This window comes from Scyliorhinus torazame, chromosome 25 (assembly GCF_047496885.1).
Source record: "Scyliorhinus torazame isolate Kashiwa2021f chromosome 25, sScyTor2.1, whole genome shotgun sequence".
In the NCBI taxonomy this organism is placed as follows: Eukaryota; Metazoa; Chordata; class Chondrichthyes; order Carcharhiniformes; family Scyliorhinidae; genus Scyliorhinus; species Scyliorhinus torazame.
This window is the reverse complement of record NC_092731.1, coordinates 11,918,563-12,373,562: the sequence shown is the minus strand read 5'-3', so window position 1 is coordinate 12,373,562 and position 455,000 is coordinate 11,918,563. Positions and strand designations below refer to the sequence as shown.

The following is a 455,000-nucleotide window of genomic DNA, read 5'->3' as shown; positions in this document are numbered from 1 at the left end:
CTGGTTCAGAGCTGGTGAGGGCGGAGTAGACATCCGGCGGGAGGGCTTGACGCCGTTGGTCTTGCCCCTCTTGACGTCCTCCCGCCCTCTCCTGAGGCATCGTCCTCTGGCAAGATGCATGCCTCCGGCCTCCCGCCCCGGTCCGCCCACCATTCGCCGCCAGATGCGGGTCTAAGACAGCGCGTGCTCATGGCAACGCGGGACTGGAAGGGCGGATTGTTGCTCCGAGGGAATTGGGCGATCCTGTTGCCCCCTCGCCACCCTCTCCTGTTTCTACCTCCGAGGTACTGACTCCGAGGTACTGAGGTTGGCTGGGTGTGGGAAGCTATCGTGTGAGATGGTTCATTCGGCAGAGAGAATAGGAAATGTTTTTCCCTAAAGTCACGGTATGCGCAGCTCACCAAAGTGTTAATTAAACAGTGAATAAAATTTACTGTGGTGGTGACATCAGCCTCAGAACGTTCCTGTCACCTCCATGTGCTAGGAACAGGAAATGTGTTTGGCACATCACTGGGTGAGGGCACCATATTGCAGATTATTTGGTGTTTACAGCATAAAAACAGACGGTAGACACGGCTCCTACTGTGCGTCGGTGGGGGAGGGAGTGAATGTCGAAGGTGGTGGATCGAGTGCCAATCAAGCGGGGCTGCTTTGTCCTGGATGGTGTCTGGATGTTGCCATTGAGGCACTCAGCAGTGGCAATGTCTTTGAATGCCATGGGGAGTTGGTTAGAATCTCTCAGAGTCGTAGAGTTCACCAGCACAGAAAGAGACCCTTCGGCGTCGGGTCCATGCCATCCATCAAGCACCCGTCCATTCTAATCCCATTTTGTCTTATTGGAGACGTGATGCACGACGAGGTTGTAACATAACTGAAGGCTTTAATAGACTAGATCGGTTCCCCAGCAACTTCGGTACAGAATGAGGGCTGCTGGGGCGACACCTGTTCTTATACCCCGCCTGTCAGGGCGGAGCTACAGACCAAACAGCCAATGGTAAACTCCTAGGTTTACCCAATGGTCCACAGCCTCTCGGGTACTGCAATACCTGATAATACCACAAGATGGTCATTGCCTTGGCATGAATATGTAGATTTGTGGGCTGAAAGTGGGGTACTTCGAGGAGTTGCAGGAGTGTGTCTGTGTAAATGAAAACTCTTTGGTGGGTAAAGACAAGATTCCAGTACTCTATCCTTCACCACTTAGATATCCTAATGTTCACATGGTAATAATGATAATCTTTATTGTCACAAGTAGGCTTACATTAACCCTGCAATGAAGTTACAGTGAAAATCCCCTCGTCGCCACATTCCGGCGCCTGTTCGGGTACTCTGAGGGAGAATTCAGAATGTCCAATTCGCCCGCCTTTCGGGACTTGTGGGAGGAAACCCACGCAGACACGGGGAGAACGTGCAGACTCCGCACAGACAGTGACCCAAACCGGGAATCGAACCGGGGACCTTGGCGCTGTGAAGCAACAGTGCTAACCACTGTGTCACCTTGCCTCCTACAGGCACGGCACAGGCTGGTTTCTTAAATCTCTGTTGAACGCAATCAGGTTTAAGTTATGATTGGCTCTCTCTCATGACCCTGAAGGAGATTCTTCCCCAAGAGATATCTTTGCGAAGAAAGTGATGCAAACATGATGCCAAATTCAGTGTGGTACGATAGGGGCGAGGGGTACAGGGCGACCTGGAGAACTGGCATCTGGTATTGGTGGTCCTTGTTGGAGGAGTTACTCCTCCTGCTGTGCTACGGTTCGAATGCCTCCCAAATTCATTTTCACTTTTAATCTGATCTTTGCCCGGCGAGTGAGGGATGTGATTCATTACGTTTCAGTGTCAGCAATAAACTCAGCGAGGAAATGTATCAAAACCTCCAGAAATGAGCAGATTCACTGAGCCACAATAATTGAAACCACTGCTTTCGGAACAGCTGCTGACACGAGATTGGAAAATGATCACAAGTCACAATCCTCGCGTTGCACAAAAAAACCCTCTTCCCTCCCCCTTTCCTTGCCCGACTCCCAGGATTTTCCAGTGGAATCTCGACACTGTCCCAAGAACAGAGATTATGGGGGCGATTCTCTAATATGGAGCCCAAGTGTTCACGCCGCCGTGACGTCCGTCGCGTTTCACGATGGCGCGAACCGGGCCCGGGTACGATAGCCTCCTTTCGCGGCGCCGAATGGGCGCTGCACCACCCCCTACATGCGCAGTTGGGCCGTGCCAACCCGCGCGTGGGCACTTGGGTCACGCCAACCTGCGTATGTGCGGAGGACTTCTTACGCGCGCCGGCCCCGACTCAACATGGCGTCGGTGTTCAGCGGCCGGCCACGCATGAAGTAGGCCCGGGGGGGGGGGGGGGAGCCGGCCCGCCGATCGGTGGGCCCCGATCACGGTCCAGACCCCATCGGAGGCCCCCCCCCGGGGAAGGAGCGCCCCCCCCCCCCTCTCCCCACAGGTCGCCCCCGACTGTCCGCGCAGAGTTCCCGGTGGCAGCGACCATCGGCGCCGGCGGGACTCTGTCGTATCCGCGCGGCCGCTCGGCCCCGCCGATTCCAGCGGCCCGACGCCGTGCCAAACGCGCCGGCGCAAATGGCGCTGATTCTCCGCACCTCGGAGAATCTCGCGCCGGCCCGGCGCGGGGCTCGGAGAATCGCCCCCTAAACCTTTGCTGGTATATTTTGGTTGGGACGATGTAGAGAGGATGTTGCCTAGTGGGAGAGGCACAGACTGGGGACCCTCGATGTAAGGTAGTCACTGACCAATCGAATGGAGAAAAATGTCCTCTCGTCAAATCTTGCAGTGCAGAAGGAGGGCCATTCAGCCCATCGAGTCTCCACCCACCCCCTGAAAGAGCACCCTACCTAGCCCCACTCCCCCCGCCCTTTCTCTGTAACCCCACCTAAACTTTGGACACTAACCCGCACATCCCTGGACACGAAGGGCAATTGACCACGGCCAATCCACCGAACCTGGGAGGAAATGAATCACGGAATGGTCCCTGCGCAGAGGAGGCCATTCAGCCCATTGTGTTTATGCCGACCCTCTGGAGGGGCAACTTGCCCGGATTCGCTGCCCCACCTCTTTCCCTGTAGCCCTGCAAATATTTCCCCCTTGAAGAACTGAGTCAATTCCCTTTTTGAAAAGCACAACGGGATTTTCCTCCACCGAATTCGGGCAGCGACTTTCCGATCCTCACCACTCGATGCGAGTAAACGTTGATTCTTTTCCCAGTCGCCTTAAATCAATGTCCCCTGGTTCTTAATCCTTGTGTCAATGGGGAGTTGCTTCTCCCGATCCTCTCTGTCCCGACTCTTCCTGATTTAAAAAATATATATTTTTATTGAAGCATTTATATATTCAAGGGCAATTAGGGATGGGCAATAAATAGGGGCTGGTTTAGCACAGGGCTAAAGAGCTGGCTTTGAACAAAGAACAAAGAAGTGTACAGCACAGGAACAGGCCCTTCGGCCCTCCAAGCCCGTGCCGACCATGCTGCCCGACTAAACTACAATCTTCTACACTTCCTGGGTCCGTATCCCTCTATTCCCATCCTATTCATGTATTTGTCAAGATGCCCCTTAAATGTCACTATCGTCCCTGCTTCCACCACCTCCTCCGGCGGCGAGTTCCAGGCACCCACTACCCTCTGCATAAAAAACTTGCCTCGTACATCTACTCTAAACCTTGCCCCTCTCACCTTAAACCTATGCCCCCTAGTAATTGACCCCTCTACCCTGGGGAAAAGCCTCTGACTATCCACTCTGTCTATGCCCCTCATAATTTTGTAGACCTCTATCAGGTCTCCCCTCAACCTCCTTCGTTCCAGTGAGAACAAACCTAGTTTATTCAACCGCTCCTCATAGCTAATGCCCTCCATACCAGGCAACATTCTGGTAAATCTCTTCTGCACCCTCTCGAAAGCCTCCACATCCTTCTGGTAGCGTGGCGACTAGAATTGAACACTATACTCCAAGTGTGGCCTAACTAAGGTTCTATACAGCTGCAACATGACTTGCCAATTCTTATACTCAATGCCCCGGCCAATGAAGGCAAGCATGCCGTATGCCTTCTTGACTACCTTCTCCACCTGTGTTGCCCCTTTCAATGACCTGTGGACCTGTACTCCTAGATCTCTTTGACTTTCAATACTCTTGAGGGTTCTACCATTCACTGTATATTCCCTACCTGCATTAGACCTTCCAAAATGCATTACCTCACATTTGTCCGGATTAAACTCCATCTGCCATCTCTCCGCCCAAGTCTCCAAACAATCTAAATCCTGCTGTATCCTCTGACAGTCCTCATCGCTATCCGCAATTCCACCAACCTTTGTGTCGTCTGCAAACTTACTAATCAGACCAGTTACATTTTCCTCCAAATCATTTATATATACTACAAAGAGCAAAGGTCCCAGCACTGATCCCTGTGGAACACCACTGGTCACAGCCCTCCAATTAGAAAAGCATCCTTCCATTGCTACTCTCTGCCTTCTATGACCTAGCCAGTTCTGTATCCACCTTGCCAGCTCACCCCTGATCCCGTGTGACTTCACCTTTTGTACTAGTCTACCATGAGGGACCTTGTCAAAGGCCTTACTGAAGTCCATATAGACAACATCCACTGCCCTACCTGCATCAATCATCTTAGTGACCTCCTCGAAAAACTCTATCAAGTTAGTGAGACACGACTTCCCCTTCACAAAACCGTGCTGCCTCTCACTAATACGTCCATTTGCTTCCAAATGGGAGTAGATCCTGTCTCGAAGAATTCTCTCCAGTAATTTCCCTACCACTGAAGTAAGGCTCACCGGCCTGTAGTTCCCGGGATTATCCTTGCTACCCTTCTTAAACGGAGGAACAACATTGGCTATTCTCCAGTCCAGTTGAAAGCAGACCAAGGCAGGCCAGCAGCACGGTTCAATTCCCGTAACAGCCTCCCCGAACAGGCGACGGAATGTGGCGACTAGGGGCCTTTCACAGTAACTTCATTTGAAGCCTACTTGTGACAAGCGATTTTCATTTCATTTTCGTTTCATTTCAATAGTGCCCCCCTCCCAGCGACCGCCACGCCCTATGAATGCATTTTACACAAAAGTCCATTGACCACTCTATCCCCAGCTTGCCCCTAATTCTAGCCAGATAACTGAAGTCCCACACCTCGGGAACCGTCCTCGTGAACCCTTTTCTGCACCCTCTCTCTTATGAGCCCGTAACCTGACGTGATACTGCAGGAGGCCGAGGCAGTATTGTGTAAAGTTTCACCAGAACGCCCCTGTTGTTAACGAAGATCAGCCGGGGAAATAGCTACTGCCTGCGGAAGATCGAGTGAACCATTTCCAGGCGATTAATCTGGTCAGCAAGGGCTACCCGGGAGACACGAGCCAGTGTATTGTATATTCAGTCAGTTAGGTGTGACAATAGGCCCTGTGTTCTGTCACAGGTAGCCACACCCACAGCTGCCCGTCAGCCACCACATGGCACATTGAGGACCCAGATTTGTCACTGCAACAACTTGCATTTATATAGCAGCCATAATGCTGTAAAATGTCCCACTGCTATTGACGGAAAAATCAAATCAGATGAGCAGACATTAGGTTAAGTGACCCAAAAAAGCTTGGTCATGTGGTAGGTTTTTAGGACCACCTTTAAGACAGAGAGAGAGAAAGGTAGAGAGGTCTAGGGAGAGAATTCCGGAGCTTGGGGCCCCAAGCACGGCCGCCAATTTAAATCTGGGATGTGCAAGAGGCCAGGAGGGTCTCCAAGGGTTCACGACGCTGATGCCGGGTAGGGAGGGATTTTCTTATGAGGAGAGGTTGAGTAGGTTGGGCCTGTGCTCATTGGAGTTTAGACGGATGAGAGACGATCTTATTGAGACGTATCAGATTCTCGGAATGGTGGCACAGTGGTTAAGGCCGAGCGATGCAGATTTTTCATCAGAGGAAATCGAGGGTTATGGGGATAAGACGGGAAAATGTAGTTGAGGATTATCACATCACATCAGTCACGATCTCATTGAATATTGCGGCAGACTCGATGGGCCGAATGGCCAACTTCTGCTGCTACGTCTTACGGCCGTTGGGCTGGAGGAGGCCATCAGGAGGGAGCGAGGCCATGGCGGAACCTGAAAACAGGGACGAGAATGTTAAAAATTTGAGAGGAACATTGCTAATTCTTCCTGAGGAAACCCTCAGGTGTCCCCCGGGACTGTTTGTGAGCAGTGCCATGGGGGAAATGAGCCGGGTGAATAATAGTCTGGACAATTCTGTGCCGTCTCCCTTCCCCTTTAAGGATTTCTTTTGAAGGAATGTGATTTAAAACATACGTTTATTGCACCGAGAGGCTGCAACATGTTGAAGTACTTAAAGGGGTTATTCATTTATGATCATATAATTCATGGGGACTGATCAAGCGTCTGGTGGCTGAGTGGAATAGGAATCCCTGGAATAAAATGATTCCTGGCTTTCTCTCCCGGTTTTCTGGAGTTAATTATGTGAGATTAAATCTTTAAAAAAAGAATAATTATTAGAAAAAGCCCAGTGAGGGACCAGCAGTGAGCAACGGCGAAGGATGTGCTCCTGTACAATCAGATCAGATCAGGCAAACATTTGAACAGATTGTTGTTGGTTTCGATCTCACAGCAAGGCCCCCCCAGCTAGGTGGATACCATCCCGGGAACCTCCGCCTAAACTCCTTGGCAAGAGTGTGACAAGAGCGGATTCATGTTACAGGATCGTAGAACGAAACGGCACCCAAGGAGGCCATTCAGCCCATTGTGCTCTGTGCTGGCCCATTGAGAGAGCCAGGTTCAATCCCGGCTCCGGGTCACTGTCCGTGCGGAGTTTGCACGTTCTCCCCGTGTCTGCGTGGGTTTCGCCCCCACAACCCAAAGATGTGCAGGGTGGGTTGATTGGCCACGCTAAATTGCCCCTTAATTGGGAAAGAAATGAATTGGGTACTCTAAATCTAAAAAAATATATTTGCTCCTGTGACGTGGGTGAGACTGAAACAAGCACATTTACCGTTTTGTCTTTTATTAAAAATTCATTTACGGGATGTGGGGGTCGCTGGTTAGGCCCATCAACGTTGCCCATCCCTAATTGCCCTTGAGAAGGTGGAGGGTGAGCCGCCTTCTTGAACCGCTGCAGTCCCTGTGGTGTAGGTACACCCATTGTGCTGTTAGTGCGGGAGTTCCAGGATGTTGCCCCAGCGACAGTGAAGGAAAGGCCGATATATTCCCAAGTCAGGGTGGTGAGCGGCTAGGGAAACTCCAGGTGGTGGGGTTTCCACATTACTGTAAGAGTGGAGCCTTTTTAACATTGTCCGCTTTGGCTCAATGGTAGCTCTCTCCCCTCTGAATCGCAAGGTTCTGGGTTCAATTCCCACTCCAGGGTTTGAGCACAGAGATTCTGACTCTGCAATGCTGTGCCGAGGGAGTGCTGCACTGTCGGAGGTGTCGTCTTTCGGGTGACATGTTAAATCGAGGCCCCTGCTACCAGCTTGGATGGGTGTTCAAGATCTCATGGTCACTATTTCTCAGAGCAGTAGGGGGAGGGAGGGAGTTCTCCCCGGTGGCCTGTTCAATATTTACCCCTCTGTCGGGGCAGCACAGTGGCGCAGTGGTTAGCACTGCTGCCTCACGGCGCCGAGGTCCCAGGTTCGATCCCGGCTCTGGGTCACAGTCCGTGTGGAGTTTGCACATTCTCCCCTTGTCTGCGTGGGTCTCGCCCCCACAACCCAAAGATGTGCAGGGTAGGTGGATTGGCCCCTTAATTGGAAAAATAAATTGGGTACTCTAAATTTGTTTAAAAACAATATTTACCCCTCTGTCAACATCAGAAAAAAACAGATTATTTCATCATTGCTGTTTGCGGGATCTTGCTGTGTGCAAACTGGAAGGCACGCTTCCTACATTCCAACAGTCACTACACTCCAAAAATACTTCATTGGCTGTAAAATGCTTTGCGACATCAGGCGGTTGTGAAAGGTGCTATATAAATGCAAGTCTTTCTGATGATCAGGTTAGAGTTTTAAATTGTCTCTCTTTCCCATACCCCCCTCAGACTCAGCACGCTTTACCGAGTTTAATTCCTGTTTTGGGGCGAGTTTTGAATCTATGAATTCAGAGTCTCCAGTTCCAAAACTATCACCGTGCGGGATTGCAGCATTTGTTGCTTCTCCCTAATTGCCCTTGAAGTGAGTGTCTCGCTCGACCATTTCAGAGGGAATTTTAAGAGTCAGCCACGTTACTGTGGGTCTGGAGTCACATGTAGGCCAGACCGGGTAAGGACGGCAGATTTCCTGCCCGGTTAACATGAGTGAGGTTTTACGGACAATCGATGAGCGTTGTCACGGTCGCCGTTACTGAGACCAGCTTTCAGTTCCTGATTTTATTCATCGAATTTAAATTCCACCAGCTGCCAGGGTGGGACTTGAACCCGTGTCCCCCAGAATATTAGTCTGGCCTTCTGGATTACAAGTCCAGTGACTTTGCCACTACCCCACTAACTTTCACCCGCCCACCAGTCATCTAAAGCAAATATATTCTAAACAGCGGCAATTAAACTAACATTAACTCAAACACTGAACCAATCTTTGCTTTTCAATTGTAGTAAATTATTCAAATACAGATTTTACTTGAATAATTTTTTTTTCAGTTCAGAAGCCTGAAAGATAGGCCCCAAACCTCGGTTCATAGAATCACAGGCAGGCTACCGCACAGACGGAGGCCATTCAGCCCGCCAAATTCATGCTGGCTCTCTGCAAGGGCATCTCAGCCAGTCCCGCTCTCCTCTCCCTGTAACCCGGCAATTCCTACCTGCTCAGGTACTCATCCAATACCCTACCTAAAGCCTCGATTGAAGCTGCCTCCACCACACTCTTGGGGGCCCCACATTGCAGATCGTAACCACTCGCTGCGGGGAATCGGGTCTTCCCTCATATCGCCTTTCGTTCTTGAAATGAAATGAAAATCGCTTATTGTCACAAGTAGGCTTCAAATGAAGTTACTGTGAAAAGCCCCTAGTCGCCACATTCCGGTGCCTGTTCGGGGATGCCGGTACGGGAATTGAACCCGTGCTGCTGGCCTGCCTTGGTCTGCTTTACAAGCCAGCTATTTAGCCCTGTGCTAAACCATCCCCTATTTATTGCCCATCCCTAATTGCCCTTGAATATATAAATGCGTTAATAAAAAAATATATTTTTTAAATCAGGAAGAGTCGGGACAGAGAGGATCGGGAGAAGCAACTCCCCATTGACACAGGGATTAAGAACCAGGAGAAGTTGATTTAAGGCGACTGGGAAAAGAATCAACGTTTACGCGCAGCGAGTGGTGAGGATCGGAAATTCGCTGCCCGAATTCGGTGGAGGAAAATCCCGTTGTGCTTTTCAAAAAGGGAATTGACTCAGTTCTTCAAGGGGGAAATATTTGCAGTGCTCCAGGGAAAGAGGTGGGGCAGCGAATCTGGGCAAGTTGCCCCTCCAGAGGGTCGGCATAAACACAATGGGCTGAATGGCCTCCTCTGCGCAGGGACCATTCCGTGAGTCTATCTTTTTAAAAATAAATTTAGAGTACCCAATTCATTTTTTCCAATTAAGGGGCAATTTAGAATTCATTCATAGAATTTACAGTGCAGAAGGAGGCCATTCGGCCCATCGAGTCTGCGTCGGCTCTTGGAAAGGTCAACACCTCCACCCTATCCCCATAACCCAGTAACCCCACCCAACACTAAGGTCAATTTTGGACACTAAGGGCAATTTATCACAGCCAATCCACCTAACCTGCACATCTTTGGACTGTGGGAGGAAACCGGAGCACCCGGAAGAAACCCACGCACACACGGGGAGGATGTGCAGACTCCGCACAGACAGTCACCCAAGCCGGGAATCGAACCCGGGACCCTGGAGCTGTGAAGCAATTGTGCTATCCACAATGCTACCATGCTGCCCAAATTTAGCTCGGCCAATCCACCTAGCCTGCACATCTTTGGCCAATCACCTTAAATCTGTGCCTCGGAACCCTCTTACCAATGGGATCCTCACTGTGGTGGTGAACTGGGCCATTCCAAGATGGAGTGGCTGCGAGCTTTATCTCCGTATTGCCCCGGGGGTGGGGGGGGCAATTAGCCCTGGATAATGAGCCAAAGATCAGGCCTGCCCCCAGATCATTGTCCAGCGTGTGTGTGTGTGTGTGTGTGTGTGTGTGTGTTTGCGTGCGCGCGCACTCAGGAGTGGCTGAGGATAGGGTCGGCCCGTGATGCTGCTGCAGGCGAATAGCTCACTGTTTAGACCACACTCACAGTCAGAATTGGGCTGAGGTACCTGGGTGCTGAAGGAGCCCAGGTCACCCCGTAACCCAGCAACGGAAGGGGAGAGGATAGTGTGTGTGTGTGTGTGGGGGGGGGGGGGGGGGGGGAAACGGGGGCCAATGGAGGTGAGGGAGCGTGTGCCATGGTGCCAGGCGATGTGACATCATTGCTGTCGGCGGTGAAGAGCGGATTTTATTTTTAAAACCTGAATTCATTCCAGTTGAGCGTGTCGAGCAGCAGTTAATCCTCAGCCGTGAATCTGGCTGAAATTACAATACAGTTTCCCTTTGATTTTCTGAAAGATTTATTCTTCTGGGGCACCGAGAGGTTGAAATCGAGGAACTGGGCAGGGCTGGGGGGAGCCCAGATTGAAACATTCAGCGTAACTGCACCCAGCTGCCCGCGAGGTGGATTCTTTTATTCAAACTGATGTGGAATAACCTTTCTCAGAAATTCATTGAGCTTCACCCAAATACCAGTTCCCCTGAGGACCAACAATCTCCTGCCCTACACCAGGCAAGGCGTGGTCGGTGAGCGCTGGGCCGACATTCGCCTGGGGAAGGCATCATCCCCCGGGTCGATCCCATCCTCGACGGCCGGTCCCCCTGAGGCCCGTTGAGGCATCTCCTCTCCTTGCACTCTGACTGAGAGCAGTGATCGAACCTCGGGGTTTAGGGGGATCAGAGCTGGAATCAGAGCTGTGCACGGCTCGGGGCTGGGAGCTCCTCTCCCCATCCAGGCCCGGGGGTCACCCACCCCCTTCTCAAGGGGCAATTAGGGATGGCAACAAATGTTGGCCTAACCACATCCCGTGAATTAACAAATAACAACATTCCCTCCCGAAACCTCACCGCCTCCCTCTCTCCCTCGTCCTTTAAGGCACCCCTTGAAACCAACCTTTGGAGCAAGAATTTGCGCACCTGAGCTCGTATCTCCTTATGCAGTTCAGTGACAAATTGTTTTTGATAGTTACAGGGTGTAGTGTTAATGAGGTCAGTCCGTAAGAGGCTCGTTTAGGAGTCTGGTGACAGTGGGGAAGAAGCTGTTTTTGAGTCTGTTCGTGCGTGTTCTCAGACTTCTGTATCTCCTGCCCGATGGAAGAAGTTGGAAGAGTGAGTAAGCCGGGTGGGAGGGGTCTTTGATGATGCTGCCCGCTTTCCCCAGGCAGCGGGAGGTGTGGATGGAGTCAATGGATGGGAGGCAGGTTTGTGCGATGGACTGGGCGGTGTTCATGACTCTCTGAAGTTTCTTGCGGTCCTGGGCCGAGCAGTTGCCATACCAGGCTGTGATGCAGCCCGATAAGATGCTTTCTATGGTGCATCTGTAAAAGTTGGTAAGGGTTAATGTGGACATGCCGAATTTCCTTAGTTTCCTGAGGAAGTATAGGCGCTGTTGTGCTTTCTTGGTGGTAGCGTCGACGTGGGTGGACCAGGACAGATTTGGGGAATTTGAAACTGCTAACCATCTCCACCTCGGCCCCGTTGATGCTGACAGGGGTGTGTACAGTACTTTGCTCTCTGAAGTCAATCTTTAGTTTTGCTGGCATTGAGGGAGAGATTGTTGTCATTGCACCACTCCACTAGGTTACGTAGGGGGCTATGCAGATGTAAGTTGTTGTTGTACAGTTGCATCCCAGTTGTCATACCCCGTTACGCAGCGGGTGCGAAGACCACCGCAATGGGGATTGCTGTTGGGAGCTGCCGACAGGTGATGCTGGACAGCACAAGACAAGATCAATCTGTTGGGTACAAAATGCTCACCAACCCAACTCCCCCCCCCCCCCCCCCCCCCCCCAAGTGTCCTATCCCAATCTATCCCTCTTCCTACACCTGAATTAAGGTCACCTGGTCATTTATCTGCTTGCTTGTTTTTGGGGGGGGGATCTTGCTGTGCACAAATCCGCTGCCGTGTTTCCTACACTACAACAGTGACTACACTTCGAAGAGTACTTCACTGGCTGTGAAGGGGCTTTGGGGGGGGGTGACCCTGGAAGGTGCTATAAAAGTGCAGAGGTTTCCTCATTGGGTGGGGCAGACCAGAGGGTCCCGGGCGGGCGGTGGGGGTGGGGGGGGGGCCTGTGCTACTTTCGCTGATGTCGGTGGGGAAACAGTTCCGGGAGTGAGTGGGGATATCAGCCAGCGTTCCTCGCCCTGGTCACGATGGCGGGCGTGTGGGACATTAGGGTCAGGACAAGTAGAGAGCCATCCGCAGGTGAGCCAAGGCTCCGTGGGCAAAGCTGGCATCACGGCAGGCTCCAGCGCCATCAGGCCCAAGCTAGCTGAATGAGGGGTGAAGTCAACGAGCTTCCTCAGACAAAGGGGGTGTCGAAATCAGGAACTCCGCCCCCCCCCCCCCCACAAAAAAAACATTGAGGTTAAGATATTGCTTAGGGATGAAAGGGATACGGAGCCAAGGCGGGAAGTAGGAGTTAAGATGCAGACCAGCCATTGAATGGTGGGACGGCAGGAATGGGCCTCCTCCTGTTCCTATCGGCGCAATGATCCCTATTTTCAGGGATTTTCGCTTGTTTGACAGGCATAATGTGCCCCCCCCCACCCCCCACCCCCACGTTGAGCCCCGCTTAGAAAATCTGCCCCCTGACCTTGGTTTAGAGGGAAGGCGGGGGGCTGGAGACAGACACTGAGTAAAACAGAGGCTCTGTCTTATCCAGAGTGTTTGACTGGATCTGATTGTCTCTCTCCCGCAGGCCACCCGTCGTGTCTGCAGTTTACAGTGAATATGACAGCTGCTGTGAGGACCTATCGCTGGCAATGCATTGAGTGCAAATCCTGCAGCCTCTGTGGTACCTCAGAGAACGATGTAAGTTACCATGGCAACGCGATGAGTGGAGGAGATGCCAAACTCATTGAGTTGGGTTGGGTTGGGGCGGGGGGGGGGGGGGGGGGGGGGGGGGGGGGGGTTGGGGGGGGGAGGGAAATACCAACCTCGTGCGTTGGTGTGGGTGGGTAGTGGCTTTGGGATGGGATATTCCAATTCTTCACCGGGGGGGGGGGTGCAGACTGTACCCCATTGGACAGGGAAGCAACGAGGCGAATGTACATCTGGCAGGACAAGCTGATATGGTCATTTGTCGTTAGAGCACAGAAGGCCATTCAGCCGTAGAAATCACCGATTCGGCCTCAGCGAGAGGGTTCTATCCAACCCTGGGCCTCGCACTTTAGGGAGGATGTCAGGCCTCGGAGAGGGATTTACTGGAATGGGACCAGAGATGGGAGGCTTCAGTTCCTGTGGAGAGACTGGGATCGTTCCCCTTAAGAGCAGGGAAAGCGAAGGGAAGATTTAATGGAGGTGTTGAAATCTACAAAGGGTTTGAATAGAGCAAATAAGGAGAGACTTTCTCAGGCGAAGGGGCCGGTGACCAGACTGGAGATACTCGGCAATAGAAGCACCGAGCAGTTGAGGGGGAACGCAGCGAGTTGTTGGGACCTGCAAGGCAGATTCAATCAGAACTTTCAAGGGCAGCACAGCGACACAGTGGTTAGCACTGCTGCCTCATGGCACCGAGGACCCAGGTTCGATCCTGGCCCCGGGTCACTGTCCGGGTGGAGTTTATACATTCTCCCCGTGCCTGCGTAGGTCTCTCGCCCCCACAACCCAAAACGATGTGCAGATTAGGTGGATTGGCCACGTTAAATTGGCCCTTAATTGGGGGAAAAAAATGAATTGGGTACTCTAAATTAAAAAAAAGAGCTTTCAAAAAAGGAATTGGATAAACACTTGAGGGGAAAAGATTGAAGGCCGATGGGGGAAAGAAGAGAGGGCGTGGAAGAAAGACTTGCATTTATATAGCACCTTTCCCAACTTCGAGACATGCCACAGTGCCAACTTTTTGAAGTGTGTTCCCCCATGGTAATTTCAGCAACTCAACAGCCAATTAGCGTACAGCAAGCTCCCATGAACAGCAACAAAACAAATGATTGGCTAATCTGTTTTAGGTGTGGGTTGAAGGATATTTGTTGGCGAGGACTCTTCCTGCTGTACATCGGATAGTGACCAAGGGATCTTCTACATCCATCCCAGAGGATAGACTGGGCTTGACATCATCGGGAAGAGGGTTTATGGTTTTAACGTGTGGTTGTTTCATTCATTGAGTGCAGAAGCAGTTCCAGGCAAAGTTTAAAACGATCTTTATTAGCGTCACAAGTAGGCTTACATTAACACTGCAATGAAGTTACTGTTAAAATCCCCTAGTCGCCACACTCCGGCGCCTGTTCGGGTACACTGAGGGAGAATTCAGAATGTCCAATTCACCTAACAAGCACGTCTTTCGGGACTTGTGGGAGGAAACCGGGGCGTCCGGAGGAAACTCACGCAGACACGGGGAGAACGTGCAGACTCCGCACAGACAGTGACCCGAGCCGGGAATCGAACCCGGGTCCCTGGCGCTGTGAAGCAGCAGCGCTAACCACTGTGCTACAGTGCCACCCTACAACAAGTGCTGCCTGTTGTCAGCTGAGGGTGGGGGGGATACGCAATGAAATATGAAAATTGGATTCCGTTCCTTCCTGAATTTCGTGGCAATTAAAACAGTTTGTTTTCCGTCCCTCATTGAAGTTTCATTGGTTCGTTAGCTGAAGGACAGAATCAATGCAGCCGGCATCAGGGGTGGGGTTACACCATCCAGAATAGTTAGCAGGAAGATTTATTATTCCAGATTTGGGCACTTTTCCAACAACAACTTGCATTGATAGAGCACCTTTGATATAGCTTTTCATTGCCAGGTGCTTCATGTGAGCTAATATCAGATAATGTTTGACATTGAGACAGAGACAAAGGTATTGGAAGTGTCTATAAGGTTGAGAGGGAAGTGGAGAGTTTTAGGGAGGGAATTCCAGAGCTTGGGAGCAGCAGGCAGCTAAGCACGGCTGCCAATGATGAAACAATTAAAATCAGGGATAGAACAAAGAACAATACCGCACAGGAACAGGCCCTTCGGCCCTCCAAGCCTGTACTGGTCATGATACCAACCTTTGCCAAAACCCTCAGCACTTGTGCCGTTTCCCCTCTGTACCCGTCCTATCCATGTATTTCTCAAGATGCCTTTTGAACGTCGTTAATGTATCTGCTTCCACAACCTCCCCTGGCAACGCGTTCCAGGCACTCACCACCCTCTGCGTAAAAAACCTGCCTCGTACATCTCCTCTAAACTTTGCCCCACGGACCTTAAACCTATGCCCCCTGGTGACTGACCCCTCCACCCTGGGAAAGAGTGCCTGCCCATCCACTCTATCCATGCCCCTCATAATCTTGTAGACCTCTATCAGGTCACCCCTCAACCTCCGTCTTTCCAATGAAAACAGTCCAAGTCTATTCAACCTCTCCGCATAGCTAACAGCCTCCAGACCCGGCAACATCCTGGTCAACCTCCTCTGCACCCTCTCCAAAGCCTCCGCATCCTTCTGGTACTGTGGCGACCAGAATTGTGCGCAACATTCCAAGTGAGGCCTGACCCAGGTTCTAGACAACTGCAGCACGACTTGCCGGTTTTTATACTCAATGCCCCGTCCAATGAAGGCGAGCATTCCGTCTGCTTTCTTGACTGTCTTGTCCACTTGTGTTGCCACGTTCAAAGATCTGTGGACCTGTAGGCCCAGATCTCTCTGATGTGCAAGTAGGGTTGCCAATTGTGATTCAATATCTACCTGGAGATTCCATCCCCACGTTCCAGCCACTATTCGGCCAACACGTCCACCCTCGCCACGTCCGGCCTCCCTCCACCTTTCGGAAAACTCATTACCCAAGTGGATGACACTGGACAGTTAGCCCCCATTTTCAATATTTTTAGAGCTGGAACACAACCTTGCTTTTATGGTCCCGATGATTTTCCTCCAGGAGTGTGATCTTTAATTCCTGGAGATCCCAGGCCAATCCTGGAGGAGTTGGCAAAGCTTGTGCGCGAGATGCCAGCACCTGAGGACCTCGGCTCTTAAGGACAAGTTGCATAGTTTAAATTTGTATTTCCCTCGAGTATAAAGATTAAGGTGAGAAAATTGAGGTGCTCAGAACGATGAAAGGAGTTGATAGAAATAAACTATATCCTGGCCGGAGATTTGTCAGTGTCACTGGGGAGGGTTTAAACTAGTGTGGCAGGGGGGTGGGAACCAGAGCAATAGGTCAGCAGGTGAAGTAACTGAGGGGGAACTTGAGAATAGGGCCAGTCAGACTGAGAGGAAGAGCAGACAGGGAGATGTTGCTGAACACAGCGGGACTGGTGGTCTGAAATGTATTTGTTTCAATGCGAGAAGTATAACAGGTAAGGCAGATGAACGTAGAGCTTGGGTTAGTACCTAGAACTATGATGTTGTTGTCATTACAGAGACTTGGTTGGGGAAGGGACAGGATTGGCAGCTACATGTTCCAGGATTTTGATGCTTCAGGCGGGATAGAGGGGGATGTAAAAGGGGTGGCGGAGCTGAGCTACTGATTAAGGAGAATATCACAGCTGTACTGCGGGTGGACGCCTCGGAGGGCTCATACAGCGAGGCAATATGGGTAGAGATCAGGAATAGGATGGGAGCAGTCACAATGTTGGGGGTTTACTACAGACCTCCTAACAGCCAGCGGGAGATAGAGGAGCGGATAGGTAGACAGATTTTGGAAAGATGTAAAAGCAACAGGGTTGTTATGGTGGGTGATTTTTCCTCTGTTGACTGGGACTCACTTAGTGCTAGGGGCGTGGATGGGGCAGAGTTTGTAAGGAGCATCCAGGAGGACTTCTTGAAACAATATGTAAATAGTCCAACTAGGGAAGGGACCGTACTGGACTTGGTATTGGGGAATGAGTCCGGCCAGGTGGTAGAAATTTCAGTAGGGGAGCATTTCGGGAACAGTGACCACAATTCAGAACGTTTTAAGGTACTTATGGATAAGGATAAGAGTAGTCCTTGGGTAGGGCAGCACGGTGGCGCAGTGGTTAACGCTGCTGCCTCACGGTGCCGAGGACCCGGGTTTGATCCCGGCCCCGGGTCACTGTCCGTGTGGAGTTTGCACATTCCCCCCGTGTCTGCATGGGTCTCACCCCCCCAACCCAAAAACATGTGCAGGGTAGGCGGATTGGCTACGCTAAATTGCCCCTTAACTGGAAAAAAACGAATTGGGGACACTAAATTAATTTTTTTTAAAAGAGTAGTCCTCGGATGAGGGTGCTAAATTGGGGGAGGCTAGTTACAACAATATTCGACAGGAACTGAAGAATTTAAATTGGGGTGGCTGTTTGAGGGTAAATCAACATCTGACTGTGGGAGTATTTCAAACATTAGTTGATGAGAATTCAGGATCGGCATGTCCCTGTGAGGACGAAGATAAGTATGTCAAGTTTTGGGAACCTTGGAGAAGGAGGAATATTGTGAGCCAGTCAAAAACAAAAAGGAGGGCAGCACGGTGGCACAGTGGTTAGCACTGCTGCTTCACGGTGCTGAGGACCAGGGTTCGAATCCCGGCTCTGGGTCACTGTCCATGTGGAGTTTGCACATTCTCCCCGTGTCTGCGTGGGTTTCGCCCCCACAACCCAAAGATGTGCAGGGTAGGTGGATTGGCCACGCTAAATTGCCCCTTAATTGGAAAAACATGAATTGGGTACTCTAAATTTAAAAAAAAAGAAAAAGGAAGCATTCGTAAGGGCTAGAAAGAAAGTAGGAAGGAACTTAAGCAAGATGTCAGGAGGACTATAAAAGGTCATGAAAAGTCCTTGGCAAACAGGATTAAGGAGAATCTCAAAGGCTTTTTATACGTCTATAAAGAGCAAGAGGGGAGGGGAGCCAGGGAACGGATTGGCCCACTCAAGGATAGAGGAGGGAATCTATGTGTGGAGCCAGAGGAATTGGGTGAGGTATTAAATGAGTAGTTTGCGGCAGTATTAACCAAAGAAAAGGGTGTGGAGATAGTCTGGGTCATGTCGATATCAAAAAGGAGAAGGTGTTGGGCGTCTTAAAAAGCATTAAGGTGGATAAGTCCCCAGGGCCTAATGGGATCTGCCCCAGAATACTGAGGGAGGCAAGGGAGGACGTTGCTGGGGATTTGACAGAAATTTTTGTATCCTCATTGCTGCAGGTGAGGTCCCAGAGGACTGGAGAATAGCCAATGTTGTTCCTTTGTTTAAGAAGGGTATCAGGGAAAATCCAGGAAATTATAGGCTGGTGAGCCTTACGTCAGTGGTGGGGAAATTATTGGAGGTGATTCTTAGGGACAGGATTTACTCACATTTGGGCAGCACGGTAGCACAGTGGTTAGCACTGTGGCTTCACAGCTCCAGGGTCCCAGGTTCTATTCCCTCCTGGGTGACAGTCCGTGCGGAGTCTGCACGTTCTCCCCGTGTCAGCGTGGGTTTCCTCCGGGTGCTCCGGTTTCCTTCCACAGTCCAAAGATGTGCGGGTTAGGTGGATTGGCCATGATAAATTGCCCTTGGTGACCAAAAAGGTTAGGAGGGGTTATTGGGTTACGGGGATAGGGTGGGAGTGAGGGCTTAAGTGGGTCGGTGCAGACTCGATGGGCCGAATGGCCTCCTTCTGCACTGTATGTTCTATGTTCTATTTGAAAACAAATGGACTTATTAGTGACGGGCAGCATGGTTTTGTGAGGGGGAGGTCGTGTCTCACTAACTTGATCGGGTTTTTTGTGGAAGTGACGAAGATGATTGATGCAGGTAGGGCAGTGGATGTTGTCTACATGGACGGCAGTAGAGCCTTTGACAAGGTCCCTCATGGCAGACTGGTGCAAAAGTTGAAGTCACACGGGATCAGAGGTGAGGTGGCAAGATGGATACAGAACTGATACCCTGATACCCTTCTAGGTCATAGAAGGCAGAGGGTAGCGGTGGAAGGTGCTTTTCTGATTGGAGGGCTGTGACTAGTGGTGTTCCGCAGGGATCAGTGCTGGGACCGTTGCTGTTTGTAGATTATTTAAATGATTTGGAGGAAAATCTAGCTGGTCTGATTAGTAAGTTTGCGGACAACAGAGAGATTGGTGGAGTTGCAGATAGTGAAGAGGATTGTCAGAGGATACAGCGGGATTTAGATCGTTTGGAGACTTGGGCGGAGAAATGGCAGCTGGAGTTTAATCCGGCCAAATGTGAGGCAATACATTTTGGAAGGTCTAATACAGGTGGGAATTATACAGTAAATGGTAGAACCCTAAAGAGTATTGACAGTCAGAGAGATCTAGGTGTACAGGTCCACAGGTCACTGAAAGTGGCAACGCAGGTGGAGAAGGTAGTCAAGAAGGCATACGGCATGCTTGCCTTCATTGGCCGGGGCATTGAGTATAAAAACTGGCAAGCCATGTTGCAGGTGTACAGGATCTTAGTTAGGCCGCACTTGGAATATTGTGCACAATTCTGGTTGCCACATTACCAGAAGGATGTGGATGATTTGGAGAGGATGCAGAGGAGGTTTACCAGGATGTTGCCTGGACTGGGAGGTATTAGTTCCGAAGAGAGGTTGGATAAACTCAGTTTGTTCTCACTGGAACGACGGAGGTTGAGGGGCGACCTGATAGAAGTTTACAAAATGATGAGTGCATGGATAGAGTGGATAGTCAGAAGTTTTTAATCAGGGTGGAAAAGTCAATTACTAGGGGGCATAGAATTCATAGAATTTACAGTGCAGAAGGAGGCCATTCGGCCCATCAAGTCTGCACCGGCTCTTGGAAAGAGCACCCTACCCAAGGTCCACACCTCCACCCTATCCCCATAACCCAGTAACGCCACCCAACACTAAGGGCAATTTTGGACACTTAAGGGCAATTTGGCATGGCCAATCCACCTAACCTGCACATCTTTGGACTGTGGGAGGAAACCGGAGCACCCGGAGGAAACCCACGCAGACACGGGGAGGATGTGCAGACTCCGCACAGACCGTGACCTAAGCCGCAATCGAACCTGGGACCCTGGAGCTGTGAAGCAATTGTGCTATCCACAATGCTACCATGCTGCCTTTTAAGGTGTGAGGGGGAACGTTTAGAGGAGATGTGTGAGGGAAGTTTTTACACAGAGGGTGGTGGGTGCCTGAAACTCATAGAATTTACAGTGCAGAAGGAGGCCATTTGGCCCATCGAGTCTGCACCGGCTCTTGGAAAGAGCACCCTACCCAAAGTCCACACCTCCACCCTATCCCCATAACCCAGTATCCGCACCCAACACTAAGGGCAATTTTGAACACTATGGGCAATTTAGCATGGCCAATCCACCTAACCCGCACATCTTTGGACTGTGGGAGGAAACCGGAGCACCCGGAGGAAACCCACGCACACACGGGGAGGATGTGCAGACTCCGCACAGACAGTGACCCAAGCCGGAATCGAACCTGGGACCCTGGAGCTGTGAAGCATTTGTGCTATCCACAATGCTACCGTGCTGTCCCTCGCTGCAGGAAGAGGCGTTGGAAGCAGATACGATAGCGGGGTTTAAGGGGCATCTTGACAAATATATGAACAGGATGGGAATAGAGGGACCCCGGAAGTACAGAAGGTTTTCGTTTAGACAGGCATCATGATTGGTGCAGGCTTGGAGGGCCGAAGGACCTGTTCCTGCGCTGTGCTGTTCTTTGACCCCAGGTGGGTTGGGGGTGGGGGGGGCAAGAACCTAAATGTTAGAGCCAGGTCGCTCAGCGGTGACCTTCAGAAGCATTTCTTCACACAGTGGGAAAGTGGAAATATGCTGCCTGGTTTTGCAGGATAGGTCTTATGAGGAAACGTTGAGGGAGCTAGGGCTTTTCTCTTTGGAGCGGAGGAGGATGAGAGGCGACTTAATAGAGGTTTATAAGATGATGAGGGGGTAGGTAGAGGGGACGTTCAGAGACTATTTCCTCGGGTGGATGTCGCTGTTACAAGGGGCCATAACTATAAGATTCAGGGTGGGAGATATAGGAGGGATGTCCGAGGTAGGTTCTTTACTCAGAGAGTGGTTAGGGTGTGGAATGGACTGCCTGCTGTGATCGTGGAGTCGGACACTTCAGGAACTTTCAAGTGGTTATTGGATAGGCACATGGAGCACACCAGAATGACAGGGAGTGGGATAGCTCGATCTTGGTTTCGGACAATACTCGGCACAACATCGAGGGCCGAAGGGCCTGTTCTGTGCTGTACGGTTCTGTGTTCTATGTTCTAAAATGGGCTGATGTTCAATTGAAAATTTCAGAACTAAAATTGCTAGATTTTTGTTGGGTCCAGTTTATGGAAATCAGACAGACGAATGGAGTTAAGATATAGTTGTGTTGTGATGTGATTGAATGATGGAACAGGTTTGAGGGGTTGAATGGCCTTCTCCTGCTCCTGTGTTCCTTTGAGATTAAAGGGAGGTTTGATGAGCAATTGGGGGTTCAGAAGGTTCACAGATTCTCCAATTTGTTTTCTTTGAGAAGCACAAAGGAAGGATTGCGTCAATCATTGAACTTAAAGCACAATGGGAGTAAATTATAAACTAACAGTCACCTGGTAATACGGAACTTGAATATTTCTGAAAAGATGTTGCCAAATCTTTTCATTTTCCACCCATCAGGACAAACACAAGGCCAAATTTCAAACAATCAAATCAATTTATACTTGGGGAGTCAACAATCCTGAGTGCGCTAAGAGGTACACTAATGACTAATTTAAGATCTTCATTCATACCTCTTCATTCCCCTGAGGAAAGAGCAGCGCTCCGAAAGCTAGTGACATCGAAACAAACCTGTTGGACTTTAACCTGGTGTTGTAAGACTTTGTACTGTAATTTAAGATCAACAGTACAACTCGTAAATTGGCTCATTTACATTTGCTCAAAGCGATATACGTTGATACACAGGAACCTCTGCAAACAAAAGGAATATGACCAAGCCTTGTGCCTTTTTTGAATTACCCGGGAGCCTATGTTTCCCTCTTGCTTTCTCCATGGCAACTCCTGAGCCAATCAGATTCGACTTGCCAACTAATCAGCTCCCTTTCCCCCCTGGAGCATAGATTGTCGCGATTGTTTGAAATTTGGTATTCTTGTGTGAGTCCTGACGGGTGCAAGACGGGAAACTTCAGCGACACATCTGTCTATCCAGCAATAAGTGCTAATGTCTCACTGGGACATGATGCAAAGTTTGATTATCCCCTCATTTTCAACAGGATCAATTACTGTTCTGTGATGATTGTGATCGAGGATATCACATGTACTGTCTGAACCCGCCGATGTCTGAACCTCCTGAAGGTAAGGACCATTTTCTGCCATGTCTGAGTCGCCTCCAAGTTAGAAACCTCTTCTGCCACAGGAATTTATTCTGTTACAATCCAGTCCAAATTGATGCATGGAACATCTCCTTCCCTTGGTCACAGCAGACTCCCAAACACTGGAATACGGAGGTGCACGGCCTGATGGGGCGTGTTATAAATTTTTAGACGTTACAGGTGTCAAGAAGTACCAATTATCACTCAAATCCCTGGGACTTTTCTTTGAGAGTATATTGGATACAAGAGTGCATCCACCCAGATGGAGCCTTGATAAAGGGGTTGGTATCGTTTGATCATTACCAGCACGGCAATGCCAGACCTGAGGTATGCTAATTTGTTACTGGCATCTACCCATGGTTAGAGGATTATGAAAAAAATAATCTATAGGGTTCAAAGATTGGCCACACTAAATTGCCCCTTAGGGTCCAAAGATGTGCAGGTCAGGTAGATTGGCCACGCTGAATTGCCCCTTAGGTTCCAAAGATGTGCAGGTTAGGTGGAGTTCCGGGCATTGGGCGGGAGAGTGGGCCCAGATCGGGAGCTCTTTCGGAGGGTTGGTGCAGCCTTGATGGGCCGAATGGCCTCCTTCTGCACTGTAAGGATTCTATAATTCTTTCATGCACCCGCTTCCTGCAAAATCTTGCTTCCCTTGTGGCATTTGCATGCCCACTTTTCCCAATCTAAGTTCCTGCCCCCCCATTGATTATGGAAATTTCTTATGTCAACACGTCACACTGTAATGTCACCTTCCTGCCAGCGGGGGGGGGGGGGGGGGGGGCGCTGAAACGGCTGAGATGTCCAGCTCCCAGCCCTGTCAGTCTGCACGGTCAATTATGGAGAGTGACTGAATTTTGCTTGTCTTTTGTAAAAAATATTGTTTGATCAGGAAGGCCTGATGGATGTTGTCCCTTGTTTTCCCGCTCACAGGCAGTTGGAGCTGTCATTTGTGCTTACAACAGTTGAAAGAAAAAGCCTCCGCCTACATAACCTTGACCTAAAAGCTGAGATTGTTGTTGGCGAGTCAGTGCCAATGGCCGTGAAGGTCCCAAGCCCTCTCCACTCGTCCAGCTCCGAAAGGTGACCATGTTTGTGGAACAAGGCACTCAAATGTTGTAAGATTGCGACCGTTGATTTGCAGAGGTCAGAACGCTGCTATTTGGGGCAATTTCTATCCTTGTACTGTGATTGTAAGCAGGAACCGAAGTGTTTTACACATGACATTTTAAACGAGGGTTTTTTTATTTTACTTTGTGAAGCAAATGTCTTTCTTCACCACCGAATAGTGTTTAGAGTCAAAGCAAAGGTTCAAAGAGGTGGAACGCAAATCGAGCAACGACCATTCCCAGCCACTGAGGGAATCATTTCGCCGCATATGGTTTGGTTTTAGCCTCATATTGGGTACAAACTGTCCACGCACAGACCCCAGCTACACTTCAGGCATGTCTGGTGAACAGACGTTGGTAGCAACGCTCTCCTGGTCACAGACCTGCCCCTTCAACCGAACTAGCTATTGGCGTGGGCCAACATCCTTCAGATTGAGAGCCAATTAAAGAGGTAACTACGCCTCGAAACCTTCGACTAAAAAGGAGCTCACTCTTGTAAAAAAAACAAACGATGCATGTTGTGATATATATTGTATCCTCTCCCGTCCGCCTCTTCCCCTTCTTGAATGCCAAGGCAAGAGAGGAAATTAAACTCACTACAATTGAATTCAGGACCCTCTGTAAATGTGACTGGGGGAATGCCAGCTGAACGCTCGACCTGATTTCCGTGGTTCCCTTCAATAGCTACCTGTCATCAGACGCAGCTAAGACCAGCACGTCTCTCGGCAAGAGCCTCGGCAAATTCTCCCTCCTCAAAAAAAAAAAACCCTCAGCCTTCTCCGGCTGAGGAAACGAGAACTGAGGCGTGGCGGGCGTTGGCGAGTCTGAACTCCAAAACCTTGCTCTTGCAACAGACCGAAGAGGAATCAAGATCTTCGGCCGCCGTCGGATGTCCTAAGAGAACACTACGATATGCTTTGGGACTATTTTCATAAGCGGATGTGTACATATGTGAATGGGACCAGAATAGGGCTTACCCACCTCATTGGCTAACACTGGTGATTGGCAATCATTCCTGTAGATTCCAAATGGCTAACCACCTGACCGGTAGCTTTCTTAACTTGGCCCAGTCTCAATTCCGAACACCCCTCGCCCAAAGTAGCTTAGCATCTGGGGCACACTCGCGTGCAGCTTCTAGAACCTTCCACCACTTGGGTGGCCCTCAGGGAGGTGCAGCCAGCAACTTGTGTGAGGGTGATCGCCACTGGGACAGACCTGGGGCATCCACCTAATAGCAGCACGCGACAACCCTTCCCGAACTTGCACTCTGGGTGGGGTGGTTGAGGAGAGGCAGATACAGTTTAGTGCAGTCAAAACTGGTCCTGTTGTCGACTGTCCCATAACTCCAGTCTCTACTCAAACGGATCACCAGTTCTCAAAACAGCGCAAAAGTTACTCTGCCATTTCTTTTTAAACTGCGACGTCTGCTTCCAAGAATAAAGCAGCGAAGTTTACTGCGGAGACAAGTATAAATGGAAAGGGAGATTTCCCAGGATGTTTCAGCAAAAGCAGCAGGCCATTCAGCCCATCTATGCTGTGCTCCTGTTCCACCTCATGAGATTGCCTGTCCTAACCCCACTCTCCTGCGCCCCACACCCTTTATTATTGCAAGCAACTCTCGAATTCCCAGGGCGGCACGGTGGCGCAGTGCTTAGCACTGCTGCCTCACGGCGCCGAGGTCCCGGGTTCGATCCCGGCCCTGGGTCACTGTCCGTGTGGAGTTTGCACATTCTCCCCGTGTCTGCATGGGCTTCGCCCCCACAACCCAAAGATGTGCAGGGTAGGTGGATTGGCCGCGCTAAATTGCCCCTTAATTGGAAAAAATGACTTGGGCACTTTAAATTTATTTTTAAAAGCTCTCTCATTTCCTTTTCAAAGAGTTTGTGCCCTCTGCTTCAACTATGATCTAGGACAGAGAATTATATTTTTTACTTTTGATATTTTTAAATTTAAATTTAGAGTATCCAATTCTTTTTTTTTCCAATTAAGGGGCAATTTAACGTGGCCAATCCACCTACCCTGCACATCTTTGGGTTGTGGGGGCGAAACCCACGCAAACACGGGGAGAATGTGCAAACTCCACACGGACACTGACCCGGGGCCGGGATCGAACCCGGGTCCGGGCAGCAGCGCTACCAACTGCGCCACCGTGCTGCCCAAAAAGGGGGAGAGAGATCTCCAGAGGGAATTCTGGAGGGAATAGGCCGCAGGCACCATTGCAGACACGGCCGCCAATGGTGGAAGGAAGGAAATCGGGGGAGGGGCTGGAATTGGCAGTGGGCAGAGATCTCAGAGGGTTGGGTAAGGGGGCGGAGTGAAGGAGATCACAGGGAGAGGGAGGGGCTTGAGGTCATGGCGGGATTTGAAATCAAGGACGAGAATTTTCGAATCGAGGCGCTGCTTAACGGGGAAATGTAGGTGAGCGAGCACGTTGGATCATGCTGTACGTTGGGAATCAGGGCAGCCATTTTAGATCAGCTCAGGTGTAGAGCGGGGGATGGGGGACGACAACAATGAACATTCGAACAATCCAGTCTGCAGGTACCTAAAGCAAGATTGAGAGATTCAGCTGCAGGTGGAACTGAGAAAGCGGCAGAGGAACCCCAGAAGTCCAAGTGAAGAGCATTGTGTTCGAAGCTCCTTCCACTACCTCTCCTTTTTTGCTCTCCCACAAAATGATCCCCGCTTCATTTGAATGCTCTCTCGTGTTACGTTGCTGTACATCGGTTTACAAATTGCACATTGAGCACTTGCGGCTCAAGGTGCTGAGAGATGAAGTTGCTTTGAACCACGTGTTACTGCAACTGAAATTGGATTGGGGCGTACTTGATTACTTTGCCAGTGTTATCTCCACTGTGTTGTGTGTGACATCGCCTGCAATGTGTAACTGCTTTGTGTTTAAAACTGACTTGCTGCTGTTAATTTGCCGGTATCTCTTTCGGGAAGGGCAGAATGAATTGTATACATATTTTATTTTAAACATTCAGATAAATCGCAACATATCCTTTTAAGGAGTGAGTCGGGGAGATGGCCCCTTATGTCTGCGTTAGCTCTCTGGAATCGGCAGCTCTTGGCCAGTTTGCTACTGAGTTTCCATCCATCACCTCAACGGTGACAATGGAGCCAAATTAATTCGCCCCCGTGAAGTTGAATCTGAACTAGTCTGGTTCCATCAGTCACCTTTCTAAGACAAGTGGCTCTTGACATTGTTTCTCCAGCCTGGTCTTCATCTATCTCTTGTTCCTCAGAGCTCCTTCTCTGTCATCGGGATTCAGATGTATTACCCCAACTGTTCCCATCCTTCAAACATTGCCCCTACGCAACTCACTCGCCCTCCCTCAGAACATCTGCACCAGCCTTCGATTCTTGTCTCAACCACCTTTGGAAGCAGAGTCCCCCTGTTAATCATATTGCTGTTCCCCTACCCAAGTCCCCATTTCATCACCAGGGTTGAGTGTTCTGCATCTTGCCTTGAGTTGACCCATGAAGAGTCCCGACTCTTGGGGCCATGCCCAGATGTTGAACTCACTCAGGCACCTGAAGGAGCGACTGGCCATTCCTGTGAACCACAAGTGCATTTGGTTTTCATTCTCTGATGTCTTCTCGATGAGTTCTTTTTTCTCCACACCTCCACCCTATCCCCGTACCCCAGTAACCCCGCCTAACCTTTAGGACACTAGGGCAATTTAACATGGCCAATCCACCTAACCTGCACATCTTTGGACTGTGGGAGGAAACCGGAGCAACCGGAGGAAACCCACCTCTTAATGAGTTGAGGTGAGGTTGGAAGTCCGAGATTTGTGAGGTACAATAACCAATTTGGGGGCTTCACACACGCAGGCTCCAATGCTTATTTTAAGTCTGCACGTTCTCCCCGTGTCTGCGTGGGTTTCCTCCGGGTGCTCCGGTTTCCTCCCACAGTCCAAAGATGTGCAGGTCAGGCGGGTTGGACGTGATAAATTGCCCCTTAGTGTCTAAAAAGTTAAGAGTCCGGGGCGGGGGAGTGGACCGAGGTTGGGGTGCTCCTTCGGAGAGTCAGTAGTGGGCTGAATGGCCTCCTTCTGCACTGTTGGGATTCTATGATTAGCAGAACAGTGACCTGATCTTAGTGCCCAGGAGGACATAGCCATGTTTTTTTGACCTAATGAATAGGGTCCATTCTAGAGTCAGTCTGGGTCCTTTGGGTCCACGATGTTAGGTGGGTTGGCCATGATAAATTGCCCTTAGTGACCAAAATTGCCCTTAGTGTTGGGTGGGGTTACTGGGTTATGGGGATAGGGTGGAGGTGTTGACCTTGGGTAGGGTGCTCTTTCCAAGAGCCGGTGCAGACTCGATGGGCCGAATGGCCTCCTTCTGCACTGTAAATTCTATGCCCCCTAGTAATGATTTGTTGCAGTCAACAGAAGTCTCGATTTCAGGGGGTGCAAAGGGCTGAGATCTCACAATCCCACGATTGAGAAACAATCACAAAGAGAACAAGGTCACAATGGTGCAATTCAGGGAGACTAACATAAGTGAAGTAACGTTGGCCAATTCCAGCCCACCTCGGAGCGGGGGCAGAAAACACCCCCCAAAATATTAAGGGTGAGGGAGCTTGAAAGGACGTCTGAAGTTCTTAGAACAGAAGCAATTATATATTCAGCCAGGTACACTTAGAATGAGATAGGGATCCGTTGGAAATCCCTGTAGCTCACTCAACCTTCATGTTTCTCGCCATGTCCCAAGCCTTTTCAATGGACAGTTAATCGTTTCTGAAGCACAATTACCATCTCTCAGTCAGTGAGGGGGGGGGGGGGAATCAATGAGTGCACAGCAAGATCCCACCAACAGTGACAGACTCGGGCGACCAGTTTTCTTTTTCTTCGCCTGCTCAAGTTGGTTGAGGAGGGGTCTTCGTCCAGGCCGCACCCAAAGCACACCCCCCCCCCACCCCGGTTCCTCTCTGATCGACGCCGTGGAATCTCTCAGATGCCACGGCGCACAGCCGATTGAGCTGCTGTGCGAAAACCATTTGATAGGGAGCGGAGAAGTAAAAGCAGAAAGTTCTGGAACAACTCTGGTGGAGGGAGAGGCAGAGTTGACGGTTCGAGTCCCGGCACGGCCCTTTTACAGAACCCGTACATTTCCTTCGCCAGACCCAGACCCGGGACACGAAACGTGAACCCCGCGCTCCACACACGCGCCCACGCACACGTGGCCAGACCTGCCGAGTTTACCCAGAGCCTTCGGCTGGTGTTTCGGATGTCCGGCATTCCCAACATTTTGTTTTTATTGGAGAGAATGGAATGAGGTTGGCCGGGCTGAGAGTTCAAAGAGCCACGGGGAGAGATATGGACAATTTAACAGCAATTTTGAAAACGTTTTGAATAAAAAAGAGACAAGTAAATAATTGCTGTAAAAATGTTAATGTTGCGAAAACCAACACGAAAGAGAAAATGTAAATTTTTCAGACTTGAAATTATTCCTTTATTTTATTTGTTTTTTGTTTGATGTGTTCAGATGCCTGAATCTGCAATCTGTTAGTGGCATCTTGCCAGAGGGCAGCCTGCCACCAATTTAAGGGTGAGGCAGGTTTCAGGGTTGGCAAGGCCTGCTCTCTGGGGGCAGACAATGAGATGGTTGGGGTGAGGACGAGTAACCCACCTCCTCTGGGATGAATGACCTTGAGCGTTTGGTGGAATTTCAGGCATTTGTTACGTCCTTGGGAATTGACGTCAGTAGAAATGCCGGTCATTTAGTTCCGTGCCCTCGTGCCACCCCCCCCCTCCCCCCGTTGCCTAATCCTCTGAACTCATTGAGTTTTGCCAGGGGGAGGGGGGGGGGGGGGTTACAGGAGAGGCCAACCCTCTCTGCAAGGCCAATCGAAGGCCTTCCCAGAGGGCCTTTGGGTGGCAGGTTAGGGGCAAAATCTGGAAGCTCGCCATCCAGCTGGCGAAGGAGCGATAGTGGCCAAGTGAAGTGGCATCCAATCATCCAGCCTCATTTTACCAGAAGCGTTCTTGATTCAATAACGTTCGTCAAATATAAAGCACAAAGCTGGAAAGAATATTTTCCCCCGTGTTTTCACTCACCCGCCGCTTTTTGTCGGACGTTATCCAGATTTAATAATAGTCCTTTTAAAAAAAATGTAGAGTACCTAAATTCATTTTTTCCAATTAAGGGGCAATTTAGCGTGGCCAATCCACCTACCCGGCACATCTTTGGGTTGTGGGGGCGAAACCCACGCAGACACGGGGAGAATGTGCAAACTCCACATGGACAGTGACCCAGAGCCGGGATCGAACCCGGGACCTCGGCACCGTGAGGCAGCAGTGCTAACCACTGTGCCACCGTGCTGCCCGGATAATAGTCCTTGAAGCCACGGGAGACCCAATGACGTAGCTCTCAGGCACATTCTACTCTACAAAGGCCTGAGCTGACCGGCGGTTAACATGCAGATAAAGTGAACCAAGATTCAACGTGGCGTTAACTCCACGCCCTGATTGTTAAAACGCCAGAGATTGACGGGATGATAGAGTATAGAGGGAAGCCCTTCGACCCATCCTGCCTCATTCTAGCAGAAGGGGGGGGGAGGAGGGTGGATGCTGGGACCCCAGTTGGAGAGTCTAGAACACGGGGACCCGGTCAGGGTAAGGGGTGGACTCAGCTGAGAAGACACCTTTTTCACTGAGAGGGGTTTGGTAAACACTACTCCAGAGGGCAATGGAAGTTTCGTTCCTGAGTATATTCAAGGCTGAGATTGAAAGACTTTTGGAGTTGAAGAGAATCAAGGGAAAGTGGGAGAAAAACAAGATGCCATTCTAACCGCTGTAGCTTCAAGTGATATTAGCCGGAGAATGACTGTACTGGTTTACTTGTCTTTGATAATGTTATTGTTGTATCTGTGTTGCGTAGCTGATGTGTCTGTTAACTTCGGTGTGCCAGGCAAGTTAAAGAATAATAATAAAAAAGAAATGTGGATTTGGTCGTCAGTGTGGAACCTGTACCCCACAGGACACCCTGGGTCTTGGACCTGTGAGTTCTTATTTTAGTGAGAGCGAGAAAAGCCAGCCTTTCCCCACGGCTCCCCGTCAGCATTTCAGGACAGCGGCAGCTAGTGAAGCAGCTTATTGAACTTGTTGTGTAAGAAACGCACCAACCAATTTGCGCACAGCAACATCCCTCAACCAGCTCCCCACAAACCGATTCTCTCGCCAACAGCAGGTTTGCCGTGCTGCTGCGTGTTGCACTCTCATCCTTGCAAGAAATGCAGCTGCCAATTTGCGCACAGCCTAATCCCACAAACGTTAATCGCGACGAGGGACTTGATGGTCGCTTTTTGTGACATTGAGGGATAAATATTGCCCCCCCACCCCCCAACCCCGAACTCTTCTTCAAAGTAGTGGCTGTGGGGAACTTTTACGTCGCGCTTGAGAGGTCAGGTGGGGCCATGCTCAATAAAACAGCACCTCTAACAGTGCAACACCTCCAACAATGCAGCACACACACCCCCCCCCCCCCTCAGCACCTCCAACAGCACGGCACTCCACCCCCCCTCAGCACCTCCGACAGTGCGGCACTCCCCTTGGGGCTGGGAGCGTCAGCCTGGATATGCTGCTGAAGGTTCTGGGTGAGGTTACCGCACTGAGATGTGGCTCTGGCGTGGCCAATCCACCTACCCTGCACATCTTTGGGTTGTGGGGGCGAAACCCACGCAGCCACGGGGGAGAATGTGCAAACTCCACACCGACAGTGACCCAGAGCAGGGATCAAACCTGGGACCTCGGCGCCGTGAGGCAGCAGGGCTAACCACTGCGCCACCGTGCTGCCCCTCAAGGTTAACCTCTATCACCTGGGAGGATGGTGAGGATGGAACGATTGGCCAGAGGACAACCAATCACACAGCGTGAGGGGGTGGGGGCCTCAGGCAGGTGTCCGGCCTTTTATGTGCATTTGCAGATGTCAGTTCTGGCAGCTTCAGGCCAGTGCAGTGAACGTCCAGTTATTGGTCTTTCAGGTGGGTTTCTGCTCGGTAATAAGCGTACTGTTTCTCCCGGTCCTCCTGGAGGCTGGGTAGAGACACCTGAGACACAGCCAGACCTACACATAGAGCCACCCAGACCACCCACTGCTTTATTAGTTATAAAATAGTAAAGCTTCAAATGGTATAAATGTGAATCTTCCCTCCCTCAGTCTGCTCACTCATTCTCCCAGGAAGATAGGAAGAGAATAGGAACAGGAGGAGGCCATTCAGCCCATCGAGCCTGCTCCACCATTCAATACGCTCACTGCCGATCAGACATTTCAATGCCTTTTACGCCCACTATTCCCACAACCTTTTACGTTATTGTTAATCAGAAATCTATCAATCTCTGCTTTAAACACACTCCGGGACGGAGCTTCCACAGCCTCTGGGATAGAGAATTCCAAAGGTTCTGAATAACAAAATTTCTCCTCCTCTCGGTCCGAAGTGACTCCCCCTCTTAGTTTGAAATTATGTTCGCTAGTTTTAGACTCTCCGACCAAGGGAAACATCTCACCCACATCGACCCTGTCTATTCCTTTTTAGTCCTTTGGATATTTCAGTGAGGTCACCTCCCACTCTTCGAAACCGATACAGGCCCCGCTTCCCCAATCTCTCTCCGTAAGGCAGTCCCACCATCCCCGGAACGAGCCTGGGGAGCCTTCGCCGCACTCCCCCTACGGCAATAATATTCTTTCTGAGGTAGGGGGACCAAAACGGACCACACGTTGCTCCAGGCGTGGTCTGACTAAGCTGTGCAGGCCCCTTCACTCCCTTGCTCTCCTCAGACACAGACTATAAATACAGGTCACAGAGATAAAATCGAATTCACTCTGATTGTTTCTTTAACCGGTCGATGAGTGTTGCTTCCTGTTCCCTATTAAGCTGATTTTTTAATAGCAAACAAGGTGATAAGTCTGAGAGTCTGACACCTGATCATTCTGTTGGCAGGAATATGTGTTTTAAATTAACTTGTTCACACACCCTGGGAGTCGCTGGCTAGACCAGCATTTATTGCCCAGCCCTAATTGCCCCCTTGAGAAGGTGGTGGGTGAGCCGCCTTCTTGAACCCGCTACAGTCGGTGAGGTGTAGGCACACCCACCGTGCTGTTAGGGAGGGAGTTCCAGGATGTTGCCCCAGCGACAGTGAAGGTGCGGCCGATATATTCCCAAGTCGGGGTGGTGGGTGACCTGGAGGGGAACCTCCAGGCGGTGGGGTTCCCAGGTATCTGCTGCCCCTTGTCCCCCTAGATGGTAGAGGTCGTGGGTTTGGAAGGTGCTGTGGAAGGAATAACTAAGGATTCCCTTCGCATCTACGTCAGCCCCATCTGGTCTTAGCCCTTTGAAAGTAGAGTAACCCCCCCCCCCCCCCTATTTTATCTCAAAGCGTAGCAGCGGATTGACATTGGGGTACAGCTCCCTGGAGCATTACCCTGTGACGGGTACGAAGGTCGGGTCAAATCTGGGACAGGTTTTTCATAGGCCAGGATGACCAAAGAGGACACCAGGGACCAATCCTCATTGCTGGTCGTGATCAGCTGACTCAGCATTGAATGGTGATGTTAAAAAAAAAAATCATTCACACGATTTGACGTCAGGAGCAAGGCTGACATTTATCGCCCTTCAAGAGATAGTGCTGAGCGGCTGGCGCAGTGGGAAGCTCTCTTATTTCTGAGTCAGAAGGTCGGCGGTTCAATTCTTGGAGGCTGAGCACAAGGTCTAGCCGGACGCTCCAGTACAGGCAGTGCTGAGGGAGTGCTGCACTGCCGAAGGTGCTGGATTTCAGAGGAAAGGTAAAATTGAGACGACCGTCCATCCTCGATGGATGGATACGACCCCATGGCGACAGATTTGACAAAGAGTTCTCCCCGCCGTCCCAGCCAATTGTTATTGCTTAACCGACATCAGTAAAAGCAGATCGCCTGGCCGTTACCCACCCTGTTATGTGTGGGATCTTGCTGTGCACAAAATGGCGTCTGCGTTTCCTACTTTACCACAGTGCGACAAATTAATCCAAAGTGCCATGCAGGGAGAACGTGCAGGCTCCGCGCAGACGGTCACCCGAGGTGGGAATCGAACCCGGGGGCTGTGAAGCAGCAGTGCTAACCCCTGTGCCGCCGCGTCGTCCTGGGTCACTTTGCAAAGCTGGGTTAAAGAGCGCACGTGTTCGTCAGATAGTCTCCCGGCTGCGAAAGGTGCGAATAAGCATGAAGTGAGAGTGTTGAGGCAGCGCAGCCCCCCCGCCAAATCACTCTACTCCCCGCTGGGCAGGCGTGGCAGGTCGGAGGAAGCGAATGCATTGCAGACATCAAAAGGGCAAGTGTTGAATGTGGAGCTTGCCCCGTGAGGAGAGGTTGAGTAGACGGGACCTCTTGTCCCTGGGGTTTTGGAGAATGAGACGCGGCCTCACTGAAACGTAATATTCTGAAGGGGCTCGACGGGATAGACACGGAGGGGCTCGGAACCTAGGTCACGGGGTCACGGCCTCAGAATTAGGGGTCGGCCGTTTAGAGCTGAGATGAGGAGGGATTTCTTCCCTCAGAGGATTGTGAATCTCGACCCCAGAGGGTTCAGCCATTGAGGACACGCAAGATTCATCGACCGTCGGGCACCAAAGGGTAGGGGGGGGGAGTGGGCGGGAAAGTGGCGATGAGCTGGAAGATCAGCCTTGATTGCGTTGAACGGCGGGAGCAGGTTCGAGGGGCCGAATGGCATCCTCTTGCTCTGCCGTGGGGCGGCGCAGTGGTTATCACTGCTGCCTCGCAGCTCCAGGGCCCCGTGTTCGTCTCCCGGCTTGGGTCACTGTCTGTGTGGAGTCTGCACGTTCTCCCCGTGTCTGCATGGGTTTCCTCCGGGTGCTCCGGTTTCCTCCCACAGCCCAAAGATATATAGGTTAGGCGGATTGGCCGTGATAAATTGCCCCTTTAGTGTCCAAAAGGTTAGGTGGGGTTACGGGGATAGGGTGGGGAGTGGGCCTGGGTAGTGTGTTCTTTATGAGGGTCGGTACAGACGCGATGGCCCGAATGGCCTCCTTCTGCATTGTGGGGATTCTATGATTTACTTTCTATTTAATATAAGTCTGTGTGCAACCCCAGGCTTACCAACCCTTTCTGGACCCTCCCCTCTGCCGTTTCTGAAGGAGTCCCCATGGGGTTAGGTTACAAACCACTTTCGATCTCTTCAATTCTGCAAACACTAAACCGGGCCTGTCCTTGTCCTTGTCCTTGAACGTTGCCAAAACAAAACTCGTAACAACCCAAATCTGGTCAGCTAACTGTTCCACCTCCCACGTACACTGAAGGAGTGAGACTCCGGAATATGTGGAGCGTTTCCCATACTTTGGCAGCTACCTCTCTCAAATGGCCTTCGTCAGTGAGGAGATCCAACATCGGGTCAGGCTCAGGCAGATCAGACTTTTACAAGTTACAGCAGCGGGCTGATCGGCAACAGACACCTTCGCAAATCAGGAATGTTCCTGGTGTACGGAGCAGATGTTGTCACCACATTCCTGCACTGCAGTCAGACCTGGACAGTGGGTCAGAGCGGGAAGAGCGGGAGAGGAATTCCACCAGGAATGTCTCCGGTGCATCATCCGGAGTCAACGGGGGGAGGGTTGAACGAACGTTAGTGTCATTCTTGAATTCAGATCCACAAGCATCAGGCAAAACCCCTGAATAATCAACTTTGATTGACTGGACGCTGCCTGGATCATGGGAAAGCATCACCCTCTCCAGGTCCCGTATTCACAATCCCCCCCCCCACGAAACCCCCCATGCGCCCAAAGATCTGCAGGTCGGGGATCGGCCTGTCCAGTCACACGACAACCTGTGCAGAAACCCGTGACCCTGAGTAGACGTCATCCGCGAATTGAGACAGAGATGATGACACTCGCTAGGGTATAGGACAACCCCCCCCCCCCCCCCCCCCCCCGCCCCCAGTCTTGACCAACTCCACAGGAGTCCCTCCCTCAAAGCTTGCAGTCGAATGTCAGCAGGTTACCGGGAGCTGTAGCACAGTGGTTAGCACAGTTGCTTCACAGCTCCAGGGTCCCAGGTTCGATTCCCCGCTGGGTCACTGTCTGTGCGGAGTCTGCACGTTCTCCCCGTGTCTGCGTGGGTTTCCTCCGGGTGCTCCGGATTCCTCCCACAGTCCAAAGCTGTGCAGGTTAGGTGGATTGGCCAAGATAAATTGCCCCTTAGTGTCCAAAAAGGTTAGGAGGGGTTACTGGGATAGGGTGGAGGGGTGGGTTTGGGTTGGGTGCTCTTTCCAAGGGCCGGTGCGGACTCGATGGGCCGAATGGCCTCCTTCTGCACTGTAAATTCTATGATTCTTTGATTCTATGAAGGGCGACGTTCTTTGACAAGCTCAAAGTCAGAGAAGGCAGGACTGTTAACTGCTCTGAATCGAGACAGCCTCAGGGATACCCATCCTGTTTTAGTGACGAGGGAAACTGCGTGGCTCTTCCAGTGGTGACCGCGGGATCTTCCACATCCACCTGGGGCCTTTGGATTGACATCTCGACCTCTGCACTCCCTCAGTCCTGCCCTGGCAGTGAGCCCTGGAGAGGGACTGACCCCCCCCCCCCCCCCCCCACACCCCTTCTGCCTCAGAGGTGGGCGAGGTACCATCGCTGGCCGTCTCTTCACCGCCTGGGCCTCCGGTTCCCAACGGATCGGTCTGGAATCTCCAGGAATCCGGGAAACGCTGAAGATCAAGAAACATCAGGACATTAAAAACAAAATGATCATTTTCATTTTCTTTACCAGATAGAAAATATATTGACAATGGCCGGAGAAAGGCTGTCCGTTTGAGCATCATCCCATTGGGTAATGGGTTTTCCGATTCACAGAGGAAGGCCGGACGTCACAAGGACGGACGTGTTGGCCGAATAATGGCTGGAGTGTGGGGGACAAGTCATGTGATGCAACCTCCAGGAATATATTTAATCACCATTGGTAACCCTAGTTGACCTCTTGGCTCTTGAATCCACTCCATTTCTCTACCACTCCCTCCTCCTGGTCCTACCTCCACATGTCGCCCTGTGTCTCGGGACTGTGAAGGACCTTTGGCCGTTTGACGGATCCAACGGCGCTACATAAATGCAACTCAGATTTGAACCAAGTTGACACTGAGCGCTGTTGTTGTAGAAACCGGTGTGTTCCCCTTTGGTGAACAGGAGTGTGAAAAGAATGTTTGATTAAAAAATAACAGGGCAGGCAGAACGCTGGAGACCCTGAGGGTGTAGAGCACCGGGAAACTGAGTGAGGTGTTGGAGTGACCAGTACGTGCTCCAGACTGGACTAGACCACGGGGGGGGGGGGGGGTCACGCCCGTATGCATTTCCGCGTCACAACTTGGGGCGGCACGGCGGCGCAGTGGTTAGCACTGCTGCCTCACGATGCCGAGGACCCGGGTTCGACCTCGGCCCTGGGTCACCGCCCGTGTGGAGTTTGCATGTTCCCCCCGTGCCGGCGTGGGTTTCGCCCCCCCCCCCCCCCACAACCCAAAGATGTGCAGGGTAGGGGGATTGGCCGCGCTAAATCGCCCCTTAATCGGAAAAATGAAGAATTGAGCACTCCAAAGTTTAAAAAAAATCTGCGTCAAAGCCAAAGGGTTAAAAACAGGAAAGGTGTGGTCACACCGATTGCATTCCTGATAACTTGCAAATGTAGCTGAGGGAGGGACTGAATGAGTTCTTGTGTTTTTAATTTGCAGGGGTACAAAAATACTGTTTGTATATCTAATATAGAGAGAGAGAGAAAACTGCGAGGACATCTCAGCCCCACTCGCTCAAACCATCCAGACAAACACCTTTCGGTGAAATTGAACCCACACAGTAGCAACGAAAATCGAGAAGAAAAATCTGATGGAAGCAGAGAAATAAATGATAACGGTTTTTCTCGCAGTAAATTCAGCTCACAGTGGGAAAGGGTTGTCATGGGAACCGCTTGCGATCTCATAGTTGAAGCATGAATGATTGATGTGCGCTGACAGTATTACAGAACTCAATATGGAAATAGGGAGAGACAGCGAGCATCGCAATCTAATTAGACAGGATCACACTGCACAGGGTAGAAAAGATGAGCTTTTCCATTTTGATGTTTGTATCGCCCAGGCTGGGTGGAAATGAGTGTTCACTGGGAGTGTCGAGTCAATATTCCAACTCTTTAAATGCCTCGGTTGCACGCTTACCCCATTTCTCAGGGGGAAAAAATCCGTCCTCTGCTATTATCCGAGCGCCTTGCAAGATCACTTAACACTGAGGAAACGGACGGCGAAAGATTTGCATTCCTCTAGCGCCTTTTCGTGGGACGCCCCGAAGCGCCTCGCGCGGGCAGTGACGCACTTTTCCCAAGTTGTGAAGTCGGAAACGCGGCGGCCAATCTGTGCACAGGAAGATCCCATAAACAGCCACGAGAAGATTAAACGTTTTTATTGATGTCGCCCGGGGGGGGGGGGGGGGGGGGGGGGGGGATAAATACTGGCCAGAATGCCAGGGAGAACTCCACCGCTCTCTTCTTTCCATTCACGGAGCGTCACTGACAAGGCCAGGATTTGCCGGGCGTGGTCATTGCCTCGCACTTGTGTGGCGCGAATGTCACTTGCCAGCCCGAGCCTGGATATTGCCCAGGTCTCGCTGCTTCTGCACACGGACTGCTTCAGTCTCGAGGAGTCGCTGCCAGTGGTGCTGGGCATCGTGCAAATATCCCCACTTCTGACCTTATGTTGGAAGGGAGATCATTGATGAAGCAGCTGAAGATGGTCGGGGCCGAGGACACGACCCTGAGGAACTCCTGCAGTGATGTCCTGGAGCTGAGATGATTGACCTCCAACCACCACAACCATCTTCCTTTGTGCCGGGTACGACTCCAACCAGCGGAGAGTTTTCCCCCTTGATTCCCATTGGCTTCACTTTAGCTCGGGCTCCTTGATGCCACACTCGGTCAAATGCTGCCTTGACGTCGAGGGCATTCACTATCACCTCATCTCTTCTTTAAATTGGTGCTACAAGATCTTTGCATCCACCCAAGCAGGCTTCGCTTTAAGATGTCATCTGAAAGGCCACATTTAGTTACAATTCAGCAGTAGTCTGTGCTCAAGTTGCTAGGACAGGATGTGAACCCACAACCTACTGACCTACAGAATAGATAGATTTCATCGAAGTTACAGTGCAGAAGGAGGCCCTTGGAAAGAGCACCCTACCTAAGCCCACACCTTTCCACCCTATCCCCAGTAACCCCACCCAACATTTTTGGATACTAAGGGCCAATCCCCCTAACCGGCACATCTTTGGACTGTGGAAGGAAACCGGAGCGCCCGGAGGAAACCCACGCAGACACGGGGAGAACATGCAGACTCCGCACCGACAGTGACCCAAGCCAGGAATCGAACCTGGGACCCTGGAGCTGTGAAGCAATTGTGCTATCCACCGTGACTTGTTGGGGGTGGGGGGACAGTACAACTCACTGAGGCACGGTTGACAAACTCTGTGTACGAGGGCACAGACTCATTCTGAAAAATACTTTGAAAAAGTCATTAAATGCTTACCGCAGGGGAAGGAACGAGATCAGAGCAGGTGGATGACAGGGAGGAAAATGCTGGCACTATCCCAACAGGGTGAAACTTTCTGACGTGTTTGGGATATTCCTCTCTGAGAGGCAGCACCTTTAGGCGAGGGCAAGGTGGGAGAGATTAAGGACAGAAAAACAAAATCCCCGTTTTGAACATTTAATTTTTGTTGATCTTTGTTTAAGTGAATTTGAAGAGGGGAGCTGGGTCATACAGCTGCCTGCAACTCTCTTTGAAAGGATCGGATGACAATTCAGGCCAGATGTTGAGGTTTGGTTCTGTCACATATAATGCTGCAACATTTTTATCCTTGCCTGGGATGTGGGTGTAGCTGGCTAGACCATATTTATTGCCCATCCCTAATTGCCCGTCGAAAAGGTGGTGGGTGAGCCGCCTTCTTGAACCGCTGCAGTCCCTGTGGTGTAGGTACACCCACTGTGCTGTTAGGGAGGGAGTTTCTGGATTTTGCCCCAGCGACAGTGAAGGAACGGCCGATATATTTCCAAGTCAGGGTGGTGAGTGACTTGGAGGGGTCCCTCCAGGCGGTGGGGTTCCCAGGTATCTGCTGCCCCTTGTCCTTCTAGATGGTAGCGGTCGTGGGTTTGGAAGGTGCAGTCTGAGGAACCTTGGTGAGTTACTGCAGATCATCTTATAGATGCCACTGTGTGTTGGTGGCAGAGGGAGTGAATGGACAGGGAGCGATCAAGCGGGGCTGCTTTGTCCTGGATGGTGTCGAGATTCTCGAGTGTTGTTGGAGCTGCGCTCATCCAGGCAAGTGGGGAGTATTCCCTCACACTCCTGACTTGGATTACCAGACAGGGAGGCCTCCCTGAGAGTTCCCACTTCAATAAAACGTGATTACTGGAGCAAGGGGAGTAACTCTGCAGCCTCCGAGAACCCTCCTCCATTCCTCTGCGCTCCTCCAATCCTGGCTTGTAGAGTATCCCCGATTTAAACTGCTCCATGATTGATTCCCTCCCTAAATCTCTCTGTGTTTAAGCTCTACCCCTGACTAAGACTAATCACTCCAATATCTCCTCGTGGGTCTTGCTGTCTAAACTTGCTTTAAAACACTCCTCTGAGGGGATCTCTTGGGTTGTTTTATGATACTGAAAAGATAGTGTAACTATGGAAAGTTTTAGTTGTGGATCTCAGTCAGCAATCTTACAATGAATCAGACGCTGGGCATTAACCGTCTCTGCACAGACGATTGCCATTTTAACCCGATAAGACCCTAGAGAGGGTAACGCGACTAATGAAGCTTCAAACTAGAGGGATGGTTTCATCCCGGCCGACCATTATAAACACCTCAACTAGACCCCTCCATCCCTCAATATTCTGTCTTTAAAAAGAAAAATCCCAATCAAGGAGCAATTTAGCGGCCAATGCTGCACAACATTTTGGGGGTGAGACCCACGCAGACCCGGGGAGAATGTGCAACCTCCACACGGACAGTGACCCGGGGCCGGGATCGAACCCGGGTCTCCGGCGCCGTGAGGCAGCAGTGCTAAGCCGCCGTGCTGCTCTTCATCGTCTGTCCTTAGGGGTACACAGGGCTGGTCAATGCCAAATCGTTCTCGGAATTTAACCCTTTAGGCACAGCAATCATGATCCCGCCACCGCGGAATGATCTGTCCTCCCTCGAGGTCTCGTTCCCAGCGCTGGCTGCAGTCTTCCCGATGGGCTACGAGCAGAATTTTACGCAACGGAATGAGGTAAATGAGGAGGGGGGGGGGGAAGACAGCATCGACGGCAGTGCAGCACCCCAGTGCTGACTGTCGCCTAGATTCTTGTACTCAAGTCTCCAGAGTAGGACTTGAACCCACAGCCTTTTCACCCAGAGGTGAGATTGCTCCGAGCTATTCTGCGAGAGACGCTCTCTAGTCAGGAAAGCACTCACAAGATCCTTTCCAAATAAGTTCAGCAATAAGTTCAGCACCCCCAAGAAAAACCCGGAAGCAATCCCGATGTCCCACAGTCCGTACAGTGTCTCCGATATCGAGTAACTGAGCCACACAGATCAGTAAGAGTTCAGGATGGTTCCTGATCTCTGGCTAAATTTACTCCCGTTCTTTCCTCCCTGAAGAAAAATGTGTAAACTATGAGCAGATTTCTGGACAAACAGAGAGAGACGTGTCTCCTTTTGGTAGCAGCAGTGGCAGTCTTGTGGTGTAGGGGCTGGCATCAATGCCTGTGCACCAGGAGCTCTGGGTTTGAGTCCTATTCCAGCAATGGCCAAGGAAGGTGTGTTCATAATGTGACGTCTGGAAGATTTTAGGAATATTGCATTCTAAGCACAGGTCCCTTATCCAAAATTCCAAAAACGGAAAAATTCCGAAACCCATAATTTTTTACCGAGTGTTGGCGTGACGTTACAAGTGGGCTACCCGACAAGGCCCCCGGGCGATGCGCAGTTCCCAACATTCCGCACATGCGACGCTCTGCACATGCGCAGTTCCCGACCTTCCGCACATGCGCAGTTCCCGACATTCCGCACATGCACAGTTCCCAACTCGGCCCTAAGCATTTCGGATAAGGGATTTTCAACCTGTGTTGGGGAATTTAAGTGTTAAAAGCCTGGGGTTGGAGTGTGTTTGACTGCAGTGGTCATGTTTTTTGGGAAGAATTCTGTTTCGCAGGCCCTGGGTGCTTTGAGCAGTCAGAAGGTGAAGTTGACAAAGGAATGGGCAGCACGGTAGCACAGTGGGTAGCACAGTTGCTTCACAGCGCCAGGGTCCCAGGTTCGATTCCCGGCTTGGGTCACTGTCTGTGCGGAGTCTGCACGTTCTCCCCGTGTGTGCGTGGGTTTCCTCCGGGTGCTCCGGTTTCCTCCCACAGTCCAAAGATGTGCGGGTTAGGTGGATCGGCCATGATAAATTGCCCTAAGTGTCCAAAAAGGTTTAGGTGGGGTTGCTTGGTTACGGGGATAGGATGGAGGTGTAGACTTAAGTAGGGTGCTCTTTCCAAGGTCCGGTGCAGACTCGATGGGCCAAATGGCCTCCTTCTGCACTGTAAATTCTATGATTTTATGAATGTGTTTTTCAATCTGGGCTAATGGACTGTGGTTTGACTGGGGAAGTTCCTGGGGAGTTAATGTGCTTTGCAACCTGCAGAGAGAATTTGTTTTTCAGCTTGGGGGAGATTGAGTCATTGCTGGATTGAGTCAAGGAATGAAGAGAGACATTTTAAAAAGTGTTAGAGAGGCAGTTTTTTGGGGAGAAAACTTTGGAGGGAGAGTTGAATTCTGATCTGTCTGACGCTGATCCCACAATTCTCCCACAGTAAGATAGATTGAGGTCTGTATGTTTCTTTTCTTGTTGTTTAATGGGAAATTGAGTAGTAGTGGTTAAGGTGTAAATTGTAAGCTGTTCTTTTTGGGTGTGAAGTTAAAAAGTTTGATATTGTATCTATAATAAAGTTTTGTTTTAAAAATACCAAAGGCCTATTTCTTCATGCAATCACTCCTGGAGTGAATCATTCTTTCCGCTAGTTTCCCAAACTAACATATTGGGGTTTTGGTCCAGTATCCGAGCCTCTGTTGGGGTCGGGCCTGGGATCGTACTCATAACCTGACTGAACAAATTGATCATCAACCTGCAAAATCCTTCCGATATGCCTGTGGCCAGTGGTAAGAGTGTGAGCGACTCCTGGTGTAGCACTCTGGCCGAGGAGCGGGGCACCTCAATAACCCCTGGTTACAGGCTGGCGAGGCATGCCCAGGAAAAACGTGGCATGGAAAACAGACGTCAAACATCTGCTTCCATCTTCCTCGTCCGTCTCCCGGAGTGGGGAGAGAATAAGGAAAAAAACGCGGGGCTAATTATTCCAACGCTGAGGAATTCAGGAGCAACATCTGAGTGTGGGGAGAATGTGGAAGGATAGAAAACAGGAGCAGGAGGCCATTCGGCCCATCGAGCCTGCTAGGCCAATCAATCATGGTCGATCCTCTATCTCAAAGCCAAGCTCCCAACGCTCCCCCCATGCCCTTTGACACCTTCAGTCTAGAAATCTAGTTTCTTCCTAAATATATTCAGTGACTTGGCTTTTCGTGGTGCAGAATTCCACAGGTTCACCAGCCTCTGAGTGAACAAGTTTCCCCTCATTTCAGTCCTAAATGCCCCCCCACCTCCCCGCCATAGCAAGAGACCGTGACCCCTTGTTCTAGCCGCCTCCCAGTCATCATCCCAATGGAGGGACAGGCTGGCATAGGGGGCAGATTTAGCTGCACCCGCCCTCCCCTCCCCAGACGGCACGCACTCCGGGTGCAGGTTCAAACAATTTTCCTGTGAGTCTAAAACGTAACCTGCAGCTTTGAGTTGATCATTTTGATTAATGCTCCGCCGCACGGTAAGTGTTGGTGTGTCGGCAACACAGACACCTCATCCTCACAGTCGATACAGAACAGCGACACCACACACAGCTCGCATCTTAAAAGGAAGGTAGGTGACTTCCGGGTGCGGCGATGACCAGCTGAGTCGCACGTTTCGGCAGCTCCCGGTGTAACGGACTTTTGGGCTCTTAATAAGAGCCCCAACGGCAATTTTAACGGCTAAAAGTACCGTGCGGTGAACCAGAAGGGAATCCCCCCTGGATACGGATGGAAAAAGGAGAGGAAGGTGGCCGGATTGCGGTGGATCCTTTAGAGCAGCGGCAAGGAAGGCAAGCAAAAACCAAGATGGCGTCGGAAGGTGGTAGTTTAATATGGGGCCCTGAACAACACGAGTTTTTGAAACGCTGCGTGGAAGAACTCAAAAAGGAAATGAAGAAGGAGCTGTTGGCCCCGATATTACAGGCGATCGAAGGGCTAAAGGAGGAGCAAAAGACCCAGGAGCGGGAGCTTCGGGTCGTGAAGGCAAAGGCTGCCGAGAATGAGGACGACATACAGGGCCTGGTGGTGAAGACGGAGATGCACAAAGCACACCATAAACGATGTGTGGAAAGGCTGGAGGTGCTGGAGAATAATGCGAGGAGGAACAACCTAAGGATTCTTGGCCTTCCTGAAGGTGCGGAGGGAGCGGACGTCGGGGCATATGTGAGCACGATGCTGCACTCGTTAATGGGAGCGGAGGCCCCGGCGGGTCCGCTGGAGGTGGAGGGAGCTTATCGAGTGATGGCGCGAGGACCGAGAGCAGGAGGAATTCCCAGAGCCATAGTGGTGAGATTCCTCCGTTTAAGGACAGAGAGATGGTCCTTAGATGGGCAAAGAAAACTCGGAGCAGTAGGTGGGAGAACGCGGTGATCCGCGTATATCAAGACTGGAGTGCGGAGGTGGCGAGAAGGAGGGCGAGCTTTAATCGGGCCAAGGCGGTGCTTCACAAAAAGAAGATAAAATTCAGAATGCCGCAACCGGCAAGACTGTGGGTCACATATCAAGGGAGGCACCACTACTTTGAGACGGCGGATGAGGCGTGGACTTTTATCGTGGAAGAAAAATTGGAATGAGCGGGTTATTAAAAAAAGAACGTTTGAAACAAAGTGGTGGGGCGAGTATGGGGGGCGAAGAAGGGGGGAAAGAGGAGTTTTATGTTATTAATCCTGCGATGTGGTAACTTTTCTCTCTTCCACAGGAGGTGGTGGGGGAGGAAAGGAGGTGGAGGAGATGGGGCGTTGGCCATTGGGGGCGGGGCCAAGGGGGAAGCGCGGGCTCGGTTCCCGCGCTATGAAAATCATGGCGGGAATAGGGAAGCAGGAAGGAGGGGGCATCGCACAGTGCGAGCCGAGGTCACGGGGGGAAGCCGAGGTCGGCCAGAGTTTGCTGACTTCTGGGAGCAACATGGGGGGTGTAACTACGCTAGTGGGGGATCTAGCGGGGGGGGTGGGAGGGGGGAAATTATTGGGCTGCTGCTGCTGGGGAGAGGGGGGAGCTGGTATGGGGTGGGATGGGCGGGGGGGCACCGCCTGGGGGGGACACAGCTGCGTGGGAACCGGGTGAGGAGCTGGAAAAAGGGGATGGCTAATCGACAAGTGGGGGGGGGTAAAAAGCCCCCCAACCCGGCTGATCACGTGGAACGTGAGAGGGCTGAACGGGCCGATAAAGAGGGCACGGGTACTCGCACACCTTAAGAAACTTAAGGCAGACGTGGTTATGTTACAGGAAACGCACTTGAAACTGATAGACCAGGTGAGACTACGCAAAGGTTGGGTGGGGCAGGTGTTCCATTCGGGGCTAGATGCGAAAAACAGGGGGGTGGCTATATTAGTGGGGAAGCGGGTAATGTTTGAGGCAAAGACTATAGTGGCGGATAGCGGGGGCAGATACGTGATGGTGAGTGGCAAACTACAGGGGGAGACGGTGGTTTTGGTAAACGTATATGCCCCGAACTGGGATGATGCCAATTTTATGAGGCGTATGCTAGGACGCATCCCGGACCTAGAGGTGGGAAAGTTGGTAATGGGGGGAGATTTCAATATGGTGTTGGAACCAGGGCTGGACAGGTCGAGGTCCAGGACTGGAAGGAGGCCGGCAGCAGCCAAGGTGCTTAAAGACTTTATGGAGCAGATGGGAGGAGTAGACCCATGGAGATTTAGCAGACCTAGGAGTAAGGAGTTTTCGTTTTTCTCCTATGTCCACAAAGTCTATTCGCGAATAGACTTTTTTGTTTTGGGAAGGGCGTTGATCCCGAAGGTGAGGGGAACGGAGTATACGGCTATAGCCATTTCGGATCACGCTCCACACTGGGTGGACTTAGAGATAGGGGAGGAAACAGAAGGGCGCCCACCCCGGAGAATGGACATGGGACTAATGGCAGATGAGGGGGTGTGTCTAAGGGTGAGGGGGTGCATTGAAAAGTACTTGGAACTCAATGACAATGGGGAGGTCCAGGTGGGAGTGGTCTGGGAGGCGCTGAAGGCAGTGGTTAGAGGGGAGCTGATATCAATAAGGGCACATAAAGGAAAGCAGGAGAGTAGGGAACGGGAGCGGTTGCTGCAAGAACTTCTGAGGGTGGACAGGCAATATGCGGAGGCACCGGAGGAGGGACTGTACAGGGAAAGGCAAAGGCTACACGTAGAATTTGACTTGCTGACAACGGGTACTGCAGAGGCACAGTGGAGGAAGGCACAGGGTGTACAGTACGAATATGGGGAGAAGGCGAGCAGGTTGCTGGCCCACCAATTGAGGAAAAGGGGAGCAGCGAGGGAAATAGGGGGAGTGAGGGATGAGGAAGGAGAGATGGAGCGGGGAGCGGAGAAAGTGAATGGAGTGTTCAAGGCATTTTATAAAAAATTATACGAAGCTCAACCCCCGGATGGGAGGGAGAGAATGATGGGCTTTCTGGACCGGCCGGAATTTCCCAAGGTGGAGGAGCAGGAAAGGGTGGGACTGGGAGCACAGATTGAAATAGAGGAAGTAGTGAAAGGAATTAGGAGCATGCAGGCGGGGAAGGCTCCGGGACCGGATGGATTCCCAGTTGAATTTTACAGGAAATATGTGGACTTGCTCGCCCCGCTACTGATGAGGACCTTTAATGAGGCAAAGGAAAGGGGACAGCTGCCCCCGACTATGTCTGAGGCAACGATATCGCTTCTCCTAAAGAAGGAAAAGGACCCGCTGCAATGCGGGTCCTATAGACCTATTTCCCTCCTAAATGTAGACGCTAAGATTCTGGCCAAGGTAATGGCAATGAGGATAGAGGATTGTGTCCCGAGGGTGGTCCATGAGGACCAAACTGGGTTTGTGAAGGGGAGACAGCTGAACACGAATATACGGAGGTTGTTAGGGGTAATGATGATGCCCCACCAGAGGGGGAAGCGGAGATAGTGGTGGCGATGGATGCCGAGAAAGCATTTGATAGAGTGGAGTGGGATTATTTGTGGGAGGTGCTGAGGAGATTTGGTTTTGGAGATGAGTATGTTGGATGGGTGCAGCTGTTGTATAGGGCCCCAGTGGCGAGTGTGGTCACGAATGGACGGGGATCTGCATACTTTCGGCTCCATAGAGGGACAAGGCAGGGATGCCCTCTGTCCCCATTACTGTTTGCACTGGCGATTGAGCCCCTGGCAATAGCATTGAGGGGTTCCAAGAAGTGGAGGGGAGTACTTAGAGGAGGAGAAGAACACCGGGTATCTCTGTATGCGGATGATTTGTTGTTATATGTAGCGGACCCGGCGGAGGGGATGCCAGAGATAATGCGGACACTTCGGGAGTTTGGAGAATTCTCAGGATATAAACTGAACATGGGGAAAAGTGAGTTGTTTGTGGTGCATCCAGGGGAGCAGAGCAGAGAAATAGAGGACTTTCCGCTGAGGAAGGTAACAACCGACTTTCGTTACTTGGGGATCCAGATAGCCAAGAATTGGGGTACATTGCATAGGTTAAATTTAACGCGATTGGTGGAACAAATGGAGGAGGACTTCAAGAGATGGGACATGGTATCCCTGTCACTGGCAGGGAGGGTGCAGGCAGTTAAAATGGTAGTCCTCCCGAGATTCCTCTTTGTGTTTCAGTGCCTCCCGGTGGTGATCACGAAGGCTTTTTTCAAAAGGATCGAAAAGAGTATCATGAGTTTTGTGTGGGCCGGGAAGACCCCGAGAGTGAGGAAGGGATTCTTACAGCGTAGTAGGGATAGGGGGGGGCTGGCACTACCGAGCCTAAGTGAGTACTACTGGGCCGCCAATATCTCAATGGTGAGTAAGTGGATGGGGGAAGAGGAGGGAGCGGCGTGGACGAGATTGGAGAGGGCGTCCTGCAGGGGGACTAGCCTACAAGCTATGGTGACGGCCCCATTGCCGTTCTCACCGAAGAAATACACCACAAGCCCGGTGGTGGTGGCGACTTTGAAAATTTGGGGACAGTGTAGACGGCATAGGGGAAAGACGGGAGCCTTGGTGGGGTCCCCGATAAGAAACAACCATAGGTTTTCCCCGGGCAGAATGGATGGGGGATTTGGAATATGGCAAAGAGCAGGAGTAACGCAACTGAAAGATCTGTTTGTGGATGGGAAGTTCGCGAGTCTGGGAGCGCTGACCGAGAAATATGGGTTGCCCCAAGGGAATGCATTCAGGTATATGCAACTGAGGGCTTTTGCGAGGCAACAGGTGAAGGAATTCCCGCAGCTCCCGATGCATGAGGTGCAGGACAGAGTGATCTCAAAGACATGGGTGGGGGACGGTAAGGTGTCAGATATATATAGGGAAATGAGGGACGAGGGGGAGATTATGGTAGATGAGCTGAGAGGGAAATGGGAAGAAGAGCTGGGGGAGGAGATTGAGGGGGGGCTGTGGGCAGATGCCCTGAGTAGGGTAAACTCATCGTCCTCGTGTGCCAGGCTAAGCCTGATTCAATTTAAGGTGTTACACAGGGCGCATATGACTGGAGCATGGCTCAGTAAATTTTTTGGGGTAGAGGATAGGTGTGCGAGATGCTCGCGAAGCCCAGCGAATCACACCCACATGTTTTGGTCATGTCCGGCACTACAGGGGTTCTGGGTGGGGGTGACAAAGGTGCTTTCGACAGTAGTGGGGGTCCAGGTCGAACCAAGCTGGGGGTTGGCTATATTTGGGGTTGCACAAGAGCCGGGAGTGCAGGAGGCGAGAGAGGCCGATGTTTTGGCCTTTGCGTCCCTAGTAGCCCGGCGCAGGATACTGTTGATGTGGAAGGAAGCCAAGCCCCCGGGGGTGGAGACCTGGATAAATGACATGGCAGGGTTTATAAAGCTGGAACGGATTAAGGTAGTCCTAAGGGGATTGGCTCAAGGGTTCACCAGGCGGTGGCAACCGTTCGTCGAATACCTCACAGAAAGATAGAGGGAATGGAAAAGAAGAAGGCAGCAGCAGCAGCCCGGGGGGGGGGGGCGGGGGGGGGGGGGGGGGGAACCAGAAGGAGTCTCAGGGTTATTAATATATATGTATAATATGTATAGGTCGTTGCTATAAATAATTGTATATTGGACTGTTAAACCATATTTTTGGAGAGTGTTTATCTGAGACAAGGCAGTTGCCATTTAGTTTTAGTTTTAGTTTTTGTTATATATTATTTATTCTTTGTTTATAAAACAGGTCATTGTTATTTATACTGTTATATTGTTGTGTAAAGGATACACAATGTACTGTGATGGTTGACCAAAAATTTTCAATAAAATATTCTTAAAAAAAAAGGAAGGTAGGTGCCTGACACTGGATTCACTCCCGATTCTCCAGATGTGTCACAATGGGGTTGGAATGTCGGTGGATATATTACACATCGGCCAACAGAGGTCGAAATTCTGTCGATGCGCCAGGGCTCAAATAGGAGCAAATGAGGCCATTCAGCCCCTCGAGCTTGTTCCTCCATTGACCTCATTCACAGCTGGTCCTTTCCACAACCACATTTTTCCTGCACCCCCCTCATATCCCCCGATAATGATCTTTGACATATTTCAATATCCCTTCTCTGTTCTGAACATACTCAATGATTGACACCCCAATGGCCCTTGGGTGTCGGGAATTCCAAGGGTTTCCCACCTTCCCGGTGAAGAAATTCCTCCTCATCTTGGTCCCAAATGTCCCACCTCCTTATTCTGAGATTGTGAATCCGGTATCCCCACCAGCAGCATCCCCACCAGTACTGTACCCAGTGTTATACAGTGACAGACCCGTCCCCACCAGTGCTGTACCCCAGTGTTATACAGTGACAGACCCGTCCCCACCAGTGCTGTACCCCAGTGTTATACAGTGACAGACCCGTCCCCACCAGTACTGTAACCCAGTGTTATACAGCGACAGACCCGTCCCCACCAGTACTGTACCCCAGTGTTATACAATGACAGACCCGTCCCCACCAGTACTGTACCCCAGTGTTATACAGTGACAGGCCCGTCCCCACCAGTACTGTACCCCAGTGTTATACAGAGACAGACCCGTCCCCACCAGTACTGTACCTCAGTGTTATACAGTGACAGACCCATCCCCACCAGTACTGTACCCCAGTGTTATACAGTGACAGACCCGTCCCCACCAGTACTGTACCCCAGTGTTATACAGTGACAGACCAATCCTCACCAGTACTGTACCCCAGTGTTACACAGTGACAGACCCGTCCCCACCAGTACTGTACCCCAGTGTTATACAGTGACAGACCCGTCCCCACCAGTACTGTACCCCAGTGTTATACAGTGACAGACCCGTCCCCACCAGTGCTGTACCCCAGTGTTATACAGTGACAGACCCGTCCCCACCAGTACTGTACCCCAGTGTTATACAGTGACAGACCCGTCCGCACCAGTACTGTACCCCAGTGTTATTCAGTGACAGACCTGCCCCACCAGTACTGTACCCCAGTGTTATACAGCGACAGACCCGTCCCCACCAGTACTGTACCCCAGTGTTATACAGTGACAGACCGTCCCCACCAGTACTGTACCCCAGTGTTATACAGTGACAGACCCGTCCGCACCAGTACTGTACCCCAGTGTTATTCAGTGACAGACCTGCCCCACCAGTACTGTACCCCAGTGTTATACAGTGACAGACCCGTCCCCACCAGTACTGTACCCCAGTGTTATACAGCGACAGACCCGTCCCCACCAGTACTGTACCCCAGTGTTATACAGCGACAGACCCGTCCCCACCAGTACTGTACCCCAGTGTTATACAGTGACAGACCCGTCCCCACCAGTACTGTACCCCAGTGTTATTCAGTGACAGACCTGCCCCACCAGTACTGTACCCCAGTGTTATTCAGTGACAGACCCGTCCCCACCAGTACTGTACCCCAGTGTTATACAGTGACAGACCCGTCCCCACCAGTACTGTACCCCAGTGTTATACAGTGACAGACCCGTCCCCACCAGTACTGTACCCCAGTGTTACACAGTGACAGACCCGTCCCCACCAGTACTGTACCCCAGTGTTACACAGTGACAGACCCGTCCCCACCAGTACTGTACCCCAGTGTTATTCAGTGACAGACCCGTCCCCACCAGTACTGTACCCCAGTGTTATTCAGTGACAGACCCGTCCCCACCAGTACTGTCCCCCAGTGTTATACAGTGACAGACCCGTCCCCACCAGTACTGTACCCCAGTGTTATACAGTGACAGACCCGTCTCCACCAGTACTGTACCCCAGTGTTATACAGTGACAGACCCATCCCCACCAGTACTGTACCCCAGTGTTATACAGTGACAGACCCATCCCCACCAGTACTGTACCCCAGTGTTATACAGTGACAGACCCATCCCCACCAGTACTGTACCCCAGTGTTATACAGTGACAGACCCGTCTCCACCAGTACTGTACCCCAGTGTTATACAGTGACAGACCCGTCCCCACCAGTACTGTACCCCAGTGTTATACAGTGACAGACCTGTCTCCAACAGGTAAATGGTTAAGGATTGTGAGCAGTAGGAGGGCCGGGTGGTTAGGGTGGTTGGGGTGGGGCCGATGGAGGTGGGGGTATAATCTAGGAATATGGGCCTCTGTCAGCCTCCTCCCCTATTTCCAAGTTTATTAAATCTGGATTTCATCAGCCTTTCCCTGAAATCCGAGATTTCACTGCTCCCTTGTGTATCATCCATCACTGAGCGACCATCTCCCTCTCCCTCGCTCTCTCTCTCTTTCTCTCTTTCCCTCTCTCGCTCTCGGCCGAATCTCGAAGAGAATTTATGAAGCTTATCGAAGGAAAGGCAGAGTCTGAAAAATTCAACCTCTTCGTTTTTTGTGTAGCTTTCTCGTTAGTGGGTTTGGTGAGGGGCAGGGAGGGAGAGAGAGGGGGGGGGGGGGGTGGAACCCATTCTCAGTGGGGAAATCGAAGGTGCGGTGAATAATCTTTGTCAGGTTGGAGTTAACTGATATTTAGATGAAACGTTTGTTCAAATAACAACACGTCCTGATTCTCGAGTTACAATATCGGTCCAGTAACCTGTTCCCAGTGACAGGACCCTGGATTGGAATTGCCACTGCACTCACATGTCAAGATGTGAGGGTGCAGAGGGCAAGGTATTGGCAGATACTGCCCACCTTCTGGCGCATCGTCAAAGAGGACCCGGGGAGGGCGATGGGGGCGCGACAGAGAGCACAGGGGAGGGGGGAGAAGGAGGGGAGGGAGCAAGGAGGGGGGAAAACCGGGAGAAGGGAAGGCGACAGGAAGAGAAGGGGAGAGTGGGGAGAGGGCAGAGAGGATGGGAGTGGAGGAGAGGGGGCAAGGAGGGGAAGAGAAGGGGGAGCTGGGAAGGTGAGGGTATTGGAAGGGAGGAGTGAAGGGGGGGGGGGGAGGGGGCAAGGAAGGGAAGAGTTGGCGGGGAAGGGGAGGGAATAACGTTCTCCATTTCCAACAATTTCTGCCCTTGCTTCCAGATAGTTTGAGGCCTCTGCAGGATGGCTCCAGATGTTTATATTCCATCATCTCTTCTCAGGACGGGACAAGAATTAAACCAGAAAGCTGCGTAGCTTTTAAAAATATATATTCCATTGTGGGGGGGGGGGGGGGTCTGGAAATGGGCTGACGAGGCTGAGGAAGCGAATGCAATGGACACGAGCAACTCAGGAGGCTGATTCTGGGATGTTCCTATCTGCTGCCAGTGGGAATAAAGTGACTGGAATGGTTATTCCTCAGGAGTGGAACCCGGCACAATCTCCGGCTCTTCAATGTGACCCCGTCACTGCCGGGCTGAACCTCAGTTTAAACGCAGGGAGGAGACCCGCTCGATGTGCCTGTGGCTGGGCAGCCGGGGGGGTCCCGGGGCGACGCCAGCTTCCAGATGTGGTCAGCTCTGTGCCGGGTTCAACTCGCCGCCCAGTGCGGGAAGCGGGTCTCCTTGGCAACAGGGGCTGGTGGGCAGTCAATGTGAATTCACGTCGCCAACCCCTTTGCCTCTGGGTCAGAGGATCACAGATTTCAATCCTATTCCAAAAAGCAACGCTCTTCATCCAGGGAGTAGCGGTCAGTGTAGTACTGAGGGAGTAGCGGTCAGTGTAGCACTGAGGGAGTAGCGGTCAGTGTAGTACTGAGGGAGTAGCGGTCAGTGTAGTACTGAGGGAGTAGCGGTCAGTGTAGTACAGAGGGAGTAGCGGTCAGTGTAGTACTGAGGGAGTAGCGGTCAGTGTAGTACAGAGGGAGTAACGGTCAGTGTAGTACAGAGGGAGTAGCGGTCAGTGTAGTACTGAGGGAGTAGCGGTCAGTGTAGTACTGAGGGAGTAGCGGTCAGTGTATTCCTGAGGGAGTAGTGGTCAGTGTAGTACTGAGGGAGTAGCGGTCAGTGTAGTACTGCGGGAGTAGCGGTCAGTGTAGTACTGAGGGAGTAGCGGTCAGTGTAGTACTGAGGGAGTAGCGGTCAGTGTAGTACTGAGGGAGTAGCGGTCAGTGTAGTACTGAGGGAGTAGCGGTCAGTGTAGTACTGAGGGAGTAGCGGTCAGTGTAGTACTGAGGGAGTAGCGGTCAGTGTAGTACAGAGGGAGTAGCGGTCAGTGTAGTACTGAGGGAGTAGCGGTCAGTGTAGTACAGAGGGAGTAGCGGTCAGTGTAGTACTGAGGGAGTAGCGGTCAGTGTAGTACTGAGGGAGTAGCGGTCAGTGTATTCCTGAGGGAGTAGTGGTCAGTGTAGTACTGAGGGAGTAGCGGTCAGTGTAGTACTGCGGGAGTAGCGGTCAGTGTAGTACTGAGGGAGTAGCGGTCAGTGTAGTACTGAGGGAGTAGCGGTCAGTGCAGTACTGAGGGAGTAGCGGTCAGTGTAGTACTGAGGGAGTAGCGGTCAGTGTAGTACTGAGGGAGTAGCGGTCAGTGTAGTACTGAGGGAGTAGCGGTCAGTGCAGTACTGAGGGAGTAGCGGTCAGTGTAGTACTGAGGGAGTAGCGGTCAGTGTAGTACTGAGGGAGTAGCGGTCAGTGTAGTACTGAGGGAGTAGCGGTCAGGGTAGTACTGAGGGAGTAGCGGTCAGTGCAGTACTGAGGGAGTAGCGGTCAGTGTAGTACTGAGGGAGTAGCGGTCAGTGCAGTACTGAGGGAGTAGCGGTCAGTGTAGTACTGAGGGAGTAGCGGTCAGTGTAGTACTGAGGGAGTAGCGGTCAGTGTAGTACTGAGGGAGTAGCGGTCAGTGTAGTACTGAGGGAGTAGCGGTCAGTGCAGTACTGAGGGAGTAGCGGTCAGTGTAGCACTGAGGGAGTAGCGGTCAGTGTATTACTGAGGGAGTAGCGGTCAGTGTAGCACTGAGGGAGTAGCGGTCAGTGTAGCACTGAGGGAGTAGGGGTGAGTGTAGTACTGAGGGAGTAGCGGTCAGTGTAGTACTGAGGGAGTAGCGGTCAGTGTAGTACTGAGGGAGTAGCGGTCAGTGTAGTACTGAGGGAGTAGCGGTCAGTGTAGTACTGAGGGAGTAGCGGTCAGTGTAGCACTGAGGGAGTAGCGGTCAGTGTATTACTGAGGGAGTAGCAGTCAGTGTATTACTGAGGGAGTAGCGGTCAGTGTATTACTGAGGGAGTAGCGGTCAGTGTAGTACTGAAGGAGTAGCGGTCAGTGTATTACTGAGGGAGTAGCAGTCAGTGTAGTACTGAGGGAATAGCGGTCCGTGTATTACTGAGGGAGTAGCGGTCAGTGTAGCACTGAGGGAGTAGCGGTCAGAGTATTACTGAGGGAGTAGCGGTCAGTGTAGTACTGTGGGAGTAGTGGTCAGTGTAGTACTGTGGGAGTAGTGCTCAGTGTAGTACTGAGGGAGTAGCGGTCAGTATAGTACTGAGGGAGTAGCGGTCAGTGTATTACTGAGGGAGTAGCAGTCAGTGTAGTACTGAGGGAATAGCGGTCCGTGTATTACTGAGGGAGTAGCGGTCAGTGTAGCACTGAGGGAGTAGCGGTCAGAGTATTACTGAGGGAGTAGCGGTCAGTGTAGTACTGTGGGAGTAGTGGTCAGTGTAGTACTGAGGGAGTAGCGGTCAGTGTAGTACTGTGGGAGTAGTGGTCAGTGTAGTACTGTGGGAGTAGTGTTCAGTGTAGTACTGAGGGAGTAGCGGTCAGTGTAGTACAGAGGGAGTAGCGGTCAGTGTAGCACTGAGGGTGTAGTGTTCAGTGTAGTACTGAGGGAGTAGCGGTCAGTGTAGTACAGAGGGAGTAGCGGTCAGTGTATTACTGAGGGAGTAGTGTTCAGTGTAGTACAGAGGGAGTAGCGGTCAGTGTAGTACTGAGGGATTAGCTGTCAGTGTAGTACAGATGGGAGTAGCGGTCAGTGTAGCACTGAGGGAGTAGTGTTCAGTGTAGTACTGAGGGAGTAGCGGTCAGTGTAGTACAGAGGGAGTAGCGGTCAGTGTATTACTGAGGGAGTAGTGTTCAGTGTAGTACAGAGGGAGTAGCGGTCAGTGTAGTACTGAGGGATTAGTGGTCAGTGTAGTACTGAGGGAGTAGTGGTCAGTGTAGTACAGAGGGAGTAGTGGTCAGTGTAGTACTGAGGGAGTAGCGGTCAGTGTAGTACTGAGGGAGTAGCGGTCAGTGCAGTGCTGAGGGAGTAGTGGTCAGTGTAGCACTGAGAGAGTAGTGGTCAGTGTAGTACAGAGGTCAGTGTAGCACTGAGAGAGTAGCGGTCTGTGTAGTACTGAGGGAGTAGTGGTCAGTGTAGTACTGAGGGAGTAGCGGTCAGTGTAGTACAGAGGGAGTAGCGGTCAGTGTAGTACAGAGGGAGAAGCGGTCAGTGTAGTACTGAGGGTGTAGTGGTCAGTGTAGTACAGAGGGAGTAGCGGTCAGTGTAGTACTGAGGGAGTAGCGGTCAGTGTAGTACTGAGGGTGTAGTGGTCAGTGTAGCACTGAGGGAGTAGCGGTCAGTGTAGTACAGACGGAGTAGCGGTCAGTGTAGTACTGAGGGAGCAGCGGTCAGTGTAGCACTGAGGGAGTAGCGGTCAGTGTAGCACTGAGGGAGTAGCGGTCAGTGTAGTACTGAGGGTGTAGCGGTCAGTGTAGAACTGAGGGTGTAGTGGTCAGTGTAGTACTGAGGGAGTAGTGGTCAGTGTAGTACTGAGGGTGTAGTGGTCAGTGTAGTACTGAGGGTGCAGCGGTCAGTGTAGCACTGAGGGAGTAGCGGTCAGTGTAGTACTGAGGGAGTAGCGGTCAGTGTAGTACAGAGGGAGTAGCGGTCAGTGTAGTACAGAGGGAGAAGCGGTCAGTGTAGTACTGAGGGTGTAGTGGTCAGTGTAGTACAGAGGGAGTATCGGTCAGTGTAGTACAGAGGGAGTAGCGGTCAGTGTAGTAATGTGGGAGTAGCGGTCAGTGTAGTACTGAGGGAGTAGCGGTCAGTGTTGTACTGAGGGTGTAGTGGTCAGTGTAGCACTGAGGGAGTAGCGGTCAGTGTAGTACAGAGGGAGTAGCGGTCAGTGTAGTACAGAGGGAGTAGCGGTCAGTGTAGTACTGAGGGAGTAGCGGTCAGTGTAGTACTAGGGAGTAGCGGTCAGTGTAGCACTGAGGGAGTAGCGGTCAGTGTAGTACTGAGGGTGTAGCGGTCAGTGTAGTACTGAGGGTGTAGTGGTCAGTGTAGTACTGAGGGAGTAGCGGTCAGTGTAGTACTGAGGGAGTAGTGGTCAGTGTAGTACTGAGCGTGTAGCGGTCAGTGTAGTACTGAGGGAGTAGCGGTCAGTGTAGTACTGAGGGAGTAGCGGTCAGTGTAGTACTGAGGGAGTAGCAGTCAGTGTAGCACTGAGGGAGTAGCGGTCAGTGTAGTACTGAGGGAGTAGCGGTCAGTGTAGTGCTGAGGGTGTAGCGGTCAGTGTAGTGCTGAGGGTGTAGCGGTCAGTGTAGAACTGAGGGAGTAGCGGTCAGTGTAGCACTGGGGGAGTAGCGGTCAGTGTAGTACTGAGGGTGTAGTGGTCAGTGTAGTACTGAGGGAGTAGCGGTCAGTGTAGCACTGAGGGAGTAGCGGTCAGTGTAGCACTGGGGGAAGAGCGGTCAGTGTAGTACTGAGGGTGTAGTGGTCAGTGTAGAACTGAGGGAGTAGCGGTCAGTGTAGCACTGGGGGAAGAGCGGTCAGTGTAGTACTGAGGGTGTAGTGGTCAGTGTAGTACTGAGGGAGTAGCGGTCAGTGTAGTACTGAGGGAGTAGCGGTCAGTGTAGCACTGAGGGAGTTGCGGTCAGTGTAGTACTGAGGGAGTAGCGGTCAGTGTAGCACTGAGGGAGTAGTGGTCAGTGTAGCACTGAGGGAGTAGCGGTCAGTGTAGTACTGAGGGAGTAGCGGTCAGTGTAGCACTGAGGGAGTAGCGGTCAGTGTAGTACTGAGGGTGTAGCGGTCAGTGTAGTACTGAGGGTGTAGTGGTCAGTATAGTACTGAGGGAGTAGCGGTCAGTGTAGTACTGAGGGAGTAGCGGTCAGTGTAGTACTGAGGGAGTAGCGGTCAGTGTAGTACAGAGGGAATAGCGGTCAGTGTAGTACTGAGGGTGTAGCGGTCAGTGTAGAACTGAGGGAGTAGCGGTCAGTGTAACACTGGGGGAAGAGCGGTCAGTGTAGTACTGAGGGTGTAGTGGTCAGTGTAGTACTGAGGGAGTAGCGGTCAGTGTAGTACTGAGGGTGTAGCGGTCAGTGTAGAACTGAGGGAGTAGCGGTCAGTGTAACACTGGGGGAAGAGCGGTCAGTGTAGTACTGAGGGTGTAGCGGTCAGTGTAGTACTGAGGGAGTAGCGGTCAGTGTGGTACAGATGGAGTAGCGGTCAGTGTAGTACTGAGGGAGTAGTGGTCAGTGTAGCACTGAGGGAGTAGCGGTCAGTGTAGTACTGAGGGAGTAGCGGTCAGTGTAGTACTGAGGGAGTAGCAGTCAGTGTAGTACTGAGGGAGTAGCGGTCAGTGTAGTACTGAGGGAGTAGCAGTCAGTGTAGTACAGAGGGAGTAGCGGTCAGTGTAGTACTGAGGGAGTAGCGGTCAGTGTAGTACTGAGGGAGTAGCAGTCAGTGTAGTACAGAGGGAGTAGCGGTCAGTATAGTACTGAGGGTGTAGCGGTCAGTGTAGTACTGAGGGAGTAGCGGTCAGTGCAGTACTGAGGGAGTAGCGGTCAGTGTAGTACTGAGGGAGTAGCGGTCAGTGCAGTACTGAGGGAGTAGCGGTCAGTGTAGTACTGAGGGAGTAGCGGTCAGTGCAGTACTGAGGGAGTAGCGGTCAGTGTAGTACTGAGGGAGTAGCGGTCAGTGTAGTACTGAGGGAGTAGCGGTCAGTGTAGTACTGAGGGAGTAGCGGTCAGTGTAGTATTGAGGGAGTAGCGGTCAGTGCAGTACTGAGGGAGTAGCGGTCAGTGTAGCACTGAGGGAGTAGCGGTCAGTGTATTACTGAGGGAGTAGCGGTCAGTGTAGCACTGAGGGAGTAGCGGTCAGTGTAGCACTGAGGGAGTAGCGGTGAGTGTAGTACTGAGGGAGTAGCGGTCAGTGTAGTACTGAGGGAGTAGCGGTCAGTGTAGTACTGAGGGAGAAGCGGTCAGTGTAGTACTGAGGGAGTAGCGGTCAGTGTAGTACTGAGGGAGTAGCGGTCAATGTAGCACTGAGGGAGTAGCGGTCAGTGTATTACTGAGGGAGTAGCAGTCAGTGTATTACTGAGGGAGTAGCGGTCAGTGTATTACTGAGGGAGTAGCGGTCAGTGTAGTACTGAAGGAGTAGCGGTCAGTGTATTACTGAGGGAGTAGCAGTCAGTGTAGTACTGAGGGAGTAGCGGTCAGAGTATTACTGAGGGAGTAGCGGTCAGTGTAGTACTGTGGGAGTAGTGGTCAGTGTAGTACTGTGGGAGTAGTGCTCAGTGTAGTACTGAGGGAGTAGCGGTCAGTATAGTACTGAGGGAGTAGTGGTCAGTGTAGTACTAAGGGAGTAGCGGTCAGTATAGTACTGAGGGAGTAGCGGTCAGTGTAGTACTGTGGGAGTAGTGGTCAGTGTAGTACTGTGGGAGTAGTGTTCAGTGTAGTACTGAGGGAGTAGCGGTCAGTGTAGTACAGAGGGAGTAGCGGTCAGTGTAGCACTGAGGGTGTAGTGTTCAGTGTAGTACTGAGGGAGTAGCGGTCAGTGTAGTACAGAGGGAGTAGCGGTCAGTGTATTACTGAGGGAGTAGTGTTCAGTGTAGTACAGAGGGAGTAGCGGTCAGTGTAGTACTGAGGGATTAGCTGTCAGTGTAGTACAGATGGGAGTAGCGGTCAGTGTAGCACTGAGGGAGTAGTGTTCAGTGTAGTACTGAGGGAGTAGCGGTCAGTGTAGTACAGAGGGAGTAGCGGTCAGTGTATTACTGAGGGAGTAGTGTTCAGTGTAGTACAGAGGGAGTAGCGGTCAGTGTAGTACTGAGGGATTAGTGGTCAGTGTAGTACTGAGGGAGTAGTGGTCAGTGTAGTACAGAGGGAGTAGTGGTCAGTGTAGTACTGAGGGAGTAGCGGTCAGTGTAGTACTGAGGGAGTAGCGGTCAGTGCAGTGCTGAGGGAGTAGTGGTCAGTGTAGCACTGAGAGAGTAGTGGTCAGTGTAGTACAGAGGGAGTAGTGGTCAGTGTAGCACTGAGAGAGTAGCGGTCTGTGTAGTACTGAGGGAGTAGTGGTCAGTGTAGTACTGAGGGAGTAGCGGTCAGTGTAGTACAGAGGGAGTAGCGGTCAGTGTAGTAAAGAGGGAGAAGCGGTCAGTGTAGTACTGAGGGTGTAGTGGTCAGTGTAGTACAGAGGGAGTAGCGGTCAGTGTAGTACTGAGGGAGTAGCGGTCAGTGTAGTACTGAGGGTGTAGTGGTCAGTGTAGCACTGAGGGAGTAGCGGTCAGTGTAGTACAGACGGAGTAGCGGTCAGTGTAGTACTGAGGGAGCAGCGGTCAGTGTAGCACTGAGGGAGTAGCGGTCAGTGTAGCACTGAGGGAGTAGCGGTCAGTGTAGTACTGAGGGTGTAGCAGTCAGTGTAGTACTGAGGGTGTAGTGGTCAGTGTAGTACTGAGGGAGTAGTGGTCAGTGTAGTACTGAGGGTGTAGTGGTCAGTGTAGTACTGAGGGTGCAGCGGTCAGTGTAGCACTGAGGGAGTAGCGGTCAGTGTAATACTGAGGGAGTAGCGGTCAGTGTAGTACAGAGGGAGTAGCGGTCAGTGTAGTACAGAGGGAGAAGCGGTCAGTGTAGTACTGAGGGTGTAGTGGTCAGTGTAGTACAGAGGGAGTAGCGGTCAGTGTAGTACAGAGGGAGTAGCGGTCAGTGTAGTAATGTGGGAGTAGCGGTCAGTGTAGTACTGAGGGAGTAGCGGTCAGTGTAGTACTGAGGGTGTAGTGGTCAGTGTAGCACTGAGGGAGTAGCGGTCAGTGTAGTACAGAGGGAGTAGCGGTCAGTGTAGTACAGAGGGAGTAGCGGTCAGTGTAGTACTGAGGGAGTAGCGGTCAGTGTAGCACTGAGGGTGTAGTGTTCAGTGTAGTACTGAGGGAGTAGCGGTCAGTGTAGTACAGAGGGAGTAGCGGTCAGTGTATTACTGAGGGAGTAGTGTTCAGTGTAGTACAGAGGGAGTAGCGGTCAGTGTAGTACTGAGGGATTAGCTGTCAGTGTAGTACAGATGGGAGTAGCGGTCAGTGTAGCACTGAGGGAGTAGTGTTCAGTGTAGTACTGAGGGAGTAGCGGTCAGTGTAGTACAGAGGGAGTAGCGGTCAGTGTATTACTGAGGGAGTAGTGTTCAGTGTAGTACAGAGGGAGTAGCGGTCAGTGTAGTACTGAGGGATTAGTGGTCAGTGTAGTACTGAGGGAGTAGTGGTCAGTGTAGTACAGAGGGAGTAGTGGTCAGTGTAGTACTGAGGGAGTAGCGGTCAGTGTAGTACTGAGGGAGTAGCGGTCAGTGCAGTGCTGAGGGAGTAGTGGTCAGTGTAGCACTGAGAGAGTAGTGGTCAGTGTAGTACAGAGGTCAGTGTAGCACTGAGAGAGTAGCGGTCTGTGTAGTACTGAGGGAGTAGTGGTCAGTGTAGTACTGAGGGAGTAGCGGTCAGTGTAGTACAGAGGGAGTAGCGGTCAGTGTAGTACAGAGGGAGAAGCGGTCAGTGTAGTACTGAGGGTGTAGTGGTCAGTGTAGTACAGAGGGAGTAGCGGTCAGTGTAGTACTGAGGGAGTAGCGGTCAGTGTAGTACTGAGGGTGTAGTGGTCAGTGTAGCACTGAGGGAGTAGCGGTCAGTGTAGTACAGACGGAGTAGCGGTCAGTGTAGTACTGAGGGAGCAGCGGTCAGTGTAGCACTGAGGGAGTAGCGGTCAGTGTAGCACTGAGGGAGTAGCGGTCAGTGTAGTACTGAGGGTGTAGCGGTCAGTGTAGAACTGAGGGTGTAGTGGTCAGTGTAGTACTGAGGGAGTAGTGGTCAGTGTAGTACTGAGGGTGTAGTGGTCAGTGTAGTACTGAGGGTGCAGCGGTCAGTGTAGCACTGAGGGAGTAGCGGTCAGTGTAGTACTGAGGGAGTAGCGGTCAGTGTAGTACAGAGGGAGTAGCGGTCAGTGTAGTACAGAGGGAGAAGCGGTCAGTGTAGTACTGAGGGTGTAGTGGTCAGTGTAGTACAGAGGGAGTATCGGTCAGTGTAGTACAGAGGGAGTAGCGGTCAGTGTAGTAATGTGGGAGTAGCGGTCAGTGTAGTACTGAGGGAGTAGCGGTCAGTGTTGTACTGAGGGTGTAGTGGTCAGTGTAGCACTGAGGGAGTAGCGGTCAGTGTAGTACAGAGGGAGTAGCGGTCAGTGTAGTACAGAGGGAGTAGCGGTCAGTGTAGTACTGAGGGAGTAGCGGTCAGTGTAGTACTAGGGAGTAGCGGTCAGTGTAGCACTGAGGGAGTAGCGGTCAGTGTAGTACTGAGGGTGTAGCGGTCAGTGTAGTACTGAGGGTGTAGTGGTCAGTGTAGTACTGAGGGAGTAGCGGTCAGTGTAGTACTGAGGGAGTAGTGGTCAGTGTAGTACTGAGCGTGTAGCGGTCAGTGTAGTACTGAGGGAGTAGCGGTCAGTGTAGTACTGAGGGAGTAGCGGTCAGTGTAGTACTGAGGGAGTAGCAGTCAGTGTAGCACTGAGGGAGTAGCGGTCAGTGTAGTACTGAGGGAGTAGCGGTCAGTGTAGTGCTGAGGGTGTAGCGGTCAGTGTAGTGCTGAGGGTGTAGCGGTCAGTGTAGAACTGAGGGAGTAGCGGTCAGTGTAGCACTGGGGGAGTAGCGGTCAGTGTAGTACTGAGGGTGTAGTGGTCAGTGTAGTACTGAGGGAGTAGCGGTCAGTGTAGCACTGAGGGAGTAGCGGTCAGTGTAGCACTGGGGGAAGAGCGGTCAGTGTAGTACTGAGGGTGTAGTGGTCAGTGTAGAACTGAGGGAGTAGCGGTCAGTGTAGCACTGGGGGAAGAGCGGTCAGTGTAGTACTGAGGGTGTAGTGGTCAGTGTAGTACTGAGGGAGTAGCGGTCAGTGTAGTACTGAGGGAGTAGCGGTCAGTGTAGCACTGAGGGAGTTGCGGTCAGTGTAGTACTGAGGGAGTAGCGGTCAGTGTAGCACTGAGGGAGTAGTGGTCAGTGTAGCACTGAGGGAGTAGCGGTCAGTGTAGTACTGAGGGAGTAGCGGTCAGTGTAGCACTGAGGGAGTAGCGGTCAGTGTAGTACTGAGGGTGTAGCGGTCAGTGTAGTACTGAGGGTGTAGTGGTCAGTATAGTACTGAGGGAGTAGCGGTCAGTGTAGTACTGAGGGAGTAGCGGTCAGTGTAGTACTGAGGGAGTAGCGGTCAGTGTAGTACAGAGGGAATAGCGGTCAGTGTAGTACTGAGGGTGTAGCGGTCAGTGTAGAACTGAGGGAGTAGCGGTCAGTGTAACACTGGGGGAAGAGCGGTCAGTGTAGTACTGAGGGTGTAGTGGTCAGTGTAGTACTGAGGGAGTAGCGGTCAGTGTAGTACTGAGGGTGTAGCGGTCAGTGTAGAACTGAGGGAGTAGCGGTCAGTGTAACACTGGGGGAAGAGCGGTCAGTGTAGTACTGAGGGTGTAGCGGTCAGTGTAGTACTGAGGGAGTAGCGGTCAGTGTGGTACAGATGGAGTAGCGGTCAGTGTAGTACTGAGGGAGTAGTGGTCAGTGTAGCACTGAGGGAGTAGCGGTCAGTGTAGTACTGAGGGAGTAGCGGTCAGTGTAGTACTGAGGGAGTAGCAGTCAGTGTAGTACTGAGGGAGTAGCGGTCAGTGTAGTACTGAGGGAGTAGCAGTCAGTGTAGTACAGAGGGAGTAGCGGTCAGTGTAGTACTGAGGGAGTAGCGGTCAGTGTAGTACTGAGGGAGTAGCAGTCAGTGTAGTACAGAGGGAGTAGCGGTCAGTATAGTACTGAGGGTGTAGCGGTCAGTGTAGTACTGAGGGAGTAGCGGTCAGTGCAGTACTGAGGGAGTAGCGGTCAGTGTAGTACTGAGGGAGTAGCGGTCAGTGCAGTACTGAGGGAGTAGCGGTCAGTGTAGTACTGAGGGAGTAGCGGTCAGTGCAGTACTGAGGGAGTAGCGGTCAGTGTAGTACTGAGGGAGTAGCGGTCAGTGTAGTACTGAGGGAGTAGCGGTCAGTGTAGTACTGAGGGAGTAGCGGTCAGTGTAGTATTGAGGGAGTAGCGGTCAGTGCAGTACTGAGGGAGTAGCGGTCAGTGTAGCACTGAGGGAGTAGCGGTCAGTGTATTACTGAGGGAGTAGCGGTCAGTGTAGCACTGAGGGAGTAGCGGTCAGTGTAGCACTGAGGGAGTAGCGGTGAGTGTAGTACTGAGGGAGTAGCGGTCAGTGTAGTACTGAGGGAGTAGCGGTCAGTGTAGTACTGAGGGAGAAGCGGTCAGTGTAGTACTGAGGGAGTAGCGGTCAGTGTAGTACTGAGGGAGTAGCGGTCAATGTAGCACTGAGGGAGTAGCGGTCAGTGTATTACTGAGGGAGTAGCAGTCAGTGTATTACTGAGGGAGTAGCGGTCAGTGTATTACTGAGGGAGTAGCGGTCAGTGTAGTACTGAAGGAGTAGCGGTCAGTGTATTACTGAGGGAGTAGCAGTCAGTGTAGTACTGAGGGAGTAGCGGTCAGAGTATTACTGAGGGAGTAGCGGTCAGTGTAGTACTGTGGGAGTAGTGGTCAGTGTAGTACTGTGGGAGTAGTGCTCAGTGTAGTACTGAGGGAGTAGCGGTCAGTATAGTACTGAGGGAGTAGTGGTCAGTGTAGTACTAAGGGAGTAGCGGTCAGTATAGTACTGAGGGAGTAGCGGTCAGTGTAGTACTGTGGGAGTAGTGGTCAGTGTAGTACTGTGGGAGTAGTGTTCAGTGTAGTACTGAGGGAGTAGCGGTCAGTGTAGTACAGAGGGAGTAGCGGTCAGTGTAGCACTGAGGGTGTAGTGTTCAGTGTAGTACTGAGGGAGTAGCGGTCAGTGTAGTACAGAGGGAGTAGCGGTCAGTGTATTACTGAGGGAGTAGTGTTCAGTGTAGTACAGAGGGAGTAGCGGTCAGTGTAGTACTGAGGGATTAGCTGTCAGTGTAGTACAGATGGGAGTAGCGGTCAGTGTAGCACTGAGGGAGTAGTGTTCAGTGTAGTACTGAGGGAGTAGCGGTCAGTGTAGTACAGAGGGAGTAGCGGTCAGTGTATTACTGAGGGAGTAGTGTTCAGTGTAGTACAGAGGGAGTAGCGGTCAGTGTAGTACTGAGGGATTAGTGGTCAGTGTAGTACTGAGGGAGTAGTGGTCAGTGTAGTACAGAGGGAGTAGTGGTCAGTGTAGTACTGAGGGAGTAGCGGTCAGTGTAGTACTGAGGGAGTAGCGGTCAGTGCAGTGCTGAGGGAGTAGTGGTCAGTGTAGCACTGAGAGAGTAGTGGTCAGTGTAGTACAGAGGGAGTAGTGGTCAGTGTAGCACTGAGAGAGTAGCGGTCTGTGTAGTACTGAGGGAGTAGTGGTCAGTGTAGTACTGAGGGAGTAGCGGTCAGTGTAGTACAGAGGGAGTAGCGGTCAGTGTAGTAAAGAGGGAGAAGCGGTCAGTGTAGTACTGAGGGTGTAGTGGTCAGTGTAGTACAGAGGGAGTAGCGGTCAGTGTAGTACTGAGGGAGTAGCGGTCAGTGTAGTACTGAGGGTGTAGTGGTCAGTGTAGCACTGAGGGAGTAGCGGTCAGTGTAGTACAGACGGAGTAGCGGTCAGTGTAGTACTGAGGGAGCAGCGGTCAGTGTAGCACTGAGGGAGTAGCGGTCAGTGTAGCACTGAGGGAGTAGCGGTCAGTGTAGTACTGAGGGTGTAGCAGTCAGTGTAGTACTGAGGGTGTAGTGGTCAGTGTAGTACTGAGGGAGTAGTGGTCAGTGTAGTACTGAGGGTGTAGTGGTCAGTGTAGTACTGAGGGTGCAGCGGTCAGTGTAGCACTGAGGGAGTAGCGGTCAGTGTAATACTGAGGGAGTAGCGGTCAGTGTAGTACAGAGGGAGTAGCGGTCAGTGTAGTACAGAGGGAGAAGCGGTCAGTGTAGTACTGAGGGTGTAGTGGTCAGTGTAGTACAGAGGGAGTAGCGGTCAGTGTAGTACAGAGGGAGTAGCGGTCAGTGTAGTAATGTGGGAGTAGCGGTCAGTGTAGTACTGAGGGAGTAGCGGTCAGTGTAGTACTGAGGGTGTAGTGGTCAGTGTAGCACTGAGGGAGTAGCGGTCAGTGTAGTACAGAGGGAGTAGCGGTCAGTGTAGTACAGAGGGAGTAGCGGTCAGTGTAGTACTGAGGGAGTAGCGGTCAGTGTAGTACTAGGGAGTAGCGGTCAGTGTAGCACTGAGGGAGTAGCGGTCAGTGTAGTACTGAGGGTGTAGCGGTCAGTGTAGTACTGAGGGTGTAGTGGTCAGTGTAGTACTGAGGGAGTAGCGGTCAGTGTAGTACTGAGGGAGTAGTGGTCAGTGTAGTACTGAGGGTGTAGCGGTCAGTGTAGTACTGAGGGTGTAGTGGTCAGTGTAGTACTGAGGGAGTAGCGGTCAGTGTAGTACTGAGGGAGTAGCGGTCAGTGTAGTACTGAGGGAGTAGCAGTCAGTGTAGCACTGAGGGAGTAGCGGTCAGTGTAGTACTGAGGGAGTAGCGGTCAGTGTAGTGCTGAGGGTGCAGCGGTCAGTGTAGTACTGAGGGTGTAGCGGTCAGTGTAGAACTGAGGGAGTAGCGGTCAGTGTAGCACTGGGGGAGTAGCGGTCAGTGTAGTACTGAGGGTGTAGTGGTCAGTGTAGTACTGAGGGAGTAGCGGTCAGTGTAGCACTGAGGGAGTAGCGGTCAGTGTAGCACTGGGGGAAGAGCGGTCAGTGTAGTACTGAGGGTGTAGTGGTCAGTGTAGAACTGAGGGAGTAGCGGTCAGTGTAGCACTGGGGGAAGAGCGGTCAGTGTAGTACTGAGGGTGTAGTGGTCAGTGTAGTACTGAGGGAGTAGCGGTCAGTGTAGTACTGAGGGAGTAGCGGTCAGTGTAGCACTGAGGGAGTTGCGGTCAGTGTAGTACTGAGGGTGCAGCGGTCAGTGTAGTACTGAGGGTGTAGCGGTCAGTGTAGAACTGAGGGAGTAGTGGTCAGTGTAGTACTGAGGGAGTAGCGGTCAGTGTAGCACTGAGGGAGTAGCGGTCAGTGTAGCACTGGGGGAAGAGCGGTCAGTGTAGTACTGAGGGTGTAGTGGTCAGTGTAGAACTGAGGGAGTAGCGGTCAGTGTAGCACTGGGGGAAGAGCGGTCAGTGTAGTACTGAGGGTGTAGTGGTCAGTGTAGTACTGAGGGAGTAGCGGTCAGTGTAGTACTGAGGGAGTAGCGGTCAGTGTAGCACTGAGGGAGTTGCGGTCAGTGTAGTACTGAGGGAGTAGCGGTCAGTGTAGCACTGAGGGAGTAGCGGTCAGTGTAGTACTGAGGGTGTAGTGGTCAGTGTAGTACTGAGGGAGTAGCGGTCAGTGTAGTACTGAGGGAGTAGCGGTCAGTGTAGCACTGAGGGAGTAGCGGTCAGTGTAGCACTGAGGGTGTAGCGGTCAGTGTAGCACTGAGGGAGTAGCGGTCAGTGTAGTACTGAGGGTGTAGTGGTCAGTGTAGTACTGAGGGAGTAGCGGTCAGTGTAGTACTGAGGGAGTAGCGGTCAGTGTAGCACTGAGGGAGTAGCGGTCAGTGTAGTACTGAGGGTGTAGCGGTCAGTGTAGTACTGAGGGTGTAGTGGTCAGTGTAGTACTGAGGGAGTAGCGGTCAGTGTAGTACTGAGGGAGTAGCGGTCAGTGTAGTACTGAGGGAGTAGCGGTCAGTGTAGTACAGAGGGAATAGCGGTCAGTGTAGTACTGAGGGTGTAGCGGTCAGTGTAGAACTGAGGGAGTAGCGGTCAGTGTAGTACTGAGGGTGTAGTGGTCAGTGTAGTACTGAGGGAGTAGCGGTCAGTGTAGTACTGAGGGTGTAGCGGTCAGTGTAGAACTGAGGGAGTAGCGGTCAGTGTAACACTGGGGGAAGAGCGGTCAGTGTAGTACTGAGGGTGTAGCGGTCAGTGTAGTACTGAGGGTGTAGTGGTCAGTGTAGTACTGAGGGAGTAGCGGTCAGTGTGGTACAGATGGAGTAGCGGTCAGTGTAGTACTGAGGGAGTAGTGGTCAGTGTAGCACTGAGGGAGTAGTGGTCAGTGTAGCACTGAGGGAGTAGTGGTCAGTGTAGTACTGAGAGAGTAGTGGTCAGTGTAGTACTGAGGGAGCAGCGGTCAGTGTAGTACTGAGGGAGTAGTGGTCAGTGTAGGACTGAGGGAGTAGTGGTCAGTGTAGTACTGAGGGAGTAGTGGTCAGTGTAGTACTGAGGGAGTAGTGGTCAGTGTAGCACTGAGGGAGTAGTGGTCAGTGTAGTACTGAGAGAGTAGTGGTCAGTGTAGTACTGAGGGAGCAGCGGTCAGTGTAGTACTGAGGGAGTAGTGGTCAGTGTAGGACTGAGGGAGTAGTGGTCAGTGTAGTACTGAGGGAGTAGTGGTCAGTGTAGCACTGAGGGAGTAGCCGTCAGTGTAGTACTGAGGGAGTAACGGTCAGTGTAGTACAGAGGGTGTAGTGGTCAGTGTAGTACTGAGGGAGTAGCAGTCAATGTAGCACTGAGGGCGTAGCGGTCAGTGTTGTACTGAGGGAGTAGCGGTCAGTGTAGCACTGAGGGAGTAGCTGTCAGTGTAGTACTGAGGGAGTAGCGGTCAGTGTAGTACAGAGGGAGTAGTGGTCAGTGTAGTACTGAGGGAGTAGCAGTCAGTGTAGCACTGAGGGAGTAGTGGTCAGTGTAGTACTGAGGGAGTAGTGGTCAGTGTAGCTCTGAGGGAGTAGCAGTCAGTGTAGTACAGAGTGAGTCGCGGTCAGTGAAGTACTGAGGGAATAGCGGTCAGTGTAGGACTGAGGGAGTAGCGGTCAGTGTAGTACTGTGGGTGTAGCGGTCAGTGTAGTACTGAGGGTGTAGTGGTCAGTGTAGTACTGAGGGAGTAGCGGTCAGTGTAGTACTGAGGGAGTAGTGGTCAGTGTAGTACTGAGGGTGTAGCGGTCAGTGTAGTACTGAGGGTGTAGTGGTCAGTGTAGTACTGAGGGAGTAGCGGTCAGTGTAGTACTGAGGGAGTAGCGGTCAGTGTAGTACTGAGGGAGTAGCAGTCAGTGTAGCACTGAGGGAGTAGCGGTCAGTGTAGTACTGAGGGAGTAGCGGTCAGTGTAGTGCTGAGGGTGCAGCGGTCAGTGTAGTACTGAGGGTGTAGCGGTCAGTGTAGAACTGAGGGAGTAGCGGTCAGTGTAGCACTGGGGGAGTAGCGGTCAGTGTAGTACTGAGGGTGTAGTGGTCAGTGTAGTACTGAGGGAGTAGCGGTCAGTGTAGCACTGAGGGAGTAGCGGTCAGTGTAGCACTGGGGGAAGAGCGGTCAGTGTAGTACTGAGGGTGTTGTGGTCAGTGTAGAACTGAGGGAGTAGCGGTCAGTGTAGCACTGGGGGAAGAGCGGTCAGTGTAGTACTGAGGGTGTAGTGGTCAGTGTAGTACTGAGGGAGTAGCGGTCAGTGTAGTACTGAGGGAGTAGCGGTCAGTGTAGCACTGAGGGAGTTGCGGTCAGTGTAGTACTGAGGGTGCAGCGGTCAGTGTAGTACTGAGGGTGTAGCGGTCAGTGTAGAACTGAGGGAGTAGCGGTCAGTGTAGCACTGGGGGAGTAGCGGTCAGTGTAGTACTGAGGGTGTAGTGGTCAGTGTAGTACTGAGGGAGTAGCGGTCAGTGTAGCACTGAGGGAGTAGCGGTCAGTGTAGCACTGGGGGAAGAGCGGTCAGTGTAGTACTGAGGGTGTAGTGGTCAGTGTAGAACTGAGGGAGTAGCGGTCAGTGTAGCACTGGGGGAAGAGCGGTCAGTGTAGTACTGAGGGTGTAGTGGTCAGTGTAGTACTGAGGGAGTAGCGGTCAGTGTAGTACTGAGGGAGTAGCGGTCAGTGTAGCACTGAGGGAGTTGCGGTCAGTGTAGTACTGAGGGAGTAGCGGTCAGTGTAGCACTGAGGGAGTAGCGGTCAGTGTAGTACTGAGGGTGTAGTGGTCAGTGTAGTACTGAGGGAGTAGCGGTCAGTGTAGTACTGAGGGAGTAGCGGTCAGTGTAGCACTGAGGGAGTAGCGGTCAGTGTAGCACTGAGGGTGTAGCGGTCAGTGTAGCACTGAGGGAGTAGCGGTCAGTGTAGTACTGAGGGTGTAGTGGTCAGTGTAGTACTGAGGGAGTAGCGGTCAGTGTAGTACTGAGGGAGTAGCGGTCAGTGTAGTACTGAGGGAGTAGCGGTCAGTGTAGCACTGAGGGAGTAGCGGTCAGTGTAGTACTGAGGGTGTAGCGGTCAGTGTAGTACTGAGGGTGTAGTGGTCAGTGTAGTACTGAGGGAGTAGCGGTCAGTGTAGTACTGAGGGAGTAGCGGTCAGTGTAGTACTGAGGGAGTAGCGGTCAGTGTAGTACAGAGGGAATAGCGGTCAGTGTAGTACTGAGGGTGTAGCGGTCAGTGTAGAACTGAGGGAGTAGCGGTCAGTGTAGTACTGAGGGTGTAGTGGTCAGTGTAGTACTGAGGGAGTAGCGGTCAGTGTAGTACTGAGGGTGTAGCGGTCAGTGTAGAACTGAGGGAGTAGCGGTCAGTGTAACACTGGGGGAAGAGCGGTCAGTGTAGTACTGAGGGTGTAGCGGTCAGTGTAGTACTGAGGGTGTAGTGGTCAGTGTAGTACTGAGGGAGTAGCGGTCAGTGTGGTACAGATGGAGTCGCGGTCAGTGTAGTACTGAGGGAGTAGTGGTCAGTGTAGCACTGAGGGAGTAGTGGTCAGTGTAGCACTGAGGGAGTAGTGGTCAGTGTAGTACTGAGAGAGTAGTGGTCAGTGTAGTACTGAGGGAGCAGCGGTCAGTGTAGTACTGAGGGAGTAGTGGTCAGTGTAGGACTGAGGGAGTAGTGGTCAGTGTAGTACTGAGGGAGTAGTGGTCAGTGTAGTACTGAGGGAGTAGTGGTCAGTGTAGCACTGAGGGAGTAGTGGTCAGTGTAGTACTGAGAGAGTAGTGGTCAGTGTAGTACTGAGGGAGCAGCGGTCAGTGTAGTACTGAGGGAGTAGTGGTCAGTGTAGGACTGAGGGAGTAGTGGTCAGTGTAGTACTGAGGGAGTAGTGGTCAGTGTAGCACTGAGGGAGTAGCCGTCAGTGTAGTACTGAGGGAGTAACGGTCAGTGTAGTACAGAGGGTGTAGTGGTCAGTGTAGTACTGAGGGAGTAGCAGTCAATGTAGCACTGAGGGCGTAGCGGTCAGTGTTGTACTGAGGGAGTAGCGGTCAGTGTAGCACTGAGGGAGTAGCTGTCAGTGTAGTACTGAGGGAGTAGCGGTCAGTGTAGTACAGAGGGAGTAGTGGTCAGTGTAGTACTGAGGGAGTAGCAGTCAGTGTAGCACTGAGGGAGTAGTGGTCAGTGTAGTACTGAGGGAGTAGTGGTCAGTGTAGCTCTGAGGGAGTAGCAGTCAGTGTAGTACAGAGTGAGTCGCGGTCAGTGAAGTACTGAGGGAATAGCGGTCAGTGTAGGACTGAGGGAGTAGCCGTCAGTGTAGCACTGAGGGAGTAGTGGTCAGTGTAGGACTGAGGGAGTAGCGGTCAGTGTAGTACTGAGGGAGTAGCGGTCAGTGTAGCACTGAGGGAGGAGCAGTCAGTGTAATACTGAGGGAGTAGTGGTCAGTGTAGTACTGAGGGAGTAGTGGTCAGTGTAGTACTGAGGGAGTAGCGGTCAGTGTAGGACTGAGGGAATAGCGGTCAGTGTAGTACTGAGGGAGGAGCAGTCAGTGTAATACTGAGGGAGTAGTGGTCAGTGTAGTACTGAGGGAGTAGCGGTCAGTGTAGTACTGAGGGAGTAGCGGTCAGTGTAGTACTGAGGGAGTAGTGGTCAGTGTAGTACTGAGGGAGTAGCGGTCAGTGTAGTACTGGGGGAGTAGCGGTCAGTGTAGTACTGAGGGAGTAGCGGTCAGTGTAGTACTGAGGGAGTAGCGGTCAGTGTAGTACTGTGGGAGTAGCGGTCAGTGTAGTACTGAGGGAGTAGCGGTCAGTGTAGTACAGAGGGAGTAGTGGTCAGTGTAGTACTGAGGGAGTAGCGGTCAGTGTAGAACTGAGGGAGTAGCGGTCAGTGTACTACTGAGGGAGTAGCGGTCAGTGAAGTACAGAGGGAGTAGCCGTCAGTGTAGTACTGAAGGAGTAGCGGTCAGTGTAGTACTGAGGGAGCAGCGGTCAGTATAGCACTGAGGGAGTAGCGGTCAGTGCAGTGCTCAGGGAGTAGCGGTCCGTGTAGTACAGAGTGACTAGCGGTCAGTGTAGTACTGAGGGAGTAGTGGTCAGTGTAGTACAGAGGGAGTAGCAGTCAGTGTAGTACTGAGGGAGTAGTGGTCAGTGTCGTACTGAAGGAGTAGCGGTCAGTGTAGTACTGAGGGAGTAGTGGTCAGTGTAGTACTGAGGGAGTAGCAGTCAGTGTAGTACTGAGGGAGTAGAGGTCAGTGTAGTACTGAGGGAGTAGCGGTCAGTGAACTACTGAGGGAGTAGCGGTCAGTGTACTACAGAAGGAGTAGTGGTCAGTGTAGTACTGAGGGAGTAGCGGTCAGTGTAGTACTGAGGGAGCAGCCGTCAGTGTAGTACTGAGGGAGTAGCGGTCAGAGTAGCACTGAGGGAGTAGCGGTCAGTGTAGTACTAGTGGGAGAAGCGGTCAGTGTAGTACTGAGGGAATAGCGGTCAGTGTAGCACTGAGGGAGTAGCGGTCAGTGTAGTACTGAGGGAGCAGCGGTCAGTGTAGCACTGACGGAGTAGTGGTCAGTGCAGTGCTGAGGGAGTAGCGGTCAGTGTAGTACAGAGTGAGTAGCGGTCAGTGTAGTACTGAGGGAGTAGTGGTCAGTGTAGTAACGAGGGAGTAGCGGTCAGTGTATCACTGAGAGTGTAGCGGTCAGTGTAGTACTGAGGGAGTAGCGGTCAGTGTAGTACTGAGGGAGTAGCGGTCAGTGTAGTACTGAGGGAGTAGAGGTAAGTGTAGTACTGAGGGAGTAGCGGGCAGTGTACTACTGAGGGAGTAGCGGTCAGCATAGTACAGAGGGAGTATCGGTCAGTGTATCACTGAGGGAATAGCGGTCAGTGTAGTACTGAGGGAGTAGCGGTCAGTGTAGCACTGATGGAGTAGTGGTCAGTGTAGTACTGAGGGAGTAGCGGTCAGTGTAGCACTGGGGGAAGAGCGGTCAGTGTAGTACTGAGGGTGTAGTGGTCAGTGTAGAACTGAGGGAGTAGCGGTCAGTGTAGCACTGGGGGAAGAGCGGTCAGTGTAGTACTGAGGGTGTAGTGGTCAGTGTAGTACTGAGGGAGTAGCGGTCAGTGTAGTACTGAGGGAGTAGCGGTCAGTGTAGCACTGAGGGAGTTGCGGTCAGTGTAGTACTGAGGGAGTAGCGGTCAGTGTAGCACTGAGGGAGTAGCGGTCAGTGTAGTACTGAGGGTGTAGTGGTCAGTGTAGTACTGAGGGAGTAGCGGTCAGTGTAGTACTGAGGGAGTAGCGGTCAGTGTAGCACTGAGGGAGTAGCGGTCAGTGTAGCACTGAGGGTGTAGCGGTCAGTGTAGCACTGAGGGAGTAGCGGTCAGTGTAGTACTGAGGGTGTAGTGGTCAGTGTAGTACTGAGGGAGTAGCGGTCAGTGTAGTACTGAGGGAGTAGCGGTCAGTGTAGCACTGAGGGAGTAGCGGTCAGTGTAGTACTGAGGGTGTAGCGGTCAGTGTAGTACTGAGGGTGTAGTGGTCAGTGTAGTACTGAGGGAGTAGCGGTCAGTGTAGTACTGAGGGAGTAGCGGTCAGTGTAGTACTGAGGGAGTAGCGGTCAGTGTAGTACAGAGGGAATAGCGGTCAGTGTAGTACTGAGGGTGTAGCGGTCAGTGTAGAACTGAGGGAGTAGCGGTCAGTGTAGTACTGAGGGTGTAGTGGTCAGTGTAGTACTGAGGGAGTAGCGGTCAGTGTAGTACTGAGGGTGTAGCGGTCAGTGTAGAACTGAGGGAGTAGCGGTCAGTGTAACACTGGGGGAAGAGCGGTCAGTGTAGTACTGAGGGTGTAGCGGTCAGTGTAGTACTGAGGGTGTAGTGGTCAGTGTAGTACTGAGGGAGTAGCGGTCAGTGTGGTACAGATGGAGTAGCGGTCAGTGTAGTACTGAGGGAGTAGTGGTCAGTGTAGCACTGAGGGAGTAGTGGTCAGTGTAGCACTGAGGGAGTAGTGGTCAGTGTAGTACTGAGAGAGTAGTGGTCAGTGTAGTACTGAGGGAGCAGCGGTCAGTGTAGTACTGAGGGAGTAGTGGTCAGTGTAGGACTGAGGGAGTAGTGGTCAGTGTAGTACTGAGGGAGTAGTGGTCAGTGTAGTACTGAGGGAGTAGTGGTCAGTGTAGCACTGAGGGAGTAGTGGTCAGTGTAGTACTGAGAGAGTAGTGGTCAGTGTAGTACTGAGGGAGCAGCGGTCAGTGTAGTACTGAGGGAGTAGTGGTCAGTGTAGGACTGAGGGAGTAGTGGTCAGTGTAGTACTGAGGGAGTAGTGGTCAGTGTAGCACTGAGGGAGTAGCCGTCAGTGTAGTACTGAGGGAGTAACGGTCAGTGTAGTACAGAGGGTGTAGTGGTCAGTGTAGTACTGAGGGAGTAGCAGTCAATGTAGCACTGAGGGCGTAGCGGTCAGTGTTGTACTGAGGGAGTAGCGGTCAGTGTAGCACTGAGGGAGTAGCTGTCAGTGTAGTACTGAGGGAGTAGCGGTCAGTGTAGTACAGAGGGAGTAGTGGTCAGTGTAGTACTGAGGGAGTAGCAGTCAGTGTAGCACTGAGGGAGTAGTGGTCAGTGTAGTACTGAGGGAGTAGTGGTCAGTGTAGCTCTGAGGGAGTAGCAGTCAGTGTAGTACAGAGTGAGTCGCGGTCAGTGAAGTACTGAGGGAATAGCGGTCAGTGTAGGACTGAGGGAGTAGCCGTCAGTGTAGCACTGAGGGAGTAGTGGTCAGTGTAGGACTGAGGGAGTAGCGGTCAGTGTAGTACTGAGGGAGTAGCGGTCAGTGTAGCACTGAGGGAGGAGCAGTCAGTGTAATACTGAGGGAGTAGTGGTCAGTGTAGTACTGAGGGAGTAGTGGTCAGTGTAGTACTGAGGGAGTAGCGGTCAGTGTAGGACTGAGGGAATAGCGGTCAGTGTAGTACTGAGGGAGGAGCAGTCAGTGTAATACTGAGGGAGTAGTGGTCAGTGTAGTACTGAGGGAGTAGCGGTCAGTGTAGTACTGAGGGAGTAGCGGTCAGTGTAGTACTGAGGGAGTAGTGGTCAGTGTAGTACTGAGGGAGTAGCGGTCAGTGTAGTACTGGGGGAGTAGCGGTCAGTGTAGTACTGAGGGAGTAGCGGTCAGTGTAGTACTGAGGGAGTAGCGGTCAGTGTAGTACTGTGGGAGTAGCGGTCAGTGTAGTACTGAGGGAGTAGCGGTCAGTGTAGTACAGAGGGAGTAGTGGTCAGTGTAGTACTGAGGGAGTAGCGGTCAGTGTAGAACTGAGGGAGTAGCGGTCAGTGTACTACTGAGGGAGTAGCGGTCAGTGAAGTACAGAGGGAGTAGCCGTCAGTGTAGTACTGAAGGAGTAGCGGTCAGTGTAGTACTGAGGGAGCAGCGGTCAGTATAGCACTGAGGGAGTAGCGGTCAGTGCAGTGCTCAGGGAGTAGCGGTCCGTGTAGTACAGAGTGACTAGCGGTCAGTGTAGTACTGAGGGAGTAGTGGTCAGTGTAGTACAGAGGGAGTAGCAGTCAGTGTAGTACTGAGGGAGTAGTGGTCAGTGTCGTACTGAAGGAGTAGCGGTCAGTGTAGTACTGAGGGAGTAGTGGTCAGTGTAGTACTGAGGGAGTAGCAGTCAGTGTAGTACTGAGGGAGTAGAGGTCAGTGTAGTACTGAGGGAGTAGCGGTCAGTGAACTACTGAGGGAGTAGCGGTCAGTGTACTACAGAAGGAGTAGTGGTCAGTGTAGTACTGAGGGAGTAGCGGTCAGTGTAGTACTGAGGGAGCAGCCGTCAGTGTAGTACTGAGGGAGTAGCGGTCAGAGTAGCACTGAGGGAGTAGCGGTCAGTGTAGTACTAGTGGGAGAAGCGGTCAGTGTAGTACTGAGGGAATAGCGGTCAGTGTAGCACTGAGGGAGTAGCGGTCAGTGTAGTACTGAGGGAGCAGCGGTCAGTGTAGCACTGACGGAGTAGTGGTCAGTGCAGTGCTGAGGGAGTAGCGGTCAGTGTAGTACAGAGTGAGTAGCGGTCAGTGTAGTACTGAGGGAGTAGTGGTCAGTGTAGTAACGAGGGAGTAGCGGTCAGTGTATCACTGAGAGTGTAGCGGTCAGTGTAGTACTGAGGGAGTAGCGGTCAGTGTAGTACTGAGGGAGTAGCGGTCAGTGTAGTACTGAGGGAGTAGAGGTAAGTGTAGTACTGAGGGAGTAGCGGGCAGTGTACTACTGAGGGAGTAGCGGTCAGCATAGTACAGAGGGAGTATCGGTCAGTGTATCACTGAGGGAATAGCGGTCAGTGTAGTACTGAGGGAGTAGCGGTCAGTGTAGCACTGATGGAGTAGTGGTCAGTGTAGTACTGAGGGAGTAGCGGTCAGTGTAGTACTGAGGGAGTAGTGGTCAGTGTAGTACAGAGGGAGTAGCGGTCAGTGTAGCACTGAGGGAGTAGCGGTCAGTGTAATACAGAGTGAGAAGCGGTCAGTGTAGTACTGAGGGAGCAGTGGTCAGTGTAGTACTGAGGGAGTAGCGGTCAGTGTAGTACAGAGGAAGTAGCGGTCAGTGTAGTACTGAGGGAGTAGCGATCAATGTAGTACAGAGGGAGTAGCGGTCAGTGTAGTACTGAGGGAGTAGCGGTCAGTGTAGTACTGAGGGAGCAGCGGTGAGTGTAGTACAGAGTGAGTAGCGGTCAGTGTAGTTCTGAGGAAGTAGTGGTCAGTGTAGTACTGAGGGAGTAGCGGGCAGTGTACTACTGAGGGAGTAGCGGTCAGCGTAGTACAGAGGGAGTATCGGTCAGTGTATCACTGAGGGAATAGCGGTCAGTGTAGTACTGAGGGAGTAGCGGTCAGTGTAGTACTGAGGGAGTAGTGGTCAGTGTAGTACAGAGGGAGTAGCGGTCAGTGTAGCACTGAGGGAGTAGCGGTCAGTGTAATACAGAGTGAGAAGCGGTCAGTGTAGTACTGAGGGAGTAGCGGTCAGTGTAGTACAGAGGAAGTAGCGGTGTGTGTAGTACTGAGGGAGTAGCGATCAATGTAGTACAGAGGGAGTAGCGGTCAGTGTAGTAGTGAGGGAGTAGCGGTCAGTGTAGTACTGAGGGAGCAGCGGTGAGTGTAGTACAGAGTGAGTAGCGGTCAGTGTAGTTCTGAGGAAGTAGTGGTCAGTGTAGTACTGAGGGAGCAGCGGTCAGTGTAGTACAGAGAGAGTAGCGGTCAGTGTAGTACTGAGGGAGTAGCGGTCAGTGTAGTACTGAGGGAGTAGCGGTCGGTGTAGTAGCGAGGGAGCAGCGGTCAGTGTAGTACACAGGGAGTAGCGGTCAGTGTAGGACTGAGGGAATAGTGGTCAGTGTAGTACTGAGGGAGCAGCGGTCAGTGCAGTACAGAGTGAGTAGCGGTTAGTGTAGTACTGAGGGAGTAGCGGTCAGTGTAGTACAGAGGGAGTAGCGGTCAGTGTAGTACTGAGGGAGTAGCGGTCAGTGTAGTAGCGAGGGAGCAGCAGTCAGTGTAGTACAGAGGGAGTAGCGGTCAGTGTAGTACTGAGGGAGTAGCGGTCAGTGTAGTACTGAGGGATTAGTGGTCAGTGTAGTACTGAGCGAGTCACGGTCAGTGTACTGAGGGAGTAGTCGTCAGTGTAGGACTGAGGGAGTAGCGGTCAGTGTAGTACTGAGGGAGTAGCGGTCAATGTACAGAGGGAGTAGCGGTCAGTGTAGTACGGAGGGAGTAGCGGTCAGTGTAGCACTGAGGGAGTAGCGGTCAGTCGAGTACAAAGAACAGAGAACAAAGAAATGTACAGCACAGGAACAGGCCCTTCGGCCCTCCAAGCCCGTGCCGACCATACTGCCCGACTAAACTACAATCTTCTACACTTCCTGGGTCCGTATCCTTCTATTCCCATCCTATTCATATATTTGTCAAGATGCCCCTTAAATGTCCCTATCGTCCCTGCTTCCACTACCTCCTCCGGTAGTGAGTTCCAGGCACCCACTACCCTCTGCGTAAAAAACTTGCCTCGTACATCTACTCTAAACCTTGCCCCTCTCACCTTAAACCTATGCCCCCTAGTAATTGACCCCTCTACCCTGGGGAAAAGCCTCTGACTATCCACTCTGTCTATGCCCCTCATAATTTTGTATACCTCTATCAGGTCGCCCCTCAACCTCCTTCGTTCCAGTGAGAACAAACCGAGTTTATTCAATCGCTCCTCATAGCTTATGCCCTCCATACCAGGCAACATTCTGGTAAATCTCTTCTGCACCCTCTCTAAAGCCTCCACATCCTTCTGGTAGTGTGGCGACCAGAATTGAACACTATACTCCAAGTGTGGCCTAACGAAGGTTCTATACAGCTGCAACATGACATGCCAATTCTTATACTCAATGCCCCGGCCAATGAAGGCAAGCATGCCGTATGCCTTCTTGACTACCTTCTCCACCTGTGTTGCCCCTTTCAATGACCTGTGGACCTGTACTCCTAGATCTCTTTGACTTTCAATACTCTTGAGGGTTCTACCATTCACTGTATATTCCCTACCTGCATTAGCCCTTCCAAAATGCATTACCTCACATTTGTCCGGATTAAACTCCATCTGCCATCTCTCCGCCCAAGTCTCCAGACAATCTAAATCCTGCTGTATCCTCAGACAGTCCTCATCGCTATCCGCAATTCCACCAACCTTTGTGTCGTCTGCAAACTTACTATTCAGACCAGTTACATTTTCCTCCAAATCATTTATATATACTACAAAGAGCAAAGGTCCCAGCACTGATCCCTGTGGAACACCACTGGTCACAGCCCTCCAATTAGAAAAGCATCCCTCCATTGCTACCCTCTGCCTTCTATGGCCTAGCCAGTTCTGTATCCACCTTGCCAGTTCACCCCTGATCCCGTGTGACTTCACCTTTTGTACTAGTCTACCATGAGGGACCTTGTCAAAGGCTTTACTGAAGTCCATATAGACAACATCTACTGCCCTACCTGCATCAATCATCTTAGTGACATCCTCGAAAAACTCTATCAAGTTAGTGAGACACGACCTCCCCTTCACAAAACCCTGCTGCCTCTCGCTAATACACTACGTACTGAGTACTGAGGGAGTAGCAGTCAGTCTAGTACTGAGGGAGTTGCGGTCAGTGTAGTACTGAGGTAGTAGTGTTCAGTGTAGTACAGAGGGAGTAGCGGTCAGTGTAGTACTGATGGAGTAGCGGCCAGTGTAGTACTGAGGGAGTAGCGGTCAGTCTAGTACAGAGGGAGTAGCCGTCAGTGTAGCACTGGGGGAGTAGCGGTCAGTGTAGTACTGAGGGAGTAGCGGTCATTGTAGTACAGAGGGCGGCGCGGTCAGTCTAGTACTGAGGGAGAAGCGGTCAGTGTAGTACTGAGGGAGTAGCGGTCAGTGTAGTACAGAGGGAGTCGCGGTCAGTGTAGTACTGAGGGAGTAGCGGTCATTGTAGTACAGAGGGAGTAGCGGTCAGTGTAGTACAGAGGGAGTAGCAGTCAGTGTAGTACAGAGGGAGTAGCGGTCAGTGTAGTACAGAGGGAGTAGCGGTCAGTGTAGTACTGAGGGAGTCACGGTCAGTGTAGTACAGAGGGAGTAGCGGTCAGTGTAGTACTGAGGGAGTCACGGTCAGTGTAGTACTGAGGGAGTAGCGGTCAGTGTAGTACAGAGGGCGTAGCGGGCAGTCTAGTACTGAGGGAGTAGCAGTCAGTGTTGTACAGAGGCAGTAGCCGTCAGTGTAGCGCTGAGGGAGTAGCGGTCAGTGTAGTACAGACGGAGTAACGGTCAGTGTTGTACAGAGGGAGTAGCGGTCAGTGTAGTACTGAGGGTGTAGCGGTCAGTGTAGTACAGAGGGAGTAGCGGTCAGTGTAGTACTGAGGGAGTAGCAGTCAGTGTATTACTGAGGGAGTAGCGGTCAGTGTAGTACAGAGGGAGTAGCGGTCAGTGTAGTACAGAGGGAGTAGCGGTCAGTGTAGTACTGAGGGAGTAGCGGTCTGTGTAGTACAGAGGGAGTAGCGGTCAGTGTAGTACTGAGGGAGTAGCGGTCAGTGTAGTACTGAGGGAGTAGCGGTCAGTGTAGAACTGAGGGAGTAGCGGTCAGTGTAGTACTGAGGGAGTAGCGGTCAGTGTAGTACAGAGGGAGCAGCGGTCAGTGTAGTACTGAGGGAGTAGCGGTCTGTGTAGTACAGAGGGAGTAGCGGTCAGTGTAGTACTGGGGGAGTAGCGGTCAGTGTAGTACTGAGGGAGTAGCGGTCAGTGTAGTACTGAGGGAGTAGCGGTCAGTGTAGCACTGAGGGAGAAGTGGTCAGTGTAGTACTGAGGGAGTAGCGGTCAGTGTAGTACTGAGGGAGTAGTGGTCAGTGTACTATTGAGGGAGTAGCGGTCAGTGAAGTACAGAGGGAGTAGTGGTCAGTGTAGTACTGAAGGAGTAGCGGTCAGTGTAGTACTGAGGGAGCAGCGGTCAGTGTAGCACTGAGGGAGTAGCGGTCAGTGCAGTGCTCAGGGAGTAGCGGTCCATGTAGTACAGAGTGAGTAGCGGTCAGTGTAGTACTGAGGGAGTAGTGGTCAGTGTAGTACAGAGGGAGAAGCAGTCAGTGTAGTACTGAGGGAGTAGTGGTCAGTGTCGTACTGAAGGAGTAGCGGTCAGTGTAGTACTGAGGGAGTAGTGGTCAGTGTAGTACTGAGGGAGTAGCAGTCAGTGTAGTACTGAGGGAGTAGAGGTCAGTGTAGTACTGAGGGAGTAGCGGTCAGTGTACTACTGAGGGAGTAGCGGTCAGTGTACTACAGAGGGAGTAGCGGTCAGTGTAGTACTGAGGGAGTAGCGGTCAGTGTAGTACAGAGGGAGTAGCGGTCAGTGTAGTACTGAGGGAGTAGCGGTCTGTGTAGTACAGAGGGAGTAGCGGTCAGTGTAGTACTGAGGGAGTAGCGGTCAGTGTAGTACTGAGGGAGTAGCGGTCAGTGTAGAACTGAGGGAGTAGCGGTCAGTGTAGTACTGAGGGAGTAGCGGTCAGTGTAGTACAGAGGGAGCAGCGGTCAGTGTAGTACTGAGGGAGTAGTGGTCAGTGTAGTACTGGGGGAGTAGCGGTCAGTGTAGTACTGAGGGAGTAGCGGTCAGTGTAGCACTGAGGGAGTAGCGGTCAGTGTAGTACTGAGGGAGTAGCGGTCAGTGTAGTACTGAGGGAGTAGCGGTCAGTGTAGTACTGGGGGAGTAGCGGTCAGTGTAGTACTGAGGGAGTAGCGGTCAGTGTAGTACTGAGGGAGTAGCGGTCAGTGTAGCACTGAGGGAGAAGTGGTCAGTGTAGTACTGAGGGAGTAGCGGTCAGTGTAGTACTGAGGGAGTAGTGGTCAGTGTACTACTGAGGGAGTAGCGGTCAGTGAAGTACAGAGGGAGTAGTGGTCAGTGTAGTACTGAAGGAGTAGCGGTCAGTGTAGTACTGAGGGAGCAGCGGTCAGTGTAGCACTGAGGGAGTAGCGGTCAGTGCAGTGCTCAGGGAGTAGCGGTCCGTGTAGTACAGAGTGAGTAGCGGTCAGTGTAGTACTGAGGGAGTAGTGGTCAGTGTAGTACAGAAGGAGAAGCAGTCAGTGTAGTACTGAGGGAGTAGTGGTCAGTGTCGTACTGAAGGAGTAGCGGTCAGTGTAGTACTGAGGGAGTAGTGGTCAGTGTAGTACTGAGGGAGTAGCAGTCAGTGTAGTACTGAGGGAGTAGAGGTCAGTGTAGTACTGTGGGAGTAGCGGTCAGTGTACTACTGAGGGAGTAGCGGTCAGTGTACTACAGAGGGAGTAGCGGTCAGTGTAGTACTGAGGGAGTAGCGGTCAGTGTAGTACAGAGGGAGCAGCGGTCAGTGTAGCACTGAGGGAGTAGCGGTCAGTGTAGTACTGAGGGAGTAGCGGTCAGCGTAGCACTGAGGGAGTAACGGTCAGTGTAGTACTGTGGGAGAAGCGGTCAGTGTAGTACTGAGGGAGTAGCGGTCAGTGTAGCACTGAGGGAGTAGCGGTCAGTGTAGTACTGAGGTAGCAGCGGTCAGTGTAGCACTGACGGAGTAGTGGTCAGTGCAGTGCTGAGGGAGTAGCGGTCAGTGTAGTACAGAGTGAGTAGCGGTCAGTGTAATACTGAGGGAGTAGTGGTCAGTGTAGTAACGAGGGAGTAGCGGTCAGTGTAGTACAGAGGGCGTAGCGGGCAGTCTAGTACTGAGGGAGTAGCAGTCAGTGTTGTACAGAGGCAGTAGCCGTCAGTGTAGCGCTGAGGGAGTAGCGGTCAGTGTAGTACAGAGGGAGTAACGGTCAGTGTTGAACAGAGGGAGTAGCGGTCAGTGTAGTACTGAGGGTGTAGCGGTCAGTGTAGTACAGAGGGAGTAGCGGTCAGTGTAGTACTGAGGGAGTAGCAGTCAGTGTATTACTGAGGGAGTAGCGGTCAGTGTAGTACAGAGGGAGTAGCGGTCAGTGTAGTACAGAGGGAGTAGCGGTCAGTGTAGTACAGAGGGAGTAGCGGTCAGTGTAGTACTGAGGGAGTAGCGGTCTGTGTAGTACAGAGGGAGTAGCGGTCAGTGTAGTACTGAGGGAGTAGCGGTCAGTGTAGTACTGAGGGAGTAGCGGTCAGTGTAGAACTGAGGGAGTAGCGGTCAGTGTAGTACTGAGGGAGTAGCGGTCAGTGTAGTACAGAGGGAGCAGCGGTCAGTGTAGTACTGAGGGTGTAGCGGTCTGTGTAGTACAGAGGGAGTAGCGGTCAGTGTAGTACTGGGGGAGTAGCGGTCAGTGTAGTACTGAGGGAGTAGCGGTCAGTGTAGTACTGAGGGAGTAGCGGTCAGTGTAGCACTGAGGGAGAAGTGGTCAGTGTAGTACTGAGGGAGTAGCGGTCAGTGTAGTACTGAGGGAGTAGTGGTCAGTGTACTATTGAGGGAGTAGCGGTCAGTGAAGTACAGAGGGAGTAGTGGTCAGTGTAGTACTGAAGGAGTAGCGGTCAGTGTAGTACTGAGGGAGCAGCGGTCAGTGTAGCACTGAGGGAGTAGCGGTCAGTGCAGTGCTCAGGGAGTAGCGGTCCATGTAGTACAGAGTGAGTAGCGGTCAGTGTAGTACTGAGGGAGTAGTGGTCAGTGTAGTACAGAGGGAGAAGCAGTCAGTGTAGTACTGAGGGAGTAGTGGTCAGTGTCGTACTGAAGGAGTAGCGGTCAGTGTAGTACTGAGGGAGTAGTGGTCAGTGTAGTACTGAGGGAGTAGCAGTCAGTGTAGTACTGAGGGAGTAGAGGTCAGTGTAGTACTGAGGGAGTAGCGGTCAGTGTACTACTGAGGGAGTAGCGGTCAGTGTACTACAGAGGGAGTAGCGGTCAGTGTAGTACTGAGGGAGTAGCGGTCAGTGTAGTACAGAGGGAGTAGCGGTCAGTGTAGTACTGAGGGAGTAGCGGTCTGTGTAGTACAGAGGGAGTAGCGGTCAGTGTAGTACTGAGGGAGTAGCGGTCAGTGTAGTACTGAGGGAGTAGCGGTCAGTGTAGAACTGAGGGAGTAGCGGTCAGTGTAGTACTGAGGGAGTAGCGGTCAGTGTAGTACAGAGGGAGCAGCGGTCAGTGTAGTACTGAGGGGGTAGTGGTCAGTGTAGTACTGGGGGAGTAGCGGTCAGTGTAGTACTGAGGGAGTAGCGGTCAGTGTAGCACTGAGGGAGTAGCGGTCAGTGTAGTACTGAGGGAGTAGCGGTCAGTGTAGTACTGAGGGAGTAGCGGTCAGTGTAGTACTGGGGGAGTAGCGGTCAGTGTAGTACTGAGGGAGTAGCGGTCAGTGTAGTACTGAGGGAGTAGCGGTCAGTGTAGCACTGAGGGAGAAGTGGTCAGTGTAGTACTGAGGGAGTAGCGGTCAGTGTAGTACTGAGGGAGTAGTGGTCAGTGTACTACTGAGGGAGCAGCGGTCAGTGTAGCACTGAGGGAGTAGCGGTCAGTGCAGTGCTCAGGGAGTAGCGGTCCGTGTAGTACAGAGTGAGTAGCGGTCAGTGTAGTACTGAGGGAGTAGTGGTCAGTGTAGTACAGAGGGAGAAGCAGTCAGTGTAGTACTGAGGGAGTAGTGGTCAGTGTCGTACTGAAGGAGTAGCGGTCAGTGTAGTACTGAGGGAGTAGTGGTCAGTGTAGTACTGAGGGAGTAGCAGTCAGTGTAGTACTGAGGGAGTAGAGGTCAGTGTAGTACTGTGGGAGTAGCGGTCAGTGTACTACTGAGGGAGTAGCGGTCAGTGTACTACAGAGGGAGTAGCGGTCAGTGTAGTACTGAGGGAGTAGCGGTCAGTGTAGTACAGAGGGAGCAGCGGTCAGTGTAGCACTGAGGGAGTAGCGGTCAGTGTAGTACTGAGGGAGTAGCGGTCAGCGTAGCACTGAGGGAGTAACGGTCAGTGTAGTACTGTGGGAGAAGCGGTCAGTGTAGTACTGAGGGAGTAGCGGTCAGTGTAGCACTGAGGGAGTAGCGGTCAGTGTAGTACTGAGGGAGCAGCGGTCAGTGTAGCACTGACGGAGTAGTGGTCAGTGCAGTGCTGAGGGAGTAGCGGTCAGTGTAGTACAGAGTGAGTAGCGGTCAGTGTAATACTGAGGGAGTAGTGGTCAGTGTAGTAACGAGGGAGTAGCGGTCAGTGTAGTACAGAGGGCGTAGCGGGCAGTCTAGTACTGAGGGAGTAGCAGTCAGTGTTGTACAGAGGCAGTAGCCGTCAGTGTAGCGCTGAGGGAGTAGCGGTCAGTGTAGTACAGAGGGAGTAACGGTCAGTGTTGTACAGAGGGAGTAGCGGTCAGTGTAGTACTGAGGGTGTAGCGGTCAGTGTAGTACAGAGGGAGTAGCGGTCAGTGTAGTACTGAGGGAGTAGCAGTCAGTGTATTACTGAGGGAGTAGCGGTCAGTGTAGTACAGAGGGAGTAGCGGTCAGTGTAGTACAGAGGGAGTAGCGGTCAGTGTAGTACAGAGGGAGTAGCGGTCAGTGTAGTACTGAGGGAGTAGCGGTCTGTGTAGTACAGAGGGAGTAGCGGTCAGTGTAGTACTGAGGTAGTAGCGGTCAGTGTAGTACTGAGGGAGTAGCGGTCAGTGTAGAACTGAGGGAGTAGCGGTCAGTGTAGTACTGAGGGAGTAGCGGTCAGTGTAGTACAGAGGGAGCAGCGGTCAGTGTAGTACTGAGGGAGTAGCGGTCTGTGTAGTACAGAGGGAGTAGCGGTCAGTGTAGTACTGGGGGAGTAGCGGTCAGTGTAGTACTGAGGGAGTAGCGGTCAGTGTAGTACTGAGGGAGTAGCGGTCAGTGTAGCACTGAGGGAGAAGTGGTCAGTGTAGTACTGAGGGAGTAGCGGTCAGTGTAGTACTGAGGGAGTAGTGGTCAGTGTACTATTGAGGGAGCAGCGGTCAGTGAAGTACAGAGGGAGTAGTGGTCAGTGTAGTACTGAAGGAGTAGCGGTCAGTGTAGTACTGAGGGAGCAGCGGTCAGTGTAGCACTGAGGGAGTAGCGGTCAGTGCAGTGCTCAGGGAGTAGCGGTCCATGTAGTACAGAGTGAGTAGCGGTCAGTGTAGTACTGAGGGAGTAGTGGTCAGTGTAGTACAGAGGGAGAAGCAGTCAGTGTAGTACTGAGGGAGTAGTGGTCAGTGTCGTACTGAAGGAGTAGCGGTCAGTGTAGTACTGAGGGAGTAGTGGTCAGTGTAGTACTGAGGGAGTAGCAGTCAGTGTAGTACTGAGGGAGTAGAGGTCAGTGTAGTACTGAGGGAGTAGCGGTCAGTGTACTACTGAGGGAGTAGCGGTCAGTGTACTACAGAGGGAGTAGCGGTCAGTGTAGTACTGAGGGAGTAGCGGTCAGTGTAGTACAGAGGGAGTAGCGGTCAGTGTAGTACTGAGGGAGTAGCGGTCTGTGTAGTACAGACGGAGTAGCGGTCAGTGTAGTACTGAGGGAGTAGCGGTCAGTGTAGTACTGAGGGAGTAGCGGTCAGTGTAGAACTGAGGGAGTAGCGGTCAGTGTAGTACTGAGGGAGTAGCGGTCAGTGTAGTACAGAGGGAGCAGCGGTCAGTGTAGTACTGAGGGAGTAGTGGTCAGTGTAGTACTGGGGGAGTAGCGGTCAGTGTAGTACTGAGGGAGTAGCGGTCAGTGTAGCACTGAGGGAGTAGCGGTCAGTGTAGTACTGAGGGAGTAGCGGTCAGTGTAGTACTGAGGGAGTAGCGGTCAGTGTAGTACTGGGGGAGTAGCGGTCAGTGTAGTACTGAGGGAGTAGCGGTCAGTGTAGTACTGAGGGAGTAGCGGTCAGTGTAGCACTGAGGGAGAAGTGGTCAGTGTAGTACTGAGGGAGTAGCGGTCAGTGTAGTACTGAGGGAGTAGTGGTCAGTGTACTACTGAGGGAGTAGCGGTCAGTGAAGTACAGAGGGAGTAGTGGTCAGTGTAGTACTGAAGGAGTAGCGGTCAGTGTAGTACTGAGGGAGCAGCGGTCAGTGTAGCACTGAGGGAGTAGCGGTCAGTGCAGTGCTCAGGGAGTAGCGGTCCGTGCAGTACAGAGTGAGTAGCGGTCAGTGTAGTACTGAGGGAGTAGTGGTCAGTGTAGTACAGAGGGAGAAGCAGTCAGTGTAGTACTGAGGGAGTAGTGGTCAGTGTCGTACTGAAGGAGTAGCGGTCAGTGTAGTACTGAGGGAGTAGTGGTCAGTGTAGTACTGAGGGAGTAGCAGTCAGTGTAGTACTGAGGGAGTAGAGTCAGTGTAGTACTGTGGGAGTAGCGGTCAGTGTACTACTGAGGGAGTAGCGGTCAGTGTACTACAGAGGGAGTAGCGGTCAGTGTAGTACTGAGGGAGTAGCGGTCAGTGTAGTACTGAGGGAGCAGCGGTCAGTGTAGCACTGAGGGAGTAGCGGTCAGTGTAGTACTGAGGGAGTAGCGGTCAGCGTAGCACTGAGGGAGTAACGGTCAGTGTAGTACTGTGGGAGAAGCGGTCAGTGTAGTACTGAGGGAGTAGCGGTCAGTGTAGCACTGAGGGAGTAGCGGTCAGTGTAGTACTGAGGGAGCAGCGGTCAGTGTAGCACTGACGGAGTAGTGGTCAGTGCAGTGCTGAGGGAGTAGCGGTCAGTGTAGTACAGAGTGAGTAGCGGTCAGTGTAATACTGAGGGAGTAGTGGTCAGTGTAGTAACGAGGGAGTAGCGGTCAGTGTATCACTGAGAGAGTAGCGGTCAGTGTAGTACTGAGGGAGTAGCGGTCAGTGTAGTACTGAGGGAGTAGCGGTCAGTGTAGTACTGAGGGAGTAGAGGTAAGTGTAGTACTGAGGGAGTAGCGGGCAGTGTACTACTGAGGGAGTAGCGGTCAGCGTAGTACAGAGGGAGTAGCGGTCAATGTATCACTGAGGGAATAGCGGTCAGTGTAGTACTGAGGGAGTAGCGGTCAGTGTAGCACTGATGGAGTAGTGGTCAGTGTAGTACTGAGGGAGTAGCGGTCAGTGTAGTACTGAGGGAGTAGTGGTCAGTGTCGTACTGAAGGAGTAGCGGTCAGTGTAGTACTGAGGGAGTAGTGGTCAGTGTAGTACTGAGGGAGTAGCAGTCAGTGTAGTACTGAGGGAGTAGAGGTCAGTGTAGTACTGAGGGAGTAGCGGTCAGTGTACTACTGAGGGAGTAGCGGTCAGTGTACTACAGAGGGAGTAGCGGTCAGTGTAGTACTGAGGGAGTAGCGGTCAGTGTAGTACTGAGGGAGCAGCGGTCAGTGTAGCACTGAGGGAGTAGCGGTCAGTGTAGCACTGAGGGAGTAGCGGTCAGTGTAGTACTGAGGGAGCAGCGGTCAGTGTAGCACTGACGGAGTAGTGGTCAGTGCAGTGCTGAGGGAGTAGCGGTCAGTGTAGTACAGAGTGAGTAGCGGTCAGTGTAATACAGAGTGAGAAGCGGTCAGTGTAGTACTGAGGGAGCAGCGGTCAGTGTAGCACTGACGGAGTAGTGGTCAGTGCAGTGCTGAGGGAGTAGCGGTCAGTGTAGTACAGAGTGAGTAGCGGTCAGTGTAATACTGAGGGAGTAGTGGTCAGTGTAGTAACGAGGGAGTAGCGGTCAGTGTAGTACAGAGGGCGTAGCGGGCAGTCTAGTACTGAGGGAGTAGCAGTCAGTGTTGTACAGAGGCAGTAGCCGTCAGTGTAGCGCTGAGGGAGTAGCGGTCAGTGTAGTACAGAGGGAGTAACGGTCAGTGTTGTACAGAGGGAGTAGCGGTCAGTGTAGTACTGAGGGTGTAGCGGTCAGTGTAGTACAGAGGGAGTAGCGGTCAGTGTAGTACTGAGGGAGTAGCAGTCAGTGTATTACTGAGGGAGTAGCGGTCAGTGTAGTACAGAGGGAGTAGCGGTCAGTGTAGTACAGAGGGAGTAGCGGTCAGTGTAGTACAGAGGGAGTAGCGGTCAGTGTAGTACTGAGGGAGTAGCGGTCTGTGTAGTACAGAGGGAGTAGCGGTCAGTGTAGTACTGAGGGAGTAGCGGTCAGTGTAGTACTGAGGGAGTAGCGGTCAGTGTAGAACTGAGGGAGTAGCGGTCAGTGTAGTACTGAGGGAGTAGCGGTCAGTGTAGTACAGAGGGAGCAGCGGTCAGTGTAGTACTGAGGGAGTAGCGGTCTGTGTAGTACAGAGGGAGTAGCGGTCAGTGTAGTACTGGGGGAGTAGCGGTCAGTGTAGTACTGAGGGAGTAGCGGTCAGTGTAGTACTGAGGGAGTAGCGGTCAGTGTAGCACTGAGGGAGAAGTGGTCAGTGTAGTACTGAGGGAGTAGCGGTCAGTGTAGTACTGAGGGAGTAGTGGTCAGTGTACTATTGAGGGAGTAGCGGTCAGTGAAGTACAGAGGGAGTAGTGGTCAGTGTAGTAGTGAAGGAGTAGCGGTCAGTGTAGTACTGAGGGAGCAGCGGTCAGTGTAGCACTGAGGGAGTAGCGGTCAGTGCAGTGCTCAGGGAGTAGCGGTCCATGTAGTACAGAGTGAGTAGCGGTCAGTGTAGTACTGAGGGAGTAGTGGTCAGTGTAGTACAGAGGGAGAAGCAGTCAGTGTAGTACTGAGGGAGTAGTGGTCAGTGTCGTACTGAAGGAGTAGCGGTCAGTGTAGTACTGAGGGAGTAGTGGTCAGTGTAGTACTGAGGGAGTAGCAGTCAGTGTAGTACTGAGGGAGTAGAGGTCAGTGTAGTACTGAGGGAGTAGCGGTCAGTGTACTACTGAGGGAGTAGCGGTCAGTGTACTACAGAGGGAGTAGCGGTCAGTGTAGTACTGAGGGAGTAGCGGTCAGTGTAGTACAGAGGGAGTAGCGGTCAGTGTAGTACTGAGGGAGTAGCGGTCTGTGTAGTACAGAGGGAGTAGCGGTCAGTGTAGTACTGAGGGAGTAGCGGTCAGTGTAGTACTGAGGGAGTAGCGGTCAGTGTAGAACTGAGGGAGTAGCGGTCAGTGTAGTACTGAGGGAGTAGCGGTCAGTGTAGTACAGAGGGAGCAGCGGTCAGTGTAGTACTAAGGGAGTAGTGGTCAGTGTAGTACTGGGGGAGTAGCGGTCAGTGTAGTACTGAGGGAGTAGCGGTCAGTGTAGCACTGAGGGAGTAGCGGTCAGTGTAGTACTGAGGGAGTAGCGGTCAGTGTAGTACTGAGGGAGTAGCGGTCAGTGTAGTACTGGGGGAGTAGCGGTCAGTGTAGTACTGAGGGAGTAGCGGTCAGTGTAGTACTGAGGGAGTAGCGGTCAGTGTAGCACTGAGGGAGAAGTGGTCAGTGTAGTACTGAGGGAGTAGCGGTCAGTGTAGTACTGAGGGAGTAGTGGTCAGTGTACTACTGAGGGAGCAGCGGTCAGTGTAGCACTGAGGGAGTAGCGGTCAGTGCAGTGCTCAGGGAGTAGCGGTCCGTGTAGTACAGAGTGAGTAGCGGTCAGTGTAGTACTGAGGGAGTAGTGGTCAGTGTAGTACAGAGGGAGAAGCAGTCAGTGTAGTACTGAGGGAGTAGTGGTCAGTGTCGTACTGAAGGAGTAGCGGTCAGTGTAGTACTGAGGGAGTAGTGGTCAGTGTAGTACTGAGGGAGTAGCAGTCAGTGTAGTACTGAGGGAGTAGAGGTCAGTGTAGTACTGTGGGAGTAGCGGTCAGTGTACTACTGAGGGAGTAGCGGTCAGTGTACTACAGAGGGAGTAGCGGTCAGTGTAGTACTGAGGGAGTAGCGGTCAGTGTAGTACAGAGGGAGCAGCGGTCAGTGTAGCACTGAGGGAGTAGCGGTCAGTGTAGTACTGAGGGAGTAGCGGTCAGCGTAGCACTGAGGGAGTAACGGTCAGTGTAGTACTGTGGGAGAAGCGGTCAGTGTAGTACTGAGGGAGTAGCGGTCAGTGTAGCACTGAGGGAGTAGCGGTCAGTGTAGTACTGAGGGAGCAGCGGTCAGTGTAGCACTGACGGAGTAGTGGTCAGTGCAGTGCTGAGGGAGTAGCGGTCAGTGTAGTACAGAGTGAGTAGCGGTCAGTGTAATACTGAGGGAGTAGTGGTCAGTGTAGTAACGAGGGAGTAGCGGTCAGTGTAGTACAGAGGGCGTAGCGGGCAGTCTAGTACTGAGGGAGTAGCAGTCAGTGTTGTACAGAGGCAGTAGCCGTCAGTGTAGCGCTGAGGGAGTAGCGGTCAGTGTAGTACAGAGGGAGTAACGGTCAGTGTTGTACAGAGGGAGTAGCGGTCAGTGTAGTACTGAGGGAGTAGCGGTCAGTGTAGCACTGAGGGAGTAGCGGTCAGTGTAGTACTGAGGGAGCAGCGGTCAGTGTAGCACTGACGGAGTAGTGGTCAGTGCAGTGCTGAGGGAGTAGCGGTCAGTGTAGTACTGAGGGAGTAGCGGTCAGTGTAGCACTGAGGGAGTAGCGGTCAGTGTAGTACTGAGGGAGCAGCGGTCAGTGTAGCACTGACGGAGTAGTGGTCAGTGCAGTGCTGAGGGAGTAGCGGTCAGTGTAGTACAGAGTGAGTAGCGGTCAGTGTAATACTGAGGGAGTAGTGGTCAGTGTAGTAACGAGGGAGTAGCGGTCAGTGTATCACTGAGAGAGTAGCGGTCAGTGTAGTACTGAGGGAGTAGCGGTCAGTGTAGTACTGAGGGAGTAGCGGTCAGTGTAGTACTGAGGGAGTAGAGGTAAGTGTAGTACTGAGGGAGTAGCGGGCAGTGTACTACTGAGGGAGTAGCGGTCAGCGTAGTACAGAGGGAGTAGCGGTCAATGTATCACTGAGGGAATAGCGGTCAGTGTAGTACTGAGGGAGTAGCGGTCAGTGTAGCACTGATGGAGTAGTGGTCAGTGTAGTACTGAGGGAGTAGCGGTCAGTGTAGTACTGAGGGAGTAGTGGTCAGTGTCGTACTGAAGGAGTAGCGGTCAGTGTAGTACTGAGGGAGTAGTGGTCAGTGTAGTACTGAGGGAGTAGCAGTCAGTGTAGTACTGAGGGAGTAGAGGTCAGTGTAGTACTGAGGGAGTAGCGGTCAGTGTACTACTGAGGGAGTAGCGGTCAGTGTACTACAGAGGGAGTAGCGGTCAGTGTAGTACTGAGGGAGTAGCGGTTAGTGTAGTACTGAGGGAGCAGCGGTCAGTGTAGCACTGAGGGAGTAGCGGTCAGTGTAGCACTGAGGGAGTAGCGGTCAGTGTAGTACTGAGGGAGCAGCGGTCAGTGTAGCACTGACGGAGTAGTGGTCAGTGCAGTGCTGAGGGAGTAGCGGTCAGTGTAGTACAGAGTGAGTAGCGGTCAGTGTAATACAGAGTGAGAAGCGGTCAGTGTAGTACTGAGGGAGTAGCGGTCAGTGTACTACAACTACAGAGGGAGTAGCGGTAAGTGTAGTACTGAGGGAGTAGCGGTCAGTGTAGTACTGTGGGAGAAGCGGTCAGTGTAGTACTGAGGGAGTAGCGGTCAGTGTAGCACTGAGGGAGTAGCGGTCAGTGTAGTACTGAGGGAGCAGCGGCCAGCGTAGCACTGACGGAGTAGTGGTCAGTGCAGTGCTGAGGGAGTAGCGGTCAGTGTAGTACAGAGGGAGCAGCGGTCAGTGTAGCACTGAGGGAGTAGCGGTCAGTGTAGTACTGAGGGAGTAGCGGTCAGCGTAGCACTGAGGGAGTAGCGGTCAGTGTAGTACTGTGGGAGAAGCGGTCAGTGTAGTACTGAGGGAGTAGCGGTCAGTGTAGCACTGAGGGAGTAGCGGTCAGTGTAGTACTGAGGGAGCAGCGGTCAGTGTAGCACTGACGGAGTAGTGGTCAGTGCAGTGCTGAGGGAGTAGCGGTCAGTGTAGTACAGAGTGAGTAGCGGTCAGTGTAATACTGAGGGAGTAGTGGTCAGTGTAGTAACGAGGGAGTAGCGGTCAGTGTATCACTGAGAGAGTAGCGGTCAGTGTAGTACTGAGGGAGTAGCGGTCAGTGTAGTACTGAGGGAGTAGCGGTCAGTGTAGTACTGAGGGAGTAGAGGTAAGTGTAGTACTGAGGGAGTAGCGGGCAGTGTACTACTGAGGGAGTAGCGGTCAGCGTAGTACAGAGGGAGTAGCGGTCAATGTATCACTGAGGGAATAGCGGTCAGTGTAGTACTGAGGGAGTAGCGGTCAGTGTAGCACTGATGGAGTAGTGGTCAGTGTAGTACTGAGGGAGTAGCGGTCAGTGTAGTACTGAGGGAGTAGTGGTCAGTGTCGTACTGAAGGAGTAGCGGTCAGTGTAGTACTGAGGGAGTAGTGGTCAGTGTAGTACTGAGGGAGTAGCAGTCAGTGTAGTACTGAGGGAGTAGAGGTCAGTGTAGTACTGAGGGAGTAGCGGTCAGTGTACTACTGAGGGAGTAGCGGTCAGTGTACTACAGAGGGAGTAGCGGTCAGTGTAGTACTGAGGGAGTAGCGGTCAGTGTAGTACTGAGGGAGCAGCGGTCAGTGTAGCACTGAGGGAGTAGCGGTCAGTGTAGCACTGAGGGAGTAGCGGTCAGTGTAGTACTGAGGGAGCAGCGGTCAGTGTAGCACTGACGGAGTAGTGGTCAGTGCAGTGCTGAGGGAGTAGCGGTCAGTGTAGTACAGAGTGAGTAGCGGTCAGTGTAATACAGAGTGAGAAGCGGTCAGTGTAGTACTGAGGGAGTAGCGGTCAGTGTACTACAGAGGGAGTAGCGGTAAGTGTAGTACTGAGGGAGTAGCGGTCAGTGTAGTACTGTGGGAGAAGCGGTCAGTGTAGTACTGAGGGAGTAGCGGTCAGTGTAGCACTGAGGGAGTAGCGGTCAGTGTAGTACTGAGGGAGCAGCGGTCAGCGTAGCACTGACGGAGTAGTGGTCAGTGCAGTGCTGAGGGAGTAGCGGTCAGTGTAGTACAGAGTGAGTAGCGGTCAGTGTAGTACTGAGGGAGTAGTGGTCAGCGTAGTAACGAGGGAGTAGCGGTCAGTGTATCACTGAGAGAGTAGCGCTCAGTGTAGTACTGAGGGAGCAGCGGTCAGTGTAGCACTGAGGGAGTAGCGGTCAGTGTAGCACTGAGGGAGTAGCGGTCAGTGTAGTACTGAGGGAGCAGCGGTCAGTGTAGCCCTGACGGAGTAGTGGTCAGTGCAGTGCTGAGGGAGTAGCGGTCAGTGTAGTACAGAGGGAGTAGCGGTCAGTGTAGTACTGAGGGAGTAGCGGTCAGTGTAGTACTGAGGGAGCAGCGGTCAGTGTAGCACTGAGGGAGTAGCGGTCAGTGTAGTACTGAGGGAGTAGCGGTCAGCGAAGCACTGAGGGAGTAGCGGTCACTGTAGTACTGTGGGAGAAGCGGTCAGTGTAGTACTGAGGGAGTAGCGGTCAGTGTAGCACTGAGGGAGTAGCGGTCAGTGTAGTACTGAGGGAGCAGCGGTCAGTGTAGCACTGACGGAGTAGTGGTCATTGTGTGCAGAGGGAGTAGCGGTCAGTGTAGTACAGAGTGAGTAGCGGTCAGTGTAATACTGAGGGAGTAGTGGTCAGTGTAGTAACGAGGGGGTAGCGGTCAGTGTATCACTGAGAGAGTAGCGGTCAGGGTAGTACTGAGGGAGTAGCGGTCAGTGTAGTACTGAGGGAGTAGCGGTCAGTGTAGTACTGAGGGAGTAGAGGTAAGTGTAGTACTGAGGGAGTAGCGGGCAGTGTAGTACTGAGGGAGTAGCGGTCAGTGTAGTACAGAGGGAGTAGCGGTCAGTGTAGTTCTGAGGAAGTAGTGGTCAGTGTAGTACTGAGGGATCAGCGGTCAGTGTAGTACAGAGAGAGTAGCGGTCAGTGTAGTACTGAGGGAGTAGCGGTCAGTGTAGTACTGAGGGAGTAGCGGTCGGTGTAGTAGCGAGGGAGCACCGGTCAGTGTAGTACACAGGGAGTAGCGGTCAGTGTAGGACTGAGGGAATAGTGGTCAGTGTAGTACTGAGGGAGCAGCGGTCAGTGCAGTACAGAGTGAGTAGCGGTTAGTGTAGTACTGAGGGAGTAGCGGTCAGTGTAGTACAGAGGGAGTAGCGGTCAGTGTAGTACTGAGGGAGTAGCGGTCAGTGTAGTAGCGAGGGAGCAGCAGTCAGTGTAGTACAGAGGGAGTAGCGGTCAGTGTAGTACTGAGGGAGTAGCGGTCAGTGTAGTACTGAGGGATTAGTGGTCAGTGTAGTACTGAGCGAGTCACGGTCAGTGTACAGAGGGAGTAGTGGTCAGTGTAGGACTGAGGGAATAGCGGTCAGTGTAGTACTGAGGGAGTAGCGGTCTGTGTAGTACAGAGGGAGTAGCGGTCAGTGTAGTACTGAGGGAGTAGCGGTCAGTGTAGTACTGAGGGAGTAGCGGTCAGTGTAGAACTGAGGGAGTAGCGGTCAGTGTAGTACTGAGGGAGTAGCGGTCAGTGTAGTACAGAGGGAGCAGCGGTCAGTGTAGTACTGAGGGAGTAGTGGTCAGTGTAGTACTGGGGGAGTAGCGGTCAGTGTAGTACTGAGGGAGTAGCGGTCAGTGTAGCACTGAGGGAGTAGCGGTCAGTGTAGTACTGAGGGAGTAGCGGTCAGTGTACTACTGAGGGAGTAGCGGTCATTGTAGTACAGAGGGCATAGCGGTCAGTCTAGTACTGAGGGAGAAGCGGTCAGTGTAGTACTGAGGGAGTAGCGGTCAGTGTAGTACAGAGGGAGTCGCGGTCAATGTAGTACTGAGGGAGTAGCAGTCTGTGTAGTACAGAGGGAGTAGCGGTCAGTGTAGTACTGAGGGAGTAGCGGTCAGTGTAGTACTGAGGGAGTAGCGGTCAGTGTACTACTGAGGGAGTAGCGGTCAGTGTACTACAGAGGGAGTAGCGGTCAGTGTAGTACTGAGGGAGTAGCGGTCAGTGTAGTACAGAGGGAGTAGCGGTCAATGTAGTACTGAGGGAGTAGCAGTCTGTGTAGTACAGAGGGAGTAGCGGTCAGTGTAGTACTGAGGGAGTAGCGGTCAGTGTAGTACTGAGGGAGTAGCGGTCAGTGTAGAACTGAGGGAGTAGCGGTCAGTGTAGTACTGAGGGAGTAGCGGTCAGTGTAGTACAGAGGGAGTAGCGGTCAGTGTAGTACAGAGGGCGTAGCGGTCAGTCTAGTACTGAGGGAGTAGTGGTCAGTGTCGTACTGAAGGAGTAGCGGTCAGTGTAGTACTGAGGGAGTAGTGGTCAGTGTAGTACTGAGGGAGTAGCTGTCAGTGTAGTACTGAGGGAGTAGAGGTCAGTGTAGTACTGAGGGAGTAGCGGTCAGTGTACTACTGAGGGAGTAGCGGTCAGTGTACTACAGAGGGAGTAGCGGTCAGTGTAGTACTGAGGGAGTAGCGGTCAGTGTAGTACAGAGGGAGTAGCGGTCAATGTAGTACTGAGGGAGTAGCAGTCTGTGTAGTACAGAGGGAGTAGCGGTCAGTGTAGTACTGAGGGAGTAGCGGTCAGTGTAGTACTGAGGGAGTAGCGGTCAGTGTAGAACTGAGGGAGTAGCGGTCAGTGTAGTACTGAGGGAGTAGCGGTCAGTGTAGTACAGAGGGAGTAGCGGTCAGTGTAGTACAGAGGGCGTAGCGGTCAGTCTAGTACTGAGGGAGTAGCAGTCAGTGTTGTACAGAGGCAGTAGCCGTCAGTGTAGCGCTGAGGGAGTAGCGGTCAGTGTAGTACAGAGGGAGTAACGGTCAGTGTTGTACAGAGGGAGTAGCGGTCAGTGTAGTACTGAGGGTGTAGCGGTCAGTGTAGTACAGAGGGAGTAGCGGTCAGTGTAGTACTGAGGGAGTAGCAGTCAGTGTATTACTGAGGGAGTAGCGGTCAGTGTAGTACAGAGGGAGTAGCGGTCAGTGTAGTACAGAGGGAGTAGCGGTCAGTGTAGTACTGAGGGAGTAGCGGTCTGTGTAGTACAGAGGGAGTAGCGGTCAGTGTAGTACTGAGGGAGTAGCGGTCAGTGTAGTACTGAGGGAGTAGCGGTCAGTGTAGAACTGAGGGAGTAGCGGTCAGTGTAGTACTGAGGGAGTAGCGGTCAGTGTAGTACAGAGGGAGCAGCGGTCAGTGTAGTACTGAGGGAGTAGTGGTCAGTGTAGTACTGGGGGAGTAGCGGTGAGTGTAGTCCTGAGGGAGTAGCGGTCAGTGTAGCACTGAGGGAGTAGCGGTCAGTGTAGTACTGAGGGAGTAGCGGTCAGTGTAGTACTGAGGGAGTAGCGGTCAGTGTAGTACTGGGGGAGTAGCGGTCAGTGTAGTACTGAGGGAGTAGAGGTCAGTGTAGTACTGAGGGAGTAGCGGTCAGTGTAGCACTGAGGGAGAAGTGGTCAGTGTAGTACTGAGGGAGTAGCGGTCAGTGTAATACTGAGGGAGTAGTGGTCAGTTTACTACTGAGGGAGTAGTGGTCAGTGAAGTACAGAGGGAGTAGTGGTCAGTGTAGTACTGAAGGAGTAGCGGTCAGTGTAGTACTGAGGGAGCAGCGGTCAGTGTAGCACTGAGGGAGTAGCGGTCAGTGCAGTGCTCAGGGAGTAGCGGTCCGTGTAGTACAGAGTGAGTAGCGGTCAGTGTAGTACTGAGGGAGTAGTGGTCAGTGTAGTACAGAGGGAGAAGCAGTCAGTGTAGTACTGAGGGAGTAGTGGTCAGTGTCGTACTGAAGGAGTAGCGGTCAGTGTAGTACTGAGGGAGTAGTGGTCAGTGTAGTACTGAGGGAGTAGCTGTCAGTGTAGTACTGAGGGAGTAGAGGTCAGTGTAGTACTGAGGGAGTAGCGGTCAGTGTACTACTGAGGGAGTAGCGGTCAGTGTACTACAGAGGGAGTAGCGGTCAGTGTAGTACTGAGGGAGTAGCGGTCAGTGTAGTACAGAGGGAGTAGCGGTCAATGTAGTACTGAGGGAGTAGCAGTCTGTGTAGTACGGAGGGAGTAGCGGTCAGTGTAGTACTGAGGGAGTAGCGGTCAGTGTAGTACTGAGGGAGTAGCGGTCAGTGTAGAACTGAGGGAGTAGCGGTCAGTGTAGTACTGAGGGAGTAGCGGTCAGTGTAGTACAGAGGGAGCAGCGGTCAGTGTAGTACTGAGGGAGTAGTGGTCAGTGTAGTACTGGGGGAGTAGCGGTCAGTGTAGTACTGAGGGAGTAGCGGTCAGTGTAGCACTGAGGGAGTAGCGGTCAGTGTAGTACTGAGGGAGTAGCGGTCAGTGTAGTACTGAGGGAGTAGCGGTCAGTGTAGTACTGGGGGAGTAGCGGTCAGTGTAGTACTGAGGGAGTAGCGGTCAGTGTAGTACTGAGGGAGTAGCGGTCAGTGTAGCACTGAGGGAGAAGTGGTCAGTGTAGTACTGAGGGAGTAGCGGTCAGTGTAGTACTGAGGGAGTAGTGGTCAGTGTACTACTGAGGGAGTAGCGGTCAGTGAAGTACAGAGGGAGTAGTGGTCAGTGTAGTACTGAAGGAGTAGCGGTCAGTGTAGTACTGAGGGAGCAGCGGTCAGTGTAGCACTGAGGGAGTAGCGGTCAGTGCAGTGCTCAGGGAGTAGCGGTCCGTGTAGTACAGAGTGAGTAGCGGTCAGTGTAGTACTGAGGGAGTAGTGGTCAGTGTAGTACAGAGGGAGAAGCAGTCAGTGTAGTACTGAGGGAGTAGTGGTCAGTGTCGTACTGAAGGAGTAGCGGTCAGTGTAGTACTGAGGGAGTAGTGGTCAGTGTAGTACTGAGGGAGTAGCAGTCAGTGTAGTACTGAGGGAGTAGAGGTCAGTGTAGTACTGAGGGAGTAGCGGTCAGTGTACTACTGAGGGAGTAGCGGTCAGTGTACTACAGAGGGAGTAGCGGTCAGTGTAGTACTGAGGGAGTAGCGGTCAGTGTAGTACTGAGGGAGCAGCGGTCAGTGTAGCACTGAGGGAGTAGCGGTCAGTGTAGTACTGAGGGAGTAGCGGTCAGCGTAGCACTGAGGGAGTAGCGGTCAGTGTAGTACTGTGGGAGAAGCGGTCAGTGTAGTACTGAGGGAGTAGCGGTCAGTGTAGCACTGAGGGAGTAGCGGTCAGTGTAGTACTGAGGGAGCAGCGGTCAGTGTAGCACTGACAGAGTAGTGGTCAGTGCAGTGCTGAGGGAGTAGCGGTCAGTGTAGTACAGAGTGAGTAGCGGTCAGTGTAATACTGAGGGAGTAGTGGTCAGTGTAGTAACGAGGGAGTAGCGGTCAGTGTATCACTGAGAGAGTAGCGGTCAGTGTAGTACTGAGGGAGTAGCGGTCAGTGTAGTACTGAGGGAGTAGCGGTCAGTGTAGTACTGAGGGAGTAGAGGTAAGTGTAGTACTGAGGGAGTAGCGGGCAGTGTACTACTGAGGGAGTAGCGGTCAGCGTAGTACAGAGGTAGTAGCGGTCAATGTATCACTGAGGGAATAGCGGTCAGTGTAGTACTGAGGGAGTAGCGGTCAGTGTAGCACTGATGGAGTAGTGGTCAGTGTAGTACTGAGGGAGTAGCGGTCAGTGTAGTACTGAGGGAGTAGTGGTCAGTGTCGTACTGAAGGAGTAGCGGTCAGTGTAGTACTGAGGGAGTAGTGGTCAGTGTAGTACTGAGGGAGTAGCAGTCAGTGTAGTACTGAGGGAGTAGAGGTCAGTGTAGTACTGAGGGTGTAGCGGTCAGTGTACTACTGAGGGAGTAGCGGTCAGTGTAGTACTGAGGGAGTAGCGGTCAGTGTAGCACTGAGGGAGTAGCGGTCAGTGTAGTACTGAGGGAGCAGCGGTCAGTGTAGCACTGACGGAGTAGTGGTCAGTGCAGTGCTGAGGGAGTAGCGGTCACTGAAGTACAGAGTGAGTAGCGGTCAGTGTAATACAGAGTGAGAAGCGGTCAGTGTAGTACTGAGGGAGTAGCGGTCAGTGTACTACAGAGGGAGTAGCGGTCAGTGTAGTACTGAGGGAGTAGCGGTCAGTGTAGTACTGTGGGAGAAGCGGTCAGTGTAGTACTGAGGGAGTAGCGGTCAGTGTAGCACTGAGGGAGTAGCGGTCAGTGTAGTACTGAGGGAGCAGCGGTCAGTGTAGCACTGACGGAGTAGTGGTCAGTGCAGTGCTGAGGGAGTAGCGGTCAGTGTAGTACAGAGTGAGTAGCGGTCAGTGTAGTACTGAGGGAGTAGTGGTCAGCGTAGTAACGAGGGAGTAGCGGTCAGTGTATCACTGAGAGAGTAGCGCTCAGTGTAGTACTGAGGGAGTAGCGGTCAGTGTAGTACTGAGGGAGTAGCGGTCAGTGTAGTACTGAGGGAGTAGAGGTAAGTGTAGTACTGAGGGAGTAGCGGGCAGTGTACTACTGAGGGAGTAGCGGTCAGCGTAGTACAGAGGGAGTAGCGGTCAATGTATCACTGAGGGAATAGCGGTCAGTGTAGTACTGAGGGAGTAGCGGTCAGTGTAGCACTGATGGAGTAGTGGTCAGTGTAGTACTGAGGGAGTAGCGGTCAGTGTAGTACTGAGGGAGTAGTGGTCAGTGTAGTACAGAGGGAGTAGCGGTCAGTGTAGCACTGAGGGAGTAGCGGTCAGAGTAATACAGAGTGAGAAGCGGTCAGTGTAGTACTGAGGGAGCAGTGGTCAGTGTAGTACTGAGGGAGTAGCGGTCAGTGTAGTACAGAGGAAGTAGCGGTCAGTGTAGTACTGAGGGAGTAGCGATCAATGTAGTACAGAGGGAGTAGCGGTCAGTGTAGTACTGAGGGAGTAGCGGTCAGTGTAGTACAGAGGGAGTAGCGGTCAATGTAGTACTGAGGGAGTAGCAGTCTGTGTAGTACAGAGGGAGTAGCGGTCAGTGTAGTACTGAGGGAGTAGCGGTCAGTGTAGTACTGAGGGAGTAGCGGTCAGTGTAGAACTGAGGGAGTAGCGGTCAGTGTAGTACTGAGGGAGTAGCGGTCAGTGTAGTACAGAGGGAGTAGCGGTCAGTGTAGTACAGAGGGCGTAGCGGTCAGTCTAGTACTGAGGGAGTAGCAGTCAGTGTTGTACAGAGGCAGTAGCCGTCAGTGTAGCGCTGAGGGAGTAGCGGTCAGTGTAGTACAGAGGGAGTAACGGTCAGTGTTGTACAGAGGGAGTAGCGGTCAGTGTAGTACTGAGGGTGTAGCGGTCAGTGTAGTACAGAGGGAGTAGCGGTCAGTGTAGTACTGAGGGAGTAGCAGTCAGTGTATTACTGAGGGAGTAGCGGTCAGTGTAGTACAGAGGGAGTAGCGGTCAGTGTAGTACAGAGGGAGTAGCGGTCAGTGTAGTACTGAGGGAGTAGCGGTCTGTGTAGTACAGAGGGAGTAGCGGTCAGTGTAGTACTGAGGGAGTAGCGGTCAGTGTAGTACAGAGGGAGTAGCGATCAGTGTAGTCCCGAGGGAGTAGTGGTCAGTGTAGTACTGAGCAAGTAGCGGTCAGTGTCGTACAGAGGGAGTAGCAGTCAGTGTAGTACTGAGGGAGTAGCGGTCAGTGTAGTACTGAGGGAGTAGTGGTCAGTGCAGTACTGAGGGAGTAGTAGTCAGTGTAGTACAGAGGGAGTAGCGGTCAGTGTCGTACCGAGGGAATAGTGGTCAGTGTAGTACTGAGGGAGTAGCGGTCAGTGTAGTACAGAGGGAGTAGTGGTCAGTGTAGTACTGAGAGTGCAGCGGTCAGTGTAGTACTGAGGGAGTAGCAATCAGTGTAGTACAGAGGGAGTAGTGGTCAGTGTAGTACAGAGTGAGTAGCGGTCAGTGTAGTACAGAGGGAGTAGCGGTCAGTGTAGTACTGAGGGAGTAGTGGTCAGTGTAGTACTGAGGGTGCAGCGGTCAGTGTAGTACTGAGGGAGTAGCGGTCAGTGTAGTATAGAGGGAGTAGTAGTCAGTGTAGTACTGAGCAAGTAGCGGTCAGTGTAGTACTGAGGGTGCAGCGGTCAGTGTAGTACTGAGGGAGTAGCGATCAGTGTAGTACAGAGGGAGTAGCGGTCAGTGTAGTACAGAGGGAGTAGCGGTCAGTGTCGTACCGAGGGAGTAGTGGTCAGTGTAGTACTGAGGGAGTAGCGATCTGTGTCGTACAGAGGGAGTAGCGGTCAGTGTAGTACTGAGGGAGTAGTGGTCAGTGTAGTACTGAGGGAGTAGCGGTCAGTGTAGTCCCGAGGGAGTAGTGGTCAGTGTAGTACTGAGCAAGTAGCGGTCAGTGTCGTACAGAGGGAGTAGCAGTCAGTGTAGTACTGAGGGAGTAGCGGTCAGTGTAGTACTGAGGGAGTAGTGGTCAGTGCAGTACTGAGGGAGTAGTAGTCAGTGTAGTACAGAGGGAGTAGCGGTCAGTGTCGTACCGAGGGAATAGTGGTCAGTGTAGTACTGAGGGAGTAGCGGTCAGTGTAGTACAGAGGGAGTAGTGGTCAGTGTAGTACTGAGAGTGCAGCGGTCAGTGTAGTACTGAGGGAGTAGCAATCAGTGTAGTACAGAGGGAGTAGTGGTCAGTGTAGTACAGAGTGAGTAGCGGTCAGTGTAGTACAGAGGGAGTAGCGGTCAGTGTAGTACTGAGGGAGTAGTGGTCAGTGTAGTACTGAGGGTGCAGCGGTCAGTGTAGTACTGAGGGAGTAGCGGTCAGTGTAGTATAGAGGGAGTAGTAGTCAGTGTAGTACTGAGCAAGTAGCGGTCAGTGTAGTACTGAGGGTGCAGCGGTCAGTGTAGTACTGAGGGAGTAGCGATCAGTGTAGTACAGAGGGAGTAGCGGTCAGTGTAGTACAGAGGGAGTAGCGGTCAGTGTCGTACCGAGGGAGTAGTGGTCAGTGTAGTACTGAGGGAGTAGCGATCTGTGTCGTACAGAGGGAGTAGCGGTCAGTGTAGTACTGAGGGAGTAGTGGTCAGTGTAGTACTGAGGGAGTAGCGGTCAGTGTAGCACTGAGGGAGTAGCGGTCAGTGTAGCACTGAGGGAGTAGCGGTCAGTATCGCACTGAGGGAGTAGCGGTCAGTGTAGTACAGATGGAGTAGCGGTCAGTGTAGCACTGAGGGAGTAGCGGTCAGTATCGTACTGAGGGAGTAGCGGTCAGTGTAGTACAGAGTGAGTAGCGGTCAGTGTAGTACAGAGGGAGTAGCGATCAGTGTAGTCCCGAGGGAGTAGTGGTCAGTGTAGTACTGAGCAAGTAGCGGTCAGTGTCGTATAGAGGGAGTAGCGGTCAGTGTAGTACTGAGGGAGTAGCGGTCAGTGTAGTACTGAGGGAGTAGTGGTCAGTGCAGTACTGAGGGAGTAGTAGTCAGTGTAGTACAGAGGGAGTAGCGGTCAGTGTCCTACCGAGGGAATAGCGGTCAGTGTAGTACTGAGGGAGTAGCGGTCAGTGTAGTACTGAGGGAGCAGCGGTCAGTGTAGTACTGAGGGAGTTGTGGCCTTTTAGGTGTGATGTTAAACTCAGTCTGTCTTTGTCCGCTCCAAATCCCGTGGTCACTCTGCTGAAGTAGCTCTTGCGGGCCTGTCCTGACAGCGCGTGGCTCGTGCTGCCGACTCTCCAGGATTGGCCTGGAGTCGCTGTGTGCAACATGTCCCAGGGGAAGATGGGATAATGTTGGGACCACAGGGAGGCTGAGCGGGAATTTTTACAAAACACATCGTCGGAATATTCCAGCCAGCGAAGCAGCGATTGGACAGCGCGACGTCGTTACTGGCAACAGGGGGGGCAGCAAATCACTTTTATTTCTCCCTCGCTCTTTCTCTTCGTTCCCCAACGGGAAGCAGCTGAATTATTGTCACAGACGCCATCTTGAATGAGTGACTGGGAGGAGATGGCACAGTGGTTAGCACTGCTGCCTACGCCACCAGAGTCCCAGGTTCGATTCCCGGCTTGGGTCACTGTCTGTGCGGAGTCTGCACGTTCCCCCTGTGTCTGCGTGGGTTTCCTCTCACAGTACAAAGATTTATTTTGTTCAATAAATTTAGAGTACCCAATTCATTTTTTCCAATTATGGGGCAATTTAGCGTGGCCAATCCACCTACCCTGCACATCTTTGGGTTGTGGGGACGAAACCCACGCAGACACGAGGAGAATGTGCAAACTCCACACGGACAGTCACCCAGAGCCGGGATCGAACCTGGGACCTCGGCGCCGTGAGGCAGCAGTGCTAACCCACTGCGCCACCGTGCTGCCCTCACAGTCCGGCTTCCTCCCACAGTCCAAAGATGTGCAAGTTAGGCGGTTGGCCGTGTTAAATTGCCCTTAGTGTCCAGAGATGTGCAGGTTAGGTGGGGTTAAGAGGTTTTGGGGGAGTGAACCTAGATATGGTGCTCGATCAGAGGATCGGTGCAGACTCGATGGGCCGAATGGCCTCCTTCTGCACCGTAGGGATGCTATGATTCTGTTACATTTATACGTTCTCACTCTGCCCATGCGCAGATCGCAGGCGCATCGCAGGTCACTGCCCCTGTCGTTAGTTGCAGCTCACTCGCTGGCCTTGGAGTCAGGGGTTGTGGGTGCAAGTCCCACTTTAGAGACATGAGGCCAAATTCTAGGCTGACACTCCCAGTACCGCACTGTCAGGGAGTGCTGCCTTCCAGAGGAGTCATTCGCCCGAGGCCCCATCTCCTCTCTCAGGTGGATGCAGAACCCGTCCCACAGCCACTGTTTCTGAGATGTTCTCTGCGGAAACCTGGCCAATACCCATTCCTCAATCAACATCGCTCAAGGCGAACAGGTTATTTGCTCGTTGCTTCTTTAGGGGGGGGGGGGGGTCTGCGGGGAGCAAAGTGGCCGCGTTTTGCGTTTCCGGCACTGCAACATTTTAAAAGTACTTCAATAAAAATAAAATACTGCAGATGTTGGAAACAGTAAGAGAAAATGCTGGATAAACTCAACAGGTGCGGCCACATCTGTGGAGAGAGGAACAAAGTTAACGTTTCTGCAGAAGGATCATTTAGATCCGAAACGTTAATTCTGTCTCCCTCAGGCAGCAGGGCGGCGCAGTGGTTAGCCCTGCTGCCTCACGGTGCCGAGGTCCCGGGTTCGATCCCGGCTCTGGGTCACTGTCCGTGTGGAGTTTGCACGTTCTCCCCGTGTTTGCGTGGGTTTCGTCCCCACAACCCAAAGATGTGCAGGGTAGGTGGATTGGCCACGCTAAATTGTCCCTTAATTGGAAAAAATGAATTGGGTACTCTAAATTTAAAAAAAACATTCTGTCTCCCTCTACAGATGTTGGCAGACCTGCTGGGTTTATCTCACTCAAACCGCTGTGGTCCCTGGGGCGTAGGTACACCCACAGTGCTGTTAGGGAGGGAGTTCCAGGATTTTGACCCGGCGACAGTGAAGGAACGGCCGATATATTTCCAAGTCAGGATAGTGAGTGACTTGGAGGGGGACCTCCAGGTGCTGGGGTTCCCATGTGTCAGCTGCCCCTTGTCCTTCTAGATCTCTCCCCAACATCTAATGAGAGCACAGAGGAAATAATTAATGGCAGGGTAAATTCAACGGATAGGCTTGAATCGGAAACAGCTTTTTCTTGCTCGTTTCCAGCCTTTACATTTAGCTTGGGGTGCCACCTCCTGTTTAAAGGGGGAATTGCAACTGATTGTTACATGTCGGCTTGGAAGGACCACAGTATAAGAAGTCTTGCAACACCAAGTCCAACAGGTTTGTTTTGAATCACTAGCTTTCGGAGCGCTGCTCCTGCCTCAGGTGAGGGACCATATCCTTTCACTGTGTACCAAGAATATTAGTATACGTGTATAAACAAGTCGTTTCTGCTTTGTTATTTTATGTTGATTTTTTAAAAAAGATCCACTATTTTAAGTAGTCGCTACTGGGAACGATATTCCTGAAACGGTATATATTTATAAAAATAATCTTTGTTGTCACAAGTAGGCTTAGATTAACACTGCAATGAAGTTACTGTGAAAAGCCCCAAGTCGCCACATTCCACACTTGCATTCTCCACAGGTTATTTTTCGACATGCCATTTCTGTTCTGAAATATAGAAGCAGAAGGAGGAGGCAATTCGGCCCCTCGAACCTGCTACACCATTCATTATGATCATGGCTAATCATCCAATTCAATAGCCTGATCCCGCCTTCCCGGTCCACCCTCCCCTACCCATATCCTTTGATTCACTTAGCTCCAGCTCGGTGTCACAGGGGTTAGCACCGTTGCCTCACAGCTCCAGGGTCTCAGGTTCGATTCCCGGCTTGGGTCACTGTCTGTGCGGAGTCTGCACATTCCCCCCGTGTCTGCGTGGGTTTCCTCCGGGTGCTCCGGTTTCCCCCCACAAGTCCAAAGATGTGCGGGTTAGGTGGGTTGGCCGTGGTAAATTGTCCCTTGGGTGTCCAGGGATGTGCAGGTTAGGTGGGGTTAGGAAGGGGGTCCTAGGCAAGGAACTCTTTCAGAGGGCCGGTGCAGACTGGATGGGCTGAATGGCCTCCTTCTGCACTGTTGTGATTCTGCGCTTCTATGGCCCCAAGGCTGGCACATCACGCTGCCCTCTGGTATGTTCCGAAAGTGGCCATTCTGCATTTGAACACTTGGAAAGTGTCAGGAGGCTATTCGATAGTAGGGGCAGCGCACAGTTGATTCTGAGGATGTCTAAAAGGACAGATACAAAGCCCACCCAATTTGGATACTATCATCAGGGTGGTCATGTGAAACATTTTAAACTTTTTATAAATGAATTTAAAACACCTAATTCTTTTTGTTTTCCAATCAAGCGGTAATTTAGCACGGCCGATCCACCCACCCTGCACATCTTTGGGTTGTGGGGGTGAGACCCACGCAGACACGGGGAGAATGTGCAAACTCCACAAGGACAGTGACCCAGGGCCGGGATCGAACTTGGGTCCTCGACACCATGAGGCAGCAGTGCTAACCACTGCGCCGCCGTGCTGCCCATCAAATGAAATGTTAATAAAGTTCCTGACTAATCATAGCGATTAATGCGACAAAAATTTAAAATCTATTTATTCCTTCGTTAATGTTGCAATGTGCGGAGTGGGCTGGGAAAGCCCTCACTCCAACTCATTGCTTGCTCCAAAAACCAATTCAAATTGAAGCTAATTCATGGTCTCCACAAGAGAGACATACAAGATCCAAGCTGACAAGAAACAGCATCGCACCTCACCTTGGGCCTGATCAGACGCTCGATCTTAGCCATTAACGCTACAAGAAATGACGGCATGGTAGCACAGTGGTTAGCACTGCTGCTTCACAGCGCCAGGGAACCGGATTAGATTCCTGGCTTGGGTCACTGTCTGTGCGGAGTCTGCACGTTCTCCCCTTGTCTGCGTGGGTTTCCTCCGGGCGCGCCAGTTTCCTCCCACAGGTCCCGAAAGACTTGCTGTTAGGTGAATTGGACATTCTGAATTCTCCCTCTTTGTACCCGAACAGGCGCCGGAATGTGGCGACTAGGGGATTTTCACAGTAACGTCATTGCAGTATTAATGTAAGCCTACTTGTGACACTAAATGAAATGAAATGAAATTAAAATTACTTATTGTCACGAGTAACCTTCAATGAAGTTACTGTGAAAAGCCCCTAGTCGCTACATTCCGGCGCCTGTTCGGGGAGGCTGGTACGGGAATTGAACCGTGCTGTTGGTCTGCTTTCAAAGCCAGCGATTTAGCCCTGTGTGCTAAACCAGCCACTAATAAAGATTATTAAAAATTAGTCCACAAGAGACAAAGTACCCTCAGCTTTGGAGAATCTTGGGAAGCTGTTCCTCCGAAGCCCCACTCCACTCCCTCATGTCTCAAGTGACTCAGATATTGGATTGCGAAATACTATTCTCTACCAGTAGGTCCAGCAAACTTACTTTTGTCATGTGCAACATCTGCAAACATCAGGACAATATCTAACCCTCAACCAACATCAGGTGAAATGGATTACACGGCCAACAGCAGATTATTGTTTTGAGATCTTGTTGTGCAACAATTGTCATGTTTCTACATTTACACTTTAGTAGGGCTGTAAAAATATTTTATTTTCCCATTTAGCTCCCAAACTGGAGTTGGAAAGGGACGAGTGAGAGAAAGTTTTACAGCCCCAAGTATCCAGTTAGTGTTTTGTTATGCTCTTGTCGAAGCAGAAGCTGCTTCCTTGATGTGCGCTCTGACAAAGGAAGGTTCAGACTTGGAGATAGCTTTAACACGTATATCACTGTTAACAATTCTACTTGGATTCAACGTTACTGTGAATCCTGCAATAGCTACTCAGACTGATGAACCAGTCGGCTACAATCCACGTGGTGGGTGTGATGTTCAATCAACCCTGTGTCTGTACTCACTGAGATTCTCCACTGGAAAGAGACCGAGCATGTGTGCTGTGTCCTTTTATATGGGTTGGTGTAATGGCCTTTTGTGGTAGTGTCACCTCTGTGTGTATCGTGACTGCCCATTAGTTGCGTCCTATCTTACTGACCTATTGGTTGACTGTCTGTGTCATGTCTCTGGTGCTCCCTCTAGTGTCTAGCTAGGTGTAGTGTATGTACATTAACCCTTTGTGTACTTAGTGATATATATCACCAGTTACTTAGCAGGACATTGGGAATCGATGGTACCAGACCATGATTGCAGTCAAATATATTTCACACTGTACATCTATTTATTGGGTCCCATTATCTTATTCCTGGGACACAGGAGCACAAATTGTCCGTCACATTCATTGCAGTTGTATCCAGCTTCTCCTGGTGTTAACCAAATTTACTTCAGCTGGTAGCCCTGTATCACTAATAATGTTAGAAACTTTAGCAAACGAGGATATTCAGCCATCGTACCCCCTTGCTAGCTCTTCAACCGATCTCATCTTCTCTGGTGACATTTTCATGCCCCCCCCCCCCATCCCACAAGATTGATTTGCAGCTGTATGTTGACACCAGGCGACAACATCCCCGACGTCTGCACATGGAACGTGACTGAAAACAGATTTTGTGGGTAGCACGCTGGAGAAACTGTACCCCTGCTCGTCTTGGAATGATTCTGCGGGATCGCTTGGCGGGCAAGTGAAGGGACTGATGGGAGTTTCAGTATAACCTCATCTGAAAGATATCACCCTGCGATTATGCAGCACTCCCTCAGTACTGCACTGAAATGTCAGTCGCGATTGCGTTTATTAATTTAATTTTTCCAATTGAGGGACAATTTAGCGTGGCCAATCCACCTACCCTGCACATCTTTTTGGGTTACGCAGACAAGGGGAGAATGTGTAAACTCCACACGGACAGTGACCCGTGGCCGGGATCGAACCTGGGACCTCGGCGCAGTGCTAACCACTGCGCCACCCTCCGATTATATTTCATAGATCATAGAATGTACAGTGCAGGAGGAGGGCATTCGGCCCATCGAGCCTGCACCGGCCCTTACAAAGAGCACCCTACTGAAGCCCACATATCTACCTTCTCCCCATAACCCACTTAACATTTTTTGGACACGAAGGGCAATTTAACATGGCCAATCCACCTAACCCACACATCTTTGGACTGTGGGAGGAAACCAGCGGAAACCCACACAGACAAGGGGAGAACATGCAAACTCCGCAGCCAGTGACGCAGCCGGGAATTGAACCTAGGTCCTGGAGCGGTAAAGCAATTGTGCTAACCACTGTGCTACCGTGCTGCCCTATCCATCCTGGCTCTGGATCACTGACCCTGTGACTCAAAAGGACAAGTGCGCAAAGGTGACATTTAAAACGAGTCATGAATTTAAAGCAATTGAGGATGGAGTACAGGTTCTCTCTATTTCCTGGTTAAGTGATGAGATTCAGGCAGGTCTAAAACTGCCCTTGAGCATCAATTAAAAGATCCAATTACTACCAAAGTGCTGAAACGGTGGCCATGCCTTTGTGCAAAGCAACACGCGAGTGGTCGGAGGCAGATTCACCACCAGTTCTGTGGGCAGCAATTATTTCCCATGTTCCACACCATCCAACTGGGGTCCCCTAACTCACATTTAGCACGACCCCAAAGAGATGCATCAACCCAGTCTACAAACCAGCTCTCCAGATGGTTCGCCTTTCATCTCATCAACGCGGCAATCCACGACACGGTTAATAAGAAAAGCGAACAGGGCAATAAACTCACAGATCCAAATGCTCACATGCAAATTGAAGTCAGGCTTCGCCCACTGCACAATTATTTAAGATTAATGATATCGGAATCATAAAAGCACCATTTAGCCCATCACGCTGGTCAGTTCGAGCCCCATTGTCCAATTAACTTTTGAAAGATCCCACTGGGTGTGTTCAGGATATTTTGCTGTGTTAAATACTTTCTCCGCATCTTTCCTCTGGCACCTTCACCAATTTGTTTCCTCTGGTTAACAGTCTCCCTCTCTACTTTATCAAAAACTCTATATATAAATGTTGAATATTGCTTTTAAATCCCCCTTAAACCCCTCTGCTCCAAGGAGAACAACCCCACTTCTCTAATTGATCTTCATCCATTCTGAAGGGGAAGGTACATACTGTCGAACTGGCTTCCCTTCAATTCTTTGAACAAACTGGTCATTACTCAGGCGAACACGGGCTACTGTGGCCCGGTCTCTCCCCCACACACACACGCACTGACTTCTCAACATGAAGCAACAAACAGTGGTCGTGTGTGGGAAACCGAGTGCACTTTCTTGTGCGGCACAGTAGTTAGCACTGCTGCCCCACAGCACCAGGGATCCGGGTTCGATTCCACCCTCGGGTAACTGTCTGTGTGGAGTTTGCACTTCCTTCCCTGTGTCTACGTGGGTTTCCTCCAGGTTCCACAGTCCAAAGATGTGCAGGTTCGGTGGATTGGCAGGGATCAGTTGCCCCTTAGTGTCCAAAAAGGTTAGGTGGGGTTACGGAGATAGGGTGGGGGGAGTGGGCCTGGCACTTGCGGACGGTCGGTGCAGTCTCGACGGGCCAAACGGTCTCCTTCTGCACCCTGGGATTCTATGATTCGCTCCGACTACAGCAGCAGGTCCACCGTCCCGACTGGGATCAGCCAAGCTGGGAAACAAGACCAGATCCTTCCCGTTTGATGTGCAGTTGCTGACGGCAACAAGTGGCTCAGATACTTTGGGTCCGCCCAAAGAACAACCGTTTCACAAATGAGCCACTCGCTTGAAGAGTTTAAGAAAGATTTTATTTGCTTTTCCACAGACATGCCAAATGAATGGTGAAAAGACAAAAAAAAAGAGGATTGAATGGAAAAGCTGGATCAAAAATAATCACAAATTAAATACAAATCTCATTTGAAAGCTTGATGCCTTTATAAAATATGAAAAGCAGGATAAATTACACTACTCAAAACAAAGAGAACACACATCCCCAAATCAATAAAATCACAAAAAACCTACAGACAAATGTACATTGGAAAATCTTCACCACACAAAAACAATAAAATTTAAGACTTTTTCACTCTTTATACACAAATATTACAGAGAATGATAAAATTCCAAGTAAACTTTTCTTCCTTTAAGACAATGATGGTTGCAGCTGCAATGCTTTGAACGGTTCCCCCTCGCTCAGCTTCAGATGTGTGTCATTTATATAAATGTCTTATAAAAAGTTCTCTTTTGTAATCCAGTTTGTACAAGAAATCGCAAACGCACATGCGGTCAGCGTGCAGAGGCAGAGGATTGCATTACTGCCGAGGAACAGTCACAAGGCAGGAAAATCGGTTTCTTTTGGTTTGCAATTTAAAACGAGGTTAACACGCGTGTCGCAGCTTAAGCACACAATACACGTTTTCTCCTCTCCTTTCCCGGGCACACGTCCATTCTAACGTCCAATGCAGCAAAGGTCACACAAATGTCGTAAATCATTCAAGGTTCTGTTTGCGTGTGCTAAGAAGTTACCCTTTCTCTATTCTCCTCTCCCTCTTTCCTCAATCACTCACTACTTTGCCCACCATACAAGCTCGTTCGAGCTTGTAATTAAATCCAGGGTGCCAACAGCTCGAGACCCATTGTTCGGCTGGCTTGAGTCATCCATTTGGTCAAGGCCCTTTAATCTTCCCGCCAGTCTCCATTGCTGAGCAGGAGGTACCTCTACGCTCGGCACTTTTCAAATGAGGAAATGTCCTTTATTCAAAATAGCTGTGACACGACACTGCGAATGTTAGTGCAGAGATGCTTCACGCATTCAAACTTTCTTCACTGGAAGCATTAACTTGTTTAATTCTGTTAACTCGTTGTAATATGCAGCAAAACAATTTCAGTTGAATGCACGTCTCGCACACATCATTTCCAAAGCTGCTGGGTTGAGACAGTATTTGGATTGTATGTAGAAACGTATCAGGCAACAGAGCCTGAAATAATAATTTAAAAAACCAGAACGCTTTGATAGAACTGCTTCAGCGTTGACCGGCCAGCAAGATTTCAGCGATTAATCGAGGGGCTGGCAAGCACCGTTGCCGAAAACCCCACGGTGACTGACTGCCGTCACTGGCCAGTGACCAGGTACCAAGTCTGGTTCTGCACTGGCTGTGGTGGGTGCACACACCCTCAGATACCAGCTCCCCCTGGGACCCTGCGCCTTTGTACCAATCCACAGCCAGATCCTCAGACACGACACCGGAGAACGGGGAACCCAGAAGGCAGGTTAAACCTCGTTTTGTGACTGTTCCCCTTTCAAAATGATTTGAACAAACTCCCAAAATTGCAGTTCGACCAAATCCAGGCGACTATCAATTTGGCAGCATCTAGGTTAACATTCAGTCAGTGGCTCTCTGATTAAATTAATCATTCCAGATGATTTCCCTACAATTGCGTTACGGTGTATAATCCGTAGAAAGGTAGGATCACAAAAATTCCAGAATATTCCGTACTCACTGAATCGCCTCGGCAATTCCAATTTTCATTAAGATTTTGAATTTAAAAAAAACCTAAAGCAATTTATACAAATATAATGTATACAAAGAGCATTTACATAGATTAAACTTCCTGAGCCATCACAAATGGAATTTTTCTAGAAAATAATTTAGTCTGTGTGAGAAAGTGCTTTAAAAACTTCCTATATTAATGTTAGACCCGGGAGACTGCTCTTTCAAATATCGTCTGCAATATTACTTATTTTTAAAAAATATTGGAAACAAAACCTTTTGATTAAATTTTCAAATAAAACAGCTTACTGAAATCTATCAACTGTATTGCGGTTCCTAAAAGGACAGAGAAACACGATTCCCCGTCACAACCAATCCCCTGTACTGGGCGTCTGACCAATCCCCTGTACTGGGCGTCTGACCAATCCCCTGTACTGGGCGTCTGACCAATCCCCTGTACTGGGCGTCTGACCAATCCCCTGTACTGGGTTTAATAGCTCAGTCCTCATCCATGCTGCAGAATCTTTCACCCTCTCCTTCCCTCAAAAGCTCCCAATCGAGGCCTTGCTTACTATTTTCCACGTGCAGGTCTAGATGCGGAGCTGTTCAGCTACAGAAAGCATCACTCTTGGTCCCCCACAGCGGAAGGGAAGAAAGTGGTGATGGGCTGGGGTGGGATTGGTGGGCGGTCATTGGTCAGTGACGAGGAACGGGATCCGGTTTCAATCCCAATCCGTTCAAGGATTCAAGGGGGCACGAAGCATCTCGCTCGTCTGCTCCCCGTGCTCTCTCTCGCTCTCCCCCCACAGGCCGAAGATTAAACTTGGAGCCAATATTCACACGGGATGGCCAGTGCCTTAACTCTCAGCATAATTTAAAAGTTACAAATCCACTTTGTTCCTTTTAAAAACCACAAAAGACTAAAAAGGAGCCAAACGGTCCTGTGGACCAAGCTGGGCACAAGAGGAAATGGAGAATAGCCTGGGTTACACGGCTGTCTGACCCCACTGGAGGGAACAGTTTATCTCGTGACTATCATTTTGGTTTGTGACACTTTATAGAAAGTGTTAAAAAAATAAAAACAATTAAACAGGATGGCCAGGATTTACTGAGCAATAATTTCTGCCAAAGTTTCTGTTTTTAAATAATCAAATTGCTGCTTTCTGTGAACGCACACCACCCTGACCAGCTTTAGGAAATTCTCCAAGTTCTGGAAGAAGACAAATGATCAAAGGTTTCTCGTTGGATAACAGTGATTGGCTTCTGCCAGTTAGCAAGGGTAAGGCGAGAGAGAGAGAGAGAGAAAGAGAGCGTAAGAGAGAGAGAGAAAGAGAGCGTAAGAGAGAGAGAAAGAGAGCGTAAGAGAGAGAGAGAGTGAGAGAGAGAGAGCGTGAGAGAGAGAGTGCAAAAGAGGGAAAAAAGAGAAAGAGAGGGTAAGAGAGAAAGACTGTAAGAGAGATAGTGAGAGAGAGAAAGAGCGTGAGAGAAAGAGTGTAAGAGAGAAAAAGAGAAAGAGACAGAAAGAGAGAGAGAGAGGAGAGAAAGAGAGAGAGAGGAGAGAAAGAGAGAGAGAGAGAGAGAGAGAGAGAAAGAGAGAGAGAAAGAAAGAGAAAGAGAGAGAGAGAGAGAGAGAGAGAGAGAGAGAAAGAAGGAGTTAAGGCTGTGGATTTAATCATCAGATGTGAAGCGGCTATTGGCGGCATTCAGAAAACATTTGTACCGGACCGGTTCCGTCCTAGCACAGTGAACGGACGTACAGTACCCATCCTGGCAGGGCCGGGCAGGCTGAGAGTGGCCACGTGAAAACGAACACCCCCCCCCCCCCCCCCCCCTACGTCGAAAGCCACCGCCGTCAATAAAACAGCGACGATTACTCTGCAAGTTGTGGAATTTCTCAGGTTGGGCTGTCACTGCGTTACAGTTACTCCAAAGGTATGGTGTCAAAAACAGAATGTGTTCGAGGTGCCTCGCGGGTGGGCAGGCCGGTGTCACTTCTTCTCCACAGTGCTGGAAAATATTTCTGCAAATTTCCTCAGCTGCACGGTGGCGCACAGGGACTCCTCCTGGAGGCGTTGGTTATTCACCCGCAGATTGGCCACCTCTGCCTGCAGGACGATTTTGTCCTCTTTCTCCTGGAGAGACAGAGAGAGGGGGTGAGAGAGTGAATTTCCTCAGTTAGCATTATACAACATGGAAGGTGCGAGATTTCCTAGCTTAGAGTTAACTCAAGAGCTACATTCCCAACCAACACGTCACGTGAAGGCCCTGCTCAGGAATACAGTACAAAGGTGGACTGTCGCCATCGCTTGCAGCTCCTGGTGCGAAGAGTGAAGGGGCCAGGCAGTATGGATCATACTCCATGCAATACCGACATTATCATCAGAGGTGCTGTCGTTCAAGGCAGTGTTAAACCAAGGCTGCAAAGAGAAGGAGAGAGGGAGGCAGAGAGAGAGAGAAAAGAGAGAGAGAGAAATGAAAATGAAATGAAAATCGCTTATTGTCACAAGTAGGCTTCAATGAATTTACTGTGAAAAGCCCCTAGTCGCCACATTCCGGCGCCTGTTCGGGGAGGCTGGTACGGGAATTGAACCGTGCTGCTGGCCTGCCTTGGTCTGCTTTCAAAGCCAGCGATTTAGCCCAGTGTGCTAAACCAGCCCCAGCTGAAAGAGAGAGAGAGAGAAGAGGAGAGAGAGAGGAGAGAGAGGAGAGAGGGAAGTAAGAGAGAGAAGAGGAGAGAGAGCAGAAAGAGAGAAGAGGAGAGAGAGCAGAAAGAGAGAAGAGGAGAGAGGAGAAAGAGAGAAGAGAGAGAGGAGAGAGAAGAGAGAAGAAAGGAGAGAGAGAGAGAAGAGAGAAAAGAGAGAGAGGAGAGAGAGGAAAGAGAGAGAGAGAGAGAGAGAGGAGAAAGAGAAGAGAGAGAGGAGAGAGAAGAGAGAAGAAAGGAGAGAGAGAAAGGAGAGAGAGAGAGAAGAGAGGAGAGAGAGGAGAGAGGAGAGAGAGGAGAGAGAGAGGAAAGAGAGAGAGAGAGGAAAGAGAGAGAGAGAGAGGAGAAAGAGAGAGAGAAGTAAGAGAGAGGAGGAGAGAGAGCAGAAAGAGAGAAGAGGAGAGAGGAGAAAGAGAGAAGAGAGAAGAGAGAAGAGAGAGAGAGAGAAGAGAGAAAAGAGAGAGAAAAGAGAGAGGAGAGAGAGAGAGAGAGGAAAGAGAGAGAGAGAGAGAGAGAGGAGAGAGAGAGGAGAGAGAAGAGAGAAGAAAGGAGAGAGAAAAAGGAGAGAGAGAGAAGTGAGGAGAGAGGAGAGAGAGAGAGAGAGAGAGGAGAGAGAGAGAGAGGAAAGAGAGAGAGAGAGAGAGAGGAAAGAGAGAGAGAGAGAGAGAGAGGAAAGAGAGAGAAAGGAGAGAAGAGGAGAGAAAAGAGAAGAGAGAGAAAAAAAAGAGGCGAGAGATAAGAGAGAAGACAAAGAGGAAGAGAGAGAGAGAGAGAGAGAGCGCGGAGTGTCTCGTCCTTTGGAGGTTTGGGTGAAGGCACATTTCTCCATTTCTGGTATTGATATAACCACCCAGTGCTGTCACAATGATTAAGCTTTCACTTTTCAAAGCGACTTCTTTGCCAAAATAAAAATCAGCTGGCAGAAAGTGGCATCACATCCGGAGTGTCTACAAGCAGAGAATACTGGGATGAGCGTGTCTTGTACAGTGATTTACGGAGCTCCACCAGACTCATTTAGATGGTGCAAGCGTGGCAGAAACTATAAAATAGCTCAGGAGGACCGGCCTTTGTCGTCTACACAAACACCCGGTGTTTGGGGAGATACTTCATCAGCAAATCCTGATAATTACAAGGTCATTAACTCAAAAAAACAAAAACTCATTAAAAAAAAGTATTTAGTTAGCGGAAAACCTGTGTAGACGGGGAAAGGAGGTCAGGAAGGGTGACCAAAGGTCTTAATCAAAGGAGCTGGGATTTTAAAAGGGGAACAGTAAGGGGAGATAAATGGGGCAGGAATTGGAGGGAGCGTTAGACCCAATGGTGCCGGTAGAAGCCTGGAATCGAATCTACAGTAAATCACAAGCTTTGGAAGGAGGAGGTGTGAGGTACAGAAATGTTCTTGATTGAAAGAGAGCAAACAGCAAATGGAGGTACAAGATTCTATCCAGCAGACATGAGGAGTTTGGATGTCAAATGGTTAACATGATGGGATATTAATCCACTGCGCTGTGGATGCTTGCGGCCAGCTCCCATCCATACGCACTATCGCTGGAATGAGAAGTGCTAGCGTTTAAATTCTATTCCCAAGCTTCCTACGCTTCCAAGATTGCAACACGGACTGTTGATTGTTTTCTTTGGGTCTTCTGAATATCAAGAGAATACTTCAGGATAAGCTCTTGCAGATGACTGGCGATTAGACAAAAAAAAACATTCCCAAGTCCCACAAGAAGATGCATCGGAAACACTCCTCGTTTTCTGATCTTACTCCAGTTTTACAGCTGCCCCGACTCATTAGTGACTCAGTTTCCAAAAAACGATTCCAAACTCCCCCATTCTGCATCGTTGTGCCGTTACGGAGCTGCGCAATTCCCCAGCCGTGTCCTCCAAATACCTTTCTGTGGCCATGCATCCGAGAGTCAGAACAATTGAAGCTGATAGCACGGAACGTGGCCATTCAGCCCATCGTGGTATCCCTAAGCAAATCAGTCAGAGGTTTTCCGAATTGCCAGCGATGGGGGCAGAAGCAGATTTAGTGACGGGTGACAATAAAAGGCCTGGGATTTATCATCAACATTTTCAGTGTTGATATAACAAATGCTGCTTTATTGCGGTTTTCGCTGGCAGCCGGGGTCACGTTCATTCTCAAGGGTTGCATTTGGGAGACACTGCCCTCAAGACTGCGATAGTCTGCCCCAACTGCTCCGAGACAAGACTGTCCGTACTCCAACAGCTCTCTGCCCAGAGAGCTTTCCCCTAATCTCGGTGACAATTTTAAATGCGTAACCCCATAACCAGAAGAAACAAGACTCCTTTTTCAACCCAAACCCTGCACCATTACTAAATATTGCTTATTGCTGAAAAAAAGAGACATGCTGCCAAAGCTTCTCGCCTTGGATTCAGCAGGAAAAAATTTACAAATTTCGAATGTTTGCAACAATTTATATTACAGGCGAAAAGGGAGCGGATTGGTTGGCAGGTCAATTCTGATTGGCTGAAGCATTGCCATGGGGACAGTAACGGGGAACTATAGGCTCCCCAAACTCCCAGATAATTAAAAAAAAAAGGTGCAAGGCTTTAACAAGTTCCTTTTGTTTGCAGAGAATGGGTCTCTGTGTATGTATGCATGTCATTTCTAGTAGGGGTAAATCATAGAATCATAGAGTTTCAGTGCAGAAGGAGGCCATTCGGCCCATTGAGTCTGCACCGGCTCTTGGAAAGAGCACCCTACCCAAGCCCACACCTCCACTCTATCCCCATAACCCAGTTACCTCACCCAACACTAAGGGCAATTTATCGTGGCCAATCCACCTAACCTGCACATCTTTGGACTGTGGGAGGAAACCGGAGCACCCGAAGGAAACCCACGCACACACGGGGAGAACGTGCAGACTCCGCACAACCAGTGACCCAAGCCAGGAATCGAACCTGGACCCTGGAGCTGTGAAGCAATTGTGCGAACCACTGTGCTACCCTTATGAGCTGTACTGATCTTAAATTGGTTGTTGGTGTAGCTATTAGTGCACTCAGGGTTGTTCAGTAAGTGCTGCCCAAACACAGAAGCACATCTAACAGTAGATGCTTTGATTTGGGTTTCGAAAGCGCGGTCTGGACTCTGCCCATTATGGACAACCGAAGAAACATGCTGTTTGATTTGATCAGCCAATCCCTGGGGTCTATGGCCTATGTACCTAGCATCACAATGGCATGGAAATAGGGTTAGTTTCTAAATCTCTCCTTACAATTAGTCACCCCCAGTAGGAGCACGGTCACTGAGGGCAGTATTTCTGTCATCCAAACTACAAAAGAATAAAATCCAGCCTCAATCTCAAACGGCACTGAAATGGCAGCAATCCAGTGTTCCTTCAGAAAGAAATTCTCTCATCTTTACCCTGGCCAGTCAAGGCATCTGCCCCACACTATTGTGATTCTTAACCACCCTCTGGAGGTGGCCTATCCACTCACTCAACTGTACTGCCAGCATCTGAAGAGAAACTTGAGATGGGAAATGCTGCCCTTGACAGTGCACACGCCGAGGCTGGATTAAAAACGTTGTGGGCACATTCCTCACCTTCAGCAGATCGTCCTGAAGTTGCTTCAGTTGGATTTCGAGCTGGTAAACCTTTCCTGTTAACGCCAATGCTGGCTCGTCACTGGAACACAAGAGGCATTCGTTAAATTTGGAACAACGCGCCCGCTGCAGTAGAGTGGGTGCCTCTCGTGCCCTTTGTACCAGGTGCTTGTTCAGCCTCCCACTCCAAACCCTTCAGCAGAAGCCAGGTGGACCCTCCAGTACGGAAGGAGCGCTTCACCACCAGAGGGGACACCTTTAGGATGAGATGTTAAACCGAGGCCCTGTCGGACCTCTTGGGGGATTGTAAAATATCCCAATATCGCAAAGAGGAGCGGGGGAGCTGGCCCTGATGTCCTGGACAATATTCATCCCTCAATCATGACAACAAACCCCCAGTTGTTCTGATCTGATTGCTATTGGTGAGAGAGTCCGGTATTCAAACGGGCTGCTGTATTTTAGTGACAGTCAAAGCGAACACTTCCTACTCCCAGATGGCACTTATAAAATAATGACTGAGTAAATGGAAATGTTCTTTACAAAACAGAAGGTCCCAATAGTTTACAAAATGCTTCCCAAGGCTCTGTTTGCAGGCGGTAATGCCCAGGTCAACCAGGATTCCCACTCCTGATGGGGAGAAGGTTTGGCCACAAGACAGAGTTGGGTCTGGATCGGGTTCAGCTTCGACAGCAACCATGCAGTCGAAGAGCCAGCTGACGCTTCATATAAAAGGAAACATACCTGGTCTGGTTCCCAATGCCGCAGAGAAACTTGAACCCCCACCCCCCCCCCCCCATCCCATTATTTTTTTCGGGATCTTTGAGGTTACATAGCTGCAGGGAGGAGGGCAAAATCATAGAATTTACAGTGCAGAAGGAGGCCATTCGGCCCATTGAGTCACCGGCCCTTGGAAAGAGCACCCGACTTAAACCCATCCCTCCACCCTATCCCCATAACCACCTTTTGGACACCCAAGGGCCAATTTATCACGGCCAATCCACCTAACCTGCACGTCTTTGGACTGTGGGAGGAAACCGGAGCACCCGGAGGAAACCCACGCAGACACGGGGGGAGAACGTGCAGACTCCACACAGTCAGCCGAGGCTGGAATTGAACCCGGCTCCCTGGCGCTGTGAGGCAGCAGTGCTACCCACTGTGCCACCGACGGAGGAACCACCTAGTGCTCCAGCCACCATTCTCTGTGGGGCAGGCATGGATGGCCCAGCCGGCGCTGACCTGCCCCTCAATCCTGTATTTCTGTGTAACTCGCGTTCTGGGTGTGTGTGTGTGTTAAATACAGAATTCCAACTCCAAGCACTGCCACATGAATCCCAGCGACTGCCTGCCAAGGTTCCTCGCTAGAACCTAACAACTCTCTCTACTCGACATACAAGTCAATAATTCAACCCTTAAACAACACAATCCTGTGCTGGAGTTTGAACGGAACATGCCGATAGCAATGTTGACTCATCTGGGTTTGATCGCCATTGCATTCATTAATCCTTTTAATTCAAACCAAACATTTTACAGCCAAGCAGAACCTTTATAATTAAAATTAGAAAGATAAATCCGTCGCCGACAGCAAAGCCAAGGCCGATCAGAAAGGAAATTCAGCCACTACCTGAGATTTCGACCGGCTGAAATGAGACTGGGAAACGAGTTAAAAGCAATGATTTTGTTCTGAATCTACAAACTGGCTGGTTTAGCACAGTGGGTTAAACAGCTGGCTTGTAATGCAGAACAAGGCCAGCAGCACGGGCTCAATTCCTGTACTGGCCTCCCCGAACAGGTGCCGGAATGTGGCGACTAGGGGCTTTTCACAGTAACTTCATTGAAGCCTATTTGTGACAATAAGCGATTGTTATTACATTATTATTAAGCTCTGCATCTGCAAATTACACCAACTCTAAAATCACCTTTTCTAAATTACTTATTGTAATTTCACCGCCAATTCTTCAGCAATTCAATTTTGACCATGCAGGACGTGTCAATGAGCGTGCATGGGGGGATCAAAGCCCAAAGTGTTACTGTTCCTCAGACATTCGCAAATCTTCCAGTAACAGATGGTCACAGGCTCCACTCTCTTTCTATTTCAAAGTTTCAATTTTATCTCCGCCCTGCCACCATTTACTGTGAAGAGATTGTACAGCAATTGTTTGTATACTTGAATAGTGATTTTAACATAACAAAATGTCCCATGGTGCTGTGGTAGCTCTGTTGCTTCACAGCGCCAGGGTCCCAGGTTCGATTCCCCGCTGGGTCACTGTCTGTGCGGAGTCTGCACGTTCTCCCAGTGTCTGCGTGGGTTTCCTCCGGGTGCTCCGGTTTCCTCCCACAAGTCCCGAAAGATGTGCTTGTTGGGTGGATTGAACATTCTGAATTCTCCCTCTGTGTACCCGAACAGGCGCCGGAATGTGGCGACCAGGGGATTTTCACAGTAACTTCATTGCAGTGTTAATGTAAACCTACTTGTGACAATAATAAAGATAACAATACACTATTAAAAAAATTCCAATTAAGGGGCAATTTAGCATGGCCAATCCTCCTACCCTGCACATATTTGGGTTGTGATGGCGAAACCCACGCAGACAGTGGGAGAATGTGCAAACTCCACACGGACAGTGACCCGGTCAGGATCGGCCCCGGGTCCTTGGCACCGTGAGGCAGCAGTGCTAACCACTGTATCACCCCGCATCAGGCACATTTAACAAGAGCTAGGATGAGTCGAGTGTTTGAGGGGGGGGGTAGAAGATAGGTGTCAACGGTGTGGGAGGGGCCCAGACAATCATGTATACATGTTTTGGACAAGTCCTAAGCTAGCAAACATTTGGGGTTCCTTCTTCAGCACCATGTCGGAGACCTTACAAAGGGAATTGAAGCCTGGTCCCCTAGGGGACGGCACGGTAGCACAGTGGTTAGCACAGTTACTTTGCAGCGCCAGGGCCCCAGATTCGATTCCCGGCTCGGGTCACTGTCTGTGCGGAGTCTGCACGTTCTCCCCGTGTCTGCGTGGGTTTCCTCCGGTTTCCTCCCACAAGTCCCGAAAGACGTGCTTGTTAGGCGAATTGGACATTCTGAATTCTCCCTAGGTGTACCCGAACAGGCGCCAGAGTGTGGCGACTAGGGGCTTTTCACAGTAACTTCATTGCAGTGTTGGTGTAAGCCTACTTGTGACACTAATAAAGATTATTATTAGAGGCCATTTTCAAGGTGTCGGAACCTGCAGACGTGTCGAGAGGCAGATGTCTTAGCCTTTGTCTCGCTATTTGCTCGCAGGCGGGTTCTGTTGGGAGTGGGGGCGAGTGCCTAGGCCTGGCTGAGGATCTCATAGCGTTTTTGTACTTTGAGGAAATTAAATGCACAGTGAGAGTGCCGTTTAGGAGGTTTTAACCATTTTTTCCCTGTATTGATATATTCAAAAAATGTGCAATAAAAAAATATTTTTAAAAATTGTAGGTCTGGTTAGAAATTGATGTCAAGAACCTCAAACTATGGTCGGAATCAGAGCAGATATGAGTGCATGAAGGAAAGGGGGATTATTAATAAGCAGGAGAAATAAGACTGCCCCTGTCACACCTTGGTATAAACAGAACTTGATGTGGTGCACGATAAATAAAAATGTCAGCGGCTTTAAGCAAACACAAGAATAAAAAGCAGTTACCTTAAAATGTGTTGTGTTCGGGGTGATGACTGTCGCTCCAGGGTTTGGGTATGTACAGGGTTATACGCTGGTCCAACCTCTGACCCAACAGAGGTGTCGTTCAGTGAGAAAAGGGAAACAGCTCTCTGGACTAATTAAAAAAAGAAAGAGGAACAGAATTATCATTGGCAATTACTTTGGGGGGGGGGGGGGGGGGGGGGGGGGCGTAGCGCCCAGCTCTTCGCCAGAAACCAGTGGTTGAAACGGAATCGTGAGCACATAATCTCGGTCGACACTCTGGGTGCAGCGGTGGAGTTAGTGCGCTGTCAGACAGCGGTGGGGTTAGTGCGCTGTCTGTCTGCCACTCTCTGCCCCAAGTATTTAGTGACAAGCTCTGCGTGGCCCGCAAAATACAAACTGGAATCCGCTAGGAAACATCTGGCCACTGATTATAGGCTTTCACTGAGGCGCGGACTGCGCACATTTATGAGAAACAGCTGCTCCACAATGTGGCGACAATTTAAGAACACCCCACCACTCCCCCCAACGGGAACAATCAAGTGAAGAGTAAGAATCATCCTTGATCAAGATTATGCTAAGATGGGGGAGGGGTGAGAAAAATCAATAACAAAACGTTATATGAAGTCAACACACAGTAACAAACATCTTAGCACAAAAAGTGAATTTTATTTCCCTTTATCTAGTGAAATAAATTGAAATCATTCCCCCTCCAGACAGAAAGGTAATCAGCAGCACATTGCATTGGTTTATTTAAATTTAACCCTACTAAATCTTTGATAGGCTAAAACCATATTTACATTTTTTTTTCAAGTAACCAATTTTTTTTCTCCCAATTAAGGGGCAATTTACCATGGCCAATCCACCTAACCCGCACATTTAGCACAGGGCTAAATCGCTGGCTTTGAAAGCAGACCAAGGCAGGCCAGCAGCACGGGTTCAATTCCCATACCCAGCCTCCCCGAACAGGCGCCGGAATGTGGCGACTAGGGGCTTTTCACAGTAACTGCATTTGAAGCCTACTTGTGACAATAAGCGATTTTCATTTCATTTCTCATCGGTGGGTGGGAGGAAAGCGGAGGAAACCCACCCAGACACGGGGAGAACGTGCAGACTCCGCACAGTCGCCCGAGGCTGGAATAGAACCCGGGACCCTGTCGCGTTGGGGCAGCAGTGCTAACCATTGTGCCGCCTCACATCTTCGGGTTGTGGGGTGAGACCCACGCAGACCCCGGGGGGGGGGGGGGGAAATGTGCAAACTGCACACGGACAGTGACCCGGGACCGGGATCGAACTCAGGTCCTCAGTGCCGTGAGGCAGCAGTGCTAACCACTGCGCCACCATAAAACCATATTCTTGTCGGTTAGATTGTATATTCCTCTGTGTGTCTTCCAGCATTTATAAAAGACCCTATTACTCTGGCAGTGAAAGTCGATGGCAACCCGTATGGGATATTATTTGGTACAAATACATTTAGAAGTACAGAAAAGAGGCTATTTGGCCCATTGAATCTGGGCCAGCTCTTTTGAAAAGCAATCCAGTTAGCCCCGTTCCGCCACCCTTTGCCCGAATCCCTCAAACTTTATCTTACGATTAATAGACCTCAACCGTTTGAAAGTTAGGACCAAACCGACTTCTTCCACCAGCCAATCAGGCAGCAGATTCCAAATTCGAACAAATTGTTCCAGAAAAATGTTTTACTTTGTGGCATCTGTGGGTTTTTTTTTTTGGTTGCCAATCACCTGAATTCAGTGTCCCTTCAACCACTGGAAACAGGAATCTGGCACAGAAACAGCCCAACCAGTCCACACTGGCACTGCTCCCGAGCCTCCCCCCATCTAAATCCACCATTATTAACCCTCCATTACCTTCTCCCCCATAAGCTTGTCGAGCTTCCCTCTCGATGCTTCAATGGCCATGAGCTGGACAGCATGGTTTGTGTGCTGTGTGTTATGTAATACCATTTGCGTCAACCACTCCCTGTGGTGGTGACTTTCCACATTCTCCCCATTCTTTTGGATAACCTAATTTCTTGGAAATTCCTCACTGGGTGTCTTGGTGACCAGCCTACATCGGGTGGCCTGTAGTTCCGCTCTTCCCCACAAGAGGGGATGTTATTTCTGTAAAAGCTCCCCTCAATGACTCTATCGAAACCCTTCTTGGTTTTTAACTCTGCTAATCAAAGCTTCGGTTTGCCTGCGCTCAGAAGGGAGCGTCCCCAGACTCTCTGACCACATAAACAGCAATCCCTCTTCGATGCAACCATTCTAGTTAAAAGTTGGAACTGGCAAATTGAAACATCGATTTGAAATAGGAGCCTTCATTAGTCAAAAGTGAAAGGATTTGAAATGAAAATGAAATGAAATGAAAATCGCTGATTGTCACAAGTAGGCTTCAAATGAAGCTACTGTGAAAAGCCCCTAGTCGCCACATTCCGGCACCTGTTCGGGGAGGCTGGTACGGGAATCGAACCGTGCTGCTGGCCTGCCTTGGCAAATTGCCGACTGTATAAAATTACGCTTTCATTTAAAGTGACGTCAGGAGGAAGTTAAATAACGTATGGGAGGTGACCACAGCCATGGAAGTAATGGATACGCCTGTCACTTCCAGAATTGTGCATTCAACATCAGCCCAATTCTCAAAGATTTTAACGGTCACCTGATCTTAAAGCGGTCTCCCTCAAATACTAGGGGAGGGGCAATGCGGAACATGAAAGCTTCACTTTGTGAAGTGCTGTGTTCAGGCAGTTTTGAGCTGGCAAAGTCAGCTGCTTAATCAGTCTACCAACCTCAAGCTCCTTTGCGCTCTGAATTGGGCATCGAGTTACTCCTGGAGATAATGTTTGCTGTTATTGTTCGCCCAAAGCGCCGCTGAAAATCTATCCTCCAGCTGAACTGACAATCAGTCTGTGGGCAAACAATGCCGAGACCCACCTCAGCGCCATCCCGACCGCGGGTTACCACTGGTAACCTGCTGGCGGCATACATCTCGATTTCGTTTCACACAGCCTCAAGTCCCGGGAGGTTCAGCTGAGAGGAGTTACTGTGATGCCGCTGTAGGGTTGTATTGTATCAGGGATTCTTGGGCTAGTTTCAGGTGACACTCTCCCAGAGGTTTCAGGTTAGCCCTCAGCACACAACAGAAATATTGTTCTCGGCTCCTCTTCACACAGACACAGGTTCGCAAGGTACGTGCCCGCCTCAAAGCCTGTGGCCCCCCTCCCCTCCCGGCGTGCCGGTTTAACACATTAATAACAAGAGGCTACAGAGAAAGATTTCAGCACCTCAGGCCCGAATGTGGATTCCACTGGATTTCTAAGCAGCAGGAAGCATCAAGGACGGTGGAAGTTTTTCCACAGGAGCTGCTGACAATGAGTGAATGGTAATGCACATCAAGAGGACAGGTGGCGCCAAAACCATTTAGGTTTTTCCAGCTGAAGCGAGCGTGGATTCATGTGTTTAAATCCAATGTGAACATATCTCGGTCAGGTCGGCTTGCTGGTGATTGGGAACAGGGATACGTTAGGAGGCTAGGTTTGGTAACACGATGAGCAGGACCGGGACTGGTTCAACTCATCTCATATAATCCCACAAACCAATCACTCCCAACAGCTTGGGCTGGATTTGTAACCGGCTTCGAGAGATGAAAGGAGTCTAATCCTTAATTTTATGTAATGAGTGGTTCGGATTTGGAATGTGCTGACGGATAGGGAGTCCAACCTCAGAGTAAAGGGGGTCTCCCATTGAAGACAGAGATGGGGAGGAATCTCTTCTCTTAGAAGGTGTATGGCCGACACGGTAGCACAGTGGGTTAGCACTGTTGCTTCACAGCACCAGGATCCCAGGTTCGATTCCCGGCTTGGGTCTCTGTCTGAGCGGAGTCTGCACTTTCTCCGTGTCTGCGTGGGTTTCCTACGGGCGCTCCGGTTTCCTCTCAGATGTCCCGAAAGACGCGCTTGTTCGGTGAATTGGACATTCTGAATTCTCCCTCAGTGTACCCGAACAGGCGCCGGAGTGTGGCGACTAGGGACTGTTCACAGTAACTTCATTGCAGTGTTAATGTATGCCTGCTTGTGACACTAATAAAAAGTATTATTATTAGTGAATTTGTGGACTTCTTTTACCGCAGAGAGCTGTAGAGGCTGGGCCGTTAAGTATGTTCAAGGCTGAGAGAGACAGATTTTTAAATCAGTGAGGGAATCGAAGGTTATGGGGATAAGGCAGGAAAGTGGAGGTGAGGATTATCACATCAGATCAGTCACGGTCTCACGGAATGGCAGAGCAGACTCCTGCTCCTACACCTTACCATCTCACCTTTAAAAATTGGATAACGACTTGGAGGAAAATTGGAGGGATAGGCGGAAGAATGGTGGAGTGCGACAGATTGGATTGTTCTTCAAAAGAGCTAACAGACTGTGTGCTGAATGGTCTCCTGCACTGTGCTATTCTATGACAATGAACTTTTTTCCAATGTAATAGGTGATTTATTGCACAATTAATTAGTCCCCTACATACCACAATATAGAACGTGGCATCTAAAACAGAAAAGAATCATAGAATCGTAGAGTTTACAGTGCAGGAGGCCATTCAGCCCATCGAGTCTGCATCGGCTCTTGGAAAGAGCACCCTAACCAAGCCGACACCCCCACCCCATCACCCAGCAACCCCACCCAGCACTAAGGGCAATTTTGGACACTAAGGGCAATTTATCATGGCCAATCCACCTACCCTGCACATCTTTGGACTGTGGGAGGAAACCAGAGCACCCGGAGGAAACCCACGCAGACACGGGGAGAAAGTGCAGACTCCGCACAGACAGTGACCCAAGCCGGAATTGAACTTGGGACCCTGGAGCTGTGAAGCAATTGTGCTAACCACTGTGCTACCGTGCTGCTGCTGGAAAAAAGGCTGGAAAAAACCTCGAGCAGGTCTGGCAGGTCATGCTGCATGACCTCTTCCTGCATTCTCTGTTTCGTTTTCACATTTCCAGCATCCGCAGTATTCTTTATTTTGCTTTAATTTTAGCGTACACCAGAGCAGTTCAGCCAGCGAGCCCAGAACCACACCAAGGGCGGCATGGTAGCACAGTGGTTAGCATTGCTGCTTCACAGCGCCAGGGTCCCAGGTTCGACTCCCCGCTGGGTCACTGACTGTGCGGAGTCTGCACGTTCTCCCCCGTGTCTGCGTGGGTTTCCTCCGGGTGCTCCGGTTTCCTCCCACAAGTCCTGAAAGACGCGCTGTTAGGTGAATTGGACATTCTGAATTCTCCCTCTGTGTACCCGAACAGGTGCCGGAATGTGGCGACTAGGGGCTTATCACAGCAACTTCATTGCAGTGTCAATGTAAGCCTACTTGTGACAATAAAGATTACGGTCACAAAATTACTAGCTTGGCTTTAAAAATATAGTGATATAAATTGGGATTTTACTGTTCGGTACGTAAGGGGAAGTATAAAAAAAAAATGAATTAATAGTACCCAATTCATATTTTCCAATTAAGGGGCAATTTAGCGTGGCCTATCCACCTACCCTGCACATCTTTGGGTTGTGGGGGCGAAACCCACGCAGACACGGGGAGAATGTACAAACTCCACATGGACCGTGACCCGGGGCCGGGAACGAACCGTGGCGCCGTGAGGAAGCATTGCTAAGCCACTGCGCCACCGTGCTGCCCTACGTAAGGGGAAGTTAATCGTGGATGTCCTCCAGCAGCAGAGACTCGCTTTAGAGAAGTTATAGTCAGAGGAAAGCGGTAATTGTAGTTTAATTCCGTGACATTTATCAAAGCACTGCTCCACAGAACAGAATCCTCTCTATAGGACTTCCAATGCTCAGCTCAATAGACAGCTAGATTGGAATTAAATTCAAACGTCGTGAAGAAATCCAGAACATTGAGGATGCTGGAAATGGCAGACAGCCATTTCGAATTTCTGATGTGAAACTTTAAAAATGACGATTTTGAAGTTTAAAGATTGAATCGTACCTTCATAGGCTTTGGCCACACTGACCAGGCTGGACCACTCCAGCTCGGACTCTGGGTCCGGCAGAGGCATCAGAACCGGATCGTTACGACGCACAGGAATTCGGTCACGGACGTCAGTCAAGGACAATTCTGAGGCAGACATGTTGGCTGAGCAACAGAGACACAAAACAGGATTAAATGCCACAGTTTGTGGAGCCCCCAACCAGGCTGTGAAACACAAATTTACACCATTAGAAGTTTGTTTTTTTCCATGCAAAGAAAAAGGGGTTGCTTTTCAGCAACAGTTTTTGCAACATTTCTTCTCAGACATGGCAAAATGCAGTAAAAAGGGGAAGAAAATGATTGAAAACATGGGTTGAGATCACACTTCGTCATACGATAAGGAAGGATCAAAAAAAAAAAGTACAGCCGGGAAGATACAGAGCACAAGGATTACATGGTCTCGTCAATCTAGTTCATTCTTGCGCTCTCCTCCATTCTCGAAACAGCCAACCCCGTGTGAACCTGAGGCAGTGAGGAACCACTAATGCTATTCATTTGAGGGGCGAAATGCAGCCATACATTTCAGATGACAAACTGCGACCCTGATTCCATTAACTGTCTAATGCCGAACGATAACACTAAAGGGAGAGCACAGGCCACTAACAGGCGAAGGCAACAATCCGAGTTGTTTAACACGGAAAGAATGTCTCGGAGAAAAAGGAGAGAACAAGTTGCTATCTGCTCACCATTATTTTATACACACGCAGAAGGGTAGAAGTTTTAAAATTCACAACTAGAAAGGCCAGGGAATAGATGAGCAAGCCTGGACGGCACGGCGGCACAGTGGTTAGCACTGTTGTTTCACAGCGCCAGGGTCTTGGGTTCGATTCCCGGCTTGGGGCACTATCTGTGCGGAGTCTGTACGTTCTCCCAGTGTCTGCGTGGGTTTCCTCCGGGTGCTCCGGTTTCTTCCCACAAGTCCCGAAAGACGTGCTTGTTAGGTGAATTGGACATTCTGAATTCTCCCTCAGTGTACCCGAACAGGTGCCGGAATGTGGCGACTAGGGGCTTTTCACAGTAACTTCATTGCAGTGTTAATGTAAGCCCACTTGTGACACTAATAAAAGATTATATTTTAGATTATTCAGCCTATTTTATGCCCTTACATTTCTTTTCAAGGTTTATTGCTCTTGGAGGCTGGGTTATTCTGCGGGAGGGCAGCGTCTGTGAAGGGTATGCGCTGGTGAAGATCACATCGTTTGGCAGGGCCTGGTCGAGAGCCGCGATCTGAGAATTGGAGAAACTGGTTTCCCTCCGTCCACTGCAGATACTTTCATCAGACAGAGTCCTCTGCAGCGTCTTCCGAGAAGAATGCTGGAGAGAAACACAGATTTTTTAATTAAAAAGTGAGACAGAGGCGATGATTTCGCAAAGGCTGTAATGCCGGTGCTTGGTGCGATGCACGGTATTCCGCAAAGTCATGGAGAACGATTCCGGAATACCGACTCCAGGACTGCTTCCAACACGGCAGCGTAACCAGGATATTTGCCCTTAGCTTTAGGATTCTGCACATGTTCTCTGGGGTCTTCGGGATCACTCAGGAGACTTTTATCGTACAGGCCCACCCCAGTCGCGCACACTTTTCCCATCAAGTCACAATCTAGGGCTGTACCCCCTGGACGTTGGACGGTTAAGAGGTGATTTGACTGAAGTTTACAAGAGATTAAAGGTAGAGAGAGAAACTATTTCCGCTCGCTGCTGATCTGAGGACTAAGCTACAGGTTAAGAGCCAGAACTTCCACGAGTGAAGTTAGGAAAACCAAAACCCTCGCCCCGCAAAAGGAGCGGGAGAAGTTTGGAATTCTCTTCCGCAAACTGTTGATACTAGATCAACGGTTAGTTTTAAAATCGGAGATCGGTAGATCTTTGTTAACCAAAAGGTATTAAGGGACACGGGACAAAGGCCGGATTATGCGGAGTTAGGTTGCAGACCAGTCATCATTCTCACAATGACAGCCCGAGGAGGTGTTCCTAACTGTTCAAATGCTGTCAACCTCGTCACGGGTGCGGCCTGCGATGACAGGTGCCTCTGGACTTGCCTTTATATGTTGCAATCAAATCCAGTGCAAGCTCGGATGGAAGCTGGAACATGAACCTACATCCCATCACAACAGTGAGCGGGCCAGCCCGGTAAATTCCAAGCTTGCCTCGCCGGCAACAGGAAAACGCCAATTTCAGCATTCGCCCAAGGACCCCGACTTGCTCTGGGTAGAACTCACAAGCATTTCTCGATCGTGTTCCGGCAGGGGGCTGTCCAGCAAAATGAGCTTCTTCAAGTCTTCCTCCAGGGTGGATTTGTGGGATCGGCGGGGTGATCGAAGGTCCCGGAGAGATGCTCGCAATCTGGGCTGCCCAAACACATTTGTAGAGGCAACGCTGGGAGTTCTGGAAGAGAAAACAGAACGCAGATTGTAAAGGAACGATGGATGATATCCTTGGGATTGGGATATCACATCTGCCCTTGGATTACATAGACGTCACCGTCTTTCATCACTCACGAATACTGTGTCAAAAATACAGGGAGGTGTAAACTATGCACTTTTCTTTCCTCTCCCTTTAAGAGGCAAAGTTTTCCAAATTGGGATTCTTGGGCGACTGCAAGGTCACGGGACTGTCCGTATGGAGTAATTTTGTTGTTTACCTTTGGGTAACTCGCGTTGTCTTTTGGAATCTGGCTCCCCAGGACTATGCCAATATTTCCTGAGGGAGAGGAAAGGGTTTGACCGCCTTCATTGTCCTTCCGCAGATCATAAACTCATGTCGCACCATAGGACAAACAAAAGCAAAAACGCGAAAATATGGAAGCATGGAATCGGGGTGGGGGGGGTCATTCAGCTGTCAAACCCGCTTACGCCACAACCTGTCCTATCACAGACTCAACATCCTCTAACCTGCAAAATTTCTACTTAGTCCACAAATGGTGGGTGAGTGAAGAATATCTATTCAGCGTTACATTTGTTTTTCAATCCCAGGTTATAAGACTGTAAAACACAGGAGCAGAATTAGGCCACTCGGCCCATCGAGTCTGCTCCGCCATTCAATCATGGCTGATATTTTCTCATCCCCATTCTCCTGCCTTCTCCCCATAACCCCCGATCCCCTTATTAATCAAGAACCTATCTATCTCTGTCTTAAAGACACTCAGTGATTTGGCCTCCACAGCCTTCTGCGGCAAAGAGTTCCACAGATTCCCCACCCTCTGGCTGAAGAAATTCCTCCTCATCTCTGTTTTAAAGGATCGTCACTTTAGTCTGAGATTGTGTCCTCTGGTTGTAGTTTTTCCGACAAGTGCAAACATCCTCTCCACGTCCACTCTATCCAGGCCTCGCAGTATCCTGTAAGTTTCAATAAGAACCCCCTTCATCCTTCTAAACTCCCAACGAGTACAGACCCAGAGTCCTCAACCTTTCCTCATACGACAAGCTCTTCATTCCAGGGATCATTCTTTTTTTTTAAAATATGTTTTATTGAATTTTTTTTCCCAAACAACAATTTTCCCCCTCTTACAAAGCAAACGCAACAATAATACAGAAATTTTTAACAATACACAAGTAACAAAACCTCTTTATCTTTGACCTAAACTAAACTAACCCCCCCCCCCCCCCCCCCCCCCCGGGTTGCTGCTGCTGGTCATCTGTCTTCCCTCTAACATTCCCCTAGGTAGTCGAGAAATGGCTGCCACCGCCTGGTGAACCCTCGAGCCGATCCTCTCAGGGCAAACTTTATCTGCTTCAGTTTAATGAACCCCGCCATATCATTTACCCAGGCCTCCAGTCCGGGGGGGTTCACCTCCTTCCACATGAGTAGGATCCTGCGCCGGGCTACTAGGGACGCAAAGGCCACAACGTCGGCCTCTTTCGCCTCCTGCACTCCCGGCTCTTCCGCAACTCCAAATAGAGCTAACCCCCAGCCCTAAAACTTTCCTTTTGACGATACTTTAAAAAAAAAAAAAATGGCTTTCCAATCTCACAGGATCCATTATGTTCCATAATCATTTGTGTCCGTATTTATTCTCCAAACCTTCAATCCCATTCCTAGCCAGCCAGTCAAGTACATCCAGGCGAAGGATATAACTGCGCTCTGCTGTGCTTTGTTGATCTTGGAAGAGGTGCTCTTGAATAGCATTTTGATAGGTTAAACTCCTCCCACTCCACCATCGAGTGAAATCAGGTTAACTCTGCCTCAGGGGCAGTGGCAGCATTCTCAAAGGTTCCAATCCCACTCAAGAGACTAGAGCACATAGAGCTCTCTTGCAAAAGACCCTATACACCGTATTGAAGGAAGACGCAAGGGGTTCTCCCTGGTGCCAAGACCAACATGCTAAGACGGTACAGCAGATATTTACCACTCAACCACCAACCAATGTTTTTCCAATTAAGGGGCAATTTAGCGTGGCCAATCCACCCACCCTGCACATTAGATGCACCATAGAAAGCATCCTATCAGGCTGCATCACAGCCTGGTACGGCAACTGCTCGGCCCAGGATCCGCAAGAAACTTCAGAGAGTCGTGAACACAGCCCAGTCCATCACACGAACCTGCCTCCCATCCATTGACTCCATCTACACCTCCCGCTGCCTGGGGAAAGCGGGCAGTATAATCAAAGACCCCTCCCACCCGGCTTACTCACTCTTCCAACTTCTTCCATCGGGCAGGAGATACAGAAGTCTGAGAACACGCACGAACAGACACAAAAACAGCTTCTTCCCCACTGTTGCCAGACTCCGAAATGACCCTCTTATGGACTGATTTCATTAACACTACACCCTGTATGCTTCATCCGATGCCAGTGCTTATGTAGTTACATTGTATATGTTGTGTTGCCCTATTATGTATTTTCTTTTATTCCCTTTTCTTCTCATGTACTTAATGATCTGTTGAGCTGCTCACAGAAAAATACTTTTCACTGTACCTCGGTACACGTGGCAATAAACAATCCAATCATTTTTGGTTGTGGGGGTGAAACCCACGCAGACACGGGGAGAATGAGCAAACTCCACCCAGACAGTGACCGGGGGCTGGGATCGAACCAGAGTCCTAGGCGCCGTGAGGCAGCAGTGCTAGCCATTGCGCCGACGTGCCACCCCTGCACTTCAAAATATAAAGCACAAAAAGAAACTTGGAATCTTTTAAGAGCCAAACAATATTTGTAACTTTTTCCTGTACATGAACTACATATTGTGTTTAACTATTCAAATCAATGGCTACATGGGCGATCATTGTGCAGTCTGGTTCACAAGCAAGTCACAGATCTCAAGTTGGAGGTCTTTGCTGCTCTTGGCCACAGTGTCAGTAAAGTTGCTGCAAAGTGCCACAGAGGAAGGGAAGGGAATACCGGCTCGTGTTCCCACATTCCAGTTCACTATTCCACAATTTGTGCTGGAAATGGGAGGGGATACTTGGAAAGCACAGGAACAAGCTTGGCCATGAAAACACACAGCCCCTCTCTCTCTGGCACCTCCAAATGGCTCAAATACAACCAGATCACTTGTCCCAAATTCAAAACAGGTGAACGCCTTTGGGACATTTTACTACGTTAAGAGATGTTGACAGAAACCCAAGGTGCTGTTGCGAGGCGGCAAAGGAAGGCACAGAGTCAACACAGAGGGCACAAGTTCCTTCAGGACAGAAGCAATTGATGGGAAATTAAAAACACAAGAACGTGCGCTGCGTGAAGCTTTTCATTTGGGAAGTGAGAAAACAGTTTGATCATTCTAAAACCTCTGGTGCACGTTTGAAGGGATAAAGGTTTGGCCTCGCCGGTACTCCAGTGTGACAATCAAGGCTTTGAACGAGAACTGTTGGCAATTCTCCCCACCGCCCCTCTCCAGGCAAAAATACTTTAAAACTCCTCAGATCTCAAGCGCCAGCACAGATTGGTTTTGATTTCTCCTGCTAACCCATTCTAGTCTGGCAAGGGAAACCACGAGCAGATTCGGAATGTGAACGCTGTCAGGTTTCTGCCCCCAACGTGGCACATGTTGCTGATTAGACTCTGCTCCCGTCAAAAGAACAATGGGCAGCAGATGCCACGGACTGTGCCCATCCAGCGAGATGCCTTCATTAGCCCTTCACCGCTGGGGTGCGGCAATCAGCAGAATCTTTCCCTGATGTTGCGCTTAAAATATAATTGGTAACATTTTCACTTTATGAGCCTCGTGACTCTTTGAAAAAGGTCATGAAGAATCATTTTCTTTATGCTAACCTTCTCAAAATGTTCATCGTTACTGGGTTAGTTTTAAAAAGAGGAAGATTGAAGCCACTACTTTAGCAGCCATCTCAAACTCTTATGCCTTTGTCATCCCTCCCGAACCTGCACATATTATTCAATAACAATATATTGTTCCCCAATACACAATACTTTTCATTTGGCTGTATTAAATTTCACTTGGCATCTAAATCCTTCTAGAAAATATTATCTACATATGTAAGTAGCGAAGAAATTGTTTCTGCATTCCGATCATTTATATAGATCAGGAAGAATTGAAAACTGCAGTAAAAATCCATTATTGCACTTGGAATTTGCTCGTGTTTTTACATGAGTAGATTACAGTACACATTACATTTAGCCAGAGTGTTGGTGGATGGTAATTACAGTTTCCATTTCTTGCCTCTCACAGGGCCCCCGCCTAACCAAGGTTCTCATTTTGATGACACACCAGTGGGTCCTTCACTAGTTTACGTCTGCATTCACTCTGAAAACATTCATCTAATGACTACTCAATTTCACCCTGCCCCAAGTTCCAGACTGCACCAACGCGAATGAGCGGAGCACAAACCAAGGCCAGAAACCCCAACCCCTCCCTCCGACCTCTAAATTCGCCGGCTGCATTATCGTAATCAGCCATTAATCTGCCCACTGCATTGGAACCACTGGAATTTCAGATTCCGATAGGGCGACACACAGGCAGACACACCTGACGACAGTTTGGGGAAGGTGGTGGGTGGGACGGTGGTAAGAGAGGACGCAAGAGAGCAAAGTAGATAGGAGCGGCTCAAGAGACCTTGTATGTGTTCGAGTACGGCTGTTTGGTGAAGATGTGACGGGGCTTGCTTATGATGCTTTAACGATTACCCAGCAACAATTATTATTGGTGCTTCCAGGTGAACAGGCAATGCGATCGGGGGGGTGAACACCTATGGAACCATTTCCAATCTTTATTAATTACTGCCTTCACAAGGAGAGAAAATGAAAGGGACAGAGTAGGAGTGGGAACATTTCCCCCATTTCATTTTTTTCCCTAACATTTGCACCACTCAAAAGTCGAATGTTCCAGCCAAGCAATCACGCCTCAGTTCCTGCTCTGGGGAAAACCGCTCGGAGGTACAGAGCTGTGGTAAGAGTGAGTCACTCGTCAATCCCTGCGGGGAGTATTCCAACATTCAGCCAGTCCTTCCCCTAATGTTGCTTCTTCAATGGAGAAATCATAGCTACAACCCAATGGCTTCCCACTCGAGGCCACAGCACCTGAACAGCACCAACACCCTGTGCCACCTGCCCTGTATTGAACAACACATCCTTTCAGAATTCATGGCGAAACCCACACACCAAAAAAACAGAATCACTGGCTGCTTTGCTCAGCGAAAGGCAGTAAAAGGCTAGATTCTCACTATCGAGCTGGGTAGCCTGAACAAAGAACAATACAGCACAGCTCTTCGGCCCTCCAAGCCTGCGCCCATCACGTGTCCTATCGAGGCCAACCGCCTGTATCCTTCTATACCCAGTCTGTTCATGTGCCTATCCAGTTAAGTCTTAAAGGTCGCTTAAGTGTCTGCCTCAACTACCTCACTTGGCAGTGCATTCCAGGCCACCATCACCCTCTGTGTAAAAAAAACCCTCCCCTGCACATCTCCACTGAACCTTTCCCCCCCCTCACCTTGAACTTGTGCCCCCTTGTAATTGTCATTTCCGCCCTGGGAAAAAGTATCCAACTGTTCACCCTATCTATACCCCTAATAATTTTATAAACTTCTATACGGTCGCCCCTCAGCCCCCGCCTCTCTCGGGAGAACAATCCCAGTTTATTCAATCTCTCCTCATAGCTCATACCCTCCAAGGCAACATCCTGGTAAACCTTTTCTGCACTCTCTCCAAAGCCTCCACATCCTTCTGGTAGTGCGGTGACCAGAATTGGACACAGTATTCGAAATGTGGCCTAACCAACGTTCTATATAACTAACATAATTTTCAAGCTTTTATACTCGATACCCAGTCTTATGAGGGCAAGCATGCCATACGCTTTCTTTACCACCATTTCCACCTGTGCTGCCACTTTTAAGGATCTGTGGACCTGCACACCCAGATCTCTGTGTCTCTTTGCTCCTGATGGTTCTGCAATTCATTTTACAGCTCCCACCTGAATTGGATCTACCAAACTATCACCTCGCATTTGTCCAGGTTAAATTCCATCTGCTATTTCTCTGCCCAATTTTTCAGCCCATCTATATCCTGTTGTATTCTCTGACAATCTTCATCACTATCCGCAACTCCTGCAATCTTAGTATCATCCGCAAACTTGCTAATCAGACCCGCTACGTTTTCTTCCAAATCATTTATATATATATTACAAAGAGCGGAGGTCCCAGTACTGATCCCTGCGGAACACCACTAGTTACAGACCTCCATTCGGAAAACACCCTTCCACTGCCACCCTCTGTCTTCTATGGCCAAGCCAGTTCTCGATCCATCCAGCTAGTTCACCCTTGACCCCTAATCTTTTACGCCAGCCTGCCATGCGGGACCTTATCAAATGCATTACTAAAGTCCATGTAGACAACATCCACAGCCCTTCCCTGGTCAATCATTTTTGTCACCTCCTTAAAAAATTCAATTAAATTAGTGAGACATGACCTCCCTCGTACAAAACCGTGCTGCCTGTCGCTAATAAGACCATTCACTTCCAAATGTGCATAGATCCTATCTCGGAGAACCTTTTCCAACAATTTCGCTATCACTGACATCAAGCTCACTGGCCTATAATTACCCGGATTATCCTTGCAACCCTTCTTAAGTAACGGTACAACTTTGGCTATCCTCCAATCCTCTGGAATCTTACCTGTGGCCAACGAGGACACAAAGATTTCTGTTAGAGGCCCAGGGATTTCATCTCGTCTCCCTCAGTAATCTGGGATCGATGCCACCTGGCCCTGGAGATTTGTCTACCTTAATGCTTTTTAACACACCTAACACTTCCTCCCTCGTAATAATGATCTATTTTAAAGTATTTACACATCCCTCCAAGACAGCACCAATCAACGTGTCCCTCTCCTTTGTGAATACCGATGCAAAATACTCATTAAGGACCTCATCTACTTCCTCAGGTTCTACACAATTTCCCTCCTTTGTCCTGGAGTGGACCGACTCTTTCTCTAGCTACCTTCTTGTTCCTAATGCCTTGGGATTCTCCTTAAGCCTGTCTGCCAAGAACATTTTGTGACCCCTTTTTGACCTCCTGTCTCCCTGCTTGAACTCTTTCCTACTTTCCTTGTATTCCTCAAGTGCTTCATCTGATTTTAGTTGCCTGTACCTCACGTATGCATCTTTTTTCTTTTTGACAAGATTCTCAATTTCCCTGATCATCCATAGCCTTGATGGTTCCCGAATCCTGCCTTTCCTGTCCTTCCTTTTTACCGGCACTTGCTTCTCCTGCACTCCCATCAACTGCTCCTTAAAAGACTCCCACATGAGAAATGTGGATTTACCCTCAACCAGCCCCTCCCAAAAAGCCTCCAAACCCTGCCTAATCTGGTTGTAGTTAGCCTTCCCCCAATTTAGCACCTTAACCCTCAGACAACACTCGTCCTTTTCCATGAGTATCCGAAAGCTTATGGAATTGTGGTCACTGCTCGCCACATGTTCCCCCACTGTAACATTGATGATCTGGCCGGGCTCGTTCCCTAGTACCAGGTCCAATATAGCCCCCTCTCTAATCAGAGTATCCACATATTGTTCCAAAATATTTTCTTGGACACGCTTAACAAATTTGTCACCATCCAGACCCCTAGCCCTAAGCGATTTCCAGTCAATATGAGGAAAATTAAAGTCTCCCACTACAACAACCTATTATTTCTACATCTAGCCAGAATTGCCTACATATCTGTTCTTCAACTTCCCGTGGGCTGTTGGGAGGCCTGTAGTACACCCCCATCATAGTGACTGCCCCTTCATATTTCTGAGCTCCACCCACAGTGCCTCGTTACTTGATTCTTCCATGGTGTCCTCCCTCTGTACAGCTGTAATATGTTCTCTAACCAGTATTGCAACTCTTTTACCTTCCTCCCTAAAACACCTATATCCTGGAATATTTAGCTGCCAGTCCTGTCCCTTATTTAACCAAGTCTCCATTACAGCAACCACATACAAGTTCCCCGCTTGAATCAAGGCTATGAATGAGTTCTGAAATTTCTTGACTTGGCCGACCCACCTCAGTTTAAAGGGTCCCGTTAGTCCCAATTTTTGTTCCAGGGGTTGGGGTAAAGTTGGATCCGCCAACCCCTGAAGAGGATCCTGGGCAGTCACGAGGTGGGCAAGGGCCAAAGCGGCTGATTACAAGGCTCGCCTCCTTTCTGGAATTTCTTCCCAGTTGTTTTAGAAGCTGCTCGGCCCTCTAGCCAATCAGCAATCTCATAATCACCTGCATTCCTCCCTATGTCACTTCCACTGCTAGTCACACAATATACAACGTAAGCAGGCTTCAGGAACCATGGAGATGAAAAAAAAAAAAAAAACAACTTTGAACAACAGCACAGCTCTCACTCCGACATACTTGATTGTGAAAATAACTCCCATTCACAGCTTTTAAATTTCCTCTCAAGTCTTCAATCTCTTATTAAAAATAAACTATTCAGACTCCAAATAATCCTTTAATAGCCTCCTTAAATGGTTGACTATGAATTCAAACCCTGCTGCAATGATTGTAACTTTTGAAACCCAGCCAAGCATTCATAATAACATAGCAACCACCATTGGGAAATGTCAAAGGACTCTTGAAATTGCGTGAACAGATGGTAATGATGTTTTCAAACCCACACCAGATAGCCTGTCAATCAGGCAGCTTAAGCTCTCCCTCCCCTAAGTTTAAAGAGCGGGCCGGGGCGGGGGGGGGGGGGGGAAGAGAATTTTAAAAAACTTCAGATCGTAACACTTAAAACAGGCTTTATCTTCCCATTGAGAGTGTTTTATGTAGATCTACTCCATCAGTGTTTGACTTGCACACTTTTGTTAAGGCCCTTGAAACAGCCAAAATAGGGTCTGTTTGAGCTTTGCACCAAATTCAAATAACCCTGCTGAGTTTGGATTTGCTGCTCGTGAGGGTCACACCCCTCCACTTCCCCCACCAGTAAAACTGGGATCTATCAGAAATGGGGGTGGGACTTCTGCATCAGGTCCCGCCCACCATTTTGAAAGATGCGTGGTGTCAATTCAGCCCCAAGTCTCTAGCTTTGGTATCACCCCAGTGGACTGGAGACCTATACTTCTGCAGCTGCACATTGGGAAATTTAGGTGGCAGCAGTTATTTGCTGCAAAATCAATAGTACTGTTTTCCATACTTTGCAGTGATGATCCGATAAGGACATTTCAGGCAATTTAATCCCTTGCTTTATCTAGGACTAATAAATTCTTATATGTCGGACAAGTCCTTTAGGGGTCAACTGGTTTAATTTATTTAAAATCAAACCAATAATTTATTGGCAAAGTGGTCCTATTTTATGACCCAAAGCCTGAACATTAATTCAGTAGCCAATTAGGAAATACTGGAGTCAGTGCTGATTGGTGCCTGCATATGTATATGCAGAGTTTCTATGATCCCGACTATTTCAACATTAAGTTTCAAACAGAAGCAATTTGGTTATTAATAAAACAGTGAGGTATTTGGAGTGTGCTTTCAGTTTCCAGGTTAGGTACAGAGATTGAAGTGATTGGAGCTTATTAAGTTAGCAAGGAAACACGGCTTGGTTGCAAGCTGCTCGGTTAATATTCAGCAATTTCCTATATGCGGTCGCCATCTGGACATTGGCTCTTGAAGCAGAATCAAGGCTATTGAGCCACATACTAAATATCTAGTGCACGTTAGAAATGTCTAAATATGTGCGTCCAGGGTTCCAGCTTTCTGTCCAGGAAGCTTGTGCTCACCACATGGGTCAAATGATCGATGCCAAGCTTACGAGATCAAAAAAATCACATTCTGCAACCAACATATTGGTTCGATTCCCGCACCGGCTGAGGTTATTCTTGGGAGGCCTCGCCTTCTCAAACCTGCCCCTCAGGTTAAGTCATCACCAATCAGCTCTCTCTCTCTCTCACACAAAAGGGAGAGCAGCCTATGGTCCTCTGGAACTGTGGCAAAAGTTACATATTACCAATATGCATCCATCAATGAACATCATTAAAACCATTAATTTCCCAATTATCTCGCAGCTGTTTTTTGAGCTTGCTGTGTTTCCCACCTTACGACAGTTTTGAAAATTGTGTCGTCCCAAGGCCAGCATTTATTACCCCGTCCCAATTTCCCGGAGTGGCTTGCTGGACCATTTCGGAGGGTGGTTTATTGCCGGATTACTAGACCAGTGACATTCCCACTATCCCACCATCTCCCCCTGAAGAAGTTAAAGTTCAGAAGCATTAATTAATTGTAAAGCGCTTTTGACATTCCACAGTCACAAAATGCAAGTCTTGCTTCCTTTTGACTTGACCATCTAGTCTCGTATTCGAGATTCCTTTATCAAAGCTGAACATCGATCTTTTGGTTTTCCCCACACCTGGGTCACCCCTACCCCATCGCCTCCCCAGCCCATTTCTTTGGGCAGGAATGGAAGGAAGGGAGCCAAGAAATTAGAATTACCGACTCCAATTTGCAGTGAAGAAATTGAATCGACACCAAGCTGATTTACTTACTCGCAAGCTAATAATTTAGCCACAAGTTCCCTCACTGACATTGCTGCTCATCGTAAGTTGCCCATGGCAGTTACCAAATTAGTCAGAATGAAAACTGACAAAAAGGTAGCTCTTTCCCCATCCTGCATTGGGAGGGGCGCAGACTGAAATTGGGCGACCGTTACAAAATTCTCTCCTACATAAATATCAGAGCTAGCTCCTATCGTATGTTAAGTGGGCTTGCTTAATGGGCTGAATGACCGTATTCCATGTTTCCATACACAGGCTGCAAAGTCCCTCTCCTCAGAGGCACTGGAGCGGCGGGGACAGAAGAACAATAAAACGATTTGTAATTAGGGTACAATGGCTTGGGTTTCCAAGGTCTGAAAATTAAAACCATATGGGCAAATGCATTAAATTATACAACCCATGTGACCAGAATGCAGCTGTAAAACCCTCCCCTCTGCCCCCCCCAAAAAACCCTCACAAAAATTAGGGAGAGTGAAGAGGGGCAGAGGCGGTGCTGATGGAACCATGGGCGCGACTCTCCGAGCCCCGCGCCGGCGTGTGATTCTCCGAGGTGTGGAGAATCGGTGCCATTTGCGCCGGCGGGTTTGCAGCGGCGCGAGCCGCTGGAATCGGCGAGGCGGCCGATTCTCTGGCCCGAGGCAGAGTCCCGCTACCGCCGTTCACCCCTCGTCGCTGCCGGCGGGAACTCTGCACGGAGGGTCGGGGGCGGCCTGTGGGGCAGGGAAAAGTGCTCCTGCACCAGGGAGGGGTGGGGCCTCCGATGGGGCCTGGCACGTGATCGGGGCCCACCGATCGGCGGGCCGGCCTCTCCACCCCCCCCCCCCCCCCCCGGGCCTACTTTGTTGCGCAGTCGGCCCCCGAACCCCCACGCCATGTTGCGTAGGGGCCGGCGCGCTGAAGAAGTCCCCCGTGCATGCGTGGGTTGGCGCCGTGCTGGCCCCCTGTGCGGTCACGGCACCCGTTTCGCGCCGTCGTGAAACGCAACAGCATTCACGACGGCGCGAACACTTAGTCTCCATTTTGGAGAATCGCCCCCCATAGGTTCCTGCGCATAGAAAATCCTCTTAACTACCCAAAGAATACAAAGGAAAGAAGGAAGCACCTTTTAAAATTTTAAATTCAAGAATGTAGAGGACAGACCAGGGCCCTAACTGAATAGATTTGAATAATTTTAATCCAGTAACGTTGGTTAAGGATGCCAACGCTGAATTGAAAGAGGAAGGGAAGTCAGAGGGAGGCAAGAAATTCCCAGGCTGTGGGTTTCAGGGAAGGAATGAATAAAGCAGGAGGCTGCAGTGATTCTGCTTTTCAACGTTAGTGAAGTGGAAAAATGTGCAAGATGGCGGTCAGAAGGAGGAAGACATTTGGAGAAGGCAGTCACAAAACAAATAGTAAAGTTGAGAGAGGTTTGATTGTTAGAGGGGGTTTGCCTATCAAATCACCTCGCACCTTCTTAACAGTACAGGGTGCGCCTATACCACATGGCCTGGTTCAAGGTGACAGCCCACCGCCACCTACGAGGGCAATTTGGAATGGGTCATAAATGGCCAACGATGTTCATATCCTGTGAAATTAAAACAAAGCCTTGTCTAGGAGTTAAAGAGGAGCAAGAGCAGCTTTCCTGCCGATCCAAGACTTGGGTGGAACATTGGCATTATAGAAACTCAAAACTATGGCGAGATCCAAACAGAACCAAGATTCCCTTTTTAAAAATTAATTTACAGGATGCAAACATCACTGACTAGGCCCTTACTGCCCATCCCGGGTTGCCCTCGAAGTGGTGGTGGTGAGCTGCCTTCCTGAACCGCTGCAGTCCCAGAGGGACCCAGAACTGTTAGGGAGGGAGTTCCATGATCCAGTGACAGCGAAGGAATGGCGATATCGTTTCAAGTCAGGATCATGAATGACTTGGAGAAGGGGGGGGGGGATTGGGGACCTCTAGGCGGTGGTGTTCCCAGCTCCCTTGTCCTTCCCGGTGGTAGCAGTCGTAGGTTTGCAAGGTGCTACTTAAGAAACCTAGGGGAGTTCTTTAGCAATGGGAGGAGATGGGAGTAGTTGGGAGGAGATGGCAGTAGTTGGGAGGTTAGAAATAAAAAGCGACTTTCGGAGCTGGCAGAGAGCAGGAATTAGACGGATGGGAGATCTATTCATAGACGGGAGTTTTCCCAGTCTGAAGGCGCTGGAGGACAAGCTCAAGTTGCCGCCGGGAAGTGGTTTCAGATATCTGCAAGTGCGGGACTTTGAGGAAACAGGTGTTGGCTTTCCCGCTGTTGCCGCCACAGGGGATACAGGACAGAGTAGTGTCCTGTACCTGGGTAGGGGAGGGGAAAGTGTCGGATATCTATCAGGAGTTGTTGGAGGCGGAGGAGACCCCGGTGGAGGAACTGAAGGGCAAGTGGGAGGAGGAGCTAGGTGGGGAGTTAGAGGCGGGTCTGTGGGCGGACACCCTAAGCAGGGTTAATTCCTCCTCCACATGTGCCAGGCTCAGTCTAATACAGTTTAAGGTGATACACTGGGCACACATGACGGCGGCGAGGATGAGCAAGATTTTCGGGGTAGAAGATAGATGTGTGAGGTGCGGGAAGCCCAGCAAACCATGTTCAGATCTTTTGGGCATGCGTGAAGCTTGGAGGATTCTGGCAGGGGTTTGCCAAGGCAATGTCCAAGGTGCTAGGTACGCGGGTGGTGCCGAGTCCAGAGGTGGCGATCTTTGGAGTGTCGGAAGACCCGGGAGTTCAGGGAGTGAAAGAGGCCGATGTCCTGGCCTTTGCCTCCCTGGTAGCCCGGAGACGGATCCTGTTAATGTGGAGGGACTCGAAGCCCCCGAGTGTGGAGACTTGGGTCAGTGACATGGCTGGGTTTCTCAAGCTGGAGAATTTGCCTTGAGGAGGTCAATGTTAGGGTTCTCTCGGAGGTGGCAGCCTTTGGTCGACTTTCTCGGGGAAAATTAAAATGTCGGCAGAGGCAGCATTCTGAAGTGGGGGGGGGGTGCGGGTAGGTGTAATATGGTTAAGGGATGTACAGAAGGGGTTGGGTAGGAAATGTCTAGCCTACCATGTTGATGTTTATGTTATTATTATTTTGTTTGTCATGGTTATAAAAATTTTGCAAACACTTCAATAAAAATATTTTTTTTTAAAAGAAATAAAAAGAGACGCCAAAAAATGTCAATTAATGAAATTTGACAGATGTAAAACTAAGACTGGACCCCACTGTTGTTTTAGGTTGAACTTTCAAGAGAGCAGTACCAAGGGTAACTGTGTGGAGAATCTCTGGCACCAGTTTCAATTTGCCTTGTTAACTGGTGTGATGGCTCAGTGTGATTAACACAGAGCGAAAAAAAGAGAGAAAAATGTGAACTCCTTATCTTTAGGCAGGTCAAAATTTTGATTTTCCACCATTAGGAATAGGACTAATAAGGTTTCTTGAAATTAAAAATTGCACTTGGAACTCTACTTATGGGCAGCACGGTGGCGCAGTGGTTAGCCCTGCTGTCTCACGGCACCGAGGTCCCAGGTTCGATCCCGGCTCTGGGTCACTGTCCGTGTGGAGTTTGCACATTCTCCCCGTGTTTGCGTGGGTTTCGCCCCCACAACCCAAAGATGTGCAGGTTAGGTGGGTTGGCCACGCTAAATTGCCCCTTAATTGGAAAAAATGAATTGAGTACTCTTTAAAAAAAAAAATAACTGTACTTATAAAAATTATATTTTCAAGAACTGAAGCTTAAGAGGCGAAGTGAAGCTCTTGCAATCCAGCTTTGATGTTTGTTCCCCAGTCTGCTCGAGAACACATCAGCCTTTCGGAGAGATTAGGGTGGTTGTCCACATCAGGTCCTGAAACATCTGCTTTCCACTTTTTGGGGGGGGCGGGGGGGGGGGGAAGGAGACCAAACAAACAAAACCAAAAAAGGTCACTAATAAATCCAGAAAATAATTTGGGATAACCGTTTTGCTCAGAGTGGCGAGAATGTGGAACGTGCCACCGTAGTGAGTGGCTGAAGGGAACAGTATTGAAGAGAGGAAGATTGAGAAATATCAGGGGGAAGGGAAGGATAAGAATGATATGCTGGCAGGTTGCGATGTGGGAAGAGGCTCGTGTGGAGCATAAACAACAGCACTTGGGGCGAATGGTCTGTGTCGGCGCTGTGCAAAAATCGGCGACATATGAAATACAGAATCAAAGAAGCCCTGGGCTGTACTCATTTTCAAAAGGTCGAGCTCTAATCTGCTCAGGAGAAGATTCCTACGTTTTTGTTTCTGCGAATCCAGATGCTCGGCTCGGGGTATTGGTTGTTTTTTTCCACCCAGTTGGGCACATATTCTTCACATTCTGATAGGAGTAGAAAGATTTGGGGGCAGAGGCCGAGAGCTGAATGTATGATGTTGGTGGCTTAGATACGTCCGAAGGTGGGGTCTTGTACATGTGAGGGGCCTGTCCCGCTCTGCAATTTAGAAGGCTGGAAAAACAAAATTTAAAGAAATAAATAAATGAAAACGAGCAAACAATTAAAAAAATAAAATAAATAATAATCACAATTTCCATACATCTCGTCTTCTGTCCAGGTTTCAGCTTATTGAAGGAATGCTTATGGAATTCTTCACATAGACATAGCCTGGTGGCCAATTGCCATCGTGCCTTTTCCCAACATCGGGGTTGAGACTGATTAACGTTATTTAGTGTGCAGCCCATTTTGGTTGTTGGGTTTGCTCAGTTTCTAGCCATAGTCAGAAAGTTGCACATTCAAACCACGCTCCCAAGGGGACCTCAGAAACGAGTCTCATTTTTTCTTTCTTACTTTGTTCTCAAGGGGGATGTGGGCATCCATGGATGAGCCAGGATTTGTTACACATCTTGAATGGCCCCTGAACTGTGGGGCCTGTTAGGCCATTGCAGCGGAGGGTGGGGTCTGGATTGAGCAGGCCAGATGGGTTTTTGCAAACACTGACGATGGTTTCACGGTCAGCATTACCGGGACTAGCTTCACATTCCAGATTTATTCACCAAATTTAAATTCAGCCAGCTGCCGTGGTGAGAATTGAACCCGCGACCCCCAGAGCATTGGCCTGGGTCTATGGATTCCTTGTCCAGTGACCATTACCACAATGTTACCATCTCCCCAACTGGCTTCTGTACTACGCGGGAGAGTTGCATTGTCACGAGTGCCGTTGAGGTGAGCTGCTGAACTAAGAACATTTCCTATCTGTTCCGATGGATGTTAAAAATTCCAAAACACTCTTCAAATTACGGCCTAGTCAACCATCACGAACAAGACACCATGCTTTCAGCTCATAGCATGTCCTCTACGACAATGCACTTCAAATAATTCACTGCACCCAAAGCATTTTGGTGATCCTAAAAGAGTACGAGTTTAGGTCGCGTTTTAAAATTGCTTTCCTTCATCAATGAAAATGCATCACATTCTGGCAAAAGTGACATTATGTTCAAAACGTACGATGCAAGAATGGAATTAGAACACTCTGATACATCACAAATACATGTACATGATGGACTGACTGCCTTGGACAGGGATCGAGGCACCAAATAGAGCGAGGGCCATTTGAGAAGATAAAAGGGACAACTCCTCCATCAACTTGGATTGGATTCAAGTCTGGGTAAGGCTGCCCAGCACATGGGAGCTTTAGTGCAAACACACCATCAAGATTCATAACTGCAGCAAGTGGCAAAAAAAAATCTTTGGAACTGAGTTTTGAGAGCTTCTCGCAACTTTCCATCTGGGCAACATGGTTTAGTTTGGTCATCGCTCACCGTTTTGAGCAGAACTGCTATTAGTTAAGTTTAACCCAAAGGTAAACCGGTTCTTTACCACCTACCTTCAAAGGGGGCTAGGTTTGCACTCCACTTTTAACGGGTGTACAACGTCACTTGTTGTAGAATCCTATTAATGGGGAGTTTTCGCATTGAGCTGCCAAAGCATTGGAGCCAAAAGATGACTGACATTATCAGCAGACAAAAGCTCAACAGGTTTGCAGAACCTTCCTTTGTCTGTTATTGTGTCAAGTATTAACCGGTTTATTTTAAGTGGGTTAATGCCTTGAAAATAGTAGACAAAGAATCATCACGGAAACACATCAACCATTTGACCACAGCGACGAGTAATTCCAAAGCTTACAATGGTTACAAGTTGAGGAACTAATGGGACAAGCATGCCCCCCGACGGCACAACCTCCCACGCGAGGGGCTCATATTTGCTTTTAAGCTTTAGCGAAAGGCTATATTGACAAGTTTGCAGAGTGTACAATCCTGGACAAAATAACGGTATTTGTCATTCTCTCTTCTTACATTACCTCATTAAACTGAGTGGGTTGAAATGAGGAGCTCATGAACGCGCAGTGGTGGTAGATCTGGATTTTGCACAAATGCAGAGCCAAGATTGTTAAGATACTTACTTACCAGCTGTATAAAGTTTGTGATTAGAAGCACCAGAGGGCTGTAACAACCAACAATGGGAAAGTGTGATCTACACTGAGATTATACGGAGAATCTGCATGGGCATTGGTCACTGCAGAGTAAGCCCAGGACATCACATTTGCTAAATAGTGGAGCCCCAGTAATTCTAAATGTTGACTCAATTACTTACTGAGCGGTGATTTTGGAATCACACAGAAAATATATAAATTAAACTAACAGTGGGTGTGTGTGTGAGGCATCTAGCTGTGGGTATAATACTGATGGCAACAGAGGGAATCTTTTCACTTGGAGATGATTTAATAGCGTTTCACAAGAAATGTATTGGTTCAATATTGAAGCGCATTAAGTTACGCATGTTGCTCTCGGCTAACAACACCGGTCTTTGTTCAAAGTCTCATGTCTGCTATTTATCAGGAAATTCACCCATTAACCCCACTGGCTAATGCAAATCAGTCATATTTGTCGGGATTCACTCTAATAAATTGTGTTGCTGGCTGCCTTGAGGATAGGCAACGATGACAGCCAAGCCACATTTCACAGCGAGGATGTCTCTCAAACGCACCAGTCAGCCTCTGGGATTGGGCCATCTGCCATTTCATAAGTTGTAGAATAAAGAACTTACAAAAGCTCATTTCCTCCCTATGTGAACAAAGCTGGTTCTCTTCACCCAGGATGGGCAACGGGCTATTTTAGTGGAGTTTTAACAGGTCACTTTCCCCACATTAAAAAGATCAAAACGCTACTTTAAACAAAAAAACTGATCAGAGTGGGATGGAAGCGGAGAGGAGAAACAAAAGGAGGGAAACAAAAGAAATTGCATTTCTATAGCACTTTTGACACCTCAGGACACCACCCCCCCCCCCCCAAGGTGCTTCACAGCCTCAAGTATATTTAAGCAGTCGCTTATTGCAGTGGGGGAAACACTGCAGTCAATTTGACCGCAGCAAGCCCACACCAACAGCAGCCCTCATTATGGTCAGATAATCTGCTCTTAGTGATATTGGTTTATGGATTAAATGTTAGCTAGCACACATCAGGGAGACCCCCCCCCCCCCGCCGCTCATCTCTGAAAAGATGCGGAGAGATCTTATGTCCCGTCCAGCTGAGTGTGTGGGGACAGGGCCTCGGTATAAAGTTTCTTCCGATAAAAGGCGGCAGTCCCACGGTACTGGAGTGTCACTTGAAACTACAACCTCATGGCTGAAGTGAGAATTCCGCCCACCGGGGTGCAAGTCACACACAAAGTGATTCCATTAAAAGCACTGCCACCACCTGACTATCACGGTGGACAACACAGAATCCCCAAAGTCTTGTTTCCGGTTTCCTCCCACAGGTCCCGAAAGACGTGCTTGTTGGGTGAATTGGACATTCTGAATTCTCCCTCTGTGTACCCAAACAGGCGCCGGAATGTGGCGACGAGGGGCTTTTCACAGTAACTTCATTGCAGTGTAAATGTAAGCCTACTTGTGACACTAATAAAGATTATTATTATTGTTGGGCCACTGAACAATTCCACGATCATTGGGTAAACAATAACATTTATCTCGTGATGAATGACACACAGACACAAAGTCGCCAGAGGCAATGCAATGGACAGCAACAAAACCAATTTGGGCAGCACGGTAGCACACGTGGCTAGCACTGTGGCTTCACAGCGCCAGGGTCCCAGGTTCGATTCCCGGCTTGGGTCACTGTCTGTGCGGAGTCTGCACGTCCTCCCTGTGTGTGCGTGGGTTTCCTCCGGGTGCTCCGGTTTCCTCCCACAGTCCAAAGACGTGCAGGTTAGGTGGGTCGGCCATGATAGATTGCCCTTAGTGACCAAAAAAGGTTAGGAGGGGTTATTGGGTTACGGGGATAGGGTGGAAGTGAGGGCTTAAATGGGTTGGTGCTGACTCGATGGGCCGAATGGCCTTCTGCACTGTATGTTCTATGTTATGTTCAATTGCTAGGGCAGGATTTTTCCAAGTCGGTGGGGTATCCTGCACCCCCCCCCCAACAAAAGAAGCTGGCAAGGGGCAAATCCCTGTCGTTATCGGTAATCCTGCAGTTCCTCAAAGCTCCAGGTGAAGCGTTAATTGTCGGAATTTGGGTCCTCCACCCCTTCCCCAGGAGAACGCTCCCACCTCCAGAGAGCTGCCAGCCAATCAGATTGCTGCTGGAAAGGCCGGGGAACGGAGTGGGGGCTGCACGTTAGCTACGACGTCCGGGTGATGAAGAAATGGAACAAGTTGCCAAAAGACAGCCGTGGGCGGCAATGGGAAAAGCGCAAATTGGAATAAAATCAACTGGGCTGGAGGGGCCTTCATCAGAATTCAAAGAGTGAAGCCCCACTTGCAACAGGAGCGAACAAAGCCACACCGACCCACTTCCAGGTCCTCACACATCCAGCTCTAACTCTTTGAACAACCGTTGTAGTTCCTGAAATATGGGGAGGAAAAGGAACTGGGGCTAAAGTTGAAAGGTTTGATGGAGGGTTTCATTCTCCCTGTACCATTAAAGTGAACTTCACAGCAGAGGAACATTCCCAAACGATTGATGCGGTGCTTGGATGGAATGCCTTTGCTGTTCGAATTGGCCACACTTCTAAAGGTTTCTCACAACAGCCTTTTCGGTGCTCAGATTGATATCAAATAGAATTAGTTACCATGCCTCTGGTGAAATATCAAAATAGTGCCGTTCCCGAGCAGATGAAGGTGCGTGCTCATATATCCAGGGGTTGCTGGGAGCTACAAAATGTGGCTTTTGATGTGAATTTACCAGGTTTTAAAGATTAACTACACCCTCCTCTTTTCTTTAAGTTTTACTTCAAACAAGGGTGGCATGTGGCGCAGTGGTTAGCACTGGGACATCAACACGGAGGACCCAGGTGTGGTGATATACATCACTAAGTCCACAAAGGGTTAATGTACATACACTACACCTAGCTAGGCACTAGAGGGAGCACCAGAGACATGACACAGACAGTCAACCAATAGGTCAGTAAGATAGGACACGACCAATGGGCAGTCACAATACACACAGGTGACACTACCACAGGAGGGCATTACACCAACCCATATAAAAGGACACATCACACATGCTCAGTCTCTTTCCAGTGGAGAGTCTCAGTGAGTACAGACACAGGGTTGATTGAACATCACACCCACCACGTGGATTGTAGCAGACTGGTTCGTCAGTCTGAGTAGCTATAGCAGGATTAACGGTAGTCGAATCCAAGTAGGAGAATTGTTAATAGTTTAATAAATGTGTTAAAGCTATCTCCAAGTCTGAACCTTCCTTTGTCAGAGCGCACATCAAGGAAGCAGCTTATGCTAAGTCAAGAGCATAACAAAACACCAAGTTCGAATCCCGGCCCCGGGTCACTGTGTGTGGAGTTTGCACATTCTCCCCGTGTCTGTGTGGGTTTTGCCCCCACAACCCAAAGATGTGCAGGGTAGGCGGATTGGCCGCGCTAAATTGACCCTTAATTGGAAAAAAAAAAAATTGGGTCCTCTAATTTTAAGAAAAAATAAAGTTTTACATCAAACTGATTTTGTTTTTTTTAAAAAAGCTCCAAACACTTGATTTAGGTTTTCAATCAAATCTTTCATGTCTCCTACACAATTCTCAGAGTGAACACAACATTCCCTTTGAGGTTTCGAATGTTGTCTATAAAGGGAAAAAAGTCACTGCCCCGGGACTCAATAGTCGAGTCCACGCAGGTGGTTATTAAGTCACCATTAAAGGCAGGGCATTGCACATCTTACAACTGAAGAATGGATGTGTGGGTGACAGAGGCAGAAAATGTCGCTCAGACTTCTGGAGGTTTTAACATCAATTGTCGAGTCGCGTGACTATCGCCCACCCAGAATCTCCAGTGAAGATAGTTCAGGCAACCTTCCTTTTGTTTTGAAAGTGGAGGCTTTTGGAACTCAAAGCTGCTGTCAAAAGCACTAAAAATGCTGAAGTGTGAGAAAACAAGGGAGGTATTTTCCAATAGATCTTTTGTGACATGGTTCATGCGATGATGTGTAAATATAGCTCAAATGCACTCTCCATTTGTACAACACCCAAGAGAAACAGCTTGCCTGTTTATCGTGCCTTTGACGTGGAAATTATCCCCCCGGAGCATCACCAGAACAGGATGGATGCAGAAGATGACCAAAAGCATGGCTGAAAAGGCTGTTTTTTAAAATTCCAATTAAGGGGCAATTTAGCGAGGCCAATCCACCTGCCCTGCACATCTTTGGGTTGTGTGGGGGGGGGGGGGGGGGGGGGGGGGGGGGGGGGGGGCGAGGCCCACGCAGACACGGGGAGAACGTGCAAACTCCACACGAACAATGACCCGGGGCCGGGATGCACCCAGGTCCTCAGCACAGTGACGGAACAGTGCTAACCACTGCGCCGTGCTGCCTGAATAGATTGAAGAGTGGGGGAGAGAAATGTCAGTGTCGAGGGGACAGGACCAATCAACGCAGTTGATGGTTAGACAAAGGATAAAAGGGCAATGTACAGGCGATCAGAGCTGCAGGGTTAAACCCCCATTTACACAAATATGGGGCAACGTTCGGGGCTGGGAGAAAAAACATTTCAAAATAAAGGTCTCACATCAATAGTTCATAATGTTAAAACCCGGATCTTAAATATCTAAACAATGGGGCTCCTCGCTAACTCCCTCATTTCAGGCTTCGTAAACAACCTGAAAACATTCAAAGTACTTCATCGCTGGAACAGTCCAAGCAGGAATCCTTCAATAACTGCGCCCAGTGTAGTCAATTAGGGTCCGGCAATTTGGGGTTTTAAGGTCATAGAGACTGCTGAAATTCAGCGACTGGCAAAGTGACATGGCCCTTCTTCTTAGGCTGTCCCTCAGGATCCAGGAAGACTGGTTTCTAACTTCAGCCACCTCAGAGCCCGTGTCTGATCTGCAGACTCTGCCACATGCGGGGCAGACGGTGCTCAAGGCTCGGGTAGATCAGACGTCGGGAGGTTTGTACCCTCTCCCCGACTTTGCCTCCGCATGTTCCCGATGATGCAGTCGCCCGATGTCTTCCCAAATGAACCTTTCACTTTGATCGGTCATGAGCCAGTGTCTCGCAGGAGTCGGCAGGGATGTTTGACCTCTTTTAGGAATGCTTCGAGGGCATCCCCCGAAAGGTGTTTGCATCATTCTTCTGCCATGACCAAGTTTCAAGTAGAGCCTTTGTTTCGTGAGTCGGTGTCACTCATCAGAACGGGGCAGCACGGTAGCACAGTGGTTAGCACAGTTGCTTCACAGCTCCGGGGTCCCAGGTTCGATTCCCGGCTTGGGCCACTGTCTGCGCGGAGTCTGCACGTTCGCCCCGTGTCTGCGTGGGTTTCCTCCCACAGTCCAAAGATGTGCAGGTTAGGTGGATTGGCCATGCTAAATTGCCCTTAGTGTCCAAAAAGGTTGGGTGGGGATACTGGGCTACGGAGATAGGATGCTTTTTCCAAGGGCCTGTACAGAAACGATGGGCCGAATGGCCTCCTTCTGCAATGTAAATTCTATGATTCTGGGAATGGTTTGGAGTGATTAGCATCTCAATACTGGACATGTTGACTTGAGAGAGGACCGCAGTTTCTCGGTACTGGATTTGGAATAACACTGTGCAGGAGTGCTTTGACACGTTGTGCAGTCTAATTATTTTGTACCCACATTTCCAAGCATAGTTTGTACAGTTTGTACACGTCTGCTCTTCCAAGGTTACAGTCAAATTAACTCACTGCAGTTGCATTTCTCAGTCCCCATGCATGCTCGTTAATATACTAAAGATTAACATTCAACGAACCGTCCAACTTTCCTACAGAATAGGATTTAAACAAACCAGGAACTACATGTGCTATACGACACCATGAGGAGGAAGGGAATGGCTTGACCAATATTTATCTTTTTTTTTTATACCCAATTATTTTTTTTCCAATTAAGGGGCAATTTAGTGTGGTAAATCCACATACATGGCACATCTTTTGGGTTGTGGGGGCGAAACCCACGCAAACACGGGGAGAATGTGCAAACTCCACACGGACAGTGACCCAGAGCTGGGATCGAACCTGGGACCTCGGCACCGTGAGGCAGCAGTGCTAACCACTGTGCCGCCGTGCTGCCCTCAATATTTATCTTTTAACCAACATCACCAAAATAGATTATTTGACCATTACCTCACTGCTGTTTATAAAATGATAAAGAACTCAAGGAATAAAATCATGCCATGGTTCGAAGCATAGATGTGTATATATTTTATATATAAAAAAGACTATATATCTTTGGTCCAGACTAATAGTTTGTGGTCACAAAGGACAAGGGAAATGCTGCTAACATTCCTTTTGTGAGGTCACAGTTGGCACAAAACTGGTCAAAAAGTAGGATAAAGTTTAGTTACATCTGAAGCAATGGACATTATAAACAGACTGTAGCTGCGGTTAAAAAAGTTTAATTATTAACTGAAATTACCCCAAACTCTTGATTAAGTTGCTGTGATACTCCAGAGCTTTCTCCACAGAACATGCACTGGGCGATGGATCTCTTTGCAATTAAAGAACTTACTTTCTCCCGCATCACAAGGTATTAAACACTCCTGCCAACACCTGCAAACTTTTAAGGACACGCAGCCATCTGACCGCCTGGTTGCCAAAAGACAAACGTGTTCAAGGAAAACATGTTGCAGGTCACAGGGCTTACCAGAGTGCGCAGTTACCTCTGCAGTGTAGCATCACTGCGTCTTCAAATAAAACAGCACAAAACTTTGAACAACTGCAAATTTAGAGTTTACAGGGCTGTAATCCTGTCTTTGCACTCAGCTGACTTTCAAAAAAATTTAGTGTACCCAAAAAGTTTTTTCCAATTAAGGGGCAATTTAGCGTGGCCAATCCACCGACCCTGCACATCTTTGGGTTGTGGGGGTGAGACCCACGCAGACACGGGGAGGATGTGCAAACTCCACACGGACAGTGAACCGGGGCCGGGATCGAACCCGGGTCCTCAGTGCTGTAGGCAGCAGTGCTAACCACTGTGCCACCCACAGCGGGCATGCTTGTGGATTCGAAATAGCACAAATTAGGATTGAACAGAGTCCATGCGCATGCCTTCCACAGGCCACAAGACATAGGAGCAGAATTAGGCAACTCTCCCATCGAGTCTGCTCCGCCATTCAATCATGGCTGATATTTTTCTCATCCCCATTCTCCTGTCTTTGCCCCATAAACCCGGATCCCCTTATTAATCAAGAACCTATCTATCTCTGTCTTAAAGACACTCAGTGATTTGGCCTCCACAGCCTTCTGCGGCAAAAAGTCCCACAGATTCACCACCACGAACACCCGAGATCTCCTACCCAGGAGTCAAACATCTGTTTAAAAAATTCCTCAAGCAACATCACGCAGCACAGAGTGCAAAGAGGCTATTTGGCTGAGGAAAGCATCACAACCAAGCTTGATCTTGCCTCTGCTTGAGGACAAGACGGGTGATGACAAAGCAATCGGAATTAGGTTGCAGCACATTCTTCCCGTGGGTTTAGTCCCCACAACCCAAAAAGATGTGCAGGGCAGGTGGATTGGCCAGGCTAAATTGCCCCTTAATTGGGAAAAAAAATAATTGGGTACTCAAAATTTAATAAACGCAATACAGACTGAGAACTGATCCTTGACACCTCAGCTGAGTCTCCAGGCAAGTGCTTTCACTTACTTCCCAGCGCTTTGCACCTTTATTTCTTGGAGTGACTGGGTTAGATGGAAGACTCCGTTTACCTGGGATGTACGTTCTCATTGCTGAAGCTGACGTTGGTGCTGTTAGAAGACCCACAGATTTTCATTCTGTAGCCTTTGCTTTGACCATTGGTGCCAAGCGTTGGTGATGAGTCTCTCCTCCTCTCCAGGCAAGGGGGCGTGCGGTCCAACACCCGGCTGTTGTAGTCCTGCAGTCCACAGTAGGTGGCCGAGGTCTGCATTAGTTTCGGGGCTTTCTCTCGGCGAGGCGCCGGTCTCGCACATTTAGCTGCTGCGGCGCCCACAGCAAATGGACTCGAGGCATGGAGGGTGGTGTCAATGCCGCTGTCACTGGAAGCTCCTTTCACCGAGGCCTCGAGGTCAACCTCCATGTGCTCCATGTTGTCAAACCATCTTTCATCACTGTGGCTGCTGGAGGCATTGCTGGACAGAGTGTTGCTGCTCGACTGGCTCGAGTAATGGGCATCACCCTGTTAGCAAACAGACACAAAATTAGAATCACAACTGCCGACTGTGCAGTGCCCTCCGAGAAGGCTCAACGCAGTCAGCCCAGCTATTTCAGCTTCTGGATACGGGGCAGATCTGCCAGAAGCCAGCTGTAGTCCCCCACACATTAAACTGAATCGAGTTGCCGAGTTTGGAAGTAGAATATCACCGTTGACTGCAGGAGCCCACAAGAACTCCCACAACATTCCTCTCAAATCCTTCACCTGCAGTTCTGGGAAAAGTATGGAAGTGCAAAATCTAAAATTAGGCCAGAGATTTATGCTCCGTCTGATTGCAGTTTCTGCTTCACTTGAATGTACTGCACAGTGTGGAACAAAGTCGATAGGCCAAGAGGGTACTGGGGTGGAATTGATAGGATCTCAGCTCAACCTGTAATGAAAGGTTATTACAGTCAACACCTATATCTAGGACTATTACAGGATTTCAAATGCTGACTGCTGCTGATCATTGACAAAAGCAATGCTTTTGCCCTCCACATTCTACACTTGCCAGGGATAGAGAGCTGATCTTGAACAGCAAGGCCCTAGAGAATCAATGCTTTTTCAGGAGAAAAGCAGGGGTGAATAAAACAAAATAAAAAAGATAGATGTGCAGCTCTGAAGCTCATCGGGCCTTCCACAACACCAGGATGTCCCAGAGAGTTGCACAACCAATTAAGTCTCTTGAAGCGTAGTCGCTGTGGTTATTTATGAACTGTAGCTGCTAATTTCTACACAGGATAATGGCCTGATAATATCTTCTTGTGATGTCACTTAAGGGCTCATTTTCGGTCAGGATATCATGGATAACGGGCAGCACGATAGAATTGTGGATAGCACAATTGCTTCACAGCTCCAGGGTCCTAGGTTCGATTCCTGGCTTGGCTCACTGACTGTGCGGAGTCTGCCGTTCTCCCAGTGTGCGCAGTCCAAAGATGTGCGGGTTAGGTGGATTGCCCATGATAAATTGCCCTTAGTGTCCAAAATTGCCCTTCGTATTGGGTGGGGTTACTAGGTTATGGGGATAGGGTGGAGGTGTTGACCTTGGGTAGGGTGCTCTTTCCAAGAGCCGGTGCAGACTGGATGGGCCGAATGGCCTCCGTCTGCACTGTAAATTCTATGATAATCTATGATAACTCACCACCTCTGGTTTAGGGGCTGGCTTAGCACAGTGGGCTGGCTTGTAATGCAGAACAAGGCCAGCAGCGCGGGTTCAACTCCCGTACCAGCCTCCCCGAACAGGCGCCGGAGTGTGGTGACTAGGGGCTTTTCAAGTAACTTCATTGAAGCCAACTTGTGACAATAAATGATTATTATTATTATTACCTCTTCGCCAAAATATTGACTGTGGGATATTTTAAGCGGGCAGGCAGGAAACTGATTTAACATCTCGTCTGAAATACGGCACCTCCAACAACGGCCATCTTGTAATGCACCCCCAGAACTGCAGAGTGCCAGTCCAGATCTTGTGCCCGAGCCTCTGGAGTGGGACCTGAACCCACGACCTTCTGACTGAGGTGACAGTGCTACCAGTTGAGTCACCTTGATCTTGTGGAATAGCCATCGCCTCTGTTACTTGGATCACCAAAGAGAGCTTGTTATCTCTGAATTCAACTGACAACTGACAGGTATTGCAGAACATGCCTGATAGGGAGCAGTTTAACAGGATACAAGCAGTTATAAGACAGAAATAGAGAGGCTTACTTTGGAATGCCTGTTGGGGGAATCCTTGCCTGCTGGCTCTTGTCGAGGGAGACGCTTATTGATGCTGTTTCCAGAGACGGAATAAACTTTGGTCCCAGTTGGTACATGCCACAAAAGCTCTGAAAATGAAGCAACAATTTAAAAAAACTTATAGTATCACTTTTCAAAAGAGACTGATCATTGCCAGAAGGTTGCAATAGCTACTCTAGCTCTTCCAAACTGAAGATGAGTCAGCTGCACAAAGTGGTTTAGGACAGGACACAGAAGTGGTGAATGTATTAAACCCCCTGTGGGTTGTTGACAGCCTCACACACAGGCGACAGAGAAAAATGACGCACAGGGACAGAGAGAGACCGACAACACACACACACACACAAAAGGGGAATGGGGGGCACAAAGTGTGAGGGAAAGAGAGAGAGAGAGAGAGAGAGAGAGAAAAAAGAGAGTGAGTGAAAAAGGAGAGCGAGAGGGAGCGAAAGAGCGAGAGGGAGCGAAGAAAAGGGAGGGAGGGAAAAAGAGAGGCGCAGAGAGAGAGGGGCACAGAGAGAGAGAGAGAGAGAGAGAGAGAGAGAGAGAGAGAGAGAGAGAGAAAGGGAGAGAGAGAGAGAGAGAGAGAGAGAGAGAGCGAGAGAGAGCGAGAGAGAGCGAGAGAGAGAGGGGCAGAGACTCCTCTCTAATCCTTGGAGTACTATGTGCTTTCTACCTCAGGCTGTACTGTGCCTCTCTCACTGTGCCTTGGTGAATTAAGCTGGGCTGTGCCCACTCTGTGCCTTGGCGAATTAAGCTGGGCTGTGCCCGCTCTCTGTGCCTTGGTGAATTAAGCTGGGCTGTGCCCGCTCTCTCTGTGCCTTGGCGAATTAGTGCTGTTAAGGGATGGAAGAGGGGTTTCAATCGGAAGCAATAAAATCCCAGCTGGAATATAGTAACCAACAAGTAGGATCATGACTGGCAATTAAGGGGTTAAGACGATTGCTCAATACGACTACTGCAGCTGGAGTGCTCGGAGAACATTTCACCAGCGTTCCCAGACACAACACATGGGCCACACACAGTTCCAGAAAGATTAATTCACAAAAAATCTGAATCCCTGTGGGTTTTTTCTAAAAAGGGGGCAACCCATCTTTACACACAAACGGATAAGATCCAATTCACCCGCAGCCAATAACATGAGTCACAAGTGGTCTTGGGCAAGCTCTAATATTCAGCAACAATTTCCAGTATAAACACAGCTGCCTTGGTCAGATGATATTGTTGAATTAAACCTGGCGAAGAGCTGGAATCCTAAACAAAACAAATCCTTCCTCACATCTAACTAGTTTACAATGCTTGCTTCATGTAAAAAAAAGAGAGAGGCAGGGTGTGGAGGTAGAAATTAAACGATTAAAACGCTGTGTGCCAATTCAAAAACGCGGAATGAAAAGATTGCTGCAGAATGTGATCTTCACAGCAAGTCTGTTGACAGACTGGGCTAGCTGATCGCGTTACTGCATTTCAAAATGGCACCTAAGTTGCCATTCAGCCCACCCCACCAACATCCCCCGCAACCTGACAATCCTTTGAAAGATTGCAACTCATTGGGGGTAGCACGGTGGTTAGCACTGCTGCCTCACAGCGCCAGGGACCCGGATTCAATTCCGGCTTGGGTCACTGTCTGTGCGGAGTCTGCACGTTCTCCCCGTGTCTGCGTGGGTTTCCTCCGGGTGCTCCGGTTTCCTCCCACAGTCCAAAGATGTGCAGGTTGGGTGGATCGACCGTGCTAAATTGCCCCTTAGTGTCCAAAACGTTAGGTGGGGTTACGGGAGATAGGGTGGAGGCGTGGGCTTAAGCAAGTTGCTCTTTCCAAGGGCCGGTGCAGACCTGATAGGCCAAATGGCCTCCTTCTGCACTGTAAATTCTATGAAAGCCAATGCTGTAAATTCGATGGAAGACCATGCCAATTTAAAAAACCTGAACTTTGATTTTCGAACGAGGAACTGATTGATCTATATTCAATAGTGTTCACTTGAGGTAAAAGAGTTGAAAATGTCTCATGATAACAATTGCTAATCTGTCAGAGTGTTGGCACAAATTTCTCCTGGCACGTGAAGGAGTGCAGAGGGCTGCTAGTACCCATGGACTGTACCCTCCATGAGTCAGCACCATTCAGGGAGGAGGGAGGGGAGAGAGAAAATTAAAGAAATAAACACCCAGCCAAACACCAGAGACAGACGGCGGACGAGGCAGAGTCGAAGGTCTGCAGCAGCGGCTAGCATTCATTACCATTCTTATTTCGTTCTATTGTACTGTCCTGGCTGTTTAACCCTCCTGATGAAGAATCGCCACTTGACAACATATCATCTCTGTTGTGATGCTCATACTGGGCAAGTGGGCGTTGGCCTCCTCCTCCATACCTGTTAGCGAAATAAGCACAGAACACGCTCCAGTTCATGGGGGTCAAAGCACAATTATAAGTTCGGCAAAATTCAATGCTCCATGTTTTATTTTGGAACACAAAACTGGCAATTCAAAACAGATGACTGCTTTTGAGGCAATAATTTGAAATAGGTCACGTCACCTAAACCCTTGATTTAGCACAGTAAGAAGTCTTACAACACCAGGTTAAAGTCCAACAAGTTTGTTTCGAATCTCTAGCTTTCGGAGCACTGCTCCTTCCTCAGGTGAATGACGAGCTCAGGCCTATGAAGCTTGTCCTTGCTGCCTTCACCCACTTCTTATTCTGGGAGATGTTGGGCTTTCTCAGTCTGGTTGTCTGCCATCTCGCACCCTCAATCCAGGGAAGAGCACAAAGTATTGATGAAGGATCTCACTCACAACATCATCTCGTCTTGTGTATTGTGTCAAATGCAGATGATGTGTATTTTCAGCTTATAAAAAAAAAAAATTCCAACCTTCATAGCTCTGCTTTATAATCTCAAGATCCAAATAGGTAGAAGGTAACCACATAATTCTATGTAAAGGCAAAAGAGCTGCTGGAAATCTGAAATAGAAGAATTATGGGGGGCACGGTTGCACAGTGGTTAGCACTGTTGCTTCACAGCTCCAGGGCCCCAGGTTCGATTCCCGGCTTGGGTCACTGTCTGTGCGGAGTCTGCACGTTCTCCCCGTGTCTGCATGGGTTTCCTCCGGGTGCTCCGGTTTCCTCCCACAAGTCCCGAAAGACGCGCTGTTAGGTGAATTGGACATTCTGAATTCTCCCTCTGTGTACCCGAACAGGCGCCGGAGTGTGGCGACTAGGGGCTTTTCACAGTAACTTCATTGCAGTGTTAATGTGTGCCTGCTTGTGACACTAATGGATTATTATTATGTCGGAAATACTCGGGCAGCCAGACAGCATCTGCAGAGTGAAACAGGGTTTCAGGCCAGTCTGCTGGGAGGCTAATGATCTGAAAAATTCACTTTGTTTCCAACATTTTGTGTTTCCTTTCTAATAATATGCCTTGTTTACAGCCATGACAACATTTGCTTATGCCACATACACGGATTGGAATTTACGTTGTCAAGTTATACGAGACAAACAGGAAGGATTCTGTTCTTCCGGCAGTGCTTTTAATGTCTTCCACCACCGTGTGTGATAACAAAGTTCATGGACCTTTATTGTAGCACAAGGAACACATGAAAGAACGTAATGCATGGCGACATGAGGCACCTCATTCGTTACACAAATTACTTAACACTAAAACTAACTTGCCTTTCAGGAGTTTGTTCCAAAAACACAGGTGGAAGGCCCTTCTAGATGGCCCTCTTATGGACTGAACTGATCTCTCGACACATCTTCTCAACTGTTGTCGCTCTATTTCATATGCTTCACCCGGTGTCTAAGTCTTTACATTGTGTATTCATCGCGTGTCCTATGTTTTTCGTGTATGGAGCGATCTGTCTGGACTGTACACAGAATAATACTTTTCACTGTACCTCGGTACGCCTGACAATAAATCCAAATCCAAGGGCTGTGCATCATCATTTAATCATAGAATTTACAGAGCAGAAGGAGGCCATTCAGCCCATCAAGTCTTCACCGACTCTTGGAAAGAGCACCCTACTTAAGCCCACGCCTCCACCCCATCCCTATAACCCAGTAACCCCATCTAACCTTTTTGGACACTAAGGGACAATTTATCACGGCCAATCCACCTAACCTGCACATCTTTGGACTGTGGGAGGAAACCGGAGGAAACCCACGCAGACACGGAGAGAACATGCAGACTCCACACAAATAGTGGCCAAAGTTGGGAATCGAACCTGGGACCAGGGGACCCTGAAGCTGTGAAGCAATTGTGTTAACCACTGAGCTCCCGTGCTGCCCATACAAGACTAGGTCACCTTCGGGGTTAGGGGGGAGGCTGCATCAACATATTCCAGTTCAGTTAGTGGTAGTTAGGGGCAGGAAAAATCTCAGATCTCAATAAAAGATATCCTCCCAGGGGGCGGCACGTGGCACAGTGGTTAGCACTGCTGGCTACGGCGCGAAGGACCCAGGTTTGATCCCGGCTTTGGGTCACTGTCCGTGTGGAGTTCGCACATTTTCCCAGTGTCTGTGTGGATTTCGCCCCCACAACCCAAAGATGTGCAGGCTAGGTGGATTGGCTATGCTAAATTGCCCCTTAATTGGAAAAAAAAAATAATTGGGTCCTCTAAATTTATGGAAAAAAAAGGTATCCTCCTAGCCTTTGTGGAAGGACAGAACTTTTGCTGCTGATCTAGTGTGGCTTCTCGAGCAGGATCAAAGCAGTCCCACCATGCTCACCCTGGTCAGGTTATGCAAACAACACACAAGATGCAAAGAGACCAAACTCATACCAGTAGGAACAAGGGCAGCTTCAACATGCACTGAACTAGTATGGATCGATGCCTAACAGCGTGCAGGACATATTCTGGGGGAATGGATCCTGAAGATCAGTTTGAAATTCCCAAAGTATAATAATGCATTCATCACATGTTGCCTTTCATCTGCACAGCAGTGCTCCACCATTAGGCCAACTGATGATTGATTAGTGTCTCCATAGACGAAGGGGATAGGGGACGTCAGACAGCCGCTCCACACTGTCAGAATCCAAAGTACCTTTTGAAAAGACAAAGCAACAACTAGTCGCTGCAGGGTTAAAGCCAGTCGTTTGATGCTTAAAACCACATCAGTAAGGACAGAGCCAAAGTGGTTCAAGGTGATCAGGAAAGGAGAATTTCAAACCATAGGATGTCCAAAGTGCCTAGACACGCAGCTCATTAACGATCATTACAATGTTGTACTATCCTGCATCCAAACCTGGGGCCAATAAATACATAGGCAGATCCAAGTCTATAAAAGGGTCACACCGTGTCCCAAACCTCGTGTGCAAGCAGGTATGCCGCTCATACCAACTTTGTAAAGAATAACCTTGCTACGCAAAATTCACACTACACACATCGACAGCTTTTCACGCTCCTGTGGGATAATTGTAAGCATTTCAAAGACATAAGAGCAAAAGGAATGGGACTGATTGGATTGCCCCACAGAGAACCGACACGGACTTAATAATAATCTTTATTGTCACAAGTAGGCTTATATTAACACTGCAATGAAGTTACTGTGAAAAGTCCCGAGTCGCCACATTCCGGCGCCTGTTCGGGTACACAGAGGGAGAATTCAGAATGCCCAATTCACCGAACAGCACGTCTTTTGGGACTTGTGGGAGGAAACCGGAGCACCCGGAGGAAACCCACGCAGACACGGGGAGAATGTGCAGACTCCGCACAGACAGCGACCCTAGCTGGGAATCGAATCTGGGACCCTGGCGCTGTGAAGCAACAATGCTAACCACTGTGCTACCGTGCTGCCACTTGATGTACTCAATGGCCTCTTTCTGTGCCATAATGACTCTAGGAAGGAGTTGATTAATAATGGAACTTCCCCTAAGGCTCCCCTGTAGGTGTGAACATTCACCTTCACACTCCAGACAGGTCCGGCTGGTAGAAATTCCCTGAAATTGTTTGTTGCAATCTGCGCACGCCCACAAACGTATTTTAGATTCCAGTTCAGATGCCTAATTGGCACACATTATTTGTACTGCTACGTAGTTGGATAAACAGAAACAAACCTGAATCAGTCACGCAATACAGGTCAGAAATTCTTTTGCCTTTTGAAAAACCAGTTTGGAGTTTGAAGAGCTGTAATTTATAATGGGCGGCTGTCAGCTTACAAATGCTGAGCAGCGACCAAGACTTGATTGATGAACAACACTCAGTTAACCCTGCTAAAGCAAAGCAACTGGTAGAACGTTTCCACAGCACTTCCACGAATTCGCAATATAATGAAACGAATGATTCAATGTTGACATTACATCTCACCGGCATTCAAAGACAAAGTTCGTATGTTACACAATTCCAGGCGTGAGGGCAGGTCTGTGCACATCTGACAAAAGGGGCGAGTTACTATTGAAATGCAGGCAGAGTCCGAACCGGGAGACGTTGGACATTCTAGCATCTTAAATGTCCAACAAAGTTTTGTTGACATAGTTAACACATTACAGGGGTTTCCAATGTCACTGCCAGGCAGAGCTCAGCCTCTGGAGTCAGAAGGTTGTGCGCGGGCTCATGTTCCACTGACTTGAGCATACAAATCTAGTCTGACACGGACGGTGTGCCGCACTGTTAGAGATGCCGTACTTTGGATGAGACCCAGACCCTGTCGATAGTTTCGGGTGGATGAAACCTCGGGTGGATGCAACAAAATCCCCAATACTGTTCAAGAGTGTGGGAGTTCTCCCCATTGTTTTGGTCAATATTTAGAAGACCATAAGACATCGGAGCGGAAGTAAGGCCATTCGGCCCATCGAGTCCACTCCACCATTCAATCATGGCTGATTTCAACTCCATTTACCCGCTCTCTCTCCATAGCCCTGAATTCCTCGAGAAATCAAGAATTTATCAACTTCTGTCTTAAAGACACTCAACGTCCCGGCCTCCACCGCCCTCTGTGGCAATGAATTCCACAGACCCACCACTCTCTGGCTGAAGAAATTTCTCATCTCTGTTCTAAAGTGACTCCCTTTTATTCTAAGGCTGTGCCCCCGGGTCCTGGTCTCCCCTGCTAATGGAAACAACTTCCCTACGTCCACCCTATCTAAGCCGTTCATTATCTTGTAAGTTTCTATTAGATCTCCCCTCAACCTCCGAAACTCCAATGAATATAATCCCAGGATCCTCAGACGTTCATCGTATGTTAGGCCTACCATTCCTGGGATCATCCGTGTGAATCCCCGCTGGACCCACTCCAGTGCCAGTATGTCCTTCCTGAGGTGCGGGGCCCAAAATTGCTCACAGATTTCTAAATGGGGCCTAACTAGTGCTTTATAAAGCTTCAGAAGTACATCCCTGCTTTTAAATTCCAAGCCTCTCGAGATAAATGACAACATTGCATTTGCTTTCTTAATTACGGACTCAACCTGCAAGTTTACCTTTAGAGAATCCTGGACTAGGACTCCCAAGTCCCTTTGCACTTCAGCATTATGAATTTTGTCACTGTTTAGAAAATAGTCCATGCCTCTATTCTTTTTCCCCAAAGTGCAAGACTTCGTACTTGCCCACGTTGAATTTCATCAGCCATTTCTTGGACCACTCTCCTAAACTGTCTAAATCTTTCTGCAGCCTCCCCACCTCCTCAATACTATGTGCCCCTCCACCTATCTTTGTATCATCGGCAAACTTAGCCAGAAGGCCCCCAGTCCCGTCATCTAGATCGTTAATATATAAAGAGAACAGCTGTGGCCCCAACACTGAACCCTGCGGGACACCACTCGTCACCGGTTGCCATTCCGAAAAAGAACCTTTTATCCCAACTCTCTGCCTTCTGCCTGACAGCCAGTCGTCAATCCATGTTAGTACCTTGCCTCGAATACCATGGGCCCTTATTTTACTCAGCAGTCTCCCGTGAGGCACCTTATCAAAGGCCTTTTGGAAGTCAAGATAGATAACATCCATTGGCTCTCCTTGGTCTAGCCTATTTGTTATCTCTTCAAAGAACTCTAACAGGTTTGTCAGGCACGACCTCCCCTTACTAAATCCATGCTGTCTTGTCCTAATCCGACCCTGCACTTCCAAGAATTTAGAAATCGCATCCTTAACAATGGATTCTAGAATCTTGCCAACAACCGAGGTTAGGCTAATTGGCCTATAATTTCCCATCTTTTACCTTGTTCCCTTCTTGAACAGGGGGGTTACAACAACGATTTTCCAATCCTCTGGGACTTTCCCTGACTCCAGTGACTTTTGAAAGATCATAACTAACGCCTCCGCTATTTCTTCAGCTATCTCCTTTAGAACTCTAGGATGTAGCCCATTTGGGCCCGGAGATTTATCAATTTTTAGACCTCTTAGTTTCTCTCGCACTTTCTCCTTTGTGATGGCTACCATATTCAACTCTGCCCCCTGACTCTCTGGAATTGTTGGGATATTACTCATGTCTTCTACTGTGAAGACTGACACAAAGTACTTATTTAGTTCCTCAGCTATTTCCTTGTCTCCCATCACTAGATTACCAGCGTCATTTTGGAGCGGCCCAATGTCTACTTTTGCCTCCCATTTGTTTTTAATGTATTTAAAGAAACTTTTACTATCATTCCTAATGTTACTGGCTAGCCTACCTTCATATTTGATCCTCTCTTTCCTTATTTCTCTCTTTGTTATCCTCTTTGTTTGTTTTTGTAGCCTTCCCAATCTTCTGACTTCCCACTACTCTTTACCACATTATAGGCTTTCTCTTTTGCTTTGATACATTCCCCGACTTCCTTGGTCAGCCATGGCTGCCTAATCCCCCCTCTGATAACCTTTCTTTTCTTTGGGATGAACCTCTGCACTGTATCCTCAGTTACTCCCAGAAACTCCTGCCATTGCTGTTCTACTGTCATTCCCACTCGGCTCTGCTCCCAGTCGATTTTCGTCAGTTCCTCCCTCATGCCCCTGTAGTTACCTTTATTTAACTGTAACACCTTTACATCTGATTCTACTTTCTTTCTTTCAAATTGCAGACTGAATTCTACCATATTATGATCACTGCCTTCTAAGTGTTCCCTTACTTTAAGATCTTTTATCAAGTCTGGCTCATTACATAACACTAAGTCCAGAATGGCCTGTTCCCTCGTGGGCTCCATCACAAGCTGTTCCAAAAAGCCCTCCTGTAAACATTCAATGAATTCCCTTTCCTTGGGTCCACTGGCAACATTATTTACCCAGTCCACCTGCATATTGAAGTCCCCCATGATCACTGTGACCTTGCCTTTCTGACATGCCCTTTCTATTTCGTGGTGCATTTTGTGCCCCTGGTCCTGACCACTGTTAGGAGGCCTGGACATAACTCCCATTATGGTTTTTTTGCCTTTGTGGTTCCTCAACTCTACCCACACAGACTCCACATCATCTGACCCTATGTCATTTAGTGCTATTGATTTAATTTCATTCCTAATTAACAAGGCAACCCCGCCCCCTCTGCACACCTCCCTGTCTTTTCGATAGGTTGTGAATCCCTGGATGTTTAAATGCCAGTCCTGAACCATCTCTTAATATCACAATAAACCCCCAGATAATCTGGTCATTATCTCATTACTGTCAGTGGGATCTTACTGCACACATCCCCTGTCGGATATCAGTGACTGGACTTCAAATGTATTTCATTGGCTGTAAAACACCGAATTGTGATTGCCTAAGACAGTGTGGAAATATGTGTCGTCTTCTGTAACAGGAGCTGACAAATGATGGAATCTTACTGGGGTTTTTCAATAGGGGGCTAAGATGGGGAACTCTCCAGGGAACTTTGAGCTTGTGCCCTGTTACACAGTACCGGTGTAGAAGTAGTAATAATAATAATAATAAGAAGAAGAACAACAATTTATTGTCACAAGTAGGCTTCAATGAAGTTACTGTGAAAAGCCCCTAGTCGCCACATTCCGGCGCCTGTTCGGGGAGGCCGGTACGGGAATTGAAGCCGTGCTGCTGGCCTTGTTCTATATTACAAGCCAGCTGTTTAGCCCACTGTGCTAAACTAGCCAGATTTTCTTTTTAAATATGGGCTTTTCCATTTCCAAAATCAGAACCGGCGGTAACACCAAAGATACCGTAAATGAAAATGAAAATCGCTTATTGTCACAAATAGGCTTCAAATGAAGTTACTGTGCCCCTCGTCGCCACATTCCGGCGCCTGTTCGGGGAGGCTGTTACGGGAATTGAACCGTGCTGCTGGCCTGCCTTGGTCTGCTTTCAAAGCCAGCGATTTAGCCCTGTGCTAAACAGCCCCTAATCTGATGCTGTGTGGTACCAACGGATAAAGACACCCTTCCCCAGTATAGCCTTTTACTTAACGGAAAACATAAACACATCTTAAAACTAAAAGAATGGTATTGCAAACGTCTCGGTTACTTGATGAGAAAGAGAAACATTTTAAACAATACAATTGAGGTAATGTTATTTGTGTAGAAATCCTACATGTACAGGCGTATCCTCTAGAGGACTGTCTCATTGTAAATAGTCGAAACTCTTGTATCCAGCTCCAGCGATCTGAAGTTTCATTAGAACAATGGCGCACAGTTTCTTCAATCCCTGCTCGTTTCTTCCTGCATGCGAATCCTTACAGTGCAGGAGACCGCCATTCGGCCCATCGAGTCTGCACCGACCCTGGCTCTATCCCTGTAACCCGGTGCATCGATTGCACATCTTTGGGAAACCGGAGCACCCGGAGGAAACCCACGCAGCCACAGGGAGAACGGGTAATCTCCACAGAGTCACCCAGAGCCAAAACTGAACCCGGGTCCCTGGTGCTGTGAGACAGCAGTGCTAGCCACTGTGCCGCCCATTTAATGTTAGAGTCAAAATTGTACTGGCTATTTTAATTTCTATGCACACATCTAGGCACAAGTGCTCAAACTTAAAAGGTCAATGCCATTTGCAGGAATGTGCGACTTGGGAGCTTTGCTTGGTTTATGACGATGGGAACAGTATGGCAGGAAAACCATGAACCAAGCTTCAAGTTACAGTAGCACATCCCCTGTACACATTAAACTCAGTGGCTGACCACTATGCCTGTCAACAGCTTTAAAACCGGTTCAGCAGACAAATGCATGCACACAGCCAATTTAAGTTGGTGTGGACGATACAAATTCCGACCAGCAGTTAGAAATCTGTTAACGTACTTTGAGACACGGACAGCTTGCGGTTACCACCTCACAAGTTTGGATATAATTTCAGCTGCACTATCATATACCCGGTTTAGAGTACATTAGGTGAAAGGGAGATTGCCTGGCACTGCACCAAATGTTACCCTAGCAGCCATGGACTTCACACACTGAACTCCACTTCTGTAATGATTCAAAGTCTGCCAAATTCGAACAATGTCACATCCCCTGGAGCATAATACAGCCTACAAATTCTAATTTCTTTTGTTGAATTTCAACAGTGGTTTCTATTATTTTTTTGGAAAGAGGGAAATTTAACTATTTACACCCACGGTATCAGCATTTGGACATTCTCACGGATGTTCATCAGATAGATTGACCAGATTCCTGCGTTTGCCTTCAGGTTATGAACTGGAGGCGCCTATCAATCGACGTCTATTATTCATTCGCTGTTGCCTGATGGGATGTCCGTTTCCATGGCTGAGGTGTGGACAGGATCAAACATCATCATAATTCTCCGCTCTAGTCTCGCCACAGATGGAGGAAGCAATTAACTGCTGCTGTGTTGTTACTCATTCTGTTCATGATGTTACGATCCCAGGTGGTGTTATAATGGAACGGGAAGGTCCCAGAGTGGCTCGAGGACCGGAACTTTCACTTTTCTTGATTAATAAGGGGATCAGGGGTTATGGGGAGAAGGCAGGAGAACGGGGATGAAAAAAATATCAGCCATGATTGAACAGCGGAGTAGACTCGATGGGCCGAGTGGCCTAATTCTGCTTCTATGTCTTGTGGTCTTCAAAAATAAAACAAGGGCGGCACAGTGGTTAGCACTACCGCCTCACGGCCCAGGTTCAATCCCGGCTCTGGGTCACTGACTGTGTGGAGTTTGCACATTCTCCCCGTGTCTGCGTGGGTTTCGCCCCCACAACCCAAAGATGTGCAGGCTAGGTGGATTGGCCATGCTAAATTGCCCCTCAATTGGAAAAAATGAATTGGGTAATCTAAATTAAAAAAAATAAAATAAAAAATAAAACACACTTAGAGAGTCACAGGACCGCTAATTAGCTTTAACAAGAAAAAACACATTAAACATGAAAAAATTATAATACACTATTCCTTTCCTCCCCACTTAGTTTAACAATTACAGATTTTAAGATTAACAGATTATAAAGTACATCTCAAGCTACAATGGTTCTATTCACACAAAATGTCCCTTTTCAGCAGACAGGATTGCGGTAAAACATGCTCCTCTCTGAACCCAAGAGAATATCTGTGGATTTCTCCTCAACATTCCCCCCAGATGATTCTTATACTGTGTGCCCCCCCACCTCGTCACACTGAATTCCGGCTTCCACAGGAGGGATTTCAAATTTCGCTTTCAAACGTCACACTTTCAAATCTTCTTTTAAATGATTATTTTTCTTTGCTGCTTCCAATTTTACACCTCTCCCTTCAGCTTTCCTTTGCCTTAAAGATTCTCTCACAAACTCCGAGGTCCAGCCACCGATTTCCGCAATTAATTTGAACAATGTTTCCCAAACTGTAGTAATTTCTCACAGCACAACAGCAGATCCAATGCCTTTACTGAATAGTAATCTGTCATGGTTCCCAGTTTCCTTTGTTCCCTGAGCTCCAGACTTCTTGGAAAAATCTCTTCATTTCTCTACTTTCCTCAACTAGCTGGCCGTCAGGTTTCCAGCATCTGTTTTCTTAACCATTACTCCATGGTATGGTTTTTCTTCTAGCAAGGCTGAGACGTTCCTTCTTTAGCCTTCAAAAATCAACTGCTTTAGTAGAGCTGGAAGAGCTGGCTTCTCTCTCACGACCCATCTCCAACTGCAATCAAATTAGCTGAACTAAAACTTAAAAATTTCTCTATCATACAAGGCCCCAGTTGCTAAGTAATCACGCTGTAGCCCTCTCCAAGTACAAGGGAAATAGCTGAATTTGAAACCCACTCCTACACATGTAGAAACACTTTGTCCAGCAGGAATCTAACTATAGGTATTACCCCTTCCAGGCACAGAAGTAACAAATTAAAGCACTCAAAACTATATATTATTTCTAATGTTTAAAATTACATGTACCACTTGGATGGTACGGTGGCATAGTAGATAGCACTGCTGCCTCACAGGGCCAGGGACCCGGGTTCAAATCTGACCTTGCGTGACTGTCTGTGTGGAGTCTGCACCTTGTCCCCGTGTCTGCGCGGGTTTCCTCCGGGTGCTCCAGGTTCCCTCCCACAGTCCAATGATGTGCAGGTTAGGTGGATTGGCCATGATAAATTGCCACCAGATGTCCCAACGGTTAGGTGGGGTTTATGGGGATGTGGTAGGCGGGTGGGCCTAGGTAGGGTGCTGACTCGATGGGCCGAATGGCCTCCTTCTGCACTGCTGGGGTATCCATCTGTGCCAAATACAAATTCCCCAAAACTACCTTTATTTACCTACCAATGGGAGCTCAACTCTGTACGGAATTTACAATGCAGTGTATTATTTTCCACAAATAAATTAAACCTTAAACTTTGCAGATTTCAGCTTTTTCTCTTCCCCCCCCCCCACCCCCCACCCAGCCTGTCCAGAGGTGGAAATACACAGCCGGTCAGTGAAGCCATCATTAACTTGCTGCGTTTTCCAACTTTTTCCATGACACATGACAAACAGCAAGGACAATATATAAATATGCAGCTTCTGTCCACCCAGACTCTTTTGATTGGTTAGTTAAGGGGCCAGGCCAGTGTTTATTGCCCTTCCCTAATTGCCCTTCAACGGAGTGGCATGCCAGGTAACTTCAGAGGGCATTGAAGAGTTGTCCACATTGCTGTGGGTCTTCCTTAAAGGACATGTAGGGAAGTTGTTTCCATTAGCAGGGGAGACTAGGACCCGGGGGCACAGCCTTAGAATAAAAGGGAGTCACTTTAGAACAGAGATGAGGAGAAATTTCTTCAGCCAGAGAGTGGTGGGTCTGTGGAATTCATTGCCACAGAGGGCGGTGGAGGCCGGGACGTTGAGTGTCTTTAAGACAGAAGTTGATAAATTCTTGATTTCCCGAGGAATTAAGGGCTATGGAGAGAGAGCGGGTAAATGGAGTTGAAATCAGCCATGATTGAATGGTGGAGTGGACTCGATGGGCCGAATGGCCTTACTTCCGCTCCTATGTCTTATGGACATTGTAAACCAGATGGTTTTTTTTAAAAACCGACAATCAACAATATTTTTGTGTTTACCATTATATTTTTATTGAATTCAAATTGCACCAGTTGCTGTGCTGGGTCTCCGGAGCATTGCTCTGGGTCTTGGCATTAGTAGTTCAGTGACGTTAACACTGCGCCACTGTCTCCACAGCAGTGCGAGGGACACTCACTACCCCAAAATAAAAGTTTTAAAATATCAGAATTAACCATCGTTCTGCACCTGTGGAACGACAATTTTGCAAGAAACCTTGTCAAATATAAAGTACTCTGTGACGACGAGAGGGACAGCATTGGATGGTGTGGGGGGGGGGGGGGGGGGGGATTAATAGCATGGGGAGAACAGGCGGTGAAATGCATTGGAGGACTGGAGTATGGGGAGGGAAATGCAAAGAGTTTAGAATGAAATGAAATGAAATGAAAATCGCTTATTGTCACAAGTAGGCTTCAATGAAGTTACTGTGAAAAGCCCCTAGTCGCCACATTCCGGCGCCTGTTCGGGGAGGCTGGTGCGGGAATTGAACCGTGCTGTTGGCCTGCCTTGGTCGTCTTTAAAAGCCAGCAATTTAGCCCAGTGCTAAACCAGCCCCAGAAGAGTGAGAGACGACTTGATCGAAACCTTTAAGATCCTGAGGGGGCATTGAGAGGCTGGATGCGGAGAGGTTCGCTCTTGTCGGAGAGTCTAGAGTGAAAGGGTCACTGTTTAAAATTAAAGGGGCTGCCCATTTTAGATGGAGATAAGGACTTTTTCTCTCAGACGGTCGCTGGAACTCAGAGGGAAGTCTCTGGAACCCTCTTCCTCAAAAGGCAGGGGAGTGGGCCTAGGTCGGGTGCTGACTCGATGGGCTGAATGGCCTCCTTCTGCACTGTTGTGATTCTGTTGGGTGGAAGCAGAGTCTTTGAATATTTTTAAGTCTCAGCTGGGTAGATTCTTGATTAATAAATGGGGGGCCCGTGATTGAGCATGGCCTCCCCATTCTCTTGATGATACTGCTGGGGTATGAGGGTATCCAGAGGGAGGGCCTAGGCTCCCACATCACCAGAGGCTCTCTGATCATTTAAAGGACACGGTGAGCAGTCAGCAGTGAGAGCAGCCAGGAGCCTGTAAGTAGCACCAGAGGGGTGCGGTTCGATCCCTCGCTACAGCAAAGGGGGTCTGAGCGATGCCATTGTGGTCCCGAGGGGGGACACCCCGAGCACACGATTTGGCACCTAGTCTTTCCCCGCTACTCCCCCGGCCCAAAAGGCCACTCCCCAGCAAACCCGACAATTTGAGTTTTTTTTTTTTTTAAATCCTCTTGCTTCCCCTCCACAGCCATGACGCCCAGTCCCCACATGCAAATATTTGTAAATTCCCGCCCGCGACTTCCGCCTACAAGGGGTAGAGCAAATGGCCACGCGACTCATGGAAATTTGAATCCATGCAAATGTCGGTTTTGCATGGGCCTGTCGGTGCAGGGTGCAAACTAGCTGAAGCAACCAGCGGGGGACTATGGCGCCGGGCACATTTTCACTTGCATTCTATTCAGTGTTGCTTCACAGCACCAGGGTCCCAGGTTCGATTCCCGGCTTGGGTCACTGTCTGTGCGGAGTCTGCACGTTCTCCCCGTGTCTGCGTGGGTTTCCTCCGGGTTCTCCTGTTTCCTCCCACAAGACCCGAAAGACTTGCTGTTGGGTCATTTGGACATTCTGAATTCCCCCTCAGTGTACCCGAACAGGCACCGGAATATGGCGACTAGGGGCTTTTCACAGTAACTTCCTTGCAGTGTTAATGTAAGCCTGCTTGCGAGTATAAAGATTATAATTCTTGTTGCCGTTGACGGGAAGTCGAGATTTCAGCCCTATATTTTTGCCATCTACACTCTGTACTGAAGCTTTGCTCTGGTATGAATTATACGTGATTATGGAAGAAAAATTGTAAACGTTGGAATTGGAAATAAAAATCAAAGACATTCTGCCACAGGCAGCAAAGTTAGGTGCGAATTCCCATGTAGATCTTTCACCAGACTTTACAAAGGCTCTACACCTCTACACATCAATACTGGCAGACCCGCCAGTCAAATGCCTTCTGCTGTTATTACAAAATAAATCAAGATAGAGGGCAAGGTTGGAAATGAAAAATGACAACGTACCAAATGATATTGATATGATCTGCAATAACTTGATCTAAAATCTTTTATATACACAAGCGGGTGTGGATTTATGGCATCGACAGAATGATGAAAACTTTTCATTAACTGCCTCGCTCCTGTCATATACCAGGTCCCGATATTCCTATTTTCAAATGAAGTGACAAATGACAATAGAAGAGAGGGGAAGCAGAGCTTAGCGTGATTAGAAAGGGCATTTTACAGTTTCATTGGTGCGCAGTCCTGCGAGTCTGGACTGTACAATGCATCCATGAATCAGTTTAAAATAGAGATTCTCAATTTTCTCCTAAATCTGCACGGTGGAAAGTTGGGACATTTTAAAATCAGAAAATGCTGGAAATTCACAGCACCTGCGAGACAAAACAAAAAAGGGTCCACCTCTCATCTTGGCGAGTTCTGCCCTTGAAATGCGAACCGGTCTTTTCCCTTCAGTGGCTCATCGAGAGGGCGCGCATATCCAGCAGCCTCTGATCGTGCTGACGTGGACAAAAGCACCCCTGCTGTTTGCATGTTGCATGGTTACTTTAGGTAAAAGTAAATTACGTACAAATGTCACGACATAATCAGCAGCAGATTCCGACACTGACCACACTCTTTCTCCCACCCACCCCCAAAATCCGAGTCCATCAAAAAGGCGGCTCACCACCAACTTCAAGAGCATTTAGTAACGGGCAACAAATGCTGGGCCATACCTGCAACGGCAACGTGCCATGAACACATTTTTTTTGTAAAAAGCAACCATCCTTTGCAAGGCTGGACAAGCAAAAGGAATAGCGGTAAAATAATAATAGACTGAATATCCAGGGTACATATAACCAGAATGAAATTTTGGGCTTGGGATATTGAATTATTGAACTTTTGTCATGTGAGAGTACCCTTTAAGAAATGGGTGTTTAAGAAATGTACCTTTGAGAAATGGAGCCGCTCATGTTACTGGAGTGATGTCAGAGTGTGGGTGGAGCAGAGCTCCACTTCTGCTTTTTAGTTTCAGTTTGAGAGGAGCTTGGGTGTGTCTGGGTTTTTCAGGGAGCTGCACCTGGAGTCTGCCATCCAAAGACTATCTTAATCATTTGGTGAATTCAGAAGAATTATAAATGATTTCAGTATTGAATGTAAACCCTAATGTGCTCCTGTTTAGAGGTTTGTTAAGTTTTTGGATGTTAAAAGAACAGCTTACAGATTACTTAGTGTTGTATTCTTTGGGGGATGTATTGGAATTACTGGTTGCTAAGATATTCACTGTTTGTTTTAAAAAAGGTTAACTTGAGTTCATAGAATAAACATTGTTTTGTTTTAAAAACCACTGGTCCATTTTCTGCTGTCCCACACCTGTAGAGTGGGCCGTGTGCTCCCCATACCACAATCTATTAAAGGTTGTGGGTCAGGTGAACTCCATGATACACTTTGGGATTCGCTAAACCCTGGCCCATAACACTTTACAGCATGGGAGGCCACCTATGTTTGTGCCAACTGAGAAAGAGCTAGCCATCAGAATCCCACTTCCCAGCTCTTGGTCCATAGATTACAGTGCTTCAAATACGTAATCCATATTTAAATTATAAGGGTTTGCGTCGCTCATCATTTCAAGTAGCAGGTGCAGAACCCCACCACCCAGAGTGAAAACACTTCTCCTCAACTCCCCTCTAACCCTTCTACCAATTACTTTAAATCTTTGCCCTCCCCAGATTATGGACCTCTCTGCGAAAGAAACAGGTCCTTCCTATCCACCCAAGGCTCCTCAGTTTTATACATCTCAATAAGATCTCCCCTCAGCTGCCTCTCCTCCAGAGGGAACAATCCCGAGTCCAGGCACTACTTCCGCATGGGTAAAATTCTCCATTCCTCTTCAGCCTTCTGGGGTGACCAGGATTGAACGCAGTACTCTAGCTTTGGCCTAATTAGTGTTTTATACATTACTCGCATAACCTCCCTGCTCTTATACTCTGCCTTGGCTAATAAAACTATTAATTAAATATAAACCACCACCATGCAAGCCAGGGTGCAGGCTTGTACAACATTTTTATTTCTGAAGGAAAATATTAGAAACCAGGATCGTGCACAGGATGAGTATTATAGGAGATGGACACCACCTGTGGTCTCCATTCCAATGTCTCCTGTATCACAGTACGAGATAGAATAAAAGTGAGCTGCATCACTCCTACCGGTCATTAATAGCCTTTTGCCGACTGGACAGAATGCCTCCTGATGCTGGCGAAGAGAAGCTTCCGGAAGGGTTACGAAATGGTGGAACTCTTTCAACCACAGCACTCGATGTTGTATTGTACAAGGTCTCTGGGTAACTAACCGGTCTGGAAGAGAAATGGAATATTTGACAAACTCCAATTTGACCAAGACCGACTTTAAAAAAAAAAGAAGTATTTTATTACAAACGTTTATCAAAACAGGTTACAGAGCTCATAGATACACCACCCCGCCCCGGCGACGAACAGCTCCCCGAACACTGTCACAAACATCCCCCACCTTTTCTCAAAACCCTCTGCTGAGCCCCTTAGCTCATACTTTATCCTTTCCACCTGCAAGAAGTCGTGCAGGTCACCCAACCATGCCGCTACCCCCGGTGGCGATGCCGACCGCCACTCCAGTAAAATTCGCCACCGTGCAATCAGAGAGGTGAAGGCCACGACATCGGCCTTCCTCCTCTCCATGAGCTCCGGCTTCTCTGACACCCCAAATATCGCCACCAAAGGATCCGGGTCCACCTCCTCCTCCACTATCCTGGCTCAGACCGCAAACACTCCCGCCCAGAATCTTCCCAATTTTTCACAACCCCAAAACATGTGCGCGTGATTCGCTGGCCCCTGCCCACACCTCTCACACTCATCTGCTCCCCCTTGGAAGAACCCACTAATTCTCGCCCGAGTCATGTGTACCCTGTGCACCACCTTCAACTGTATCAGGCTCATCCTTGCTCACAAGCAAGTTTACCCTACGCAATGCATCACTCCATAAGGTGCTGCATACTTAATGACAACATATTCACATCCCTATGATAGAATTTATACCTCCCACGTGGCAATACTGATGAACACGTTGTATTGGGAGTCCATAATGTTTCACCAACTGCAACTTAGACAACTACAGCAAGATATAAACAACAGCAGTGTTGAATGGTGGATCGTCAATAGCATCAGAGCAGGAAATGTATTGGAGCACCATCCAAACTGTGACCTATCACTATACAAGATCTTTGTTCCCCCAATAAGAACGACCATGCATTTACATAGCGGGCATTTTATAACCTCAGGATACGCTGAAGCAATCAATGAAAGGTATATTTTTGGTGTGTTGTCATTATCGTAATGTGGGGAATGTGGCAGCTAGTTGGTGCACAGCAAGATTCCACACATTGCAATATGCGAGTGCCCACAGCGCCGTTTTCTTTTGGGAGTTAACCTTGGGAGACACATTGGCAATGACAGCTGGAGAGTACGTCCTCTGCCTTCCTTCAAATAGGCATCTTCTACGCCCATTCAAGGGGGCAGTTGGAGCTGTGTGCAAAATACCCCTGTGATGAACGGTTACTGCCTTATCATCATGTAAGGTGATGTCCCCTTTAAGACCGGGCTTGGAACCCTGGGGACTCCGCCTCTGGCTCCGCCAATCTGGGAGCCATACATAAAGGCCTGCCTCATGGTCTGTATAGCAGTCAGCTCTCGTCCATAGCTGTAGTATAGTTATTAGTCTAATAAAGCCTTCTTTACAGTTTAATCTCGAAGCATCATTATTGTGGGTACCTCAATTTATTAGACTAAAATAGATTCAGGATGGACGCAGGTCTAAAACCAGAGAAGCTCAATCTGGAAGCACGAACGCCGGAGGCAAAGGACATTTTTAAATACTGGCTGCGGTGCTTCGAGGCCTACCTGGACTCCGCAGAGATTCCCATCCTAGGGCCACGCAAGCTGCGTCTACTCCACGCCCGGGTGAGTCACAGAATCTCCGCCACGCTCGAAATGGCGACGACTTATGAGGAAGCGATTGAGTTGCTCCGCAAGCGGTTTGTCACACCCGTCAATGAGGTGCACGCCCGGCATCTGCTCTCTACCTGCCGGCAGCGCTCGGGGGGAAAAAAAAAAAAAAAAAAAAAAAAAAAAAAAAAAAAAAAAAAAAAAAAAAAAAAAATCGCTCGACGTGTTTGTTGAGAAACTCACCGCGCTTGCCAGGGACTGTGACCATCAGGATGTGACAGGGGAAGTCCATATGAACCTGCACATCAGGGATGTTTTCGTGTCCGGAATCCGCTCGACCTACATCCGGCAGCGGCTGCTCGAAAACGGGGCAAAAAACCTCCAGGAGACGCTAACGCTCGCCTCCTCGCTGGAGGTGGCCCGACATAACTTGGGTACGTACCCCGCGGACTCTGCCAGCCCCCCCCGGACTTCCTCAGACTCACCCGTATTACAGGCCTGCGCCACGCGGCGACCCACTCACCATGGGGGCACACCTTGCTACTTCGGCGGGCAGGGCCAGCACCCACGCCCACGCTGCCCAGCCCGCTCCGCGATCTGCAGCGATTGCGGGAACGGCACTTTGCGAGGGTCTGCCTGGCCAGACCCAGGGGCCAGAAAAACAAAGAACAGCCGGCCCGAAAATCAGGCTCTCAGGCCCGCAGGCCTCGCAATGCTGCTGCGCACCGACCCGACACGCCCTCTTCTGACGCGTCATCAGCCTCGTGCGAATCATGGGAGCGGCCATCTGGTCGGCGGCCATCTTCTCGACCCGACACGTGCGACCGACGGCAGCGGCCATTTTACGAGTCCGACTCGGCTGACGACTCCGACTACCCGCGACTGGGTGCGATCACCCTCGATCAAACTCGGCCAAAACACCTGCAGAACTCCATGATGCAGATCCAGGTCAACGGACACGACACTGCATGCCTCTTCGACTCCAGGAGCACGGAGAGCTTTATCCACCCTGAAACGGTAAGGCGCTGCTCCCTACGCACCCATCCCGCATCCCAAACCATAGCCCTCGCATCTGGGTCCCACTCGGTACAAATCACGGGGTACTGTATTGCGGATCTCTCGATCCAGAGTGCCAAATACACCCGTTTCAAATTTTATATCCTCCCTCACCTCTGTGCCCCCCTGCTGCTCGGACTGCAGCCACCGAACCCTGACACTGAAATTCGGCGGACCCTTGCCCCCCCTCACGGTGTGCTGCCTTGCGACACTGAAAGTCGCACCCCCCTCGCTATTCGCTAACCTCACTCCCGACTGTAACCCCGTTGCCACCACGAGCCGGCGCTACAGTGCCCAAGATATGGCTTTTATCAAGTCAGAGGTCTAGCGTTTACTGGGAGAGGGGGTCATCGAGGCTAGCAACAGCCCTTGGAGAGCGCAAGTGGTGGTAGTCCGGTCCGGGGAGAAGAAACGGATGGTCGTGGATTATAGCCAGACCATAAACCGATTCACGCAGCTTGATGCGTACCCCCTTCCTCGCATCGCGGAAATGGTAAATCGGATCGCCCAATACCGAGTCTTTTCCACGGTCGACCTCAAATCTGCCTACCACCAGCTCCCCATCCGACCAAAAGACCGCCCTATACTGCCTTTGAAGCAGCCGGCCGGCTCTTCCACTTCCTCAGGGTCCCCTTTGGTGTCACAAATGGGGTCTCCGTCTTTCAAAGGGCGATGGATCAAATGGTGGACCAGTACGGTTTGCGGGCTACATACCCGTACTTGGACAATGTCACCATCTGCGGCCATGATCAGCAGGACCATGAAGCTAACCTCAAAAAGTTCCTCCAGACCGCCCGAGCCCTTAACCTGACCTATAACGAGGGCAAATGCGTTTTCCACACCACCCGGCTGGCCATCCTCGGCTATGTCGTGGAAGACGGGGTCCTAGGTCCCGACCCCGACCGCATGCGCCCCCTTAAGGAACTCCCTCTCCCCCGCAGCCTCAAGGCCCTCAAACGGTGCTTGGGGCTTTTCTCCTATTACGCCCAGTGGGTCCCCAAGTATGCGGACAAAGCCCGCCCACTCCTAAAGACAACCACTTTTCCCCTCTCGGCTGAGGCTCAATTGGCCTTCAACCGCATCAAGGCCGGCATCATCAAGGCCGCCATGCACGCGGTGGACGAAACCATCCCTTTCCAGGTAGAGAGCGATGCATCAGACATCGCCCTGGCTGCTACCCTCAATCAGGCAGGCAGACCAGTAGCATTCTTCTCCCGAACCCTCACCGCCTCCGAGGTTCGACACTCTGCAGTCGAAAAGGAGGCACAAGCCATTGTGGAGGCTGTGCGGTGCTGGAGACACTACCTCGCCGGTAGGAGGTTTACCCTCGTCACCGACCAACGGTCGGTCGCCTATATGTTTGATTTCACGCAACGGGGCAAAATAAAAAACGATAAAATTTTGAGGTGGAGGATCGAACTCTCCACCTACTCGTACGATATCAAGTATCGTCCAGGGGAGCTCAACGAGCCCCCAGATGCCCTGTCACGCGGCACATGCGCCAACACGCAGGAGGACCGCCTGCAAGCCATCCACAATGACCTCTGCCACCCGGGGGTTACCCGGCTCGTCCATTTCATCAAGTCCCGCAACCTACCTTACTCAACCAAGGAGGTCAAGGCCATGGTCAGGGCCTGCCAGTTCTGTGCGGAGTGCAAACCGCACTTCTATCGGCCAGACAAGGTTTGGCTCGTGAAGGCCTCGGGCCCCTTTGAGCGACTGAGCGTGGACTTCAAGGGGCCCCTCCCGTCCACCAACCGTTATGCCTATTTCCTCACCGTGATCGATGAGTTCTCCCGTTTCCCATTCGCCATTCCCTGCACCGACATGACCTCAGCCACGGTGATTAAGGCACTGCACAGCATCTTCACCCTGTTCGGTTTCCCTGCTTATATCCACAGCGACCGGGGTACATCGTTGATGAGCGATGAACTGCGTCAGTATCTGCTCAGCAAAGGCATCGCCTCGGGCAGAACGACCAGTTATAACCCACGGGGAAACGGGCAGGTGGAGAGGGAGAACGCGACCGTGTGGAAGGCTGTCCTTCTGGCCCTGCGGTCGAGAAATCTCCCAACCACCCGCTGGTAGGAGGTCCTACCTGATGCCCTACACTCCATTAGGTCATTCCTCTGCACGGCCACGAATGAGACCCCTCACGACCGATTGTTTCTCTTCCCCAGGAAGTCTACCTCCAGGGTCTCGCTTCCACCTTGGCTGATGGCTCCGGGACCTGTTCTTCACCGGAGGCACGCGAGGAGCCATAAAACGGACCCCCTAGTTGAAAAGGTCTGACTGCTCCACGCCAACCCCAGTTACGCCTACGTGGAGTACTCCGACGGCAGGCAAGATACGGTTTCCCTCCGGGATCTGGCGCCCGCTGGATCCTCCACCACAGACGCCCCTTCCCGCGCCGCTCCCCTGCAGGACCCGTCGCCCCCTACAACACACCCCCTTCCGGCCCTACCACCCGTTGGTGAGCTCCTACCGTGTGCCCCCCCTTGCGCCCCCCTTTACACACCCCGCCGGCGCCGGCTCCGCTACCCCCGGCCCTGCCTAGTTCCTCTGCCCCGACCCGGACCGAAGCTCCGACCGCTGTGCTCCTGGATGTGCCCTCAACCGGGACGTCCGTGCCCGCCGCACCACCGCCCGAATTGAGGAGGTTGAGGAGGACGATCCGGCCACCGAGCCGGATGGACCTATGATGGCACTTCACCCCCGCCGGACTCCTTTTTAAACAGGGGGTGAATGTGATGAACGGTTACTGCCTTATCATCATGTAAGGTGATGTCCCCTTTAAGACCGGGCTTGGAACCCTGGGGACTCCGCCTCTGGCTCCGCCCATCTGGGAGCCATACATAAAGGCCTGCCTCATGGTCTGTATAGCAGTCAGCTCTCATCCATAGCTGTAGCATAGTTATGAGTCTAATAAAGCCTTCTTTACAGTTTAAGCTCTAAGCATCATTATTGAGGGTACCTCAACCCCTATGGCAGTGCAGCATTGCTTCAGTCCTGCACTGTGTGTCTGCCTAGATAATATGTGCCTGAGTCACAAAACGTTGGTTTACAGGTGCAGCAGGTGATTAAGGCGGTGAATGAAGTTCTGTCCTTCATTGCTAGAGGGATGGAGTTTAAGACTAGGGAGGTTATGCTGCAATTGTATAAGGTGTTAATGAGGCCACACCTGGAGTATTGTGTTCAGTTTTGGTCTCCTTATCTGAGAAAGGATGTACTGGCACTGGAGGATGTGCAGAGGAGATTCACTAGGTTAATCCCAGAGTTGAGGGGGTGTGGGTTACGAGGAGAGGTTAAGTAGACTGGGACTGTACTTGTTCGAATTTAGAAGGATGAGGGGGGGGGGGGAGAAAGATCTTCTAGAAACATATAAAATTATGAAGGGAATAGATAGGATAGATGCGGGGAGGTGGTTTCCACTGGTGGGTGAAAGCAGAACTAGGGGGTATAGCCTCAAAATAAGGGGAAATAGATTTAGGACTGAGTTTAGGAGGAACTTCTTCTCCCAAAGGGTTGTGATACTATGGAATTCCTTGCCCAGAGAAGCAGTTGAGGCTCCTTCATTAAATGCTTTCAAGATAAAGATAGATAGTTCTTTGGAGAATAAAGGAATAAAGGGTTATGGTGTTCGAGCAGAAAAGTGGAGCTGAGTCCACAAAGGATCAGCCACGATCTCATTGAATGGCGGAGCAGGCTCGAAGGGCCAGATGGCCTACTCCTGCTCCTAGTTCTTATGCTCTTATCGACTGAAGTCTCTGCAGCAGGTGACAGTGCTGGCCACCGAGCCATGGCTCACACCTGGAGCATTAAGTATGTGCAACAGGGCCGTCCATCCCTCCAGTCTGTGTCAATAACTCGATTATTGTGTGGGTCTTTGCTCCAAGTCCGACATTGCACCTTTGTGCCAAGGTAATTTTATCCATGCAAACACAGAGCAGGTCACCTTCCCAACCACTCTGACAGGGAACACAACGTCCAGTTTTGCAGCTTTTAAGGAATCAATCGAAGGCTGATGCCAGAAACTGAACTGCCATAGCTGGACGATAATTCCGACCCAAATATGTTTTGAAATGAACTGTACAAGGAAACATCGTTCACAACTAAAATCAAGAGAGTTCTCCGGAGGCTCTGATTCAAACCAAGCACAAAAAGAAAATAATTCCTTAGCAAATTTACAAGTTTGACACCCTATTAAACAACTAGGATCTCAATGTGCCAGCTTGCTCGACATGTTTGTGAAAACTTTAGTGGCTGGCCCTGCTCCCATCTCAGGATGGGATGCTCGTCAACGGGTCTTTGTAGGCTTGCTTGCTTTCCTTGTGATTTAGGAAGAGTATATTGTTAAAAGGTTCAAGGATATGGCTCAGTTGTAGTACTCTCACCTCTGTGTCACAAGGTTGTGGGTTCGAATCCCACTCCAGAGCTTAAACAAAACAAATTTAGACCAACACTCCGGGGCAGTTCTGCAGGTGCTCTGCACCGTCAGAGATGCCGACATTTGGAGGACATGTTAAACTGAGCCCCAGCCTGTCCTGTGGTTAGGCGGCATGGTGGCGATTGGTTAGCACTGTTGCTTCAGTGCCAGGGTCCTGGGTTCGATTCCCTGCTGGGTCACTGTCTGTGCGGAGTCTGCACGTTCTCCCCGTGTCTGCGTGGGTTTCCTCCGGGTGCTCCCGTTTCCTCCCACAGTCCCGAAAGACGTGCTTGTTAGGTGAATTGGACATTCTGAATTCTCCCTCTGTGTACCCGAACAGGCGCCGGAGTGTGGCGACTGGGGGCTTTTCACAGTAACTTCATTGCAGTGTTAATGTAAGCCTACTTGTGACAATAATAAAGATTATTACTATTAAAGATCCTCAGACACTATTTTGAAGAACAGCAGAGGAACCCTGGGCAATATGTATCCCTCAATTATCACATAAATAAACTATCTGCAGTTGTGCGAACTTGCCCTGCACAAACTGGCTTCTGCATTTCCCGCATTACAACAATTGCTGCACCAAATTTTTAGTTGGCTGCAAAGTGCTTCGGGATATACGGAGCTTGTGGAAGGACTATAGAAACGTCAGTCTTTCTTAATCTTGGGCAGCACGGTGGCGTAGTGGTTAGCACTGCTGTCTCACGGCAGTGAGGACCCGGGTTCGATCCCGGCCCCAGGTCACTGTCCGTGTGGAGTTTGCACATTCTCCCCGTGTCTGCGTGGGTCTCACACCCACAACCCAAAGATGTGCAGGGTAGGTGAATTGGCCACACTAAAGTGCCCCTTAATTGGGGGGGGGGGAAAAAGAGTATTTTTCAATCTTAAGAAACTCCCAGCGCTGTGGGTCTGGAGTCACATGTAGGCCAGACCAGATAATAGTACAGATACTATTCATCTTCCCGTCACAGCCTCCCCGAACGGGCGCCGGAATGTGGCGACTAGGGGCTTTTCACAGTAACTTCATTTGAAGCCTACTTGTGACAATAAGCGATTTTCATTCATTTCATAAGGACAGCAGATTTCCTTCCCTAAAAGGACATGAGTGAACCAGATGGGTTTTTACGATAATCAGCAATGGCTTCATGGTCATCATTAGACTTTTAATTCCAGATTTTTTTTGTTGAATTCAATCTGCAGTGCCGGGATTTGAACCTGGGACCCCAGGTCTCTGGTTAACTAGTCCAGTGTCAATACCACTTACGCCACCGCCTCCCTCCATCTTTCACCTCCGGGGCGTGATTTAATATGCAGTCCAGTACGAGGTGCTCCTGGGACGAGAGCGCAAAACTGCACCAATTAACACACCAGCTGACAATGTTGCTCACTGGGCAGGAGATGTGAAATATTGCCACTAGTGTGAGGTTGCACTGAATGCTGTAGGAGTAGGGTAAAGGCAGCTTTCCTCTGCACCGAGCTGCTCTATATTTAACTCTCATCTCGATGCTGGAAACGGGAATCATTCCATTCCCGGGCACCAGCACCTTGATGAGCAATGGCAGGAGAATTACGCTGGAGGGGTCGAGTCAAAGTCAGAAGAATCGGAACAAACAACGAATTGGCAGCGAATACAAAAAACACCTAATTTCATGTTGAGAACAGGGTTGTGCTGCCTTACTATCCTTCCTAATTCATTCAATAGGCTGAGGTTTGGCAGGCGTCTCAGGGCTAGAGAATCTGTAGCCGATAAACATTTTATATTGGTACAGTAGTACATAGTATTCATATCACATGAACAGGCCATTTGGCACAAGTGGTCTAGATCACTGTTTTTGCTCTGCACAAGTTTCTTTTCACCCTACTTGATCCTTAATGTCTCTGTACTATTCATCTTAAACCATTCAATATGGCAACACGTTCGCCATTCTAACCACCCGCTAAGTGAAGGCGTTTCTCCTCAATTCCCTGTTGGGTTTTTTTGTGCTGTTGTTATATTTATCGTCTTTGAGTGGTGGACTCTCCCACAAGGGGAAACATTTTCTCCACGTCTATCTTATCAAACCCCCTTCACCATGTTAATAATTTCCTCAGCCGTCTCTTTTCCACAGAACGTTGGATGAAAGAACTTGCCGTTTGCTGTTCTTGGCTTGTGAATCACTGTACACAACTGGGACTCCCTGTTGTTTGGAGGTCTGGTTCCAGTTTGACCCTGGATTGTGTACGGACCCTGCCCATCGCTGCGACTGGGAGGCACTGTGCATTGTGGGACTGCTCCACTGCAGAGTGTTGGTTCTGTACGGTGGCCTCAATCCGCGCGGCGTACAGTCACCCTCAGCTTTCGTATCCATGGTGTGCATTTCGTACAATTCAGAGCAACCCCTGGAGCAAACAGAGGCAACGTATTTGTGTCAGCATTAGGCAATGATTTCAGGAATTGTTCAACTGGCATTTTATAACGGCAAGTATCAGGTTAGGAGCAAATCTCAGGATTGTTGCTGCTTATAATACTGTAGCGACGTAGCTTCCCAGCAGCTCACAGAGGAAAGAACATTTTGCATCACTAGCTCTATTGAACAGCATGTTCCTCAGATGATTCTGGGACACTCTAGTGCACGAGCAATTCGATAACCTATATTCCAGTTCAATGTTTGTGGCTTTACCATTCACATGACAGTCTTGCCATGATGTCTTTGCTTGGCTTCAGAGAAGACACTTTTTGTTGCTAACACCTTTCTGCGTGGTCACAGGTTAAACCCCCCAGTCCATGCTGTACTCAGCTGAGGCTGGAAGGGTGTTACAACTGGGTCGCAGCAGCCCTAGTTTAGGGTACCACCACCACCAGCCAGGACTGCAACTCTCTGCTGCTGTTCAATGAGTCCGGTGTGCACGTGTGGATGGCCTGCGTTTAGCTGCATATCCTTTGCAGTTACGCAGTCTATCCACCCACACTTGCATCTGAAGAAAAGCTGCCGCGAGCCTCTGACACCCAAGGAATTGTACAGGTAGGGAATATACAATGAATGGTAGAACCCTCAAGAGTATTGAAAGTCAGAGAGATCTAGGTGAACAGGTCCACAGGTCATTGAAAGGGGCAACACAGGTGGAGAAGGTAGTCAAGAAGGCATACGGCATGCTTGCCTTCATTGGCCGGGGCATTGAGTATAAGAATTGGCAAGTCATGTTGCAGCTGTATAGAACCTTAGTTAGGCCACACTTGGAGTATCGTGTTCAATTCTGGTCGCCACACTGCCAGAAGGATGTGGAGGCTTTAGAGAGGGTGCAGAAGAGATTTACCAGGACGTTGCTTGGTATGGAGGGCATTAGATATGAGGAGCGGTTGAATAAACTCGGTTTGTTCTCACTGGAACGACGGAGGTTGAGGGGTGACCTGATAGAGGTCTACAAAGTTATGAGGGGCATAGACAGAGTGGATAGTCAGAGGCTTTTCCCCAGGGTAGAGGGGTCAATTATTGCGGGGCATAGGTTTAAGGTGCGAGGGGCAAGGTTTAGAGGAGATGTACAAGGCATGTTTTTTTTTCCCCCCCACAGAGGGTAGTGGGTACCTGGAACTCGCTGCCGGAGGAGGTGGTGGAAGCAGGGACGACAGTCACGTTTAAGGGGCATCTTGACAAATACATGAATAGGATGGGAATAGAGGAATACCGGAAGTGTAGAAGATTTTAGTTTAGACGGGCAGCATGGTCGGCGGGCTGAAGGGCCTGTTCCTGTGCTGTACTTTTCTTTGTTCTTTGTGTACCACAATGGAACGTGGGACCTAGGGGCAGGAGTAGGCCATTCGGCCCTTCAAGCCTGCTCCACCATTCAATAAGGTCATGTCTGATTTGGTTGTCTCAGCTCCACATCCTGTCCACCCCAGTAAGCCTTAGTCAAAAAAATCTGTCTTACTCAGCCAGATACATGCATGGACCCAGCCTCCTCTACCTTCTGGGAAAGAAAATTCCACACAAAAAGGGGAGACCGCTTATTCTTATCTATGTCCCAAGAGTTCTAGATTCCCCCCTCCCCCACAAAAGGAAACATGTTCTGGGCATCCACCCGATCCAGCCTCTTCAAGATATGTTTCAATAAGATCACTCCTCATTCTTCTCAACGCCTAACCTGTTCAACCTCTCTCCATAAGGTAGCCTTTCATCACAGGAGGCCAAAGCTGTACATAGTATTCCAGCTGCAGTCTCACCGGGGCCCTGACCAGCTGCAGTCTCACCGGGGCCCTGTCCAGCTGCAGTCTCACCGGGGCCCTGACCAGCTGCAGTCTCACCGGGGCCCTGTCCAGCTGCAGTAAAACGTCCCTACATTTATATTCCATTCCTCTTGCAAAACATACCAACATTCCATTTACCCTCTTACGCTCGTTGTACCTGCAAACTAACTTCCCGGATCTCTCGTACTATCGAGTTCCACAATCTGCGCCATTTAAAAAGTACACTTCTTAGCTACTCCTCTCGCCAAAACGAACATGTTCACATTTACTCGTTATACTTCATCTGCCAAACGTTGCTCAGTCACAACCTATCTACATCCTCTTGACAACTTACTTTCTTACCTATTTTTTGTGCCATTGGCAAATTTAGCTACCACCCAAGTCAATGATATAGACGGCAGATAGTCGTGGACACACCACTGATCGCTGTAGCAGCACAATGGTTACAGCTGGCCAATTCAAAAAAGACCTACTCATCCCTACTCAGCTTCCTGTTAGCCAACCAATCCGGTATTCATTCTAACGTGTTACCCCCTACATCACTTACTGTTACCAAGAATAGCAACCCTCAATATGGTTGGTAGCTTATCAAATGCTTTTTGTTAATCCAGTACACCACATTTACCTGTCCTCCTTTTCCATCTGGAATGTTACTTCATTAAAACCTCTAATAGATTAGTTAAACACTATTTCCCTTTCATAGAGCCATGTTGGCTCTGCTTGGCCACATTGTGATTTTCTAAGTATCCTGCTATAACCTTCTTAATGAGTCAGGAGTGTGAGGGACTACTCTCCACTTGCCTGGGTGGGCGCAGCTCCAACAACACTCAAGAAGCTCAACACCATCCAGGACAAAGCAGCCCCGCTTGATTGCTCCCCTTCCACAATCATTCAAACCCTCCATAATCGATGAACAGTGGCAGCCGTGTGTACCATCTATAAGATGCACTGCAGTAACTCACCAAGGTTCCTTAGACGGCACGTTCCAAACCCACGACCACTACCATCTAGGAGGACAAGAGCAGCAGATACCTGGGAACCCCACCGCCTGGAGGTTCCCCTCCGAGTCACTCACCACCCCGACTTGGAAATATATCGGCCGTCCCTTCACGGTCGCTGGGGCAACATCCTGGAACTCCCTCCCTAACAGCACGGTGGTGTACCTACACCTCAAGGACCACAGCGGTTCAAGAAGGCAGCTCACCATCACCTTCTGATGGGCAAATAGGGATGGGCAATAAATGCTGGCGTGACTAAAGTTAAAAAAAAAATCTGTCATGATCTCATTGAATGGCGGAGCAGACTCGATGGGCCGAATGGCCTATTTCTGATGTCTTATGGTCTTAAAATACCCGCTCAATGCCATTTCTTTGTTACCCACCATCAATCCCCCAAACTCCGTCTAGAGGACCAATACTAGCTTTCGTTAGGTTTCTCCTGGCAAAAAGCACAAATGCCAAGTCAAACCACACTGTTCTGTTAACTCACCAAGCAGCAAAATCACAGGTGCTGCTGCACGGTCACCCTGCTGCTTTACAGTGGGTTGTAAACCGAAGTTGTCCAGCATTCAGCGGGAATGAAAGCCAAGTCTGGGGGGGCAGCAACATTTCTGCCAAAACCTGGTCAGAATCCAAATCAAACGGCTTTGTGAAAACGACCAACGCCAAATTAGTGGCGGAGGACTGACCGCGTGATAGCTTGCAGCTCGCTCCACTTCACAGGCAGCTCGCAAGAAAGCCATTTCTAAAGCTTGGTGAGAAGCCAATTAAATAAACTTTGGATCCGACAGAGAGGACAGTTCAGCCATGCTGAAGGGAGACACAGACCATTCCAAGCATGGGTCATATTTAAGAAAGGAAATACTTCATCCAAACAGAGTTAGTCGCTTATAACATTTATTTTAGAGAATGCCAAAATTTGCCTTCAAGCATGATTGGGCAGTTTACCAACAAACATTCTCTTTTCCCTACAGGCAACATCTTGGCTGGAGCATCATAGACAATTCCAGACACCACACTTCAGGGAGGATGTAAAGTCCTTATGAAGAGTACAGAACCAGGGATGGAGGGCTTCAGCCATAAGGAGGGGTTGGAACTGCTCCCGAAATAGCTTCCTTCTCTGCTCGGTGATTCTATATGAATCTTGTCTGGAATGGTACACTTGGGCGGCACGGTAGCACAGTGGTTAACACTGTTGTTTCACAGCACCAGGGACCTGGGTTCGATTCCCGGCTTGGGTCACTGTCTGTGAGGAGTACATAGAACACAGTGCAGAAGGAGGCCATTCGGCCCATCGAGTCTGCACCGACCCACTTAAGCCCTCACTTCCCCCCTATCCCCGTAACCCAATAACCCCTCCCAACCTTTTTAATCACTGAGGGCAATTTATCATGACCAATCCACCCAACCTGCACGTCTTTGGACTGTGGGAGGAAACCGGAGCACCCGGAGGAAACCCACGCAGACACAGGGAGAACGTGGAGCAGCACAGTAGCACAAGGGGGTAGCACTGTGGCTTCACAGCACCAGGGTCCCAGGTTCGATTCCCCACTGGGTCACTGTCTCCGCACGGTCTCCGAATTCTCCCTCAGTGCACCCGAACAGGCACCTGGAGTATGACGACATGGGGATTTTCACAGTAACTTCATTGCACTGTTAATGTAAGCCTACTTGTGACACTAATAAAGATTATTATTGATCATTACTTTTCACAAGAACAGTCAGAAAACTAAACTAATAAATGGAAAGGGAGTGGAGTTGGTAGAGACGGCCTACAAAACCGAAGCTTGCTGTTCAGGACTGTACTCATGCAAGGTAAATAGCACAGATGCATTTAAAGGGGAAGTTAGATAAACCAAAAGAAAGGAGAAAGAAGTGGAAGGATAAGTCAATAGAGTTAGAAATGGTAAAGCTGTCAGAAGCACAAATACCTTTTGGTCCCAACACATTCCAGATTAGGATGCCAAAAACGGGTTTGCACCCTGTTCAAAACAGAATATTGGAAAAGCAGCTGACTGCACTGAAGATGTCCACCTAAATGTTAGTTAACCTTAACGGATGGAGGATTGAAGTTCACTCAGCCTCCAGAACGTGTAAACTAAAGAAAATAAACTGGCATTTAACTTAGCATTGTTTATGACCTGGGGAAATCCCAAAGCATTTTACAGTCAATAAAGTAGACTTTCCTTTTTAAAGGGTAGTTACTGTTGTAATGTAATCTAGGAATACTACACTGCCATGTGATGATAACCTATGATGATGATAATCTTTATTGTCACAAGTAGGCTTACATTAACACTGCAATGAAGTTACTGTGAAAATCCCCTCGTCGCCACACTCGGGCTGGTTCACGATGCAGAGCCAGGTCAACAGTGTGGGTTCAATTCCTGTACAGGCGGAGGTTAATTTTATAATAATCTTTATTGTCACAAGTGGGCTTACATTAACACTGCAGTGAAGTCACTGTGAAAATCCCCTCGTCGCCACACTCCGGCGCCTGTTCGGGTACACAGAGGGAGAATTCAGAATGCCCAATTCACCCAACAAGCACGTCTTTCGGGACTTGTGGGAGGAAACCGGAGAACCCGGAGGAAACCCACGCAGACACAGGGAGAACGTGCAGACTCCGCACAGACAGTGACCCAAGCCGGGAATCAAACCTGGGGCAACAGTGCTAACCACTGTGCTACCGTGCCGCCTATGATTTTAGTATAGAGACTGTAAACCGATTAATAATGGAACTAGGAGGTCATTTTGCCCTCAAGGTTGTCTCCACCACTCAACGAGATCATTCCTCATCAGTGACCCAATTCCATATATCCATCATCACAATAGTGCTGCTGAAAGCTCACTGACCCGAAACATTAACTGTTCCCTCTCCAAACAGGTTGCGAACTTCCATAATTCAGTTTTATTTCAGATTTCCAGTATCTGCAATATTTTGTCCTCATAAAGCAAGTCGTGAAAGGTTGCTGTCAAGTTGGGATTGTGTGTTTTCTTTTTCTCCCCCCCCCGTCCATCTCGTTTCCCCGCCCCAAAGATTTGCAGACAGGAGTGGACAGTTACCCGGTTGTGGGCCAGCCTAAGGTTTGGGTCGTTTCCAGTTACAGGTTTTGTTACTCATCTCTGGAGTTGGTGACAAGAAAAGGTTTTGTTTTGTGATTTAACAAAAACTAAATTTAGAGTACCCAATTAATTTCTCCCAATTAAGGGGCAATTTAGCGTGGCCAATCCACCTACCCTGCACAGCTTTGGGTTGTGGGGGCGAAACCCAGGCAGACACGGGGAGAATGTGCAAACTCCACACAGACAGTGACCCGGGGCCAGGATTGAACCCGGGTCCTCAGCGCCGTGAGGCAGCAGTGCGAACCACTGCGCCGCCGTGCCGCCCAGTGTGATCTATTTTTAAACTGACTGGAGATGGGAATCATTTAGCAGCACTCCCAGGCTAGGTACACCATAACTACGGAGAATAAATCCATCTCTACCTTGTCCTAGTCATTTGCCCCAACATCAAACCTGAGCATTTTGACTGCACATTTTCCAGATTTTCCCCGAGTTTTCCTGTACCTGAAGAGCAATACACCAAATTCTGGACGCAGCCTAATGGGAATTAGATGGGAGACACCCGCGACATATTGCACATTGACATTTTAAAGAAGACACGCGCACATCGCCACATTCTTCCTCCTGGAGTACATCCAGTAAAGTTTCACACTGGGCCGCATTAACAGCAACAAATCCCAATGGTTAAAAACAGCACAATGATTCACTGCATGAGGCACACAGCTAACAGAATACATCCATATCTGTAGGTTTATACAAGGCGTTGCCAAAGCTTCAGCGAAACTGCACAACCTTCCACAATACTCCTCAGCTTTATAGATTACCTGGAACTCCCTGTAACAAGCTGCTTAAGAGTCTCGAGGCCTTTCAGTAGCGAAGAGAGGGAAGGTTATGGAATGACAGCACATTCTCAGCCCAGAGGAGTTTCATTTTGTAAAATGTTAACTTTGGTTTCTCAGCCTTGACTCTCCCTCATACACAAGTTTAAAACTTTTCTCAAGTGTTTAAAAACATACACCGCCCCAACATGTTTTTGTAGTCATTCTGAAACCACAAAGCAGGCGTGGTCAGGGTGAGATGTACAAAACTCGACATTAAAGCTGGATCATCTCATCAGTTTTGTTATAATGACTTACCCAACTTGGAGGCTAACCAAGAAAATGGCTGAAATATTCTTCTCAAGAAGCGAAACATGATTTTGTAGGAAGTTTATATTTGTGCTCCACCAGTAGGCTTAACCAGCAAGGAGCTGAGCCTTGTAGAAAGGAAGAGTTTGTAAGATGGAGTAAGAATTTGTCAGCGGATGGAGCATTAAACTTCACTCAGCCCCCAGCGGATCAACATCGGTTGGAAGTGGGTGGGCTTGAACTGACAATGGTTCCACCGCCAATTTACCCAAGAGGTTTTCCTTCTTTCCATCTTAAGAAACCCCCCCACCCATTCCCCCACCTCCTCAAAGGTTTACAGACATTTTGGAAAGTTACACTGCTGCAGGCCAGACCAGGGTTTATTTCCATTCCCATTATAGGTTTTGGCATTCGTCTGGTTTAGCTCAGTGGGCTGGACAGCTGGTTTGTGATGCAAAACGAGGCCAGCAGCGCGGGTTCAATTCCCGTACCGGCCGAGAATTCTGAATTCTCCCTCTGTGTACCCGAACAGGCGCCGGAATGTGGCGACTAGAAGCTTTTCACAGTAACTTTATTGTAGTGTTAATGAAAGCCTACTTGTGACAATAAAGGTTAGTTATTTGGAGCCAGTAACAAGAAGTGGTTTCACTGGAGGGGAGCATTTAGGTGCTGGGGATTGGAATAATTTTCCAACACTCCCAGGCTATGTACACATTAACTGAGGAGAATAAATCTCTCTAATCTGTCCCAGTAATTTTCCCCAGCAACACCCGAAGCATGGTAGCACAGTGGTTAGCACTGTTGCTTCTTAGCGCCAAGGTCCCAGCTTCGATTCCTGGCTTGGGTCACTGTGCGGAGTCTGCACATTCTCCCCGTGTCTGTGTGGGTTTCCTCCGGATGCTCCGGTTTCCTCCTACAAGTCCTGAAACACGTGCTTGTTAGGTGAATTGGACATTCTGAATTCTCCTTGTGTACCCGAACAGGCGCCCGTATACCCCAACAGGTGGCGACTAGGGGCTTTTCACAGCAACTTCATTGCAGTGTGAATGTAAGCCTCTTTGCAAGACTAATAAAGATTATTGCTCCAACTGTAACATTTTCCATTCTTTCCCTTGTATACGAGTTCAATACACACTCCAGGATTGGAGTATAAAGGCGGACTCTCCAAAGCGGAAATGGGGGAGCGCTGCACTGTCAGGAGTCCCATCTTTTGGATGAGGCATCACAGGGACACCTGGCCTGCCCTCTCAGGTGGATGGAGAAGATACAATGGCACTACCTTGAAGAAAGTCGGGAGAGATTTCCCTGGTTACCTGGGGCCAGTATTTATCCATTAACCAACATCACAAACAGATGGTCTCTGACCATTGGAACACTTATTTGCAGGGAGCTTGCGGTGTGCAATTGGGCTGCTGCAATTGCTACATTACAACAGAGATATAATTCCAAAGTACTCCTTTGGCTCATCCTGAGCTTGTGAAAGATGCAAATGCAAATCTTTTTCTTTTATCATGGTCAGATTTTTTGCTGATACTCATTAGAATGGCGACTGGACTGAAATGCAAGAGGGCGCCTTTGGCACAGTATTCCAGCAAGGCACTTAAGCACCTTCAGGAGGGCAAGGGGTGAAATAGCTGTGGCATCAAGCACCCACTTCTCCTAAAAGTGTCCTCCTAGACCAAGTCTATCCAAAGTCAAACATTACAAAGATAACAGTGGGAAATTGTAACCCAACCGGTCTATCCAGAATCCATGTGGTGGGTGTTGCCCAGGTTACACACAACTCAATTTTACTCTCTATTGAAGTCAGGACATAAAACCGGCTTTTTGGCTGACCCTGGCCAATTCACTAAGATTTCTATCTCCAATATAATAGTACTCTTTTTAGAATAATCTTTATTAGTGTCACAAGTAGGTTTACATTAACACTGCAATGAAGTTACTGTGAAAAGCCCCTAGTGGCCACATTCTGGCGCCTGTTCGGGTACACGGAGGGAGAATTCAGAATGTCTGATTGACCTAACAGCCCGTCTTTCGGGACTTGTGGGGGGGAAACCGGAGCCCCCGGAGGAAACCCACGCAGACATGGGGAGAATGTCTGTGCGGAGTCTGCGTGGTGACCCAAGCCGGGAATCGAACCTGGGTGCCTGCCGCTGTGAAGCAACAGTGCTAACCACTGTGCTACCGTGCTGCCACCTGTCACCCTGTGTAATGGTATTCTCCCTCGGATATATCCCTGGTGTAAGAGCAGATTCCCTCTTTGCCATATCATGTAACTGACCTGGTGGTGTGCAAGCAGTACAGAAACAAACAATTGCTTCTGTCAAATTAACATTTTCAGTCATCAGATTGGTTTTAAAATGTCCTAAACCGGTGTGGGCATGTAGCAGCTACCGCCTCCACCCCCCCCCCCCCCACCCACCCCCCAACCAGGATGAAAGAAACATTGATGGTTGATGAAACGGTGGACTTTGCCTTCCAGACACCCACTGTCAGCGTGGGTCCAATCCAGACTACTTCTCGATTTCGTCCCGACAATGTGTCTGACCCCAAGCTCAGAAGAACGTCTACTATTGCACCAGACTAGCATCCTGCCACCCCCTTCAGCTATACTGTGGCCTGATTATGACTACGTGAAATGCAACTGCGTGTTGTGGCTTCATGTCTGCTTTGAAGTTGCTCCAACTTGAATGGAGGCTTTTAATACTGGAGAATGAATTTCATTCATACCCAGAGCTACAATGAAAAGGACAGGACACCAAAAGAAATTGGCTCTTGTTGGAGTGACGCACTTTGGGTGCAATGGCTTATTTCAATGCCAGACGTTATTCAATCAGTTCAATCATGTACCTTTTTAAAAACAAAATGCAAGTCACATGAAAGACGAGTTGGTTAATGTGCAACAACTTCCGGACAAATACGCTTTGAAGAACGTAGTGAACAGACTGCCGGATTTCATCGCGCAATTATCATGTGTACACTATGTCACAAAGCCATTTTAACTACAAATAAATTATATGTAGTTAACAACTAATGTAACTGGCCTAGGAATTCAGGGTACGGATGGTAGTCTGCTCATGAATTTTCATTGTTTTTTTGAGAAAACTGCATGACTAGGCCAGTAAATTGAATTAGGCAACTTTAAAATGATCAGGTTACACTTAACTCCTACTCTTGATGTGTATTAGTGAAGAGAAGGGCATTGCAAGTGAAACAAAACTATATTTTACTGTTTCCAATTGTGTTTGCAATGTTAGGGCGACATAACTGGGTCTCACTCCCACAACCCAAAGGTGTGCAGGGTAGGTGGATTGGCCACGCTAAAGGGCCCCTTAATTGGAATAAAAATAATTGGGTACTTTGAAATTTGAAAAGAGAGAAGTATTTTCAATGTCCGAAACAGAATTCCACACATTTGGCAAAGCAAAGTGATGCAGCAGGTAGGCAAGTGATCATCAAATTGCCACCTATCAGTAATGTAGTGCATCATGAAAGACGAGCTAGTCACAATCCAGGCTAAATAGAACAGCAAAAGTAAGCTGTGCACCTGCCAAAAATGGCTGCATAGAAACTCTGTACGTCTTCCCTTTAATTTACTATACCTGTGGCCTCTGTTCTTTCTTTGTTGTTTTGACTGGTTCATTTTTACTCATTTAGCACAAATTATTCCCCGAGAGACGTCTGTGTTTTAATAGTGGAAAGTAAGGTTGCCAAATATCGCCACTGCCTCCAAGAGTTCCTCCAAGACAGGCAAGCCGGATTGCGAGTGTCATGATTGAGCCCCTCTATTGGATTCGGTGTGGTCTGTTGCAGATCAATATTTTTTCAATCGTGTTTCAATGGGATTTTGAAACCTATATTTACTTACAGCAGGGAGATCGCTAACCAGGGGGCAAAGATTGAACGTAATTGGAAGGAGTAAAGGAAGTGGACAATGAATTCATTTATCCAGAAAATGGTGGTGTGGGGGGACGTGGCGGTGGGACGGTCATCAGGAACTCAAGAGGCAGAAATCCTCTTTGTATTTAAAAAAAAAAAAACTCGGATATGCACCTGCAGGCTAGTTCTCCATCCAACAGCCAGTCAGACCACCTCCATCTGTGATCCGAGCCATGAAGGCTTGATCCAGCTAACATTAGAGCCAGGGCAGATTTCAGATATCCTCCTGTAAAGATCGCGGTTTCAAGCCTTCGCTCAACCAGGAAGAGGCGTTTTCCTAGACTTAACCACCTAGGCGGTCTTGCTGGATTTGGCCTATAGAGTTACTGAAATGGGCCTGTTCCGAGATTTGGGTTTCGGTTTGGGCTGAGGTTTATGGCATGGATCCAATTGATGTATGCGTCCCCCATGGCCAGTGTGCGAATGAGTGAGACGAGCTCAGGTTATTTTAGGTTGTATAAAAGGGGGACACAGGGGGACAGGGCAGGGGTGCCGATGGCCCTCCGGGCCTTGGCTCAGTGGCAGGGGATTGAGGGGGCGCAGGGAGCGATGGCTCCTTTGCCACTGGCTCCGAGATTCCGGCGGTGGAGTCGACTGATCTGGAATCAATTGAGGAGGCACTTTGAATTTGGGTGGGGTGGCACCGGTGGTCATGGCTCGGCTGGGGGATCTAAAATTGGATGTTGCTTGGGAAAAGGGGGGGGGGGGGGGGGCTCCGTTAGTTCAGGGAGTGGGAGTATATTTTGGGAACAAGAGGTAATTTCAGTGTATATACTGCATATTTGTTTTTTGTGGTGTGTTTTTGTCTTTTTTTTTTAAAAAACAATTTTTTATTTTTATTTTTTAAACAGAGTACCCGATTCATTTTTTTCCCCAATTAAGGGACAATTTAGAGTGGCCAATCCACCTACCCTGCACATTTTTTGGGTTGTGGACGTAGACACGGCGGCACTGCTGTCTCTCAGCACCATGGGCACAGGTTCAATTCTGGCCTTGGGTGTCTGTCTGTGCGGAGTTTGCACGTTCTCCCAGTGTCTGTGTGGGTTTCCTCCGGGCGCTCCGGTTTCCTCCCACGGTCCAAAGATGTGCAGGTTAGGTGGATTGGCCATGCAAAATTGTCCGTAGTGTCCAACAGGTTAAGCGGGGTTACGGGTTACAGGGATAGGGTGTGGGGGGGGGGGGGGGGGGGTCATTGGTGGGCTGTTCGTTCGGAGGGTCTGTGTAGGCTTGATGGGCTGAATGGCCTCCTGTAGGGATTCTATTCTGTGATTTTATGAATGTAGAAACTCCACATGGACAGTGACATAGTGCCAGGATCGAATCAAGGTCCTCGGCACTGAGGCAGCCGTGCTAACCACTGTGCCCACCGTGCCACCCCTTTCTTTGACTGCGACTGGATCCTCACTGGATTGTATATTGTTCCTCATGATATTCCAGAGAAATAGGAGAAGACCAGACGGGATTTGTTAAGGGCAGGCAACTCAAGGCCAATGTTCGAAGGCTTCTAAATGTTATGATGCTCTCAGAAGGAGCGGAGGCGGTGGTAGCGATGGACGCGGAGAAGGCTTTTGATCGGGTGGAGTGTAATTACCTGTGGGAGGCGCTGGGAAGGTTTGGGTTTGGTGAGGGCTTTACTGACTGGGTGCGGTTGCTCTATCAGGCACCAGTAGCGAGTGTGTACACGAACGGGCTGAGGTCGGGGTATTTTGAACTACACCGAGAGACGAGGCAAGGGGGCCCCCCTCTCCCCGTTATTGTTTGCTCTGGCCATATAGCCATTGGCCATGGCGTTAAGAGCCTCTAGGAACTGGAAAGGGCTGGTTCGGCCGCGGGGTGGAGCACTGGGTCTCGCTCTACGCAGATGACCTGCTCTTGTACATTTCGGACCCGTTGGAGGGGATGGGGGAAGTAATGCGAATCTTGGGTGAATTTGGCAATTTAATTGACCATGGGGAAAAGTGAGATGTTTGCGATCCAGGCAAGAGGACAGGAGAAGAGACTGGGAGAGCTGCCGCTTAGAATGGTAGGGAAGAGCTTTCGATACCTGGGATTCCAGGTGGCCCGGAAATGGGAGGCACTGCACAAGTTAAACCTATCCTGGTTGGTAGATCAAATGGAAGGGGACTTTAAGAGATGGGACATGCTCCCGTTATCACTGGCGGGGAGGGTACAGACCGTGAAAATGACGGTCCTCCCCAGATTTCTGTTCGTCTTTCAGTGCCTCCCCATCTTCACCCCCAAGGCCTTTTTCAAGCGGGTAAATAAGATTATTTCAGGCTGTGTGTGGGCGGGTAAAACCCCACGAGTGAAGAAAGTGTTGCTCGAGCGCAGTTGGGGGGAGGGTGGGTTGGCGCTGCCGAACTTCTGCAATTACTACTGGGCGGCTAATATAGCCATGATCAGGAAGTGGGTAGTGGGGAGGGATCGACATGGGAGCGGATGGAGGCGGCGTCATGTAAAGACACCAGTCTGGGAGCATTGGTAACGGCACCTCTGCCGTTCTCGCCGGCCCGATACTCCACAAGTCCGGTGGTAGTGGCGGCTCTGAGGATCTGGGGGCAGTGGAGGCGATATAAGAGAGTGGAGGGAGCATTGATTTGCACCCCGATTTATAACAACCACAGGTTTGTACCGGGTAGGCTAGATGGCGGATTCCACTGCTGCCGCCACGGGGGATACAGGACAGAGTAGTTTCCAGTACCCGAGTGGGAGAGGGGAAGGTATCGGATATTTACCAGGAGCTTTCGGAGGCAGAGGAAGCTCCGGTGGAGGAGCTTAAGGGCAAGTGGGAGGACGAGCTAGGAGGTGAGATAGAAGCGGGTCTATGGGCGGATGCCCTAAGCAAGGTTAATACCTCCTCATCGTGCGCCAGGCTTAGCCTGATACAATTTATGGTAGTCCACCGGACACACATGACAGCGGCTGGGATGGGCAGGATTTTCGGGGTTGAGGATAGGTGTGTGAGGTGCACGGGAAGCCCAGCAAATCATGTCCACATGTTTTGGGCATGCCCGAAGCTTAGAGGGTTTTGGCAGAGTTTTGCAAAGGCAAAGTCCACGGTGCTAAAAACACGGCTGGGGCCGAGTCTGGAGGTAGTGATCTTTGGAGGGTCGGAAGATCGGAGTGTTCAGGGGGCGACGTCCTGGCCTTTGCCTCCCTGGTAGCCCGGAGACGGATCTTATTAATTTGGAGGGACTCGAAGCCCCCGAGTGTAAAGACCTGGGTTAGTGACATGGCTGGGTTTCTCAAGTCTCGAGAAAATAAAGTTTACCTTAAGAGGGTCAATGTTAGGGTTCACCCGGAGGTATCAGCTGTTCGTCGACTTTCTCGGGGAAAATGAAAACTGTCAGCAGAAGCAGTATCCGGGGGGGAGATGTTTATTTTACCATGTTGTCATTGTTTTTGTTACTGTTATAAGAATTTTCAAATACCTTAATAACATCTTAGTAAAAAAAAACATGATATTCCAGAGAAATGTACATCACTAAGAACCAGTGTTTCAATACATCCTTTGGGGGTTGGAAACACTCGTAGGTAAAAATCAGTGAATGAGACGATTTTAGGTTGTATTGGCCAACGAGGCAGGGGTGTCCGTTGATGTTCAACAGTCCCAGGTGATAGGCTGCTTTCCCCTTTTGGAGGGGTGGGGTGGAGTGGTGAAGAGGAAGAGCTGATTGGTGGGGATTTAACCGGAGGAACACCACACCTCAGGCAAGGGCGGCACGGTAGCACAGTGGTCATGACGCACTGTTGCTTCACAGCGCCAGGGTCCCGGGTTCGATTCCCGGCTTGGGTCCCTGTCTGTGCGGAGTCTGCACCTTCTCCCCGTGTCTGCGTGGGTTTCCTCCGGGCGCTCCAGTTTCCTCCCACAAGTCCCGAAAGACGTGCTGTTAGGTGGATTGGACATTCTGAATTCTCCCTCTGTGTACCCGAACAGGCGCCGGAATGTGGCGACTAGGGGCTTTTCACAGTAACTTTATTGCAGTGTTAATGTAAGCCTACTTGTGACAATAAAGATTATAAAATTAACCTCAGCCTGTACAGGAATTGAACCCACAATGTTGACCTGGCTCTGCATCACGAACCAGCTGCCTAAACCGACCCCTGGTTATTAGTATAGACATGCATCAAATGATCTCTTTGTATGATGTAAATTTCTAATGACTGTGCAAGAGCACAAATCACTCTCGCTTTGAAAAGCAACCTAAACATACAAGTTAGGGCTCAAACCGAAATGTGAATCACTGTGATGTAGGTACCCCCTGAAGCTCCTTCCCCAATTCAACATTTTACCTGCATTCAAAGGACACTTTCGCTGATCAAAAGGCTGATTGCAGTCTTTCAGCAGGAGTTCGACTTAGATTCTGAAGTGGTGACAATCAAACAGCAAGCTGTGCTATTTCCACATTTGGGTTTCATTATCCGTCCACCCCCATGTCTCAGGCAAGACAAAACTAGCCTGGCTTCGGAGCAGAGTAACAGCTTGAAAAAAGTGTGTTAAAAAAACAGCAAAACTCGTCAGAATGCAAGGGGGAAAACAAACACCATCACCCACCATTCATTGGCCCCACCTGGATACAGGGTCAGTTAAGTTGCTAACACTCAACACCGAGCTTTTTGGCAAACTAAGAGGATATCAGCTGGGCAACATCTTCAATTAAATAGCAAAATAGAAACTTCCCTACACAGTTACATATCCCAGACAGTTAAAAGGTCCATGGCAGTTAATGAGACAAATGACTGACAAAAAGGAGTGTGTCATAATGGGCGGGATTCTCGGTCCCCTCAGCCGGCCAATGGGGTCTCCCATTGTGGGCAGCCCCACGCCGCCGGGGAATCCCCGGGCGTGGGTGCGCTGCCGGCAAAACGGAGAATCTCGCCAGCGGAGAACCCAGCTCAGTCTCTCAACCCTGCTCCACCGTTCAATATCATGGCTAATCTTCTACCTGAATGCCACTTCCTGCACCATCCCCATAGATCCCCCATTTCCATAGAGTCCACAAATCTGTCATCTCAGTCTTGAATATACTCAATGACCGAGCATCCAGCCCTCTGAAGGTAGAGAAATTCAGAGATGGACAACTCTCCAAGTGAAGACATTTCTTCAGTCCTAAATGGCCGATCCCTTATCCGGAGATCTTGAAGCCTTTGTTCTAGATTCCCCAGCCTGGGGCACCAACTTCTCGGCGACTGCTATATCATGCCTCCTCCAGATTTCATACATTTTAATGAGATCACCTCTCAACTTCTAAGTTCCAGTGTTAGAACCATTTTACTTAACTCGCCCTTGTAAAGAACAGTACAGCACAGGAACAGGCCCTTCGGCCCTCCAAGCCAGGACCGGTCATGATATTACCCTTGGCCAAAACCCTCAGCACTTGTGTAGGGGCCCCTCATCCTTCAAATCATTCTAGTTACATAAACATGAAAATCAAAAAGGTGTCTGAACATACCAAAAGCTCAGGTCAAGGAGAATGGTGACAATTTAATTTAGAAAAAAATTTTAAGTTCCCAATTCATTTTTTTTCCAATTAAGGGGCAATTTAGCGTGGCCAATCCACCTAGCCTGCACATCTTTGGGTTGTGGGGGTGAGACCCCCACGCAGACACGGGGAGAATGTGCAAACTCCACACGGCCAGTGACCCGGGGCCGGGATCGAACCCGGGCCCTTGGCGCCGTGAGGCAGCAGTGCTAACCACTGCGCCACCATGCCACCCAGAAAGGTGACAATTCCATAACCAACGGTGGGGTTTGTCATAAAGGGGAATGCGATCGTTGCTGCTTTATTTCAATAGCTAGGAGTGACAACCAGCAGTCAATTTGACTTCAGGCAGATTTGCCGAGGGCATCTCACAAGGAAGGAGGCGCTTTAAAACAAACTCTTAAAAGAATCCCCATTTTAAATTCATTCCGTCTTCCCAAGTGATTTTTGAGTGATTCAAGCACAAGAACAGAATGCTCCCTAACCATAGGACCCTCCTGGTTGAGATTATTTGGTACTCTATAGGAACACACTTCACTGGGAAAGTTGCAGCAATAAACCTCAAGGTCTAAATCCATAGAGTTTAGATCCAATGATAGTACAAGCTTTTACAGTTATCTTAAAACTGTGTTTGAAATTTTTTATCATAGAATTTACAGTGCAGAAGGAGGCCATTCGGCCCATCAAGTCTGCACCGGAAAGAGCACCCTACCCAAGGTCAACTCCTCCACCCTATCCCCATAACCCAGTAACCCCACCCAACACTAAGGGCAATTTTGGACACTAAGGGCAATTTAGCAAGGCCAATCCACCTAACCTGCACATCTTTGGACTGTGGGAGGAAACCGAAGCACCCGGAGGAAACCCACGCACACACGGGGAGGATGTGCAGACTCCGCACAGACAGTGACAAAGAAGCAATTGTGCTACCCACAATGCTACCGTGCTGCCCCTATACCTCAGGATTATCCTGTTAAGTCATTAAAACATTTGCACGCTGCTCCCTTGTGCATATCCTACTTAACTTTGCTTCTTTAAAAAATATAATTACCTACACTCGAATTAACCATATCTATGGGGCAGCGCAGTGGCTCAGTGGTTAGCACTGCTGCCTCACGGCACCGAGGACCCGGGTTCGGTCCCAGCCCCGGGATACTGTCTGTGTGGAGTTTGCACATTCTCCCCGTGTCTGCGTGGGTCTCACCCCCACAACCCAAAGATGTGCCGAGTAGGTGGATTGGCCACGCTAAATTGCCCCTTAATTGGAAAAAATGAATGAGTACACTAAAAATTTAATTAAAAAAATTAACTATATCTATTTTGTAATCTGTGATCCAATTATCTATGCCAATTTTACCCATTTTCTTCACGCACCACCATTTGAGACACTCATTTCACTTACTTGATTCGTTTCTGAAATCAGATGGAGAGGGGCTCGGAGCACATCGATCAAATGGGATGGGACCAAACAACAGAATTTGAAGGGCGGGCCAAGTCTTGAAAAACCGCCACACCCCACCGCGTAGACTAGGAGGGAGACTTAAGGAGAGGCAGGATTGAGTCAAATCAGCCTGTGGTTCATTTGAGTGAGACTGATGGTATGTGCAATGCCTGATCCTAGGAATTGGTGTTATTGTTTCCTTGCCGTTAAGTCTTCTTTTGGAAGCTTTGGCTGTGCACCAGCTGTGCAGGTTCGTACAAGGCCAAGCGCGTAATCTTGTGCGAAAATCTGAAGGGCGAGCTCGGGTTATTTGTACAATCGTATTCAATCCTCGACATTAAATCTTTGCAGGTTCAGAAGTTAAGTGCTGTCCGCCCTGTGACAGGATAGAAAATGCCTCTTATTTCCGTGAAGGCCGAAATAATTAGATCCTTCCTGTTCTGACTGTCCTGCACTGTGGTCAAGTTTAAAGCAGGGTCATGATGATTGGTGATGACACTCTCTTAAGTGTCCAAGAATTCACAGGAAAGTCATCAGACCCATGATGCAGCTGTGACTCAAGTTCTTCCAAGAAATAAAAGCATATATTTATTTTAAATGAAAGCCATGTGGGTTAAGGAGATGCAGGATTGAGTCAGTCAACTGAGGAGTCAGCACACTTACAGGATTATCATTGCAGCCCGAGTCACAATGTATGGTCACATGCTACCCACAAACAGAAGAGTAAGGCAGGTATGTGGAGGTCAGGGACACACGAGCCCAGAGGAAACAGAGCAACATCTAAAACAAGTACCCTTGGCCAAGTATCAGAGCGGAGGAAAACAAAAAGAGGACGAGAACGAGAGAAAAGGAGCAGTGGAAACGGAGAGAAACAGCTGTGAAAAAAGTAAAAGTCTGCATCAGGCCAAAGGCAGGAATGATAGCAAGTGGCTCGATAGAAATCCTAGCTGTTATTGTTGTAAGCAGGCAGTACAGAAGTATAGGTTTGCCAGCACTAAGTAGTACAGATGAGAAAGCGGCACAATTACTTCTGTTGTAGGCAAAATCTTGGAAAGGTTTTTAAGAGATAGGATGTATAATCATCTGGAAAGGAATAATTTGATTAGAGATAGTCAACACGGTTTTGTGAAGGGTAGGTCGTGCCTCACAAACCTTATTGAGTTCTTTGAGAAGGTGACCAAACAGGTGGATGAGGGTAAAGCAGTTGATGTGGTGTATATGGATTTCAGTAAAGCGTTTGGTAAGGTTCCCCACGGTAGGCTACTGCAGAAAATACGGAGGCATGGGATTCAGGGTGATTTAGCAGTTTGGATCAGAAATTGGCTAGCTGGAAGAAGACAAAGGGTGGTGGTTGATGGGAAATGTTCAGACTGGAGCCCAGTTACTAGTGGTGTACCACAAGGATCTGTTTTGGGGCCACTGCTGTTTGTCATTTTTATAAATGACCTGGAGGAGGGCGCAGAAGGATGGGTGAGTAAATTTGCAGATGATACTAAAGTCGGTGGAGTTGTGGACAGTGCGGAAGGATGTTACAAGTTACAGAGGGACATAGATAAGCTGCAGCGCTGGGATGAGAGGTGGAAAATGGAGTTTAATGCAGAAAAGTGTGAGGTGATTCATTTTGGAAGGAATAACAGGAAGACAGAGTACTGGGCTAATGGTAAGATTCTTGGCAGTGTGGATGAGCAGAGAGATCTCGGTGTCCATGTACATCGATCCCTGAAAGTTGCCACCCAGGTTCAGAGGGTTGTTAAGAAGGCGTACGGTGTGTTAGCTTTTATTGGTAGAGGGATTGAGTTTCGGAGCCATGAGGTCATGTTGCAGCTGTACAAAACTCTGGTGCGGTCGCATTTGGAGTATTGCGTGCAATTCTGGTCGCGGCATTATAGGAAGGTTGTGGAAGCATTGGAAAGGGTGCAGAGGAGATTTACCAGAATGTTGCCTGGTATGGAGGGAAGATCTTATGAGGAAAGGCTGAGGGACTTGAGGCTGTTTTCGTTAGAGAGAAGAAGGTTAAGAGGTGACTTAATTGAGGCATACAAGATGATCAGAGGATTGCATAGAGTGGACAGTGAGAGCCTTTTTCCTTGGATGGTGATGTCCAGCACGAGGGGACATAGCTTTAAATTGAGGAGAGATAGATATCGAACAGATGTCAGAGGTAGGTTCTTTACTCGGAGAGTAGTAAGGGAGTGGAATGCCCTGCCTGCAACAGTAGTGGACTCGCCAACACTAAGGGCATTCAAATGGTCATTGGATAGACATATGGACGATAAGGGAATAGTGTAGATGGGCTTTAGAGTGGTTTCACAGGTAGGCGCAACATCGAGGGCCGAAGGGCCTGTACTGCGCTGCAATGTTCTCTCGGAGGCTACAGCATCTTTAGATGAGGTGTGGTGGGGTGTTTTTGAGGAAGTGTGTGAAAACAAACTAACCAGTGTTCCTACCCCAGCAGTGCTAAATACTTTTTGGAAAAAGCTATTTTCTTTCTCTAAATTGATAAAAATTCAATTTGAGAATAGTTTGAGCTTTTTCTCTTTACTGCGATTGAAAGATTCCACACTGCATCTCGGTTTACATTGAAATTAAAGTCTTGTCTATCCTTCCCCTTTGGAGCAACTTAAAACAAAGCACAGTGAAAGCACAACGGTGCGATCTTCAGCTGTAAGCCAGAGTCTATACATGTTCCACTTGAATAGACCCGATCACCACTGCCAATTTGGCCTGTGGAAGTTTCACAACTGACCCCACGGTCATGCTTTCAAGTGAGCTGGGCAGCAAGGTGGCGCAAGTGGTTAGCACTGCTGCCTCACGGCACCGAGGTCCCAGGTTCGATCTGTGTGGAGTTTGCACATTCTCCCCATGTCTGCGTGGGTTTCGCCCCCACAATCCAAAAGATGTGCAGGGCAGGTGGATTGGCCACGCTAAATTGCCCCTTAATTGGAAAAAATGAATTGGATACTCTAAATTTTTTATTTGTAAAAAAATGTTTTCAAGTGAGCTTCTGGAATCCAACTCAAAACAAGGCATCAGTGAGGTTAGAAGCTATCCGTCCACTGGCAATGCACACCGCAGCTAGATTACTGCCGTCACCGATTCAGGATTCCGAAGGAATTCTCAGAATCCAACAAGCAGAGCAGGCAGCCAAGGTGGAGGCAAAGACCGCTCTTTAGAAAATTAATACTCGTGCTAACTCAAGACCTTCGAAAAATAAAAACTAAATTTTGCACCATCTGTTAAAAAGATACGCATTTTTGTGTAGTAACCATTTTCCAGAGTTTGCATTAAATTACAGCAAAATGCGCAAGAGTTTCCTATTTAATGCTTCTATTACAAGTGCTTGGCATTGACTAAAACACATCTCAGCAGGGAGTAAACTTACAGTTGGATCGTAAACTGAGAGTTGGAACAGGAGGGGGAATGGGCTGAATAGCCTTTTCCCCCCCAACAAGACTTCTCGAGTTTCTGGCGAACTTTGTTTCATAATAGACCTTCACACAAAACCAAACAAATTGATTGCCAAATAGATTTGTGACAACAATTTGTTACAGTAAGGTTTAATCATTGATGCAAAAACAGTTGGTGGTTGTTGGAGGTCAGTCATCTTGGTCCTGGGAAATCGCTACAGGAGTTCCTCAGGGTAGTGTTCTAGGCCCAACCATCTTTAGCTGCTTCATCAATGACCTTCCTTCCAACAAAGTCAGATGTGGGGATGTTTGCTGGTGATTGCACTATGTTCAGCATCATTTGCGACTCCTCAAGATACTAAAGCAGTCCACGTGTAAATACAGCAAGACCTGGACAATATCCACGCTTGGGCTGATAAGTGGCAAGTTACATTTGAGCCACACAAGTGCCAGGCAATGACCATCTCCATGAGGAGAAAATTAAACCATCGCCCCATGACATTCAATGGTACTATGGCCACTGAATTCCTCACTATCAACATGGCACGAGTCAGGAGTGTGATGGAATCCCCTCCACTTGCCTGGATGAGTGCAGCACAACAACACTCAAGAAGCTCAACACCATCCAGGACAAAGCGCCCTGCTTGATTGGCACTCCTGCCACAAACATTCACTTCCCCCACCACAAATGGGCAGCATGCAATGTACATCTACAAGATGCACTGCAGGAACTCACCAAGGCTTGTTACGCAGCACCTTCTAAACCCACTACCATCTAGAAAGACAAGGGTAGCAGATATCTAGGAACACCGCCACCTGGACATTCCCTTCCGAGTCACTCACCATCCTGACTTGGAAATATATCGCCGTTCCTTCACTGTTGCTGGGTCAAAATACCTGGAACACTCTCCTGAACAGCACTGTGGGTGTAGCTACACCACAGGGACTGGGCAACCAATGCTGGCCGGGCCAGCAATGGCCACATCCCATAAAAATTAATTTTAAAAGTCTGGTTCCCAAACTTTCTACAAGTTTTCATAATGACAGCGGTTAGGGTTCGCTTATACCTAATAATTCACATTTGTAAGTCAAACTTAGGAAGTATTTATTCTGGGCTCTTATTTTTCTCTATATATTTCACCCAAATTTAAATTTCTCCCCACTTCCTCTCCAGAAGGTGTTGCCTTGCACCAGGCACATTCTGCTATTCTGAGTGACCATCATTCACACGTGAGCAACGATTAATGACCATCAAAGATACAGTAATGAAAACCAATTAGGGGAAAGTTATTTAAGAATTATGGCAGGGCCAAATTAATATCCATAACTTAAGCAAAAATATCTGGGTTAATTACAGCTTAGTTTAACAGCCAAGATTATTAATAGCCCATGGCAATATCTATGACAAGCAAATCAGTTTACTGCATTCACAAAACATTACTCCAAAGCATTGGCATTGTGTCCAATCTCAAGTTTTGCACAAGATTTTATTGAGAACAGTAGTTCTGATAATATGGAGCTAATTCACGGAACGCATCGGAATAAATGCCAGTTTTTATGCTGAATAAACATGGCTAGGACACGGTTTGAATACGCTTCGTCAGCAACTAACCCTGGGTTTTCAGATACTATAATATTGAAAGTGATGATACCTGCGGGGTTCCCCATCTTCGTGAGGTGGGATAATGACCACCTTCACAGTCACGGATGTCCTCAGGAGATCAATCATCTGGTCATGGGTCAGAGTTACTATAGCCACCTTGCAAATTTCCACCAATCTGCTTCCCTGTCTCAGTCCAGCTTGCCAAGCGAATCCATATTCTTCCACCTCCGCCACCGTGCCATCATATTTGACGTGGAACCCAAGTTGCCCGAGTCCGTTCCTCCGCAGAGTCATGTCAACAGTTTCACATCCTTCCGTCACAATCTGGGGATCAAAGGCGAATAAATAAGAACCCCAAATAAAACTAAGCACACATGGCTCAATAATCTTCCACCTATGTCAAACTAACAAAAGGCTGCTATGGGGAAAAAGTGTGAAAAGAAACCACAGAGGCATCCAATGTCAAGGGCACTTAAAAAAGATGCAATGGACCAGGTCTACCTTCAATTATATGCACAGTACGAAGTCTTACAACACCAGGTTAAAGTCCAACAGGTTTGTTTCAATGTCCATCGGTGACATCGAAACAAACCTGTTGGACTTTAACCTGGTGTTATAAGACTTGCTGAGCTCATTTGATCATTGAAGTTAGCATTGCTCATGGCAGCACGGTGGCGCAGTGGGTTAGCACTGCTGCCTCACGGCGCCGAGGCCCCAGGTTCGATCCCGGCCCCGGGTCACTGTCCGTGTGGAGTTTGCACATTCTCCCCGGGTCTGCGTGGGTTTCGTCCCCACAACCCAAAGATGTGCAGGGTAGGTGGATTGAACACGCTAAATTGCCCCTTAATTGGAACCAATGAATTGGGTACTCTAAATTTATTTTTAAAAAAGGTATGAGCAATAAACGTTGGTCACAGCCCGCAATGCCCACATCCCATGAATGAATATTAAAACAAACTGGACAAACTGTTGCCAGTCAGCATTGTTGGACACTAATTGAGATCAATGGATTTAAGGATTCAGAAAATGCTTTTATAGAAATATTCTGATTATGCCAACTTTTAAAAAAATTTAGTGTACCCAGTTAATTTATTTCCAATTGAGGGGCAATTTTGTGTGGCCAATCCAGCTACCCTGCACATCTTTGGGTTGTGGGGGCGAATCCACGCAAACACGGGGAGAATGTGCAAATTCCACACGGACAATGACCCAGAGCCGGGATCGAATCCAGGACCTCAGCGCCGTGAGGCAGCAGTGCTAACTCACTGGCCCACGATGCTGCCATGAGCAAGGCTAACTTCAATGATCAAATGAGCTCAGCAGTACCAGGGGTTTCTGCAACACTGCACCAAATGTGGTTGTGAGATGGTGATGGTCATTTGTGCAGCATCTCCTTCTAAATCTTCAAAAAGGATTCTTCTAAAAATAGCCAGGGTAACTTTAAATTAATTTAGTGTACCCAATTCATTTTTGCCAATTAAGGGGCATTTTAGCATGGCCAATCCACCTACCCTGCACATCTCTTTGGGGTGTGGGGGGGTGAGACCCACGCAAACACGGGGAGAATGTGCAAACCCCACACGGACAGTGAGTGACCCAGAGCTGGGATCGGACCTGGGACCTCGGCGCCGTGAGGTCGCAGTGCTAACCCACTGCGCCACAGGGTAACTTTCATGACTTATGCATAACACAAATCATTGAAGTTCAAAGGAAGTCTTCTGCTCAAAATACTTTTGTAGGAAAACCCCCCCACAGATATGTATTGTATTCAGCCTGAAGTATTCGCTCTGCAAGGTCGGAAACTCATGGCCATTGAGGACTCTGCTGAAGTGGTGATTTGCCATTTAAATTAAGCTTGTGGTAAGACACAAGAGATGGACCAGGTTTATCTTCAAGCACTGTTTAAGGAGAATGTAATAGCTGAGTCTAGACCAGTGAAGCTCCAAGTTTGATCCCAGATCGAAGCTGCTGGCCAAACTCCGATGAGGCCTGACACATTTATAATAATAATAATCTTTATTGTCACAAGTAAGCTTACATTAACACTGCAATGAAGTCACTGTGAAAAGCCCCTAGTCGCCACATTCCGGCACCTGTTCGGGTACACGGAGGGAGAATTCAGAATGTCCAATTCACCTAACAGCACGTCTTTCAGGACTTGAGGGGGGGAACCGGAGCACCCGGAGGAAACCCACGCAGACACGGGGAGGACGTGCAGACTCCGCACAGACAGCGACCCAAGCCGGGAATCGAACCCGGTACCTGGCTTTGTGAAGCCACAGTGCTAATCTCAGTGCCGCCGTGCCGCCCATGACACCGAGGTGAGCTTTTGTAACATCTTGGCTTCCACTTTGCTTTGCCTCAGCTGCTTACCTCTAGACTGGACTATTCCAGAATCTGGCTGGATGGCCTCCCATATCCTCCAAGCTTCAACTGATCCAAACCTCTGCTGGCCATGGAGCAAGTTGCACCAAGTCCCGTTCATCCATCACCCGTGTTCACTGACCCACTTGGGCTCCCAATTAAGCTACACTTGGATTTTTAAATTCTCATCATTGCTTCCCTCCTCATTCCCGTCTTTGCAATTGTCCAGCCCCACAGCCCTCCACCTTATCTACATTCCTCACTTTGGGCTCTTGAGCATTCCCAATTTTAATCCCTCACCATTGGCGGCAATGCCTTCAGTTGCCTGGGCCCACGCTCTGGAATTTCTTCCCTAAACCTCTCTGCCTCTTTACACCTCCTGAAAACGGATCTCTTGGGTCATGAAGCTTTTGGTCATCCACCCAGACATCTCGTTACATGGTTTAGTGTCAGATTTTAGGGGCAGCCCGGTAGCACAAGTGGATAGCACTGTGGCTTCACAGCACCAGGGTCCCAGGTTCGATTCCCCGCTGGGCCACTGTCTGTGCGGAGTCTGCACGTTCTACCCGTGTCTGCGTGGGTTTCCTCCGGGGGCTCCGGTTTCCTCCCACAGTCCAAAGATGTGCAAATTAGGTGGATTGGTCATGATAAATTGTCCTTAGTGACCAAAAAGATTAGGAGGGGTCATTGGGTTACGGGGATAGGGTGGAAGTGAGGGCTTAAGTGGGTCGGTGCCGACTCAATGGGCCGAATGGCCTCCTTCTGCACTGTATGGTCTATAAACTTTCTATTGTTTTCTAACGTTCCTGTGAAGCACCTTGGGACGTTTTATCATATTAAAAGGCGCGATATAAATACAAGTTGCCGCTGTTTTACTTACCTTCAACCTTTGAACAATTTCCTTAATGTCATCCACATTCTCCTCTAACATTCTTATAAATATGTAGTCCCCTCTCCCATGGAAAATTTTGATTGTGGACGAATCAGGAGTCCAGCCTATTACATCCCCACTGAAGCAGTTGAACACCACCTCCTTGGTGCCTTGCTCAATAACAACAACAAACTCATTGGAGATGCCGAGAATGCCCTCCACCTCGACTCCCTGGCTGTAATCCTGCGCGTAAACCCGCCACGTGACGGCTCCGGCGCTGCTCAGCTCGGCCCCCGCCCGGGGCTTGGTTTTCTCTTTCTTTTTGGCGGTCAGTAATATGAGGTTAAACTTTCCCGTCGATTCCACGGGGGTGCTGGTGACGCTATTTTCCGCCAGGTCCTTCAAGTATTCCTGCCGCGTCCTAGTGGCCATGGCGTGAAACTTTTCCGACTTGTGCGCTGCGTTCTCGCCGTTGATGACCTTGGCCAGCAGAAAGTCTCGGAAAACGTCAGACTTGCTGAAAGTGAAGCCGTCTGGTATGGGCGGCCCGAAGAGTGGGACGTCCTTCGACCTGGTCACTGCCACACTGTTGGAATAAAGCAAACCAAATTTTAGAACAATAAATATTGCTCCTTTATTTTAATTCCTCCACAGAGGCCGACTCCTGGGTGGGGCATGGTTCCCTCGTCCTCTAATCCCTCACTCGAATGTCCTTTCTATCCACATCTCATGCACGAGTCTAGGCTTTCAATGCTATCAGGGCCTTCTGACTATTGTGGGGGGGGGTCACCATCATTTTTGAACCTCATTCGGCCCAGTCTTGCCTGCTGCCTACAGCCCCTACATTTACAAGCAATGGAGCAATGAGATACCGAACAGCTGTTACCACGCCCCAGCGTGAACAGGCCCCAAGACCAATTTTGTTTTTTAATTTTAGGAGAAAATTTAGCGTGGCCAATCCACTTAACCTGCACATCTTTGGGTTGTGGGGGCGAGACCCACGCAAACACGGGGAGAATGTGCAAACTCCACACGGGCAGTGGCCCAGGGCCGGGATTCGAACCTGGGCCCTCAGCGCCATAGGCAGCAGTGTTAACCACTGCACCACCATGCTCCTCCCCGAGACCTATTTTAACACCCGAACCTTGGCTTCAGCTGATGTCAGCGGAGACAGCGCAGAATAAGAAAGGGAGCTGCTTTTCTGTATTTTCAACAAAAAAAAAAGTTATTCCTTTCTTAAAAGTTACAAAGCCAATGTAGTGGACATGGCACATCCTCAATCCAGCTCCTTGTTTGCTCAAAATACAAATTCATGGCCCCACTAGAGAGACATACAAGGTCGAAGCTGACAAGCCCCACCTGATCCTGGGCTGGACCTTAGCCAAAATGTGGAGATGCCGGCGTTGGACTGGGGTGAGCACAGTAAGAAGTCTTACAACACCCGAGGAAGGAGCAGTGCTCCGAAAGCTAGTGTTTGAAACAAACCTGTTGGACTTTAACCTGGTTTGTAACACTTTTTACTGTCCTTAGCCAAAAGGCAGAGAAGTGATTTTTTTTTGCATATCGGAATCATTTTCTTGCATTACAACAATGGTCAGATGCTGCAAAAGTACTTCACTGGCTGAAAACACGTCACTTGCCGAGATTGCAAAATGTACTGTATAAATTCCTGTCTGTCTTTTTTCTTTAAGCTCGGAGCCACACTTCAAGAAAGTTGCAAGGGCCTTAGAAAGGGTCCAGAGGATGTCATTAGGGATGAAGGGCTTCAGCTAGAAGCAGAGTTGGTAAAGTTAGGACTGCTCTGCCTGTAACGGAGGTGACTTAATACAGGTGACTTAGAAGGTGACTTAATACAGGTTCTGAAGCTGATGAAAGTAGTGAAAAGGAATTCCCTCTGGCAATGCGCACACACAGTCTCCCAGTTAGATTGTCTTTCAGTCTAGGCATCCCGTTACTCCCAGTCTGTAGGATCTCGAGACTTCTATGCAGACTCAGAACCAGCAGGTGGAAACATTTGACGGGCCAGAGCGCAACACACAACCTCTCCTCTCAGTGTCCGAACACCCCACCTGGCAGGACTCAATCACCGTCTGTTGCCTGGTAGAATACAGTCCTTGGCCAATCCTTTGGCCACCAACCAGCCAATCAAATAGAATCCCTCCAATCTCTGGGGCGCCATAAAGTACGAATTCTTCTGCTCGAAATCTAAATCTTCATTGCAGCGTACTATTTTGCAATTGAGTTCCCCACTTCCCCTGCTCGACTTAAAGGTATACGGTCCATGAAAGATCTAGATCCATGGCTCAAAGATGAGAACGACAAAATAAATATGAAATAAGGGAATCAACAGTGTGAAAGTGGGTGCTGTATTTCCTACACGTTTGGCTCCATCAGAGGTTGCGAAAGGCACCAAGCAAAGGCAAGTCTTTCTTTCCACCTTGTATCAGCACTCACCTGTAACACACATTTTCGGTGCATGGATTGTGGACTCGGACAATAACAAACACATGCTGGAAATGAGAGCGTACACTCTTTGGTGTGAACGGCAGGGTCCCAGGTTCCTGAAAAATGATGGTGACGATGTCGTTGCCAATGTGCCGTTTCCTGAGGAGCTGTGAACACACAAACACACGTATATATCAACATACCAAAGCCCTGGTTACACACTGCTCATTTAGTACAGATTTTCTGCACAACTCATCATTTGAACCCAGTGCCAGGATCGAACCAGCAAAATCAGAATGGGTACGGCACCACGGTTTATAAAGTCTCAAGTATTTACAGCTTAGCTCAATCCAGTTTAGAAAAGCGCACAAACGCTTGTCATGTTGTAGCCACTTAATGAATCTCAATTCTTCTACGGTAATAGAAATATTTCCTCACCAATTTTCACCCCTCCTGCCTGGAAGGCATTGAGTCATTTTGTTGTCACCCATCACACCTTATTCAAGTGATCATTTTTCATTTGAGCATCTTGACTAGCCACCCGACTGTGCAGCAAAGCCCGGCATCATCCTCAGCCAATCACAGGCCTAGCCCAATACTTCGCCTCCATCCAGGAGCAGATGTCAACTATTCTCAATTGACGCCCTGGCTTTGACTACCTAAATGAGCCAAGGCCTTCCTGATCTTTGAACTCGCTCACTAAACTCAGCAATCAGGGAAGCATCTATTCGATCGTGATGCATGCACTGCAGGGTACATATAGCAATACACAGGGCCCTGTTCTTTTCAGACGAAAAGAGCAAATACATATATTGCACCTCTTTTAGTTTGTGGTGATATGGCCCCTTTGATGGACATCCTTTGCAGGCCACCTGGCTGTAGGAGCCGTTGAAACGCCAGCATGGAACCCAGGGCTGGAGGGTGGCAGCTGGAGCTGGGGCGTTGTGCAGAGTAGACGTATATAGTTGTGCTGTTAAAACCCTTAGTGCACATCGTCACTCTTTTTTCCTAGGGTCCCTTTCCCCCTTGCCCGGCCCTAGGAAAGCCCAGAGATCCCCTTTTAGCACACACACCCCGCATATCCACCTACACCCCAAAGAGCCCTCATTTTGAGTGAAAGTCCCATCACTTCCCTTGTCCAAATATATACAACATTGGCTCCTTTAGCCCCTACACCCACACGCAGTGAAAGAAAAAAGAAGAAAATACAGTCAGGAGGTTACATCGGCACATGGCCATTCCCCAATTTGTCAGTTCTGCCACAGTCCTTCTGCCTTTGCAAACTCCTCCGCTGCTTCCGCCGTTCCAAAATAAAAGTTCCTGAGCTTATAAGTCACCCTCAGCTTCGCTGGATATACAATGCCGCACCGCACCTTGCTAATGTACAGTGCCCTCTTCACCCGGTTGAAGGCAGCCCGCCTCCTTGCCAGCTCCACCGTAAAGTCCTGGTATACACGTATGCCAGCTCCAGCCCACTGCACCACCCGCTTCTGCTTGGCCCAGCTCAGGACCTTCTCCTTCACCCTGTACCTGCGGAAGCAGAGTCAATACCCTTGGCGGCTCACTCGCCTTTGGTACAGGCCTCCACGACCGACGAGCCCGATCCAGTTCATATTGGGAGGGATCCTCCCCCTCCCCCAATAGTTTTGCCAGCATCGTGGCAAAATACTCAGCCTCGGTCCTTCAACTCCTTCAGGCAGCCCCACAATCCTCAAATTCTGTCGCCTGGATCTGTTTTCCAGGTCTTCCATTTTTCCTCGCAGATCCTTGTTAATGTCCATCACCTTCCGCATCTCCTTCCCCATCAGGGAAGTTGATCACCGTGCTGCAATAACGTCTCCACCACTTCCTTCAGCGCCTCCCCTTGCTCTCGCACCTCCGCCACTGCGCTCGCCACCGCCGTCATCACCGGGGAAATCGCCTCCTCCACCAGCGCACTCAAAACCTCCCTCATCTCCTTCCTCATTGTCTCCATGTATTTTGTAAACTGCCTTTCGAATTCCGCAGCCATCACCGTAGTTATTTCTTCAGCCGTAAGCAATGCGGCCTCCCCTGGTGCTCCAGCCTCCATTTTCTTCACTGGCCCCGCGGTGACCTTTCCACTCCCCGACGGACTTTCAGCTGCTTTTTTCACGGCCGTTTTTTTGCTGGTCTTCGACATTCCCCTCCTCTGTGCTGTCTACCGACTTTTACTGCCTTCGCTGGCCCTAGGACCGGGCGTTAACCCCCGACAATGCCGTTCCCGAACGGGAGCCCTCCAACGCACGGCTGCCTCCCGCCCGCCGTCACCGGAAGTCCGCACATAGTCACTCTTGATCAATTCATTACTTGCCACATAAAGTCACCTCGGGTTATTACACAGCTAAGCAAAACGTTTCAGCTCAACAAAATAAGTGATAGCCATTCACTGGCTCATTCCTCAGAGCAATGCCGTGATCAGTCAGGGTCAAGTTGCTGGTTTGAACTTCGAACAGTGCTAGCAGTTAACTGTCAGTCACCATCAACTGGTGCATTCTCCGTGGCAACACCTCGATCAAGAGCCCACTTGCCAACCAATCAGTATTCTCTTCTCTTACAGTATGTGTTAATTTACCTTACAAAGTATACTTGCAATAGTCCTGATGAGTGCAAAATGAAAAGCTTCAACAAAGAATTTTTTTTTCCAGCAAAGCGCTGAATTTTGAAAGATTTTAGGTATCACTTCGCAGCAGCCAAATCAATCAGTGCCCACACTCTCTGGCCCACACTCTCTGGTACAAACTATCACCTCCTGACTATCTTGAATCTAAAGCCAGCATTGGTATTATGGTTGGTTGGAAGCCAGGTAGCTTCTTTGTTTCAGATCATGAGCCAGATCTTTATTTTTGTGCGCTCATTAGAAAAAAAACTGAAATTGCAGCAGAATCGATCATCACAGTGCGCTGGTACTGAAGTAGTAGAACCACAATGAATTTTGCAGAGTTAAACAAGACCTCGATTAATTCAGATCACAAATTGAACAAAGCAGAGAATGGCGCCCAAAAATAATGTAACGGTTAAGTTTTAACCACAGCCATATAATCTCACTGTACTTCATAATAATAATAATCTTTATTGTCACAACATCGCAACGAAGTTACTGTGAAAAGCCCCTCATCACCACATTCCAGCGCTTGTTCGGTTACACGGAGGGAGAATTCAGAATGTCCAATTCACCCAACAAGCACGTCTTTCGGGACTTGTGGGAGGAAACCGGAGCAAACGCGCGCAGACACGGGGAGAACGTGCAGTCTCCGCACAGACAGTGACCCAAGCCGGGAATCGAACCTGGGACCCTGGCGCTGTGAAGCAACAGTGCTAACCGTGCCGCCTTTTTAGTGCACATAGCGGTGAGAGAGGAGAGGTGGAGGGATTTGGAATACTCTTCTTTGGTAACGATATCAGGCAGTTTTAAATCTGAGAAAGGTACATTTAAAAATGGGAGATGTGGGGCATTGTACCCATTTATCCCAGCATTAATCAGCACCTTCTAGAGGTGAAGGAAGCAAATTAGAGATAGAGGAAGAAAAGTTAACAAATTAACCCCAATATATTCCAAACTTAAGAATCCTTAACCGAATAGAGACAGGAGAACTATCATTCCAGTTGTCTGGTCACATTCAAATCGGATGAAAAGGCAACATTTGAACACATTTTCACCCAATGAGTTACCAGAAAGACGAGTATTTAATACACTGCCGCGGTCAGCTAATGGTATAGTTTAGAAATCCCTGCGGACATTACTCACCTGCTGCCTGTTATTGGGGGTGTATGGAAGCATGGTAGACACGTGAAACATGATCTCATAGTCCTGGTAAGTGGTGTACAAAGAGTGCGTACCAGTCGAGTCAGCTGTGATTGGAAAATGTTGCAACGTCACATCTCACATGCGGTCAGCAGCAAACGACTACATCGCCAGAACTAAAAGCAAGCAACTATGGAAATATATACACCTCTTTTCGGATGGAACCTTTCATCAGAACTCTGGCAGATGAGAGTTCCTTTATACCAAGCCCCATCAGTTCCTGCAATTGGGGGTCGGTTTAGCTCACTTGGCTGGACGGCTGGTTCGTGGTGCAGAGCACAGCCAGCAGAGTGGGTTCAATCTCCGTACCGGCCGAGGTTATTCATGAAGGCCCAGTCTTAATTCACCACCAGTCAGCTCTCTCCCCCTCAAAAGGGGAAAGCAGCCTATGGTCATCTGGGAGCCTGGAAACTTTATCGTACCTGTTCCTGCAATGTTTTTTCCTCGTTTGGTCAAGATAATATTTTCTCCCTTTCCCAGGAAACACCTATTCACACCATAATAAAACCCATTAAATTATATACGTCAAGAACAATCACACGAGTCTTATCCTCCACTTCCTTCACAGTTGTGTTCAGTATTATAAAAGATTAATTCCAATTCTGCCCAAGGGTTTATAGTCCTCAATCGCTTGGTATTCTTTAGGTTTATTTCAGTTTCTATCGTTTGCAATACTTTTTTCTTTCTACAAGGTTCTGAACAAACACTGATCGAGTGTTTGTACCAATGAAAAGCAAAGTGCTTACTTTTTGTGTCCAGTTGAGCTGCATATTTTGTAAAGCCCTTAAGAAGCACCTTTTCCCCGAGCTGCTCCAGGAACTCCTCAAACGCTGGGCCTGCTTCTTCATTGTTGTACATCTCTTCCTCAGTGCCCTGGCCAGCCGTACAGTACAGGATACCAACTTTATGTTTCTTGCTGAGCTGCAAAGACACCAAAGCACTGCAATCAGCATAGGGCGAAATACAACTTCAGATTTGTAATGACAGGGGCAGCACGGCGGCACAGTGGTTAGCACTGCTGCCTCACGGCCCTGAGGACCCGGGTCACTGCCCGTGTGGAGTTTGCACATTCTCCGTGTCTACGTGGGTCTCACTCCCGCAATCCAGGTTAGGTGGGTTAGCCATGCTAAATTGCCCCTTAATTGGGGAAAAAAGTAATTGGGTACTCTAAATTTATTTTTAAAAATACAATGCTGTTTGTGTATCCCCCCCCCCCCCCCCCGCCCCCCTCCAATCCCATAAAAGATCCTTTGCTCTACACAATCGCCACATACCATATTTAATTGAGGGCATGAGTGTGCAACGTATTTCCAGGCTTGACCATAGGCCTGCAGCAGGTAGGAATTTCTCCCCTTGGAAAGATGCTGCGAGTATAAGGAGCCGGGCAGAAGAGGCACAAGCTGACCACAGAGGAAAATGGTGACATCACGTCCGCCACTGTGGCAATCAGTGCCTAGGCATCAGGCGCCAACGCCAAAAACAACCCATCAGCAAAAAGTGCACATCGGAAACTATCCATCGACAAAGGATTTAATATGCTTCATGTCCATTATCTTGTGCAAGGGAAGGATGCTGCCAAGCTGAACAGAAATTAAACTGGCATCCCAATGCTGTGCCACTCTATCCTGCTGTTCTGATAACAGAAGTCAGGAAGTTCCTGACAAACCATTCACTTACAGCGCGTGGACGAGACATTAGCTTGATTTCAAACTTAGCAATTTGCTTTGTAGACGCAATGAACTCCTTGATAAGTTGCACATTGCCTGATGGATGTTTTGGTGACTGGCTACAAAGTACCGGTTGGAGACGTCCATTCTGTAGAATGACAGGACGACAATGGTACAAGTTCCTGTGATCTACACAAAGATATCAATGCCTCAAAAGATTTCAACTCACCCCTTGTTCATCCAGTTTTAGCAGCTGTTCCGTCACTTTAACAGTGCTGAACGCCAGCCGCAGGCACTGTATGTTCAGTTCTGGTATTACGGATTCCAGGACCTCTTTCAGCAGGAGCCCTCGCACTGTGCCGTGTTTCGATGTTGATGGAACCGCATCCTCCAGGATTGCTCCTCTCAGTGTAATGAGCTGCAAGATGCAATTTTCACATTTTCATTTGTTTCAGCCAAGGTCAATCACTTATGAGGAGGTGTGACTGAGTGCCTCTAACTATTGAACCTAAACTCTCCTGTACAGGCCAACAGCTACTTGTTTAAATAGTGATTTTAACAGAGCAACATCCAAATGCGCATTTGCAATATGTTTACAGCAATCTTCCTAGAACAAGACATTAATGCATGTTGAGGACACTTTACTGATGGGACACATTTCAAAATATCACTTCTGCACCACTCTTGAATCTACCCACTCTCTATAGCTCCAACAAGTCAAAGATCAGCATGGTCCAGGACAATGTAGGGTGGCACGGTAGCACAATGGATGGCACTGTTGCTTCACAGTGCCAGGGACCCGGGTTCGATTCCCGGCTTGGGTCACTGCCCGTGTGGATTTTGCACATTCTCCCCGTGTCTGCGTGGGTTTCGCCCCCACAATCCAAAGATGTGCCGAGTAGGTGGCTTGGCCAAGTTAAATTGCCCCTTAATTGGAAAAAAGAATTGGGTACTCTAAATTTATTTTGAAAAAGGAGTTAATGAAATACTGCATTTCTTCACCATCACAACTCACCTGGCAAAACAAAATCCTCGGTCTTCGAACCTGCAATCTTGAGGTCTGTGACTTAGCAGATATTTGGGAATGACTTTATCCATTTCACCATTGAAAGAATCTCAAGTTAAGTTCTAATTTAAATGGGGCAGCACGGTGACGCAGTGGTTAGCACTGCTGCCTACGGCGTAGAGGACCCGGGTTCAAATCTCGGCCTTGGGTCACTGTCCGTGTGGAGTTTGCACATTCTCCTAGTGTCTGCGTGGGTTTCACCCCATAGATGTGCAATTTAGGTGGATTGGCCAGGCTAAATTGCCCCTTAATTGGAAAAAAAATTAATTGGGTACCCTAAATTTTAAAAAGGAAAAAAAAATTCTAACTTAAAGAATTGAACACATTTAAAAAAAAAAAAGAAACATTAAATTGCGATTATAAAAAATGCTCAACTGTGAAGAAATCAGCAGTAATATCGGCCAACTTGGGTCATGCTGTGTAATTAGACACCAGTTCCCACCTCACTGGTCCTGAAGATTATTCGGTAGGCATACTGAGGTCCGTGTTCTTTGCTCTCCTCCAGTTTCTCCCTCTTGATGCTCACTGCCACTGGGCCCAGCTTTTCATCTACTCCAAAATAGTTCCAGTGCTCTACGGGTAAAGAATAAAATAAAACATAAGAAATAAAATTAAAAGTTTCAGAGCTGTGAGCTATATGACTGGGTACGGCCACTTTAAGATTGACCCTTTGGACAAGGTGAATTGACAGAAAGATCTTCAATTTAATAAGACAGGGGGGGGGGGGGGGGGTTGGTTGCTGAGCCAGCCAGAGGGAGGGGTCAGGAGTGTCAGAAAAGTGGAAATAAAAGACACATGGATCGGCAATGGTAACCCTGGGGTTTATAAATATGTAGATGACGGAAAGATGGAAGGAGTAGAACGAGTCTTCGATGCTGCTTCTATTTAAGCTTCGACTCAGCTTGAAATAGCTGTAAAATATGACCAAACTGATTCTGTTGGCCAGGCCTCAATTAGCAGCGAGGTGATTCAAATACTAGATGGATTTAAAATTGTAACATTGGATGGATTATCTGCAGTTGAGAAGGCACCAGGACTGGATGAAATGCACCCAAGGATATGGAGGGGAGTGAGTGGACATTGCACAGGCTCTGGCCATCATTTTTCAGTCTTCCTTAGACTCCCAGAAGTGTGGGGAATTGCAAGTGTTATACTCTTGTTCGGAAAAGAGTGTAAAGATAAGCCCAGCAACAAACGACAAGTCAGTTTAACTTCGGTGGTGGGGAAACGTCTAGAACATTCATACAGGACAAAATTAACAGCCCCATGGACATATCCGGGCTAATTGAGGAAAGGCAGAATGGATTTCTTCAGAGAAAATCATGTTTGACCAACTTGGGAGGTTTTTTTGAAGAAATAGTAGGAGGATTGATGAGGGAAATGCTGTTGATGTCGTGCACATCGACTCCCAAAAGGCATTTGATACAGTGCCACACACAGACTTGAGCAAAGTTTATAGCTCATGGAATAAAATTGAGTTTAAGAGCCGCGGGGTTATGCTGCAACTATACATGACGCTGGTGAGACCACATTTGGAGTACTGTGTGCAGTTCTGGTCACCTCATTATAGGAAGGATGTGGAAGCATTGGAAAGGGTGCAAAGGAGATTTACTAGGATGCTGCCTGGTTTGCAGGATAGGTCTTATGAGGAAAGGTTGAGGGAGCTAGGGCTTTTCTCTTTGGAGCGGAGGAGGTTGAGGTGTGACTTAGAGGTTTATAAGATGAGGGGGTAGATAGAGGGGACGTTCAGAGACTATTTCCTCGGGTGGATGTCGCTGTTACAAGGGGCCATAACTATAAGATTCAGGGTGGGAGATATAGGAGGGATGTCCGAGGTAGGTTCTTTACTCAGAGAGTGGTTAGGGTGTGGAATGGACTGCCTGCTGTGATCGTGGAGTCGGACACTTCAGGAACTTTCAAGCGGTTATTGGATAGGCACATGGAGCACACCAGAATGACAGGGAGTGGGATAGCTTGACCTTGGTTTTGGACAATGCTCGGTACAACATTGAGGGCCGAAGGACCTGTTCTGTTCTATGTTCTATGACACTAGCAACATGGACACAGAATTGGCAGAGTGAGATGAAACAAAGTAGTGGCTAATAGATAGTTTTTGGGATGGAGAGGGGCTTCTGGTGGAGGTCACCAGTGGTCAGTACTGGCATCCTCGAGTATTGTGTGCAGTCTCCTAGTTTGAGGAAGGACAGTCTTGCTACGGAGGTTCACCAGCGAAGGTTCACCAGACTAATTCCAGGGATGGCAGCACGGTAGCACAGTGGTTAGCATTGCTGCTTCACAGCTCCATGGGACCGAGGTTCGATTCCCGGCTTGGGTCACTGTCTGGGCGGAGTCTGCACGTTCTCCCCGTGTCTGCGTGGGTTTCCTCCGGGTGCTCCGGTTTCCTCCCACAGTCCAAAGACGTGCCGGTTAGGTGGATTGGCCGTGCTAAACTGCCCTTGGTGTCCAAAAGGGTTAGGTGGGGTTATGGGGATAGGGTGGAGGTTTTGGCTTAAGTAGGGTGCTCTTTCCAAGGGTAGGTGCAGACTCGATGGGCCGAATGGCCTCCTTCTACACTGTAAATTCTATGATCTATGGCAGGACTGACATATCAAGAAGATGGACTGGGCTTGTACTAACTGGAGTTTAGAAGAATGAGAGGGGGTTTCATAGAAACATATAAAATCCGATGGGACTGGACAGGCTAGATGGGGGACGAATGTTCCCTATGTTGGGGACATACAGAACTAGGAGTTACAGCCCAAGAATGAATGGTAAGCCATTCAGGACGGAGATTCTTTTTTTTTTTTTTAAATATAAATTTTAGAGTGCCCAATTTATTTTTTTCCAATTAAGGGGCAACCTGCACATCTTTGGGTTGTGGGGGTGAGACCCACGCAGACACGGGGAGAAGGCTCAAACTCCACACAGACAGCGACCCAGGGCTGGGATCGAACCTGGGTCCTCAGCGCCGTAGGCAGCAGTGCTAACCACTGCACCACCGTGCTGTATTTCCAGGACTCAGATGAGGAAGAACTTCTTCCCTCAGAGTTGTGAGCTTGTGGAATTCTCTGCCACAGAAAGTTGCTGGGGCCGGGTCGCTGGATCTATTCAAGAGGCAGCCGGACGTGGCCCTTGCGGCTAAAGGGATCAGGGGGCAGGGAGAGAAAGCGGGAGTGGGATACTGAATTTGCACGATCAGTCATGGTCACATTGAATGGTGGCGCAGACTCGAAGGGCCGAACGGCCTACTCCTGCACCTATTATCTACGTTTCGATGTTTCCCCCGATGTGTATTAATGACCTGTACCTTGGGTTACTGGGGAAAATTTCAAAACTGGAAAGCATTGTGCCTGTGGAGGATAGTGTAGAGTTTCAAAGGGACACAGGCAAGTTGGTCTAATGTGTGGGCAGGTGAAGTTTATGCAGAGAAATGTGAAGAAGTGATTGACTGGAGATACAATATAAAGGGCTGGAGAAGCAGCTGGACCTGGGTGTATATGAACACAGGTCATGGAAGGTGGCAGGACAGGTTGAGAGGTGGTTAATAAGAACAAACAAAGAACAAAGAAATGTACAGCACAGGAACAGGCCCTTCGGCCCTCCAAGCCCGTGCCGACCATACTGCCCGACTAAACTACAATCTTCTACACTTCCTGGGTCCGTATCCTTCTATTCCCATCCTATTCATATATTTGTCAAGATGCCCCTTAAATGTCCCTATCGTCCCTGCTTCCACTACCTCCTCCGGTAGTGAGTTCCAGGCACCCACTACCCTCTGCGTAAAAAACTTGCCTCGTACATCTACTCTAAACTTTGCCCCTCTCACCTTAAACCTATGCCCCCTAGTAATTGACCCCTCTACCCTGGGGAAAAGCCTCTGACTATCCACTCTGTCTATGCCCCTCATAATTTTGTATACCTCTATCAGGTCGCCCCTCAACCTCCTTCGTTCCAGTGAGAACAAACCGAGTTTATTCAATCGCTCCTCATAGCTTATGCCCTCCATACCAGGCAACATTCTGGTAAATCTCTTCTGCACCCTCTCTAAAGCCTCCACATCCTTCTGGTAGTGTGGCGACCAGAATTGAACACTATACTCCAAGTGTGGCCTAACTAAGGTTCTATACAGCTGCAACATGACTTGCCAATTCTTATACTCAAATATATATTAATTTGGCCACAGAGGACTAGAGCAAGCAGGTTGGGTTGAATCTTTACAAGTCACTAGTCGAGGGTATTGCACGTAGTTCCGGGTGTCACACTTCAGGAAGAATGTGAAGGCATTAGGGAGGGTGCAGAAAAGATTCATGAGCTTGGTTCTATGGATGAGGAACTTCAGCTATGAAGGTAGTTGGGCAGCACGGTGGCGCAGTGGTTAGCACTGCTGCCTCACGGCGCCGAGGTCCCAGGTTCGATCCCGGCTCTGGGTCACTGTCCGTGTGGAGTTTGCACATTCTCCCCGTGTCTGCGTGGGTCTCGCCCCCACAACCCAAAGATGTGCAGGGTAGGTGGATTGAACACGCTAAATTGCCCCTTAATTGGAAAAAATGAATTGGGTACTCTAAATGTATTTTTAAAAAGCTGTGAACATAGTTTAGCAAAGTTAGGACTGCTTTCCTTCGAGAAAATGTTGCAAAGAGATTTGACAAAAGGTGTCCAAAATTCTGAAGGGGCTGGACAGAGTAGTGAGGAGAAATTGCCTCCACTTGGGAAAGGATCGAGAATGAGGGGGCAGATTTAAAGTGACTAGTAGAAGATGCAAAATTGACACGAGGAGAAACCTTTTAACGTGTGGTTAGGGTTTGGAATGCACTGCACGAGAGTGTGTTGGAGCAGTTCAACGTAAGCATTGGAAAGAGGTTAGGCTGTTATTTGAAATGGAACAATGTGCAGGGTTACAGGGAGAAGGCAGGGGAATGATTGCAGGCGAGTAGTTAATTTGGAAAACTGTTGCGGACATGGGCCAAATCGCCTCCTTAACTTTGAGATTCCACAAAAGGACAAAAATGTGCATAAACAAACATATAACCCTAACCCTAATACATGAGGGACAGAGCTAAGAGGACAAAAACAAAGTGTCCCATTTTACTTAAAATTCTGTATTAAGAGCTACCGTAGATATACACAGGCAGTTCGCCGCTTACCACTTCTGTTTACATGTCTTTTTTTCTTAATTAAAATGGGACATTATCCTTCCTGTCTATTGGGCTTCAGAGATTCTCAACATTTTCAGAGACGCAACTGAAAAGCCTCCTGGGTACAATTTGTTGGTTAACGTTCCGGTGATCAATATTTCCAATCGAACAAATTCACTTCATATGTGACCGAAGCACATCTAAGTGAACGAGAATTACTGAAGGTTTGGACGGACTGGTTTTATTCCAGAATTGGGTATCATGTGATCAAATGGGCAGCATGGTAGCATTGTGGATAGCACAATTGCTTCACAGCTCCAGGTTCCAGGTTCGATTCCGGCTTGGGTCACTGTCTGTGCGGAGTCTGCACATCCTCCCAGTGTGTGCGTGGGTTTCCTCCGGGTGCTCCGGTTTCCTCCCACAGTCCAAAGATGTGCAGGTTAGGTGGATTGGCCATGATAAATTGCCCTTAGTGTCCAAAATTGCCCTTGGTGTTGGGTGGGGTTACTAGGTTATGGGGATAGGGTGGAGGTGTTGGCATTGGGCAGGGTGCTCTTTCCAAGAGCCGGTGCGGACTCGATGGGCCGAATGGCTTCCTTCTGCACTGTAAATTCTATGATAATTCTACGAAATGCTTGCGGCATTTTGCAGAGTTGTGTCGTCCCCCCCCCACCCCCACACCACAGCTTTCCTTTGGTGAATTATTGCAATCGGAAGGGTTGACAGATTTGATTGACGTTTTTCCTTAATTATCAAGTATTGCGATAGTGAAAGTGGGAAATTTTCCTCATTGGGTATTGTACGATGAAGGATAAAATGTTTTTCTGAAGAAAAAGCTTTTCTGATTGGAGGGCTGTGACTAGTGGTGTTCCGCATGGATCAGTGCTGGGACCTTTGCTGTTCGTAATATATATAAATGATTTGGAGGAAAATGTAACTGGTCTGATTAGTAAGTTTGCAGACGACACAAAGGTTGGTGGAATTGCGGATAGCGATGAGGACTGTCGGAGGATACAGCGGGATTTAGATTGTTTGGAGACTTGGGCAGAGAGATGGCAGATGGAGTTTAATCCGGACAAATGTGAGGTAATGCATTTTGGAAGGTCTAATGCAGGTAGGGAATATACAGTGAATGGTAGAACCCTCAAGAGTATTGAAAGTCAAAGAGATCTAGGAGTACAGGTCCACAGGTCACTGAAAGGGGCAACACAGGTGGAGAAGGTAGTCAAGAAGGCATACGGCATGCTTGCCTTCATTGGCTGGGGCACTGAGTATAAGAATTGGCAAGTCATGTTGCAGCTGTATAGAACCTTAGTTAGGCCACATGTGAGAGTATAGTGTTCAATTCTGGTCGCCACACTACCAGAAGAATGTGGAGGCTTTAGAGAGGGTGCAGAAGAGATTTACCAGAATGTTGCCTGGTATGGAGGGCATTAGCTATGAGGATCAGTTGAATAAACTCGGTTTGTTATCACTGGAACGACAGAGGTTGAGGGGCGAACTGATAGAGGTCTACAAAATTATGAGGGGCATAGAAAGAGTGGATAGTCAGAGGCTTTCTTCCAGGGCAGAGGGGTCAATTACTAGGGGGCATAGGTTTAAGGTGCGAGGGGCAAGGTTTAGAGGGTGTTGGTGATCATATCTCATGCCGATGACAAGCGCGCCATAACAAATACAAACGTGAAAAGACGTGAGGAGACTCCCAGACTCAGAGTCCCAGAGTCAATGTGGATTGGAAACGTTAATTCTGTTTCTGTCTCCGCACAGATGCTGCCAGAACTGCGGAGACTTTCCAGCATTTGCTGTGTGTGCCCCACACAGGCTCTCAGAAATAATGGACAAAAGACAAAGGACAATTCACCGTCAAAACAAGGGAAATTGGCCACTTTAGGGATTAAGATTATTCATGAATTTTTGGTTATGAGTGAAGTCGGGGAGGGTAGAGTGGGGCAGGGGAAAGGAGGGTAGAGAGGGGTAGGGGAAGGAGAGTAGAGAGGCGGAGGCGGAAGGAGGGTAGAGAGAGGTAGGGGGAGGGTAGAGAGGGGTCGGGGGAAGGCGGGTAGAGAGGGGTAGGGGAACAAAACAAAAAAAAAAACCAAAAAAAAAATGATTAAGAGTGAGCTGAGGTTAAGAAATGTCTTTCAATAAAGAGTTGTTGGAAAACGGAGCTTTCTGTTCGACACTTCGATCGAGACACCGGCCACTTAATCTTTTAAGGCTGGGGTTACAGATGTGGCCAGTACTCTACCCAAATCTCTACCCTGGTCAAAAAGCTATTTTTCCACACTCAGCACCTACTGTCTCAGTTCACAAGTAATTAAATTGTGGAGAATTGTGATCCAAATCCACACAAATATTTTCTCCTACAGAGGTCATTAAACAGCGACGAAGAACAAAGACCCTGACTGGCTTTCCTGTCCCAGGTTGAGATCAGTAGTCAAACAATTGTGGAAGGAAACCGGAGCGCCCGGAGGAAACCCACGCAGACACGGGGAGAAAGTGCAGACTCCGCATAGACAGTGACCCAAGCCGGGAATCGAACCTGGGACCCTGGAGCGGTGAAGAAACAGTGCTAACCACTGTGCCACTGTACCACCCACAATACTGGATACTTTCCTTTATTAGTGAGGTACAGAAAAGAGCAGGCTGGTCGATCTTCCTTCGACTCAGGGAGGGGCCTGGAGGACTGGGAAATTGCAAGCATTGCTCAAAAACAAAAAAAGGGTGCAACGGTAAGCCCAGATTCTACAGGCCAGTCTGTTTAACTTTTATGGTGGAGAAACTTCTAGAAACAATCAACTCGGGACAAAATTAGTAGTCACAAGGACAAATGTGGGTTAATTAAGAAAAGCCATTCTAGATTTCTTTAAGAGAAAATTGTGTTTAACAAACTTGGGAGTTTTTTTTCTTAATAAAGTGGCAACATTGCTATTGATTAGGGTAATGCTGAGGACGAGGTGAACACAGACTTCCAAAAGGCATTTGAAACACGACAGCACAACAGACTTGTGAGCACGCTCAGGGAATAAAGGGACAGTGGCAATATGGACACAGAATTGACGGAGTGAGGAGAAACAGAAAGTAGTGATATTTTTGGGTTGGAGGACGGTTTGTAGTGGAGTTCTCCAGGGGTCAGCGATGGGACCCTTGTTGTTCTGGATATATATTAATGTTCCAGACCTTTATGTACGGGACATCATTTCAAAGTTTTCAAATGGTGAAAAAAACAACGAGTAGGTAGAACTTCAAAGGGACACAAGAGGAAGTTGGTGGAATGGGCGGACAGGTGGCAGATGCAGCTCATAGAAAATAGGAGTAGGCCATTCAATAAGATCATAGCTGACCCTCTATCTTAATACTGTATTCCCAATCTCGCACCATACCCATAGATGCGTTTCGCATCTATAAATCTATATTCTTAAATATACTGGAACGCGTTGCCAGGGGAGGTTGTGGAAGCAGATACATTAACGGCGTTCAAAAGGCATCTTGACAAATACATGGATAGGATGGGTATAGAGGGTTACGGCACAAGGAAGTGCTGAGGGTTTTGGCAAAGGGTGGTAACATGACCGGTACAGGCTTGGAGGGCTGAAGGGCCTGTTCCTGTGCTGTATTGTTCTTTGTTTATTCACCGACTTGGCCTCCAGAACCTTCACTGGCAGAAAATTATTTAGGTTTGTCACTGTGAAGAAATCTCTCTCCATCTCAGTCCTAAATGGCCTACCCCACATTGAGACTGTGGGCCCTGGTTCTAGACCCTCCAGTCAGAGGAAACAACAACCCTGCATCCAGTCTGTCCAGCCCCGTCAGAACTTTATACGTTTCAATGGGATCCCCTCGCATTCTTCTGAACTCCAGTGAATATAGGCCTAGTCGACACAATCTCGCCTCATTTAACAATCCTTTTTATTTATAAATTTAGAGTACCCAATTAATTTTTTCCAATTAAGGGGGTATTTAACGTGGCCAATCCACCTACCCTGCACATCTTTGGGTTGTGGGGGCGAAACCCACACAAACACGGGGAGAATGTGCAAACTCCACACGGACAGAGACCCAGAGGGGGGATTGAACCTGGAACCTCAGCGCCGTGAGGCAGGAGTGCTAACCACTGCGCCACCGTGCTGCCCTCCTCATTCAACAATCCTGCCATCCCAGGAATCAGCCTGGTAAACCTTCACTGCCTAAATGATATCCTTTCTGGTTAAGGAGACCAAAACTGCCCACAACGCTCCAGGTGTGCTCTCACCAAGGCCGTATACATCGGCAGTAAGACATCCTTCCTCCTGTACTCAAATCCTCTCAGTGAAGGCTAACATACCATTTGGCTTGGCACTTGCTCCACCCTCTTGCTTGCTTTCAGTGATTGGTGTACAAGGACACCCAGGTGCCTTTGTACATCAACATCCCTCAATCTATCACCACTTAACTAATACTATGCCATTCTGTTTTTCTTACCAGAGTGAAAACTTCACACTTTTGTACTGCATCTGCCATCTATTAGCCCACGCAGTCAACTTGTCGAAATCTCCTTGAAGTCTCTTTATATCTTCCTCACCACTCACATTCCCGCCAAGTTTTGTGTCGCCAGCAAATTTGGAAATATTACATTTGGTTACCTCATCCAAATCATTGATATATAGTGAAAAGCTGGGGCCCCAAGTACTGATCCCTGCGGTACCCCACTGGTCACCACCTGCCAATCTGAAAAAGACCCATTTATTTCTACTGCTCCCTGTCTGTTAACCAATTCTCAATCCATGCCAATATCTTACCCCAATTGCATGTGCTTCAATTTTGCATACTGACCTCTGCCGTGGGACTTTTATCAAAAGCTTTCAGAAAATCCAAATACACCACATCCACTGCTTCTCCCTTATCTATTCTACTTATGTTCTCAAAAAACTCCAGTAAGTTTGTCAACAATTTCCCCTTCATAAATCCATGTGGACTCTCTAATCTCATTAATTTTTTAAAAATATATTTAGAGCTAATTTTTTTTTCTCCAATTAAGGAGCAATTTGGTACGGCCAATCCAGCTACCTGCACATTTTTGGGTTGTGGGGGTGAGACCCACGTGAACACGGGGAGAATGTGCAAACTCCACAAGGCCAGTCACCCGGGGCCGGGATCGAACCCGGGTCCTCGCCGCCATGATGCAGCAGTGCTAACCACTGCGCCACCCATCCCATTGATATTTCTTAGCGTCTGTTATCACATACTTCATAATAGACTGCAACATTTTCCCCAATGCCGATGTTAGGCTCACTAGTCTATAATTCCCTGTTCTCTCCCTGTCTCGTATTCTAAATAACTCAATGCAAAGTAGTGTGAAACTCCTAATTTTGGAATAACCTGGACAAACAGTATAAAATAAAGAGTTCAGATCGAAAATAGGAGCAGAGGGACCTGGATGCATATGTGCATAAATCATTGAAAGTGGTAGGAGGCGCCACTGTGCTGAGGACGCGGGTTCGATCCCGGCCCTGGGTCAGTGCCTGTGTGGGGTTTACTCATTCTCCATGTCTGTGTGGGTCTCACCCCACAACCCAAAGATGTGCAGGGTAGATTGGTCACGTTAAATTGCCCCTTAATTGAAAAAAAAAAAGAATTGGGTACTTTGAATTTATTTAAAAAAAGGTGCTATGACAGATTAAGAGAGCAGTTAATAAATGTACAGAATACTGCTATTAATAAAACTCAGGATAGAGGACAAGAGCAATGTGGTCATGTTGAATTTGTGCAAATCACTAGTTCACCCTTTGCAGGGTATTACGTCCACTTCTGGGTGCCGCACTTCAGGAGGTGCAGAAAGATTCTTCAGAATGGTTTCTGATCGATCCCGGCCCCGGATCACTGTCCGTGTGGAGTTTGCACATTCTCCCCGCGTCTGCGTGGGTTTCACCCCCACAACCCAAAGATGTGCAGGGTAGGTGGATTAGCCGTATTAAATTGCCCCTTAAGTGGAACAAATGAATTGGGTACGGTTATGGGCCAGGGTTTAGAGAATCCCAAAGTGTATCGTGGAGTTCATGACACACAACTTTTAGTAGATCGTGGTAATGGGGAGCACACGGGCCTACTGTACAGGTGTGGTGCACCAGAGAGCCACAGTACTTTTAAGTTAAAACAATGTTTATTTATGCAACCAGTTAACACTTTGTAAACCCACAGTAAACATCTTAACAACTATCAACACCAATAAATCCCCCAAAGAATACAGTACTCTATAAGTAACTCTTAATCTTTCCTTGCAACATCCATAAGACAAAAAGAACCCTCTTTACAGAAAGACATCAGGTTTAACTTCACTACTGAGAACAGTTACCACTTTGAAATCACCAAATGAACATTTATAAGCTTGCAGAGATCCATACACATCTTGCTGTGACTGCAGCGTCTCCAAAACAAAACTAAAACACACCCTGTAGCTGCAAGCCCAAAGCGAAAGTAAAAGCTGACAGACAGCCCAGCTCCACCCACAATCTGACATCACTGCAGTAACACCCATTTCTCAAAGGTACGCCCACTACAGCTATTCTGTAAAAAACACCCATTTCTTAAAGGTACTCTCACATGACAGTACTCTAAAAACATTTTTTTAATGAAGACAGATTGGAGAAGTTAGGTCTGTTTTCTTAGAGAAAAGAAGGTTGAGAGGAGATTTGATAGAAATGGTCAAAATCATGAGGGGCTTGGACAGAGTACATGGGGAGACACTTTTTACATGCTTGAAAGGATCAAAAACAAGAGGGCACAGATTTAAAGTCATAAATGCTAGCCTAGCCAGCGATGCCCCACATCCCATAACAATTTTTATAAAGTATAGTTCACCTCCAGCTGTGACTTTGACGTGAGAAAATAGAGAAGTAAGCAATTTTGCAAGGATTAAAACCAGGACTGCTTTGATAAGTCACTGTACCTTTCCCATGGAAGTAATCCTGATAATATCTGGCTCCTCGATCCACATGCTCGATGCTGAAATGCTTCAATCTTTCCTGGCGGAGCTGCCTTTCCTTCGGAACCTCGAGCTCGGAGATGCTTGCATTTGTGCAGTATGGGTTCCAAACCACCTTTGGAAATCCACCTTCACAGCCAAGGCCCAATCTTGCATTCACGCTCGCTTTCGACAAGCTGATGTTGCGCTCACTGCATCCACCCGTTTCGTTGCGGAAATGAGGGCAGTTGAGGAGCAGATCGTTGCAGTTGCTGTCACCGAGATCAGGCTCCAGATTCTCTTTGCCAGTCACCTCCTCGGTGCTACTAAAGTTCGAGTCCAGGCCGGCCAGGGCGAGAGACCGAGATACAGCGAGTGAAGCAGCAGATGCAGCTGAGGCACCGGTTGTGGTGTTCCTCCGATGAGGCACATAGTTCCTATTGCTCACCACTTCATTGAGGTCAAACAGTATACTCTGCACATCAAAATGCCCAAAGCTCTTCTGACAAACCCATGGTTTGGTGCTATCCTGGGACCGACTATCTTCGTGGTCTGAGCTGGATCTCCCCGACTCGTGCTCGCTTTTGCTGCTGCGCAGTTTCTTCAAGATCGATTCGCCACTTTCGCTCCGAGACTGCTTTTTGCGCGATTTCTCCCGGTCTTTGTACATCTTGGGCTCATCCCGCGGAGATGACTCACTTCGACTGTCGTCGGTCTTGCTGCTGCCCGCAAGGTTCAGACTGGAGGCCATGCTCACATCAGCCCGAAGGAGCTTCTTCAGGTTCTCTGGCGCCGAGCTCCGCTGATCAATCTTCTCATTTTTGAACTCTTTCAGCATGTCAAAGAAGCTTTCAGAAGACACCCCGTGAACGTCGATGGATGAAGTGCTACCATATTCCCTCAAGGGTAGCATTCCATTCCCTCTATGCTCTAGGGCTCCTTCTGCGTCATGTTCATTGAGGGTAATCTCACTGTTACTTCGAGCTCTCAGTGGAATAAACATTTTGGCTGGAGACCTGGGCCAATCAACTTGGAACTCCACTTCCTTGGACTTTCGAGGTATATGGTGCAGGCCACGGGCCTGTGAGGCATGGGAAGTATTTTCATAGTTTGGGCAATATTGCCCGCTATGAAAACCTCCAAATTCAGTGTCCACCATGGGTCTGTCCAAGTCCCTCGCAGAACCTAATGCAGCATCCTTCATGACATCGCGCTTTGGAGGCCAGTCTGCGATTCGAGCTCGGACTCCCATTTTTGGCATGGCGGGGGTTGAACTCGCACGGGGCGCATTTTCACCTGCAGAGCAGACGTTCCCATTCGGGACCCTGAATGGAGATGCATAGTAATCACAAGTGTTCGTACCTGCAAGAATGTCCACTCCGCCTATGACAATCCCACCAGCCTCCACCGTTTCATTCTGAACAGGCCGATAGCTTGTCATAGTCTATTAACACTCTGGCTCACTGGGAGTAACAGAAAGGTCCCAGTCATTTCTTTCACAGCTGGAAGCTGCTCATTCGAGCTTAAAACACAAGTAATTTCAGTGAGTCAAAATGTAATTAAGGAGCAGCTCTGCAATATATCTGGATCTGAAGTCTCCTTTTATAATTCCATGTTGCCCGCATGCTTAATTATTTTGCAGCATTAAAAAAAAAAAAGGTCATGTGGAACACCCAGAATCGGAACACAGTAGTTGGAGGCGGCTCAGTAATTCCAAATATATTCCTGACGCGTTTCAACACATTTACAGAAGTGTTGCATTCGGTACCAGATGGTGATCACAATCATCCTGTAACAAGAACAGAAAATATAAATTACTGATTTATACTTAAACGTAACCATATTATAGACAACTCAGAAATCCTACAGTTTCACTGCACCACTGATTCGCATTTAGGACTGACCAGGGAAAATCGGGGATGGGGAACTTTTTAACCAACCAAAGAGTCGTTAGCTTACGAGAAGTTACCAGTGAAGCCCAACATACATGGATATGAGCTCAGTTGTGAGAAATGAGAGATTGAAGCAATAATGAGTAGGTGGGATTGATCCAACCAAACTAAATGAACTTTCAGCCTTTGCCAGATCTAAAAACTCTAATTAACTACTCACAGGGACTTGAAGTATCTTACCACACATCTTTGCAAAAGTACTGGAGGAAACTTGTGGAGGCCAACTTTCCCCAGTCTTTAAGATTTTCATTGGAAATGTCATTCCAACAATTGTTTAATTGGGGATGAAATATTGATGCACTGTCTCAACATTATTATTTCCCTGCGTTTTGACCGTCACAAATTGAAACTCATCGAAAACAGTTACCCGACTTCTATCCTTATTTCCTATGCAGAGACACAAAAATCCTTCCATATTCCAAAATGGCTGCTCCTTACTCCTGTAATCCTGAGCTCTGGTACACTCACCCCAAATCCTTCCCTGCTCAAGGCCTACCTGGGATACGCCCTCGAGAAGGTGGTGATGAGCTGGCATCTTGATCATAGAATTTACAGTGCAGGAGGCCATTCGGCCCATCGAGTCTGCACCGGCTCTTGGAAAGAGCACCCTACCCAAGGTCAACACCTCCACCCTATCCCCATAACCCAGTAACCCCACCCAACACCAAGGGCAATTTTGGACACTAAGGGACAATTTAGCACGGCCAATCCACCTAACCTGCACATCTTTGGACTGTGGGAAGAAACCGGAGCACCCGGAGGAAACCCACGCACACATGGGGAGGATGTGCAGACTCCGCACAGACAGTGACCCAAGCCGGAATCGAACCTGGGACCCTGGAGCTGTGAAGCAATTGTGCTATCCACAATGCTACCGTGCTGCCAAAACGCTGCAGCCCATGTGGTGTAGGTACACCCACAAAACTGTTAGGGAGGGTGTTCCAGGACTTTTGCCCAATGGCAGTGAAAGAACAGTGATACAACAACCAAGTCAGGATGGTGTGCCCCTTGGGAGGTGCTGGTGTTCCGATGCACCTGCTGCCTTCGTCCGCAGAGGTTATGGGCTTTGAAAGATGCTGTTGAAGGAACTTGGGCAAATTGCTGCAGTGCATCTCTTAAAGGGTGCATACAGCTGTCACGGAGAGACAGTGGAATGAAATGCTTAGGATGGTGGATAGGGTGTCGATCAAGCAGCTTAGATGCAGTCGAGCTTCTGGAATGTTTTTTTGGTCTCGAGGCTGGCAATTTTAAATTTGCCCGTGTCATTGACAGTGAGAATAGTTTGTCATGGGGCAGTACTCATGATAAAGCATCTCCAGATTCAGACTAGCTGTTACTTTTGTGAGCTGATAGAGCCATTATTATAGCGGCTCTTACAACGAGTGGAGGGTATTCCATCACATTCCTAGACTTGTGCTTTGGAGAAGGAGAAGGGGAATCAGCTGGTGAATTATTCGCTGCAGAATTCCCAGCCTCTGACCTGCAACAATATTTAAGTGGCTGGTTCAGTTAAGGTTCTGGCCAATGGTAACCCTACGATGTTAGTGGTGAGGATTCAGTGATGGTAGTACTGTTGAACATCAGGGAAGGTGGTTCGATCGGCCCTTGTTGGAGGCAGCCATTGCTTGGTGGTTGAATATAGATTTGACTTGTACTTCACTGAGCAGCATCCAGTTATTTCTGCTTTTCATAGAATTTGTAGTGCAGAAGGAGGCCAGTCGACCCATCAAGTCTGCACCGGCCCTCGGAAAGAGCACCCTACTTAAGCCCACACCTCCATCCTATCCCCGTAACCCCACCAAACCTTTTGGACACTAAGGGACAAATTAGCACGGCCAGTCCACATGACCTGCACATTTTTGGACTGTGGGAGGAAACCCACGCACACACGGGGAGAGAAAAAGTGTAAGCCGTACACAGACAGTCACCCGAGGCTGGAACTGAACCTGGGACCCTGGCACTGTGAGGCAACAGTGCTAACCACTGTGCCGCGCAAGTGTTGTGTGTTTTATTCAAGGCAAATGATGATAAAATCGTGGGCAGGTGTTGGGGGTGAGGACAGGCTTTTACAATAAAACTGCCAAACTGTTTTACTATAATAATGGAAGAGTAGATATTTCTTTGTTGTACAAACAAATTTAGCACCACACAATACAACTTAAAATTTTCAAATACTGGTTTCTTTCACCCATTTCCTATTCTATGGTGCTGTGATGGACATATTGAAAATTGGGTCTTTCTTGATTGTTCTTTAGTCAAACAGGCAAGGAAAGATTCCCCAAAAGCCAGTTGTACAGTAGCGCAGTGGGGGAATGGTCGTTGACAGAGTTGAACTGCGCAAGTAGATAAACACGGGGGCAATATAGAAATGGCTCAAGTAGCCATAGTGTTTGTCTGATACAGTATGCTTCACTTAATTCATCATCATAATGGCTCTTTCAGCTCCCAAAGGGAACAGCGTGGTCAGAATCTGGAGATACCTTCCCCTGGGTATCGTCCATGACAAACGATTCTCTCACTATCCATAACCCTGACAAATACAAAACCACTGACCTCGCGAGACCCAGCGGTATTAAAGATCCTGGGGAATGCAGGTTATGTGAGCAGCCAGCGATGAGGCACTTCCTGCACTTGGCAGCTTTGTGCATGAATGTAATCTCTCACGACAGAAGCACACAGAAAGAACCAGCTACTCGCCCATTCCCCAGCGTGCTCGGGACAAACATTGACTGAATAAAAAAATTAAATCTATTTGGAAATAAATTGAAGTGAGATTCTTTGTTACGGAGCTACTCGGGCAGCACTAGTGGATAGCACTGTGGCTTCACAGTGCCAGGGTCCCAGGTTCGATTCCCCACTGGGTCACTGTGTGCGCGGAGTCTGCACGTTCTCCCAATGTCTGCGTGGGTTTCCTCCGGGCGCTCCGGATTCCTCCCACAGTCCAAAGACGTGCAGGTTAGGTGGATTGGCCATGATAAATTGCCCTTAGTGTCCAAAAAAGGGATAGGTAGAGTATTGGGTTATGGGTTAAGCGGGTCGGTGCAGACTCGATGGGCCGAATGGCCTCCTTCTGCACTGTATGTTCTATGTTTTATTTGTTCCAGTAATGTTTGAATGAGGCATGCACACTCTGCATCAGAGTAAGCAGACACCCAACAGGATCAGAGCAGAAGTGACAGCGAATTGCAAAGTAAAATCAGGAATGGTGGCGCATATATATATATATACTGCGGTCTCCGAGCACTGCTCTCCCGAAACTAAAACAAGGAGGCAGAAGTGTCTTGGGTCAAGTCCAACATTATAAACCATTCCTGCCCAAAGTCCACAGGATGCAGTGGCTGGAAGCTGAAGACCTAAAAGGTCAAATCCTTATTTCGAATGCTAGACCTCTGCAAATCACCAACATATCTTGTGCCTTGGATGTCCCCTGATCAGACGAGTATGTATCAGGGTATTGACGTTATACAGAACGCTGCATCAAGACACTGCATCCAGAAAGTGACAGGTGGGCAGCACGGTGGCACAGTGGGAGCACTGCTGTCTCACGGCGCCGAGGTCCCGGGTTCGATCCCGGCTCTGGGTCCGTGTGGAGTTTGCACATTCGCCCCGTGTCTGCGTGGGTTTCACCCCCACAACCCAAAGATGTGCAGGGTAGGTGGATTGGCCGCGCTAAATTGCCCCTTAATTGGAAAAAATGTTGGGTACTCTAAATTTAGAATTTTAAAAAAAGTGACAGGCAGGAAAAGACCAGCCGGCCCATCAAGCCTGTCACACCACAACAGTCAGAGAGTGTATCACAACTATCGACTTCCTCCCTTCCTCTCCCAAGTGTAACCTCCTGGGAGATTCTTTTTTTTAATAAAAAAAGCGAGAGGTCAGCATGAGACACAGCAATATACTGAACGCAACCGAGTGACATTTAAGGAACTGAAGCATAAATTAATTTGTCTTTAAAAATCAACAAAGCCTAGAATTCCAAAGCTCAGAGACTGGATTTCCTAATCTGCCACCAAGAGAAGGGGTTAATGATATGGAGACCCCCGCCCCCCCCCCGCCCACAATCTGACTCAACAAAGAACATGTGCCCTCAAGTTTTCTGTTGACACAATCTCATGACTGCCTTATTCAGCGGCAGCAGAATCGATTTACAGGAGATCTGGTTTTGAGATTGTTATAAAAGATGTGCAGGGTACGAGAATTTTTCAAATGCCGGACTCATCGTAATTGTTCTGTTATGTACTCTGGGATAACACAGGCTGCAACTCGATGCAGCTTTGACCAAAAGATACTCCAGACTTTGAAGTAAGTTCAATGTGATTTATTGAACCATTAGCACAGTTCTCTATGAGTTTGACGCTCCTGCTAAATTTGCTATAATAACTCAGTCTAACTAACCAGTCTGCTCTAAGCCATGCGGTGGGTGTGATGCTTCTGATCTGTCCCTGTCCTATTCTCTATGTGTCGCCTGTGGAAAGAGACAGAGCATGTGTGCCCTGTCCTTGTATATGGGTTGTGTAATGCCCCCTTGTGGCAGTGTCACCTCTGGGTGTCTTGACTGCCCATTGGTCGTGTCCGATTCTATGTGTTCATTAGCTGTATGTCTGCATGTCATGACGTCTCCGGTGCTCCCTCTAGTGTTTACTTAGTCGTAGTGTATTTACATTAACCCCTTGTGTATTTACAGTGATGCATATCACCACAGTAATGGAGGAATAGCCAGACTGTCAATTACAGGCCAACTGTCTGGCTGAATTTACATTCGTTACACTGCAGTTGTAGACCAAACGCTAGACTCCTGCCAAATACACTCAGACCAGTGTGGAATGAGCTGCAACAATAAATCTAGCATCCATCCACATTTCCCTGAATGGACCACCACAAGGCAGCCAGTCTTCAGAACACACACATTTGATTTGGAAGGCCAGAAGCAGTCGAGGGAACAAGATGTCTTTTGGATCCCAGTGTGTACAGTTCCAGCATTAAAAAAACAACATGCTGGAAATACTCATATCAGGCAGGATCTGCAAAAGACGCAGAGTCAACATTCCGGGTCATGGCGACCTTCCATCAGAACTTAGTTAGAAATGTAAGTTAGCGCATCCACCAGCTTGAAAATGCTTGCATTTTAAAAAAAAACAACAACTGTGAAAATCCCCCAGTCGCCACATTCCGGCACCTGTTCGGATACAAAGAGGGAGAATTCAGAATGTCCAATTCATGTCTTTTCGGAAATTGTGCGAGGAAACCGGAGCACCCGGAGGGAACCCACCCGGAGAGAATGTGCAGACTCCGCCCAGACAGTGACCCAAGCCGGGAATCGAACCCGGGTCCCTGGATGTACAGTGAGGCAGCAGTGCTAACCACTGTGCCGCCATATTTCGATTTAGTTCTGATGAAAGGGAATCTCGAACTGAAAGGTTAACTCTGTTTCTCTCTTGGGAGGGGGGGGGGGGTATATGGATGGGCGGGGAAGAGGGTTTTCCTAGGGGCACTTGAAAAGGAAAACATAAACATATGGGAGAGTTACTATGTGCGGGAGGAACCCATTGTACAAGTTCTGTATTATGTTGGATTGATATGTTTATGTTTTGTTTTGTTCCTTCACTTTTTCTTTTCTGTTACGGGGGCGTTTAATTGGTTAAACATTTTTGTTGGGAAAACTTTGAATGAACATATTTAAGAAAAAAAAACTCTGTTTCTCTCCACAGATGCTGCCTGACCGGAGTATTTCCAGCGCTCAGATTGCCAGCATCTACAGTTATGTTGTGTGTTAAGGTGTGTTGGACAGTACAAGTGGATAGCACTGTTGCTTCACAGCGCCAGGGTCCCAGGTTCGATTCCCTGCTGGGTCACTGTCTGCGTGGGTTTCCTCCGGGTGCTCCGGTTTCCTCCCACAGTCCAAAGACGTGCAGGTTACGTGGATTGGCCATGATAAATTGCCCTTAGTGACCAAAACGTTTAGGAGAGTTTATTGGGTTCTGGGGTTACGGGGATAGGGTGGAAGTGAGGGCCTAAGTGGGTAGGTGCAGACTCGATGGGCTGAATGGCCTCCTTCTGCACATAGAACATGCTCTATGTTCAGCATCAATATCGTAAATAACACGTGTACAACCCCATCACACCTATGGTACATTATTTAATGATTAGGTATTGTCTCTGAACATCATCGGGAAGCTCAATCACTGCTAAAGGACTTGTGACCCCACCAACTGAACCCAACAGAGTGGGATCCATGTCTTTCTGAATGAAGCAGGGTTGGGAAAAGTTCAATTCAGTTTCCCATGGGCAAAAGCCCAAGTCCAAAACAGCCACATTAGGACAGGGCGAATGGGAACAGCAATACCACATTCAGAGCTGTCAACTCAAATACCATCAAGCATCCAGCTAATGATCTAACTGAGAGGGTTTGCGAGATCAGTGAAGAATGTTCGATGCTAATAAAGCTGACCAATGGCAGCACCTGAATACACAATCCACTCCGTACACAATGCAAAGTGCGCAAACAGAGCCACGGGAGTTTGAGAGGGGCAGAAAAGAAATGCATCAGTAAGTGTCATGCTGTGAGCAGCTCCACAGCTGTGTGCCCGCTGTGGAAACACCCTCGGTTTCATTACCGAAAACAACACACTTTTTCCCTTCTGAAGACTTTTCAAATTGATTACCGTTTCCAGTGACGAACAAAGATTATCCCCATGCTGCTCGCGCCCACCCACCCCCAGTGCCACGCCAAACATAATGACCGTTTCAATGGTTCACAAAGGCAACTGGATCAGGGGTTATGGGGAGAAGGCACGAGAATAGGATTGAGGGAAACAGATTAAACATGATTGAATGGTGGAGCAGACTCGATGGGCTGAATGGCCCAAATCTGCTCCCGTGTCTTATTAATAATAATTTTTGTCACATGTAAGCTTACAGTAACACTGCAATGAGGTTACGGTGAAAAGCATAGGGTCATATGCGAGTAAAATATGGGCTAAAGATGCAACCTATAACCTGGGCCTTGTGGCAAACGGAGTTAAATGGAGTGAAGGAGCAGCTACAAAGCAACCAGGTTTTGTATCAATACAAGGAGACCTTTTTAAAAATAAATTTAAAGTACCCAATTCATTTTTTCCAATGAAAGGGCAATTTAGCTTGGCCAATCCACCTACCCTGCACAAGTTTGGGCTGTGGGGGAGAAATGGCAAGGCAGCACCTTAGCACAGTGGTTAGCACAGTTGCTTCACAGCTCCAGGGTCCCGGGTTCGATTCCCAGCTTGGGTGATTGTCTGGGCGGAGTCTGCTCGTTCTCCCAGTGTCTGCGTGGGTTTCCTCCGGGTGCTCCGGTTTCCTCCCACAGTCCAAAGTTGTGCAGCTTAGGTGGATTGGCCATGCCAAATTGCCCTTCGTGTGAAGGGGTCACGAGGATAGGGTGGAGGTATGGGCTTAGGCAGGGTGTTGCTTCCAAGGGCCAGTGCAGACTCAATGGGCTGAATGGCCTCCTTCTGCACTGTAAATTCTATGATCCATGAACCCACGCAGAACGAGGAGAATGTGCGAACTTCACACGGACACCCGGGGCTGGGATCGAGCTGGGACCTCAGCGCTGTGAGGCAGCAGTGCTAACCCACTGCACCACCGTGCTGCCCAATACAAAGAGATCTAAATGGATGGCAGCAGATATCGGTCATCATTTGAATGTCAGAAACTACAGAACTAATTCCAGCTTGGAGTCATAAAATTAATATAAAAACAAAGAACGCAAATGGGCACCTAAACAAAACAAAAGAGGCCACAAACAGGATAACACAGTGAACCACCCTAAATTGAATACAGTGCTTAAACATGAAGCCAATTTTAAAAACATTTAAAACGGGAGCCAGGGGACTTGCTGGAGATTGTGGGATGCAAGGTTTAACGAGCATATATAATTCATCAGTCACTCCATAGAATTATTTACAGCACAGAAACTGGTCTTTCAGCATAACTAGTCCAGGCCAGTGTTTAAACTGCACTGGAATCTCCTCCCAACAATTGATTCAAGCACTGGGAGGGGGTCTGCAATGTTATACCCAAGAACTTCTTCGTGGGTCCTTGCACTAGTTTACCTAGGATTTTGGTCAATCTTCCTTTGGAAGCTAGATGGTTGATTCAGAAAACTCCAACAAAATTCTCTCGGGACGTGAAGTGCACGTATCTATCAGAAAAAGGGCAAGTTCTTTCACAAGTCAATGCACCTGGGAATACTGCAGTAAAAAAAAAACCCTGAAACATGTCACAACTGCAAGTTTCTTCTTGCCGTTTCTGACACGGATGTGAAGCACCCTGCCACACATTTGTCGGATTGTCTCAGCACTGATTTTGGTAATCCTACTTTCCCACAACTATTAAGCAATGGCTGGTGCTGACAGATGTCTGGCGATTGGAGGCAGCGCAGTGTATAGTTATCTTTCTGCTGCAGGCCAGTGCAAACCTGCTTCCAAACGTTGGACAATGTGAGTCAGTGGGCTTACAGCAGTTCAAGTTTGAAGGAGAGACAATATGTCGTGCCAACTCTCTCAACTATTTACACAGGAATAAAAATCAGCGACTTTTGTCTTTTTGTTGGGAGTTAAAACTGAAGCCCAATTCATCGAGATGGCAGCTCTCCAAGCTCCAGTGTGGCTTCTAAAATAACCCTACATTGTACAGAAAAAGGCAGTGTAGGTTACAACTGGCATGTACTCCAAATGATCAGCTTTCACCTCCCATTGCTACCTCAAACTTGGGTACGCAGTTTCACAGGCTGCATACCTCTTGATGGCTCAGTCTAATGGCTCAGCTACATACATGAGCCCAGCTACCATTGATTTGGGATCCATCGTCCTACCGATCATCTGGCTGTTCAACCACAGAGGTCACCACAGTTAAGCCCAATGTTACCCACACTGACCAACAACACACATGCACACTCCAGCAGGAAGCAATCGGGAACAGGAATTCAGGTTAAGGCTGTGGCTCTAGCACAAGGCCACACAGGTCAATAGTTTTGCAGCTCAGTTGCCAGACAATGACTTGCCAGCCATCAGTCCTACACGGAGGCACATTTGTGCACAAAACAGAGACCTTATTAGCAACAAATTAATTTTGAAATGCTCTTTTCTCTGGAAAGAAAAAAAGTGTTTCTACATCAGCAATCTTTCAGCTGTCATCCTTTACATGGCAACCTTTTCCCACCAATTGCACGTATTTAGGTACAACAATTTTCTGCTGCTGTAATTAAATTAGACCTCAATTGTCTGTGTGCTGTACGAGATGCACCAGTAAACTCACTTCGCCGGGAGCTTGCCGAGCGTCAGGCGCTAGATCGCTGAGTACAGCTGCTGCTGGCTGATCTGCCCAGGAAACAATCTATTATGCTGTCTTTAATATGAAATCAGTGTCACACACACACACACAAAACGTAGTATTTTATCTATCGCCTGCACTTCATTCACCAAGTTATATTATCCGACATCTTTCAGGCTGATTTTTCCATATTTCACACGTTACAAAACAGAATGGAACTCACTGCTAAAAGAAAACCCCATAGTATTAGGCTGGCAGGGTCGGAATCATATGCTGTAAAAATGATAGATGAACAATGTAGTTAATTCTACTCGGTGATTGAGTTATTAACCACCTCGCCTAGTGCATATGCAAAAAATTTCAGCCAAATCGAAATTCTGAAGATCAGTTACATTATCCATAATTTAACAGCTACTACACTACATTACCGTGGAGAAAGCAGTTAGCTCACTACGCACATTGGAGCAAGATCAAGCATGCCACTGATCATTATCTATATATACAGATTAGTAGAAACTCTCCTGCTTCTCACCCAGGAACAATCCCCATTTGTTGTCCTGCTTTCTGAAAACAAAAGGCAATGTACTTCGCCAGGCTTTACGATGAATCCTCCACACACGCTGGCTGGCAAAGTAATGACTATGCCTCCTTGTGACATCCATCCACATGGTACTCCAGCTCAGACAGCGTTACACAAAAGTTGATGCATTAGAAGGGCAGTTAGTTTCAACCAAAGCCCAATTATTAACACATACACCCTGAATTGCCTGAGGAGACAGCTGGCAGGAAGCTTTACCATGTGCATGATGCATAATCAAAGAATGAAAACTAACTACGCCATTCATCTCTTTCGACCCTCCACATCCTGCGAAGGGCAAAGCCAGCGTGCAGGATGAGGATTGAGGCACTGGATGGGAATAGTTGGGCATGGACGTAACATCTGGAAAGATCCCAAAAGGTTAAAAGCTACAGCACTTGTATGAAAACATATCACAGCTTCGCAGATATTACCAATGGAAAGATCTATAAAGGGTTTTGAGAATACGAAAAGAACAGTCAAAGGACAGGGAACGGGGCAACATAGAACAATAAGGTTTTTAGCCTGAGATGCGGCAGTAATACAGACAACACTCTTATTCTGCAAGTCACTGCTGTGAGGCAGATCGAGCATAAAACCATTTTGCTCAACAAAGACGTTTCATTCAAGAAAAGATAGCAATAACCTTCTGACACCCGCTCAGCTGATCAGTAACTCCTTTTTGATAGAATCCTGGATATCGTCCAATAATTGGTTGATCAGGCAGGCCCTGCAGGAGTCGACGCTGAAACATGGTCTGTACCTCTCCAACTCAATAAGTTGGTGCCCAGAGCAACAGTGACAAGTACTTGAATTTGTAATGTGGAGTTCTGAAACTAAGTGAAAATGAAATGAAAATCGCTTATTGTCACAAGTAGGCTTCAAATGAAGTTACTGTGAAAAGCCCCTAGTCGCCACATTCCGGCGCCTGTTCGGGGAGGCTGGTGCGGGAATTGAACCGTGCTGCTGGCCTGCCTTGGTCTGCTTTCAAAGCCAGCGATTTAGCCCTGTGCTAAACAGCCCCTGCTTGCTAAACAGCCCCAGCTGGAGTAGGCTAAACAAATTAGTTCAAGCAGAATTAATCCAAACTTGGAACAACCTGTGGAACATTGGGGTTTAATGTCCAAATTGTCTTTGCGGGAGGGGAAATAAATGTACAAGTATTGTTTTTCCAATAAACCCGATTCAAGATGATCAAAATTGCCACAGGGTGAATCGAGGGGGAGCCGGGTTTCAGCCAGATAATGCAAGTATTCATCGTCACAAGTAGGTGACAAGAGAAGAGTTGAATCCCATTGAACAGATTTGTTCCATTCATTGGTTATAGACACTGTCCTTACCTTCACTGAGGATCTTGCTAGAAGGCAATTGCAACACCCATCATGGGAGTGTCCCTTTCAGAAAGGTTTGGTCTTACAACATGACTTGGAGCAGGGCTTCAGTGATGTCATTTGTGGGTGGAGCTGGGCTGTGGCTGTCAGGCGACAGGGGGTTTTAGTGTTTTTAGGTTTCAGTTTGTTGCTTTAGACTGCAGAAGAGTGTGGTATTATAGGTATTACGGTACCTGGTAGGCTAAAGTACCATTGGTGGAAACTATACGCTTTCTATTGGTTAGAATGCATGATAGCTCCGCCCTGCTAGGCAGGGTATAAGAACCAGTGCCGCCCCAGCAGCCTTCATTCTGTACCTGAGCTGCTGGGGGAAACATCTAGCTTATTAAAGCCTTCAGTTGGACTACAACCTCGCTTTAGTGGTCATTGATCGTGCATCAATTTAATAAGCTAGAATTTTAAGAAGAAAGGATGGAGCTCTGAATCAAGCCGGAGTGTCTACAACATAGCCCCCACGCGGCGAACTCAGCGGCAATCTTTAAGCACTGGCTGGCGTATCTCGGGACGGCCCAAAATGCACCCACGGAAGAGCAGAAACTGCACGTCCTGCGCTCAAGGGTGAGCCCGGAGATTTACACCCTCATCGAGGAAGTGGAAGACTTCGATGCAGCAATAGAGCTACTAAAAGGACACTATATTCGGCAAGTAAACCAGGTCTACGCCTGGCACGTCTTTGCAACAAGACGACAAACCCCTGGGGAATCACTGGAGAAATTCTACCGTGCACTCCTGGTGTTGGGAAGAAGCTGCAGCTGCCCGCAAGTTTCGGCGAGCGAACACACGGAACTCTTAGTCCGGGACGCTTTCATGGCAGGTATGCTATCTTCACAAATCCGCCAGCGTCTGTTAGAAAAGAACACCCTGGGTCTCAGGGAGGCATGGGCTCTTGCAGGCTCCCTGGACGTGGCCTCCAGGAATGCCCGCGCTTACGTTCCCGACCGCACGGCAGCCCCCTGGGCAGCGTGGAACCCTCCGCGGCCGACCCCGAGCCTTCCCCCATTCCCCCACAAATTTGCGCTGCAAGACGGCCTGGGAACCCCTAGGGGCCCCGCTGCTGCTTTTGTGGACAGGCCAAGCACCCCCGCCAGCGCTGCCCGGCCCGCGCATCCACCTGCAAGGGGTGCGGCAAAAAGGGTAATTTCGGGGGGGGGGGGGGGGGGGTATGCCAGGCCAGTGCGGTTGCCGCGCCGGTGGCAAATGCGGATCGCAACTACAAACATCTCCACGAGCCCCATGAGGCCACTGGTCGCCGCCATCTTCATATTCCAGGGCCACGTGCGGACCTCGGGCGCCGCGTTGGAGGGATGGGCGCCGCCATTTTGTGCACCCCCAGCCATGTGCGACCAATGGGAGCCGCCATCTTGGATGGACCCCCAGGACTCTCAACTGCTGCGATGAGCCTCGGTGACTCTGGATCAGTCTCGGCCTCAAAAACTCTCAACTGCCAAGACGACCGTATTCATCAACGGGCACGAGACGTCCTGCTTAATCGATTCTGGGAGCACGGAGAGCTTTATACACCCCAACACGGTAAGGCGCTGTTCTCTCCTCATCCACCCCATTAAGCAAAAAATCTCCCTGGCTTCCGGTTCCCACTCAGTGGAGATAAAGGGGTTTTGTGTCGCAAACCTCAGTCCAGGGAAGGGAGTTCAAAAATTTCTGTCTCTACGTCCTTCCCCACCTCTGCACGGCTACACTCCTGGGTTTAGACTCCCAGTGTAATCTTCAAAGTCTGACCTTGAAATTCGGCGGCCCTATACCCCCCCTTACTGTCTGCGGCCTCGCGACCCTCAAGGTCGACCCGCCTTCCCGGTTTGCGAACCTCATCCCGGATTGCAAACCCGTTGCCACGAGGAGCAGACGCTACAGTGCCCAGGACCGCGCATAATAAGGTCTTCTCCACGGTGGATCTCAAGTCCGCCTACCACCAGCTCCCCATCCGTACTAGTGACCGCAAATACACTGCTTTCGAGGCAGATGGGCGGCTCTATCACTTCATAAGGGTTCCCTTCGGTGTCACCAACGGGGTCTCGGTCTTCCAGCGCGAGATGGACCGAATGGTTGACCGGTACGGTTTACGGGCAACATTCCCGTATCTCGATAATGTCACCATCTGCGGCCATGACCACGACACCAACCTCCGAAAATTCCTCCAGACCGCTAAAATCCTTAACCTTACATACAAGGATAAATGCGTGTTTAGCACCAACCGCCTGGCCATCCTCGGCTACGTAGTGCGAAATGGTGTTATAGGCCCCGACCCTGAGCGCATGCGCCCCCTTATGGAGTTTCCCCCTCCCTCATTGCTCCAAGGCCCCGATACGTTGCCTAGGTTTTTTTAGCTACTATGCCCAGTGGGTCCCAAACTATGCGGACAAGGCCTGTCCCCTGATCCAATCCACAGTTCTTCCCCTGTCGATAGAGGCCCGCCAGGCCTTCAGCCGCATCAAAGCAGACATTGCAAAGGCCACGATGCACGCCATCGAAGAGTCCCTCCCCTTCCAGGTCGAGAGCGATGCGTCCGACGTAGCTCTGGCGGCCACCCTCAACCGTGGCCTTCTTCTCCCGTACCCTCCATGCTTCCGAAATCCGCCACTCCTCAGTCGAAAAGGAGGCCCAGGCCATAGTAGAAGCTGTGCGACATTGTGGAGGCATTACCTGGCCGGCAGGAGATTCACTCTCCTCACGGACCAATGGCCGGTTGCTTTCATGTTTGATAATGCACAGCGGGACAAGATAAAAAATGACAAGATCTTGCGGTGGAGGATCGAACTCTCCACCTACAACTACGAGATCTTCTATCCTCCCGGGAAGCTAAACGAGCCTCCTGACGCCCTGTCCCGCGGCGTGCCACCGCACAAGTGGACCACCTCCGAGCCCTCCACGAGGACCTCTGCCACCCGGGGGTCACTCACTTTTTCCATTTTGTCAAGACCCGCAACCTGCCCTACTCCATCGAGGAGGTCAGGACAACCACCAGGGACTGCCAAATCTGTGCGGAGTGCAAACCGCACTTCTACCGGCCAGAGACAGCGCACCTGATAAAGGTTTCCCATCCCTTTGCACGCCTCAGCATGGACTTCAAAGGCCCCCTCCCCTCCACCGACCGCAACACGTACTTCCTGAACGTGATTGACGAGTACTCCCGGTTCCCGTTCGCCATCCCCTGTCCCGACATGACCGCAACCACCGTCATCAAGGCCCTCCATAGCATCTTTGCAGTGTTCGGGTTCCCCGCTTACGTACATAGTGATAGGGGGTCCTCCTTTATGAGCGACGAACTGCGTCAATTCCTGCTCAGCAAGGGCATCGCCTCGAGCAGGACGACCAGTTACAACCCCCGGGGTAAAGGACAGGTAGAGAGGGAGAACGGAACGGTCTGGAAGACCGCCCTACTGGCCCTACGGTCCAGGAACCTCTCAGTCTCCCACTGGCAAGAAGACCTCCCGGATGCCCTCCACTCCATCCGGTCACTGCTTTGTACCACCACCAATCAGACACCTCACAAACATCTCCTCTTCTTCCCTAGGAAGTCCTCCTCTGGGACCTCCCTCCCGACCTGGCAGGCAGCACCCGGACCCATCCTGCTCCGGAAACACGTGGGGGCGAACAAGTCAGACCCGTTGGTCGAGAGGGTCCAGCTGCTCCATGCTAACCCGCAGTACACCTCCATGGCGTACCCCGACAAGACACTGTCTCCCCATGGGACCTGGCGCCCGTCGGAACCCCACGCACATCCCAGCCACCAGTCCCCACCCTCCCCTCCACCGCAGCACCTTACAGGAGAATCGGTCCTTCCCCCGGCCCCATCTAGGCCCCCGCCCACCCACCGACACCCCCCGCAGGCGCTCCCTTCCCAGGTCAACCGTTTTCCCCACCAGCGCCGTCTAGGGGTGCCGAAGCTGCCATGGAGATCGAAGCCACGCTCCCGGAGTCACAGACGCCCGAGCCTCCACCGGAGTCACCACCGAAGCTCCGACGATCACAGAGGACAACCAAGGCCCCCGATCGACTGATTGCTTCATTTTAATTGTAAATATAAACCATCAAATGTACATAGCTATCAGAATTGTAAATAGTTACTGAACACTGTACGGAGGTATTACGGCACCTCCATAACTAATTATACCATGTTGCCATGTTTTGTAGTTTCAGGCCACCACCCCCGCCGGACTCTTTTTTAACAGGGAGTAAATGTGGTATTATAGGTATTACGGTACCTGATAGGCTAAAGCACCATTGGTGTAAACTGTATGCTTTCTATTGGTTAGAATGTATGATAGCCTTTAGTTGGACTACAACTTCGCTTTAGTGGTCATTGATAGTGCATCGAGCAGCAAGAACAAAGAAAAGTACAGCACAGGAACAGGCCCTTCGGCCCTCTAAGCCTGTGCCGACCATGCTGCCCGTGGTAAACTAAAATCTTCTACACTTCCGGGGTCCGTATCCCTCTATCCCCATCCTATTCATGCATTTGTCAAGATGCCCCTTAAACGCCACTTTCGTCCCTGCTTCCACCACCTCCTCCGGCAGAGAGTTCCAGGCACCCACTATCCCCCCCCCCACCCGTGTAAAAAACTTGCCTCGTACATCTACTCTAAACCTTGCCCCTCGCACCTTAAACCTATGCCCCTTAATAATTGACCCCTCTACCCTGGGAAAAAGCCTCTGACTATCCACTCTGTCTATGCCCCTCATAATCAGGTCACCCCTCAACCTCCGTCGTTCCAGTGAGAACAAACCGAGTTTATTCAGCCGCTCCTCTGTGTTTCCCTGTTTTTCATTTTAAAGCTGTTGCAGTGAACTGAAACCACATTGCGTGTGGCAAACTGCCGTGGTAACTTTGAAGCTAGAGTTGCTTTCCAGAAGGAGTTTTGAATCTGCTGGTTGGAAACTGGATCAGAATCTCCAGGAAAGGACCAGTCCCATTCAGTGAGATTAGTGTGCTGGGCCACACCCTTGAAAGGGGTTTTGGTTTATTGGATTTTGTATTGAATTGGAACTGTTACTACGGGGATTCATTAAGAGTTATATACAGAGATTACTGTAGCTGTTGAGTTTTTTTTCCGTGTTTGTAATTGATAACAAATTCTTGCTGTGTTTTATATATGTTAACTACATTCTTATAATAAACTTTATTTTGATAAAAGCGCCTAGGAAGTCTGATGAATCGCACCAGAAGTGAAGGCTTTTGTGTTCATCCCCGCCAAATTCAACATAAAGGGTATAGGTCAGATGAACTTCATAATTGGAGTTTCTAAGCCCTGGCCCATAACACACCCAAGGCACAAAGTGAAGAACAGTATATCCCTCATTGGGCAAAAGGAAATTGTTACTCTGACCCGTGTAGTCCATTGCTCCAAATGGGAGTTGGATATTATGTCGATCAGTCACTGCACACTTGCCCAGAATATGATCCAGGCTTGCCTCAGGTCAGTGGTGTGCTGGAATGTTGAACTAAGGTGGTGGCCTTATTTCAGTTGGCCCCATCAGATATATTCTCACTTTTCCAAATAAAACTCTCGTTATGAAATGAAAATCGCTTATTGTCACAAGTAGGCTTCAAATGAAGTTACTGTGAAAAGCCCTTAGTCGCCACATTCCGGCGCCTGTTTGGGGAGGCTGGTATGGCAATTGAACCGTGCTGCTGGTCTGCCTTGGTCTCCTTTCAAAGCCAGCGATTTAGCCCTGTGTTAAACAGCCCGTTAGTGTGCCTTCAAAGCCAAGAGAACTGCCCACTCCACAAAACATTAAATGCACTTGACAAGAAGTGTGTGCAATATTGAATATAAACCACTCGCTCAACTCAGCTCGAGCTGGACTCTTGCTACAGATGTATCCAAGATGTGCAAAGAATGTTGAATATAGAACTTCACAGCAACAACTAACTGGTAATTATCTGCCCATAAACCTGTAATATTGTCACAATGTGGGAACATCACACCTTAAAGACCTGGAATCATTGGCTCAAACAGGTGCCAGTAACTTACAACCGAATCGGTCTAGATTCAAGTTTTGTTTTGTAAATGGTGAATCTGAATCTCTCAACCCAATTGATTCTTAAATTTGCATCATTCGCACAGAGGAACTCCAGGAGCTCGAGACATTGATTCAAGCAGGTGCTGGTGGAAGTGCCCCCAAAGAAACCGTTTTGCTGTCAGACAAATCCAGGAAACCCACCACACAAAAGAGGGGTTTCAGGCCCATTGACGTTTGCCAATTTATTTCGACTGTACCCCAAATAGATTTTACTGCGATGCGAAATCATTAGGATTCAGGAGGAATCACTCTTTGCCGTTTGCTGTTTTCTGGCATTGCCTAATGTGCACACACACTCAACTAATTTCACAATGCCACGTGTGCTGATATGACACAATAATAATCTTTGTCACAAGTAGGCTAACATTAACACTGCAATTAAGTTACTGTGAAAAGCCCCTAGTCGCCACACTCTGGCACCTGTTCGGGTATACAGAGGGAGAATTCAGAATATCCAATTCAGCTAACAGCACGTCTTTCATAGAATTTAGTGCAGACGGAGGCCATTCGGCCCATCGAGTCTGCAGCAGCCCTCTGAAAGAGCACCCTACCCAAGCCCACACCTCCACCCCATCCCAGTAACCCCACCTAACCCTTTTGGACACTAAGGGCAATTTAGCACAGCCAATCCACCTAACCAGCACATCTTTGGAGTGTGGGAGGAAACCTGAGCACCCGGAGGAAACCCACGCAGACACGGGGAGAACGTGCAGACTCCGCACAGAGAGTGACCCAAGCCGGGAATCGAACCCAGGATCCTGACGCTGTGAAGCTACAGTGCTAACCACTGTGCCACCCAATCAAGCTTCAGGTTCTGAATCTCATTAGAGTGAGAAACCAAAAGCTTCAATTTCATGCTTTGGGTAATTAAATTATTGCCGTGCTTATATATATCTGCCTGGAGAACTTCACAGCAACCAACTGCAAACATTTCTCGATAAAACATGTCGAAATCACAAGTATTCAGACCACAGTGCAATCATCGCACACCAAGAACAGATAGCGCAATAACAACATGCCACCAAAAGAAAATCACAAGATTCTATGGATAAGGAAGTTGGATCAGTCCATGTTGATTTACCCACCCAGAGAGATTAAAAATCAGATAAAAACAAAATACCCGCGGATACTCTTAAATAAAAACAGAAAATGCTGGATAAACTCAGCAGATCTGGCAACACCAATTCTTGTGGAGAGTTAGCGTTTTGGATCTGAATGACCCTTCTACGGAACAGGCTACAGAAAAGTCAGCATTGTTGCAGTCAGGATTTTTGCCTCTACGATTCTATCTGGAAGTTTGTTTCACACAATCATTCTGTTTCAGATTTCTATCCTAAAAGAAACCTTCCCTATTTGGAAGCAGTGTTCCCATCTTCTTTGTGATGTTTAAATGGAGTGCCTCAAGACATGCGATTATGTTAACAGCTCAATTTGTTGTTGTGCCCCTGCTGCAGTTTAACGTAATCTCAGGTAAATTTTCTCTACACCCTTAACAATTTTCCATAATCTTGGCTTTTTGGCAACACTTCAAAATTGCTCTCGTTTCTTGATCAAACTTGATGCGGATTCAAAGTCTGGCCTAACTAAAGCACGATGTAAATTGATAGCGACCTCCTTGGATATTTATACTTCACTCCAAAACTAGATTTCACAAAACGCATAACATGGAAATTGTGCACATTCTAAAATAATAATCAATCCCAAGGCTGCAATCTCATTTTGGGGGTTTACCCATCTCGTCCCTCTCAGAAAGCATCAGAAAATGCAGCAAATCGACTGTTTTTGATGCAATTATTTATTTTAAAAATAAATTTAAAGTACCCAATTCTTTTTCTTTCCCAATTAAGGGATAATTTAGTGTGGCCAATCCACCTTCCCTACATACCTAGTAAAAGCAAATTACGGCGGATGCTGGAATCTGAAACCAAAAAGAAAATGCTGGAAAATCTCAGCATGTCTGGCAGCATCTGTAGGGAGAGAAAAGAGCTAACGTAGAGTCCAGGTGACCCTTTGAGGGTCATTTAGACTCGAAACATTAGCTCTTTTCTCTCCCTACAGATGCTGCTGGATCTGCTGAGATTTTCTGGCATTTTCTCTTTGGTTCCCTCCCTATCTTTTGGGTTGTGGGGGTGAAACCCACGCAAACACAGGGAGAACGTGCAAACTCCACACGGGCAGTGAACCGGGGCTGGGGTCGAACCCGGGTCATCGGCGCTGTCGGCAGCAGTGATAACCACTACGCTACCCTTCCATGCAATGATAACAGGGCTGATCAAATCTAAGAGCTACACTCTACATGTTAACCTATTAAAATACTTTTATATTTGAATCTTCTGTACTTAGGGCTGTGGGAAAGTAATGTTTGGTCGAGACCTTCTGCTAAAAGTGGCTCCTTCAGAAGAATTGCAGATCAGGTAAGATCGTGATGATTCTGCTTTCAGGATAAAGGAGTCAGTGTTAACAAGAGCAGGTGACGGACAAATACAACTCTCCCGTAATCCAAACTGCTTCCTCATCAAATATCTTTGGTTCAATTTTGATGCCCATTTCGTATCTTATTCCAGCAACTACTTGACTTGAGTGGTGTCAACATTATACGGGAAAGGCAGCCTTCTTTGAGGCGATGTCCAAGGTTGTGGGGGCGAGGGTGGAGCCGTACCCGAGAGTGGCAGTCTTCAGGGCATTAGACCAGCCAGAACTTCATATGGGGAAAGAGGGCCGACGCCCTTGCATTTGCTTCCCTAATCGCCCGCCTGGCGATCAGCAGCACCACCCACAGCTGCAGACTGGCTGGCAGACCGATCGGAATTTCTCCACTTGGAGAAGATCAAGTACACCATCCGAGGGTTGGATGATGGCTTCCACAAAGCGCGAGGACCCGTTTCATCCATTTCTTGTACAGTATTAAAATGCAACCTTAAATAAATTTATTTATTTAAAAAAAAGAGGGGGGAATATTGCACTTAAACTAATAAACTTTACAAGTTGAGATGAATCTACTATTTTCAGCTCATTACAAAGCTCACAAACTGGATTCTCCAAGCATGTGCCAACTCTGAGAGTGAAGAAAAATCAAACAGCAAGTTCAAATGGCGATAGTATAAAAATCCCAAATGCTTTAAGTCAGTTTTTTATTTTCCTGGATTACACTATCTGTACAGTAAGCATATCAGAATGTCTCAATTACATTAACATCTTGCATACACTCAACAGGCATTGATTATCATTCAGGGCTGTGTCAGATTGCTAAATAACGGTTCTCAAAAGGGAAACTACAAAAAAAATCAGCCACCCAAAGTTATCCCATGGTTTGAAAATGCCAAAGAGCAGGATCTCATTCCCAGCTGAAGCTCTCAGGCTGCTAAAGAACAAAGAACAAAGAAAAGTACAGCACAGGAACAGGCCCTTCGGCCCTCCAAGCCTGTGCTGACCATGCTGCCCGTTGAAACTAAAATCTTCTACACTTCCTGGGTCCGTATCCCTCTATTCCCATCCTATTCATTTTGTCAAGATGTGCTATTAGGATGTTATTCCGCAGTCATTAATCCTTCTCTTACATATGCCCAACAGCCAAACTCGGAGACAATTTCAGAGTTTAATATCAATTAATCATAGAATTTACAGTGCAGAAGGAGGCCATTTGGCCCATCGAGTCTGCACCGGCCCTTGGAAAGAGCACCCTAATCAAGCCCACACCCCCACCCTATCCCCATAACCCAGTAACCCCACCCAACACTAAGGGCAATTTTGGACACTTAAGGGCAATTGATCATGGCCAATCCACCTAACCTGCACACCTTTGGACTGTGGGAGGAAACCGGAGCACCCGGAGGAAACCCACGCAGACACGGGAAGAACGTGCAGACTCCGCACAGTGACCCAGCGGGGAATCGAACCTGGGACCCTGCCGCTGTGAAGCAACAGTGCTAACCACTGTGCTACCGTGCTGCATCGGAAATAACTGTCAGTAGCCAACCCAGAGGGACACGCATGATTTCAGTGACTGGCGCCTGCCAGAGTTCATTGAATAGATATTGTCCCCCTGGTCTAAGCTTGACAACCCCAATAACGCGGGCGTTGCACATGAATGACCGATCACTGGCACCAGTGGACACAAGCAGGCCGTGATACTGGTTGGTAATAATAGCTTGAATAGCAGCGCACAAGTGCAATCACAAAGACAAGGTTGAGAGATAAAAGGGCTTCAATCATGTGAAGCGGAGATTACAAGGTCGCTGCCTCAAAGTTCAGAATCTTCTGCTTCAGCTGGTTAGGAATGTGCTGCGCCTCTCGACACTTAACCCTCTGTCTGCTCGCGGAAGAATTGGACGGGGTAAAAAAAAAAAAAAAACGAAGGTGGGAGGCAACATCTCAAACTTAAATTTGTACCAGGTTTAAACGGTTAATTTGCCTGTAGCTAAACTTGTTTAATTCTAATAATAATAATCATCTTTATTGTCCCAAGTAGGCTTACATTAACACTGCAATGAAGTTACTGTGAAAACCCCCTAGTCACCACATTCCGGCGCCTGTTCGGGTACACGGAGGGAGAATTCAGAATGTCCAATTCACCTAACAGCACGTCTTTCGGGACTGTGGGAGGAAACCGGAGCACCCGGAGGAAACCCACGCAGACACGGGGAGAACGTGCAGACTCCGCACAGACAGTGACCCAAGCCGGGAATCAAACCTGGGACCCTGGCGCTGTGAAACAGCAGTGCTAACCACTGTGTTACCGTGCTGCACAGAAATTCAGAAATATTTATTCAGAAATAAACTGTGATAATCAGCTGCCACTATTTAAACTGACATTCACTGGACAATTCTTTCCCACCTTGTACTGTATAGTGCGGACAATTCAACACAAACTCATTCGAAACGAATCGAGGCTGGAAAACCAAAGTTTTTAAACCATCAAACTATCTGATCGCAGCGGTCATACTGGATCGGTCTCAGAAACCCTCGGTTTGGTGGAGGGGGTGGAGGTGTGTGTGTGTGTGAGAGAGAGAAGAGCAAAATCAGGCAGAATTACCACCTTAATGTGCACGAAGAAGAGGATTGAGCTTGTCTGTTATGCCCTCTATAGGGTACGCTTGCTGTCTCAGCTGTACATGACAAATGACTATCTGGGCAACATGCCAGACGACCATGGAAAGTACAGCCCAGTGTGAGACATTTCCTTTTAGATCATTTCATTAACAGGATGTGGACGTCACCGGCAAGGCCAGGATTCATTCTCATCCCCAATTTCCCTTGGGAAGGTGGCGCTGAGTTCAGTAGCTCGTCAGAGGACAGTCAAAGAGTCAACCGGATTGTGGTGGGTCTGGAGTTGCAGATGGGCCCAGGCCTGTTGAAAAATGGCAGATTTTCTTCCCTGAAGGACATTTGTGATCTAGATGGGGCTTTATGATGACCCGACAGTTCCATGGCCCAAATAACTGACCAGTTGTGTTTATTCCAGATTTATTGAACAGAATTTAAATCCCTCAGCTGCTGTGTAGGGTGGAATTTCTTGGCTCCAAATCATTAGCTCAGGAACCAGATTACAAACCATTAACATAACTGTACTATAACTGCTCAGAATACAAACTCAAATGAAACAAATATCAGTTTTTTTCTTTTACTGGTAATATTTTTCTTATTTTCAGTTAATAACCATATTTCAAGTACACCAGTTAAAATAGTCTGCCATGCACAGGGTACATTGGGGATGTTTGTGAAGGTTAATATCCCAATACTCTTGATCGCTGGCCATGTCAAATGGGTGTGGGATGGGGGACTCCCAACCGGCTCCAAGTTAGCTGTGCACACCAGGGGGTCACACCACAGGATCTCAACACGTCAGCTGTGCAGGAGAAAGTCAGGGGCCCACCAGCTCTGGCTGCTGTGAGGAACGTCACACCTTCTCATGTGGATGAAGTCTGGGAATGGCAGAAACCCGAACAAGGATGGCACGGTGGGGCAGTGGTTAGCACTCAGCCTCACGGCGCCGAGGTCCCGGGTTCAATCCCTGCTCTGGCCCACTGTCTGCGTGGAGTTTGCATATTCTCCCCGTCTGCGTGGGTTTCGCCCCCACAACCCAAAGATGTGCAGGATAGTTGGATTGGCCACGCTAAATTGCCCCTTAATTGGATCCTCTTAAATTTATTTTAAAAAACACAAGGTGTGTGGTACACGCAAGGGCATTGTCCTGACGTTCCGTAAGGCAATACTGTCAGTCCCATGGAAAGTCACAGTCAAGAAGATGAGATATGGAGTAGGTGGTCCCTGAAACCTGATTCTGTTGTAAATAGAGATCGGGAAAGAGAAGCTCTTGGCCAATGAAGTAAACACATTTATGACGAGATTCACATGAGGTTAACCTCGGAACCCGTTACACTCGACAAAAGAGGTAGCTTAGAGAACAGAAACATTGAATGCAAGGACATTTAGCAGGCGAGAAAGCTTGCTAACTGCATACAGGTAATGGATGGACCCTGTACACTTTGTAGGACTTGCAGAAGTAAGATGGTTAGAATTTGGTCAGATTGAAAATGAATCGTGTGCTTCTTGTCTCGGGAGATGAGAAACATTGAAATGGAGTAGGAATTTAGCACCTCAACATGTTGAAGGATGAGAACAGAGAGGCATTCACTCAAAAGATAACAAATATGAATGTCTCAGGATTGAGGAATCAGAACAAATATGGGTCTCAGAACAAGGAAGAGAAAGCCAATAGACAAACATGCGAGTATATAACATGCTGCAAATGAAGTATTAGCAAAATGGAAAAAAGACAAGGAATGGATGAGAGAGGAGATCTACTGAAATGATCCCGGAAAGGGGAAAGAAACACACCCGAGTATGATGAAATTGCAAAGAAAATGAGGAGTTTCTGCAGGAAGTCTAAAGAGAAATGGCATCATGAGATGGAACGAAATTACAAAATGTTAAGTTGTGCACCAGAATCTTTGTCAGATAAGAGGTGATAGCAACAGATAGTAAATGCAGAAAACAGACACCATTATTTCGAGACGGCGGAGGAAGCATGGACCTTTATCAAAGAGGAGAAATTGGATCGGAACGGAGGGACTGATGCTGCAGGAAATGTTATTGTTCATGTTATGGTTGAAGTTAATTGAGAAGTAAATTGGGAAGGGGGGAGACATTGGGGAAATGTGGGCGCCGGTGAGGGGGGAAAGACGGGACATAGTTGGAGAATGGGGAAGGGGAGGGGAAAGGGAGCTGCGCCATAAGAGGCGGTTCAGGTAAAGGGATGTTCCCGCGCCAGAAAGAATAAGGCGGGAAGACAGGCGCAAGGCGGATGGGAGTTCCCCACACGGGGGGGTCGAGGAGTGAGCAGGAGAAGCCGGGGTCAGTTGAAGTCAGCTGACTTACGGAAGTAATATGGGGGGAGCAATCACGCTAGAAAGAGATCTAGCGGGGGGGGGGGGGGGGACAACTGGGTTGCTGCTGCGGAAATCCAAAAGGAAATGGCTAAAGAGTGGGTGGACGGGGATGGTGTGCGACGCTGGGGGAGCGAGCGGGAGCGCGGAGGCGGGATATGGGACTGGCCTAGAGAAGGTAATGGCTAGTCGACACGGGAGGGGGGGCAGGTAGCCCCCTAGTGAGGCTGATCACATGGAACGTGACAGGCCTGAACGGACCGATAAAAAGGGCCCCGAGTGCTCGCGCATTTGAAAGGACTAAGGGCAGACGTAGTTATGCTCCAAGAGACGCACCTAAAGGTGGCGGACCAAGTTAGGTTAAGGAAAGGATGGGTGGGACAGGTGTTCCACTCAGGACTGGACGCAAAGAATAGAGGGGTGGCCATTTTGGTGGGGAAACGGGTAGCATTTGAAGCAAAGAACATCGTAGCAGATAGCGGAGGTAGATATGTAATGGTGAGTGGCAGGCTGGAGGGAATGGATGTCGTGTTGGTTAATGTGTATGCCCCAAACTGGGACGATGCGGGATTTATGAGACGGATGCTGGGGCGTATACCGGACCTGGAGGTAGGAAGCTTGATTTTAGGAGGGGACTTTAATATGGTGCTGGACCCGGGGCTAGATAGATCCAGCTCAAGGACCGGAAGAAGGCCGACAGCGGCCAAGGTACTTAAGGGGTTTATGGACCAAATGGGGGGAGTGGATCCATGGCGATTTCTTAGACCTAGGGCTAGGGAGTTCTCCTTCTTCTCCCATGTCCATAAAGTGTACTCCCGGATAGATTTTTTTGTTTTAGGAAGGTCGTTGATCTCGAGGGTGGAAGAAGCTGAGTACTCAGCCATAGCGGTTTCGGATCATGCCCCACATTGGGTGGACCTGGAATTAGGAGAGGAAAGGGAGCAGAGAACACTCTGGCGATTAGATGTGGGACTGATGGCAGATGTGGGAGTGTGTGCAAGAGTGCGGGGGTGTATTGAGAGATACCTGGAGGTCAATGACGACGGCGAGGTCCCTGTGGGAGTGGTATGGGAAGCACTAAAAGCGGTGGTCAGAGGAGAGCTGATCTCCATTGGGGCCCACAAAAGGAAAACAGAGGCCAAGGAAAGGGAAAGATTACTGGGGGAGATTTTAAGGGTGGACAGGGAATTTGCAAAGACCCCGGAGGAGGAGCTGTACAGGGAGAGGAGATGACTCCAGACCGAGTTTGACCTTCTGACCACCAGAAAGGCGGAGGTACTGTGGAGGAAGGCACAGGGGAGGAGGTATGAATATGGGGAAAAGGCTAGTCGCCTGTTGGCTCATCAATTGCGCAAGAGGGCAGCAGCGAGGGAGATAGGAGGAATTAGAGACGAAAGGGGAGACACGGTGCGAAGGGCAGGAAAGATAAATGAGGTGTTCAAGACCTTCTATGAGGAACTGTATAGGTCTCAACCCCCAGAGGGAAAGGAGGGGATGCGGCAGTTCCTGGACCAATTGAGGTTCCCGAAAGTGGAGGATCAGGAGGTGGTAGGCCTGGGGGCACCGATTGGGGTGGACGAGGTTATTAAGGGACTGGGAAGCATGCAAGCAGGGAAGGCCCCGGGACCAGACGGGTTCCCGGTGGAATATTACAGAAAATATGTGGACTTGTTGGCCCCGTTGATGGTGAGGACGTTCAATGAGGCCAGGGAAGGGGGGACTCTACCCCCGACGATGTCGGAGGCGACGATATCGTTAATTTTGAAGAGGGATAAAGATCCGTTGCAGTGCGGGTCCTATAGACCTATTTCATTATTGAACGTGGACGCCAAATTGTTGGCAAAGGTACTGGCATCGAGGATAGAGGACTGTGTCCCGGGGGTAGTGCACGAAGACCAGACAGGGTTCGTAAAAGGGAGACAACTGAATGTTAACGTGCGACGACTATTAGGGGTGATAATGATGCCCCCAGTGGAGGGGGAGGCAGAGATAGTGGCGGCAATGGATGCAGAGGAGGCATTTGATAGGGTGGAGTGGGAGTATTTATGGGAAGTGTTAAGGAGGTTTGGGAACGGGTTTATTAGCTGGGTTAGACTTCTTTATGGGGCTCCAACGGCAAGTGTAGTTACAGGTCGACATAGATCGGAGTATTTCCGACTATATAGGGGAACAAGACAGGGATGCCCGCTGTCTCCATTGTTGTTTGCGTTGGCAATTGAACCTCTGGCCATGGCGTTGAGAGACTCCAGGAAATGGAGAGGGGTGATTAGAGGGGGAGAAGAACACCGAGTCTCGTTATACGCGGATGAACTATTGTTATACGTGTCGGACCCAGCGGGGGGGATGATAGAGGTTATAGAACATAGAACATAGAATATAGAAAAATACAGCACAGAACAGGCCCTTTGGCCCACGATGTTGTGCCGAACCTTTGTCCTAGATTAATCATAGATTATCATTGAATTTACAGTGCAGAAGGAGGCCATTCGGCCCTTTGAGTCTGCACCGGCTCTTGGAAAGAGCACCATACCCAAACTCAACACCTCCACCCAACACCAAGGGCAATTTGGACATTAAGGGCAATTTATCATTGGCCAATTCACCTAACCCGCACATCTTTGGACTGTGGGAGGAAACCGGAGCACCCGGAGGAAACCCACGCAGACACGGGGTTATGCAAATTTTGAGGGGGTTCGGGGATTTCTCGGGGTATAGGCTAAACATGGGGAAGAGTGAATTATTTGTGATATATCCAGGGGACCAGAGTAGAGAGATAGAAGGCTTGCCTCTAAGGAAAGTGGAAAGAAACTTCCGATACCTGGGGATTCAGATCGCTAGGAGCTGGGGAACCTTGCACAGACTTAATCTGACACGGCTGGTAGAACAAATGGAGGAGGACTGAAAGAGGTGGGACATGCAGCCTCTGTCGTTGGCGGGCAGGGTGCAAGCAATTAAGATGATGGTCCTCCCGAGATTCTTATTTGTATTTCAATGTCTCCCTATACTAATCACCAAGACCTTTTTTAATAAAATAGACAGGAGCATCACGAGCTTCGTGTGGGCAGGGAAAGTTCCAAGAGTAAGGAGGGGGTTCCTTCAGCGTAGTAGGGACAGAGGAGGATTGGCACTACCGAACTTGGGCGATTACTATTGGGCCGCCAATGTGGCAATGATACGTAAATGGATGGAGGGAGTGTGAGGGAGCGGCGTGGAAAAGACTGGAGAGAAAGTCCTGTAAAGGGACGAGTTTAGAGGCGCTGGTGACGGCGCCGCTACCGATCTCACCTAAAACGTTTACCACGAACCCGGTGGTGGCAGCAACACTGAATATCTGGGGACAGTGGAGGCGACAGAGAGGGGTGCGGGGAGCCCTGATGGGGTCCCCAATCAGGAACAACCATAGGTTCGCCCCAGGAAGAATGGATGGAGGATTTCAGAGCTGGTACCAGTTGGGAATTAGGAGGGTGGGAGATTTATTTATAGATGGGACTTTTGCGAGCTTGGGAGCACTGGAGGAAAAGTATAAGTTGCCCCGGGGAAATTTCTTGAGATATATGCAGGTGAGGGCGGTTACTAGACAACAGGTGAGGGAATTTCCGCTGCTCCCGACACAGGGGATACAGGACAGAGTGCTTTCAGGGGTGTGGGTCGGAGAGGGCAAGGTGTCAGAGATTTACCGAGAGATGAGGGAAGAGGGGGAAGGAGTCGGTGGGCGAACTAAAAGGAAAGTGGGAAGAAGAACTAGGGGAGGAGATAGAGGAGGGTATGTGGCCTGATGCCCTAAGCAGGGTAAATTCCTCTTCCTCATGCGCCAGGCTTAGCCTGATTCAATTTAAGGTGCTACATAGAGCATAACGGGAGCAAGATTGAGCAGGTTCTTTGGAGTGGAGGACAAATGTGGGAGGTGTGGCGGGAGCCCGGCAAACCACGCACATATGTTTTGGGCGTGCCCGGCACTGGAAGGGAGTGACGGGAGTGATTTTGAAGGTGGTGAAGGCCCGGGTCAAACCAGGCTGGGGGTTAGCTCTATTTGGAGTTGCGGATGAGCCGGGAGTGCAGGAGGTGAAAGAGGCCGACATAGTGGCCTTTGCGTCCCTAGTAGCCCAGCGCAGGATCCTACTCATGTGGAAGGAGGCGAAACCCCCCGGACTGGAGGCCTGGGTAAATGATATGGTAGGGTTCATTAAACTGGAGCAGATAAAGTTTGCCCTGAGAGGATCGGCTCAAGGGTTCACCAGGCGGTGGCAGCCATTTCTCGACTACCTAGGGGAACGTTAGAGGGAAGACAGATGACCAGCAGCAGCAACCCAGGGGGGAGGGAGAGGGAGGAGGGGGGGGGGGGGGGGTTTAGTTTAGTTAAGGTCAAAAGATAATGGGGTTTTGTTATTTGTGTATTGTTAAAAATGTCTGTATTGTTACGTTTGTTTTGTAAGAGGGGAAAAATTGTTGTTTGGGAAAAAAATTTCAATAAAATATATATTTTTTAAAAAAGTAAATGCAGAAAACACAAAAGATGAAAAGAAAAAATGAAAATCGCTTATTGTCACAAGTAGGCTTCAAATGAAGTTACTGTGAAAAACCCCTAGTCGCCACATTCCGGCGCCTTTTCGGGGAGGCTGTTACGGGAGATGATAAAATATTGTTTGAAATAGATAATGTTTGGTTCCTCATTTGTCTTTATCTTGAGGACTCCTTCGATTTGGATCATATATTCTGTCCATGGTTTTGCTACTGAATCCTTTTTTTCCATTGAAAATAAAAGTTGGTCAGCCATTATAAATTTGCTCTTCGTTATAAATTTCCTTGTTTCCTCGTTATAAATTTCCTTGTTTCCGATTACAAGGGACCGAACATTTGCCTTCAGCAATCTCTTCCTTTTCACATACCTGTAGAAACTTTTACAGTCAGTTTTTAATGTTGCATGCAAGCTTACAATCGTACTCTACTCTATTTCCCGCCGATTAATCAATCACTTGGTCCTCCTTTGCTGAATTCTAAATTGCTCCCAATCCTCGGATCCGCTGCTTTTTCTGGCCACTCCTTTGGATCGATTACTATCTCAAATCTTCCTGGCAAGACATGGTCTGGCTACCTTGTGTTTTATTTTTGCGCTGTACAGGACTGAACAACTGTTGCAGGTCAATCATGCTCCCTTTGAATGTTTGCCATTGCTTATCCTCCATTGTCCTTTTAAGTAATGTTTCCCAACCTATCATAGCCAACTTGTACCTCATACAATCACAGCTTCCTCAATTTAGATTCAGGACCCCAGTCTGAGAATCAACTATGTCACTATCCACCTTGATGAAGAATTATTATGGTTGTTCATCTCCAAAGATTCTCATACAATTAGCTTGCCAGTTATTTCTTTCCTGTTCTCTAGTTGGTTCCTCAATGTATTGATCCAGAAAACCTTCCCGTATACATTCCAGGAATTCCTCCTCCACAGTATTGTTACTAATTTGACTTGCCCAATCTATATGCAGATTGAAGTCACCCATAGGCAACTGTTCCTGTGCTGTCTGACTCTAATTACAGATGTTCCTTTATCGCATCCGTCTCTAATTTCCTGTTTAATGCCATTCCCAACATCGCACTACAGTTTGGGGGTCTGTATACAATCCCTACGAAAAGATTTTCTCCTTCGTGCTTCTCATCACTACCCAACAAAAAGGAAGGACGGTAGAAAGAGGGAAAATCGACCGTGGATATCTAAGGAAATAAGGGAGAGCATCAAATTGAAGGAAAAAGCATACAAAGTGGCAAAGATTAGTGGGAGACTAGAGGACTGGGAAATCTTTAGGGGGCAACAGAAAGCTACTAAAAAAGCTATAAAGAAGAGTAAGGTAGGTTAAGAGCGTAAACTTGCTCAGAATATAAAAACAGATAGTAAAAGTTTCTACAAATATATATAACAAAAAAGAGTGGCTACGGTAAATATTGGTCCTTTAGAGGATGAGAAGGGAGATTTAATAATGGGAGATGAGGAAATGGCTGAGGAACTGGACAGGTTTTTTGGGTCGGTCTTCACAGTGGAAGACACAAATAACATGCCAGTGACTGATGGAAATGAGGCTATGACAGGTGAGGACCTTGAGAGGATTGTTATCACCAAGGAGGTAGTGATGGGCAAGCTAATGGGGCTAAAGGTAGACAAGTCTCCTGGCCCTGATGGAATGCATCCCAGAGTGCTAAAAGAGATGGCTAGGGAAATTGCAAATGCACTAGTGATAATTTACCAAAATTCACTAGACTCTGGGGTGGTCCCGGCGGATTGGAAATTAGCAAACATGACACCACGGTTTAAAAAAGGAGGTAGGCAGAAAGCGGGTAATTATAGGCCAGTGAGCTTAACTTCGGTAGTAGGGAAGATGCTGGAATCTATCAAGGAAGAAATAGCGAGGCATCTGGATGGAAGTTGTCCCATTGGGCAGACGCAGCATGGGTTCATAAAGGGCAGGTCGTGCTAACTAATTTAGTGGAATTATGAGGACATTACCAGTGCGGTAGATAACAGGGAGCCAATGGATGTGGAATATCTTAATTTCCAGAAAGCCTTTGACAAGGTACCACACAAAAGGTTGCTGCATAAGATAAAGATGCATGGCATTAAGGGGAAAGTAGTAGCATGGATAGAGGATTGGTTAATTAATAGAAAGCAAAGAGTGGGGATTAATGGGTGTTTCTCTGGTTGACAATCAGTAGCTAGTGGTGTCCCTCAGGGATCAGTGTTGGGCCCACAACTGTTCACAATTTACATAGATGATTTGGAGCTGGGGACCAAGGGCAATGTGTCCAAGTTTGCAGACGACACTAAGATGAGTGGTAAAGCAAAAAGTGCAGAGGATACTGGATGTCTGCAGAGGGATTTGGATAGGCTAAGTGAATGGGCTCGGGTCTGGCAGATGGAATACAATGTTGACAAATGTGAGGTTATCCATTTTGGTAGGAACAACAGCAAAAGGGATTATTGTTTAAATGATAAAATATTAAAACATGCTGCTGTGCAGAGAGACCTGGGTGTGCTAGTGCATGAGTCGCAAAAAGTTGGTTTACAGGTGCAACATGTGATTAAGAAGGCAAATGGAATTTTGTTCTTCATTGTAGAGGGATGGAGTTTAAGACTAGGGAGGTTCTGCTGCAATTGTATAAGGTGTTAGTGAGGTCACACCTGGAGTATTGTGTTCAGTTTTGGTCTCCTTACTTGAGAAAGGACGTACTGACACTGGAGGGTGTGCAGAGGAGATTCACTAGGTTAATCCCAGAGCTGAAGGGGTTGGATTACGAGGAGAGGTGGAGTAGACTGGGACTGTACTCGTTGGAATTTAGAAGGAGGAGGAGGGATCTTATAGAAACATATATAATTATGAAGGGAATAGATAGGATAGATGTGGGCAGGTTGTTTCCACTGGCAGGTGAAAGCAGAACTAGGGGGCATAGCCTCAAAATAAGGGGAAGTAGATTTAGGACTGAGTTTGGGAGGAACTTCTTCACCCAAAGGGTTGTGAATCTATGGAATTCCTTGCCCAGTGAAGCAGTAGAGGCTCCTTCATTAAATGTTATTAAGATAAAGATAGATAGTTTTTTGAAGAATAAAGGGATTAAGGGTTATGGTGTTCGGGCCGGAAAGTGGAGCTGAGTCCACAAAAGATCAGCCATGATCTCATGGAATGGTGGAGCAGGCTCGAGGGGCCAGATGGCCTACTCCTGCTCCTAGTTCTTATGTTCTTACAGATTCCACATCAGAGCAATTGTGGGTGTACCTACACCACAAGGGCTGCAGAGTTTTGGCAGCACGGTAGCATTGTGGATAGCACAATTGCTTCACAGCTCCAGGGTCCCAGGTTCGATTCAGGCTTGGGTCACTGTCTGTGCGGAGTCTGCACATCCTCCCAGTGTGTGCGTGGGTTTCCTCCGGGTGCTCCGGTTTCCTCCCACAGTCCAAAGATGTGCAGGTTAGGTGGATTGGCCATGATAAGTTGTCCTTAGTGTCCAAAATTGCCCTTAGTATTGGGTGGGGTTACTGGGTTCTGGGTAGAGGTGTTGACCTTGGGGGTATGGTGCTCTTTCCAAGAGCTGGTGCAGACTCGATGGGCCGAATGGCCTCCTTCTGTAAATTCTATGAAATATCCTTCCTCACTATTGCATGAAATTCTTCTTTAACCAGAAATGCCGTCCCATCACCGTTTATCTGTCCTTCCATAAATACGGAACACCCATGGGATGTTCAATTCCCATCCCTGGTTACCCTGCAGCCATGTCTCCATAATTGGGACTATATCATACCCGTTTAAATCTATTGGCATGATTAATTCATCCACTTGCTGCAGCTGTATTGAACCTTAGTTAGGTCCACATTTTGAATATAGCATTCAATTCTGGTCACCACACTACCAAAGGATCTGGAGGCTTTGGTATGGAGGGCATTAGTCATGAGGAGATCTAAAACTCGGTTTCTTCTCACTGGAACAACTGAGGTTGAGGGGCGACCTGATAGAAATCTACAAATTTATGAGGTTCATGGACAGAGTGAATAGTCAGAAGCTTTATCCCAGGTTGGAAGAGTCAATTACTAGGGGACATAGGTTTTAAGGTGCGAGGAGCAAGGTTTAGAGATGTGCGAGGGAAGTTTTTTTTTTTTTTTTTAAACACACAGGATCCTGGAACTCGCTGCCGGAAGTGGTGGAGGAAACAGGTTCGACAGTGACATTTTTATTTTTTAAAACAAACCATTTTATTGAGGTATTTTAGGCATATAGAAAAAGTGACATTGTACAGTACAAAAAAATGTCAAGACACAAATTAAACAGTGCAAACCACGGCTCTGTTCACGCACGGGCCTGCCCCCCCCCCCCCGATGCTTACTCCTCTGCGAAGAAGTCAATAAATGCCTGCCACCTTCGGGCGAACCCTAGTAGCGAACCTCTCAAGGCGAACTTGACTTTCTCTAGGCCAAGAAAGCTCACCATGTCCGATAGCCATACCTCAGCCCTCGAGGGGCTTCGAGTCCCTCCATGCTAACAGTATTCGTCGCCGGGCTACCAGGGAAGCAAAGGCCAGAACGTCACCCACTCTCTCTTCCTGGACTCCCGGGTCCTCCGAAACCCCAAAGGTTGCCACCTCCGGGCTCATTACCACCCCAGTTTTCAACACCCGGGACATGACATCTGCGAATCCCTGCCAGTACCCCCCGAGTTTAGGGCACGACCAGAACACGTGTACATGGTTAGCCGGCCCTCCGGGGCATCTAGCACACTTGTCCTCCAGCCCGAAGAATCTGCTCATCCGGGCCACCGTCATGTGGGCCCGGTGCACGACCTTAAACTGGATCAGGCTGAGCCTGGCGCATGTTGCGGTCGTGTGTACTCTGCCTGAGACACCCAACAGAGGGCAACTCCAGTATACAACCTAAAAATGATGAATGTAATTTCCTGTGCGGTATATTTCTGCACCCCCCCACTCCACACAATGGTTAAGATCATGGGGATAATGAGCAAACAGTCACATGCTGACTGCCATCTACAATCTCACTGCTTACCCCTCTCACCTTTCCCCACAGGCAGGTCAGTGACAGACTGCACACACTCCAATATTCCAGTGGATTGGGAGGGAGATACGATTCAGCTACATTCTTTACAACAAAGTACTGTTGTTAAATAGTTTAATCTCAGTATGGGCATTTAACATTGAATGCTCGATGAACATTTAAACTCATGATCCGATTTTAATTTTCAGTTTCAGAAAGCGAACTATTGAAGTTTACCATTGAACAGGCAGAAAGAGCACAGCGACGTCGCTGGGATGCGAGTATTAAAGACATGAAGCCTGAAAGAATACAGCATGTTCAGTATCACAGTGTCACCTTTGTTCTGACACTGTGCTACAAGGACAAAACAAAGTTTTATTTCAGTGGTCAAAAAAGTGTGGACAACCCTGCCCACTCCTGTCAGCTAAATGGAGAATTTCCATTTAGAATGCCTGACCTTGAACTGCCCACTCCCAGGGTGTTGAGGCTTAAAAATGGGGGCTGACAGTAGACAGAACCCCTGATATTAATCATCCTATAACCCAGGTTTCAGATGTCTGCTTTATTGCCTGCTGGCTAGCTAAATCGCAACTCTCTCGGTGGAAGAGGCAGCACAGGCTGAAACTAAATAGAAGATAATCTTCGTGAAAAGTCACCTTCACCCCAAGCATTAGAGGCAATTGGCACAGCTCCAAATAAACAATTTTGCCTGCTCTTTTACGCTGATGACTATGTTTCATCTAATCCCGTGTATCCATGACGAATGACCATCAGCTTACCAATTCAAAACCCTCCACTTTCTCCCGACCTTGTACATCCATTCCATTTGCTTTCCCATTCGAAAAAAAGTGCAGCGAATATTTAGCAATGAAAACGAAGGTGCCCTTTAACAAATGGCAGCTGGCAGTGAAACGATACAAATTACTGATCGCCACAGGCAACCACCAGCTCATCCTTCACCCAACAGATCACCTCTGGTAGAAGACCAAGCTGTACCATGGACAGAGGAATCGAATACACTGAACGTTCTTATTAAATAGTGCATAGCTAGGCAGGCATCAACTATTAGCTGCAGGACTGGAGTGCGAGCACGCTAATACAGTGAGAAGGAGACGCAATCTGCGGTTTAAAAAAAAAATCTTAGATTAATATCAGTCACAGGCTTAGAGGTAGGATCAAAAACCCATCCTAATCTGGCAAAGGTCCAAATGTGTTTTTATGGTATACCTGATCAAATATATTTTAGGCAAAAAAAAAGAAAAAGGGTAATACGTTGAATTGGTCTGGTTTAGTCATTTACATCAGCTGGAATATTGTTAATAACTATTTTTTCCCCCCACTGATTGAATCATTCAGGAGCGTGGACGCACGTGTAAATGTCACCTTTCCCCAAGCTCACACTCCCATAAATGGGCTCAAGTGAGTAAGATACACTCGCCTGTGCTCGAACCTGTTCCTGCATCATTTTAATCTCTTACAGATTGATCAGCAAGCACCAGGCTCCCTTTCAGTCAGCACCAGAGGATGCAGGACCATTCTCATTGAATCATTGAGGTGGGGGAAACCAGGCAGACCCTCGACTTGATCTGCATACAGCAATCCTGATTGAAAATTCACGTGTGGGGACAGCACTGGATTCAGTAGCGATGCCGCTGCAATTCAATAGTCGTAACATTCATGAGCAGGGTTGATTAAAGGCCAAGGTGGGGTGCCGTCTCTCTTCGGAGAGAAAGAAAGAGAGAAAGAAAAAGAGAAAGAAAGAGGGAGAGAAAAAGACTTTGTTTGTTTGTCACAGACCCAAGACCTCCCCCCCCCCCCCCCGCCCCACACACACCCCACACCCCCCCCCCCCCCCGCCCCACCCTACACACCCCCCACTCCATTACCTCTACTTCCACAAAGCCAAACCAATCTCGCCTCCACCCTGTACTTGAACTGATGCCTTTGCCAAGCTTCTCTCCAATCTGCCTTCATGCCCTACACGAGACTGGTCTCTTGCTTCCTTAAGCCCCAATCTGCTAATTTAAAAAATATATAAATTTAGAGTACCCAATTAATTTTCTCTCCAATTAAGGGGCAATTTAGTGTGTTCAGTCCACCTACCTTGCACATTTCTGGGTTTTGGGGGCGAAACCCACGCAGACATGGGGAGCATGTGCAACCAATCTGCTGATTTGCTGCTGATCATCCAACTGGTCTTCTTGGCGAGCTAATATGATTCATGGTCCTTCCCTTTCAAACTATCCCAACCCAGGCTACCACCCACCCATTTGATTATTCCTAAAATCTGCTGGCCAAGTGCCACTCACCACGACCAATGCGTTTCAGGTCATCCTAAACTCCTGCCGCCCGCATTCTACCCGGAAACCAACAGGCCGAATAGCCCGTTCTTTTGCTGCCAATGCCACTCCGCAATCACTCCATGAACTGCACCGACTTCCTGAACACCAATGCCTCCAATTTAATATTCTCACTGTGCTTAAATCCTTGTGGTCTCACCTTTCCCCAAATTCCTCTTGCTCTGAACCCACCTGCTGGAAACCGTGTTTCCCACCCTTTGCTCTATTCTGCATCCTCCCCATTTACTCGAGCCTCTGCAGCTATTCTTTCAGCCTCTTGCATCCTTGCTGAACCTTTCCATTTCTGCTCATCACGTTTCCAGTCACCGGCCCAATAACTTCTTTTGGCTAGACGCCAACATTTCCAGATTACACTTCTGTGAACCTTTTTTTTGTTGCTAAGGATGTTATTTAAATGCAAGTTGTTGTTGAAGATGATGCACATCTCTCAGGCAACATGTCACCTGATTTTCACACTCTATTCCATTTTAGAAAATCAAATGGCTTCCACTCAGCACTAACCCACTGTCCCGGCCCCCGAGGCTGACCCACTGTCCCGGCCCCCGAGGCTGACCCACTGTCCCGGCCCCCGAGGCTGACCCACTGTCCCGGCCCCCGAGGCTGACCCACTGTCCCGGCCCCCGAGGCTGACCCACTGTCCCGGCCCCCGAGGCTGACCCACTGTCCCGGCCCCCGAGGCTGACCCACTGTCCCGGCCCCCGAGGCTGACCCACTGTCCCGGCCCCCGAGGCTGACCCACTGTCCCGGCCCCCGAGGCTGACCCACTGTCCCGGCCCCCGAGGCTGACCCACTGTCCCGGCCCCCGAGGCTGACCCACTGTCCCGGCCCCCGAGGCTGACCCACTGTCCCGGCCCCCGAGGCTGACCCACTGTCCCGGCCCCCGAGGCTGACCCACTGTCCCGGCCCCCGAGGCTGACCCACTGTCCCGGCCCCCGAGGCTGACCCACTGTCCCGGCCCCCGAGGCTGACCCACGCCTCACTGTCCCAGCCAGAGATTGATATTATGTCAGAAACCAGTGAGCCAAACTTGTTCCGTGCTTTAACACTTGGGCACCAATGAGCTTCAGCATTTCAAAACTCAAACTGCACCATCTTAATTTCCACATTTTGTTAACAAGTGCACACCAGTTAGACGCAGTAGATAAGTGTATGAAGAAATTCGTCACACCCAAATAATCAGTGAAATATAACTAGAGCAGCTGACTACAGACCTTGGTAGGGTCAGTCCAATTAATTTTGCAACTGGACTGATTTAAAACAAAATGCATTTTACTTTGCATCTCAAGTCACAGGAACAAACCAGAAGCACTGTTCACAACCAAATTATACCAGTAGAATTAGGGCTAGGTTTAAGCATTGCAAGTCACACAGCGTTAGCCCTGGTTAGTTAGGGGAAAACACAGCCAGAATACACGGACTATCCAGCGACACCGAGCTTCAGTTACCATGTGTAGCCCAGTAGTCAGCGATGAAGCATGTCCTCCCTCGGAGAAGCTTGATAATGTTCCAACTTTCCAGGAAATTATTAGAAAACTTCCACTTGCCCTCACACCCAAGAACATTCCACGAGACACCCCACAGTTACAGCATTACTGACGCTCCTTAGCACAACATTCCAAAGCTTGCACCTCCATAGATTGATGCAAACAAAGTTCGACTTTGGAAATATCTCAGAAGTGTGTTCAATTTCATACTATACCGAATAACCAATAGCAGGTGGCAACTTTCAGGCACAATGCAATTCTAGGGGTGCCTACACACCAGTTAAACTCTGCACTCCTCATCAAAACCACTCAAGGGAATTGAGCCGTACAAATTCAGAGTCAATTTATTTTATCCTGTACACAGTGGCAGGGTCTTTAGCTTGAACAGACAGCAAAGAATGGGATCACTGAGCTATGCACTTGATCTCCGTCTATAAAGCAGAAACCATTTTGAAAAAGAAAATTGCAGCAAGTTTTCAAAATATTTGCTCGTAAAAGAACACGCCACCAAATGCCTTCCACGGGACCCAAGAATCCAGTGCATTAGGCCGTGGAATAGCCCTTACTTTGACTAATGAGGAGCACATGTCGTCTAACTCAGGAGGGGAAAAAGAGAGAGTTTCAAGTGAATCACAGATAGAAATGTGGTACGTCAAATAATGAGAATAGATTTCATTAAAAGAGGCAGTAGATACTGCACTCTTCCTGTATGTCCCCAGGGCATTGTGTTCTCTCTTCCCCATGCATAGCAAAGAAGCTTTGTCAAGAAAACACACAAGTAGATTTATTAAAGAAAAATACCAGTTTTTGCAATCTATGATAGACGAGTTTGATACAATCCTAACACAACCACGCCGTCTGTTGTAACTAGCAATTTACATTTTAAATATGCTCAGTTTTCTGCGAAATACCTTCTTTTAAAACCAACACTAAGCATTCAAGTAGGGATGGTGGCAAACCTCATGACCTGCAGTCTACCTTGGAAAATTAGTTTCCTCCCCCCTCCGAACCCACACGCCCCTTTTTCTGCTACACAGATTGTTTAGTAACAGGTTCGTGATGCACGATCAATGACCACTAAAGCGAGGTTGTAGTCCAACTGAAGGCATTAATAAGCTAGCTGTTTCCCCCAGCAGCTCAGGTACAGAATGAAGGCTGCTGGGGCGGCACGGGCTCTTACACCCCGCCTAGCAGGGCGGAGCTACCATACATCTTAGAAAGCATACAGTTTCCGCCAATGGTGCTCCAGCATACCAGGTACCGTATACCTCTACTACCACATTCACCCATTTAAAAAAAAAAAAAGAGTCCGGCGGGGGTGGTGGCCTGAAACTACATAGCAACGTGGTAGAATTAGTTATGGAGGGACCGTAATACCTCCATACAGCGCTTTGCAACCATTTACAATTCTGATAGCTATTTACAATTGATGATTTAAATTTACAGTTTACAATTTAAAATGAAGCAATCAGTCGATCGGGGGCCCTGGTTGTCCTCGGTGATCGTCGGAGCTTCGGTGGTGACTCCGGTGGAGGCTCGGGCGTCTGTGACTCCGGGAGCATGGCTTCGATCTCCATGGCAGCTTCGACACCCCGAGACGGCGCTGGTGGGGAAAACGGTTGACCTGGGAAGGAAGCGCATGCGGGGGGTGTCGGTGGGCCTAGATGGGGCTGGCGGAAGGACCGATCCTCCTGTAAGGTGCCCTGGTGGAGGGGGGTGTGCGTGGGGCTCCGGCGGGTGCCAGGTCTCGTAAGGAGACCGTATCTAGTCGGCCGTCGGTGTACGCCACGTAGGCGTACTGGGGGTTAGCGTGGAGAAGGTGCACCCTCTCGACCAATAGGTCTGACTTGTGCGCCGCACGTGTTTTCGGAGCAGGATGGGTCCAGGTGCTGCCAGCCATCGGGAGCGAGGTCACAGAGGAGGACTTCCTGGGGAGGACAAGGAGACGTTAGTGAGGTGTCTAATTGGTGGTGGTACTAAGCAGTGACCGGATGGAGTGGAGGGAATCCGGGATGACTTCCTTCCAGCGGGAGACTGGGAGATTCCTGGACCGTAGGGCCAGTAGGACGGTCTTCCAGACCGTTCCGTTCTCCCTCTCTACCTGTCCATTACCCCGGGGGATGTAACTGGTCTTCCTGCTCGAGGCGATGCCCTTGCTGAGCAGGAATTGATGCAGTTCGTCGCTCATAAAGGAGGACCCCCTATCACTATGTACGTAAGCGGGGAACCCGAACAGTGCAAAGATGCTATGGAGGGCCTTGATAACAGTGGTTGCGGTCATGTCGGGGCAGGGGATGGCGAATGGGATCCGGGAGTACTCGTCAATCACGTTCAGGGAGTACGTGTTGCAGTCGGTGGAGGGGAGGGGGCCTTTGAAGTCCATGCTGAGGCGTTCGAAGGGACGGGAAGCCTTTATCAGATGCGCTTTCTCTGGCCGGTAGAAGTGCGGTTTGCACTCCACGCAGATTTGGCAGTCCCTGGTGGTTGTCCTGACCTCCTCGATGGAGTAGGGCAGGTTGCGGGTCTTGATAAAATGGAAAATGCGAGTGACCCCTGGGTGGCAGAGGTCCTCATGGAGGGCTCGGAGGCGGTCCACTTGTGCGGTGGTGCATGTGCCACGGGACAGGGCGTCAGGAGGCTCGTTTAGCTTCCCGGGATGATACAAGATCTCGTAGTTGTAGGTGGAGAGTTCGATCCTCCACCGCAAGATCTTGTCATTTTTTGACTTGCCCCGCTGTGCATTATCGAACATGAAAGCAACCGACCGTTGGTCAGTGAGGAGAGTGAATCTCCTGCCGGTCAGGTAATGCCTCCAATGTCGTACAGCTTCTACCATGGCCTGGGCCTCCTTTTCAACTGAGTGGTGGATTTTGGAAGCATGGAGGGTATGGGAGAAGAAGGCCACGCGTCTGCCCGCTTGGTTGAGGGTGGCCGCCAGAGCTACGTCGGTCGCATCGCTCTCGACCTGGAAGGGGAGGGACTCATCGATGGCATGCATCGTGGCCTTTGCAATGTCTGCTTTGATGTGGCTGAAGGCCTGGCGGGACTCTGTGGATTGGATCAGGGGACGGGCCTTGTCCGCATAGTTGGGGACCCAATGGGTGTAGTAACTGAAAAATCCTAGGCAATGTTTCAGGGCCTCGGAGCAGTGAGGGAGGGGGAACTCCATAAAGGGGGCGCATGCGTTCAGGGTCGGGGCCTATAACTCCATTTCGCACTACGTAGCCGAGGATGGCCAGGCAGTCGGTGCTAAACACGCATTTATCCTTGTTGTATGTAAGGTTAAGGATCTTTGCGGTCTGGAGAAATTTTTGGAGGTTGGTGTCGTGGTCCTGCTGGTCGTGGCCGCAGATGGTGATATTATCGAGATACGGGAATGTTGCCCGTAAACCGTACCGGTCAACCAGTCGGTCCATCTCGCGCTAGAAGACCGAGACTCCATTGGTGACACCAAAGGGAACCCTTAAGAAGTGGTAGATCCGCCCATCTGCCATCTGCGGGACAGGATGGCGGCGCCCGGGGGCCGCACGTGGCCCTGGAGTAGGAAGATGGCGGCGACCGCTGACCGCACGGGGACCGTGGAGAGGTTTGTGGTGGCGGTCCGCATTCGCCACCGGAGACCGCGGCAACCGCACGGGCCTGGCATACCCCCACGAAATGGCCCTTTTTACCGCATCCCTTGCAGGTGGATGCGCGGGCCGGGCAGCGCGGCGGGGGTGCTTGGCCTGCCTGCAAAAGTAGCAGCGGGGGCCCCCGGGGTTGCCAGGCTGCCTTGCAGCACAGGCTTGTGGGGGATGAGGGATGTCTCTGGGTCGGCTGCGGAGGGGTTCCACGCTGCCCAGGGGGCTGCCGCACGGTCGGGAACATAAGCGCGGGCGTTTCTGGAGGCCACATCCAGGGAGCCTGCAAGGGCCCGTGCCTCATGGAGACCGTGTGTCTTTTTCTAGCAGTCGCGGGCGGATTTGAGAGGATAGCATACCTGCCACGAAAGCGTCCTGGACCAAGAGTTCAGTGTGATCGCTCGCCGAAACCTGCGGGCAGCTACAGTTTCTCCCCAACACCAGGAGTGCATGGTAGAATTCTTCCAGCGATTCCCCAGGGGTTTGTCGCCTCGTTGCTAGCAGGTGCTGGGCATAGACCTGGTTTACCGGGCGAATATAATGTCCTTTTAGCAGCTCTATTGCTGCATCGAAGTCTTCCACTGCCTCGATGAGGGTGTAAATCTCCAGGCTCACCCTTGAGTGCAGGACTTGCATTTTCTGTTCTCCTGTGGGTGCGTTTTCAGCCGTCCCGAGATACCCTTTAAAGCACACCAGCCAGTGCTTGAAGATTGCCGCTGAGTTTGCCGCGTGGGGGCTGAGTTGCAGACACTCCGGCTTGATTCGGAGCTCCATCCTTTTTTTTAAAAAAAAACTAGCTTATTAAATTGATGCACGATCAATGACCACTAAAGCGAGGTTGTAGTCCAGCTGAAGGCTTTAATAAGCTAGATGTTTCCCCCAGCAGCTCAGGTACAGAAAGGCGGCTGCTGGGGCAGCACAGGCTCTTATGCCCCGCCTAGCAGGGCGGAGCTACCATACATCTTAACCAATAGAAAGCATACAGTTTCCGCCAATGGTGCTCCAGCATACCAGGTACCGTAATACCTCTACTACCACAGTTAGGTCCCAGTTTATTAATGGTAGACCACCCTTAATGCCTCAAATTTCTTTTTAAAAAAAATTAAATTTAGAGTACCCAATTATTTTTATTTTCCAATTAAGGGGCAATTTAGTGTGGCCAATCCACCTAACCTGCACGTCTTTGGGATGTGGGGGTGAAACCCACGCAGACACGGGGAGAATGTGCAAACTCCACACGGACACTGGCCCAAGGCCGGGATTCGAACCCGGGACCTCAGCGCCGTAGTCCCAGTGCTAACCACTGCGCCACATGCCGCCGTAAAATTTTAACATCCTCCTTTCTGGAGGTCCCGGGACAACATCTACTTGAAGAGCTTGCAAAACCACCATGCAGATGGTGTTCAAAGTTCCATTGCTGCCTCAACACAGTGGGCTAAACAGCTGGCTTGTAATGCAGAACAAGGCCAGCAGCGCGGGTTGAATTCCCGTACCGCCCTCCACGAACAGGTGCCGGAATGTGGCGACTAGGGGCTTTTCACAGTAACTTCATTTGAAGCCTACTTGTGACAATAAGCGATTATTATTATTATTATTAACATCCACCATACAGACCTGGTTAAATTTGTTACATATACCTTATTTGGTCCCATCACACTGCCATGTCTCCAGGTAGCACTCCACATTGTCCCAACATGAAGCTATCATACTGGCTCCTGCACCTTTCTACCACTAGATGGAACTTGTTGAGCTCCTGATGCCCAGACCGTGTGACCTACACATTCATTCACTGATGCACTTGCAGGGAGATTGACTTAGTCCTAACTTTTTGTGCACCTCTGCCATAAATCAAATATGGCCTTGAGATACCCTCAATTACGACTCGGGAGAGGAGTTTGATAATACAAAGGCTTTAATAACCAGAAAACCAGACAGCTGCCGAGAAGTGTGCTCACTGCACGCTGCCTACTGAACGTAACCTTATATACAGCTTCCTGGGGGCGGAGCCGGAGGCGGAGTCCCCCAGGGTTCCAAACCCGGTCTTAAAAGGGGCCTACGCATTAAAGGTACATATGTATACAGATATCATTTCACCACATTCACCCCATTTTTTAAAAACGCATCGTCCGTCGGGAGTGAAGTGGAATTACAAGTTCAGTCTTTTGGGTGGTCTGATTGCCAGTGTCGACCTTCTCCGCTCCGGCAGTGGTGCGGCGGATACGGTCATCCTCGGTGGTGGTATATCCGGGAGCACGGTTGTCTGAGCCTTTGCCCACGTTGGAGCAGGGGGGTATCCGGGGCGACTAGGGGGATTCATGCCGGCGCTGATTGGGGGGGCGCGCTGTCGGAATCGACCGCCGGTGCGGGGAGGGGAGCGTCGGTGGAAGGGGGGGCGTCGGTGGGCGAGCCAGCGGGTGCCAGGTCTTGCAGGGAAACGATGTCCTGCCTGCTGTCAGGGTGCTTGACGTAGGCGTATTGAGGGTTTGTGTGTAATAGTTGGACCCTCTCGATCAGTGGATCTGTCTTATGGCTCCTCACGTGCCTCCGGAGTAGAACTGGCCCCGGAGTAGTCAGCCAACGTGGAAGCGAGACCCCAGAGGTGGACCTCCTGGGGAAGACAAATAAACGGTTGTGAGGCGTCTCGTTCGTGGCCGTACAGAGGAGCGACCTAATGGAGTGTAGGGCATCGGGTAGGACCTCCTGCCAGCGGGCGATTGGGAGACTTCTTCACCATAGGGCTAGAAGAACAGCCTTCCAAACTGTGGCGTTCTCCCTCTCCACCTGCCCGTTTCCCTGCGGGTTATAGCTGGTCGTTCTGCTCGAGGCGATGCCCTTGCTGAGCAGATACTGACGCAGCTCATCGCTCATGAACGATGTACCCCGGTCGCTGTGGTTATAAGCGGGGAAACCAAACAGGGTGAAGATGCTGTGCAGTGCCTTGTTTACGGAGGCAGAGGTCATATCGGGGCAGGGGACAGCGAATGGGAAGCGGGAGAATTCATTGATGACCGTGAGGAAGTAGGTGTTGCGGTTGGTGGACGGCGGGGGCCCTTTGAAGTCCACGCTTAGTCGCTCAAAGGGCCCAGAGGCCTTTACCAGGCGAGCCTTGTCTGGTCGATAGAAGTGCGGTTTGCACTCCTCACAGGTCTGGCAAGCCTTGGTCATGGCCTTGACCTCCTCGGTGGAGTAAGGTAGGTTGCGGGATTTAATGAAATGGGCAAGCCGGGTGACCCCCAGGTGGCAGAGGTCATCGTGGATGGCCCGCAGACGGTCTTTCTGCGTGTTGGCGCACGTGCCGTGGAACAGGGCATCTGGGGATTCGTTGAGCTTCCCCAGACGATATGTAATATCGTAGGTGGAGAGTTCGATCCGCCACCTCAGAATTTTATCATTCTTTATTTTGCCCCGTTGTGCGTTATCGAACATAAAGGCGAACGACCGTCGGTCGGTGACGAGGACAAACCTCCTACCGGCTAGGTAGTGCCTCCAGTGCAGCACAGCCTCCACTATGGCTTGTGCCTCCTTCTCGACTGCAGAGTGTCGAATGTCCGAGGCGGTGAGGGTTCGGGAGAAGAATGCTACCAGTCTGTCCGCCTGGTTGAGGGTAGCAACCAGGGCGACGTCTGATGCGTCGCCGTCTACCTGGAAGGGAATGGTTTCGTCCACCGCGTGCATGGCGGCCTTGATGATATTGGCCTTGATACGACTGAAGGCCGACTGAGCCTCAGCTGTCAGGGGAAAAACCGTGGTCTTAATGAGTGGGCGGGCTTTATCCGCATATCTGGGGACCCACTGGGCATAATAGCAAAAGAGCCCCAGGCACCATTTGAGTGCCTCGAGGCTACGGGGGAGGGGAAGTTTCTGAAGGGGGCGCATGTGGTCGGGGTCTGGCCCCAGGACCCCGTTTTCCACGACGTAACCGAGGATGGTTAGCCGGGTTGTGTGGAACGCGCATTTCTCTTTATTGTATGTCAGATTGAGGGCCCGGGCGGTCTAGAGGAACTTCCTCGGGTTTCATCATGGTCCTGCTGGTTGGTCATGGCCGCAGATGGTGACGTTGTCCAAGTACAGGTATGTAGCCCGTAAGCCGTACTGGTCCACCATTTGATCCATTGCCCTTTGGAAAACGGAGACTCCTTTTGTGACACCAAAAGGGACCATGAGGAAGTGGAAGAGCCGACCAGCTGCTTCGAAGGCTGTATAGGGGTGGTCCTCTGGGCGGATAGGGAGTTGACGATAGGCCGATTTTAGGTCGACAGTGGAGAATATTCGATACTGGGCGATTTGGTTCACCATTTCTGCTGTGCGGGGAAGTGGGTATGCATCGAGTTGCGTAAAGCGGTTTATGGTCTGGCTATAGTTCACCACCATACGTTGTTTTTCCCTGGCACGGACTACCAGTACTTGTGCCCTCCAAGGCCTGTTGCTAGCCTCTATGACCCCTTCTTTTAGTAGCCGCTGAACCTCTGACTTGATGAAAGTTATGTCTTGGGCACTGTACCATCGACTCCTGGTGGCGATGGGCTTACAGTCGGGGGTGAGGTTCGCGAAGAGGGAGGGGGTTGCAACTTTGAGTGTCGCCAGGCTACATACCGTGAGCGGGGGCAGGGGTCCGCCGTACTTCAGGGTCAGGCTTCGGTGGCTGCACTGAAAGTCCAGACCGAGCAGCAGGGGGGCGCAGAGGTGAGGAAGGACAAAGTTTAAAACGGGCGTATTTGGCACCTTGGATAGCGAGGTGCGTGACACAATACCCCGTGATTTGGACCGAATGAGACCCAGATGCGAGGGCGATAGTTTGGGAGGCGGGATAGGTGCACAGGGAGCAGCGTCTTACCGTGTCTGGATGGATGGACTCTGTGCTCCCAGAGTCAAAAAGGCAGGGGGTGTTGCGGCCGTTGATTTGAACCTGCATCATTGCGCTTCGCAGGTGCTTCGGCCGAGATTGACCGAGCGTGATCGCTCCTCGTTGCGGGCAGCCAGAGTCCTCAGTTGAATCGGACTCGCAAAATGGCCGCCGCCATCGGTCGCACGTTTTGAGTTTTGAAGATGGTCGCCCCCATGACTCGCACGAGGCCGATGACGCGTCGGAAGTAGGCGTGTCGCAGGGCCTGTGGTCCTGGGAGTTCGATTTCTGGGCCCGATGAGACTTTTGTTTCTGGCCTTTGGGCCCAGCCAGGCAGACCTTCACGAAATGCCCCCTCTTTCCGCATTCGTCGCAGATAGCGGAGCGGGCTGGGCAACGCTGGCGTGAGTGCTGGCCTTGCCCACAGAAATAGCATTGGGGGCCCCCGGTGTGGGCGGGTCACCGCACGGCGCAGGCCTGAAGCATGACCGAGTCTGGGGGGGACCGAGAGGGGTTCGCAAGGTCCGCGGAGTAAGTGCGGAGATTATGGTGGGCCACTTCCAGGGAAGAGGCGAGCGTTACCGTGCCTTGGAGATCCTTCGCTCCGTCTTCTAGGAGCCGCTGCCGGATGTATGTGGATCGGATACCGGACACGAAAGCATCACAAATATGTAAGTTCATGTGGACTTCTGCCGCCACCTCTTTATGGTCCTGGCGAGACAGCTGCCGAGAAGTGTGCTCACTGCACGCTGCCTACTGAACGTAACCTTAAATACAGCTTCCTGGGGGCGGAGCTGGAGGCGGAGTCCCCCAGGGTTCCAAACCCGGTCTTAAAGGGGCCTACGCATTAAAGGTACATATGTATACAGATATCATTCACCACAGGCCTCAACTGGGACCTTGGATTCATGTTGCATTACATTCATCCCTCACCATCTGGCCTGGGCTTGCAAAATCCTACCAACTGCCCTGGCTTGAGACAATTCACACCTCTTTAACTCGGAGTTACCCCAATCTCTGGATCTGTAAAGATTTAATTACCTGCAAAGACTCGCATTCAAAGTATTGTCTTGTTACTTTGACTTTGCCTATATATATGCTTCTGGAACCCACCTCTTCATTCACCATGATTTGGAGATGCCGGCGTTGGACTGGGGTGAGCACAGTAAGAAGTCTTACAACACCACATTAACCTGGTGTTGGAAGACTCCTTGCTGTGCTCACCCCAGTCCAACGCCGGCATCTCCACATCATAAATCAAATAACCACACACCAACCCACACCAACCCTGTAACATACTGAAAACTGTAACATGAAAGAAAATGGGCAAAGACGTCAACAATATCCCAGATTACAAACACAAAAGCAAAATACAACAAATCTGAAATAGAACCAGCAAATGCTGAAAATATTCAGGTGGTCAGGCAGCATCTATGGAGAAATAATTAACATTTCAGGTTTGCAACCTCAGTTCTAATGAAAGTCACTCGACCCGAAACGTTAACCGTTCTGCTCTGCACAAACGCAGTGCCTGACCGGCTCAGCAGTTGCTGCTTAGATTACACTTTTAAAAGTATTCTCCAAGAAGTCTCTGGAGTTAGGGAAAGATTCCAAATCACAAAGTTACACACGTGGAAACTCCCTGCATGCACCAAAATGACAAGACGACAGCTTTTAAACGTCTGCCGTCTGTAAACACTGGGCTTATTTCGAGCCTCATTTTCCAGCCTTACCCATCCGGGAAACTGTTCTGAGTCTGCGGGCAGATCTGAAAATCCCCAACAAAAGGCCTGCTCCAGCAATCCCCAGAAATCACAGGTAACAAACTTTCGGCCATTGCAGCAAAATGGAAATTTGCAGAATTGTACCCGTCAGCAATGTCGTAGAATTTACAGCGCAGCAGGAGACCATTCGGCGCAGCGAGTCTGGATCGGCCCCTGGAAAGAGCGCCCTACTTAAACCCACATCTCCACCCTATCCCGTCACCCTGTCTGCCCGCCTAATCTTTTCTTGGACATTAAAGGGCAATTTATCAAGGCCAATCCATCCAACCAGCACATCTTTGGACTGTGGGAGGAAACCGGAGCACCTGGAGGGAACCCACGCACACACGGGGAGAACGTGCCGACTCCGCACAGTCACCCTAGCCGGGAATCGAACTTGGGACCCTGGAGCTGTGAAGCAACAGTGCTGCGGTGTCGAAATGGTTGTGGAATTTTGTTTTGAATGGTGCAGATATTTGCTGGGAGGAGCTTTGTTCCTAAAGTACATGAACTTCACAGACACAATGGTTCACTTGTACACGGCAGCGAAACAGCCAAGGGAACATATTGGCCCATTTATACACACACACACTAAAGGTTGCTCTCACACGAGAAGGCTCCAATAATCCAACCGCTGCAATGGGCATCGGCTGGCTAACCTCAGAAGACTCCCATCACGCAATGGGTAGACTCCGTCACCTCTTTTGTCCACCGAACACAAAGAAATAGTATTAAAGAATTAACTCCTTCAAACACATCAATTAAATTATTCTCGAAACCATGGTCTTCACGCAGGCTTGAGAAGGAAATTAAAACCCTCTGTGTCTTTCCTTTAAAAAAAATGAATAAATCAGGGACAGGCGGATGTGGCACATTCCAACACCAGAGCCACAAACTGCTTCGTCATCTCCAAAATTGGCGAGGTGCAGATGCCAGCCACACTGCTGCGGCCAGCTGCTGCCCCACAGAGGGGTGCTTACGGTAACGAAACTGCAAGTGGCAGTTGTTTCACTCAGCTCTCTCGTATCTTTTAGATGGAATTTATTTTGCCGCTTTGTCATCAGACCCTGGCTGCCATTTGCCGCAGGCGAGCAGAGCTCTCAGCACAGATGCACACATTTTCGCAGCCCAATATAGACGGCGTTTATGTTGCTTGCTAACGTGTAAAGACTTCACACCAGGTTTCCCCCTGCAGTACGAGGAAAGGCTCACCATCAGAAATTTAGACGCTGCAAGTGTGGTTGCTGCAGCACTGCCTGTGGCCTCTTCATTCAACCCCGTAAAGTAAATGAAGCAAATCCACAATTTTTAAACCAGTCTCATTAGGTGTAGGCCACGACATCTCGCGTCCATCTGATCAGGCGGAGGTACGGCATGCAACGGTCGGGAAAGGGACAACTGGAGCCTCGATTTAACTTAAACACAAGGAGTGGGCGGTGGTTAGCACTGCTGCCTCACGGCAGCGAGGAGGATTCGTGTTCGATCCCAGCCCTGGGTCACTATCCATGTGGAGTTTGCACATTCTCCCAGTGTCTGCGTAGGTCTCACCCCCACAACCCAAAGCTGTGCAGGGTAGGTGGATTGGCCGCGCTAAATTGCCCCTTAATTGGGGGGGAAAAAAATGGATACTCAATTCTTTTTTATAATATAATAATCGCTTGTCACGAGTAGGCTTCAATGAAGTTACTGTGAAAAGCCCCTAGTCGCCACATTCCGGCGCCCGTTCGGGGAGGCCGGTACGGGAATTGAACCCGTGCTGCTGGCCTTGTTCTGCATTACAAGACAGCTGTGGGCTAAACCAACCAAAAATAGATATTAAAAAAACACTAGGAATGCTTTCAAAGAGTCTCCGAATTTTCCTTGGTTGCTTCTCGGTCTCTGCTCACACCTCATGCAAACCTCTGTGCACCACCCTCCACCCCCCCCGGCAAATTGCCCTCCAGATTCCGTCAACCTGCCTCCATGGAAGATGGAACTGCCCTTCACCTCAGTCCGTACAACCGTGTGGCTGAGATTGAGAACGTCCGACACAAAGAATCACCCCCTACCCAGACTGCCAGCAGAGTGGAGCATCATCGCACCCACACGGATAATTAAAACGGACTCATAATACTTTCCAAATATTGACTGGAAAAGATATAGTTCGAGGACAATAGATGGGTCGTTTATTGTACAGTGTGTGCAGGAGGGTTTCCTGAAACAATATGTTGACAGTCCAACAAGGGGCGAGGCCACGTTGGATTTGGTTTTGGGTAATGAACCAGGCCAGGTGTTGGATTTGGAGGTAGGAGAGCACTTTGGGGACAGTTACCACAATTCGGTGACGTTTACGTTAATGATGGAAAGGGATAAGTATACACCGCAGGGCAAGAGTTATAGCTGGGGGAAGGGCAATTATGATGCCATTAGACGTGACTTGGGGGGGATAAGGTGGAGAAGTAGGCTGCAAGTGTTGGGCACACTGGATAAGTGGGGTTTGTTCAAGGATCAGCTACTGCGTGTTCTTGATAAGTATGTACCGGTCAGGCAGGGAGGAAGGCGTCGAGCGAGGGAACCGTGGTTTACCAAGGAAGTGGAATCTCTTGTTAAGAGGAAGAAGGAGGCCTATGTGAAGATGAAGTGTGAAGTTTTGGTTGGGGCGATGGATAGTTACAAGGTAGCGAGGAAGGATCTAAAGAGAGAGCTAAGACGAGCAAGGAGGGGACATGAGAAGTATTTGGCAGGAAGGATCAAGGAAAACCCAAAAGCTTTCTATAGGTATGTCAGGAATAAGCAAATGACAAGGGAAAGAGTAGGACCAGTCAAGGACAGAGATGGGAAATTGTGTGTGGAGTCTGAAGAGATAGGCGAGATACTGAATGAATATTTTTCGTCAGTATTCACTCAGGAAAAAGATAATGTTGTGGAGGAGAATGCTGAGCCCCAGGCTAATAGAATAGATGGCATTGAGGTACGTAGGGAAGAGGTGTTGGCAATTCTGGACAGGCTGAAAATAGATAAATCCCCAGGACCTGATGGGATTTATCCTAGGATTCTCTGGGAGGCCAGGGAAGAGATTGCTGGACCTTTGGCTTTGATTTTTATGTCATCATTGGCTACAGGTATAGTGCCAGAGGACTGGAGGACAGCAAATGTGGTCCCTTTGTTCAAAAAGGGGAGCAGAGACAACCCCGGCAACTATAGACCGGTGAGCCTCACGTCTGGAGTGGGTAAAGTCTTGGAGGGGATAAGAGACAAGATTTATAATCATCTAGATAGGAATAATATGATCAGGGATAGTCAGCATGGCTTTGTGAAGGGTAGGTCATACCTCACAAACCTTATTGAGTTCTTTGAGAAGGTGACTGAACAGGTAGACGAGGGTAGAGCAGTTGATGTGGTGTATATGGATTTCAGCAAAGCATTTGATAAGGTTCCCCACGGTAGGCTATTGCAAAAAATACGGAGGCTGGGGATTGAGGGTGATTTAGAGATGTGGATCAGAAATTGGCTAGCTGAAAGACAGAGGGTGGTGGTTGATGGGAAATGTTCAGAATGGAGTACAGTCACAAGTGGAGTACCACAAGGATCTGTTCTGGGGCCGTTGCTGTTTGTCATTTTTATCAATGACCTAGAGGAAGGCGCAGAAGGGTGGGTGAGTAAATTTGCAGACGATACTAAAAATCGGTGGTGTTGTCGATAGTGTGGAAGGATGTAGCAGGTTACAGAGGGATATAGATAAGTTGCAGAGCTGGGCTGAGAGGTGGCAAATGGAGTTTAATGTAGAGAATTGTGAGGTGATTCACTTTGGAAGGAATAACAGGAATGCGGAATATTTGGCTAATGGTAAAGTTCTTGAAAGTGTGGATGAGCAGAGGGATCTAGGTGTCCATGTACATAGATCCCTGAAAGTTGCCACCCAGGTTGATAGGGTTGTGAAGAAGGCCTATGGAGTGTTGGCCTTTATTGGTAGAGGGATTGAGTTCCGGAGTCGGGAGGTCATGCTGCAGCTGTACAGAACTCTGGTACGGCCGCATTTGGAGTATTGCGTACAGTTCTGGTCACCGCATTATAGGAAGGACGTGGAGGCTTTGGAGCGGGTGCAGAGGAGATTTACCAGGATGTTGCCTGGTATGGAGGGAAAATCTTATGAGGAAAGGCTGATGGACTTGAGGTTGTTTTCGTTGGAGAGAAGAAGGTTAAGAGGAGACTTAATAGAGGCATACAAAATGATCAGGGGGTTGGATAGGGTGGACAGTGAGAGCCTTCTCCCGCGGATGGATATGGCTGGCACGAGGGGACATAACTTTAAACTGAGGGGTAATAGATATAGGACAGAGGTCAGAGGTAGGTTCTTTACGCAAAGAGTAGTGAGGCCGTGGAATGCCCTACCTGCTACAGTAGTGAACTCGCCAACATTGAGGGCATTTAAAAGGTTATTGGATAAACATATGGATGATAATGGCATAGTGTAGGTTAGATGGCTTTTGTTTCGGTGCAACATCGTGGGCCGAAGGGCCTGTACTGCGTTGTATTGTTCTATGTTCTATGTTCTAAAACATCCTTTCTCTTCCCCTCACCGGCCCCCCCCTTTTTCTACCTTTAGAAAAAGCAAAGCCACGATAGCAGGGAGTCACTCAGCGAGACTGTATGAAGGAGTTAAGATGGAGATAAAATAGTTAGCCTCGGGTGGTCCTGTGATTGGGTCATTTCTGCTGTGTATGATAACTCGGCCGCCCGTCAGCCAGACTCAATAACTCTTCCTCGCCAGTTCTCCTAATGAAATGAAAATCGCTTATTGTCACAAGTAGGCTTCAAATGAAGTTAGTGAAAAGCCCCTAGTCGCCACATTCTGGCGCCTGTTCGGGGAGGCTGGTACGGATCAATCCTGGCAATACAAAAAGACACGTCACGCCAGAGATTTCTTCTTAAATAAAGCACAGTAAAATATTTACATGCCAAGCCTTTTTGTTCTGTAGAACAGCAACGTAGGCAGGAATAGGAATAAAGCTTCACACTGACTTGAGCAGTTTGAATTTCAAGCTCAAGCTCCACGATAGAGGGGTTCCCATATCTTGGTCTGCCATCAACTCATCTTTTAACGTGCCTGCAGAACGGCCGGCAAGGTCACCACCAAGTCAGCCAATACAAGCGGGTGCTTCAAATACAAGGTGCCTGTCTGCGTCTAAGTGTTTACAAGCACTTCAGGATACTGCAAGTTTGTCTTCCGAAATGATTCATTACCCAACTGTCTTAAAATCTGTACGAATAAAGAGCAGGCTGCGGGTCACCACAATGGACAAACATAATGCTGGGGAACTGTTAACTCACTCCAGAATACAGCAGCAATTTATTGACATTTTTTAGAAGCAGTACCACAGAGTTGGAAAAGGGGGGGGGGGGGGGGGTGGAAAACTGGTGGCTATATAGAACTTGTTTTTTAAAAAATAAATTTAGTGTACCGTACCCAATTCACTTTTTCCAATTAAGGAGCAATTTAATGTGGCCAATCCACCTAACCTGGACATCTTTGAGTAGTGGGGATGAAACCCACGCAAACACGGGGAGAATGCGCAAACTCCACACGGACAGTGATCCAGGGCCAGGATTCGAACCCGGGTCCTCGGCACCACAGTCCCAGTGCTAACCACTACCCCACGTGCCGCCCGGCTATATAGACTAAAGAAAGTTGTCCTGGAGAAGGGTAGACCGGCTGAGACAGACAGATTTGTATTTACACTTTTCACCAGCTCAGGAAGTCCCAAAGGACTTTCCAACCAATTTACTAACCTCTGAAGCGCAGTTACTGCTGTCACGTGGCAACACCTGTACACAGCAAGCTCCCACAAAAAAACAATGGCAGGCTGCAGAAAGCAGTGAACATTTTTGCAGACCAGAGTTAGATTGCGGTCACAGTAGCAACAGATGGCCATAGCTGCCTTTCTGAATTTGCAAGGCCCAATAACATATCCCATCTATAATCGTGGGCTTGTCGCACCTTCTTGTACAAGATGGAAGTTCACTCATATAGGTGAAGAACAGAAAAACAAATGCCTTTATAAAGAGTTACAAAGAATTAAGATTAACATGAGCATGTTCGACTTTGTTCTGTTGGTTTTTGAAGTAATTTTGATTAATTAGCAATGTCAAGGCTACAGATCATGAAAGTTTGTCAAACCCAGCCACAAGTCAGCCAAGCCTGCAGCTGACATTAGATCATTTCTCAATTTAGAACTCTGTCTTGACTTGATTTTAAAATACATTGTGAATAATAATATATCATAAGGTAAAGGTAGAAGTCGCCAGAGTCCCAGGTGACCAGAGGCTGCTTTCCCCCTGTTTGAGGGGGAGAGCTGACTGGTGGTGGTTTAACCAGAGGATCACAACACCTCGGGCCTTCAGACATGAAATGAAAAGAAAAGAAAATCGCTTATTGTCACAAGTAGGCTTCAATTAAGTTACTGTGAAAAGCCCCTAGTCGCCACATTCCGGCGCCTGTTCGGGGAGGCTGGTACGGGAATTGAACCGTGCTGCTGGCCTGCCTTGGTCTGCTTTAAAAGCCAGTGATTTAGCCCAGTGTGCTAAACCAGCCCCTGTAATCTGTAACTGTATTACTTTTCTTCCACGGACCCAGTAATAACCTCAGCCAGTACAGGAATTGAACCCACGTTGCTGGTCTGGTTCTGGATCACAAACCGTCAGTCGAGCCCACTGAGCTAAACCGGCCCCAATATATCATACGAGGTACACGTAATTGTATTACTTTTCTTCCACAGGTTGGAAACCACTGCTATATCCAAACACACCACGAGATTTTACGGTTAACCCTAAGCAGGATGCCACAAACATTTTTTTAAAGTTAAAATTTTAAAACAAAACTCAGCTACCATCTTGTCCATTCTTCCTTTCACTTTCTCCCCCCCCCCCCCCCCCATTTTGTCCCGATGGATATGGTTCATCCCAACGAGAAGTGTAGAAGACAACAGTCTAGCTGCCAATAGATTAAAACACTCCTAGTGCAAATCAAGTGGTCATTTTCACTGCGAATATCCAATTTTCTCCTTATTAATGGAGACAATTCCAAAATACAGATTCCTTTTCAAAGTAAATTTTAAAATCGGCAGTTCGGATTACCTGATGTACGGACTCGCGTAAACTTAGTGGTCCGCTTGAAAGTGTGGAAGCTGCTGCACAGATTCAGTAACAGAAGGGATTCCTCAACAGCTCATAAGGGAGCAAGCATTGTTCATTAAACATTTTTTAAAAAATGTATTTTTTTTAAAGAGCATCCAATTATTTTCTTTCCAATTAAGGGGCAATTTAGCGTGGCCAATCCACCTACCCTGCACATCTTTGGGTTGTGGGGGCGAAACCCACGCAGACACGGGGAGAATGTGCAAACTCCACACGGACAATGACCCGTGGCCCGGATCAAACCTGGGTTCTCCGCGCCATAGGCAGCAGTGCTAACCACTGCGTCACCGTGCTGCCCAAGCAAGCATTGTTCTAACCGCACTCTCATTTACATCCAAGGCTCCCATTTTCCCCAATTGTTCTGAAGGGACATTTTAAAAAGCCACAACACTTCAACTGCAGATTCAAGCCCAGCATTTCAAAATATGCCACAAATATAATTGAACATCGTCAAAATCAAAAGCAGTGGATAGCACAATGGCTTCACAGCTCCAGGGTCCCAGGTTCGATTCCGGCTTGGGTCACTGTCTGTGCGGAGTCTGCACATCCTCCCCGTGTGTGCGTGGGTTTCCTCCGGGCGCTCCAGTTTCCACCCACAGTCCAAAGATGTGCAGGTTAGGTGGATTGGCCATGATAAATTGCCCTTAGTGTCCAAAATTGCCCTTAGTGTTGGGTGGGGTTACAGGGTTATGGGGATAGGGTGGAGGTGTTGACCTTGGGTAGGGTGCTCTTTCCAAGAGCCGGTGCAGACTCGATGGGCCGAATGGCCTCCTCCTGCACTGTAAATTCTATGATAATCTATGAATTTACCCGGTAGACAACAACCCACCATGAAAGCAGCTTTAAAAAACAAAGAATGCACATTTATTACTGAGATTTCAAGGAAAATCATTAACCCTTCAACATTAATCAGGTCCCAAATAGCAATCCTGCCCACTTCAGGCAAAATAAATTAAGGAAAGAGCGTGTTGGAGGCATGCTCACCGAGCAGATTTAAAACAAATAGCTAGGCCGTTTTATGTTATATATGCTCTTTTCGAGCCATGGGCACCAAAGGAGCGCATTACAGAGCAGCTGGATGCTGGCTCAGAGCTGGACACATTTTCTCAGAGAATGGGAGCATTGTACAGGGGGATGAAATAATGAGAGAAATGGAAGGGGAGAGGGGCCTTCTGCAACTACATGACAGAGTACATCAGTAATAATGCTATCTTCTGGTCTTACACATGACCCTACAGCAAGCAATTCAGAGTTGCTTTAACAGAGGTCTCCAGGCAATTTATGCCTGTATTCCCTGTGCACAAAAAAGGGCAGACAGGGGAAATGCTGAGGCAGACAGCAGTGCATCTAAAAGCAAGATCCGCATGAACACACAAATTTGGAGGAGTAGCCCGCTCAGCCCCTCAAACCTGCTCTGCCACTCAATGGCTGATCAGATTGTAACCTCAACCCCAGATTCTTGTCTATCGCCAATAACTTTCCACCCCCCTTGTTAATCAAGAGTCGGCCTTTCGGGACCCGGCTTCCACTGACTTTTAGTTCCAGAGACACAACTCGAGAGAAACAAAAATTCTCCTCAACTCAGGACCCTTCAAGCTTGAAATTCCAAAGTATAGTTTCCAGGAGGGCGTAGAAAAATCAAGGACTGCAGAGTTCAGAACAGCCTCAGCAATAGAGAAACCAGAAGAAATTTATGGCTGTACAATAAATTAAAACGAACAGCAATGTATATAATTTTGAAAATGCCAATAAAAAGATTTGAAAAAAAAAAAGAACTGCCTCAGCCATGAACAGTGAAAGACTAATAGTGAACTCTTTATAACTTTGCCTTTTATTTGGCCAAAAGTTAGCCTTCTCTACCTTGTAACATGTGTTTTACCTGAACGCGCTTGCATGTTGGGACAGAAGTTCACAGTTTTAATATGTGACCTTGCTTTAATGACGTGGAGATGCCAACGTTGGACTCACCTGATGAAGGAGCTGTGCTCTGAAAGCCAAGTGATTCCAAACAAACCTGCTGGACTTTAACCTGGCTTAAGACATCTTACTGTGCCCGAGTTCGAGGAAACATTATCACTACATCCACCCTGTCAATACCCCTCAGGATCTCTTCAAAGTTTCGATCAAGTCGCCTCATATTCCTCTAAACTCTAGTGAATACAAACCTACCCTCTTCCAACCTTTCCTCGTAAAACAACCTGCCCATTCAAGATGGAATTCGATACAGTTCTTGGGGTGGAAGGGATCATGGGTGGGGTGGGGGAGAAGAGATGGAAGGTGGCGGGATCAGGGTATTGAATATGATCAGCCCATGATCAGAATGAAGGGAGAGCAGGCTCAAAGGGCCAAATGGCCTCCTCCTGCTTCGATTTATGCTTCTATGTATTCCTGCCATTTATCCAGTAAACTTTCTCTGAACTGCTTCTAATGCATTTAGACCTTTCCTTAAATGGGGATGGTTTAGCACAGGGCTAAATCACTGGCTTTTAAAGCAGACCAAGGCAGGCCAGCAGCACGGTTCAATTCCCGTACCAGCCTCCCCGAACAGGCGCCGGAATGTGGCGACTAGGGGCTTTTCACAGTAACTTCATTTGAAGCCTACTTGTGACGATAAGCGATTTTCATTTCATTTGTTAACTCTAATTTAAATATTTACAGAAACTCTTCCCCTCAGTCTTTACATTACTGGCTAGCTTTCACTCGTACTCTAGTTTTCCCTTCCTTATCAATCTTCGAACAAATACATGCTTTTGCCTGCAACTTTAGTTAACCACAGATGATGGGCTCTCCCGTTGGAATGTTTCTTTCTAGTCTATTCTGTGTCCTCTGAATTATCTCTTTAAATATCTTCCACCGAATATCTATTGATCGATCCCTGAAGCATGTTTGCCAGTTCACTTTAGCTAGTTCCGCTTTCATGCCTTCATTATTGTCCTTATTTGTTTTAAATACTAGTCTTAGGTGCACTCTTCTCTCTCTCAAACGGAATGCAAACTCAAGCAGATTATGATCACTGCTACCTAGGGGTGACTTCACGGAGATGATCAATTAATCATATCTCGTTGCACAATACCAATACCGGGTCTAGCATAGACTGCCCTCTGGTTGGCTCCAGACCACGCTGTTGAAAGAAACTATCCCCAAAACTTCCTACAAACTCTTCATCTAAGCTACCTTTGTCCATCTGATTTTTCCCAATCAATATGTCGATTAAAATCCCTCAATATTACTGCAGTACCTTTCTGACAAGCTCTTTTATACTCTGTCCTACCATGTAGTTACAATTAGGGGGGCTGTACATCACAACCACAAGCGACCTCTTGCCGTTATATTTTCTCACCAAGGCGGCACGGTGGCGCAGTTACATGCCTCATGGTGCCGAGGACCCGGGTTCAATCCCAGCCCTGGGACACTATCCATGTGGAGTTTGCCCATTCTCCCTGTGTCTGCTTGGGTTTCAACCCCACAAACACAAAAATGTGCCAGGCAGGTGGATTGGGCACATTAATTGTCACTTGATTGGCAAAAAAAATAATTGGGTACTCAATAAATTTATTTAAAAAAATAATTTCTCATCTCACCCAAAACAGTTTTGACATCCTTTGATTTCCTGAACTTGGGTTATTGCTCTCTAATGAACGAATACCATCATTAACAGAGCCAGTCCTCCACCTGTTCTTAACTTCCCATCCTCCTTAAATGTCACATACTCTACAATATTCAGATCACAATCTATGCCATCTTGTAGTCATGGCTCTGTAAGAGCTATCAGATCGTACTTATTCATTTCTATTTGTACTTTCATCTGCTTTGTTTCATAGGCTAGTTCAGTACAGAGCGTTAAGTTTTGGCCTTATCTGCTGAATTACGCTTCAATTTGTACTCTGTCCCTTCCCATCATAGTCTGGTTATCATTTTCCACTCATCTTTCTTGCCTCTTCTGTACTCTTTGATATACCATATTGAATATTTGCTACCTTTCTTTCTCCCTGCTACCAAATGAACAAGGAAACCATATAAATAATAAATGCACATATTGATGTAACTCATGCAAGATAACCCCACTGACCAATGCCCTCAAGGGCATGAGTGCCTTTATCACTGCTGCAGCTTTTGGAATCGATCTAGCTTGTGGACTTCAGGGGACAATAGTATTGACATCTGGCTGTAGAGGAGAGAAGAGAGGACAGGAAACTGGTAGCACAGCCCAGGGATATAATTACGGTCACGGAGCATTTTCTCAAGCCTCCGAATAACAGAACAAGACATTTCAAGGCAAAGAATATGATTTCCCTCTCTCAACGGAATTGTCAGGCATCATCACAATGCACCCTGCAGCTATCAAACGTCACCACTACGTCCTGCAGAAATCTCCCTTTGGGCATATCAAGTATCAACTGGCTGAACAAATCAATACATTCGCAATCATTATCAAATGGAATGCAGAACAGAGATAGGGGTGGAGGCAGAATTCTCTTAAAAATGCATACGGAATACAAATTAAATCTAGACAAGAGTGAATATTTTGTGCTGTCTCGGCCGGGGGCAGGAATGGGAGGGTTGCATTCCGTAAGGCAGGGACTCACTTTAGATACCTGGGGGTGTAGGTTGCTCGAGATTGGGGGGGGGGGGGGGGGGGGGGGGGGCGGGGTCCGTAGGTACAACATTTCTAATTTGGTGTGGAGGGTGAAAGCTGATCTGGCAAGGTGGGATGGTCGCCCTCTGTCACTGGCGGGTCGGGTACAGGCGGTTAAAATGAATGTGTTGCCGCAATTCCGGTTTATTTTTCAATGCCTGACGATATTCCTGCCAAAGGCATTTTTTTGAGAGATTGAAGGGATGATTACCTCGTTCAGATGGGGAGGGAAGGTAGCCAGAATTTAAAAAGGAGCTACTACAGAGAGGAAGGCAGGCAGGGGGTTTGGGTCTTCCGAACGGGATGTATTATTACTGGGTGGCAAATGAGGAGAAGGTACGGAGCTGGGTCAGATGGATCGACTCCCAATGGGTCAGAATGGAGGAGACTTTGGGTAGGGGCTCGGATTGAAGGCGCTAGCGACAGCACCGCTCCCGACGAGCTTGGGGAAATACTTGGGAGTCCGGTAGTAATAGCTTCGTTGAGAATTTGGAGGCAGTTTCGACAGCACTTTGGGTTCGGGGCAGGGTCAAGGGAAATGCCGATTCGGGGGATCCATAGATTTGAGCCAGGGGAGTGGGATGGAATTTTCGTAGCTGGGAAGAGAAAGGAATTAGGGCACTAAAAGATTTGTTTCTTGGGGGTTGTTTTGCAGGATTGAGGGAGCTGGGAGCGAATTATGGTCTGGTGCAAGGGGAAATATTTAGATACATGCAGGTTCGAGACTTTGCCAGAAAGGAGATAGAGCTTCCCAGAAGAGCCGGCTTCTACATTGCTGGAGGAGGTGCTGACGACAGGTGACTGGAGAAGGATCGGCGGTCTACGGGGCTATTTTGGAGGAGGAGAAGGTGCCGCTAAAAGGGATCAAGGCAAAGTGGGAGGAAGAGATGGGAGAGGGTATGGCGGAGGGGTTCTGGAGTGAGGTGCTCCGGAGGGTGAACGCCTCCACCTCGTGTGCGAGGTTGGGGCTGATACAGCTGAAGGTTGTGTATAGAGCGCACCTTACAAGGGCAAGGATGAGCCGGCTCTTTGAGGGGGTAGAAGAGGCGTGTGTGAACGTTGTGGGGTTGGGGGGGCGGGGGACGGGACGCACATACCATGTTCATATGTTTTGGTCCTGTCCAAAGCTGGAGGATTACTGGAAGGAGGTTTTTAGGGTAATCTCTAAAGTGGTGCACGTGAAACTGGACCCAGGCCCTCAGGAGGCCATATTCGGGGTGTCGGACCAGCTGGAGTTGGAAACGGGCGAGGAGGCAGATGTTGTAGCCTTCGCCTCGTTGATCGCCCAAAGGCGGATCCTGTTGGGATGGAGATCAACCTCTCCACCCTGTGCCCTGGCGAGGGGGACCTGTTGGAATTCTTGACGCCTGAATAGGTCAAATTTGAACTAAGGGGAAGGATGTAGGGATTCTACAATTCATGGCCGTCTTTCATTATGCATTTTCGAGAATTGGATCACATCGAACATGGGGGAGGGGGACTGTATGTGTTAATGGTGACTATGGGTGATTCCTGATTCCTCTATCATTTTTTTATGTTAACATGCGGGCTAATGTTTGGGGATTTGGTGGGAGGATGGGATCGTTGTTATTGATATGGGGATTGACATTACAGTCGTTCCTGATTATAGTTTATTGTTGAGTGTAAATTTGGGAGAAAATGTGAAATGTGAAAAAGGAAAATAATTTTTTTTTAAACTTTTTTTTTTTTTAAAAATGCACATGGGATTTTTGGCAATCAGATGTGTCAAAATTTTAACAGCCAATTCTGCGGTGCTATTTTTTTAAGCAGCAGTTTACAACAATGCTCCATGGTCTGCCATCCAGAGGCACATGGGGATCACATGGTCTTCCTCTTCAACCCCAAAACGTTAAAGGAGTCGTAAAGTCTGGTGCTCGTAATTCTTTTACTGCCACAAATCAGCTCATCCGCTCATCTTCCCTGCCACCACTCACCCTACCCAGCTGCCATCTGCACTGACATGCTCTGGAATGTACACCGATGTCCCCTACGACAGATGTCACTTGGACGCTACAAGTGAGAAGGAGATGACCACAGATAAGGTTTTTTTTTCTAGTCGCTGTAAGATCCATTTTTCACACCGACTCTGATAAAAACAAGGAGCACAAACCCGAGGCTTGCCGACCCCTTCAAATTATTCAATTAATTTCCAATGCTCTTGTTGCAAAGCCCTAGAAGATATCACTAGTATAGAGCCATGACTGCCATATACTTTTAGTAACTATCTCTTTTTTTAAATTTAGAGTACCCAATTAATTTTTTTCCCAAATAAGGGGCAATTTAGCGAGGGCAATCAACCTACCCTGCACATATTTGGGTTGCGTAGATGCAGACACAGGGAGAATGTGCAAACTCCACACGGACAGTGACCCAGAGCCGGGATCGAACCTGGGACCTCGGCGCCGTGAGGCAGCAATGCGCCACCGTGCTGTCCTCAGATTTAGTTTCCTGATCTGCAAGTGGACTCATGAGAAACAAATTCAGCCATGGGCACTTTCCACCTCGGATAAAGGCAATAGAGAAAAAAAAAAGACCCTAGAATAAGGCGTGATCGGGGGGGCGGGGGGGGGCATCTTTCTAAAACATTTTGCCAGCAAGCAACTCAACACAAAAGTGGAAGCTTACTTTCAATAAGTCCTTTCAAAACAGATCCTAAATGGCATGCTGAACAACAGGAACGGGGCACACCTTGCGAACACAGGTTAGTGAGGTCACCACAATCTGGAAGCAAAACTGACAAAAACAACTGAGAGGAGCTACATGAGTCACTGACCCCATCGGCTCGATGACAAACATGCCTCAGAGTTGACACAAAAAAAAAGGGTTCCTCCCTTATTTGTACCCAGATCACTTTGTGGCAAGGGAGCATTATAGAATATCAGCACACTGCTGATGAGGCTAGCTAACAGAAAGGACGTTCTGTGGAAAAATGCACTCTGCAGTTTACAGAAGGACTTTAGCTACCATCATTTGCAGTACCGAGTTCACAGAAATAAATGCTGCTCACACAAGTTTTATTCACTACTACTAATAATAACCTTTGTTCGTGTCACAAGCAGGCTTATATTATTAACACTGCAATGAAGTTACTGGGAAAAGCCCCTAGTCGCCACATTCCGGCACCTGTTCAGGTACACAGAGGGTGAATTCAGAATGTCCAATTCACCTAACAAGCACGTCTTTTGGGACTTTTTGGAGGAAACCGGAGCGCCCGGAATAAACCCGCGCAGACACGGGGAGAACGTGCAGATTCCACACAGAGTTATCCAAGCCGGGAATCGAACCCGGGTTCCTGTCGCTGTGAAGCAACAGTGCTAACCATTGTGCCAGGCCGGAGTGGGCGAGGGAAATACAAATTGGGGTGATTGTAGTAGTATTCCAAGCAGGCAGGTATTACAGGCGCTAACATTAAGAAATACAGAATGACTTCAACGCATGGGAGGATTCATAGAATCAGCAAAAAGTCGAAAATCGGTTACTCGGAATTTACAGAGTGTGCGGCCTAAAACAGAATATGGTGTGTGAACACAAACAGCCTCACCAACAATGAAAAGGTGGACTGTATAAATGAGCATGAGATCACACTGTCACAAGGTAAGCTTACCACGTGAACATGATACAAAGGTGAAAAGCAATCTACCAGCTGAATCATATTATCAAATGTTCAAATGTTTTCTGGGCCAACATTTTGTTCATAACCTTTTCTAAATATAGCCTCTGTAATTATTAAGCCGTGCCGGTGTTATTTAACATTCAACACCTGCAAAGGGTTTGTCAACCTGGTGCCTGTCTGGAAGCTTCAGTTTAAAATGTGAATCTACCAAAACAGCCATCATTGGCACCTGCCTGCGAGGGTAATTTGGCTACGAATTCTCATAAACCCAATAAAACAAGCCTGCCTCACATGGATAGGAGTCGAGGCAGTTACCCCCACTCCTGATCACTTTTCCAAAGCAGAGTTGAGGTGCACGAGAGACGACCCACTCCAGGCAGTCAGGGACTGACTTACGTGAAGTCGCCCTCATTGACACGCAACACAATTTTAGCTCCAGAAATCCAAATATTTCTGTAAAGATTCCTTATGGACTGGGAGCAACAGCAGCAAGAGTGGGTCTTCGGTGCCACATGGGCCTCTCCAGCACAAGCCCTTCCTCTTTCCCTCCCAGTATTGTTGCACCCAGTACGCCCACCCCCAGTATATACATACGTACTAACCTTGCACTTGGGATCATTCCCTCACTCCCACTGCTCTTGCCCCCAAACTCTGCTGCTGCCCATTGATGCTGTTGTCACAAGTTGGGCAGATGGTTCAGTATTATTTATACAAGGGGCGGGGGTTCAAATGGTCCCGGATCGTACACTGAACTATCTGCAAGGGGGTTGCTCATTTGCCCCAAATGCGGCCACAGATAAAATTGGAGAGACCGTATTCATGAAATTAAACATAGGATGATAAAAATGAAACAAATGCTGGGAACATTCAGTTCCCTCTACATTTCCTTCAGAGTGGGTGAGTTGCAAACCTCTGAGAACTAAGATGTCGCCCATAGGAAATGTCCATCTCAAAAATCACAACTTCTCACAAGGCCTGTGAATGGCCTGTTTATTTCAATGTGCACGAGATTCCAGAATTCAGCGACAGGGAACAGGCACAACTTCAAGAGGGCATATTCAGCACCGGGGAGGTATAACAGAACGAGAGACTATTTTGGGTGCAGACCTCTAAAAAGGTCCACAGTAAAAATGTTAATTTGTTTAAATAGAGATGATGACTGCATCATAAAGCCCGAGGACAAAGCTGAAATTATTTTTTCATGAATTGCCGTTCATTAATGCAAATTATATTCCCTTTGTGGAATCAGACATTTTAACAATGCTCACACTTTCCCCAAGTTCTCCCAGGCCTGGTTTAGCTTAGTTCAAAGCAGAGTAAAGTTCAATTACGCGCAATAAAGAGGGCGAAAAAGGGGTCATGAAATATCTTTGGCTAACAGGGTTAAGGAAAATCCCAAAGCCTTTTATTCGTATATAAGGAGAAAGAGGGTAACTAGAGAAAGGATTGGCCCACTCAAAGACAAAAAAGGGAATTCATGCGTGGAGTCAGAGGAAAGGGGTGAGATTCTTAATGAGTACTTTGCATCGGTATTCACCAAGGAGAGGGACATGACGGATGTTGAGGCTAGGGATGGATGTTTAAATACTCTAGGTCAAGTCGGCATAAGGAAGGGGGAAATTTTGGGTATTCTAAAAGGCATTAAGGTGGACAAGTCCCCAGGTCCGGATGGGATCTATCCCAGGTTGAGGGAAGCGAGGGACGAAATAGCTGGGTCCTTAACAGATATCTTTGCAGCATCCTTGAGCATGGGTGAGGTCCCGGAGGACTGCTAATGTTGTCCCTTTGTTTAAGAAGGGTAGCAGGGATAATCCAGGGAATTATAGACCTGTGAGCTTGACGTCAGTGGTAGGCAAACTGTAGGAGAAGATACTGAGGGATAGGATCTGTTCACATTTGAAAGAAAATAGACAGTGATAGGCAGCATGGTTTTGTGCAGGGAAGGTCATGTCTTACAAACCTAATAGAATTCTTTGAGGAAGTGACAAAGTTAATTGATGAGGGAAGGGCTGTAGATGTCATATACATGGACTTCAGTAAGGCGTTTGATAAAGTTTCCCATGGCAGGTTGATGGAAAAAGTGAAGCCGTATGGGGTTCAGGGTGTACTAGCTAGATGGATAAAGAACTGGCTGGGCAACAGGAGACAGAGAGTAGTGGTGGAAGGGAGTGTCTCAAAATGGAGAAAGGTGACTAGTGGTGTTCCACAGGGATCCGTGCTCGGACCACTGTTGTTTGTGATATACATAAATGATCTGGACGAAGGTATAGGTGGTCTGATTAGCAAGTTTGCAGATGATACTAAGATTGGTGGAGTTGCAGATAGCGAGGAGGACTGTCAGAGAATACAGCAAAATATAGTTGATTGGAGAGTTGGGAAGAGAAATCGCAGATGGAGTTCAATCCAGGCAAATGCGAGGTGATGCATTTTGGAAGATCTAATTCAAGAGCAGACTCTCCGGTCAATAGAAAATAGAACATTACAGCGCAGTACAGGCCCTTCAGCCCTCGATGTTGCGCCGACCTGTGAAACTACTAACGCCCATCTACACTATTCCCTTATCGTCCATATGTCTATCCAATGACCATTTGAATGCCCTTAGTGTTGGCGAGTCCACTACTGTTGCAGGCAGGGCATTCCACACCCTTACTACTCTCTGAGTAAAGAACCTACCTCTGACATCTGTCCTATATCTATCTCCCCTCAATTTAAAGCTATGTTCCCTCGTGCTAGACATCACCATCCAAGGAAAAAGACTCTCACTGTCCACCCTACCCAATCCTTTGATCATCTTGTATGCCTCAATTAAGTCACCTCTTAACCTTCTTCTCTCTAACGAAAACAGCCTCAAGTCCCTCAGCCTTTCCTCATAAGATCTTCCCTCCATACCAGGCAACATCCTGGCAAATCTCCTCTGCACCCTTTCCAATGCTTCCACATCCTTCCTATAATGCGACGACCACAATTGCACGCAATACTCCAAATGTGTCCGCACCAGAGTTTTGTAAGCTGCAACATGACCTCATGGCTCCGAAACTCAATCCCTCTACCAATAAAAGCTAACACACCATACGCCTTCTCAACAACCCTCTCAACCTCGGTGGCAACTTTCAGGGATCGATGTACGTGGACACCGAGATCTCTCTGCTCATCCACACTGCCAAGAATCGTACCATTAGCCCAGTCTTCCTGTTATTCCTTCCAAAATGAATCACCTCACACTTTTCTGCATTAAACTCCATTTGCCACCTCTCAGCCCAGCGCTGCAGCTTATCTATGTCCCTCTGTAATTTGTAACACCCTTCCGCACTGACCACAACTCCACCGACTTTAGTGTCATCTGCAAATTTACTCACCCATCCTTCTACGCCCTCCTCCAGGTCATTTATAAAAATGACAAACAGCAGTGGCCCCAAAACAGATCCTTGTGGTACACCACTAGTAACTGGACTCCAGTCTGAACATTTCCCATCAACCACCACCCTTTGTCTTCTTCCAGCTAGCCAATTTCTGATCCAAACTGCTAAATGACCCTGAATCCCATGCCTCCGTATTTTCTGCAGTAGCCTACCATGGGGAACCTTATCAAATGCTTTACTGAAATCCATATACACCACATCAACTGCTTTACCCTCATCCACCTGTTTGGTCACCTTCTCAAAGAACTCAATAAGGTCTGTGAGGCATGACCTACCCTTCACAAAACCGTGTTGGCTATCTCTAATCAAATTATTCCTTTCCAGATAATTATACATCCCATCTCTTATAAACCTTTCCAAGATTTTGCCCACAACAGAGGTAAAGCTCACTGGTCTATAGTTACCGGGATTGTCTCTACTCCTCTTCTTGAACAATGGGACAACATTTGCTATCCTCCCGTATTCTGGCACTATTCCTGTAGACAAAGATGATTTAAAGATCAAAGCCTCCTCCCTAGCTTCCCAGAGAATCCTAGGATATATCCTATCTGGCCCAGGGGACTTACCTATTTTCACACTTACCAGAATTGCTAACACCTCCTCCTTATGAACCTTAAGCCCTTCTAGTCTAGTAGCCTGAATCTCAGTATTCTCCTCGACAACAGTGTCTTTTTCCTGTGTGAATACTGATGAAAAATATTCATTTAGCACCTCTCCTATCTCCTCGGACTCCACGCACAACTTCCCACTACTGCCCTTGATTGGCCCTACTCTTAACCTAGTCATCCTTTTATTCCTGACATATCTATAGAAAGCTATAGAAAATGGAAGAGTCTTGGGGAAAATTGATGTACAGTGAGATCTGGGAGTTCAGGTTCATTGTATCCTGAAGGTGGCAATGCAGGTCGATGCTTGCCTTCATCGGACGGGGTATTGAGTACAAGAGTCGGCAGGTCATGTTACAGTTGTATAGGACTTTGGTTAGGCCACATTTGGAATACTGCGTGCAGTTCTGGTCGCCACATTACCAGAAGGATGTGGATGCTTTAGAGAGGGTGCAGAGGAGGCTCACCAGGATGCTGCCTGGTATGGAGGGTGCTAGCTATGAAGAAAGGTTGAGTAGATAGGATTGTTTTCGTTGGAAAGACGGAGGTTGAGGGGGGACCTGATTGAGGTCTACTAAATTATGAGATGTATGGACAGTGTGGATAGCAACAAGCTTTTTCCAAGAGTGGGGGTGTCAATTACTAGGGGTCACAATTTCAAGGTGAGAGGGGGAAAGTTTAAGGGCGATGTGCGTGGAAAGTTTTTTACGCAGAGGGTGGTGGGTGCCTGGAATGCCTCGCCAGTGGAGGTGGTAGACGCGGGCACGATAGCATCATTTGAGATGCATCTAGACAGATATATGAACGGGCGGGGAACAGAGGGAAGTAGATCCTTGGAAAATAGAAGACAGGTTTAGATAAAGAATCTGGATCGGTGCAGGCCGAGAGGGCCGAAGGGCCTGTTCCTGTGCTGTAATTTTCTTTGTTCTTGGTTCTCAATCCCAACAGCATCCTCTAAAGCATCAGTAGAGCCGTTTCCAAACCCCCCACACCAGCTACCTTCTAAACTCTCAAATTAGTATCTACACTGCAGCCAGCAACACATATCGCGACCAGGAGAGAGCTCTGCATATGCGTTCACAGATGATCTTTCCCAGTGCCGATCACAAAATAGTCAATTAAGCTCTGCTGCAGTTTATAATGTAGTTCAACAGATTCCCCTCGCACATTAAACATGATGTGGAGACACATTAAACATGGTGTGACATCCATTGAGGATGCATCACATGCAGTGTCAAAACAAAGCACACAGTTTCTCCACAGCCAATCCAGCAATATACAAAGCAACGCACACACCGCAAAATCCCACTATATGCTACAAAGAGCCAGCAACGACACAGCAGACTGAATAGTCAGTCTCCTTCTGCATTGTAACGTCCCAAGGGCAGTAATAATTAAAATGTTAAACTCTGCAAACCTCAAGCTCACAATTGCAACCTCGGAGCCCTGGACAGTCTTTTGAAAGTTCTTCTCACCAAGAACAAGCTCAGCTTGCATTTCGTTTCCATACCTTATTGGACTCACAGGCCATTAACGACAGAACGCATTATGTTCCAGGACCATCACTGGGCTCGCGTTTTGGTATTGTGGGCAATCTCAAGAAATCCACGGCCAGACACAGGACCTGGGAAGAGAAAGGGGGAGAAAATCCCAAAGTAAAGCAAACGCGGCAAGCACATGAGAAGAGGTGCATTAAAAAATGAATATTGCTGTGAGCCACATTAGACACATCCTTGAAATCTAGTACCCATTTCTATTTTTCCAATTAAGGGTGGCCAATTTAGCGCGGTGTAGCCACCTGGGTTGGCCAAGTCCCGATTTAAAATGGAGAACAGCAAAGGCTGAAGGGAAATTCAGCCAACACAGGCAGAAACTAACAGGTGCCAGTTACTGTGTATTAAACTCTGCAAAAGCCCAGACAGCATTGATACAAGCAGCCATCTGCATAATAATGTAGCAGCCATCTACATACTAATGAGCGATCCCCGGGAACAATCGAAACATTTGGGATAAACAAAGCCAAGCCAGACTCCCCGGCGCCAGCAGGAGCCAACACAAGATACAAAAGAGGTTAACGAACACCTCAAGACCACCCATCGATCAGGGAACTGCTCCAGTATTGGAGAAATCGAACCAAGCGATTGGAACAAAGTCCAATCACCTAGAACCAGGTACAGGGTCCGCCCCGAAAGGCGGGAAGCCCCTGGGGACTATAAAGTTAAGCCCCCAAGTTCAAATCGTTCTTCTTGACCGGGTCACTCAGCAACGCGAACCAACCCTTGACAGTGACCGATGCAGCTGCCGCCGATATCCAATAAGTCTTAAGTCAACGCTCGCTACGAGATAGGCGCTCCTAGCTACCAATCAGTACCAACTTCGAATCCTGCAGACTCAGAACCCGAACGAAAGGCCATTTGTTCCCCTGACCTGGTGGGCCAGTCCGAAGCTAAGTATAGGCCTGTAAGTTGTAGAAGTAGCTTAGAAGTAGAATTTATGCATGAGTAGCGATTACCATGTATAATAAACGTGCTTTGATTTGAATCTTACTAATCAGTGTATTGAGCTATTATTCATTACTTGAACCTCGTGGCGGTATCATAAAGATACCTGGCGACTCGAGAGCAAAGGTTATAAAACAAGAGCCAATTGAACCAATCAAAAGTTAGCAACAGTGGCCAATCCACCTACCCTGCACATCCCTATTATTAAATCTCCCTTCTCATCTTCCAAAGGACCAATATTTACCTTAGCCACTCTTTTTTGTCTTATATATTTGTAGAAGCTTTTACTATCTGCTTTTATGTTCTGAGCAAGTTTACTTTCATAGTCTATCTTACTCTTCTTTATAGCTTTTTTAGTAGCTTTCTGTTGTCCCCTAAAGACGTCCCAGTCCTCTAGTCTCCCACTAATCTTTGCCACTTTGTATGTTTTTTCCTTCAATTTGATACACTCCCTCACCTCCTTAGATATCCACGGTCGATTTTTCCCCTTTCTACCGTCTTTCTTTTTTGTCGGTATGAACCTTTCCTGAACACTGTGAAAGATCGCTCGGAAGGTTCTCCACTGTTCCTCAACTGCTTCACCATGAAGTCTTTGCTCCCAGTCTACCTTAGCTAGTTCTTCTCTCATCCCATTGTAATCGCCTTTGTTTAAGCACAAAACACTAGTGTTTGATTTTACCTTGTCATCCTCCAACTGTATTTTAAATTCCACCATATTGTGGTCGCTCCTTCCAAGAGGATCCCAAACTATGAGATCATTAATCAATCCTGCCTCATTACACAGGACCAGATCTAGGACCGCTTGTCCCTTGTAGGTTCCATTACATACTGTTCCAGGAAATTATCCCGGACACATTCCATAAACTTCTCCTCAAGGCTGCCTTTACCAACCTGGTTAAACCAATCGATATGCAGATTAAAATCTCCCATGATAACCGCTGTACCGTTTCTACATGCATCCGTTATTTCTTTGCTTATTGCCTGCCCTACCATCCTGTTACTATTTGGTAGCCTATAGACTACTCCTATCAGTGACTTCTTCGCCTTACTATTCTTGATTTCCACCCAAATTGATTCAACCTTGTCCTCCATAGCACCAATATCATCCTTTACTATTGCCCGGATGCCATCCTTAAACAACAAAGCTACACCACCGCCCTTACCGTCCATTCTATCCTTTCGTATAGTCTGATACCCTTGGATATTTAACTCCCAGTCGTGACCATCTTTTAACCATGTTTCAGTAATGGCCACTAAATCACAGTCATTCACGATGATTTGCGCCATCAACTCATTCACCTTATTCTGTATACTACGAGCATTCAGGTAAAGTACACTTATGCTGTTTTTTATGTCTTTGTTCTGAATCCTAACACCTTGATCAGTAACTTTTCGCAAATTATTTTTCCTCTTACCCTATCTCCTAATTTTCCTGGTCTTTGAACCCATATCTCTACATAATAACCTGTCACGTAACCTGCTGCCTTGCTCTCCATTAACCATTATACTGTCCATAGCTTTACCCTTCCCTGCCCCCCAACTTGCTAGTTTAAAGTCCTTCTGACCAACCTATTTATCCTATTCGCTAGAACACTGGTCCCAGAATGGTTCAGGTGAAGACCGTCCCAATGGTACAGGTCCCTCCTGCCCCAGTACTGATGCCAATGCCCCATTAAATGGAATCCCTCTTTCCCGCACCACTCCTTTAGCCACGTGTTAACTTCCCTAATTTTCTCAACCCTATGCCAATTGGCACGTGGCTCGGGTAGTAATCCAGAGATTATAACCCTGGAGGATCTGTTCTTTAATTTAGTCCCTAGTGTTTGATAATCCCCAAACAGGTCCTCTTTCCTAGTCTTACCTATGTTGTTAGTCCCAACGTGGACCACAACAACTGGATCCTCCCTCTGCCTCTCCAAAATCCTTTCAAGCCGATCCGTTTTACATTCATCATTATTTTTATACCCCTCTTCGCCCTTCTGTTTCTTTGTCTGTCACATGTGTGCGCGCGCACGTGTATGTACTATAAAAGTGGAGGAGAGTTAAAGGGGGGTTAGAATTACATAATAGTTAACCATTTGTATTTACTCCATATTGAATTATAGTTTGTCATTAATAAAATTGAATTGTTTAAATTGACAAACCTGGTGACTGTAGTTATTAGGCAGCTAAGGGCAAAAAGACTTTGGGTGTTTTCCCAAGAATTCTTTATAAATTTCAATTGTGCTGCAGCTCCAGGTCAAGTGGGGCTGGAATTGACCGCGCACTACAGCCCAGGGTGTCGTCATAAAACCGAAACATTAGGGCAGCATGGTACAGTGGTTAGCACTGTTGCTTCACAGCGCCAGGGTTCCAGGTTCGATTCCCGGCCTGGGGCACGTCGTGCGGAGCCGGCACGTCGTGCGGAGCTGGCACATTCTCCCGGTGACTGTGTGGGTTTCCTCCGGGCGCTCCGGTTTCCTCCCACAAGTCCCGAAAGACGTGCCGTTAGGTGAATTAGACATTCTGAATTCTCCCGGTGTACCCGAACAGGCGACGGAATGTGGCTACTAGGGGCTTTTCACAGTAACCTCTTTGCAGTGTTAATGTAAGCCTACTTGTGACAATAAAAAGATTATTGCTACATTAGGCGTGCTCCTGCACAATTCGTTAAGTAGTCTAAGCTTTCCCCAAAATAATGTTGGTCCACAAATTTTCATCTGCAGACCACAACAATGAACTTCACAGTAGCCGCCCGCAGACAATTTGGAAAGTGTACACAGACACGCAGGAATGCATTTTCACAGCTCAGTTTGAGCAGTAAGTAAACCATTGTTTTGGGACCAATTTACTGCAGCTCACTGGCTCCAATTTTGTTCCAGTCACAGAAAGTCACCAAGAGAATGATGCAGTAACTTGTCATTCCACACTAGCAATCCTGGTCCAGAAGGTTTGTTATAGATTTAAAAAATGTCAATGGAAGAAGTGACAAAAACGTGACGTTTACGCAGAATTATTTCTTGGGGCAGTGCAAAGGGGATAAATATTAACAAAAAATATTTAATTTTTCTGGTTAAATCAAATGCTTCATTCAATGTAGGAAGATATTCTGATGTGACTGATTAAAGATGTTGGTATTCAGTTGGATAGGCAATTTACTGGTGTGTCCTTCCTGGCTTTGCCAGACACAGCAGTGAAGAAGACAGGAACAGAACTCGTGTAGAACCATAGAAAAGTTACATCATTGAAGGGGGCCATTCAGTCCATGCCAGCCCGAGGACACCCAGATGTCCTTTCTAATCCCACCTTCCTGCACCCAGCCCATAGTCCTGCAGCTTACAGCACTTAAAGGTGCAGATCCAGGTAGTTTAAGGTCTCTGCCTCCACCACCAAATCAGGCAGCGAATTCCAGACTCCCACTAGTCTCTGCGTAAATCAAATCTTCCTCATGTCCCCTCTACACCTCTTATCTTGAATCAATGTCCACTGGTTCTACAATTCTCCACCAAGGGAAACAATTCTATCCTGCCCACTCTATCTCTCCCCCTCATAATTTTGTATAACTCAATCAAGTCACCCCTCAGCCTTCTTTGTTCCAAGGAAAATAAACCCAACCTATCCAATGTCTCCTCTTAGCTGCACTTTTCCAGCCCTGGCAACATTCTTGTAAAGCTCCTCTGCACTCTTTCCAGAGCAATAACGTCCTTCCTGTAATGTGGTGACCAGAACTGCACACAATACTCCAGTTGTGGCCTCACCAGTGTTTTATCCAATTCCAACATTATATCCTTACTTTTATATTCTACACCTCTGCCAATGAAAGAGAGCATTCCATATGCTTTCTTTACAACCTTGCTACTTTAAAAAAATAAATTTAGTGTACCCAATTCACTTTATTTTTCCAATTAAGGGGCAATTTAGCGTGTTCAATCCACCTACCCTGCACACCTTTGGGTTGTTGGGGTGAAACACGGGGAGAATGTGCAAACTCCACACGGACAGTGACCCAGAGTCGGGATCGAACCTGGGACCTTGGCGCCGTGAGGCAACAGGGCTAACCCACTGCGCCACCATGTTGCCCTACAACCTTGTCTACTTGAACTGCTGCCTTAAGGGGACCCGTGTACCTGTACACCAAGATCTCTCACTATACCCCTCTTAGCATAGTCCCAATTGTGTACTCCCTACAACTGTTTGACCTCTCTAAACATCTACTACACCCCCTTGTATTCTGTTATTGCTACTTTTAATTCCCACCCCAAATGCCTCCCTGGTTTTCTGAAATGTGAGAGTGTCCCTTGGAGGTTGATCCATTACCAATCGCTAATTAATAGTGTGAACTTTTGGTAAAGATAGCAGATTAGCCGATGCTCGACGGCTGATCTTGATTAAAATTCCAACTTCAACACAGTTGGTCTACTGGAATCTCAATATCGCACTTATGAAAGTTTAGGTTGAAGTGGATTCCAGAGTCCTAATCTAGATTTAAAAAGATAGCTGCAGACTCTTGGACTATATAGGCAAAGAGATCCAGCTATTCTTCAAAAAAGTAAAAAAAGCAGCAAAAACCTGAACATAGAAAATGCCTGGAGGACATTAACCGAAGACGAGATTTATGTTAGTTCACGGTTAACATCAAGCCGTTTTGTACCACAGAGTCTTCAATGTGGCGTTGACTATTTAAAAACACAATGATCCATGGGTTTTTGTATACCGTGAGGTAATAAGGAAGAGCAAGAGGAGAAACCGATACTCACGTCACAAATCCCCCTCGGGATTTCCAACACAAGATTGAGATAAATTAGGAAAGAGAATGGTATAGAGAATACAAAGGGTCAGCTCCACATTGAACTCAAACTGTCGGAGTCCTTGTCAGGTTTAAACGCTCTGGTAAACAAAATCCTTTAAAACTTCATATTAACCATTCTACAACTGTTCCATTCGGATTACAGATCACTATTTAACGTAGTTTCAAACGCTGGTGAACCTGCCTAGTTATATCTGTTTGGAGCAGATTCAGCAACAGAATTGCACATGTGGAAACCTTTCGCACACTGGTTGCTCTGAACTTGTACTCATACAAGGGTAAACAAAGCTTCAAGGAATGATTGGGCGGGACGGGGACGGGGGGGTTAATCTCAGTCCTGCGTCGCTGGAGCAGCAATCCAGACACTCAGGACAGTGCTCTGGGATCCTGGGTTCAAAACCCACCTACAGATGGTGACATTGGATTTCAATTGTTAAAAAGTTGGAATTCAAAGTGTAAAGACGACCATTAAACCTTTGCGGATTGTTGTGAAGATCTATCTGCTTCACTAATGCCTACATTTAAACCCAGAACCACAGCAATGTGGTTGACTCTTAGAACGCCCTCTCAAATCACTCAGTTCAAGCGCAATCAGGAATGGACAATAGATGCTGGCTGGGCCTACATCCAATGAAAGCAATAGTATCAGCAATTTATACACATGTTCCCCAATGGCAGGGAAATTCGTAGATACTTGGGGCAGGATTCTCCGACCCCCCGCCGGGGAGGGCGGGGATCGCGCCGCGCCGGTCGGGGGCCATTGGCAGCGGCACCCCCCGGAAATTCTCCGTGCCCTGACGGGCCGAGCGGCCGCCCGTTTTCGGCCAGTCCCAAATTCCGGGCGGGCCGACGCCGGAGTGGTTCGCGCCGGTACGGGCCGCCCCACCGATCGCGGGAGAATCCCGGCCTAGATCCTTGTGGCCCAAGCCATCACCTGTATCAAAGATAATTTCCAACTAAAGTGTCAACACAAGTGCCGACTGAAATTGCCTGCAGTGACTTGGGCCGTCAGCTTCCGAGGAGGTTTGGGAGAGGGGGAAAGTGTGTTTGATACCCAATTCTGTATTGACCAAGATGGAGGACTCAGTGGTGGGCAAAATTATACTTTCCCCCAATCCACAATTCAAAGACTGTACAGCAATACAAGGATAGATTAGAAACGTTTCTACTGTAATGATCTGCATTCCAACTTTTGTTTTTTTGCATGGACTAATGGTATCAAGCGCCGAAAATCCATTAATTGCAGTCAATGGTAAAAGCCAGGCATGAAGGCCAAGTGCAAAATTGGGATTATAACAAAGGCTGGAGTTCCACAGTACATTCATGAGAGCGATTTGTCGGTTTGTGAATGGGCGGCACAGTGGTTAGCACTGTGGCTTCACAGCACCAGGGTCCCAGAGAGAGAGAGAGAGAGAGAGAGTGGATTGTCCATATAAAAATAAAGGCCAGTCATGGCACGTAGCACTGATTAATTCAGATCACAAGATTAAATATAATTTGTGCAGAACAGCCAGCATTACGAGGCAGAATGATTTGTGCACAGTTGACCTCTTTTTGGAGTTTGTGCTCACTGGGCAAGTGACAGAATATAATAGAATTATTTCAAGGCAGCCGATATGATGTGACAGAACTGACAGGCCTTCTCCTGCCTCCAGACTTCATTAACAAACATGCCCAGCTTCACTGTAACAACGCACTGTAGTTCATTGCCTTGTGCCTTCTGGTCTTCAGTTTTGTTCTCGACACAAGGTGGCCAGCACGGTGGCCAGCGTAGTTTTTTTTAAAAAAGGTCCCATGACATAGGTAAACGTTTCTGTATTTTTGGAATGCCACACTCACCTTACACGTTTGGCTCGAGTCGACCTGTTCACCAAGATAGTGTTGAAAACAGACAAGTAGGAGCAGTTTATTATTCCTATTGTGAAGACGACAGAAGAAGTGGAAAGGCACCATAAGTACCTGCCCTGGGACACAAAATGATTTAAAGAGAAGAGAAAAAAAAACAACCTTATTTCAAGTAGAGGTTGGGGAATACTGATACACACCGATCTAGTCCCAAGAATCCACTGCTGTCACTTCACACACTGGGAACAAAGGAAAACACTGCCAACATTGCCAAAAGAGAACATATTTTAGTAAAGTAACTGAAAATTAGGTTGGTCAACAGACTGTTAAAAAAATTCTGAAAGCAGATACCCTCAGCAGCAGGGGGAGATCACCCCGAGGGTACAGTAACCCATTGTGGAAAGGTGCGTCCATGACAATATACTACCAGCCAATTCCATTTCAGAGAAGGGGGAAAGTTGCTCTTTATTTTTTTTTTTTGCTCGACACAAGGAACTAATTTAACTATCAATTGCACTTCTGTTAAATCAGAGACTTGGCATTACAATTACACATTCAACTGCAAGACCGCACAAAAAGTCTAACGCTACCTGGGATTTAATTGCAGCACTCAACGTTGCGGAAAAAAGAAAAGGAGGGTGCTTACAGCTTCAAGGAATGACTGGGGGGGTTAATCTCGGTCTTAAATACACTATTCATCAAGACTTATTGGAGGTGGGGGTAGGGAGAGCCAACACACACTAACGCGCCTTTAATCTCTAACCTGTGTTGCCTTAGTAACCATCCTTTGATCGCCCTTGGGCAACAGTAGACCTACATTTCGATTGGCCAAATGTTGATATTGCAAGGAAATCAAAATCATTACTGACTTTTGCTCCTTTTCTTCTAGTCTCCAACCAAGGAAGCCAAATAGACAGCCTGCCCCCAGGAATCTGCTGCTCTGTTGAAACTTTTATATTGACAGAGGCTGTGTTATCAGTTGTTCACCTGTGTCTGGGGTGGCACAAGAGCACAATCGTTAGCATTGTTACTTCACAGCACCAGGCTTCCAGGTTCGATTCCCGGCTTGGGTCACTGTCTTTCCTGAGTCTGTACGTTCACCCCGTGTCTGCGTGGGTTTCCTCCGGGCGCTCCGGTTTCCTCCCACAAGTCCCGAAAGAGGTGCTGTTAGGTGAATTGGACATTCTGAATTCCCCCTCCGTGTACCCGAACAGGTGCCAGAATGTGGCAACTAGGGGCTTTTCACAGTAACTTCAATGCAGTGTTAATCTAAACCTACTTGTGACACTAATAAAGAGTATTATTATTATTATTAATAATGGAACACTCCCCATTCATAAGAATCCCTACAGTATAGGCAGCTGCCATTTGGCCCATTGAGTCTACACCGATCCTGGTGTGCAGCTCCAACAACATTAAAGAAGCCAGACATCATTAAAAGGACAAAACAGCCCATTTGACTTTCACTCTTTTCCCCTACCTTAAATGTTCATTCCACTCACCACTGGCGCACTGGGTCTGCAGTGCATAGCACCTACAAGATGTACCATAAACACCTTGCCAAGTCTTCTTCAAAAGCACCTTCGCAATAGTATCGGCGGTTTACGGGGCTATTTTGGAGGAGGAGAAGGCGCCGCTGGAAGGGATCAAGACAAAGTGGGAGGAAGAGATGGGAGAGGGTATGGAGGAGGGGTTCTGGTGTGAGGGTGAACGCCTCCACCTCGTGCGCGAGGTTAGGGCTGATGCAGCTGAAGGTGGTATATAGAGCGCACCTTACAAGGGCGAGGATGAGCCGGCTCTTTGAGGGGGTAAAGTGGGGGGGGGGGGGGGCTAATCACATTCATATGTTTTGGTCCTGTCCAAAGCTGGAGGATTACTGGAAGGAGGTTTTTTAGGTAATCTCTAAAGTGGGGCACGTGAAACTGAGCCCGGGCCCTCGGGAGGCCATATTCGAGGTGTCAGACCAGGCAGGGTTGGAAACGGGTGTGGAGATTGCATTACATTCGTTAGTGATTATTGTTTATTGTTGGGTGTAAATTTGGGAGCAAATCTGAAAAAGGAGAATAAAAATATAAAAAAGCACCATCCCAAAGGACATGGGTAGCAGGTACCATCCGCTCCAAATTCCCTTCCAAGACACTCACCACCGTGACTTGAAGACATACTCCTTCTTCGTCACTCAGTCAAAATCCAAGAAATGCCTAACAGCACTGTGGATGTACCTGCATTGTTTGCACTGAAGCAGCTCAAGGCAGCAGGTCATCACCACCTTGGCAAGGGCGGTTAGGAATGGACGATAAATGTTGGTCTTTTCAGCGACAATCACATTCCACAACAAATTTTTTTAAATGCAGCACTCATTCCACAACACATTGGAATGGCAGACTTGGTCTTGGTAGAGGCTTCAAACATGCTCTCTCTTTCTCTCGAGATTATGCACTGAGCCAAGCAAACACACAACTGATCCACTGTTGCAGCACCCTACAGAATGTGACCCATAAACAGCTTCTGGGTCCAAGAATCAGAATATGCTGGGAATATTATTAATCTGTCTGAGAAAGAGTTATTCAGAAACAATAGCTAACTATTTCTCGTTCATATTTGACTTGCTGCAAAACACCAGCATTTGTTATTTTAGGATCTTATCCTTGACCATCTTATGGACGAGATGTGAAAATAGGACAAATAGTAACAATCTTTATTAGTCAGAAATAGGCTTGCATTAATTTGTAAGAGTTACCGATCTCTAACTCACTTCAATCCAGTGTGCTACTGCAGAGTGCTTTAAAAGTGGTGTTTAAGGGGAGCACGGTGGCGCAGTGGTAAGCACTGCGACCTCACGGCGCCGAGGTCCCAGGTGTGATCCCGGCTCTGGGTCACGGTCCGTGTGGAGTTTGCACATTCTCCCCATGTCTGCGTGGGTTTCGCCCCCACAACCCAAAAATGTGCAAGCTAGGTGGATTGGCCACGCTAAATTGCCCCTTAATTGGAAGAAAAAACGAATTGGGTACTCTAAATTTTAAAAAAAGGTGGTTAAAGAATGCACTAGTCCCAGAATATCAGATCTCAGGCTAGCCATCATCATAATCTTTACTATGGTCACAATTAGGCTTACATTAACACAGCAATGAAGTTACTGTGAAAAGCCCCTAGTCGCCACATTCCGGCACCTGTTCGGGTACACCGAGGGGAAATTACCTAACAAGCACATCCTACGGAACTTGTGGGAAGAAACTGGAGCACCCGGCAGAAACACACGCAGACACGGGGAGAATGTGCAGACTCCACGCAGGCAGTGACCCAAGCTGGGAATCGAACCCTGGCGCTGTGAAGTCATAGTGCTAACCACTATGCTACTGTAACCTGGGCCTGCGCAAGTACGACTGGTTTAGACATTATGCGATGAACATTACTGTAAGGGGAACCTTTCTCTCCAATCTCAATAAGAATTGCGCTTTTTGTAAGATTTGTATTATTTCATCTTTTCAGAACATTGTGCACTGTGATATTAAAACCTGCCAAAATAAATATTCACTTTTAACAACACGATACAAGATCCCCAGTAAAAATGTTACTGGGGACTTCATTTTAAACTGTATTTCAATGCCTCACACAGTATAGTGATAGAACAGTACATCTTGTTACTGCACCCGTTCAAAATATATTAATATTCATCAAGAAACTGGTTTCCCAACCTAATGTCGACAGCTACAGAACATACCCAAGGCATAGTAAAGATGAAAAGCAGGTTTATCTGCACAATCTACTCAGGAAATTCTCCTCCCCCCCCGCCGACCAAATAATTTAACTCTCTGACAGCTGCCAAAGTGACTGGCATCACAACAGTGACTATTCTTCAATAGTATATCATTGGCTGTATATTAATGGGGGAATGCTGTACAAAACTTTGGTAAGGCCACATTTGGAGTACTGTGTACAGTTCTGGTCGCCTCATTTTAGGAAGGATGTGGAAGCTCTGGAAAAGGTGCAAAGAAGATTTACCAGGATGTTGCCTGGAATGGAGAGTAGGTCTTACGAGGAAAGGTTGAGGGTGCTAGGCCTTTTCTCATTAGAACGGAGAAGGATGAGGGGCGACTTGATAGAGGTTTATAAGATGATCAGGGGAATAGATAGAGTAGACAGTCAGAGACTTTTTCCCCAGGTGGAACACACCATTACAAGGGGACATAAATTTAAGGTGAAAGGTGGAAGATATAGGAGGGATATCAGAGGTAGGTTCTTTACCCAGAGAGTAGTGGGGGCATGGAATGCACTGCCTGTGGAAGTAGTTGAGTCGGAAACATTAGGGACCTTCAAGCAGCTGTTGGATAGGTACATGGATTACGGGAAAATGATATAGTGTAGATTTATTTGTTCTTAAGGGCAGCACGGTAGCATTGTGGATAGCACAATTGCTTCACAGATCCATGGTCCCAGGTTCGATTCCAGCTTGGGTCATTGTCTGTGCGGAGTCTGCACGTCCTCCCAGTGTCTGCGTGGGTTTCCTCCGGGTGCTCCGGTTTCCTCCCACAGTCCAAAGATGTGCGGGTTAGGTGAATTGGCCAATGATAAATTGCCCTTAATGTCCAAATTGCCCTTGGTGTTGGGTGGAGGTGTTGGGTTTGGGTAGGGTGCTCTTTCCAAGAGCTGGTGCAGACTCAAAGGGCTGAATGGCCTCCTTCTGCACTGTAAATTCAATGATAATCTATGATTAATCTAGGACAAAGGTTCGGCACAACATCGTGGGCCGAAGGGCCTGTTCTGTGCTGTATTTTCTATGTTCTATGTTCTAAGTCCTGGGATCATGAAAGGTAATATAGCAATGCAGTCCGTTTCTTTCCAATGTGTTTTTCCACTCAGGAAGGCACCAGGTTTGGGAAATGTGATTAAAGTCAATGCAGCATGCTTTTGAGGTTCAGGTACATTGTTTTGGAGGGGGCATCATTTATTATTTAAAACAACCATTTGTGGTGGAGGGAGTTCTAGCACGGTAGCACAGCGGTTAGCACTGCTGCTTCACAGCGCCAGGGTCCCAGGTTCGATTCCGGCTTGGGTCACTGTCTGTGCGGAGTCTGCACGTTCTCCCCGTGTCTGCGTGGGTTTCCTCCGGGTGCTCCGGTTTCCTCCCACAAGTCCTGAAAGACGTGCTTGTCGGGCGAATTGGACATTCTGAATTCTCCCTTACTGTACCCGAACAGGCGCCGGAGTGTGGCGACTAGGGGATTTGCACAGACCTCATTACGGTGTTAATGTAAGCCTATTTGTGACATTAATAAAGGTTATCAAACTTGCAGAGAACACTGGAAAGATAAACTATTCCCCCTTTTAATTTCATTCCTCAGTCATTTTTGTCTGTTTCCATTCAAAAATGAATTTTGCGCTGAGATTTCGGTCTGCGTCTCCTCTCGTTCTCGATGTGATTTAGGAGTTTTCAGTTTCCTCCCTGGCAACCCAATGACAGATGCAAATTACACGTCGTACTCACCTGCCCAGCCGTCAGATTGCTCCCTTGGCAAGGCTGGACTTCCTACCTCCCTGCAGATCTGTCCTGTTTCTCTCGCTCTCCCTCCCCTACATCCTCAGCCTCCTTGCCTTGGCTGTATTCAGGCAGCCTTCGACACAAGTTCCCGGACTCAAAATCTTCTCTCTCCCGTTACAGTGCTGGCTGCTGAAAACCTCACCAAGCGCCCGCAACAAAAAACAGGCTCCGTGGGAATGCAGCAGTTGGTGTTACTAATACCGAAAGAAAGTGGTTCTGCTCATGAACACCTCCAGGGTGAACAAATTCATTCATCGAGCTAATGCGGCATCAAAAACCAGGGGCTCGTCCTGGAAGGGGATCCTGATCGAGGAGGTTGAAGTTGTGAAAAATCAGGAATCATTTTTTTTATAAATGAGTTCTGTGAACACTCTGGCTGTGCCTCAAATCGATCAAAGGAAAGTGGTAGATCGGAGAAGACTGCCCTGCAGTATTTGGATGCTGCATTGTTATTTAAAATTGCTTCAATTTGTTTATTGGGTTCTGCAAACGGATGGAGGCTTATTTTTAACAAATATTTCTTTCGAGTTTGACAATGCAGATTAGACTGGCTTCTTCTGCGTTCTTCAGCTCAGTCATGCATGTCTTCAAACTACGAAGCTGCTCACCCTGATATACAGCTGCAAACGTCCTTGGGAAGGTGAAACAAACCCTCCTTATTTTTGGCTGTCGAATTGAATCTTTAAATTTAGAGTGCCCAATTCTTTTTTTCCCCCTAATTTTTTTTATTTTTTAATTTAGAGTGCCCAATTCATTTGTACCAATTAAGGGGCAATTTAGCGTGGCCAATCCACCTACCCTGCACATTTTTGGGTTGTGGGGGCGAAACCCACGCAAACACGGTGTCATGTGAGGGTACCTTTAAGACATGGATGTTTAAGCAATGTACCTTTAAGAATGATGTGGAGATGCCGGCGTTGGACTGGGGTGAGCACAGTACGAAGTCTTACAAACACCAGGTTAAAGTCCAACAGGTTTGTTTCGATGTCACTAGCTTTCGGAGCGCTGCTCTGGCCTCAGTTGAATGAACAGTGTTTTAAGAAAACAGTGATATCATAGAGTGGGTGGAGCTCAGCTCAGTTCAGCCATATTAAGTCTCAGTTTTGAAAAGTGCCTGTTTGTTTTGCTGTGAGCTGATTAAAAGGGGAAAGCCAGTTTGAGACAGCAGCTTGAGAAGTTCTGGTTTGCTGCGAGTTGCTTGGAGGGAGGAAGCCAGTTGGAAAAAGCAGTTTGTGTGTGTCCGTGTGTTTCCAGAGAGCTGCAAGAAGAAAGCAAGGTGCTGGAGCTGAAGTCAACCAAGCTAATATGTCTCTGCCATTCGACAGAAAATATACATATCCTTTAACCTGATGTGATACTGTTTAAAGGTGCTAAGTCTCTTGGAAGTTTGAAGGAACATTTTAAGGAGTTATTTACTGTTGCAATATTTTCTGAGTTATCCTTGAAGTAAGGGGTGATAAGAGATCCAATGTTTATTTAAGATATTAAGTTGAGTTCATGGAATAAATTTGGGGGCAGCACGGTAGCATAGTGGTCAGCACAGTTACTTCACAGCTCCAGGGTCCCGGGTTCGATTTACGGCTTGGGTGACCGTCTGTGCGGAGTCTACACGTTCTCCCGTGTCTGCGTGGGTTTCCTCCGGGTGCTCCGGTTTCCTCCCACAACCCAAAGATGTGCAGTTTAGGTGGACTGACCATGCTAAATTGTTCTTAAGTGTCCAAAAAGGTTAGGTGGGGTTGGTGGGTTATGGGGATAGGTTGGAAGTGTGGACTTAAATGGGGTGCTCTTTCCAAGGGCCGGTGCAGACTTGATGGGCTGAATGGCCTCCTTCTGCACTGTAAATTCTATAAACAGTGTTGTGTGTTTAAAAACCCACGTGTCCACAATTATAATCCCACACGGAGGGAAAAAGCCGTGTGCTCGGAAGAGCAACAAATCCATGAAAGGGAGAGGTTGGTTGAACTCCCATGATACATTTTGGGGTTCTGAAAACGCCTCGCCCATAACAACGGGGAGAATGTGCAAACTCCACACGGACAGTGACCCGGGGCCGGGATCGAACCTGGGACCTCGGCGCCGTGAGGCAACAGGGCTAACCCACTGCGCCACCGTGCTGCCCTTTTTTTCCCCCTAATTAAGGGGCAATTTAGCGTGGCCAATCCATCTTTTTTGGGTTGTGGGGGGCGAGACCCACACAGACACGGGGAGAATGTGCAAACTCCACACGGACAGTGACCCGGGGCCGGGATCGAATCCGGGTCCTCGGCGCCGTGAGGCAGCAGTGCTAAGCCACTGCGCCATTGAATTGAATCTTGACGAGCAGGTAGCATTCTTTTCCAATTTTGATCCAAATTATATAACCCATGCCACAGAAAAGAAAGGATCATAAAAAATTTCAACCGCCACTTTATTTTATTTTAAAAAGCCGATTTACGAAAGGCATTTTCTACAAGCGGATAAATTGAATGCAGACCCACCCAACCAATTTTCATCTGAACGCCACACTGAGTAGAAATGCTGCAAAATGTGTGTCGCATAGTTTTAAAATTCAGCTTAATACACACATTTAAAGAGAGGTCTTTGTCCCTCTAAATCTTGGTTGTCGAGCATACTTTCAAATGCCCAAATTGCACCATTATTTGAAAATTCTCAGCACTAAATAAACTAGCCTGCTCGGACCTAGAACTAGCAGAATTTCAGTTTGTGTGCACGAAACTGCTGATGAACAATAAAAAACACCCAGTGGTACCTCTATGGATTTTGCCCTTCCAGATTTGGGGTGTATCCACAGAAAGGGTGCAGTGAATTTGAAGTACTGTCGGTTATATATCTGGCATTACAGTAGTAGCAAGAGTGATTACAGCCAGCACATAAAACGCACAATTCAAAATGCTGAAAGACTGTTTTTAATGCCAATACTATGTCCAACGGCTACATTGGAGGGCGCACCAAGCATCAAAGTTCAACACCAACTAACCTTTTCAGTTAGTGTTCAATGTCAATGTCAAGCAGCTCCAGTCACCAAACCAGCCAGATCGTTTAACCTCAATTGGCAATAATTCTCTCGTGAAGTGCGATGGGCGCCTTGCGGTCAAACAGGTAAAAAGCACTTTCCAGGGCAGTATTAAATCATTATAGAACAGCAAATCTCCATTTTATGTTGTGCCCAGCAGCAATGACAGTTCAACCATTGGCCTCAAGCACCCTGGGCTGGAGTTTCAAGCTCCTGGTCTTAAAAGTGTGACATGTGTTGGAGCGTATGCATACGTGGGGCGAGAGTAGGGCCAAATGCTCGCTCGGAAACCCCTAGTTGAATAACCTAGAATGCTCATAGTTCAGGCTCACTTGATAGAGGTCGGCACCCACACAAAACAGTTTATCCCAACATGAATGATGACTTTTCAGATTGGATGTGGGGAAAATGCAGACACAACTTGACCAACTTAGTTCACTTTATTCAATTTTCTAGGAGCTCACAAATCCAAAGAGATTTAAATTTATAATATATTTGTTATTTGAGGGATAAATAATGGTACAGGAGAAGTCACCAACTGTCCTTCGAAATAATGCCAAGGGATCTTTTACGTTCACTTGAGAGCGTGGCAGTTCTCAATCTAAAAGACACTTCCGACACCACAGCACTCCTTCAGTAGTGTCAGCTCGATTTTTGTGCTCAGGTCTCTGGAGTGAGGCTTGAAGCCACGACCTCTTGACTCAGAAGAGTGTTACCAACTGAGCCATGGATAAGGCAGCTAGCAAAGAATGCAGTGGACAAAATATTGGGCCTAGGTAGGGTATTCAATCAGACCAAGGCTGGGGCAGACTTGATGGGCCAAGTGGCCTCTTTCTACACGGTAGGGATTCTATGATTAGACATGCACAGATTGAATATACACAGTTAAAAATAAAATTGGGAGGTTATTTACGACAAATATGCATTTCAAATCAACATTTTAATGTATTTTCCTCATTTGTTGCAACTGTATTCACTGGTCACTTGCATCCAATGTCACACGTAAAATACCAGGCCAATATGAAAGCATCGTTAGTAAGTATCACCTATTAAATATCTCACTCTGCAACTCTTAATTTAAGCAACTAAAGAGTGTGTGATAATCAAAATAGGAGCATTTTGGTAGCTCCCTCAATGCCAGCAAAACTAAAGAGCTGGTCATTGACTTCAGGAAGCAAAGTACTGTACACACCCCTGTCAGCATCAACGGGGCCGAGGTGGAGATGGTTAGCAGTTTCAAATTCCTAGGGGTGCACATCGCCAAAAATCTGTCCTGGTCCACCCACGTCGACGCTACCACCAAGAAAGCACAACAGCGCCTATACTTCCTCAGGAAGTAAGGAAATTCGGCACGTTCACACTGACTCTTACCAACTTTTACAGATGCACCATAGAAAGCACCTTATCGGGCTGCATCACAGCCTGGTATGGCAACTGCTCGGCCCAGGACCGCAAGAAACTTCAGAGAGTCGTGGACACCGCCCAGTCCATCACACGAACCTGCCTCCCACCCATTGACTCCATCTACACCTCCCGCTGCCTGGGGAAAGCGGGCAGCATAATCAAAGATCCCTCCCACCCGGCTTACTCACTCTTCCAACTTCTTCCATCGGACAGGAGATACAGAAGTCTGAGAACACGCACGAACAGACTCAAAAACAGCTTCTTCCCCACTGTCACCAGACTCCTAAATGACCCTCTTATGGACTGACTTCATTAATACTACACCCTGTATGCTTCATCCGATGCCAGTACTTATGTAGTTACGTTGTATATGCTGTGTTGCCCTATTATGTATTTTCTTTTATTCCCTTTTCATGTATTTAATGATCTGTTGAGCTGCTCGCCGAAAAATACTTTTCACTGTACCTCGGTACACGTGACAATAAACAAATCCAATCCAATCCAACATGGTTACTTTAAAGAAAACTACGAGAGAACGTCTGTTCAAATTACACATGCGTTTTGTTTGAAATTTGCCATGGGGTATCCCACGGTTAATGCATCCAACAAATCTATACATTAAGGGCAGCACGGTAGCACAGTGGTTAGCACTGATGCCTTACAGCACCACGGACCCAGGTTCGATTCTGACCTCGGGTGACTGTCAACGTGAGTTTCCTCCGGGTGTCCCGGTTTCCTCCCACAGTCCAAAGATGTGCAGGTTAGGTGAAATGGCGAGGCTAATATTGCCTAAAGAGTTAGGTGGGGTTATGGGGATAGGAGCTGGGGATTGGGCCTAGGTAGGGTACTCAATCAGACCAAGGCTGGGGCAGACTTGATGGGCCAAGTGGCCTCTTTCTACACGGTAGGGATTCTATGATTAGACATGCACAGATTGAATATACACAGTTACAAATAAAATAGGGAGGTTATTTACGGCAAATATGCATTTCAAATCAACATTTAAATGCATTTTCCTCATTTGTTGCAACTGTATTCACTGGTCACTTGCATCCAATCACCAACTGACCATGTCCCGTCCCTTCCCTTCCCCCACTGCCCAACAAAAAGTTAAACTGACCACTAGATGGTGCACAACAGCACAAAGTCCTTCCATGAACACAAGGCAGGGAGCACAATGCCGTACAGTACAGACAAGGTCAGGAACGCAGTCACGTGGGAATCTGCACAAACTCATGAATCCAAAGCATGGCAAGAGTATAGTGCAAGAAGCTAGAAGAAAAAAAAAATGCACGCATTGCTAAAACATCTCATGACCTCAGGACGTCCCAGGCCTTGCCGCCTACTTTTCCAAGTGCGGTCACTGTTGTAATGTAGGAAGGTACAAGGTGCGCATACAAATTAGGCTTTTTAAATAAAAGGCTTCACAATAATGAAGACTTGGCAACCTGGTTATGTACAATCAGGATTCCTTTCAATCAGGATTCAAGATAATTGGAGAAAATCGGGGCAGCAGAATGAAATGTCATGCTTGAACCAGGATTATTGGATTAGATACAGTATGTATCAATCCAGATAGCACTATAGTGATTGCTACTGAATAGCAGTCTAAGCAACACTGCTTGTTTACTGCAATAGTTAAAACCCATGCTCCTACAGACAATGATGTAGCATTCAGTATGCGAGTTTAAATTCAAATTGCATTGGTCCACTCGTCAGAAAGGTCCTCAATGAGAGGAATCTCAATCCAACTGCGCGAACAAGCTCAAAGCAGCCCAGAAATTTAATGTCGGGGAAAAAGTCACTGGGTTCAACCTGCAGACCGCATCGATCGTAGAATTGCTGATTGAGGTTGGATTTTGTTGGCAGGTTTGGGCATCCTATGTCCAGACACCCGCCAATGTGACAAGGTGCTGTGCAGAAATAGATAATCAAAATGGTAGCACATTGTTACTTTAAAGAATACTACGAGAGAACGTGTGTTCAAATTACACGTGCCTTTGTTCTAAATTTGCCATGGGATATCCCACGGTTAATGCATCCAACAAATCTATACACGAGGGGCAACACAGTAGCACAAGTGATCAGCACTGTGGCTTCACAGCACCAGGGTCCCAGGTTCGATTCCCCGCTGGGTCACTGAGTCAATTCAATGAAACTTGTGTTAAAATATATTCAATTGATCAGGCTGCAGAGCTGGAGGGGTTGTTCGCCAGAGATCCGCAAAACACTGTACGCAAAACAATACTTTTCATTGTACCTCGGCACACGTGACAATAAATCAAATCTAAAAATCTCACCCCTCCCTTACTCTTTCACCAATCCCACCCCCAACTACAATGGGGAAATCTAGGAATAAAGGGGCAACCTTTTATCACACAATGGCATGGCCCCACGGGATGGTGTACCAGCCGCTGACTGCATTTTGAGATAGAGAAACAAAACAAAACTCTTTTATCAAATAAATTTAGAGTATCAATTAATTTTTCCAATTAAGGGGCAATTTAGCATGGCCAATCCACCTACCCTGCACATCTTTGGGTTGTGGGGGCGAGACCCAGGCAGACACAGGGAGAATGCGCAAACTCCATACTGACAGTGACCCAGAGGCAGGGTTGAACCAGGGACCTCGGCACCGTGAGGCTGCAGGGCTAACCACTGCACCACCGTGCTGCCCTGAAAAATAAAACTTCATGAACATGTCCAATTGGAAATCTACATGGATTCAAACAAGAGCTGAAGTGCTGGAATGGGAGAAATAGGTTCGGAATTCAGAATGAAAAACTTGTTTACCCATTTCATATTCATTCAGACAATAATTAAGATGAGATATTGAGGGGTCTGATAAAATACGGAGAGGCTGGAGGCTAACATACAGGAGCAGTGTCAAAGGGTTCTGCTTCATCAGAGCATTAATTCAACCGCTTAGCAGGTCAAAATACTTCCCACTCCCAGAGCAAACCTTTTTTTTCCCCTCTAAACTGCAAAGATGCATAATCTGACAGCATGGTTTTAAGAATCTTGATTTTCCATTGTATGCACCAGATGCGAACCAAAGTATAAAAATGTACAAGCTTCCTTTCAATTGGCTCCAAAATAAATTTCAAGCTAATTAAAAAAAAAAACCTTTCAAGTTTTACGCTTTGTTCTAGTTACAATTCCCAAAGTAACAATGACTGCCACAGAATTACTTTTTGCGTGGGAGAGGGATTTGAATACTTTATTAAAATCTGTTGTACAGTTGGTATAGTCTCATTGTACAGAATGCAGATTTGGAATGGTAAATATACGCAAGGAAACAAAGGAAGTTAATTTTTTTTAAAACTTCAAATTGGTAGCCTGCCAATGGATTCTCTCGCAAAGCAAGTTGAGCAGCTGAACCGCATCCCAGGCAGATACTAAATTAAATTCCTAATCTGCATTGAGCTAATTGATCTCTCAGTCAGGGTGCAGTACGGGTAGGCAGCAATGCAACACTGCTCACGACCTTGAGAATAGAACACAAACTGAAGCTCCCGATCCCGATTGCTATCACATTAGCTCTACTTCTCATCCACGATCAAGTGGGAGATCAGGTGTAACGCCTGTCCTCCTCAGTTTGGATCTGGTATGCTCATTGTCTGCGGAACATGAATTGGGTCGAATTGGTTTATGGAGCAAGGTGGTGGATTTGGGACTTGCCTCTTCCACTCTGGCTTTGTAAATCTGAGAAAGGAATACTTTATTTAAATCAGCTCTACTACGACCGCGTGTAAACTGGCAGTGGTTGAGAACTCAATCCCCAATCTTGTTCCAACAACAGCTCAACAGCAGCAAGAGAGAGTTCACAGTGAAAAGCACCGGTTTAAAAACTTGGGGAACTCTTGGAAAATAACGGGCAGAAAGCCAAACTTCAAAAACAACTTTCCCCAAATTGTCCCTCCCATTAGATTTGAACAGAAGCTGGAAAACAGCATCGGTTTGGCCTTCACAAGACTCCACTGGACTAGTCAAGCTTGGGGCACCTAATCTTGAAGCATCCTGTATTTTGGTCTCCTTTCGGAGGAAGGATGTTCTTGCTATTGAGGGAGCGTAGCGAAGGTTTACCAGACTGATTCCTGGGATGGCAGGACTGACGTATGAAGAGAGATTGAATTGGACTGCATTCGCTGGTGTTCAGAAGAATTGGGGGGGGGGGGGGGGGGGGGGGGGGGGGGGTAGCCATCTGGGGTGGCCACTTACAATAAGAAACATGGACGGTCGCAAAGCATAAAGGGAAATGTGGACAATGTAAGATTCAGGCAGGCTCAGAGCCTGAATGTATATTTGTGAGCGAAGAATCCAGACACCATCGAAACCCCCAGCCGATTAGCATTTTGATGGCCCATCTCCGTAAGACAAAGGACTGATACATGAGTAACCAATACAACCCCAGACATTTCAGCGCCACTCCCTGTACTCAGGAAGCATCAACAACAGGGTCAATGACCGCTTAGGACACGCCCAGCCATCAAGGAACCTGCCCTTTTATAGGCTCAAATCGAATACAGTGATCAGGAACTACCCAATTAATGGGGTCCAAACCGAAGGACCGCCCAAAAGAGCGTGAAACTCCCCAAGGATAAAGAGAGAGACCACCATGCGTTCGATCGCTCTTGGACCTGGCGCTCCGGCAACGTCTACCTCCAATCGCAGCACCAGAAGCAAGTCCAAGTTCAACGCCCGCTACCAGACGATGAACCCAGCTGAGCAGAAGTTACTTCTCCAGACCCGATAGATCCAGATCCGATCGGCCACTGTTCCTCTGACCTAAGCCGGGTGCCTGAAGTTAAGTACAGGTTGTCATAGTTGTTAGGTGTAGTTTAACTAGTAGTGTTTATGTTGCATGATTAATCTGGTGTGTAAATAAAGTACCCTTGATCTTGAACTAACTAACTGGTGTTTGGCTCTTTGATGGAAATCCGGTTGAACCTGGTGGTGGTATCATTTGATACCTGGCGACTCTAATGAGCATTATAATATCGATATCTAAAGAAAGAAAGGCAACCTTTTTGATTGCCATATTTATAGCAGGTAAGGGGGGGGTGGGAGAAAAGAGAAGAATTTCATAGAAACCTATAAAATTCTCACAGGACTGGACAGGGTTAATGCAGGAAGGATGTTCCCGATGGTGGGGGGTGTCCAGAACCAGGGGCCACAGTCGGAGGATGCGGGGTAGACCATTTAGGACAGAGATGAGGAGAACTTTCTTCACCCAGAGAGTGGTCGGCCTGTGGAATTCATTACCACAGGAGGTAGTTGAGTTCAAAACATTGTATGGTTTCAAGAAGCAGTTCGATACAGCACTTGGGGCAAAGGGGATCAAAGGATATTGGGGGCGGGGTGGGTGGGAGAGGAGCAGGATTAGGCTATAGAGTTGGATAATTAGCCCTGATCATAATGAATGGCGGTGCAGGCTCAGAGGGCCGAATGGCCTATTTTCTCTATACTTGCGGTACAATAGCTTCCACAAAAAATATTTCACAATGTGCTTCCTTAATACCAGCACCTTCTGTTCTCCCCACAGTCACGTACTGTCCTGCAAGAGAGCAAACAAGGTCCACTCATGGAGACGCCAACAATAAATACCCTGAATGAAGGCATGTAGAGATAAAAGATATGCCTACTACCCCACCGTTCTATCGACCCTCCCAGAAAGTTCACCTTCATTCTGGCCTCCGAAGAGAATGAATGCAACACGATTACGGAAAGCAAAGTTCTTTCAACATCACAACAGAAGACAGAGACAGGTGACCTGCCAGTCAAATCAGCACAAATTATGCAGACAGCAGCTAAAACCACCGCGGGAGCTCACTTACCTTGTGGAACATGCAAACTACCAGTCAAATTCCAACTACAAGAGGAAACCAGGAGCCATTTGGACCCTTTGTTTCAAAGCGCACGGAATCAAATTTCAAATCCTGACAGCAGCTTAACTGCATCAAATGCAGGTTTTCAATTTCCAACAGCGAGCAGGTCAAAACACAGCACTTTGCGATGAGTGCAAAATAACATGCACCATTTCACAACACAGCAGCGGAGAGATGAACAAAAATGGTTTCTTTCACATCTTCTAATATATCGTGTTTGTGCAGCTGCCAATCTATTTCTATTAAAGGACTTGGTCAGGCTTCCAATTGCACAGCAATCACTTATCACAGGTATAGGCGCCATCACATTAAACACGGTTCTTCTGTTTTGCTATTGATTTTACTTCTCTCTGGCTGAAGCTGGAAATAGTTGCACTCTAAAAAGGCAGGTGGGACCGTGGGCGGCACTGTAGCACAGTGGTTAGCACTGTTGCTTAAGAGCGCCAGGAACTCGGGTTCGATTCCCAGGCTTGGGTCACTGCCTGTGCGGAGTCTGCACTTTCTCCCCGTGTCTGCGTGGGTTTTCCCCACAAGTCCCGAAAGACGTACTTGTTAGGTGAATTGGACATTCTGAATTCTCCCCCAGTGTACCCGAACAGGCGCCGGAATGTGGCAACGAGGGGATTTTCACAGTGACTTCACTGCAGCCGACTTGTGACACCAATAAAGATTATTATTGTGTACCCAATCCATAAATGTCCACTACCAACCCAGATGGTACTACTATTACCAACTTAAGATATCTATTGGCTTCTATTATGGTAGAAACAAACACATTTACATACATTTGACTACATTTCAAGAAGCAATTGCTTGATTGTACAGTGCCGAAGTTCGCAGCTAGGGTTGCTACAATCCATGTTTTTTTTTTTTTTAAAATGACTTTCAAAGCTGCATTTTCTCCAGAGCTCTAGCTCACGGCCAAGGTCTAGGGGTGGGAAGCGGAGAGCTCGAGCATTGAAACAACAAAAAAAGAATGGATTGCAACAGTTCCAGCTGAATACATCTGCACCATCAGAAGTCTCACTTCCCACCACATCAAAGCTCCAGCTTCGGATCAGATCTGGATCTTGAATGGGAACGCAAGTTCAGAACCGAGAAGGTGGGTCGGGGAAGAGGAACAGGGGTTGGAAAAGGAGGAGGATTTTTGGAATGCAGGAGGATCAAGGAGCGGGAGCAGGGTCGGCAGCGAGCAGGAGGTACTGCAAGTTATATATTTTTGAAACAAAATCTTTGAAATAAAATAAGTATTCCATTTGCCAATGTAGTAATTTAGCAATGTAAAATAGTTGCATTAAGATTGTGGAATTTGCAAATTCTCCCCGTGTCTGTGTGGGTCTCACCCCCACAACTCAAAGATGTGCAGGGTAGGTGGAATGGCCGCGCCAAATTGCCCCTTAATTGGAAAAAATAATTGGGTACTCTAATTTTTTTTAAATTTAGAGCGTATATAACGTTTTAATATTTGTTTCTTGCAGATGAGGACGGGCCTACGGAACCGACAGTTTTAACATTGGTTCCTATGGAAACGTCCTTTCACTTAGTCGCATTTTCAGGAACACAATCGCAACTTGGGACTTACTGATTATTATATGGATGTAAAATCACAGTTTGCAAAATGTTGAGATTACATTACTGTTCATCATTAACTATTGCAGAGGGCAGCAGGGTGGCGCAGCGGCTAGTGCTGCTGCCTCATGGCGCCGAGGTCCCGGGTTCAATCCCAGCCCACTGTCCTTGTGGAGTTTGCAGAGGGCAGCACGGTGGCGCAGCGGTTAGCACTGCTGCCTCATGGCGCCGAGGTCCCGGGTTCAATCCCGGCCCACTGTCCTTGGAGTTTGCAGAGGGCAGCACGGTGGTGCAGCGGTTAGTGCTGCTGCCTCACGGCACCGAGGTCCCAGGTTCGATCCCAGCCCACTGTCCTTGTGGAGTTTGCAGAGGGCAGCACGGTGGCGCAGCGGTTAGCACTGCTGCCTCATGGCGCCAAGGTCCCGGGTTCAATCCCGGCCCACTGTCCTTGTGGAGTTTGCAGAGGGCAGCACGGTGGCGCAGCGGTTAGTGCTGCTGCCTCACGGCACCGAGGTCCCAGGTTCGATCCCGGCCCACTGTCCGTGTGGAGTTTGGACATTCTCCCAGTGTCTGCGTGGGTCTCGTGCAAAAACGTAGGTGGATTGGCCACGCTAAATCACCCCTTAATTGGACAAAAAGAATTAGGTAAACCCCCCCCCCCGCCATTAAATATTGCATTAACCAGAATCCCTACATCTCCATTTCTCTCACGATTGCTTGCATCCCATTTGACAGGTCTTCGCTCTCCTGCGCTACAAGCTCCAGGTTGAAGTCCCAATCCAGGGTTTGATGGCCAAAAGGTGCATTTGTTCATCATGCAGCCAAACAGGTTGATTATCAATCTGCAAATCTACCGATATGCCTATGGTAAATGGTTAGATCAGGAAAGATGTCCTGACCAGCCAGAACCTCGTCAGTCAGACAGCCTCCTCACTTTAAAAGACTGCAGGCACACATTCTTGCCAAGATTATGTACTCTTTGTATCAAGGTGCTTCCAGAGAGAAACATCCCATTTGGCAATGCATACCATCAGTGAGCAGCTTTGCCTCCTCACCAGATGTCTTTATACTGACCCCAAATCCAAAATGCTTAAAGACAAACATTTACCATTACCGCTAGCAGTTTCACGTGCGAATCATTCTTATACTGAATCTTTGCCAGGAAGATTGCAATTCCTCTTCTGGTTTCTAATCTTTCTCAGTCTCCTGCTTTGTACATTCACATGGGAGGGAGCTGATCCCTTAATTGAAAGTTGCGAGTCCTTACAACAAACCTAGAAATGTTTAAATACCACAGGGGCATTTTAGTACCATAATATACACTCAACCAGCGTAACACTCAACCAGCGTAGCATACCATTAATGCAGTTGCTGTATTTTGACACTCCATTACTGGAATTACAACATTAATTAATAGGAGACACACTAATTACTGACGAAAGCTCTCTCAAAACAGTTTTTGGAACAAGAACCTGGGCAAATGTGTGGCCTACGTGACCAGCTCAATATTCAGGTTTGTGAGCCACTGTAGCCACCTGGGCTGGTCACTTCCCGACTTAAAATGGAGAACCGCAAAGGCTGAAGGGAAATTCAGCCAACACAGGCAAAGACTAGCAAGTACAGAAATCATGTGTATTGAAACCTGCAGAAAACCAGACAGCACTGAAACCAGCAGCCATCTGCATAGTAATGAGCAATTCCAAGGCACAATTGCAACAGTTGAGGTGAGTAAAACCAAGCCAGACTCCTCGGCGCCAGCAGGAGCCAAGACAAAGGAAGGCCAACGGACATTTAGGGACCGCCCAGCGATCAGGGAACAGCTCCAGTATTGGAGAAATCGATCCAAATGATCGGAACGCAGTCCAATCATTTGGAACCAGGTACAGGGTCCGCCCCGAAGGGCGAGAAGCCCCTGGGGACTATAAAGTAAAGCCCCCAGGTTCAAATAGTCATTCTTGGGCAGGGTCACTCAGCAGCGAATCAACCCTGGAGAGTGAACTATCCAGCGGCCAGGCCAACCAAGTAAGTCTCAAGTCGACGCTCGCTACGAGATAGGCGCTCCTAGCTACCAGTCCATAGCAGCTTCGAATCCTGCAGACTCAGGACCTGAACGAAAGGCCATTTGTTCCCCTAACCCAGTGGGCCAGTCCGAAGCCAAGTATAGGCCTTTTAGTGATAGGAATAGCCTAGAAAGTAGAGTTTATGCATGAGTAGTGATTTACTGTGTATAATAAAAATGTTTTGATTTGAATGTTACTAATTGGTGTGTTGAGTTATTGATCATTACTTTGACTTGAACCTCGTGGCGGTATCATAAAGATACCTGGCGACCTGGGGCAGCACGGTAGCATTGTGGATAGCACAATTGCTTCACAGCTCCAGGGTCCCAGGTTCGATTCCGGCTTGGGTCACTGTCTGTGCGGAGTCTGCACATCCTCCCAGTGTGTGCGTGGGTTTCCTCCGAGTGCTCCGGTTTCCTCCCACAGTCCAAAGATGTGCGGGTTAGGTGGATTGCCCATGATAAATTGCCCTTAGTGTTGGGTGGGGTTACTGGGTTATGGGGATAGGGTGGAGGTGTTGACCTTGGGTAGGGTGCTCTTTCCAAGGGCCGGTGCAGACTCGATGGGCCAAATGGCCTCCTGCACTGTAAATTCTATGATTCTATGACTCTAGAGCAAAGGTTAAACAAACAGCGCAAATTAAAAATTAAGAGCCAACCAAAAGTTAGCAACACCACTAACCCAGAAGTCTTTTATAACACATCACACACTAACCAACTATTTGCAATATTCACCCTCTATACTGCATCACCCACATTTATTAAAAAAAATTTTTTTTTTTTTTTACTGGAAGTGGGGGTTGCTGACTGCGCCAACATTTATTGCCATCCCTAGTTGCCCTCGGGAAGGTGGCCATCAGTTCCCCCTTGAACCACTGCAGTCCCCGAGGTGTAGGTACACCCACAGAGTTGCATCATGATTCATGACCACAGTGATTGTTGCTAGGCATGGTAAAATATTGCATTATAATAAGAGTAGGCAATTTTACACAAGATAATATGCTTTAACGGTATAATAGTAAACATTAATCAAATTGTACCCACCACCACCACCACCAAGCCTGGAACCAGCAACACTTCACACAGAACATTTTGCTGTGACCCATTTAGTTGCACTCTCATCTGACTCGGAGGTTGTAGGTTCAAGCCCCATTTCAGGACTTCAGTGCACAAATTTCGACTGGCGCTCCAGTGCAGCACTGAGGGAGTGCCTACACTGTTGGAGGTGCTGACTTTCATAAGACATAGAAGCAGAGTTAGGCCACTCGTCCTATTCAGTCTACTCCATCATTCAATCATGGCTGAGATTTTTCTCATCCCCATTCTCCTGCCATGCCCCTCCCCCATAATCCCTGATCCCCTTATTAATCAAGAGCCTATCTATCTCTGCCCTGAAGACACTCAGAGTTGGCCTCCACAGCCTCTGCGGCAAAGAGTTCCGCAGATTCCCCACCCTCTGGCTGAAGAAATTCCTCCTCATCTCTGTTTGAAAGCATCGTCCCTTCAGTCTGAGGCTGTGCCCTTTGGTTCTAATTTGGCTGGGGCTGGTTTAGCACACTGGGCTAAATAGCTGTCACAAGGCAGCAGCGCGGGTTCAATTCCCGTACCAGCCTCCCCAAACAGGTGCCGGAATGTGGCGACTGGAGGCTTTTCACAGTAACACTTCATTGAAGCCTACTTGTGACAATAAGCGATTATTATTATTATTATTATTAGTTTTTCCTACAAGTGGAAATATCCTCCTCTACGTCCACTCTATCCAGGCCTTGCAGTATCCTTAAATTTCAATAAGATCCCCCCCTCATCCTTCTAAATTCCAACGAGTACAGACCCAGTCCTCAACCGTTCCACATACGGCAAGCTCTTCATTCCAGGGATCATTCTTGTGGGGTATTAAACCAAGACCCCTGCTATCTTCAGGTGGAAGGAAAAGAACTCAAGGCACTATTTTGAAGAAAGCCTCCGCAGTCTCCTGGTCAATAATTATCCTTCAATCAATATCACAAAATGGATTCTTTTTTGAAAAAAGGAAATCACATTGCCGTTTGGGAGATCTTATTTCCAAATGTTTGCCATATTTCCGACATTACAACGGTGACTACGTTTTTAAAAAAACATTTCACTGGCTGCAAAATGCTTTTGTGCCGGACAGTGGAATCATATCAGAGTATCTTATTTGGAAAAAAAAAGTAGAACTTCACACCCGTGAGAATATTTCACCAAGAATCTGGTGACAACCATGAGCTGTCCTGTAACAGTGGTGGGCGGCACGGTAGCACAGTGGTTAGTACTGTTGCTTCACAGTGCCACAGTCCCAGGTTTGATTCCCGGCTTGGGTCACTGTCCGTGCGGAGTCTGCACGTCCTCCCAGTGTCTGCGTGGGTTTCCTCCAGGCGCTCCGGTTTCCTCCCACAAGTCCCGAAAGACGTGCTCGTTAGGTGAATTGGACATTCTGAATTCTCCCTCTGTGTACCCGAACAGGCGCCGGAGTGTGGCGACTAGGGGCTTGTCGCAGTAACTTCATTCCAGTGTTAATGTAAGCTTACTTGTGACAATAATAAAGATCATATATTTTGGACTCTGGACTTATTCATGAAGGCCCGCCTTCTCAACCTTGCCCCTCGCCTGAGGTGCGGCGATCGTCTGGTTAAATCGCCACCAGTCAGCTCACCCCCTCCCCCCCCCCTCTCAAAGGGGAAAGCAGCCTATGGCGACTTTACCTTTTATTTTGGACTCAATAACTTGTTTCTCTCTTCAGAGAGACCTTCGGAGTTTTCCGGCATTTTGTGCTTTAGATTTCCAGCATCTGCAGTATTTTGCTCATCATATTTCCCCATTCCCGATATCCACTCCACACCTCAGGACAGATTTGGGTATCACTGACCCTTTCATATGAAAACCACTCTTCCCAACTCCGATATCGCAGCTAAATCCCATTCAGATGCAAACCCACAGCTAATCAACGAACGTTGCTCTTAAATGAAAACACTAAGAGCAGTCTTTGATTGAGCCGATGCGAATGTCCTGCACTAATACACCACTGGGACACATGCCAGGCTGCTCTCCTCGAACATCATTTCATAAATGCACAGCTCCCAGAGATTTACCATTAAGTAAAGGATTTGTCATACTGTCAAACCACATTTCATTTCTCAGATTTCAAAAATTAAGTGTACATACTCTTGACTTTAAAAACCTGGTATGATTTGTAGTTTCCAGTTGTGTACGGCCCACTCTGGAAAATGCTGCAGGGGTCCATACCCCTGTAACAGAAATAACGGTTGTGGAAATGTTGTTATTTCTCTGTGAAGCAGAATGCTCCCCATGGCAGTGTGGTGGGAAGTCAACGCTACGGGGACGTTGAACCGGTACTAAAATAATACCGTGTGCATTTATTAAATTAGGCTTAGAGAAAAAAAAAAGGTGTCCAGCTTTGTCTTAACACATGACTGTTCTGGAGTTTGTTCCAGAATGCTCTTTGGGCCATTAATAAGGAATTATCATCAGGAACAACCATAGGTTCGCCCCAGGAAGAATGGATGGAGGATTTCAGAGCTGGTTCCAGTTGGGAATTAGGAGGGTGGGAGATTTATTTATAGATGGGACTTTTGCGAGCTTGGGAGCATTGGAGGAAAAGTACAAGTTGCCCCGGGGAAATTTCTTGAGATATATGCAGGTGAGGGCATTTACTAGACAACAGGTGAGGGAATTTCCGTTGCTCCCGACACAGGGGATACAGGACAGGGTGCTTTCAGGGGTGTGGGTCGGAGAGGGCAAGGTGTCAGAGATTTACCGAGAGATGAGTGAAGAGGGGGAAGGAGTCGGTGGGCGAACTAAAAGGAAAGTGGGAAGAAGAACTAGGGGAGGAGATAGAGGAGGGTATGTGGGCTGATGCCCTAAGCAGGGTAAATTCCTCTTCCTCATGCGCCAGGCTTAGCCTGATTCAATTTAAGGTGCTACATAGAGCACACATAACGGGAGCAAGATTGAGCAGGTTCTTTGGAGTGGAGGACAAATGTGGGAGCTGTGGCAGGAGCCCGGCAAACCACGCACATATGTTTTGGGCATGCCCGGCACTGGAAGGGAGTGACGGGAGTGATTGCGCGGGTGGTGAAGGCCCGGGTCAAACCAGGCTGGGGGTTAGCTCTATTTGGAGTTGCGGAAGAGCCGGGAGTGCAGGAGGCGAAAGAGGCCGACGTTGTGGCCTTTGCGTCCCTAGTAGCCCGGCGCAGGATCCTACTCATGTGGAAGGAGGTGAACCCCCCCGGACTGGAGGCCTGGGTAAATGATATGGCGGGGTTCATTAAACTGGAGCAGATAAAGTTTGCCCTGAGAGGATCGGCTCAAGGGTTCACCAGGCGGTGGCAGCCATTTCTCGACTACCTAGGGGAACGTTAGAGGGAAGACAGATGACCAGCAGCAGCAACCCGGGGGGGGGGGGGGGGGGGGGGTGTTTAGTTTAGGTCAAAGATAAAGGGGTTTTGTTACTTGTGTATTGTTTAAAATTTCTGTATTGTTATTGTTGCGTTTGCTTTGTAAGAGGGGAAAAATTGTTGTTTGGGAAAAAAATTTCAATAAAACATTTATAAAAAAAAAAAATAAGGAATTATCAACGTGCCGTTTTTTCAGAGTTAGGATTCACGGTGTCCTTGCACTTGGAAGTTCAACCTTCCATGTTGTTGAGTCCCCAGTTTCAGCCACACAGCTTTTAAAGGAGAGACTCAAAGCGGAAAAAGCATCACCATCTATGCAAGTTACAGGACCTTTTCCAATATGTGCAGTCAACAGAATTGTACTGCGGCCTGTGCAATGGCCTCATTAATCTCCAGCATTGTGAATGGTTTCTTGGCAGCAGAGACACATCCAGACTGTTCTTTGCATAAAACAAACCAAATGAATCACAGAATAAAGATCAGTTTGAATTGCCCCAAGGTTACCAGTTTAACCAATCGCTTGCCACATCTTGCAAGGCTTGGGGTTCAGTTCTTGACCTCTTCTCCCATTTACCATGTAAATTAACTGGCGATCGCTCATATAAGCTTGTGGTGGGGGCCATTTATTTTTAAGTCGAGATCACGAGGGGGGGGGAAAAAAAAAAAAAAGAGAGCCACTGCGGTGAGTCTTCATTTCAATAGACAAGTGGGACTGCGGGGAAATCTCGAGAGCAGAGAACCTCTCAGGACGAGACATTCAATCCCAACGACTTGACACTCTGAGGCACCACCAGCAAGCCATGCATCGGTCTCCTCGGTGAACATTGCAGTAATAGTGACAATCATGTACAAGAGTGTGTGGGAGGATGGGTTTTGTGGGTGGTGGAAAATCAGGTAGTTTGCGGATGCCAGAATTCTTAAAGAAAATGTTTTTAAAATTGTTTTTATTAGAGTGCCCAATTATTCTTTTTCCCCAATTAAGGGTCAATTTAGCGTGGCCAATCCACCAAACCTGCACATTCTTGGGTTGTGAGGACGAGTCCCACGCCGACATGGGGAGAATGTGAAAACTCCACACGGACAGTGACCCGGGGCCAGGATCGAACCCGGGTCCTCAGCGCCGTGAGGCAGCAGTGCTAACCACTGCTCCGCCCCGTGGATGCCAGAATTCTGTCCAGAACAGAATGAAGTAGCAAATTAATAAGGAATCGCTTAATGCAGCAATGCCAGGGGAACTGGAATGGAAATCATTTCGCACTTCTGCACTGTAAATTCTATGAATCTATGAATTACTCCAGCTGAACAATGATAATAGGTGTGTGAAGGGGTTGAACTGTGAAAATTTCACTTCCACTAAAACAAAGTCCCATTTCAGTATTATATTCTTTGGTGTGTGGGCGGTCTTGATGCTTCTAACAGCTCTGTGCAAGTCACCTTCAATAGATTTCACTAAGTAATCACTGCAGTCTTATGTAGATAAGCCATTAGCCGGAGCCCTCCTGCAGCTGTATACAGCTATGCCTTTGAAGCATTGTTGTCATGCAGGTTCAAATTTGTGAGCATCCAGAGAAAGTCTGGAAAGTCTCAGGCAGCAAAAACGGGGGAAGCATTCTTGTGTAGCTGCAGCAATTAACTTTAACGGTTATACTCCATACTTCTGCCAAGTAGCAAAATTACTAAAGCAAAGAAAAATGTTCAACATAAACACAAAGAATGACTGCACCAGCAATCATACAGGATGTATACAGTTCCCCAAATGAAGACATTCCTTTTCCAACTTCAGTTATGGGTGCATCGCAGAGAATATCTATTCAAAAGCAAGAGGCCTCACCAAACAGGTTGGCCAGTTATGGAAAAGCTGAAAGACGGCTAAATCAGGTAGTTTCAGGATGCCAATGTTCAGCACCACTGATGAGCAGCGAATGCACACGGTAGCACAGTGGTTAGCACTGTTGCTTCACAGCGCCAGGGTCCCAGGTTTGATTCCCGGCCTTGGGTCACTGTCTGTGCGGAGTCTGCATTTTATCCCAGTGTCTGCGTGGGTTTCCTCCGGGTGCTCCGGTTTCCTCCCACAAGTCCCGAAAGACGTGCTTGCAGATGAATTGGACATTCTGAATTCTCCCTCTGTGTACCCGAACAGGCGCCAGAGTGTGTCGACTCGGGGATTTTCACAGTAACTTACATTGTAGTGTCAACGTAAGCCTACTTGTGACAATAATAAAGATTATTATAGGTTGTAGAATCTGCATATTTACCGTGCCTCCCTTACATTTGACCATGCTATTTTGATAATGCTATTCTTCCAATGCACTGTCGAGCTAATCGAGGGAAGTCCTTTATCTTCTTAGAATAGAACTAGAGGGTCCTTCAGTCCCTGTGAGCCACCAGAGTCACAGCTTACCTGGTGTTTTGATGAAAGGTTATTGACCTGAAACACTAACTCTTCCTCTCTCTACAGATGCTGCCAGGCCAGATGAAGGTATCCAGAGCTTTATCATCTCCACTTATCCTCTGACCTGTAAACATGCATGTCTAACAAAGTAGCACTCCCTCAGTGCGACATGGGAGGCGTCAGCCTCGACCAGGCAATTGTAGCACATCACAGATCGTCTCCAATAGTCATGACATTCCACTCAACTACAATGCACCACACTAGTTTTAACTTTCAAGTGAGTCATTTTCTGACTTTACACCTTCAACAAGACTCGCCCACTGACGTAACAAAAAGCAGCCAGAAAATCATACTAGCCCACATATAAATTCAGGCGATAACTCCTGCACAGCGGAATGAGAAAAATTATCCCCCACATTCCACCCTTTCAGGTTCTGCTTGGTTGAACCTTTGTGAAAGACTCCAACACATTTCACAATTCAACACCACAGGACCACGTATCCAAGCTTCTCTTTGGCAGCTCATTCCACTCCTACCTCTTTTCACGCCCACTTAAAGTAAATTGATAAAAACATGTCTGATTTAAATAAACCATTCAAACTGGCAACTTTGAGCTGTTCCGGCCTTTAGCAACAGGAACAATTAGTGCAAAAACTGACAATGACAAAGAAATGGAAACCAAGTTTGCCTATTCAGCTTAGTCAAATTTTGCATGCGATAGAATACAATTCCTGTTTTTATTTTACACAAGTTCCCACATAATCACCCTCACCTCCTATAGTCTGCAGTTGAGGTACAAAGCAGAGGCTGAAATATTATAACTTTTTCTTAAACAAAATAAAATGACTTGTGTATTGGTAAGAGTCAAAAATCAGCACCAGTCTGAACAAAAACTGTCTTATATAAAATCTTTATTGTCACAAGTAGGCGGATTACATTAACACTGCAATGAGGTTACTGTGAAAATCCCCGAGTTACCACACTCCGGCGCCTGTTCGGCTACACAGAGGGAGAACTCAATGTCCAATTCGCCCAACAAGCACGTCTTTCGGGACTTGTGGGAGGAAACCGGAGCACCCGGAGGAAACCCACGCAGACACGGGGAGAACGTGCAGACTCCGCACAGACAGTGACCCAAGCCGGGAATCAAACTTGGGATCCTGGCGCTGTGAAGCAGCAGTGCTAACCACTGTGCTACAGTGTCGCTGTACTAGATCATGGACACACAGCTATCTTTATATAAAGAACAGCAATAAATGCTAACGGCCCTGAATAAAACTTTCACAACTCACACAAAGTACCAACGTTTCATTAAGTGTCGAGCAATGCAGTAGTTTAATTTCAAGCCCAATTGCACAATCCTAAACAGAACAAAAACAAATGACTAGGATAATTGGTCACGCTAAATTGCCCTGTAGTGTCCAAAGGTTAGGCGGGGTTGCTGAATTACGGGGATAGGTTGGAGGTGTGGACTTTCAGGGGCTGGTGAAGTCTCGACGGGCCGAATGGCCTCCTTCTGCACTGCAAATTCTATGAAAAACAAAGGGAGGACAGAGACCACTTCAGCATGGTGTCTAATCCATTAATAATTCCTCACTTAATGAAACAGTTCACCTGCACAGGCATCAAAATCTGGACAGCATTCAGACCTGGACAGATAAAAAAAACAAGTGACATTTGCCCCACACAAGACGATGACCACCTCGAACACAAGAAAACCTAACCACTGCCCGTGAACCATCAACTGTACGGCCGCTGTTGAATCCCCACCATCAACATCCTAGCCCACCGACCAGAAACTAATCGGCCATATCGATACTGTGATTACAAGAGATCAGAAGTTGGGTATTCCATGGTGATTGACGATGCATCTGACTTCTCAAAGCTCGTCTACCAACCACAGGGCAGGAGTGAGAGGGAATACTCTCCACTTGCCTGGGTGAGTGCAGCTCCAACAACACTCAAGAAGCTCAACACCATCCAGGACAAAGCAGCCCCACTTGATTGGCAGCCCATCCACATTTGAAGTGTTAAATATTTATTACTCTCAGTACCAGCTTAGAGCAGCAGTGTGTACCATCTGTAAGATGATGTGGCGATGCCGGCGTTGAACTGGGGTGAGCACAGTAAGAAGTCTTACAACACCAGGTTAAAGTCCAACAGGTTTGTTTCGATGTCACTCGCTTTCGGAGCGCTGCTCCTTCCTCAGGTGAATGAAGAGGTATGTTCCAGAAACACCACCACCTCAAGTCACATGCCACCCTAACTTGGAAACATATCGTCATTCCTTCATTGCTTTGGCCCAGAATTCTGGCACTACTTCCCCAGCAGCTCCGTGGGAGAATCGTCACCACAGACTGAAGCAGTTCAAGGCAGCAGATCACGACTACCTTCTGAAGGAAAATTTAGGATGGGGGAAATAAAATGCTGGCCTTGCCAGGAACACCCACATCCCCATGAAAGAATCAAAGTAAAAAAAACCTGGGAGAACATATGCTGCTCACCAGGAAAGCTAGTTTTTTTGGAGAAAGTCCAGGTGAGTTTGCTCTTACTGTTAATAGGGGTCTCTTGAAGTTCAATTGTGTAGCTGGCGGGCAAGTTCCTCCCACACCCACAACAACAAAGTGTAGATTTCTGTCCCCTTTTGTAAGGCTTTTAATTGCAACTTGATCCACTCTTGTCAGAGAGAGCTGGCTTTATAAACTTCAGATATGGGATACTGAACTGGCCAGTTACTTTGCCTCCGAACTCCCTCAGCTTCACCAAAGCATTAGCACAGGATATAATAATTGAGACCACAAGCTTGTATCACATCGCTTGAGAAGACCCAGAGAGAGATGGGAGCTTGCAGGGTCAGGCAGCGAATGGATCAAGTCTATGCGTAATGGATTTCCTCAGTGAACACGAACACAAAATTTGCAATTGTTTTCATAAAAATTGAAGAGGCTTCAGCAGCTCAAACTATCAGCAAGTATTTTTGAAAGCAGAGCAAATGCCTCCACCATAGAATACAATCTTCTGCCTGGTGCACATTTCAACAGTATGCTCACCAGAATCTCGCACATATATTTATCACTGGAAAAGAAACAAGGAAATGTGCCGAGACTACCTTTTACACCAAAATGTACATCACAACCCCTCCAATACGACAAGGGATAGATCCTAACTTGAGAAATTGTTCTTTGCCAATCTTGCGGATTTCAGTCAGTAAAGGGAGGCAGACAGATCGATCGTAATCCTTATTGATCACTATCCAAGCACTAAGACATTTAATTAGGTAATGGTAGGATTACACTTGGCTGCAATGCTCACCTTATGTTCATTCACTACCTGTGCTCTCAGGTGAAGCCTGGATGCTCGGGCAGCAAGCACCAAAGGAATCCCCACAGAGAAACCATAGTTGGTGTAGGAAACATCTTGCAAAGTTGACTAGCCTCTTTGGGAAATGAAGAGCAGGAATACAAAATTAAAAAGCTGTCACCCCATGCCAAACTACAGAGTACATTGCTTAGGTGAAGGGAGTGTTGTCAGTAACACTTCAGTGAAGCATAATGGTGGGCGGGTCAAATGTTCACAGTATTGAACGGAGAGGTTTCTAGCAGTCCAATTGTAGGTTTTGTCTTACCATTATTGGATTGCACCTGGAGAGAACATACAGAATTGTATAATAGTACAAGGACTGGTGGTTACACTGCCTGTTACAGGTGGCAGTGGTCAACAGAAGGGGCATTTTGAGCTCGTGATTTAGGAGAACATTCAAGCATTTGGCATTAACTACCATTTTTCCTATTGGTACCAATGCACCAATTAGGTCTGTGGGTAATATTCCTCTTAAAAAAAAATTAAATTTAGAATACCCAATTCTTTTTTTCCAATTAAGGGGCAATTTAGCGTGGCCAATCCACCTACCCTGCATATCCTTTGGGTTGTGGGGGCGAAACTCACGCAAACACGAGGAGAATGTGCAAACTCCACACGGACAGTGACCCAGAGCCGAGATCGAACCTGGGACCTCGGCGCCGTGAGGCCGCAGTGCGAACCCACTGCACCATCGTGCTGCCCCTGATAATATTTCTCTCTGACCTAAAATTTCTGTTAATTCCCATAGTTAAAAACTAAAGACCAGCCGCACACAAAAAAAAAAACCATAGGCAGCACAGCACGGTGGTGCAGTCGTTAGCACTGCTGCCTCACGGCGCCGAGGTCCCAGGTTCGATCCTGGCTCTGGGTCACTGTCCGTGTGGAGTCTGCACATTCTCCCAGTGTTTACGTGGGTTTCGCCCCCACAGGCCACGCTAAACTGCCCCTTAATTGGAAAAAATTAATTGGGTACTTTAAATTTATTTTTAAGAAAAAAAAAAAAAGCATGATTCATCAGAAGAAAGTCCAAGGGGCAGAAAAATAGGTTCTTATTCCATAATAAAAATACCTTTTTGCCCTCCATATCCCTTGATAAGTCCAAAGATGTGCAGGTTAGGTGGTTTGGCCAGGCTACATTGCCCCTTAGTGTCCAAAGATGTGTAGGTTAGGTTATAGGAATAAGGTGGGGGAGTGGGCCTAGGTAGTGCGCTCTTTCGGAGGGTCAGTACAGAGTTGATGGACCAAACCATCACCTTCTGCACTGTCGGATTTGATGATTCAAAGTAAGTTGTATTGGAAAGTGATTAAAATGGGATAAATGGACTGGTATGGAAGGCAGACATGTGCAACTTCAATACTGCAGGCCTAGTAAAAACATGGGAGATGGTTTTCTCAAAAGCATTATTTTAAATGATACAACGAATAATAAAAAATATTTTGGTGTGTTATTTTAAAAAGTTAAAATCGATGTGAAATGGAACACCTTAAAATAAGGTTGCTCAAGGGCAACATGGTGGCCCAGTGGTTAGCACTGCTGCCTCATGTGCTGAGGGCCCGGGTTCGATCCTAACCACGGGTCAGTCTGTGGAGTTTGCACATTCTCCCCCCGTCTGCGTGGGTCTCACCCACATAACCCAATGTGCAGGGTAGGTTGATTGGCCGTGCTAATTTGCCCCTTAATTTGAACTCTCTATTCAGGAATATTTTTTGTTTTTTTAAATCAGGCTGTTCTCTGATGGTTTAGCAAGTAGTTGATACAAATCTTCAGTCTGTGAAGCTCGACCTCAACCAAGGTATTACTCATCTTGCTGTATGTGCTGTGAAACCTTAAGGTTAATGAGAGCAGAAATGATGCATACCACAAACCCCAGCTTACCCACAGGAAATGGCTCACTCAAACTTCATAACACTCCATTAATCTGTTTGGGGTTAGAAAGAGGAAGGAAGAGAACAGACTCTCACCACATCAGTTTTTTAAAAATATAGCAGCCCTCCCTATACTGCGATATAAGCAGTCGGGTGATTGCTTAGGTTTTTTTTTCAACAAGGTGTCATGAAAACATCCCGTGAGCTTGCGTGACACCAAATGGCAGCCGCCTCCTCGGGGAGACAATCAGGATGAGGTCACAGGTAACCTCTGGAGTTGCAGTGCATTCACTACAACACACCTGAGAATGGAAGCGGAGAACACTGTATTAGACTCAGCAATCTGACATCGTAACCAGTTCTATTGCACGGTCCAGGAGTGACTAACCAGTCTGGTTCACCTCTGGAACAGAGAAGGTTGACCAGTCGCTCTTCCCGCAGGACAATCCTGTAGGCCAGGGCTTCGATTGGTACAGTTGTCCTGACAGGGAATGCAGCAGGGTGTTTAAGAGTTCCTTAAACCATGCTAGGCTTAGCCTTATTCAGTTTGTGGTCCTCAGGGCACATACGACTGTGGCCAGCAAGAGCAGGGTTTTTTTTTTTTTTGGAGGGGGTGGAGGATAGGTACGGGCAGTGCGCGGGTGGGCCCACGAATCATGTCCACATGTTTTGGGCCTGTCCGAAGCTGGAGGGGTTCTGGCGAGGCTTTGCTGACGTTATGTCGGATGTCTTGAGGGTGAAAGTGGTCCCGGGTTCAGAAGTGGCAATCTTTGTAACTTGTGGTTAAAATTACAAATGCCTCAATAAAAATATATTTTCAAACAAAAAGGGACAGCACAGTGGCGCAGTGGTTAGCACTGCTGCCTCACGACGCCGAGGTCCCAGGTTCGATCCCGGCTCTGGGTCACTGTCTGTGTGGAGTTTGCACATTCTTCCCGTGGCTGCGTGGGCTTCGGCCCCACAACCCAAAGATGTGCAGGGCAGGTGATTGGCCACGCTAAACTGCCCCCTAATTGGGAAAAATGAATTGCGTATTAAGAAGTGGTGATCTTTAGAGTGTCAGAAGGCTCGGGAGTCCAGGGGGCAAGAGAGGCCGATGTCTTGGCCTTTGCCTCACTGGTAGCCCGGAGACGGATCTTATTGGGATGGCGGGTCTCGGGGCCGCCAAAACCGGGGATTTGGGTGTGCAACCTAGCAGAGTTCCTCAGGCTGGAGAAGATAAAGTTTGCCTTGAGACGGGTTTGCCCAGAGGTGGCAGCCAGTCATTGACTTCTTCGAAAATAGCTGAGATGTCAGCAGTGGGGGTAAGGGAGGTGGAGGGCAGGCGGCGAGACAGTGGGGTATTAGATACAAATTCTCTTTGGTTATTTTGTCATGTGAGAGTACCTTTAAGACATGGATGTTTAAGCAATGTATCTTTAAGAAAACAGTGATGTCAGAGAGTGGGTGGAGCGGAGCTCAGGTCAGCCATTTTAAAGTTGCAGTTTGAAAAAGCAGCTCGTGTGTGTCTGTGTGTTTCCAGAGAGCTGCAGTTTGAAAAAGCAGCTTGTGTGTGTCTGCGTTTCCAGAGAGCTGCAGTTTGAAAAAGCAGCTTGTGTGTGTCTGTGTGTTTCCAGAGAGCTGCAGTTTGAAAAAGCAGCTTGTGTGTGTCTGTGTTTCCAGAGAGCTGCAATTTGAAAAAGCAGCTTGTGTGTGTCTGTGTGTTTCCAGAGAGCTGCAATTTGAAAAAGCAGCTTGTGTGTGTCTGTGTTTCCAGAGAGCTGCAGTTTGGAGGAAAATAGCTTGGGGAGTGTCTGTGTTTTGCAGTGAGCTGGATTTGCTGTGATCTCTGCCATAAAAGACGATCTCTGGATCATTTGGGTGATTTAAACTCACAATAGTAAAGCCTTTAACCTGATGTGATTCTGTTTAAAGGTGTTAAGTCTCTTGGAAGTTGGAAGGAACATTTTGAGGAATTATTTACTGTTGTAATATTTTCGGAGTTATCTTTGAAGTAAGGGGTGTTAAGAGATCCAATATTTATTTAAGATGTTAAGCGGAGTTCATGGAATAAACATTGTTTTGTGTTTAAAAACCCACGTGTCCATAATTGTAATCCCACACCGAGGGAACAAGCAGTGTGCTCGGAAAAGCAACAAAAAACATTAAAGGGGGAGGTTGGTTGAACTCCATGATGCATTTTGGGGTTCTGAAAATGCCTCACCCATAACAATTGGGGGCTCGAGGGGGATAAAAATCTATTAGATTGGCTTTTGTAAACTTAAAGGCAGTGAAGGATTGTTGCTTTTCCGGTGTGGTATTTTAGTTTAAGTGGGGAGTGTGTTGTGGACAATGGCCCTTTCAGAGGCTCAGAAGTTTTTGGGGGTGGAGACTGTCACATGCAGTACTTTACGGACAGAGACGAAAAGCAGACTGTTGGGTCTGGCAAAAATATTGCAGTTAACATTACCTGACAAAATGCGAAAAGATTAGGTAATTATGGCGGTGGTTAAGCATTTAAAGTTACCTGAGATACCGTTTGACTCATGGGAAATGGCAAAAATTCAGTTGCAAATTGAACAAATGGAACATTAGGGGGATTGGCCATGATAGATTGCCCTTAGTGTCCAAAATTGCCCTTAATGTTGGGTGAGGTTACTGGGTTATGGGGATAGGGTGGAGGTGTTGACCTTGGGTAGGGTGCTCTTTCCAAGAGCCGGCGCAGACTCGATGGGCCGAATAGCCTCCTTCTGCACTGTAAATTCTATGATAGTCTATGAACATGAGAAAGAATTAAAGCGGCTTGAATACGAAAGAGAGAGAGCGGAGAAAGAAAGGGAAAGAGTTAGGGAGGAAAAAGAAAAGGAGAGAGAAGAAAGAAACAAAGAAAGAGATAGAGAGGAAAGGGAAAGAGAGAGAGTTTGAAATTCGGAAAATGGCTCTAAAACATGAAAATCAGTTAAAATTGGCAGACGCAAAGGGACACGTACAGTTGGAGGAGATGGATGAGGATAATGAGACAGAGCGTCATAGTCGAAGACGTGGTGGGGATCTATTTAAATATGTCCAAGCATTGCCAAGATTTGACGAGAAGGAGGTAGAAGCCTTTTTCATTTCATTTGAGAAGGTAGCTAAACAAATGCAATGGCCACAGGACATGTGGGTATTACTGATTCAAACAAAGCTGGTAGGTAGGGCTAGTGAAGTGTTTGCATCACTACCGGAGGGGTATCTGGAACGTATGAGGAGGTGAAGAAATCCATCTTAAGTGCATATGAACTAGTGCCTGAAGCTTACAGACAAAGGTTTAGAAATTTAAGGAAAGAATTTGGTCAAACATACATGGACTTTGAAAGGCGCAAACAGAGTAACTTTGATAGGTGGATAAGGGCTTTGAAAATAGACCAAACGTATGAAGCTATCAGAGAAATTATACTTTGAGGAGTTTAAAAATTCAATTCCTGATGTAGTGAGAACTCATGTGGAAGAACAGAGGGTTAAAACTGCGAGATTAGCAGCGGAAATGGCAGATGATTATGAATTAGTTCATAAATCAAAGATTGGTTTCCGACATCAGTTTCAGCCGGTGAGGGATAGAAACTGGGGATATGAGAAATTCTCAAGTGGTAAAGGTGATCCGATGGGAGACAATAAAGAGAGTGTACCTTAGATTAAAAAAGAAATCCTGGAGGGTGGAAAAGAAAAAGAAAAGTTTCAGATGTTTTCACTGTAATAAACTAGGCTATGTAAAGTCACGGTGTTGGTGGTTGAAGAAAAGCACTGGAAAGGCTGATGTGGAAAAACAGGATAAGACAGTGGGGTTAGTTAGAGTGGTCAAGAAAAGCTCAAGGGAAGCGAAGGAGGTGCAAACGATTGTACAGCCTGTACAAGTAGTAATTGTTAAGAAGGTGCCAGATGTATTTAAAGAATTTACTTGTGTGAGTAAAGTTTACTCATGTGTATCAGGAGGAGCAGGTAAAGAAGTCACAATTTTAAGAGATACAGGGGCTAGTCAATCTTTAATGGTAAGAGATGAGGAATTATGTAGTTTGGGAAGAATGTTGCCAGAAAAGGTGGTGATATGTGGAATTCAGGGAGAGAGGAGTAGCGTTCCATTATATAAGGTAAGGTTGGAAAGTCCAGTGAAGAGTGGTGAAGTGGTAGTAGGAGTAATAGATAAACTATCTTGTCCAGGAATACAGTTTATCTTGGGTAATGATATAGCTGAATCGCAGTGTAGCCACGTAAAATGGCTGCGTTCCGATTAATCTGGCCAAAACCCAGTTTGAAATGGCTAACCCGAAAGACTGCTGGGAAAAGCAGCTAACAAGACACAAGCAGGCAGCTGCAGACAGTATTGCATATGGGGAAGTTAACCCAGATCGATACTCAGGGCTATCAACAGCCCATCAACCCAGGCATTTGCAGTTACATTCAGGACTGTTTCCAGCCCATCTATCCAGGCATCTGCAGTTAAATCGACTATCCCCGGGAACAATTGCAACATATTAGCAATTGAATACTGGGCCAGACCTGTCGGCGCCTGCAGTGGCCGAAACAAAGACAGGTGAGCGACCACCCCCCGATCGAGGAATCGCCTCACCATTGGACACATCGACCCCAGGGATTGGGAACAAATCCAATCACTTGGGACTCAGGGTCAAGGGCCGCCCCGGGAGGCGGGAAGCCCCTGGGCCCTATAAAAGTGAAGGACCAAGTTCAGATCTCTCTCTCTCTCTCCTCTTCGCCTGCTCGAGACCTTCGCAAGAACAGCAACCGGCAACAGTAAGTTTGAATCCAGCGATCGCTATCCGGTAGAGACATCTAGCCACCAACCTGTAGCAGCCTTTTGAATCCCGCGGGCCAGATCGGATTGGACAAGCCATTCGTTTCCCTGACCTGGTGGGCTCTTCCTAAGTTAAGTATTGGCCAGTAGTGATAGGTTTGTTATATAGAAAGTAATATTAGGGTATTAATGACCGTTGTTTTAATCCTTACTAAGCGGTGTGCTGTATTATTAATCATAACCTGAACTTGAACCACGTGACGGTATCATAAAGATACCTGGCGACTCGTGAGCAAAGGTGACGTAATCAGAGCCAATAGACTAAGGCTAAAAAGAGCAACAGCAGGTGGGAGTGATGCCTACTGCGGTTGATAAGCCAGTGGAAAATCAGACAACTGAAGGGTTGAAGGATGAATATCCTGGGATTTTTCCGGATTGTGTAGTAACGAGGTCGCAAAGTCACAGGTTAAGACAAGAGGAGAAATCAAAGAGTGAAGATTAAGTTGAAGTGCAATTATCAGAAACGATTTTTGATCAGATGGTTGTAAAAGAACAAGAACAGGTGGAGGATGAGGCAGATATATTTAGTTCAGGAAAATTGGCGGAGTTACAACAGAAAGATGTAGAAATAAAACGGATATATCAGAAAGCATATACGGAAGAGGAATCTGAGAGTATACCAGAGTGTTATTACTGTAAAAATGATGTCTTGATGAGAAAATGGAGACCTGTACATATGCAGGCGGGTGAAAAGTGGGCAGAAGTTCATCAAGTAGTATTGCCGGTAGGGTATAGAAAGGAGGTGTTGCGAGTTGCACGAGGTACCAGTGGGAGGTCATTTGGGATGAGGAAAACTCAAGCTAAAATCCAGAAACATTTTTATTGGCCTGGACTACATAAAGATGTAGTTAAATTTTGTCAATCACGGCACACATGTCAAGTGATAGGGTAACCTCAAGCAGTGATAAAACCAGCGCCCTTAATACCCATTCCAGCATTTGAGGAACCTTTTACGAGGGTCATAATTGATTGTGTAGGACCGCTTCCTAAAACAAAAAGTGGGAATCAATATCTTTTGACTATAATAGATGTGTCTATTAGGTTTCCAGAGGCCATTCCAGTACGTAATATTATAGCTAAAAGGATTGTGGAGGAGTTACTTAAATTCTTTACTAGATATGGACTACCCACAGAAATTCAATCGGAGCAAGGAACGAGTTTTACTTCAAAGTTATTCAAAGAAGTTCTGGATAGCTTAGGAATAAAACAATTTAAATCAACTGCGTACCATCCAAAATCGCAGGGAGCGTTAGAAAGGTGGCATCAGATATTAAAGACAATGTTGAGGGCGTATTGTCAAGATTATCCAGAGGATTGGGATAAAGGAATCCCATTCGTATTGTTTGCAATTAGGGATGCACCTAATGAGTCTACCAAATATAGTCCTTTTGAACTAATTTTTGGTCATGAGGTAAGAGGACCACTTAAATTGATTAAAGAAAAATTGGTGGGTGAGAAATCGGAAATTACACTATTGGGTTACGTGTCAAATTTTAGGGAACGATTAAATAGAGCAGGTGAATTGGCTAGACAACATTTGAAAGTTGCACAAAATGTGATGAAACGGGTAGCGGACAAGAAATCCAAAGTTCGTAGTTTTGCCAGTGGGGATAAAGTTTTAGTGTTGTTACCAGTGGTAGGTGAGCCTTTAAAAGCTAGCTTTTGTGGACCGTATCAGATTGAAAGGAAATTAAGTGAGGTGAATTCTGTGGTAAAAACACCAGATAGAAGGAAGACACACCGAGTGTGTCATGTGAATATGCTTAAAAGGTACTTTGAAAGGGAAGGAGAGAAAAAGGGGGTTTTAATGATTCTAACTCAAAATGACAAACCAAATCCAGATGACTGTGAATTTGACATACCTCAAATTAAATTGGAAAATGAGGATGTTCTTAAAAATTGGGGTGAATTGTTAAGTAACCTTCCAGAGGAAAAACTAACTGACCTGAAAGAGTTATTGATATCACATGGGCAAGTTTGTAGAGTTAAATTGGGAAGTACTAAAATGGCTACACATGATGTAGATGTGGGAAATGCTGTTCCTATCAAACAACATCCATATAGACATAATCCTTTGAAATTGGCACAGGTTAACAGAGAGATTGAGAGTATGCTGAAGAATGGCATAATTGAAGTGGGTTGCAGCCAATGGAGCTCACCCATAGTGATGGTACCTAAACCAGATGGTACCCAACGGTTGTGTGGACTATCGAAAGGTGAATGCAGTTGGCCAGGCTAAATTGCCCCTTAATTGGAAAAAATGAATTGGGTACTCTAAATTTAAAAAGATTTTAAAAAAGAGATGCAGAGCGAGGCCAACAGCACGTTTCAGCCCCTGTATCGGCAGAGGTTATTCATCAAGGCCCCGCCTTCTAAATCTTGCCCCACGCCCGAGGTGTGGCGACCCCCAGATTAAATCACCAGTCAACTCGCCCCCTCAAAATCTGGGACCCCATGCAGACTTCACTTTTACTTTGCTGTTAAATACCTGTTTGAGTTAGTCAGTCAGCTGGCCAAAAACAAAATGACAGTCTCTTTACAGATGGTATGCGGATTTAAGGAATGCAAAGAAGTTATTTCTTTCATGAGGAAATAAAAATAGACATCACTGCAGTCTGATGAAAATGTCCCCGTCCACACCCTCGCATCAGGTGAGAGCAGTTATCAGAATCACAATGGAAGGCATAACAAGACATTCATCTAAAACTGATTGTTACACAGATTCATGATCAACACATCACATTTTAGATTCCAAATAGATATCTCAACTATACAGTAAAGAAAAATATGACATAGACGCTCAAATATTTATGTTCCATGTCCGCCAGTGAGTCAGTAATGATCATATCCTGGTGCCATCTCACATTCCAATTGGTTGTGAAGCAGCCTTACATACTTGACCGAGAATACTCTTACAACAGGGCTGTTTCTCACACTGCAGTGCCCAACGGCACTTTTCATTTTGTTTTTTAAAAAAAATCCCAGTACTTTTCAATCAAGTTCATAAACAGTACAAATTGTGTTGTCAAGAAGTACTCAAAAAGGTCAGCTAACCATCATTCAGTGCTTAATTTCATGGTATAGTACTGTGCGTGCATGGCGATTCTTTGTAAAGGAGTTAGAAATGCACCCTCACCTTACAGCTATTATCCATTCGCTGCATTGCTATTTAAAGAAATCTGTTTGCAGTTGAAGTAAAAAACAAATTCCACAATCTTCAACATCGAGGAGTGGAGCGGTTACATTAGTACAGAATAAAACTTCAGTTCGGCCAGAATTCTGGTCTCCACGAAAGGACATGATTGTACTAGAGGGGGTACAGAAGAGATTTTAGGATGTTGTTGAGAATAGAGAATTTCAGCTACAAAGAAAGGTTAGGGTCAATCTCCGTGCATTATTGTCGAAACACAATTCATTCTACCAAGCCATCATTGCAAAAAAAAAAAAACATTTAATAATACCATAAGACCATAAGACATAGGAGCAGAATTAGGCCACTCGGCCCATCGAGTCTGCTCCGCCATTCAATCATGGCTGATATTTTCTCATCCCCATTCTCCTGCCTTCTCCCCATAACCTTTAACAGTGTCACAAGTAGGCTCACATTAACACTGCAATTCAGTTACTGTGAAAAGTCCCGAGTCGCCACATTCCAGCGCCTGTTCGGGTACACAGAGGGAGAATTCAGAATGTCCGATTCACCCAACAAGCACGTCTTTCAGGATTTCTGGGAGGAAACCGGGGAGAACGTGCAGACTCCACGCAGACAGTGACCCAAGCGGGAAGCGAACTTGGAACACTGGCACTGTGAAGCAACTGTGCTAAATACTGTGCTACCGGGCAGCACTGTGGCACAGTGGTTAGCACAGCTGCCTCACGGCGCTGAGGTCCCAGGTTCGATCCCGGCTCTGGGTCACTGTCAGTGTGGAGTTTGCACATTCTCCCCGTGTTTGCGTGGGTTTCGCCCCCACAACCCAAAGATGGGCAGGGTAGGGGGATTGGCCACACTAAAGTGCCCCTCAATTGGAAAAAATAATTGGGTAATCTAAATTTAAAAAAAACAAACACTGGGTGGGTGTGGCAAAAGTGATCTCGAAGGTGGTGGGGGTCCGGGTCAAACCAAGCTGGGGGTTGGCTATATTTGGGGTTGCAGATGAGCCGGGAGTGCAGGAGGCGAGAGAGGCCGACGTGTTGACCTTTGCGTCCCTAGTAGCCCAGCGAAGGATTCTACTTATGTGGAAAGAAGCTAAGCCCCCGGGTGTGGAGGCCTGGATCAACGACATGGCAGGGTTTATAAAACTGGAGCGGATAAAATATGCATTAAGAGGTTCGGCTCAGGGGTTCACCGGGCGGTGGCAACCGTTCCTCGACTATCTCGCAGAGCGATAAGGGAAAATAGGAAAGGTAGCAGCAGCAACCCAGAGGGAGGGGGGGGGGCTCATTTGGGTCCTCAGGGGTTTTATGTGTGTGTTTATATATTAGTTATGTATATTTGATTTTACAAAGTTACTATTTTAATTATTATTTCTGTTGTTTCTTATGTGGAAAGTTGCCATTAGTTAGCATATTATTTATTTAGAAAACGATCAATGTATATATTATTACAAAGTTGTAAAATGGGAAATTTTTGTTTGATTGAAAAACTTTAATAAAATATATATTTTTTAAAAACACTGCTCCTGTGCCAAGACCATTTAGGAGTGATCAGAAAATGGAAATCAAAAATTCACAATAAAGAGGGATTTAAAAAACTAATATCGAACACTACAGGGTGCTATGTTGACAGGCTGGCCTTGAACATAATTTACTCTTGAATCCTGGCTGGCAAATTATAATAACTATAATACCAATTACAGTTACTAGGATAATTGTCTCAGCACAGTCCCAGAGGTAAAGGGGGGGGGAAATCTAATAGCTTAACAATGTATTAGTTGTTCAATTTCCTCAAGTCTACCTTAAATTTGCCAAATTTCCCCTCTCCAATCATGAATGTGTTTGGGGGCCTCCCATTCCAAAAGAACTGGGAGCCCTTCATTAACTCCCAAATAGCCATTATTAATGTATGGATTTAATGGTGAATGTTAAGGGCCACACATCTACAACTGAGCCAAATCCTATGCTGATGTTACACCCGCACACATTTCCCCAGCATTCGATACTGCAGCTATTATTAAAAAAAGATTTCCAATTAAGGGGCAATTTAGCCTGGCCAATCCACCCAAGGGCAACACAGTGGTTAGCACTGCAGCTTCACTGCCCCGAGGTCCCTGTCCGCCTGGAGTTTGCACGTTCTCCCCGTGTTTGCATGGGCTTCGCCCCCACAACCCCAAAGATGTGCAGGGTAGGTGAATTGGCCACGTTAAATTGCCCGCACATCTTTGGGTTGTGGGGGGTGAGACCCACAGACACGGGGAGAATGTACTGGTACTGCAGTGATAACACTAGTCAAACACATTTCCACTATCGCTAGGGTGCTCAGGCCAAAAAGTACCCACCAAGATCAAAACCTTCAATCTCCCTGGTCTGTGGACTCATCTACAAAATGGATGCACTCACCTAGTATTCATTAGTCTTGGCAATTTGTTCACAAACAGCAATAATCCTGCAGTTATGCTCATTTTCAGTATGAGCTTTTACAATACATTAAATGTTGCCTTTCACATGATTATTCTGCTTCAATAAGCATAACTGGAAAAAGGAGGTAGGATCCAGTTTGTTCAAAGTATATTACAGAATTGAATATTAAATGGATACAGATTACAAGCTCCGCACTATTTGAAAACATCTCACAGATCAACTGGATTATAAAGCAATCTTCAATAATAGTGCCAGTACGCGAATCAACAACAATAATCTGAGTTGCTCCTTGGTAAACAGGGCAGGCAAGATGGGGTACGTAGCTCAAAAATAGGGGGGGATAAAAATTGAGACCCATGTCACGTTGCATTTCAGCTGAAGGCCTACTCACTTCAAGGTCATGGGTTCCAGTTTTACTCTAGAATGCAGTACATTCAGCTCAGATGTTAAAGACCTGGTATTATTATTGTTGTTTCAAGTGAAGTCACTTTCCTATCAAGAGCAAGGAATGCTCCCTTTGGTTTAGACAATATTTCTCACTGAACTATCACCACCAAAACAGGATCAACTCATCCAAAGGCATACTTGTGGCGTGTTTCCCTTACAATATCAGTCACTCCACATTGTAACCAATTGATTGTGGAATGTTTTAGGGATTTGTACGAAAAGGTTCTATTTAAATCCGCCTTAAAACAATCTCACCCAAAAACAAGAGTCATGGCTACCTTACATTTTTGCTTATCTAGTCACATGATTTTTAAAATTCTATGTTGATAATATGTTAAATAGTGTGGCATTAGCACATTGCGTTGCTTCCTTATTCCGCAAGCGATAACCAACACAAGTTCAGCAGTCACATTGTTCTTTGGAAGAGAGGTTTCAGTATCCGTAAAATGCAACCCTATAGCCAAATATTTGCCGGAGTATGATGCAACTGTTCACCCAAACTTGCAGGGGCCCCCGCAGAAAGATCAATATTTTGCACACTGCTCGCACAGCATAGAAACTTCACAGGGACAAGCGTATCGTGCTTTTAGTCAAAGAATTTAGTTCATGGACAGCCTTCTCTAGCCACCCACGCTTGCTCACCACTTAAAATATTCAAGTGGCTGGGCTTCAAAGCAAGAATTCAAAGACCCTAAACCAGAGATTTCTGTAGTCACAAAGTCACGCATTCTTTCTTGAAAACTGAACATTAGTTGATATTTTATTAGTCATCAGGGGTGCACTCATTTCAAAAAATGTTTTTGAGTACCCAACTTCCCCCCCCCCCTCCCCAATTTAGGGGCAATTTAGCGTTGCCAATCCACCTATCCTGCACATCTTTGGGTTGTGGGGGCGAAACCCATGCAGACACGGGGAGAATGTGCCAACCTCACACGGACAGTGACCCAGAGCCGGGATCGAACCCGGGACCTCGGTGCAGTGAGTCAGCAGTGCTAACCACTGCGCCACCCTCGCTCATTGAATAAGACAACAGCCAAGAGGAACAGATATAAAAATGTAGAACTGACTATGCTACAAGGATAACACTGTGGTAGCACTGATACCACATAGTCTTCAAAACAAAATGCTTAAAATTAAATCATGGGAAGGGAAGGGGTTGGGGAAATGAATGGAGTATCGGGTCATTGAACATGTAGTGCAGAAGAAGGACATTCGGCCCATCGAGTCAGCGCTGACCCACTTAAGCCCTCACTTCCACCCTATCCCAGTAACCCACTGACCCCTCCTAATTTTTTTGGTCACTAATGTAGCTACCCGAATTGGCCAACTCGCGATTTAAAATGGCGAACGGCAAAGGCTGAAGGGAAATTCAGCCAACACAGGCAGAAACCAGCAGGTGCTGGTTTGCTGTGTATTTAACTCTGCAAAAGGCCAGACAGCATCGATACCAGCGACCATCAGCATAATAATGTAGCAGCCATCTACATACTAATGAGCAATCCCCGGGAACAATAGCAACATTTGGGACACACAAAACTAAGACAGACTCCCCGGTGCCAACAGGAGCCAACACAAGAGGTTAACGAACACCTCAAGACCACCCATCGATCAGGGAACCGCTCCAGTATTGGAGAAATCGAACCAAACGATTGGAACAAAGTCCAATCACCTAGAACCAGGTACAGGATCCGCCCCGAAAGGCGGGAAGCACCTGGGGACTAGAGTTAAGCCCCAAGTTCAAATCGCTCTCTTCTTCCTGCCCGGGTCACCCAGCAACACGAACCAACATTGACCGTGACCGGTGCAGTGACCGCCGAAAGCCCATAAGTCTTAATTCAACGCTCGCTACGAGATAGGCGCTCCTAGCTACCATTCCGTACCAAATTCGAATCCCGCAGAGTCAGAACCTGAACGAAAGGCCATTTGGTCCCCTGACCTGGTGGGCCAGTCCGAAGTTAAGTATAGGCCTGTTAGTTGTAGAAGTAGCTTAGACGTAGAATTTGTGCATGAGTAGCGATTACTGTGTATAATAAATGTACTTGGATTTGAATCTTACTAATCGGTGTATTGAGTTATTGATCATTACTTGGACTTGAACCTCGTGGCGGTATCATAAAGATACCCTGTGACTCGAGAGCAAAGGTAATAAAACAGAGCAATTGAATCAACCGGAAAGTTAGCAACACCAAGGACAATTTATCATGGCCAATCCACCTAACCTGCACAGGATTGTGGGAGGAAACCGGAGCACCCGGAGAGAACACGCAGACTCCGCATAGACAGTGACCCAGCGGGGAAATCGAACCTGGGACCCTGGCGCTGTGAAGCCACAGTGCTATTCACTTGTGCTACCCTGCTGCCCCCACAGTGTCTTGGATTTAACATCAGCACTGATGAGAGCTTATTTGAAGCTGGAATTTTATATAAACTGTTTTCCTTTCTCGTCCCCGTAGTCTTTAGTGCTGGCAAAAGCTGAAGTCAAATGAATGGTTACTAAGGAACAATAAGGAGCCAATCAATACAATAAACGTATTTCCAAACCCTCGCAAAGATTTTCATAAATTCCAACAGGGATCAAGATCTGTAGGAGGCAGTTTGCACACCTACACATCTGACCTGCACCCACAAATCGAAGAATCGAGGACGTGATGGAATTAAGTACATGTTCAGACAATGACCGGGTGCTAGCAAGCAGTGTTTCAGAATCCTTCCCCCAGTAAGGGGAAGTGTTTAGCATTTGGATACAAAACATTTACCAAATGTCACTTTTTAAAATATAAACAAAGAATGCTGGAAATCCGGAGCAGGTCAGGCTGCATCTCTGGAAAGAGAAACATTGAATCGTTCAGGTCGATGACGACCCTGTAGCGTTCGAATGAACGGGTCCCAGACCCGAAACGTTAACACTTTCTCTCTCCACAGACTCTGCTTGACCTGCCAAGTATTACAGCATTTCCGGTTTTTATTCCAGATTGCCAGCAGTATTTTTTGCGTTATGGCGTTTTTAAAGGATTCTGGTGAGGACGAGTGCACCCAAGTGGGAATTTTCCGGGCCTCAAAAATGCAGCCATGTTTTGAAACTGACCAACCGTTGGGTTACTGACACAAGAGTGGGCCATTCGGCCCATCGAGCATGCTTTGCACCCATTCAATAAGATCATGCCCTAACTCAATGATGAATACATTCAACGTCCCAGCCACCACTGCTCTCTGTGGAGGTCCATTGCAAAGACTCAGGGACTCCAGAGGAGAAATTCCCCACCTTCATCTTAAGTAAGTGACCCCTTAGTTTGAAATTATGCTGCCAAGTTCTAGATTACCCCAGAGGGGAAAGAGGAAATGTCCTCCCAGCCCCCTTGTCAAGCCCCCTCAGGATCTTGTATATGTTTTAATAAGATCATCTCAGATTCTTTCAAACTCAATGAGTATAGGCCCAACCTTTCCTCAAGACAAAGCCATTCCAGGGATGAGCAGAGTGAACCTTTGCTGAACTGCTTCCAATCCTTCCTTAAAGTAAAGAGACCAAAACTGTGCACAGCACACCAGGTGTGGTCTCACCAATATCCGGTACAGTTGCTGCAAGCTTTTCCTACTTTTATACCCCATTCCTCTGCAATAGAGGCCAATATTCAATTTGCCTTCCCAATTACAATGAAGGCAATCCTGAAGTGGGTGGAGGGGGATAACGGAAAAATTAATGGCTCTCTGTAACAATCATGTCAGAGTTTTATGACAGGGAGTGTCTCATGCTCAGCAGAGCATGCAGAATATCTCCAAAGTGCCCCAATGTGACAACAGATTTGGTAATGTTAAAAGAGGAAAAAACATTTGTGATGACAGAGTTTATTTTGCAGTTAAAGTTTAGTGGCCTACTTAGCTTGGTGAATGATGCCATCCTCGCCCTGTTCCAATTCCCTTTCTCCCCACCAAGAATGCAAGATTGTGAATACAAGCAGTGGGTTGGCCACCTACAGATGGTGAGTTCAAATCCCACCATGAGTTACGAAACGGAACAAGGAAATGGGCAGGAACTCATGTGTATAACACAGCTGGTCACTAATGCACTTCAGCCAAGGGAACCTGCTTTGCACACCTGACCTGGTCTGGGCTCCATAGCACACGCTTTACACTATCTGGTTCTGCGTCTTCGGAAGCAGCCTAGACATTCACGGTGTCCTTTGAACAATTAGAAGGCAGCCCAACACCTTTGCTGGACAAGGCGGAGAATAAATGTAGCCACTCTTGTGCTGAACAGGTGACTTCAGTGAGTCAGTTACACCTTCTACCAATGGGGAAGGCAATTAAAATGTTTTTTTGACTGCCCAGTTTCACTTTACCACCTCCCTCAAAACTCCCTCCCCAGACTCATACTGAAGCCTGGTTCCAAACGGATCACGTACCTTCTGGCACTCGAGTAAGAAGAGGACACTTTACACCCCAGTGTCTAGACAGATTTAACTTTTTGGAAGAGGCAATTTTGAGGAATGCATAGCCTGTGTACTCGCACCCCTGACCTCTGGTCTTCCTCCCCCACTGCTCAGCATTCCTACCAGGCAACTGGAACATACTCTTTTGGAAAGTTCAGACCTGGAGGCAGCCTGTACTAGTGCCCTTAATCCTGTACTGCTGTGTGCTTTGCTACAACTTTAAAAATCTAACCTCCCAAAAACACAACGTCTGATTTAGTTCCGACAAGCACAAATGATGACGGATTCCATATTCAAAATAACCTCCTTTGTGAAAAGATTTCTTCTGAACTTTCTTTGTGCTTCAAGCCCCTTGTTACAGATTCAAAACAACAAAGAACTTCATCCCTAAAACCCTTTCCTAGTTTTCAGCTGTAGCCACCTAAAATGGCTGATTCCCTATTAATTTGGCCAAAACCCGATTTAAAATGGCTAACCGAAAATGCTGATGGGAAAAGCAGCCAACAGGACACAAATGGACAGCTGCAGACAGAATAGCGTCTTCGGCTCTGGGGACGTCGGCCCAGATCGATACTCAAGACCATTAGCAGCGCATCAACCCAGACATCTGCAGTTTAATCGGCTATCCCCAGGAACAATTGCAACATATTAGCAATTGAATGCCGGGCCAGACCTGTCGGCACCTGCAGTGACCGAAACAAAGACAGGTGAACGACCACCCCCCGATCGAGGAATCGCCTCACCATTGGACACATCGACCCCAGGGATTGGGAACAAATCCAATCACTTGGGACTCAGGGTCAAGGGCCGCCCCGAGAGGCGGGAAGCCCTGGGGCCCTATAAAGTGAGGGGCCAAGTTTAGATCGCTCTCTCTCTCCCTTCTTCTCCTGCTCGAGACCTTCGCAAGAACATCAACCAGAAACTGTAAATTTGACTCCAGCGATCACTACCCGATAAAGACTCCTAGCCATCGACCCGTATCAGCCTTTTTGAATCCCGCGGGCCAGATCCGATTCGATAAGCCATTCGTTTCCCTGACCTGGTGGGCTCTTCCTAAAGTTAAGTATTGGCCAGTAGTGGTAGGTTTCTATATAGATAGTAGGATTATATACTTGTTGTATATACTTGTTGTATATAATAAATGACCGTTGATTTCAATCTTACTAAGTGGTGTGCTGACTTATTAATCATAACTCGAGCTTGAACCACGTGGCGGTATCAGAAAGATACCTGGCGACTCGTGAGCAAAGGTGACATAATCAGAGCTAATAAACTAAGGCTAAAAAGAGCAACACAGCACTTCTACTGGAATGAATCCCTTTAGCCGACTCTGTTCGCTTACCGTGGCTTCCCAGAACAATCCAATCATTGGCCATGATTCCATTTTGGTTTGTGGGAGCTTAACGGTTCACAGATTGGCTGCTGGGTTTCCGACAATGACCACAAAAGTACCTGTAAAGCACTTTGGCATCTTCAGAAGTTGTTGAAGGCTCCCTGCAAATGAGTTTACTTTGGTGACCAAACTATCTGTACATTTTCTTCAGCACTTTAGTTATAAAGTGGGGCACAGAGTAGAAAAGGCAACAGCAAATTGCTGCGGATGATGGAATTTGAAACAAATGCCGGACAATCTCAGCAGGTCTGACAGCGTTTGTGGCGAGAGAAGGGAGCTCACGTTTTGAATCTTTGACAAAGAGTCATCCAGACTCTTAGCTCCGTTCTCTCTCCACAGATGCTGTCAGACCTGCTGAGATTCATAAAATCCCTATCGTGCAGGAGGCGGCCATTTGGCCCATCAAGTCTGCACCGACCCTCTGAAAGAGGACCTGACATAGGCCAAGACCCCATAACGCCACCTAATCGCTGGACACTAAGGGGCAATTTAGCACGGCCAATCCACCTAGCCTGCACGTCTTTGGACTGTGGGAGGAAACTGGAGCACCCGGAGGAAACCCATGCAGACACTGGGAGAACGTGCAAGCTCCCCACAGACGGTCACCAGAGGTCGGGATCAAACCCGGGTCCCTGTTGCTGTGAGGCAGCAGTGCTAACCACAGTGCCCAGCATTTTCGGTTTGAGTAGGAAAGACTAACCTTTGACCCTGTGGCTCTCTCGGCAACCCTGCTCGAAAAGGTGTTGGGCTCTAATCTACCATCATCAGTTGCAGGCAACATTAAGCACTGCTAAGTTTCCATTTACAGGCCGTGTGGTAATTCAACACTTTCATAAATAGACAGGCTGATCCGGGCTGCATTCGCCTCTTCAATTGATGACAGCTCGACTCCTCACGACTAGCTGCCTCAGCCTCCTCGCCCACACCCATGGAGAGAGAGGGAAAAGTAGTCCAGCTTCACGTGGCAGTACATTTATAATCTTTCACCTCCCCACCACTGAGCCCTGGGGAGAATTATGGCTAGTTGATAAAAAGAGCACGTCAAATCAGTCTTGCTGCTGTGATGTGGAGCTAAATATTTGAAACCAAACCTGTGGTTAAGTCGGTCGCATTATGTGGTGCATGAAATCTCCCAAGGCCCTGAGCTGTCAATCACCCAAAATTAAAATCGACGATGGATCATCATAGTGCTGATAGATTCATAAATGTCCTAGCAAATTAATACCTTTAGCAGGCATAACAGGATTAGCCCGCTGTACAGGTTGCTTGCGACTAGCTGATCTGCCTTTTGAAGGATCCATAATTTCGCCTGCAGAGTTCAAAGCAAATCCTAGCAGCTGTGTAAAATCCCAGTGTCCTCACCCATTGCTCCAGGAATTAAAAAACATACACGATACAGAAACGAAACCAAGCAGATCATCTTTTCCACACAGTAATCATCGGCCATTGTAATCCTTTCCTTTGAATCAAAGGAATCAAAGGAAGCCCGGGGGGGGGGGGGGGGGGGGGGGGGGGGTGAGGAGATCTGAGGAAACCTTTCAATTGTTGATAGCCAGCACCTGTTCGCAAAAAGACAAAAAAAAATACAAGCCCAACTGCCCGTTCCCTAAACTAACAGACATGAACATTCGAGGCAATGTAACTATTAAATAAAATCATTAAAACTCCACCAATTTGGCTGAAATATTACGCTAAGACTGGTCATATGAGCAAACGATGCCTCTTGTTCAATCTCCTGCCACAGATTGGGTAGGCTGCCGCAAACAATGTCAATGACATTCTTAAATGGAATGTTCTAAGAAGTCAGACAGGAATACCATTAAAAAAAAACAATTTTTAAAATTTCCAGATCTTATTGAATGCCTGCGTGCTGCGTAAAACAGAGGAGCACATTAAATAGTGTAGTCACCTAAATTGGTCAACTCCCGATTTAAAATGGAGAACAGCAAAGGCTGAAGGGAAATTCAGCCAACACAGGCAGAAACCAGCAGGTGCTGGTTTGCTGTGTATTTAACTCTGCTGTCTGGGCTTTTGCATCGATCCCAGCGACCATCAGCATAATAATGTAGCAGCCATCTACATACTAATGAGCAATCCCCGTGAACAATAGCAACATTTGGGACACACAAAACTAAGCCAGACTCCCCAGCGCCAGCAAGAGCCAACACAAAAGAGGTTAACGAACACCTCAAGACCGCCCATCGATCAGGGAACCGCTCCAGTATTGGCGAAATCGAACCAAGCGATTGGAACAAAGTCCAATCACCTAGAACCAGGTACGGGGTCTGTTTTATTACCTTTGCTCTCGAGTCGCCAGGTATCTTTATGATACCGCCACGAGGTTCAAGTAATGAATAATAGCTCAATACACTGATTAGTAAGATTCAAATAAAAGCATATTTATTATACACGGTAATCGCTACTCATGCATAAATTCTACTTCTAAACTACTTCTACAACTTACAGGCCTATACTTAACTTCGGACTGGCCCACCAGGTCAGGGGAACAAATGGCCTTTTGTTCGGGTTCTGAGTCTGCGGGATTCGAAGTTGGTACGGAATGGTAGCTAGGAGCGCCTATCTCGTAGCGAGCGTTGAATCAAGTCTTACTTCTTTCGGTGGTCACTGCACCAGTCACGGTTGGTTTGCGTTGCTGGGTGACCCGGGCAGGAAGAAGAGAGCGAGTTGAACTTGGGGGCTTAACTTTAAAGTCCCCAGGGGCTCCCCGCCTTTCGGGGAGGACCCTGTACCTGGTTCTAGGTGATTGGACTTTGTTCCAATCGCTTGGTTCGATTTCTCCAATACTGGAGCGGTTCCCTGATCGATGGGCGGTCTTCAGGTGTTCGAGTTTTGAGTGTCCCAAATGTTGCTATTGTTCCCGGGGATTGCTCAAAAGTATGTAGATGGCTGCTATATTATTATGCTGATGGTCGCTGGTATCGATGCTGTCTGGGGCTTTTGCAGAGTTAAATACAAAGCAAACCTGCACCTGCTGGTTTCTGCCTGTGTTGGCTGAATTTCCCTTCAGCCTTTGCCGTTCGCCATTTCAAATCGGGAGTTGGCCAATTTAGGTGGCTACAGGGAGAATGTGCAGACTCCACACGGACAGTGTCCCAGAGCCGGGATCGAACCCGGGACCTTGGGACTGTGAGGCAGCAGTGCTATCACTGCGTCACCGTTCTGCCCTTTTTACAAGTATTTAATCTTGCTGTAGAGTGGTTCAGAGCATGCCAGAGGTTCCAAAAGGCACCATTGTATCCAGCAAGCTACCAACCCAGAATTCTCTGCCAATCAGAATTTCTGATGTTCCCCAATACAAATCACCTCTGCCAATCGTCCTTTGTGGTTTTATTTTCATTGGCTCAGGTTCCTGATCAGCATTTGACCAATATTCACTCAACGCTGCTACTTCCCAATTGGTACAAAGAAATGCTTTCCGCTTAAAACATTGATTATTACATTTGCACAGATTTTAGCTCTCAACCAGTGGCTACTTTTTGGAGCAACGGAAATGATCAGATTTTCTAGTCCCCTGGCAGAGAAGTGTAAGTGTCTATTTTGACCATATTGCAAAAATATACAAAACAAAACAGCAGCAAGGTACTCAGTCAGTCAAAAGGACTGTACAAGGATTAATTACACTGTTATTCTGCACTTTTGAATCTGCTTCTATGTTGTACTATGTGCCATTTGCCAACATGCAGAGCTCGTAAAGCCAGCTGCAACCAAGAATAAACTGGTCACTACAATTTGTTAAAAATAGTTCTTTTCCATTTTCAGGCCGTAACAAATCTTTACAGGTTTACTTTCAGATTGAAGCCAAGAAGGATACATCAAAAATCAGTGTTGCGAACGTTCGCGGAGCAATAACAAGTGCAGTTTTTGCTTCAAGCTTTGCAGGGGCAATTGTCTGGGTGCAGTTTATTCCAGGGAACAGAAAGAAAAAAGGAGCAAACAGAAACTATAATCTGAATTGCCAAAGCAACATTTCAGATGGGTGCAGTCACAAAACCTTCGGCCTGCTGATAAGATGATCAAAATGACAACTTGTTACTAAAAATAATGACCCATTTTAGAATTGCATACTGCAGTGTGGTAAATACAGCGCTCCTGCAGCACCCAATTATTGCTGAGAGTCATGTTTTCTGCCCGGCTGGCTCTCACACATTAAAGTGCCTCCCTTTCCCTGCCATCCTATTAACATATGCTGCAGTGCACTTTACAAAACAGGCCTGAATTATGTGGAAAACCCATTTCATTATTTCCATACAGCAGTAAGAGTAATTTAACAGGACTGCAGTTTGATCAATATGTTTAATACTACACTAACTTGCTAGCCAAAGAACTATTCTAACAATTACAACAGAAATTCACTGATTATTAAGCCTCCAATCATGAAAAACATCAATCATAAAAAACATATGTAAATATTATTATATATATTGTATAGATAGAAGTGCTGAGCAAAGGGGGATAAAGATAAAGAGAGAGAGGGGGGGGGAGAGAGAGGGGGGGGGAGAGAGAGAGCGAGAGGGGGGGGAAGAGAGAGAGCGAGGGGGGGGGGAAGAGAGAGAGCGAGAGGGGGGGGGAAGAGAGAGAGCGAGAGGGGGGGGGGAAGAGAGAGAGCGAGAGGGGGGGGAGAAGAGAGAGAGCGAGAGGGGGGGGGAAGAGAGAGAGCGAGAGGGGGGGAGAGAGAGAGCGAGAGGGGGGAGAGAGAGAGCGAGAGGGGGGAGAGAGAGAGCGAGAGGGGGGAGAGAGAGAGCGAGAGGGGGGAGAGAGAGAGCGAGAGGGGGGAGAGAGAGAGCGAGAGGGGGGAGAGAGAGAGAGCGAGAGGGGGGAGAGAGAGAGCGCGAGAGGGGGGAGAGAGAGAGCGAGAGGGGGGGAGAGAGAGAGCGAGAGGGGGGAGAGAGAGAGAGCGAGAGGGGGGAGAGAGCGAGAGCGAGAGGGGGGGAGAGAGAGAGAGCGAGAGGGGGGAGAGAGAGAGAGCGAGAGGGGGGAGAGAGAGAGAGCGAGAGGGGGGAGAGAGAGAGAGCGAGAGGGGAGAGAGAGAGAGCGAGAGGGGGAGAGAGAGAGAGCGAGAAGGGGGAGAGAGAGAGCGAGAGGGGGGAGAGAGAGAGCGAGAGGGGGGAGAGAGAGAGCGAGAGGGGGGAGAGAGAGAGCGAGAGGGGGGAGAGAGAGAGCGAGAGGGGGGAGAGAGAGAGCGAGAGGGGGGAGAGAGAGAGCGAGAGGGGGGAGAGAGAGAGCGAGAGGGGGGAGAGAGAGAGCGAGAGGGGGGAGAGAGAGAGAGCGAGAGGGGGGAGAGAGAGAGAGCGAGAGGGGGGAGAGAGAGAGAGCGAGAGGGGGGAGAGAGAGAGAGCGAGAGGGGGGAGAGAGAGAGAGCGAGAGGGGGGAGAGAGAGAGAGCGAGAGGGGGGAGAGAGAGAGAGCGAGAGGGGGGAGAGAGAGAGAGCGAGAGGGGGGAGAGAGAGAGAGCGAGAGGGGGGAGAGAGAGAGCGAGAGGGGGGAGAGAGAGAGCGAGAGGGGGGGAGAGAGAGAGCGAGAGGGGGGAGAGAGAGAGCGAGAGGGGGGAGAGAGAGAGCGAGAGGGGGGAGAGAGAGAGCGAGAGGGGGGAGAGAGAGAGCGAGAGGGGGGGAGAGAGAGAGCGAGAGGGGGGAGAGAGAGAGCGAGAGGGGGGAGAGAGAGAGCGAGAGGGGGGAGAGAGAGAGCGAGAGGGGGGAGAGAGAGAGCGAGAGGGGGGAGAGAGAGAGCGAGAGGGGGGAGAGAGAGAGCGAGAGGGGGGAGAGAGAGAGCGAGAGGGGGGAGAGAGAGAGCGAGAGGGGGGAGAGAGAGAGCGAGAGGGGGGAGAGAGAGAGCGAGAGGGGGGAGAGAGAGAGCGAGAGGGGGGAGAGAGAGAGCGAGAGGGGGGAGAGAGAGAGCGAGAGGGGGGAGAGAGAGAGCGAGAGGGGGGAGAGAGAGAGCGAGAGGGGGAGAGAGAGAGCGAGAGGGGGGAGAGAGAGAGCGAGAGGGGGGAGAGAGAGAGCGAGAGGGGGGAGAGAGAGAGCGAGAGGGGGGAGAGAGAGAGCGAGAGGGGGGAGAGAGAGAGCGAGAGGGGGGAGAGAGAGAGCGAGAGGGGGGAGAGAGAGAGCGAGAGGGGGGAGAGAGAGAGCGAGAGGGGGGAGAGAGAGAGCGAGAGGGGGGAGAGAGAGAGCGAGAGGGGGGAGAGAGAGAGCGAGAGGGGGGAGAGAGAGAGCGAGAGGGGGGAGAGAGAGAGCGAGAGGGGGGAGAGAGAGAGCGAGAGGGGGGAGAGAGAGAGCGAGAGGGGGGAGAGAGAGAGCGAGAGGGGGGAGAGAGAGAGCGAGAGGGGGGAGAGAGAGAGCGAGAGGGGGGAGAGAGAGAGCGAGAGGGGGGAGAGAGAGAGCGAGAGGGGGGAGAGAGAGAGCGAGAGGGGGGAGAGAGAGAGCGAGAGGGGGGAGAGAGAGCGCGAGAGGGGGGAGAGAGAGAGCGCGAGAGGGGGGAGAGAGAGAGCGCGAGAGGGGGGAGAGAGAGAGCGCGAGAGGGGGGAGAGAGAGAGCGCGAGAGGGGGGAGAGAGAGAGCGCGAGAGGGGGGAGAGAGAGAGCGCGAGAGGGGGGAGAGAGAGAGCGCGAGAGGGGGGAGAGAGAGAGCGCGAGAGGGGGGAGAGAGAGAGCGAGAGGGGGGAGAGAGAGAGCGAGAGGGGGGAGAGAGAGAGCGAGAGGGGGGAGAGAGAGAGCGAGAGGGGGGAGAGAGAGAGCGAGAGGGGGGAGAGAGAGAGCGAGAGGGGGGAGAGAGAGAGCGAGAGGGGGGAGAGAGAGAGCGAGAGGGGGGAGAGAGAGAGCGAGAGGGGGGAGAGAGAGAGCGAGAGGGGGGAGAGAGAGAGCGAGAGGGGGGAGAGAGAGAGCGAGAGGGGGGAGAGAGAGAGCGAGAGGGGGGAGAGAGAGAGCGAGAGGGGGGAGAGAGAGAGCGAGAGGGGGGAGAGAGAGAGCGAGAGGGGGGAGAGAGAGAGCGAGAGGGGGGAGAGAGAGAGCGAGAGGGGGGAGAGAGAGAGCGAGAGGGGGGAGAGAGAGAGCGAGAGGGGGGAGAGAGAGAGCGAGAGGGGGGAGAGAGAGAGCGAGAGGGGGGAGAGAGAGAGCGAGAGGGGGGAGAGAGAGAGCGAGAGGGGGGAGAGAGAGAGCGAGAGGGGGGAGAGAGAGAGCGAGAGGGGGGAGAGAGAGAGCGAGAGGGGGGAGAGAGAGAGCGAGAGGGGGGAGAGAGAGAGCGAGAGGGGGGAGAGAGAGAGCGAGAGGGGGGAGAGAGAGAGCGAGAGGGGGGAGAGAGAGAGCGAGAGGGGGGAGAGAGAGAGCGAGAGGGGGGAGAGAGAGAGCGAGAGGGGGGAGAGAGAGAGCGAGAGGGGGGAGAGAGAGAGCGAGAGGGGGGAGAGAGAGAGCGAGAGGGGGGAGAGAGAGGGCGAGAGGGGGGAGAGAGAGAGCGAGAGGGGGGAGAGAGAGAGAGCGAGAGGGGGGAGAGAGAGAGAGCGAGAGGGGGGAGAGAGAGAGAGCGAGAGGGGGAGAGAGAGAGCGAGAGGGGGAGAGAGAGAGCGAGAGGGGGGAGAGAGAGAGCGAGAGGGGGGAGAGAGAGAGCGAGGGGGGAGAGAGAGAGCGAGGGGGGAGAGAGAGAGCGAGGGGGGAGAGAGAGAGCGAGGGGGGAGAGAGAGAGCGAGGGGGGAGAGAGAGAGCGAGGGGGGAGAGAGAGAGCGAGGGGGGAGAGAGAGAGCGAGGGGGGAGAGAGAGAGCGAGGGGGGAGAGAGAGAGCGAGGGGGGGAGAGAGAGAGCGAGAGGGGGGAGAGAGAGAGCGAGAGGGGGGAGAGAGAGAGCGAGAGGGGGGATAAAGAGTGAGAGAGAGGGGGGATAAAGAGTGAGAGAGAGGGATAAAGAGTGAGAGAGAGGGATAAAGAGTGAGAGAGAGGGATAAAGAGTGAGAGAGAGGGATAAAGAGTGAGAGAGAGGGATAAAGAGTGAGAGAGAGGGATAAAGAGTGAGAGAGAGGGATAAAGAGTGAGAGAGAGGGATAAAGAGTGAGAGAGAGGGATAAAGAGTGAGAGAGAGGGATAAAGAGTGAGAGAGAGGGATAAAGAGTGAGGAGAGGAAGACAGAGAGAGAGAGAGAGATTTAGAAGATAGTAAAAACAGACAAAAACACAGGTATTGTTTTCAACCCTCTTTTGGGCAAAATATTGGTTCTCTTGGTTCAAATAACTGTAAATCCCCCGAGGTATTTTGCATTTTCTTTTTTTTTTTTAATTTAGTATCCAATTAATTTTTTCCAATTAAGGGGCAATTTAGCGCGGCCAATCCATCTACCCTGCACATCTTTGGGTTGTGGGGGCGAAACCCACGCAGACACGGGGAGAATGTGCAAACTCCACACGGACAGTGACCCAGAGCCGGGATCGAACCCGGGACCTCGGCGGCGTGAGGCAGCAGTGCTAACCACCATGCTGCCCTAAAAAGTGTTTTCTTATAGAAACTGGAAGAACTATAGATTAATTTTAGGCACTCAATCTATTGTTATGTCAATTATTTACTGTCCTCTATCAATTGGGAATGAACCTTGAAAACACTTCAAATATCACAGTAAAAAGGTAAAGTTACCATAGTGCCAGGTGACCAGAGGCTGCTTTCCCCTCTGAGGGGGGAGAGCTGACTGGTGGTGATTTAACCGGAGGGTCACCACACCTCAGGCGAGGGGCAAAGTTGAGAAGGCGGGGCCTTCATGAATACCCTCAGCTGGTACGGGAATTGAACCCACACTGCTGGAATCGCTCTGCATCACAAACCGGCCATCCAGCCCACTGAGCTAAACCAGCCCCCAATCTCACAATAGAGACTCAGTTGTAACAGTCACCTTCAAATTAGTCAGAAGGCTTCTGCTGTCGTGCCACTCAAGGACCAGGCCATATTATTTAGGGGGCAGCATGTGGCGCAGTGGTTAGCACTGGAACTGCGGCGCTGAGGACCCGGGTTCGAATCCCGGCCCTGGGTCACTGTCCGTGTGGAGTTTGCACATTCCCCATGACTGAGTGGGTTTCACCCCCACAATCCAAAGATGCGCAGGGTAGGTGGATTGGCCACACTAAATTGCCCCTTAATTGGAAAAGAAAAATAATTGGCTACTCAAAATTTATTTTTTAAAAACAGGTTAGTGCCAATGCATTGGCAGAGGTGCCATCTTTCAAATGAGACTCAGAACCAAGGGCCTGATCCGCCTCTTCAGGGAGGCGCAGAGAACTCGCTGCACAATGTCGAGAAAGGGAATTTTCCAAACGCCCCGGTCAACATTTCCATCCTCCCAGAACACCAAAACAGCTCCACAGGCAACTTGTCTCGTGGCTCTTCAATGGACTCTGCTATTTGTGCATTTATTGTCGGTTAACAGTCACACATTTCAAAAATCACTCATTAGCTCTATATAAATGTTAGCTGCTCTATGCCTGGAAGGTAATTACAGAAGATATATTCACACCATTTTCAAATGGAGTGTTGGCAGGTACATTATTAAATGTTGCTGTTTCACTTAACCGTGATACTCATGTTTCTGCTGGATTCCCCAATATTTTTAAACAGTAAAAGAAAAACCACAGTAAACTTCGAAATGCCAGACTCAATCCTGTGGGAATTGGTTGTAATTTAAATGGCACGGTAGCACAGTGGTTGCTTCACAGCACCAGGAACCCAGGGTCGATTCCCAGCTTGGGTCACTGTCTGTGCGGAGTCTGCACGTTCTCCCCGTGACTGTGTGGGTTTCCTCTGGGTGCTCCGGTTTCCTCCCACAAGTCCTGAAAGTCAGGCTTGTTAGGTGAATTGGACATTCTGAATTCTCCCTCCGTGCACCTGAACAGGCCCTGGAGTGCGGCGACGAGGGGATTTTCGCAGTAACTTCATTGCTAATGTAAGCCTACTTATGACACTAATAAAGATTATTATAAATGCCCAGAGGAGAGGAGCTCAAAGTAAAGAAAGTTACAAAGACAGCAGAGAATTCAAAGCAAATCAAAATGTAAATGTATCTGGGTGACTCCAAGCTGGAGAACTGGGGAGACGCACAGTTCCATCACAGAGTCCTGGGAAAGAGTAAATGGAAGCACGAGACTGCAGGGAATTCAATTCTGTAGAGATGACAAAAAACAATTCCAGTTTGTAGATTTGGAATTCAGGAGGAACAGGGGAGAACAATTTTTTTTGTAAATTTAGAGTACCCAATTATTTTTTTAACCCCCAACTAAGGGGCAATTTTAGCTTGGCCAATCCACCTACCCTGCATATATTTTGGGTTGTGGGGGTGAGACACGGGGAGAATGTGCAAACTCCACACTTTGTGATCCGGGGCCAGGATCGAACCCAGGTCCTCGGCGCCGGGACACCGCAGTGCTAAACACTGCGCCACCGAGCTGTCCCCAAGGACATAACAATTTAAACGACAATAGTAAATACGGAAACCGAGAAAGACGTGGTACGGTTCCAAACACAGCTTTGGCAGGTTGCCGATTGGGCAAGTATCTTCAGCCTCTTGTCCACAAATAAGACAGCGGCTGTAAGCTTCTCCAGATAGAGAAGGACCATTCGAATATTGAACAGATTTCACATTGATAAAGAGCAACGGGGAATTAAATGGAAAAGTAGAGTCTGGCATAGATCAGACACAGAGCTTCCTGGATGCAGCTTCGTCAATAGAGGAGACATGGGAGGCCCGTCATGTTGCAAGGTGGACCACGGGTGCAATCTTCAATCCAATGAAGTGCCTGGACAAAATTGCCTGGACCCCAAATGCTGATGAATGGAGCATGGGACCCCTGAGCAAGTGACTATATTTGGGCTGGAAAAAGAGATACGGTTCAGCGATCTGAAGGAGGAACGGAATGGCAGAGAAGATGGCACCTGTGAAACACAAGTTATAGAGTTTTACAGCACAGGAAGAGGGCATTCGGTCCATTGTGGCACGCTTGTGTAACGGAAGAGAACGAGGCATCAACTGTAACAGAAATGTAATGATTTAAAATAAAACCAGTTAGAATGCAACTTTAGTGGGAACCAGGTTGATCTGTTGAGTGGTGTCAGGAGAAGATGGTGCCAGATGACTATTTAGAACACCAATTGTAAGCTCAGTCATAAGAGAATGCCCTCCTCTCCTACCCAATGATGATCCGTTTGATTCTCCAGGTTTTATTTCACTGGCCAAGTCTTTGAATATTTTATATGGATCGTGGTCTAAAAATAGTATTAATGCCTCGGGCGAGCCAAGGTGCCTCACCATCACATGAAAGCAACCACTTATTTTAAATATTTATATCTGCTGCTCCCATTTAGTAGCCGATTAATTTTCTAACACCTGAAACCTAACACAATGAGCCGAGCCCAATGCACAGTGCGCCTGCGGAATATCCCGTACACTTCAAGCTGCAGTTTCATTGTGGTTTAACAGGTTTCTATTTATCTCAATCCTCTAGTGTATAGCAGCATTCGAAAACATACTTCATGGGTGTTCACTACTGGTTAGCAACCAGAAATTGATACACACAAAAAAAAAAGAAAAGGATCATCAAATTGGTGGCTGGCAGTCGGGACCAACACAAATCAGAACCTCAGGTCTTGGCGGATTGAAATCCCCTTCTGGACTGGTCAGGTAACAAAATCTATAAATGTACTGGTCAAACCAGTGGACTGCATATCCTTAATGTAATTCATACAACAAGGTTTGCATTTATATAGCACCTTTTATATACCCCATGTACTAAAGTCCGTGACTGTTCAATTTAATCATCTTTATTGTCACAAGTAGGTTTACATTAACACTGAAATGAAGTTACTGTGGAAAGCCCCTCGTCGCCACATTCTGGCACCTGTTCGGGTACACTGAGGGAGAAATCAGAATGTCCAATTCACCCAAGAAGCACGCCTTTCGGGACTTGTGGGAGGAAACCGGAGCGCCCGGAGGAAACCCACGCAGACGCAGGGAGAACGTGCAGACTCCGCACAGACAGTGACCCAAGCTGGGAGACGAAACTGGGACCCTGGAGCTGAGAAGCCACAGTGCTAACCACTGTGTTACAATGCTGCCAATGCGCAGCTGGCTAGCCTCCCACATCCTACCCTCTGCAAACCCAAACTCGGCCCCCCAACGCCGTACCTCTCAGTCTCAAAGAACAAAGAACAAAGAAATGTACAGCACAGGAACAGGCCCTTCGGCCCTCCAAGCCCGCGCCGACCATACTGCCCGACTAAACTACAATCTTCTACACTTCCTGGGTCCGTATCCTTCTATTCCCATCCTATTCATATATTTGTCAAGATGCCCCTTAAATGTCCCTATCGTCCCTGCTTCCACTACCTCCTCCGGTAGCGAGTTCCAGGCACCCACTACCCTCTGCGTAAAAAACTTGCCTCGTACATCTACTCTAAACCTTGCCCCTCTCACCTTAAACCTATGCCCCCTAGTAATTGACCCCTCTACCCTCATTCATCTGTCACTCCTGCCCTTGCTGACCCACAATGACTCAATGTAAAATTTGTCTCCTTTTTCAAAGGCCTCCATGGCCTGACCCCTCCATATCTCTAATCTGCTCCAGCCTCACAGCTTTTGGTGATAACTAGTCTAATTGTGTCCCCTTGATCATCCCAGATTTTAATTGCTCTACCTTTAGTTGTCATGGGCTTCAATTGTCAAGGCGCTGATTTTTTGGCATCCAGATGAGGCCTTAGTTTAACATCTCATCTGAGAGACAGCATCTCTGACAGTGCTGTACACCCGCAGTACCGCACAGTGAGTGGCAATCTAGACTTTTGTGCACAGCTCTCTCAAGTAGCACTTGAACAGCACAGTGGTTGCTTCACAGCACCATGGTCCCAGGTTCAATTCCCCGCTGGGTCACTGTCTGTATGGAGTCTGCACGTCCTCCCAGTGTCTGCGTGGGTTTCCTCCGGGTGCTCCGGTTTCCTCCCACAATTCCCGAAAGACGTGCAGGTTAGGTGGATTCACCATGATAAATTGCCCTTAGTGACCGAGAAGGTTAGGAGGGTTTCTTGGGTAATGGAGATAGGGTGGAACTGAGGGCTTAAGTGGATCAGTGCAGACTCGATGGGCTGAACGGCCTTCTTCTGCACTGTATGTTCTATGTACCCAAACAAGTGCCGGAGTGTGGCGACTAGGGGCTTTTCACAGTAACTTCATTGCAGTGTTAATGTGACACAAATAAAGATTATTATTAACCCATAAATCTGCTGTCTTGGAGGAAAGGGCTATTCATTACTGGCATTCTTGCTATGTGCGTAGAGCCAATCGCTTTTGAAATGCAAGCAGTTATTAAAATAAAAGCAAAATACTGCAGATGCTGGAGATCTGAAATACTCTGCAGGTCTGACAGCATCTGTAGAGAGTGAAACAGAGGTAACATGACTGACGACGGTCATATTGACCTCGTTAACTCAGTTTCTCTCCCCAGATGCTGCTACGTCTGAGATTTTCCAGCACTTTGTTTATTTTCAATCAGTTATGTCGACTACACTCCATCTTTCCCCGCAGCATTTTATTGACTCTTCGCCAAGTGATTCATATTGTCTAAATATTGATGATGGTGTCTACTATTACTCCTACATCCTTTCTATGACTTAATGTGCTACTTGTAGCAAATAATCTACACGCCGAGGGAACTGTGTACTGTCGGAGATGATATCTTTCAGGACTCGCAGGGAGAGGTAATAAAAATGTCACAGCACTCTTTCGAGAATGTTAGGGCAGAATGCAGTTGCTGCGTGCAAATGATACATTTACCACATCATAACATTGGCTTCAGGGTGGCACAGTGGCGCAGTGGTTAGCACTGCTGCCTCAAGGCGCCGAGGTCCGTGTTTCGATCCCGGCCCGTGTGGAGTTTGCACATTCACCCCATGTTTGTGTGGGTTTCGCCCCACAACCCAAAGATGTGCAGGGTAGGTAGATTGGTCACGCTAAATTGCCCCTTAATTGGAAAAAATGAATTGGGTGCTCTTAAATTTATCTTTTTTTCAAATCATAACACTGGCTATACTTCTAAACAACAACATGCTGTTACACCACACCTTTAACATGGTTTACAAACTTCACTGACGTGAAGCATTCGAGTGGACCCGACTATATACAGCTTTTAAAAAAGCAATGAATGGACTCATGTAATGGGTGGCATGGTAGCACAGTGGCTAGCACTGCTGCTTCACAGCGCCAGGGTCCCGGGTTCAATACCTGGCTTGGGTCACTGTCTGTGCGGAGTCTGCACGTTCCCCCCGTGTCTGCGTGGGTTTTCTCCGGGTGCTCCGGTTTCCTCCCACAAGTCCCAAAAGACGTGCAGTTAGGTCATTTGGACATTGAATTCTCCCTCCGTGTACCCGAACAGGTGCCGGAGTATGGCGACTAGGGGATTTTCACAGTAACTTTATTGCAATAATAAAGATTATTATTAATGCTCCATGACCAAATCATGCACCGGCGTTTACCCACAAAACACAATTTGTACCGAGCAGCAAAAGGGCAGCCTGTCAAGAGTCAACGTTTTCAAGATAGGAAGAGCAAAAAGAAAAAAATGCTCTTAACATTTCAGACAGCAGCAGAACTACAACAATGTATCTCTCCCGAATCGACACTTAGCATTTATAGAAAGACTCTTTGTACTGATCGCCAACAAGTAAATTCCTTCCCCTCTCACAAGTCATGAATAATATCAGGCTTAATCAAATGGGAGATGATCCAGTGACAAGACAGTTATAGTTTCATTCCCCACACACTAATACAAAAGGACAGGAAGATATTTGGAGTCAATCGCAAAACATTGGTCATCTCCAAAACGTTAATCTCTCATTAGGAGTTAATAGCCATTTATTTTTGACATCTCCGATATGTTGGCAAGATATTTCCATTTCTAACCCCCACCCCAAGCCTGCCACAAACCCTTGCCCAAAATGCTCCTCTTACCTCGTCATTCTCGGTGCATGGACAGGACAGAGATGGAAAATGTGAGGTTGTGCAGGACAGCCAGGTCTGCAGGGCTTCTGTTCAGTTTGCCAGCCGCCCACTTCCCGGCACAGAATACTGACGAGTGACAATCGCAAACCATCGTTGTCATTCAACTCCCACGGCAACACCTACAGTACATAATCCAAGACAAATGCTGCATCCTGACATTCCTGTGCTCCGCTTACTACTCCCACCCCCTTCCAGATCCTCCATTTCAGTGGGATTGGAGAGAGATTAATTACCCCCCTCCCCACTCCGACAGTATGATGTGATCTTTACACAAACTATCCTTAGTTTAATAGCATAAGTGACTTTTTTTTAAAAAAACATTGGAGGTGGAGAATGTTAACCAAAATGACACATTTTGTAATGAGATGTTACACAAAATATCATATTACCAGGTTCACAGAACCATAGAATTTACAGTGCAGGCCATTCAGCCCATGGAGTCTGCACTGGCCCGAGGATAGAGCACCCAACTTAAGCCCACGCCTCCATCCTTTTTAACAGTACCAGGTTAATCAGCAGCTGGCTCACAAACATTCCCTGAAGAAAATTTTGTCAGGGCTTCAGCACAATAAAATCTCAATTGATGAATTCAGTCATTTTTAATAAAAACACAAAGAGCATGAAAATAGAACTTTAAAATCCTCGGATTTGCACAAGTGCAGCACCTATCATTGGAAAGTAGGATTTGGCGAGATAGTTCTTTCTCAGAGGGCAGCTACAGACATGGTGGACAGCAGCCTTCTCTGCTATTGATTCCTTGTATTTTCCAAGCTTCTCTGGGCTATAAACATACAAATTCGGAGGACGAGGCCATTTGGCCTCTTAAGCCTGCTCGGTCATTTGATAAGATCATGGCTGATGTGATTGTGGCCTCTACTTTCTGGTCTACCCTCTACAACCATCGACCCCCCACACACAGGATCTTGTATGCTTTAGTAAAATCACCTCTCAAAGTCCAATGGATACAGGTCCAACCTGTTCTCAAGATAATCCCTCCATCAGTCTTGTAAACCTTCTGTGCCCTGCTTTTAATGCCATTATATCCCTCTTAACTAAGGAAATCAAACTATACCCTGTCCTCTTGAGGTGGTCGCACCAACATCTTGGACAAATGTAGAAAAGCGTCCTCACTTTTATGTTTCATTCTCCTTCCAATGAACACCATCTTATTTGCCTTCCTTTAAAAAAAAAATTTAGAGTATCCAATATTTTCTTCCCCAATTAAGAGGCAATTTAGCGTGGCCAATCCATCCTCCCTGCACATTTTTTGGGTTGTGGGGGTGAGGCCCACGCATATACGGGGAGAATGTGCAAACTCCACACGGACATTGAACCTGGGACCTAGGCGCCATGAGGCAGCAGTGCTAACCCCTCATTTGCCTTTCTTCTCAATGGCTGCAAGTGCATACTATCTTTTTGCAACCCATGTACCAGGCACCCAGATCCCTTAGTACCAGTGGAAAAGTTCACATGTTCTCACATTATCCTCCATTTGCCAAATTTGTGCTCACTTATTTAACATATCCACATCCCGTTGTCGACCCCTCATGTTGTCGACCCCTCCTGTCTTCTTCACAAGTTACTTTCCTACATCTTTGTCATCAGCAAATTTTGCAAATATACATTTGGTCCCTTCATCCAAATCATTAATTGAAAATAATTGAGGCCTCACGTGGATTCCTGTGGCACTCCACTCGTTACATCTTACCAACCTGAAAATTGCCCTTTTAAACCGACTGTTTCCTGTTAACGACCAATCTTCTACCGATGCTAATGTTATTCCCTGCATCACAAGCTCTTATTTTGCATAGTATCCTTTATCCACATTCCTTCCTCAAAGAAATCCAATAATTAGTCAAACAAGATTTCCCTTTCACAAAACCATGCTGACTCTGCCCGATTACCATTGAGATTTTCCAAGTGTCCCTCTACAACCTCCTTAAAATAGATTCCAGCATTTTCCCCAATAACAGATGCTCGGCTAACTGGCTAGTAGTTTCCTGCTTTTAGTCTCCCTCCTTTCTTGAATTGAGGAGTTACATCCATTATTTTCCTAAACTGATTCTGCAAAGGGAATTTTGGAAATCAAAAACCAGTGCATCTATTATCTCAGCAGCCTCTTTTAAGACCCTCGGTTGCAGTCTACCAGGACTTGGAAACTGGTCAGCTTTTAGTTCTAATAATTCTCTCAGTACACTTTATCCAGTGATTGCAATTACAATCTCCTTCTCTTTCACATCTGGATTCGCAATTATTTCAGAGATGTTTTGTATCTTCTACGGTGAAGACAGATAAAAAAATTAATTAATCTGCCGTTTTCTTATTTTCCCCACTGTTAATTCCTCTGACACTCTCTAAGAGGACAACACACTAGAGCTACTCATTTCCTTTTTAAAAATATGTAGAAACTCTTACCCATCTATTTTTATATTTCTAGCTAGCTTTCTCTCATACTCTAATTTTCCCCCTCATTATTCTTTGCTGTTTTTATGTTTGTCCAATCTTCTGACCTCCCACTAACCTTTATGTATGCCTTTTCTTTCAATTTGATACTATTTCTAGCTTTCGCAGTTAACTACAGATGGTGCAACCCTATTCCTAGATTATTTATCTCACTAGAATGCATCAAATCTGATTATTCTGAAATATCCCCTTAAATGCCTTCAATCTCTATTGACCTACTCCTTAACCTAATTTCCCAGTTCACTTGAGCCAGTGTGGTTTTCACGCCCTCATAATTGCCCCTTATTAAGTTTTAAAACCTATGTCTTTCAAACTGAACGCAAAGCTCAATCATGTTATGATCACTGCTATCCAGGAGCTCCTTTACGAGGTGGTAATTCATTAATCCGGTTTTATTGCACATCACCAGGTCTAGAATGGCCTGCTCTCTGGAACATGTTGCTCTAAGAAGCTGCCCCCCAAAACATTGAACTCATCAGCCAGGTTACTTTTGCCAATCGGATTCATCCAATCTTTATGTAGATTAAAATCACCCTTGATCATCACCATACTTTTCTCACCAGCCCCATTAGTTCTTCCTATAAATCCTGTTCTACAGTATGGTTACTATTCAGGGGCCTATTAACAAGTCCCGCACGTGACTTCCTACCTTTGTTAAATCTGTTCTGATACTGATTCTACATCTTGATCTTTAGAGCAAGCTCATCTATCACTATTGCACAATCATCTTCAATGAACAGAGCTCCTCCTCCACCTTTTCCTAGCTCATTGTGGTTCCGGAATGTCAATGAACTTTGCACATTCAGATCCCAGCTTTTGGTCACCTTGGCTATCAGATCAGACATATTTATTCCAACACGGGCTGTCAATTCACCCATTTTGAATTGAATGCGACTCATTGAGTCTTTAGTTCTGTTTGTTAGTTAGCCTGATCTGCTGCTGCATTAAGTTTGCCCACTGTCCCCTCCTGCCGCGCTCTGGTTGTTATCCTTATTGCTACCTTGCTCTCTTGCCTTGTCCTCTCCCTTTCAGTTATCGCACCTTTCCTCACTTGATCCCTTGCCCCACTATTTAGTTTGAAGCTCTCTCCACCACCATAGTTATACGACTCACCAGAACACAGGTCCCAGCATGGTTCCAGTGAAGGTGGCCCCAACGGTACAGCTTCCACTTTCCCCAGTACTGCTGCCAGAGCACCAGCTCACTATTAAGCAAACACATACCAACTTGTGCCCAGGCAAAGATTTAGCAAGAGATCCTTGGAGCCCAGAAACACCCTGGAAGTCAAGAGGAAATGGCACAGAACTCTATACCCTTGGGTGGCGCATGCACATTAGACAAAGTTAAGCACTTTTGTCGCACATTAACCTACAATCTGACTCGGATGTGTCTCAGCTTAATTTGATAAACAGTTGCCGTGACTAATGAAGCAAAAGTGAAGGTATCTGTACACAAGTTAACATTAGTAGAACCAATACTTACATAATTGACAAGAGGTGAAAAAACAAATTCGCTATACTTTGCCCAGCGGAGACGTAACCAAATAAGTAACTGGTTACAAGGTGATGATTCAGATTAACAACTGCACAAAAAAAAGTTAGTTACATTTCACTTGTTCAAAGGTGTCATGTGAGAGCACCTTTAAGAAATGGGTGTTTAAGAAATGGACCTTTAAGAAATGGCTGTTTATCAGTGATGTCAGAGTGTGGGTGGAGCTGGGCTGTCTGTCAGCTTTTTACTTTCATTTTACGCTGTTTGCTGCAGGGTGTGTTTTAGTTTTGTTTTCAGAGCTGGATAGCTGCAGTCACAGCCAGAAGGGGTATTAGTCTCTCTCTCTCTCTCTCTCTGTAATCTAAAAACTGTAAATCGATCCTTTGGTGATTTAAAACTAATAACTGCTCTCAGTAGTGACATTAACCTGATGTGCTTCTGTTAAAAGTTTTTTTTTTTTTTAAAAGTCTTATGAATGTTAAAAGGACAGCTTAAGGATTACTTAGTGTTGTATTCTTTGGGGGTTGTATTTGAAGTAATGGTTGCTAAGATGTTCACTGTATGTTTTAAAAAGGTTAACTTGAGTTCATAGAATAAACATTGTTTTGCTTTAAAAAAAACGTTTCCATTTCTGCTGTACCACACCTGTAGAGTGGGCCGCGTGTTCCCCATACCACAATCTAGTAAAAGTTGTGGGTCAGGTGGACTCCATGATACACTTTGGGGTTCTCTAAACCCTGGCCTATAACAAAAGGTAATTGGCAAAAGGAGCAATAAAGACACCGGGGAACATTGTTTCATGTAGAAAGGCGATTGGGAACTGGAATGCACTAGTGTGGAGGAGGCAGGTTCAATTGAGGCACCAGAGGGGGCAAATCAGATTGTTACATGAAAAGAAAGAAGGTGCAGGGCGATAGGGGAATGGCCCAAAGTAAATTGGAGAGCTGGTGCAGATATGGCCGGCCATACAGCTGCCTTCTGTGCTATAACTGCTCGGTGATCGCACTTTGAATAAATAGGAGTGGCAGTTAAACTCGAAACAAGGTTTACAGTAGCACTATTCATTTATACCGACGACGAAGATGAACCCCATGGAGGCATAGGAGAACAGCAGTTCCTTAAAATAATAATAAAAAAGACTTTCATTGGCAGCTTAGGATCTTACCCAGGTATCTAAATAAACTAAATAATGCAAAAGCTTGGGTTCAAGATTAGTCTGAAAGTAGAGTCTAATTTAATAATCTTTATTGTCACAAGTAGGCTTACATTAACACCGCAATGAAGTTACTGCGAAAATCCCCGAGTCTGTTCGGGTACACTGAGGGAGAATTCAGGATGTCCAATTCACCTAATAAGCACGTCTTTCGGAACTTGTGGGAGGAAACCGGAGCACCCGGAGGAAACCCACGCAGACACGGGGAGAACGTGCAGACTCCGCACAGACTGCGACCCAGCCGGGAATCGAACCTGGGACCCTGGCACTGTGAAGCCACAGTGCTAACCACTGTGCTACCGTGTCTAGAGTAAACAGGGTAAAGAAAACCCTCAAAAAAGCAACAATGCACCAGGACAAATCATATACAGGAGAAAGCGGGCTGATTATAGTCTTTTTTCATTCTCAGGATTACTGTATTGCATGGACTGAATAAGTGGAATTTTTCTATTTTGCATGAAAACCAGCAAATTTTAACTCCATAATGTTTGCCCATTGTATGCAAGGAGCAAAATACTTAACATTCTAAATTTTTGACCTGTATTTAAACGCTGTTTTGACTTTGTACATTGCATACGGGATTCAAGGCATTGGAGTACAGTTATAATGCAGCTTGTATATGGGAACTGGGAGGCAGAGAGAGGAATAAATGAACCTGTACCACTTTGAGATACTATACTAGAGGCCCTGCCGTCCTACAAAAGGTGCCAAGTGAAGAGAAATGTAACTCAGTGGGAAGGGAGAAATTAAACTTCAGTAAAAAAGGGATCATTACTGTCTCCGAAACTGTGCAAAAAAAATCTAATTAAAAACCTCAACTTTTAAATTGGATTTCAAAATATTTTGATGAAGGTTAAAATTCTGTGGGTTAGGAAAATGCATTTCTGAAATTCTCTTTTTTTTTCTGACCCTCTAATATATTTTTCTGCTGCTAACTCTTCATGATCCAGGAAAATCCTATTTGCATAACAGTCATCCTACCAGAGTAGATGAACTGGGCTGGCTGCATTATAGATAATTATACACTCGCACCCTCTAAGAACTAGGGTCTCTATTTCCCGGTCTCGAACACACACGCACACACTTCACCAACAAATAGAAAAATGGAAAGGCACTTGTCTGAGTCACGGTACTCTGATATTAAGACTCTTCCCCGGTGAAGTGCCAGAGAGTCACCGGCAAACCATTACTCACTTGTTAACAATCTCCTTCATTAAATCAACCACCCGAGGCAAAACCATCTCGCGAAAAGTTACCAGACAAGGCCCAAGAATGGAAGAACAAACTAAAATTATACGGCTGGATGCTTTTCACAGCTCAATTGGACACAGGGGAGCAAGACTTTTTTTCCTGTTATCCTTTAATGACATCCTAACCAAAACTCCACCAGAGAAGCAGGAGGCAATACCCAGAGCTGCTTTCCCTCCATTCCAGGGGGAAAGGATCTGAATTCCACTCATCATTCTCAAACATCGCGTACAAGGAAGTGGGAGACGAGTACACGAGCAAAGGCATACTTGTACAAAATTAACCTATTGCCTTCTTACAAAGTGCTAAAGTCATTTTCTGAACCATTCTTTTCAAATTGGATGGAGCGTCAGGTTTAAAAATTCAAACTAATTCAAACTATAAGAAGCACTTCAACAGGCCATAAAAAAGGTACAGATTCCGCCCCCCCTCCCCCCCACCGAAAGCAGCACTGAGCGACAATACATTCCAAGGGATCAGGTATTCTATATTTACATGGCACGCCTCAGAAGTTAAAGCAATGACTGCGCAGCGGGCAATCTTTTACATGTGGTGGCAAAAGAAATTAATAAACGGCACTCATGACCAATTAAGTTGATCCCAAACCAAGTCCTTGGCTCTGTAACAGTTTCGTACAAGACAACTGGTTCACAAACTAACCAATACTCCCTGAGCAGGTGTAAGCAATGTAGCTTCAACACACCGTTTTCAAAACAGCCATTCCTCCTTCATCCAATCTCTCAAATAAAATGCAACATTAGTGCAACCCTCCCACTATAATTTAATATGAAGTTTGGACAATCAGCAACCAAAATGTTTTGCACAAGTTTTCAAAAAGAAAAACTTTAAACTGGAATGTATAATTTAAAACAAAAGGTGCAATAACTACAGACTCTGCTGGATGAAAGAGTTGCTCCCGATAAGTTTACCAAACTTATCAGAATAAACAGCTACTACCATTGCGTACCAGGAATGCATACGATTTTGAAACTCGATTCAATTAAATATTCAACAAGTTATCAATCATTTCTAGACAAAGTAAAAGTGGCTGCAGTCACTCACTCAGGTGACAGGATCATTTCTTTGACCTTGAGCAGTTTCAATAACGATAAGACCGAACTTGGATCTCATTTCATTATATAGAGCAACAAACTGCACTGTTGGGAGATACGTAGGGTTTTTTCCGATGAAGGATGAAAAGGTTTTTATGGCAGTTTACAAAGTGCACTTTTACAGTGCGTTCTTCAAGGAGAAACACTACAAAAGCAGCTTGTATCGTACAAACGACCAAACGACACTAGTTAGGGCTGCAGCAGTATTCAAAGCCACACACCAAAATCAAATTAGTCCCAGGTATCAGATCAACTGCGGCAAGAGCTGGTACGCCTGGAAACTGGCAACTTGCTTCAAACCACCAAAGGCAATTGCTGCAATTTTAAAGCAAGGTCGAGTTCTAGCATGTGCACATGTCCCTCGAAAACAAAATGCACGGAGCACGATTTGATGACCTGGAAATGTAAAGGAAAACTGACTGTTTTTGAAGCACACCAATTTGGCAATGCAACGCATTTGCTGGTCCGCTCGATCAGTCACACCCCTGCATTCCCACGGTCACTGGTTCACTGCTACATTTATTATTTTAATCTACAAAAATCAATTCCTCGCTGCTTCACAGAGCAATGGGTCAAGCCCCAGCCAAAACATACTTGACCCTCACCCACAAGTGAAGAGTTCCACTAGTTCAGTGCAGTCAGTCAAATCAGAGGCGAGCGAACGCACTTAAATGGCTGTCTCCCAACATCTTGCTTGCTCGCTGCAGGAACATACGCTCTGCCCTGAGCTGGGAATGGAGGAGGAGTACAGATATCACAGCTGCCAAACCTCTCCGTGAAAGGAGGTCAGCATCTTTGATTTTTCTTTGGAAGCAGAGAGAAATGCCACGCTTGACTAAATGTCACCAGTTACCCAATTCACAGCAATTTGTTGTTTACTGAAAAGTCATAACTAGCAACTAAAATCTGCATTTTTAAAAATTGCTATTTTGTTGAAAATTGATGTACACTGTGACGAATGGAGGGTTTTGGGAAGATTGGAATCTAAATATTTGGGCAATTTAAGGGTTAAACGCCTCGGGTTACAGTGTGTTTGACTGCAGTGGCCATGTTTTTAAAAAGGATTTTGTTGGGAGCTTTTAGGAGCCAGAAGGTGAAATTGACCAGAGGAATGTGTTTTTCAGTCTGGGCTAATGCACTGTGGTTTGACTGGGGGAAGTCTCTGGGGAGTTAATGTGCTTTCCGCCCCGAGTGCTGATTTGTTTTTTAAACTTGGGGAAATGATGCCATTGCTGGGTGGAGCTAAGGGATTCAGAGAGACATTTTTGAGAAAGCTTTGGAGAGGGGTTGCAGTCTGATCTGACTGACACCGAGTCCACAATTCTCTCCCAGCAGGATAGTTCTAATAAAATTTTGTTTTAAAAATGCCTCATGCCAATTTCTTCATGCAATCATTCGTGGAGTGATTTATTCTTTCCGCACAGTCTTACAAAAACAACAAAAATATTGGGACTTCAGTCCAGTACGAGCCCTTGTTGGGATCTGGTCTGGGATCGCAATAACACCTAGTCTTAAAAAAGACTAATTTCTCATGAGTGCTAATGTTTCACAGTCTAATCGTGAAATACAAAAACAGTCTTTGTTTGAAGCAGTCGCCATTTGCTGGATTTTTGGGTTGTGTGTGTGTGTGTGTGTGGGGGGGGGGGGGGGAACCAGAGGTCAGGCTGTCTTTTGTTAAAAGTACTACTTAAATCACAGATTTGATTCAATGTCCCTCAATATCCCCAAAATCTAGCAGCCTGTGTCTGGGAAAAAAAACACAGGAGGATAGGTTTAAGCGTGGCTCCGGTTCCCTGACAATTCAGCCGAGCGTCCCGATGGAGGATGGCCACTTGAGCATGTACCGAACACAAGACCACACCAGCTCAAGATCCTCAGGGAAGTCATGGCGCCGAGGTCCCAGGTTTGATCCCGGCTCTGGGTCACTGTCAGTGTGGAGTTTGCACATTCTCCCCATATTTGCGTGGGTTTCGTCCCCACAACCCAAAAAATGTGCAGGTTAAGTGGATTGGCCACGCTAAATTGCCCCATAATTGGAAAAAATGAATTGGGTACTCTAAATTTTTTTTTTAAATCCTCAGGGGAGGTAGAGACAGGAAACGAGACAAAATTGTCACAGGACGGCACGGTAGTACAGTGGTTAGCACTGTTGCTTCACAGTGCCAAGGACCTGGGTTCAATTCCCGGCTTGGGTCACTGTCTGTGCGGAGTCTGCACGTTCTCCCCATGTCTGCGCGGGTTTCCTCCGGGTGCTCTGGTTTCCTCCCACAAATCCCGAAAGACGTACTGTTAGACAAATTTGACATTCTGAATTCTCCCTCTGCGCTGGAGTGTGGCGACGAGGGGCTTTTCACAGTAACTTCATTGCAGTGTTAATGTATGCCTACTTGTGACAACAAAGATTATTGTCAGGGCCCTGTCAGTCACCCCAGCTGGCTAAACCACTCACACAGCAAAGACAAGTTTGCAAACCAGCAACCTCTCTGCTCCACACAGACAAGACTAGATTGTTTACATTACGATACAGTCAAGCCCTTAAGGGATCTGGGCAAGAAATATTTTATTTTAATGACAATATTTTGACTGAAAGGAAGAGCAGCTCAAGGTTGTTATGATTATAGTGAATGTGCTAGGCGCTGGTTTGGTGTCAATCACTGCTGCTCACTTAATTATTCAGGTAAAATCCTGACCAATCAACACCACGTGCAGAGTTTCATTATTTTTATTTAATATGAAGGAACCTGACGGAGCCAATACAGAGCCGTCAATCACCCGGCAGGTAACCCAGGAAAATGATAAACAAAAGACTCAACCGAGGCTCTTGAAGAATGCCAGCCAAGCACTGTGCCACCCCCATCTTGTGTCATGAATAACTTTGGTCACAGAACTGGAAGGGCCGTGTACAAATCATTTTTATAAATTACCTATCATTAACTTACGGAACTTGGAATAAATACCACAATGTCAATACTCCCAGTTGATATATGGGGTAAATGCAGAGCAAAGTCTTCTTGCTTTAACCTGTAATATGCATTAACCTCCAACCTCAAAAGTACATCATTTGCTACCCACAAAGTTCCCATTTCCCACTCTGACCATCCTTGGACATGGTTTGAGTTCTGCAAAGTTTATCAGTCAAAAAGTTATTCGTGGCGATTACAGGTTTCCTAATAAAGCTCTAAAAAGCTCCTTTTCCAGAATGAACTGACTGTCTCCAAACCTGTAGCAAGAGACACCATAAGGAGCCGACTATATCAAAGAATCCCAATGAAACAGGATTCAAGCGCAAGACCGCAGCTTAGCCACACCCAGCACTGTATCAACACAGATGTCAATCCAAGCTATCGCAAAAGTGAAAGTCATGGATTTTTAACTTTATTGCCAAAGTCCTTGTTTCATTCATTCCTTGGACCAAAAAAGTTGTTGAACCCAAATAGCGGAATCTCTCAAATCAACACCATCTTCAGGGAATAGGGGAATCTCTCAAACCAACACCATCTTCAGGGAACACAAAAACAAGGATTAATTTTCTTACAACAATTCACTCCCCTCATTCTCTGCTCTCTCTCTCTCTCTCTCGAGCAATTGGTTGTTCGCACAAGTCAAGAAGCAAGAGAGCCAGCAGGTTGTTGAGGTGAAAATTACATCAAAGCGCAGAAGTAGTCCTCACCCAATGCCCAGTTTCCAACAGTCTGGTTGACTTTTTCATCTTCCTAGCCCAAGAGCTTGAGGGCGAGCTGCAGGGACTCTACTTGTGTGCACGTCCTGTCAAAACCTATTTGACCAACTTTCAAACTGCAAGGGTGAACAAGAGGACGCCCCTCCCCCATGAGGCAACCCATTATTCCCCTCCAACCAACCCCATCCACCCCCAAAGTCATGAGCAAGTCGGTCATTACCAGTCCTGGTTACACTGGCCATCGACCAATACCCCAGATTTGAAATGGTCACCTACATGTTAAAACCCCTTCACTTCCTCACCCCGTCCCCTTCTCCAAACCACTCTTGCATCACCAACCCACTCCCAAGCACCCCCCTCATTTACCCCGCCACTCCTCAAACGGGCCTACCTCTATATATCCTCTTTGCTTCAATTTCTTTGCAAGAATGTCTCCGAGTACACAGCTGGGCACAATATATTCAGCTTCAATGCTACATTGTCTCCACGAGACAATGGCAGCTGGAGAGGATTGGAAGAGTAAGGTTTTCAGTGACAGTGCCACTTACTTAGTCCTAAACAGAAATAGCTACAGTTTCCAGGTGAATTCCTGTTGTTAATAATTAACCATAATAGCACAAGTGCACTGCTGAACCTTCAACCTGCAGTAATTCAGATCTAACCTGACCTAAAACCAGTTTAGTCCAGCCTTCAATAACGCACCATTTTTTAAGACACTGTTTTAAGGAAGAGTTTGAAAATTATCCACACACCTCCATAAAACGCCTAGACCGAAAGATGGTGCTTATTAAGTGCACGAGCTTTCAGGAATAGGCAAAAAGATTGTCCCCCTAAACCACATAAGCAGCCCCCGGAATAGGGTTCCAGGCTGCTATAATCCTGCTCAGACATGTCATAAAGCACAGATCCCCTGAAATATGAAAAGCTTCAGATATGAAATAGTTTGAATGCAGCAGAGCTAAATTCTTTTCACATTTAAAAATCCTATCAGATGACTGCACCTTGCCCTCCTTTAGAACGAAAGCAACTGCTATTCAAATCACCAGCAGGTTTTGGTGGGGCTACATGCTCAATTGTTAGCATTATACTTTTGCCTAAATGTATTAAACGTGTCTAAAAAGGGAGGTTTGAGTCGACATGTAATCCTCTTCTGGGATTTAAACCATAGTTAAAATATCTGAGCAAGGCAGCAGCAATAAGGCAATCTGCACCTGAAGCAAGGTTACAATGCTGGATTTCCCCAGCTCAATTAGAAAGAAAAAAAAAAAAGAGTAGCTGAACTAAACATAATACAAAGAAGACATCATGCCCAGTTCCCCCGTCCTATTCTGAATGAGAGACTTGCGTGGGGGTCGGTTAGCTGGAAGGCTGGTTCGTGATGCAGGTTCGATTTCCGTACCGGCTGACGTTATCCGCAAAGGTCCCGCCTTCTCAACCTTGCCCCTCGCCCGAGGTGTGGTGACGGTCAAGGTTAAATCACCACCAGTCAGCTCTCTCTGAAAAGGGGGCGAACAGCCTATGCTCCTCTGGGGCTGTGGCGACTTTCATTTCATTAACAGCCCCCTTCACAACCTTGCGCCACCTCAAAGCCCTTGGCTGCCAAATGAAGTACTTCTGACATGCAGTCGGCACTGTTCCAATGCAGAGAGACACAGCAACCAGTTCAGACACAGCAAGATCGCCATAAACAATGAGATAGTGACCAGATGACTGGTTTTAGCAAAATTGGCTCAGGGATAAATATTGGCTGGGACAGCCGAGTTAAACACCACTACCCCCACCCCCCTCCCCCAGCTCTTCTTCAAATAGCGCTAAGGGATCTGGAATTCAGCTCTTGCTCCATTCAGGATTTGCGCAGGAAGCCAAAAAGGTGGAAAATCAGATATCCTTGCAATGATGTGGGAAATATGAACAGTGGATAAGGACTGGGTGGAGCTCATCGAGGAGATCTAGTCAGAACATGCAAAAGATAATTGAACTGAAACATTGAATGTGTTCTTCCGCGGCCCCCCCCCCCCCAAAAAGGATGTCACTAGCCTGACAGTATTTCCAACATTTTGTTTTTATTTACGATCGCTATCAACTGTGTAGCAACATTCCTCTCCATCAGCCCAGCTGGTCACACTCTTGCCTTTAGTAAGTCAGAAGAACTTAAAAAATATATATATAAATTTAGAGTACCCAATTCATTTTTTTCCAATTAAGGGGGAATTTAGCGTGGCCAATCCACCTAGCCTGCACATCTTTGGGGTAGTGGGGGCAGAACCCACACAAACACTGGGGGAGAATGTGCAAACTCCACACGGACAGTGACCCGGGGCTGGGATCGAACCTGGGACCTCGGCGCCGTGAGGCCGCAGTGCTAACCCACTGCATCACCGTGCCGCCCTCAGTCAGAAGAACTTGAGCATACAGATTTAGACTGGCACAGGCGGTACAAAACTAAGTGGACCAAGTGGCTCATTCACACAGGCGAGACGCCAAATCACTAACTCACTATCCCAGTTTACTCAGGGTGAAGAATCTGGTGGCAAACATTTTTTTCCCAAACCCAAGAAAAAAACCAGATTCAATCACGTTCCTGTTCACCGGAGCTTGCTGCACACAATGACTGGGGCTTCGACCTACATTATGATAATCACTGCACTGCAAAGATTCTTTGCACTGCCCAATTCAAGGGGAAATTTAGCGTGGCCAATCCACCTACTTTGCACATCTTTGGTCAGTGGCCCAGAGCCAGGATCGAACCCGGGTCCTCGGCACGGCGACAAAAGAAATAAAAAACGGAGGCGCACCTTGGGAGTCTTGACACAGCCTCCCGTGTGCAGATATTTCTTTTCAAACAAGACCTGCTCACGTCACTATCCAGGTGAATGATGGGAGCAAGGTTGCCTTTCCCAATCCAAGTTCCCTACTTTAGGAGCCCAGCTCCTGGTTGGTGCTTCTCCCTAATGCTGCATACCATAGATCAGGAAGTGAAAAGTGACTAAATTAATTTGAGCGGCTGTCAAATATTAAGTTTATGAACACCAAGTTCAAATTTTCAAATGCAAGCACTAGACAAATAACGTTCAAATATATGGATGTGGGCGAAACTTGCATTTCCCTCCCAAAAGTTACAAGTCTTGGAAATATTTGCTTACACCTCGTCACAACTCTCAACAATAAGGCTCTCAATGTTTCAGCTCTCAACCGTTTCAGGTTAAGATTACACAATTATGGTGGCACGGTAGCACAGTGGTTAGCACTGTGGCTTCACAGCACCAGGTTCCCAGGTCCGATTCCCAGGTTCGATTCGCGCTTGGGTCACTGTCTGTGTGGAGTCTGCACGTTCTCCCAGTGTCTGCGTGGGTTTCCTCCGGGTGCTCCGGTTTCCTCCCACAAGTCCCGAAAGACGAGCTGTTAGGTGAACTGAAACTTCTGAAGTCTCCCTCCGTGTACCCGAACAGGCGCCGGAGTGTGGCGACTAGGGGGTTTTCACAGTAACGTCATCACAGTGCAAGCCTGCTTGTGGCACTAATAAAGATTATTATTATTAGGTAATCATAGAATTTACAGTACAGGAGGTCATTCAGCCCATCAAGTCTGCCTACCAAAGAGCAGCCTACCCAAGCCCACACCTCCACCCTATCCCCATAACCCAGTAACTCCACCCAACACCAAGGGCAATTTATCATGGTCAATCCACCTAACCTGCACATCTTTGGACTGTGGTAGGAAACCGGAGCACCCGGAGGAAGCCCACGCAGACACGGGGAGAACGTGCAGACTCCGCACAGAGAGTGACCCAAGCCAGGAATCGAACCTGGGCCCCTGGAGCTGTGAAGCGATTGTGCTAACCACAATGCTATCGTGCTGCCCAAAGGTGTGTTGCTGGCACAGGCAACTTGATGTAACTAGCAAAGAAAGTCATTTCAACACATTCCGACTGCAATAAACAGTAAAAAATTACAAGTTGGCAGTAACCAACCACATTCAGTGATCTCAGGCACATCTACCTTGCTCGCAACAGTGACTACACTTCAAAAGCCTTTAATTGACTGTAAAGTGTTTTGAAATTCCTGAGCCTGTGAGAACTGCTGTAAATAAACGCAATAACTTATATTTATACACCAGTGGCTGTCTCGCACCGACATTTTCCAGCTTTTGAAGAGACTGCGAAAGCAAAATAATTTACACGCTCAACTCTGTAATAAAATCTTTACAAAATGTGTAATAACGGGGAACGGCGCAGCTACTGTTTACCTCAACCCTTGTGAAAAGCAGTTTATTAAACACAACATAGCTTCAAACAGTTAAGGCCACCACTCGATGAGCAAGTCTAAACCAACCAGAGGTGGAATTTCACAATTATTTTCTCAGCAGTTTTACCTTGAGATTAACCTTAAGTGTCTATTATTATTTTCCACTGCTGCGGGAGCTGTTCTCTTAACAAAACTATATTCCCAGTGTATTTAAACATGCAGCCAAGCAATCTTCGGGAAATGCCACGCTGCGATATGTTCCAATTCTCCTTGGTCACACAAATTGCCTTTATAAGGATATTAGCATCCCAGACAATGACTTCAATATAAAAGCAAATAAATCACTGCGGATGCTGGAATCGGCAACAACAGAAAATACTCGGCAATCTCGGCAGGTCTGACAGCGGCTGTGGGGAGAGACGGGAGCTAAAGTTAGCTTCCCTATTCTCTCCACTGAAGAGTTCAATATTCCAGGGTCGAAGGAAAAGCCCATTTATTCATTCTTACAACAATCGGCCCTCTACAAAAACTGGAACCTCACTCGGCAGTTAAATCGGCAGGAAGAAAAGACTGAATTGCTTCCCTCAGAAATATGTAACACGTTTACGATGCAGGTCCCATCCCACTCGTTTTGACACCACCTCCCTGTTTGGTGCATTTTGCAATGTCAGATGGCAGCAAAAGCCTTTGCGGCAACAATTGACGGCAATTCAGAGAACAAGGGGGATGCTTTCAAAAAGTACTCTTCTGGCCAGGGTATAAAATCAGAGATGCGTGCGTGAAATGGAATAAAACACATTATACCATGTATTAGTTGAAGCAGAACTTGACACATACAACAGTCTCTGGGTCAAATTCACTGCAGGTTAAACTTTTAAAAAGGTGACTATTTGTTTTTTTGCATTATTGGTTTTGCAGGGTTGCCAGTGGGATGGTGCAGAGTTTGGGCAGCAGGATGTTCCTGGCTGGGATGGAACTATGCAGAGTTTGAGCAGCAGGAGGAGGAGGAGGGTGCCCCTGGCTGGGATGGAACTATGCAGAGTTTGAGCAGCAGGAGGAGGAGGGTGCCCCTGGCTGGGACTGTGAGGAGTTACAACAGCAGGTGGAGGAGGGTGTGCCTGGCTGGGATGGGACTGTGCACAGTTTGAACTGGAGGAGGAGGACGGTGTCCCTGGCTGTGATGGGACTGTGAGGAGTTTGAACAGCAGGTGGAGGAGGGTGTCCCTGGCTGGGATGGGACTGTGCACAATTTGAACATGAGGAGGGGGAGGGAGTCCCTGGCTGGGATGGGACAGTGCAGTTTGAGCAGGAGGGTGGTGTCCATGGCGGGGATGGGACTGTGCAGAGTTTGTGCAGCAGGAGGGGGATGTCCCTGGCTGGGATGGGACTGTGCAGAGTTTGAGCAGCAGGAGGGGGATATCCCTGGCTGGGATGGGACTGTGCAGAGTTTGAGCAGCAGGAGGGGGATGTCCCTGGCTGGGATGGGACTGTGCAGAGTTTGAGCAGCAGGAGGGGGATGTCCCTGGCTGGGATGGGACTGTGCAGAGTTTGAGCAGCAGGAGGGGGATGTCCCTGGCTGGGATGGGACTGTGCAGAGTTTGAGCAGCAGGAGGGGGATGTCCCTGGCTGGGATGGGACTGTGCAGAGTTTGAGCAGCAGGAGGGGGATGTCCCTGGCTGGGATGGGACTGTGCAGAGTTTGAGCAGCAGGAGGGGGATGTCCCTGGCTGGGATGGGACTGTGCAGAGTTTGAGCAGCAGGAGGAGGGTGTCCCTGGCAGGGATGGGACTGTGCAGAGTTTGAGGAGGAGGGTGTCCCTGGCTGGGATGGGACTGTGCAGAGTTTGAGGAGGAGGGTGTCCCTGGCTGGGATGGGACGGTGCAGAGTTTGAGGAGGGTGTCCCTGGCTGGGATGGGACTGTGCAGAGTTTGAGGAGGAGGGTGTCCCTGGCTGGGATGAGAGTGTGAGGAGGAGGGTGTCCCTGGCGGGGATGGGACTGTGCAGAGTTTGAGGAGGAGGGTGTCCCTGGCTGAGGCCTACCCTCCCTGAGAGAAAGTTCCATCTCTCCCACCCCCTCATTTTCGGTTCTTCCTCCCTCAGCTCCAGACGCTCTCCCTCCTTTCGCCTCCTCTTGTTGTTGGCAGGCTCCCACCTCCGGCCTACTCCTCCCGCCGGAAGTTGTAGTGCAGAGCTGCCGCCCCATTGGCCGGGACTACAACTCCCGCCGGGCAGCGCAGCCCGCCGGAAGCCGCAGTCCGCGAGCCCCAATGGCCGAGACTACATCTCCCGGCGGGCAGCGCGCGGGCGCATGCGCACTCGGCGGCCACGGCGTCGGGAGGCTCGAGCTCGCGCTTCCAATATTTCCACATGAAGGGGAAACTCTCCGAGCCGAACTAACAATCCCTCTTTCGGCCTCGCGACCGTCGGCAGGGATAGTACGCACCTTTATTTACCCCTGCCTCAGGACTGACAGCGAACGAAGGCGCAATTTCATTCACGGTCCCGCACCGACCTGCTCCCGGGATCTGAGGTAAATTCCAGTCTGGCTCTTTTTTTTGTGGGAGGTGAGAAACTCGGGCCTGCGCGCGCATCTTTTTAACACGTGTCGTGCTGGCGCCTGGCGTCATCGCGTCAGGACACGCCCCCCTCGACCGGTCTCTTCTGTCGGTTGCTAACAATACAACGGTTGCCCGGCAACCGGCGGATGCGCGCTAGGCCACTGCGCAGCACCGCCTGCCTCCAATATTGCAGCAGGGGGATTCTTCCCCCCCCCCCCCCCCCCCAGGAAGTGTGTCACTATTTACAGGGGGTCCCCGGCGAGTGTGTCAGTATTTACAGGGAGTCCCCGGGGAGTGTGTCAGTATTTACAGGGGGTCCCCGGGGAGTGTGTCAGTATTTACAGGGGGTCCCCGGCGAGTGTGTCAGTATTTACAGGGGGTCCCCGGCGAGTGTGTCAGTATTTACAGGGGGTCCCCGGGGAGTGTGTCAGTATTTACAGGGGGTCCCTGGGGAGTGTGTCAGTATTTACAGGGGGTCCCCGGGGAGTGTCAGTATTTACAGGGGGTCCCCGGCGAGTGTGTCAGTATTTACAGGGGGTCCCCGGGGAGTGTGTCATTATTTACAGGGGGTCCCCGGGAGTGTGTCAGTATTTACAGGGGGTCCCCGGGGAGTGTGTCAGTATTTACAGGGGGTCCCCGGGAGTGTGTCAGTATTTACAGGGGGTCCCCGGGGAGTGTGTCAGTATTTACAGGGAGTCCCCGGGGAGTGTGTCAGTATTTACAGGGAGTCCCCGGGGAGTGTGTCAGTATTTACAGAGGGTCCCCGGGGAGTGTGTCAGTATTTACAGGGGGTCCCCGGGCAGTGTGTCAGTATTTACAGGGGGTCCCCGGGGAGTGTGTCAGTATTTACAGGGGGTCCCCGGGGAGTGTGTCAGTATTTACAGGGGGTCCCCGGGCAGTGTGTCAGTATTTACAGGGAGTCCCCGGGGAGTGTGTCAGTATTTACAGAGGGTCCCCGGGGAGTGTGTCAGTATTTACAGGGGGTCCCCGGGCAGTGTGTCAGTATTTACAGGGGGTCCCCGGGGAGTGTGTCAGTATTTACAGGGGGTCCCCGGGGAGTGTGTCAGTATTTACAGGGGGTCCCCGGGGAGTGTGTCAGTATTTACAGGGAGTCCCCGGGGAGTGTCAGTATTTACAGGGGGTCCCCGGGCAGTGTGTCAGTATTTACAGGGGGTCCCCGGGGAGTGTGTCAGTATTTACAGGGTGTCCCCCGGGGAGTGTGTCAGTATTTACAGGGTGTCCCCGGAGAGTGTGTCAGTATTTACAGGGTGTCCCCCGGGGAGTGGGTCAGTATTTACAGGGCGTCCCCGGGGAGTGTGTCAGTATTTACAGGGTGTCCCCGGGGAGTGTGTCAGTATTTACAGGGAGTCCCCGGGCAGTGTGTCAGTATTTACAGGGAGTCCCCGGGGAGTGTGTCAGTATTTACAGGGAGTCCCCGGGGAGTGTGTCGATATTTACAGGGGGTCCCCGGGGAGTGTGTCAGTATTTACAGGGTGTCCCCGGAGAGTGTGTCAGTGTTTACAGGGGGTCCCCGGGGAGTGTGTCAGTATTTACAGGGGGTCCCCGGGGAGTGTGTCAGTATTTACAGGGGGTCCCCGGGGAGTGTGTCTGTATTTACAGGGGGTCCCCGGGGAGTGTGTCTGTATTTACAGGGGGTCCCCGGGGAGTGTGTCAGTATTTACAGGGGGTCCCCGGAGAGTGTGTCAGTATTTACAGGGGGTCCCCGGGGAGTGTGTCAGTATTTACAGGGGGTCCCCGGGGGAGTGTGTCAGTATTTACAGGGGGTCCCCGGGGAGTGTGTCTGTATTTACAGGGGGTCCCCGGGGAGTGTGTCAGTATTTACAGGGGGTCCCCGGGGAGTGTGTCAGCATTTACAGGGGGTCCCCGGGGAGTGTGTCAGTATTTACAGGGGGTCCCCGGCGAGTGTGTCAGTATTTACAGGGGGTCGCCCGGAGAGTGTCAGTATTTAGAGGGGGTCCCTGGGGGGGTGTCAGTATTTACAGGGAGTCCCCGGGGAGTGTGTCAGTATTTACAGGGAGTCTCCGGGGAGTGTGTCAATATTTACAGGGGGTCCCCGGGGAGTGTGTCAGTATTTACAGGGAGTCCCCGGGGAGTGTATCAGTATTTACAGGGGGTTCTGGGAGGGGTATTTACAGGGGGTCTCCCCCGGGGGAGTGTGTCGGTATTTACAGGGGGTCGGGGGGGGGGGGGGGGCTGTATTTACAGGATGTCCCCAGGGGAGTAAGTCAGTATTGTTGTGACAAAATGACCGGGTTGTTCCACAAGATCTTCTGAATCAAAGTTTGTGACTAAACTACAGGAGATAGTAGGACAGGTAACCAAAATCTGGTCAAAGGGGTAAACTTTAAGCAGCTGCTTAATGGAAGTTAGAGCGAGAGAGGAATACGGTATTGTGGTTCGCCCAGTGCAACAGGAGGTATTGAGAATGTTTCCTGATCTCGCAACGCAGTTGGATTGTCCATTAACCACACCAGTGCCAAAAGCTAAACAGCGGGAGATGCAAATAGGATTCCTGCTGCTGAACATTAGAAAATGACACTTTGAAAAAAGTTACGAGTCCCCAATTATTATTTCCCAATTAAGGGGCAATTTAGCGTGGCCAATCCACCTACCCTGTACATCTTTGAGTTGTGGGGGTGAAACCCACGCAGACACGGGGAGAATGTGCAAACTCCACACGGACAGTGACCCAGAGCCGGGGTCGAACCTGGGACCTCGGCGCTGTGAGGCAGCAGTGCTAACCACTGTGCCGCCATGCTGCCCCTGAAAATGACACTCATTGGAAAATGTACTCTGCTGCAACACTTTTCCTTTCCAGTTATGCAGCGTCCCATAGTGGAATAACCTCCACCATCTGGAGGGACACAGGAGGAATGGCTATTTGGACGCGTGATTGGGCGGGGGCTGCTTCTCAGTGGGACGAGGGGGGGTGGAGGCGGTGGTGGGAGGAAATTAGAAAAATTATTCTGATCTATTGCATGTTCTTGTACCAGGAATCCAGACCCTCACAGCCTGTCGATTTGGTTTAACCCGCTTTGCTGCTGGCCCAGTGTTAGTCTGCAGCCGAGACAGACACATCAAAGTCAGAAATAACACCGGCCGCTTTGTGCTCGCTTCATGTGTTCCCGTGATGGGGAGGGAGGTGCAAATAGAGAGAGATATCAGTCGAAACTTTAAAGTGTTAACTCACCGAGGTGTGGATTCCAAATCCTCTTAACTTACGCCCACACTAAAACGGCGAACGTATCTGGGAGAGAGATGACACTCCTTCATTTCATGTCAGGAATACTGAAACACTTTGGGGAGCTGCAGAGTTTTCACTTTCCAGTTCACAACTTGTTCACAAAGTTAAGCAGTCAGTGTTAGTTCTCGGATATGAAGTTCTCGCAACCTGGTCAAAGTGCTGAACCTTGGCTGAACACAATGAGCTTCCAGTGTCCATGTCGTACAGGGAAAGGAGATTTGTTAAGCACATGTTTGCCACATTTCAAAGTATTTAAACTAGGATTTGTTTCCGAAGGGGAACATTGGGAATTAGGAGCCCCTCGAGCCTGCCCGACCATTCAATCAGATCATGGCTGATCCTTTCCTGGTCTCAATTCCACCTTCTCCCACCTGTTGCCCGTATACCATTAAACCCTAGGGAGGCACCGAGAAAGAAGCCGGTTATTTTCCAGTGGGACAGAAGGGGGGGGGGGGGGGGGCAGGTCTGAGCGCGTGTTTCCAGACACACCAGTTGTACCAATTAAAGTTTTGAAATGACTCCCTCAGACATCACGCTGCCAGGCGATCAGACACAGAGTGTGTGCTGCCCCCCATTTACCCGGGGAGGGATGGGCCTGACACGTACCCAGTTGACAGTGGGGATATCCCAGACTCCAATCCACACAGGCGTTTATTCATTCAGAGGACAAGTGGGGAAATTAGGACACGATTCAACTCAATCCCAAAGATAATTGAGATCCCGCCCAGATATGTAGACACCTGGAACAACCTGGTTGTAATTTTACAAAATCAGCCTGGTGTCGGTGCAACATTTCTAATGTGCTCTGATGTAACGAGGGAAGCCTCGATTCACACCCAGCCTTCAAGTGTAGCAGCAATGATCTGAGTAGGACAACGGCTCAGCTTTCCTCCGGGCTCTTGCAGTTCGGTGACACAATCTTCAAATTGCACAAGAACCGGCAACTGCCAGATTATGTAGAAAGCGTCACGGCGGGTTAGCACTGCTGCCTCACAGCGCCAGAGACCCGGGTTCGATTCCCGGCTTGGGTCACTGTCTGTGCGGAGTCTGCACGTTCTCCCCGCGTCTGCGTGGGTTTCCTCCAGGTGCTCTGGTTTCCTCCCACAGTCCAAAGATGTGCAGGTTAGGTGGATTGGCTGTGATCATTTGCCCCTTAGTGTCCAAAAGGTTAGGTGGGGTTACTGGGTTATGGGGATAGGTTGGGGGCATGGGCTTAGCTAGGGTGCTCTTTCAGAGGGTTGGTGCAGGCTCGATGGGCCGAATGGCCTCCTCCTGCACTGTAGGGATTCCATGACTTCTCCTTTCCAGTACTCTCATTTCAAACGCTTCAATTATTAATTTAATGGGATAAATGTTAAGAAAATGTTTCCACTGGCAATGGAGGCTGGAACTGCAGACCATAAATATCAGAGACAGTCCTTGGGAAATTCAGGAGAGACATCTTCACCCAGGGAATGGTGAGAATGTGGAAGGAGCCACCACAGGGAGTGGCTGATGTGAATGACACGGACATACATAAAGGAGTTAAATACCTGAGGGGAGAAAGGAACAGAGGGATAGGCCGATAGTTGATATGGGATGAAGCTAGCAGGGAGCAGGTGGCTGAATGGCTGCCTCTGTAAGGAAGGGGTTTGTCATGAAACGCAGGAGGGAGGGGAGCTGACCTCTGCTCATAGGCTGCGGAGTCAAAGTAATTTGTCTCTAACAGTACAGGTTGGTTTTTCCAACAATTCATGTCTACAAAATCCACGCGGCTTTAAGAGGCGGCCTGTACGCGGCGGGAGGGAAAATCTAATCAAACTGAAGCCCCTGAGTCCGTGGGTAACCTCCCCGAGCCCTGTCTGCCCTCTCAGGTGGGTGCAAAATACTCCGAAAGGAGGCGGCACGGTGGCACAGTGGTTAGCACTGCTGCCTCACAGCGCCAGCCACCCGGGTTCGATTCCGGCCAGTTTGCACGTTCTCCCCGTGTCTGCGTGGGTTTCCTCCAGGTGCTCTGGTTTGCTCCCACGGTCCAACCTGTGCAGGTTAGGTGGATTGGCCGTGATATGTTCGGGCGGGGTTACAGGGCGGAGGGGGGGGGGATTGGGCCAAGGTAGGGTGGTCTTTCGAAGCGGTGCAGACGCGATAATGGCCTCTCCTCTGCACTATCGGGATTCTATGATTCCCATATCCAATAATTACAGGTTTGCAAGGACAAAGTCTGCAATCTGATGCTGTTCCTCTGCCTGCAGTGTGAAGGGTTTGTGGAAGGAATGGCATTAGTCAGTCCCTATCTCTCTCTCCAAACTCTCGTGTTCTGTCATTAAGTAGTTCCATGACTGAAAGTTTTGGAGCATGTATTACACCAGAAAGCAAACAATAAAATAGATTGATCGTGCTGCAAGAATAGTGAAGCATTGAGCCATCACCTGCCTCAGTAAGCGTGGACCATGCTGTGGTTAATCGTAACGTGTGTGTGGCTGTGATTGATGCTGCGTCTTGTTTGCAAAGGTTCCCGTGTTACCCCAGTGTTGTGTGGCATGCTGCCCTCTGGTGGTTTTCCTGCTAATTACTGTTGTTTTCCTTTCCCACTGGTGAGGCAAATATTTAGTGAGGAGAATAGCATCGTCTGGAAATTCAACGTTCACGCGGGCTCTTGTGTTTTCTCCCGAGGCTGCAGAACGAGCAATGGCGGAAGCGGCCCCATTACCGACCGCCTTACATTTGTAAAATTGCCTTTTGGCGTCGACAAGCACAGGAACAGGAGGAAGCCATTCAGCCTCCGCCCCCCCCCGCGCGGCCCCAAACCTGTTCCGTCATTCTCTGCGATCATGGCTGATCTGGATCTTAACCCCAACAATCTACCGGGCTCAGCCTTGAAAGTTTCAACTGAGCCCCAACCTCAACAGCTTGCTCCCGGGGGTGGGAAGGGAGCATTTTCAGATTTCCACTGCCCTTTATGTGAGAAAGATGCTTCCTGGTGCCACTCCCTGAATGGCTTGGCTCTGATTTTAAGATCCTGCATGTAGCATAAGCTGCTTCCTTGATGTATACTCTGACAAAGGAAGGTTCAGACTTGGGAGAGAGGTTTAACACATTTATTGAACAGTTAACAATTCTCCTACTTGAGTTCGACTCTACTGCTAATCTAACTATAGTAACTCAGTCTAACTAACCAGTCTGCTCTAATCCATGCGGTGGGTATGATGCTTCCCTGATCTGCCCCTGTCTCTCTGAGTGTCGCCTATGGAAAGGGAGAGCATGTGTGCCCTGTCCTTTTATATGGGTTGCCCCCTTGTGGTAGTGTCACCTCTGGGTGTCTTGACTGTCCATTGGTCGTGTCCATAAGACATAGGAGCGGAAGTAAGGCCATTCGGCCCATCGAGTCCACTCCACCATTCAATCATGGCTGATTTCAACTCCATGAACCCGCTCTCTCTCCATAGCCCTTAATTCCTCGAGAAATCAAGAATTTATCAACTTCTGTCTTAAAGACACTCAACGTCCCGGCCTCCACTGCCCTCTGTGGCAATGAATTCCACAGACCCATCACTCTCTGGCTGAAGAAATTTCTCCTCATCTCTGTTCTAAAGTGACTCCCTTTTATTCTAAGGCTGTGCCCCCGGGTCCAAATGGAAACAACTTCCCTACGTCCACCCTATCGAAGCCATTCATTATCTTGTAAGTTTCTATTAGATCTCCCCTCAACCTCCTAAACTCCAATGAATATAATCCCAGGATCCTCAGACGTTCATCGTATGTTAGGCCTACCATTCCTGGGATCATCCGTGTGAATCTCCGCTAGACCCGCTCCAGTGCCAGTATGTCCTTCCTGAGGTGTGGGGCCCAACATTGCTCACAGAATTCTAAATGGGGCCGAACTAATGCTTTATAAAGCTTCAGAAGTACATCCCTGCTTATCTTACTGACCTATTGGTTGAATGTCTGTGTCTCATGATGTCTCTGGTGCTCCCTCTAGTGTTTATTTCGTCCCAGTGTATCTACATTAACCCCTTGTGTATTTACAGTGATGCATATCACCACACTGCCCTCCCTCCCCCTCAGAGGCAATACTTTTCCCTATTGACCATTCAATGATAAACGCCTTGTCCAGATCACCCCTGAATCTTCTACACTGAAGGGAACACGGGCTCAGTCGGTGCAACAGACAGACAACAAATGTTTACGTTTGAAAGCAAGAGGACAACAAGTTCATGCGAAAACCATCACTTCCAAATCAGACACATTTCCCATCAGGAGGTTAGAACCTTAGAACTCCCTCCCGCCCTAACATCGCTGTGTCAGCACCTTCATTATCTCACCAATTATCTCACCAATTATCTCACCAATTATCACCCATCCCTAATTGCCCTTGCGAAACTGAATGCACCACTTTCTTGCGCTGTTGTGGTCTCTTAATACTGCAATTTGCTCAGCCACTACGGAGGGATGTAAAGACTCAGGCTCATTGCCGTGTGCGTGAGCCCCCTTTTGGCGTTTACCATTTTTGGGAATAATCTGCCTGAGGAGTCGAGTTTTTTCTCGGCCTGATGTTAGACGTTTTAGTTGCTGTGATATGAAGAGTCTAAAGTTCGGTTCCTTTTTCTCAAACACACATTTAGTTCCTTCCAACAGCCTTTGCACAAAACTCTCACGATACATGACCTGACAGAGGCCACCTGAAGCCCCTTTACATATCAATTAATGGATACTTAACATAAATGAGGCAACTAATTGCAATGTCTCTTAACCCATTACTTAACAGTCTCCCCTTGGAGAAAAAATAAATGAGGTGAAAACAAAATTTCAAGAAACTCAAAAACACACACATGATTTCCCCCCTTTTTTTTGTTTGGATGAGAAAGAAAAAAAAAAAGAGTCACAGAAACAAGCGCCCTTCATGAACAATATCCAAAAGTTTCTGTGAACTCGCCCCTCTTTTTGTAAAACAGTCTGACAGCTGATAGCTCCTGGCGACCCATTTAATTTTTGTTATTTCACCTCTGTCCAACATCTGCTTCAAACTTGCGATGTCTATCCGTAACCTCTTTTCATTGACACTTTTTGTAGAGTGCACATTTTCCCACAGGGATTTATTGTCAATGTGACAGTCAATAGGTATATTACCCAAATCCCAAAATTTCTGTCAATATCATACTTATATAAAAGGCCATATCCACTGCCTCTACAAGGCTTAATGTCTCAGCAGCCAAAGTGCTTTTTACCACTCTCCTTATTTTCTTTGTTTCCCACACAAGCGGGCAACATTTATCATTGTTCCCCAAACGGAAAATTATAAAACCTCCTGCGCTTGAAACCCCATCACATAAATTTGCGTAGGACGCATCACTATAAACTATGAGTTTCAAGTGCCTAAGGTCACCTAAAACCGGGAACTTCAAAACACACTCCTGCATTTTTAGTTTGGCCAACGCTTTATTTGCTCTTATTATGTCTTCCACTTTGGGATCATTCATTTTTGTACTCAATTCTAAGACATCAAAGCTCACGTCCGGTCTAGTCTGTCTACCTAACGAGTTCAGTTGCCCAATTAAACTTCGCAGTTGCTCTTTTTCTATCTTTGAAACGATTGCGTCTTTTTGTGAAACTCGGCCACGACTAATTGCTATTGGGCTGATGCTTTCCAAATAAGATTGCTGACGTAAAGTTGTCCCTAACTTAGTCTGTCCAATTTCCAGTCCAATATATTTAAATGCACCAGAAGCCTGACTTCCAACCCTGAATTCTTTCCTCAAACCAGAGATTACAATAGCTTCAGAATCACTAGTCCCACCCCACAAAAAATCATCTACATGCATCATAAAAATGCCAGAAAGATTTCCTTTATAGTGCCAGTAAAACATTGCAGGATCTGCTTTCAACTGGCAATAGCCTAACTTTAACAAAACTGACCTTACCGAAAAATACCAGACTCCAGATGCATCATTTAATCCATATACACATTTGTTCAACTTCCAGAGTACCCCTTCTGTATTAGCTGCTTCTTTAGGAGGACGGAGAAAAATGTCTCTCTGGAGCTGATGCCCCTGCAAAAAGGCAGCTTTTATATCTAAAGATTTGCATTCCCATGCCTTTGTGGCTAATAGAGCCAAGAAGATCTTTAAAATAACCTTTCCTGCTGTAGGTGAATCTACCCTTAAATCCTGATCTTCTAAGTTTTCTTCAAATCCCCTTGCCACAAGCCTGGCCTTTGCCTTATAAGTTCCATCCGGAAGAACCTTTTCCATGCAAATCCATCTGTGGGATAGAGCTCTTTGTCCCCTATCCGGTACTTCCGTGTATTCCCCAAATTCACTCCAACTATGCAATTCTTGCTGTTTAGCTTCTTTGATAACTTTTTCATCTAATTTATTTGAAGCCACCAAAATCTCACGTGCATGTGGGCTTCTACTCCTATTAGTATTCGTAGTCTTACTCATGTTCCGCGATCTTGATAAACTACGTCCCCTCTCCCGCCTGGTATCTCGTTCTGTACTGCTACTGCTTGATCTTTCCCTTCTGCTGTGGGATGTCCTTTCAATAGTTCTCGACATTTTCCTGCAGACCTGGTCACTATCCGATGTACTATCTGAACTGGCACTGCGTTTCTGTGCCCTCCATTTTTGAACTTTGTTTTCTCAATCCATTGTCTTGACTCCTTCCCCTGAATGCTGTGCATTCAACCAATGTTTATACTTTCTAGTGGCCTTCCCTGCTCTACTAATAACAGTTGCATCCTTCCATTGACTAGACCCTTCAGGCAAGTATGTCACTTTTGTACCAACTTTTGGTAGTTGCCCTTTCGGAAAAATGGCCTGTTCTAATTCATCAGAAGTGTTGTGTTCCTCCACAGAAACCCTGTCTATATCAGTTAATTGGTCCTCATAGTTCTGTAACACATGCGTACCAGATGACTCTGGTTCCTCGTCATGTCTGTCTGCTCTGTCTAAGTTTGAAAATTTGTAATCTGTACCCATTATCCTTGATGAATGTACCCTAACAGTTTGATTACCATGTTGCAAAATAATTGTTTTGCCATCTATGCCTATGATCTTCCCTGGGCCTTTCCATTCATTAGAATTGTCTCTCTTATAGTATACCATGCCTCCTTGCTGAAAAACGGCATCTGATGGCCGTACGTTATGTCTTAAAGCTCTGCGAATTCTTTCAGAGACTTCTGCTTCCAAAATAGCTTTTTTTACTGCTATGTAATGCATTTAAATGTTCAGCAAAACCAGAGCTAATTGTAGTCCCCTCCCAAGCTGGAGGCTGGTCATCCAAAATGGACGGAATTTTAGGAATTCTACCAAACACTAATTGATAAGGACTATAGCCCCCAACCATCTGCAATGAATTCTTTGCATGTACTGCCCATGCTAAAGCTGAATTTAGCCTGCAATTTGGTCGATCTGCCAAAATTTTCTGAAGCATGTCATCGATGACAGCATGATTTCTTTCACAGACACCATTACTAAATGGGCTTTCTGCAGCCGTATTCATAACTCTGATATTCATGGTTTCACACATATCCCTAAACTCATCATTAGCAAATTCTGCCCCATTGTCCTTAAGTAATTTTGCCGGTGGACCCATTCCTGTCCCTAACCATTTTTCCACGATTTGATCCAGAATTACTCTCTTTTCTTTACTTCGTACAATCGTTGATTGACTAAATCTGGTTGCTAAATCTACAAAATGCAAAATAAATATATTATTTGCTTTATCCCAGATCTTAAGGTCCATGGCCACAATGTCGTTAAAATCCCTGGCCAAAGGTAGGGTTACTATCGGTCGTGCTGGTGTCCTTCTGTACTTCCTACAAACTTCACAGCGGTCACTAACCTGTTCTATCAGTTTAGTATAGTCGTCATCCCTTACCCCTGCATCCTTTAATACATTTTTCAGCCTCCGAGGAGACGGATGTGCAAATTGCCTATGCAGTTTTAATACCACAAGCTTTTTATCAGCTAAAGTCCCATTTTCAACTGCCATTAACACATCCTTAACCACTCTACTTGAAATATTATTTGTCATGGGGGAGATGGTGAGGGTAGGCGGGAGGTATGCGGAGGAGCCCGAGGAAGGATTGTTGAGGAAGAGACTCCAGGCCGAATTCGACCTGGTGACCACTACGAAGGCGGAGGTGCAATGGAGGAAGGCCCAGGGGGCGATTTAGAGTATGGGGAAAAGGCAAGTCGGATGCTGGCGCATCGGCTTCGGAAGCTGGACGCAGCTAGGGAGATCGGGGGAGTTAAGGACAGGGGAGGGAGTGTGGTGTGGAGTGGAGCTGGCATCAATGGGGTCTTCAGGGACTTCTACGAGGAATTGGACCGATCCGAGCCCCCCACAGGAGGAGGGAGGGATAGGCCGCTTCCTGGACCAATTGAGCTTTCCAAAGGTGGAAGAGGGACTGGTGGCGGGATTGGGGGCCCCGATTGGGCTGGAGGAGCTGATCATAGGGATAGGGAGCATGCAGGCGGGGAAGGCACCGGGGCCAGACGGTTTCCCGGTCGAATTCTGTAAAAAATATATGGACCTGTTGGGCCCGCTGTTAGTTAGGACCTTCAATAGGCAAGGGAGGGGGGGCCTTGCCCCCGACGATGTCCCGGGCACTGATCTCCTTTATCCTGAAACGGGACAAGGATCTCCTGCGGTGTGGGTCTTATAGACCAATTTCCTTGCTAAATGTAGATGCCAAGGTGCTGGCGAAGGTCTTAGCCACGAGGATTGAGGATTGTGTGCCGCAGATCATCCATGAAGATCAGACAGGGTTTGTGAAGGGGAGGCAGTTGAACGCGAATGTGCGGAGGATTTGAACGTTATCATGATGCCGGCGAGGGAGGGGGAGGCGGAGGCGGAGATAGTGGTGGCGATGGACGCTGAGAAAGCCTTCGATAGGGTAGAGTGGGGGTACCTGTGGGAGGTGCTGAAGAGGTTCGGGTTTGGGGAGGGGTTTGTCAGGTGGGTTAGGCTGTTGTTTGAGGTCCCGATGGCGAGTGTGACCACAAACAGAAGGAGGTCCGAGTACTTTCAGTTGCACCGAGGGACGAGACAGGGGTGTCCCCTGTCCCCCCTGGCGACTGAACCCCTGGCTATGGCACTGAGGGAGTCAAGGAACTGGAGGGGGTTGGTGCGGGGTGGGGAGGAGCACAGGGTGTCACTTTATGCGGACGACCTGCTGCTGTATGTGGCGGACCCGGTGGGAGGAATGCCGGAGGTAATGAGGATTCTTAGGGAATTCGGGGACTTTTCGGGGTACAAGCTCAACCTGGGGAAGAGCGAGCTGTTCGTAGTTCATCCAGGGGACCAGGAGAGGGGGATTGGCGAGCTCCCACTAAAAAAGGTGGAGAGGAGCTTCAGGTATTTGGGAGTCCAGGTGGCCAGGAGCTGGGGTGCCCTGCATAGGCGTAATTTTACAAGGCTGGTGGAGCAAATGGAGGAGGAGTTCAAGAGGTGGGACGCGTTGCCACTCTCCTTGGCGGGTAGGGTGCAGTCAATCAAAATTACAGTGCTCCCAAGGTTTTTGTTCCTGTTCCAGTTTATCCCGAAGGCTTTTTTTAGGCGGGTTAACAGGAGTATAATGGGGTTTGTGTGGGCGCGAAGGACTCCGAGGGTGAGAAGGGTGTTCCTGGAGGGGAGTAGAGATAGGGGGGGGCTGGTGCTGCCCAACCTCTGTGGGTACTACAGGGACGCCAATGCGACGATGGTGCGCAAGTGGGTGATGGAGGGGGAGGGGGCTGCATGGAAGAGTCTGGAGACGGCGTCTTGTGTGGGTACGAGTCTGGGGGCGCTGGCAACGGCGCCACTGCTGCTCCCTCCAAGGAGGTAAAGCACGAGCCCGGTGGTGGTGGCTGCCTTCAAAATTTGGGGGCAGTGGAGGCGGCACAGGGGGGAAGTTGGGGCCTCGGTGTGGACCCCAATACGGGGGAACCACCGGTTCGTCCCAGGGAGAACAGATGGAGGGTTTTCGGGGTGGCACAGGGCAGGGATACGAAGGTTGGGAGACCTGTTTGTGGATGGGAAGTTCGCGAGCCTGGGTGAGCTGGAGGAGAAGTACTGGCTCCCCCCCCCCGGGGAACACCTTCAGGTACTTACAGGTAAGGGCGTTCGCCAGACGGCAGGTGGTGGAATTCCTGCGGCTACGGCCACACACAATACAGGACAGGGTGCTCTCGGGGAGGGTGGGTAGGAGTGGGGAAGATCTCGGAAACTTACCAGGTGATGCAGGAGGAGGAGGAGGCCTCGGTGGTGGAGGTAAAAGGTAAGTGGGAGGAGGAGTTGGGAGAGGAAATTGAGGAAGGGACGTGGGCAGATGCCCTGGGGAGGGTGAACTCTTCCTCATCGTGCGCGAGGCTCAGCCTCATACAGTTTAAGGTGCTGCACAGGGCACACATGACCGGGACAAGGATGAGCCGGTTTTTTGGGGGTGAGGACAGGTGTGTTAGGTGCTCAGGGAGCCCAGAAAATCACACCCATATGTTCTGGGCGTGCCCAGCGCTGGAGGAATTTTGGAAGGGCGTAGCGAGGATGGTGTCGAGGGTGGTAGGATCCAGGGTCAAACCGGGCTGGGGGCTCGCAATATTTGGGGTGGCAGAGGAGCCGGGAATGCAGGAGGCGAAAGAGGCCGGAATTCTGGCCTTTGCGTCCCTGGTAGCCCGGCGAAGGATTCTCCTTCAGTGGAAGGATGCGAGGCCCCCAAGCGTGGAATCCTGAATCAGCGATATGGCGGGGTTTATCAAGTTGGAGAGGGTGAAATTCGCCTTGAGAGAGTCGGTACAAGGGTTCTTTAGGCGGTGGCAACCGTTCTTAGACTTCCTGGCAGAACGCAAGACATTGGTCAATGGCAGCAGCAACTGGGGGGGGGTTACTTTATTTTTTGTTTTTGTTATTTACACTGGAGGGTCTGAGGGGGTGTATATACTTGTTGTATTAAGTCGGGGGGTTAATGTTAATTTATTATTTATGTACAGGGGGGAGGTGGGTATGGGTGGTTGCTTTTCTGGACTGTGCTTTGTACTTAACCCTGATGGGTTCCTTTTTCATTTTGTTATTGATATGTTATGAAAACCTTTAATAAAAATTATTTGAAGAAAAAAGAAGAAATATTATTTGTCAGTAATGGAATACAATAGTGTCCCGACTGTGTAAATTGTAAGTCTACCGTCTTTCCAAAAACTGTTGCCTTATCCTGTTCCATACCCAGTTTCATGTGTGCTTTCTTCATCGACGGTCTGCTCAGAAGCAAAGGTATCTCACTTGATACAACATCCGTGCTAATGAAATGATTCACTCCGACAATATTGCAAGGGATCACCACTCTTTTCAGCGACTTCAGAGTATTATCATCCACAAACCTGGAACTTTCAAATTCCTTAACCTTGTTATGATTTTCAGCATTCAAAGAGTCCAGGTAACATTTTAACCAGTCAATTCCACACACAGTAGATGTGCAGCCACTGTCCAATACAGCACAGTTGAAGGATTCTGCAACCTCATTACCGGCGTAAAACTGCTTGTCAATAGGACAATGCCTTCTTTCTGGTCACTATCTTTTTCCTCTTCTGACTCTTCCGTGTCATGTGTCGCTTCAAACACTCTATCATAACGAGTTGGACAGTTGAAAGCATAATGGTATTGAGAGTCACATCGAAAACATCGATTTATCATGCCCCGTGCATTTCTGGGGTTCATCTTCCTATTGTAGGTTCTAACTGGGTTTCTGTCTTCATAATTTCCTTGTCTCCGTCTCCTTCTATAGTCTTGAGCCCTGTTCGTAGCCATACGATTTCGCCATCCTGTTAGTAGTGTATCTTCCATATTCTGCCTTATTGCAGGCTGACCTATTTGGGTCATCAGAGCCACCGGAATCAAATGTTTCCCCAGAAACTTTTAAAGCTTTTGTCATCTGTTCGAATAAGGTATCCTTATCAGTAAATTGAACTCCTGTCAAAACCAGGAGCCTATCCATGTTGCTCACTCTAGCACAGTCAAGTAATTTAAAGGCCAACACAGACTGTGGAAATTCCAGGTTGTGTTTCTGCAGTCTTTTATATAGTCTGCCAAATTCCATTATATAGTCTTCCATGGGGATATCCTCCATTTTCCGGAACTTATCAAAATCCGACCATGCTTCACTCGCACTTCTCAACTCATCGGTCTTATAAATCTTATCCATATAATGTAATAAAGTCTCCAGACCTTCTTCTGAATCTAACTCTTCCAATTCCAGCTCAGAAAGCACTTTGTTTCGGATTTTACTGCCATATGGTAGAGAAAGAGCCAATGCCATACCTTGTTTCCTCTTTCCCAAAGCAGTTACCTTAGTCCACATAACTACTGCACTTCTCCATTGGTCGTACGATTCCCTTTCAGAAAATAAGGGAGGATAGTCATATCCAGCCATCTTTATCCTCGGTTCAGACATATCGCCCTTTTTCTTTCTTTTCTCACTCACTCCTTGGTTTGATCTGGAAAAGTTGTATCTTTCAACCCTTCACATTTACACAGCAACCATCCCCTGCTACCAATTGTTAGACGTTTTAGTTGCTGTGATATGAAGAGTCTAAAGCTTTGTTCCTTTTTCACAAACACACATTTATTTCCTTCCAACAGCCTTTGCACAAAACTCTCACTATGCATCACCTGACAGAGGCCACCTGAAGCCCCTTTACATATCAGTGTCAATTAATGGATACTTAACATAAATGAGACAACTAATTGCAATGTCGCTTAACCCATTACTTAACACCTGAGGCGCCAGAATCTCTGCAGCTTTTTGTGTGCACGGTAGATTGTGTTCCAGCCACGGACTCTATAGGCCCAATGGCTGCCTTCTGTGTAATGGCATTGTAGCACAGTGGTTAGCATTGTTGCTTCACAGCGCCAAGGGTCCCAGGTTCGATTCCCGGCTTGGATCACTGTCTGTGCGGAGTCTGCACGTTCTCCCCGTGTCTGTGTGGGTTTCCTCCCACAAGTCCTGAAAGAGGTACTTGTTAGGTCAATCAGACATTCTGAATTCTCCCTCTGTGTACCCGAACAGGCGCCGGAATGTGGCGACTAGGGGCTTTTCACAGTAACTTCATTGCAATGTTAATATAAGCCTACTTGTGACACTGATAAAGATTATTATTATGTATGATTCTATAAGTGATGCTGCAGGATGGGGTACAGTGAGGTTTCTGCCTGTCCCATCCCTGCAGCTTGTGACTGACTATCAGACAGTCCCCAGCTGGGCACATAGGGAGGTGGGTGGGCGGGTGTTGCCCCAAAGGTTTGTGTTCTAGAGCCTCAATGTACATTCCGATTGTGACCTTTGATACATTCCGGAACCCTGCAACATTCTCGCCGACATTTACTGAACAACAAGTCATTTATTGTTAGAGGAAGTACTGCTCTGCCCCTCCAACTCCACCCCGACCACCCCGCCCCAACCCTCTCCATCCACCCCCATCAGAACCTCTAACCCTGGCATCTCACCTCGATCACAGGTAGGTGACGATGTGCCTTCACTGAAGTAGCTCTTTGACATTACAGGTGTATTTCCCCTCAGTCTCAGCAGGGTATTGGCTTGACCTCTAGCTGAGGGCAGTGGATGTTCACAAGGCCTCTGATTTGTCTCTGGCATTGATCTGCTCCCCTATTGTTGTGTCACCAAATCAGCCAGCAAATCTTGAACACAAAGGAAATATGCAGCAGTCAGCCTGGCTGCGACTCTCATTCAGAATTCCCATTGCTTCAGCACAGCCCCAGGGTCAGAGACACTGACTGTGGGGGAGCAACAAGTGGGCGTAACGGTCTCGGTTCCTGATTCTGAGACACCCGCTTTTCTAAAGATTTATCGGCTCTACTGGAGTTCAGAAGAGTGGGGGGGGGGCGACTTGATTGAAGTCGATAAGATCCAAAACGGCCTCGGCAAGGTGGACGTGGAATTCCCTCTTCTGGGTGAGTCCAGAATTAGGGGGCACGGTTTTAAAATTCCGGATCGCTCTTTTAGGGCAGAGATGGGGGAGAATGTTTGTCTCTCAGAGGGTTGTGCGTTCCCCTTAGCAAAGGGGTTGAAAGGTTATTGGGGGTGGATGGGGAATGTGCAACTCTACACAAACAGATCAGCCATGAACGGCAGAATAGGTTGGAGGGGCCGAATGGCCTGCCTCTGCTCCTGATTGGTATGCTTACGGGCTGGATTCGCCGGGTCCCCCAGCCGCGTGATTCTCGGCCACGCGCCGTTCCCTGGCGATGTGATTCTATCCTCCGCCGATTGTCAATGGGATTTCCCGTTGCAACCGCCCCACGCCGTCGGAAAACCCGCGGGAGGGGGGGTGCACTCCCGGGGGGGGTGGGGGAAAGAGAATCCCAACGGCCGGAGAATTCCAGCCATGTCTGCATCCCACATAACCATGGTTGCCGGCAACGCCGGCTTTGTGCGGGACTGACACGGCGGAGCATGAGAGAGGGTGGGAGTGTTTCGTCAGGATGTTCCTGCTGTGGTTGAAGTGTGGGGCAGCTTTGCTCTTGTCTCTCCATGTCACGGGCATTAATGCAGCGCCCACCCTCCACTCTCCCGCCAACGTTCCCACTCCGTGTCCAAGACCCCGACACGTCACTGGCACCCGGTCGAGGTGGCAGGGTGTGGTTTACTGGCCAGGTGTCGTCACCTACAGAACTAACTCCAAGCGCAGGTCACCAGATTCTGGGAAGTGGGGTGAGAAAATTGAACAGAACTTAATTAATATTGCGTCAATTGGTCGTTCTATTTCCATCATTCAAGGAGGATATTATGAAATGTTTCGATAGGGTAGCTGCAGAGAAAATGTTTCCACTTGTGAGGGAGACCAGTACAAAGAGGCCATAAATAATAGATGGTCATAAATAATTCTGATTGAGAATTCAGGAGAAATCTCTTTAACGCAGAGAATGGTAGAGTATGGAGCTCACTGCTACAGGGAATGGTGGGGATTTATTTAAGGGAAAGGGAGACAGGAATAGGAGGATATGTTGATGGGGTGAGATGAAGGGGGGGTGGTGGGAGGAGGCTTGTGTGGAGCAGAAACACCAGCATGGGCAAGAAGGGCCGAATGGCCTGTTTCTGTGCTGTGAATCCAATTTGATTTGCATCGAATTTACAGAAACAGCCCATTCAACCCAGAAAGTTGTCAGGAATGGGGAAGGTTTACGAGGTTAATAGTGAACTTGAGGTGAAAATGAAACAACAGAGAAGTAACAATGCGAGCAGTCACCGAGAGGAATAACGAGACGAGGGCAGCACAGTAGCATAGTGGTTAGCACAATTGCTTCACAGCTCCAGGGTCCCAGGTTCGATTCCCGGCTTGGGTCACTGTCTGTGTGGAGTCTGCACATCCTCCCCGTGTCTGCGTGGGTTTCCTCCGGGTGCTCCGGTTTCCTCCCACAGTCCAAAGATGTGCAAGTTAGGTGGATTGGCCATGCCAAATTGCCCTTAGTGTCCAAAATTGCCCTTCGTGTTGGTTGAATGGGGTTACTGGGTTATGGGGATAGGGTGATGTGGGCTTGGGTAGGGTGCTCTTTCCAAGAACCGGTGCAGACTCGATGGGCCGAATGGCCTCTTCTGCACTGTAAATTCTATGAAATTCTATGCCCAGTAACAAGATTAGCAGGTGTCTAGAACCATTGAAGTGCGAATGGCAATATCAGAAACATTGTTCACCAGAGATTTTTTTTTGTTGATTTTTTAAATTTAGATTACCCAATTATTTTCTCCAATTAAGGAGCAATTTAGCGTGGCCAATCCACCTACTCTGCACATTTTTGGGCTGTGGGGACGAAACCCACGCAAACACGGGGAGAATGTGCAAACTCCACACGGACAGTGACCCAGAGCCGGGTTCGAACCTGGGACCTCAGCGCCGTGAGGCAGCTGTGCTAACCACTAGGCCACCGTGCTGCCCTTTGTTCACCAGAGATTAGTGGGGCTACACAAAGGATAACTTCTAAAGGCAAGGAATTTGAGGGAGGTAGACAGCAGAATCCACAAAGGGGAATATCAAAGAGATTGGGCAGTATGACTGCGAGCCCCCTCATTGAGTACAGGTTAGTTGCCCATCCAATAGCCAAGCAGGTCAGTTCCATCTATGATCTGAACCATGGAAGCCTGTTCCAGCTAACATTAGCGCCACGGCAGATTTCAGATATTCACCTGAAAAAGACGCAGTTTTGCACAATCTCTGAATCAGGAAGAGATGTTTTACCAGACTTGGCAACCTAAGCGGTATTGTGTGGTAACTATTAGCTGGATTTGACCTATAGAGTTACTAAAATTGGAGGTTTCTTGGGGAAAGGGGGCTCTCAGTTAGTTCAAGGAATGTGGGTATATTTTGGGAACAAGGGGTAACTTGAGGTAACACAAGTTTCAGAGTGTATGTTCATTTTTTTGTTCTTTGATTTAATAAATACTCTTTATTAATTGTTTACACACCGACTGGACTGGTTCCTCGCTGGGTTGAAAATGGTTCCTCACATTATTCCAAACAAATAATCACCATTAAGAAGCAGTGCTTCAAGTCATCCGTTGGAGGTTTGAGACATTCTCGCTGGTGACATGGGGTTCATAATGCAGTCAGTGTACATATTTCCTCTCCTTATTGGTTTAGGGCAGGTTGGCAGTTTATTCTTGCTCCCTGTCTTCGGTATCCCTGTCACCTCACACTGTCCGGATCTTTTCAGAGCTGGGATATTGCTGAAGATCACGTCACAGGATCTGAACCCCTCCCGCTGCAACATCGGGATTGGAGAATCCGAGGGCCAGTGGGACACCCGGTCATGTTAATCCTGTTCTCCGGTGATCCAGTCCCTTGTGTCGCCGATACAGCGTCACCTGTTGAAACCAGCCACATGGAACAAGCCAACCGTGTCAATACCTCCGTGACAAACTCCCCATTGCTTCCAGGTATCCAAACAAGGTCAGCAATTTATCTTTAACAGATGATCAGTTACTGTGCTACTTATAAACTACATGGGTCACATAAGTGAGGGTTTAAGTGGGTCGGTGCAGACTCGATGGGCCGAATGGCCTTCAGCACTGTATGTTCTGTGTACATCAGATCAGAAAGTGTTTCCTTTCTAATTTTTCTATTATGGGATGTGGGGGTCGCTGGCTGTGCCAGCATTTATTATCCATTCCTAATTTGTAATAATAATCTTTATTAGTGTCACATTAACACTGCAATGAAGTTGTGGTGAAAAGCCCCTAGTCGCCACATTCCGGAGCCTGTTTGGGTACACTGAGGGAGAATTCAGAATGTCCAATTCACTTAACCTGCACGTCTTTCGGGACTTGTGGGAGGAAACCGGAGCGCCCGGAGGAAACCCACGCAGACACGGGGAGAACGTGCAGACTCTGCACAGACGGTGACCCAAGCCGGGAATCGAACCCGGGTCCCTGTGAAACAACAGTGCTAACCACTGTGCTGCCGTGCCGCCCCTTGAAAAGGTGGCGGTGAGCTGCCTTCTTGAACCCGCTGTGGTGTAGGTAGACCCCCTGTCCAGTTAGGGAGGGAGTTCCAGGATTTTCCCCTTGAACTGCGCGTATCGCCTGGCCAACTCAGAGCCAGCCCCATCCCAGTGGGGTCTGCAGTCACATGTAGGCCAGACCGGGTAAGGACAGCAGATTTCCCTCCCTAAAGGGGCATTAGTGAACCCAATATAGTTTTTAAAAATAAATTTAGAGTAGCCAATTCTTTTGTTTTCCAATTAAGGGGCAATTTAGCGTGGCCAATCCATCTACCCTGCACATCTTTGGGTTGTGGGGGCGAGACCCACGCAGACACGTATATTTTCAAGAAGCAGTCAGATATAGCACTTGGGGATAAGGGGATCAAAGGATATGGGAGGGGGGAAAGTGGGAACAGGCTATTGAGTTGGATGGTCAACCAAATTCATAATGAATGGTGGAGCAGGCTCGAAGGGCCGAATGGCGTCTTCATGCTCCTATTTTCTACATTTCTATGTTGCAGACATATTAAGTGCGTAATGTTAATCCTATTCACTTAAGGCAGTGTGGTCTCCAGGTGTGGTTGACAGGGAGCGCTACCCAATCATCTCTATTCTATCTGGGAGTTGTGGGGTCTCTCGAGGCGGCCGTCCTTCTATAGTCTAGAAGCAGCTTCTTTGAAAGAACACTGGACCAGCACAGCTCGTGGCATGAAAGAGTACAATAGATTCTGCAGAATGTTTGTCGCTATATTAACCCCTGAAGACATTCATGTTTAAATGTGACATTCCAACATGGATTGTGCTTTATTAAAAGGGTCTCATTCTTCTCTCCTTACTTCAATTCAAAGGGATCCCGCTCAAGACATTCAGAAAATGGCACTGGCTGGGGGGAGTAGAAAATTGCCTGAAGACCAAGGGCGGAGGTGGTCTTTGGGTGTAGCTTTTGCCAGGAGGTCATCTTCAGCTCCAGCCTTGCTGTCCGGGATGGGCCCAGCAAGGACTCCGAGAAATGGTCCAAAGAAGGGTTTGAAGCAGAGACTGAGCAAAGAAACACCAAGTCATGAACAGGCGCCAAGTCCATTTTTACTCCAAAAAGGCAAAGTGCCTCATCAGGTTAGTCCGGTTGAATCGAAACGTATTCCATTTTTCATTGGCTCAAAGAATACCAGCGGAAAGCAGGGGATTGGGCACGGGACAAGGCAGCAGAACCTTGGAGATGTCGACCGCAGCATTTTATGCCAGATTGATCAAACTCTTTCGAAGAAATATCAAGGATACACAATAAATATCGTTGATGACCCAGTTGGCAGCGACAAGAACTTGACTTGTGATCTGTTGAATGCAAACCAATGCTGCGATGAAAACCAAGACGGCTGGAGAGAGTGTCTGTACGCCTTAATCAGATTTTACGGATTCAGGTCCCTCAAAGAATGCAAATCGGCCGTGAACATGGTGGCTCAGAGGCCCTCGGTCAAGTCCACGAGGCCCACCCATAACCCTGTCCAAAGGGTCTCACACGGACAGCGGGTCCTGAACAAGATTGCTTTGAGGAACCCCAGGAAAGCACCGGATGAAAGGTTTTGGCATGTATTCCCAATGCCATGGCAACAGAGCTTCCTGACCATGACGCAAGGTGGCATGAGTCAGTTTGGCGCTTTGGAACTGAACTGGTTTTCCTCTGGGATGGGTTACGGGGGCCTCGGCTCATTGCACCGCGGTACTCAGCCCCCCCCCCCCTCCCGCAGCAGCCACAAGCGGAACAGTGAGAAGCAAAGATATTGTTAATAAAGTGCGTACGTTTTAAACCAAAATGGCCTGTTAGCATCGCGGAGGGTCGTGGTTTGGGGAACCGGGACACCAGTGCGGGAGATCATCTCTCTCTTCATCTTTTTTTTTTAAATTTAGAGTACCCAATTCATTTTTTCCAATTAAGGGGCAATTTAGCGTGGCCAATCCATCTACCCTGCACATCTTTGGGTTGTGGGGACGAAACCCACGCAAACACGGGGAGAATGTGCAAACTCCACACGGACAGTGACCCGGGGCTGGGATCGAACCTGGGACCTCGGCGCCGTGAGGCAGCAGGGCTAACCCACTGCGCCACCGTGCTGCCCCTCTCTCTTCATCTTAAACTGATGTGGAGATGCCGGCGTTGGACTGGGGTGAGCACAGTAAGAAGTCTGACAACACCAGGTTAAAGTCCACCAGCTTTGTTTTGAATCACTAGCTTTCGGAGCACAGCTCCTTCCTCAGGTTCATCTGCTGAAGGGGCTGAGCTCTGAAAGCTAGTGATTCAAAACAAACCTGTTGGACTTTAACCTGGTGTTGTAAGACTTCCTAATGTGTTCATCTTAAACTGTCAGCTTCCCACTAAAGAGCTTCACTGAATTGTGTCCTCAACACTGCAGTTTCAACAACAACAGCAACTTGCATTTATATAGCTCCTTTAACACGGTAAAACATCGCAAGATGCTTCATAATGATAATCTTTATTAGTGTCACAAGTAGGCTTACATTAACACTGCAATGAAGTTACTGTGAAAAGCCCCTAGTCGCCACACCCCGGTGCCTGTTCGGGTACACAGAGGGAGAATTCAGAATGTCCAATTCACCTAACAGCCCGTCTTTTGGGATTTGTGGGAGGAAACCGGAGCGCCCGGAGGAAACCCACGCAGACACGGGGGGAACGTGCAGATTCCGCACAGATAGCGACTCTATCCGGGAATCGAACCGGGGACCCTGGCGCTGTGAAGCAACGGTGCTAACCACTGTGCAACCGCGCCGCCCCATGTGCTATGGTCTGTGACAACACTGTTATCAAACAAAATCTGACACTGAGCCGCACATGGGCAGTGACTGAAAGCTCTATCCTACAGTTCTGCCATTGTACAGTCAACCCAAGGTGATCATGCTACACGTTGACCCGTGTCTGGTTGTAGCCTCCGCCAGTGGGATGGGAATCTCCAACCACCCCCCCCCCCCCCCCCAGACCCCCAAACCCAGCATTTTCTTTTTTTAATAAATTTAGAGGACCCAGTTTAATTTTTCCAATTAAGGGGCAATTTAGCGTGGCCAATCCACCTAGCTTGCACACCTTTGCGTTGTGGGGGCGAACACGGGGAGAACGTCCAAACGGACAGTGACTCAGAGTTGGGATTGAACCTGGGACCTCGGCGCCGTGAGGCGGCAGTGCTAACCCACTGCGCCACCGTGCTGCCCTCACCCAGCATTTTCTGTCTTCCTCTCCCACCGCAACGCCCCCTCCTCCCCAGAAACCCCCCTCTCCTCCCACCCCGCCCCCTCCCCAGCTTCTCTTAAGGATAATGTCTCGTGTCCAGAGGTGCCAACCCTGCAGCGTTAGTCGTAGGAATGAAGGTAACGTTAGGGACCTTCAAGCGGCTAATGGATAGGTACATGGATTACGGTAGAATGATGGGGTGTAGGTTAATTTGTTCTTAATCTAGGACAAAAGTTCGGCACAACATCGTGGGCCGAAGGGCCTGTTCTGTGCTGTATTTTCCATGTTCTATGAGCGACAGCACACACACACACACATCCACGACGTCTCCACTGATAAAGATGACCTGCAGTTCTGAGCTGCCAGGCAGGATTCGTCACACTATCCTCCGAGTACAGCTTGAATCCACAACCTGGCTCGCAGGCAGAGGGCTGCATCTCTGTCCATCAGGCCCCAGCATGCCAACAACACGAGCCACTGTTGATTTACTTCACGGACAGGGCTGAGCTCTATCCCCCCCGGCCTGTGATGGGACTGAACGCTTTGCAGAGTGACCCCGGGGGGGGCAGTTCTATACATAGCAGTGGAAGCTTTTAATATTAAAAAGAAAAACGTCCTGGTAAAACGTCAGTATTGAAGAGGAAGAGGATTTTGACTGTTTGGACAATCAGGCTCCTATTACAGGAATAATAATCTGTCCTGTGCTTTTCTGAAATGTTAGACACATGTTTAAATATGCCCTTGCATTTCACAGAGGGCAGCCAGTAGTGAGGCTTTCAGGGAACAAGTCACAGGCTGACCACAAGGTGGGGCTGTTTATCACATTCTGCTTCAGCCGCAGAATAACAAGCTTCTGGTTGGGTTATTTTTCGTTAACCTTTCAAAATATATTTATTAACCTTCCGGGGAGAGAGTATTCTACAGTTTCTCGCCTTTGAGCCCCAAAGACTGGCACTCCCATTCCAGCAGCCGCTCACCCGCTGACCATTACTCATTTGAGAGTGTCAGTGGGCTACCCGACTGTGGAAAGCGTCATGCCCACACACACAAACATCATACAACAGGGATAAGAGTACACTCTTAGGGAAGAAACGTTCAACGGTCCTGAGTCCAATTTCATTAACCCGGATGAAATTGAGAAAACTGTATTTCGGCGGGAGAATCAGCTGGTGAGTCAGTTTCAGCGGGAGCAGTGCGGAAGTGGCTGCTGGGAGGTAAGTCAACCTTTAAAAGCACTTGTCTTTGCAGGGGCAGGCCAGTCGATTTCGGCAGGAGAATCAGCTGGTGAGTCAGTTTCAGCGGGAGCAGTGCAGAAGTGGTTGCTGGGAGGTAAGTCTGTCCTTTAAAAGCACTTGTCTTTGCAGGGGCAGGCCAGTCGATTTCGGCGGGAGTGGAGCTGGCTGGTTAGTCAATTTCAGCAGGAGCTGAGAATTTTTCTTTTTTTTTAAATTAGTTTTTTAGGCGGGAACAGGAAGTCGACCCGCGGACGTCTGGGAAGACCCTCACCAATACATTCTGGTGGAGAGGAAACCCGAGACACTACACGTGTAGTGTCTCCCACCCGCCCTCCTCCTCTAACCTAATAATAAAACCCATTGGTCTGAGGTCAGTACCATATTTTATTATATTATTATTATTTTTTATAAAAATTTAATTTAGTTGTTAGCCAGATCTTGGTAGAAAGTTAGAGGAATGGCAGGGAAGGGAGTGCAATGTTCCTCCTGCAGGATGTTTGAGGTGTGGGATGCAGTTAGTGTCCCTGCTGATTTTACCTGCAGGAAGTGCTGCCATCTCCAGCTCCTCCAAGACCGAGTTAGGGAACTGGAGCTGGAGTTGGAAGAACTTCGGATCATTCGGGAGGCAGAAGGGGTCATAGATAGCAGCTTCAGGGAATTAGTTACACCAAAGATTGGAGATAGGTGGGTAACTGTAAGAGGGACTGGGAAAAAGCAGTCAGTGCAGGGATCCCCTGCGGTCGTTCCCCGGAGAAACAAGTATACCGCTTTGGATACTTGTGGGGGGGACGACTTACCAGGGGTAAGCCATGGGGTACGGGCCTCTGGCACGGAGTCTGTCCCTGTTGCTCAGAAGGGAAGGGGGGAGAGGAGCAGAGCATTAGTAATTGGGGACTCTATAGTCAGGGGCACAGATAGGAGATTTTGTGGGAGCGTGAGAGACTCACGTTTGGTATGTTGCCTCCCAGGTGCAAGGGTACGTGATGTCTCGGATCGTATTTTCCGGGTCCTTAGGGGGGAGGGGGAGCAGCCCCAAGTCGTGGTCCACATTGGCACTAACGACATAGGTAGGAAAGGGGACAAGGATGTCAGGCAGGCTTTCAGGGAGCTAGGATGGAAGCTCAGAACTAGAACAAACAGAGTTGTTATCTCTGCGTTGTTGCCCGTACCACGTGATAGTGAGATGAGGAATAGGGAGAGAGAGCATTTAAACACGTGGCTACAGGGATGGTGCAGGCGGGAGGGATTCAGATTTCTGGATAACTGGGGCTCTTTCTGGGGAAGGTGGGACCTCTACAGACAGGATGGTCTACATCTGAACCTGAGGGGCACAAATATCCTGGGGGGGAGATTTGTTAGTGCTCTTTGGGGGGGTTTAAACTAATGCAGCAGGGGCATGGGAACCTGGATTGTAGTTTTAGGGTAAGGGAGAATGAGAGTATAGAGGTCAGGAGCACAGATTTGACGTCGCAGGAGGGGACCAGTGTTCAGGTAGGTGGTTTGAAGTGTGTCTACTTCAATGCCAGGAGTATACGAAACAAGGTAGGGGAACTGGCAGCATGGGTTGGTACCTGGGACTTCGATGTCGTGGCCATTTCGGAGACATGGATAGAGCAGGGACAGGAATGGATGTTGCAGGTTCCGGGGTTTAGGTGTTTTAGTAAGCTCAGAGAAGGAGGCAAAAGAGGGGGAGGTGTGGCGCTGCTAGTCAAGAGCAGTATTACGGTGGCGGAGAGGATGCTAGATGGGGACTCTTCTTCCGAGGTAGTATGGGCTGAAGTTAGAAACAGGAAAGGAGAGGTCACCCTGTTGGGAGTTTTTTATAGGCCTCCTAATAGTTCTAGGGATGTAGAGGAAAGGATGGCGAAGATGATTCTGGATATGAGCGAAAGTAACAGGGTAGTTATTATGGGAGACTTTAACTTTCCAAATATTGACTGGAAAAGATATAGTTTGAGTACAATAGATGGGTCGTTTTTGTACAGTGTGTGCAGGAGGGTTTCCTGAAACAATATGTTGACAGGCCAACAAGAGGCGAGGCCACGTTGGATTTGGTTTTGGGTAATGAACCAGGCCAGGTGTTGGATTTGGAGGTAGGAGAGCACTTTGGGGACAGTGACCACAATTCGGTGACGTTTACGTTAATGATGGAAAGGGATAAGTATACACCGCAGGGCAAGAGTTATAGCTGGGGGAAGGGCAATTATGATGCCATTAGACGTGACTTGGGGGGGATAAGGTGGAGAAGTAGGCTGCAAGTGTTGGGCACACTGGATAAGTGGGGCTTGTTCAAGGATCAGCTACTGCGTGTTCTTGATAAGTATGTACCGGTCAGACAGGGAGGAAGGCGTCGAGCGAGGGAACCGTGGTTTACCAAGGAAGTGGAATCTCTTGTTAAGAGGAAGAAGGAGGCCTATGTGAAGATGAAGTGTGAAGTTTCGGTTGGGGCGATGGATAGTTACAAGGTAGCGAGGAAGGATCTAAAGAGAGAGCGAAGGCGAGCAAGGAGGGGACATGAGAAGTATTTGGCAGTAAGGATCAAGGAAAACCCAAAAGCTTTCTATAGGTATGTCAGGAATAAGCGAATGACTAGGGAAAGAGTAGGACCAGTCAAGGACAGGGATGGGAAATTGTGTGTGGAGTCCGAAGAGATAGGCGAGATACTAAATGAATATTTTTCGTCAGTATTCACTCAGGAAAAAGATAATGTTGTGGAGGAGAATGCTGAGCCCCAGGCTAATAGAATAGATGACATTGAGGTACGTAGGGAAGAGGTGTTGGCAATTCTGGACAGGCTGAAAATAGATAAGTCCCCGGGACCTGATGGGATTTATCCTAGTATTCTCTGGGAGGCCAGGGAAGAGATTTCTGGACCTTTGGCTTTGATTTTTATGTCATCATTGGCTACAGGAATAGTGCCAGAGGACTGGAGGACAGCAAATGTGGTCCCTTTGTTCAAAAAGGGGAGCAGAGACAACCCCGGCAACTATAGACCGGTGAGCCTCACGTCTGTAGTGGGTAAAGTCTTGGAGGGGATTATAAGAGACAAGATTTATAATCATCTAGATAGGAATAATATGATCAGGGATAGTCAGCATGGCTTTGTGAAGGGTAGGTCATGCCTCACAAACCTTATTGAGTTCTTTGAGAAGGTGACTGAACAGGTAGACGAGGGTAGAGCAGTTGATGTGGTGTATATGGATTTCAGCAAAGCGTTTGATAAGGTTCCCCACGGTAGGCTATTGCAAAAAATACGGAGGCTGGGGATTGAGGGTGATTTAGAGATGTGGATCAGAAATTGGCTAGCTGAAAGAAGACAGAGGGTGGTGGTTGATGGGAAATGTTCAGAATGGAGTACAGTCACAAGTGGAGTACCATAAGGATCTGTTCTGGGGCCGTTGCTGTTTGTCATTTTTATCAATGACCTAGAGGAAGGCGCAGAAGGGTGGGTGAGTAAATTTGCAGACGATAATAAAGTCGGTGGTGTTGTCGATAGTGTGGAAGGATGTAGCAGGTTACAGAGGGATATAGATAAGCTGCAGAGCTGGGCTGAGAGGTGGCAAATGGAGTTTAATGTCGAGAAGTGTGAGGTGATTCACTTTGGAAGGAATAACAGGAATGCGGAATATTTGGCTAATGGTAAAGTTCTTGAAAGTGTGGATTAGCAGAGGGATCTAGGTGTCCACGTACATAGATCCCTGAAAGTTGCCACCCAGGTTGATAGGGTTGTGAAGAAGGCCTATGGAGTGTTGGCCTTTATTGGTAGAGGGATTGAGTTCCGGAGTCGGGAGGTCATGTTGCAGCTGTACAGAACTCTGGTACGGCCGCATTTGGAGTATTGCGTACAGTTCTGGTCACCGCATTATAGGAAGGACGTGGAGGCTTTGGAGCGGGTGCAGAGGAGATTTACCAGGATGTTGCCTGGTATGGAGGGAAAATCTTATGAGGAAAGGCTGATGGACTTGAGGTTGTTTTCGTTGGAGAGAAGAAGGTTAAGAGGAGACTTAATAGAGGCATACAAAATGATCAGGGGGTTGGATAGGGTGGACAGTGAGAGCCTTCTCCCGCGGATGGATATGGCTGGCACGAGGGGACATAACTTTAAACTGAGGGGTAATAGATATAGGACAGAGGTCAGAGGTAGGTTCTTTACGCAAAGAGGAGTGAGGCCGTGGAATGCCCTACCTGCTACAGTAGTGAACTCGCCAACATTGAGGGCATTTAAAAGTTTATTGGATAAACATATGGATGATAATGGCATAGTGTAGGTTAGATGGCTTTTGTTTCGGTGCAACATCGTGGGCCGAAGGGCCTGTACTGCGCTGTATTGTTCTATGTTCTATGTATATCTCTCTCTTTGTCTGTCTGTCTCCCCCCCCCCCCCCCCAAGGTATGTTTGTCCCTCTCCCTCTGTATCTGCCTCTCTTTAATTCTCTCTCCGTATATATCTGCTCTTCCTGTGCACCTGTTTCTCTCCCCCTGTGTTTCTGTCTCTCTCTCCCTGTGTGTATCTCTTCCTCACTCACTCACTCTCCCTCTCTCTCTCTTCCTGTCTGGATCTCACTGCTTACTCTCCTTTTATGCATCTCTCTCACTCTCTCTATCTATCTCTCACTCTGCCTCTCTCTCTCCCTGTGTGTATCTCTCTCTATCTATCGCTCACTCTGCCTCTCTCTCTTCCTGTCTGTATTTCCCTCTATCTATCGCTCACTCTGCATCTCTCTCTTCCTGTTTGTATCTCTCACTCTCTTACTATGAGTATCCCTAATTGTCTGTCTATACAATAAGTTGGTACTTTGCACTCCAGAGAGTTTGTGACAGCTTTCTTGCCTCCTGGAATCAAGATTCCTGTCATTGTCCGACCCTCAGGTCCGACTCAATATCTGTGCGCATCTCAAGGCTGGAACATTCCAAAATGGGGTCCAGCTGAGAATAACAAGGATTATTCCAGCTCTGCATTTGCCCCCCATTCTTGTGACCAAACACATTAATCTCCAAGAACATTTTGCTAACTCTACCTTCTTGACTCCTTTTCACCAGGTTTGCCTGTGTTTACCAAGACATGTTCGAAACTCAGTAACAAACCTATTAATGTAGTTTTGTTGTATTCTGTAATAAATCGCCAACAATTATCCGTGCTGTGTCGAAAATTCCCGCTAGTTTTCCAACCATTGATTTAATCAGGAGTAGGAGTAGACCGTTCGGCCTATCCACCAATAAATACTATCATGGCTGATCTTGGGTTTCAACTTCATCTTCCCGCCTGCTCCCCATATCCCTTAATTCCCTGGAGTCCCATTCTCTTGCTTCTGGTTGTAACAGCTTCCTGTGTCCCAGTTGCCCATATTCTTGGGATCTTCCTGTGCTACTCATTACATTTTTATTTCCCTTCGCTGGCTCCTGTCATTCAGTTGCTCCACACCCCCCCCGCCCCCCTCTCCCCCCACCTACCCTCATTCGAACTCTTCAAACGTGCTTTAGTTTATTCCCACACCCATCCCATAATATCCCCACTCTCCTGCTCAGCGCCCTCCTTCGAAGACACCTCCAGCGAGGTCACATTTATTGGCAATCTCCGTGAACCGCTGCGGCCCTCGTGCCAGTGGAGCTCCCACAGTGGTTTTAAAGTAGGGAATTCCAGGAATTGACCAGGGTGGAGTCAGGAATGGGACGATCCAGTGCGGAATATCGGAAATGGCAGGATTCCAATGTGGGCAAATGTGAGCTCATCAACTTTGGACCCAAATGGATAGCACAGGGTTCCTTGTGAAGGTTCGAAGAGTCCCGGAGGGTTAAGTTACACACAGAGATTACGCATACAGAGGTCATATTCCCTGGAATTTACAAGTTAAATGGATAATTTAATTGAACTTGTCAAGATAGTAAGGGGAACAAACAGAGACAATTTCCACTGGTTGGGGAATCTGGGACTGGGATAATAATCTAAAAATTAGTCGGACCTTTTTAAAATTACATTTAGAGTACCCAATTCTTTCCCCCAATTAAGGGGCAATTTAGCGTGGCCAATCCAACTAACCTGCACATCTTTTTGGGTTGTGGGGGTGAGACCCACGCAGTCACGGGGAGAATGTGCAAACTCCATACGGACAGTGACCCGGGGCCGGGATCGAACCCGGGTCCTCGGCACCGTGAGGCAGCAGTGCTAACCACTGCGCCACCGTGCTGATCACACCAACTTCCCTGGATAGCGTCAAAGCCCTTGTGTAATTGAGGCCACACCACCCAACGCGTACAGCGGGTGCTCCATCACCATTGATGTGCAGTTGGCGAAGAGGCTTTGAGGGGTCAGGAGGTGAGCCACTTATGACAGAATATCCACCCTCTGCACTGTTCGTGTAGCTGCTTAGGAACAGGTGTAGACCATTCAGCCCATCTAGCGTGCGCCACCATTTAATACGACCATGGCAGCAGTGTGGATATCACTGGCCCGGGGTGATCTCCAGGACATTATGGTTGAGGGCTCCGTTATGGCAGTGCTGTTGAAAGCCACGGGGAAGTGGCTGGAGTTCCTCTTGTTCAAGGTGTTCACTACTCAGCATTTATGTAGACAGAATGTTTTCAATTGAAGCCTAGATATTGGCCTCCTGCTCGAGGCTGGCATGGACTGCTTCAGTGTTGGAGCAAACATGAATGGAACCCAAAGCAGTGGATTCATTAGTGGACAATCCTATTCCTTACCTTGTAGTGGAAAGGGCATTGATGAAGGAACTGAAATGGTCTTGGGTGCTTCACTGAGGGCCTCTTGTAGCGATGATTGGCTGCTGACAGCCACCCCCCAGCCCCTGGAGAATCTCACCATTGTTTGGGAGAGTTTTACAGCACAAAAAGAGGCCGTTCAGCCCATCGTGTCAGCGCCGCCCATCAAGCGCCTATCTATTCTAGTCCCATTTTCCAGCCTCGTGTGCTGTGCGTTTCAAGTGCTCATTCTTAAATGTTGTGAGGGTTCCCGCCTCTACCCCCCTTCTAGGCAGCGAGTTCCAGATTCCCATTACCCCCTGGGTGTTTCCGAAAATCCCCACTAAACCTCCTGCCCCTTACCTTAAATCTATGCCCCCTGGTTATTGACCCCTCTATTAAGGGGAAAGGTTTGCCCATCTGCCCTATCTATGCCCCTTATCACTTTTACACCTCAATCAGGAACCCCCCGCCCCAGCCATCTCTAAGGAAAACGACCCCAGCATATCCAGCCTCTCTTCCGAGCTGGAACGCCCGATCCCGGGCAGCACGGTAGCATTGTGGATAGCACAATTGCTTCACAGCTCCAGGGTCCCAGGTTCGATTCCCGGCTTGGGTCACTGTCCGTGCGGAGTCTGCACGTCCTCCCCGTGTGTGCGTGGGTTTCCTCCGGGTGCTCCGGTTTCCTCCCACAGTCCAAAGATGTGCAGGTTAGGTGGATTGGCCACGATAAATTGCCCTTAATGTCCAAAATTGCCCTTAGTGTTGGGTGGGGTAACTGGGTTATGGGGATAGGGTGGAGGTGTTGACCTTGGGTAGGGTGCTTTTTCCAAGAGCCGGTGCAGACTCGATGAGCCGATTGGCCTCCTGCACTGTAAATTCTATGATAATCTATGATCCCAGGCAACATCCTGGTGAATCTCCTCTGCACCCTCTCCAGTGCAATCACATCCTCCCTATAGTGTGGTGACCAGAACCACACACAGTCCTCCAGCTGGGGCCTAACCAGCGTTTTATACAGCTTCATCATACCCTTCCTGCTCCTATATTCTATGGTAAGACGTCTTACAACACTAGGTTAAAGTCCAACAGGTTTGTTTCGAATCACTATCTTTTGGAGCACAGCTCCTTCCTCAGGTGAATGAAGAGTTGGGTTCCACAAACACAGCTATAGACAAAGTCAATGATGCAAGACGATACTTTGAATGCGAGTCTTTGCAGGTAATTAAGTCTTTACAGGTCCAGACGGAGGGACTGGGGAGAGGGATAATCACAGGTTAAAGAGGTGTGAATTGTCTCAACCCCAGGCCAGATAGTGGGGGGGTTGAATGTAATGAGACATGAATCCAAGGAATTATATGCCTCGGCTAATGAAGGCAAGTATCCCATATGCTGCCTTAACCACCTTATCTACCTGTCGCCATCGACTTCACCTTCACTAGCGCCCCTTGATGCCTTGAGATCAAGGAGCAGCTACCCTCATCTCTCCTCAGGCAGTCAGATCTTGATTCCACATCTAGATCACTGTTTGGTTAAGGTCTGGAGATGGGTGTTCCTGGCTGAGCAGGATCTCACTGAGCAGGTATCACCAAGGCTTTGCCAATGGAGCCTTCCTTCACTTTATTGCTGATTGTGGGGGCTCCTGGTAACTATCAGGTTAGTTTTCTCTTGTTTATTGAAGAATCCAACAGCACTGGGAAATCCTCCAAAATGCTAGTCTTTGTTCTAATACAACCTGATACGATTTGCTTTGGTAAGAGCACCAGGAGCACCGTATAATAGAATCTCTACAGTGCAGAAGGAGGCCATTTGGCCCATCGAGTCTGCACTGGCACTCTGTAAGAGTGGCCCACCTAGGCCCCCTTCCCCAGTAACTCCACCTAACCTACACATCTTTGGACTGTGGAAGGAAACCGGAGCACCCGGAGGAAACCCACGCAGACACGGGGAGAAGGCGCAGACTCCGCACAGACAGCAAGAAAATGTCCTCGGGTATTCTTTCACTCTATAGATATAACTTGTGGGTTTTTTCCTGATCATTTGTTTCTGTGATTCCCTCCGTTGAATTTCACATCTCACCATCGTCCGTGTGATTCACAGCAATGAAAATACTCTTCAAAATGCACTCACTCTGCAAAATACAAGCTTGAGCAGACGTTACAGGCTAACAATAATCTTTATTATTGTCACAAGTAGGCTTACATTAACACTGCAATGAAGTTACTGTGAGAAGCCCCTAGTCACCACACTCCGGCGCCTGTTCGGGTACACAGAGGGAGAATTCAGAATGTCCAATTCACCTGACAAGCGCGTCTTTCGGGACTTGTGGGAGGAAACAAACCGGAGCACCCGGAGGAAACCCACGCAGACAACGTGCAGATTCCGCACAGACAATGACCCGATCCGGGAATCAAACCCGGGTCCCTGGTGCTGTGAAGCAACAATGCTAACCACTGTGCTACTGTCCTGCCCATAAGATGATGAGAGTGCAGGAAACGCTGAATGAACACTGTGTAGGTGCTCATTACTTCCATTCGATCAGTAAATGTTCTCAATTGTATCACGACACTCTTGGGTTAGGAGCACATCTTTCCACTCCATTTATGCGTTTTTGAAAAGTAATAATCTGACAGGACGTGGTGATACCCCAGCTTTTGATTAGGCACTTTACAGCCTTCTGGCCTTAACATTGAGTTCAACAACTTTAGACCATGAACTCTGTCCTGCATTTTGGATTTTCTTCCCCTGCCCCACTCCAAGTTTAAGTCTATATCTTGTTTTGCTTTCAGTAAGCGCTGACCCCTGTCCTGCTTTTGACACCTCCTGCTATTTTGTTGCTTTCAGATAGGGTTGACCTTTATGCCACTATTAACACCTGCTTTAGTCTTTAATACTATCATCACCACTCCTTTGTCCATGACGCCGTTGTCACTTAATCAGTTGGGTTTACTCCTCGATCCGGGCGTTCACAGGTGTTCAGTTGGCACCTGCTACCTGAAAGCCGGTTGGCATTTTGGGCTACCCCCGGACAGGGACATGGGTACAAACTGCAGTCAGCACAGGCTGGAAGACTGGGTACTGCATCTCAGACATGGAGCTGTAGGAGCAGGTGTGACAGCACCCGGTGAGTTTCACAAGTTCTAGGCTTCGCCAAAAGGGCCGTCCCAGGGTCAGGGACATGGAGTATACGTGACACTCGAGTTCCTTAAATACCGGGAGTCTCACATTCCTGCTCCTGAGGGTTTGAACAATCCAGGGCCCATTCTATATAAACTATTTTCTTCAACTAAAAGTCAAGATTCGCATATTTTATTCTGCAACCCACAACTGGATGGCAAAACATGTGAGAACATCTGTTCTATATGCGCTCGTCCTGTGCTGGGGAAGTGCTCCAAACCAGACGGCCAGCGAGCGACCACAATGAAGAAATATTACACCCCCACCTTTAGCTCCATCAGATTTATTCGGACAGCACCAAAATGGCAGGTTAATTCTTACTCTCAGTCAGCCGTGCACCGCATTCACATCTGAGTCAGAAGGTTGTGAGTTCAAGCCCCATTCCTCAAAACCTGAACACGGAAATCTACTGTGCCACCCCAATGCAGTACTGAGGGAGTGCCGCACTGTCAGAGGGTCAGTACTGAGGGAGTGCCGCACTGTCAGAGGGTCAGTACTGAGGGAGTGCCGCACTGTCAGAGGGTCAGGACTGAGGGAGTGCCGCACTGTCAGAGGGTCAGTACCGAGGGAGCGCTGCACTGTCAGAGGGTCAGCACTGAGGGAGTGCTGCACTGTCAGACGATCAGCACTGGAGAGTGCTGCACTGTCAGAGGGTCAGTACTGAGGGAGTGCCGCACTGTCAGAGGGTCAGTACTGAGGGAGTGCAGCACTGTCAGAGGGTCAGTCATGAGGGAGTGCCTCACTGTCAGAGGGTCAGCACTGAGGGAGTGCCGCACTGTCAGAGGGTCAGTACTGAGGGAGTGCCGCACTGTCAGAGGGTCAGTACTGAGGGAGTGCTGCACTGTCAGAGGGTCAGTACTGGGGGAGTGCTGCACTGTCAGAGGGTCAGTACTGAGGGAGTGCTGCACTGTCAGCGGGTCAGTACTGAGGGGGTGCAGCACTGTCTGAGTGTCAGTGCTGAGGGAGTGCCACACTGTTACAGGGTCAGTATTGAGGGAGTGCTGCACTGTCAGAGGGTCAGTACTGAGGGAGTGCTGCACTGTCAGAGGGTCAGCCCTGAGGGAGTGCTGCACTGTCAGAGGGTCAGCACTGAGGGAGCACTGCACTGTCAGAGGGTCAGTGTTGAGGGAATGCTGCACTGTCAGAGGGTCAGTATTGAGGGAGTGCCGCATTATCAGAGGGTCAGTACTGAATGTCATGTGAGAGTTCCTTTAAGAAATGAGTGTTTAAGAAATGCACCTTTAAGAAATGGGTGTTTATCAGTGGTGTCAGAGTGTGGGTGGAGCTGGGCTGTCTGTCAGCTTTTTACTTTTGTTTTAGGCTGTTTGCTGCAGGGTGTGTTTTAGTTTCGTTTTCAGAGCTGGATAGCTGCAGTCACAGCCAGAAGGGGTATGACTCTCTCTCTGTAATCTAAAGACTGTAAATCGATCCTTTGGTGATTTAAAACTAATAACTGCTCTTAGTAGTGACTTTAACCTGATGTGTTTCTGTTAAAAGTATTTTTTAAAGTCTTATGGATGTTAAAAGGACAACTTAAGGATTACTTAGTGTTGTATTCTTTGGGGGTTGTATTTGAAGTAATGGTTGCTAAGATGTTCACTGTATGTTTTAAAAAGGTTAAATAAACATGGTTTTGCTTTAAAAAAAAGTTTCCATTTCTGCTGTATCACACCTGTAGAGTGGGCCGTGTGCTCCCCATACCACAATCTATTAAAAGTTGTGGGTCAGGGGAACTCCATGATACACTTTGGGGTTCTCTAAACCCTGGCCCATAACATGAGGGAGTGTCGCACTGTCAGAGGGTCAGCATTGAGGGAGTGCCGCACTGTCAGAGGGTCAGTACTGAGGGAGTGCTGCACTGTAAGGGTCAGTACTGAGGGAGTGGTGCACTGTCAGAGGGTCAGTACTGAGGGAGCACTGCACTGTCAGAGGGTCAGTGCTGAGGGAGTGCTGCACTGTCAGAGGGTCAGTGCTGAGGGAGTGCTGCACTGTCAGGGTCAGTACTGAGGCAGCACTGCATTGTCAGAGGGTCAGTACTGAGGGAGTGCTGCACCGTCAGAGGGTTAGTACTGGGGGAGTGCTGCACTGTCAGAGGGTCAGTACTGAGGGAGTGCTGCACTGTCAGAGGGTCAGTACTGAGGGAGTGCTGCACTGTCAGAGGGTCAGTATGGAGGGAGTGCTGCACTCTCAGAGGGTCAGTACTGTGGGAGTGCTGCACTCTCAGAGGGTCAGTACTGTGGGAGTGCTGCACTGTCAGAGGGTCAGTACTCAGGAAGTGCTGCACTGTCAGAGGGTCAGTACTCAGGAAGTGCTGCACTGTCAGAGGGTCAGTACTGAGGGAGTGCTGCACTGTCAGAGGGTCAGTACTGAGGGAGTGCCGCACTGTCAGAGGGTCAGTACTGAGGGAGTGCTGCACTGTCAGAGGGTCAGTACTGGGGGAGTGCTGCACTGTCAGAGGGTCAGTACTCAGGAAGTGCTGCACTGTCAGAGGTGCCACCCTTCAGATGAGTCATTAAATCGTGACCCTGGTATAATTTGTAACAAGTGCAGGGGAATAGGATAATGATCTTTGGGAATATATTCAAGTCTGAGTTGGACAGATTTTTGGTTGACAGTGTTATGGGGGTGTGGTAGTATGTATTAGGGGGTCATGTGGGACTGGAAGCCCTAATGTCATTGGCTGACAGATCCCGGGTCCTGGTTGGCCGTTGACCTCTAGCTCCGCCCTGAAGGCGGAGTATAAGAAGCCGGAGTCCTCCCCCGCAGGCCATTCTACTATCGAGCTGCGGGGGAACAGACACGCTTAATAAAGCCTCATCGACTTCACTCTATTTGTCTCACGGAGTCTTTGTGCGCTACAATTTATTAAGCGTGCCTAAAAAGGACTATGGAGCTCAGGATCATTCCGGAATGCCTGAGGATCAGCCCCCACGCAGTGAACGCGGCAGCAGCCTTCAAGCACTGGCAGACTTGTTTCGAGGCCTACCTCAGAACGGCCACCGGCCGGGTCACAGAAGACCAAAAACTACAGGTCCTGCACTCGAGGGTAAGCACGGAGATCTTCTCCCTCATCGAAGACTCGGAGGATTTCCAGACGGCGTTCGCAGCACTGAAAAGTCTCTATGTCCGCCCAGTTAACCAAATCTACGCTCGCTACCAGCTCGCGACGAGACGGCAAGGTCCCGGAGAATCGATGGACGAATTCTACGCCGTGCTGCTGATTTTGGGACGAGCCTGCAGCTGCCCTTCGGCGAACGCAAAGGAACACACGGACATGTTAATGCGCGATGCTTTTGTGGCAGGTATGAATTCCTCCCAAATCCGCCAAAGACTTCTAGAAAGAGAGTCGCTAGGACTCTCAGAGGCCCGGGCCCTAGCAGCCTCCCTAGACGTGGCCGCGCGTAATACCCGCGCCTACGGCCCCGACCGCGCGGCAGCCCATTGGGCTCCGTACGTACCCGTCACGAGAAACCCACCCCCCCCCGGACACCCCACAGGCTTGCGCGGTCCAAACGCCAAGTCGCACCGGGGGCGCCCGCTGCTATTTCTGCGGCCAGGTGAAACACCCCCGACAGCGCTGCCCGGCCCGCGCAGCGATCTGCAAGAGCTGCGCGAAAAAGGGCCATTTCGCGGTTGTGTGCCGGTCCCGCGAGGTCGCCGCTGTCCCGGGAGAACAGGGAGCCCTGCAAGCCGTTTACGCTCCCCAAACCCCCCAGCGCATCATGTACGACCCGCAGGCGCAGCCGCTCTGGGTCCCGACCACCGCGGTCCCGGGAGAACAGGGAGCCCTGCACGCCGCTTACGCTCCCCAACCCCCGCCCCCCCCCCCCGCACCCCATGTATTACCCGCCGGCGCTACCACTTTGGATCCCGACCACCACTCCCCACGGAAAAGAGGGAGTTCTGGGCGTCTCTAATGCCCCCCTACCCCCCCCCCCCCGCGCCCCACGTCTGACCCGCCGGCGCTACCAACTTGGGTCCCGACCACCGCTGTCCCCGGAGATGAGGGAGCCCCGCGCGGTCCTAACGCTCCCCAACCCCCCCAACGCCCCATGTGCGACCTGCAGACGCCGCCATTTTGGGTCCCGGCCACCACAAGGGGAGGAAGGGTGCCGCCATCTTGGACCACCCCAAACCTGTACGACGCGTGGGGGCGGCCATTTTGTCCACCCCCACCGCCATCTTGTGACCCCCCAGCCATGTGCGATGTATGGGGGCGGCCATTTTGTTCATCCCCGACACCATCTTGGACGGCAACAACGGACCCCACTCCGCTACTACAACCACGTCTCGCTTCAATTACGCTCGATCAAGCTCGGCCCCGGACACTCCAGACGACGACGACAACGGTGCTAATAAACGGCCACGAGACACCATGCCTAGTCGACTCCGGGAGCACGGAGAGCTTTATCCACCCCGACACGGAGGTCCTCCTCTGGAACGTCGCTGCCGACCTGGCTGGCGGCCCCAGGACCCATCTTGCTCCGAAAGCATGTGCGGGCACATAAGGCGGACCCGTTGGTCGAAAGGGTTCACCTCCTCCACGCGAACCCGCAGTACGCTTACGTGGAGTACCCCGACGGCCGACAGGACACGGTCTCCCTGCGGGATCTGGCGCCCGCCGGCAACTCACACCCCCCCCCCCCGACACCATTCACCCAACCCCCCCCCTTCCTGCCACCGCCGCACCCCGCGACCGCCCCCTTCCCAGGAGGATCGGTTCCCCTCCCCTCAGGCCCGACCAAGAATAAAGCCCAAGCGGAAACCGTAAGGCTCCCGGAGACGACAACACCGGTACAAGCACCACCACCACCACCGGGGCCGAGGCGATCGACACGGACGACCAGACCGCCCGACCGACTCGTGGCGTCGATCTAAATCAAAATATGGACTTTTCACAAGAACATTTTGCTTTTCTCCCGATACCTTCTGTAAATAGTCGAAACAGGACAAAATTGTACAATACTGTATTGCCATGTGAATGTTTTTTCCTCCCAGGACCAGCCCTGTAAACCCTTACCACCATACGAAGCATCACCCCGCCGGGTTCAATTTTGACAAGGGGTGAATGTGGTAGTATGTATTAGGGGTCATGTGGGACTGGAAGCCCTAATGTCATTGGCTGACAGATCCCGGGTCCTGGTTAGCCGTTGAAGACGGAGTATAAGAAGCCGGAGTCCTCCCCCGCAGGCCATTCTACTATCGAGCTGCGGGGGAACAGACACGCTTAATAAAGCCTCATCGACTTCACTCTATTCGTCTCACGGAGTCTTTGTGCGCTACAGGGGGTCAGGCAGGAAATATTTTTTGGGCTACCGTCAGGTGAACCGTGACCTTATTGCGAGGTGGCGCAGGCTGAAGGGCCCGAATGCCTACTCCTGCGCTTGATGCTGTTATGTGTCCTCAATAATAACGTAAATGTCACCACAGTTCCAGATGACCAAAGGCTGCTTTCCCCTTTGAGGGGGAGAGCTGACTGGTGGTGATTTAACCTGAGGATCACCGCACCTCAGGCGAGGGGCACAATTGAGAAGGCGGGGCCTTCATGAATACCCTCAGCCGGTACGGAAATCGAACCCACGCTGCTGGAATCGCTCCGCATCATGAAACAGCCGTCCAGCTGACTGAGCTAACTCAACAATATTTATCCCTCAATAAAAACCTAAAAAATCAGTCTTTAACATTGACCTGAAAGGGCAGGTGAGAACTCTGTTTAACATCATACCCAAATGACAGCACCTCTGAGGGTGTAGCACTCTGTCAGTGCCACATGGTGGGAACGCCAGTCTTGATTTTTGTGTGAGATCTGAACCCCCAACCTTCTGACTCGGAAGAAAGGGTCCTACTGTCTGAGCCACGGCTGACCCTGAATAAGGTGCTGAGCTGTTAGGGTGAGATGAATTAGGAGATAAATGTGGCTGGTAAACACCAGCATGGATTAGTTGGGCCAAATGGCCTGTTCCATAAACCTGTTACAGCACAGAAGAAGACCATTCAGCCCATCATTCCTTTCCTGGCTGCGCTGAAGAGTAATTCACCGCCATTCCTCTGCCCTCTCCGCACATCCCTGCACATTCTTCCTTTTCAGATAGAACATAGAACATAGAACATAGAAAATACAGCACAGAACAGGCCCTTCGGCCCACGATGTTGTGCCGAACCTTTGTCCTAGATTAATCATAGATTATCATTGAATCTACAGTGCAGAAGGAGGCCATTCGGCCCCCTGAGTCTGCACCAGCTCTTGGAAATAGCACCCTACCCAAACTCAACACCTCCACCCAACACCAAGGGCAATTTGGACATTAAGGGCAATTTATCATTGGCCAATTCACCTAACCCGCACATCTTTGGACTGTGGGAGGAAACCGGAGCACCCGGAGGAAACCCACGCAGACACGGGGAGGACGTGCAGACTCCGCACAGACAATGACCCAAGCCGGAATCGAACCTGGGACCATGGATCTGTGAAGCAATTGTGCTATCCACAATGCTACCGTGCTGCCCTTAAGAACAAATAAATCTCCACTATATCATTTTCCCGTAATCCATGTACCTATCCAACAGCTGCTTGAAGGTCACTACTGTTTCCGACTCAACTACTTCCACAGGCAGTGCATTCCATGCCCCCACTACTCTCTGGGTAAAGAACCTACCTCTGATATCTCTCCTATATCTTCCACCTTTCACCTTAAATTTATGTCCCCTTGTAATGGTGTGTTCCACCTGGGGAAAAAGTCTCTGACTGTCTACTCTATCTATTCCCCTGATCATCTTATAAACCTCTATCAAGTCGCCCCTCATCCTTCTCCGCTCTAATGAGAAAAGGCCTAGCACCCTCAACCTTTCCTCGTAAGACCTACTCTCCATTCCAGGCAACATCCTGGTAAATCTTCTTTGCACCTTTTCCAGAGCTTCCACATCCTTCCTAAAATGAGGCGACCAGAACTGTACACAGTACTCCAAATGTGGCCTTACCAAAGTTTTGTACAGCTGCATCATCACCTCACGGCTCTTAAATTCAATCCCTCTGTTAATGAACGCGAGCACACCATAGGCCTTCTTCACAGCTCTATCCACTTGAGTGGCAACTTTCAAAGATGTATGAACATAGACCCCAAGGTCTCTCTGCTCCTCCGCAATGCCAAGAACTCTACCGTTAACCCTGTATTCCGCATTCATATTTGTCCTTCCAAAATGGACAACCTCACACTTTTCAGGGTTAAACTCCATCTGCCACTTCTCAGCCCAGCTCTGCATCCTATCTATGTCTCTTTGCAGCCGACAACAGCCCTCCTTACTATCCACAACTCCACCAATCTTCGTATCGTCTGCAAATTTACTGACCCACCCTTCAACTCCCTCATCCAAGTCATTAATGAAAATCACAAACAGCAGAGGACCCAGAACTGATCCCTGCGGTACACCACTGGTAACTGGGATCCAGGCTGAATATTTGCCATCCACCACCACTCTCTGACTTCTATCGGTTAGCCAGTTCGTTATCCAACTGGCCAAATTTCCCACTATCCCATGCCTCCTTACTTTGTGCAGAAGCCTACCATGGGGAACTTTATCAAATGCCTTACTAAAATCCATGTACACTACATCCACTGCTTTACCTTCATCCACATGCTTGGTCACCTCCTCAAAGAATTCAATAAGATTTGTAAGGCAAGACCTACCCCTCACAAATCCGTGCTGACTATCCCTAATCAAGCAGTGTCTTTCCAGATGCTCAGAAATCCTATCCTTCAGTACTCTTTCCATTACTTTGCCTACCACCGAAGTAAGACTAACTGGCCTGTAATTCCCAGGGTTATCCCTAGTCCCTTTTTTGAACAGGGGCACGACATTCGCCACTCTCCAATCCCCTGGTACCACCCCTGTTGACAGTGAGGACGAAAAGATAATTGCCAACGGCTCTGCAATTTCATCTCTTGCTTCCCATAGAATCCTTGGATATATCCCGTCAGGCCCGGGGGACTTGTCTATCCTCAAGTTTTTCAAAATGCCCAACACATCTTCCTTCCTAACAAGTATTTCCTCGAGCTTACCAATCTGTTTCACACTGTCCTCTCCAACAATATCGCCCCTCTCATTTGTAAATACAGAAGAAAAGTACTCATTCAAGACCTCGCCTATCTCTTCAGACTCAATACACAATCTCCCGCTACTGTCCTTGATCGGACCTACCCTCGCTCTAGTCATTCTCATATTTCTCACATATGTGTAAAAGGCCTTGGGGTTTTCCTTGATCCTACCCGCCAAAGATTGTTCATGCCCTCTCTTAGCTCTCCTAATCCCTTTCTTCAGTTCCCTCCTGGCTATCTTGTATCCCTCCAATGCCCTGTCTGAACCTTGTTTCCTCAGCCTTACATAAGTCACCTTTTTCCTCTTAACAAGACATTCAACCTCTCTTGTCAACCATGGTTCCCTCACTCGACCATCTCTTCCCTGCCTGACAGGGACATACATATCAAGGACACGTAGCACCTGTTCCTTGAACAAGTTCCACATTTCACTTGTGTCCTTCCCTGCCAGCCTATGTTCCCAACTTATGCACTTCAATTCTTGTCTGACAACATCGTATTTACCCTTCCCCCAATTGTAAACCTTGCCCTGTTGCACATATCTATCCCTCTCCATTACTAAAGTGAAAGTCACAGAATTGTGGTCACTATCTCCAAAATGCTCCCCCACTAACAAATCTATTACTTGCCCTGGTTCATTACCCAGTACTAAATCCAATATTGCCCCTCCTCTGGTTGGACAATCTACATACTGTGTTAGAAAAGCTTCCTGGACACACTGCACAAACACCACCCCATCCAAACTATTTGATCTAAAGAGTTTCCACTCAATATTTGGGAAGTTAAAGTCGCCCATGACTACTACCCTATGACTTCGGCACCTTTCCAAAATCTGTTTCCCAATCTGTTCCTCCACATCTCTGCTACTATTGGGGGGCCTATAGAAAACTCCTAACAAGGTGACTGCTCCTTTCCTATTTCTGACTTCAACCCATACTACCTCAATAGGGTGATACTCCTCGAACTGCCTTTCTGCAGCTGTTATACTATCTCTAATTAATAATGCCACCCCCCCACCTCTTTTACTACCCTCCCTAATCTTATTGAAACATCTATAACCAGGGACCTCCAACAACCATTTCTGCCCCTCTTCTATCCAAGTTTCCGTGATGGCCACCACATCGTAGTCCCAAGTACCGATCCATGCCTTAAGTTCACCCACCTTATTCCTGATGCTTCTTGCGTTGAAGTATACACACTTCAACCCATCTCCGTGCCTGCAAATACTCTCCTTTGTCAGTGTTCCCTTCCCCACTGCCTCATTACATGCTTTGGCGTCCTGAATATCGGCTACCTTAGTTGCTGGACTACAAATCCGGTTCCCATTCCCCTGCCAAATTAGTTTAAACCCTCCCGAAGAATACTAGCAAACCTCCCTCCCAGGATATTGGTGCCCCTCTGGTTCAGATGCAACCCGTCCTGCTTGTACAGGTCCCACCTTCCCCAGAATGCGCTCCAGTTATCCAAATACCTGAAGCCCTCCCTCCTACACCATTCCTGCAGCCACGTGTTCAACTGCACTCTCTCCCTATTCCTAGCCTCGCTATCACGTGGCACCGGCAACAAACCAGAGATGACAACTCTGTCTGTCCTGGCTTTCAACTTCCAGCCTAACTCCCTAAACTTGTTTATTACTTAGAAAAAGTATGGCACAGAGGGACTCCACTCTGCCCATCAGGTCCGTGCCACCTGAAAAACGAGCAACCCCCTCCCCCACCCAGCCTCACACCATTTCCCAACACTTGATCCACAGCACGGGAGGTCCTGGGACTTTAGGTGTACATCCAGACACCTTTTAAGTGAGTTCCAGACATAATCTATGACCATCCTTGGGAGGAACGAACTCACTTCCCCTCTAATCCTTCCACCAGTTTAACTCTATGCTCCCTAGACATTGACCTCTCTGTGAAGCAACATAGCTGCTTCCCATTCACTCAATCCAGCTACCCGCATAACCAGTGATGGGCAACCTGGGGGTGAGTGGGCCGCACGAGTGGCTCGCTTTCATCTCAGGGGGCCACAAGATTGAAATGGAGCTTGTTCACTGACCACGACCCCGTGAATTAGATTAAATACATTTAATACACGCCAAATATTTCATAACGAGTTACAGAAAATGCTCAATCATTTATATATTACTAGAACAATCATTAACTTCAAATGGTAAAAACAAAATAAATATTGACACTTCAGCTCTCACAATCAGCACGCTCCTCATTTCACTCGCCCCTCACTTCACTCGCCCCTCACTTCACTCGCCCTCGCTTTTCGGGCGAATCACTTCAGCCATACTGGCAGGAAAAAAACAGCACGGACGCGCCTGGGCAACGGTCAACAAAACGTCCCGTGGTGGCCGTACTCAGAACCCAGATGGGCTCAGTGTCCGTGCGGGGTTTGCACATTCTCCCCGTGTCTACATGGGTCTCACCCCACAACCCAAAGATGTGCAGGGTAGGTGGGTTGGTCACGCTAAGTTGCCCCTTAATTTGAAAAAAAAAGAATTGCGTACTCTAAATTTATTTTTTTTAAAGAACCCAGATGGGGCCGCAGATTGCCCACCACGGCTCGTAACCTTGTGCATTGCAATCAAATCTTTCCCTCGGCTGCCCCTGTTCTGAGGAAGACAATCCCCAGAGCTAGCCAGCCTTTTCCTCAAGGGTGCAATTTTCCAGTATTGTCAGAAGCCCTCGTAAATCGTTTGTGAGCCGTAAAACCGTCACAGTCCTCGGTGTCACTCCTGCTGGGACTGTTGCGGGCGACCCTGCTTGCACGATTCCCACTTTAGGGCTTCCCCTTCAGAGAAAACAAGCGCCGAGTGGCATGCACAGGGGGAACACACCAGCCTTTCAATGAGCCCTTTCAACTTTACAATGTCAGGGTGAGGAAACATTCCACAAACTGCCTACACACACACACACACACATATATATATATATATATATATATATATATAGATATCTGTGTGTCTATATCCATTGCCTGGGCAGGGAATCAGAGAGGGGGCTGGGCAGAGACCTGCAAAATGCAATGTAATTCAAAGGTGGAATAAGGAGGTTGCAGTTTATTTGAGCAACATAGGATGTTAGATTTGCAACGTGAGCCATCAAACTGCAACCGTTCTTTTCACTGAAGACACAATTGTTAATGTAAGCCTACTTGTGACAATAATAAAGATTATTATCATTATAAAGATGTCTAACCATTCCCGGTCCTCAGCAGCCCAGAACCCGCCCTCCCTGATAGGCGGGGCCGACAAAGGAATAGGATCCACCTATTGGCCGGGAGAGAGGCCAATCCGCGCCCCCCGGGCTGGGCGGCGCGCGCTGCCCGCCGGGAGTTGTAGACCCCGCCCGGGTCTCCCCTGTGTTAGAGGCGGGGCCGATGACTACAACTCCCGGCGGGCGTCGCGTGGCCGGCGCAGTGTATCGGCTGGAACAGCTGAGATTGTAACAATCCCGGCCAGAGAAACTGACACAGGAGCTGGAGTTCTGGCAACGCGGAAGTTGCTGGCCCTTTAATTCTTTATTTTTCAAGGGGGTAGGGGGAGAAATGGTATTTTAGGTTAGAATGCAAAGCCGAGCGGGCAGGAAAAAGAAAATTAATTGTTGCATAAAAAGGAGGGCCCTTTGCAGGGGCATTTGAGCCATGGAGAGAGGGGGAGCAATGCCAGCCCTTCATTAAGCAGCCCCAGCTCTCAATGGCTAGCCTGCTGTATGGATGCACAAGCCGGGCTTTTCTGCAATGGAGCCAGCAGCAATGAGTTGCAGCGAGTCCCCAGCAGCAGAGGCTGCCACTTGCAATGGGGACCATCAGGAGTCACCCTCCATCCAGTCTCCTGGAGGCTGCCCTCTCCTGCTGCCTCCTCCTGCCCCTGGCTCCCGCAGCTTCTGGACGGCCGTGTTCGACTACGAATCCACGGCTGACGAGGAGCTGACCCTCCGCCGGGGGGACCTGGTGGAGCTGTTGTCCAAGGACTCGCACGTCTCCGGGGACGAGGGCTGGTGGACAGGCAAGATCCAGGACAAGGTGGGCATCTTCCCCAGCAACTATGTCAGCAGCCAGCCGGCGGCGTATGGCGGGGAGGACTACCCGCTGCCCCCGGTCATCGACTTCAGCGAGCTGCTGCTGGAGGAGATCATCGGGGTGGGCGGCTTCGGCAAGGTTTACAAGGGCGTCTGGGGACGGGACGTGGTGGCGGTGAAAGCGGCAAGGCAAGATCCCGACGAGGACATCAGCGCGACGGCCGACAACGTCCGCAAGGAGGCCAAGCTGTTCGGCATGCTGAGGCATCCTAACATCATCCTGCTGAAGGGGGTCTGCCTCAAGGAGCCCAACCTGTGCCTGGTCATGGAGTATGCCCGGGGTGGGGCCTTAAACCGGGCCCTGGCCGGCAGAAAGGTGCCCCCTCATGTCCTGGTTAACTGGGCTGTGCAGATCGCCAGAGGAATGAACTACCTCCACAATGAAGCTGTGATCCCGGTCATTCACCGGGACCTGAAATCCAGCAACAGTAAGTAGAGAAAGCAACATTAAACCTGGGGAGGCTGCAGTGTTAGCAAAGGGTATTGGAAAAGACTAATGTCATGGGTTATATCCACCTAGTAACACTGGTGAAATCACATGTAAACCAGCTGCACACACAACTTTTGTTCTTTGCATTTGTTAGAAATTGGTCTTGAGGCAGACAAGACAGAAATTAGGAGCAGACCATTCAGCCCCTTCAACCTGCCTGCTTCGCCATTCTTGAGATCATGGTCAACATGACAATGGTCTCCCAACTCCATTTTCCTGTCAGCTCCCTGGTCCATCACAAATCTGTCTAAACTCGGCCTTGAATATACACATTGAAGACCCAACCTTCAATGCTCTCTTGGGGCAGGAGAAGAATTCAACAGACTAATAACCCCCAGAGGAGAACATCGAACATTGCAGCGCAGTACAGCCGTCTCCCCATTTCCCAATGGGTGCCCCCTTATTTTTAAACTGTCCCCCTCTCTGCATCCCCCTTACCCCCGTTTCAATAAGATCACCTCTCATTCTCCTAAATTCCAATGGGTATACACCCCATCTGCTCAATAAGCAGAAAACCCACGGTGGCGCATTGGTTAGCACTACTGCCTCACGGCGCCGAGGTCCCGGGTTCAATCCCGGTTCTGGGTCACTGTCCCTGTGGAGTTTGCACATTCTCCCCGTGTTCGTGTGGGTTTCACCCCCACAACCCAAAGATGTGCAGAGTAGGTGGATTGGCCACACTAAATTGCCCCTTAATTGGAAAAATTAATTGTACTCTAAATTTTAAAAAAAAAGAAGCAGAAAACCCCTCCCAGTAGCATTGACGACCGTATTAAAGACGGAAGCAATTGATGTCTGTCCAAAGTTGCCCCGATTCCAGCTGGGTGGCTTTGTGAACCACATCACTGGGCGCTGTGTTAAATATGTGGTGTTGACCTGCCACATGTAGGTCAGACAAGGCCCAGTGCCAATGCCAGGGTCTGGGCTTGAGCAGCTCCCTGGTCATGTTCCCTCATGCAAGTGATGCCAGGGATGAGGGAGTTCAGTCATGTGACGAGATCAGAGAAACTGGGATCGTCCTCCTGGGAAGAGAAAAGAATTAGACGCACGTAACATTTTGCGACTTGGATAGGCAGGAACCATTTCCACTAGTAGGAGGGGCAGTAACAAGAGGACATAGACATAAGATTATTGGCCAAAGATCTAGAGGGAGAGATGAAGATAAATATTTTTACACCGCGTTGTGGTGATCCGGAACGCACTGCCTGAAAAGGCAGTAGAAGCAGATTCAATCGGAACTTTCAAAAGGAAAATTGGATAACTACTTGGAAAGGAAACATAGCTATAGGGAAAGAGCAAGGAGAACGAGATTAATCGAATCGGTTTTTCAAAGAACTAGCAGGATCACAATGGGGTGAATGGCCTCCCACTGTGCTGTAGAGCTCTCTAATATTCTGTTCCTCCATCAATAACCATTCTATCACCGACCAGCCAACTGTCCACTTGAGCAGCAGAGTGCCTTAAAATAATCATCATTCCCGATGGGGAAATATTCTGAGCATCGAACCTGAGACCAAATAAACCTGACAAGTGGTCACATGTCAAGAGTTCCACCAACTACCATTTTATTGCAGTTTTAAAAAAATAACCTTCCAAACCCACGACCTCTACCGCTTAGAAGGTCAAGAGCAGCAGATACCTGGGAACACCACCACCTGGAGGTTCCCTGCCAAGTCACTCACCATCCAGACTTTTGACTATCGCTGTTCCTTCACTGTCGTTGGGTCAAAATCCTGTAAGTCCCACTCTAATGGCACAGTGGGTGTACGTACACAGGGACTGCAACGAAACAAACGTCTCCCCCGCAACCCTCTGACTCGGAGGCGAGAGGTGCCTCCCATTGAGCCATGATTGACATGAAGAGTTAGGATAAAGATCAGCCTTGATCTCATTGAAAGGAGGATTGGTTTGAGGGGCTATTTGGCCATCTCCAATCGCCATGTGATGGGAAAGCAGGAGACTGAGAGGTTTTGTCCATTGACACTCTGACTTTCAGTGAAATAAGATCACTCCATCCAGAGGGCATTTAGACAAGTGACCTTTGGGAGTCTGCTGCTTTCTCTGTAATTTTACATCATTGTATCGAGACTTGGTTTAAAGCCCAGGCCAGAAGGGTTGCTCATGTCGCTCAGTTGGTAAATCTGCTGCCTTCAGGATGTAGAAACTGGAGGATGTGTCACTCCGTGTTTGCATCAAGCACTCCCAGGAATGGAACTCCAATAACAACCCTTAGACCCGATCTTCGAGATCACTTCTCCTTAACGCCATCGCCACATTTTTGTACTTTAGAGCATCTCCCGGTTGTCAAATTGGTGCCAAGCTACCAGCAATCATGTGCTTTAGGTGACAGACATAAAGAACTGAGTCAACACTGTCCTCAACTCACTCAGCACAGAACTCTGAGACAAGACTCAGTCAGCATGGGATTCAAATGATTTTCCCAGTAAATATAGAATCCTAGTACATACAGTTTGTAATGTTGCACTCAATCTGATTATAATCTGATCATATTTGATGAACCCAGCTTACAAATTCTTGCATGTCCTATTGAGGCACAGCTTCCCCTCGCTGCGCCTATTTTGACTCACAACACAGGTTGTGTTGTGCTTTGGGTCCACCTCCTCCTCTGGTTCTGGATGAAGCTCAGATTGATCGTTAAATTATCATTTGCATTTTGGGAGCACGTTTGTGAAGGACTGCATGCATGACCTAAACAGGCCACTCCTCCCATCTGGTTTGTGCTGGTCTTTGCGCTCCACCTGATCTTCCTCCCAATCTTCTTGCCCATATCATTTGATCCTTTCCCCCTCGTTTTTACCCACAAGTACCATTCACCTTAACCACTCCCTGTGGGAGCGACTTCCAAATTCTTCCCGCTCCCCGTGGGAGTGTGTCCCACATTCCTCCCCACTCCCCGTGGGAGCGTGTCCCACATCCTCCCCACTCCCCGTGGGAGCGAGTCCCACATTCCTCCCCACTCCCCGTGGGAGCGAGTCCCACATTCCTCCCCACTCCCCGTGGGAGCGAGCCCCACATTCTCCCCACTCCCCGTGGAAGCGAGCCCCATATTCTCCCCACTCCCGTGGAAGCGTGTCCCACATTCTCCCCACTCCCCGTGGAAGCGAGTCCCACATTCCTCCCCACTCCCCGTGGGAGCGAGCCCCACATTCTCCCCACTCCCCGTGGAAGCGAGCCCCATATTCTCCCCACTCCCGTGGAAGCGTGTCCCACATTCTCCCCACTCCCCGTGGAAGCGAGTCCCACATTCTCCCCACTCCCCGTGGGAGCGAGTCCCACATTCCTCCCCACTCCCCGTGGGAGTGAGTCCCACATTCTCCCCACTCCCCGTGGAAGCGTGTCCCACATTCTCTCCACTCCCCGTGGAAGCGAGTCCCACATTCCTCCCCACTCCCCGTGGGAGCGAGTCCCACATTCTCTCCACTCCCTGTGGAAGCGAGTCCCACATTCCTCCCCACTCCTCATGGGAGCGAGTCCCACATTCCTCCCCACTCCCCGTGGAAGTGAGTCCCACATTCTCCCCACTCCCCGTGGAAGCGAGTCCCACATTCTCCCCACTCCCCGTAGGAGCGAGTCCCACATTCCTCCCCACTCCCCGTGGGAGCGAGTCCCACATTCCTCCCCACTCCCCGTGGAAGTGAGTCCCACATTCTCCCCACTCCCCGTGGAAGCGAGTCCCACATTCTCCCCACTCCCCGTGGGAGCGAGTCCCACATTTCTCCCCATTCCCCGTGGGAGCGAGTCCCACATTCCTCCCCACTCCCCGTGGGAGCGAGTCCCACATTCCTCCCCACTCCCCGTGGGAGCGAGTCCCACATTACTCCCCGTGGGAGCGTGTCCCACATTCCTCCCCACTCCCCGTGGGAGCGAGTCCCACATTCCTCCCCACTCCCCGTGGGAGCGAGTCCCACATTCTCCCCACTCCCCGTGGAAGCGAGTCCCACATTCTCCCCACTCCCCGTGGGAGCGAGTCCCACATTCCCCCCCACTACCCGGGGGAGCGAGTCCCACATTCTCCCCACTCCCCGTGGGAGCGAGTCCCACATTCCTCCCCACTCCCCGTGGGAGCGTGTCCCACATTCTCCCCACGCTCTGTGGGGGCGTGTCCCACATTCTCCCCACTCCCCGTGGGAGCGAGTCCCACATTCCTCCCCATTCCCCGTGGGAGCGTGTCCCACATTCCTCTCCATTCCCCGTGGGAGCGTGTCCCACATTCCCCCCCACTCCCCGGGGGAGCGAGTCCCACATTCTCCCCACTCTCCGTGGGAGCGAGTCCCACATTCTCCCCACTCCCCGTGGGAGCGTGTCCCACATTCTCCCCACGCTCTGTGGGGGCGTGTCCCACATTCTTCCCCACTCCCCGTGGGAGCGAGTCCCACAATCCTCCCCACTTTCTGTGGAAAGAGGTTTTTCCTGAACTCCCCGCTGGGTTTATTAGTGACTTGTCATATATTTATTTCTCCTAGTTCTGGTCTCTCCTCACAAGTGGAAACATCTTCTCCACGTCTATCCTTCCATACTTTAAAAGACCTCTTCGAGTCTCCCCTCAGTCATCTCTCTCCTAGAGAGAGAAGCCCGAGTCTCTTCTACTTTTGCCTGATGGTTATAACCTCCCAGTTCTTGTAACCCTATTTTTGTGCCTTTACCACTTTGTCTATAACCTTTAAAAAAAAATAATATGGAGTTCTGTACAGTGACTGTCGCAAAGCATCGCAGGAGGCCTTTGCAGGGGCTTGAGGGGAGGATAGACTGCTGATTGAAGAAAGGAAGTAGAAGGGTTTGATGAAAAAAGTGAATTTTGAGTAAAGCCTTATCGAAGGAGAGGCGGCTGGAGAATTTTAGGGAAAGAATTCCGGGAAGTCTGTTGGTTGCCGAAGGCGTGACTGCTGAGGAATGGATAAAGAGGTGGACTGGGGAATGCCAGGATTGACGGGCTGGGAGAAGCTCAGGTTGTGTTGGAGGGAGTGCTTGGATATGTAGGAACTGAAAGACGAGGATAATAAACCAACCTTTTTGGGGGCGGGGTGGGGGAGTGACATTTTGGTTGAATCCTAACACATGGAACAGGAAAGTTCAACCAGAAACCAACTCTGAGGATGAAATCTTTACAGGAACGTTCTAGTTGGATGTAATACATAGATACATAGAAGATAGGAGCAGGAGGAGGCCTTTTGGCCCTTCGAGCCTGCTCCGCCATTCATCACAATCATGGCTGATCATCCAACTCAATAGCCTAATCCTGCTTTCTCCCCATAGCCTTTGATCCCATTCTCCCCAAGTGCTATATCCAGCCGCCTCTTGAATATATTCAAAGTTTGAGCATTTAGCATAATACTGTACTATTACATTTAAAAGCTGAACTTGTATATAATGCAGCGATATAACTCAATAAATCAACAACTTTATCGAGCATGTTTTCAAGGAAAACATCGTAAGATTCTGCACAGTAGCATTGTCAAACAAAATCTGACATTGAACTACACAAGGTGATATCAGGGCGGGTGATCAATAGCCTAGTTGAGGAGGTCGGTTTTTAAAAGTACCTTTTAGGAGGAGAGCAATGTGGAGAGGTTTCGGGGGGGGGAGTTTTGGAGCTTTCTAATTCACAATGTAAAGCGCTGTGAGTATAGTGGGTGTGAATACATTGAACTGTCCAATCAGCCATGATCTTATTGAAGGACGGAGCACGTTCGATGGGCCGAATGGCCTCCTGTTCCTATGTTAGGGCCCAGGCAGCCACTGGCAGAGCAATGGGGTTTGACAATACACAACAGACCAGAATCACAGGAACTCACAGATCCCGGAATCTGTGTGGCTGGATGAGATTACGGGGATAGAGAGGGTGAGCCCATGGAAGAATTCGAGAAACAGGATGAGAATTTTAAGTTTACATTTTCCGCGTTGCCAGACTGGGAAGCAATATGGATGAACAAGATAAACTGCACATGTGAGTGTTTGAAAAATACACCCGAGAATTAACACCTGGTAAATGAGTGTGCTTTTAGTGAATATTTCCAGCCTTTCAGCTGTCACCATTAATTGTGCTTCATCCCTGATCCTGCAGTGTAGAATCCAGGTCAGTGCTTGGGGCAAGATCAATTCTTTTCTGTTGTGAAACGGCGAATTGTTTGATTTCACTGAATCTCGTGTGCTTGTCCCAATGGTGCCTGTGAATGTCAGGAGGTCGAAACATACGAAACAGAAGGTGGCTTTGAGCCCATCAGAAGTGCTAGCTCTTTGAAAGAGTTAGTCCCACTGGCCCTGCTCCCTTTCCCCCTTAGTCCTACAAAACATTCCCTTTTGCAAGTCCCGATTGAATCTGCTTCCCCCGCCCTTCCAGATCACAACAACTCGCTTCAGTAAGTCCGGTTCAGTCGGCAGTTAGGAAGGCAAACACAATGTTAGCATTCATGTCGAGAGAGCTAGAGTACAAGACCAGGAATGTACCTCTTGAGGCTGAATAAGGCTCTGGTCAGACCCCATTTGGAGTATTGTGAGCAGTTTTGGACCCCGTATCTCAGGAAGGATGTGCTGGCCTTGGAAAGGGTCCAGAGGAGGTTCACAAGAATGAGCCCTGGAATGAAGAACTTGTCAGATGAGGAACGGTTGAGGACTCTGGGTCTGTACTCGTTGGAGTTTAGAAGGATGAGGGGGGTCTTATTGAAACTTGCAGGATACTGCGAGGCCTGGATAGAGTGGATTATGGAGAGGATGTTTCCACTTGTAGGAAAAATTAGAAGCAGAGGACACCATCTCAGACCAAAGGGATGATCCTTTAAAACAGATGAGGAGGAATTTCTTCAGCCAGATGGTGGTGAATCTGTGGAACTCTTATCCGCAGAAGGCTGTGGAGGCCAATTCACAGAGTGTCTTTAAAACCGAGATAAATGGGATCTTGATTAATAAGGGGATATGGGGAGAATGGGGATGAGAAAAATATCAGCCATGATTGAAGTGCGGAGCAATCTGGTCCTTCTGGTCTTAAAAGCGTGTTCAATATTGGTACACGGTCTTCAGATTTAGGAATGTACAGACCACTTGTCTCGTGCCGCAGTGGGGTTAGCGTCCCTACCTCTGAACCAGAATGTCCGGGTTTGAATCCCACCCCAGTCCTTGGCCAAGGAAGGTGCGTTCAAACGGGTTGAGTATCAACCTTCAAAATCCTTCCAACGCAGGAGGTGAGAGGGTGAGAAATTCCTGGTCGGACACACGGTAGAAAGAATGTTGGAGCCTCAACCGTCACTATCCACAGCTCCAGGCTGCAACACGCATGTTGGCATCCGAAAGAATGTCTCGGGAGATCTGTGTTTGGATCGGTGTGGATGTTTACCTACCACGTTAATTTAAAAAAAAACTGAATGGAATATCTGACAGGCGCTCCATCGGGCCTTGTTCTGAAACATGATGTTTCGAATGTTTACATACAAGCAGCAACCACCACCTACCAAATGGCTGGAGCGACATCACCAATGCACTCATTCTTCCACCCCCCCCCCCCCCCCCCCCCCCCCCGCCCCCCATTGCGTCTTGTGGGCCAGTCCGGCGCTGATCACTTCACTCGATTTGTGAAGTTTGCCACAGTTTGCAGGATGCAGTAGAAAAAGCTTCCACCTGCCGCATTTGTCACCCAGTTGGGTTAAATGTTTTCACAAAACAGCAACACATCCCATCTGAGCTTCCCGCAATGATAATAATTAACCACTAATTATCCATTAACCGAATGCCGTTTCCCACAAGTAATTGCACTTTGGTAAGAGGTGAAGGTCAGTTTGAGCACTTAACTGCTGGATTGTTTTATTCAAGATCAACCCTTAAAACATTTTTTTTTTTTAACTTTAGAGTACCCAATTCATTTTTTTCCAATTAAGGGGCAATTTAGCGTGGCCAATCCACCTCCCCTGCACATGTTTAGGTTGTGGGGACGAGACCCACGCAAACATGGGGAGAATGTGCAAATTCCACATGGACAGTGACCCAGAGCCGGGATCGAACCTGAGACCCCGGCGCCATGAGGCAGCAGTGCTAACCTACTGCGCCACCATGCTGCCCTTAAGCTTATCCCTTTTTGCTTAGTCCTTCCCTGGTCATTATAATGCGGAGTGATATTTGATATATAATGGAATATTCTGTGACTTATCATCAGCGAAGAGGTGTGTCATGTGAGATTACCTGTAAGAAATGGGTGTTTATAAATGGGGGTGTATATAAATATCTGTAGTGAGAGTACCTTTAAGAAATGGGCGTTTATTACTGCAGTGATGTCAGAGTGGGTGGAGCTGGGCTGTCTGTCAGCTTTTTAACTTTCATTTTAGGCTGTTTGCTGCAGGGTGTGTTTTAGATTCGTTTTCAGAGCTGGGTAGCTGCAGACACAGCCAGAAGGGGTATGACTCTCTTCTGTAATCTAAAAACTGTAAATCGATCCTGGTAATTTAAAACTAATAACAGTGGTGACTTTAACCTGATGTGCTTCTGGTAAAAAGTGTTTTAAGTCTTATGGTTGTTAAAAGGAAAGCTTAAAGGATTACTTAGTGTTGTATTCTTTGGGGGTTGTATTTGAATTGATGGTTGCTAAGTTGTTCGCTATGTTTTAAAAAGCTTAACTTGAGTTCATAGAATAAACATTGTTTTGCTTTAAAAAATACTTTTTGATTTCTGCTGTACCACACCTGTAGAGTGGGCCGTGTGCTCCCCATACCACAATCTATTAAAAGTTGAGGGTCAGGTGAACTCCATGATACACTTTGGGGTTCTCTAAATCCTGGCCCATAACAGGTGGTAACCATGGCTAAATGGGTAGCACTCTTTCTGATCAGTTGGAAAATCCTGGGTTCCAGGCCCACTCGAGCCTTGAACACAAATTCTGGGCTAACGCTCCCAAGTGCCAGTGAGGGAGTACGACCCTGTCTGAGGTGCCGGACATTCCAGGAATGAAGTTAGGGAAAACTTCTGCACAAAAAGGGTGGTAGAAGACCTGGAGCTCGCTTCTGCAAGTTACTATGTCAATTGTTAATTTTAAAACTGAGATTGGTAGAGTTTTGAAGGTACTGAGGGATATGGGGCAAAGGATGGTGGGGGAGCTGGACATAGCTCTGTATCAGCTATGATCTAATTGAATAACGATGGGGACTCGAGAGGTTAAATGGCCTCTTCCTGGTCCTATGTTCCTCTTAACGCTACAACAAGTTATGGATTCCGCTCTAGGCCACGAAAGGGATTTTGTTTATCTCAGGCCATCCAAGCAGCAGCTCACTGTAATATTGCCCTTTATATAGTAATGCTCTGCAGACAGTGGTTCAAATCCCACGTCGGCAGCTGGTGGAATTTAAATTCAATTAACAAAATCTCGAACAAAAAAAACCCCATGGCATTATTCATAGAAATGGAAGAGTGTTCTCACCTTGGTGTCATGACCAATGTTTTTCGCTCAAACATGAGCTCAATACCTGCCATCCAGCTCCTTCCGCTCCATGGTGACTGGCTTTTGTCTCCTGATGTGTCAGCCGCGACCCTGTGGGTGGCATTTTGACCCCTCGAGTGGGTTCAAGACCTCCACCCTATCCCCGTAACCCAGTAACCCCACCTAACTTTTTTGGACACTAAGGGCAATTTATCACGGCCAATCCACCTAACCTGCACATCTTTGGACTGTGGGAGGAAACCGGAGCACCCGGAGGAAACCCACGCAGACACGGGGAGAAAGTGCAGACTCCGCACAGACAGTGACCCAAGCCGGGAATCGAACCTGGGACCCCGGAGCTGTGAAGCAACAGTGCTAACCACTGTGCTACCCTGCTGCCCATTCGGCTCCTCCTGCACTGTAGGGATTCTATGAACTGCAGGAGAGTTCTACCTGGTGTCCTGGCCAATATTTATCCCTCAATCAACATCACTGTAGCAAGAGTATCTGGTTGTTACCACATCGCTGTGTGAAGGAGTTTGCTGAGTGCAAATTGGCTGCCACATCTACAACACACTGACTGCAAAATCATAGCCAATTGGTTTTGCAGCTATTTAGGGTGTCCCGACATTGTGAGAGGTGCTATATAAATGCAAGTCATTCATTTTGGTAAAGAGGCCATGTATTATCAATGAGGAGTAAGGTAAGGTAGAAAGATACCCACAAGGGTTTAACATGTTATCTGATTACAGACGCATTCATTTTGATCAGCTAAGTGAGTAATTTCACTGTGTGCAGCCTGGGAGATGAGCACTTGTAACTTGATACGAATACTGAAACATTAAACAGCTCCCTTTTCTCATTAGACTGAAACCAAGACCCTTTCCACAGCTCCTGTTGTAACCCATTGCTCCCCAGGATTTGGGAGCTCTGAAATGAACTCTAATTCTGTCGGGTAAGGATATCAAGGGACGTGTCACACCGAGGCAGGCAGATGGAGTTGGGCTACAGAAACGGCCTTGGTCTAATTGGGTGGCAGGACATGCTGGATTGGTTGAATGGTGTCTTCCTGTTCCTTCCTTTTGGGAAAGGAAACCAGGAGTTCTCTTCCCCCCCCCCCCCCCCCCCCCCCCCAAACCTCATGTCGGACCGTTGCCTCTTGGTGTACTGACTCATCCCCCTGTATCGTCTGAGAGCCACAGTGCTTCAGGACTTAACTCTTGACACAAAGACTCTAACTTGTATAGCAATTTTCACAACTGCAGGATGCCTCGTAGCGTTTCATAGCCAATGAAGCACTTTTTTTTTTGTGTGGTGTAGGAAAGACAGCAACTAATTTGCGCACTTCCAAGATGTCACACAATCATGTGATCATGACCAGAGAATCAGTTTTGGTAAGATTCTTGAGGGGTAACTCCCCTGAATCATAGAATTTACAGTGCAGGAGGAGGCCTTTTGGTCCATTGCGTCTACACCTGCCCCTGAAAGAGCACCCGATCTAAATCCACCCTATCCCCGTAATCCAGCAACCCTACACCGAACCTTTGGACAGTACGGGGCAATTTAGCGTGACCAGTCCACCTAACCCGCACATCTTTTGACTGTGGGAGGAAGCCGGAGCACTTGGAGGAAACCCACGCAGACACGAGGAGAAGGTGCAGACTCTGCACAGACAGCGACCCAAGCCGGGAATCGAAGCCGGGTCCCTGGTGCTGTGACACAACAGTGCTAACCACTGTGCCACCGTGCGCCCTGCTCTTTGGAATAGCCATGGAGGCACAGCTGAGTCGAAAGGTCGTGGGTACAAGTCCCACTTCAAAACCCAGAGTGACACATGCAGTTCAGTACCGAGGGAGTGCTGCCGCTTCAGCGGCCCTGCCTTTCAGATGCGGCATTAAACCGAGGGCCTGTCTGCCCCTCAGGCGGAGGTAAAGGATCCCGTGGTGAAGAAGAGCAAAGGGAGTTCTCCCCAATGTCCCAGCCAATTGTATTCCGAGATAAACATCTCAAAAACAGATTACCCAATTATTATCAAGTTGCTGTTCATGGGATCTTGCTGTGTGCAAATTGGCTGCCCCATTTCCTACATTGCAGCAGTGACTACGCTTCAAAAAAAATCACATAATTGGCTGTAAAGGGCCTTGGAACATCCAGCGATTGTGAAAGTCAAATCCTTTCCTGTTGACCACTTTTAATCTTTTAAGATTAGGATGTTTGGGTGGATCTAATCGGCTGCAATATAAAGGTGAGTGGAAGCAGAGATTAGATAAAACCTGGGGGAGCATTAATTGGAGCTGGCCTTGGTTTTACATTGGAAAGAATGAATGAATGTCTTGTGATGAGCAGTTATGGCTCCGTCTATGAACAGTCGCGTGGTGTATAACGACATGGAACGTACAACGTTCAGGGCAATTCCTGGCCACCGACTTCGACGGAGGATTGTGATGGCTGCCGCAATATTGGGAGGCAGGTCGATGGGGGAAAATGAAAGAGGTATTCAGTTGAAATGGAAACAGTGGCCAAGGCACTTTGGAAAAATGTGTTTTGTGGAATGTCGTTGGCAAGGCAATAATCTTTATTAGTGTCACAAATAGGCTTACATTAACACTGCAATGAAGTTACTGTGAAAAGCCCCTCTTCGCCACATTCCGGCGCTTGTTCGGTTACACTGGGGGAGAATTCAGAATGACCAATTCACCTAACAGGCACGTCTTTCGGGACTTGTGGGAGGAAACCGGAGCACCCGGAGGAAACCCACGCAGACACGGGGAGAACGTGCAGACTCAGCACAGACAGTGACCCAAGCCAGGAATCGAACGTGGGACCCTGGTGCTGTGAACATAAGAACATAAGAACTAGGAACAGGAGTAGGCCATCTGGCCCCTCGAGCCTGGTCCGCCATTTAATGAGATCACGGCTGATCTTTGTGGACTCAGCTCCACTCTCCGGCCCGTACACCATATTCCTGAATCCCTTTATTCTTTAGAAAGGTATCTATCTTTTTCTTAAAAACGTTTAAAGAAGGAGCCTCAACTGCTTCACTGGGCAAGGAATTCCAGAGATTCACAACCCTTTGGGTGAAGACGTTCCTCCTAAACTCGGTCCTGTTGCACCTGCACACCAACTTTTTGCGACTCGTGCACCAGCACACCCAGGTCCCTCTGCACAGCAGCATGTTTTAACATCTTACCGTTTAAATAATAATCCATTCTGCTGTTATTCTTCCCAAAATGGATAGCCTCACACTTGGCAACATTGAATTCCATCTGCCAGACCCTAGCCCATTCACCTAACCTATCCAAATCCTTCTGCAGACTGCCGGTATCCTCTGCACTTTTTGCTTTAGCGCTCATCTTAGTGTCGTCTGCAAACTTTGACACATTGCACTTGGTCCCCAGCTCCAAATCATCTATGTAAATTGTGAACAACTGCGGGCCCAACACTGATCCTTGAGGGACCCCACTAGTTACAGGTTGCCAACCAGAGAAACACCCATTTATCCCCACTCTCTGCTTTCTGTTAGTTAACCAATCCTCTACCCATGCTACCACTTTACCCTCAATGCCATGCATCTTTAGTTTATGCAGCAACCTTTTGTGTGGCACCTTGTCAAAAGCTTTCTGGAAATCCAGATATACCACATCCATTGGCTCCCCGTTATCTACTGCACTGGTAACGTCCTCAAAAAACTCTACCAAATTAGTCAGACACGACCTACCCTTTATGAACCCATGCTGCGTCTGCCCAATGGGACAATTTCCCTCCAGGTGCCCTGCTATTTCCTCCTTAATGATAGATTCCAGCATTTTCCCTACAACCAAAGTTAAGCTTACCGGCCTATAATTACCCGCTTTCTGCCGACCTCCATTTTTAAACAGTGGTGTCACGTTTGCTACTTTCCAATCCTCTGGGACCACCCCAGAGTCTAGTGAATTTTGATAAATTATCACTAGTGCGTTTACAATTTCCCTAGCCATCTCTTTTAACACTCTGGGATGCATCCCATCAGGGCCAGGAGACTTGTCTACCTTTAGCCCCATTAGCTTGCCCAATACTGCCTCCTTAGTGATTACAATAATCTCAAGGTCCTCACCTATCATATCTTTATTTCCATCAGTCACTGGCATGTTATTTGTGTCTTCCACTGTGAAGACTGACACAAAAAACCTGTTCAGCTCCTCAGCCATTTCCCCGTCTCCTATTATTAAATCTCCCTTCTCATCTTCCAAAGGACCAATATTTACCGTAGCCACTCTTTTTTTTTTTGTGAAGCGACAGTGCTAACCACTGTGCTACCCCGAATTGCCATTGAAATGAGTGACTTGCGAGACCATTTCAGAGGGACATTTAAGAGAGACATTTAAGAGACGACCACATTTGCTGTGGGTCTGCCGTCACATGTAGCCAGACCGGGTAAGGTCGACAGATTTCCTTTCCTAAAGGGCTGACATGAACCGGATGGGTTTTATAACAATTGACGATAGCTTTATGACCACCGTTACTGAGATTAACTTTCAATTCCAGATTTTAGTCACAGAATTGTTACGATGCAGAAGGCCCATCGTGTCTGCACTGGCTCTCCTTACGAGCATCGTAACTCCGTGCCGTTCTCCTGCTCTTTCCCCGTTCACCTGCACATTGTTCTATTCAAATAACCATCTAATGCTGCCTCGATTGAACCTGCCTCCACTACACTTCCAGGCCGTGCATTCCAGATCCCAACCACTCGCTGGGTGAAAAGGCTTTTTCCTCACATTGCTTTTTGCTTCTTTTGCAAATCACTTTTTACATCTGTGCCCCTCTCTTTCTCGATCCTTCTACAAGCGGGAACAGTTTCTCCCCGCCTCGTCTGTCCGGCCTCCTCCTAATTTTGAACATCTCCTCTCAGCTTTGTTCTCTCCAAGGAGAACCGTTTCAATGTCTCCAATCTATCCTCATAACTGAAATAATTATGAATTGAATTTAAATTCCGCCAGCTGACGTGGTGGGATTTGAACTCTTGTCCCACTGAGCGATAGCCTCGGGGCCTCTGGATTACTGGTCCAGTGATATTAACACCACGCCACCATCTCCCCTTATTCAATAGAAAAAATTGAAAAGGTTTTGAGGGACTTGTAGGGGAATGGGCTAGCACAGATACAATGGACTGAATGGCCTCTTGCTCAATGGGGATGATCAATTTATCTTAGCAGAGGTGTCAAAGTTGATTACCACAAATAATCACTCCACCACCGACGCACAGTGGCAGCAGTGTGTACCATCTACAAGATGCACTGTGGCAACTCACCAAGGCTCCTGAGGCAACACCTTCCAAACCCACGACCTCTACCATCTAGAAGGACAAGAGCAGCAGATACCTGGGAACCTCACCGCCTGGAGGCTCCCCTCCGAGTCACTCACCACCCTGACTTGGAAACATATTGGCCGTTCCTTCACTGTTGCTGGGTCAAAATCCTGGAATGCCCTCACTAACAGCACTGAGGGTATACCTACACCT

At 48.5% G+C, this 455,000-nt stretch overlaps 4 protein-coding genes across 16 annotated transcripts in view; 3 read left to right on the top strand and 1 right to left on the bottom strand.

Moving 5' to 3' along the window:
• The window catches only part of dpf1 (double PHD fingers 1), a 74,285-nt gene extending 50,523 nt beyond the window's left edge, over positions 1-23,762 (top strand). For both annotated transcript variants that reach the window (XM_072490020.1, XM_072490019.1), the window contains 3 exons: positions 13,017-13,129; positions 22,415-22,496; positions 23,444-23,762. In XM_072490020.1, the coding sequence (XP_072346121.1) occupies positions 13,017-13,129; positions 22,415-22,496; positions 23,444-23,514 (266 nt within the window). In that variant the 3' untranslated portion in view covers positions 23,515-23,762. The remainder of the gene's footprint in view (positions 1-13,016; positions 13,130-22,414; positions 22,497-23,443) is intronic.
• Positions 23,763-113,441: 89,679 nt separating this feature from the next.
• sipa1l3 (signal-induced proliferation-associated 1 like 3) lies at positions 113,442-392,401 on the bottom strand. 9 transcript variants are annotated; one of them, XM_072490005.1, is made up of 23 exons: positions 392,253-392,401; positions 303,527-303,640; positions 244,785-244,968; positions 232,286-234,089; positions 220,668-220,798; positions 219,389-219,577; positions 218,239-218,413; positions 217,436-217,539; positions 213,679-213,836; positions 211,234-211,810; positions 208,039-208,313; positions 184,834-185,082; positions 175,452-175,598; positions 159,071-159,201; positions 156,812-156,930; positions 154,644-155,092; positions 144,718-144,927; positions 129,787-129,952; positions 128,674-128,881; positions 127,526-127,672; positions 121,548-121,677; positions 117,887-117,968; positions 113,442-113,749 (listed from the first exon to the last, which is right to left on the bottom strand). In XM_072490005.1, exons 4-23 carry the CDS (start codon positions 233,739-233,741, stop codon positions 113,606-113,608), a joined length of 5,247 nt encoding a protein of 1,748 aa, XP_072346106.1. In that variant the 5' UTR covers positions 233,742-234,089; positions 244,785-244,968; positions 303,527-303,640; positions 392,253-392,401; the 3' UTR covers positions 113,442-113,605. The 9 variants fall into 9 exon arrangements, with proteins under 9 accessions (XP_072346106.1, XP_072346105.1, XP_072346110.1 ...); XM_072490004.1 differs by lacking the exon at positions 244,785-244,968; XM_072490009.1 differs by lacking the exons at positions 244,785-244,968; positions 392,253-392,401 and adding an exon at positions 385,958-385,976.
• On the top strand, positions 382,602-414,888 carry LOC140402316 (uncharacterized). 4 transcript variants are annotated; one of them, XM_072490018.1, is made up of 3 exons: positions 382,602-382,672; positions 412,310-412,545; positions 413,926-414,888. In XM_072490018.1, the coding sequence occupies exons 2-3, from the start codon at positions 412,406-412,408 to the stop codon at positions 414,860-414,862; spliced, it is 1,077 nt and encodes a 358-aa protein (XP_072346119.1). In that variant the 5' UTR covers positions 382,602-382,672; positions 412,310-412,405; the 3' UTR covers positions 414,863-414,888. The 4 variants fall into 4 exon arrangements, with proteins under 4 accessions (XP_072346119.1, XP_072346115.1, XP_072346116.1 ...); XM_072490014.1 differs by lacking the exon at positions 382,602-382,672 and adding an exon at positions 392,195-392,339; XM_072490015.1 differs by lacking the exon at positions 382,602-382,672 and adding an exon at positions 408,919-409,098.
• A 24,063-nt stretch (positions 414,889-438,951) lies between these two features.
• Positions 438,952-455,000, top strand: part of map3k10 (mitogen-activated protein kinase kinase kinase 10) — a 268,683-nt gene continuing 252,634 nt past the window's right edge. The window contains exon 1 of the mRNA XM_072490003.1: positions 438,952-440,026. Coding sequence (XP_072346104.1) covers positions 439,234-440,026 — 793 coding nt within the window. The 5' untranslated portion in view covers positions 438,952-439,233. The remainder of the gene's footprint in view (positions 440,027-455,000) is intronic.

Bases quoted from the DNA above. Each gene is read 5' to 3' on its own strand.
- LOC140402316 (XM_072490018.1), top strand. From the start codon at position 412,406: ATGTTAATCCTGTTCTCCGGTGATCCAGTCCCTTGTGTCGCCGATACA. The intron at 412,546-413,925 runs GTCAGCAATTTA...TTCAATTCAAAG, and splicing joins CTTCCAGGTATCCAAACAAG to GGATCCCGCTCAAGACATTC.
- sipa1l3 (XM_072490005.1), bottom strand. From the start codon at position 233,741: ATGACAAGCTATCGGCCTGTTCAGAATGAAACGGTGGAGGCTGGTGGG. The intron at 220,799-232,285 runs GTACAGTGACTT...CTTTACCCGTAG, and splicing joins GGATTACTTCCATGGGAAAG to AGCACTGGAACTATTTTGGA. The intron at 218,414-219,388 runs GTGAGTTGAAAT...GTGTCTTTGCAG, and splicing joins TAAAACTGGATGAACAAGGG to CTCAGCAAGAAACATAAAGT.